Below are 538812 nucleotides of genomic sequence, written 5' to 3'. Positions count from 1 at the left end.
CTTTTCAAAGGTTTCGGTCTCTATCACTCATTGAAGAGCAAGACACTCCAAAATACTTCCCATTTCTAAAATAGTTACTTTCAGTAATAAACTGTTGCCGGGAAAAATCAATTACTCTTTCTAAGTAATTGTGATTATTGCTGCTAAACTCAGAGGGACTAGGGGAACCAGACTGGTGCTGACAAATGATTTCCACTAATTAAGACACCCCGGTGCTCCAATCCTGTTTGACCAAAGCACTGAGACAATTTCAGACTCTCCTTGGGGATATGGGTTTGGCAAGCTCACAGTACATTAATTTGTGTGTTAATCTTGCCAACATAACCATTTGCCAGGAAGTCCATTGGAGATAGGAGCCATAACAACTCCCACTGCTTTGTACTCTCATCCTCTCACGTTTGCTCCTCAATGTACATTTTTGAATGCTCTGTAGTATTTTGATGTATCTGTGGTTCTGAAATAAAAAGTGGAATCAAACTAAGTGATATGGTACATGACCTCTAGTGTCCGTCACCTAATTAACTAAGCCTCAGCTTCAATCCATTTCCACTTTTAAGGCAGTGAACAAGAGCTTGAATGAGCATACATTTTGACTTTTGCAGAACACCTTCAGAGAGGATTGACTTCGGAATAAGAAACCTGAAGCTAGACCAGTGATGGTCTATTCATATGAATGTGGAAGTTGGCCCCTTCCTGTTTTATGAACTCTCAACCACATTGTAGTCCCATGTCACACTGCTGAAGTGAAAGCAACAAATGAACTCCTCCAAGGTTTAGTCCAGTGGTTCTTAACCTGTGTCCCCAGATGTTTTGGCCTTCAACTCCCAGAAATCCTTATAGCTGGTAAACTGGCTGGGATTTCTGAGTTGTAGACCAAAACACCTGGGGGACCCACAGGTTGAGAACCACTGGTTTAAACTATATCCATTCTTGCTCAGCTAGAGTCCCTAATATTGTACTAAGCAATCATGCCAGGTGACAATACTCACTCAAATATCCCAGCAAGCTGCAGGTGTATCAAAATGAAACCAGGATTTTATTTATGGCAATTTTTACTCTACATTTGGGGGTCTGAGTGAGGAAAACCACATTTTGCAGTGGCTTTAAGCTTTCTTTTCATCACAAGGGGCAATGCATTAAAATTTATGAGAAGTCCGGCATCAGGGTCACAATAGATTGGCATGCTTTTCTCCACCTATAGCCCAATGCTTTGGTTTCCTCTTTCAGCCAATAAAGCCTTGCTCTTATTCTGCCAACTTCTTTCTTAGATCCTGCCTAGCAGTAGAAATAGTACATCAATCCTACCAGGGGTATGAACGTATCGTTGAAGTTATGCTGAGAGGTGCAGAATGATCTAGGAATGTGGGTTGCCCACCCTCAGGTCAAGTGATAAGGCACTCCCTTTGATTCATGACATTATCATTCTGACATTCAGAAAAACCCTCTATGAAAGCCATAGCCCTGAAAAAAACGAGCCTTGATCTCTAATTCACTGAAATCCTAACCTTTCTTTAGCATCTGTTTCACAATCCCATTTTCTTTGATCTCAGTTCCAGTAGGGTGAAATGCCAAGTCCAAATTTATTCCAATGACACAGCCCCTGTGTATTTCAAGGCATGATACAGTGGGAAGTACTCAGAGCATTGTGATAAACCATCTTTCTGGACGGAACTGTTCAGATCCCACAGTTTACGGTGGTTCTATTGCACTAACTCTTTCTTAAGGTGCTGCAGAGGTTGCAACTCAAAACTCATGAGTATTTCCACTAAGACTCAAATTCCACAAATTTCCTATTGCTACTCAATCCTTTTTGGTTTTAGCATGACAAAAACAATCAAGAAAAATGGCTGGATATCCTATTGCACCTAAGTATGTGCACCTTGAAACATTTGTCAAAACAGAATACTGGAAAGTAAAAAAGATTAAGGGTTCTGATGGTTAGTACATAAGCCAAAGGACTCTTTCCAAGTGGATCTGGAACTAGAAACTTCTCTCGCAAGCCATCTTAGGCAAGAAAAATGTAGGAGCTGGAGCAAATTCAAGTGGTAGTTTGTAGGAATGCCATGCTAAAGTCCCATGTATTTACTCAGTCGGATATACTGAAAGATCCAACAGAACCAGATGACTCTTCCTTAGTAGGCTTGATACACACATCCTCCTCTGACAAAAAGTGTCAGGGAAATACATACCTGTGTGGGAAGAGGTGTCCAGGTTCTTCATATAGTATTATGGTGCCTATTTTAACTTCAATTCATGTATTCACCAAGTACTACTAGTGTTCACAAGACAAGTGAAGGCAGTGTGCCCCCTCCCCAAATATAGGGAAGTCTAGGGTGTGGACCCTGTGTAAGTCTAAGATGGCAGGTCTTCTATACAGAAGTTGTGTAAAATAGGGTATTTCACTTCCCATGTATTTCCCCTCTGACATTCCTATTCAGGGGCAAGAGCCAGTCCTTAACACACAATAGACAAAATATACATAGGCTCACTTTTTTTCAAAAATAGGTAATGCTTTGTGTATCACCCCACCCCCATTACTCTGTTTAGATTGTATTTTAATATATACTCTGCCTGGTTCTTCCCACCCATGTTATAAGAGAATAGGCCATGTTCTGCGTGTTCACTATTGGTGCCACTTGGATTGGACATATTAACCTATTTGTGTACTTTACAAGCAACACAATCCATGAAATGTAATGGATGCAAATCCCTGTGTCAGTGTGTTTGAAATTCAAGTGTTCAACCTGGCATACAAGTTTGTACAGGAAGCACTGTGCATTTACCAATGAATTAAATCCCGCCGCTGCCCATACGCTTCAAGACAAACCCACCAACACATATGCTTGTCTGATGGTTAAAAAAATTCTGGGTTTTTATTGGTTTTGCTAGACAATACTAAAAAAAATCCCTCCATTCTGAAAGGCAGGGCTTGAATTATTTAAAATTTGATCCATTTGTTTAAAAAAAACAAAAAGGGGAAAGGGGAGAAGAGATCATGGCAAAAAAAGTCCTTTATAAGCTCAGTTTTTGTTCAAGTCAAAATCCACTTAGTCCCCAAAATAAATGTCTAAGGCAAGGATGTTTATAAAGGACAATGAAAGCAGTCAGCCTGGGAGATGAAAAGTCAGACAAATGTAGACTAGTCAAGACTGTGACCAGGACCACTGGGATTTAGGTTGGTAAGAAAACTCTTAAGAAGTATTCTAGAAAGATGGCTGAAATGCACACAAGAAATCATGTTCACTAGAATTCTGGACAATAACAATATTTCTTGGGAAATTGACAATATTCTGCAAGTAGGGTAATACCACTCACAGCAGGAAAAGAAATATGAGTAGCATCACATTTCAATTCTCCAAACAACGGCTACTATGCCTGATCGAGTAGATCCAAACAGAGGAGAAAACTTCCCTGTTAACAGCGACACCTACATTTCCTGCATACAGCTGTGCACCACTGGAAGGAGCCAATCAGCATAAGCCATAAGAACATTTATTCAGGAGAAGCAACCAAAGTGCACCCCTCAAATTCATTGGGGTTCACTTACCATGCCACAGGAAACTGTGACAAGGATAGAAACCCACCCACCGCATTGCCTCTTCATACTGCTTTGAAAAAAGGAGTCAGTGTGGTTACACTGGAGCTGAGCATAGTCTTGCCTGAACTCAGCCCAAAATCTCACATCCCTTTCCACCCGTTGGGTCATAAGGAGCAAGACATACAACTGTGGCTCGGAAATTCCGCCAGGAAGCCTTGACCTACAGAGAGACCAGGTGCCACTTGGAATGGCCAGCAGAACAGCACATGAGCAAGAAGGAAGCTATCACATCTCCCAATATTACATGCCCTTTGAGGAAAACAAAATTTTTCCAACAGTACTGTAGGGTGTTGCTCAGGAGCCCTTCCAATCCACTGGTATTACCAAAGCCCCCATTTAGGGAAATGTAATGTAACATACAAGCTTAACTTGTGAAAGACAATGAGGGGGAAGCCTGCAACCCTTGTGTCTCTCACCCTCGCAGGGTACAGACCATCAAAACCTTAGCTCCAACACGGGTCTGATCTCCAGAGTTGTACGTTAAAAATGCCAACCGCAGAAGGCTTGATTGTTAAGCACAGAGATATGCATTATTATTTTTCTGCCATGATCCCAGTTCAGAATACTGCAAGAAGCAGAAAATATTTAAAGGACATTTTATATATATATTTATTGTATATATATATATTTCGAGATAAGAAAAATAAGGCTAATTCAAGCCTTGCCCTGTGCAAACAAAAACCAAAACGAGAGATCGCCAGTCACACAAAGGTCCCGATTACATTACCAGAGTCAGCCTGTTATTTTCTGTTTTCTCTATATTTTTTCTTTAATAGGACAACTGGGGAGCTGAATTCTCCTATGATACAGGAGGGAGAGGGTTGGCATGGAACTGATTTTCAGTAAAGCTAAAAAAAAAAGATTCTGGGAGGGAGAAAAACTTCAAAGACAAGACAGCTGACTGTTCTAGGGGGGGTAAACTTGATGGGCAAAAAGTAAAGAGTCTGTTAGTCAAGTAATGAATGAGTTTTTAAATTATTCTCTTGTTTTTGAAGTCTAAAGTTCGGAAGCTTGTGGGTCCCCCATCATTATAGGGCCACCACAAAATAGAAGTGGAACCCCCCTGCCCTCCCCTGCCCTCTCTGTGAAGGAGAGGTGTATCATCTGCCGCTGCTGCTGCTGCGTGTTCGAAGGGCTCCCCCCACCCCCACCCCCCGCAGGAGCAATCTATCGCAACCAGGAAGGGCAGGCGGGACTCAGGATGAGAGGGCGCTCTCCTTCTGTGTTGGCTGGACTTGTGAACGCTGCATCCCCTTTTGGCTTTCGACATCTCTAAAATGTTTCTCGACCTAGATAAGGAGGAAGCAAGGGAGTTAGCAGGAGTCCAACTCAGGCAGCAACAAAGGGGTTGGGTGGCTGATCTGCCACTAACAGGTTCTGCTAGTTATATAGAAGGCAAAGCCTAGATATCTTAACAGGAATGATGGGTAATATATGAAATAGAGGAAACAGGGCTTTCTCTTTGGTCCACATTACAGACATATCTGTTCCCCTGTGTACCCTGAAGAAAGACTGTGTGGATGATAGAAGGTATAGGACAGTGATTCTCAACCTGTGAGTCTCCCGATGTTTTGGCTTTCAACTCCCAAAAATCCTAACAGCTGGTAAACTGGCTGGGATTTCTGGGAGTTGTAGGCCAAAACACCTGGGGACCCACAGGTTGGGGACCACTGATATAGGATACCATAGTGAAATAGTATAATCTTTATCATCCATGGTTAAGTATGATGTCTCACTAGAGCGTTAATCTACTTAATTGATATTGAAAACATTTGGTCCTTGTTGCTACTTCAAGCAGTTCAAAGTGAAACAGAAATTTACCGTTCTAATTCTGTCCTACAGAAAAAATAAATGTCCCATTTTGTTCTGTTAATAGTACAACCACCTGAATTATCTAGGACCAGTATCTTTTCTGGTTGTCAGGAGAAATAGATGATAAAATGGATCTTTAGCCAAACAATGGATGTTAATGGCTGACAGGGAATGGATCACAGTATTGCTTATGATCCAGATTATGCTTGAGGTCAGTTTTATTTGGCTGCTTTTTAAATGACACCCCTTTGTCCCAGAACTTGGTCTACTTACTATTTTGCGTACATGACTTAGGGCACTCCCCTCTTTTCCTTTACAGTTTTCCACTTGGTATGGAGGGGCAATGACAACTTCTTCCATCACGACTATATTCTTCTCTTGCCATTTACAATCTTTAATACTGGAGAAAGCAACAGAGTTCATTGGCTTTAATGCGATACAAAAAAAACCCTCATAAAGATCACATGTTAAACAGCCAATACTACAGAAGGTAAGAAACAAATCAGAGGCAATTGTCTGCTCATTTTCTCCTAACACACCACCCTTTCCAATGCTCCACTTGAATTTCCCTTGCTTTCCTCTGTAGCAGAAATATGGCTGTCCTCTAACATTACATGCCATCATCAACAAGCTGCACACTGCATAATCAAAAGAACTTACACAGATATCAATCTAGGAAAGCCAGAGAAGTCAATGGGAGACAAGGTCTGATGAAAAGTAGGAAAGAGAGGGCAGGGAAACACTCAGAAAAAAGGTTCAAGTTGCACATATGGCTTTTTCAAATATAGAAGCAAGACTAACTTGCATAGCCCCCCACCTACCTGCTACAAATTATAAAATACACTATCTTATGTGGTTTTCAGGACCAGCCTTATCCCAGTCAAGGCTATGCTACATCTGCCAGGACTCAAACTGGATCCATCATTTTGACATATGTGTTTTCAATAGAATGAGTAAAACTGATTATGTGGGAAAGCCTTATGATGGTCTTGTTATGGGATAGACTGGAACTCTTTGGAAGCACTGTCATGCTGGGAGAAATGAGGAATTGCTGATTGGAAGTTTGTACTTTTCTTAAAAATCTAGAATGAATTGCAATCATAGATTTCATCACTTTACAGTAGAGTCTCACTTATCCAACATTTGCTTATCCAACTTCTGGATTATCCAACGCAGTCTGCCTTTTAGTAGTCAATGTTTTTTGTAGTCAATCTTTTCAATACATTGTGATGTTTTGGTGCTAAATTCATAAATACAGTAATTACTACATAACATTGCTGTGTATTGAACTGCTTTTTCTGTCAAATTTGTTGTCAAACATGATGTTTTGTGGCTTAATTTGTAAAAACAAAATGTAATTTGACGTTTAATAGGCTTTTCCTTAATCCCTCCTTATTATCCAACATATTCGCTTATCCAACGTTCTGCTGGCCCGTTTATGTTGGATAAGTGAGACCCTACTGTATTTAAGTGTGTGATGGAGACCAATGATGCATTCATACCAAAAAGTACTGACTTCTAATCAATACATAGTCCTAAAACAATTGTACAGAATAGCCTGACTGAATGGGCCCTTTTAGGAGCCAACCCAGGTTCTTATCAAAGTGTGTTTATTGTTTATTGGTATATGTGATTTTATTTGTTTATGATTTGTTTTTATTGTTGAGTTTTATATTGCTTATTGCCTGGGCTTGGCCCCATGTAAGCCACCCCAAGTCCCCTCGGGGAGATGGGGTGGGGTATAAAAATAAAATTATATTATTATTATTATTATTATTAGAAGAAGAAGAAGATGGGTAGTGCAATATACACACAAAAGTATGGCATGTTGATCTCTGTAATAACCAAATGTGATATTTGAGAATATATACTGATGTCATTTATCAGATTTTTTTATCACTGTCTTCTGTTAAAACATGGTGTTATTTACAGGTCCTAATTACAACTCAATGGAATGACACTCTGCCATTGTATACATTGTTGTAAGTTATCAATAGTCTTGTCGGCATTGATCATATTTTGGACTTCACAACTTCTTGTAATGCAAGGGGTTTTTTTCTATGCAAGACCAATTATCCCAGCGAGCACACATTTTGGTGCCTCAAATGTTATAATTGTTTCTGGGTATATTTGATTGGCTGATTCCAAAATGGCATCAGTTTTCCCCTACCAGCTCTAGTTTTTGAGATACAGGACACTTGCCATATACCAGTCACTACCTGGCTCACCCATAAAGAATCATAGAAGAAGCAAAGAACCAAAACACCAATAACTTTTTTCCTTTGTTAGGCCTGTGTTCTTTTCACCCTCATCCTGAATTATTAGGTATTATTTGATAGGAGCCATGTAAAACAAGCATGTTAACCCACACTATCCTTAAGCAAGCTGAAAAAAGGGAAACTCTACGAAGTACAGTTCACACAATCTCTGGAGCAACAGAAGTTTAACCAGAGGTCTTGCTTCCTTTCAGTTGCATCATCCATCCTAAAACATTTTTCAGTGTTCAGAGTGTGGGTGACAATGAGAGTTAACCTGTTAATGAGTGGCTCTTTCCTGTGGTTTTTGAAACTATTTGACATATTCTGCTCTAGCCAAATAAGTGGACTTAAGTAAGATTTACAAGGAAGTGGGGAAAATAAGGAAAAGCTTCCTCCAATGTATAGTGAAATGAAGAAAATTGACAGTCAGATATCTGTACTTGCAGGTGGCAGTCGTTTTGGTTTCAGAGTTTGATAGACATGGAATAAATGTCTACATACATTTAGGTGATGGAAATATATTGCATTTCTGTAACTTAAGTGGAACCTAAATATCCTAAAGGCACCAAATCCTGACTGATTTTGCAAGCTAAGTAGGATCAGCTCTGGTTAGTACATGGATGGGAGATCACCAATAAATACCATACAGTGCAGGCTATGTTTCAGAGGAAGGAACTGGCAAACCTCTAAGTAGTCATTGCCTTAAAAACACTATGGAATTCATAGATTCGCCAAAAGGTGATGGGCAACTTGAAGGCACAGACACAAACTGGTAAAATCCTGTCCCTTCCTTGATTACTTTCCCGTCCATATCCTTCCTTCCAACTCTCCTACTTACGTCTTGTGTATAGTCTGGAAAAGCTGCTGTCCTTCCAAAGAGACCCCAGCACTAATTGCATATGCCTGGCTCAGCTTTTCTTCCTTCTCCATCCGTGCTTTGTTTGCAAGCTGGAAAGAAAGAATGAGAGATACCAAGATATTATTATTATTATTATTATAACAACAACTTTATTTTTATATCCCGCTCCCATCTCCCCAGAGGGGACTCGGGGCGGCTCACATGGGGACAAGCCCAGTTTCAACATACAATAAAATACAGCATAATTAAACCAATGAAAAACAAGTAAAGTAGTATAAACATACAAACCAGCATAAAGATCTTAATCTCAAGCTACAACACATAGCAAGTATGCTGATCCTTAAATGGAGCTGAGTTTGTAAAAGAAAATATATATTTGGATGACAAGGATTGTGACAAATCTTCATAAGCTAAAGTCCTCCAATGAGCCAACTCCTCAAAGATGCACAGAACACAACAGTTTCTTATAAAGACAAGGTACAGACAATGAAGTATATTTTGAAAGGACAAAATAAGAGTGAGAAAATTGTGGACAAGGTGCAATCTGGCACAACATCAAGGTATCCTCTTTGTTGCTCCAATGGATATGTTTATTCAGGGCCACAAAGGGCAAGCCCGTTTTGCAAGTTGCATCATTGTAAGCAAAAGGAAGCTGACATTTATTGGTATGAACAAATCATGCCAAAAAAAACCCTGTGTTAGGTTCACCTTCAGGTCACCATAGGTAGTAAATGGCTTGAAGGTACACAACAACAATTTCAGCCAAATATACCATCAACTTCCATTTACTTTTAATTAGCATCCTATACTCACCATTTAATCAGTTCACGTTGTAATGTAGTTTCTAAGCTCATAAAATGTGTGTTAGGGACGTTTCCTCTTTTAGCCCTCCAAACACCAGCCCGCAAAGTGACCATTACTCCTTTAACTCCCTTCCAAATTTTAAACATTACCATGGGATGAGTGGGGGAGTTCTGAGATATGGGCTGCCTTGGGTGCATCTACACTGGAGAAATGATGCTATTAGAGACCATTTTAATTGCAATGGCTCAATGCTATGGAATCTTGGGATCTGTAGTTTGGTGAAGCACCAGCACTTTTTGATAGAGAAGGCTAAAGACCTTGCAAAACTACAACTCCCATGATTCCATAGCACTAAGCCAAGGCCGTGAAAGTGGCATCCAACTGCATGAATTCTTCAGTGTATATGTACCCTTAGTAGAAAAAAATTGCAGGAGAAAACGTCTTGCAATCCATGACAGGGACACCAAATCCTGTATGACCCATAACCTAGAAGACAACAACCTTGTCAACTCAAATACAATTATGTAGTACCAAGATCTAAGACTATATTTAAAGCAGGGCTCCATTTAATAATGCCAATCGTGAACCATTACATTTTCAGGAAACAAATTACAAGAATATGTATAGACCACTCATTGTGGCACTAAGCAATGAACCACAATATAACAACTAACCATGAAAGAATATCAACAGAACATTAGACAAATGTAGCCTGTGTAAAGTTGCAATTAGTGATTTTCATGCCATTACTTAAGAAACACAAGAATGTGTGTGTGTATGTGTGTGTGTGTGTGTATGTATGTGTGCGTGTGTGTATACACACACACACACACATATAAATAAATAATTTAAGGGATAAAATAAAATTACAATACATATGTAATTCCAACCAATTAAGTTATTGAATTTTTTGGCTAAGAATATCTATTAAAAATAAAATGGAAATTTTATTTTGAAGGCACACAGAGCAGCAACTTATTTCTTTGCTCAAGACTAGAAAGCTGGAATCTGTTTGCTTAAGAGCCATTAAGCATTTTTGGGTAATTTGAATGCTAAGCTAGAAAATTTCCACATCAAGTTTTGAAGTTTTTTTAATAGTGTATTTAAACTACATTTAAACTGCTTGAGATTTTTTTTTCTCCCGGTTAAGTAATATTTTTGTTCAAATATTTGTGGGATGTTGAGGCATCCTAAAGTTTAGTTTAGTAAATACTGTGTTCTATTTAGAGTATCGGAAAATTAAAAATTTCCACACCATTGAACCAGACCCAGAAAGGACTTCATGCTTTTCATAGTAATTGTTGGTCCAACACTCTCACGGGAATGAAAACCCATCTTCACAAAGGATTCTTACCTTGCTAACGTTGAGTGAAGCTAAAGGTGGGGGGGTTTCCGTACGGTCATTAATAATTTCCACTTCTGAAACATATTGTAAGTTTATGAGTAAGATATCTGCATGGTTAGGTTTGCCACTGGAAGAAGGACATTCTGGAGGAAAGAGAATTAAGGAAACAATATCCAATATACAGTATATCATACAAAGTCCCAGAGAACAAACTGATTTGACAAAAAGATGTAAGAATAGTTAGTATTCAACTACCATGTTTATCTGTTTGCTTGCAGTTTCTTTACTGGTAGACTTTGCAACTAGCTACCCTACATGTGTGCCTGGCTGTGATTACACATATTATGATCCAAAACAGAAATCCTGGCTTTTGAGATGTGTGTGAAGGAACATACTGAAAAGGACAACATGTACAGAATATAAAGCAGCTTTGCCCATCCATGCTCCCTCCAGATGTGTCGAACTACAATGTGCATCATCCTCAGCTGGCCCATTTTGGCTTGTGATGGCTAACATTTTATTCCATCACCAGGCTGGGGAAGGGTGCTACTAAACAGCAGCTAACTCACCAAGATCAGCTATGAAGAATTATTCTACATACCCAGTTGGGCTACATTCCCAGAATGTTAATACAAAAGCCAACTTTAGAACAGGTGAAAAAGAAGCATTTAATGTATTATACATTTTAGATAGCCAGAGAGAATTAAACTAAACTATACTTGCCCAAATAATTGGCTAGTTTCATAATTGCCCCGAGACGTGCAAATACTGGGAATATATGAATGAGTACACATTTTTGCAGGCCATTCATATACTACAAAAATGATATTAAATAACTCAGAACTCATGGCAATACAGGAGTAGGCTTGGAGGATCTGTTCAGGTGTCTCCCTAATTCAGCACCTTGTTTTCTACAATGGCCAACTACTGTTCTAGGGGTAATACATAACATCCTGAGTAACACCTCTTAACAGCTGTATCCTCATGAATTTGTCTAATTGCATTCTAATGCTATCCACATTAGTGGCCATTAGATCTCAAGGCTGCAAATTCCAACCTGTAATTATGGGCTGTGTGATTAGGTACCTCCTTTCCCTCATTTTATAACTGCTGCTTAGCCCTGAGTTGGGATGAAAATCTGTCTATCCACATGATTTTCAAAATCCAGCATCTAATTATTCATCTTCTGAAAACACAGCAAATATCCTAACCTATTTAGTGCATAACACCTACCTGACTTTAAAGCATCAATGTGCATGTGCATTGTTCTGCCTTATGACATCCCAAGAAAGACTTTCATAGTGATAACTCAAAGCAATGGATTCTGGCAACTCAAAGTCAGAAGAACTGAAGTATTCTTACTATCCAGAGGCCCAGAAACTTTCCCTCTATATCCTCAGAAGTTATTTCTTACTGGCACAGGACTAGTACAGACATAAGAAAGGCTATTGTCACACATCTCTCATTCTGCTGTCCTAGGCATGGGGTTATACACTTAATCAGTGCTAATGCTAACATACAAGCAAAACACTTCCTGTTACACTACACCTTCTCCTCAAAGTCTGCCATGACAGCAAGCCAACTTCTCCAAGTACAAGATTGCATCTTTGCTACTAACTGTGACCCAGGTCCACAGATTCATGGTGGCCTGAACCCTACTATTTTGTAAAAACGCTGTCGCATAAATTCTCCCTTCAAAATCAATGGTATTCCAATTTATATAAAAGTCAATTATCACACTTTCTGAACGTTTAACTTTCTTGCACATATGCTTATGCAAAGAGACATTCACAATTTGATGGTAACAAGCGTGTTTTGCATAACCATTCAATGAAGACCTGCACACACAAACCATGAAATCCTTTTTGCAACATTTCAAATGCAAAGCTTTTTCAGTGGTATCAGTCCACACCATAAGGTAACTTGCCACTGAGTTGAGAAGTCAAGTGAGCTGCACTGACTATGTGAACCAACTTGATTCCGAATGAATAGGAGTTGAGTGCACTTTTTAAGCTCAGCAAAAGACTGGAGTTTAAAACTTGCAGCCCACCTGATGCTTTTGGATTTCAACTTTTACCCTTCCTTCCTATGTGCTATGCTGGCTACAGATGAGAGAAACTGAAATCTATTAATATCTGTAAAGCCACCAATTATCTACCTTTGGCCTCTTTATCATAAACCTGTCTGGTTCTTTTTCCTTTCTCCATAAATCACACCCTCCCACTACCACCAGGTAAGCCAACACCTATTTTTCTGAGCTTTCACTTTCACAAAACACCTATTCATTTCCAAGTTTCCCTTACCAAAATGCAATACTCTTAAGTTTGTAGTAATCTCCATGCCTCTTCCTCCTGCCTCAGCTGCAAGGGTTCAAGATCCACAATCCTATCTTAAAATTGTGCCCTAAGAAAAAAGGGATATTCTCTAATCTGGAAATCATACCTAACTACCACTCACCTACCCTTCATCTTCCTCTTCTTCCTTTCATCCCAAAGATTTCCCTCCATGCAAACTCGTGCTCATCAGTAGGGCTGCCTTCCTTCATCAAAGCCTCAGCCTAATTAAGGCCCTCAAGGTTAGTAAATTTCTACAGCACTGAAATGGTATTATAGAATCAGTGTTGTAAGAGACCACAAGGGCCATCCAATCCAATCTCCCATCATGCAAGAACATCCACTCAAAGCACACCCAACAGATGGTCATCCAACCTTTGCTTAACCTCAAGAGAAGGAGCCTCCATTACATGCCGAGGCAGCATATTCCACTGTCAAACAGCTCTAACCATAAGACATTCTTCTTAAAGCTTACATTAAATCTCTTCCGGCAATTTGAATCCGTTACTCCCATGTTCTAATCTCTAAAGTAGCAGTACATTGCCCCCCTCAATGTGGCATCCATTTAAATATTCAAACATGGCAATCATGCCCCCTCTTAGTCTTCTTTTCTCCAAACTAAACATCCCCAGCTACCTATGTCGCTCCCTCACAGGGCTTCCAAAACCTTTCACTATTTTTAAGTCATATGTTTCTAGACTAGTTCAGCTTGTCTATATTCTTCTTGAATTGTGATGTCCAGACCTGGACACACTATTCCAGGTGAGGTCTGACCAAATCAGAATAGAGTGGGACGACAGCCTCCCCTGACCTAGACAGTATACTCTTTTGAATGCAGCCTAGAACAGTCATGAACAAGCTTTCGGCCCTCCAGGTGTTTTGGACTCCATTCCCAAACATTTGGACCTTTGGGTGTCCAAAACACCCGGAGGGCTGAACGTTTTTCCATGGCTGGCCTAGAATCAGATTGGCTTTTTGTGCTGCCGCATTACACTGCTGACTCACATTCTGCTTGTAGTCTACAAAGGCCCCTTCTACACTGTCCTTATATCCCAGGACCTGATCCCAGATTATTTTCTTTGAACTGGATTATATGAGACGTCACTGCCATATAATATAAGCAGATATTCTGGAATTAGATCCTGGGCCCTTCCACACAGCCATAAACTCGGAATATCAAAGCAGACAAACCACAATATCTGAGGCCCCTTTCCACACAGCTGAATAAAATCCCACATTAGCTGCCTTGAACTGGAATATATGGCAGTGTGGACGCAGATAACCCAGGGCCCTTCCACACCCAGAATATCATGGTAGAAAATCCCACAATATCTGCTTTGACCTGGGTTATCTGAGTCCACACTGCCATATATCCCAGTTGAAAGCAGAATATGTGGGATTTTATTCAGCTGTGTGGAAGGGGCCTAAGTGTAGTACAGTACAGTACTGTTGGAATTCATTTTCTTGGTTTGGGCCAGGCATGGGCAAACTTAGGCACGGAAGGCTGAAGTTTGCCCATGCCTGATTTGGGCCCTGCTCTTTCATCTGTTAAGGTACATTCAAGACTCTGATCCCCTCCTCAGGAGCGTCAATTGGATGCCACCTGCCAATATGACACGCATGCCTCCTATTCCGCCGCCCAAGCCACTGCTAAAGAGGTTGAGGATCCCTAGGCCCAAGCCAGACCCCTCTGGACATAGGATGAAGAGGAGGCGCCATTGGGAAGCGCGGCGTCGGCTCCCAACCCATCCCTCCACCCCTCGCAGGCCCCACGGCCCTCTCCCGCCTCTTTCCTGGTGAGGATACTGAGCGCCAGCATCTTGCTGGGGTAGTCGAAGGCCACCACTTCGCCCTGCAGCCGCTGCTCCTGGCAAGTCCGGCACGATACCTGGCTGCCCACACTGAAGAACTCGCCCGGGGCCGCCATCTTGTTTCAGGCCCAGGCCCAGGCGGCGCCCTTCGCGGCCCCTCACGCCGCGGCTCCGGGCCCCAGCGGCGCCAGCGACAAAGGGAGGAGGGCTGGCGGGAGAAGCGGCCGCGCAAGAGCCACCCCGCCGGCGCCAGCCAAGCCGGGCCCAGCACGCTCTCGCCTCGCTCCTTTCCGCCGCCTGCCTGGTTCAGCCTCCTAGGCAGGGGGGAAAAAAAAGAAAAAGGAAGGACGAGGAGTGGCCAAGGCGACGGCGCCCCGCCCGCACTCACGCGCGCAACGTCACCGCGCACGCCGGCCGCGCCGCCGCCGATTGGCCAGGCGCGGGTTCAGTTTCGGGGAAGGGGAAAAAGGAAGCAGAGTCAAGCCCCGCCTCGGAGGAAGTAGGCGGGGCTTGGCTAATGCCTTCTCTTTCAAGTGGCGGGAGGGGCTGGGAGCTTGGAAGAAGGGAGGGCTTGCTTGATTGATTGATTGATTGCATAGGGCCTCACCACACTTTAGCATTTATTATCCACTGCAATCCATTCCGCATGGGCAAACTTCATCTTGTTGGTGTGAAGCTTCCCACCGGAGTGGAAATCATCTATGGACAGATGGGAACCTACGGTATTTAATCTCAACAGATTGAAAACCAAGGTTGATAACATCAGTAATAGAACTCCAATATGCTGATGATAACGTAGTCTGTGCGCATTCAGAAGAAAACCTACCAGCATTCTAAATACCTTTGCATAATCATACGAGAAACTCGGCCTTGCATTGAACATCTTCCAGCAGTCATCAGCCAATCCCTCTGCAATGTCAGAAATACAGCTTAATGGTGTTATGCTAGAAAATGTTGACAATTTCTGCTACTGTACCTTGGCAGCCACCTCTCCACAAAAGTCGAAATTGACACTGAAATATAGCACAGCCTGAGCTCTGCGAGTGCAGCATTCTTCCAAATGAAGCAGAGAGTGAGGATCGGGACATCCATAAGGATACCAAGGTGCTTGTTTATAAAGCTTTTGTCCTCCCAACTCTGTTATACACCTGCGAAATGTGGACATCACACTCAACTCCTGGAAGGATTCTATCAGTGTTGCCTCTAGAAGAAGCAAAATGCAGAGCCAACCTTCAGAAATGGGGATTCAAAATGGAGTCCACGACATGTGAGTGTGAAGAAGAGCAAACCACAGACCATTTACTACAATGCAGTTTGAGCCCTGCTACATGCACAATGGAGAATCTTCTTACATTGATACCAGAGGCACTCCAAGTGGCCAGGATCTGGTCAAAGGACATTTAATATAATGCCAAATTTTTAAACTGTTTGTGGTTTTTTATGCATTATAACTGTATTCTCAATTCATTTCTGACACAATGAATGAATACTATAATTTTGACCTTTCCCATTTTGTTTGTTTATTTTTATTTGTTTTGTTTATTTATTGTTCTCTGGTAGCAACCACATGCTTCATTCACATGTCAACTTTTTAAAAACCAAGCCAAGGCGTGCTCTGTTTTATGTAGTTTAATAGATTTGTTGAATGGCTTCATTGAATGAATGAATTAGTTAATTTATTGCAGTCTCAGACCAGGAGTTTGAAACAATAAAACATTAACATCAGAGGTTTTTAAAACAATCAACTCAAAAGTTCAAAAAAATTAAAAGCATAAAGTCCAAGATATACAGCCATCATAAAAATTGCTTTATTGGTTTTGACTGTTTTTAAAAAAATATATTTATATTTGATTTTGTTTTAATGTTTATATGTGTCAGGTTTTAATTCCACACCTTGCAGTTTTTAATACTAGCTGCTTTGAGGCCCCTTCTATACTGTCCTTATATCCCAGGATTTGGTCCCAGATTATCTGTTTATCCTAGATTGTATGGCAGTGGAAACTCCATATAATCCAGTTCAAAACTGATAACCCTGGATCAGATCCTGTGATATAAAGGAGCATGAGGGCCCTTCCACACAGCCCTATATCCCAGAACATCAAGGTGGAAAATTCCACAATATCTGCTTTGAACTGGGTTGTCTGAGTCCACACTCAGATAATGTGGGATTTTCTGCCTTCATATTCTGGGATATAGGGCTGTGTGGAAGGGCCCTGAGTCTCCTTTGGCAGAGAAAAAGTGGGAGATATATATATATATATATATAGAGAGAGAGAGAGAGAGAGAGAGAGATAATGATAATCCTATATTGTTGTTATTGTCTTTCAATTCATTTCTGATTTACGGCAATTCCAAAGTGAGCTTATTACAAGGTTTTCAGGAGCTGAGAGTATGTGACTTGCCCAGGGTTACCCAGGGCCCTTCCACACAGCCATGTAATCCAGAATGTCAAGGCAGAAAATCCCACAATATCTGCTTTGAACCGTGTTATCCGAGTCCACACTGCCATATATTCCAGTTCAAAGCAGATATTGTGGGATTTTTTTTCAGCTGTGTGGAAGGGGCCCCTGTGGGTTTTCATGGCTAAATCAGAATCTGAACTCTGGTCTCTAGACTGGATCTAATAGATATACTTCATAATTTATATCCTTTATAGTTTTTTAAAAGGTGGATTTTAAGCAGAGTCTGTGTGGCCATCTCTCGGGAGTGCTTTAATAGTGAATCCCTACATGGAAGAATGGGGTTGGATTGAATGGCCCTTGTGATCTCTTCTAACTGTGATTCTATACATCCAAGATTCCAATAGTAGAGAAAATCTTTGGCAGGCATCCTCAGAGATTGTGAGGTCTGTTGGAAACTAGGCAAGTGCGGTTTATATATCCTGTGGAATGTCCAGGGTGAGAGAAAGAACTCTTGACTGTTTGAAGCATGTGTGAATGTTGCAATTGGCCAACTTGATTAGCAGTGAATAGCCTTGCAGCATCAAAGCCTGGCTGCTTCCTGCCTGGGGGGGATCCTTTGAACAGAAGGGAGGAAACCATGAAAATGAACAAAATCTGGCTACTAGTATTTTAAAAAACTCTAAAATCAGAACAGTAAATAAAGAACAACACTCAGATAATAGAAGAATTCCGGACAGGAAACAATCAGAGCCAGCTAACACCACCCAGCAAAGGATTCCCTCAGGCAGGAAGTAGGCTTTGAATAATAATAATAATACTTTATTTATATACCGCCCTATCTGCCCAAGAGGACTCGGCAGTTTCCAACATAAGGCAAAACATTCAGTTGCCAAAAAGAGACGCTACAACAAAGTTAAACATCACAAAACAAAAACATACAATTCTGCTAAAACAACCACAAAAATTAAAATCCAGTTTCAATTGACGCTGCAAGGCCATTCAATGCTAATCAAAGTGATCTTAATTTTCTATCTTCATCATCTTTAGGATTAACCAGTAATCAGCAAAGTTGTCTTCCATTTACGAGTGTGCAGAGAAAGTGCCATCTTTGACTGCAAGCAATGACAAGCCACTCCCTCCTTTGGTCATTGATAAAGAAAAACACCTCCCAACGAAGGATTTCCCCAGGCAGGAAGCAGCCAGGCTTTGAAGCTGCAAGGCCACTCAATGCTAATCAAGGTGACAATTGCAACATTCACACATGCCTCAAACAGACATGAGTTGTGTGTTTTCCGAGCTGTATGGCCATTTCCAGTAGCATTCTCTCCTGACGTTTCACCCACATCTATGGCAGGCATCCTCAGAGACCGATATATAAACCCCACTTGCCTAGTTTCCAACAGACCTCACAACCTCTGAGGATGCCTGCCATAGATGTAGGTGAAACGTCAGGACTGGAACATGGCCATACAGCCCGGAAAACTCACAGCAACCCACTATGATTACCTTTCATCTTCAGTACAAAGGCATGTATTTATCTTTCAAATTATCACCAGATCTTCCATTAGCTGTTAAAAGGAGTATAATACACCTGCACAAAATAGCCTGCATGCCCTTTAGTCCCTTTGGTAGCTAAGCCGGGTTATTGGCAGGTCTCCTGCTCCCGGAGACTTCTGGGAAATGTAGTTTCATGCGTTCAGTGTGGCAGCCGAGTCGGCTCCGGGGCGTGGTGAGTGAGAAGGGGTCGGAAAAAGAGGAAGGAGGGCGGTTGAAAAGAAGGAGGAGGTCTTGGAGAAGGAAAGGGGCAAGGAAAGGGTAGGTAGTTGCATTGAGCCGCTTTGCAGGCGAATCAGTGAAAAGGCATGGCTTTTTCTTAGGCTGCAAAGTGTTGTGTAAGATGCTGCAGCAAAGCACAAAACCCGGATTATTTATGGAAATTTTCGATTTTGTTATCTGCCCGAAATAGAGCCGAGGTGGTTTTTTCTAGCTCCTCGAACGTGCTGCCACTGTGTTGCCTTGTCCTAGCATGACCCCTCTCCCTCCAAGGATCTTGGGAGTTGTAGTTCTGCCACGTCCTTGGTCTTTCCAGGGATCATTTCTCTTTCTCGCACATTCTCTTCCTCCTCCTCCTCTTCTCCTCCCCTTTCTTTTCCTCTTCTCCTTTTTCCCTTCTCTTCTTCTCTTTCTCCTTCTTTTCCATTTCTTTTCCTCCTCTTTTTCTCTCTCCCTTCTTTTCATCTCCTTCTCTTCCCCTTCTTTTCTTCCTCTTCTTCTCTTTTTCCTTATTTTTCTAATGAACCAGGACGTCCTGATCTGTCTTAATCCTGTCCTAGCTTGAAGCATACTTTGCGATGCATCTCTGGACTTGGCTGACCTTGCAGGGTTGTTGTCAGGATTGCACCAAAAAGGTGGAGACAGATTTTGATCCTCACCTGCACTGCCATGTGATCTAGTTCAATGCACTCAATCCGCACACTGAAACTGGATTACAGGACAGCGTTGATGGTCCTTACTCATACTTCGAGTATGTTATAGTTTGCTGTGTGTGTGTGTGAACTGAAAATGAAGTGCATGAAGCCGATTGGCTGCACCTGCAAAGACCTGAGGATTGATTTTGGTACTGTTTCTGTTCTGCTGCTGCAGAACCAGTTTTTCATTACTGGCTGAGTACTGCTAGAAAGCAGTGTGTACTCCGAGAGGCCTTGCTGTTTTGAGGCCTGTTTTGCTTCTGAGAGTGTGGACTGAAAAAGGACTATTTATGACTGTTGACTTCTGTAAGTGATCAGAGGGATCATTGTAAATACTACCATGTTTGATCTCTTGAAATTTATTTATTTATTTACAGCATTTATATTCCACCCTTCTCACCCCGAAGGGGACTCAGGGCGGATCACATTACACATATAGGCAAACATTCAATGCCTTTTAACATAGAACAAAGACAAACAAACATAGGCTCGAACATAGCGGGGCTCGAACTCATGACCTCCTGGTCAGAGTGATTCATTGCAGGTAATTGCAGCTGGCTTGCTCTCCCGCCTGTGCCACAGCTACGGGCCTGCGCCCGCCTGCGCCACAGCTATGGGAAATCAGTAAAGTTCCTACATTTTTGTTCTGCAAACCTGAGTGGCATGTTATTGTTCTGCGGGTGACTCTGGATCACGGGCACACGTAAGAGCTTCCATTTATCATCATCAAATCCGTAACAGGATAGACCCTCTGGGATTAATTAAAGCCGACCATTCCCAAGAAATCATCGAAGCGCCATTGATGTATTGGGATGATCTCAGGGAGCACCTACACTGTAGAACTAATGCAGTTTGGCACCACTTGAACAGCTTGTGGAATTTTGGGGAGTTGTAGTTTGACAAGGCCTTTCGCTTTCTCTGCCAAAGAGGGCTGGTGCCTCAGCCTCCCTAGCATTGAGCCATGGCAAAGTGGCACAAAACTAGATTAATGCTACAGTGTAGGCCTATCCCATACGATTTAAAGCCAAGCTGATTTAAGCATTTGGCATTTGGAGGGTAAAAGCATCAGCTAATGTCCTAACTCTGCTCCCCTTCCTTTTCTAGCTTCCCCAACATGGATGTTTTCTATAGCAGCGGAGTCTGGTTTGCAGAGCTGCTTCAGAGAAGCCTTCCGGGACTGGAGTCCTTTTGGCTTTGGATGACCTTCTTAGGTGACCCTAGATGCGTCTTCATCATTTATTTCCCTCTTGCTTATTTCCTGCTGGACCAGAAGGTTGGAGTGAAAGTGCTTTGGCTGGGCTTAATCTCCGAGTGGCTCAATTTGGTCTTCAAATGGTGAGAAGAAAGCAATTGTCTCTAAACTATTTGCGTTATCATTGTAGAAGAGAAGCTTCCCTGTGATAGTACGAGGAAGGGCAGGTGATTTAGAATAAAAGCAGCACAGCTGATTATAGTATTTGTTTATTTGTGACTCAGATATTTCTCTTTCGTCCACTGTGAAAAGATCTAAGGCTAAAATCAATGCATAATTTTAAAACATGTTGTTCTGTGATTGTATTTCATATATCTGTGCTCATGGAGCTTGGGCCCAGCTATTACATATTCACATCAGCAAACTCTTTACAAGATTAGCATTCAAGGAGCGAACTCCACATTTTCAATACATTGTGATGTTTTGGTGCTCAATTCCTAAATACAGTAATTGCTACATAACATTACCATGTATAGAACTGCTTTTTCTGTCAACTTGTTGTAAAACATGATGTTTTGGTGCTTAATTTGTAAAATCATAACGTAATTTGACGTTTAATAGGCTTTTCCTTAATTTTTCCTTATTATCCAACATTTTCGCTGATCCAACGTTCTGCCGGCTCGTTTATGTTGGATAAGTGAGACTCTACTGTATTATAAAATATGATTTATTGCTTATTTCATATAGACTAAGAGGTTACTTATTACATTTGAGCAACACACCTACATGAGGCAGCCGACACATTAATGTGTCATGACAAAGCAGTTTGGAGAGGTCTCAAGTAGAGAGTTAGGTGCTTCTTTTAGGTGCTCCTGGGATGGTTTCCTTTTTAATAAGAGTTAAGGAACATTACCAACATTGACCCATTAATAAATTTTTTGTTAGTTTGTTTTAACTACAGGCAGTCCCAAGTTAAAAACATCTGACTTACAAATGACTCATAGTTAAGAATGGTGTTAGACACCAGGAAGTGAGAAAAAAAATATTCCTCGGAAGGGAAATTCACTCCTTGAAGAGTTATCGTAGGGAAAAGGTGTCCCTGCTGAAGCTTTCTCACCAAATCCATGTTTCCACAACAAGCCAAATTTTCAAAATCCAGTTGTCACAGGTAGAGAAAGTGAGGCGAAATCTTCTGAACTGGGGCACAGACAGCAAAACAAGCACAACAGGGGTGTCTAGCCTTCCCTATGCTGTCCAAAGAATGCATGTGTATGTGTGTATCTGAGTCCACACTCCCATATATCCCAGTTCAAAGCAGATATTGTGGGATTTTATTCAGCTGTGTGGAAGGGGCCTGAGTAAGGCTTGAGACAGTATCATCTTCAGGAAGTCGTGAGAAATTAAAATGGCAGCGGCTGTATAAACTTCTCACAATACTCTGGTGTGCCGTTGTGGGAAATTAAAATGTCAGCCACCTAGGGGTGATTACAGTACTAGTACCGGTTTAATTTAATTAGTTTAATTGCTTAGTTTAATTTCTGTGGAACATTGCATGCCCTTGAATTTAAGTAGATTAGTATTTGTGCCTCATAAATGTGTGTGTGCGGGGACGGTACCTATGTGTCATGGAGGCAACAATCTTATCAAGGATTACTGTCCTCCTTGATGTTGATCTTGGTTTTGCTTGGAGTTTTGAAATAGTTTATATCTTGCTGTACAATTTTTAGGACTTTTCCAGGTGGCTCACACTATAAATATATGCAGAATAATAACACAACCTTTCAAGCACGGCGAGATGAGAAGTAACAGCAAAGAAGACGATGCAATTGCCTTAAGCAGAAGATGACACGGCACATAAACTTAACACTCCAAAAACTCATAAAGCTCCGAATTGGATATTTCCTCATTATCACTTATTACTTCTCCATTCCCCAGGTTTCTATTTGGTGAACGGCCCTTCTGGTGGATGTTTGAATCTGGGTTTTCCAAGAAGGGCGTAGACTTTCCCCGCCAGTTCCCTTCAAGCTGTGAAACAGGACCAGGTTGGTAATGCAGGATAAGATTTGATACATTGCTTTGGGTTTTGTGATTTAGGGATGAGTGGAGCAGACCCAGGACCCTTAATTCCTGAAGCGTGATTCTAAATTTTGAGACACAGCCATGAAGTCCACAATCTAGCTATGGTTAGGGACAGCGGTGCCTGAATTGTGTTGTCGAAGGCTTTCATGGCTGAAATCATTGGGTTGCTGTGGGTTTTCTGGGCTGCATCGCTATGTTCTAGAAGCATTCTCTCCTGACATTTCACCTACATCTATAGCAGGCATCCTCAGAGGTTGTGAGGTCTGCTGGAACTAGGCAAGTGTGGTTTATATATCTGTGGAATGTCCAGGGTGAAAGAAAGAACTCTTGTCTGTTTGAGGCAAGTGTGAAAGTTGCAATTGGCCACCTTGATTAGCATTGAATAGCCTTGCAGCTTCAAAACCTGGTTGCTTTCTGCCTGGGGAATTCTTTGTTGGGAGGTCTTGATTGTTTCCTGTCTGGAATTCCCGTTTTCTGAGTATTGTTCTTTATTTACTGTCCTGATTTTAGAGTTTTTAAATACTCTAACAACCACCATGTCAGACTACACAGAGGAGTCATTGAAATCCACAAGCATGTGGACAATTTCAACAGAAAGGAGAAAACCATGAAAATTAACAAAATCTGGCTACCAGTATTAAAAAAACTCGAAGCCCCTGGTGGCGCAATGGGGCAAACCTTTGTACCAGCAGGACTGCTAACCAAAAGGTTGGAGGTTCAAATCCGGGGTGCGGAGTGAGCTCCCGTCCGTCAGCTCCAGCTTCCTATGCGGGGACATGAGAGAAGCCTCCTACATGATGGTAAAACATCTAACATCTGGGTGTCCCCTGGGCAACATCATTGCAGATAGCCAATTCTCTCACACCAGAAGTGACTTACAGTTTCTCAAGTCGCTCCTGCCACACACAAAAAAACCAAAGGGGAGACCAAAAATGCAGGCCTCTATCCTGATCTGTGTTGAATAAATCTAAACATTTCTAGGCATTTCTTCTTTATCATCTTTATTACCATCTGCCACAAGTGGGACAGGATGGTGAAGATGCACATGGCTCTTTGTTAGATATCTGTCAAGGTCTACATCAAAACATCTTGCAGATACTCTTCCTCTTTGCTATTGCTACTGTTCACGTGTTCTCTGCAAAGCAACTGAGCCATGAGAAAGATAAATAAAGGAACAGGAAGCCCCACCTGTCTCTGTCCTTTCAAACCTTATTTCCACTAATAGGGAGTATTAGAAATATGGGGGAATCCTGGTGTTCAAAAATAAATAAATTCTGAATTCTTAATTCTGGGCTCCCAAAACTTGTTTTTCCCCAAAAATTTATGGAGATCACATTTCTAATGGACCTGAGATCTTTATGTTCCCAAGTGCGGAGATCCATTAGTACAGTTGATAATTCCTTATCTGAAATTCTGAAATACTCCAATTGTTCTGCCTCCATGCTTAATTAAATGAACTGGAAGGACTCATAGCACGAAGGACAGATTGGAGACTGTAGTTGTGAAACAAAATATTTTATTAATAGACAAAATTGATCTCTTTTCCTCTTGATGCCACTATGAAGTCTCTTGTGAGGAAAGAAATCTTTGAGTCTATGCAGTTCTGGATAGATATTGCCACAGAGTATAAAGTCTTGTTATGACTGGATTCTTTGTATCTTTGAGATGACTTCAATGCAGTGTTGTTGACATGGCTTTCTCTATTGCTGTAGTCTATGGCTTTTTAATCTAATTTGAATACAGTTCCAACGTGACGTGAATTTCTGTGATCCTTTTACTTCCTACACTTCCTTCCAGTGCTTCACCAACTGACAAATTCTAACTGACCAAAATAACTGCCATTTCAGGCTGGCAGGAGCCAAGGCTAAGCTCCGCCCCTTTGGAACCTTAAAGAGACAGGGCAGCAGGTAATGTTTTGCCTGCTCGTGGCATGACACCAATATTGTCCACATGAGTGGCGGAGATAGTGAGACCATTGCTTTCTGATGGTTCAGTGAACACCAGCTTTGTTTCATGCACAAAATTACTACAAATGTTGTGTATAAAATTACTTTCAGGCTAACATAAATACATGTTGTGTTTAGACTTGGGTCCTATCTCCAAGATGTTATATTTTACAAGTATTCTAAAATCTGGGAAAAAAATCCAAAATTCAAAACACATTTGGTCTCAAGCATTTTTTATAAGGGATGCTCCATCTGTACCTGCACTTTATCCCTTTGTCAGTCGATGTTTCTGTTAATACTACACTAGGGCTGGAGAACCTTTGGCTTGCCTGGTATTTGGGTTGTAGCCCTCATAACCCCTTTCCATTGGCTATGATGGAAGGGACTAAAGGGGACTATAGGTCTAAAGACTTGGGGGCCAAAGGTACCTCACAGTTGTTGTAGATGGTAGGATGTGAACCGGGGGTTTGTATCACAAGAAAGGGGATTTCAGCCAAAATACTCAATATCTGTTTGATAGTGGTACGGATTGCTGAAAGCTATGGCAGACTTTCTGCCCTGAGTCCCCCTGGGGGACAAATAAAGTCTTATTATTATTATTATTATTATTATTATTATTATTATTATTATTATTTTATTATGACACAGCAAACAAGATAGATATGCTGGATTTCATATCACAAAATCACAAGTCGAACACTTCCCAAGTGTCTAGGACTGTGTGATGTATTTTTGGATGATGCGTGCAGATCCCAGCAGGGTGGCCTTTTGCAGCTGGCAGATCGTAATTTTGTCAATGTCTATTGTTTCCAAATGCCGGCTGAGATTTTTTGGCACGGCACCCAATGTGCCCATCACCACCGGGACCACCTGCACTGGTTTCTGCCAGAGTCTTTGAAGTTCAATCTTGAGGTCCTGATAGCGGCTGAGTTATTATTATTATTATTATTATTATTATTATTATTATTATTATTATTATTGGAGTTAAACCTTGTGCCAGCTGAACTGCTGACCTGAAGGTTGGGTTGTTGACCTGAAGGTCGCCAGTTCAAATCTGCGAGAAGGGGTGAGCTCCAGTCCGTCAGCTCTCATTGCGGGAACATGAGAGAAGTCTCCCAGCTAACACAGCTGGGCATCCCCTGGGCAACGTCTCAGTAGACGGCCAATTCTCTCACACCAGAAGTGACTTTCAGTATGTTCTCAAGTTGCTTCTGACTCAATAAAAATATTATTATTATTATCATTATCATTATTATTATTATTCCTTACTTAGAGGCTTTTCAGCCAAAGGTGGATGACTACCACCAAATAGGAATACTATAGCAGTGAATTTCCTGTGCTGACAAGAGGAAGAAATCAATGGCCTTTTGAAGTTTCTTTCAACTCCATGGAAACAGATTCCGTTGTTATAGATTCCCTGCCTGGCACACTGGCCTCACTTGATAGAGTGTAGAGATATGATTTCTCTCAATAACCGCAGTGCTGAAATAGTATCCCACAAATGCCTGTGGCTCTATTCACATGTTGAGGGTTTGGGGAAGAAGGTTCACTTGCTCCTCCTAGAAGCCCCTTCCACACAAACCTTTGCCCAAAATCACCCAATGAGCCTGAAAGTTGCAAGTCAAAATAACTTCTTGCGACTTCTGGCTGACATACAGCTGAATTTAAGTGGCATGGCTTGGCATGGGGTTGTGGGTTTTAAAATGTATCCCTGTTTTTGCTGCAGTTACCCAGCCTTCCTCTAAAGCCTGCATTCATCCCAAGGCCAAATCTGCCATTAAGTAGAGTGAGGAGGTTGACTGTGAGCCTTGATTCAACTCTACCGGGTGGATCCTTTGGTATCTCTTGGCCTGATTTATTTCATAGAGTTGTATATAGACAAATTGTCAGGGGGACTCATGCATTTCGTATGCCAACCAGAGTTGGAATTGAAAATGTGAGAAATAAATACACCCAAAAATGGGTTTAAATAAATAGAAAACTAGAAAGAATGCCTTGAAGGGTCATGAAATGAAATGTCATAGAGAGAAAGATTATCAATATGTCTCTGTGGTTATAGACAAATATTGAATCATTGGGAAACCAAAGAGAGAAAATGCCGCCCACAGCCTCAATAAAGAGATTAGGGAGAAAGAATTGGCCTGCATGTTGAGAAAATGAAATTTTGGCTTACAGTAAAGAAATGCCACATCTGTAGGAAGCATCTGTCTTCAGCATATAATGGCGCTGTGTGTTTGTGTACTTGGCTCATAATCTTCGGGCTGCTCCGAGGAAAGCAAATGTTGTCCCTTGTCAGTTTGACAAGACAGCATGGGTGGTTAAAATTCAACAAGCTGTCTGTTTTGAGCTGTTCTGATATTTCATAAAGGTTACCGGGAAGGTTCGGTGTTTATTTTGTTCTGTCCTAATGGCACAAGGCATACATAATAAATGGTTTTCGGGAGGCTGTTGGTGGACCTTCTCCAAGGATTTCTCAAAATATTTTCTATTAGACACCCAGTCTAGCTAACATTCATCATCATGTTTTATGGAGTTGTTTGCATGAAGGTGCCCATTTCATTTGTCTTTGCCAAGGCCTAGTCCCAATAAAAGTCATGAAGAAAAAGGGAGCAAGGGGACATATTGTGTGGCCAGAGCTTGCAAAACTTGCATTTAACAATCAGATACACTTATAGTGTAAATTACTTACACTTATAATTCTGAGATGCCCAAAATAGTTTATTATTGACAATGGCAAAAGTGGAGTTGAGCATACAGCAGTGTTATACATTGTGGTTGTGCATTGTGTTTGCACATGTAGTACACTACATGTTGCTATTCTGCATGAGGGTTGCATAGTGTTAGCAAAAAATATCTCTGTGCATGAATATTTACACTACACCAGGAGAATGTTGATCACAGCCAGTTTATGTTATGCAGTATAGTTTGTGGCATTTCTGGATAGAAGTTCCTTTCTGTTACATTTTTAACTTAGTGTTGATATCAGAATTATCTTTTTCTCGTTGTGAAGACTGGTAGAGTACAATAATCTTATCTGGTTTTATGATAGAGTCAGGACGTGCCATTTTATACTTTTATACTTAGTAGGAACTAGAAATTCTTTATTTCCAGAACTTAACAGCTCAGACTTGCTTCCATCTGAACTTAGCTACAATCTTCACAAAGACTGAAAATAAATGGAATTTCCATTTTGGAGTATAGCATTGTGAGCTGTTGTTCTGGGCTGATTTCATGTAATTTCTAACTTAGGGTGACCCTATGGCGAACCTATCAAGGGATATCTTTCAGAGGTTTGCCTTTGCCTTCTTTTGAGGCTGAGAGAATATGACTTGGCCAAATTCATCCAATGGTTTTTCGTGACCAAGTGGGGATTTGGTCCCTAGGTTGTAGTCCACCATACAAACTATTACTCTACCCTGGCTCTCTCTTACTGATATACACATGTCAGTTACTGATGTACCCAGTAACAGTTGTGAGCTACCTCTCTTGAACTGTAAAGTATTAGAAATCGGGTCTTGAATAAGTACCGTATTTATGGCCCTCCTAGCTTCCCAAAATGCATACTTGCTGATGACAGTTGATTTAAGCAGAACCAGTTTGCTGATATGAATCAACACAGCCTTTTTTGGATTCTATTTTGAGACAGTGCTATGGGAACTGTTGTGGAAAATCTCACCATGTATCCCTACAGCACTGTACCTAACCAGGGCTTCTGACCCTACAGCACATCCATTGGCTGGCTGTCTGTAGAGCCTGATGAGGAATAGGGGTCAATATTTTGGTCGTCTGAACTGATATGTCTTCTGATTCTCATAAAAAGAGCAAGTGGGTTTTACAGTCTTCTGCCATTTGAGCTGTCTTTTGGGAGCTTGTTGCTGTTTTCACTGTCCTATATCAGCATGAGACTGTGGCTTCCTAGAGCATATGAAAGTAACAGCTAACTCTCAGAAACCTCCAACTGGCCTGTGCTGGTTGGAGCATTCTGGGAGGTATAATCCAGAATAGAGACAACATGCCTAGCACTGAGAAAAATTAACCTATTGGCACAACGAGTTAAACCCTTGTGCTGCTGAACTGCTGAGCTGAAGGTTGGCAGTTCGAATCCGCAAGACGGGATGAGCTCTCATCTGTCAGCCTTAGTGCCTGCCTAACATTTTGAAAACATGCAAATGTGGGTGGAGAAATAGGTACTGCTTTGGCAGGAAAAGGCAAAGAAACGCTCCAAACAATCTTGCCGGCCACATGCAGAGGTGACAACACAGGCTCCGCAGCTTGAAAATGGAGGAAAAGCACCTCCCAGAACAAGAGATGAGCACTGCCTCCAGAAGCCGGAAATGAAAGAAGCCTTGCCTTTGTTTGTGTTTGTGTGTCTCATGTGATTGTAAAGGCATTGAATGTTTGCCTATGTATGTAAATGCTGTAATCTGCTCTGAGTCCCTTAGGCGAGAAAGGCAGATTATAAATGAAATGTATTATTATTATTAATATTAATACTTGAGTGGACATTTGAATCAAGGCTCAAAGGGAACACTTCTGGGGATCATCCAATTCTGATTCCCAATTGCCATCATCCCAATTTTAGTCTAATAATGGTCCTACCCTTAGTGAAGTAAAGGGTCATTTGAAAAAAAAGGAACAAGGCAAAGAATCTTAGTCAGTGGCTTCATGTTGTCAGTAGCTTGATTAAAACTAGATAGACATTTTGTTCCTTAACATCATAACTGACAAAACTGGTAAAATAATCTTTTTTTCCTTTTTAAAATAAGTTCTCTGATAACTGCAGGCAATTCTGGAAGGAGTGGATGGGAATGTGTGCCTTCTATTCAATGAATGCTCAACAACCTGACTGTGATTTTAATGTGAAAGCCAGTGATTAGGCAGTCATGCAATTGCCTCAGGTGGCAGCTTTTGGAAAGCCTAAATATTCCATCTCATTGGTACTGTTACCTCTGTTGGAGGTCAGACCTTTCTGGGCTACAAATCCTGTCCTGTTCCCTTAAAGTGGCATCTTAGGAGGAAAGAGGAAGCACCCATTTGTCATTCTTATATTTATATATTTATTTTGCAGGCAGTCCCTCTGGCCACTGTATGATCACCGGTGCCGCCCTCTGGCCAGTAGTAACTGCTCTGACCACACAGCTATCTCAGCACTCCAAAAGGTATGTCATTTCCACTCTAGCAATTCACATTCCTAGTTCCACCTTCCATTGTTTTTCCCCCCCAGGACGTCTTCATTTACATTTTAATTCAGTTGTTACATACTAAGTATCCCATCTTTTCTTCAAGAAACTCAAGGCAGGTTCTGCATTTTTTTCTTCATACCATTCTCCAGTTTTATCCTTACTACAGTGCTTCACATTTTGTCCAATCTCATCCCCGCAAGCACAATATCTGAATATTTATCTCTCTCTGGGTGAGCCTCCCTTTCTGTGGAATCATAGAGTTGAAAGAGACCTCATGGGCCGTCCAGTCCAACCCCCTGCCAAGAAGCAGGAAATCGCATTCAAAGCACCCCTGATAGATGGCCATCCAGCCTTTGCTTAAAAGCCTCCAAAGAAGGAGCCTCCCCTACTCTCCGGGGCAGAGAGTTCCACTGATTGACAGCTCTCACAGTTAGGAAGTTCTTCCTAATGTTCAGGTGACATCTCATTTTCTGTAATTTAAAGCCATTGTTCTACACCCGTCTCCAGGGCAGCAGAAAACAAGCTTGCTTCCTCCTCCCTATGACTTCCTCTCACATATTTATACATGGCTATCATGTCTCCACTCTGCCTTCTCTTCTGCAGGCTAAACATGCCCAGCTCTTTAAGCTGCTCCTCATAGGGCTTGTTCTCCAGACCCTTGATCATTTTAGTCACCCTCTGGACACATTCCAGCTTGTCGACATCTCCCTTAAGTTGTGGTGCCCAGAATTGGACACAGTGTGATTCTAGGTGTGGTCTGACCAAGGCAGAATAGAGGGCTAGCACGACTTCCCTGGATCTAGACACTATACTCTGATTTATGCAGGCCAAAATCCCATTGGCTTTTTTAGCTGCTGCATCACATTGTTGGCTCATTTTATAGAAGGGGAGACTAACAGCATCCTTTGGCCTTCTGAGGGTTTTGCCCTTTGTTTAGATACAATCCACTGCTGCTTGTACTACTGCTATGTTCCCTCAAGTTGTTTCTGATTTGTGATGCCCCAAGGCAAAACTATCACAGGGTTTTCTTAGCAAGGTTTGTTCAGAGAGAGTTGAGGCTGAGAGAGTAAGACTTGCCCAAGGGCATCCAGTGGGTTTCCGTAGGAAAATGGGGGCTCAAACCCTGGTCCCTATAGAGTCATGATCCAGCACTCAAACCACTACACTTCACTGGTTCTAGTAAAACAGTGTTACGGTATGTTTAAAGTTTGGCGTCCACAGGTTGGTTGTCCTTCTTCCAACCATTATACACATTAATAGGGTGAGGAAAAAATGCTTCTTTGCTCAGTGATTAGTACTATAGGCAGTTTGGGTGTATTGCTTTGGACAACAACTCCCAGAACGTTCTTGCCTAAGGTCAGCAATAGGTTTCATGGCCAATTGGGGATTCAAACCCTGGCTTCCAGAATCAAAGCCCCCTTCTACACTGTCATATAAAATCCAGATTATCTGCTTTAAACTGGATTATATGGCAGTGTGGACTCATATAATCCAGTTCAAAGCAGATAATGTGGTTTATTGGTTTTGATTATCTCAATTATGTGGCAGTAGAAAGAGACTTAGTCTAATGCAGGCTCGCCACTGCATTTGAATCAATCCAGATTGCTGCCTGCTGCAGTTCTGCCGTTTAACCACTTGAGGCAGTAGATAGTAAGCCCTGAGAGTTGAATCCAGAGTCTATTGTTTTCATTCACAGAGGCGGCATTGAGTGATTCATAGATGAAATGCAGTTTGTTCACAATTACCTGCTAAAATCTCATTGGCTCATTAATGATGTCTGAAGCCTTTTGACTGTGCTAAATTCCAGAGCCTGGAAAAAATAGTTTTGTCATTATGCCTGTATATGTAAGATGATTATAGAGGTAGGTATTCCCTTCCACAGCAACCAAAATGCTTCCTTGTGGACTCATCATTTGCTGGAAATAGCATTAGTCTCTCCCATTATAATAACATGCTGGAAACAAGCAGAATATATGCTTCTTTTGGAATGCAACTCCTAGAATCCCCCATCTAAGGACATGCTGTCTGGGGATTGTGGGAGTTGTAATCCAAACAGTATTTTTCCAGATTCTGGTGACACAATCCAAGGGATTTCTTGGGGCACTCATTTGGTTGATAAGTTATTTTTTAAGGGCAGAGAGTGGCTGTTGATACAACCCTTGAAGCTTGCTAACTTACCTGCAATTCAATTTCTCTCTATACAGCTGGCTGGTGAAGATATTGCCTTTCCAGGTGTATCTCCTTCTCCTCCTGGCTATAGGTCTGTCACGCCTCTTCATCCTGGCTCATTTCCCCCACCAAGTCCTTGCAGGCATCTTGACAGGTAGTGCATCTTGTGGGTTTTGGTTACCTTTTGTACTGGAGTATTAATGTATACACTGATATTAAGGTTTCTTTTGCAGAAAGGCCTTGTCTATCTTGCATGGAGGGAATTTTATGATATTTTATTCTGGTTTTCTCAAACTAGGCACAGAAATGAACTCCAAGAGCTGATAAAAAGGTGATCTCAAATGGAGTGGCAAGCTTTTAAAGCCCTCTGAAGCCCCAGTTCTTCTTCAGCTTGGATCAAAAGAAGTCTAGGGTTTTTGAAGATTTACTCAAGCCCTGGATAATGAGAACAAAGTTCGAGAAGGTTGCTTTTTAGTATTATAACTTCCAGAATCCTCAAGCCAGCATGGTTAGCAGTCATGCAGGCGGAATTGTGGAAACTGTAATCCAAAAAGTTCACTATCCTAGATTCTGGCTGGGCTCTTTCTTTGCCACATTCAGTACACCAGACAGCTTCCCTCTAACTGTTTGAGAGTAGCTTTCTCATGCACTTGGAGAGGAACATTACTGTCCTTTCAGATTATGGGGCAAAACCAGAACTCAACCACAGAAGTGGGATTTTGTGTTGCTTCTTCCTATTTTCACTTTTTTTCCTGTCATCTTTGTCAGGGATTAGCCTGGGCTGGCTGCTAGAACCCCGAGTCCCATTAGGGAGGGGACTCCACTTTTACCTCTGGACTTCGCTGTCCCTTTTGCTCGGCAGCATGACGATTTACTGGACATTGATTGTTCTGGGCATAGATCTCAGTTGGTGAGTTTGTTCATCAGGGAAATTGGTTGGACTATGGGAACATCTATGTGGGCTTCTTTCCTTCATGCAACTGTAGTCCAGAGCCTTGTAAAGTTAAGCTTTGACTACAACTCGCAGAAACCTCTTTCTACCCATGCTAACAGGGGTTCTGGGAGCTGTTGTCCAAATAAAAAGCTGTGTTTCCTTAGTTATGCTTTATTCATGTCTTTCTTTGGTGGCCTTCTCCAGGTCGATCAACCTAGCCACTAAGTGGTGTGCAAACCCTGAATGGATCCGCATGGAAACACGACCTTTTGCATCGTTGAGTCGTGACGTGGCCACAGCCTTTGGGCTTGGATTTGCCTTCCACTCCTCTTCTTACACCCAGCTCAAGTGCGAGAAGCCCAGATGGTCTCAGAGGGCATGGTGCGCCATCTTGGCCCTTGTTCTTCTGCACTTCCTCAGTGATGTGGCACAACCACAGAATGTGGCTCTCTGGTATGGGCTGAACTTTGTGAAATATGCCACCTTCCCATGGGTGGTGATTGGACTGCTCCCCAGAGTAGTTCAAGCTGTGACATCAAAGGGGACACCATCCCACAAAGAGTAGCCAGCCGGAAGGATCACTTGCTCTTTTAGGAGAGCTATGGATAGGGAAGGGTTTTCCTTGAGGTATTCCAGTACACACACACTTAGTATGCAATAGGTCCTTCCATCAAAAGACCTTATGTATTTTACCTCAAAGGAAACAATTCCTTCCTTTACTCAGGCCACTGTGATTTTCCTTCTCTTGCCTAAACAGATGTACCAAAAATGCTTATTTAAACCCTTCTCACTCCAGGTCAGTTGTAACAATATGTTTCTCCTTCATACATAGAGACTGTTGTTGTATTCATGACCCAAAGCTGCAACCCAAAAAACTTTCAGAATGCATTTCCAACAGAGATTTGGGGCGGGGGGAGTGGGATACTGTAGCAGGTTGCTTTGTGGGACTGTGGAATCATTGTAAAAGATAGGAATAAGGTGGATAGTTTAACTAGACCAGTTCAGGTGGGCAGAAGGAGCTGCTGGCAGCACTGATGAAGTCTCTGTGCCTCTATCCCGGGCATGGGCAAACTTTGGCCCTCCAGCCTACTGGCTGTTAGGAATTGTGGGAGTTGAAGTCCAAAACACCTGGAGGCCCGAAGTTTGCCCATGCCTGCTCTATCCCATTTAAGATAGATCATTCTAATTTCACCTGGTATTTGATGTTGCTGCACCTTCCCTTTACAGCTTGAATACATTAAGAGAAAGCTGATGCAAACATCTTAAAGTTCCAAGGCAGTAGACATCCAAAGCTCTAAACCAATGGTTCTCAACCTGTGGGTCCCCATGTGTTTTGGCCTTCAACTCCCAGAAATCCCAGCCAGTTTACCAGCTGTTTGTATTTCTGGGAGTTGAAGGTGAAAACATCTGGGGACCCACAGGTTGGGAACCACTAGCTCTAAATCAACTTCTATTCAAACATTCTTAGGATGGAAGAAGGGGAATCAAGCTCCCAGTTTCCCACACCCATCACATTATTAATAATAAAGCCAAATTTCAACATTTCAAGCTATATTCACCATGCATGTCTCTTCTCCAAAAGGCTTTAACCCAGATTTCGTTATGCAAGATTAAAGTAGAAGCTAAAGGGCATAGATCTGCATAACTAAACTATGCCCTTCTTAGCCACTGTCTTTTTTTAAAAAAAATCCTAGTCTGTTGATTAAGATGGAAAAAAAAACATGGCAAAAGATTTGATAACCAGTATCTTGCCTTTCTCACTCCTGGTTTGTTTCTGTTTTCTCTTACAAATTTTCCTCATCTCTTCTTTCATCTCAGAGGGAGGACAGGGACAATCCATAGCTGCAAGTTCAGGTGTCACAACAGGCCATGGGTCCAGACTATGGTTTATGATTGGTTAACAAACCACAATTTAAGGCACGGACACATATCATAACATAAACGGATATCAACAAGCAGCTCCCTGTGACGTGTCAAAATAGCAGCTTACAACACTTCTAATCAGTTGGCCTTTTTTCCCACCCAGAAAATATTCCAGCAATTTTATGGCAGCATCTTTGCTTTTGGAAGGTGCTTTCATGTGTTTAGAGCTGATTGCTGTATGCTAAACTTTCCCACATTTTTGAAGCTTTTGGAAAAGGGTTCAACTGTCAGGAGCACCTCTGAACAGTAGATGTGAGCCTGGAAAGAGATCTCATCTCCATGCTTCTTTCACTACTTCATGTCTAGTGGTTTCTCAAGAAGTACTTTATGGTTCATGCCAGATTAGCAGAGCCCTCTCAGCATGGCTTTGGTCTTCCTTAAGTCTTGGTCACCATGTTCCTTAATTATTCTATTTGTGTGTGTGCGCGCGGTGTAACAATGAGAGCCACATGCTCTGTAAGGACTCACTGCTTAAACTGCCTATGCACACAAACTGCAGACAGAATTTGGAAAAAAGGGTGGGGAAGTGTTGGATTACAACTCACAGTAGCCATGGTGGCTGTGGACAACTGGGAGTTATGGGCCACAAAAAGCAACTTTTCCAAGTTCTGTCTGCACTAGCAAATAAGCATCTGAGCCATCAAAATTGCTGATCCTGCAGTCAGTGGTGTTGGAACTGTTAATGGTATTTGCCATACAAGGCTTAGAGTCAAGCCAACATCTTAGACAAAGTGACTGAATAACTGTCTGGGTTTTCCTGTTGCTTCTTCCAGCCTCTGTGACATGTTTTCCTTACATAACCTTGATGTGAATATTAGAATAAATTATGTATTTTTGTGTTTGCAACTTGTTGTCTGTCTCAAATGAATCAATTATAGGACTGCTAAAAAGTCAAATAAATGGACTCTAGAGAAAATCAAGCCTGAACCCTATCTAGATGCTAAACAGCCCTATGCTTGATGTGAGTGGAGTGATTGATGAAAGAGTGTATTGGACGTCCCCCACTCATAGTCACCATAAGTTGATGGTAGTTAACAATAGTTCATTTAGTAAACATTTTAACCTCACTCTTTTATCATGAGATAAAAGTGGCAAACAGATAACACAGTATAACCAATTCCAAAATAAAATCCAAAAAATAATTTAAACAACATAAAAACACATTTGACAACTCGAAAGACATTAAAGCAATTTTAAAAGTCTATTTAAGAAAACCATGCACAAGTTTCAAAGTTTAAAAAAGGCCTCAAAGGTTTTAATAAAATACTATGCCTTTTACCTAATGCCAAATCAGGGTTGGCACCAGTCAGGCCTCCAAGAGGAGGGCATTCCACAAGTGATGGGAGTTATAGTTCTTCTATATCAACTGGAGGATATGAATCAAAAAGTCTCCCTTGGTATGATATTGCTTCTATTAATCTGAACATAGAACACTATTTGTTCTGCCGATTTGGAGAAGGAAGACAGGACTTACAAAGAGAAGCCAGAAAGTCCCACACATTGATTCTACCACAAAATATTGCCAGAAACAATTTTATTTACACAAGGACAAACATTGGAACATATTACAAAATACTCAACTGAAAATTGTATCCAGAGCGAGATAAACAGAGAGAGAGAGAGAGAGACAGAAAGCAGGAGAAAAAAGCAGAAGGGACAGGGAACCTACAGATATTTCCCCACGTATGGGGGAGCATCTTCAATGTAATGTGAAAGGGGTTGATTAGGAAAGAAATGAAAAAGTCCCAATTCCCCTCCACAACAACAGCCCCCTCAACAACTTAATACTGGTGTGGTGTCCCTACTGAAAGGATACCAACGGAACAGGAGCTGACACACGCACATACACACACACACTCATTCGCTCACCCACACTTGTTCCATGCTGTTGTCCTAAGGACTAATGGCTTTTCAAAATAGTTGCTACTTTTGGCCAGCGCAGAAATTTCCCTCCCCCCAAAAAAATCCAAATGAAGAAATATGGAAACAATGGCTGGTGAATCCTGTTCTTGCTTTTCTACCTGTTCTCCCTCCTCACTGCAAATTTTTAAAGAAGACAGTGGAAAGCGAGATGTAAAACGGTAAAAATGGGGGCTCATCTCTTCCTGACTATAAAGTTAGTGAGTAGCATCAAGTTTACATGGGAGTCTCTTTTGCATGGGGCAAAAATAAGTGTTATCACGCAAACTGCAATGTTTTCATTTCACAACTCTATTGCAAATTTCTGTGAACAGAAACATGGAAAAGAGAAGAAAATATGACTTTTTTTACACTGGTGTTTTGGGATTGTTGATGTGAGTCAGCAAATGAAAGCTGAATCGGTGCAGAAATAGATATAACCTAGTCACTCAAAAAGACGAGCAGCGAAGAGGTGTTTCCAAATGGTAAACCTTGTTATATAGTAGGCTCCTATTAGAGTTGCCCTTTGGCAAGCAGGCCCAAATGCATTCAGTGGAGAAAGTTAGCATCTTCAAGAATTCTTGATTACAGAAAGAAACAATTGTATGTGTATCTTCCAGATCATTTGGACATCACATCCCAGACACCTCTGCCTGTATAACGAATGGTAATGGATTGTGGATACTGTAGCCCAAATCATTTGGAAGACCAAAAGTTCACACCTCTACAGCAGCTAATTATAATTTAAATGAGTGTTGAAAATGCTGAAGCCCAGTTTTCCCCATCATAGTGCATTCCAGAGGTACTGGATTACGGTGCACATCAGCCCCAGCCAACATAACCAATGGCCTACCATACCTGAAGCTGAAATCCAAAGCATCTCAATGGTTTCAGCTTGAGGAATAGTCATTAAGCTCAAACCTCTTCCATGTTTTAAAAATCCATCTATTTCTAGATCACTAGTTTCTCTATTAAACTGCTCATATCATTAAGAGGTTTTTCTTAGTGTTCAACTGAAAACTACTCTTTCCTAATTTAAGTTCATTAGTTCTAGTCCTGCCATCTGGGTAGGAAAGAACAAGCCATCACTTTGTTTTGCGTAACATCCATGCATGTATGTGGGGCTGTATTCCTTGCTGTGAAGATGCACGATGCAAGACTTCAGTGACAGTAGGGTTAGAACAGTGGTTCCCAACCTTTGTGCCTCCAGGTGTTTTGGACTTCAATTCCCAGAAATCCCAGCCAGGTTACCAGCTGTTAGGGACTGTGGGAGCTGAAGTCCAAAACACCTGGAGGCCCAAAGGTTGGGAACCACTGAGTTAGAAGGATGCTTTCATGGCACACACTCCTTGCGTCAAATCTCATCAGGCTACCCGGTGCATCTGCAGAGCTTGCATGGACTGACCGCACCTGTCCATAGAGCACAAGTGTGACCCTACGTGCGTCATACTGGGTGTAGACGGGGCGGCATTCAATAGCAAAGGTGAAAAATCCCATACTGCATTCTTTCTGCATGTTTCCTGAGTGAGCCAAATAGAAAGTGAAATAACGAGGAACATTGTTAAATGGGCTGGGTCATTTTGTATACAAGCGTACAGAATTATCCATTCAGGATGGAGTTCAGCATAACCTGTTCTGCCCAGTTGCCCTCAATGCTGCCAATAGCCAGTGCTTGTGGCATCACTTAATTTATCTCTGCCAGGAGACTGATTTTGTTACTCTTTCCAAAATAATTGCAAAAAAAGCAGCTAATATTGGAGTAAGTCTTCCTGAAACACTTTTTTTAAAAGGCTCAGCTGAAGATTGTGGGTAAGAGCAGCACAATTGAGTGAGTGGAGCGCTAGAATGCTGAGGAGTATATTTATCAAATGTGCTTGGACGGCATGGGAGGATGCCAGATTTGCTCTAAGGGTGAAGACTATAAGGAATCCTGCTTAAAGATACTTATGCACATACCCTAAGGGGGCTGGGAATATGGAAGTTATTGAATGAACCTGTTCTTGTGAACTGATCATATGACTGCTGGAGTGAGCAGCATCGTGGGGTGGGAGACACGGACACAGAATTTATGTCTGCAGGTTACAACTTGACTATTGGATCCTAGCTGAGTAAAGAAGCCCAGAAAACTCAATTTCAGTTCCACCTCCAACAGTATTTAAATGTTCTGGGCCACTATTGGAGTGATTGAGGGCTGTCACTATGAAGAAGACCTACAAGTCTAAGCAGGGTACTAATTGTGGTCTTTAACATATACAGTATTTTAAAGACTGGCTTTTTTTTAAAAAAAAAGGTGTAATCACCTGTAATCCATATTAGCACATTTTCCAAGCAAAGTAGCCAGGGATTTGGCAATATAATTATGTAAGTGCATGTGCTATGCACTCACAGTCCTGTTTAAAGGACTAAACAGAGGACTGCAGTTGCCTTATAGAGGTTATACAAGGTACACTTAGTGGAGGGGGGAGTGGTAGGGGATAAATGTCCCACCCAAGTTTAATATTGCTAACATTATTATTCTACCCTTCATAACAAAAATTTCAGTACTCTGTAGTTTAGCTTTCTCTAACCTAATGTCTTCCAGATAAGTTGGACTGTAACTCCCCGGCCAACATATTCCCTGCTCATTCTGGCAGCCAACAATGAGAACTGTTTCTCAACACATCTGGAAGACATAGGCTTAGAGAAGTAACTACAGCAGCTAATGCTGAAATGCATGGATAATTCTTCTGGTTATTGGCAAATACACATTTTGCTTTTGTCTCTTTATGGCTTGTTCTTCCTCACTATTCCTGTAACATTTGTCCTTATGTTGAAGGAGCTGAAGAATAAGACAGGTATGAAGACACAGAAATGATGGTATGAAAAAACCCCATGACATATCCTTCTCTACGCAGTCACCTGGATTTATCCTTAAATACACCCCAGTATCTCAGCATGGAATATCTTTAGTAGTCCATAGCTATTTGTCTGTGACAAAGATTTGTCATTTTTGCCACCTGGGAGCAAAACCACCATAGTAAGCAGAACAGCAGGCAGAGAATCAGGTTTCTCTAGGTGGAACAAACTGCTCTCAGATCAACAGTCCTCACGAGAGTTGCCCTCTTGTTCCCATCCCTTTATTTTGGGAACATAAGATCCTCCCTCTGTTTCTTGGCTATTGCCAACAAGCCTATTTCTGTATTTCATCATTTCAGCTCCACATAGTGGAGTCTGTTAAGCAAATCAAGAGAGGTAAGATAGCCCTGACAAGGGTACAAGTGGGAAGGGAACCAAAATATGCATCTAGACAGCTGTAATTTAGTAGATACTAGAAGTTAAACAGGGCCTCTTTTCAGGTCACCCTGCCTGTCCCAGAATATATATATATATAATATGCTTGGGCTCAGTAAACAAAAGCCAGATGTAGAAACAGGTGGGCAACGGTTGGCTATATGGGGGACCAAGATTTAGGTCCCATCTACACTGGATGATATGGCAGTGTAGATCCAGCCTCAGTTTACATAATTTACTCTACTTTCACCCTTGAATCTGAGGATCCAAAGTAAGTGAAAAAATGATAGTGCTTTCACACAGAAAGAGCAGCTTGCCAGCTTTATATCTCACAGTCCACACTCTACTAAATGAGGGGTAGGCTAGGGGGGCACATTAGTACCCCAGGAGAGCTTGGGAAGTCATATTTTCCAATGTAATCACTAGCACAGTTTGCAAGTAAATACACTGCAAGGGATATGGAGGAGTTCATACTGTGTAACCATGTTTTGAGGTCTTCCTGAAACCCTAGAGGGCATTTTGAGGCAACCCCCCCCTTTTTAATGGCAATTTTTTGTTTTATTTATTTAAAATATTTCTGTATTGCCTCCCAGCCCACAAGGGTTCTCAAGGCCATGAACATATAAAACCAATTAAAACAACACAGAGATTGACCCATGTGGCCTTCAAATGTGGTGGAAACACCCTGCACACCCTCGGATGTCTTTTTGAGAGCAAAAATTCAATTTTAAAAAAAATGGTTTTTAAAAAAAAATAAAAAGGGTTATGTGCACCAGAAAAGTAGGCCTGTGGGCCACATGCAAAGCACAGGGTACAGTTTGCCCACCTGTATTAATCCTGGTTCAGCAAAAGACAGAGCACATGTCTAAGTGCACCTGAGATAAATTTGTTTTTATTTTTATTGATATCCCAGCCTGACCCCCAAAGAACCCAAGACAGTATAACCTAAATGTGGCTAGATGGCCTTAAAGGGATTGTGATGGGGCCAAGTGAGTTTTAGTAGGTTGAGTGAGAAACTTATTCTCCTTTACATTCTTGGTACCAGAAGAAACATATCTTCAGACCTGAGACTTTCAAAGCTTTAGAAGTCATATTACCTACAACATATTACACTTTGAAGGGGGTGGGATTAAATTACAACATGTTATGGTTTCTTACAAAATGAATATTTTTAATTGTTGTGTTAAAGGCTGTTTTTTAAAGGGGGAATTCAGAAGCATTTTCTCTCTGGATTTTAAGATTTAGTCTCCTCATCCCCAATTTCTGACATGTTAATGTACTGTATATTTAAAGCAGTGACTAATGCTAAGAGGTTAGCCATTTTCATTAACATTTCTAAGCTCTGCGCCAGACTCAGTTTATGGCCAAGAGGTCACAAAACCTGCCCAAAAACAGCCCTAAACTCACTCAGTGCAGTCGTTTTATAGATCTGGCTACATGTTGCCTACCACAGTGGCAAAGTAAGGAAGAATGGAGGACATAAGGGAAAGGAGTAGCAATTGCTGTATGGACATGACCTGCCACTCACCATGGATTTAAGGATGATAATCTGATGAGAAGACCCAGGAAGGAACATTATCCCCTTCACCATGGAACATTTGGGAGGACTAAACCTGAAACAAACCCACGGATCCCTAAAACAGACCCTAGGCAAGATTAACAACCATAAGTGCAGCTAAAAACACATCACAATCTTACGTTCCACACAACTTCCCCCCACCCCACCCTACAAATCCCATTTTGCCCTGAATTAGTGAAAACAATACCAAGCTCCACCTTTTCCCTTGTTGCATTATCCCTGCTATAGCAACTTTCCAAAGGAAAGGAGAGTTTTGTGGTACAAGTTTAAAAAATACTATTAAATAATACATCTGTAATAAAATTATATACCTTTTTTCTTTATAGCCATTTCTTTTAAAAGCTAAAATTGCTCTATTTTTTTTCTCCTTTTCTTTTTGGCTGGTGAAGTAACAGCGAAGAATTCTCTCCTTTTTTCTTCATGAATGGATAAAAGTTTCTTTGAAATAAAGTTTTGTGCACGTGATACAAGAAATCAAATTATTTACAGTAAGTGATGAGGAGTCTTTTAAACTGACAAAATGAAGCAGGAGAGGGAAGTGGAAACAGCAGAGAGAAAAAGAGAGAGCATCCAGAAAGCATTGGTCATGGAACAATCAATATAAGCAAAATCTTCATTACAAAAGGTGTTGAATGGCACATGGCCTGATCCAGCTAACAAAATCCATACTTGTAAGTAGGACTGCCATATGGTTATCTCTTTGCCAAATTGGGAAATTCAGGCATAAATTGGGAGTGCGAGTCAGAGGCATAACTAAATGCACAACTGAGTGGTGATGCATTATCTGCATTGCCTTGTTATGAATATTTTTTCCAATGTGTGGGCATCCCCAATCCACTCCCCCCTCCAAGCCACCCTTTGTTTATACATAGAGCTGGATTGGAGCCGATGTGCACTAGCAAGTGAGGATAGCACGTAATTCCTTTCCATCTTTATACAATAGTATCTCTCATACAGACGGTTAACTAAGAATGGGAAAGATGGAGAAGGGATGAAAGAAAAAGAAATGAACTGACTAGGAAATTAAGGCATTAACAAAAATGACTTAAAGGCACACATTTTTCCTTTCTCCTCAATTTAGGGGCTTCTCCTAGAGATTAATTCAGAACTATACATACCGAGGAGCAGTTTAACAGCTGAGATGGATCAGGAGAAAGAGAGATTTAGGCAACGAAGGTAAGATTAAACCCAAAAATGTTTGGATCTAATTTTGGTGCGAGGGAGAGTGCAGTTCACAGAAGAGACGTTTGGGGAATTAGGGAAAGGATATCTGAAAGTACGTTTAGGGGATGGCAGGATTTAACTTTCAATCCCATCTTCATATGGCAAAGAGAAGAGTAATGACATTTCAGGAACAGGTTGGAAATATGGAGCAAGACTGACCCAACCCAATGAATAGGCAGTACTGATGGCTGCCCAGGTCAGCAAAATCCCAGGGGCTCCGGGCTACATGAGAAATCTCTAAGAGGGCAAATGCAATCTCTCTCCTACCCTAGACCTTTGAAAAACATGAAGGAGTAACTGTGAGGCACTCCCCTCAAGCTTTCCTGATTGCAGGCTATCTCCATTCACATCACACAAATGAATGGAGAAGAAAATGTCCATTTGCTTATATAGAGTGCTAAGGAAAAGGAGCTGAACCTTGCAACACCTGTGAGGAAGAAATGCTGCTCCTTCTCTCACTACCATTTAGATACGGTCTGTGTGTTTGTTTGAATTTTCACCCAGGGCAGCAACTTGGCATAAACCAGCCCTGGGAAAGGAACAAATTTGATCGTGGGCAAGGAGAGGCGGGTGGCAATGATGTCTAAGAAAGGGATAACAGAGGAGATGCCCATGTGAAAGCCCCCCCACCCACCATGCCCCTCACAAATCCCCAAGAGTTAGGACAAAATGGTGATGCTGGTGAGAACGAATGCCAGGAGACTGACGCGAGCACGCACACACACACATACACACACGGGCTCATTTTGTCCAGTGCAACTCTTTTTTTCTTTTTTTTCCTTTTTAATAGATAAAAAATTATTTTGTTGTTGTTGTTGTTGTTGTTGTTATTTTAACGAACTCACAAATGACCAATTAACCCACAGAGTGACAGCTACACAAATCGAAGTCTTGGCACTTCACAACACGGGTTCGGCTTCCATTGGCTCTTCTACTTGTCTGCAGAGAGGAGGAAGAAAGCAAAAAACAGTTGGTTAGCTGCCTTCCATTTGTTCAGAGAAAGATATAACTACTGGCTGGGATGTCACCAAATAGTCTAAGATCCCTTACAAAGCATCCAACACAGTGTTTAGGAAAATAGACAGAAAACAGCAGAACACAGGAAGCTGTTTGACACAGAGTCGGACAATTAGTCCATTTAGCTCACTATCATCAAGGACTGAGTGGTAGAAAAACTCAGGGTTTCAGGCAGAATTATTTCCTAGTCTTTCTGAAAGATCCCTGGTATTCTCTAGTGGTTGCACATGTAAGTCATAGTCAAGATAAACCCTGCTTAGCTTCTGAAATCAAGAAAGGATTAGATGTGTTCAGGGCAATATACCAGAGTACATTTCATCTCTTCCCAAAAAGGAACCCTTCAAGTGAAAAGAGTGAGATAAAAGACATAAGGGAAGATGACAAGACAGCACACATGTAACCAATTTGTTTAGCTTGTTTAGCATTGTTTTCTTTAGGGGTGTGTGATTAATGTCACTTTGTTTTAATATTTTGTTTAACACTGTTTTCCTTAAATTTTTTCTATGACTTTCTATAGAGTTCTGATAAAGCATCTGTTCCCTTGGTATCCATCCATCTTTCTAAACATGCCTAAACATGAACCAGGAATGTCTGCTTCTCCAAAAGGAAGCAGAGAATCCTGAGAGGGTCCGGACATTATGTTCTTCCAAAAATGAGACTCTTTTTTCAACGCCAAGCACAGGACGCAGTTCAAAAAGTCTTTGAAATATACCCTGAGATGGTACAATCCTGGTTGTATGGGCTGCTTCAGGAACACGAGAGAGACAGAATAAAAACCTCTGAATATTGTTACGCGGGATCGCAAGTGTAGGGAGAACTCACCGGACATCACACTCTGCTTTACCCTGTTCTGTGTCCACTGACAGTGATGCCATGGCACTGACTGTCTCTGCCTCTTCGGCCTCACCCTTCTGTGCCTCCAGCAAGGAACAGCCAACAAGCGCTGCAAAACGTTTCAATGAATTCCAGTGCTTGCCTAGAAGACAAGGGGCAATGTGTCAGCTATGGTAATGCAGGAATGATGGGTCAACTTGTGAACATCTGGCGCAGCCTTCCAGAACACTGCACTGTCTTTCTTAGACCACTTTCTTTAAACCACACCACATTTTCTCTAAACCCAGTAATGCAACTCCTTTGTCTCCAATAGCTTAGTCTACATCTCTTACTGCTGAGCTAAGTAACTGCAGGAGGAGCAAATTGGAGGCACATCTGTTGTCGAAGGCTTTCATGGCCGGGATCACAGGGTTGTTGTATGTATTCTGGGCTGTATGGCCATGTTCTAGAAGTATTCTCTCCTGACGTTTCGCCCACATCTATGGCAGGCATCTTCAGAGGTTGTGAGGCAACCTCTGAGAATGCCTGCCATAGATGTGGGCGAAACATCAGGAGAGAATACTTCTAGAACATGGCCATACAGCCCAGAATACATACAACAACCCTGGAGGCATATCGTCTGGCTCTGGGACCCTCTGCAAGCCACAGGGAATGCTAAAAATCCTTACTGCCACCACTGAAGATCCATTTATGATTCTGACAAGGGGGTTTTATGTTAACTAATCCAGAGGAGCTATACAGCTGATTCAACAGATGAAGTGGAGCCCCCCAGTGGCGCAATGGGTTAAACCCTTGTGCCAGCAGGACTGTTGACTGAAAGGTCAGCAGCTCAAATCTGGGGAGCGGGGTGAGCTCCCAACGGTCAGCTCCAGCTTCCCATGTGGGGACATGAGAGAAGCCTCCCACAAGGATGGTAAAACATAGAAGCATCTGGGTGTCCCCTGGGCAACGTCCTTGCAGACGGTCAATTCTCTCACACCAGAAGTGCCCTGCAGTTTCTCAAGCAGCTTCTGACATGGAGAGAAAAAAAAACCAGGTGAAGTGCTGCTCCTGGAAGTTTCCAAGAAAGGTCATTTATCCTTTCTTAGGTCAGGAAAGGGGTGTTCTGGGAAGTCGGGTGGGGTATTAAGGGCCAGAAAACTAGCATTGGGGGACACATGCTACCACAGAGCCACACTCTGGACATCCTTGTCATAAAGTGAGAGTATCACTTGCTTAAAGAAATGCACACCATTCCCTTTTTAACCTTGGAAAAACACCATAGCAAGACAAGATCATCAGCATTCTGCCCTATATCAGCAATAAAGGAGGGAAAGGCTTTCCTGTCAAACAGAGCCAACAGATTGAGGATGTCAGGGATCAACATATTTTGACCAACCTGGGCCAAAAATTGTTCTCATTGTGATTACCCTCCCCACACTCTTCATAGGGAGGAGGCAAAATGCAATCTCACAAATGGTTTCTGAGAACTGGCTGTGGCCTCTCCCAGCAAAACTTACTCTGGATTTCAATGACATTCTCCAATGTGGCCACGGCATTTGCGTTGGGCTTTTGTTGTAACAGGGTTTGATCCAGTTGTTCCAGCTGTACCAGAGGGAAAAAAGGAGTCTATTAATTTGGATATTAAAAGATGCAAGGATTCGGAAGTGTCTATAATTCATGAGAAAGGAAAGAGGGAAGGAAAGTCAACAAAGAAAGAGAAGATGACAAAAGAAAGGCCAAACGAATGTAATATATAACTCTTTTTTCTGTGAGGATTTTGAAAGAACCCATATAATATTCTGCCATTCTAAAACAGTTTTATTTATTTTCACATCTGTAGCTCTTTACCCCTTAACATTATTGCTTACTTTTTCTGAAGTAGTAATAAGTAAGATATGATGTAGCAACTGATAGTATTCTCACTTTTTCTATTATTGAATGGGTTTGCCTTAATTGTAAGGTATTTATACTTCTGTGGAGACAATCCATGTGTGCTAACTTGAAATGAAGCCTTATTAAATAATGTGGGCCTTAGTATTGAAGAAAAACACCCAGAATTCTTTAATGTAAGCTATCTTGGGAAGTCTACTACCCTAAAGTGGGTGTGGGCAACTGCAGCAGATCTGGGGCCAACGTTCTGCACACAGGATCTTCTGGGGGAGCATAGATGTTAAAAATACAAACAACTAAGGATGTTGTTTGGAGAAGGGCAGGAGGGTATATTATACAATAGAAGGGACTCCAGTAACCTTTCAAATGTGAACTGCTTGTCCCAGAGGCTTTAAAACAGACACTCTCTCTTGGACCTTTTATCCAGAAAAGAACTGTCCAGAGAGCCTAGAAAAGGACTATAAAAATACTGGCTGCATGCAGCTTTAGGGTGACATTTTACCCATGCAAAAAAAGTCCTTAAAATATTTAAATACCTTTATTATGTATTTATTGACCTTCTGATACCCTAATACTAAGAGTTTTCTGAGAAGTGCCAGAGTCTATAAATACCAGTTATTTCAAATACTACATTAAATTATGATAACATCTTATGATATCAGTACAACTGCAAAAAATTACTAGGTTTTCTCATGTTTTCAAAATTCTGTAAACTGTAAATCCCTATTTTCTCATGTATATATTCCCTCTTACTATTTACCAGTGTTTGATTCTCCCTTCCTTTCTTCTGCTGTATAATAAAATTTGGATTTCTGAGTAGGGACTTGACCTCATGTACATTATAAATCTTCACATACATAGATATGATCAAATAAAAAACTAATAGTACTAATAATTTTTTCAACACATACTTGATTTTCCCCTGAACTTCAGCAGTTAAAAAAACACAGTCTCATTTTCCTCCATGAAACTGGGCAGCTATTCCAGTTTCCAGCTGTGACTTGTGCAGTTGCCACTAGTGAGATGGACGTTGGAAAAGCATATTTAAACAGAAGCTGACGTACATACGTATGGCAGAACAGATATGCCTTTATTCACCTTTCCCACCTCCCACCATCAATGCCGTCATTGCAAGGCCTCTCTTTCAAAATAGGAGCAGGCTCACAGCCAACTGTCAGCCGCAATCCTTGGACCTTGTCCCCCACTGAGCCTTACTGTTCCCTTTCCTCTTGCCAGCTACACTCACCTCAAGGCCAAGCAAGGCAGAGACGCAGGCTTCTGAGGCATCACAGATGGCTGTCAAATCATGACCCCCCTCCAATGCTAAGACCACGCGTCCACCCGCCAGTTCCATCAGCTGCTTGGTCAGGTGCCCAAAACCTACACAGCCAGGAAGAAGAAAATGCCAATTATCATCCTTTGCTACTGGAGCTACTGTACCCCCCTTTGCCTTCTTTTGCAGCTAGAAGACTAAATCCAATAGCATGCTGGAGAAGTTGTGTGCAAGCAGAAGTAAAAATAGCAATCCAAACATTATATGTTATGCAACCACTTGCACAATGGAAAGTGCACTAACTCTGCAAGCATCTAAATGCTAATACAGCAGTGACAATGTTTAAATGATTCATTTTTATGGTATAATGCTTTTTGTATTGTTTTAATGGTTTTAATTTATATTTATATGCTATTGATTTAGTCATGCTGTCTATGCTTTTATTGTATGTTCAACATTGGATGTTTGCAATTTGATATGTTGTACACTGCTCTGAGTCCCCCCGCAGGGGTGAGAAGAGCGGTAGTAAAGGTAAAGGTTTCCCCTGACGTTAAGTCCAGTCGTGACCGACTCTGGGGGTTGGTGCTCATCTCCATTTCTAAGCCGAAGAGCCGGCGATGTCCATAGACATCTCCAAGGTCATGTGGCTGGCATGACTGCATGGAGCGCCATTACCTTCCCGCCGGAGCGGTACCTATTGATCTACTCACATTTGCATGTTTTCGAACTGATAGGTTGGCAGGAGCTGGGGCTAACAGCGGGCGCTCATTCCACTCCTGGGATTTGAACCTGGGACCTTTTGGTCCACAAGTTCAGCAGCTCAGCGCTTTAACACACTGTGCCACCAGGGCCCCCCCGAAGAGCGGTATAGAAATGCAATAAATAAATAAATAAATAAATAAATAAAATACAGACCAAAGACTGGAAGGAGCCATGGATGATTTATCTTTATAGTGAAAACAATGGCCACTACTGTGACGACTCATGGGCCATGTAGTCCCGTTCCTAGTACTGTTGTGACAGATGAAGAGGAAAACTTGGGTTTCCCACCGTTTCTGCCAGATTTGGAGCCCTTGCAGCTGCAGGATGTTTGCCCACAAGAAGTCAGCCAAACAAGCCTTGAGGAGAAATCTCCCCCATTTTCTTGCCGCCTTTATTATAATCAAGATAGACACGCTCGGGAGGCGACTCGCCGAAGCGCCCGGATAGCTGCCAGACAATTAGATGATTAAGTCTGTTTCCCTTGGGAAAGTTTAAGGAGTCCTGCATCTGGACAGTATAGGTTTCGGTTCTTGTTCCCCAGAGAAAGTGTGCTTTGGCGGGAAAACAAGATCCTATATAGATGTTTGGCCACAAAGGATTCCTTGCGGAGTCAATTCGTCAGCTCGTGGAGTGAGATCGTGTGTAGACTTCGTACCCCAGTTCCCAGCTCCTGAACCAAGTTTCCAGCCCTGCCTTGTTCCACGGATTTCTATGGACTCAGTTCTTGTTCCACGATTGTCTTGTTTCAAGTTGGACCTTGCCAAGTCTCAAGTCTTGCCTTGCCTTGCGTTTTAAACCACGGACCCTGTTTCTCGGATTCCAGCCTTGTTTTCCCCTCCTTCGGATTTACCTTGAGCCTCAAAGACTATGGACAGTTCCCCACACTATTGCTTGCTAAATAGTGTGTGTTTCGGTGAAGTGGATTATAACTTTGGACTTTAATATCTTATATTGGACATTGCTTTCCTGGACTATATTTGACCTTTCCTGAAGGGTCTACTTCTGGACTATATTCTACACTTGTTTTTATTGACTTTATATAATTCTTTAATAAAGATATTAGATAGATTCTGGCCTCTGCATATGGTTATTGGTGCTCTGCAGCCTGGGTCCTGACAACTACACTTTGAAAGAAACATTCAAAGCTGTTCAAAAATGAGGAAGTGAGGGAAAATGGACAATTAGCCATTATCCATAGTTGCATCTGTGTGATTTTTAAAATTATATCCATATGCTTTTATCCCCATCTAATGTGTTGCTGGGAAGTAGACAGTTCATTAGTGCAGAAATTATCCTTTATTTATTTCCCAGCATGGGATCCATGGTAGGATATGCACCCCACAATTTGCTAGCTCCATGTAGCCAAATGACAGTAGGTTATACCATAGGTAAAACCTAGAACTACATGAAGCAAATGTTGGGCTGGATATGGCCAGACTCTGGATGGAGACCCCCTCCCCTTAAGAATAAATGCACAAGTAGAGTATAACTATATTAAAGGTTAACACAAGACTAGGTTATGTCACTTGAAGTTAGTACACACCTCTACTCAATTGGGACACAGTTCTGTGGCTTCCTCGCACAACCTGCATATATGATCTACTCCTTCTCAAACTAAGGCACCAACCACCCTCCCATGTGCCCCACACTCACATTTGGCTGTGACAGAATATCCACCCAGTGGAGACAGGTGTCCCTCCACAGCGTCGAAGCCAGCGGAAATGAGGACCACGTCTGGGGAGAACTCATTAGCTATCGGCATCACCACGGTCCTGGGAGGACACAAAGTAGCCCTTAGATTTCTCAGAGGAGAAAGCCATAGCAACACACACCTGCATCAAATAGTCTATTCCCCCACCTCATGGATATTCCGGCCACATCATTCTTCCCACCTCTCTCTTTATGGTTTTCCCAATATGCTGATAAAATCAACTCCCACTTTTGAAAACCATACAAGTCACCCTATCACAAGATCTAATTCTGAATGACAACTGTCCCTGGGAAGAAATTTTGAGAAAAAAATAGCCATATCAGAAAGGAGAATCTCAAAAATGGCACAGAGACTGAGAAATGTACTACAGTGCAATGTCTTCAAGATGCCCAAGATTCTTTTATTGTGTTGCCTTCTGGAAACATTTCAGGAGCAAGAAAGGGGTTGATATGAAATAGGAGACTAGACATCTCAGTGATTTCTACAATATAAATTCTGAAACATTTGACCATTTTTGTCATGCACACCTTATAATTTGAATTATATTAAACTTTCTCTAGTTCATTAGCCCCCCACCCCACCCCCGGCAACATTGGAAGGCTATAGCCCCCAGTATACCTGTCCTGTTGGAAAAAAAATGGTGCTCTACGGGATTTGTGGCATTTTCACCATGTCGGGGGGGGGGTGTCCTGGGCAATTTTAGGGCCATGAGAAGCCTTTGATAAAACAGGCAGAAGCCACTTTCTATTTACTTCCAGTTTCAAAGCCTCTCCTGAGCCTTAAGCTGAACCAAGCACACCGCTCAAATGTAGTTAAAATTCCACACATCTCACAGAGGGCATTATACGCCATTTTGAGGCAATAAAATGTTTTGATTTTTTTTCTAAATCAGGAAGTATGTTAAAAAGGAGAGCCCGTATAAAAGCTCTGCTGAAAGACTACTCCCCTTGATCCTGTGCTTTTTTTTTGTTGTGTGCCTTTTTTTGAGTTATGAATCTGTATATGGGGAATTTCTTTCCCAGTTCAGCTATTCCAGGTATTTTTTTGACTGAGGATTAGAATTAAAAATCAAATACTTCAAACAAATGAAGCAGGTTCTTGACATAAGTAAGATTTCTCTAAGTTTTCAATCATGAAATACCAAAGGATCATTAATGTTCATGTTTTCCTTGGCACACAATGTGAAGTAGGCTAGCCGGCTACACAGATGGGGTCTCAAAAGGAAAGAGATAAGGAGACAGCAAGCCACTATGTGCACACCCATGCACCAGGAGTAATTCTGGGAATGGCTGCAACAGGCTAGCCTTGTCTAACATAAGAAAACCGGTAACAATTGTACCAGTCATGGGTTACAACCATGACAGACATCTCCACCCTCATATGGAATTCTCTTTCATACATAGTTGTTGGAGAGAATATGGCAGCACAAGAGATTATGCGGGCACCCATGCTGAAGAAAGCCCCACTCAAGCCCCACAATGGATAGCAAGCACTGGCAGCCCTACCGGAAGGCAGTCAGATACTCCACGTCACCAATGGGGGGGTCCACTCCACCAGTCCAGGCAATGTTTACATTGTAACCTACACCCATCCCACTGCCGACCTGGAAGAGAGAAACCTCACAGGTAACAAAAGCTGGCCCTCAGTAACCACTTAGACCATTCACAGAGCTGATGTGGGGGAACAAAGAGTAGTAACTGTATAAATCCAGGGCAGGAGCACTTCATGCAAGCACACTCCAGTGAGAATGCAGAACCACAGAGCAAAGGAAAGCAGGAGAGGCATCAGGGCAGGGCTCTGGAGGCAATGAATAACTAGTAACATAGCTACTTGTAACTAGTTAATTCGGACAAAGTAACAAGAGTGCATTTCAAAAGCAACACAATAAGTAAGGGTGAAATTACTTCACTGTTGCAACAAGTAACAATTTCTAGTCAAAGGTCACTCTTAAGGTCACTTTATAGGCATTTTGATATGGATATATAAATGTGTTGTGTCTTATCAACCCTATTTTTCTTCCTCCAAACAATAACAGAAAAGTTACAGAAAAGCAATAAGCACCGAAACAGGTAACATAAGTTACGTTTCCATCATGATGACAGTAACTGCATGAACCACAATGGATAAAGGAACATATGTACTTTATAAAAGTAATTTCCAAGTTCTGCACCTAAGCAGCTGTGAACAGAAAATACTAGCCAGCATCAAAACACAGAGCTGGAAAAAAGGGAGGATATTAGCCATAGAGACTAAAAAGCTCCAGAGTTGCACGATTAAATGGAAAAATTTTGACCACTATACTTTTTACCCAGCTACTGAGCTACAAAATCTTTCCTAACACAAAACAGGTAATAAAGGTGGGTGTGGGGGGGGGGGGGGTACTGTTGCTGTGTATCTTCAAGTCATTTCTGATTTATGGCAACCCTGAGGTAAACCTATCAAAAGATTTTCTGGGGCTGGAAGTGTGCGACTTAAACAATCAAACCATAGTCTCCAGCGTCATAGTCCAACATTCAAATCAGTACACCATGGGATGATGAATTGATTCTTTTCCCAGTCTATGGGTTCAACTGCTGTACTGGAAAATCAGAATCATAAAACTGGAAAGGGCCTCATAGGACATCAAGTCTAACCTCCTGCTTAACTCCAACCAGAGAAAATCATTATGTGCAGAACCTGGAAATTTCTTTAAAATACCTATGTTGACAGCTGTGTGTTTGTCTAATTATTTCTCTAATGCTTCTCTCTTTTGCAGTCTTTTAAGGGAGATGCTAATGTCCTTCCTTCCACAATAGATCATGCAGGTTTCCCCCCTGCTGTTAGGCAAGCTCCACATCCCCTTCTGCATTTCTCTGGACATGTACTTAGTTTCAAATTCTACGTGGATTTTAGCAAGCTTTTGCTTGAAGAGAAGTGATCGCAATCCCATTTTCTGGTGGTTTCAGCCCAGTATTTCTCATAAATAATACAGTCAGGCATCAGAAATAAAAAAAAAAAGTTTGCACTCACCTCATCAGGAGCTCCACTGCCAGGGAAAAAATTGCCATTGTCATAGCGATGGAGAGAGATATATAGCACATTAGGGTCACTGTAGAATGCTTGTTGGGTGCCATTGCCATGATGAATATCCTACCAGAGCAAAGCAAACAAAGAGTCAATTAATAGCACTCCATCTCGATAAATCAATCAAATCAAGAGAAAGACCCACATGATTTACAAATTTCCTGAGCTGGCACAAATTACCAAATTAACATGGGTCCTAAAGAATAAACCAACTGAACAGTTTTTGAAAGATTGAAAACTTGTTTATTGACTTTTGAGCAATAAGATATGTTAACACACAATAAGATGTTGTTGTGATTATTAGTAATTTTAGCAGGATAATTTACCCATAGTTAGATCTGTAATGATAGATTAAAACCTTTTTCCTTCATATTTATCTTTCCATTACAATTTTGGGGGGGGGGGGGGGGGGGTCAGAGTCCTGTTATGTTTTAGTTGTCTTCTTACTTCCTCTTTCTGTTTCTTAACCTTTTGAGTTATTTTATAACTATTATTTTGATGGTAAATTAGACTGTTAATATTATAAATGTCAAAAATGCAGTTTAAAACCAATTAAACAATGTGAAACCATATATGGATAGAATCAATTGGGCCTGAATTAACAGAACTATTTGGGCAGCTGAATTAAATTAGCGTTGCCACTGATATGGCCTCTAAGGGAAAGATAGTTCAACACTGGGACTCTAGAGCTGTAAAGGAGACACAGATTATAGTAGAAACACATCTAGCAAATACCAGTTGGGGAAAATCTGTTTTCAAGGTATTTGATGGCAACTTATTTTTGAAGTCAGAGGTTTGCTGGCGTCACATGTAACTCCATCCAGACCCGAGTAGACATAGATTAACAGAGTGCCACAATTACTGCCCCATTGAAAAGCTGGCAAGAGGAAAAATCAAAACTTCAGCTGCACACTGAAATTCAATGATGGCAATTATGGTACTAAGAAAAGCTTTGTTGATGACTTTGGGTTGCTGTCAGACATGCCAGGATTACAACTTTCAATTGAAGGCTGAAACATGAGAGCAGAGAGGGCAAAATGAGACCCTTACCCAATCCACAACGAGGATTTTGCTGATGGCAAGTTTTTGCTGGAGAAGCTTGGCAGCTATGGCAACAGAGTTGAAGAAGCAGAAGCCCCTGTGAAATGAAAGAGATGACAAGCATTAAAGGAAGCTGCCTTATACTGAGTTAAAACATGTGTCTATCTAGCCCTGCATTATCAAAAGTAGATTTCCGAGGTTTAAGAAAAGCATATTGGGAGAGAGGTTTGCTCTACTTATTGATATTGGGGATTAATCTGCAAAGTGTATGATCTGACACGTAACACTTCTGAAGGTTCTTTTAAGAATAGGATAACTGGAAGGTGGAAGGGGGTAAGAACTGACACAGAAAGAAAAGAAGAAATTCCCACATATTTATATGTGAATTTGTAGCAATAGCTAATCAGTATCTTCAAATTCTTCATTTTTATTATATACTCACATGGCTGTGGACTCCTCTGCATGGTGACCTGGTGGACGGATAACAGCAAATCCATTCTGCAGAATTAATTTTTAAAAGAAGAAAGAAAGAAATTAGTGTAATTTCTGAAACTTTCAACATAACTATTTGACCACAGAGCTCAGAGGCAGGAAGGACTTACAACACAGAGAAGCTGCGTGCTGGGCACAACTTACCTTAAGCTCCCCAGATGCTACTTTGAAGGCCAGCTCCACCAAGCAGCCAACAGCCATGCGGACAGCACTAGATGAGTGCATCTCATTCCACACTGTGTCGCTGTCAACCTGCCATGGAGGGTACAGATCAGAGCATGTGCAAAAGCTAAAGGGTGAAGGAAGGGAAAAGAATGATGCCTTTGTTCTAAGAGAAGTACCATCCAGGTAACCTTCATTCAAAGACAAGCACAAAGGAAAGGAAGGAAAATCAAAAGTCTCCCAATCTGATGGTCTCAGAATTGTTGAACCACAGCTCCTGTCACCCCCAGCCAGCACAGACATCTTGAAGGTTAATACAGAAGTCTTTACCAAGACTTAGCTTGATTTGAAAGGGAAACACCTAAGCTGTTAAACACAACAGTTACCAGAAAATAATATGGAAGATATGTTGCTACTACCATTCCATCTAATGTACTGATTCATCTTTATTTGTTACATCTCCCATTCTTAAGCTACTATATGTACAAAACACCAGAACTAAGCTTGTGGCCATGTGGGTAGGAGAGTTCTGACAGATGTAGTCCAAAAAGAAAACTTTATCATCCTTGAGTTTAAAACCTGAAGATTCCGCAAGGTGTTCAATGAAATGAAACCCATAGAGCTTTCTCATGGCAAAGGGTTAAACTTTGGAACTTCCTGACAAAGTAACCCCAACTCTCACCATCCCACAGATGTTCAAAGGCAAGTCCTTCTGTAGATGTAAAGCAGTACATTTCAATCTCTCTGACATGTTAATCCAATATTTTACTGTTTCCACTTCCCTCTTTTAATGTTGCTTATTTTGTATTTGTTGTTGTTGTTGACTTCAGCATGCTGCCAAAATTTGTAAGCCACATTGGGACTTCCCTTGTAAAAAACAGAAACTAAGGAACAAAGCTATAAAACAGGGCTCAGCATTTTATTTTTTAAATGTGAAAGTTGACAGGAAGATGAAAGAAATGCAGAGAAAAGTTCCATTTCTCAGTATCGATTAAATGGCTGGCCTCATTGCAAACATTATCTTTCTGTCCGCCTCACTATAACTCACAGCAGAGTAAGCCAGTACTTAACCATGGGATATTCTTCCTCTGCCATTTAATGAGGCCATATCCTACATTAAAAGTAATAAAACTGCAACGTAATCGATTTTAAACAGTTATATTTAATAAGATGCAGTTCCAATGAGATGGCTATTGGAAAAAGGAATAAATAACTTGTAGTTTATAAGTAATTACTTCCCAACTGTAAGAGATAGATACTAACCCCAATTCCACCACATGGAAGGACAGTGTACATCTTTTGAGTAAGGGGACCTATGAGAGAAAAACAGAGAATTAGATAACACACAATTGTCTCCAATTTTTCTCCCCTTTATACCCCAAATACACCATTCCCTCTATATATACTAGATTTTAAAAAAAGATTCTGCATCCAGCAAATTGAAACTGTATGATCTTCTAGACAGAATACCCAGTAATTTCTTGCTGTCAAGTTTTTGCCGATTCAGAGGGCTGGTTCCATATAGTAATGTGTGATGTTCTGAATGGACTGTCTGGATTTCATCCAGTGTCGCTTTCCTGCCTCGAACTCTCTAGTAAAAAAAACAAAAACAAAAAAAAACCAGAGAAATTAGGGCAGAAATGTAACTATTGATTGTATAGGTTTGTTATGAGACCATTTGACACCATGTCACTTTTAATGTTATTTGTTTGTCAACACAGATCTTGTGCTTTAAAGGTTGCCTTGATGTTCTCTTAGAACAATTATATGTCATTTTCAATACAAAAATATTTTAGACTAGGTCCTAAATAATCAGGAACTGCAGTACACAGGGCTAATGTAATGTAATTTCTAAAGCTTCCTGTACACTGCTAAAGCTTCCTGTATGCTGTATGCTGTTGCAGTCATCTACCTTAATTGTAAGCTATGCATGGGGGGAAAGGGCAGAAATGCAATTAATAGAAGGACATCAGAATCCCACTCTCTTTGGAAAACTGCTAATCCTAGTTAACTGATAGAAAGAAGCAGAACCATCTAAGAGATTTGTAGGGTTTAATCAGAATGGACTTTAATACAATCATTTTTATATGATTGAAGGTCATTAATGGCTTGGAGTAGGCCATCTGAATGATTTCACATATTGTTGTGTGCCTTCACATTTCACTCAAGGATTCTGTTATACAAAGAGATTAATTAAATTCTCCCCTTCCCCATTTTGAAAAGTATGTCAAGGAAGTAAATGAGCAAAAGACTCACCCTCACAGCTAAATTTGAAGATGTGGCAGACATCAAGAGATTGCATAGATGTTTTCCCCAGGAAGGTTCAGTACATAATTGATGTTCAGCCCAGGGGGAAGTCAATATTCTTATAAATTCAATACACGTTCCTGCATGAAAAACGTAACAAAGTAACCTGCTTGAAAATTACTGGGATAGCAATGGGGGAGCACATATATGTTTTTCATGCAGGAACATGGGCTTTCATATTGTGTATAGGCTAGTGCAAAATTGGAAATTTTAGTTTTGTTCTTCACTACAGTCATCTTACAGGATTATGTAAATTGTTAATATTGAATATATAGGCATGTTGACTCTCCCCCATATGCAATGAGCCTTCCTGGGGAAAACAAAAAGTCTGTACATCCCAAGACTAGATGTTTATTTATATACATGGTCCCAGTGGGATCCATTTTTATAGTTCCTTTCATAGTCATTGTCTTTTGCATTGGTTATACTGACTGTGATTGAATTCAGCTACACATCTTTGTCTTTCTGCATGCTTTGTAGGATCTCTTAACCAAATTGTTTTCAAAGGGACAGTTATTTTAGTTTATCTCATAAAAATAGTTTTTATAGTTCAAAGATAAACTTATAGCCAAATGTTCAATGGCAGAAGCACACATCCATTTATTATATGCCATATGAAGTGGATTCTAGTCCAAAAAGACTTATAGTACAATGCATTTGTAAATATTTAAGATGCTGTAAGAATCCCTGTTGTCTTCAAGGCATCAGGCTATGGGCTCCTGTCACTATAAATCCGATTTGTAAAATCTGATTACCTGTTTAACTTAGCCCTTATAGGTGTTTTATTATTTGCTGGCAGAAAGTTTCTGTTCTGAGAATTCTTACCTCACACTTGCTTAGCAGTCCTGTTTCCTGTAATCTGGACCAGATACTCTGGATTCTCCCAGCATGCTCTGGGTGAACATTAGTGTTTCCACATGTACACTGATGTTTCAACATGAAAGTGTCATAAACCACTCCTATGAGAGGGCAGGAAAGCAAAACAGTGGAGGAAAGAGTTGGAAAAGAAGAACAACTGGTAAAATGATTGCAATGTTGAGTGGAAGACAAATTCATACATTTATAAGAAAAAGGGCATTCTGCAAATGCTCAATGACACCTGATATGTCTAAAGAGTAAACAATACAGATTTGAAAATCAAATTTTAGGGCTTTTTTTCCAAACAAACCCCTGCTCTCTTGGATGTACAAGATGTATAGAGGAAAGTTCTTGTTCGCTGAATGCACAACCTTATTTTGAAGGATCATCTGTTTATCTATCCTCCTATCTGCAAATTAAGATCTTTAATTGGGGCCTTCCTTTTGGCTCCCTTCACCTTGAGAAAGAGGTGAAAGTATAACTGATAATGCAAAAAACAATCCAACAGACAGATGTCTACTCCACTGTAAAATTCAATGGGGCTTGCTCCTAGGTAGGTGTATATATAGAACTGGTGCCCAAATAGGCTTTTTGAGGTTTTATGTAATATTCTGCATTATGCCAGGGAGTGGAGGTAAGCAGGAAGGAGAAGGTCTGTTGAAGAAAAGAAATTAGGGGCTATATTCTACTTTGCATAATTTATACAGGCCTTGGCATAACAACATAAAAGAGAACCAAAGAACCTGTAACCTGAAATGCGGCTCCTTTCACAAGGCACCAAGATGATCCAAATTAAACCCAGGTTCAAGATATCTGGCTGCTAATAGAGAAGTGCCCTGCAAACTTGGGACATCTAGAACTGTAAAACAGATAGAGCAAATAACATACTTGAGTATAGGCAAAATGTATGCCTGTAAGAAAAACTTTCACAGCTAAGTGCAGGTAGATAGACCGTATCTATTTCTACATGGGGACATTCAATATGTATCTCTTTCACATGTAGAAACCTGTCCCTGACCAAGATTGTATGAATCTTCTAGACTTTATCTGAAGGACTAGCACCATCTCCTACCTGTAGTGAAAAGGTGATTGGCCGCAGGTTCAACTGTACTGCTTTTCAGGCTAGTGCTTGCTGGTGAAGACTGGGTGCGGCTGAGGGCTTGATGGGGTAGAGTGCTAATGCTTAGAGGTGTCTGGTAGAGCTGAAGATGCCGCAGCTGATGCGCATCTGCAAACACCTGCCAAAAGTAGGTAAGGGGAGGAGGAAAAACAGAAAGAACAATCTAAGCAGCTTGCAACTGCTGCCATGCTTGGCTCAACTAACTGACACCAAGAGGCAGCTAATTCTCCTTGTAGGTGCAGTACTACACTAGCTAATTTGGGTAAAACTTTCCCCAGTATACACAGAATGATATTTATCCTGTTCTTCAAAACATCAGATTTCTGTACCAAGGGCAAATCAAATTTTGTGTTCTGAACAAATCATGTGCTGTGGAAATACACATTATACATATATGTAGGTATACTATATATAGAGTAAGAAAGAGTAAACATTTGTTAATATTGTGGATGAACTTTAGAGAGCAGTAAGGAACCCAGCAAAGTGCTGAAATTTCTCTTTTTCTAGTAGTGGAAAGCCTGATTATCCTCTCTTCCATTCCTCAAGTGCTGTTCTCACGCTCCCCAGCTTACCCCTCAGGCAAAAAAAAGGTGACTCTTTAAGGTTATAAAAATTGATATTTTAGGATGCTAAATTCAACACCAGAGACTGGATTTTAAGCTTGTACCAATATATATGCTTAAACTAGACCTTATCATCATTTCCTACTTTGGCTATGTCTACAGCTTATTTGAGCCTAATCAATATAAAGATTTTAAAGATGTTGTCATGAGTGGTGCAGCTATGTCAAATCAAGTTACAAAAAAAAACACAAAAGTTTGTGAACATGGGAAAGAAATCACACTGCTTCTTTATTCATCCCCACATTTGCACGTTACCATGATATAGTGGTTCAACTCCAAATTAGCTTGGTAAATTAGATTGAAGCTCTATAGAAAATCATATGAAGAGTTTTCCCAGACTTTTTACAAAGCATTATAGCAACAGCCCCCATGATACATACATGCTGACCTCTGAGCTACTTCATCTAAATTCCTTTAGCAGTCTCTCTTCTCAACCTTCTCTTGACTACTATCATTTTCTGATTTTTTTTCACCAAATCTCAATTCTTCTGCAGCCAGAGACTTTCATCTGGCTGCCAAATACACATTTCAGTGTGGAGCTGATGAAATATTTAGGTGCACAAAAAGAAATTAAAGAATGAAAAGGAAGACAAGATGACTCATTCTGGAGGATGATGCAGAGAAGAGAAAAAGGATGCAGAGAAAACAAGGGCAGGAGAGAGACAGAAATGATGGCTGTGAGGTAGAAGATGAGTCACTCTCCCTTTTGTAAACTCCACTAGTGCTATCTCAAATGAATGGCATGAGGTATGGAAACAAATGATGCTGCCTTACTTCTTTTTCATGTTCCTGTGCATCTTGCAATGCTCCAGAGTCTGCTCTTACATGGTAACACTGTATCATCCTGCTGTCAACACTATACCTGACCATTCCCCCAAATAATAGTGTTGTAAGGATTTTACTTCTTTCCCCTGCTCAAAAAAAAAAAAAAAGACTGACTACTCATCATCTCCTTATAACAGTGGTTCTCAACCTGTGGGTCCCCAAATGTTTTGGTCTTCAACTCCCAGAAATCCTAACAGCTGGTAAACTGGCTGGGATTTCTGGGAGTTGTAGGCCAAAACACCTGGGGACCCACAGGTTGAGTACCACTGCCTTATAAGAACGTAAGAGGACCACTACTAGGATCAGAATAATGCCTGACATACTATCTTGTATCCTATGGAAGACCACCAGCAATAAATTGGAAGTGATAGCCTTCTCCTGTCCTTGCTGCCAAGTAGCAGACATATGAGGTGATAGTCAATTACAAAAATCTTATAATCATTTTGGCAATCACATCAAATTATGCTTCCTGACAGGAGGATCTAAATTACAGTGAGCGAGCTATACATTTACTCAGAGAAAGACATAGCTTCCAAGAAAAGTCCAATATATCTTTTCCAGAGACCAAGACATTGTCTTTGAAGACAGAGACTGCATGCAGATGTCACAATTAGTAGTTATTGCAGAACTGTGAAAAATTAGTTTTTGGACAACAAACCCTTGGGTCCATCATGTTAATGTGGGATTTGTGCATAGATAGTGTTCTGCGCTCAACTGACTTCATACATCTGCTGCTACGCTGTGCGCATTACTCTGACACATCAGCCATTAGCCAAGCTGCGTGCGGTAGCTAGATGGCTGTAAGTAATTTACCTGTGATCCAAAAAATAATTTATCTCCATTCTAAGATATTTATGGGCCACTATTCCAGAATCTGTTTTTACCTAAAATGCCCACACCATCTAAGCCAGTAGTCATCACCAATTCCTGGGCTGAGAAATTTCCCGACTAATTAGGTACTGTATGAAATATTTATGGTTGTCTATCCTGAATCTATCGATTTGGTGGATTACTCCAGCTTCTAATATGATCAATTCAATCTCAAGTTGTTTATATTATTTTATCTTTTTCCCACCCTGAGATCACATGATTATCGAAATGGATGATTTAAAAAAATAAATAAGTAAAAAACAGAATGAACAAATGCAGTCCTCACCTGTCTGTAGGTCACTCCCAGCTCTTCCACCTCCTGTTCTTCTTCCAGCTTGTTCTCTCCAGCTTCATCCTTTACTTGTTCTTCAACCACCTCCTCCTCCTCTTCCTCCTCCACCACTTTGTCCTCCTCCTCTAAGTCATCCTGTGTTTCCTCACTCTCTGTTGACCCATCCACCAGAAAAGGCCCTTGGCTCAAACCTAAGCCCAATGTCTCCTGCTGCTCTGTAAGCTCTTCCTCTGTTTCTTCAGGGTGTGTGGTCGGTGGTCGTGGCAGCTCACCAGTCTTGGTGATGATCTACAAAAAGCAGGATAATAATAATACTGTTTTGATAGATTTTAACTATGACTTTTTAAATGCTGCTTGTGTTTAATTCTATTTTAATATTTGCATTTTTGTATATATTTTAATTGTATATTAATGCTTTTATGTCAAGCTGCTTTGAGTCTCTTTTGGGGAGAAAAGGTGTGGTATAAATAAATATAACAACAACAACAGAAGAAGAAATCATAGTTTCACTTTGCTACCAAATTCTGCAATGATGGTCTCACTGGGTCCAAAGAGACCAGCTTAGAGGCAGCATTCAAGTTTTTCTTCCTTCTTGACTAGCTGAGTTTTTGGTTCTACTTGCCACTTCTTTCAATTCATTGCAGAACAGAGAGGAAACTGAGAGAAAACAATAACAATGCAACTCCACTTCTCTGTCCTAAGGCAGGAAGGTACAGGATGGGAGATAGCAACCCAAACTAGCTTACAACATAGTGGAAGTGATAAGGAGAAAACAGGAAGAGGGCCACTCACTCCTACCCACTGTCCTAACATTATATATTATATAATATATTGTCCTAACAAAAATTAATATACAAGAAGCCCAGCATGCAAGAGTTGCAAAATTCAGACCCCCGTATCTTAACCAGATGAACCACCACCTTCTCTGCCCACCTTTCCCAGTTGAATCTGTTGTTGCTTCTGCTTCTCCAAGAAGTGTTGATGCTGTTGCTGCACAACCAAATGCTGTAATGCTTGAGGGCTTTGAGGCAGTGGTGATGACTGGGTGCGGCTCAGAGGTCGGTGCCGAGGCAGCTTGTTTACAGTCCGCAGATTGGAGGGGATGCGCTCCCCTGTCACCAGAGGGGATTGGCCATGCAAAGGAACTGCAGGGACAGGATTAGACATTATTAAGACAATTCTAGAACTTGATATTTCATTTAAAAAAGGAAAATCCACAGGTTTCTAACTCTCATGACTACTTTTATTTATATAGATGATTTCTGCAGCATTCTGAATGAACACAGTGATTTATGAAAAAAGGAGCTTTTTTGTGGAGCTCCAAGGCCAGAGAAGTAGATAGTGAAAACAGAATAAAGGCCTGCACCAGGGGAGCGTGCTTGTTCCAGAAATGTTTAACATTTACAGAAATGATCAGCCAGTTCCAGAAGGGACAGAGAGTTTCATCTATGTTGATGATCATGCCATCACCGGTCAAGCAGGGAGTTTTGAAATGGTTGAACAGAAGCTCTCCGAAGTTTTAGGTGCTCTTACAGGGGAAACCAGCTGATTCCTAATCCATCTAAAACACATATGTGTGCTTGTCATCTTAAGAATAGACAAGCATCTCGAGTTCTGAGGATTACCTGGGAAGGAATCCCACTGGAGCGTTGTAGCACACCAAAATACCCAGGAGTTACTCTGGACCGTGCTGACTTAGAAAAAGCATTGCTTGATTGTCAAGCAAAAAGTGGGTGCTAGAAATAATATCATACAAAAGCTGCCTGGCACAACCTGGGGATCACAACCAAACACAGTGAAGACATCTGCCCTTGTGCTTTGCTACTCTGCTGAATGTGTGTGTCTCTTAATGAGAAATGCCGCATTATCACAGGATGTCAACGCCCTACACCGCTGGAGAAATTATACTGTTTAGCCAGTATTGCACCACTTGAAGTAGCAGCGAGCACTGAAAGGACCAAGGCATTCACATCTCTGGCCCATACTCTGTTCGGATATCAGCCAGCATGCCAATGTCTTAGATCAAGAATTAGCTTTCTAAGATCTACAGAGATACTCATAGGAACACCTCAGCAAGCGAAAGTCCAAAAGTGGCAGGCTAAAACCTGGAACCTCAATAGTGACAGATACCGGATAAGAAACTCCCTCCTGGGCACACAAAAGACTGGATGACGTGGAAGGCGCTGAGCAGACTATGCTCTGGCACCACAAGTGCAAAGCCAAACTTAAGAAATGGGGCTACAATGTGGAGTGCACAACACACGAGTGTGGAGAAGAGTAAACCACAGATCACTTATTACGATGCAGTCTAAGCCCTGCCAAATGCACAATTCAGGACCTTCTTAAAGTGACACCAGAAGCACTCAAATTGGCCAGCTTCTAGTCAAAGAAAATTTAGTATAATGCCAAGTTTTTAACTTTGTTTGTGGTTTTTATACATTATAACTGTATTCTCAATTCGCTTCTGACATGTAAAATAAATAAATAAATGAAAACAATCTTCCCTATTTCTTCAGTGAACCTGGATGACAAATTACCACCTTTTGTATTTACAGAGGGGAGAAATATTACTGAAACAATGCCTAGCAAGGTTTCCCTAGAGATGCTGAAGATCCACTGATGGCTTGTGCTGGAGGAATAATGTACTACATAGCTGCTGCAACTGAGAACCAACCATTAACTGAAAAGAGGTACTCCATATTTGGAGGAAGGCAGGCAGGGAGTCAAATGAGACCAAGTCACACAGAGCAAGCCTGGTGAATAGCCAGCAGATCTGAATCAGGAACAGAAAGATGATGTCATCAGCCTGTACAATCTCCTAGTTGTTCCCAGCTGTTGTCAACAATAGTGGCTGAGTATTACCTTCCATCTTGTACAAGCTGTTTTGATCTATATGGTGTGTCCATATCACCTTAACCTCTTACTCACCAGCAATTAGTGTATTCTGCTGCCGAGCCTGTTCAAGGAGCAGGACGTGTTGAAGCAAAGATGCATGGCCATGGTTGTTGGTCTCGCCCTCAAGGGCCACCCCCAGAAGGCAACTGGGGATCGACGACATGCTCAGGAACTTGCTTGTCAAGGCACCCCCCTGTCGTAATGACTGGATGGCCTGCCGCTCTGCTTCCTGCTGAGTGGAAAGACTCGGAGAGGCCTAAAAGAGAAAATACAAGAATGCTTACAGCACCCCATGAAAATCTAGGCTGTGAAACATTAACCTGATTTCTGTTGCTTTCGGGGTTTCTGCCCTTTCAGAAGTCGGACATTGTTACCCAATATTTATGTCTCTCAACAGGCATTTGAATACAGGATTTATGTGGTTCTTTCTTACTTTTTAAAGCTTATCTCATATATCAACTAAGATTAGATCCACATTTCTTCAGAAGTCTGAGTAAATTCTAAATCAGCCTATTGTGGTCTCCATCTTTTCGAAGCATTCCCCAAATTAAATTGAGATGATAAGGTTACCATAGGAAAGATACACAAGTATTGCTAGACTTCAAGATGAGTCCAATCATGTATATATCTAGAAATGTCTCCTTTCTTGCCTTCAATATATTTTGGAAATTACGATGTTAGTGTTGGTAGGGGCAAGGAAGCCCAAATCCATAGCGGCAACAGAGCTATATTTCAGAGCATGATAGCCCTGTATAGACTAATTCATCTAACTGGGCCCAAACTCGAATGCAGACCATTAAAAGAAGTCAGGGGCTCTTTCTAATTTCAGGCTGAGCCTGGGTGTCTGGAGCACACAAGCACAGCCATAATATCTTTGCAGCTCTTCGGGGATGAAAACAAATCACAGCAGAGACCAGCAGAATGTGAAGTCTGCCAGTCAGCTATTTCCAACTTCTGATGCTGAAAATAGCCAAGTTGTAGACTAGGCATGAGTACCACATATCCAACGTGAGCCAAGTTCGGTGCCTGTCACCAGAGGGAGGCAATAAATAGGTCACAGCTGGACACCAGTTGATGTGCGAGAAAACAAAACCCAGACTGGGCCCCTCCGAAGAGCAGAAGAAAACAAAAAGAAGAACAATTCTAAATGTTCTTTTGGGTGGATCACCATCACTTTCTTTCAAAAGGAAGGTTCAATGCTTGTGGGAGGAAGAATATGAATCAAACAAGAGCTATAAAACAAAAGCAAAGATCTGTGGTAGCAGTAAAGCATTCTAATGGTGTTTTTTTTTTTGTGAATTTGATAGGTAGCAGTTGCATGTGAAAGTGACAGTATGCAACCAGAGATTAAACACTATGTTGCAATAGCCATGAGCATAAATAAGATTTTAAATAGAATACACAAATACACAGAGAGAGAACATTGCCTCTGCTTACTACCTATGAAAACCAAAACAAAGAATGGAAAGTTATTTACAAATGATTACATGTAAGTATTCCACAGAATGAAAATAAAACTGCAGCCCTCATGCATTTGGCCAACTGGAAAGTGACCCTCAGCCTGGCCTTAGTTGCCCATCCCTGTCCTAAGATGTTTGTGAGGATTTTTGTCCACATGCTCACATTGAGGTGCGAATTTGTCACTGTGACGGTAGCCTGAAGTCCCAAGGAGATGTTGGGCAGAGATGGGGAAGTGTACAAGCTGAGTTGGTTAGCCGACCCATCCATATTGACAGCTCGGTGTTGGGGCAGCATCTGCTATATTAAAGGAAACACAAATTAAGGGAAAGATTGGAAATGCAGTATGAGGGGTAACGATAAGAAGAAATTAAGAAACTTCAACAAATCATGATAAAGGATATTTTGCCACTCCGGCTGGTTCTTACTAAAAAGGCAAGAAACTACTAGGCCGTATACCTGACATGCAACTTGCTTATTTGAAATCAGTATGCTAGTAAGACATACAAAAGAGTTAACAGCAGGTAGATTGCAATCCTATACAGAGATTTCAGGAGTCAATTAAAACAGATGCCTCACTTGCACAACAAAAAAGGCAGCAAATAAACATTGCTTAAGTATTGCTTATGTATTTGTGAAGATAACAAAAGTGCATCTGCTTCAAGTTGGTACTATCCAGATGTGCTGGGATACATCTTCCCTCATCCTAGTTAACACAGCCATTACTTTCCATGCAGGGAAAACTATCCATTAACCCAAATGAGTACAAAAAGTAATATCAGGTAAACTCCAATCCTATGCACAGCACCAACAATTTCAGGAGTCAGTCAGGGCAAATAGTCTTCGCTTGCGCTATACAAGCTAAACATTCTGAACTCATGTCACATTTTACAGTCAACTGTACAATCTCTTTGGACTCTCAAATGTACTCATATCATTTTCTGAATTATGCCATTTTTGTTTCAGCTGTATCCTTTCATTATTTTCCACAGCAAATTACTTGTTTGAGCTACGTAAAGGACTGGAAATTTTGTCACTATGCAATTTTTGAATTCTTAGCAAAGCAAAAGAAGATGCACATTTTCTCACAAGGACACAGAGTGATACTAGTAGAGGGAGAAGAAATTGTCATTCTACCAAGAGACGTGCACTATTGGATTTTCTCCTTAGTTGGTTACACAGTTCCCACCAAAAAGCAAACTCAAGCCATAGCTGACTTTTCACATGAAAATCAATGAGCCTCAGTCTGAATCCACACAATAAAATAGAACACAATCAATAATTAAATTAGCAAAGCTCATTTTTTGATCCTTTCAAAGTTTTTAAGAACAACTATCTGCTCAAGAGAACCAGGACTGACTGAAAATATTGCTCTTTCCCCAACAAGCAAGTTGCTCAGAATTTAAGAATCAAAGTTTTATAATAGAAAATAAAAGTATTTCTGCTGACAGCTTTGTAGACTGGAGCACAGCCCTGGGAAATATATCACACACAAAAATGACAAGTTAGAACTTGACATACAGGAAGAAAGTCCTGATGGGACAGATCATTTCAGGATATATTACTATGCAGACAGCAGTAGAGCAGTGATAAATTTTAAAACATTTGAGCTTCTAAGAAAAGTGTACACAGAGCACAATACAGAATTTGTTAAATCAGCAGAGTTGCAATTCTAGGCATAGTAAAGTGGAAGTAAGTTTCAGTGAAGTCAGTGGTGGTTACTTCTGACTTCACAAGTTCAATTTGGAAAAGTCAGTGAGCTCCAGCAAAAGGTCTGCAGACAGTTGGAATGCCCCCTTAAACTTTTAAGCAGAAATGCACATCATTTCACAAAAATAAGTAAATTAATAAAATCCTACCATTCAACTACAGGAGTGAAGTAAGAGCAATATCATTATCACGATAAGAAAAATGTGACCTATTAGATACTGTTAATTAGATGGGAGCTGCAATACAATATTTGACAGACCACATTTTGCTCATTTCTACCACAAACAAATAAACCCGAAAGCACTGTGATCACCTCATTATCTTATCAGAACCAGGAGGGGATGCCAGTTACTCGTGTTCTCTGGGAAATAACTATCACTGGTTTAAAAAAATCTCAAAGTTATGTTCCCCAACACCTTTCTTATTTAAAAGATTTACAATGTACCCTCACTCTATAGAAATGTTGCCTGCAACATGATATAGTAAAATCCGTCCACCTCCAGTTAGCTTTTATTTGTCAGGGCCAAGGAGATAAAAAGTCAGTGTTACCCCTTCCAAATATCTTCTCCAAAGCCTCACAATGCATCTACTACAGTTACAAACCAAGCTAGACAGTGCTCTGGAAGGCTGTATCAATATCACCACCACATTCAAAGCTAATAGGAGAAATCATATCTGCACAGTGCCTGGTAAACTTGTCACAGAAGCTGATGAGGGATCTATTATATCCCCAGCAAGATCTGATCTCAATGAGCCTTTGATTACCTGAAACAATTCTCACAGGCAACTTCATGAATGAGCAAAAGGAGGGAAGACAGAGTAGTAACAACAATTACCATGCTGTCTGGGGATGACAAGGGTTGGTTTCAATTATATCTGGACAGTGGCAAGCCATATAATGTGAATCTTAGTTGCAGTTTGTTCTGTTACTGTGTACCTTCAAATCATTTCCAACGTATGGCAATCCTAACACAGGTTTTTCTGGTGCCGAGAGTATGTGACTCATCCAAAGTCACCCAGTAGGTTTCTATGGCTAAGTAGGAAAGTAAAACCGGTCTCTAGAGTAGAGGTCTAACACTCACACCATTGCACCATGCTTTATTAAGATATGTCCAGACCTATCCAACAAAAGGTATTGACAGCCTCTTATAGACACTACAAAGTTTAGTGAAGTACTGTGCACACTGGTGACGAAATATAATTAAACTAATGGGCAGGAGTGCCACTTGCTGCCCTTTCTTGGGCTGCAAAATATATTGAGCTACTACTCTAGAGGCTGCCACATAAATATTGTTACCAATGTACTGCACTTATACACCACTACAACGAGCACAGGTTACAATAATGACTCACAATCTATGGAAAGCATGATGGAAAAGGAAAAATAGAACAGTGGCAGGAAGAGGGAAACAAGAGGAAATTCAGGCTCTAACTATTTCATAGTGTTACATAATGGAGTTACATAATGCCCTGGTGGGATGCTCACTGCAACAGACAGTTATGGTAAGGGAGGAGTCAAGTGGCAGCTGGTGCCAGCCAAGCTGATGGAGGGGGCCTTGCTGCGTCACCTTTCCCTCTGATGCAGCCAAATGGAATTAGCTGCTGAGGGAGACAAGCGATGCTTGTGATCTTCTAAAGAGAGGAAAAAGCACCAGTCAGCTAATATGCAAGGCCAAGATGCTAAAATATTCATGCCCATCATGCAATGAGGGATTCAGGATCAGAATGAAGGAAAGTTACCTTTTCTGCACTAAAGCTGGCTAAGCTGAAGAAGATCTTATTCAGATGCAGAAATTCAATGTAGGAGAATTTAAATCAAGGTTGAAGAACAAGTGGCCTTTTGATGTTGCAAGTCAACCACATCTGGATTGCTGCACATTAGTTGTCCATGGTTTAAAACAAATCTGCACATCTTGTGGCCCTCCAGGTGTTTTGGACTTCAGCTCCCAAACTTCCTGGACATTGAACATGCCTGCTAGTACTTCTGGGAGTTGGAGGCAAAACATCTGAAGAACCACAACCCTGGTTTAAATATTGCTAGCTCTGAGAAGGCCAAGAGAAAATGCTACCAAGAATTTCAAGGCAATTACGGTAGTAAAAATGTAAAGGTAAGACTGTATAATGTTTGTGCTGGCCTTTATAATGAGCTGGCACAATGAGAAAAACACTGTATTAGCCCACAGGGTCATGGTGGAAGAGATTGCACATGCTAAGCATCCGATATTCTGACAGGTTCTTAAGGTTATACAAATTGTAAGATTTGGCAGCAATGCCTATTCAGAAAGGTGAGTTAAAAATAGTAAACATAGCAGGAGCAATTGACTGTCAAGGTTAACTAAGCAATGTGCAATGTTACTAAGTCTAAAGATAACCAGAGATATTTCAAATATTTAGAGACTAACAACTAAAGTGCATGTGTGGGGGCGGATTAATGGTTCCCTGGTAAGTGGCTGGCAGTAATAGTGTTATCCATAACATAATGGGATAAAGTTGAAACCTCTAGGGCTAAGACTGTATCTATAACTGGAGAATTAATGCAGTTTGAAGCATTTTTACTGCCATGGCTCAATGTTACAGAATCATAGGTCCTATAGTTTTACACGATCTTTAGCCTTTTCTGCCAAAAAGTGCTGTGCCTCACCAAATCACAACTCCCATGTTGTATTTCTTTGGTAGCCTGTTGTAGCTGCTGAGCAGCCATTTCAGCCTAAGCAAAAACAGTGTCACTGAGGGCCACACAAGAAAGACGTTGTTTTCTTTGATGGCTTACAAATTCTTGAAAATACATTGAACAGATTTCAGAATTGAAGTAAACATGGAACTCAGTTTCTTTACTCCACCACTTTTCTATAATAGACAACTTTTAGATACTAGTCTAACCTTATGACTGTTGTTCTTCACTTGCCTGATATATCTGTTTTCAAAATGTCTGTTTGTTAGGCATGAAATTCCTTTTTGCAGGACTAGAACAAATGCACTTGTATTGCAAAGTAAGAATGGGCAAAGTAACTCTCTGTTGCTGCTGGCAGAAGATCAGAAGATTTGGGAAGACCTTCCCAAATCATCCACTGTTGACTATGCTGACTAGGGATGGTGAGAGTTGATATTCACAAGACCTGGAAGGCTGCACTTTACTGACCTTTGTAGTAAAAATATATGGTGTGATAACCAGAAGTCTACATGGATGTAAAATGTTGAGTGGGTTGCTGGTATAAGATGATGTTGATATGATAACTGCATAGTAGCATGTAAGATAGAGAAAGCAGATCTGATGTGCAAGTTGGATAATGCTGAGGGACAAAAGCAGCTGAAATTCCTGTGAAATTTCTCAAATGCTATGCTCTGTGGTTCCAGATAATGAAAATGTCATTATCAAGGCAGAAAAGGGAAACAACTGTGGGTTTGTTTGTTTTTTTGTTGTTGCTGTTGCTTGTTGTTAGGGACCAGAAAAATATTGTTATTTAGGATGTCTTAAAGATAGCACTAACCAGCGGGTGGCACTTTTTCTTGAAACAATGGAGTCCATTTTTAAGAAGTCTACTAAATGACTGAGGGAAGCAAGGGCGGACCTGCCATATGGAAGGTAATTACATACCCTTCTGGTTGGCAGCTCAGTTCTGCAGATGTCAAGAATGGAAGAATTGCACAGTGCATAATAAGGGAGAGTGAAAATTTGAAATAGTATTTCAGGATTTGCTGCTCAATCTTGTTGCTGTTATGTGCTTTGCAGTCATTTCCGAGTTATAGCAACCCTATGATGGGATTTCCTTGGCAAGACTTATTCAGAGGGAGTTTGCCTTTGCCTTTCTCTAAGGCTGAGAGTGCATAACTTGTCAAAAACTTTCCTGTGAGGTTTCTGTGGCTGAGTGAAGTTTTGAACCTTGGTCTCCCAAGAGTCCTAGCCCAGCACACAAATCGCTACACCACACTTTGACTATTCAAAAATCAAACAGTTTTTTCTCTATGGTTGTCCAAGTCAGTCATGAAGGTTTCTTATCAGGTACCTGAACATGTCGACGTGAAGAAACTGATCATGAGTAGAATTGTGAACAACACCTGGGAAAAAGCAAATCAATATTCTACTTCACCTTAACATCTTTCTACTGTAAAAAGCTTGTTCAACAGAAATAGGTGTATGTGAAAACATGGTCGATACGTGCAGCAACTTAAGTGGTATAGAACATGGAATAGTCTAAATCAGGAATGGGGAACCTGTATCAGACTTCACCAGATGCTACCCGTAGCACCCTATCATCTGTCCCATGACCTCCTGGGACCTGACCCCCAGCTCCTGTCCCACTCTTTGCACAGCAATTTAAATACACGGTTCACATTCAATGGCAAGCTGCAACATTTACAGCTTGCCATTCAATGCAAATTAGGGTGATTAATTGCAACATTTACAGCTGGCCTCCAACTGACAAGAGTTCTTCCCTCACCCTGGACTTCCCACAGATATATATATGAACCTTCCTTGCTTAGTTTCTCCATACCTCACAACCTCTGAGGATGCCTGCCATAGATATGGGCGAAATGTCAGGAGAGAATACATCTAGAACATGGCCATACAGCCCGGAAAACGGAGGCCCCGGTGGCCAAGGGGATAAAAGCCTCGTAACTTGAAGGTTGGGTTGCTGACCTGAAAGCTGCCAGGTTCGAATCCCACCCGGGGAGAGTGCGGATGAGCTCCCTCTATCAGCTCCAGCTCCATGCGGGGACATGAGAGAAGCCTCCCACAAGGATGATAAAACATCAAAACATCCGGGCGTCCCCTGGGCAACGTCCTTGCAGACGGCCAATTCTCTCACTCCAGAAGCAACTCCGGTTGCTCCTGACACGAAAAAAAAAAAGCCCGGAAAACATACAACAACCCTGGTTCACATTCATATAAAAGAGAGCTTTTTTCTTTTTAAAAAAGTGATGTAGAGTTGGCTTGAGAGAGAAGGTAGCAGATCAAGAAAGGACAACTCTCTACTCCCCATCTGCTGACAGAAGATTATTACACTTACAAAAAAGGTGAATGGTGACTTTAAAAAACACTAACAGCCACTTTTTAAATTTTTATCGTGTCAGAAGTGTCTTGAGAACATTCTGCAAGTTGCTTCTGATGTGAGAGAATTGGCCATATACGGAGACGTTGCCCAGGGGACACCTGGATGTGTTAGCTGGGAGGCTTCTCTCACGTCCCCACAAGCTAGAACTGACAGACAGGATCTCACCCTGTCTCACGGATTTGAACTGGCAACCTTCAGGTCAGCAACCCAACCTTCAGATCAGCAGTTCAGCTAGCACAAAGGTTTAATCCATAGGAAAGCAGAGAAAGGGAGATAGAGAAACTAAATTGGGAAAAATGGGAGAAAAATGAAAGGCTGGCCTGGATAAAAATTGAAGTAGATTCAGAAAAGACTAAAAACACACTGTTGTACTGATTCTGCCTGTCTAATTTTGCCTTCTCACATGTCAACTCCAAAAGTATATACTTTTGAGAGTTCAAACTAAGGTAGATTTCCACCAAAGTAGATTTCCACCATAGTAATTCTTCCTTTGATGTAAAAATACTCCTCACTACTATCTATGTCAACTCTGTAAAAACATATGAAAGAAAAACAAAGAAAATCTTGTCCATATATGAGCAATATTTTGTTCTGATAGCAGCTCAATTCAGACAACAATTCAAACTTTGTTTAGGGAAATCTAATATAATTTGACTGAGAAACCATGGCTTAGGCCTAGAAAACCCAACAATAACTTATCTGAAGTGGCTGTGTAAGTCATCTTTTGTGCAAACTCTAGTTTAGAATTATGTGAAGTGAAGAAATTAAATGAAGGACAGACAAACAGCAAAGTGGCTGAATCAGAGAGCTTGGAAGTTATTAATGTTCAACACTGTGGTTTGAATAGACTCACCATCATTAGAACCACTACTCTGCCTCAACAAGCTGCCAGACCAGGAAAATGGAAGTGATTTTATAATTTGAGAAGAAAATGATGGCATATAAATGGTTTTAATCTATAATTACGCTACATGGAAATTATTTTTCTTGGACTGTAGAACCTAAAACCCTTTATATACCATAGTCATGGTTATTTTGGCTGGATAACTGGGGAAGTTGTAGTCCCATGGCATGATTTCTCTAATGTATGTCAATATTCAAATTAAGTGATTTTCCTAATTTGTGTTTTGTGTAATGTTTGAACAGCGCCTCTGCCACAGACCAGTGACTGCCTGTGTTTGTCTGTGGCTCTTTGCTTTTAAAGAATTTGGTGTTTTGATTTGTTTTAAATGGCACCATCTTAAATGGAGGGGGGGAAATCCTGCATCTTCAGAAACATAGCTAAAAATAAACTTGAAAAAAAATCACAACTCACCAAGGAACCCCTCTCCCTTTATGAGTCACTCCTGAGCAACCAACAAAAGTGGCTCTAAGCAGTTTCTATTTTATGTCAGTGCACTTCCATTTCCATCCATTTGCAAACCTCAACGATACATGACACACACAACTCAATGATATACCCGACACATACAACATATACACGCAATCAGAAAGCAATCACACTTACATATTTGGATAAATGTAGTTTGGTGAAATTCTGCACTGCATCAAATTTGTCACTGCTTAATTATTCAGTCATTTCTATGTAGATTAAATTGTATTTATTTTCCATTTTTAGAAGGTAAGCAGCAATTATTCCATAGTACCAAGCAGGGTGAAAAATGATGGCCTTGAAAATCAGACTCTACTCGAGCGCTGCATACAAAAACAGAAACATTACTAGTTTGGGCTTTTTTCCTTAGCTTCCTTACAGACCAGTAAAAGTAAAATGCCTTCTCTTCAGTGGACTGGCAACGATGGCTGTCTCTTTCTCTTGTTCACCAGTCTCTTGTACTTTCCTACTAGCTGTGGACGAAAGGGCTCAAATGGATCAAATGGACTGGATGAAAGCAAATGAACAGAGCAGTCTATCTTTCCTGCTAGCCTTCTTCATTCATATGCGTGGAATTCCTTGTTTGCTCTGCCAACCAGGAAACTGGGAAGAAACAAAGGCAGCCCTACTCACCCCACTTCACTGGGGGAATGTAGTAGTTACATTCTCAAAGCAGCCATCCTGCCTCTTTGAAATGAGAGTGTTTGTGACAAAACCAGCTAATATCACCCATCCAAATTATTTTGCCCCAGAACATGCAGATACCTGGCAAATCCAATGCTATAGGTTCCAATACATGAGCTGTAAAACTGGGTGTAAATCCAAAATCCAGATCCCTTTATAACAGCCTTTTCAACCTAGTGCTCTCCAGATGTGCTGAAGCATAATTTCCTTAACATAGCCAGCAATGCTCTAACGTCTGGAGGTTGGAGAAAACTGTTTTATAACCACAACCAATTTTTTAAACAGACATTATGGGCACTACTGTTTACTTGCTGTGATTCCATTAAAGTACACAAACAACATACATGTGGATAGACAAATAAGTGTAACTCACAGCACAAATTTCAGTTCCCTGACAACTTCTAAGGTATGTGCTTGTCATTTGTCTGGATTTATTCAAACAAGATTTCAGTAATTTTCCCATTGTCACTGTTCTGTTAGCATTTCCACCAAGGCCCCTTCCACACAGCTGAATAAAATTCCACATTATTTGCTTTGAACTATGAGTGTAACTCAGATAATCCAGTTCAAAGCAGATATTGTGGGATTTTCTGTCTTGATGAAGTTGCAACTCCTTGTGCAAGTAGTATGAAAGCATCATATTTAATGCATGTTCAATTAAAAGCTCTACACTAGTGGAATAATATCACTGGATAAAATTTTTAGTTTCTCGCTTTTAACACTACTTTCCCTAACCAAATTCCTAAAAAAAACATTCTTTATAATCTTTTCTCAGCAATGATACAGCAAGGTCGGTAGACCAGAAACAAAAAATAAAAAATAATAAGCTGGTAAGACAATCAGAGAAGTTTTTTTATCAGCTACCTTTTCCCCTAATTGCAAGAACTAAGACTAATCTTCAGATCTTCTTTCATATTTTATTTTTCTGTGAACACTATAACAGTAAAAAAGAAGAAGAAGAAGAAGCAGGTTTTGTTTCATACATGCTTGGTGACAGCTGAATTCTCTCACAGATGATAACTAAATGGTTCAGGCAAGGTTTGGTTGGAATCTGAATCAATGGAGATGGGCAGGAGAGCTCTTTGCCCAGAGACTCAAGCTCACAGGGGGTTTAGGTTTAAACATTTGCTGTTTTTTCTGGCATTAGATTTGTTTTTATGCACATTTTATATGAGAGTTATTTTTAAAAATATTGCAAATATAGGCTTCACAAGCTTGTTGGCACATGCTGTTCTGGCTCTCTGAGAGAAACTGATTATATTTATGTTTCACTCTTCCTCCAAGAACTTTGAGCAGAATACATGACAGACATATATCATTTTTTTCTCAGTAATTCTGTGAGGAAGGGTTTGAACAAACAGAGTAAAAGGCACAAAGTCACTCATTGAGCATCATGTATGTGCTGAGACTTTAACTCAGATCTTTTCACTGTATATCTAAAATCTCAAAGGCATAACTTCTATATTCATGAGGGATAGAAGAGAAAACATCATAAACAAGTTCAGTACACTGGGGACAGAGATAAAGGGAAAGGCTCAGCAGGTCCTGGAAAATTCAAATTGTTTCGCCAACCTTACCTCAGTATGGATATTAGGCACTGAGCCTGTGAGCCCATTTTCTGTGATAGCACTGTTGGAGCTGTTTGGGGAGCTGGGGCCAGACCCCGGGGCACTGTTGCACATTGAAGACACTGCAAAAGGGCGGTGGAGTAAAATAAAAAAGAGAGAGAGAAATTACCCTCAGGCTAGTCCATATACTCAAAACAATACACAGTATTGGCATGAAATTTTAGGTTGTTAAGAATTTCAGCTTCCAATCTGAAGCAGAATCAAACTTAAAGTCCTCATGGAAGGGGATTCATTTATGGAATGCTACAATATGAAAAACCAGAGAGAAGCTATGTGTTTGTCCTTCCTTTAAATTTGCCCACCTCAGCCTCACTGTTCCTTTAAAACTTTGATCAATGCCACCTATGTCATCCACATCTTGTGTCATCTGCAGGAAGTGGGGGAATAGCTTATGTCAAGTCAGGGATAGACAGAAGGTAGATTGTGATCTTCTCATAGTTGATTTTTAGTAAATCACCATGGCTTCCCAACTCCCAGTGGTTTAAAAACAGTAATGAGAAAAATGCTATTTCTCCCCAAATTAGGCAAGAAACCTGGGAATTGGCAAACAGGACTAGATTTTGTGTATACAATGTTTTGTACAAAAATTCCAGGTCTGGTACTGTAGAAAAAACCCAAGTGAAAATCTGTGTTAAGAAACCAAAGCCAACAGCAAGAAAAGAAGAGGCAGGAGAAATCCTTGCACAGTATGTCCCCCTTCTTTTTCCTGATAGAAGGATTTTTCCTGATCATATGACATCTACATTTCTACCAAGGTACCCCTGAATGATGTTGCAAATGATTCTGAATCTTTCTGGAATTCTGAAAGAACTCTGTTTATGTTGAGTGCAATCAGCACAAAAGCACAGTATTTACTAGTGGAGGCACAAGGTAGGCAAGGTATTTTCCAGTATGATCATTTCTCATTTTTACTGATTTGAAACATTTTACAGTCCCTTTTACTCTGCCAGATTCTGGGCCATGTACAAAAGGGTTGCAGCAATCAAATATTGTTGTGAATCCAAATGTTACTGGACTAGATTTTCCATTAGCCTCAGGCATCATGGCCCAAAGTCAGGGATAATAACCTAATAACACATGGGAAGCCAAAGTATTTCTTATCCCACCTTTCTTCCAATGAGCTCAAGGTAATGCTCTTGCACTTCCTCCCATTTAACCTTACAAGAACCTGGAGGCTAGGTTGGGCCAAGAGAACGTAACTGACCCAAGACCACCTACTGACTTTCACAGACCATTGCAGAGCAGAACTCCCAAGATTGTCTTCAAACTCCAATCACTATGCTTTATTGACTTTTCCCAAGAATCTCTGATGAGCTTTCCAAGAGCTGCAAATTTTACCTTCACCAGCAAGTACCATGAAGACAGACTGTTATATTTAAATTACAAAATTTACACTTTGCTCTTTCAAAAATCTGGAGGACAGAGAAGGGGAAGAATCAGAGACCATGGCTCTCTTCACACAACAACTGTAGGTTTGTGTGTTTTTGACAAATCCCTCAAATTTGTTCTGAAGCTTTACTTTAAGTCCACATTTTGAGCAGCAAACATATTTAAAACTTGTTTTTTTTCCTTCAATCCTTCTGTGTTTACATCATCTACAAATAATTATTTTAAATCGAGTACATATAAAATTGTAGTCCCCAAGAAGGAGCCTCAAACCACAGAAAGCTCATGTGCTTATGTAACAGCAGATTGCCAGCCTGCTGCTATTCCCTTTTGCCAACTAAAATAAAAACCCCTTCAGAAGCAGCAGATGTTTCTGGATTATATATCTGGTCATCTCTGCCCCAACACATTCCAAATAAAATGGCCATCATACAGATTACAACTGTCTAGATTAATTTCTTAATTTATCAGTAGCACATTTGAAGGGACTGGAGGGCAAAACACTTGGCTGCGTGCTTTATTTAGACATTTATTTGCTGTTTTAATCTGCTCTTTACTCCCTCCCCTCAGATTACAATGAGTTTTAGGAATCTATAAATAGATATTGTATGTCTTGATGGTTACATACCAACAACACAAAAGATTTCTCTCAAAATATTATTCAAACTTTGTTTTACATTTATAATTATTAGACTTTAAAGCAATTAAACTCCTTATTATCTAAGAATTATCATTATTCAAAACAAGCCAAGATTAAGCCTAGTTTGACAATAGCTTCTTAAATTCAGAAATCACAGAGAATTCTGCACAGCATATAAGTGAAATGGGCTCCTCCTCAGAATGCAAAAAGGGATGTGTGTGTGTGTGTGTGTGTGTGTGTGTGTGTGTGTGTGTGTGTGTGTGAAGCAGGGCAGGGGGGGACTCTGTACAATACATTCCCATAAGTGATGATGTTAATCTGTTAACTGCCATCTGTTAACCAAGATACAATTTCAAGGAGTTTTTCATATTTCTTCTTTGACACCAATCTTCTCACTTTCAGTCCCACCGTAATACATAGCTCCCACATAAACCACTCTGCACAGCCCCTTTGTACTCCACAGCTCCCACAGTACACTTGTTGGAATTTTAACCCCAGGTTTCTCCTCCACCACCATGATGTCTCATTTCACACTGAAAGCTCAGGGAGCATAATGCTAGACCAAAGTATTCTTTTAGAACAAGGGACAAGTTATTTGTCTTACATCCACAAAAAGTACACTTTAAGCCTTTGTTAGAGGAGAATAATGTACTACTAGATATGGACAGGTCTGAAATAATCCATCTTCTAAGGAAATGTTTCTTATATGTTTTCAAGGTAACTCTAACGTATTACAACCTTTTCACAGGATTCATTTGGCAAGATTTTTTCGGAGAAGGTTTCCCATTGCCTAATTTAAGGCTAGGAGAGTGGGATGAAAGTAATTCATCACATTTCCATTGCTGAGAAGGAATTCAAACTTGGTCACCCAAATCCTAGTCCAGCACTCCAGCCACTATGTTTCTGAGGATCAAACTGGCACTAGCTCAACAAATCCCTCCAATTTCCAATTTTCTGATATCATGAAAACACAAGGATGGTTTGGACCTTGAAGGCAATGGGGGCATTTAATACATTCCCTGTTTACCAAAATCCCATAGACAAATGCTTCCTACCAATCTCCCCCAAGTTGGACTCCTCGTTTTTCTCACCTGTGATTTCGATTGCTCGTTTTTTGAAGGTGCTGATGACGGTCCCATCTTTCCTCCGCAGCAGTGGGCTGCTCCTTCGCTCAGCAACCTTCTGTTTTAATCGTGAACGCACTTTTAGGTTGGGTTCCGAGGCTGGAAGAGAAGAGAAACAAGATAAGAGGGACAGAATAGTAAGACTGCTGGCACAGTGGTTTAGATAAGGCAGTGAGATGTCTGGGGAAGGAACTGTGTTTCCACTTGCAGAAGTCAGTTATCTTCCCACTTGAAGAAGAGCAGCTGAAAACAGGAATCTTAATGATACTGCATAGATTATTCACCGATGGCAAGTTTAATGGTAATCCACAAAAGCAGACAGGTAATACCAACTCAAATGGACTCCACCATGCATAGGGAATTACGGTATGTGGTTAGAGATGCTTCCCAAATAAATCTAAAAATGTGTGAGAACATGACAGGCTCTGCACATGGGAAATCTATGCATGTCAGGGGACCCTAATGGAACCATTCATTCACACATATGCCTGTCCAGCTTTGTTGGGCAAAAGTTGAAAATATAACTTTTTAAACACTTTAATTTGAGTCCATTGGTAACAACTATTCCTGTCATTACTGTAAACTCATCACAGACCAGTAGCCAATGTCTCACAGATGAGCAGTGGCCCGCAGAGCACCACTTTGAGAAGAGCTGCTTTAGTCTAAGAATGGGGAATTTAGAGCTCTCCAAATGTTGATGGCTCCAATTCAGATAAGCCCCATCAACACTATCAGTGGTAAGGAGTGATGAGAATTATAGTCTCACATCAATTCATGGCAGACCTACAGCTCATTAATAGCCCCCACATTATACATGTATAAAGTCCTAATTTAATATTTGGTATCTCCATTTTGAAAAGACTGACAGGTGATGACAAAGCTGTCTCTCATCAGCCCCCAGAGACCAGCTGCCAGTTGAATTAGACAACACTAGATTAGATGGAGAAATAATAACTAAGGAGGTTTGCTTTCACATAGCAGCTGGGTTGTTGCTTTTCTTACAGTTTGTCTACAGAGAAGCTCTTGCAAAGGCTAGTTGAGCTGTTATATAATTAGCACGCAAACAGTTGCATTCTTGCAAGAGAGCTCTGATGGCATCTAAAAATAGGTTGTTTGTAAAGAATATCAGCACAGTAGGTCTTGCAAGTCCTAGCTGAAGTAGTACTCTAGGAAAAACCGACGTCAAATGTAAGTTTAGGTTTATTATAATTAATTTCTATCAGGATTTTTTTCTGCAACAGAGATATTAAACAAGGGCCAATTTATTTGCCCTGGAACCTGTTTAATTGAAAGCTCTTTCTACACTGCCATATAAAATCCAGATTATCTGCTTTGAACTGGATTTTATGGCATATGCTTTGATAATCTAGATTATATGGCAGTGTAAAAGGGGCCCAAGTTATGTATGAGAGTAAGCAAGAGGGGGGAGAAACCTGGTAAGGTCTACTTGAGGCCAGGTATCAATCTGTGACCATCTGCTCAGCCTCCCTTGGGTGAAACACCTGACCCCAAGGGCATTCCAATACTATGGGTTGCTCACCTCCACTAGTTGTTTATTGGAAGTCAAACATAGAGCACTCCCTCCCAAGTTAAAGAACTTTTTAAGAGAGAATAAACTCTCCAGGTTACCCCAGAGGCAGGCTCTTTCACAATCCCCTGGATCACAGGACCTACAGACTTAAAGTTCCAGAGGCCTATTCTTCACCAAAAGTCTGCCAAAGTGTACATCGAATTCTTATATTCGCCCCTCACCCAACACCTGTCAGAGACAACTGTTTTACAGACACTCCTTTAGCCAATCAGTTCCCCAGATACAGTATGGGATGGGGAGGGGAAGGAAACTGTAAATGAGAATAAATTCCTGTCTGGCTCCAAAGTGACCAGCAAAGCTCACACTGAACTGAAGGTGGAAGGATGGGTTGTAGCTGAAGCTGACTGACCTTAAATAGCCCACAGCTTCACACCTACACATATTGTGTCTTTGAGCTTAGGATCAAATACCTTTTACCCTGGCCTTTATTTATTTATTTATTTATTTATTTATTTACAATATTTATATTCCGCCCTTTTCACCCCAAAGGGGACTTAGGGCGGATCACATTATATATATATATATATATATATATATATATATATATATATATATATATAGGGCAAACATTCAATGCCCATATACACATAGAACCGAGACAGAGACAGACACAGAGGCAATTTAACCTTCTCTTGAGGGGATGTTCGATTCTGACCACAGGGGGGAGCAGCTGTTTCTTCATCCACTGTGACGGCACTTCCTCATTCCAACGTCATAAATTAGTTAAATTTGCCTCCCCACTTTATAAGTGGTACCTTATTTCCTACTTGATAGATGCAACTATCTTTCGGGTTGCTAGGTCATCAACGAGCAGGGGCTTTTTTTTTTAATTGACGGGTGCTCACCCCGCCACGGGCTGGCCTCGAACTCATGACCTCACGGTCAGAGTGATTTATTGCAGCAGGCTGCTCACCAGCCTGCGCCACAGCCCAGCCCCTTACCTAATTCATGGAAGCCATCAAAGAGGCTCCTTACCTGCAGTGCAGTTCACTGGGTTGTCCTGGGTTCAAAATCTTAGTTGTCCATATTATATAATCTAAGGTTAATTGAGTATTTCTTTGTCATATACATGACTCTTCAATTCAGATATCTCTCTCTCTCTCTCACTCTCTCAAATGCACACACACACAGAGAAGTGGATTTTTCAAATCAACATACAGTAGAGTCTCACTTACCCAACACTCACTTATCCAACGTTCTGGATTATCCAACACATTTTTGTAGTCAGTTTTCAATGCATTGTGATATTTTGAAGCTAAACTCATAAATACAGTAATTACTACATAGCATTAATGTTAATGAACTACTTTTTCTGTTGAATTTGTTGTATAACATGATGTTTTGATGCTTAATTTGTAAAATCATAACCTATTTTGATGTTTAATAGGCTTTTTCTTAATCTCTCATTATCCAACATGTTCGCTTATCCAACATTCTGCCGGCCCATTTATGTTGTACTTGAAAGCCAGAAGGCTCCTTCCTATAAAGGGTTGAATTTTTTTTATCATGATCCATCAATTTCTCCCTGTTTTTATTGTTTTCCCCAGCATTAGTGTGTGTTTGCTTACCTGTTTTCCGGAGTGGAAAATCATCTCTGCTATCATAAGTGCCGAGTAAAGGTAGTTTGCAAGAGGGTGGTGTTCCCGGGCTTCCTGTCTGGGGAGGGGAACTCTGGTCCAATGAGGTATGGTGAGCCCCCCTGTGGAAACAAGAAGAACAGAAGAAAAAGACCACATTATCAAGATGGAAAGCAGGGTTCGGAATGCTGTGGACACAATGGTTTTTTTTTTTTTTGTTAACCCATGACCCCTGCAATACCCCCTTTTAAAAGTTGAGGGGAAAATAAGAACACTTCCAGTGGAGGTGAACATTCCATTTAATTATTGTTTTGCTCATCCCAGTAAAGTGGAAAGCATTAATACATAGTGGAAGTCACTGTTTGTTCGGTGAATATAGTGGGTTGTGGACTATGAAGAAGTGCAGAAGAGGAAATGGCCCTTAGCCCCTGCATGTGTGTTCCCCTTTGCTTAGACCAATGTGAGCACATACACATAGAATGTTTCTAAAATACTGCCCGGCTCCTGTTCCTACCCTCAATCAAGTTATAACTTACTACATTTCACTTTTTTAAAAGTGCAATACAGTTAACAGATAGAGCTTCTCGGTGGTAAAAAACAAAACAAAACTTAATAAGGAGGACACAAATTTATATCATAGCTCTGCAAATACTTTCTTGCTCTATCCGCAATGCAAATCTTAAAATCCTGTTTGCTGTCTCTGATAAAAGACAACTCCCCTAAACATACATACACAGTATATTTTCTATGATATTATTAGCACTTCCTACCATTGGAGACTCTGGGCAAAATTTGGAGCTAGCCATACTTAGGTTAGACATATTGGCAGTGCTTAATACCACAAAAATTCAAGATCTGGGGGTATACACTGTAATCCTTTCCACTTGCAGCAGGAGAGCACAGACTACATTCTTGGTCTGCTTTAGTATAAAGTGCAAACCCAGCAGGACCCAGCTTTCTGGCTTACCACTGCCTGACGAGACAGAGAAATAATCCAGGGTTTGTTTTAGAATTAATTCTCTGGCATGTTGAGAGGGAAACAAGCCAGAAATCTGGCTCCCTGCTGTTTTCACATGTCACAAAAATGAACTACCGACTGAAAGTTCATAGTTATTTAACTGCTCCCATTGCAACTGGAGACAAGTGGAGAACATTCATCAGCATGCTGTTCGTACTTCATAAGCCAGGATTCCTCTGTAACCCTGGTTTATTATCATATTGACCTGGGCAACTGAAATCAATGGGACCTAAATGAGTGAGCTACGGTTGAATCCAACTTTCTCAAAAGACTGAAATCTACCACAAAAAAAGACTGAAATCTACCTATCTTTGTGACTGCATCTCTCCCATGAACCAGTGCGGGCTCTAAGATCTGCTGAGGAGGCCCTCCTCCCAGGCCCGCCTCCATTTCAAGTGCGGCTTGTGGGGGGGAGAGAGAGGACCTTCTCAGAGTGCCCCCCCCCCCGGGTTTGGAACTCCCTCCCCAGGGATATTAGGCTTACCCCCACGTTACAATGTTTCTGCAAGGAGCTAAAAACATGGCTCTTCAGGCAGGCCTTTGGAAATGATTAAGACATCTGCTAATCTAAGGACCAAACAGTCTAATATTGTCACTAGTACTTTAATGGTTGAATTGGGCTGCGGCTGAAATGCTGTATTATTCGTTTTTATGGCGATTTGTACTATGTTTTATTGATTTTTAAATTGGACCTTTTTGTAATGTGTTGTTTTATCTTAACTGACGTTGTCATTGTTTAATATGTGATGTAATTTTACTTCTATTTTTATGTGTTATGGCACTTGTATGTAGTTCTGTAAGCTGCCCTGAGTCCTTCTGGGAGGTGGTGGCAAGGTATAAAGTTGTTTTTGTTTTTGTTGTTGTTCTGCTTGTGCTTCATAATCATGGCTTCTCTAGATCTTCACTATAATGATTGTGATTTATGGGAGTACATGTGTAGATCCAGCCCTGCCAAATATAAGCTTAAATTTGAGTAAAATACCTTTTCTAGACTCCAGTTCCCCAGTTACCATGGCCATCTGTCCCTAACCAATGCTTCTTGTAACCCCTATTTGGCCTCTGACTTCTTCCACCTGTAGCCTCTTCCTTCTTGATTACCCACTGAATTTCCTGGGCCTTGGTGCTTATAGCTGTAATCCATTTATCCAGCTTAGAACAGATCCCAGATGGACCATTATCCCTACCCCCACCTTCCTCACTTCCCTCTGTTTCACAAAGATATTCTTATCTGGCCCTCGTCACCTTCTGGGTCATGTCCTCCAATCCCGTTAACCCATATTCAACAATAGAATCCTGCATGTTCACGTTTACTGAGCCCGGAAGACAAAGAAACTGCTCTTTCAAACATTCTTTGGGCTTCTCTCCTTCTAGAATTTTATTGTTACACATTCTTACGTGGCATCACAACAAATTACAAAAGTCACTAGTTAACGAAACAACCAATGGGACCTCAAGGTGATTGATATGGTTTTTTTCATCCCCACTTCATCTTCAGTTCAACCTTGTGAAATAGGTCAGGCCAAAGGAAGAGTGACTGGACCAAGATAACCCAGCACGTTTAATGTGTTCACCTGGACAAGAACCTGGATCTTCCAAATCCCAGGCCAATATATTAATCACTACACTAAATAGGGGGTGCTTAGAAACAGAAGGCACTAGAAATGAAAAAGCACAATAACAATCCTCCACTTTTTGATCCTTAACAGGGTTTTTTTTCTAGCAAAGAAATGATGGAAGACATCATAAAACAAATCCAGGATAAATACAAATAGAAGATGATGTCATCTTGATTGCTGTAGAATCCTATGTTGGAGATGGAGAGACTGTAAGATAAAGGCCTTTATGTCTAAACTACAACTGTACACTGCAACACTTTGAACCACAGCAGATTAAATTTATTACAAGCTTTCTTAGCATTTTTGTGAAAAGCTAGTCCAATAAAACATTTCTGCAAAATGTTCAGGCTTGTACTTTTGTCAAGTTGACACCCAACTTAACTTGCTCATTTTGGTCCCACTGATTTCAACAGCTCAGTTCAATATCATCAGGGATTGGATTCTAGAGGAACCCTGGTTTACGAACCATACATAGCATGATGGTGAAAACTCTTCATTTGCTTGTCATGGGAGTAATTTTGAAAGTTATGAATCTTTGCTCTGAAGTTCATTTATTGTGTGACATGCAAAAACAGCAAGGAGCTAGCCTTCCCTCCCAATGAGTCAAATAATGAACTCTAAAACAAAGTGCTGGTTTTAATCAACAAATCAACATTTTATTTTTCGTATCTCTATGTTCCTCCACAGTGCTCCTCTGAATGCTTCAGAGTTTCCCAACACAGCACTAAATTCACTTCCCTATCAATATTTTTTCTCTGTAGAACAGTAATCCAAGACATAAAGTTATATTAACAGACTTTTTGTGGAGAAAAGGAGGCCTGGATGTATATGAAACAGCCAGGAAAGAACTAAGCTACGCCATCTGAAATGAAATTATCTTATTCTCTTGAGAAATTTAGTTCCCTGTTTGTTAGTGTTAAAAAATTTACAATGAGGATGTACTGGCGCCTTCCAGGGTAATGCTGTTGAGGACAGAATAGGAAGTACATAGTGGCTCACACTTCCTGCACCCCTACATTTCTCTATTGCCCAAAATAGAATAGTGTGCCTTTGGTGACAATACACATATACAGGCAAAGAAATATGTCCTGGAATTGAGTGTGAATAAAGTCAGGCATGCTAAAAATTCTATTTTAAGCAATACGGGGAAATGTGAATGTATTCAATAACAGTATCACATCTAATGATAATGATTATCATTATCTGAGGCTGCATGCAAAAGATTATTTCTTTTTTTAAAAGTCTGGTTTTAGCAAAAGAGGAACAGCTACTAATTATTTGGTGCTCTTCTGCACTGCCCAGGTGTACACTAAATAACAATATGAATTAATGACCTTCTAACATAGTGTTTTCCTCAGAGTTGCAATCATTACATCTGTAGCATTACCTAGATCCTCATCCTGTCCCAGACAAGTCAAGTGAGACTTCCAGATCTTTTTCACTGTAACTTTCATAATTTCTGACTACTTACAGGACTGGTTAATGTCGAAAATATCTGGAGAGCTCCACCCATATTTGCTTGAGCCAATGGCAGTACCTACCAGCATTTGGAGTGCTGAGGGAGGGAATGGTTCAAGCCGCCTGCTGAAGCCAGTTCCTTTGACTTGCTGAGAAGGAATTCCTGAAGTTTCAGCTTCACTTCAGTGCTGGCAATGGCACCTGGGAAAATACAGAAAAACCCTGGTGGAAAAAACATGAAGGCTCAACTGTCCTGATCCAATATACCACATCTGTATTTTTCAATTAAACTGAGTCTTGAGCTGTGGTTTAATCTCTGACCAAAAAGCCATCCTGGTTTATCATCCTTATATGTAATCAAAGGCTAAACCAGAGTTTCCCAGTTTGGATACAATGGGACATTATATTTTAGCAAACTGGAAATGTCAATTACCGCACATCAGGGAAAGGAGGAAGAAGCCTGAGAACATATTCACTGTTCTTGCGCCAATAAACCGCACTAAGCTTATTGGACCATGACTATTATATCTGAGCCAGGCCAAAGGCTGAACCAACACAGGAAAACATTGTCTTCTGATGAGAAAGGGCTTTCTTAACCCCTAAGGCATCTCACATACATACACTGCCCTCCTCTTTCCTGCCAGAGGGCACAGCATGTGACCTTATCACTATGAGACTGCCCATCACACAATTTCCTAGCATGCAGTAATCATAGAGTCATAGAATTGGAAGAGACCTCATGGGCCATCCAGTCCAACCCACTGCCAAGAAGCAGGAAAATCAAATTCAAAACATCCCCGACAGATGGCCATCCAGCCTTTGTTCAAAAGCCTCCAAAGAAGGAGCCTCCATCACACTCCGGGGCAGAAAGTTCCACTGCTGAACAGCTCACACAGTTAGGAAGTTCTTCCTACTGTTCAGGTGGAATCTCTTTTCCTGTAGTTTGAAGCTGTTGTTCTGTGTCCTGGCTATCATGTTTCCTCTCAGCCTTCTGCCTTCTCTTCTGCAGGCTAAACATGGCCAGCTCTTTAAGCCGCTCCTCGTAGGGCTTGTTCTTCAGACCCTCAATCATTTTAGTCACCTTTCTCTGGACACATTCCAGCCTATCAACATCTCCCTTCAATTGCGGTGCCCAGAACTGGACACAGCATTCCAGGTGTGGTCTGACCAAGGCAGAATAGAGGAGTAAGCATGTTTTCTCTGGATCTAGACACTATACTCCTAGTTATGCAGGCCAAAATCCCATTGGCTTTTTTAGCTGACATATGACATTGTTGGCTCATGTTTAACTTGTTGTCCATGAGGACTCCAAGATCTTTTTCACACATAATCTATGTAATCTATGGATTGCATTATGGACAATCTAGTCTCTTATCCCACATTATAAGCTACTCGTTTCTAATCTGCTTGAAATCAATTAAGCATGTGATTGGAAAAATAACACTCCACCCATTCAAGACAGTTTTTGTAGTTATCATATTGAAATGTTCCTCAACACTATCTTAATTTTATTGTCCTCCTTATCTGTTTCTTTAATTATTGATTGGTGTAGAAGTTATGACACTATCTGAAGCCAGACATAATTCTTATGAACCACTCAAATTGCGTTATGTAGTGTATATTATCATTTATTGTATTGTTCAATGTGTTATGATTTGTTGTTCTATTTATATTCTGTTATATTGTATTGTTCTGGGCATGACCCCATGTAAGCTGCCCCGAGTCCCTGTTGGGGAGATGGTGGCGGGGTATAAATAAAGTTTATTATTATTATTATTATTATTATTATTATTATTATTATTAGTATTAAATTCAAATTATTAATATGGTATTTCAGATAAAGCAGAATCTTTAAAACACATTTATCAACAGGCAAACTTACAGCATAAATGTTAGCTTCAATCAAGTTTATTTCAATGTTTCCTAAATGAAGCTTGAGCACTCCAAATATTTAAGGACATCAATGGAAAGATTCTTATTGATATAGTTCAGAAACAGGTGATGACAGATGTGTTTAATGAACAATTCCTAAGAAATGTGGCAGTGTGTGAGCTAAAGCTAGAAAGCTAACGGCCATTTCAAAATGGTTTACCTATGCTGGTTAGGGTTATTTCAACTGCACAATGTAACATCATCATCAACTGCTGCTGCTGCTTCTTTGGTCTTATTTTTTGAGATGGCAGAGTGTCACATTCAGGCCTACTCCAGCTCCCTTCCCAAGAAAAGATATCAAAAATCTAACTACAATGGAAAGAAAAATGCATTACTCTCTTTGCTTTTCTCCTTGTTGCGCAAGATAAGTAGCTGCTGCTCCAGACGCTGTTTCTCCAGCTCTTCTTGCCGCTGTTGTTCTCGCTTGCGTTGCTGCTCCAATTCTTGTTGTCGTTTTGCTGCCAGTATCTCTTGCTGTTGCTGCAGAGAGAAAAGGGGGGGGGGGGTGAGCTGACACCACTGCAAGGGAAAGTGTCTATGTAGATATCCAAAACTAAACACATTCCAACAGATTAAGATGTGCGGAGTTTTTCCCCCCAGAAATTTGAACCGGTAGGTTAGGGGTTCCTCCTCCTTAGCAGCATCTTCCCTCACTCTTCAATTGCATGATAGACAAAATACAAAAAGGCTTCTTCTCTTGCTTGCTTTTTTAAAAGAAATCTAGTTGACTTTTGTACAAAACAGATCCTAGAAGTCCTGCTCAACTGCACATAAGTGCACAGCAGTTGCTTTAGGTAATAGTGGGGGATTTTTTTTAAAAAAAAAAAAACCTGCAAAAAACACAGATAGGACTAGATTTTCAGTACATGAAGGGAATTGTTAGTCAGTGGCAAAGCACGTGTTTTGCATGCATAGGCTAAAATATTGTTAGTAATGTTAGCTAGCACAAGTTGGAGAGATTCAATATTTTCTTGCATGACTTATCTACTGAAGACACTTTGTAAGCACCAAAGTTGGTCCACACTGGCATTTAGTGGACAGCCTTGCTGTTAATAGCTATCTTCTTCCCATACTTGTTGGAGATCTGAGAAAGCAATGTCTACTTTCTTCTCCTAACTGTATAACTGTAGCTAAATAGACCTGCATGCCACCTCCTCACCCTCCGCCAGCCACTAAATACTCACAGGGTGTACTCTGCTACTAGGAAACTGCTTTCTATGGGGGCTTGCGGGTAGTACTTGCACAGAATTGCACTTGGTGGAGTGCAAGCACACTGAAAGATCAATCCCATCCCAAACCCCTCAAGTTAAAAGGATCTCACCAGGACTGGGAGCTTGGAGAGCTGCAGCATCACAACTGAATGTACTGTGTGAAATGTATGAACTGTGTGACTTTGGAGAAGACAGATTCACAAATTCACCTCCAAATTCAAAATCTTGGACATTCTTAAAATTTTATATAATGTGACTTTATTTTGTAATGGTATCTGTTTTATATGAACTGTTGTTTTTACATTGTTTTTAGGCATTGAATTTTTGCCTATTTACTGTAAGCCGCTTTGAGTCTCCTCGGAGAGAAAGGCGGGGTAAAAGTGATGTAAATAAATAAATAAATTACCTTGAGGTGCTTCTGCAACTGGACTTCATGTTGCCGCGTTAGATGTTCGTGCTGCTTCTGAAACTCAGCAAAGAGCAGCTGCTTCTGCAATTGCTGCTGCTGTTTCAGGGCCAGTAGTTCCTGCTGCAGCTGCTGTTCCCGGGCGGCTGGGTCTATGGTAGGCACACTGGGCCGGGCATCCATCCGCAAGTCCACCGGGCTGCTACTGCTGCTGCTGTTGCAAGAGCTCTGCATAACCACAGGAAGTACTGGCTTCAAGTCCACAGCTGGAGGGAAAGAAGAGGAACTGTGATTGAAATGGTACAATCTCTGCAATGAAGTGGGGTGCTGAGTTCATGATGGTGGTAGTGATAGTATTTCTAAGGACAAGTTCAGCAGAGATTAGTAACACCCCTGTTTGCATGGTAGATTCTCAGGGATACATTCCAATGGCACTATCACTTTTATGTGCAACACGGCCAAACAACAATGTCAGTTGTGAACCCTCCCATGCCATTGATTAGCCTACTCTGACGTCATGGAAAATTCATAAAGATTCTTCATGTTTTTGTCTGATTTTGTTGTCAACAAGAAAACAGCAATAATTGCAACCATTTTTGTAGCATGGAGCCCACGTTCCCAATGAATCTGCCTAATCCTCTCAGAGCATTGGTCCATCTAGCCCAGTATAGGCTATTCTGATTGGCAATGCCATAGTCACATGAAGATATTTTGCCTGCCTAAGTTCCAGAGAGGCTGGTGTTTTGTTTTGTTTTTTTCCTGAGGTTTTCAGGATGGAGAACATGTACTTTATAATAAATCTATGACCTTCCCCCTTTAACAAAAGAGTGCAAGGTCCCTTCTTCTTAAACCACATGCATACAGACATTAGGCTTCTAGCCTGTACTGAGTGTGATTCTTACTAAAATGCTAAGATTTGCCAACTGTAGCCAGGTAAAATTAATGCCTAGAAGATACACAATCTTTGGCTCAGGAGGCCGACACAATCACTGCTGCCCATTATGACTGTACCCATCATGGGGTGTAACTACACTGTAGAATAAATGCAGCATAATACTATTTTAACTATCATCGTTCAATGTTGTGGATTCATGGAAGTTGTCTGGTGAGGCACCAGCACTATTTGGCAGAAAAGGCTAAAGGCCTTGTAAAACTATAGCTTTTGAGCAGTGGAAGTTAGTGGTGCCAAACTGCATTCATTTGACAGTGTAGATGGACCTGTGGTTATTTCTTGGCAAGACTTATTCACAGGGGGTTGTGTTTGCCTTATTCTGGGGATATGAGGGTATGACTTAGTCAGGATCACCGAGTGGGTTTCCATGGCCAAGTATTACATATTACAAAGTTCACACATCTTTGAGCTTTAAATCTTTGAGCTTTTTAAAACACATTCCTGATCTTTGGGGTTCTGTAAAAATGATAGGTGTCATATTTATCACAGACCAATCTCCATATTTTTATTTTTCAAATCATGGAATTCAGTCCTCGGACTAACATGCAGCAAAATGATGTCCTATCACATTCTTATATGCTCTTTGGAATGAACAATGCCTTGCATGTTAAAAATTAGGCAAAAAAGAGCAGGCTAACTAGTTCAGCTTGATATACTAGTCACTGTTTATTTGTTTTTCATTGCAAAATTGTTTTTCAGTATAGAAGAACATTGCAAAATTGCATCTCCAACTGTATGCTGAAATGGTACAAGTCACTATTGCATCACCTTAGACTGATATACACATGTAGACCACTGTGAGCTTTAATTGAAGCAACCCAAACACATAAGTATTTTCTAGAGAAAAGGGAAATGAGAACATTTTTCATGGTTAACTGATCTACTTTGTAAGTTGAGGCACACCTGTAATCCTGTGATCCATATACTAATAGCTGATGGGTGACATAAAGGACCATCCGTATAGCTTTCCCTTCTAATTATGCTTTGACTTGAAACTAAATTTGGTAAAGAGAGCCTTCAAAATCAAAAACTCCAGAGGACTGTACTGTATAAAGTGGGCCACTAGGTGAGCCTTATCACATACAGAACTTGCTAAAGATGATATTAAGATAAAGGTTTAGGTAGGGAGAGAAGATATGTCAGCTGGTTTTCTTACTGGGGAGTCCTCTAGTTACTTCTACTGCTACATCTGAGTTTAGGACGCAGCCTCTGAGGTCTTCATTATGGACTGGGTGTCCATAATGACTGGGTGTCATTGTGGGGACAATGAAGAGCATGGAAAGGTGACTTTTTCACTTCTGCTCCCTGAATCCCCCAGTCAATGTAGTGACTTCTGGGAAATGCACTTCAAAAATGAATCTTTCTAAGCTGAGAGTGGGATGGAGACAAGTTAACAACAAAGACAACATTCAACAGATATCTTCACCCATCATTTCCTTCAAAATATTTCATTTTTCTAATAATAACATTAGAATTACTTCAATCTTTAATCATCCAACCAATGAATTGCCACAACACAGCTCAGCTTTGGTATGCATCTGCACTAGCACAACCCATTCAACTTTGGATGGGGAGCAAGACTTCCCTGGATCTAGATGCTATACCACTATTTATGCAGGCCAGAATCCCGTTGGCTTTTTTAGCTGCCGCATCACATTGTTGGTTCATGTTTAACTTGTCCACAAGGACTCCAAGGTCTTTTTCGCACATACTGCTGTCAAGCCAGGCGTCCCCCATTCTGTATCTTTGCATTCCATTTTTTCTGCCGAAGTGAAATATCTTCATTCGTCCCTGTTAAACTTCATTTTGCTAGTTTCGGCCCATCTCTCTAGTCTGTCAAGATCATTTTGAATTCTACTCCTGTCTTCTGGAGTGTTAGCTATCCCTCCCAGTTTGGTGTCGTCTGCAAACTTGATGATCGTGCCTTCTAACCCTTCGTCTAAGTCGTTAATAAAGATGTTGAACAGAACCGGGCCCAGGACGGAGCCCTGTGGCACTCCACTTGTCACTTCCTTCCATGATGAAGACAATGCATTGGTGAGCACCCTTTGGGTTCGTTCGCTTAGCCAATTACAGATCCACCTAACCGTAGTTTTGTCTAGCCCACATTTTACTAGTTTGTTTGCCAGAAGGTCGTGGGGGACTTTGTCGAAGGCCTTACTGAAATCTAGGTACGCTACATCCACGGCATTCCCTGTATCGACCCAACCCGTAACTCTGTCGAAAAAAGAGATCAGATTAGTCTGGCATGACTTGTTTTTGGTAAATCCGTGTTGACTATTAGCAATGACTGCATCTGTTTCTAAGTGTTTGCAGACCACTTCCTTAATGATCTTTTCCAGAATCTTGCCTGGTATCAATGTGAAGCTGACCGGACGGTAATTGTTTGGGTCGTTCTTTTTCCCCTTCTTGAAGATAGGGATCACATTCACCCTCCTCCAATCTGCTGGGACTTCTCCCGTTCTCCAAGAACTCTCGAAGATAATTGCGAATGGTTCTGAAATAACTTCTGCTAGTTTCTTCAATACCCTTGGATGTAGCTGATCTGGCCCTGGGGACTTGAATTCGTTTAGAGAGGCCAGGTGTTCCTGGACAACTTGTTTCCCTATTTGGGGTTGGATTTCCCCCAATCCTTCGTCCATTCCATGTTGCTGAGGTTAAAGATGGCTTTCTTTTTGTGAGAAGACCTAGGCAAAGAAGGCATTAAGTAGTTCTGCCTTTTCCCTGTCCCTTGTCACCATCACCCCATCTTCTCCTCGCAGTGGCCCTATCGCCTCCTTGTTCTTCCTTTTTCTACCAACGTAAGCAAAAAAGACTTTTTTGTTGTTTTTTATGTCCCTGGCAAGCCTGAGCTCATTTTGCGCTTTAGCCTTGAGATTATAAAGAAAGGATTATCAGACAAATGGTATAAATTTCAGGCCTTACCGTGTCTGGTTTTAGAAAAAAGCCACATCACCTGATGGGTAACTGGGGAGAATGCAGCCAACAGCATTTTCAAATCTCTCTCATACAGAAAGAAGAATTTAAGAAGTGTCTTGATAGGGCAGACCAAAGACCTATCGGTTCAAGCATTCTGCTAGCACAGTGTCTAGACCAGTCATGGAAAAACGTAGGCCCTCCAGGTGTTTTGTACTTCAACTCCCACAATTCCTAACAAAAGCTCACTTGTATTTGGGTTCTTCAATAGCTGGAACTAAGCTGCATACTGCCTCTCATAAAAGGAGATGCTATATAGCCATCCTGGCTAGTAGCAAACCCTTCTGCACTCCCCAAATCACCATCATCATTGCTGCCAACACCACCATTCTTTTCTTCCAGGCACCAGATCTGAGTCATTTGCATCCGTTTTGGCACACTGTGAATGAACAAGGCCTTTGGTGACTCATCAGATGCGTATCCTCTGCTTTCACGCCTTGCAGTCTGTTGTAGAAAAGCATGTGCTGTTTTTATTAAGACACACATGTGTACTTGTGAGTGCATGCATGCACAGCCCCAGCCCACCATCACCACCCCCAAACTATTTCACCTGGACCCAGAAAAAGATGAACCCAGCAGCACTGCAGCAATGAGGACAAGCATTGCAGAAGCAGCTGACAAACTATTTAGCTACACAAATCCTCTGCCCTCCACCCACTCCTGGTTCTGTTGTAATTATAAGCATGGGGAGCTGACAAAGACGACAAAGAAATCAGCAACTAAATATAGAGGAAGCCAAACAACAGCTGTTCGCAGAAAGAAGGGGGAGGAAGAAACAGTGGCAGTCAACTGAGAGGTGAGGAAGGCAGAATGGAGCAAGCAGCAGAGAAAAAGAAAACATAGGGATAATGACTGCTTATTCTCTTATTTTTTAAAATATTTATTTTTCCTAGCTTAGAAGAAGGGGGGAGAGCATTGGGAGTTTAAAAAATAAATAAAAAGAAAGGCAATCTATTAGTTCTCAATGAGAATGCTATTCCTAGAGTGCATATTTTAATGCTCAATGTACTTTGATAAGAATCTTCCTCAAGGGCAGCTGTTAAAATATTAATGTGTTGTTGTTGTGGTGTACCTTTAAGTCATTTCCTACTTGTGGTGACTCTAAAGTGAATCTTTCATGGGGTTTTCTTGGCAAGAGTTGTTCTGAGGGTGTTTTGTCTTTAGACTTCCTCTGAGGCTGAGAGAATGTGATTGGCCTAAGGTTATCCAGTGAGTTTGGTATCTTAGTGGGGATTTGTTGTTCAACATTCAAACCACTACACCATACTGGCTTTCTTCATTACCATATTAATTTAACATTAGTATTTGTGACACAGTGCTAAGTGACGCTAAATCACCACTTCTCTCAAGTAAAACCAAAAAAGTTCACGGTATTCTTTAAGAGCTTATAATTCTATCTATCATGTCTCATGAAACAACCATCAACAACTCAATCACCAAGTTCATTATAAAATAGATTCCTACACAGACATGCAAGGCTGGTTCGGCTTTCAAGGCAGGACCATGTAGAGTAGACCATCAATAATTTATTACAGTTGTATACCACCACATCGAGTTGAAGATGTCCTGAAAACTACTAGGGAATAGTGCTGAATTTTTAAAATGAAAGTGCTGGGGCTCAGATGATGAGCTCTGTTGAATGACACCCGACAGTTTGTGAGGTTCAGTACTCTGATTTCTCTCCATTCTGCAAACAGGAAGAAGCACAAAGTTCACAAAAGAACCACTTTTCATTCTTGCCTTTCAATATCACGAATGTATAAGTTGATCTCATTTATAAGTCAAGATTTTAAGGTCAAAATTATGAACTGCGAATAAGTCAAGGGGAATGCAACAGAAAGGGAAAATACTAGTGCCTCCTTAGGGGGTTAGCTGCCCCGCTGCCATATTCCCAACCCAAGCATTCAAAAAAAGTCCGAAATGGCACTGTGGTACAGAGAGCAAAGTGCCTCTTTTTGGTTCTTTCAGGAAGTACACGTCTCTCACCTTTTGCAACTCTACTCTGGCCCCTTCTACACTGCCATATAATCCAGATCATCTAATCAGATAATCCGCATTATCTGTTTTGAACTCTATTATCTGAGTCTACACTGCCATATAACCCAGTTCAAAATAGATATTTTATATGGCAGTGGAGAAGGGGCCTCAGAGAAGGAGATGGTGTCTATTTTTGACAAGGTACAGTAGTTACACTGATCCATGGATGAGTCAACCCAGGGTTTTCGGGTTGATTTCCTGATTAAAATTTCTGGACACACATGATTATATGCAGTGAAAATCACTGAAGAAATCTAAATGCGATAGAACCTTTCCTTAGGGCAGGAACGTGTGTCCAACACATGTTGCTGGACTACAACTCCCATCAATACTAATTAAGAAAGCAACTATGGGGAATGACAGTTACCATGGATTAACTTCTCAGGGGCCATGTATTTCCCATCCATACTCTGGTTGCAATCCACATGTCAGTACTTTGCTCAGTGGTAATGCAGAAATACTACACAAATGCGGAGACAAGATGGGAAGGAGATCTATGTTGTTCATGAATATTTCTGCTCTGTGAACAAACATACTCTTCCTTCTTTGCCACCAAAACTTATTTTATTATGATATCAAACCATGCAGGGAGAAGGAGCAGGAGTTTGGGTAATGGTGCTGAACTGGGCCCAGGGTCAAAGAACAACAAAATAAGTAGTAGTAAAAGTAACAAGGGGCCCTTCCACACAGCCATATAACCCATTATATCAAAGCAGATAATCCACAATATCTTCTTTGAACTAGATTATTTTAGGTCGCACTACCATATAATCCAGTTCAATGTGGATTTTATACAGCTGTGTAGAAGGGGCCAAAGAGGCAAGGATCTACTGGGACAAACTAGCCCAGGGCATGGAAAAGTTACTTTTTTTTACACAAGTTGACAACCTGTAAGGCTATGAGGAAAGAAAATCAAAACTTAAAGGAACAAGAAAGCAGAGCTAGATGTATATGGATAGTAAGGGCTCAAATGGAGGACTGCAAATCAGATAATTTTTTTATGAAGAAATAATGGTAAGAGACAGCGAGAGAAGTCATACTAGAACTTTCACAATACACATCTGACTTGGCCTCAATCAGTTTACCCTAATAACTGTTGACACTATGACATCCAAAATAAGCCCAGTGCGTAAAACATTGAGATGACCCCGTTTGGCTAAGATAATTTGACGCAAAAATCGATTTCCTTTATCTTCAATTCTGGCTCAGCTGCAGGAATTGCAGACCCCAGTTTACAGTGTTTTTGATCTAATGGTCATTCAGATGACCTTCCCTTGCCTCTCCTAGCATTGCACCATAAAGGACAAACTGATTATACGGAGGAAGAACTTGCCTTACAGGTATATGACTGAACAAACTTCTCTTCAATCTCACTTTTGTCACAGTTCAAAAGGTTCATGTTCTGTTGCTTGCGTCTGGAGGTTTGTTAAGAACAAGCTATACAAGTTAGAGCTCAGCAACTGGGAAATTAAGCAAATTCTTTCTGCAATACATGAGAAAGGAAAGAGAGAACAGAAAGAACTTCCAGGGGCCAGCTATGCAACCAATAACAACAAACAAAAAGCTAATCAATACTTGGATTCATCTTGAAAAAAATCATACAATAAAACAAGGATGGAAATCATGCAGGATTCAATAATGTTTTTGTGGCCGCATAAGGAGCAAATATTTTTGTCTCATTAAAAAAAAACCTGGATTCCCCCAAAAATAGAATTATGCATCTGGGAAATATAATTTGTCTCTAAAACAGGCATGGGCAAACTTCGGTCCTCCAATTGTTTTGGACTTCAATTTCCACAAATCTCAACAGCCGGTAGGCTGTTAGGAATTGTGGGAGTTGAAGTCTAAAACACCTGGAGAGCTGAAGTTAGCCCATGCCTGCTCTAAAACAAGATGTGCTTTGCCCACACCTTATTTGCATTTTTGCTTTAATAGAAGGTTTTAAAGAACAATGCTGGAAAAGAGATGTTGGTATCAATCCCAGGGAATCCTGGGGTTGGAAAATGTTTTGAGCAACATGTTGTCTCATAGATATGCTTCATAAAGAGTCAACTACTGCCATTTGGAGTGTGTGACTTCCAGACTTCTTCCATACTATGATTAAATCTTAGTTAAAGAAAGGTACTCTACATATGTTCATGAGTATTTTGTTTGTTGTTAAATATAGCCAGGATTTTGAAAACATTGAGGCATTCCTCAAATGTGGTCTTTTAAAAACAATGAAAATGAATTATTAGAAAATTAAGCATAATGACAACATAACAATAAACTCCACATAACTCATTCAGATAGTAGAGCATATGTAATAATACAATCCTTTAATGCAGATGTGGACAAAACATGGAGTCATCTTCCAGTGTTCTTCCATGACATTTCATAGTCAAATAAGTATCCATTAAAATTATGCCTTTCAAACAGTTGGAATTCTTAAGCCTAGTCTGTTTTTTTAAGGCTTATCCAGACAGATGCCCAAATGCAGAGCAGTAGAGTAGTAGCAAACCTTCCAAAATTTGGGCCTCTCTCTTTACATTACAGCATTCTTTGTAGATATCAGGTCCACGTACACATCTGGACAGATTCATCTCATATAACAATTAAAAAGATCTGACCTTGAAAAGACAATATGATCTTTTTGAAATTGATAAGAGGGGGAGCAGACAAAAAAAGGAACGCGACATAAGAAGAGACTGCATCAGAAGTGCTTCTGACTCTTCTTCCTCCCCTTCTACTGTCAACATTGCTCATTCCAGCACTGCAGCAGGTGTCTTTGCTGAATGAACCCTCTGCAGTTGTGAGTAACCGACTCATAGACGCAGTGTCATTTGTATGCGAGTGAGGGGCCCTGCACAGCTGAATGAACAACCTGTTCTTAATCCAAACAGGAAGCTGGGGGTGGCGTGGGATAGGGGAAGATGATTCAGGGGATGGATAGGAGAAAAGGATGCCCTGAATACTAATGCAGCCTTTCCTTAGCCTTGCAGTAGCGTGTGCTAGTGTGATGCAGACAAGCAGACAGGCAAGATGGATGCCTGCAGTCTTTGACTGAAACTGAATGAGCCAGTGACCCTCGAAGATGGGAATTAGCAGGGATGTTAAAGCTACTGCTCTCTCTGATGTTTGTATTTCATTCCTTTCATTCTGAAAATTCAGGGAGAAAGATTCCCCCAAGAACTTGTACTTCTGGCCACACATTTGCAAGTAGTAGTCCTGTTGGCTTTAGAGATAAAGCCAATATAAATTCCTTCTTCCTACTGTTCTCAGAACCCATTTAGCTCACATATCCCCTTCATCAATCCATGAAATCCAGGTCACAAACAGAAGACTTGGAATAAACAAAATGTGCTGCAGAGCAAACAAGCCACATTAGGGAGGGGATGGAGAAAGCAAACAAGCAAGCTAACTGACCTTAGAACAAGGAAAGCAAAGCAGCAAATACCTTGCTTTCCCTATTAAGGATTTAGAACCAAACCCTGTCTACTCTGCAAATGGAGAAAAAGGAACAAATACTTCTAGGAAAAAAGGTGAAACCTTTTTCTAGGCAAACCTAAGCCTCAATAATCAAACATTAAGCTAGACATAATTAATGCAAGTGGTAGCAAAAAGAAGGGCGAAAAATGAGAACTCCAGTTTGCATAGCAACACAATGTTTTACACACACACACTCACGGTAACAGCTGTGCCTAACTCGCTTTAATAAATAAATGAAAAGTGTTTGCAAAATATGTTTGCATGTGGTATTCGGCAGATAAATGAAAGTGTTTATGGAGAACTTCTGCAAGTAATGCTATAGAGGAGGCCTTCTCAGATGGACATGATCATTCATCTTTCAAAGATAGAGATTCTATGAGAAAAAGGCCAGTAACTAACATTGTTGTGTCCTTTTGCCCAGGTTCCACCCTCACGACTTAAGCTATAACTTACTCTGCCAGCTATGATTTCACATTTCTTCAGTTCCAGCAAGAGTCAACTATTTGAGTCGCCTGTAAGCATCAAGCAAAATGTGGTCACAAAAAGGGATGCCAAGAGATGCACCAACTCTTTTAAACATACAGTAGAGTCTCACTTATCCAAGCCTCGCTTATCCAAGCCTCTGGATAATCCAAGCCATTTTTATAGTCAATGTTTTCAATATATTGTGATATTTTGGTGCTAAATTCATAAATACAGTAATTACAACATAACATTACTGCGTATTGAACTACTTTTTCTGTCAAATTTGTTGTATAACATGAAGTTTTGGTGCTTAATTTGTAAAATCATAACCTAATTTGATGTTTAATAGGCTTTTCCTTAATCCCTCGTTATTATCCAAGTTATTGGCTTATCCAAGCTTCTGCCGGCCCATTTAGCTTGGATAAGTGAGACTCTACTGTAATATCAAGCCTGGAACAAAAGGAAATGGTTCCATAATTGCCTTCTAACCTTGAGCCAGACAGCAAAGAAGTCCCTTTAGGCGATGCTTGTCCTCAGCCATTCCTCTTAGAAAGTCAAATGGGAGGAAACATCAATCCTGAGTATGAATATAACAGGACTTGTTTCTATTAATGCAGGCTAAAACAGCATGCACCTCTTTTGCTGTAGCATCACATTGCAGGTTCATGTTGAATTTATGATCAGCTACAAACTCAAGGTCCTTTTCTCGTGTAGTGCTGCCGAACCATGTATCACCTATTTTATATCTGTGCTTATGGTTTGAATAGGCAAAGGATGGTTGGTTGATAAAATAAGTACATCAAGAGCAGAAGTTTTATTCATTGCTGAGGCCTATAAAACCAGACATAAATTTGTTGAGGCAACAATCACTGTCTGTACTAAAGATCATCTAGAAATGACTTTCTTTAAGTTTGCTTATCATTAACTTTGGTTCTTTCCATTCATATGGCCAAATGACCCACAGTTTTTGAGTATTTTATTGGCTCTGAATAATGCCATGTTTACATCGCAACTTTGCATTATGATGCCAAGTTTGCATTGTATTGATCTATTGCTATTAACAATGGACTTGACATGTGCCTCACAATGAGCAGCAGCTCAGTGGAGCATAAACAAAATCACATGGTGACAGAAACATTGGTCTGGTGGAGTTCCATTACCATTACCTTGAAAGATATACATGACACACAATGGTACACTGATTTATACACCTGCCATATGATGTCTCATACTTGCTCCCAAATTTCTTTTGTTTCTATAGAGTTCAGAATTTTAATATTCATTTATTTTTAACCCTTTCTTCTCTTTTGCACCTTGTTTCTCATGCTGAGTTTTATATTTCTTGTTAAATGTAAGGTTTTATGATAAAATTAGTAGTAGTATTAGTAGCTGTAATTACAGCTGCTGCTACTACTCTAGTTATATTTGTTTTTCACTTTTCTTCGAATGAGATTCATGGATCTTCTTCCTGTTTTCTACTCACAACTATCCTCCGATGTTCTTCCAGCAGGAGGCTAAAACATTTTATCCAGGTAGGCTTTCAAAGAAGAAGATTTTTAAGATGAAGTCAGGGAGTGCTGTGGTTTTAGCTCTCAATACATTTTAAATAAGTTTTTATGGGTTTTAACTGTGAATTTGTAACACTATTGAAATTTAATTCTCTTTTAATGTTTGTATATTTTTATATTTTAAATTGTATTGAAATGCTTTTAATGTAAGCTGCTTTGAGTCTTCTTTGTGGAGAGAAAAAGTGAGATATAAATGATGATGATGATGATTATTATTATTAAAGTCCCAAATTGAAAAAACATACAGGATTGTATTACTGCATGTGCTCTACTATCTGAATGAGTTATGTGGACTCATGTGGAACATACCATAAAATGTTGATACTCCCATTAACCATTGTATGCACATGACTAGTATATTTAGCTCGTATTTGTAGGCACAGATGTGTATTTGTCACTGTGTGCTACAAATATGTGGTTTTTGTTCTTAAATCCAAATCAGGTGCAAATGTGTGATGGCTCAGGAAAACTTCAACAGCTTAAGATACTGTCATGGATATGATTGTATTTATTGTATGCTGGAGTTCTACCTCTTGTTATTAGGCAAGCCATGGATGGTTAGATACTCTATTTTCAAAATGTTACAGTAACTCAGGTTTATTGCAGATGTGGACAAAACATGGAGCCATCTTCCAGTATTCTTCCACAGCATTTCATAGCCAAATAAGTATCCATTAAAATGATGCCTTTCATTTGGGTATCATTAAAATGATGCCCATGAGTTATGCATTTGAAACTTGGAACATACATACATACATACATACATAAATATTATCTGATTATTGCTGGGGTTGAAGGAACTGAAAAAAAGGAAAGATGTATGGATTGTGTCAAATTACATATTTGCACAATGGCATACCCTTCCCTATTCTCCCTGTTGCATTTCCCCAAAAGTAGAGCTCTATTCACCTAAGCTACCTCTGCTGAAATTCCCCACTAATTTCTATCTCCAGCTGGAGTCTCTCCTCCCAAATCCCAGGGCTTTTCTATTAACACATCAAATCCAGGGTATAATTCTCCCTCAGCAGACACCTTTGCATTTACACTACTTTGGGTCCAACAATACATACAGAATCCAAACTCAGTCAGTTGCAATTACTTCCAATGGAGTTTAAGCTGGCACACCTGATTTGTCCCACTGATTTCAATGAGACCTTTATTCCGCTTACTAGATTCTGTGCATGGTCTCTTCCTTCCAGGGGAGAAATGAAGGGTATCATAAAATGGATAAGGTATTTTCTGGAAAGATGGGGCCATTTTGCAGTTTACTTCATCATCAAGATACTGCCACAAAGCAAACTACAGAGATTTGCAACAGCAGCCAGAAACATATATCTATATCATGAATCCAGTCAATCCATCCGATGAATTTCTGATAGACAAACAAACCAACCAGGAGTAGGGATATCACACATATACTAATAGAACCATCAATATCACTACCAGAATTCCGCATGACCTAATATCTAACTTTCAATAAATATTTTTTATTTTTCCTTGTTGATTATGCTTTCCAATTTTACTTTGTTCTCCTTGTTATTGCTGTGTAGTTTTATGCAAGGCACTTTGGGGGCTCTTTTTAAGGACAAAAATGGAACATGTATTATTCAAAATGTCTGTAGTTTCTGCCTCCACTATACCATCGCACTCGAGTGAGAGCAGCAAAAAAGGTGCTTTCATGTTAGGTATGTATTTTTAGATGCACACAAGGCTTGCCTTACAAAATGGTGACAAAACCATCTCCAGAAAAATCAACTACAGTAGAGTCTCACTTATCCAACATAAACGGGCCGGCAGAATGTTGGATAAGCGAATACGTTGGATAACAAGGAGAGATTAAGGAAAAGCCTATTAAACATCAAATTAGGTTATGATTTTACAAATTAAGCACCAAAACATCATGTTATACAACAAATTTGACAGAAAAAGTAGTTCCATATGCAGTAATGCTATGCAGTAATTACTGTGTTTATGAATTTAGCACCAAAATATCACGATGTATTGAAAACATTGACTACAAAAATGCGTTGGATAATCCAGAACGTTGGATAAGCGAGTGTTGGATAAGTGAGACTCTACTGTACCAAGAAAAATGATCCAAAACTCAGCTGAGAAAAGGAAAAGGAAGCTAGAGATGTCACTTAAGCTACAGGCCACCTTTATGGTCACATTTTTCCATTCAGATTTGAGCAGGTAATTCATATCCATTGTATATTGCCTTGGGGCTCCTGGCAGATTGACAGGTGAGAGATATATGCTTTAAATAAATCAATAAGGCAGTACACAATGTTTTGTGGCTTTCTACCCTGAACTGGAACAGAACTAAATCAAGATGCAGGGGGAATCGCCATTGTGGTCCCCTTGGCTACTGGCTAGGATTTTATTATGTGATGTTGCGATTTTATAGTTCTGATGTATTAATTTGTTGTAATTGGAATGTATTTTACGTTGTTATTATTTTAGTGTATATAGCTGGGCTGGTCACTATGTAAGCCACCCCGAGTCCCCTCGGAGAGATGGGGTAGGATACAAGAAGTTATTATTATTATTATTATTATTATTATTATTGACACAACGACGTTGTATGACACAGCAAACAAGATAGATATGCTGGATTTCGTTTCACAAAATCACAAGTCGAATACTTCACAAGTGTCTAGGACTGTGTGATGTATTTTCGGATGATGCGTGCAGATCCCAGTAAGGTGGCCTTTTGCAGTTGGCAGATCGTAATTTTGTCAATGTCTATTGTTTCCAAATGCCGGCTGAGATCTTTTGGCACGGCACCCAGTGTGCCCATCACCACTGGGACCACCTGCACTGGTTTCTGCCAGAGTCTTTGAAGTTCAATCTTGAGGTCCTGATAGCGGCTGAGTTTTTCCTGTTGTTTTTCTTCAATGCGACTGTCACCTGGGATGGCAACATCAATGATCCAAACCTTGTTCTTTTCCACAACTGTGATGTCTGGTGTGTTGTGTTCCAGAACTTTGTCAGTCTGGATTCGGAAGTCCCACAGTATCTTTGCGTGTTCATATAGTGGTAAGTATCCCCGCCTGTCACACGAGAGACCGGGGTTCGATTCCCCGACGGGGAGCCACCCCCCCCCCCGCAGGTGCCACCTTGACGTGGGGGGGGGGGGCTTAACTGCTCCAATGATGACTGAGGGCTGTGCTGGCGGTAGTGTAACTACCGGTAGGTCCAACCAAGCCAGAGAGGCCTCAGCTGAGGAGCAGAACTAAGAGCACCTAACCCATTAGCATTATGGAGAAACAAACCCAAACGAAGTCTATACTGGCTCGGTCGTCGCCCAGGATAAAAAGGACCGCGGTGGATGCTGCTGATTCTGGACATCCATTGACAAGTGGGCTACAGAATCATCAAACCCCAAATGAACAGTCACAGAAGCGGCAGAAATACACAATGCCAGAAAACCGCACAATTATTATTATTATTATTATTATTATTATTATTGAAACATATTCCCAAACTGAGAGATCTATACAAGGTTAGATGAGAACATGGTCCTACTCAGTTTATTTCTCAGATCATGCCATCCTAAATACCCGAAAGGCACCAGATCTCATCTGATCTTAGAAGCTACGTAAAGTGAGACCTGGTTAGTACTCTGAACGAGGACCACCACCAAATACCAGGTGCTGTCAGCTCAATTTCAGACTAAAGGACTGGCAAAACCACCTTTGGACAGTCCTTGACTAAGAAAACCCTATAAAATTCATAGAGCTTGTATAAGACAACAAGCAACTTGAAGGTGTATATGTATGCATCTAAATATCATAAGAACAAGAAATCCTTTTCAGGCATGGTTGTATCAGCATCATATGCCCTTCACAAAAGGAATTAACTATAGCAGTGGTTCCCAACCTTTTTTTGCCCAGGGCCCACTTGACCACGGACCACTTGACCACGGACCATTTTGACCAGGGAGCACTCTCCAACATTAGTAGCAAAAGGGTTACAAATCGATTTTTGGTCAACTATAGATTCAGTTTGGTTATTTGGGGTGCTGATCCAGAAAATGATATTGGATAGACTACATCAACTTTGGTTTCTGATACAGAACATTTTCTGAATCAGCACCCCAAATAACCCCAGGAAGAGGCTTAGAAATGAAGACACCAAGTCAGCTCTGCGGAAAGGAGTGGAAATAAAATAAAATAAAGAGGAAGGAGGTTCATGGATTGAATTTTCGTTCTCATGGCCCACTGCTGGGCCGTGGCCCACAGGTTGAAAACCACTGAACTATAATAAGCAAGATAATTAGAAGGAATCAACAAAAGTTACTGGTATAATGTCTTTGCTTGGGACATGATCCTTCACCAATACTTCTTCACAAAACTTAATATCCTGCAAAAGGATTCAGCTCCTTATTTATTTATTTCGTGTCAAAAGCATTGCATAACAAATACATTTTAAAAATGATGAAAAAAATAGAGGAAATCACAAACAACTAAATAGTTTTAGACCAAAAGCGGGCAACAGCAACCGCATTGTCCGTAGCTTTAAACAACTCCTCCTCTGTGCATGAGGCAGGACATTGTGGGCAAGCATACATATGCGGAGTTGTTTGTTCTGCTCCACAGTCACACAAGGTGGAGGATTCCTCCAGGTAATGCCACCTCGCCAAGTTGTCTTTAGATCTGCCCACTCCGCTTCTGAGTCTGTTCAGGGACTTCCAAGTTGCCCATTCTTGGTTTGCCCCAGGAGGAAGACCCTCGAGGGGGGCCATCCAGTTGGAATTGCCAGGTTTAGCTGCCCAGAGGGACACCCTTGCTGCTGCTGGAGGAACATCAAGAGGAGTGGTGGTTCTTATGAAGCCCTTCCTTGATTTGAGTCTGGTGGGAGGAGGCTGATAGTCATGCAGTGGATGGCTTTCACAATGTTCAACCTTATTTCTCTCACAGTTAGCAGCAACTTCCGGTCACACGTCAGGAGGGGCAATGCCAGCTAACTTGTAGAGTTTATCAACAGGAGTTTATTCAGCTCCTAGAGCGGTGGTTCTCTACCTGTGGGTCCCCAGAAGTTTTGGCCTTCAACTCGCAGAAATCCTAACAGCTGGTAATTTGGCTGGGATTTCTGGGAGTTATAGACCAAAACGCCTGGGGACCCACAGGTTGAGAACCACTATTCTAGAGGCTTCAGTGATGAGTTCAGTGGATCTGGATACCAGAGTTTGAATTCCTGCTCAGCCATGAAAAAACCACTGGATGACCTTGGGCAATTCACACACTCTGAGCCTTAGAAAATCTTAAATTTCACCATAAATCACAGAAAACAAAAAGGAAGGCAAACCACAGCAACAATTCAGTAAAGCCGTAGTTCTCAACCTGTGGGTCCCCAGATGTTTTGGCCTACAACTCCCAGAAATCCCAGCTGGTTTACCAGTTGTTAGAATTTCTGGTAGTTGAAGGCCAAAACATCTGGGGACCCACAGATTGAGAAACTCAGCAGTAAAGTGAGCTCTGGACTATGAAACTTTATACCACTGCAAAAATGACCTCCGAGTATTCCTTGCCTAAGAAAACACTAGGATCGCCATGGAGTTGCCATAAGTCAACAAGTGACTTGAAGGCACAAACACACACAAATTTGTAGTTTACCCATATCACCAAAGCATTTGATGCTCACAGGAAATATACAGTACAAGTTGAATGGCTACATTACAAAAGATAAGATACCAAAGCAAAATTACACCTTCATTTACAGTATGTGCTAAGTGGTTGTTCCCATAGTGGCACAAACAGTGTGCTCCCACATCTAAGGCCTCCATCTGATTTCCTCTCTTGAGTATGACTGCCTTACGAAGCCTACTGCCCTTCATATGAATTGGATTACAACACTCATCATCTCCATCAGCATGGCCAAAGCTGCACTGAATTGAGATGATGGAGATTAAATAAAGTATTTCTGGAGGATATGAGACAGAGGAAGACAGTATTAGATCTAATTTTCCTTTCTCATTCTTCTTTTCCTGTTCTACTACAACCCCTCCTTTTACCAAATTATTAAGAAAATCAACCAAACTTTCAAGATCCTCTCTGCTAGATCCATATCGCAGCACAGATTAGATAGCTGCATCCTCCCATCACCACCACCATAACAGCAAAGGGGAAAACAAGAATGCTACCAAAACCATGTTAGCAAACCAGATTGCATGGAAGAGCTCCATCCTGCTCAGAATCTATTTTCAGGAGTTTTATAACCCACCCCAAAATTCCTCAGCATGTAGCCTTTGCCAAATTCTGGTTTAGCTGTTGAGGTTTAAAGTTGTCGTCACCACAAACACTCGACATATTTATAGCTCTTTCGGCTACGCTCCAAACTCGCCTCAGCAGGTCCTCCCTAGCACCACTTCGGTCCAAAGTGTTTCTCTCCATTTATTCAAGCTCAGGCTAAATGAGACACAGGCAGTCTAGATTTGCCTTTTCTTTTCAGAAGGTTCTATTTCTAATGGTCTTTGCTGAGCAGGACTAAAAGGGCAAGATTTTGAGCAAGAAAAGTATGCTTATGTAGCCTTCACTACAAAGAAAGCTTATAACATCTACATATGATATGCTCCTCAGTCCGAGAAGGTCAGAAGGACTATGTCAGTTAAATACACAGGGCATTACAGGGAAATAAACTGGCAAACTCTGAGTATTCCTTGTATAAGAAACCCCTGTGAAAGTAATAAGGCCATGGAATAAAGGCAGGACCATAGGCAAATCAATCAATAATAATATAAGCATGGGCAACTTCAGAAACACCTTACAATATTTAAACCCAAATTTCCCAAGGGCAATATACTTAACTACCCACATTGTATTTTAGCTACATGGCCATCCTGTGAGATAGGCAAGGCTAAGACAGAATGACTGGTCCACGTTTGGGACTAAGAGAGGATTTGAAGCCAGAATCCCCTCACCTATATCAAATATGCTAATCTGTATTTACCCAACACTTGTCATGTACCTTTACTTTGGTTTTTGTTTATGGTAGTCCTAAACCAAACCTATCATAGGATTGCCTTTGCAAGATTTGTTCAGAGGGGGTTTGCCCTTGTCTTCCACTGGGGCAGAGTGTGGTTTTCTCCAAAGTCATTCAGTGAGTTTCCATGACTGTGTGGGGATTCGAACTCTAACTTACAGAATCGTAGTCCAGTGCTCAAGCCACTGTACTACATTGGCTCCTTTACTCAATGCATCACCTTCCAAATATGTTGGCTTGTAATAACCAAGCTGGGAGGATGATAGGACGGCAGTCCAGCACACCTAGAAGGTCCTCAAATTGGGAATGGGTTCCAGTAACTACTACATAGTGTGCTGCATCTCAGAAAACTGAAAGCAGATTTTAAGTTCAAAGGTCTGTCCATATATGGACAGTTCTTTTAGACAAAGTTTGAACATGTTATTTTCTTGGACTTTAATTCTCAGAATCCCGCCATCAAAATGACCAGTAACCTTTCCCTTCATGATTCAGGGATTTTGGGAGCTGCAGTACGAACTATGACTTCCCCAAGCTGTGATCCAGAGAACAAGATAATTCCAAGAATTTTGCTGCCATCTTGTTTGATTTCATATACACTCTCTTTTTTATGGGTGGCTGCATTTAAATGTTATAGGAAGTTTAGAGGATAAGACTCTGCCTTCTCTAGCTTATCCTTTCTTGTATCAGGGATGATAGTAGAAGGAAAGGAGACAATTGAAGCTTTGAATGGAATTCTAGACATCCTCCACCCATTGTTAAAGTGTGCAAACAATGACAGAAGGCTAACACAGAGATGTAATGAGACTGTAGCAATGGGGTCACAGTAGAAGGGGTCAAATTACATGTTATATTACAGTTATATCAAAGTGTGTTTTCTCTGCCAAGCAATCAAAGAGGTTGATAACTTTAATGAGAGACAAGGAAGCAGAATCCTTAACCCTTTCTCCGAAAGTCACTTTCTTCTTGAAACTAATTCCCATCGATGCAAACCGATTATACTGTTATGGGGTCCTACGTGTTCTCCGTAGGCAACACAACTCCAAAATGCTTTCAAATGAGAGGGTTTTTTTAAGGGAAAAAAGACATGGAGGGAAAGCGTTAATCATTCTCTCCTTTTCTTCCCATCTCTTTCTCACACACACACTGGAAATATCCCCTTCTTGTGGGGCACTCTGCTGGAAGCAGAAAGAGCGATTACACCTGGTTGGTATCTATTAAGTCATTTGCCTCTGAGGATGGATCTGTGAAGACAGAGAAATGGTGTTAGAAACACCCTCTCGCCCAAGCTTTCCCTTGGAGGAAATCAGCAGTATTTGCAGTGTTTGCCAACAAGACTTATTGGTCTCTTTGGAGAGGGATCTGCGTAGGTTGGAAGCCCCCACAAGTAGGCTCTCGTGGTTTTAATTGATAGCAAGGGAAAATGCCAGGCTCACTTTGCGAGCAATTAATTTGCATCAACAAAAGGAGTAAAGATTCTCCTTTCCTCTCTCTCCAGCCCTCTGCTTATTATGTAACACTGAGCTATGCCTTACCTCTGCAGATACATATTCTCAAACCCCTTCTGTCAAGGTAGTGCAACTTGTGAGAATCGAAGGGGGGAGTGCTAGGTTTCTGCGGGGCTGTTAGTCCTCTATAACACCCCTTCAATCTTTTCACCCTCAGCTATTTTAGTCTGTTATTTAGTCTGGTATTTTCTTGCTCCTGATCCTTAAGATGGAAAAAGAGAAGCTGCAAAGGATGGAAGGATGTGGGCAGGAGAGAATCAGCAGGGAAGCAGAAAATTAAACACTCCAGCCCAATACTGCTTTTAAATGCATATACCACAATTTCCTAGATTCATGTTATGAAACAAAATAACACCAGTATGTGTCTCTCATGTATAGTTTTATTCTGAAGGAATATTGAACAGTCTATAAGAAAGAATGTAAGCCATTTTTTTCATATCAGGAGTGACTTGAGAAACTGCAAATTGCTTCTGGTGTGAGAGAATTGGCCGTCTGCAAGGACATGCTCCAGGGGATGCCTGGATGTTTGATATTTTATGATCCTGTGGGAGGCTTCTCTCATGTCCCTTCATGGGGAGGAGCTGACAGACAGAAGCTCACAATGCTCCTCAGATTCAAAGTGCTGACCTTTCGGTCAGCAGTCCTGTCGGCGCAAGGATTTAACCCATTGCGCCACTGGGAAACATGAAAAAAGCAGAACATAGCACGGCACTGGATTTTCTCAGGAATGCCATTTTTTATTGTATGAAGAAAAGCAAATTTGCAAGTTATAGGTTAAGCGAAAGATGATGGTTGTATTGGTAGAAAAGGCAAATGTTCCTAATACAACAACCATCTTTTGAACATTTAAGCTGTGCCTCTTGTTTCTTTTGTGGGTGCTATTAGATGTGCCCATTTCTGCTTGTTTAAAAAACAAATCATAATTTTTTTTAAAAAAAGTTTAAAAGTCAAAAACACAACTTGTAAAGCATGTTTATGGGCTACAACTTGCTAGATCATGCAGCAATCATTCAGACACTAATGCTTCCAAGCTTTGCTTCATCTATTGTTTCCAATGTTAAACTACTCTTATCAGGCTCAGTATGTTGCACCTTCAGTTACAAAAATCAGATAATATGTGACCCCAATGACATGTGTCTTCCTCTTTCCCTGGAAATCTGCTACCAATCAAAGCAGATACTATTTGCATAGATAAACCTGTATTAACTCTAGCCTGGCATTATTCACATCCTACTCTTCAGTAGCCAGCTGACATTTCCAGGTGATTCACAAGGGCATTTCTGCAGGTGGTTACATGTCCACAAAAAATCACAATATCTTAAAATAATTTTAAAACTGTAAGCATTAGCAATGTTTTTAGGCCCTGGGGTAGATTAAAGAACAGCAAAGAAAGTTTCCCTGATATAATGCAGCTTCCTAGATAGCAAAGGATTAATGCAATCTAATGCAATTACACATACTTAAACTTGCTTAGTATTACGGTGAGTAAATGGTGGCCCAGCACCCAAGATGGATGTAAGTCACAGTGGCTTTCGCTCTACACACCATGGTTCTGGCCCCACCCACTGACAAACCAATCACAGGGAAAACAGGATCCTCAGCCCATGGTATGCAACAGGTCAGAGGACTTCTAATCTGAAATGGACAGGAAGAGGAGATGTGCAAAGACATGTTAGAAAGCAAGAGACCTCCAGATGGCTAAAATATCTGAAACTGGAGAAACAAAAAAGATCCTATTAAAGGATACAAGAAAGACAGACAGACAGAAAGAAATGCAGGTTGGGACTGTCTAAAATTACTGCTGGTTTAAGTGTTCTTGATATTATAAAGCTGATCAGCTGACTTTCCAGGCATGACAGGTTATAAACAGAACTGTGTTAGAAGACTTGTCAACTATATGCCAAGAACGTTCTGCATCTTTCACCCTTGAATAAATTTAAAACAAATCTAAATGTATACACTTATTTTGAAAAATGTATTACATCAGCCACAGTTAGGGACAATTAGGTCCACCAGAAATGTTACACAGAAGGACTGAGGGTACTAAGGAAGCAGCACAGAAGGGCAACCAAACAGGCAACCAAATAAGTTGATGTTATTGTATTGTATTATGTATTAATAAAATGATCTACCAGAGGAAAGGGGAGTGACAAATGCTTGTCAGTTAATGTGGTGCCTTCACACCCATTGACAAAAAGTGGCCAATGGGACCATGTTCAAACTAATAGACAGTTGATTTCAATAGCAACTAGGTAGAATACTACCTCCATATTTTTTGTTCTTTTTGAAGAAACACAAGAAGCTGCCTCATCAAAAGTAGAAACATGCCTCCATTTAGCCCAGTACTGTCCACATTAACTAGCATCAACACTCAAGGTTTCAGGCAGGAAACCAGTCTTACCTGGACAGGCTAGGATTTGGACATGGCATCTTCTGCATGCAAAGCTGCCTTGATTCCCAATTTTTGGGGGAAATGCATGGTATGAATCAAATTAAAAATAACTAAAAGCACACATCCTATCACTGAGCTTCCCATAAAAGGGCTAGTCACACTGACTCATTCGTTGCTGCTTAGATGAAATCTGAAAATGGAATATTTTTCCTCAGAGTCATCCCAGGAAAGGCTTGGAATACCTCCGAGGAGGACAGGCTCTTTTAGGAGAGAAGCAGAAGATGGTGTCTCTCATGTCAGGAGGCTCATAAAGAACTTTGGATTGTCTTCCAAACTTTAAAGGAGCCATCCAAAGCACTGAATCTATTTGGAGGATAGCACTTTTAAAGTCTGGACTACAACCCAGAGTGGATTAACCACCCTCACTACTAACACAAAAACCACCAGCCACTACTAAAGCCTAGGAAGGAATTACAAAACTCCAATACTAGTATCATGCAGCTGCTAGAAGCTTCCCTTGGCTCCTATCACCTCCCAAATCCAGCTTCAGAGATTTCAGTCAGAACTTCAGGTTTTCATCCATATCTCTGCTACTGGGTGTGGGTATGAAGATTTGTAATGCCTCCAACTGGTATCTGAAACAGGACTCAGCAGTGAACATGGGTTTACAACAGAAAAAATAGGTTTATCTAAAGATTATAACAGATTATTACTCTAGCTGGTTCATACTTTTCAGACTCTACACTCACAATCTCCCTTTTGCTCTGAGTTTGAGCAAGAGATAAAAAGAAAGCACCACAATGATGAAGAAGGAACTGTCAGTTCAGTAATGACAAGAGTTAAAATCTGGTTGGCAGCCATAAGCAGCTTAGACCTTTGCACTAAAAATACCCACTCTGATATTCTTAGACACTGGCATATTCCCCCCAGCCCCCATTCCCACTCCTGTCATAAACTATTCATATTTATTCAAAATACAAGTGAAGGATAACAATGGTCCACGGGAACGAAAATGGACATGCGAAAGAATCACTAAAGATGGAGGAAGGAAAGGAGATGGGAGTTCTGATTGAGATATTTTACTGCTTACCATTTGAAATATAAATGGTTCCTACGTTTACCTGAATAAAGGTCACAAAACAAAGACTAACCAAAAAGTCCCAGATGTTCACATTCTTTCTGATTTTGTACTGGATTAAGATAAACTGACCTGGGGAACGGGTATAAAAATAATATCTGCTCACACCAGGAGGTGACAGAAGATATTTCTGGAGTAAACAAAATGTAAAATTCAAAAATAAAATCAGTCAGAAGAGGAACAAAATCTGGGTCTGTCTAGTCTTTTAATCAGTCTGAATGAGCCCCAAAGAGTGTGGTTTGGAAACTCTGCAGAAAAAAACAGAAGCAACTGTAAAGCCAGATACCAAGTTAATCTGAATACTAATCTAAACAACTATAGCAATTTCCTCCAGCAATCGAAATAGCCAATTTTGATTGCTGGAGAAAACTGCTATAGTTGTTTAGATTTCTAAACTAGAAGTCTGTGTATGTTTCATGTCTCCATGATTACACTGCAAATACTTTCCAAGGCAACAGCCTGAGATGCTAGCAGTGTCTAGCATTCTAAATAAGCATCTGAAGAACTTTGGCTTTAGATTCTTTTTCAGCTTGTTTGAAAAACAAATTTCCTCTATCATGGTTGAAGAGAAAAAGTACACAAGCCATGTCTGATTAAATTTTGAAAACAGTAAATAAGAAGGGTGAAAATGCTCATGATTTCACCATGATAAATACGTGTGTGGTGTGAATATGTGCACAGGAGCTTCAATACCTTCTACACAGTTATGTTTTCCTGAGTTCTGCTTCAACAAAACTTTCAGTCATCTCCTCCCTTTCCAATACTGCTTTGCTTCCAAGGATAAGGGTATACATGGTCCAGAATTTAGACAAAGGACAGCCCAGATACAATGCCTGAACTATATTCAAACGGCCATTCTTGAGTGATAAAATTGAGGGTGCAAGACACTGGGCTAAATTCAAGAGGATAACCTTTTTGTTCCTTTAGCATTAATAAAAGAAATCTACACAAGCTTTTCTTCAAAATCTCCATCCTGCAAATCTGGAAAAACATCCAAACTTCATTATTTGTCTATGCTACTTTCTCTTGGTCCTCTGGCGCGATGTAAATATCCACTTGAGACTCAACAACATTCTCTCAACTTCTGAAACAATAAATAGTTAAAGTAGAAGCACTACTCTGGAATCACATCTCACTCATGCTGCTTGTTGTAAAAATATGGTGTTAGTAGAAACTGAGAATATGCTTTTGTTTTGTTTTCCTATTCCATTTTTAAACTTTGTGATGTCATGTTAGCTTGATGTTGACACAATCCACCTGTATTTCTACTTTGCCATCTCTTAAGTAGTTTCATTATTTCTTCTCTTGTTAAGTATAGCATGGCAAACAAGACTTAAGTCCTGGTTTATAACTGCACCAGAACAAAGAGTTATGATATTAAAACGAAGAGTTTAGCAGTTTATCTCAGACCTCAGATTTGGTGAAGGGGAGTCATGATTTGAATGCTCGGGTATGTGAAATCAATAAATAAATGATGTCAGGAGAAAACTGTACATTGAATAAGAAAGTTTTGTCTAGCTGCAAGGTGGATATTACCAGAGGATATTTTATGTCTTTTGACTTTGCATAGGGATGCATTCAAAAATATGATATTCTTCTTGTAATCTTCAATTGTACAGTTCATTCTACTGCCTCATCCCCAACTGCTTTTTGCAGCAGATGTAGATAAGACCTGAAATCACCAAGAAATGAGATTATATAATATTCTTAGGCAACTTATACCATTGCTGAGCTATTCAACATGATATGATTGGTGCAGAAGAACTAGCCTTACCATGATGCGTTCTATTGCAGGCATACAAAATGTAGTAGTAAGATACACACGTGTTTTTGAATACCTGTAGCCTCTAATTTATGTGTAAAATGTTTAGAATGAGTTTCTCAAACTGTAATCCTCCAGATGTTTTGGACTTCAGCTCCCACAATACCTAACAGTTGGTAACTAACTGGGATTTGTGGGAGCTGAAGTCCCAAAACACCTGGAGCAGGAGAGATTAAGAAACACAGGTTTAGAGTATTTGCACATTTTGCTAACATATTGCAGAAGACACAGGTAATCCCCAAAATACCTGTAGTATATTTAACTATACTATGAATCAGTACTTTTTAAAATTCCAGGAATATACAAAATATAGAAGCTAGTAAACTGAAGAAAAATCCCTAAATAGTCTCAGGCAATATTCATTCTAATGTTTTTTACCAAAGGGGTCTCTGTTAAATGCCCAGAAATACAATGTCTATCCATCTTTCAAAAAAATGGAGCAGAACATATTAATTTTTTAAAACCCTCTTTTATTACAGCAGTTTTATTCATACTGACTCTCCACAGCACATAGACCCTGGAAACATTACTTTTGGGACTACAAAACCCAGAATCCCACACTGTAAAGTCACTGACAGCGATTCTAGGCACTGTTCTCTAAAATGTAACTTCTCAAAGCTCTCATGCTATGACTAAGTTTACAATTAAGGCACAAAAATCCCATTCTTTAGGGCAAGTTCTATTACTGACAAGTCTTCTCCAGGAAATCTATAGAATTCCAGCCCTATAAAATATCAAAAGACCATTTCATCCCATATCAGAAAGGATTATCCAAAAATACCTCCCTCGGAATCCATGAAACACAGAGCTTTCTTCCCCATAATAAGAGTATTGTGCCCTTGAAACTTTTTTTTTTTTTTTGCAAAAAATGGCTTTAAACTATTTGAATGAGTCAAGCCTTAATGAAGGAGAAAAGAACAAATAAACCATAAAATATGATCAGTCATTCTCTTCCCCTTCCCTTCTGTGCCTTTGCCAGATATAAACACTCAGCAACACAGAGAATATTAGCTATCATTGAAGGCCAAAGTGCACCCTGAAGTGTGTAAATCCAGATATCTAGCTCACCATCACAAAAGGGTGTGCAAGTTACCATGCTCTAAACAGGATGAGACTGAGCATGTGGCCTTGGCAAAAAACATGTTAGCTGCATTCATCTATGGGAGAGGTATCCTTTGGCCTTCCAAGGCAGAAGCCGACTGTTAGTCCCAGCTCAAATAGATATGGTGAATGAACAAACCTTACGTAAGAGCTGGCTTACCTAGTTACTATTGATTTCACAGACCTACTTTGGCTGAAGCTAACACACAATGTTGACTGGAGTGTATTACCTCACAGTTATGTCCATCCAATGGCTGACAGTGAAGAGTTTGTGCTGTTTACTGGGTAAAATCAACAAGTAGATAAGAATCAATGCCAATTCACGTATGTGTATACATGTCCTTTAATAACCCCGAAGAAACAGTTCAAATTCCTTTTTGGACCCAACTTTACATTTTTAGACCACCTAGTTTATATAAATAAACAACAGCTGGATAGAAAGAATCTAATGCTCTACTTGTGCTAGATCACACTTGTGTGTGGCATGCAGAACCATTCTGACATCAATAGACTGCAGGTAATGGCTCAAGACAGGTACCACAATATAGGTTTTTAAAAAGAATCCTACTCTAAGATTGCTTCCAAAAAAGGTCTATGGAACTATCTGAGGTCACACGATATCAGCTTGATCAACAATCTAGATGGGAAATCACTGGGAAATTGTGTAAAAGCAAGATACACACACACACACACACACACACTTATGGTATCTTTAGAAACATAACTCCAGAGATTTGCCCCTTGGGAAACTAGTCTTATGAATTGCCCAGCAAGCACACATCCTCCACCTCCACAATATTTGCTTCCCAATGATTATGGGGGGAAAGAAAAGCAATTACTTCCTGAAATGAAATTATTCTCAAGTATTAATCTAACAATGCTGAGCTCATTGGGAGATCCAAGGCTTAATTTCACATTAATGTGAGTCATACACTGAATGAAGTGTGATCAAGCTGGTATGAACTGTAATGCTAAGTACTCTATAGAGCAGAGCTCAACCCAACAGAAGTCCATGCTGTGGTTTTAAAACCACAAATTTCCCAATTTAAAACAGGTTTCCATCATCCTCACCACAGTGGGTTAATTTCAAATGCACTTCGGCTCTGAAATGCAATTGTTCCCTGCTTTAAGACAGTTGGAAGTAAATTTGAAGAGAGACAGACCTCCTATCCAGCAAATAAAGCACATGTGCAAAAACATGTATGTTGACTAAAATCATATTTGTACACAGAATTCCAACCAAGAGAATGCAATGCAATCTTTAGTGATAGTGAAATTGTCAAAATACTTCCATATTTTCCTAAAAGTCTCAAAAATTAAAACTTATCTCGAAACCATTTTGCTACCTAAATTTCAAAAATGTACTGAGTCCCAAATACTGCTTTTGGTGCTTTGCCCTTCAAGTCTTCTGTATTTTCTATTCAGCAAAAGGCCCAATTTGTTACAGGATAATAACGAAATGGTTCTAGAGATTAGCAGTAACATTCTAGGGTGAAGTGCTATAGTGCTAGTGATGAAATATAGGTGTTGGGCCTTATGTTGGGTAAGAAACCTGGCACCCTAATCTTTAAGTGCACAGAGGGTGATTGTGATTCTTTACCTTTGACTGGAAAACATTTTTCCTATTATCAGAGGCACTTTTCAGCACATATAGTCTGTTACATATTCAGTGACAGAATATTAGCATTTCAAATGTTATGGAACTGAGGCCTGATTCAAATTCAATCCTCACTCACAGACTTGCAAGAATTTTCAAGTGGCCTATATGAAAATTAATGGCTCTACATATAAACATACTGAAATCCGTCAGGCACCAGTTCTGAACAAAGACTGTATGTTTTCCAAGTGGAATAGGTACCTGGTACTCATTTCCATCCTGCCCGCAGGCCCAGAAAGGCCAAATTCTATGAAACACGGAGTCCCACTACTGAGGTTCAGTTGCCTTTGTATACTGTTCAGGAACACTCTGATGTCCTAAACATGCCAACTACCTTGTCCCTACTTGCAGACCAACCTCAAGCATACTTGATTACAGTTTAAACTATTATTTTAAAGGCTCATTTTAAAGATCCTTAAAACACTTACCTGCCACAGGTATGGCATGGATCTGTGCCCGCGACAGGAGTTCCAAGGATGGCTCACGCCCAGAGACTCCATCTGAAGAGAAACACGATTCAGTTTCATAAATTGTCTGCAACATCTTTGGCAGTCCCAACACCGAGGATACAAGAAGCATGCCAAGGAGCGGTCGCACACTGTTATTCCACTTCAGTTTCCTTTATGACAATCCGTTGCACAATCAAAGGCTTTGAGTGGGGTTACCTTTTCTTATGTTAGACTGCCATTTCAAGTCATCCAGCAACCCCCTATTAAGACTAGTCAGAAACACATGTGCACATCTGTCCTCCTTGTGGTATAGTAAAACTTAAAGTGTTTCACAACAACTGAAACAAAGGGAGGTCGTGGTGGTAAGGCGACCTCCTCCAAGAATAAATTGAAGCCACCAGGAAAGAAAAATAAAAAGTGTTTAGAGATGAAAAAAATTCCTTGCAGGCAGAAGAAGTGGAAAGGAGACAACTGTTCTCTCAACTCCAGAGCAATGGGAGAGACGAATCTCAAAATACAGAAGGAAGCAGAGGCAAAAAATAAGGAAAGGGAAGGGTTTACATCTCAGGTGCAGTTTGATTCATTCCGGAAACGACACATTTTACAACATTTCCTTAAAACATAAGAGAAGGTTTAAAAAAAAACAGAACAAAACATCCGGGAATGAGTCTGTAGGAGAGAACTCTAACAAAAGGAAAGCGGCAGCTGCCTGTCAATCTGATGAAGGCTCCTTTTCCATGAGACGGCTCTGTGCATGCGACTGCTTCCCATCCCTGCCACCAAGCGAGATGGCTTCTGCCGGGGTGACTCAAAATAGAAGGTTGTCAGGGAGGAGCCAGCTATAAATAAACCCGGCTGAGCTCGCTGGGAGCTGGGATGGTTCAGGCAAAAGGAGCTGCCTGCCTATCAGAAGCTGCTTTTCAACCACTGGGGTCAGTGGAAAAGATCCCCTGGGGAAAGGCAGTGCCGGCAGCCAAGCAAAGGAAGGCAAGTCTAGAACAAAAGGGAGTGGAATGGCTGCTTCTGTGTTGTGGATGTCAGTGTCCACCTACAGAGACAGGCTGAATGATTTATTAAACTCAATGGTTTTGAATGGGATGCTCTTTAAGGATGTGATTTAAACAGCAACCACAACAAACCTCCCACTGAAAGGTGTAATCCTAAATTCACATTTGCAGATATTAAAGCTAGGTATATCTGCTTTTTAAAATGCACCAAGGCAACATGTTACACCCATAACAATCCCAACAGTTTGCATTGTGGATAAAGTATGCATACTGTCATGACCAAGAAAGCTGTACCCTTACCAGCCACTGACATTTTTTCAACCTCTCATCTCTCATGTTCTGAAGTTTCATCTTAACTGGATCATACATTACTAGGCCACCCATTCCTCCATTTTAATAACAGACTAGTGTAAATAAAGAATGGAGCATTTTGTGTCTCAAGTGTTCTCTGTGTCCTCAGATTCCTTCTACTATATCTTTTAATTTGAACCCTATGCCAGTGCAGCTCTATGAAACAATTCCACATACTCAGAATTCATACTCAATTTTGTATTATGACGTTATAATACAAACGGAAGCAAGAACTGCCTTATAGAGTATACCTATGTACAATAAAAGCAATCCCCAATGAACACCTGGGACTTAACTCTTGAGTAAATATGCACTGACTTTTATTGTTAGCTTTATTCCACTTCTTCATCTCTGCTCAAGGATACCTGCTAGAAAGAACACTGTCACATTCTCATCAACCACCCAAGTTTTAGCAAGCCATGCTGATCCACAGCCATACTTTCTCATCTGCTTTGTTTACTTCAGTAATTCCAACAATGCATTTTCTGGCAAAAGCTTCCTAGGGTTTCAGGGCAGTGTCCACATTTCTCAATCTACCAAAACTAGAACTTTCTGCATGCAAAACATATGCTATACATACCCTGTTTCCCCTAAAATAAGACATCCCCAGAAAATAAGACCTAGTAGAGGTTTTGCTGAATTGCTAAATGTAAGGCCTCCCCCGAAAGTAAGACCTAGCAAAGTTTTTGTTTGGAAGCATGCCCAATGAACAGAACACCAGGGAATGCAGGATTGGTAAATGTACGTACCATAGGGTGTTGTACATGGAAATAATGGTAGTAACAAGAAATTCTTGATAGGATTCACAGTTTGTCTGGTTATGCTTGTTTGTGATGACAACTACTGTACAGTATATAATAAATGTTCATTTTTTTGTTTAACAATAAATATGAATTCTTCTTCATGGAAAAATAAGACATCCCCTGAAAATAAGACCTAGAGCATCTTTGGGAGCAAAAATTAATATAAGACACTGTCTTATTTTCGGGGAAACACGGTACAGATGTGCCTCCAATATGACTTTTTTTCATAAACTCTTTATAGTGGAAGGTAAATTTGCCAATAGTGGTTCATGCCTCAGTTAACTCCCAATTATACTAATATAATCCAGGTAAATCCTAGATGGGAATCCCTTTGAAAGGTGTTCAGTGCCAATGCATCAGCCAGACTAGTGTCAACAATGGACTTGCAAGAATTACAACAGGTTTTAAATATGCACTCCAAGGTTTTCTTTTCTATTGCTGAAAGCTTTGGTGTTCTGCACTTTTGTTTTTAAAGAAGGAATTATAAGCATGCAGCCACTATGCTGTAGAATGAATCCACTTTAACTGTTCTGACACAATGCTATGGGGTCATGGGAGCTGCCAAAGAATGCTGATGCCTCACCAAAGTACAAATTCCAGGATTGCATCGCATTAAGCTATGGCAATTAAATTAGAAATGATGTCCCTCAAATAGGATCTCCAGATGAAGTAGCTTGACCCTTTTGCTTTGGCTCAGCACTAAGAGTACCATATTATGCAAATCTAATGTGCACCCTAATTTTTGAAAGGTAATTTAGCCAAAAAAGGATTCGAAATTTGCTCCTATTTCTAACAAATCAGACAAATGGAAACCAACAATAGGGCCCATGACATGCTACCCATCAGCCTACAAGGCCATGCCTTCTCTTTAAATGCCATTCAGATACCAGTTCTTGGCTTCATTTTCAAGGCTGTCAAATAAATCAAGACACAATGCTTGGGTCCTTCACATTACTGGTACTCATTTTGTAGAATGTCACTCTAAGGCAGTGGTTCTCAACCTGTGGGTCCCCATGTGTTTTGGCCTACAACTCCCAGAAATCCCAGACAGTTTACCAGCTGTTAGGATTTCTGTGAGTTGAAAGCCAAAACATCTGGGTACCCACAGATTGAGAACCACTGCTCTAAGTGATGTCCATCACACTCTAATATTGGATGTGTTCAGGTGCCAGATTACACAACAGCCTTCAGATGAATGCCTTTTCTTTAATGTATGTTTAGCAATGTTTTCTTATATGGTTGTAATTAGCAGTCACCAACATCTGCAGGGCTATAGCCTTCCCAGACTGGATGTTGATATTTCTGAGCTAAATGGACCAATGGCCTGATTTCATTTAAGGCAAATTCCTGCATATCCAATATTGCTTTTTAGTTTCTTCATCACCCACAAGCTACAGTGATAAGTCATATCATTGCAGCCTTTAAGATATTTCTAGCCAGGTCAAGAGCAAGGCCTGTATTTACCAGCATGTTAATTCAAAACCCAAATGTTTAAAATAGCCCTGGGTTATTTATAGGCCACTGGCCCATTCTACACCCTCCTCATGTGCTTTTGGACTTAACGTCAGAGAAACTATTTATGTAGACATGAGTGGACAGCAGACCATTGGAGCCCTTTCATCCACACATCCTTCTTAGCGTGGCTGGCCTTTCAGATCACGTCAAGGGAGAGGGTCACACAACACACGGTAAGAAGATATCCCAAACGGCTGTCTTCCCTATCTCAAGGCCTTGGTTTTCACCACAGAGGGACAGTCACACAACACGGGGCTTTTCCTGCTTAAATCACCCTACCCAGTCAGAATATAAGCAGAGGCATGCTCACATAAATTGTAATAGGGCCTACAGAAAGCAAGGGTGAATGTTCTGGGAGCTACTTGCTTTGAAAAGGAGAACATTTCTTCATGGGCAAATACTCAGTTGTTACTATTTTGTTGCCAGGATCTAGACATTTCAACCCATGGAGTTGAGCTTGCTGTGGAGATATCACATTTCCCTAGAACACAAAGTGTGTGAGTGAGTGTGTGTGTGTCCTGCCTCCATTTCACAGAAAATGCAATTCTTACAATGCAGTACATGCTTGCTTATTATTTGTAGAACTGGACGAAATGTGAGGCCTACCACCAATACTCTAAGGCAGCGTATCCTGTCTGATCTTGAAAGTCAAGCAGGGTCAGCCCTGCTTAGTACTTAGTTGGTAAACTGGCAATGAATACCCAGTGCTGTAGGCTATATATCAGGAACTGGTAAAACCACCTCTGAGTACTCCTCGCCTAAGAAAACTCTATTAAATTCATGGGATTGACACAAGTCAACAGGCAACTTAAAGGTGCACACACATATAGGAAAGAAATAAAATTGGAAGGAAACTTGTTCCTATTTTTAAGAAAAAGGAGATACACACCCAGTAGTGCACTGACACTATATGAAGTGTGGAATTTATCATGACAGTATGAACATAATCCACACACACAAAAGGGGCAGCAGTGCATAACACAATGCCCTTTCAACTTGTAGAATTCAAACCAGTAAAAGGCAAGCCTTAGCTTTTAATTAGAACTGCTATAATGAAGAAGGCATGCTACCATACACACGCCAAAGAGAAAGAAGAAAGAAGACCATATATGCCAATGTTTCCCTACCTTTACTGTGAAAAAAGTCCTTGAGTTGCACTTCAGCATACTCCCTACATGCTGGTCACAAAATATCATGGCTTTGCCATCCCAGGCAACTCTTCACCTGATATATGAGGAGGAAAGCATCCCCATAAAATGAAATAATATGAGCCTTGTTGGAGCAGATCAAGGGTTCACTCTACCCTAACATTCTGCTTCCAACTGTGGCCAATACTTCTGCATAGTATAGCAGGCATCATGGTAAGAATCTTGGAGAACTGGAATTCTCTCTTGGCCATGAAGTTCACAATATGACTCTTGGGCCAGTCACTGTCTCTCACATTGAGGAAGACCATACATGCCACTGCAAGCTCTTTAGAGTAAAAGCAAGATATGAACAGAACAAATGAATAAAGCTGAAAGTTTGGCTTGAAGTCTAGAGTCCTCCCTGTATGCACCCAGCACCTGTTATTCCAACTTATGCTCAGAATATGATGTTCTGTCTTACATTATAGTGAAAAGTACCAGTATATGCTGAATTCATGGTAGATTAAGTATAGAACAGAGAGACAAATGTAGAACCGTAAGAGCTGAAAGTGACCAGAAAAACCAATCTCCATTTTCCTTCTCTTTTCAAAGCAGGGATTTTGTTCTGTGTAAGTTTACAGATCAAAAGAATAAGGTATTTGCTTATGTTTTCTATTGGGTTTAGTAATAACATTATGAATTGTTCATTCATGTTTGAAGTGTTTTATGTGTCTTTTTCATGTTGTTAATCATATTGATATTTAATTCTTTTTAAGTTTTTGTAAATTAATGTTCTAGCTGGATCTATTTAAAGTATTGTAAAATCTTAAATCCCATATTGGGAGAAATGTAGGATATAAACAGCAACAGACTTAATCTACCTTCACCTTAACAAATATTTCAATATATGCACTTTAACAGGGGGAAATAACAGAAAAGATGTAAAAGGAAATGGAAGTCATTTTATATCCAGAGTTTGTGGTTTAAAATCTTACTTTCTCCTTATATACTATGTAATCAGGCCTGTAGCAAGGGGGGTTTTTAGGGGTTCAACCCTCCCCCCCCCGAAATTTTTCAAGTTATAAAAAAAATCTCGTTTACTCATGAATTTTAACTGGTTAACCAAATCCCCATGCTAAGTCTATGAGATGCAAAACATTAAGAGTCCCTCCAGGCACTATCTCAAGCAGATATTGACAGGTTTGTAGCGGGGAGGGGTATGTGCTAGGGGTTCAACCCCCCCCCCCAAAATTTTCAAAACTCCTCCCAAAATTTTTTCCTGGCTACGGCCCTGTATGTAATAGTGTTGTTTTCATATTTGCTGAAGAAGAAATTTGTCCCACTTGCTTTTTTCAGAGTTGCTATGTATCTGATTATACGTATTTCTTCTTCTGCTAAACTGCACTGATGTTTAGTTGGCACATAAATCTGGTACTAAACATGCTAATCATGGTTCTATAGGGTTGGCAACCATCCCACTATGCACACCAGTATGTTACTATTCCCAGGGCCTGGGAAAGTTGGTTTTGCAATGACAATTCCCTTACTCCTCCAATGAATTCAGCTCAGGGATTCTAGAACTTGAATAAAACATATTTCCCAAGATGCCCATCAGTTACACTAGTACCAGAAATATTAGTATTTTTATTATTATATATGAGCCACTGTGGTATTATGGTTACTGTGTTAGGAATTTGAAGACCCAATTTTAAGCTCCCACTATGCCATGAAATTGCACCTTGAACCCATGCCCTCTCACAGTCTGACTTACCTCAAAAGGGCTATTGTGAACACCAACTGTGCTGAAATACAACCTTACAAAGCTACTTCAGCTTACTAGAGGAAAGGCTGGCTGTACAGATAATAAATGAATATAGAAATAACAAGGGGAGCCAACTTAATTGGATCAAAGAACCAGCCCCCTCTAGCATATTTTCCCCTCAAAATGACCAACCAGGGTGCCTTTGGAAAGCAAATGAGCAGCAAATGGGGGCTCTTTTTTGCTACCATTTCCAATTAACTGATATTCAGTGTCTTACTGCCTCTCAAAAGTCAAGACCGAGGATCTATTATGACAAACGATCACTGACAGAACTCTTTTCCATCCATCTATGTAATTCCCTTTGAAACCTATATAATCTTGTAGCTATTGTCACACCTTGTTGCATCACATCTTTTCATCAACTAATGGAGCATTGTGTGATAAATGACTTTCTCCTGAATCTATTACTCATTGGTTTTATGGAATGACATTATGTTTTAGCAGTAAGAGAGGACGAGGAAGAAATGCTACTTCTATACCAAACATGATTTTAAACATTGTTTCAATTATACAATAGAAACATTCAAACAGAAATAAATGGAAAACCAGCACATACGGTCTTTAGCAAGTGCATGCTGCAACTTCAAACACAAGACTGACAAGCAAGAACAGTTAGAATAAAAATGGAAATAAAGAACCACAGCTTTGAAAACTTCCTTCTTTGGCTACATTTTCCCAAAATTTCCAGCTAGCATCAGAAGCTAGGAATCTGCAGTCCAAAAGCCTTCTAACTCGGAAGGGGGGGGGGGGGAGACAAAAACTAGAAATGTTACTCACCGTTTGCCTCCTGCAGACAAGTTTGAAAGTCAAGGAAGGAAGGAAGGCCATGGCTGCATCTCATTCTTTGTAGAATTCTAAATATCTATCCCTAAACTACACATTCCAAGCTTGCACAGGATAGAGCCATGGCAGATAAAGTGGAAACACAGTGCTATAACTGTTTTGAAAGAGGCTAAGGATGGGAAAACAAAGTGGAATATATTTGCCCTTCTTTGTCTTTTGAAGCTAAAGGTTCATAGTCCATGCCCTATTCATTCTCCATCACCTTATCACAGTTTCTCCAATCTCTGGCCTTTCCAGAACTGTTTTAAATTTTTCTAACTGTTCACTTTCTGAATGTGTGATCTATTGCCTAATTGATGTTATAGGTATATCAGATGTTTAGTTTTCTTCTTTTAAAAAGGATACCCCGAAATCAGGACTACTGCAAAGAACATGAAAACAACACAATACCCGACTGTTTGGTAAAAGCAAACTATTTCCTTCTGTGCAATATTCCTACCAATGAGTGCAAGTCACTGTTATATTTCCAGTGGGGCAGTACAATAACCATCTTGTGACACTTTATAGACTAGTACATTTAATACAGCATAAACTGGCACAGGTGGCCACATAAGAAGGTAAATTCTATGAAGCCAAAAGGCTAAGTAGTGCTTCAGATCATAAAATGTTGCACAAATCCAATAAGGTGTCCCCTGTACATTTCCAGCTGTTGTTAAGACTGCAACTGTCTCAAGCCACAGCAAATGCAACCAATTATGACAGTGTTGGGAGACGTAGCCTGACAAAATATGGAATGTCTAACAAGATCACAAAATGGTCATTATCTTCATGATTTTGTGGCTTTCTGGTGGCTTTCAGGCAGCATCTAGGTAAGCACAATAGAAAACTGTGTGGTGGACGAGAAGGACCTCTGCTCCACTCCAAGAGGGCTCTGCTTATGTTCTGTTATATTATCTGACAATTGAGCCCTCAATGGGACAGTGGGCTAAACTCTTGTGCTGGCAGGACTGATGACTTGAAAGTTGGGTTGCTGACCTGAAGGTTGCCAGTTCGAATCTAACCTGGGGAGAGTGTGAATGAGCTCCCTCCATCAGCTCCAGCTCCATGTGGGGACATGAGAGAAACCTCCCACAAGGATGGTAAAAACATCAAAAACATCCAGCCATCCCCTGGGCAACATCTGTCATACCATGCAAGTCGATCCTGACATGAAAAAAAAATCTGACAATGTAGGGAATTGACAATTTTCAACTCTTGTCTTTTTAGTTTCACTTTCTAAGAACTTTTCTCTATATTCATGGTATGTGGTGAGGGAGCTGTACTGAGAAACAGGAACTCAAGAGAAAGGCTAGAGGCAAAGATCTACAGGAAACAAAGGCAGAGGAAGCAGGGAGTGAAGGCACAAATCTTCTGGAGACTTACCCTTGACATCCAAATTTGATTAGCACCACCTAGCGGCTGCTCTCACTAACTCTTTATTTAGTGAACAAAAAAGCAATTCCACATCCCCCATTTCATAGGCTTCAGTACCAACGAATTCACAAGACAATTAAGCATCACCCATATTTTTTCCTTGCAACAATCCTGTGCAGAAGGTCAGCCAGAGAAAGACAGATGGTGAGTTACTTAAGTGGCAATCCTTTGCATTCTAATGTGAGCTCTCATGAATTACACCCAATGACCCATTTGTAGTCTAACACCTTCACTAAACAAAACACAAAGGAAACAGGCTCTCTGCTGTAAAGCCTTAGGTCACTAAAACTAATCCTAATCTTCATAGTTTTACAGGTCTTGCTCCCTTCTCTGTTGTTTCTGGCTAACACCATTCAAAGTTAATCAGCAATTCCTATTAGAGGATTTTGATGATCAACTTTGGACTCTGGTAACAGGTGGGAGAGAAAACACATTTGAAGTATCATCATATACTGCTTTCCAAGTAGCAAATGATACCTGAGGAAGGATAATTTTCTTAGCCAATTCTTAGCAAGTTGAAAATAAGGATCAGTTGGTGGATCCCTCACAAAAGGAATGGCAAATCCACTTTCAATTTTATGCCTACTTCTCTGACAGTTTCCCCAGGCTCTGCCAGAATTCATCCAGTGCCAAATCTCTATAGGGAATAGGATATATGACTTGGATGGCTCCCATACAACCCAGAGCAGCTACAGAAGCAGCAGTCATAAAACCGAGTGACAATTCACTGACCCCAAAGCAAAGAATCCATAAACTGCTTGTGATACGTACACTATAAAGTGATATTTTTTACATTCTCGGGAAACTCCATATGTATTCAAGGGTTCATGAATATACCTTTTAAAAAAGGTACTCTAGGAGTTCACAGAATGTTGATAGCAAATAAGCTTTCAGAGAGAGAGGCAGTGGAGATGACTAAAGAAAACAGAAGTCAGGAAAACTGTATGAGTGTATCTGATGTGTTTGAAAGCCACTGAAACATTGGAGGTCAGAGCTGCTATATTCACACAACACAGCAAGAACCTAATCATAATTTAATATGCCATGAGTAGCACAATACATACTTAAATGCAATGTGCTGATGCAAGCAATCTGGTCACTCCCACATTATAAAGACAGGTAAATAAACCATTAAACTGTAGTTAAGCACAGCTTCCCATTACATGCAAATCTGGGACAATAGTTAATTGCTTCTGAACAAGTCAGGACTGATAAACCAACTAAAATCTGACTATAAAGATGACTGCTCCTCCTGGCTTGTTTAGGAACAATGAAACCATGGAATCTTGTTCAGACATAACAAAATTACAATGTTTTAACAACATCTTCTGGGTTTTTCTCTCTACTATCAAGTTGAGGAAAGAAATAGGCTGTATATACTTGCACACATCAAGGATTATGACAGGACTAACAGTTTAATGCATCCTTCTCAATTTTAACAATCTCTTCCTATATTAAAGTATAGATTCTGTTTACAGTCTTCCCTCACTTATTGCGGGGGTTACATTCCAGGACCACACGCAATAAGTGAAAATCCATGAAGTAGGGACGCTATATTTGAACGCTATATAGGGACACTCCTGCCACTGCCGCTGCCTTGTGAGGCAAAAACAAAGCTGCCTTAACATCCTTTTCTCTCCCTTCGGCTTCTCCTTCCCTCCTTCCTTCCTTCCTTCCTTCCTTCCTTAGGCTTCTCCTTAGGAAGAAAGTAGAAATAGAGATTTATAATATTATTTCATGATTTATAATATTACTAGCTGTGCCCGGCCACGCGTTGCTGTGGCAAAGTATGGTGGTATGGGAAATAAAGTATCGAGGAATTGGTGGTAGTTAAGGTAAAGGGTAAACGTTTTCCCCTGACATTAAGTCCAGTCATGTCTGACTCTGGGGGTTGGTGCTCATCTCCATTTCTAAGCCGAAGAGCCGGCGTTGTCCGTAGACTACTCCAAGGTCATGTGGGATGACTGCATGGAGCGGCGTTACCTTCCCGCTGGAGCAGTACCTATTGATGCACTCACATTTGCATGTTTTTTAACTTCTGGGTTGGCAGAAGCTGGGGCTAACAGTGGGGGCTCTCTCCGCTCCCCCAATTCAAACCTGCGGCCTTTCGGTCCAGAAGTTCAGCAGCTCAGCGTTTTAACACGCTGCGCCATCAGGGGATATTATTTTCTAAAGGTTGTGAATATACAATATTTCTGATTGATTTTTTTTTTGCCTGTTGGAGGCAAGTATGAATGCTGCAATTAGGAAAAATGATTAGGATGTAATGGCCTTGCAGCTTTAAAGCCTGGCTGTTTCCTCCCTGAGTGAATTTTTTGTTGGGAGGTGTTAGCTGGCCCTGATTGTTTCCTGTCTGGAATTCCCTTGTTTTCATAGTGGTGTTGTTTGTGATATTTTATGTGCTTCTACTGTCTGTAGCCCTGAGAAAACAAAGGATTTGCCAGACTTTGATGATGGGAATACTTTGTTGGGAGGTGTTAGCTGGCCCTGATTGTTTCCTGTGTGGAATTTCCCTGTTTTCAGAGTGTTGTTCTTTATTTAGTGTTCTGATTTTAGAGATTGTATTGTTCTGTTTTATTATACCACATTAATTTTTATATATTCTGATTTTAGTGTTTTTGAATACTTAGAGCCAGATTGTATTCATTTTCACAGTTGACCGCAACACAATAATAATAATAATAATAATAATAATAATAATAATAATAATAATAATAATGATAGTAATAATAATGACTTTGGTAATACACAGTGCTTCACTCCCTTCTCAGCTTCCTTTCTGGAAGAATCCTTTTCTTGGGAGGTGTTAGCTGGCCCTGATTGTTTCCTTTGTGGAATTTCCAATTTCCCTGCTTTCAGACTGTTGGTCTTTATTTACTGTCCTGGTTTTAGAGATTATATTGTTCTGCATTATTCTATCCCAGTAATTATTTCATATTAAAGTAGAATCTCACTTATCCAACATTCGCTTATACAATGTTCTGGATTATCCAACGCAGTCTGCCTTTTCATAATCAATGTTTTTGTAGTCAGTGGTTTAAATTCATTGTGATATTTTAGTGGTAAATTTGTAAATACAGTACAGTAGAGTCTCACTTATCCAACATAAATGGGCTGGCAGAATGTTGGATAAGCGAATATGTTGGATAATAAGGAGGCATTAAGGAAAAGCCTATTAAACATGAAATTAGGTTATGATTTTACAAATGAAGCACCAAAACATCATGTTAGACAACAAATTTGACAGAAAAAGTAGTTCAATACGCAGTAATGCTACGTAGTAATTACAGTATTTATGAATTTAGCACCAAAATATCATGATATATTAAAAACATTGACTACAAAAATGCATTGGATAATCCAGAATGTTGGATAAGTGAGACTCTACTGCAGAGGTCCTCAAACTTTTAAAACAGAGGGCCAGTACACAATACTTCAGAGTGTTGAGGGGCCGAATTATCATATGGAAAAAAAAAAAAACAAATTCCTATGCACAAAAAATTCCTATTTGCTACATTTATATGCTGCCCTTCTCACCCCGAAGGGGACTCAGAGCGGCTTACAAATTAAATTTACATACAATATTATATTATTAACATAGTACAATACTGGCAATAAATTACTATATTATCTATATATATAAAAGAGTGATGGCATCACGGCAATTCACAAAACAACAAAAGTACAGGCCCCCCAACCTCAAAATTTGACAACACAACCCATCATCCACGCCTCAAGGTTGATACAACAAAAAGAAAAGAAAAATAAAGTCCTAATTAGAGGGAGAGCAATAATTGTTTTTATCCAATTGCTGCCAGTTTAGAGGGCTAATCTCTGCCCACTTGGTTGCCTAGCAACCAAGGCACAGCCAGGTTTCAGTTAGGGGACAGGCAGATTTAGGCCTCACTTAGGCTTCTTCCACAGATTATCTAATTTGCACTGGATTATATGGCAGTGTAGACTCAAGGCCCTTCCACACAGCTATATAACCTATTTATAATCTTATATTATCTGCTTTGCACTGGATTATCTTGACTCCACACTGCCATATAATCCAGTTCAGTGTGCATTTTATACAGCTGTGAAGAAGGGGCCTCATATAATCCAGTTCTAAGCAGATAATTTAAGATTATCAATATACAGTAGAGTCTCACTTATCCAACGTAAACAGGCCGGCAGGATAAGTGAATATGTTGGATAATAAGAAGGGATTCATTAAAAGCCAATTAAACATCAAATTAGGTAATCGTTATACAAATTAAGCACCAAAAACATCATATTATACAACAAATTTGACAGAAAAAGTAGTTCCATGCGCAGTAATGCTATGTAGTATTTACAGTAGAGTCTCACTTATCCAACACTCGCTTATCCAATGTTCTGGATTATCCAACACATTTTTGTAGTCAATGCTTTCAATATATCGTGATATTTTGGTGCTAAATTCATAAATACAGTAATTCTATATAGCATTACTGCGTATTGAACTACTTTTCTGACAAATTTGTTGTCTAACATGATGTTTTGGTGCTTAATTTGTAAAATCATAACTTAATTTGATGTTTAATAGGGTTATCCTTAATTCCTCATTATCCAACATATTCGCTTATCCAACGTTCTGCCGGCCCGTTTATGTTGGATAAGTGAGACTCTACTGTACTGTATTTACAAATTTACCACTAAAATATCACAATGAATTTAAAACACTGACTACAAAAACATTGATTATGAAAAGGCAGACTGCGTTGGATAATCCAGAACATTGTATAAGCGAATGTTGGATAAGTGAGATTCTTCTTTAATATGAAATAATTACTGGGATAGAATAATGCAGAACAATATAATCTCTAAAACCAGGACAGTAAATAAACAGGGGAATTCCACACAGGAAACAATCAGGGCCAGCTAACACCTCCCAACTAAGTATTCCTATTATCAAAGTCTGGCAAATCCTGTTTTCTCAGGGCCACAGACAGTAGAAGCACATAAAATATCGCAAACAACACCACTCTGAAAACAAGGGAATTCCAGACAGGAAACAATCAGGGCCAGCTAACACCTCCCAACAACGTATTCCCATCATCAAAGTCTGGAAAATCCTCTGTTTTCTCAGGGCCACAGACAGTAGAAGCACATAAAATATCGCAAACAACACCACTCTGAAAACAAGGGAATTCCAGACAGGAAACAATCAGGGCCAGCTAACACCTCCCAACAAAGTATTCCCATCATCAAAGTCTGGAAAATCCTCTGTTTTCTCAGGGCCACAGACAGTAGAAGCACATAAAATATCGCAAACAACACCACTCTGAAAACAAGGGAATTCCAGACAGGAAACAATCAGGGCCAGCTAACACCTCCCAACAAAAAATTCACTCAGGGAGGAAACAGCCAGGCTTTAAAGCTGCAAGGCCATTACATCCTAATCATTTTTCCTAATTGCAGCATTCATACTTACCTCCAACAAACAAAAAAAAACCAATCAGAAATATTGTATATTCACAACCTTTAGGAAATAATATCCCCTGATGGCGCAGCGTGTTAAAGCGCTGAGCTGCTGAACTTCTGGACCGAAAGGCCACAGGTTTGAATTGGGGAGCGGAGAGAGCCTCCACTGTTAGCCCCAGCTTCTGCCAACCCAGAAGTTCGAAAACATGCAAATGTGAGTGCATCAATAGGTACTGCTCCGGCGGGAAGGTAACGCCGCTCCATGTAGTCATCCCACATGACCTTGGAGGAGTCTACGGACAACGCCGGCTCTTCGGCTTAGAAATGGAGATGAGCACCAACCTCCAGAGTAAGACACGACTGGACTTAATGTCTGGGGAAAACCTTTCCCCTTTACCTTAACTACCACCAATTCCTCAATACTTTATTTCCCAGACCACCAGACTTCACCACAGCAACGCGTGGCCGGGCACAGCTAGTCTATATATATAAAAGAGTGATGGCATCACGGCAATTCACAAAACAACAAAAGTACAGGCCCCCCAACCTCAAAATTTGACAACACAACCCATCATCCACGCCTCAAGGTTGATACAACAAAAAGAAAAGAAAAATAAAGTCCTAATTAGAGGGAGAGCAATAATTTTTTTTATCCAATTGCTGCCAGTTTAGAAGGCTAATCTCTGCCCACTTGGTTGCCTAGCAACCAAGGGACAGCCAGGTTTCAGTTAGGGGACAGGCAGATTTAGGCCTCACTTAGACTTCTTCCACAGATTATCTAATTTGCACTGGATTATATGGCAGTGTAGACTCAAGGCCCTTCCACACAGCTATATAACCCATTTATAATCTTATATTATCTGCTTTGCACTGGATTATCTTGACTCCACACTACCATATAATCCACTTCAGTGTGCATTTTATACAGCTGTGAAGAAGGGGCCTCAGATAATCCAGTTCTGAGCAGATAATATAAGATTAGAAATATACAGTAGAGTCTCACTTATCCAACGTAAACAGGCCGGCAGGATAAGTGAATATGTTGGATAATAAGAAGGGATTCAGGAAAAGCCAATTAAACATCAAATTAGGTAATCGTTATACAAATTAAGCACCAAAACATCATATTATACAACAAATTTGACAGAAAAAGTAGTTCCATGCGCAGTAATGCTATGTAGTATTTACAGTAGAGTCTCACTTATCCAACACTCGCTTATCCAACGTTCTGGATTATCCAACGCATTTTTGTAGTCAATGCTTTCAATATATCGTGATATTTTGGTGCTAAATTCATAAATACAGTAATTACTATATAGCATTACTGTGTACTGAACTACTTTTTCTTCCAAATTTGTTGTCTAACATGATGTTTTGGTGCTTAATTTGTAAAATCATAACTTAATTTGATGTTTAATAGGGTTATCCTTAATTCCTCATTATCCAACATATTCGCTTATCCAACGTTCTGCCGGCCCGTTTATGTTGGATAAGTGAGACTCTACTGTATATACAATGTGTTATAATTATTATATATTATTGTAAATTATATTGTGTAATATTATATGTAAATACAATATATTATATTATTAAAATGATATAAAAATATTATATTATAAAACTAAGGGTGGGGGCCAGATAAATGACCTTGGAGGGCCGCATCCAGCCCCCAGCCCTTAGTTTGGGGACCCCTGCTCTACTGTAATTACTACATAGCATTACTGCGCAAGGAACTACTTTTTCTGTCAAATTTGTTGTATAATATGATGTTTGGTGCTTAATTTGTATAACGATTACCTAATTTGATGTTTAATCGGCTTTTCCTGAATCCCTTCTTATTATCCAACATATTCACTTATCCTGCCAGCCTGTTTATGTTGGATAAGTGAGACTCTACTGTATATTGATAATCTTATATTATCTGCTTAGAACTGGATTATATGAGGCCCCTTCTTCACAGCTGTATAAAATGCACACTGAACTGGATTATATGGCAGTGTGGAGTCAAGATAATCCAGTGCAAAGCAGATAATATAAGATTATAAATGGGTTATATAGCTGTGTGGAAGGGCCTTGAGTCTACACTGCCAAATAATCCAGTGCAAATTAGATAATCTGTGGAAGAAGCCTAAGTGAGGCCTAAATCTGCCTGTCCCCTAACTGAACCCTGGCTGTCTCTTGGCTGAGTTGGTTGCTAGGAGACCAAGTGGGCAGAGATTAGCCCTCTAAACTGGCAGCAATTAGATAAAAACAATTATTACTCTCCCTCTAATTAGGACTTTATTTTTCTTTTCTTTTTATTGTATCAACCTAGAGGCGTGGATGATGGGTTGTGTTGTCAAATTTCGAGGTTGGGGGGCCTGTAGTTTTGTTGTTTTGTTGGTCGCCATGATGCCATCACTCATTTATAGATGTGTTTATTAAAAAACCGCAAAACAGCGAGTCCGCAAAAAGCGAACCACGAAGTAGTGAGAGAATACTGTAGTAGGCTCATAGGATCTGTAACTCAAAACATGTAGAAGTCCTCAGGTTTGGAAAAGTCTGGCTTACTGTAACTCAGCTGGGATCCTGTCGTCTCCTGCTGCCTTGTTATTGGCAATGCTTCTTAAGGGCCATTCAACCTCACTCATCAGGATGTCTGCTTCTAATTTACTCACCACACTGTCAAAGGTATTATTATCCTTCTTATACAGATCTTCTGTATATTCTTGCCATCTTTTCTTGATCTCTTCAGCTTCTGTTAGGTCCCTACCATCTTTGTTTTTGATCATGCCCATTTTTGCCTGAAACTTGCCTCCGATGTTTCTGATTTTCTGAAAGAGGTCTCTTGTCCTTCCTATTGTGTTGTCTTCTTCCACTTCCATGCATTGCTTGTTTAAAAATAGTTCTTTGTCTCTTCTAGCTAGCCTCTGGAATTGTGCACTTAATTGGGCGTATCTCCCCCATCGCTGTTTCCTTTCGTCTTCCTTCTTTCTTGGGCTACTTCCAGTGTCTCAGCAGACAACCATCTTGCCTTCTTGGTTTTCTTTTTCTTTGGGATGTACTTTGTTGCTGCCTCCTGAACAATGTTGTGGACTTCTGTCCATAGTTCTTCTGGGACTCTATTTATTAAATCTAGTCCCTGAAATCTATTCTTCACCTCCACTGCATATTCACTAGGAATATTTGTGAGATCATATCTAATTGGTCTATGTATTTTCCCAATTCTCTTTAGTATGATTCTAAATTTTGCATTATGAAGTTCATGATCTGAACTACAGCCAGCTCCAGGTCTTGTTTTCACCGACTGGATGCATGTCCGCCACCTTTGGCTGCAAAGGATGTAGTCAATCTGATTTCGGTGTTGACCATCTGGTGAAGTCCATGTATAATCCTATTTCCCATTTGGGCCTAACCAATTTCAGTCATACTTGGTCTTCAGGCTGCATGAATTTTTCATAGAAAGAAAACATACATTGCCCTTTTCATAGAAAGTTAAAAAGCATGATAATTTCCATGCCACGTTTCATTTTAAAATTCATGAGGCTTATTCTTTGAAAACATTTTAACAGGAAAACAGGTTACTTAAGTCTTCTATCATTCAAAATAAAAATAAAAGATAGGCTACTGCTTTATTTCTAAGTTGGATAACACCAAGACTGATGCCTGCCTAAATATCAGATCCAGTTCTATGATAGGCTGTACTATTGCCAGATCTCCAGGGCTGTGGAAAATCTGTTGTCAAAGGAAAACACTTGAACATACAGTAGAGTCTCACTTATCCAACATTCTGGATTATCCAACGCATTTTTGTAGTAAATGTTTTCAATGCATTGTGATATTTTGGTGCTAAATTCGTAAATACAGTAATTACTACATAGCATTAATGTGTAATGAACTACTTTTTCTGTCAAATTTGTTGTATAACATGATGTTTTGGTGCTTAATTTGTAAAATCATAACCTATTTTGATGTTTAATAGGCTTTTTCTTAATCTCTCCTTATTATCCAACATATTCGCTTATCCAACGTTCTGCCAGCCCGTTTAGCTTGGATAAGTGAGACTCTATTGTATACATAAAGGCACACCTTATCATAATCATTACTTTATATCTTCTGTGGGCAGAGTCCTGGCTCTTGAAGGCAGTTTTCAGTTCTAGATCAAAGTAACACTTGGAAATAAGGAACATTGGGTGCCAGCTGATCGGGATTTTTTTAAGAAAGGAAGAAGGGCAACGATTCTCTTCTGAAAAAGAGATGATGCAAACTATATGGATCTGAATAGACACCTTTTGAAATGTTATTCCTGTCTCTTAATCACAGCTATGCAACCACAGTTCATGTATTAAAAGAAAGCAGGGGGTTATTTCAATTCAGGTCAGATAATTGTTTATTTAACAATGTCTGCATAGCTGCTGTCCTCATAGTGGTATATGCCAAGAACCAACCTTCTACAAAAAGCACCATTGACCTGTACATGCTCAGAAACCATCTGTTGCAGATTTGATATACCTTTGACGAGCAGAAGCCCTGAGTTGCAAATAGTTAGCTCAAACCTTGGCTCAACTGTGAAAGTCCTCTTAGGTCCTCTCCTTTGCCCTAGTCTATAACATAGAGATAAGAATGATTCTGGACAACCCTGTAGTATTTTAAGATTATTAACATAGGCGAAACATTATCAGCACAGGCAAAGTGCTATAGAAATATCCAGGTATTATATTATTATTACTACCATCACATGTTTTCTGGTGGGCCTCTCTTGGTGCTAATTAAGCCCCGACACTGGGTAAAGATCGAGTATACACTAGCAGCTTACATCTGCAAGCAGAAAAACAGGTCCTGTCGCTTTTTGAATAGGTATAGCTGGAGGATGTGCAATTTCAGCCTGTTCATATCCACAGTTGCTTTTCAACAACAGGCACAGAGAGGCAAACACAACATTTTTAATGCCAGCAAAAGTGTCAGAACTGGGCATCCCCTTGTTTGCTGTATAATAGGAAGCTCAACAGAGAGAATGACTGAAAGAAAAAGAAAGTAAGGCAAACATCCTAACTTGACCTGAATGGGTTTATGCTTTGCAGTTAAATCCACAAGGCTCAGCAGCAACAAAAACGATGGCATTCCAGTGAAGGCAGCATTCACAAAATGGGAAAGGGCTTGCTCTTGGCTGGGGCTGGAGTAGGCACACATACAGTGTTGCCATGGAGACTGCTAAAATGCCATCTTGCTCCTCTTGGCATCTATTGATTAAACACTTTTTAAATGCAGGTCTTAAATCTCATTCAAACTGGAAACCAGCACACAGCATCTCTGCTACACACTCAAAGCCAAACAAGAGAAAAATAGAAACTCTAAAAGGTTTTGACTTGGATCTAGGCCTAAAAAGCATGAGCAGCAACTACAGATAATGTCCTTAAATAAATCTGCCTATATCTTACCAGTGAGTGTCTGCTATTTCTGTATGTCATGCATTTGTATTCAAAAATATGGTTTAATTTATTGGTTGGTTATAAGAGTATATGGTATAGAACAATGGAGAGGTGGAAAAAGAAAGGGATATAGGAATGAATGCTGACTGGTGGAATGTCCAAGGAGGTTTGCCTAATGCTGTTGAATGACAATTGGTAAAGGACAGCTGGGAGTTTGATTTGAGAGCAGTTAGACAGAGGGTTTTGAGTCAGGTGAGGGTTGGAGAAAGAAGAAAGATTTGGTCAAGAGGTTTGTCTGGGTTAGCTTGAGGGGCATGTGAGAGTGGTGTTTCAAACATAACATTTAATCAGCTTTAGTATATCTAACTTCTGTAAATATCCTTTTTGTTTTTATTTGTGTTTGTTCTCTGTAAACAATGGATGCATCTACACACTGTAGATTTAACGTAGTTTGACATCACTTTAGCTACTATGGCACAATGCTTTGGAATCATAGAATTTGCCATTTTGCAATGTCTTTAGCCTCCTCTGAGAAAGAGTGTTGATGCTTCACCAAACTGCAACTCCAAGAATTCCATAGCATTGAGTCATAGCAGTTAAAGTGATGCCAAACTGCATTTATTTTACAATGGAGATGGATCCTCTGTCTATCTGAAAGCTTGGAGACAAACAAGAGGAGTGGCATCATTGAGGACAGAAATTCATGAATCCTAATAGATTCCTTGAGAGCATCTATACATCCCCACAGCTGATGTTCTGCTAATGGGACAAGATGCGGTCATTTCAATGCAGCAGAGGTGGGAATCGGAGAGTAATTGCAGTGATCATCACAAAAGCTTTCATATTTGCCCACAATAGTGGGATAAGAACACCCCACAAAAGGTGGGAACAGGTTGGGGAAAACCCATACTTTTCCCCACCAAAGAAATTCAGTATGGAAGACAAGGTTCCTCCACCACTCTCTTTGTCTGTCTCTCACTGACTATTTCATCCTCCCAACCATCTTGGGAGGTAAATTAGGCCTGGAGGCTGTGACTGGACCATGATGATTATTGTTATTATTTATACCCCACTTTATCTGCCCCGCAGGAGAGATTCCCAGATAGCTGTTGAACAAGGATTTGAAGATTGGTCTTTAACTTCTAGTGGCGTAGCCATAATCAGCCTTCTGACATTTTTAGAATGCGGCAGGTATATCAAGTCTTGAGAGCTAGACATAAGCTCTGAATAATACCCCACATATATTTGTGAAATTGAAAGCTGTTGAAATAAAAAGTTGCATTTTAAAGAAAATAACTTAGAAAATACCAACTATGTTAACTAGATTTATGAATTCACAAATACGTTATTCAAAGTAACACTTTTAACATGTATCTTAAATCATATGGACCATGTGTCTTGTGCTGCTAATCAAGAATTCAAAAACAAAACAGGGAAAAGTTAATCTGAGCTGAAAACAGTTTTGAGTAATTGGCAAAGTATCAGTCACAGAGGCTGAAATGATCCAGAAAGTATTATATAATGCTTCAGTCAATCAGGCCAAAGCAGTAAGATTCTGTGATTTAAGGGAATTTTCTCTACTGGCTGGGTTGCTGATGTCTCTGAAATTAAAGAACCCAGTGGCTGCTCTTATGGGGCTAAAACAATATATTTCACATCCATTTAGAAGCAGTGAAGTTAGTAAACCCCCAGGAGAATAGCACTATCTTAAATTTAGACCTGAATGATCGTTGTAAAAAAAACAGCCCTATGAATGCTTAATTTGGTGTTGAATCTTAAGAACCATTTATTCTATCAGATTTCGGAAGACTTTCCATAAGAACTAAAAATGTACTTCAAAATATACCCAAAATGCTAAGGAATTTAAATTATTTTCTTTATTGCAATTTTTCAATAAAATACTTAGAATCTAATAATAAATACATCTTTAAAATGGGGGGGGGGGGGGAAGAGAGATTGAAGCCAGAGAGACACTGCACATTGCTTAAAGGAAGATTGTCAAAATGTTCCTTTTTCAACCAAAGATTCTTCAGGGCGGCCCACAGGCAACATGATTCCGATCGTGAGTTAAACCAAAAAGTATGTTATGTTATGTTATCAAAAGCAAAACAGCAGAAACTCACTCAGATTGAGCAGGTTCATAGGCTTCTAAAGGAAACATGCAATAACCTCCTCCCCACTGCAACACCTTAATTTCTCTTCTCTGCATTTGCCCCTGCTTTCGCTGCTGAAGAAACTTTGGTTCAGCATATCTGCTTGTAGCATTGTCCAGAAACTATTCCTGATCTCTGTCTAATGATTCTCTGCCTTACTTCCCTTCTGATTACCCATCATAGAGGACCCAGCTGTTTTTATCCTCCAGGAACTGCAGCTGCCACTCTCCTTAACTGTTGTGTCCCAGCCCTTAAATGCCTCTGATAGCTATTTTAGTAACATAGATCAGCTGGAGATAATTTATTAATTTTCTATATTTGTAAACAACGCATTCAGGGTTGCTCTCAAGGAAAAATAAGGAAGTAGCTTTAAGGATCCTGCATTTCCCAGTACGTCCAAAAGCCCAGTTGGAAGTAGTTATACCCAAACCGAGGAAGAGAACTTGAGGACTCAATCTAGCTTCAGAGGCAGGGTACCTGAGGCAAGGAACCTGTCCCACCACTTCGCCAATTTCGACACTGATCGTTTGATTGTTGGATACAATAGTATACTTCAGAAACCACAAATACTTAAATAAAAATATTAAGTTAGGACTCTCATTTCATCCTAGCTCTTATTGGAACCAGCAAAGCTTGATCCTATAGTAGGACCACTCACTGCTTTTGCAGAGGTTAGAGGTGCAGGGTCCCTGCAAAAGTGGAATTTTTGAAAAATTGGGTTTTTCAAACCTGAAAGAACATTGTTATAGGACTTGCTAGGTCCTCCAGCTCAACTCTGTAAGTGACTCACACTGGAGACATAGAGATTCCTAGAGATAACATATTAATCAAATCCACAACTAATCAAATCAACAAAAAGTTAAACCTCCAAATGTGGAAGGTCGACTGTATTAGGTTTAGACAATGATTAAAGCAGTGCCTCCTTTTAATTAGTGTTGTCATAGCTAACTGTACCCTAATACATTTGAGTTTTCCAGACAGTTTACTCCTTCATCAGTTTGCCCTTTGGAAAACAGATTTTATTATTCCATCATGGTATCTCCCAATCTGCTACTTAGCATTTTCAAAAGTATTGGTCATTAGTGTTAAAGATGAAAATAGCATAGGGAGTAGGAGAAATCACTTGGGCTGTACAGAACCATAAGGCACTACCACTCCTCAGTCCGTCACCTGAGACAGCTGCCACTCACTTTGCCTAATCACAAGCTCAGCCATGGGTTTTTAAAAACTAATCCAAAGGTTTTACGGTCAGCTCTGATGTCATCAGGAAAAGAGCCTTTCTCTAAAATTAGAGGTGTGCAACTCTGTGCAGGGTATTATTTCACACAGAAAGCCGAAGTAGCAGGACAGGATAGTAATCATACTAGTTTATCAAACATGGTCATTAAGCAATGTATGCAATTAACAGGTGCTGCTTTAAACAAACAGAAAAAAATACTACATTACAAGCCCACAGATCAGTGGAAACAGGAGCCCTATTGAAAAGAATGACTTCCACATGATATTATCATAGAGCTGCTAGGGTAACTCTCTGGTAATATACCAAAGAATTGCCTGGAGAACCCAAAAAATCCTAGAGAGGGCAGATTTGGTTGGATGCAGGTAGATGGGTACAGCAATTATACTGTGTTAAAATACCTACATTTCATGGTGCAACACATTTTCAGAAGACAGTTCATGCAAACATTTTAATCAGTTTGAAATATTCTCTTTTTTTTACATACTTTGTATTTTTTTACATACTTAGCATCAGTGTGTTCACACTGGCACTTTACCACAACTTCGATACAAATTCTACCCTTACCATAATATGATTCATATCCAACCAGCAAAAGATTGTAGTTAAATTAATCCAATAAGACTCTTCTGTTTTTAATAGCTATATGCTGATACACATGCAGGAAACTGTGAAAATATTTCAAGGACAGTATGTAACCTTCGGTTCTCCAGATGAATAAAGTGGCCATGTGAAAGAAATAATGTTAAAGTTCTTGCTTATTTTTTCAGTTTATATATTGTCTTTCAGTCAGAAGTGACACTCAAGATGTTGCATAGAAACAAAACCAGAGGAAAACTACAGTGGTTGCTTTCTGATGAAGTGAAAGCCCACACAGTACAGAGGTAAAGTATACTGCTGAAAAAAAATCACAGAACAATATCCTCTCCTCACGGGACCAATATGCAGTTTCATCCATGTCTGACAAATGTGTCCTCTTTTAGCAATTTGTAGGCCCTCCAACTTACAAAAGGCTCCAGAGGTCCAAAGTGAAACTAAATTTGCACACTGTGGTACAAGTGGGTATCAGCAATGGGTCCTGTAATGTGCTGAGGCCTTACAAATTGCCTAAGGATGCCTGATGGTAATGGTGAAAATGCTACTAAATACAGTGTTCCCTCACTTATCGCTGGGGTTACGTTCCAGGACCACCCGCAGTAAGTGAAAATCCGCGGAGTAGGGACGCTATATTTATTTTAATATTTAGACATTATTTCAGTAGTTATACACTATTTTAAGTCTTTATCACCAATTGTGTGTTGATATATCGCCTCCTTCTCCTCCCATTGCCGCTTGGGTTCTTTTTCTCTCTTCAGCTTCCTCCCTTCCTTAGGCTGTAAATTGTAATTTTTTATGATTTATAATATTCTTTTAGAGTTTAGTGAAAAACCGCAAAACAGAGAATCCACAAAAAGTGAGCCGCAAAGTAGTGAGGGAACACTGTATGTCTTCTTACAAAAGATAAAGAGAAGGCTAGGCCAGGAACTCCCTTTCCCCACTTACAAGCTGTGGATTCAATCAAGAGCTGCTTGTAAACCTGCCACAATGGAAATTTGTAAAGAGGTGAAATCAAGTTGGATTCTTCTGGGGAACAAGGAGTTTTGAGTACAGATGTGAAGAGAAAGAGTTTCAAGACACTCTATGGAGAAAATGGTCAGAACGAAGTATCGTTTTGCACAGAACGAAGTATTTCGCACAGCATTCACTGTTTTCTGAAGAAAAGGATTTTGGCAGAAAAAATGGGTGCATGGGGTTCAATAGGAAAAGTCCCAAAATGAATATACACGCAATCAAAAATGCAAAAAGCACTGCAATCTCAACAGAAATATAACTTGGAAAATTAATTGTTCTTATATGTAATTAAGCAAATATTTACATCTCTAGTCTTGAGAAACTAGGCACGAAGTTGAACACATCAAATAGCTCAATTGAGCTGGGGAAAAGGCGTGAACTCTCCTCCACTCCCTTCTCCACCATATTTGACAAATCCTCCACTCTTTCCAAAGCCATTTTACATATTAGCTAAAGTCTTTAGCAAATACGTATACATAACAGCAACATGTCTAGAGTCCATATGTCCCCTTCTAATAATTATGTGGGTATAATACAATAATGAAACCCTTCACCCCCATATTATCCATGCTAAGCACCCTTCAATTATGAAGCTACAAAACTGCCCAGCAGGCAAATACCAGGAGATCTGGCCAAAAGAGAGGAGAAAACTCCCACTGGCAGCTTTCCCATGCCTTCCATGACCCTTAGAAAAGTTATTCTGGATTTCAGTCAAGGAAAATAACTTCCCCTAGATTTGCCCTTATCTCACCTACCTGATTCATTTGTGGAGTTCATGTTGTCCTTTGATGAACAATATGCAAGGAGAAGGCAGCTGTTTGCAAAGCTAAGCCTACAGCAGTGTTCACATAGGGAATTAAGGAGCTGATGGTAGAGATGGTCAAATGCCGTCCTGCCAACACTGCTGGGGCATCTCTGTGGCAAAGGGGCAAAGTTCTTTTAAGGAATCCTAGAAGGAGGGGGGAAAAAGCAACATGTCAGTAAAAGGTGAATTGTGCTAACCAGTTAATGTGTCTGGCTATAAGCAAGCTATTTCCAAAACGACAGAACTATGAAAGGCTTAGAAAATGGGTCTGCTGGAAAAGGCCCTGTATCCCAGAATCTGATCCCAGATTTTCTGTTTATCCCAGATTATCTGGCAGTGGGAACTCATACAATCCAGTTTAATGCAGAAAACCTGGAATCTGATCCTGGGATATAGGGCCTGTCTGGAACAGCCCTCTGTCTTGATCAGTTTCAAGAATTGATAGAGACTGAAGAAGGAGTTAGGATTGTTCCAACACCAGAAACATATTTTTTCATTGAAAAGAGCAAAATTCTATCTTCATCTGCTATGATCCTTATCTAATCCAATCAGGGTGGCAGTGTAGGCAACTTTTAACAATACAAGTATACCTTTGCACTGATGTGGTGTCAGCGTTTTTTACAAGACTGTTCTTGATTACTGTTCTCCTGTAATTAACTGCTAAAATGTAATTGTGTTTAACTGTTAAAATTTAACAGCACAATGGTAACTGGTTTCAAAAATCTTTCTGCTTGTCCATTTTGTTGATGTGTACATTGATGTGTACATGCACTCATCCATAACCATCTAGTCCATTGATATGACAAGCACAACCCAGAAAAAACCTCTTTGTTCCCATGCTTGTTCTTCTTGATTCTTAAGATCATCACAATGCAACAAACTGTACCACCACTACCCAATCTCAGTCATATGTCAAAGACATTTCATCATTATTTATAAGGCTCAAGGCGAGGCTCTTGTGCTATCAAAACATTGCCATAAATAAGGGAGAACTAGCCTTCACTGGGATTTAAATATTAAGATGGCATTTCTAATTTCCTATTTAACTTAAACTACCAAGAAACACCTGGTGTGGAATGAAAGCTTAATGAAGAGTTTATATCTCTCAGAGCAATCATGAACACAATTAAAAGCAAGAACTTGATCCTATACTCTGAGCCAGAATGTTTGCGCCATTCTCAATATGGTTTCTGCTATACAAAAATGTCAACATTTATTTTAGGAACTGAGACAATTGAATACAAGATTTTAACAAGGAGCTTCTCGATCTTTATATCCTGGAGAAACTCCTGAAATAATTTTTCATGTCTCAGGGAATCAGGCATAAAATTTTATCTCCAACTCTGTTCTAAGATAACAGAACTACTAGATCACAGACATGGAAAAAACCATCTAGCTGAAGTCTCAAAGCCCTTCACACATTATTATCTCAGTAATCCTGTTCAAAAGCTTTGTAACAGCCAGTATTGTATTCTCTCTATTACAGATGGCCAGTGAGGAAGGGAGGGGGAGAGGGATTAAGGTTAAAAAATAGTGTCTTGCCTAGTAAGTTTATGTGAGCTCAAAGGCTACACAAAAAGCAGGTTAGACACACAAACTTGAAGCAAGGACACACATATCTGATCCAGTGTGTACACCACAGACACAGCAAACAGGTACATCAAATCAGTGTCCAGATAGCAGAAAAGGTCAGAGAAAGAACTGAACTCATAAAGATCCCTCACCAGTTAGACTTCCTTGAAAATTTCACAAAAACATAACTTGGCTGCCAGAATATAACTCATCATGAAAAGAAGATTCCAAGTGAGGTACTTCAAGTGCAAAGGCATTCTGCAAATGTTATGCAAGCCTCCTGCTTCCCTGTTATATTACACAAACTGTTTGTTTGTCCACCCCATTCTAAACAACTGTCCCATATTTTGAAATAACAACATGGGATAAGGCCAAATAAACACATTCAACTTGAGGAATGAAACCCAACCTTGCTTTTCTTGATGTAAACTCTTCATATCTCTTCTCCTCACTAACTGATTTTCTCTTACACATGCACAAACAAAATGCACTCCTCTTTAGTAAATGTTACAAATTATCATAGTATATGTATGAAAAAACAATTGTCAGCCAAGGAAGGACATCAGATAATTACAAATGCAAAAAACTTATAGAATGCAAAGTAATCTTTGGAACTTCAGAAATTTTGAGTCAGATAGTTCTGAAGACCATGTGACTTTCTCATTTGCAAAAAAAATGGGAAGTGTGGTCAATTCTTTGCCAAATTTTAAAGAAAGTGTGCACACATACAAATATGCAAACATCTACACACTTAGCATGTACCTGGTGAAGTGGACTCTAGTCCACCAAAACTGATCCCATAATAAATATTTTTGTGTAAAGTGTCAAAAAACACTGCTGTTTTTCTGCAGCAGACTAATACAAATTCCTTCTGGGTATTTTCCACACTCCATGCATCATATTTCACTGATGCCATAGTTCTTCCTATGGCATTCTGCAGATGAAACAAGAGTTCACATTTCATATTTCAGAGATGCAAAATCAAGATATCAAATAAAAAAGAACTTCCCATTACAACAGCCACTGGTAATTATGATATATTTATTTTGCTCTTTACCCTAATCCCCCACCTTTCCTTCTTAATATTTCTAACTCATCCCAAGCACAAACCTGTGGCAGACCATCAATAAACACCTTATCCTTTACACAAGCAACCTGCACACTACCAAGTCTTTGTTATTCCCCAAGTCTTAAAGAAATGGCAGAAAGTAAGCTCTTTCATAGTCCCAAAGAGACGGCAGAGGTGGTCATTTAATGGAAACAGTATACCTAGCAACAATGTTCAAGAAGGAGATGTGTGGATTCTTTTTTTCTCTTCCCTTCTTTCTTGTTTGCAGATACTCTGTCAACCAGATGCAAACTTCTCAAACCATAGGGATGAGTACAGAAGTAGGATAAACCATACACTCACAAAAACACATGTGCAATGAATGAAGATTCAGAACTCATTCACTTGTCTATATTCACTGCTTAGTGTGAAATCATACCCATCTTGGAGATTATACATTACTGAGTTCATACAACAGTCCTTCTGTATCCACCAATTATAAATCCATGCAAAAATCCACAGCTCAAAAATATAAAGAATAATTGCAAAAAAGCACATTTTGATCATTGCCATTTCACACAAGGAACATCGTTCTCCTACATCATCGTACATAATGAGCATCCATTGATTTCGGTATCTATGAGGGGTCCTGGAACCAAATGCTGGCAGATATCAAAAGCCTATTGTACTTAGGTTAGTGTCACTTTCAGGGTTGACAATTACCTGCAGTGACTATGTGGGTAGTTTGAACGTAGTTAAGGACATAAGCTAATTTTTAGAAAAAAATTAACACTTCTTTATGTCATTCCATTGACTGACAAAGAGATTTGGAACCTTGAGAACTTCTTTAAAGTTATTTGCATATGCTGCATATGAGCATCCATAAGGCCCCTGGAACCAAACGTCAGCAGATACCACGGATCCACTGTACAAAAAAGGTAAAACTTTTCCCTTGACATTAAGTCTAATCAAGTCCAACTCTGGAGGGTGGTGCTCATCTCCATGTCTAAGCCTCAGAGCTAGCATTGTCCGCAGACACCCCCTAGGTCATGTGGCCAGCATGACCGCATGGAGAACTATTACTTTCCCACCGGAGTGGTACCTATTGATCTACTCACATTTGCATTTCTTCAAACTGCTAAGTTGGCAGAAGCTGGGGCAAACGAAGGGAGTTCACCCCATCTTGCAGATCTGAATTGCTGAACTTCTGGTCAACAAGTTCAGCAACTCAGCGGTTTAACCCACTGCACCACCGCGGCACCATTGTACATGAACATATACTTTTCATCCTCTTTTCTGACATTAAGCATTTATAGCTGATTATTTTGGTTGTGGCTCTGAATTCCCCCACCACCACCACACACAAACTTACTTACAATTTTACACACACACACACACACACACACAAGCTGGTTTTCTTTTTAATGACAGAGAAGGAATGGAGGGAGGAGCCTGTCAAGCAATGCCTGAATTTCGTTGTGACACTGAAGCTCCACACTTACTAACATTTACACACATACACCCACACACACACACACACACACACACATATATATATATATATACACACACACAAGGCAGCTTTCTTTTCAGTGACAGAGCAGAATAGAGAAAGGATCCTGTCGAGCAATACTTGAATTTCACTGTGGTGTTGACGTCACACAGTTCAGTTACTCTGATTCACACATGCATGCATACACACACACACACACACACACAAACATCATGTAAACATTATATATTACACGCAGCTGAGTTTTCTTTTCAATGATAGAGCTGAATGGAGGGAGAACCCTGTCAAGCAATACCTGAATTTTGTTATGGCACTAACACACAACAGTTTTCTTTTCGATGACAGAGAGCAATGGGAGAGGAGCCTCATATTTACCTTCACACACACACACATACATGGCTGTTTTCTTTTCAATGACACAGCGGGACGGAGGGAGCAGCCTGTCAAACAATATCTGAATTACATTATGGCACTGAAGCCCCACACTTACTTACACTTACATCTATCTATCTATCCACACACACGTCAAACAGATTTCTTTTCAATGACAGAGCCGGATGGAAAGAAAATGAAGCAATAGCTGAATTTGATTATGGCACTGAAGCCCCACACTTATACTTTCTTACACACACATATGCAAAAGGTGATTTTCTTTTCAATGACAAGAGCGGGATGGAAGGAGGAGCCTGTCAAGCAATACCTGAATTTCATTAATGAACTGGAGCCCTACCCTTACTTTCATTTACACATCTATCTACCTATCTATCTATTTACCTGCCTATACATACAAGGCAGTTTTCTTTTCAATGACAGCGTGGATTGAAAAAGAAGCCAATGGAGAAATAGCTGAATTTTACTATGGCACGGAAGTCCCACACTTATACTTTCTGACACACACACACAAAAGGTTATTTTCTTTTCAATGACAAAGCAGGATGGTGGGAGGAGCCTGTCAAGCAATACCTGAATTTCATTATGGCACCGCAGTCCTACACACATCTATCTATCAGTCTATCGATCTATCTGTCTGCCTGCCTGCTTACCTACCTACCTACACACATGGCTATTTTCTTTTCAATGATAGGGCAGGATTAATAGGAGCCTGTCGAGCCATACCTACATTTCATTGTGTCATTAAAGCCCCATACTTGCACTCTCACCACACGCATATATGCACACACAAGACAGTTTCTTTTCAATGACAGAGTGAGGTGCAGGGAGGAGCCTGTCAAGCAATACCTCAGTTTGATCATGGCATTGAAGCCCCACACTTACTTACACACAAGGCAGCTTTCTTTTCAATGACTGTGGGATAGCAGCACTATCCTATCAAGCAATACCTGGATTTTGTTATGGCACTGAAGCTTCACCCTCGCTCACACACACACACACACACACAAATATATATCATATCAAAAGAAAAGCAACTAACATGTGTGGAAGTGTAAGGAAGTTTGAGGCTTCGGTGCCATAACAAAATTCAGGTATTGCTCCCTCCATCCCACTGTCATTGAAAAGAAAACTGTCTTGTGTGTAATATCATGTGTGTGTGTGCACACGTGTGTATGTGTGTTACACACAAGACAATTTTCTTTCCAATGACAGTGGGATGCAGGGAGCAATACCTGAATGTAGTTATGGCACTGAAGCCCCAAACTTACCTGTACTTATACTTCCACACACGCAAGGTGCTTTTCCTTTCAATGAGAGACTGCAACGGCAGGGAGACGCCGGTCCAGCAATACCTCAGTTCCAACTTGGTGCCACAGACTTTGAACACAGTTACCTTATCAGGGGTGTGTTAAACCCGCCACAAACACCTCACACCCAATTGCCCTCTCCCATACTGGCCCTTGGCACACACCACACAGCTTTCTCTTTCTCCCTTGTTGCCTATTTCCCTCCCATACTTTTTTCATAGAATCATAAAGTTGGAAGAGACCTTGTGGGTCATCCAGTCCAACCCTCTGCCAAGAAGCAGAAAAATCGCATTCAATGCACCCCGACAGATAGCCATCTAGCCTCTGTTTAAAAGCCTCCAAAGAAGGAGCCTCCACCACACTCAGTTCAGTCCAAACTTCAGGACATCCCAGAGACACCTCTATCAGGCCCCCAACCCTCAGAGTCTCTCTCATTCTTGTATCCCCTTTTCCAAACCCCACAACACAGCCCTCTGTGAGTGCATCAACGCCAGGCATGGGCAAACTTGGGCCCTCCAGGTGTTTTGGACTTCAACTCCCACAATTCCTAACAGCCGGTAGTTTGCCCATGCCTAATCTACACTGTGACATTAATGCAATTCAGCACCACTTTAAAAGGCTCTGGTTCGGTGCTGGATTTTGTGAGGTACTTTGGCAGAGATAGCTAGATGACACCTTGTAAAACTACAACTCTCACGATTCCACAGTATTGATCCATGGCAGTTAAAGTGGTGTAGCTGCACCCTAAAGCAGGACCTCAGAGCCAGGAGCTGCAACAGCCCAAAGGAAGGAATGGAGGTCTGCTGTGGCTGCACCAGTTCTCCTCAGCCATCCCTTTCTTTCTTTCTTTTACCTGCCAGAAGCTGAGGGAAAATGGCGCGTTCCTGTTGCTGCTTCTGCTGCTTTTTCCTTGCAGATGTTTCTTGCAGGATGGTCAGCTTGCAATTACTGGGCCCAGCCTGTCCCAGATGTGTTCCTCCCCACTGCCACACACACACAGACACACAAAGGAGAGGAACTATAAGCGGCTGTCCCTGCCACGGCAGCCCTTCATAACCACAGCAGCAGCAGCAGCAGCCTCCTCCTCCTTTTCCTCTTCTCCTCCATCTTTGCAGCTGGCTTCGCTCGCCCGCCGCTGCTGCCGCCGCCAAACACTAACAACAACATTCGGTGACGTCATTCGCGGTCACGTGACGGGCCCTGGCTCTATAAATAGCCCGGCTCCCTCACTCGCTTCTAATCTGTGGGGCGGGGGGCGGGGTGGCGCGCGGGGGAGGCGCCTCGCTCTTAAAGGGCCCGCACGTGAGTCACTTCCCTAACTTTGTGGACATTGAAATAGAATAAATAATAATACAGTAATAATAATCACCAAACACAACTCTCTTCAACTGTTCTCCTCATACTCCCTCAGAGAAAACGCCAAATTATACTCCATTGAGGGGCCCCTAAGACCAAGATGGCACCTCAAGCCACATTCACCAAGTCAAAGCACATGCACTACCTGAAGTAAGTCAAGTTACTGAGTTGCTAGGATCTAGACCAGGGAAGTCATACTACCCCTCTTTCTGCCTTGGTCAGACCACAACTGGAATACTGTGTCCAATTCTGGGCAACACAATTTAAGGGAGATGTTGACAAGCTGGAATGTGTCCAGAGGAAGGCAACTAAAATGATCAAGGGTCTGGAGAACAAGCCCTACGAGGAGCGGCTTAAAGAGCTGGGCATGCTTAGCCTGCAAAAGAGAAGACTGAGAGAAGACTGAGAGAAGACATGATGAGGGCCATGTATAAATATGCGAGTGGAAGTCATAGGAAGGAGGGAGCAAGCTTGTTTTCTGCTGCCCTGGAAACGAGGACACGGAACAACGGCTTCAAACTACATGAAAGGAGATTCCACCTGAACATTAGAAAGAACTTCCTGACTGTGAGAGCTGTTCAGCAGTGGAACTCTCTGCCCTGGAGTGTGGTGGAGGCTCCTTCTTTGGAGGCTTTTAAGCAGAGGCTGGATGGTCATCTGTCGGGAGTGCTTTGAATGCGATTTTCCTGCTTCTTGGCAGAGGGTTGGACTGGATGGCTCATGAGGTCTCTTCCAACTCTATGATTCTATGTTTCAGAAGCATTTTCTCCTGACGTTTCGCCCACATCTATGGCAGGCATCCTTAGAGGTTGTGAGGTCTGTTGGAAACTAGGCAAGTGGTGTTCATATATCTGTGGAAGGTCCAGGGTGGGAGAAAGAACTCTTGTGTGTCTGAGACAAGTGTGAATGTTGCAAGTGGCCACCTTGATTAGCATTGAGAACCTTGCAGCTTCGAAGCCTGGCTGCTTCCTGCCTGGGGGAATGCTTTGTTGGGAGGTGTTAGCTGGCCCAATTTAGGTAGTTCGGTTCACCTTGGAGAAGGTGAACCATATAGTAGGCTTTTTTGTTGTTGTTTCCAGGGCTTGTTTTTCAAAGTGTTCCATGTAGAAATTTGCTACTGAGATGAGAGGACTCCCCATGGCTACTCCATCTTTTGACCCACCTAAACTGGGCTTTACAGGCCAATGGAGACTCCACCACAGACATCAGAAGAGCTGCAAGGCCAAGAACAAGCCATGAGAGTAAATACACCGAGGAAAAGTGTTCTTACCATACATCAAGGGAATCACTGATCATATAGGGAAGCTGATGAAGAAACACAACCTACAAACTATCTACTGATCCATTAAGAAAATCCAACAAATACTACGTTCAGCAAAGAACAAGAGAGATCTTCTCACCTCTGCAGGAGTCTACCATATACCATGCAGCTGTGGGCAAGTCTACATAGGGATCACCAAACGCAGCATTCCCCAAACACGAATCAAGGAACATGAAAGGCACTGTAACTAATACAACTAGAGGAGTCAGCCATAGCAGACCACTTGATGAACCAACCTGGACACAGCATATTATTTGAGAACACAGAAAAGCTGGACCATTTAAACAACCACCATGTCAGACTACACAGAGAAGCCACTGAAATCCACAAGCATGTGGACAATTTCAACAGAAAGGAGGAAACCATGGAAATGAACAAAACCTGGCTAACGGTATTTTAAAAAACTCTAAAACCAGGACACTAAATAAAGAACAAGACTCAGAAAATAGGGGAATTCCAGACAGGAAACAATCAGGGCCAGCTAACACCTCCCAACAAAGGATGCCCCCCCAGGCAGGAAGCAGCCAGGGTTTGAATCTGCAAGGCCATTCAATGCTAATCAAGGTAGTCAATTAGGACATTCACACTTGCCTCAAATAGACAAGATATCTTTCTCCCACCCTGAACATTCAACAGATATATAAACCCCATTTGCCTAGTTTCCAACAGACCTCACAACTTCTGAAGATGCCTGTCATAGATGTGGGCAAAACGTCAGGAGAGAATGCTTCTGGAACGTGGCCATACAGCCTGGAAAACCCACAGCAACACAGTGATTTCGGCCATGAAAGCTTTCGACAACACACTAAACCAAGTTACTTTGCCATATCAGAAGTTGTTGTAGCATGTAACTAAATCAATGTATGTATGCATGTTGGTTTGTACCACAAACCAACCAGCTCCTCCATGGCTTCATAGCTTTCATTGTCCAGCTTAAAATACTTGGGAGGATTTGAACTTTAAAAACCCCTTTTAGGCCCAGAGACTAAGGAAAGGAAAAGAGCAAAGTGGATTGGCTGTTGCAAGGGTGAAGTGGCCCTCTGTCCTATACCTAGGAAAGAAACTGAGTGTAGCAGATTGGCTGCTGCTAGGTGACATGAGTATGAGGGGAAGGGAAGAAGGGAGGAAAGAAAGGAGAAGGAAGAGGCAAAGAAAGAAAATACAATGGTATGTAAAATGTCAAAATCAAGCTTTGCTTTTGTTTTTTAAATATGTATGTTTTCACTCTGTGGGTGGTGAAATCCATGGCTATGGAAGGCCAACGATAATAATTTTCTGCCCTTTCATCATGACATCCAAAATATGATACCTGAGGCATCTGCTTCCTTCAGCTTAACCTGCCCTGTGACATTCCATTAATGAAAAACTGGAAGCACACTTATGAAATGCCAGTTTTAATATAAAGAACCAGAGATTTCTGCTTCTTGTTAGCAAAAATTAGTAAAAGCTTACATTTAACATTTTAGACAATGGCAAAGGATATTCAGGGAAATTGTAACCATTCCTAAACAAAATGGGCTTCTCCAGAACAATTTTGCATTCAAGGCAAGCCTTTGGGGCACCAGTCCAGGGCTACCCAAATACAATAAGGCTACTAAAGGGAGTGGAGCTAGTTTACCACATAAAGAAGTTAAATTATAGGGGTCTCTTGGTATCTGCTGGGTTTGGTTTCAGGACCCCCATGGGTACCAAAATCCATGTATATAATAATAACAACAACAACAACAACAACACTTTATATTCCATCCTATCTCCTTGAGGGGACTCCAACAAACGAAAAGACAAGCATTCAATGCCTCAATACAGCAACAAATACAAACATAATAGCGCAAAAAAAAAACCCACCAACATATAAAGACACATTATAACATGACACCTAAACATAACCTATCAGATAAATTATATCTAACCTAACCTAAAACATGAACCTCACACAACCACTCAAGTCCTATTATACTCAAGTCCTATTATACACAATGACACCATAAAATTGTGTTTCCTATACACAATTGCAAAATCAAGACTTTTGGGTTCTTTATATATACAGTAGAGTCTCACTTATCCAACATAAATGGGCCGTCAGAACGTTGGATAAGTGAAAATGTTGGATAATTAGGAGGGATTAAGGAAAAGCCTATTAAGCATCAAATTAAGTTATGATTTTACAAATTAAGCAACAAAACATCATGTTCAACAACAAACTGTCAGAAAAAGCAGTTCAATACATAGTAACGTTATGTAGTAATTATTGTATTTACAAATTTAGCACCAAAACATCGCAATATATTGAAAACATTGACTACAAAAACATTGACTACTAAAAGGCAGACTATGTTGGATAATACAGAACATTGGATAAGTGAAGATTGGATAAGCAAGACTCTACTGTATATTGAAGCCATGGGTGGTTAAATCCATGGATGCAGAATCCATTAATATGAAAAGCTGACTATTTTTATTTTTATTTGTTTCTTACAAGGTTCAAACATTTTGAAAGAACACACAAAAGAGACATTGTTAGGTCAGTTTTTAAAAACACACACAATTCAAACAAACAGAACTACTCTCTTTGGAGTTAAGGTTATATGAAACAATACAGGTTTAGCTACCTGGTGAAAACTCAGCAAGAGTATAGTCAGCTTGGCATATTTCAAAATATTGTTTTGTTTTTATAGTATATTTGTTGCTGGCCCTCATGGCAGAATGTAAGCCGCTCTGAGTCCCCTCGGGGAGAAGGGTGGGGTATAAATGCATGTAATAAATAAATAATATTTCAAAAGCTCAAGCATCACTACAAGAAAAGGGCAGTTTTGTGTATTCACCAACCTTGCCTTCTTAGGGTGGTGGGGCACGCAACAGGGCTTTCACTGAAGATCTCAAATTCTAGACAGACTCATATGGGAAAAGACAGTCTTTCAGATACACTCATTCCAAGTTAAGGCTTTCTGTGTCAAAACCAACACATTACATTTAGCTCAAAAGGAAACTGAGGCCCAGGGCAGTCGGTGCACTTCTGGTGATGTGTGCTCACCTGACAGCAGTCTGGTTGCATATTTTTGTTATAGCTGTGGCTTCTGAACACTTATGAGGGCAGCTCCTCATAAGGCAAATTACACTAATCTAATCAGGGATCATTAATGCAGCGATCACTAGTGCCATATTTCCTTTCCCTAAAAAAATAATACAATTGGTGGACAAACTAAAACAAAGCAAAGCCACTATTGTCTATAACAGACATCTGGCACCTCAGAAGCAATGCTGAGTCCACAAACACACTAAAGGTGTGTCCTTTGTCTTTGAGAGGGATTACAAGAGATTGTGATGCTTATCCAATACTAGCTTTCCTACTGTTTTAGTAAATTTCTCTTTTGTCTGAACTTAAGTTCACTTTATTCAACTCACATCCAGTCCTTTACTGCATCTAAACATTATTTAGATCTCTATAGTCCCCTGGACATCACTTGCAAAAGACAGGTATAGCTGGGTTTCATTAGCTATATTGCTGATTCCCAACACCCAAAATCCAGATTTCCTCCTCTACCGGCATAATTTGGATGCTGAAAAGTATAGAGGACACTACTGAGCCCTGGGGACCTCCATGAGACAAAGGCAATGAGGGGGAATAGCAGTCACTCAGCCCCACCATCTGGGAACATTCAACCCAAAAAGAATCTGCACTGTAGCAAAAAGGAACTCCAAACAATCCAAAGTAATAAATTGAACTGATTTCTGTCAGGAGAAACACCTTGTGCTACTGGTTATCCACCGTGCTTGTTTCCATCCCACAATCAAACCTGAAACAAGATTAGAATGGCTCTTTAGACCAAGATGGATCAAGTGTGAGATAACAAATGCTAGGATGGGACACAGAGCACTGATAATACACTGTAATAGAGTTGTACATGCCTCACAGCCTATCCTATGATCTGTAAGATAGAATGTTACTCTCAGGTGTGGTGCAAGATGCTGTATTGTCACTACTGTTGAAGATGATACTGCCTATTCCATTAACCTTTCCAATGTAGAAAATACATCTAGAATAACATGTCTCGGGGCACTCCTGAAAATATAACTGGAAACAAGAGTGTGGAAAGGGTACAATGTCTTAGACTTCCATGTACATACTTTCTATAGTCATGTGTACTGAAAACAAGCAATATTAATGACCACCATGCCCCAGCCCCACAATATGAGATTAAAGAGTTAAATGCCCTTGAGGGGTTGAGAATAAGAGACAGCATAAGCCTTAGGATAATACAGAACGAGGAGCCGTTTCAAGCAGCAGATGCTGAACAGAACTATTTGAGTCAAGCAGCCTGCCTTCCCTTGCATTCATAAACTGGAATTTTGTGCTCCAATACAGTGAGCATGTTATCTTCTCACCAGTATAAAAATAAAATAAAATTGCCAGTGTAGTCAGCTTCTGTATATAGGGTTGAACATCATTGTGTCCTTTGGTCTAGGCAGTAAAATGCTCTGGACCTAGCCTGAAGTCACTTTAATATGTATTTGAACTCTGAAGAGTAGAGTATAAAGTCAATGATTTATAAACAGGTACCTGAAACAGAGACATGGACGGTATGTTGAAAAGGTGAAGTTTTACCATGTATCGCTGCAAAAGTGCTAGGGAGAGCTTGAAAATTATTGAGATATGATAACTATATACTTTCCTTCAAAGAGTTTGCAACCTAAAAACAAACTATGGGGAAAACGATGGTAGAAGGGAGAACATGAAGGCAAGAATATGCCGGCCTTTGTGCTCAGAATTAACAGGAGAGAGTAAACCAGTAGTAGTGATAGGTGTGCCTGTTTCTGATGGAAAACTTTTTATAACCCACAGGCACCTTTATAGCAATATAGGAGAGTGATCACATTGTAAAGTACTTAAGTCTACAATCCTACTTTGTGCAACTGAAGTTGACCAAAGTAGAACACTTCAGGGTAAATATGCATAGGATCAGGTTGTAAAGTGGCTTGGGCAAGAAGATTATCTAAATTTCCAAAAACAACTGCAGAGCCATCTTTGCAAAACATAATCTTTAGAACATACTGTACTCCAGATAAGCCTGTAAAGATACTTCCCAATAAAAAAAATCCTAAAATAGCTCAGTATCAAGATCGCTTAATACTTATACTGTTAATGTTTTAAGTTATTGTTTGGGTCATAGGGTCACTTCCAGGTGAAGGGTCCCTGGATTTAATAGTCAAAATGTATTTTATACAGCTATCCCAACTTGCCCTCCCTTCTTTCTGTTACAATTTACTACTCTAGTATAATACACCAACATAAATCCACCCCCACCCCCTTTTCCACTGAATGCTCTCCAGTTAGACATCTCCATAGGCCACCTTAAATCAATTCACTCAAAAATAAAACTCTGCATTGGATGCAAGTATTTCAGAAGCATTTATTAGTTTCATTCTCAAAGTCTGTGATGTGTCAACTGCGGCAGTGTGGGAATAACAGAAATGATGGGAAGGAAGGAAGGGCAGGTTCAAAATTTTACTGATCACATCTGGGAAAAGGAAGGTCTCTGCATAAGCAGTATGTGAGTAAACATGGCAGTGGCTTGAGCACTGAATTCTAGAGACCAATATTTTTATTGCAACAAATAAAATCAGTTTCTACAGGGAGAGGGGAGATGTGCAACCCTCTAGATACACTGCAACATTGTTCACCAATAGCTATGGCTAGGGATGATGGAAGCTGAAATACAAGATCTGGAGCACCACAGTATACCCACCTTAGTCCTGTAAAAAATAAGGAGGCTGGAAATGAAAATATCTGTTGACAAAAGAATATCTAGATAAGGCAGGTCAGAGAATAGGGAGTCTGTGCTGGATGAGGTTACATTCTCCCTCAAGACTCAGATTTGCAATTTAGATCTATTTCTGGATTGAATGTGGAGGCCCAGGTTCCTTCACATTTAAAGCTTGTGTACCAGCTGAATCAATTTCTGAATACATTCAATCAGACCACAGTGACACGTGCCTTGGTCACATCCCATTTAGGGGACTGTCACACATGCTATGTGGGGTTGCTTTGAAGAGTGTCTGGAAACTTCAGTTGGTACAAAGAGCTGCTGCCAGAGCATTGACTGGAACTCATTACAAGGATCACAAATCACCCATTACAACAGCTCCACTGGCTGCCATTTTGTTTCTAGGCATAATTCAAAGTGCTGGTCATGATCTATAGGGTTTGATACACCTTAGTTCCTGGCTGACAGACTGTATCTTTCAACAAAAGCCTGCCCATACCCTGAGATTTGCAAGAGAGAACCTTTTCTTGGTCCTACCACATTCACAGGCATGACTGGTGGAAAAATGAGGAAGGTCCTTCTCAGTGGCTGACCCACACTTTGGATCTCCCTCTCTATGGAGGTTAGAATGCCCACCTTTCCTCACTGTCAAAATGTTTTTATTCAGAGGCTTGTAGAAATGAATTAGCGCTGTAAGTGCTGTATTTTAAAAAAAAACCTTTAGAGTATTTTTTTTATTTAATTGTTTGAGTTTTTATATGAGTTTAATTATATCTTTTTAACATGCAAGGCTGTAAACCATCTTGAGTCATAATCTTGGAAAACACAGGCAGTATGTAAATATACTGAGGAAGAGGCGGGATTGTGAAAACTATTGAACAAGTTAGTTCCTTCTTCATGGATGCTCCCGAGACGTACCTTTTAGTTATCTCATGAAAGTGAACACCACCACATGCTCTAGAAAAGCAATGAATTGGCAGCAAAAACTGCCCCTTCATTTCCCAATACTGTGTGATCTATTATCCCCTGGAACAGTCCAGGAGATGTGCATTGACAATGCATGTTTTCTACATGGCAGTTTACTGCTATATTCCCAAATGTAAGAACACACAGAATTATATGCTAACTGTCTCCACTTGTACTGCAATTTGAGGCACTTTGTTAGTGCATTATAAATAGAAATTGTACACATATGCATATTTCCGGAAGCAATTTATCAGGAGCCCCCTAAAGCAGGATTCATTGCTTTCAGCTACTTTAGAATTCTTTCTCAGTCATCTATGTAGTGGTGTTGTAATTTGAGTGATGAACTTCAACTCTGGAGACCAGGGCTCAATTCCTCACTTGACCATGAAAATCCATTGAGTGACCTGGGGCAAGTCACACACTCTCAGCCCCAGAAAACCCCATTATAGGGTGAATGTAAGTTGAAAACTACTTGAAGGTATGTGACATACCTAACTAACCAAAAACTCATCATAAAGATTTTACTGTCTTCTATTCTGCAGGGCAAGTATATTGTTTTCCCAGTAGCATGATTCACCTGGCTGCATCTTTGTCGGTACTGAATTCTGCCAATTTTCTCACTTCCATAGGACAATAAGTATGAATACGTTGGCATTTCTCCCAATGCAAGATTTCTCTTTCAGGGCTTTTGCAACAAGTAAACAAGTTATGTATAAAACTCAAGGAGCCCAGGGAAGGTTACTGTACATGGCCTTTTCCACTCCATTCACAGTATACTCATAACAAAGTTGAGATTAAGATATGACCAAAGTCTCCACAATAAGCTTTATATTTTAATAGTGAATTGACTCTCAATCTCTTACACCGGGGGTTCCAATACTCTTAAGTCACTATAACGTGGCCATTTTCACTCCCCACATATATCATTTTCAAAGACAAATGTGAGAATGTGTCCCATTCTTTTTGCTGCTGCAATGCCATCTTTCAGTAGCAGAGTGCAACCTCTGAGAGATTCAGAAGGTGTAATGTGTCCTTATACACCTTGAAGTTAATTATTTCCTGGCTACTCACTTTCTGAACCCACTTCTTAAGTGCTACAAGAGGCATGGATGACTGAATCAAATCTACAAATGTAGTTCTGGAAAAGGAGCTACTTAGAGGGATTTAAAATTCATTATACCCCTGGTAATCGTGCCTCATACCTTACTTTATCACTAGAAGCAAAGACTATTGGCTGGAATCCTTTGAAGCCTTATTTTCTACAACATCATGCACTTACTTTCCTGTGTTCAAAGCCTTTCTTCCTAGAGGAAGAATGATTGCTGAACTGTAGAATGAAACCAAAGAATGAACCCAGTGATAAAACCAAAAACAAGACACAAATGTTGATCAGGTGTGTAAACTTTTGTGTTTACTTCCTTAGCTCTCACTGGACCATAAGTCCTAGCACACCTCACTCTTAGCAATGCTGGCTAGGTCTACAAGGATTTATGGACCAACAATAACTGGAGAAGTATATGATTTCTTATAAAACATCATAGCAAACCAGTTATACATTTCCACTGAAACAGGAACTCTGTGAAACAATACTTTATTCAATTTTACTTTCTACATCTAGTGACAAAATAGTTTGGATCCCACATAGGATTGCCATTTCTGCTGTAAAGTACCATAAATGATAGTTATATAAAAATTACTAAATTCAAATGTCTTTTCAGGCTGCAGGTTTTTGCATTCAGATAGAACTTGTGCATTTTCATGCTCTGACAAAAAGATTTTAGCACATGCTGATTTAAAGAGCAGCTTAATGTTATTGCATCAGAGATATCTGCAGAAAAAAACATCAGGAAAATACATTAAGAAACAAATGTAACCCTCATATTTTTTCCCATTAAACCCGCTGCAGAAAGTGCCCATAACACACAATGATCAGATGCCCTCTAGATGAGCATTTATAAAATGCAGCAATTCCACAAGACTGCAAAGCAGGCATAGCTCCAGTTCCCAGTTTTCCCAGCATATGCCAACCCTTTTGGAAATAACCTAAAAGAGATACAAAAAGATAACACATCTCTAAAAACCGTTCTACCTTGCTTGGGAAATAATTGTAGTTATTTAGACCCTCACTCCTTGTCAATGGTTATATAATCAGCATCCACAGAAACATAGAAAAGGAAGCAACACTGGAGAGCAATGACAAAGAACACACTGAACTCTAGAGAAAGCTGCTAAAAACAGTTAGACGTATGTCTGAAGTAGAAAAGAAACCCAATGTGTGCACCAACCTACAACCAGCAAATACCTTCTACATGGGGAAATGAATACAGCAAATCGTGTGCAAAAAGAAGGTGCACACAAGCCAGTTGTGTGGAGGATAATAAGCAAGATTCAAAAAAGGAGATAATGCAAGAGAAACTACATGTCTGATCCCATAAGATATCTTCATGTAGTAGCCTGTACACACACTGATGCACCCCAAATTCTGTATCAGGGCAACTTAATATAAAGTTTTATATTGTTTTAAACTAACAGTATTAAAATATGCTTTTTAAAATATATCAGTAAGCATTTCCCAATTACTTATTTACACCTCAACATCATTATTCCCGTATTTACAGGGCTGGATCTTGAAAACATTGAACACAAAAGCTTGTCCACATCCACACGCACTGTAGCCTTTGCAATTAGCAGTGTACAGATTGATTTACAATCTGCTTGTCTCAAACTACACTAGTCTTTAAATAATACAAATTTATCACCCTTGCATTTTATGAACTGTGAAAGAATGAACCCTTTCCATCAACATTTGGGTTTAAAACTATACAGTCCATACTACACTATTTCATGTTATAACTGCTTGATATATCCAAGTGTGCTGATTGTACCAATCACAAAAGGAGTTATGTTTTCCCTACTGTGAGAGTTTGTTGGTGGGAGTTGTTTTCAAATGTTAGCCACTATAAAATTAATATTCCCATACCCCTAAAATAGAATCAAAGTGCTTATGCATTGCTGGCACATTTTCAGAAGTTATAGGTATAAGAAATAAAAAGCAAAAGGGCCTCAAAGACAGAAGCGGGAAAGCCAATCCAGCAACATGGAAGACAACTGCAAAGCCCTCTAATACAAGCACCCGCATGTCTCATCAAGACAGAACATTGGTTGCAGCCCTGAAAATACCTTTTCACAGTCCCACTAATCAAAGGTAAGGGAAGTTTATTCAGGATTAATCCCAGCTGTGGGGAATGGTGACGCAAAGAAAATCTCTCTTCTTGCTGAAGTGTAACTTTGGTGTTGATGAGTGCTACCCAGTGTATACATGCATGTGAGGAAGTTTTCTTTAAGTTTTCCAAGAACACCCTTATGATGGACCAAGGGAAAATTCATTGGCATCAGAACAACCTTAATACATGTATACATGCAGATAAATGATTTAAATATAACCCCACAAGTTGCAAATATTAGTGTCAAAACTGATTCTTAATGGGCAGAGATTAAACTCAGGGATATAACTCATTGTAGGCAGCAAATTGCAATTCTGTGGTTGGCACCAAGGAAGAGATTTCTTGCAAAAGTTTTTCACATGGCTTTCACTTTGATTTGCTTCATTTTCATTTGCTTCTTCTCAAGTTTCTTCTGCTCACGCCGCAAAGCAGCCTCCTGTTGGAAAATAGAACATGTTTTATAAAATTATCAGATCCTGTGTTTCTTTGCAGGGCAAATCAGGAAACCAGTTAGAAACAAAGGCTTCAAGGAAATTCAGTTAGTTGTGCAGATTAATGGCTCTTCTCAACAATCATTCTGTTGTGCAACAACCATGCAATTGTTACTTTGTCATTGTGAGTGATTCACAGATCTTTTGAGGCAGGGAAAAATTAAATGTTGCCTAGAACATTTCTCTTATGATAGATAGAAAGGAACATAACATAGGATAGAACCTGTTTCCCAAAAGGCAAGATAAAATTCACTTCCTAAAGAGATGGGAAGGGGAACAAGATATAACTTTCTAAGAAGAAAAGGCCAGCCAGAGCACACAATCTGAATCTGAATCTCCAGGAATTCCAGTTTTCTAATATATAACAAGACCCAGACTAAGAACTGAACTCTCTTAAACTTGAATTGGGAAGAATGCCATCCTGTCTACAAAAATGAGAAGTGTACTATGTGAGAATTTCCTTTTCCCCTTTCACAAATAGGAAGGCATATGGCATTGGCAATATATGCTAAGGAGGGAGCCCACATACCATAGCAGTTACTGTGTTTCCTATTTGTTGAATATTTGTAAAACTGCTCAAAAACAACCTTGGCCAAGACAAAGATTTCTATCATTTAATGTCCTACTAATGTGTCCGACAAATATCCTGTAAGTGGTCTCTCTCTCCCCAAAGATGAATGACATTGTAGCACTGCCAATGAAATGGACAAACACATACGATGTCATAGGCATCACTGAAACCTGGTGGGATGACTCCCATCACTGGAATTTAACCATTGAGGGCTATAACCTCTTTCACAGAAATAGAACAAAGGGGAGAGGAGGGGGAGTAGCTTTATATGTCAAAAACAGTTACGTTGCAGAAGAAATGCAAGACTGTAATCCGGGAAACCAGCTTGAAAGCATCTGGATAAGAATCAAGGGAACCGGGACTCAAAAAGATATTGTCGTGGGTGTCTACTACAGACCTCCGAGTCAGGATGAAGGACTTGATGAAGCCTTCTGTCAACAGCTGACCAAACAGGCACAAAGAAGAGATATAGTAGTCATGGGCGATTTCAATTATCCCGATATCTGCTGGAAAACAAACTCAGCCAAGAGTACAAAGTCCAACAAATTCCTCACTTGCCTTGCAGATAATTTTATGGTCCAGAAGGTAGAAGAGGCAACAAGGGGATCAGCAACTCTTGATCTAATCTTAACAAATGTGGAAGACCTGATCAATACAGTTGAAGTGGTTGGATCCTTAGGGGCAAGTGACCATGTGCTCCTGCAGTTTGCAATACAAAGGAATGCTGAAACTAAGACAAGTCAAACACGCATTCTGGACTTTAAGAGAGCTGACTTCCAAAAAATGAAGGAATAACTGAGCGGCATTCCATGGACGCCGATATTAAAAAACAAGGGAGTTAAGGATGGATGGGAGTTTTTCAAAAGTGAAATACTCAAGGCGCAAATGCAAACAGTGCCAACAAAGAAGAAAAATAAGACAAGTGCAAAGAAGCCAGAATGGATGTCCAAAGAACTTCTAACTGAGCTAAAGCTCAAAAGTGACATGCACAAGAAGTGGAAAAGGGGAGAAATCACCAAAGAAGAATTCAAACGTATAGCCAACACCTGTAGGGAAAAGGTTCGCAAGGCTAAAGCGCAAAATGAGCTCAGGCTTGCCAGGGACATAAAAAACAACAAAAAAGGCTTTTTTGCTTACGTTGGTAGAAAAAGGAAGAAAAAGGAGGCGATAGGGCCATTGCAAGGAGAAGATGGGGTGATGGCGACAGGGGACAGGGAAAAGGCAGAACTACTTAATGCCTTCTTTGCCTCGGTCTTCTCAGAAAAAGAAAGCCATCTTCAACCTCAGCAACACGGAATGGACGAAGGATTGGGGGAAATCCAACCCCAAATAGGGAAACAAGTTGTCCAGGAACACTTGGCCTCTCTAAACGAATTCAAGTCCCCAGGGCCAGATCAGCTACACCCAAGAGTACTGAAGGAACTAGCGGAAGTTATTTCAGAACCACTGGCAATTATCTTCGAGAGTTCTTGGAGAACGGGAGAAGTCCCAGCAGATTGGAGGAGGGCGAATGTGGTCCCTATCTTCAAGAAGGGAAAAAAGAACGACCCAAACAATTACCGTCCGGTCAGCCTCACATCAATACCAGGCAAAATTCTGGAAAAGATCATTAAGGAAGTGGTCTGCGAACACTTAGAAACAAATGTGGTCATTGCTAATAGTCAACACGGATTTACCAAAAACAAGTCATGCCAGACTAATCTGATCTCTTTTTTCGATAGAGTTACGAGTTGGGTCGATACAGGGAATGCTGTGGATGTAGCGTACCTGGATTTCAGTAAGGCCTTCGACAAAGTCCCCCACGACCTTCTGGCAAACAAACTAGTAAAATGTGGGCTAGACAAAACTACGGTTAGGTGGATCTGTAATTGGCTAAGCGAACGAACCCAAAGGGTGCTCACCAATGCGTCGTCTTCATCATGGAAAGAAGTGACAAGTGGAGTGCCGCAGGGCTCCGTCCTGGGCCCGGTTCTGTTCAACATCTTTATTAACGACTTAGACGAAGGGTTAGAAGGCACGATCATCAAGTTTGCAGACGACACAAAACTGGGAGGGATAGCTAACACTCCAGAAGACAGGAGCAGAATTCAAAACGATCTTGACAGACTAGAGAGATGGGCCAAAACTAACAAAATGAAGTTCAACAAGGACAAATGCAAGATACTTCACTTCGGCAGAAAAAATGGAAATCAAAGATACAGAATGGGGGATGCCTGGCTTGACAGCAGTGTGTGCGAAAAAGACCTTGGAGTCCTCGTGGACAACAAGTTAAACATGAGCCAACAATGTGATGCGGCTGCTAAAAAAGCCAATGGGATTCTGGCCTGCATCAATAGGGGAATAGCGTCTAGATCCAGGGAAGTTATGCTCCCCCTCTATTCTGCCTTGGTCAGACCACACCTGGAATACCGTGTCCAATTTTGGGCACCACAGTTGAAGGGAGATGTTGACAAGCTGGAAAGCGTCCAGAGGAGGGCGACTAAAATGATTAAGGGTCTGGAGAACAAGCCCTATGAGGAGCGGCTTAAAGAGCTGGGCATGTTTAGCCTGCAGAAGAGAAGGCTGAGAGGAGACATGATAGCCATGTACAAATATGTGAAGGGAAGTCATAGGGAAGAGGGAGCAAGCTTGTTTTCTGCTGCCCTGCAGACTAGGACACGGAACAATGGCTTCAAAATACAGGAAAGGAGATTCCACCTGAACATCAGGAAGAACTTCCTCACTGTGAGAGCTGTTCGACAGTGGAACTCTCTCCCCGGGGCTGTGGTGGAGGCTCCTTCCTTGGAGGCTTTTAAGCAGAGGCTGGATGGCCATCTGTCGGGGGTGCTTTGAATGCCATTTCCTGCTTCTTAGCAGGGGGTTGGACTAGATGGCCCATGTGGTCTTTTCCAACTCTACTATTCTATGATTCTATGATTCTATGATTCTAAGATTATATCTGGCATTATTCGACCTGACGAGGAATATGTCAAAGTGACCATCTATCTATGTGGTTTTCACTCTTTTTTAACCACAGATGTTTCAGACTTCAGATCCCAGAAACTCCAACACACCTGGACAGACAAAGGTTGAGAACTACTGATTTACTGCTCTACAGAGAGTATCCTATAAAGAACAAAAGGAGGATAAATGCAAAGGTCTGTATTAACATAAGGGGTTGGAAACATATCTTCAAACACTGAGGTCCCACTACATATTGAGAGTACTGCAATATATTGCCTTCGAGATGGAAGGTAATTGGGTAAAAGATAGTGCAAGTAGATGAGTTCTTCAGAATACCAAACCATTCTTAGATGACATTATGAAGAATTTAGACATCATATAACCATGTATTTCTGATGTTCCATCTCTTCTGACAAGAATTCCCAGATTCACACTGGGTATACAGACATGCGAAAGAAGATCCTGACTGAAAAAACCTTGACCATACACCATTACAAGCCTACAAAGGAACTACCTAGAATGATTCATCTCTGTGTGACTGAATAAGTGGAGAAGACAATAGGAACTTCAAAAAATATTTAAGACTAGAGGATGCAATGAGATGAAGAGGCTCCATGAACCTGCAGGACTTCCTGAATTGACAGCTTACTTCTTTTGCATTATGGAATAAAACCTTGAATTCAGGTAATTTTGGAGGAAAAGCAAACTGACTCAGATGGCTCTACTATGTATGGTTGGTTTTTTTCCACTTTATTGTAGTGTCAGTTAGTAGATTCCATGCTTAAGACCAGGACAACAAAAGTTATAATTCTCACCACCCCGAAGACAGTAATTAGAAACTCAATGCTACAGGGGAGGTAGATGGAAAAACAGCCTGAGATGATGTGTAAAACAAAGCAGCTCTGGAACTATAGGAAGCTTTCATGGCTGTATTGTAACTTCCACCAGAATGGAAAATCAGGGAGATCTGTTTCCACAGCTCTAGCTGGTCTTGGAAACAGTGCAAACAACAAAAAAGAGCCAGGTAGCCATGGGATTCCTTTCACTTTTAGAAAACAATAAACTGGGGATAGAGGAAGAGACCCAGTTTCTTCAGAAAACGAATTGTAACTTCGCTCATTCACTTCCAGACTTAATTCAAGTGCTGAATGCTGTTTCCAAACTGAGATTATCAGCTTGGAAAAGCAGTACATCTACTTACCAAAAGTCAGTTTCCCTGGATTCAAAAATTATCTCAGAAAAGATCATTTTGTTATGTGCGCAACTTTCAGACCTCAACACAAACTGACCACTGTAAAGATCTGTATCACCCTGACCTTTGAAAATGTAGGACAAAGCACATGATTTACATTCTACCCCACTCCCACAATGGTATAAATTCCTAAAGCTTTAATATCAGTCTTACTGTATCTGTAGAAGAGGGCTTACATGCCAAAGTAAAAACCAATTTGTTCCCTCGCCCCTTTTCTCCTGCCTTTCCTCTTTTTTTCTGTTAACACAAGTAGATTACTGAGAAAATATTCCTGTCTTGGGATAGACAAATAAAAACAAAAAAGGGTTGTTGAGAATTTTCCGGGCTGTATGGCCATGTTCCAGGAGTGTTCTCTCCTGAGGTTTCACCCACATCCATGGCAGGCATACTCAGAGGTTGTGAACAGGGGCACAGATAGCAACAAGATTATAGAGATCCATAACATACCCTCAAAGAGATTCTTCCTTCAACAAACTCATCAACCACCAAGCAATTGTACAGGGTGTTTGAAAAAAAACTCCCTATTCACCATTTAAATTAAATGGTGAATAGGGAGTTCTTTTTCAAACACCCTGGCATTTCACTTTTTGACTGGACCCATGCAAGTTCTGGGAAGGGGCCAGAGCTGCTCTGACAACTTTCCACACAGACTCAACATTTTGAAAAATGCTATGTTAAATATTTGTTTGTATTAATGGGCTTTCCCAAATCCAGTCTCTCTCATACAGTCAGTTCAAGGGTTATGAACAAGATATGTTCTCTAGGTTTGTTATAAAGCTGAATTTTCTGTAAACCAGAAGAAGTACACTTTTAACTGTAACTCCAGCCTCCAAAAATACTTTTGGATAGCATAGTAAATGTTTAATATCCCTGTAACATTAATTTTGCTATCTGTGCCCCATTCACAAGCTTTTGCCTACTTGTTATCCCTATGGCAATTGGACTTTGAAAATTTTCTCCCAGAATTTGACTGCTATTTTACAAAGAAGGGCTCAACTCTCACTAAACATTAAGGAGCTTGTTTTTAAAACGCTGCTTACCTCCAGACGTCGCTGCTTCTCTGGATCTTCTTCATTCATGATCCTCTCTTTTTCTGCCCGTTTCTTTTCTTCCCTGCGGGACTGAGCAGCCTCTTGCCTTTGCACATGAGTCAGTTTCAAAAAATTCTCTTCTACACGTGCCCTGTTCTTATCAGCTTTTTGTTTGCCCTTTGATCCAGAGCAAGGAGAGATATAAAATATGTCATTAGTATGAGCAAGCATTTTGTATGTCAAACAGCACTGCGGTGAACTGAACACATATATAAAATAGCTGGCAAAACATGGCCCTATGCTGGATTGTGTCACAAGCCAGTTTACTCTAACACATTCATGTGCAACAAGCTAGATTTTTAAAAAATAGAGTTTTAGGACATGCAGTACACAGGACTTCACCCTTCCTAAGAAGAATACAAAGCTCAGGTTACAAGTAACCAGTGTGGAAATGTGACTTTTTCTATTAGAATTCCTAGGAATTCTGGGAGCTGTAGCCAAAAAGAATAGTTTCCATGCTTAGAAACCCTGTCCCAGAATTAGAATGGACCTCTTGTCATCTTTCAAACACCATTTAAGAATCTGGTTGAACTTCTGCAGCATCATATGAACATCTAAAGTAGTGCCGTCACTCTTGTCTTTTCTTTACATCACAAACTGTAACAAATAATTCTGGTCAACTCTAGTGAATGCTATAGTTTAGGCAAAGTAGAGGAAATTATACCCAGTAAAAAAAAAAGGGGGGGGGGGGTAGTAAAAGCCTGCTATTTACTTTTAAAACTGCACAGGAGTGCACACAAAATAAGACAACTTACTTCTCTGTTCAGACGGAACTTTTTTGCTTTGTCAATAGAATAAATCACCATATTCATCAAAGACAGCAGAGCTTCCATGTCTTTTGGGGAGGTATTGCCTGATCCAGGCACTGTAAAGCAATAGGATACTTTCCTTAGATTAAAGTGCTTAGGTTGCAATCTGAAAACTATTTATTGGCAGTAAAGTCTAAATTCTCTGATGCCATCAAATCTCATCTGATTTTGGAAGCTAAGAACTATCAGGTTAGTACTCGAATAGGAGTCCACCAGGTTTTTTCAGAGGAAAAAACTGGGAAAGCCATGTCTGAATATTCTTGTTGAGGAAAACCCTATGAAATTCATGGAGTCACCGTTGGTCAACAGATGACTTGAAGGAACATAGAAACACACTAATATGACCTCACATGAGCATATGTTATTTCGATATTGATCGGAGGAGAAAAATGCTATTAAAAGCAAAACAAACTCCTATCCAGAAGGCATTAGAAGTTTTCAAATGCAAGGTTTTACATCCACAGAAAAAAAGACATTTAAAAGTCATAAACCTTCTCTTACCATTGAAAGTAAACAAAAGTGTCTTTTTAGTTTCTGGCAGTTTCAAAGGCTGACCTTCCCTAGTAAAAAAGAGAAAGAAATAACATTAGAAGGATATTAAAATCCAATATTTAACGGTAGCACAGCAATATCAGCAGAGCCTGGAAATATTTCTTTTCAAATCCACTTGGAAACTCTGGGAGTTGCTGCCCAAGAAGTAACTTATACAAGATTTGCTATCAATTGTAAAAAGACAATTCTGGCTCTGATTGCACATACTCTGCTGTAAAGCCCAGCTGGAACATTCTGAGAAGAAATTCTGACTTATTCTAGAAACCTTCTGTCAAAGATCAGATGGCTCTAGGAGGGCTTTCATGTGGAATGTTTCCTACTTTAAACCCACTGGGAAAAGTGAATGAGGATGGTTGTAGAATCATAGAATAGTAGAATTGGAAGAGACCTCATGGGTCATCCAGTCCAACCCCCTGCCAAGAAGCAGGAAATCGCATTCAAAGCACCCTCGACAGATGGCCATCCAGCCTCTGCTTAAAAGCCTCCAAAGAAGGAGCCTCCACCACAGTCCGGGGGAGAGAGTTCCACTGCCGAACAGCTCTCACAGTGAGGAAGTTCTTCCTGATGTTCAGGTGGAATCTCCTTTCCTGTAGTTTGAAGCCACTGTTCCGCATCCTAGTCTCCAGGGCAGCAGAAAACAAGCTTGCTCCCTCCTCCCTATGACTTCCCCTCACATATTTGTACATGGCTATCATGTCTCCTCTTAGCCTTCTCTTCTGCAGGCTAAACATGCCCAGTTCTTTAAGCCGCTCCTCATAGGGCTTGTTCTCCAGACCCTTGATCATTTTAGTTGCCCTCCTCTGGACGCATTCCAGCTTGTCAATATCTCCCTTCAACTGCGGTGCCCAGAATTGGACGCAGTATTCCAGGTGTGGTCTGACCAAGGCAGAATAGAGGGGTAGCACGACTTCCCTGGATCTAGACGCTATACCCCTATTGATGCAGGCCAATAGTTGTAAGCTGACAATACATCATCCCCTTCATAGAAAAATGTTATGTCATCTAGAAGAAAGCATCACTGATATTATTCATTCATTGTACAACAAACAGCATGAAGAGTACTCGGGCATGTTTATAAGCAGCCGAGGGTCTGGTACAGCAATCTATTCCTTCTACTGATTTTATTTATTTGTTGGATTTATATCCTACCTTTCTCCCAGAATGGGATTCAAGGCGGTTGATGATGGTAAATGCCAAAAGATCCTTACTACAGCTTTGTGTCAATGCTGCTTATAGCATGATGGCAAGACAACGGGGAACCATTAGGGCAGGACACCCTGTTTATTTCCATTTTCCCTCAGCAATCAGGAAATGGAGCTGTATAGTAGGCAAATGCTATATCATATTTGTTGTAGCACCTCCTGAAATAGTTGCTTAAATGGACAAAGACATTGCTCTCATCAGAAACTCTTATTTCAACATATTAACCATTTCTATTCCATGTGTTCTAGAAATGAGCTCTGATTCTGATCACAGGCCAAAACCCAACTTTGTCACAAACTAAATAAACCCCAGCACTTTCCAAATTGGATTTCTCATACAGGAATTCTACAACAGACACTGCTACAACAGACCCTGGCCAACTACAGAGTTTGCTTGGGACTTTTTTTTCTCTCTTTCCCTTCACCTTTCATAAGATTCAACCCAACATTAATTTCAAAGCATAAACTTTTTGTGTCATACTCACTCTTGCATAAGTTTTGGACCGGAAAACTGGTCTGAAAAATGGACGGACTCAATCTTGTCAGCATAATGTGTGAGAAAATGGATCATCTACAGGGAGAAACAATAAATTTATTTATTTACTGTATTTCTGCCCTACTGTATCTCACCCTGGAGGGGACTCAGAGTAGCTTCCAGTTTTGGCATAAAACAGACAAATACAGAACATATTAAACTTTAAAAATCCAATAAAACATATAAATACAATTAAAAAATAAAAACTGTTAAACAATTGCACCTAATTCCGCCATTATAGTCCAAGCTGCTTCAATTTGCTTAAAGAGGAGGACATACTTTCTTATGAAGCCACCGTCAAAAGAGTCTAGAAAACTAGTAGTTACATGTAAAACATAAGCGCAAACACCAAAAGAGCAGATCTGCAGAATCGGATAAAAGCTCCTAAATTTTGTTATTATCTATGGCTAGCCGGATGCCTCAGGTAATTGTATGAAAATAAAGAGCTTTCTCTGTTGCTTTATCCCTATTGCCCAGTATTCAAGTGTATATGGCTGGACTCAGAAGTTCAACCTACCACCCCTGGTTTTTGATACATTTGTCCTCCATGTATTTATCTAATCTGCAGCTCTGGAATCTCTAACCCTCCAGATACAGTGGGGAAAAAAGTATTTAGTCAGATACCAATTGTACAAGTTCTCCCACTTAAAAAGATGAGAGAGGCCTGTAGTTGACATCATAGGTAGACCACAACTATGAGAGACAACATGAGAAAACACATTCAGAAAATCACATTGTCTGATTTTTCATGAATACGTATGTTTTTAATCTGTTACGTTCCATTACCTTAGTATCCATCATTCCCTCTGTGACTTCACCCATCTCTGACAGGATAGCCAATGACTCTGGGAGCCCATATTTTGCCCCAGTCTTAGGTTTATCACTGCAGAATTCACTCTGTTGGGAAGAAATGAACACAGAAGACAAATGCTTCATATTTGCCAACCCTTGCTTAAGCAGGTGCCTGGTGAACCTAATAAAAATTAAGGAATTCGGGTTTCCAGTTTGTTGTGAGGAGGCAACCTTTTGTTGGTTGCTTCCTCACACCATCAATCTATTCATGTGGCTCATAACATCGCTGCCAACTTTTTCAATCATCAGTGCTTTCACCCACACATTGTGACTTTTTTTAAAGCAGTCATATTCACGTTCTCCCACCTTTGCATAAATTCAGTATCATTAGCAGTACCAAACCAAATGGCTTATAATATATTTCTTGCCTACAAGGTCGGTTTGACCCTCCTGTAAAACTCCATGAATGAAGCATGGCAATTTACAATAAATGTCTTGCTGGGAAGCATTCCCACGCATCCACCCACAGGGTAAAGGAACAAACACTCCTCCATTAATTCTTTCATACAAATGCCTCAAGAGTCTTTTCCACCGACACTACAGAATAGTCAATAAATGCAGGTCACAGGACGCCAAGCATGCAACCCAACTGTTCAAAGGCATGCAAAGACAACACTATAATGAGCAAGACTGTATCCAAAACGCTCTCAGAACTAATAGACAGGAAAATATAAATATTTATCATATATGAAAATAATTGCATTTTTACTATACACTTATGAAAACAATCTCTTTTATAGCTCAATCTATTTCATGAAATTACAGGGTGTTAAACATATTTTGACATCATATTCTTTTTAATGTATTACAGGTAGTAAAATAAAGCATGCATTATAATTTCTGACAAGCTGAATTCTGGATGTTTCGTAAGTAATACAGAAGCTTTTAGAATTAACTTTTATGAGTGACAGGTTGCATATAGTTAGTCTAATCAAAAGAGTATGGTGCCTATATTTATTTAGACTTTTAAATGAAGCTATAAAACACAAAATCTCATTGAATTCCAAAATGGACCACTTGTCTTCTGTATATATACTGGAATTATTCCCCTCCTTATCAAGCCATCTCTTTCCTGTTTTCCAGGACAAATTCTGTGCCCATTCAGCTATCACAGAAAACTATAGTTTCCTACAACTTAGAGAGGAAGGGAGTCACAGTGCTTGAGGGAGAGAAGGAAATGCATAGTAATTCTGAGGATCCCATCAGATTTGTTCATGTGACACCATATCATGGTTCGCAACCAAATCTGAAACATTTCATTTCTGCTGAATTCTGTGCAATGAACACAACAAATATAGCCAGTTATGAGTTTTTACCAGATAATCTGAAGAAATGTATAGTTAATAAGTATTATACACATACGGTTCTAACTCTGGATCCCACTTTTCCCAATCCCCAATACATACCAGGTCCTGCATCTCCTTTTGAAGCCTCACTAAGGCTTTTCTTGTCCCAACAGCAAACACGTAGGTATCCATGTCATCATCGTTCATAGTAACTTTTATTTGCTAAGCAACACAAAAAATGTTAATCACTCTCTAGGTCTTCACATAAGAAATGGGGAAGAATGAATAAGGATGCCAGAATTCGATATGATTGTCAATAGCATAAATGGATCATGACCATTAGACTAAATCAATAGTGTGTTGGAAATGGGTGACAAGACAACATGGAAAATCATCTAAAGTATAATTAGGAGGGCATAAAATAAGAGCCTATTTTCACTTCACTTTACAATGAAGAATAATCATTTTGGGATCAATGTATGTACATTACTGCTAATAAATAAAATAATCTATCATCACAGAAGGCTTAATAGCTTTGAGGTAAAGGATCAGGAAAGTAACCTTTAAAATCCAGCCAACATATGAAATGTTGTTTCCCTGACTTTCACTGTACAGGATAATCACATATAATTCTAGTGGCAGGGAAAGGGAAGTATTGGCATGGCAACCCTTTATGTCTGCATGTCTACAGCTATTCCTGATTTGCACAGAGCTTGGGGAAAAGTCAGTTACAAGTAAAGCGATTAACTTGCTGTTTTGAGGGATACCATTGAAAACCAGGGTTAAAAAGTAATTTGATGGTAATGAGTTTAAAAAGTTAATTACTTTCAACAGTCACACTCAAAAGAACAATTTTAGAGGCATTTTAAGGTATTCTTCTTGTTTTATGCCAATTTCTTAATCATCTTAAAGAGTTTCCTCTAAAAAAGGTAACAGAAACTAATAGAAAAGTAATCATGCAGTAAGATGTTAGGAGTTACTGTTTTCAGAAGTGCGGTAATGACAACAGATCACTTTTTCAAACAATGTAACAATGGAAATGCATTACACTGAATGTAATTTTCCATGCTTTCACAATTTTTAATTTGGGCTTATTGTAAAAGTTTATCTGCCTCTATTAGAAATGACTGCCAGTGTTTCTGCCGAGAAGCGTGCTGCAATAAGCCCTTATTAAAAACAACCACAGCCATTTCACTCCACCTCAAGTGCCCAAATTGAGGGGTGCTCCACATTTTTCACACTCCTCTACATTGCTTTTTGGACTGGAAAGAACAGTGAGGAAAGAGGTCCAATTCCAATCTGAGTAAGGAAGGGGTAATGAAGTGGAAGAGTCTCTGATATCGTATTCAATTTGTATTATGGCACTGGCCCATGTTTAAGTCAACTCTGGTTTTGAGGTACTTTTTTGTCAATTTTTTCAACTTATATATGTTAATGAAATGAAGCAGATATTCTCCACAGTATCAAATTTGCACAACTTCGATTTTCATAACCTAGTCAAACACAGGTCCATGAATTAGTGCTACCAATGTTCTTCTGATGCTGTTAAACTAAAATACGTACCACTTGATCGCAGGCTGGCCTCATCATGCGAGCAAGCACATTCAGCAAGTCTTGTCTTTTGAGAAACTAAAAGACATAATTTTTTTACCAAAGTTTATCCCTATCCAAGTTTAGTATAGTCTTGGTCTTGAATGTACATAATCAATCCCTACCACCAGAACCAATAAAAACCCCAAATTCCCTCAAGAAGTACCACAAAATGTCATGAGTTACAAAAATAAATGGCAGGCAGAAGATATGTACTATAGAACTGCAAGGCAACTCTACTGTGGCTCTCATGTATGCATGTCTATTTCACTACTGAATTAGGTTTACAATCTAATAATCTCCCATCACAAAATTTAAGATGACATACATGAGGTTCCCTAGTGGCAGAAGCATTTTGGAGAAATAACTTGATTTTTGCAGAAAATTGAGTTTAGTTTTCCAATTTCCATTTTCACCCTGAAAATTAGGGTTGCCTTTTCAGTCTGGCTTAATGCTTTTCATATCTAGTTTTTTGGGCCTGCTGAAATTTCCAATAGGAAATAAATGTCTCGTTTCTGTATCTGCTTTAAGGAAAACAGCAAAATCCATATATATAATTACTTCCTGATTCTAACCTGTCCAAAGGACCTGACCAAGGAAACAGAATACCATGATAATAGGCAGTTCCAGAAAGTAGCATATAGAAGGGGAAAGGGACCAATTTTTCCTGTAGGGTTCTTTCTTGTTCCTTATACTTTTTGACAACTATATGAAAATAGAGATATATAATACAGTAAGACCCTTTCTTAACAACATTGCAAGTCATGTAGAGTTCTACCATTATATTAGGTGGCACCATGTGTTCTTTCCTGATTTAAAGCATATAACATTTTAAGGTGTTCTTTCCTGTACCTTGAGCTGGATAAGCATGCCCTCACAGCAAACTCTCCCAGAGCACCAGAGATTATAAATATGTTCATTCTCTTGGTTCAGCTTGCCCGTACTTGTGGCTTCTTTATTGGTGCCATCATCCCCTTGAAAGAAAGAACATGCTAATTAAACAACTGTAAGCCTAATGTACACTGCAGTTTACTCCAATGGGCCTTCTAATCAAACTCAGAGGCTTTTGTTAGAGCAAAATAATGGAGACTGCTCTCCACTAAAGCAGCTGCCTCAAATCCATAATACCAATATTCAAGGTTCTAGTAAGGATTCAGAAAGATTTGAATGGCTTGTGCCAGCCTACCCAAAAATCATTTCCACTACTATTTTCTATCATGGCTTTTAAATTCAACTTAGGCTGTATCTTAAATTATCTCTATACCACTTCAAACATGCAAGAAGCATTTATTTGATTACAGTTTAACATTGCAAAGTCTGAGTATTTCAGAAGATGTACAAATACTTTATGGTGGACAGCAACATAAGAAAGTTGTCAAATTTCTATACATTAAACACTTTGGATAGGATGAACTCTGCCCAATAAAATATATTTTCAACTAATATTTTATTAACTATATTAAAATACTAGCTTTGCCCGGCCACGCGTTGCTGTGGCTGATGGGCATCATTTTTTGGGTAGGTGGAATAGGAGTGAATAGCCTTGTATGCTGAAAGTGTGGCCGTTTTGTTTTTATGGGAATTCTTGTTTGGTGAGGTGGAATATAATTAATAGTTTTGGTGCGGTAGGTATGAATGGTGTTATTAGTCAGCTTGATTAGCATTTAATAGCTTTGTAATTTGAAAGCCTGGGTGTTTCCTGCCTGGGAAAATTATTTGTTGGGAGGTATTAGCTGGCTCTGATTGTTTCTTGCCTTGTAGCTTGAAATCCTGGGTGATTACTGTGTGGTGGAATAATTTGTTGGGCGGTGTTAGCTGGCACTGATTGTTTTCTGCCTTGTATGTTCGAAGTTTGGATGATTGTTGTCTGGGGTAATCCTTTGTTAGGAGGTGTTAGCTGGTTGTGACTGTTGTTTTGTAGCTTCAAACCGTGATTCCTGCATGGTGGAATCTTTTGTTGGGAGGTGTTAACTGGTCGCAATTGTTTGCTGTCATGTAGTTTTGAAGCCTGGGTGGTTGCTGTCTGGAGTAATGTTTTGTTGGGAGGTGTTAACTGGCCCTGATTGTTTTCTGTGTGCAATTGACCTGTTTTTAGAGAGTTGTTGTTTGTGCGTTGTTGTAGAGAAGTGTAGTGGTGTGGAAAATAAAGTAATGAGGAAGTTGTGGTATTTGGTATATGTGTTATGGTTGTATATATGTAGAAAATGATTAAGATTGTGTGTGAACTACAACTCAAATAATGCCTGGTGAACCCCCAGAAAGTCCATTAGTATGTAAAGTCTGAAGGAGGTAAGATTTGATGGTGGAAGGGTATTTAATGGAATTGTAGGTGGTGAAGAAATGTTTACCTTAGTTAGAAAGTAGGTAGGGTAGGAAGGTGTAAGGGTATTTAACTGTATTTAAGGTGGTTAAGAAAGGATTTCCCATGGTAGGAAGGAGTTATATGTAGTATGTTGAGGATACCTTATCCATATAAACATGTGTGGGGGATGTGTGTATGTAATTTGTGTGAGATAGAAAGAGAATTCGAAATTGGGTATATACATAGATGTACGTATGTGAGACCTAAATATGGTGTATGTTGAGCATGTCTTATGTATATAGACCAGTATATGTATATATGTATGTGTGTGTATGTATATTTGTATCTATGTGTTTATCTATCTATCTATGAACATGTCCCTAAAGCCTGGAAAACGCACAGTAATCTATATATCTATATTTATGTATTTTTTCTTTTGGAGATATACAGAATCTGAAATTGCCCATATATTACAGGTATGTATGGATAAGATATATAGTCACAGAGGTATTCTGTGTCTGTCAGAGACATAGATAGTGTTGAAATGAAGTTGGGGGGGGGGGAAGGAAGGAGGGAAGGAGGGAGGGAGGGAGGGAGGGAGGGAAGGAAGGAAGGAAGGAAGGAAGGAAGGAAGGAAGGAAGGAAGGAAGGAAGGAAGGAAGGAAGGAAGGGGAAAGGGAGAAGAAAGCCATTTCGAGGTAGAATGGGTTGCTGCTGGTGTGCTCCTTCCCTCGGTTTGAATCAGGAGGGAGGCGGAGCAAGGCGAGCGGGAGAGAGGTAGAAAGCCAGACTTCTTCGGCCTTGTCTGTTTTTTTCTCTTGTTGTTTCGTTTTGTGGCTGGGTGCGGAAGGTAGGTTGTGTGTGTGTGTTGGGGGTGGGGTGGGGGGGAAGAAACAGAGAGACACAGAGAGAGAGCCAAAAGTGTTTAGGAAGCTGGTTATTTTTAGCCCCGGTTCCAGGGGGAGCGTGGAAGAGAAAAAGGAAGAGCAAAAGGTTGGTGAAAAAGAAACCAAGGTGCTGAATGTAGGGTGAATTGGGAGAAATTTTGAGGTTGGGGTTGTTTAGTTCTGTTGTTTAGTTCGTCACCGGGATTCGATCACTCATTTATATATATAGATTTAAGTGAAACTACAGAAAACACCTGACAGCACCACAATACAACATCACGTAAGTAAATGAGAGGGGGAGAGAAAGAAATAGTACTATCTAACACAAACCTAACCCATCTACCTATTACAAAAACTATTACACAAACTCACCCTTAACTCCCCTCTACCTTTACCTGTGTGTGTGTGAACTGACTTCCCATTTGTCATAAAACAGCATATACAGTAGAGTCTCACTTATCCAACGTAAACGGGCCGGGAGAACGTTGGATAAGCGAATATGTTGGATAATAAGGAGAGATTAAGGAAAAGCCTATTAAACATCAAATTAAGTTATGATTTTACAAATTAAGCACCAAATCATCACGTTACACAACAAATTTGACAGAAAAAGTAGTTCAATATGCAGTAATGCTACGTAGTAATTACTGTATTTACAAATTTAGCACCAAAATATCATGCTGTATTGAAAACATTGACTACAAAAATGCGTTGGATAATCCAGAACGTTGGATAAGCGAGTGTTGGATAAGTGAGACTCTACTGTATATAATTCACTTTCTTATATTAAATTAATTCTTAATTTCTACACTTTTTAATTTAAACAATATAGGAAAACCATAAACACTTCCCCTATAACCCTATCTCTTCCTTTAACTTAAGTCAATTATTCTTTCGGCTACTTTAAAGTTATAGCTGCAATGTTGCCCACTTTGTCCAATTCTCTCCCCTGACTTTCCATATTCAATGTTCATTTTATACAACTTTTATTTCATTTGTATCTGGATGATATAAAATGACAACTCCATGCCAAGCTGGCCTGTCGATTGCTAAAATTGTCACCTTTCTCCTTGGTGACTTCAATATTCATTCTGATATTGAATCCTGCAGTACTGAACCCGTAGGCAAGAGGCATGGAAGTCAAGATGAAAACCAACTCACCAACAAGAGCAAAGTTACTTTCAAGCAGTTCCCGGTGACTACTGAACCAGGCCTGAGCCAGACGGTTGTTCTTATTCTTCCCAATGATGTAGTTCATGATGTAAGCAAGCAGGCCGGTTACCATTAATATCTCCATGTAATAACTCTCCCAACTATTTTGGAGATGGGCAGGGACCTGTTAAGGGCAGATTTGGTTAGACTGTTCCACTTTGAACATCAGTTCCCTTAACACAAATTCTGCCTAACAGTTATAGTATTTATTTCTTTATTTAAGTTTTTTTTTTAAAAAATCACCTATTATCACACAGTTTATCTCCTCTGAATCAACGAATAATACTACTTTTTATTTATGATGTGCATACCACTTCTATATATAAAAATAACAATGAATTCCATATATTCATATTCCCCCTACAGAGTGTTGTTCCTCATTTTATTTAAATTTAATTACCTCATTCTAATAAATAATTGATGAAGAAAACAATTTCAACTTTTAAATGGTTCAAATTTTTACAACATTGTTTGATACTCTTTTGAATTGTGTGGATTTGACTTTAGGATTGCCTGGACAAAAATTTAAATAAATATTGTCTTCTTCCAGCCCTACAATCTTATGGAATTATTTATTTTAAGCACAACTTAAATTCTTTATGTTACCTGTGAAATGCTTTAGTGCTACATGATGTTTAAAAACATACTGATTACACAAGAAGAATGAAAGAAAGCTGACAAACAATAAGGATGCTTGGAATGAATAAAATATTACTTTGGATGACACCAATTTCACATAGGATCTAATCTCAAAAAGCTGTATGCTTTCTGTGGAAATGGGATGGCAGTGAGGATATGTAATAAATCAGGTGTAATAAATGCAATACAAAGTGAAACTGAAATTCTACACATGTCTGTTTAAAACTGCTGCACACTGACGGCTAAATATGTATAAGACTGCAGCATTAATGATATTCAGTTAGGGCAGAAACTCTCACATGTTTTTGTAATTAAGACCGACATGTAAAAGCGTCACAACAAGCACTTACATCAACAATGGTTATGGGATCTTTACTTTTGCCAGGGGTTGCATCAGGTTTCTCTTCATAACCTTCAAATTCTTCATCATCGTATGGTTCACTTTCTGCATCACCTTCCTGCAACAAGAATACACAAGGCCCAGAGAAACCAGTTGTTTCAATAAAAGAGATTTCTCTGCTGAATGCTATAAAACTACTCTGAACTGTCCTTAAATCACAGGATTCATGTTGGATCAAGTAGGCTTGAGACAGGAGTTGGCTGAAGGTGATCACTGACATTCTGTCCATCCGAAGTCTGATACATATGTATGGGACTTCGGGAGGGCAGTTAGACAAAAAGCTAATCCAATTCTACTGGGGTCTCAGTGATGTAGCAATCCCATCCACCCAGAAGTCAGGAAAATCCCTTCTCTGCTACTTTTTTGTAGAGCGATTTCTTTTCACAAGCTTTTGATTGAACTGACTTAGTCTTTCTCTTCTTCTCAGTTTCCATATCTCATGAATCAGGCAGCCCCCAAGTTATGAACAAGATAGGTTCTGTAGGTTTGTTCTTAAGTTGAATTTGTATGCAAGTACATTTTTAAAGTGTAACTCCAGCCAAAATAGACATCTTTTAGCTTTGAGTAGCACAGGGAAGGGTTAACACCCCTGTGTTTATTTATCTGTCTGTGCCCCTATTCAGAATATTTCACCTCACTTTCTGTCCCTGTGATAATTAGATTTTGAAAAATATGTTTTGTTTTTTGTTAGGCAATCCCTCATAGTTCGAGGATGATGGTCCTCCATTTCTTGGAAGACGCCTGTGCGTGATTTTTTTTACTGTGTGGAGGTCGGTGCACGGCCGGTCAACACAGTCTTCATAGATTGAGGTCCCAACAGTGGTGTGATTAACACAACGAGAGTGGCTTCTCAGTCTGTTGCGCAGCCTTCTTCCGCCTTCACAGCCGTTGTAACATGTACCATGTTATCCTCCGCCTGCTCCGCCGTTTGAGGTCTTTGGGTCTTCGGATTGTTCTTGGTCTGGATCCTCCCCTGTGGCTCCCGTGGTTGTGCCCTCAGGTTCACTGGAACACGCAAGCCCCCTCACCACGTCAAGGTGACAATCCATCGAGTTTGAAAAATATGGCTTGTTGTGGAAACAAGAATTTGCTATAAAGCTTCAGTTGAGATGCCTTTTCCACATAACTCTTTCAGGAGTAAATTTCCCTTCCTAGGGGTAGATTTCTCTCACTCCCTGTTGTCTCACCCCCATTTGTAAGTATGAGTCATTTGTAAGTTGGATATTTGTAACTTGGGGACTGCCTGTATATCCTGCTTTTTCCAGTTTGGGATTCAGTGGAGCTATAATGTTTTCTACAGTGAATATTTTCATTTGCCTATTATGGTCTTATGCATTCTAAATGTCAGATCTTAATAATAAGCACATTGTAAAGTCTATCTCCACCAACAGGATGGTCTGGTCCACTCCAATCCTCTAGTATGCAACAGAAAACCCAAGTCTAACTAGGTCCCTTCATATGGTATCACCTGGGCATCAGCATCTTCAAAGTCAAGTCCTTCATCTTGTCCTTCGAGTTCAACCGTGGCCTCTTCCTCGTCATCCTCTGTTGTCACAATTCGCTGGGGAGATTCAGTTGCAGGATCTTCAATCACATCTTCGAATTCAGCAAAGTCATTATCATCATATTCCACAATGTCATCTCCATCATCAAATTCATCAAACTTTGCCAAAGATATACCCCATGGGACAAAGAGAGTAGCCACTAAAAAATACACTGTTCTCATGATTGCTGCAATAAGGGAGAGATAATAAGAATATCAATATCTTTCCAAAAAAGGGAACTTATATCAGCTGAATAGACATATGAGAAAAAGATAATTTGACTGCAAATTGTAGTTTTATTTCACTTTGCATATCATTTACATACTTAAGAACTGGTGCTTCTCCTATAATAAATACATTTTGTCTCTTTAAGAACACTCATGAACAAAACACAGTTATGAGATAACCAACCCACTTTAAAAGATTCATGTTGGCAACATAGGGAGTCCTGTTGCATCATTGTTCTAGAATCATAGAGTTGGAAGAGACTACAAGGCCTTCCAGTCCTACTCCTTGTCATACAGGCAAAGCACAACCAAAGCAATCCACAACAGATGGCCATCCAGCTTCTGTTTAAAAGCCTCCAAGAAGCCTCCACCACACTCTGAGGGAGAGAGTTCCACTGTTGAACAGCTCTTATGGTCAGGAAATTTTTCCTAATGTTCAGATGGAATCTCCTTTTCCATAATTTGAACCCATCACTCTAAGTCCTAGTATCAAAGAAAACAAAAAAAAACCCTAAACCTGCTCCCTCTTCCTTATTCATCCTTTCACATATTTAAACATAGTTATCATGTCTCCTCTCAACCTTCTCTTCTGCAGAATACACACACATTACAGTAGTCTCACTTATCCAACACTCACTGATCCAACATTCTGGATTATCCAATGCATTTTTGTAGTCAATGTTTTCAATTTATCATGATATTCTGGTGCTAAATTCGTAAATACAGTAATTACTACATAGCATTACTGCGTACTGAACTACTTTTTCTGTCAAATTTGTTGTATAACATGATGTTTTGGTGCTTAATATGTAAAATCATAACCTAATTTGATGTTTAATAGGCTTCTCCTTAATCTCTCCTTATTATCCAACATATTCGTTTAACCAACATTCTGCCGGCCCGTTTATGTTGGATAAGTGAGACTCTACTGTACTTAAATGTACAAAGTAAAACAGGCATTGATTGATTCTTGTTTGTAACGTAACAATATCCCTAAAATGAACCTAGCACAGGGATTTCTTGGCAAGAATTGTTCAGAGAGGTTTTGGTTTTGCCTTCCTTTGAGACAGTGTGACTTGTCTAGGATCCCCCTAGTGAGTTTCTATAGTTGACTGGGAATGTGAACCTTATTCTCCAGAATCCTAATCTCAACCCACAATGCCACTCTGGTGACTAAATGCTGACTCAAGAGGACTATTTCTTTTTCCTCCTGATTCCTTTGTTCCACCACATAAGTGCTAGTAAAATAATATATATTTACCCATTTATTTGCATGGGTTATTTGTCCTATGCGATCAGAATGAGAGTCCATACAACTGAGTAGCCATTTTTCAATGGTGATCAGCTGTCAACTCTGAGTGTGACATTTGTCTGGAGTATTTAGCATACAGACATATACTGTCTGGAAGATTGATACAATGACATATTTTCAATTATTTTTAACATCTTTATTTCACCATGGCTCCCTGAGAAAGTACATCTACATGTCAATGGACACCCAGAAAGAATTCTAAAAGGACGAAAAGCTAGGACTGACTCTTGAAAAAGCCATGCTTATCCCACAATTAGACATTTATTGTGAAAAAACAAAGAATTTATTACTTGTAAAACACTTTTCACTCCCAGGCCCCTTCTACACTGCCATATAATCCAGATTATCAAAGTATATAATCCACATTACCTGCTTTGAACTGGATTATATGATTCTACTCTACCATATAATCCAGTTCAAAGAAGGCAATCTGGATTTTATATGGCAGTATGGGAGAGGCCTTAGTGGGACTGGAAAATCCTTTCCATTTGTTGCAGCAGGACTGCTGTCCCAAGCAGTAATCAATAAAAAGGTGTTCACCTACAATTCCTAGTATAATTTTGTTGTTGTTTATTCGTTCAGTCGCTTCCAACTCTTCGTGACCTCATGGACTAGTCCACACCAGAGCTCCCTGTTGGCTGTCACCACCCCCAGTTCTTTCAAGGTCCGGCCAGACACTTCAAGGATACCATCCATCCAACTTGCCTTTGGTCAGCCCCTCTTCCTTTTTCTTTCCGTTTTTCACAGCATCATTATCTTCTCCAAGCTTTCATGTCCTCTCATTATGTGGCCACTTCTTTACCTCTAATATCCTTCCCTCCAGTGAGCAGTCGGGCATTATTTCCTGGAGTATGGACTGGTTGGATCTTCTTGCTGTCAAAGGCACTCTCAAGGCCCTTTCCTCCAACACCACAGTTCAAATGCGTTTATCTTCCATCGCTCAGCCTTCCTTATGCTCCAGTTTTCGTATCCATAGGTTATTACAGGGAATACCATTTTTTAAACTATGCAGACCTTCATTGCCAGTATGATGTCTCTACTATTCACTATTTTATCGAGGTTGGTCATTGCTCTCCTCCCAAGAAGTAAATGTCTTCTGATTTCCTGGCTGCAGTCTGCATTCAGCAAAGGACAAGAAGGATCCTCTCACTTCTGCAGTATCATAGTATCATAGCATTCCCAAAAATTTAGTCTCCTATGTAATGGTTGTAATGGCAAATTGCAGCCAGGAAATCAGAAGACGTTTACTTCTTGGGAGGAGAGCAATGGCCAACCTTGATAAAATAGTGAAGAGCAGAGACATCATCCTGGCAACAAAAGTCCGCATAGTTAAAGCAATGGTATTCCCTATAGTAACCTATGGTTGCGAGAGCTGGACCATAAGGAAGGCTGAGCAAAGGAATATAGACGCTTTTGAACTCTGGTGCTGGAGGAAAATCCTGAGAGTGCCTTGGACCGCAAAAAGATCCAACCAGTCCATCCTCCAGGAAATAATGCCCGGTTGCTCACTGGAGGGAAGTATATTAGAGGCAAAATTGAAGTATTTTGGCCACATCATGAGGAGACAGGAAAGCTTGGAAAAGATCATGATGCTGGGGAAAATGGAAGGAAAAAGGAAGAGAGGCCGACCAAGGGCGAGATAGATGGACAGTATATCCTTGAAGTGACTGGCCTGACCTTGAAGGAACTGGGGGCGGCGACGGCCGACAGGGAGCTCTGGGATGGACTGGTCCATGAGGTCACGAAGAGTGGAAACAACTATGCGACTGAGAGAGAGAGAATGGTTATATTAAGGGTCGACAATGCCATTATTAGCCTCTTGCTACATTAATGTTTTCCTATTCTACGGTTCCAAGAACTAGCTCTTTAAAAGACAGACAATCTAGGTTACTAATCTAAAATTAGCACTTGTAAGTGCAGAACAGCACCTGTTTTAAAATTAAAAATATGAACAAATGTTCTTGACAAGATTCGTTCAGAGGGGATCTGCCTTTGATTTTTCTGAGGCTGAATGTAGCTAATCCAAGGTCAGTGGGCTCCATAGCTGAGAAGGGATTCGAACCCTGATCTTCAGAGTTATGGTCCCACACTAAAACCACGCTGGCTGTATTAAGTCATTTCAGACAAACACTGTCAGTTGAAAAATAAACCAGCTTGGCCTGAGTTTGAAAAGAAACACCGAAGTCAAATTACAAAGAGCTGGTATGGAATTTCTAAGTACACAAGAGATTTGGAACTTTGAATCTGAGGTCTATCATAAGTCAAGGCTTTAAAAGCTCATTTTCTGGTTGCTGGAAACTTTGGCTTTTACAATACAGGAGACAGTAATTAATTCTGCAGTATAGGAGATAATGTAATACCGACTTAGTGAACACATTTTCTCCCTATTCTACGTAATTACCATGTATGTACAGTTGGTTTTGTGTCTTCAGGTCATACAATGCTAAGGTTGTTTTAGCATTTATTTGATCAGAGGGGATTTGCCCTTTCCTTGCTTTGAAGTTGACAAAGTGTAACTCAGTGGTTCTCAACCTGGGGTCCCCAGATGTTTTGTCCCACAACTCCCAGAAATCCCAGCCAGTTTACCAGCTGTTAGGATTTCTGGGAGTTGAAGGCCAAAAACATCTGGGGACTCCAGGTTGAGAATCACTGGTGTAAATTTTCTAAGGTGAATCAACAGGTTTCAATGGCCAGGTTGAAATTCAAATCCTGGTTTCCATATTCGTAGTCCAACACTGAAAATGCTACACCTTGCTGATTCTCTACAGTTTTTATACCAAAACCCTGGAAACTTGCCTCCATATTTGTTTTTAAACATTTTCTCCTTTAGCTATTTCAGGATCATACAGGCCACACAAATATGGTTGGAGGGGCATGGAAAAGGAATAAGGAAGAGAAGGAAGATAGTCAGAGTTCATGGGGACTGAAAGACATTAAAAAAATGTCAGAACCTATTTTCTGCATCAACTTGTCTTTGGGTGCCCCAACCCAAATTATTATACCCCCAGAATTCATGAAGTGAAGTTTCAATTTGTTTTCTGCTGGCTTAAGACATTAACCCAAAACCAGCTAAATGCTTGGAACAAAAGTAGGCAAATAGCAGCCCCACATATGTTTTTGAACTACAACACACATTAGATCTAGCCATAATAACTTCCAATAATAGTGAGGAATACTAGAAGGTTCCTTGCATTGCTGCATTTGGAAAGCTACACTTTGCCCATTCCTATCTTTCAAAGATGACAGAGTAAGACAAGTTTGACAGTTTAAGATCCTGCCAGAAGCGACTGGACTGCAACTCCCATGATCAACAGAGTCCATGGTGAATGGTTGTAGAGCTGGAAGCAACAATATCTGCAGGGTTATGGTTTAATTACAACTGCCTTAAGAAACAAGCTCCTTTAGATTCTTATGTCCAACTTTGGGTGCATCTACACTGTGGAATTAATGCAGTTTGATCCCACTTTAACTGCTACATCTCAAGGCTATAGAATCACAGGATTGCAGTTTGGAAAAGGCCTAGTAAAACTACAGCTCTCATAATTCCACAGCATTGAGCTGTGGAAGTTAAAGTGGGGTCAAACTGCATTAATTCCACAGTGTATATTAAAACAGTGTATATCAAACTAGGGCCCCCCAGCTGTTTGGGGCTCCAACTCCCAGAATTCCTAACCATTGAACAAGCCAACTAGGGTTTCTGGGAGTTGGGGAGTTTCAAACAGGGGAAAAAGGACAGGATACAAATTGAAATCATCTTCATCTGCCGGTCCTTTCAAAAGTAGTAACACCATGGAAACCCACTGAGTTTTATCAAAAGGTGTATAATAATAAGAAGAATTTAATTCTTACCCGCCTCTCCTTTACAAAGCTTTTAAAAACCCATTTAAATAAAAACAGCCCCCACCCTACACTCCTTTAAAAAGCTTTTTAAAACCCATTTATGCACCTTAGCATATGATGAGGAGAAAGACTAGTACACCTTTATAAATATCCTTGCCTAGATACTGTACACCTATTTCAGCCTGTGGAAATTGTGTGTGATGGGTTATATTATGTTTATTTAAGTTCAATTATGTATTTTATTTAGTTTAAGAAGTTTATTTTGAGATTGTTTTATCTACTGTTTTGATTTGATTGATCATTGTCTGTTTTTGGCATTGAATGTTTGCCATTTTGTTACTTTTGTTGGAAACCGCCCTGAGTCCCCTCGGGGAGATAAGGCGGGGTACAAATAAAGTATTTATTATTGTTGTTGTTGTTTTCTGCTGCCTTGGGGATTAGGATTCGGAGCAATGGGTTCAAATTACAGGAAAAGAGATTCATTCTGAACATTGGGAAGGCCTTCCTGACTGCAAGAGCTGTTCAATAGTGGAACTCTCTGCTTTGGAGTGTAGCGGAAGCTCCTTCCTTGGAAGGAGGCTAGATGGCCATCTGTCGGGGGCGTTTTGATTGTGCATGGCAGGGGGCTGGCCAGGATGGCTCATGTGGTCCCTTCCAACTCTATTATTCTACGAGTGACCTTGGACGAGTCACACTCTCTCAGCCTCAGAGGAAGGCAAAGACATTTCCTGTATGAACAAACCCTACACAGAAATATCGTAAAAGCTTCACCTTAATGTCACCCTGACTTATAAGGACGCACAACTCTCAACTTTCCTTCACACTGAATACAGATTTGGGGTTTCTGAGTGCAACGCAGGAGTCCAAGAGGCCTACATTCTGTAAAGAAGGCCTTCCACTGGCATGAAACCACCTCGTCCTGGAGAAGAATAATGACTACTTTTCAAAGGAGAAGCCCCACAGGCGGCAAATACTGCGCCCTTTGGCCTTCCTCCTTTCCTCGAAGCCCCTCCGACCCTTCTATGGCTGCTCGCTTCCCTTCTTACCTCGGACCGGCGCTGTGACTACGACGCTTCGAGGCCCTCTTCACACTTCCCTGCCGAAGTTAACGCTGGAGGAGGATCCTTCCTCTTTTCCTCAACCGTAAAGTACGCAAATTGCGTGATCCTGCGCAGGCGCCGTGACAACTAGAGGCTTTGGGAAAGGAAGAGGCGGAACGAGAAAGAAAGCGGGAAGGTGGTTTTCGGAGCGCCTCTCCCTCTGGCGTTCTCCTTTTAAACGAGTCTCGAAGCTTTTTAAGGCTCGCAACCTTAAAAACAATATAACTAGGGCCCCTTCACTGCCGTATAAAATCCAGATTATCTGCATTGAACTGGATGACGTGTCAGTGTAGACTCAGGGCCCATCCACACAGCCATATAATCCAGAATATCAAGGCGGATAATCCGCAATATATGCTTTGAACTGGGTTATCTGAGTCCACACTGCCATATAATCCAGTTCAAAGCAGATAAGGTGGGATTTCATACAGCTGTGTGGAAGGGGCCTCATAATGCATTTCAAAGCAAATAATGTGAATTATCATCTTTAGTAATCTGGATTATATGATAATGTAGAAGGGGCCTTAGAACCCACAACATATCATCTATGGCTGGATCTACACTGCCACGTAATCCAGGTTATCAAAGTAGATAATCCACATCTTTGAATAATAATATATTGTATATAATATTGATAATAATAATATTATAATGTAATACAATAATATTAACAATACAATATAATAATAATTATATATTACATGTAATATCACTAATAGTATTACAGTATAGTGGTATAGTACAATATAGTAATATATAATGCTAATTTTGTGCTATCCTAATAATATAATACATTGTATGTAAATATTATTTGTAAGCCTTTCCGACTATTTTACATTTCCAACAGTTATTTTGTGAGTTTTTATACATTATGCCTAATTTCTTTGGGGTTATGTGCCGTCTGTCAAACATTTTCAGCTAATTTTCTTTTAAATCCGTTGCATAGGTGTATTGTACTTTTTTTGTCCAAATTTGTTCCCACTCCTCTAGTTTAATGTACGTCCAATATTTTTCACCCATTTTGTCATTCAGTTTTAGTTGGTTATAAATCTTTGTTATCTGCTTATCATTCTGAAGCATTTTATGCCAAAAATTACCTGTTTTGTTAAATATAATTTTAACATCTTCTGTATATTGTTCTTTTATTTGGGCATATAGAAACCACAAAAGGTTTCTATATTTTTATTTTATATCTTCTTGGTTTCTTAGTTGATAGTCACCATTTTTCTTTATCACAGCACTTGTTCAAGGGCATAAAAAACAATAAGAACTGGCTGTTAAATCAAACAAGCGCTCTGCTGCTCCAGTCATTGCTTTCTCAACCAATTGTGATTTCAGCCAAAATGGTACAAAAGAAGTCATAGGAATGGCAAGACTGAGGTCCCTTCTACACTGGTCCTAAATCCCAGGGTCCGATCCCAGATTATTTGGCAGTGGAGACTCATATTATTCAGTTCAAAGCAGATCCTGAGATATAGGGCAGTGTAGGAGGAGCCTAAAACTCCAATCAGGCAACCTGCTGCATGCTGATGGTGACAACTAGGGTTGCCAGATTTCATAGCCTGTCCCCAAGTATACAGTTTCCATTTTCTAAGGCTCTTTCCACACAGCTGCATAAAATCCACATTGAACTGGATTATATGGCAGTGTGGGCTCAGATAATCCAGTTCAAAGCAGATATTGTGGATCATCTGCCTTGATATTCTGGGTGATATAGCTGTGTGGAAGGGCCCTAATTAGGGATTTACTGGGTTTTCGTGGGAGGAAGGGGCTGCTAATTTTGGAGTAGGGGGAGTTGGGCAAGGAGAGATCACCAGGAGCATTTTGAAAAGCTGACTAAGACTTGGCTCTTCCAACAGGCCTTTGGTGAATGATCCTTGCCCTCATGTTAGGGTTCGTCCTGGTGATCAATAACATATCTGTTGCACTTTATTCTGCTCCTTCAGTTAGAAATAGTTCCTATGTTTACCCCTTACCAATAATAGTCCCGGGTTACTTACCGTTACTTCTTTCTCTAGTTTACATTCCTCACTTTATGCACTTTCTCCATCCCAGTTCATTTTTATGAATTTTCTCAGTTTTTTTAATCAAACCTTGTTTTATTTCAATGTGATTTTATTATGTTTATTGACCTGTTTTGATATTGATGTGTTTTATTACTATGTCTGTAACACTTGGGCTTGGCCCCATGTAAACCACGTCGAGTCCCTTCGGGGAGATGAAGGCGGGGTATAAAGATAAAGTTATTATTATGATTTAAATAGTTTTTATTGTGTTAAAAGTGATATTTACAGTGAAAGCGAGGAAAATGTAACGATGAAGGATAGTGAAGGAGGAGTGCCTAAAAAAAGAAGGTGATAAGTAGAAAGGATGAGAGAATAAAAAAAGGGTGGTAGGGACTTCCCATTCTCCTCTTAAGGAATTACTTTATTATTATTATTGTTGTTATTATTATTATTCATATCTTCTAAATCAGATCTTTCCAAGCATTTCATGCATCGTTTAGACATACATCGTTTTGTGACACAGTAGGTCAGTGTGATTAGCCAATTGGTGATTAACCAATCCCTTATGATAGAAAAAGATGCAGAAATCGTAATAATGAAATCTATGGAAGCACATAGGAGCCCCCCCCAGTGGTGCAGCTGGTTAAACCGCTGAGCTGCTGAACTTGCTGACTAAAAGGCTGGCGGTTAGAATCCGGGAAGCGGGGTGAGCTCCTGCTGTTAGCTCCAGCTTCTGCCAACCTAGCAGTTCAAAAACATGTAAATGTGAGTAAATCAGTAGGTACTGCTCTGGCGGGAAAGTAATGGAGCTCCATGCAGTCACATGACCTTGGAGATGTCTACGGACAATGCCGGCTCTTCCACTTAGAAATGGAGATGAGCACCAACCCCCAGAGTCAGACACAACTAGACTTAATGTCAGGGGAAAACCTTTACCTTGACCTTTACTATAGAAGCACAACATAAAAGCCTTTTTAAAAAAACATGATTTGTAAGATATCAAGAAACTTTCCCAAACTGTTTGTCATTTACAAGTAGCAATATGTAAATATGTGAAAGAATTTTATCTCTCTCTCTCTCTCTCTTGGGCTGCTCCCTTGATGTATTCGTGACATCATAGACCACTTCTTATAAAGATCAGGAGACCTTTATGACCTCATAGAATTTCTCCATGCCTGATGTTCTCATATTGAAGCTTCTCTAACACAAGTACTTCTGGTTGACTACCATACAGTAAAGATGTTTCTTGGAGGCTGCTCTTATATGCTTCTCTTGGGGACTGTAGTCTTCCTGCAGAATGTTCTCAGTTATGAAAAACCAGCCTGGGCAACAACTGGCTTCGATTTGTCATCAGAGGAACGAGAGCAACTGTGGAAGAGAGAGCCATCTAATGTCTGTATTATTTTTGGCTTAGACATTACAGAAAGGACCCCAGAGAAGTTGTTTATTCGTGATGCAGTGCTATGCGTCACAGTTATTGGTATATCTATACTCTACATTTCACTGAAACACATGAAAAACGTTAAGGTAACATTTATATGTATGCATTATACAATGAACGGTATGGCCCACCCATTTGAGTGTCTCTCATGTATTATTTTATTTGCATATTTCTAATGAAAACATATTTACATTGTTCTCGACGCCTGCAAGAAGAACCTTACAAAAAGGTTACAGCACTTTTTACAGGTCTCCTCCCTGTATTTAACAGCAGACTGACACGTTGAGAAAATGTCACTTTAGTCTGTGCTTTCTGTGCTTACTATCTACACATCAAGCTTCTGTTAAGAGACACAAAGATAGGAAGAGTAAAAGAAAACGGCCATATTGATAAACCTCTATTTCTTTTTTTCCCTTAAGGTGATACAATGATCTTGTTTTGTCATTTTTCCCAGCCCAGTCAGGCCATGACAGAAACACCAGCCGCTTTAGAAGCAAAAAACGAATGGATCCAGGATCATACAAAAATGCTTGAACAGTTGGTGAAAAGCATTCGCAAGATCAACAAATACATGAAGTATATCCTACGCCTTGAGAGGAAAGTACTGAAATCTGAATTAAGAACAAGAAGAAAGATCTATGAAACTAAGAGCGAGGATTCTGGTCAAGAAGAAGGAAGAAGGGGAGAAAGGGGAAAGGAGAGAAAGAAAAAGGGGAGAGGGGAAGGGGAAAAAACAGGAATGTGACCATTAGTGAAAGGTAAAAAGGGTAAGGGGGGTGGGGAACTGGGAGAGGGAAGGTTGGGGGAAGGGGGAAAGTAGGGGAAAGGGATAGGTGTAAAGTTAATTCAGATGTTTTAAATAAAAGTTGGCCATATTTCAACCCACACTGTTGTCTGGTCTCTTATTGCAAAGGTGGGGTGGCACAGCCATATAATCCAGAATATCAAGGCTGAATAACCCACAATATCTACTTTGAACTGGATTAGCTGAGTCCATACTGCCATATATTACAGTTCAAAGCAGATAGTGTGGATTTTATTCAGCTGTGTGGAAGGGGCCTTAATCCTCCTTAAAATAGCCCATGAGGATAAAAAGGCATGTGTGACTCTCCTTTCTGACTCTACGGTGCTGCGCCTATTTATAAGGTAAGCAGCCGCCACTGTCGATGACGTCACCACGGAGGAGAACAGCGCGAGCGATCAGTTGCGCGGTGACGTCATCGCGTCTCGGTCGCCAACGTCGCGCCCCGTTTCCTCCCTCGTAGTAAAAGAGTGGAGTTCTGAGGGACGGGGGAAGAAAGGGCAGAAAATACGAAGTGTCACACAAGGTGAGGAAATAAACGGTGGGGGAAAGAAAGTAAAGGCGCTGGAAGCGCTGCCAGGCCCCCGTGGGGTCGCTAGGGAAGAAGGAAGGGAGAAGGGGGCGGGGCCGCGGCCTAGCGCAGCCACAGAAGCCTTTGGTGCTGATCCTGCTCTGTTTGTTTCCCCTCCGCCAGGCGACCTGGTCTCTCGCCTTCAGAAGAATCCGCCGGCCTCTTACCAAAGGTGACCAGGTAGGCGTGAAGCTTGAGGAGGAATTGATACTGATCATAGCGGCCTCGGGGTGCATCTACATGGCAGAATTAATGAAGTTTGATACGACTTGGAACTGCCATGGGAACTGTACGTTTTGTAAGCCTTCGCTGTTTAGGAATGCTGTTGCCCCACCAAATTACAACTCCCAGGATTTCAAATTAACTTCATTTTAAGTGAAAGAGGCAAAGTGAGAGAGGCAAAGCAGAATACTACTGGAAAGCTCTTAGATTTGGACTTTGGTGAGTCTCTAGAACAGGCATGGACAAACTTTGGCCCTTGAGGTGTTTTTTGGACTTCAACTCCTACAATTCCTAACAGCCCCAGACCCCTTAAGCAGAAAGGATCCGAGGCTGTTAGGAATTGTGTGAGTTGAAGTCCAATAATAATAATAATAATAATAATAATAATAAAAACTTTATTTATATACCGCCCTATCTCCCCAAGAGGACTCAGGGCAGTTTCCAAAATATGCAAAGTATTTAATTGCCAATAGAAGACATACAGCAAGATAGACATCATAAAAAAGCATACAATACTGCTAAAAACCATAAAAATTATAGTCCAGTTATAGTCTATTCCATCAGATGAGTTCAAAGTCCCAATGGCCAGAATTTCAGAGTGGATGGGCTATGCAAAAGCTTATGTGACACCCAGAGGGCTGATGTTTGCTCATGCCTGGTGTAAATGCACCCTCAGACTGACTTTCATTTATGCCTGCTCACCCTGCAATGAAAAGTGACACTTATTTCTGTTTCATAGGGCATTGGGAGAGCAAGGTATGCATTTAATCATTTAGAATAATTAATAATAACATATCCCGCTTTTCTCCCTCATGGGACCCAAAGCAGCTAACGACATATTAAAATCATGTAAACAACAATTGAAATACATCGATAATAAGTATAAAACATAAAAGAAACAGTTTAAAACAGCAGTAATATACATTCACATTCTTGTAGTATCATGTCAGATCATATTGCACTTTGTTCCAGTCCATAAACATTATGGTGTTTCTTATCACTCCAGCTTAGTTTCCTTCAATAAAGGCCTGTCTAAGTAGGAAGGTTTTTAATTGGTTCTTGAAAGAAGAAAGCGAGCAGTTGTAATTTCTTTTGGGAAGGTGTTTCACAGGGTTAGGGAGGCCACCGAAAATGCCCTCTCCCTCATTGATGTCAGTCGCTTTTGCAACAGTGGTAGAAGTGAGAGTAGGGCCTCACCACAAGATCTTAAAAAGCAGGCTAGTTGGTATGAGGAGTTGCGGTCAGAGTTTCTCAAACTCTGCTCCTCCAGATATCTTGGACTTCAGCTCCCACAATTCCTAACAGCTGTTAAGGTGGCTGGGATTTCTGGGAGATGAAGTCCAAAACAGCTGGAGGAGCAAAGTTTGAGAACCACTGATTTAGGACTCTCCCACACAGCAGAACAAAATCCACACTGAACTGGATTATATAGCTATATGAACTCAGATAATCCAGTTCAAAGCAGATATTGTGGATTATCAGCCTTGATATTCTGGATTATATGGCTGTGTGGAAGGGCCCTTAGAAGTCCTAATGGGACAGACTTGTGCACATACTTGGCCCTCCATATCCACATATTATATGTATCCATGGGTTCAGTTATCCACATCTTGAAAATGATTTCCCTTTCTAACAACATTTCAAAGAAAAAGAAGAAGAAGAAATAAACCTTGTTTTTGTCACAGCGAAATGTTTAGGTTTGTGTGTGTAACAACCAAGCAATCCTATAGCGGAAACACTCCCCTCCAATGGCAACTTGATTTGTCAATAGAAAAGTTTATACTGAAATATTTATACATGTGTAACAGAAGATCTTGTCTCTTCTCCAGCCCTTTTCCTCATACTCTGTTAGCTCATACCTTCTTGACAATAGGTTCTCTGGTTTTCTTCACCAATCCTTCAGTTTCTCTGCAGCTTCATCTTCCAACAGTATACATCACCAACAACATCATTACCAACAACAACATAGATGTTCTTTAGTACACTTACAGCTACTCCAACCTGGCTGTAGATTTCTCGATGCCAACCAGGTGATTTGACTCTTAATGCTTGTTGGCCCTAATCCTTACACTTACTTGGTTCCTTACACATATACGGTAGGCTCCAAGGAAGTATTATCTACCCAACAAAATTTCAACAGAAGACCCCACACAGTTCAGATCATACGTTGTCACAGTAGTTGGTATCGTAATGATGAAGAGTGGTTTCAAGATTTTAATATTAGCACAAAATGGTACAGGTTTTCACATTTACAGCCATGTTTCATAACATCTCTGGGGAAAAGGCAGACTACAAATCTAACACACACAAGTTGTTTTTACTTCTAATAATGAACAACAGACTTTAAGTTTTGAAGGCAAATATGAGCCCTGCTCAAACCTGTAAATTTTAATGGTTTTGATAAATCATTATGCATGTAGTATCTATAAAATCAAATGTTACATGCTGTTTTAATCAGTTTGCTGTGAAAGTGGGAGAAAGCCAGTTCCGAAAAATCTATGAAGTTATTAAGTTCAAAACCCTGTCTTCCCCCAAAACTGCAGAAATTAAAAAATAAAAATGAAAAAGAGAAGTATCAGTGTGGGGGAAAAGTCCCCTGAAGCTCAAGACCAAGAAGAATTGGGAGACATTGGTTCTTCCACCAAAGTCACTTCTTTCTTGCTAGTATGATAGTTTCACCACTGTTTGATTTTCAGTTCGTAAGGATTTAATCCTCTTTTGTTGTGAAGTTTTATTGAATCAACAATTGGGAAAATCTGGGTTGGATATTAAGACCTGAATCGAACTGTACGCTTTTATTAGTGGATAAACCTTCTACATTGGACTAAACTTCAGTTTTACTCTTTAGGACAGTGAATTAGTTGTTTTTCTAATATTGAAACAAGAGAGTTGTCTTAATACTTGGTATATAACTTCATTATTATCAGACACATCACAGACATCATGAATTGGAATAAAGGTGGCCCTGGTACCAAGAGAGGCTTTGGTTTTGGTGGGTTCTCAATATCAACTGGAAAGAAGGAAGAGCCCAAACTTCCTCAGCAGTCTCACAGTGCTTTTGGAGCCACAGGTTCTTCAGCTGGATTTGGGAAGACCCCACCACCTCAGCTGCCTTCTTTTTACAAGATTGGATCAAAACGAGCAAACTTTGATGAAGAGAATGCGTAAGCTACTCACATTTTGCATGTGTATTCCTGTTAGATGGCCTTTGCAAAATTTCTTTGGTAGAATATGGCACAGTTGAGATCACTGAAAAGACATGGAAAGAAAACCAGCAGTATGGAGCATGGTTATGTTTATTGGGCATTTAAGCAAATAGCACCTAATTTTAGACCAGTGCAGCATGAGGGAAGAAAGCAGATTTTTTTTCTCACTTCCATTTCCAAATTTTGCTACACATAAATTCCTTCTCTAGACTGCCCTCAGCAAGTCATTAAGTTATATTCTTGGACATATAAAAATCTGGAAAATTCAGCAGACAGAAGACTGTCTTGTTGCCTATTGTGTTGGCTATTATTGTTATTCGCTTCTTTCCTGTATTATTCTAAAATTGAATTCAAGGCAGCTTGAGAAACAATGTTTCTGTGCATTCTATAATAAGGCCCCTCTTCTGTCTTACAAGTTTTATGTTGATTGTGTTAAAACATATTTTACACTGTAAAATATTTATATTTTGAGATCATTTGGGTAGTTTTTTTTATGAGCCAGGCTAGAGTTCTTTTTGATGAATTTTCAGAGTAATTCTCATTATTTTTTGTTTACTGGTCACTGGTCACTTGTTTACTGGTCACTTTCAGGAGGTCTCAGGAGCTTTCTTTGCTCCATCCTAGTTTTTTCAAATAGTAGAATACCTCCTTGTGATCATTCAGTCAAAGTCCCTAATGCTTGTAATTGCATGTTAATCATGAAGGCTGAAGTCAATTTGTGCTAGATGGTAAACTTTCTTTATTTTTCTTGTTTTTTCCTAATATTTATTTTGGCCAGGACTTTGTGTGTACATGTGTGTGAGAGCGATATGGTAGTTTTACCCTTCTCCTGTTTTCTGTCACCTTGTCACACCCTTATGTTTAGACTGTTCCTTAATCTTGGATTTTTCTTGTGAGTACTACATCTCCTATTTAAAAGCCCCTCTAAAGAAAAACTCTTTTTAAAAAACTGATGATGTTGTTCAGTATATGAAGGATGCATTAGAAAATTCTTCGACAGCCATAGTAACAATTTACTGCATGATCAAAGCCATGTGTTCAACAGTTTTGCTTCCTTATTAGTGTAGTTCTATGTTGTCATTCTTTGGCATATTACCATTTCTGCTTGCATCAATTCACAGCTACTTTGAGGATGAAGAGGAAGAATCCAATAATGTTGATTTACCATACATCCCTGCTGAGAATTCTCCTACTCGGCAGCAGTTCCATGCCAAGGCACCTGACTCAGACAGTGAGGATGACCCATTGGAGGCATTCATGGCAGAAGTGGAGGTGAGATTATGGGAATGGTTGATCATAAGAATTAAGAGGACCATGGTTTCTCCAGGTTTACTTTAGTTCAGGAATGAGCAACTGTAGAGGGCTAGGCGGCTGCATCAATCCCAGGGACCTTCAAAATGTGTTACATTGTTCCCCCGCTTTTACGTATATAAAATGTCTTTCTTAATAAAAATTTATTCAAAAAAATGTGTTTAAAGTGCACCCCATACCTCCAGTGAACATTTTGGAGTATTTGAGTAAGGGTTGAAAATTTTGCAAAAATAGTGTTTATTGAGGATATTTTGCAAAAAATATTTTTGATTCCTGGGGGCTGCATTTTGCACACTGGTACGTTATAAGATGATGCTAAAGCTTATGGTTATTTTAATGAGAAGTCAACATTTGCATGCAGTGAAGAAATTCCAAATAATGTGACATTTATTGATTGTTGTGTTTGTTTATATGTTGCAGTGTTGGTACTAAAGTAGTAGGAATTAAGTAATGTGCTACTCTATGAAGTTACATTCATTTTGTGATTTATTAGGATCAAGCTGCTAGAGACATGAAGAGGCTGGAAGATAAAGATAAGGAAAGAAAGAACACAAAGTAAGTTACTCTATATACCACAACCTTGTTGAAAGAAATGAGAACTTGATGGAAGCATGGGATCATCTTATATAATTTCTGTTTTAGTAATATATTAAGATTTTGCCATGCCAACATATTTAAGCTTTCGTTGAACTTCTGTAAAGGCTATGATGTAAATTTTGAGGGTTGCTTTCTGTGGGTTGGTGTCTGGATGATTTTGCCTTGGAACAGGGAACTAAATTCTCCTCCCTGATCCCCTTTTGTTGCAACATGTGAAAGTATTTTCTCTCAAACTTTGTAAATACAAAATGAATTCAGTGTTAATCTTTAAAATTTGGCAAGTCTCAGTGGGTTGGGACTGGTGTAGATGTGTTTTATGTCACTTCTAAATGTTGTCAGTGTTGAGTTATATTGGTGCTATCCAGGTTGAATGTGTGGAGCTGGGTATGTGGAACATTTGCAGGGAAGTTTTGTTTCTCTGCTTATTTTTCCAGGGGTATACGCGATGATATTGAAGAAGAAGATGATCAAGTGAGTTCCCTACACAATCTTTCTATCTATTAAAAATATCCGTGAATGGTACACATTTCTAATATCTTGGGGGGAAAAAACCTGATTATTTTTACTATAAATACATGGGATTATGGGGCCTTCAGAATCTTGATAGCAAAACATAGCTTCAGGTTTAATTCAGGGGGAAAATGTTAACTCTGAATACTTTAGGGAATGTTCTTGGACCGTTATGGTTAACTTATTCTTATGATGTCGTGCACATCATTATCAAAGCTGCCATATTGTGATGCCTTTAGCAAGGAATTTAAATGTGCAGCACTTTTGCTTTGGCAGGTATTAATCTTAACCCAGAGGAGCATGTGATGCATTTCTTAGTATGTCATATATGTGCATGACATAGTGAAGAAATTCTGTTTAACCACCAGTTATATGAGACTGATAATTCAGATGCAAAATACAGCAAAAAAAAATCCCTGTACATAAAAGGGTTATGTTTATGCACAGAGTTGTGTCAGTCTCCTCTGCTTAGTTCTTTCCTCTCCCATTTTTGAGTGTTGTAGGAAATTGTGAATCTATTGAATTCATGCCCCACTTCCTTTTTTATAACCCTTCTTGCAAGATACAATTACACAACCATCTGGCTGTTTTTCATATTACACATGTAAGGATAACAACCCAGATTAGCTTGATATCCATTGGAGACAGTGTTGCCATGGAAGTGGAACAATCTGGACTCCAGTCTCCACATGAGCATGTGGCTTTCAGGGTGACCTTGACCATTGGCAGCTCACAGCCTAAACTGCCCATAAGGGTTGTTAGAAAATGTAAGGCAATTCACATACCCACTTCAGTGCCTCAGAGGAAGGAACTAATAAAAACAGGGCAGCTATGTTATATTGGTAATGTAATAAGATGTTCAGTTACATTCTGAGTTCTTAAAATCTGAGTGAAGATTTCTTTTTAAGATTTTTAAAGATAGATTAAAAAGATGAAGGTTTCATTATTTTCATGTTTGAGAGATGCAAAATATTCTTATTATAGTCCTGTAGATCAGGCAAGAATCATTTGCAGATGAGATAACATTGAAATTTAGTTTCACCTTTTATTTTCTTTGTTTCAATATGGTTTGCCTGCAGATGCCATCCAGTTTCTCAATCAACCCTCTTTTAATTTGAAATAACCCTCCCTTTCAAATATACATGCCTTTTATAGAATGTGTTTTATAATCTAGTGTTATAAGAATATGTTTTGAGGGAAATGACAGCTTGGTAGGAGAAGAAATGCAGGTCAGTCCACCAGAGATACCATTTTGCCTGCTCACTTATGTGTTAGTCACTGTGGCATGTTGATTATTTAAAAGAAATCTGCTCTTTCAATTTGGCAAATTCCCTGTTTGCTTGCCTAGAAATTAATGGTACAGTAGAGTCTCACTTATCCAACATCCGCTTATCCAACATTCTGGGTTATCCAATGCAGTTGGCCTTTTAGTAGTCAATGTTTCTGTAGTCAATGTGATATTTTGGTGCTAAATTTGTAAATACTGTAATTACTACATAGCATTACTGCGTACTGAACTACTTTTTCTGTCAAATTTGTTGTCTAACATGATGTTTTGGTGCTTAATTTGTAAAATCATAACCTAATTTGATGTTTAATAGGCTTTTCCTGAATCCCTCCTTATTATCCAACATATTCACCTATCCAACGTTCTGCCGGCCCATTTATGTTGGATAAGTGAAACTCTACTGTATTTACAATAAATCTGTGACCAAGAAGCCACATCAAAACTCTCTCTGAAGCTAGAAGGATTAAACGTGAAATCAAAAAGAAAGTGAGACAAAATATGGACATTTGTGAAGTGATTCTCTTTTCATAGAATCTTAAAAGTTGGAAAGGAGCACACTGGTCATCTAGTTCATCCTGCCAGGGAGAAACATACAAGTATTCCTGAACTGTGCCTATACTACTGTTTAAAATCCCTCAAAGATGATGAGTTCACCACCCCTCTGATGAGGCAGTCCATTCCACTCTCAAATTGCTCTTCCACCAAAGTCCATCTTAATGTTTAGGTGTAGTCTCCTTTCCTTCAGTTTTGAGTGCACATTACCAATCATCCGTAAAACTGAGGTTAGGAAAATTGGTTTTGATACCCGTTCGATTTTGATATATAGGCACAGTTTTAGACATTAACTGATGAAGTCCTGTCACTTTATCATTATTGAAAGCATTCTTGTGGTATTACCTGCAATCTGAGGATGATCTGCTCAGTTCTTTCAACTATCATATTGTGACATTTGTGGTTTGCTATAAGGGTCAGGTGACATTTCTTTTTGCAATTAGCACAAAATGATTACTTTTAGAAGAGTTTTGTTGGTCATTTTTTAAATAGGCATTAAAATAAATAATTAACTAATATGGCTAATACTTAATGGAAAAGTGTAGTAGCATTTTGCTCCCTTTGACATTTGTATGCAGTTATACTTTTCTGTTTTGCTGCAGGAAGCTTATTTCCGCTACATGGCAGAAAACCCCAATGCTGGTGTGGTTCCAGAAGAGGAGGAGGATAACTTGGAATATGACAGTGATGGCAACCCAATTGCACCATCCAAAAAAATAATTGACCCTCTTCCTCCTATTGATCATTCAGAGGTAAGGGAAGTTCTTCTGTCAGTAAGATAGCATCACCTCTAAGTTCTCCTGAAGGCCAGCAGTAATGTACTGAATAAAGCAAGATAGTTGGAAATTAGCCTCATTATATGTCTTCTGTCTTTCAATTTGTTCATTGCAGCAATCCTCTTAAGATGGGAATGAGGAAATCCAAACAAATGTGCATGATTTTGATATCCTATTAGGAAAAGAGTCACTTGTTTCATGTTCTTCCATGACCATGCTATTGCTGTGATTGACTGACCTGTCAGATGATAATAATAATAATAATAATAATAATAATAATAATAATAATAATAATAATAATAATATCACTTTATTTGTATTCTGCTCTATCTCCCTGAGGGGACTCAGAGCAAATGACAACATACACAGATAGGCAAACATTCAATGCCTCTTAATACAGTGGAATAACAATGACAATACACAAAACAAAGGTAAAGTCTTCCCTTTTCATCTTCAACTTTCTGGAGGCCATGCTCAACTCTGAGCATGGGGAGATGCTCTTGTTCCTGTTGTCTGTAGAAAACACCTTCTGGTTGTGTTGCCGGCATGGCTGCATGGGCACCTTTATTACCTTCCTTCCAAAGTGGTACCTATTGATCTGCTCATAGATGCCATGATGGTAACTAATTTTTAAATGGAATATATGTGATAACTCCATGACATGGAGAAGTTCGGGCAGAGGCAACAGGCAGTGTTTAGGCAATTATGTGGTGATTTTGACTGTAAATCATTGGCTTGCAGATTGAATATCCACCGTTTGAGAAGAATTTCCATGAAGAACATGAAGAGATCACTAGTCTTACTCCACAGCAAGTGGTGGAGCTGCGTCACAAGCTCAATCTCAGGGTAAGATAAATACAAAAGAGGCTGTCTCTTATTAAAACAGTGTAATCCCAACTGGTTACATTAGACACCAGACAAGTGCTGAAGCTTACACAGAAACAATATAGTTTCTGCGGAGTGAGGTTATAATCTCATAAGATGAAAGAGAGACAGGTATCTTAAGTTTCTAGAAAGGTGATTCAAAGGAGAGAGAAAAAGTAATGGTTGTGCTATGATGCACAAAGAGTATTTTCTGAAAAGCAGACCTTGAGAAGAGTTTGGTAGAAGAATTGTTTCTTTACTAAGGAGAGGGTCTGCAGTTCAAGTATCAATAAAGATAATTGTAAAACTTGGGAACATGGGGAAAAGGGCTGGGGCTTGCAGATAAATTGTTGCTCAGCTGTGGTAGTGCATTACTTTCAACTCATGCACATTATGTCCACTAGGATTTGGTTCCAGAATATCCCATGACTACCAAAAGCCATGGGTGCTCACCTCCCATTATATATAATGGCACAATAAAATTGTGACCCTTATATAAAATGGCAAAACCAATCTTTGCATTTTGGACTTTAAAAAATATTTTCAAGCCATGGATGATAGAATTTGAACACTAAGGGCCAACTATATCTTTCTTCGTGCAGTCTGTTGACAGAGGGATAGTTTCTGCCCCTCTTTTAGAGTCATTTTCCCCCTTTCTGGGATTCTTCTGAGGTCATTCCACCTTCAAACAGATATTCCCCAATGTTGTCATCATATCTGGCCTTTGACTTGCATGTGAAAAGACCTGTATGTAGGGATATGATTTCTGTGCAACTGATTGATTTGCAGAAACACATTAAGTGCATTTCTGTTTTCTTTGCACTGCCAGTCCATTCACTGCCATAATTAACTCTTTCCCATCTCAGTATAAGTCTTCATTTTAAGTATATTTGTTACATCTGGAATTTGAAAGGAGTGCTTAATAAAATATAAGGGAAATTGATATGTGAGTGCGGGTAGTGATTCTATAATGCTGTCTTTACTTCATTAAGCAATATCAGGGATGTGACTGGGTGAACTCTAATTTCATATAGTCTGTATATCTGTGTATACCTTAAAATTCTCTCTGTCAAAACATTTCACTTTCCCTTAAGCGTTGATGCCACGGTGTATATGTTATTTCATCTCTATTTTCCTAGGTCTCTGGAGCTGCTCCTCCAAGGCCAGGCAGCAGCTTTGCTCATTTTGGTTTTGATGAACAACTTATGCACCAGATTAGAAAATCAGAATATACTCAACCCACCCCTATCCAATGCCAGGTGAGTCCTCCACTTTGGAAATGTGCATTTCTTTCACCTGTTCTGTTCCAAACGCCACATTGTTATCAAACTTGCTATCTAACTTGTATATTAATAGGTTTACACATGGAAGAAGTACTAATTGGCTTTTAAAACTGCTTTACACCCTTATGAGATAAATTAATGTCCTATATTTAACTATTTATGAAAAACCTATGTATTTCCAGGACCCTTATAAGTCAATCAAGTTTTTGGTAACAGGGTACAATGCTGACATTTTAATGGGCTAAATATTTTAAAACCTATTCCCTAAGTACAGTAGAATGTTGTTGATTGTCTTTTGGAGATCTGGGCTTAAAACACATTGGCACATTGCTTCTTTTGTAGGGCATCCCAGTGGCAATGAGTGGCAGAGACATGATTGGTATTGCAAAGACTGGAAGTGGGAAGACTGCTGCTTTCATTTGGCCAATGCTGATTCACATCATGGATCAGAAGGAACTGGAGCCAGGAGATGGTCCCATTGCAGTAATTGTCTGTCCAACCAGAGAGCTGTGTCAGCAGGTAGACATATTTTTACATTTGAGCAAGGGGAAATTGACATTGGTTTGGAACAGGCTGTTCATATGTGGTGGCTCATACTACATGTACTCCTTTGTTGAAATCTCCTATGTTGACTATATGAAAAAGAAGATTCATTTCTATGAATCCACCTTAAAGTCCTTGATCATTTATGACCAAACCAGATAGAAAGGCTGTGAAAGTGATTTGCTGTTTTCTGCAGAATCAGACTGAGAATCAAGGAACCAATATCAATTTACTCGTCCCAGCTAAAATAAATCCATTGAATCCATGGGGTTTATGTGAGTCAGGATTGGATAAACTGCAGCACACATGTAACACACCTCATTTTGTGGCCCCTTCTACAAAATTCTCCCACAATAAACCAACCCCCTCCTCTAAAAAAAAAAACGTTTACATGTAGTGCTGGTTAGAATTAAACAAGGATATTAAAATTTGCCTGGATGACGAATCACCAGAAAATTGAAGATCTGTATATTTCATTTGCTCCTGATTTTGCCTTCAGATTCTTTGAGGTAATGGGAAGTTTTTCTTGTTTTCAGTTTTGATATATGCTATTCATTTTCCTTTATCCATCTGCTTTTAGATCCATGCAGAATGCAAACGTTTTGGGAAGGCCTACAACTTACGTTCAGTAGCTGTGTATGGTGGAGGAAGCATGTGGGAACAGGCCAAGGCTCTGCAAGAAGGGGCAGAAATTGTTGTCTGTACTCCAGTGAGTATTTTACATGGCTGCTTTGGCTGCCATGAAGGAAATGGGATCCATCTTTCCTTTTCTTTGAAGGTAGATAATTTCCTGTGATTAGTTCTCAGATATTGACTTGATTGATCCAGGCTCATTATTTTATAAGAATCAGAAAATTGCAGTTGGAATTACAATCTATTGAAACTTGCTGTGCTGATGAGGTGTGTTACATATTTCCACTCAGGGCCGGTTGATTGATCACGTGAAAAAGAAAGCAACAAACCTTCAGAGAGTCACCTACCTTGTGTTTGATGAAGCTGACCGAATGTTTGACATGGGATTTGGTATGTAACTAATAATAATGGGCTTATAATTATTTCACAGAATAAATCCATACTCCTCAGCTTCATGTCATCTTCTGAAATTGCTGTATACCTTGGGCATTCATAATGAAAGTTAAAACGGGCCTTTCTCAACTGTGAGCTCAGCAGTGATTTACTGCAGCCTTACAAAAACAGGATATTTTTGATACCATGCTGGGTACTAAAGGATGATTTCTTTGAACGTGGCAAAATAGCTAGTAGGGAGGAAAGATAATGGTTTGACATACTAAAGAGTAGCAAAGGATTGGGACATAAAAAAGAATGAAAACCTAAACATGCCTCTGAGTTATGAACTTTGCTATCAAGCTGTGACATGTATCTTTTCATGATCTTTGTGGTTAGCAAAGAAAGACATCTCAGTGGTGGGGAGTTCCAGATGACCCAGTGAAAGTCAGGACAAGAATAGGTTTGGTGACTACTCCTAACCATTGCAACTTCCTTTCTGTCAAAATCCAGACATAAGTGTTCTCAGAAAAGCTTTCTTTTTCAAGCAAGAATTTTGTGGTCAGAGGAAGATGTTTTTTTAAAAAAAAAAAATGTATGGTACTCTGTAATTTACTTAATTCGCAACATATGAAGTGAGACATATTGATAGCAGGCTCCAAGGTGGCATGGAATACAGAGTTCTGCAACAATGTCATCTGCCCATTACAAACAAGGGGAAAGCTGTATAGTCATAGAAAGGAGTCTGCATTGAAGAAGTCGCTTTCCTGCTTTCTTGTTATGTTGAGCATAGACAAGAGGCAATATCTCCTGTGAATATTTATGCGTACAGGAATGAGTGAGCTGCTTCTTTATTTTATTTTTACTGGATGAGTCATTGTTTTCTTAAATGTATTTGAACATTATCGTATTTCATGAAGAAAGGAAGAAGTAACTTTCTCCCACATGCCCAAAATATAGAATGGTCCTCATAACAATAATAACCTGGGCCCAAAATGGGTACAAGGATATATACTGTTTCAAAAGGAAGTTCAACAGCATGGGGCAGTGGTTTGTTTTTTTTACTATGACTGCAGAGATCTCCTTTTAGTCACTGAATGTCCTTGGGCAAGTCACTCTTTCAATGTCAGAGGGAGGCAAAGGCAAACCCCTCTAAACAAGTTATGCCAGGAAAACCCAGTGATAGGTTTACCTTGGGGTTGCCGTAAGTCAGAAATGACTTGAAGGCACACAACAACCAAACAACATTCGTCCTATTTGGAGATTTATTTATTTCCATCATTTCTATCCTGCCCTTCTCACCCGAAGGGACTCAGGGCAGCTCACAATCTGGCAAAATTCAGTGCCAATACACAATACAAAAAGATAAAACATAAGCAATTAAAACAATTAGATAATTTAACAAAATACAATAAATAGATTTAAAACCATACATTATAAAATACTTGAGCCATTCGTCCACAAGACCTTGTACATAAACCTTAATCCAGACCGAGTCGAGCCAACAGAATTCACTCATCATGATGATTATAGAAATCAATGACATGTAATTAAATTTTGACATAGGGCCCTTCCACACAGCCATATAACCCAGAATATCAAGTCAGAAAATCCCACAGTATCTGCTTTGAACTGGGTTATCTGAGTCCCCTTCTATACAGCTGAATAAAATCCCACATTTCCTGCTTTGAACTGGAATATATGGCAGTGTGGACACAGATAAGCAGATATTGTGGCATTCTTTGCTTTGATATTCTGGGATATAGGGCTGCTTGAAAGGGTCCTGAATCCCACTGCCATATATTCCAGTTCAGAGCAGATAATGTGGGATTTTATTCAGCTGTGTGGAAGGAGCCTAAGAATTCCCATTCATTTCACTGATTTCCACCCGATATCAAAATACATTCTAGATTTGGATACCAGTGGAAAGAAAATCCAGCTTTATATTTCAGTAATTTAGAGGCTAGGGATTAAGTGTCATACCTCTATTGTCTGTAATTTTGGTCTACTTTGTTATTGCTTGTTGTTGACTTTTGAAAAATAGCAAATTCAGGTCCTTATGAAGTAATGCTTGCCAATAAATAATTATTAACTGAAAATTCTAGTTGCATAATCTAGCTGTTCTATGTTTCTTATGCATGTTTTGTTTAATATCTCGATCTTAACATTTCAAAGTATTAACTGTCATTTGCAAGAGCTACTTATGTTAAGGCCTTGATTGATTCTGTGTTTCACAGAAGAATTTATCCTAAAATATAGCTTGCTCTCTATATTGCAGATTCAACCATCCACAATTTGAAAAGATTATTTAAAATCCCAAAAGTACACCTTAATGTTGCCATTTTATGTAAGGGAAAACATTGTATTATGCCACTGTGTATAATGGGTATCATTGATTTTGGTAACCGGGGAGGGGGGGTGTCCTTGGATTTCAACTATAGCTACATTTCACTGTTTATCATAGCAGACTGGGCTCTGTTTTTTTTCCTCATCCAGAATACCAAGTCCGATCAGTAGCCAGCCATGTGCGTCCTGAAAGGCAGAGTAAGTATGGACTTTCTCAAGATGCAACATCTTAAAATCTACCTCGTAAAGTTGAAGTTAGGATTTCTGTGTTGTCCCATGATCTATCTTCAATGCCTAGATTTACTCATGGAGAAATTATACAGCTTATTAAATATCTTGGCACACTTTTTTTCTAATTAAAGAAGAAAATTCCCTTTCCTCCCTCCAAATGTTCACCTTTCCTGGACTTTTTCTATTCTAAAGACTTGCCCACATAGGGGTATTTTTCAGGATGCCAGATTACTTCTTCTTCATCTTCCTTAACTCTTTTATTAGCTCATTATCTCCAAATATTCCTCTGCTGCAAAGAAATTAGGAAACCAAAATTAATTTAAGATGGGATTTGATACTAGATGCACCAGAGGCCATTGCCATCAACAATGAGATAGTACATCATGCATTTTATGTGAGCTTATTTGAGACTGGAGTGCCTTCGAATTTCTGTATAGTGTCCTACTCCATCAAGTCACTATTGACAATTCCTATGTGTCTAAATTCCAAGGGCACTGCTTCTGGATTACTGTGGGTAGTATAGTTTGTTTTTTTGGTTAATTTGTATTCCAGCTTACTTCTGTATATATAAATTAAGCACAGCTTTCCTGGGTTAACAGCTCTACTCTTCAGTGCAACCTTTCGGAAGAAGATTGAAAAACTGGCCAGAGACATTCTGATTGACCCAATTCGAGTGGTTCAAGGAGATATTGGAGAGGTAATTTTGTTATGTTTCTCCTTTTTTAATAGAAGGAATAGTTTAGAAAGATACAAATAGAGGGACATCTGGAATTACATTGACTAGCTACCCCTTGCTCTGCTTTTATGTGAAGACATTTTCTTTATCATTGCCAAAGATCTTATTTTGGCCTGTATTTGACTTCTCCCTCTACAACAGGCCAATGAAGACATCACTCAAATTGTGGAAATCTTTGCTTCTGGTCCCAACAAGTGGAACTGGCTAACAAGCCGCCTAGTGGAATTCACATCTTCAGGGAGCGTCCTCCTCTTTGTCACCAAGAAGGCAAATGCAGAGGAACTGGCCAATAACCTTAAACAGGAAGGGCACAGCTTGGGTCTCTTGCATGGTGACATGGACCAGAGCGAAAGAAACAAGGTCATCTCAGATTTCAAGAAGGGGGCCTTCCCAGTTCTAGTTGCCACCGATGTGGCAGGTAGGAGAACATGGCCAGGCTTAACAGGCCTGGAAGTTATTTCTTAAATCACAGCCTTGACTTTCTCTCTATCAGCTCTATTGCCCCTTGTGCCAGCCATTCATCCTAATGTTCTTTGCATCTTCCATAGGATGAAGAGTACTGAATGTCTCATGTTAAGTATATAGGTTTAACTGCTTTGCCACCTTTCTAGTTTAAATTTAAGTACTTCTAATGGTTCCCTTGCTCCACTGTGGAAGCCAGCATTCTTGTTAACATAGATAGAAATCAATGCAACAAGACATATTTTCTGTCCAGGTAGAATTTGTCATTTTGGAATCATGCTATAATCAAAGCACTAGCCATTATCTGGCCTGAACAGAAAATGTCTGGGATTACATAATTGCTTTCAAGTGTTAATTGAAATTTCTTTAAAGTTGAAAGTGATAGAATGAAAAAAAACTGTTTGAATAGACTAAATTTAACTCAGGCCACAAAGGATTGATAAAAAGCAAAATGCACTTAGGGACAAGTATTTGTTGTTTCTAGTGTCTGAGAATTGCAGTGAATGTTCTTAGGCATAGGCAAACTTCAGCCCTCCGGGTGTTTGGACTTCAACTCCCACTATTCCTAACAGCAGGTGTTAGGAATTGTGGGAGCTGAAATCCAAAACAATTAGAGGGCTGAAGTTTCCCCATGCCTGATGTATCTGAACCCCACCTCCACCCACTCTTAATCTACCATGTTCTCGCCTTCAGCTCGTGGTTTGGATATTCCTTCTATCAAGACTGTGATCAATTATGACGTGGCTCGTGACATTGATACCCACACCCACCGAATTGGTCGCACTGGCAGAGCTGGGGAAAAGGGTGTAGCCTACACTTTACTGACTCACAAGGACAGCAATTTTGCTGGAGACCTTGTTCGGAATTTGGAAGGAGCCAATCAGAATGTTTCCAAAGAACTCTTGGATTTGGCCATGCAGGTAATCTTGACCAGTGGTAAAAAATTGTCTCTGTTTCTTCTTTGCCTGAAAGAGATGGATTGCACACATGTCACTTGAGATTGTAGATCATAAATATTGCCTGTGAAGGATTAAACTTGAACTTTGAAATAAGCTTTGTGGTTGTTTCCAGTGCATTCTTTTCTCTGCTTGAGTTGGGGAACTAGGAAAGAATGTAGTTTAGATTATCTGAGGCAGCATAGTTTTGTGGCAGAACTGTAGTTTGGATCTGTAGTCTTTAGTTTTAAGCTAATGCCTGCCATACACTTTTATGGCTTTGGGCAAGTTCTTGTTCAGTCTCGTTTTGCTGATCTTTACGTGGAAATAAAGAAACCACCTATTAATAATAATAATAATAATAATAAAACTTTATTTATACCCCGCCACCATCTCCCCAACGGGGACTCGGGGCGGCTAACATGGGGCCATGCCCAGAGCAGTACAAAATAATAAAATAAAAACAACATATTATAACACAATTAAAACAATACAATAAATAATAATATACATTACATCAAGAAATCAAAGAACCAATAAAAACAAGGGCGGGCCGCATGAACACAGAGATAAAAACTCGGAGTGAGAGAGACAAAGGAGTACACCACAGGGGACAGGGACATATGAAGGTGGAGCAGTCTAGGGGATAGATGTTGGAAGGGAGTAACAAAGAGATATATAGCAGTAATTACCTATTTCATGGATGGAAATAATGTAGGCCTCTAAATGAAGGACTGTAGTTCGCATCAGCTGGGAAATGAAGTCTAACAACATTTGGAAAACTACACTGCAGAACCGCTTGAATTATGTGGGGTATAGTAAGGACTTTGCCAACTTGTGAAATTGTATCATTAAAGAAAAGGTGTTTGGGGAGAAGCTTTTGGTCTTGATTCTGATACGTAGGAGACATAGGCAAGAAGCAATTTAAATTAAGGGGTTGTGGATTTTTTTTCACCTCACACATGAGATTTTTGCCTCACTCTCTGCATTATTAAAATGGAATCGCTTCCTTTGGGATCCCTCCACCCCCCCCCCCCCCCCACAGCTTTCTTTAGTAAATACAGCAGTCCCTTAATATCCACTCTGTGGATGCCCAAGTCCCATTATGTACAACAGCATAGTAAAATGGTGTCACTTATATAAAATGACAACATTGATGTTTGCTTTTTGGATTTAAAAATATATATTTTCAAGCTGCAGATGTTTGAATCCATGAATAAAGGCATGGAGGGCCTATTGTGTGTAACTTTATAATTACACTCCCCTTCACATCTGGTTATATATTATTGACCTTTCTATTGTAAATCGGTTCCTAATGCTGCTGTCTAGAATTGCTCAATTGAAGTACAATAAATGTTCACATTGTAATGCTAATATCATCTTTCTGTCAGAATGCTTGGTTCCGGAAATCACGTTTCAAGGGAGGGAAGGGCAAGAAGCTAAATATTGGTGGCGGTGGCCTGGGGTATCGTGAGCGACCTGGCCTTGGATCAGAAAGCGTGGTAAGTACATATTAACGAGAATCTATGTACATCCATTCAAAGTAAGCCCTACTGATTTCTGTGATATCTGCCCTGAGGTACAGACTAATGTGGACCATACTAACTGCCAGCATCTTTGTTCTCAACAGGATCGTGGAAGTAATAATGTCATGGTCAATTATGAGGCATATAAACCATCCTCGGGAGCAATGGGAGACAGGCTGTCTGCCATGAAGGCTGCATTTCAGGTTGGTATAGCAGTCTGAATGTGGACTTTTGTCACCCTTTTTTAACCAAGACTTCTGCCCCAGCCTGGCCACGAAATTCAGTTCCAGCTCATGTTAGAAAAAGAATCTTGTGAATAAAAGTAGTTTTTATTAAAGGGATGGAAGTGGGACTGAGGAATGTTCAGTATATTTCCCCTTACACTCAACGTAAAATTAGTCTGTAGGGTAGTCCACATCCACATAGCAATACAGTGTTCCCTCACTTATTGCGGGGGTTAGGTTCCAGGACCACCTGCAATAAGTGAAAATCCGTGAAGTAGGGACACTATATTTATTTTAATATTTATACATTATTTTAATAGTTATACATTATTTTAAGTCTTTATCAACCAACTGTGTGTTGATTAATTGCCCCCTTCTCCTCCCATTGCCACTTGGGCTCCTTTTCTCTCCCTTTGGCTTCTCCTTTCTCCCTTCCATACGCTGTAAATTGTAATTTTTTATGATTTGTAATATTATTTTAGAGTTTATTGAAAAACAGCAAATCTACAAAAAGCGAACCACGAAGTAGTGAGGGAACACTGTAACTGAGTAAAAGCACTTGGGGGGATAATTTATACCACTTCATCTATTTCATAGTTCATCGTGAGCTCAGTAAATCAACTTAAGAGGGAACTCTTTGAAATTTTGTGCTGACTGGCACAGATTATCCTATGATGCTATGATTCTAAGGATTTATATTGGTCAGGGATAGAGCCATTTATGTTTTTCCAACAAGAGGAAGGACTGAAATTCAAGTTTCTTCTTTGCATATCTTATACACAGAGATCACAAGGGAAGAAATTTTGTCATGCTGGAGATGCTTGCGTGCCAATATTTGTACTGTAAAAAACCAGCCCAGTGGTTGCAAGAAGTAAACAGAATGCCCAAAGGACAATAACTGTTCTAGGAGACATTTCTTCCCTTTCTGAAAAATACCAAATTTATATTCTCCCTGAACACAATTAATAGTATTCCATCATCTCCAGCTGATAAGACTTCCAATTCTTGACCGTTTCTGATATTCCTGAAAAAAAAAGGAGGGATGCGGGAACAAAAAGAGGCACATATTGCTTGAGAACAGGATTTTTTTTCTTATTTCTTTTCTCTCTCTCTCTTATAGTCTCAGTATAAGAGTCATTTTGTGGCTGCCAGCTTTAGCAACCAAAAGACAGGCAGCTCATCTGCAGGGGCCAGTGGGTGGACCAGTGCTGGCAGCCTAAACTCTGTGCCAACCAATTCAGCACAACAGAACTTGGCAAAACCCGACAGTCCCATGAGCCCAACAGGAATGGCGAAGGGAATACCCGGCTTCACCAGCAGTGGAAACTTATGCAGCGTCCCCAGCTTCCCAAGCGCTGGAGTTCAAGGGTTCAACAGTGTGAATGCCAACAACAGCGGCAAGGAAGGCAACAGTGGAGGCAGGGAAAGGTACAACGAGAACCGCAGTGGTGGTCGCCATAGTGATGGCCAGCGCCATGGGGAAGGTGGTGGCCGCCATGGTGAGAGCCAACGCCACGGAGAAGGTTATCGCCATGGAGAAAACCGTCATGGAGACGGCCACCGTCATGGTGAAAGCAGGCATTCTAGTGGTGGGAACAGTGCCAGTAGTCGCCATGGGGAAAGCCGGAACAACGGCGACAGCCGGAACAGTGGCGAAAGTAGAAACAGCGAGAATCGGAATAGCGAGAGCAAGAAAGAGGGTAACAACAGAGACAACAGCAAGACCGATGGTTTTGCAGTTCCCGAACCTCCAAAGCGTAAGAAGAGTCGATGGGATAGTTAAGAGCCCAGGCTCCCAACTGAACAGCAAGGCGCCTGCCCCTCTCGATCTCTGCGAGGAGTCTCTCTCTACCAACAAATACTGTTGAGAAGAACAACGACAAACAGCAGCAATCCCCAACCAAGCCTTGGCTGGTGCATTTGCAAACAACAATACTTCATTGGCACGTCAGTGTTGTGCTGTGGTCAACAGGAAAGCATTCCCTTTTATGGAATTCCACTCTGCTCCGCCTTTTAAATATCCGTCCACCTCAAGGGGGTTCCAGCAGACTGGTCCGCTTTAGCAAGACCCCAAACATTTTTATGTGTGTTTCCTTTTTAGACTGGATATGTCCACATAAGGTTTCAGCAATTAATTTTATTCATTTCAATGTGGGCTTGTGTTAATACACCCCCCCCCCCCCCGTCTTTACCAATAGATGACCAGTTGCCCTTTTTTTTATCCCCAAGGCCTCAGTGTTTCTGCAACATTTTCTATTGGTCACAGTGGACTCAGTGTGCATTCTTGATTCCCGTTTGTATTATTTGGCATGTACACTGCAGTTGTAGCATGCACAGCATCATAGGAGAAGATGTTAGTCAGGACCGATGGCTCTGGTGTTCATCGCAAGCAACTGATACAGGAGAGAGAAATGGGCAGTCCTTAGCACAGCGGTGGGTCAGGAAGCGTCAGTTGAACTAGCCCATTTACACAGAACTTTGGGCCCTGCATGGAAAAAGTAATATTTCAAAACTGTCCTAATTGCTGGCTTACGCTTTCTAGTTGATTTTTCAGGAGAGATCCCTATTTTTGTGTTGTCAGCAGGCAAGGCAGAGAAGAGAGGCAGAAGGTCAGATTGCTTACTCCATCCTCCCTTCTGTCCTGATACTGTCTGCATGCTAGCAGCAGAGAGAGAGCAAATATTTTTGCGTGTTGGAGGCAACAAGCATACATTTCCTTCCATTGTTACCCCACCTACAACAAGGGGTTTGGCTGGAGCTAACGGGTTCCTATTACTCATGAATAGCATGGTATGCTCAGTTTCAAGGTTTATATGGCAGACTTCTCCACAGCAATCTGCTTTTTTACACTATACCATCTTGGGTTGTTCCTTGCCACAGGAAAATGTTCAGCAAAACCTAGTGGAATTGCAGTTTGCTTAAAACTGAAGTTTTTATGGTTCCAGGTTGATCCAATTTCAATTCAACATATGTGCTCATAGAGCTACTTTAAATCTGCAGGGAACAGAAGAAGGTAGCAGAGTCATGGGGTTCTTGAGGCAGCAAATATAATATAATATAGATTCTCTCAACGGCGTTAGTAGGACTCTCATGTAGATTTTTTTTGTGAATGTTTTAGAAGTTAACCCCACAGTCCCAGAGTAAAACTCGCTGAGGGTAGGGACTTTTGTATATAGTATCAGGTTATTGTGATTTTGGGAGCCGACCCAGGAAGGTTTTAAACTGGTTAGGTTTGGGACTGGCTGTTGAAGAGGTGTGTACATACCGAGATGCGAAAAAGCAAGCTGCTCTTTCCATACTGACTTTTGCAAACTTCTGGAAAGAAAAAGCTAATGTAAAAATGTTTTGATTTTGTTTTTCTTGAATGTGTGTTCTTGGGCTTTTTAATCTGAATTTTTTTCTCTTTTTGCCAGAGTGGTAGTAAATCTTGTTTGCCTAAAATAGCTCTGTTTTCACTTTCATTTTTATGATGAAGTACTTAAAAGTTGTGTCAAGATTCTGAGACATGCCATTTACTTTACTTTCCACTTTCTCTTCTAGTAAATGTTTTATTATTAGGACAACTGTCTAGAATGTGTCTTTTTTTGGGGCTTTTTTCCCCCTCTCGTGAGTTTCGCACTACAAAAGATATTGTCATACTGAGGGTTTTTTCACAATGTAATTGAAGCATTATGTTTCCAGTGTAACTGCCACTTTAACTCACCTCTCAGCACCATTTTCTGGTGACAAAGCAACAGCTCTGTATTTCCAACTGTCAGAGGACTAGCAATATGTATGTTTAACCTTAAAGAAAAGGGATTCCATATTTTTGAAAATACCAAATTGAAGTCTGCCATATTTGAAGGCTTAAACTTGTCATTTGTGTGGTCCCTGTTGGAATCGGAACAAACAGTTGCTTTTTAAAGGACATGTTAAAGGATCGTTTTCTTTTACGTTAGGAGTAATTTTCAGAGATTCTTCCAAACCTTGTTTGATGCTGTCAAGATTTATTTAAAATAAATCTGGATACTGTAAAATTCCTGTCGTAATATCACCATTAGAAGAAATATGTAGTGGCCCTGTAAGTGACTGTTTTAAGGTACAGTTAATGTTAATAGATAGCAGAGGAGAAGCAGAGTGTTGTGGGATAGACAATGTGAGCGCCTTCACCATTGTGCAGACATGCTCCCTTCCCTCTGAAAACTAGGCATCAGTCCCTTTTTGAAAAATCTATAAAACAGAATTAGAGTTGTCAACTTAATATGGTTTTAAATAAACATACATCTTTTCATTGGTACCTTCTTGAGCTGTTTAGGGCAAACTGAATAGTCAACCAATAATGTAATACCACCACCCATTGGCTATCTTAAATATGTTTTTTCTCACTCAATATCAGAATGAAAAATGCTTGTACATAATTCCCATTGCTTACTAGTTGAACTTGACAGCTGTGGGAATTGCTGTTCAAAGCACTGGTTGATTCATCTGTTCATTTCCTGCTGTGGCCCTAAAATGAACCCTTTTGAATTCTAGCTTGACATAAATGATAGAGCAGATGAAAAAGAGTTTTTCCACAACTCATTTATTGCTAACGAGACTTGAAATTGATGAATGTGAAGAGATGATGTCCTCCTTGATAAAAGAAATGGCATATGCCCTACGCCCAAATAAAACAGAACTGCGCATATGTGGATGATTGTTATTACTTCATCAGGCCATGTTTGCATCACCGTTCTGGATTCAGGAGCATTAAATGTAAATCTACAGTGTACGAATTTGATAGTTAATACTCTGGGCTATTTTTCATGCTGATTTTGGTAGCTTAATTATGGTAATTCTTCCTAATCCAATGATAACTATCTCATGACTTCATAATTTGCTTGCAACTTGCTTAGGGATCTAATCTTAATATCACATTCATAAGTTCTCTTTATAGCATAGTCTCTAACTCTTCTTTCAAGCTGGAGCAGTTTCTCAAAACATTGATATTCTCCACATGGGCTTTCTGTGTCATCATTTGCCTTGGTGATCCATCCAGGACAAAGGAGCTAGGGATGTATTCTGTTGCAGAAGCAGTGGGAGCTAGATGCACCAGCCAGTTTTTGGCCCCCAGTGGCATAGCTATAGCTGTTGCGGAGGCAACCCCCCAGCTAGCCATACTCAGACTGATACTGTTGGTGGCATGGGACATGAGTCCCCCATAGTAGTAGCTCCCCCCTGTGCTGGTAGCTCGGGTCTTTTGCTTTATGTCTAGGATCAGGTTTCTCCGGAAGCGGGCTTTTTTGATCTCTGCCTGTACCTGAGGATATAGAGAGATCATAAACAGAATGCGGCATGGACAATATTGTCATTCCCATCTTCTAGCAGCTGAATAGATACAGTAGTCATAGCTCAAGATGGTCAGTGCCTTCTTCACACTTCTCATCTGTTCTAATATTTTGCCTACCTTCGTTTTCATGCAACATCACCCTCACATACCCACAGTATAACCAAGAGGGGGAAGGCAAGTATATTATGATGAAATGCAACCTAGATTCCTGAACTGCATCTATTATCTGTCCTTACAATAAGAATATTGGAACTTTTGCCACTTGGAGTGGAACAAAACTAGACTGAATTTGACCAGGGTTGAGAGGCCTGGAGCTTGCAGGTGTAAATTGTCAGTCAAAACTGGACAGCCATTTGTCAGAGTTGTCTGATTTTTTGTTTTGTTTGGAATTGCAGTCTAAAAAATATCTTGAAAAATTAAATCAGTTTGTTTGGAACTGTCCTCCCAAAAATATCTAACAACCAGAGTCACTCACGCTAGCATCAGTAGGTGAACAGGCCAAGTGAAATTAGTATGGGTTCTGGGGGAAAGAATCCATTTTGTACATTAAATAACTTCAGCCAAATAAGGTGTGCATCAATGAGAAGAAATACAACTCTAGGAGATGTACCTTATGTTTTCACAGACCAGAATATCTTCATGTACTATAGAGAAGTACCCCTATATTAATATATATCCAGAGACATATGTTGTTACTTGAAGAGAAGTATCTTACCTCACCATTGCAGAAGCAGTAGATAAAAGCCACAAAGAAACCCTGTTCAGAGAAAGGAATAATGTAAGACACAAGAGTGCAAAACAAAGACAAAATCCCTTCCACCAGCAGGACCCACCTGCAAAGAATTGAAGAGCATCTCATAGTGCATCTGCACTTGCCAAAGGATGCTGGAGATGGCTGTGTATGGCATGGCCATGAACACCACATAATGGACACCAAAGAGCGGCATCAGGACTAAAGTGGATTTCAGTAGCTTCCTGAAAGGAAAAGACACTATTTTCAGGTCACTTCACTATGCTTTCTGGCAAAACAATGTTATAATCAGGAATAAGGGAATAGTAAAACGAATCTCTTAAAAATAGAAGCTTGAGAAGGATCAAAAGTAGAAATGATTACCCAACTTGAGTCCCCAGATGTTGGACTACAACCCCAAAAACTCCTGACCATTGGCTGTGCTGTTTAGGGCTTCTGAGAGCCATCTAACAATACAATAAGACTCCATAACTAGGGAACTCATATCTGTGATTTGGCCCAGAAAAAAATGGTCTGTTAAGAATTTGCTTGGTTCCCCAGGTGATTCGATGATATGCTTCCATCCAGGTGTTACTATAGCATTGTGTTGGAGGACCCAACAAATTCAAGAGTGATACCGCTCCAGGACTTTCTGCAGTGACTATGGTATATTAGTACCAGACATTGGGCATTTTAATGCCATTGGGTCATTTCCATAGTTTCAGGTAACCAGTCTGACCAGTAATGTATCCCCAGTGGATACAGGGGCCATACTCTATCTTTGGTTCCAGATGGTAGAACCAGTGCACTAGGCAATGCAAAATTCAACTGCTCTCTGTGTTTCAGTGAGAACTTCCTTAATTCTTGCAGCATTAAAAGGCAATTGGCTTCCGCAGCTTTGTGCCACATACCTGTACTGTTGACGGGGATCTAATGTCCCCGCATTTGTCTCCCATAGCTTTGAGGCAAGGACTCTCACAATGTTGAGGAAGAGGAAAAAGTTCACCTGCCAAGCAATACAAGGATACTGAGGCATTCTTCATGCCAGTGAAAATGTCACAGTTACGTACATTATGTAAGCAAATTATCCATTTGCTTAGATAATTTATCTACTTACATGGCTGTTTAACTTGCAATATGAAATCAACAAACAATCAAAACTGAAAATAAATTCCAATTGCCCAAACAGAAGGCGGACCAAACAAATTTTGTCTTCCGCCTCTCACCTGCCTTGCCTATTTGGAGATGGGATTCTCAGAATCTAAGTTGCAAACAGAATGGGGGCAAGGTTAAGCACGATTTCTATTGGCAAGATATTAGTTAGTTACTGAAAAAGATCTTGCTTCTTAATGGATCAAAATATGTATCCACGAGGGACACACCCTTTCACAACTATGTGGTCAGATCATAAAACTCAGAAAGAATGAGCTTCAGTTTTTGGGAGTTCCCAGCCACCATGACCAAGTGCTGGATGTGGGATTCTGGAAAATGTATTTAACCTTTAATGGATGTTTGTACACAACCCTTAAAGATACAGAAGCCTGCTTTAGTTTTCAATCTGGTCAGTTACTAATTCACAAGAAATCTTTATTGCCTCTTTCCCAGCTTCCCCGACCCATTTGTTGTGCTCTTCTTACCACAATTGCAGCTAAGATGGGAATCTGGTAGATCCATTTCATGCTTCCAGCACTAAGGTCCCAGCACCTAACAAAGAGGGGCTGCAGTCAGTTGAAAAACAGGCAAAGGTTCCAGCCATACAATGTACCTGGCTTGTCATGTTTGAGACTTAACTCTGTGGTCCTAAGCCTTTTCACTACTTCATGTCACTGCACATTGTTCAAGCTGCTAAGCATAGAAACTGATCAAGTTTGGAGTTGGGGTCCAAGATATATGAAAAGGTAGCACTTCCCCAGCCCTGCTTTACAAATAACACTGTAAGGAAGATATACCCTTTTTCTAGATTTACAGGTAGAAGCCCTGGTAGAAAAAGAGAATGTCTTCCACCAGCCCACGAATCCAAAATATTTTCAGACAAAATTCAAATCAGGGAAGTTTCAATTTATGAAGCAGACTCGGCAGCAAAACCACATTAACACCCACATTTAACTGTTGCTTTATTTACCCTACCTTTGCTAGATTTCAAGTATGGTTTATGGAACATTTTGTCCTTACTGCATAATTTAAATCTAGCATAGATTTTTTACTAGTGCCTGGATTTGGGAAACCAAATAAACCAATTATCAAAGTTTTTCTTTTATTTAGAACAAAGAGCAGATTGTATTGGGTCCATACCACAATGTGGGTTATTTAATATGTGCCTATAAGTGAATTCCCTGCAGGAATTTTAGAAGTTAGAGTCCAAAAAAGCATTTCTTTCAAGCTCCAGCAATTCATGAACTCTCTGCTTATTAGCCTATCCAGTTTGAAGTTTCACTCCTAATCTTCAAAACAGTATATAAGAGAAATAAAGAAGCCACGTACTGTGTATCAGCCAGAGATGCTCTTACGCTGGCCCAGACAGACACAAAGACAGCAGGAACCCCTCAAATCAGGAAGAAAAACAAAAGCAAGCACAAAGATGTCTGGGTTTCCAGTGAGATCTTAAACAGTAGGTAAAAATGTAAGGCACTATGTATGTGTTGCGTTGTTACTTTCCTCCTCTGCTAGAGAAAGGATCTGATGAGATTATTGTACTTTGGAATATGAGAGGACATTACACAGTAGATAGGACAATAATGCTTGCTAAGATAGAAGGCAGCAGAAAAAGAGGAAGACTGCAATACATTATCTTACAGAAAGTTGCCATACGTTGAAGTCAACTTGATAACAATTAACAAAAAATGAGAGAAGGGATGAAAACCCCTATGGTAGCATGAGATGGGATCCCTTTCAAGTATTCATGTTGGCTTCCATCCCCATTGTCTCCACAATGTAATGTTCACACCTTAAGCATCTATAGAATCATAGGGGTTTTTCTCGTGTCAGGAGCAATTTGGGAAACTGCAAGTCGCTTCTGGTGTAAGATAATTGGCTGTCTGCAAGGATGTTGCCCAGGGGACACCCGGATGTTTTGATGTTTTTACCATCCTTGTGGGAGGCTTCTCTCATGCCTCATCATAGGGTTGAAGAGACCATAAGGGCATCCAGTCCAATATGCTGCGATGCAAGAACACACAGTAGTTCTGCTTGGGGGTCCTTGTGCAAGTTGATGATAGGAGAGGGAATAAATTGGACTATGCTTACCCCACCCGATGAGTGTAAGGGCCCACAAGTAGTTTTTGTTGGAAAGGAAAGCCATGAAGATCAAGCTGTGGAGGTAGAGGCCTTCCACCAAGATCCAGTAGTGATTGGTAGCCAGGAAATAGAGGAAGATGGTCACAGCTACCTTGCAGCCTGCCTGGAGGAATTGAGAAATACACAAATGACCATCTACTGAGTCCAGGTTAGAGGTTATGAATGCATTGTAGCAATAGCCTTGATTCGTTTGTAGATGCCATGTATACGGCTTTATTAAATAATACAGTTTACTGGGAAGGGCAAAATTGTTCTTGCTGAGTTAGTTGAGCACAAATTACCTTTGCATCTTTAACTCATTTTACACCACAGCAATGTAAGTAAGCTGAAGTCAAAGCAGGAAAATACAAGGAAAGAGCACTGGGGCATTTAAAAGCAATGGAAAAATGGGACACTGGAGTTTAATCAGGATTGTCTCTGCCGAATTGGAACAGTTGGAAGCTATGTACACAGACCTTAAAGCATCTACTGCCTCCATTTCAGGTAGCAAAAAATCTTGGGATGAGAATATAGTTTTTATACACTTGATCAAACGCCATGCAGAAGTTATGTTTTTGGACTATAGCTCCCAGATGTGCTCAGCCAAAAACATGGCTAGAAGATGTTGAGAGATGCAGGGCCACGAAATAGCTTTTCCCAGTTTTGCTTTTGAGTATCTTTCTTACCCTCCTGTTTAAGGTGAGATGCCTGGAACTGGGCTCATTTAAAAACCTGGCACAACAATATTTGACACTGGGAAGACAACCATATTCTCCAACCTGGAAACTTACCAGCTGGGTCCTGGATCCCAATGTGAGACTCAGCTCTTCAGCATCCCAGTCACCATATTGCGTCATGTGCAGCCCTTCCAGTCGTGAGGTGGAGTACAACACAATATCCTTCACAAAGATACTGATGGCTCGGCAGACGAAAGAGGCAAAGAGGTGGAGGTGGATGTAATTCCGAGTGCAGTGAAGTCGCCTTGAACACAGATGTATGCATTACCCAAACATGGGTTGATGTATTTGTTATTTACATTTTCACCCCACCATTTCTCCAGTGTAATGGAAATAGTTCTCTTCCCAGTTTATCCCCTCAACAAACCTGTGAGGTAGGGCTGGCGAAAGGAAAACACCTGACCTACAATCACCCATACAAGACTGATGACCAAAAGCTGCAGAGAGCGGATTATAAGAAGTACACAAATTCCTTACTTGAAGTAGCAGAGGATGCACATGGCAACCACAAGAGAGACAAGGGATATTGAGTAACCCACGGTATAGATGATGCGCAGACGGTCAAACACTTTCTGCAGAGGGAGAAGAAAAAATTTGACTAATTTAACTAATTTACGACACCATACAAATCATCCAGCAGCGCTTGAAATGAGGAAGTATCCAAGGACTCGGTGTCACAGTGGATGATGAAGCAGTTGCTCCCCCTGTGGCTGGAATCGAGCATACCCTCAGGAAGCTGGAAGCTGGAGAAGGTTAAATTGCCTCTATGTCTCTGTCTTTGTCTCTGTCTCTATGTTCATATGGCATTGAATGTTTGCCATGTATGTGTACATTGTAATACGCCCCGAGTCCCCTTTGGGGTGAGAAGGGCAGGATATAAATACTGTAAATAAATTAATAAATCCTGACTCAGGGGTGGGAAGCCCAGGCTCAGATCTGCTCCCTATGATCTTAATCTAAAGCTCTGAGGCAGTGGAGTTACTCAGGGGGTGCAAACTGCATTGGGTGGCACCATCAGAGGGGTGACACCAGAGAGGCTGTCTATGAAAACATTTGTGCAATGTTTCAGCAGAAATGTATTATGTTTTATACAGGTATTCCTTTCATAAGCCCAGCACACATGTGCTCATAAGGCTAAAACTCTAGACTGATTTGCTTTTTGAACCTTCTAATGCACATGTGCTCTGCTCAGATCTGTTATTTTTATCCAGTTCCAATGATGCTTTGAATCACATGGTCTCGTTTGCACCAATAAGGTAAAGGTGAAGGTTTTCCCCTGACGTTAAGTCTAGTCGTGTCCGACTCTGTGGGTCAGTGCTCATCTCAATTTCTAAGCTGGCGTTGTCCGTAGACGCCTCCAAGGTCATGTGGCTGGCATGACTATATGGAGCGCTGTTACCTTCCTGCTGGAGCAGTGCCTATTGATCTACTCACATTTACATGTTTTCGAACTGCTAGGTTGGCAGAAAGTGGAGCTGACAGCGCACTCTGCTCTCCGGGTTCAAACCGCCAACCTTTCGGTCAGCAAATTCAGCAGCTCAGCGGTTTATCCCACTGCGCCACCAGGGGCTCTTGCACCAATATTGCACGAAATATTATTTTCACTGCTCATTTTTTTGAGTTGCCAATATTGTCAGATTTTCAGGTGTTTTAGCTATAATATTGTGGTCTGATTTGGTATGGGGGGAGGTTCATAGTGGTGGCACCAAATTAGTAACACCACTGCTCTGAGGGTCCTTCAATGATCACCATCTTCCCTATGATAGAACTGTATGGGGGCTTCCCAGCTCTTGTATAGGCTCTAGAAAGTTAAAATATCTCTTACGGCTTAATTATTCTGCCTATCCCTCCTTTGTTTCTGAAAATTGGCAACAAATGCACCACTCTTATCCCTTTCATAATTTAATTTCATAATTTCATAATTTCACCACTCTTATCACCTTTAAGAATGGCCTGGAAGGAAGTACTGAGCGCAGCAGCACAAGGAAAGAGTGCCGTAATTCCCCTCTCTGCTCCCACATTTCAATTTCCCCTTTAGTTATGTTAAGGCATTTCACCTTTTCTTCCTTCCGCCGTTCCGGGGTGAAGAATGTAGCACATTCTGTGTAATTGGCCCATGTCTTGTTTGTGTCCGGTACCAATTGCCAGTTGCCGTAGATTTCACAGTGTCTGTAGGCATGACCTAAAATATATGAGCAACCAAGTTCAATAAGAAAAACATAAACAAATGAGGAGGATAATGCAAGTAAGGATCAACATTAATATCTTTTAAATATTTGGCCCAGAAAAATATGGGGAGATATGTGAGCGATTGAGCTGCATGTAGCCACATTTCACCATCCTTGCCCACACCTATATGGCCCTGACCAGTCCTTTAGATAGCATAACCTCCAACATTTCACAGGTGAAAACTGGGGTGTGACCAAGCAACAGCAGAGTCTAGTAATGCCCAGGCTGTGGTGCAGGTTGGTGAGCAGCCAGCTGCAGCCAGCTGTAACAAATCACTCTGACCAAGAGGTCATGAGTTCGAGGCCAGCTCGGAGCCTGCGTTTTCTCTGTCTTTGTTCTATGTTAAGGCATTAAACGTTTGCCTTATATGTGTAATGTGATCCGCCCTGAGTCCCCTTCGGGGTGAGAAGGGCGGAATATAAATACTGTAAATAAATAAATAAATAAATAGTAATGATGGCAAGAGGTATTAATGAGGAAAAGCAGACAAGCTAGGAAAGGCTGCAGCAATTTGCCTTTGCCTAAGCCAGTGGTTCCCAACCTTTGGTCTTCCAGATGTTTTTGATGTCAGCTCCCACAATTCCTAACAGCTGCTAAACTAGCTGGGATTTCTGGGAGATGAAGTCCAAAACACCCGGGAAACCAAAGGTTGGGAACGACTGGCCTAAGCCTACTGGGGAGGACAAGATTTTGCTCCCTCCGCTCCCTACCATTGAGTTAGTTGGATGCAAGATCCTTTTACAGGTTGCTCTCAGTGTGCAGCAACTGAAGTAAGCTAAAGACAAAAGGGGAAATTAGAAGGATGAGATAGAAATTGACATTTCCCTAGCAGCTGAAAAAAAGTGGGATGATGGAAGATGAATCAATACTGTCCCTGCCAGATCGGGATAGTTGGAAGATATGAAATTGGTTGTAGACATTCTATTCTCAGACTTGCTGATAAATGTGTAAGAACTTGAACTTGTCACTTTTTCTAGACAACATCTCTCAGAATCCCATTGGCCATGCTAGCTGAAGGAATCTGGGAATTTAATATAATTTTTATGAACCCTGGTGCATCAAGCAGACAGGTACAAGAGAGCGTACTTTCCTTGCAGTGCCCCTATTTTTTATCAGACACTCCCAGCATGTACATTTGGCCCCTTTCTCTCAATGATTGGATTTAAAAGGGAGCTAAATACCTAGCTGTTTCCACCCTCTTATCACTGGACAAGATGTTGATCTATGCTCTTAAGTAGAAATGTGAATCAATGCTATCATTTTACCGGTGATCAGTGAATTAATTGCTTTTCAATACCTACTGTGTATTTGCTGGCTGGGGGATTGGAGAATGGGTCTGAAACAGTAACTTTTCCCACCTCTAATGTCTAGTTTGGCCTTAAACCAGTATTTCTCATCCTGGGAGTCGTGAGCGGGTGTCAGAGGGGTCGCCAAATACCATTAGAAAACACATATTTCTGATGGTCTTAGGAACCCCTTTGGCAGAGAAGGCTGAAGCTCTCTCTGCCTGTTTGGCCCAATTCTATAATTAGTGGGGTTCAAGGGGATCTTTGATTGTAGGCGAACTATAAATCCCAGCAACTACAACTCCCAAATGACAAGGTCTGTTTCCCCCAAACTCCACCAGTATTCACATTTGGTCATATTGAATATTCGTGCCAAGTTTGGTCCAGGTCCATCATTGTTTAAGTCCACTGTGCTCTTTGGATGTAGGTGAACTACAACTCCAAAACTCAAGGTCAATGCCCACTAAACCTTTCCAGTATTTCCTGTTGGTCATGGGAGTTCTGTGTGCCAAGTTTGGTTCAATTCCATCACTGGTGGAGTTCAGAATGCTCTTTAATTGTAGGTGAGCTATAAATCCCAGCAACTACAACTCCCAAATGACAAAAATCAATCCCCCCAACCCCACCAGTATTCAAATGTAGGCGTATCGGTTATTTGTGCCAAATTTGGTCCACTGAATGAAAATACATCCTGCATATCAGATATTTACATTACGATCCATAACAGTAGCAAAATTACAGCTATGAAGTAGCAACAAAAATAATTTTATGGTTGGGGGTCACCACAACATGAGGAACCATATTAAGGGGTCGTGGCATTAGGAAAGTTGAGAACTCCGCCTCAAACCAACCAAAGGCTTTCTGCTGCAACCAGGAAAACATACATACCATTATGGGTGAAGTCATAGATGTAGTCTGGACATGAGACGGCCACCTTTTCATTTGGGGGACTCTGGGGCCAACAAATAATTCCATCCCATTCAGGCAAACAGTGACCTTCTAAGAAGGAAATAACACTTTCAATGCTTTGTATATTAGGATTTGGGAGAGAACGTTTTAGAAGACATATAGACAAGATGCACATGTGTGTCTTTTCTCTAAAGCAGTGGGATAGTGCTTACAATCAGCTCTCCACGTCCACAAATTCTGTATCCATAGATTCAGCCATTAAATAAGGGACAGCATTTTACTACATCATTGTATATAATGGTACTTTGGTATCTACAGGGAACCCTGTAACCAAACTGCGGCAGATGCCAAAGGCCCACTATATATTGTGTCTCCTAAACCCACCAAAGCTGGGTTGTGTAGTATAATATAATATTTTATTTGTTCCAATACTGAGTCTTGGTATTATTGGAATAACTGTATATTAAACTAAAGGTCTGGCTTAATAAGAACAGTAACAACAGCTTGACCAGAACCAATAACAACAATATTATATTACTATTAGATCCTCTGAAGATGACAGCCATAATCCAGGTGAAATGTCAGGAGAAAATGCTACTAGAACACAGTCATACAGCCCGGAAACCACACAACACCCCAATATTATTTCTGACTATTATTATAGGTCTGTTTCTCCAGCAGAGGGCAGTGCTTTACAAATGCATTTTTGGGAGATCGCCAATATTAACAATATGATTTTCATATCTGGCAGAAAAAAATATTTTCACATGTTTAAACTGAGCCATTGTCAAGAGTTAGTGATGCAAAAAAGCAAATACCTTGGATTATCTCCTTCTGGGCATATATCTCTTTGAGACATTCTACTTCTGCTTGATGCAGCAAATAAATCTGTTCTTCTTTAGTTAAAACATCATCAGTGTCCACCTGACAGGCAGAGAAAAGGATAAGAGGAGAAAGAAGTGAGTTTCCCACTCCATCTGCTCCCCAACTTCAATTTGGCTCCTCCATTCCCAGTCAGTTGCTACTATTTGATTATATGGCATCTAAAAATGAGATGAAACAACGAAATCGCCTCTATAGGCAGACATGTAATTATTTATTTCCACACTTCCTATGAATGCCATATACATTTGCCATGATACGCTAGCATTACTCTTCTGTTCCTATAACTTTTCTTAATTTATTTTGTATATTAAAGTATAAGAAATTCTTTTACGCTATGACCATTCCAATAGGCTAGAAAACAAGCAATTACAGTGGTTCTCAACCTGTGGGTCCCCAGATGTTTTGGTCTTCAACTCCCAGAAATCCTAACAGCTGGTAAACTGGCTGAAATTTCTGGAGTTGTAGGCCAAAACATCTGGGGACCCACAGGTTGAGAACCATTGAGTTAACAGATAACACAGTCCAGGCTTTGTATGGTTTTATACAGCACCTAATCTCTTTAAATATTTATCAAATAGATTGTGTAAGATAGGGTCCATCACTGTAGAATTAAAGCTATTTGACAACACTTTAACTGTCATGGCTCAGTGCCATGGAGGGGAGAAAAAATTATTTTTGCCTCCCGTTCACAGGACCCTCCCCAAAGCCCATCATGGACCTGCTAAGTTAAAAATTCTTGCTTTAGTGGAGTGACCAGGTAAACATGATGGCATCAGATCCACTAAAAAATGCACTCCAAGAGTTATGAGACATCTTTGTATTTTCCAGTGGCTCACTCATTTCCTGTGCAAAATTGCCAGGAAATGGAGGAGCTGGGTGAGACAAAGGCAGGGGAGAGACAATGGGAGCAGCTCCCTGAAGCAATTAAATTGCCCATCTGAACAGGACCTTTTCAGAAGCCTGATAAAGACTTATCAATAATGAAGTTTCCATCACGGTTGCAGCCATCTGGGAAAGGCGGCAGCAGAAAGGGCAGAGGCTGACTGGAATCCCAGGTGCTATAAAGAAGATATGATCAGGAACAACCCAGCAAAATGGTTTGAATTAGAATGTTATTTCATTTTAACTGCACCATCCACTAGAAACGAGACTTTTCAGATTGGAACTGTTCCAAATCTATGTCCTAAAACTAAAAACAGCAGGGCCTTTTAAGAAACTGGGAACTGACGGGAAATATTCATGTTGCGCAGCCAGCAGACTACGCAAGTGTGATGGAAAAAGGGACATAAAATAGCTGTTATCATTTAATCCGCATCTTCCTCTTTGGGTTGTTTGTGTGTTGTGTGGACCTGTATGAAATCAGATCATTCATACAGAGAGTAAAGGTTTCCCCTGATGTTAAGTCCAGTCGTAACCGACTCTGGGGGTTGGTGCTCATCTCCATTTCTAAGCCGAAGAGCCGGCATTGTCTATAGACACCTCCAAGGTCATGTGGCCAGCATGACTGCATGAAGCGCCATTACAACCTTTAGCTCTCTCTAATTTCCAAAATGACCAATAAAGATTTCTGGTAAAAACAAGAGTATTTTTTTTTACTTTTGAGGTACAGAAAAGGGAGAAAGATGGGGGGAGACATAAAATTATGTGGCATCAGTAGTGCATCTACCCTGGAGAATGAACGCTGCTTGACACCCTTTTAATTGTCGTGGCTTAAATCTTTAGAATCCTGGGAGTTGTAGTTTAGCACTCTTTGGCAGAGAAGGCTAAAGACTTTGTAAAATTTATTATTTATTTATTTATTACAATATTTATATCCCGCCCTTCTCACCCAACAGGGGACTCAGGGCGGCTTACAATAAAACGCATATATAAAAATTATACAGTGCAATATAAATCAGTTAAAAATTATTAACTTACATCAGTATTCATAAAACACATTATAAAATACAGGTAGGCGTGTTCAGTTAAAAAAAAAACTGGGTCTGTCGATTGAGTTCAGCGTACATGATAATAATTAACGCTGCCAATTATTATTCAAAAGCCTGGCCCCATAACCAAGTTTTAACCTTCCTATGGAAGGATAGGAGGGAGTTCATAACATTGAGCCATAATAGTTAAAGTTGTGTACAACTTACTGCATCAATTCTATAGTGTAGAACAGGCATGGGCAAACTTCGACCCTTCAGGTGTTTTGGACTTCAACTTTTAAGAGGCTGAGGAGGAAAAGGATAGGGCCTGATACCGGGAATTGTGGGAGTTGAAGTCCAAAACACTTGAAGGGTCGAAGTTTGCCCATGCCTGGTGTAGATACACCCTGAGCTTAACTAATAAATCAGCAATAACTGTGAAGGCAATCCCCCAATAGCGACCTTCCCAAGCCCTAGGAAGAAAATATACGCCCATGTCCTTGGAACTAAGAGATCTATGATTCCCTTTCAACCTCTGAAACATTTTTGTGCAGCTTTTTAGGATTCCTACACCAGTTTGTTACACCTGTCACCCTGTTGACAGACAGTGGGAAGAACAAGCCGCCCCTTGTCTCGTTCGGCTTTTGACAATGTTGTGCTAAAGTTCACAAGCCACAGCTCTGAGGTTCAGAGACAGACAAAAAGCAAGTAGGAAGAGATGATGGGAGCTGATGCTATCAACCAAAATACTGACTTGCATCCAAGAATACGGCATGGACACTATTTGGGTGTATCTGTGCTGCATAATGAATGCAGTTTGATGCCACTTTAACTGCTATGGCTCAGTGGGGTTTAGTTCTGCAAAGTCTTTAGCCTTCTCTGCCAAAGAGCACTAGTGTCTCACCAAACTACAAATCTCAGGTTTCCACAGCCTTGAACCATAACTGAGAACGAGGAGTCAAACTGCATTACTTATACAGTGTAGATGCATCCACAACCACAGAACAGGAGTCCTTGCTTGTTAGTTCATGGATGAGTCATCACAATTAAGTATCTCAATGTTGCTGTGTGACAGCTTTCCCCAATCTGGTGCTCTCCAGAGGTTTTTGGAAGACAGCTCCCATCATCCCACCCAGCACTATATGCTGTATCTACACCAGGGATGGGCAAACAATTGTGGGAGGTGAAGTCCAAAACACCTGGAGGGCCAAAGTTTGCCCATGCCAGATCTATACTGTAGAATGAATGCAGTTCGACACTACTTTAATTGCCATGGCTCAATGCTATGGAATCCTGGGACTGTAGTTTGAGCAGCACTTTTTGGCAGAGACACTAAAAGCTTTGCAAAGCTACAACTTTTGTATGATTCCTTACCATTGAGCCATGAGAGTTTAGGGTGCATCAAACTGCATTCATTATACAGTGTAAACGCACACTTGGAAAACAAAACTACTTACCAAGCCACAGACCAAATTCAAGGGGAAGAAAAAGAGAGCAACTGCTCTGAAGCTGCCAGCATGGACCGGTTCTTCCATGGTGGTCAATTTTTTTGCGGCAATCCAACGTAAACTTTTTTAAAAAAAGGTAACGATGATGCAGATGAATGCTTCTTCAAATAAGAATGTAGTCTAAGATTATAAATCCATTGGCGAGATGTAAATGCTGGAGTGTCCAGAATCACAACTCATCTCGAGAACTCCGAAACTCAGCTGTCTGGTCTGTTTCTTCAAAGTGCATGAGCTTCAATCAGCCACAATAAATCACCCCCCAAGACCTACTAACGTCGTTTATTTAGTCATTCGATGATTCCTGAGACGGACGCATAATAAGGCTGAGCATCCCCACCGTTTGGGTCCCTGTTGTCTCTGCACTCTCTGTTTAGCCAGGGAGCAAGTGCAGCTACTCCTGCCAGTCCTTGTTCCCCTCCAGAGCTGAAGGGCAGAGGCTTGTTAGCTTACCCAAAGAGCCAGTTCCCCCTTTATTCTCTTTTTCTTTGGAATATCTTTTCACATGGGTGTTTGCCCACCTTTTTTTTGTTTGTTCTCTTCTTTCTACCTTTCAAAATTCTTGATTTCTCATTCATGTTGTCCCTTTCCAAAATATTGGGCAAATCTTCTATGGGTGCATCTACACTAGAGAATTAAAACAGTTTGCTACCACTTTAACTGCCTCAGCTCAATGTTACGGTATTGTGGCAGTTGTAGTTTTACAAGGTCTTTAACCTTCCCTGGCAAAGTGCTTCACCAAACTACAACTCCCATAATTCTATTGAATTGAGCCATGGCAGTTAAAAAGTGGTTTGAAAGTGCATTAAGTCTATAATGTACCGTAGATGCACCTCAGAGGAGTTGCCTCACTATGCCTAATAGTAAGGGTAGCCACTTATGTACTACAGTAGAGTCTCACTTATCCAACATTCGCTTATCCAACATTCTGGATTATCCAACGCATTTTTGTAGTCAATGTTTTCACTATATCATGATTTTTGGTGCTAAATTCATAAATATAGTAATTACTATGTAGCATTACTGTATATTGAACTACTTTTTCTGTCAAATTTGTTGTATAACATGATGTTTTGGTACTTAATTTGTAAAATCATAACCTAATTTGATGTTTAATAGGCTTTTCCTTAATCTCTCCTTATTATCCAACATATTCGCTTATCCAACGTTCTGCCGGCCCGTTTATGTTGGATAAGTGAGACTCTACTGTACTTTGTTTACTCCTGATGGTCAGGTGTCTTTCACACTATACAATTACACGGATATTATTATTATTATTATTATTATTATTATTATTATTATTATTATAGTAGAGTCTCACTTATCCACCGACATTGACTACAAAAATGCATTGGATAATCCAGAACGTTGGATAAGCGAGTCTTGGATAAGTGAGACTCTACTGTAATATACTTTATTTATATTTCGTTCTAACTCCCCAAGGGGACTCAGGGCGGGTTACAGAACACATATATGGCAAACATTCAATGCCATTATAAAGTGAACAAGGACAGACAATACATAGACAGAGGTAAAGGCTTTCCCCTTCTTTTCCATTTTTCCATTTCTAGCATCTGGAGGCTGTGGTCAATTCCGGCCCGGTGGGGGGGGGGGGGGGGGGAGTGCTGTCGCTCCATCTTCCATACTGAGGAGCTTTGTTGTCCTTAAACATCCTCTGAATCGAATTGCCTTATGGGTGCCTTTTATAACCTTCCCACTTTTTTTAAAAAAAGCTGTACCTATTTATAATAATAATAATAATAATAATAATAATAATAATAATAATAATAATAATAATAAAACTTTATTTATACCCCGCCACCATCTCCCCAGCGGGGACTCGGGGCGGCTAACATGGGGCCATGCCCAAAGCAATACAATATAATAAAATATAAAACAGCATATCATAACATAATTAAAAGTAATACAATAGATAATAATAGACATCACATCAAGAGATCAAGAAACAGTAAAACAAGAGCAGGCCGCATGAACACAAAGATAAAACCCGGAGTGAGAGGGACAGAGGGGTACTCTAATGTGGACAGGGACATATGAGAGTGGGGCAGTTTAGAGGATAGATGTTCGGGGGGGAGTAACACAGAAATATATAACAGAAGTTACTCACCGAAAGCACAGCGGAAGAGCCATGTTTTCAGGTCTTTCCTAAAAGCCAACAAAGTGGGAGCTTGCCTGATTTCAGTAGGCAGTGAGTTCCAAAGTCGGGGGGCCACAGCAGAAAAGGCCCTCTCCCTTGTACTCACAAGGCGGGCCTGGGATATAGACAGTGGTGATAAAAGGGCCTCCCCGGATGATCGTAAAGATCGGGCAGGTTTATGGAGGGAGATACGGTCACGGAGGTAGGTGGGTCCCAAACCATTTAGGGCTTTATAGATGATGGTCTGCACCTTGAATTGGGACCGGAAGATGAACAGCAGCCAGTGGAGCTCCTTAAACAAGGGACCTTAAACACAGGTCAATGGCCAGGGGTCCTAGCAGGTGTCCCCCAGCTTCACCATCTGGGAGCGACCCTCCAGGAAGGACCGGAGCCACTGCAGAACCGTGCCACCCAGCCCCATCCCAGAGAGTCGTCCCAGAAGGATACCATGGTCGATGGTATCGAAAGCCGCTGAGATATCCAGGAGAACCGACAGGGTCACACTCCCCCTGTCCAGTTCCCTGCGGAGGTCATCCACCAAGGAGACCAGAGCCGTCTCAGTACTGTGCCCAGGCCTGAAGCCAGACTGCGAGCAGTCCAGAAAATCGGTGTCATCGAGAAACCCCTGGAGCTGCGTGGCAACCACCCGCTCCAGAACCTTGCCCAAAAATGGGAGGTTGGAGATTGGTCTGTAATTGTTACAAACTGATGGGTCTAACGAGGTCTTTTTTAGTAGCGGTTTTACCATCGCTTGCTTAAAACAAGATGGAAATTACCCCTGACCCAAGGAGGCATTTATTATAGCCACAAACCACTCCAACAACCCATCCTTGGCCAGTTTAACCAGCCAAGAGGGACAAGGATCCAGAGCGCAAGTGGTCACCCTCACAGACCCAAGAATCCCCTCCACGTCATCAGGAAGGACACCTACTCACCCTTCTGCTTTTGATCTGCTAGGTGAGCAGGAAGCTGAGGCTGATGGCGGATGCTCATCCCTACCTGGGCTTGGACCGAATTGCCTTATGGGCACCTTTTATAACCTCCCCACTTTAAAAAAGTGGTACCTATTTATCTACTCACATTTCTGCTTTCGATCTGCCACATAGGAAGGGAGCTGGGGCTAATGGCAGGTGCTCACTCCTACCCTGGCTTGAACTGCTGACCTTTCGATCAGCAGGATTTTCTGCAACTAACTAAGCCCAGCCCTATGTAACATGATTTTTCTTCCTGGGTTATAAATGTCATTTCTTAATCAATTCTATCATAAAAACATGGAAAAAGTTTATTAAGCTGCACAAACTTTGTTTTTGCTGGACATCCTATGGCACATTTTGCTACAGTTTTTCAATGAACATCTCATAAAGTCTCAACCAATTCACCATAGTTTGTGGTAGCCACAAAAACAAAATTCTGGAGTATAACAACTACCTTTGAAAGTACCACTTTCACTTTCAAACCAGGAACAGAGGATGTTTTCAAATTTTGTCACATAGTGTTATAGCTCTTCAAACCCATTTCACTGCCTTGGCTGCATCCTATGGAAACCTATAATTTATTGTTGAATGATCAGAATTCTCTTCCAGAGAGTCCCAGTGCATCACTGACTACGGGATTCCGTAGGATGGTGATTAAAGAGGTATCAAAATGTTGTGGTTGTGCAATGTGAAAATTATCCTATTAAACCAGTGGTGGGACCAGACAGAGAGTCAGATGGCTATTCTCAGCTTCCCCGATTCTTGGTGACCTGCACCAAAAACATGACAATTTATGTAACTAGAAGTCACTTTCAGGTGTGGGTTTTGTTGTTCTGCACTGAAATGACAGTATTGGCCAAATTGTGGCCCTGCAAAAGTTATTTCTTGCCTGGAGTGAACTATTTCATCTACAGCCTCAGCATCTCTTTTGAATCTCATGTTGGTTTGATTCTTGCCTCTTGAGACACAGGGAGGTGAGAACAGATTTCAGTCTGGATCTACACTGCCCTGTAATCCAGTTTCAGAATGTCGATTATCTGCGTTGAACTAGATTATATCAGTCTACACTGCCCTATAATCCAGTTCAATGCAGTTAATCCACATTGTGAAACTGGATTATAAATCAGTGTAAATGGGGCCTCAGTGGTTTGAGCATTATGGCTGGATCAACACTGACTATAGAATCATTTGTATGTTCAAAAAAGAGTAACACAAGTAGAAGAAAAATGCAAAACCAAAGTTTACTCATTTGCAGCAAAGTTCATGGAAAAAACAGCAACTTCAACACAAAGTTTCTAGTAATATTACAATCACAGTTCCTCTGGAGTATCAAACTCACATATGGTCTTTGCATTTAATTCATGCAATGCTTTCCATCAGAAAATATGTCTTCTCCCAATCTTCATATCTTGTTCATGGAGACGAGCATGGAAGACAATCTTGTCAGCGTCAAATAGGCGGCAAGCCAGGAGCTTACACCGAATAAGCTCAGAAGCAAACATTCAGTAAGCCCAAAAACATACAACAAAAATTCCCCAGTTATACCCCTTTGGGAGTGGCCCAAACTTGTTGATCTTAATTACTCCAATTATTTAGCCTGTGGGTTGTAATTAACCAGGGTGAGTCTTTTTCTCTTAACACACACACCTAGTAGTGATCCGATAAGAACTTAACCATATACCTTAATATTGGTGACCTTGGGCAAGTCACACTCTCTCAGCCTCGGTGGAAGGCACAGTTCTGCTGAGAAAATTCATTAGAGGTTCACCTTAGGGTTGATGTAAATTGGAAACGACTTGTAAACAAACAACAATTCTCAAATTGGCTAGGCTAGGATGTCTAAGCTTTAAAAAAAGTTTCAGATGTTTTCAAGCAGACCGTTTCAAAATAAATTCTTACTCTTTTACATTCAAAAGTTTCTTGAATGGAACCTTCTTCACTACAGTAAAGGTAAAGGTTTTCCTCTGACATTAAGTCCAGTCGTGTCCGACTCTGGGGGTTGGTGCTCATCTCCATTTCTAAGCCAAAGAGCCAGCATTGGCCGTAGACACTTCCAAGGTGATGTGGCCGGCATGACTGCATGGAATGCCATAACCTTCCCGCCGGAGTGGTACTTATTGATCTACTCACATTTATATGTTTTCGAATTGCTAGGTTGGCAGAGAATGGAGCTGGCAGCGGGAGCTCACTCCTCTCCCCAGATTTGAACCACCGACCAAATACAAAATACTGCATATCTCTCAAACTCTGGTCAAAGCTGTGGGGCAGGGAAAATGACTTTAAAAGTGCAGCTGTTTAGGAATGCAAAAGATACAGGTTTAAGGATCAATTTTATTTTTCAATTGCAGCAACTCGAAGAAAGGAGGCACCAAATCTCATCTGATTTCAACAGCATGTTTGAAAAAGCAGGTTAAACTAAAGTTATGACTCTTTCTTATGGATTATTAGGATGAATGAGTAATTTCTCAAACTCACCTCGATCAATTAAAATCTTAGCTACTAAGAGTGCAGCCACACTGTAGAGTTAATGCAGTTTGATCCCAATTTAACTGCTATGTTTCAGTGCCATAGATTCCTTGGATTTATAGTTTAGTGGAGCATCAGCCTTTGGTAGAGAAGGCTAAAGACCTTCTCTATGAGAATCTCTTTAATCAGCCATGGTGATTTAAAGTGTTGTCAAGCAGGATTAATGCTATTGTGTAGACGCACCCTAATTCATCCTTCCCCCTCCCTATTTTATCTATGGTACTGCTGTCTCCCACTTTAAGCTCATTAGCAAGAACTAACGAATTGTTAGAAATGAAATAATATAAAATATTGTTTCCTGCCTTTTGCCCAGCAACTCAAGTTGCACTCGTTCCACTTGGTGTAAACATTGTGTTAACTTATCTGAACTGTTATATTATATATATATATATATATATATATACACACACACACACACACACACACACACACACACACACACACACACAGTAGAGTCTCACTTATCCAACACTCGCTTATCCAACATTCTGGATTATCCAACACATTTTTGTAGTCAATGTTTTCAATACATCGTGATATTTTGATGCTAAATTCATAAATACAGTAATTACTACATAGAATAACTGCATATTGAACTACTTTTTCTGCCAAATTTGTTGTATAACATGATGTTTTGGTGCTTAACTTGTAAAATCATAACCTAATTTGATGTTTAATAGGCTTTTCCTTAATCCCTCCTTATTATCCAACATATTCGCTTATCCAACGTTCTGCCGGCCCATTTATGTTGGATAAGTGAGACTCTACTGTATGTATATATATATATATATATATATATATATATGCACACACACACACGTACACAAATAGTTTCGTTTTATAAGCAAGATCTGTTGATAGCTTCGGCAGCACTCACCACTTTAATATCGATTTATATTAATTATTCTGTAAATACTAAAAAAAATTCATTGAGGGGGCACCCGGATTTGAACCAGGGACCTCTTGATCTGCAGTCAAATGCTCTACCACTGAGCTATACCCCCTCTGCTGGTCTTACCGCTTGATACAGAGGGTTTTAACGCGAGGACAAATCCAACTACTTCCCTATGCACAAATGGCTGGAGGATTTTCAACCAGGAAAAACCCAATTAAACACAGAATCTAACTGATCTGGCAAACAAAAGGAACTGCTAGCAGCAACGGATAATCAGTCTTAAAGTAATGGGCTGAAGGAGAAGACAAACAAGACAAACAGGTTATGCAACTCCAAGCAAACTCTGTCAATGTTAGGAGAACATTTACACAAACTGCACTGTGTTTGAGTGTGGGCATGTGTTGTCAATGCAAGGCAGAAAACAGGATAGGATCTAGATCCCCTCTCCCTGATTAATTTACAGTCTATGGGTTTCCTCCCCTATTTGGGCATATTGATGTTGTTGTTTTGATCCACCGTAATTTGGAGTAAATAGGCACCCACGTTTAATCAGTAATTGAAGTGTTCGATGTTTTCCGGGCTGTATGGCCATGTTCCAGAAGTATTCTCTCCTGACGTTTCGCCCACATCTATGGCAGGCATCCTCACAACCTCACAACCTCTGAGGATGCCTGCCACAGATGTGGGCGAAACGTCAGGAGAGAATACTTCTGGAACATGGCCATACAGCCCGGAAAACATACAACAACCCTGTGATACCGGCCATGAAATCCTTCGACAATACAGTAATTGAAGTGTGTCTGTATAGAGAACCATATACAAGGCACCATCTGCCTTGCTTAGCTAAAGATCAAGGTTTTTCCCTGACATTAAGTCCAGTCGTGTCTGACTCGGGGAGGTTGGTGCTCATCTCCATTTCTAAGCCAAAGAGCCAGCGTTGTCCATCTGCCTTGCTTAGCTAAAGATCAAGGTTTTTCCCTGACATTAAGTCCAGTCGTGTCTGACTCGGGGAGGTTGGTGCTCATCTCCATTTCTAAGCCAAAGAGCCAGCGTTGTCCATAGACACCTCCAAAGTTATGTGGCCAGCATGACTGCATCTGGCCATCTGTCAGGGGTGCTTTGAATGCAATTTCCTGCTTCTTGGCAGGGGGTTGGACTGGATGGCCCATGAGGTCTCTTCCAACTCTATGATTCTATGAGCACCGTTACCTTCCCGCCAGAGCAGTACCTATTGATCTACTCACATTTGCATGTTATTGAACTGCTAGGTTGGCAGAAGCTGGGGCTAGCAGCGGGAGCTCACCCCACTCCCCAGATTTGAACCACTGACTTTTCGGTCAGCAAATTCAGCAGCTCAGCAGTTTAACCCACTGCGCTACCGGGGGCTCCTGCCTTGCTTAGTGAAACAATAAATAACAAAACAAAACAGCATATGAACATGTGCAGAGTACGCCTCTGTGGCTCTCCATCATCACAAAGGAAACACCACCATCCGCCAGAACTAAAATAAAGATAACACAGCCCAAAAAAAAAAAATCCCTTGGTGTCTTGGTCCTTATGCCTATTCCTATTGCAGATCACAGCCAATTTTTTTTCTTGGTGTTTTAGTTTTTAGGCCTGTTCCTGGGGTTATTTGGGGCACTGATTTAAAAAAAATTGCATCAGCTCTAGTTTCTTAAATATGATTATTGTGATTTTCTATGGGCAAGCAGATGCCGATTGGTAAATGGATGGCATATGTTCTGTATCTCAAAAAGTTGATAGAGAGAAACTGGTGCCATTTATACCAGCATATACCCAGAAACAGAACTAATATTTGAGGCCCCCAAATGTGTGTTGGCCAGTGTAAATAGCAGCATAGTTGCCTCCTGCTGACTTAACTGCCTCTCAGTGCATCTCCACTGTAGGATTAATGCAGCTTGACACCACTTTAACTGCCATGTCTCAATGTTATGGAATCTTGGGAGTTGTAGTTTTACAAGGTATTCTGCCTTCTCCGACACAGAGTGCTAGTGCCTCACCAAACTACAAATACCAGGATTTCCATGGCAGTTAAAGTGGGGTCGAACTGCATTAACTCTACAGTGGAGATTCACCCATACACATGCTTTTTTTTACTATCGTGTTCTGCTTTGGTTGTAAAAGTACTAAGCAAGCCACTTAGAAATAAAACTAGCAACAGGTCAAAAATACAATACAATAAAAAATATATATACTCTAGAACTGAATGGATTTCTTGTTTCTTTGCATGGAGACTATAGTCATAAATGCCAGTTAAGCTACAGTTAAAACTGTGGTATGGGAAGCAGTGATGTGGAAAGGTTAGTGCTCCTGTGAAGGACAAATTTCTATTTCCCCCCTCTTTACCTGCTTCCAAACGTCTGCCCTAGACAGCCATCTAGAGTTGAGACTTTGTTAAGACTCGATCTGGATGAAAGCAGAGATTTGAGGCCAATATAGAACAGAAGCTACTGGTGTCCATTTACAGCCCTATAATAGATATGAGCTTGTCATCATCTTGCCTTTAGATAATTAGAATTAATTTCAGCTTAGTTGGTCACTTTGGAAAATGTCGACTTTCCACAGATATATAAACTCTATGTGCCTAGTTTCCAACAGACCTCATAATCTCTGAAGATGGCTGCCATAGATGTGGGCAAAGCACCAGGAGAGAATGCTTCTGGAACATGGTTATCCAGCCCAGAAAACTCACAGCAACCCAGTGATTCCGGCCATGAAAGCCTTCGACAACACATTGTTGAAATTGTCATTCATGCAGCTGGAGATCCTGATATTCCTCACAATCTTTCTGTTGTACAAAGTTCATCTACACTGCAAAATTAATTCAGCTTGACACCACTCTCAAGGCTCAATGCTGTCGGATCCTGGGATGTGTGGTTTAGTGAGGCGCCAGCACCCTTTGGCAGAGAAGGCTGAAGACTTTTAAAAATGACAACTCCCACGATTTCATCACATTTAATCATGGTAGTTAAAGTGGTGTCAAACTGCAGTAATTATGCAGTGTAGATGTTAAACCCTTGTGCCGGCTGAACTGCTGACCTGAAGGTTGACAGTTCGAATCTTTGAGACAGGGTGAGTCCTGTCTGGCAGCCCTAGCTTCCTATACGGGGACATGAGAGAAGCCTCCCAGCAGGATGGTAACACATCTGGGCATCTCCTGGGCAATGTCTTTGTAGATGGCCAATTCTTTCACACCAGAAGCAACTTGTCTCAATTCGCTTCTGACATTATTTTAAAAAGTGTAGACATACTCTTATTGAAATGGCAGACAAAGGCTTGAGGTTCATGATAAAGCAAAAGGAGTAAATCCTTTTGATTATTGCTTGATCATGTAGTTCCTTTCTGACTGGTATTAATAAGACATAGGCTGTTCAAGGAAACATTGCAGTGTATGGAATTTAAGACAGCCTGCTGCACTGTTTTCCATTGTGACTGCAAAAGGAAACAGAGAACAGAAAAACTAAGGGGTCATTTACAAACATTAATACATACCAATGTGTTAATGTTTGTAAATGCACCCTTAGTATTTCTCTAGATTTTGGTTTTTGAGAATATGTCAATTTATGCATATTTATGTGCCTATGTTTCTTTTATTTTAAAAAAACCCAAATTTCTGAAGGCATAGGAAAGATCCATTTGGAGTCAGGTCAACTCAGATTGATTGGGAACTGCTGTGTTTGCTTGTTTGTGCAAAGATCAGGTCATTGCCTTCCCAGCTGGACCAAACTGTTCGGAGGAGAAGGTGCTAAAGACATCAGGAAAGTCAACATGTCATTTGCAACCTATTAGCAAAGGTGCTAAAACCATCACTGGGAGGAGATGGGCAGAGGGATGATGAAGTGTGAGAGGGAAATCCATTTAGATAAATAATTGTATGCAAACATACATTCACTTTGCCTATCTGATGAAAAAGACTCCATCTGTTAAGCCCTATGTCATAATAAATCTGTTGGCCAAAAGAATCCTCCTGGCATCTCATCCCCCCCCCCCCCAACACTTGTTTTGCTTTTCCTATAAACTCAACTATAAATATATATTTCCAAAAATGAGTCCTACATGGATCAGAGATAAGGAGCATGTGGTTTTCTAGAGGTTTTGTTGAAGGCTTTCATGGCCGAGATCACTGGGCTGCTGTGAGTTTTCCAGGCTGTAGGGCCATGTTCCAGAAACATTCTCTCCTGACGTTTCACCCACATCTATGGCAGGCATCCTCAGAGGTTGTGAGGTTGTGACCATACAGCCCGGAAAACTCACAGTAACCCAAGTTTCTAGATGGATCATAATTGTCATCAGCAATACCAAGCAGCGAGTTGCAATCTAACATCTGGAAGATTACTCCATTCTGACGAATGTATTGTATGACATTAGACAAAATAAATTGTCAAAATAGAAATATCTTGGCTAGCATGTTAGCACCAGAAACTAATTGGAGTGGGAATGATGTTGTTAGGTCGCAACTGTCAGTGATGTGGGATGAAGGGAGTTACAATCTAACAATACCTAAAGGAATACATGTACCTCACCCTGACATTCATGAATGCATCATAGGATATTAGAACAGATAAAATGTCAACAATAGTAATATCTTGGTTTAAGAATAAAATTGGCATGGAAATTATGTGGCTCTCCAAATATTGTTGACCTGTAGTTTGTAGCATTCCTTACCATTAGCTATGCTGATTAGGAATGCTGGGGGTTGCAGTTCATCAACTTCTGGAAGGCCATATAATTCCAGCATCTGGTCTCCCAACATCCGCCAGTCATTTCCAGCACTTGTGGATGCCTACCATAGATGTGGGTGAAATATCAGGAGGGAATCCTTCTGGAAGATGGCCACACAGCAAGCTACTTGTTTGAATTGTTTGCCATTTTATATTAGGGATGCCATTTTATTGTGCAACTGTATATAATGGGATGTGAACATCCACAGATTTTGGTATCCATGGGGTCTTAAAACAACCCCCAGAGGATACTAAGGGACCACAATAATGGGAGATCCAGTCCACCTGGCCTAGACCAGCAACAAATAAACATTACTTTCTGTCAGTAACCTAGCTCACAAGTCTGGGAAAGGTCATTAGATTCACAAGGGAGGACACTGGATATCACAAAGCTTATTGCAAGAATCTGCTACCTGAGCCAGTTGCTTCAGTCTCCTTCACTGTAGAGCTGGCGTTGGCTCAATTAAACTGACTTGTTAATTTAGCAGACCTTTCTTCCCAGGCAAACTATGTATTTATAGCTACTACAGCTCTCTGCCTATTAGCTATGCTTGCTAGAGGATTTTAGGAGTTGTCAAAAAATGAGTTTTCCAAACTCTATAGTTTAATAAGGTATATCCCAACTTTCTGTATAAAAGAAATTTACAAATAGGTGTAAGGCAATATTTTCCTGAATATTTTATATATATATATATATATATATATATATATATATATATATATATATATATATATACACACACACACACACACACACACACACACACACACACACACACACATATACATACACACACTAGCTGTGCCCTGCCACGCGTTGCTGTGGCCCATTGGAATTGCACTGAATAGCTCCGGTTTTTTTTTAGGCCCTGTGGAGGTTCGTGACGTGATATTTTGTGGTTTCAACCTCGAGGCGTGGATGATGGATTGTGTTGTGAAATTTCGAGGTTGGGGGGTGTTTAGTTTTGATGTTTTGCTCGGTGCCAGGATTCCATCACTCTTTTATAGATATAGATATATCTCACATCACATCACAATATATATACAAATATATATACACATAAACATAACACACATATATACACACATGTATAAACAGATAACTATAGATAGATAAATAGATAGATAGACATACATGCATGCACACACACACATATATTAATGAACTGAATCAAATGGCACATACCCTGTTTCCCCAAAAATAAAACCTACTCTGATACAGTTCATTTAAATAGTCAATTTGGAAAAATAAAACTGCTCTTGAAAACAGGTCCTAACACATCTTTTGGAGCAAAAATTAATATAAGACCCTGTCTGATTTTTGGGGAAACAGGGTACAGTTCCATGTTAGTCCCGCTATTTCCAAATCGCTGTATTTTACTGTTGACGAACACACACACACACACACACACACACACACACACCAAAAATCCCTGTTTACTCAAAATTACCACTGGATTTACACCCCATTGGATTTACACTTGGGTAAGCGTGCATAGGGCTGGCGCCCACGAAGCAGGAGGTAAGAGCTCAAACATATCCCTAAACACCACTTCTTCCTGGGAAAACAGCCATTTTCACTTCATTACATTTGGAGGGTTATCAAGACACAACAGCTAGGTGAAAGCTAACAAGACTGGGGGAAGTGTGGTGGGAAGAGAATCCTGTTGCTTCCTATAATTGGTTGTAGACATGGGCCTAAATACCCTAAATGCACCAAATCCTGTCTCACCTTGGAAACTAAGCAGTGTCAGGACTGGTTAGTATTTGGATGGGGGGTTGCCGATGAATGCCAGGTGTTGTAGGCTCTGTCAGAGGAAGGAGATAGCAAACCCACCTCTGGTTATTCCTTGCCTAAGAAAAACTTATGAAATTAATGGGGTTGTTATAAATTGACAGGCAATTTGAAGGCATGTACATACACAAATAAAGATAAATATCCTTCTGATTTCACAGGCTAGGGCTGATCTATGACTTTTTGCTGCCAATGGCACCATCTCTCATTTCATATACAAAATCCAAGCCAAACACAGTTCTTACTTCAACACTGTTGATGGTAGGAAACAATTCACCATCCATCATGGATGGAACCATAGCAGTTAAAATGGAATCATAGTACTATTACTGTGTAATGTGAAAGGACCCTCAGATAACAGAGCTTTTCCTGCCCATAGAAATGCTTGCTGGCCTGTACGTTGCTTGTTTTGATTGGCATGGGATTTCTAGTATGTGAAGAAGAGAGTTTTCTTAGCCTTGAATGCAAGGGATGAGCATTAGGATGATGTTACCATAAAGCACGTGTCCTACCACCATATTATAGATCCCTTTTCAGAAATTTGCTTACATTGGTTGGAGAGTTTAACAATATGCATGCAAGTTTTTGCCAGTCTTGCACCAATGTTTACATAACATTCCTCATCTGTGTGTTCTGTGCTTCATCTATATGGTCAATATGGGGTTTTCTTCTTTTTTGAATAAGTGTGTTAAAGAATTTACAGCAACAAACAATACATTTGAATCTAGTACAATGAAGTAAAGCAAGTACATGTTTCGTGACTATCAAGCTAAAAGCATTCCAGTTGACAGAGCAATACAAATACAGTAACTGTAATAGAGTAAGGTAAAGGTTTTCCCCTGATATTAAGTCTCGTCGTGTCCAACTCTGGGGGTTGGTGCTCATCTCCATTTCTAAACCAGCGTTGTCTGTAGACACTTCCAAGGTCATGTGGTCGGCATGACTGCATGGAGCACTGTTACCTTCCCACCGGAGCAGTATCTATTAATCTACTCACTTGCATGTTTTCGAACTGCTAGGTTGGCAGAAGCTGGAGCTAACAGCGGGAGCTCACTCCCTGGATTTGAACCGCCAACCTTTCAGTCAACAAGTACAGCAGCTCAGTGGTTAAACCCACTGTGCCACTGAGGGCTCCTTGTAATAGAGTATCTTTCCAAAAATCAAAAGTGTAACATAACTAGCTGCTTTAGGAGTCACTTGTTGGCCCGACAGTCTTGCTTATGTGACTGAATACAGACATACAGGATGCCATCTTTAGGATGTGGGAAAACATGGGCTTGCAGACATATTTCAGGACACGTTAAGTCTGCAGTCCTGACCAAGAAAATACAGCAAGCAATGGCCAGTCAGTTCAACTTGAAATATCACAGCCTGTTTTATTTGTCCCTGTTTGGCACTGAAGTGCAATCTCCTCCAAGCATTTTGAACAAAAAAGAGAATCTCTGGATTTATGGACCCTAACAGCCCATGGACCCAATTTACTGATTGACACCATGTACACAGCTCAGTTTCATTAAAAATATTTTAAACAAACTAGAAAAACAAAATAAAAGCAGAACTACATTAAAAGTCCCTTCTTCCATGTGACAAGTGACAAAGCTTGGAAATTTTGGCCATGCCATCTGGGGGATTCTGGGGATGATAGGTTGAAAAGGCATTGGCGCAAAGCTCTAGCTATATAAAGGAAAGAGTAGAGAAATGAATGAAATAAAGAAAGAAGAGAGAAACTAATAAGCACCACTTGTAGTTTCAAAATTAAACAAATTAATAAGCAAAATGCCATCGCAAAATAGCCCCACATTCTCCTTGGTTTCATAATGTTGGTTCTCTTGTCCTTCATTTTAATGTTGATGTCATAGACGGTGAAATTGAGATAAGAGTGTATTGGTATCCCACCGTGAAGGCAGATTTCAGGAACTGTGTTTGCTCTTAAAAGGGGGGTGGCAAGGGGGGATGCTGGAGTTCCTAGTCATTATGCTAAGCCTCTAAGCCTTGATTGCCTCCTCCTCCCAATTAGTTTGGCAAACAGCTTTACCAGCAGGGGTCAAGAAAGGCCTCTCTATATAAACCTGCCCAACTTTGCTTGCTCTCAGGGTACTTACTTCTCTTGCTTGCTAACTCCTTCAGCCTTCAGGATCATGGTGATGATGGGGAGCCAGCTTTGCCTTCTCCTTGCCTTCTTTTTCTGCTCTCTACCCACAACGCAGAGCCACCTCTGGGCATGGTTGTATTCATTGCCTGAGTACAGCGCAGAGACACCTTCCAAAAATGCTGGACTGCTATCTAATCTAGAGCTGAAGGTAAGACTATACCATCATATGGGTGAGGATATTTCAGTATTATAGCATTTATTTTTCCATTTTGTTTTTATTGCACCACCAGGTTTGGTTTTTTTTCTAGCAGTGAAAGACTAAGGTCTCTTTTTCATTGCATAATTATTGCACCATGATATTCCATCAGCTTCCACGTGTACATCCATCCCATCGAATCTCTGGATTTGTAATTTAATGGGACTCTAGAATTCACTGACACAGAATTCAAAAAATATCTTGGAAATCCAAAGGATTCGATGGGATGGAGCCATGCCATGTAAAATGGAATCTTTGCCTGCTTTGCCAGATTGGTATCCTCTTGATTTATTAAAGTACAACTCTAGTAATCACCAACTCATGGGATCCAACACATGACGACATGAGGTTGGGGAAAAAAGAGTTTCTTATAATGAGGATACATTCAAGAAACATGACCCAGTGAGTGCAGTATTTTTCAAACTTTGGTCTACCAGATGTTTTGGGCTTCAGACTGTTGGCCAAGCTGACTGAGGATTCTGGAAATTGAAGTCCTTAAATAGACAGAGGACCATAGTTTGGGAATCACTGAGACAAAGTCTGTTATAGAACTGTTTGGTGTATGCTTATGTATGGATCCAAGATGATACCAAGCTGGCAAAGATTATGTATGTGTTCAAGAGCAGGGGATCCATTCCATTAATCCTTTCCACAGTTCATAAGAGTTTTAATACCAAATACTTTTCTGTCTCCAAGATTCAGCCAGGCACTTGGAAGGTAACTGGAAAGGAATACTAAATTTAATCTAAGCACTAGTCAGACAGGGACTTATTCTTAAAATGAAAGCTGCTGAGCTTGAGTCTGCCCAGAAACCATTTCCTCTTGCCTGGAAACCTTCATGCTAAACCCAGATGTCTAAGGACAGGCTGTGGTTTCATCTCTAAGAAGGGATTTGCAGTCTGCAGCCCATGTTTGGCTGACAACGTGGATCTCTCCCTAAACATCTGCCTGTCCATTCTGACCTCTTGTGGTCTGAAATCCCCAGCCAGTGAGGCTGGGAAAACATCAGAACTTGCAGTTTCATGTGACCGCTGTTAAGACTCAAAATGAAGCAAACAACTCTAAAAAGAAAGGGCAGGGATGTGTGCTTATCAAAGCAGGGTTAAGTGGAGTATCTTCCAATATGTTGTTGGTGGGGAACATGTTTTTGGACAGCACCTCCTGGTAAAAATGCCTCCTAGAAGGCATTTTGGGGCAAAATATTTGAAACATTTTCTATTTGATTATTATATTGTATGACACAGCAAACAAGATAGATATGCTGGATTTCGTATATCTATCTTGTTTACTGTGACATACAATATAATAATCAAATAGAAAATGTTTCAAATATTTTGCCCCAGTTGTTGTTGTTGTTATTATTATTATTATTATCATTAGCATTTTATACATATCAGTGAGCGGGGGACAAAATCAGCATTAGGGAGTTATATGTAAACTACAGATCACACTTTCCCTACTTCTGATGTAAAAGTTGTGTTGTGTTTCCTAGAAGTATCCAGGAGAGACAAACAAAAACAGCATAGCATCTTCAAACCCATACTTTGACCAGGATCTGACCTTCTCTTTCTCTCTCCCTTCACCCCCATTTTATTTCCTCTGCAGATGACTACATGTAGCCATGAGAAAAAATGCCCCGAAGGCTTCTTCTGTGACTACCATTTTGGGCTCTGCTTCAACCTCAGGGATGAAGGCGACTTCTGCCGCCAGGATGCCCATTGTGCTGAGGGACTCATCTGCATGTTTGGCAAATGCCAAGAGAGGGTTCCTGAAGGCCAGGAAGGTAAGATATGGGATACAGAGAAGGCTCTGAACATTTTCTGCAATGCAATTTTGGAACTAAGTCCCATATGTGTCCAAAAGGGAGTTTTGGTGACAAAATCAGATTATTGTTCACTTTTGGAAGATATGAAGAAATATGTCGGATGTATAGAGCAACTTTCCCCAACCTGGTCCCCACTTCAAATATACTGGGAGCATAAATCCTATAGTCCAGGCTGGCTAGGAATGATCGGGATTACATTGAAAAACAAATTGAAGGCATCAGGTCGGGGGAATTGAACTAATAATTAGAGCAGGTGCTGAAAAAATCCTACTGAGCACCAGACACATTAAAATCCATGTTCCTGCTAGTTGGAGTTGGTGGGAGTTATAGTCCAACATTTCCAAACATGTGTTGTCAAAGGCTTTCATGGCCGGAATCACTTTTGTATTTTCCGGGCTATATGGCCATGTTCCAGAAGCATTCTCTACTGACGTTTCGCCCACATCTATTACCTCACAACCTCTGAAGATGCCTGCCATAGATGTGGGCGAAATGTCACATCTATGGCAGGCATCTTCAGAGGTTGTGAGGTAATAGATGTGGGCGAAACGTCAGTAGAGAATGCTTCTGGAACATGGCCATGTGGCCCAGAAAACACACAACAACCCATTTCCAAACATTTCCACTTTAACTGCCATGGCTCAATACTATAGGCTAGTGGGACTTGCAGTTTGGTGAAGGACCAGCACTCTTTGGAAAAGAAAGGTTAAGACCTTGTTGAACTAAAACTCCCGTGATCCCATAACATGAATCTATAGTTATTTTGCAGTAATTCTATGGAGTGCTATTCCTTAAACCCTTAATGTGCATACATGTGAGTTTTTATTTTAGTTTAACATTAGAATTAAGAATTAGAACTAAACAATTATGATGTAAACTGAGTATGTTTCAATTTGCAAAATGTACTCAATTTGGGGCTCATCCCCCACTCACTGTTCATCTTCTTCTGCATTTGGATGCTAATGGCCTTTTCCTTGTTCCTGGAAGGTGCCCGCTGCCATCACGACAAAGACTGTGCTCCTGAGCACTGCTGCGCCCGCCATCATGGGGAGATGGTTTGCAGGAAAAGACTACTTTTAGACCAAGGATGCTACGTCCCAGAAGGAGGTGTTGCTTTCAGCATGAACCAGGTCTGCCCCTGCTTAGAAGGACTGGTGTGCAAAAGGACACCCCTTAAACGAGAGTAAGTACTGGTGTGGAGTGTGGGAGAAGGTTGTATGGAGTATAACGCATAACATAATGGCGCAACCCTAGAATGGGTTCTTAAGCAAAACCCTGGCGTGAAGAAGAGTGCTTAGTAGGGCCAATCCTGCCATAATGCAAAATCAGGATGCCTTCTTAACAAGCAGGGTTTTGATGCCATGAAAAAGATTCAATGATGATGATTGGTCATAGAATTATAAAGCTGGAAGTGACCACAAGGAACATCCAAACCCACCTGAACATTAGTAAGACCTGCCTAATGAAAAGAGCTGTTTAGCAATGGAATATGCTGCCTTGGAGTCTGATGGTGTCTCCTTCTCTGGAGGGTTTTAAGCAAAGGGTAGATGGTCATCTGTTGGGAGGGCTTTGATTGTATCATCCTTGTGGACTTCCCATTGGGACATCTAGCAGAACGTAATATAGGAAGAGCAGCTTTTAGTTTCTTCTGACCAAGGAAGAGAATTGGGCAGGCCTTGCACTGAGACCCCTTCTACACTGCCATATAAAATCTAAATTATCTGCTTTGAACTGGATTATATAGCAGTGTAGGCTCATATAATCCAGTTCAAAGCAGATAATGTGGATCATCTGATTTGATAACCTAGATTAAATGGCAGTGTAGAAGGAGCCTGAGATAGGACTCCACCTTGGGACTTATGTTTAGTTAAATTGCAGCCAATACCACTCTCCACCTATCCCTGTATGTTCTGTATATTCTGCCTTTTGTTAGTTTTTGCAAAACAAAAATCTGCTCCAGCAGTTCAGTAATTCTCTCCCTCCTTGTCTTTCTCTCTTCCAGGGTCCCGTTCGAGTACCAGACATACAAAAATGAGTGGCGATGCCAACAAAAATAGGCAAAAGGAAGATACAAAATGTTTGAAATTGCTGTATTTATTCCGTGTAAATAACGCTGTACATAGATGCATTCTGTTCTCTTCTGTTGAATGTTTGCAAAATAAAGGTGTTGGAACTGTGTAACCCAAATAGCACAAGTGTCGGGTAATTATTAAAAGAATAAATCGATGCTGGCAGCAAGGTTGAAAGTAAATTGATGCGTGTTGCAGTAGTATGGGTGTTTAAAAGGGGAAAGGTTTCCCCTTGATGTTAAGTCTAGTCATGTCTGACTCTGGGGGTTGGTGCTCATCTCCATTCCTAAGCCAAAGAACCGGCTTTGTCCATGGTCATATGGCCAGCATGCATGGAGAGCCGTTACCTTCCCACCAGTGCAGTACCTATTGATCTACTCACATTTGCATGTTTTTGAACTGCTAGGTTGGCAGAAGCTGGGGCTAACAGCGGATGTTCACCCCTCTCGCTAGATTCGAACCGCGGACCGTTCGGTCAGCAAGTTCAGCAACTCAGCGATTTAATCCGCTGCCGCACTGGGAACTGTTTAGAGAGAAGTACAGTAGAGTCTCACTTATCCAACATAAACGGGCCGGCAGAACGTTGGATAAGCGAATATGTTGGATAATAAGGAGAGATTAAGGAGAAGCCTATTAAACATCAAATTAGGTTATGGTTTTACAAATTAAGTACCAAAACATCATGTTATACAACAAATTTGACAGAAAAAGTAGTTCAATATGCAGTAATGCTACATAATAATTACTATAGTTATGAATTTAGCACCAAAAATCATGATATATTGAAAACATTGACTACAAAAATGCATTGGATAATCCAGAATGTTGGATAAGTAAGACTCTACTGTACTGTAATACATAGCATGTTCAGTGGGACTTACTCCCAGTCCAAAACACCTGGAGGGCTGAAGTTTGCCCATGCCTGATCTACAATAGAGAAATAATGCAGTTTGGAACCACTTTAACTACCATGTCTCAAGGCTATGGAATCCTGCAAACTGTAGCTTGGTGAGGAACCAGCACTCTCTGGTAGAGAAGGCTAAAGACCTTGAAGAACTACAATTCTCATGATTTCATGGCATTGAGTCATGGTATGTGGTGTCAAACTATTAATTCTGTACTGTTGTTACATCCCAGGTTTTTGGTGGGAAGTTATTTTTATTTGTGTAATTATTAGTCAGAATCAAGAGCTTGAGCTGAAATGTGGACTGTTAAAAGAAAAAAGAAAATACTGATATGCCTTATATGTGGCCAGTTGTTATGGTAACACATTTCCTAGGCTCCTACCTTCCAGCAGTCTGCATTTCAATGGAGTGAGAATGTTGCATTTCAACAGAAAACTGTACAAGTGAATGTATTCTCCAGCTGGGGGTATAGCTCAGTGGTAGAGCATTTGACTGCAGATCAAGAGGTCCCTGGTTCAAATCCAGGTGCCCCCTCTTTTCTTCAAAAATTCAGGAAATGTCACCTCTTATTTAAATAACACATGTAATGTTCTGTCTCCGGAAGGAAAAATAAATTTGTTGTGTTTGGAAGAGCAGACGACTCTTCATGCCACTTAAAAACAAATACATCTCACAACCAACACGGTGGGAGACCAACTAGACTTAGCTTCACTCTGGTAGCAGGAGATGTGAGATGCAAACCTAACATTATACATTCTAGAACACATCTACACTGTAGAATTAATCCAGTTTGATGCCATTTTAACTGCCATAGCTCAATGCCTTGGAGCTATAGTTTTACATGGTCTTTAGCCTTCTCTGTCAAAAAATACTGGTGTCTCAGCAAATCAATAGCACTTTATTTCTGCTGTAACTGTAAAGAGAATTATTTTTTGTGTTGTCGAAAATTTTCATGATTGGAATCACTGGGTTCCTGTGAGTTTTCTGGGCTGCATCCCCACGTTTCAGAAGCATTCTCTCCTGATGTTTCACCCACATCTGTGGCAGGCATCCTCAGAGGTTGTGGGGTCTGCTGGAAACTAGGCACACAGGGTTTATATATCTGTGGAAAGTCCACATTTTCCAAACTGACCAATTGAGCTGAAATTAATTCTAGTTATCTAAAGGCAAAATGATGATGAACTCATCTCTATTATAGGGCTGTAAATGGACACCAGTAGCTTCCTGTTCTATATTGGTCTCAAACTTGTTGCTTCCACTTTCAGCCGGACCTAGAATCAGGACAGTAAATAAAAAGCAACACTCAGAAAACGGGAATTCCAGACAGGAAACAATCAGGGCCAGCTAACACCTCCCCAAAAAGGATTCTCCAGTCAGGAAGCAACTAGTCTAAAGCTGCAAGGCTATTAAATGCTAATCAAGCTGGCGAATTGCAACATTCACGCTGGCCTCAGGTGGACAGAAGTTCTTTCTCCCACCCTGGACATTATTCCACAGATATATAAACCCCACTTGCCTAGTTTACAACAGACTTCACAACCTCTGAGGATGCCTGCTATAGGTGTGGGTGAAACATCATGAGAGAATGCTTCTGGGAACATGGCCATACAGCCCAGAAAACTCACAGCAACCCAAAACTAACACTCTTGGGAGTTCCAGAATATTGAGCTATGACAGTTCAAGTGGTGCCATACTGCATTAAGTCTACCATGCCATAGATGTGGGCGAAATGTCAGGAGAGAATGCTCCTGGAACATGGCCATACAGCCCAGAAAACTCACAGTGACCTAGAATTATTTTTTCATACGTCAATTCCTTCATAGAAATAATGGTTTAAAAATATATTTATCTGATTTTTCTCCCAATCTTTCTCCCCAATGGGATATAAGGCATTCTGCACATGTTCAGAGGCTTTGGGGATATTGTAGTAACAATCATGATGCTCCAAGCCTGAAATATGACAACAATTTCTAGATCGATGTGTTGTCGAAGGCTTTCATGGCCGGAATCACAGGGTTGTTGTGTGTTTTCTGGGCTGTATTGGCCATGTTCCAGAAGTATTCTCTCCTGACATTTTCCCCACTTCTATGGCAGGTATCCTCAGAGGTTGTATACCTCATAAACTCTGAGGATGCCTGCCATAGATGTGGGTGAAACGTCAGGAGAGAATACTTCTGGAGCATGGCCATACAGCCCAGAAAACACACAACAACCCAATTTCTAGGTCATATATTTATTTTAAAACTTAGCCCATTCCGCATACACTGTCAGTCCCAATTGTTATTTTGGAAATGACCAAGTGATGCGTGTTATTTAAGGACATTTCTTGAAGAGTCTCCACATTTTCCACAGAGTAGAAAGAAACAGAAGTGATCGCGTCATCAAGAAGAGGAAATACCTACCCACTTCCCGTTTTGTAAGAATGCATCTGCTGCAAATACCATATTGTGCAGTTTCATTTGGCAAAGAACAGGAAGAAAACAAACCAGCCTTTAGTTTTGAGAACATTTTTTGCCTCATCATCATCATCTTTCAGATTTCATGGGGATTTTTTTAAACTGCATGATTTGTTTATTATTCAGCAAAAAGGCAGCATCTGCTATCTTGGTCCCAAAGGATAAAAGGCCCTTCCACGCAGACATATAACCCAGAATATCAAGGCAGAAAATCCCACAATATCTACTGTATATACTCAAGTATAAGCCTAGTTTTTCAGCCCTTTTTTAAGACTGAAAAAGCCCCTCTCGGCTTATACTCGGGTGAGGGTCCTGGTTGGCTTATATTTGGGTCAGTTATACTTGAGAATATATGGTACATTTATTATTTTTCTCTATTATTATTGGTATTACAGTAGAGTCTCACTAATTCAAGTCTCGCTTATCCAAGCCTCTGGATAATCCAAGCCATTTTTCTAGTCAATGTTTTCAATATATTGTGATATTTTGGTGCTAAAGTCGTAAATACAGTAATTACAACATAACATTACTGCGTATTGAACTGCTTTTTCTGTCAAATTTGTTGTCTAACATGATGTTTTGGTGCTTAATTTGTAAAATCATAACCTAATTTGATGTTTAATAGGCTTTTCCTTCATCCCTCCTTATTATCTAAGATATTCACTTATCCAAGCTTCTGCCGGCCCGTTTAGCTTGGATAAGTGAGACTCTACTGTACTACATTTATTATCTTTCTCTATTATTGTTGCTACTATTACATTTATTTTACTCTATTTTATTATTATTAATACATTCATTATTTCACTTTGATCTTATTACATTTATTATCCTACTCTATTTATTATTACATGTATTCTTTTCCTGTATTTATTATTATCATTATTATCATTATTATTATTACATTTATTATTCTACTCTATTATTCTCAAAAGGATACATAAGCACATTTACATTGAAGAAGATGAGAATAATGATTGGATCAGAGTTGGACAATCTTATCTTAAATTTGAGATTTATGTAAATATTCAAAAACATTTAACCTACTGATGCCACAGTTAATGTAATTTTATTGGTATCTATTTTGATTTCTGAAATTTACCACCCTCGGCTTATACTGGAGTCAATGTTTTCCCAGGTTTTTTTTGTGTGGTAAAATTAGGTGCCTCGGCTTATATTCGGGTCGGCTTATAGTTGAGTATATACGGTACTTTGAATTGGGGGCCCTTCTACACAACCATATAACCCAGATTATCAAGGCAGAAAATCCCACAATACAGTAGTCTCTCACTTATCCAAGCTTTGCTTATCCAAGCTTCTGGATTATCCAAGCCATTTTTGGAGTCAATGTTTTCAATATATCGTAATATTTTGGTGCTAAATTCGTAAATACAGTAATTACAACATAACATTATTGCGTATTAAACTACTTTTTCTGTCAAATTTGTTGTATAACATGATGTTTTGGTGTTTAATTTGTAAAATCATAACTTATTTGATGTTTAATAGGCTTTTCCTTAATCCCTCCCTATTATCCAAGATATTCGCTTATCCAAGCTTCTGCTGGCCCGTTTGGCTTGGATAAGTGAGACTGAATAAAATCCCACAATATCTGCTTTGAACTGGAATATAAGGCATTGTAGACTCAAATAACCCAATTCAAAGCAGATAATGTGGGATTTTATTCAGCTGTGTGGAAGGGGCCCAAGAGAGGCTGCAAGTCTATATAAATATCTGAGAATAAACCACTTTGAACTCAGCTATTTCTACTCCCGTTAGAGTAAATAGACATAGGACTGTACTGTTAAATATACCACCGTTAGTTGGTATAACACTATTTACTTTTGTCAGTTTTATATGCCTTCAGGTCAACTCCAGTCTATGGAAACTGTCTGGTAGGATTATTTTAGTAAGATGTATTCCAATGAGGTTTACCACTGTTTTCCTCTAAGGGTGAAAAATGTGTGATTTGCACAAGATTATATATGCTGCAAACCCCATGAGTCTATAGCAGGCATTGGGCTAGCTTGGGTCCTGCAAGTGTTTTGGACTTCAACTCCCACAAGTCCTAACAGCCTCAGGCCCTTTCCTTTTCCCCCTCAGCCGCTTAAGCGGCTGAGGGGGAAAAGGAAGGGGCCTGAGGCTGTTAGGACTTGTGGGAGTTGAAGTCCAAAACACTTGCAGGGCCCCAATGCCTGATATAGAGGGACCTGCAGAAAGCTCCAAACAGGGGGCGGAGCTTGGTTGCAAGCCCCGCCCCTTTACGGCATACGTCATCAGCGGAGGTTATAAAAAGGGCCGGAGGCGCGGTGTTCTTTGAGGAGGCTGCGGGGCTCGTTATGGGGCAGCTCTTTGCAAAGCTTTTGAGCGTCTTTGGAAGCCGAGGTAGTGCACTTATTTTTTCCTTTGTCCTTGTAACCCATAGATATTTTAAAAAAATTAGACTTCCATACTTTCTATTGCTGTACTTTTTCCCATTTTCAGCCTCGTTCCTCTCCGTCCTCCCATTGTTTTGCTTCTGCCTCAGTGTTTTCGGGATCTGCCTTGTGTTTTGTTTTCTTTTCTCGCTCTTCTCCGATTTCTTCTTTGTTGCTTTCTGGTCCTCACATCCCCCCCCCTTCCCTTTGTTCCTACTAGGCGCATCTACACTGTGAAATTAGTGCAGTTTGATGACGCTTTGGAATCCTGGGATTTGTAGTTTGGGGAGGGCCCAGCACTCTTCTGCAGAGGAGTCTAAAAGGCAACACTACAACTGTGTTGTCGAAGGCTTTCATGGCTGGAATCACTGGGCTGCTGTGAGTTTTCCTGGATGTATGGCCATGTTCAGAAGCATTCTCTCCTGACGTTTCGCCCACATCTATGGCAGGCATCCTCAGAGGTTGTGAGGTATGTTAGAAACTAGGCAAGTGGGGTTTATATATCTGTGGAATGTCCAGGGTGGAAGAAAGAACTCTTGTCTGTTGGAGGCTGGATGGCCATCTGTCGGGGGTGCTTTGAATGTGATTTTCCTGCTTCTTGGCAGGGGATTGGACTGGATGGCCCGTGAGGTTTCTTCCAGCTCTATGATTCTATGAGGCAAGTGTAAATGTTGCAATTAATCACCTTAAGTAGCATTGGACAGCCTTGCAGCTTCAAAGCCTGGCTGATTCTTGCCTGGGGGACAGTAAATAAAGAACAACACTCTGAAAACAGGAGAATTCCAACATGAAACAATCAGGGCCAGCTGATGTAGTCAATTGTGACCTCACCCCTCAAACAAAGGATTTCCTTAGGCAGGAATCACCCAGGCTTTGAAGCTGCAAGGCTGTTCAGTGTTAATCAAGGTGATTAATTGCAACATTCACACTTGCCTCCAACAGACAAGAGTTATTTCTCCCACCCTGGACTTTCCACAGATATATAAACCTCACTGACCTAGTTTCCAACAGACCTCACAACCTCTGAGGATGCCTGTCATAGATGCGGGGGAAACGTCAGGAGAGAATGCTTCTGGAACATGGCCATACAGCCTGGAAAACTCACAGCAACCCAAAACTACAACTCTTGGGAATTCCAGAGCATTGAGCTATGACAGTTCAAGTGGTGCCAAACTGCATTAAGTCTACCATGTAGATACACCCAGACAAAGAGAGAGAGAGAGGTGATTAAGTCCATACATTAATTTTTCTGCTCAAGTACTATTTGGCAGAGCAGGTTTTGTGAAACCACAACTGAAAGATTCCATAACATTGAACCGGGGCAATTTAAGTGGTATCAAATTGTACCGTATTAATTCTACAGTATAGACCAGGCTTGAGCAAACTTTGGCCCTTCAGTTGTTTTGGACTTCCACTCCCACAATTCCTAACAGCTGGTCACTGACATTGGTTGAAAATCAATTTACTGAGGAATTATGGATAATTAAAACTCGGCAGCATCTTTCCATTTCTGAAATGAACTGCCAGCTTATGATGAAAGTTCAAGCGCCAATAAGGTTGTGTTATCTCATCTGAAAGATGTTGATCCCATTGGGCAGCTGTTATTCTGGTTCTAAGAAATCCTCTGGAATTTATTGAAAAATACATCAAAGGATGATATTATTGATTATCTCAATAACTTGGAATGCGTACAGTTAAGTATACACATATACAAGCTAGTGTTATTGCCAGTTCATTCACTATAATGTATTAATATTTTGTAACTTCAATTTTATTAATATTATGTAATTTATTATTATTTTCATGTGATTTGCTTTATTGTTGAATGCTCTGTTATTTTTTAAAATTGTCTTCATCTATTGTTGTATTTTACAGCATTGAATGTTTGCCTTTTATGTTGTGAACCGCCATGACTCCCCATGGGGAGATAGGGCGGGATCTAAATAAAGTTTTACTTACTTTTTAATGAGGGTCCCTTGAATGATTGATATAGAGTTAGAGGAGAAAGGAAAGGCCGTGGAATAACTTTTCTACCTTTTATAGGCACTCCAAGTCTCAGGTTTGATTTCACGGTCCCACCAAATTAAGGGTAATAAAAACATGTTTAATTATATGCTGGTTTTAAAGGAGCCTGGGCTTCTCAACCTGAAAATAACCTCAGATTTATGCCATTGTGTAATGATATTCCCTTACAACTTGCTTTCATTTTTTTTTATAAAATCTGTATTACATTATTATGATTGTTTTATGTCTGTTGAAATACCCTAAAGCAGGCATGGGCAAACTGGTCGTCCAGGTGTTTTGGACTTCAACTCCCACAATTCCTAACAGCTGGTAGGCTGTTAGGAAGTGTGGGAGTTGAAGTCCAAAACCTGGACAACCAAAGTTTGCCTATGCTTCCCTAAAGGCGCCTTCTGATCTTGAAAGCTAAGTAGGGTCAGTCCTGGTTAGAACTTGGATGGGAGACCAACAAGGAATACCATGTGCCGTAGGCTATATTTCAGAGGAAGGAACTGGCCTACGAAAAACTTATGAATCCATGGGGTCACCATAAGTCAATTTGTGACTGCAAAAAACATTCAAAAGATTTCCTTGAGGAGTAAAGAGAGGACAGTAAGGTCTTTTAACAGACTTTCAAAGTATTTTAATTTGCCAATAGGAAACACAAAAATACATACAAAAGCACCAAAAGACATTGTACTGGAATCAAAATTGAGTAATGACTGAATTGTAATAAAAACTTCCAATTTGTGAAAGAACTGTGTGTAATATAAAACATTGTGTTTTTTCATTCATCACCCAAAAATATATTAAGAACAGTTATTGCTGCTCTGTGTTATCTGTGCTTTACACTCAGTGATATAATCTTTTCATGAATTCTTTTGTGCATTTATTCTTACTGTGTCAACACATCTCATTGTATTAAGATCTCAGATGCATGGCTTGCTCACTATGTGTATTTCTTAAAACCATTAAAATGTTGTTTTTACACAGTCATCCTATATTTAATGGATTTTAGTGTGGTGGCAAATAGGGCCAGTCTCGATGTGTTTAGTGAAGACATCTTGCTTTTAAAGAAACATCTCTAAATATATTTAAATGATTTAATAGATAAATTGTCGCATACTTACGGTTGTGTTATCAAAGGCTTTTATGGCCGGAATCACTGGGTTGTGTGATTTTTCTGGACTGTATGGCCATGTTCCCAGAAGCATTCTCTCCTAACATTTCGCCCACATCTATGGCAGGCATCCATTGTGAGGTCTGTTGGAAACTAGGCAAGTGAGGTTTATATATCTGTGGAATGTCCAGGGTGAGAGAAAGAACTCTTGTCAGCTTGAGGCCAGTGTGCGTGTTGCAATTGGTCACCTTGTTTAGCATTGAATAGCCTAGCAGCTTCAAAGCCTGGCTGCTTCCTGCCTGGGGGAATCCTTTGTTGGGAGGTATTAGCTGGCCCTGATTGTTTCATGTCTGGAATCCCCCTGTTTTCTGAGTGTTGTTCTTTATTTACTGTCCTGATTTTAGAGCTTTTTATAATATTGGCAGCCAGATTTTGTTCATTTTCATGGTTTCCTCCTTTCTGTTGAAATTGTCCACATGCTTGTGTATTTCAATGGCTTCTCTGTGTAGTCTGACATGGTGGTTGTTAGAATGGTTTTAAGGTTCTCTGATGGTATAATATTTGGGGATTTTTCAGAGCAAGCTCTATTTGCGTAAGACACAATAATGTGATATAAATGCATACACTTAAATGTGTATAAATGGCTAAATATATAAATGGTCATCCTTGGTCCCCTTCAGGCTCTTTGTTATTGAATAGATGTTGTTTCAGCCTGAGGGCAATCATTCTGTATGTGTGTGGGATGGTAGAATAGCAAGCAACAGATGGGACAAAGTTTGTTGAAAAACAGGCAAAGAAAGGGGCTGGCAGGGAAAATGCTGTCTGGTTTTAAGACTTGTTTTTTAGAAGCTGGGGAGAATTCCTATTTTCTGGTGCACTTTCCATTTGGATCCATGCAGTCTTTGAAAAATAAAGCATTGATTGGATCTGGACTGGAGAAATGAATTTTACTTTTGAAATCTTGAGAATAAGAAACATTAATGCAATTGATTCTTCTCATTGGATTTGTTGGGAAGCATCTTACTCGACTGAAACCAAAATCTTTGTTTGCTCAGGCAAATATTTGCTGGCAAGAACATATTCCATCCTTTTGTCCCAGCACTTCTTTCATGTTGATCTGTCCTTTCTGATCTGTCCTGAATGACCCTTCTGGGAATCCTTAAATTGAACCTCCTCAAAACCTTGGATGGAGGCTTAAAGAAATGAAGATTTTCCTTTTACTGCCTTTTGTACACTCAATGTACACAAATCTCTGCAGACTTGTAAGCATTTGTGGGCATGTGAGTTAGGAGCTCCTTTCTTAGCTTGGATTTGTGTCCCAAAAGAAACAATGATCTATGTGTTGTTGAAGGCTTTCATGGCCGGAATCACAGGGTTGTTATGTGTTTTCCAGGCTGTATGGTCCTGTTCCAGAAGCATTCTCTCCTGACGTTTCGCCCACATCTATGACAGGCATCCTCAGAGGTTATACCTCACAACCTCTGAGGATGCCTGCCATAGATGTGGGTGAAACATCAGGAGAGAATACTTCTGGAACATGGCCATATAGCCCGGAAAACACAACAACCCAAACAATGATCTACATGTACATCTACTTGTACATATGTACAGGCATTTCTCATTTGCAATGCCAAGGGATCACATAGTTTGGACACAGACCTGCCTCCGTCTGTTACGATATTTCTTCTGTCGATTACAAGACACTCACTAATTTCAGTACCACCAACAGAACATACAATTCTTTATATACTGTATATAAAAAAGCACTTGCAGTTGTAAGTTGCACATTATTTTTTAGAGATGTTTATATGGAGGGGAAAGTGCATCTTAGAATCAAAGAAGTTCAATAGTTAAATGTTAGGATGTTACATTGGAGGTGCAGATGCTTCAGAAGGGGGAAGCCAGGTTGCCTAGAGCAAATAGTTTGCGTATTTGTAAACCCTTATATTGCTCCATTGATTAATCCACATATACTCCACATTTGTGCATTGGGCTTTGTGTACTTTGACGTTCAGTGGCATGCACAGTCCTTCGCTGTTTCCATGGTTTTCTGGCTCAAGGCCAGTGTGTCATGCACACACATGTTGGTTTTTATGAAGCACCTACTTAGGATTGTGCGTGTGAAGTTTTTGTGAACTGCTAGAATACTGTATCAAAGCTTTGTATCCTGACATTCATGTGTCTTGTTGGAAAAAAAACTTGGTCAAATCTGCATGCATAGTCTTTTGTGCTTATGCTTCAAAATGAACCAAAAGACTGATTTCTTTTCTTCTGACGCATTCTCGGGCAAGGCTTAAACGTGGCTTAGCATGCTGTGCACAAGCAGAAATAGGTAAAAGTTAGCCTTGGGCTGGAAACTTTACCCTTCCACAAAGCTAGAGGAAGGAATTTGGGGAGAAAAGTTTCCATCTGCCTTTAGTTAACCACAGGTACTTTGTTGGCCAGACCATATCTTGGGTACTGCCTGTTAAAAGTTGGCTTGATTTGTACTAACCATATTAATGTTAGCAGCCTAAATACATTAAAGACACCAAATCCCATTTGACCTTGGAAGCTAAGCAGTGACAGTCAGCCCTGGTTAGCACTTGGATGGAAGACTTCCAATGAACACCAGATGCTGTGAGTTTCAGGGGAAGGAACTGGCAAAAACTTGAGTATTCCTTGCCTAAGAAAACCCTATAGCATTAATGGGGTTGTTGTAAGTTGACAGGTGACTTACAGGGACATACACGCACAGTTAATGTTAACCATGGAATGTAGGTCTGGAGAATTTGATAAATCAAGATTGAGTAAGTAGAAGGAATGCCTTTCCTTGGTCATGTAGAAGAAAGAGTGGAAGATTTACTGCAGTTCTCTCTTGTTCATGTACTTACGTTGAATTAGGGCTTATTGGAACGTGCAAATGCAGCCAATTGTGTTTGATTGCATGTTGATATATAATGCAGAGCGTCTGGTAGCGCAGCAGGTTAAATCCCTGAGCTGCTGAACTTGCTGACCGAAAGGTCACCGGTTTGAATCTGGGGAGTGTGGGGAGCTCCTGCTGTTAGCCCCAGCTTCTGCCAACCTAGCAGTCTGAAAACATGCAAATATGAGTAGATCAATAGGTACCGCTCCGGTATTAAGGTAACGGCACTCCATGCAGTCATTTCAGTCACATGACCTTGGAGGTGTCTATGTACAACGCCAGCTCTTTGGCTTAGAAATGGAGATAAGCACCACCCGCCAGAGTCGGACACAACTAGACTTAATGTCAAGAGGAAATCTTTACCTTACCTTTTACTATATCATGCATGTCTGGAGTTTGAGACAATGCAGCTAATACAGGATATTATGTGAGCTTGGCTTTGGAGCTTGTCTCTGGAGAACACCAATTCTTCCATTGTGTTATTTCTTTACATTTGGAGTAGAACTTCCTTCCTTCTCTACAAAGCAATTGAATGTTTATCTGATGAAGCTGCCAGACCTTTCCTTCACAGAAAGGGAGTTGACATTTTAAAGCAGCATGCTGCAACCCCCTCCTCAAACTCATTCCTATTACCTGATCTTGACTATATATGGAATTTTTTTATCCTGGCCGTAGGAAAGGGAAAAACGTGATGTATAGAGTACTGTTTAAAACAAGCCTTCTCTGAAACCACTTAGCAACTCTTGAGAGAGATTAGGAAAGATGATCTGTGTGTTTTATACAGGCTTGGCCTCTAACCTTTGCTACAACCAGGTACAACTTGTTTGTGTTGGGTCTCAGTTTTTACTGTGCATTGCACTTACTTACAACCCTGTATGAGGGTGACTGTAAGGTTGTAGAGCAGCGAAAACAAATTCCATTTGTACCTGTTTTTCCTCTGAATAGAATAGCAAGAAATGTAAAAAAGGCATGTGTCCTGTTCTTTTTTTTTACTTTAGACATTCCTTTAGACCAGGCATGGGCAAACTTTGGCCCCCCAAATGTTTTGGACTTCAATGCCCACAACACCTGGAGGGCCAAAGTTTGCCCATGCCTGCATTTAGACCTTTGCTTTGTTTAGACCTTTGCTTTATTTTCCCCTCTTGACCTATGCTTTGTTGTGGCTTAAATTTGCAGGGTAATGGTCAGCTGTCAGAATTGAAAACACAGCTGAAAACCCAACTCTTCCAGGCCTACTTGATCAATTTTAAGTTGTGATTTTTAATCTGCGTTTCATCAGTGGATTTTATTTTGCAATTTTAATTTTGTGTATCTTGTTGTATGTCTTTTAATAATGTTTTATTTCTCGTTCTTATGATGTTGTATCCCACCTTGAGATGCAGGGAGAGGCATGTAATAAATTCAGTATTATTATTGTTATTGTTGTTATTATTAGGGTTTTTTATTAGTTAAGAGACAGACCATAAAAAGATGTGAGTTTAAAATTGAAAGTTGTACATGCTCCGAGTCTTTTTCTTTCTTTCCTTTGGTCAGCATTAGTATTTTGGACCCCTTACACTTCTGTTTTGCTTCATATTAGGAAAATAGAAACACTTATTATAGCATGGAATGACTTGGGATGGTGTTGCAGATCAGTCACCAGAAGCTGATGGTTTAACTGATGATTTAGAGAGAATTGTGAGCTTTCCTATGGCACAAAGTGATGGGCCCTCAAGTCTGGGAAATGATGGTTCTCTCTGTGAGAAAACCAGCTTGGAAAGTGCAGAGCGTCAAGGGCAGGCAGGGGAGTTTGAAGCAGCAACAGCAGATAAGGAATCAAGTGAAGAGCTGAGTGATAAGGAGATCTGTAGCCACCGAGATCAACAAAAGTCTTTCTTTACATATCAGATCCAAAAATAGATTGCAATGGGCATAGAGATTATGTGGGGTTAGTTATAGGAAAAAGTTCATGGGAAACAGAATGATTTCATGGGTATCTGTTAAATAAGTTGTTTACCTTAAAGTCAGTTTAGGCAACGCTGCGTTAGACTGAGAAGCTAACTCTGAGTTCTCTTGTTCCTGGTTCAAAGAAAGCTTTGATTTTGGATGTAATAAATCCTGGAAGTTTTCTATGTTCCTGTTCATGTACGCCTGTTAAAGTTTTACTAGTTATACCTTCCTGTTTGTGGATTTTTGCTGTACCTATGATTCCTGGCTGTTCCTGGATTTTGTCACCTCTGGAACTTTATGAGATATCTGGATTATTGTTTGGTTTCACCTTTTGCTAAACCCTCTTGGGTTATATATCTTCCTTTCTTCTTTCTAATGTTTATATGCTTTTAATATGGTGCTTTCAATAAATTGTTTGCTTGTATTCCTGGACTCCTGTGTCGTATGGTGGTCATAGATATTTCCAGCCTGGAGTGCAACAGATGGAGATAAAGGATAAATGTTAATTGTGAGCTTCACCATGAAGGACATGTGACTGTAGAGATGGAATGGGACCATTAAGCATTGGCCACTGGTGACACCCATGTCAGTGGGCGATGAATCCATTGTAGGTTTTAGGTTGATCTTTCAAGAAATCATTAGAGATGCTGGACCTGTTTTGGAGATGAGCATTAGTAGCTTTAATGGCGACTTTAGATTACGAACATAAACACAGAGCAGTTTTACTGCCCACAAACACAAAAAGTACTATCCCATGCCACTATAAAGTACAGATTGTCAAGTGACCTAGTTGGAACACTGACTGCAATAACCGTTCAATTTATGAACAAGCTAAAGAGGTCTTGTTGTTGTGACCCTAAGGTGATCCTAACGCAGAATTTTCTAGGGATGAGATTTTTATGGTCATGGGGGATTTGAATCCTGGTCCCCACCACTACATCATTCTAGCTTATCTTTGTCTTTTCTACATACATGGCAAGCTATTCAAAATGCATGTTTTCTCTTTCTCTCTCCAGAGCATAAGGTGATCATTATTGGCTTGGACAATGCTGGGAAAACCACCATCCTCTACCAGTTGTGAGTATCTCCTTCCTCTTTTCTTTGAATTTCTGCTTCCATTCATTGTGTTTGCCATTAAATCTGTTCAAATGGAAAGAACTTGGGAGAGATGGGGTAAGGGGAGTTGAGACTTAAATGTAAGTGTTATTTATTTCTATAATTGTATTTTTACTTTGCTTAATAATGTGTTATTATGTTTGTTATGTAATGTTTGTGTTCTTTTTATGATTGGAAACCACCCTGAGTCCCATCCGGGAGATAGGGCAGTATATAAATACAGTTTTATTATTTATTATTATTATAAATGTCACGGCCAAACTGTGACACAAATATCTCACGTTTTGAAGCTGAGTGTTTTATGTGTTTTAATCACACAAACGGAAGCTAGGTCTTTTTGCTACCAAAGTATAGCTTTAACCACAAAACCAAGGGGGTAACCAAGATGACCGATTCCAATTCCAAAACAGCATGAAAGTACTTTTGTAGCCATACCGCCTAGATCCAAACCATGTAAGGCTTTAAAGGTCAAAACGAGCACTTTGTACTTGCCCCAGAAAGTAATTGGAAACCAGTGGAGTTACTTTAATATGGATGCAATATGCTCACTCCTAAATGCCCCTGTAACCAATGCATTAGCAAGGCATTATAAAAAGACCTCAAGGCATTTGAGAGGCAAATCCTTTTATTTATTTTAGCTGGGCAGGAGGATAATGAAGCAATGCCACCCACCAAACTCCTAGCATTCTGCAGTTGCCCACTGCTGGCGTAAACAATGTTCATGAGACTTTTAAGTCTCTGCTAATATGACTAACATGCCTCCAAAATACAGTGGCTACGGAAATGATCTTTGGAAGTTCTTACTTTCCCCTGTAACCTACTTCCTTCAGTCCTGACGCCAACCCTCTGACTTTGGAGACGACCCTTCAAAATAGCCTGGGAAGGGCAGTATGTGGAAATCATCTTATTCTACAGATGGAACTCTTTACTCAGCGGTTATAGTTTCTTTTGTTAACAGAGTATACTGGTTAATTATAATGCATTGCAACTAGTTATTAAAAAGAAATTGAAATAGCAGAAATGAGCAGATATTAAGCACTGGCTGAATAAATTGTTGTGTGCCTTCGCGTTGTTTCCACCTTGTGACAACCCAAAGGCAAAACCCTTCATGGAATTTGTATAGAATTTGCCTTTGCCTTCCTATGAGACTGAGAGAGTGTGACTTGCACAGAGTTACCCAGTGAGTTTCCATGGCTGAGTGCGAGTTCCAACTCTGCAACAGAGTTGTAGTCCAACTACTACACTTGCGACTGGAAGAGTAGATTTTTTAAAATCCTCTAATGACAATGATAAATAACTACGGTAAATATGGTCTGCTTATTTTCTCTAGTAGGGGAACTGCCACTACGAAGAAGGCTCTGGTCCCTTGTGAACCAATGAATATGAACCTTCTTGAATCTAATTTCATACCCTCCTTACACTGTTTCCCCTGTTAGAGCCTATCAGATACATAGCTTTCTACATAGCAGTTTTAGCTTCTGCTTTTAAAATACAGAATGAGTGCCACTTTCCATTGATTTCAGTTTGAGAGAGTGAAATGATGAACATGCATTTCTTTATTAAAATCAAAGTAGTATATGAATGCTTTAATGTCACTGGTACATGCCTCTTGTCTAGTGGAAATTTGCTGCTTAGGATATACGTTCCTATTAAATAAGTACATGTACTGTGCATCTTGCTTAACATTTCACGGATATGTATATGTATATGTATATCTTCTATTTTAAAAAGATATGTAAAACAATTCTTCATAGTACAGGACTCAGTGATATGGAGTTCATATATTGCAGTTGAGCATCTTAAAGTCCTTGTTTTTCTTTTCCCTTGGAACAAATCTTTAGTGGCTTTTTTTTAGTACTAACCAAAAAGGTAGGATATTGGTCTGTATTGGAAGGTAACTTGGCTTTAGAAATCAATATTTTGGACTACAATCACTACAAGTCCTTGCCCATTATGACTAATAGTCAGATATGCCGCTTATAATCCCAAATAACTGGAGAGAGCCATGTTGGATTGACAACAGTGAATAGAAGATATGGTGCATAAAATATTTATCGCTGCCAGTTGCTTCTTGCTGATAAGCTTCACTAGAATCAAGGCAGTTGTTGGCATAAGGTTTCCAATGTGTCCCCAAAATTCTACTGATTATGGATTAGAGATGTGCAAAAAGCCTGTGTCTTTCTTCGTTATGCCTTATTTATATGCAGAAAAGACCAGTAATGGATTGTGGGTTGTATGCAGTGGAAGCGTCCTGGGCCCATAACCTTTTGGTAAATGGAAATCTCTATAACCTTTTGGAGATTTTATGATCTTTGGAAAGGCATGACCCTGTTAGAAGTCACAACCTTTTGAAAAATGATGTCATAACCTCTTGGTAAAAAGCACGAGAGTTATAACCTTTTTGGCAAAATGGCATTCATGCAAGACAATCAGGTTTCTCAGCTGTTAAACTGATGTCCCTAGATATTTCTTTGAACTGTTAGGGACAAAGATATGCCAATGCACAAAACACACACGTATATAGCAGAGTTTCAGAAGTGTTCTTTTAGATGCCCAAAAACATCTAGTCTCCCTTAAAATATATTTGCCTTTAAATCATGCTCTCAAGAGACAAAAATAAGCAGACTTCTTTAAAAGTAACATAGTTGCTTTACTCACAAACTCCATGTATTCAGCATACAGGTACTTTGCTTCAATTCAGTTACAAATAGGATTTGAAGTCATTTTCTCTGTGTAGGTAACACAGGCCATCTTTCTTAGACTCAACAGTCCATAATCTAAAGCATCTCTTTGTTCTGATAGTCTAATAGAATCTCTGTTTAGTCTGAAAGTCCCATGCAGTCTGTAAACATACTATTCCTGCTGAAGGCTAAAGCATACATCTGTTTCTACTAAAGTCTCTAAGCATACAGTTCCTACTGGCGTCTGAAGGCAAACTGTTCCCACAAAGTCTAAACGCATACATCTAAAATGAAGTCTGAGTCCTGAGCAAACCCAGATCTGATCACATGGTCTGCAGCCCGTCCCGCAGCACAAGAGTTAAAGAAAACTGCAAACCAATACACACATATACAATACAGTAAGCAATCTGAATTATATACATAACAAATAACTAGTGGAGGCTTGAAGAAGGTTGCTATTTCCAACAGTATCATCATTTACTGGTCTGTTCTCCCACCAGCCTAATGAATGAGGTTGTCCACACGTCACCTACAATTGGCAGCAATGTGGAGGAAATTGTCATGCGCAAAACACACTTCCTGATGTGGGACATCGGTGGACAAGAGACGCTGAGATCAACTTGGAACACCTACTATTCCAACACAGAGGTGAGTTTGAGTCAGCCTGCCTTTTAAACACAACATATTATTCATTATTGAAGAATTAACAAGGCATTAGAAATAATGTACTTTTACATTTTCTTCAAATAAAAAACATCCAAAACAGCACTCAAAATTGGTGTTTTAGGACACATGAAAAACATGTTACATTAAAAAGTTACAGATGCAACTAGTCATGACATTATTACAGTATTTTAAAAATTATGGTTGGCATCCTCTTCAGTAGTTACAAGGTCACAAGCTGGACTTCCGATCCCATAATTGGATGTGATCCCAAAACTATGACTAAATGGACATTGCAGATCACATTTACTGGGGATTCTGGGCATTGTAGTCCTAAAATTACTTCACTGCACTGTGCCTTGGCTGTCCTGTGTGAGTTTTTTATTATGCTAATCTGTTGAGAATGAACTAGACATATTTATATGTTGCTCTAGACTTGAGATCTCTCTGAATCGTGTCTCTCTCTCTCTATTTTGCCAGAACAAAACCAAGTAGAGACAAGTCCCTTTGTCTGCCAGGAGCACATTCTTGACATTTTGCTTTATGGAATGTGTTTTTCCCCTTCTTTTCTCTCTTTTCACACTCCTCCCTTCCCTCCGCCTGCTTTTGCCCAAGGAGAACTTCAACAAAACAAGACATTCTATCTAAACCACATCTCTTTTTAAATGTACGTAAAAACCCCTTTTAAAAACTGGATGGATGATGTGTTGCTTATGGAGGGAGTACAGAAAGTTCATGGACCAGTCTGTTCTGCTCCACCCCTACAAACCCAGAATGCTGAAGTGGCCAAATATATGAGGTTTTATTGTATCCATGTATTACATTTAATTTTAAATTGGCGCTTCTGGAGTCAGCCCTGCCGTTAGGCAGAGTGAAGCAACTGCCTCATGCAGCAGGCATTGGGAAGCAATAGTAGCAGTACAGTACCCCAGTTTGTCTTGCACCCCGTAAACTATCCTTCTTCCCTTAAGTGTGATGTTAGAGTTTATCCTGTTGCCCATATTAAAGTATGGTTCGCTTGATACTTACATGGAATTTGTCTAAGGATGTTTTGGCCTTAGACAGCTCTGACTGTTGCCAGCTCCCACCCCATGCCTTGCTGAGGTTTTGCTGGATATATTTCTGGAAGTTTAAAAGTGCAGCTGCCAGATGTAGTTTGTTCCAAGATGTCCAGTGTTTGAGCCACTTCACTTATGCTGTTTTATGCAACCCGTACAACAGCCTTGTAAGTCAGGGGAGTGTCCCCATGAAGCAGATAGGGATGCAGGAAGAACATGGGTCACCCAGGGCCATGTAATGAGCATATGTCAAAGGCACTGCATAAAAAGCGGTTCCACTAAACATTTGACTGTAATAGGTGTTCAACAGTGGAATGTGCCACCTTGTAATGTGTAAAGTCTCATTCTCTGGAAGTTTCTAAGTAGAGACTGGATGGCCATCTGTCAGGAGTGTTTTGATTGTATTTTCCTGCATGTCAGGGCGTTGAACTGGATGGCCCTTGGGGTGTTTTCCAACTTTATGATATGTTCTAATGGATGGCTGGTTCACAACTCAGGCCTTGTTTACACATGCAGATGAAAGGGAGTGAGAGAATGAGATAAAGATGATTAGGAATGATAGTTGCTGTAGTCCCAACTACATCTAGAAGACCTTGATTTTCACTTCTTTTGTTGTATACTGTAGATGGAGGATTCTGATGTTTAATGCCAGTATTCATAATGTCAACAACAAAAACCCTCCCAACAAATAATACAAATGAAAACAGAAGGAATATGAATGAGCTTGCTGAGCTGATTTTCTGTTTCAAGCTACAGGGATTAGTAGATCTGTATTCAAAATCATGAACTAGGTCCCTTTTCACCTCAGGTTGACAGTGTATGAAGACTGAATGACAGGTATAGAACTATGGCACCAGTATAGTATATTTTAGAAATGGTTCCTATTATGCAGTGTTTCATTATTAAATGTTTTTATACAGGATTTCAATCACTATTCTCTATGTAAACAGTCCAACATAATCAGTCAACATTTTCTGAGCATACTTAGTACTCATTAGCCTGTTGTAAGTAGTCCTTCTTAAATTTATTGATTTGCTTACTACATTTATATCCTGCCATTTCTCCACTAAACCCAGGATGTTACCAAAGATTCCCCTCAATATATTGAATTAGCGTTTTCCAAGATGTTTGCCCTTTTTGGAAAAAGTATGCTATCTGTGAGATAACACTATGTAGTAAAATTTGGAAAAAGTTTTTGTTCCTGATTTGAAAGTGTTATTCCTGTTTAATTGTGCAATGCTTACTTTGAAAGTACAGTAGAGTCTCACTTATCCAACACTTGCTTATCCAACGTTCTGGATTATCCAATGCATTTTTGTAGTCAATGTTTTCAATACATCGTGATATTTTGGTGCTAAATTTGTAAAAACCGTAATTGCTACATAGCATTACTACGTATTGAACTACTTTTTCTGTCAAACTTGTTGTATAACATGATGTTTTGGTGCTTAATTTGTAAAATCATAACCTAATTTGATGTTTTATAGGCTTTTCCTTAATCCCTCCTTATTATCCAACATATTCGCTTATCCAACATTCTGCCAGCCCGTTTATGTTGGATAAATGAGACACTGCTGTAGTTGTTATATTCCAGAAACTTCGTTTTTGTGGCTGCCACAAAGTATGTTGAATTGGTTGAGACTCAATGAGATATTCATTGAAAAGTTATAATAATAGTAACGACAACAACAACTTTATTTTTGTATCCCGCCCCCTTGGGGCGACTCACATGGGGAAACTCAACGACATAGTTAAAATGAGCATATTAGTATTCACATAACAACCTCATAAAACAATATAAAATGAACAACAATATAACACAGTATAAAATGGCAATAGCAACCATTGGCTTAAAATAGTAAACAATTTTTGGGCTTGGTAGGTCGGGTAGTGAGAATCAGTTATTAGGGCAGAGCTGATGGATAAAGTGCAATGTCAGAAGGGAAAGATTAGGGAGAGAGGGCAGTATAACGGACATACTATAATTCTGGGTAGGAAACAGTAATAGGATGCAAGGACTAGAATTTGGATCAAAGCTGGGGCCAAAGTTTTCTTGGAAATCATCATCTATACCAAAATGTGCTGCAGGATGTCCTGCAAAAACAAAAAATTTGCAATTTAATACACTTTCTTATGTTTTTATGATAGAACCAATTAGGAAATGACATTTATGACCCAGGAATAAAAATCGTGTTACATAGTGTTACATAGCCTTCATTTAGCAACGTAGCAAACCAATCATGCCTCCATTTTCCAAATTCCCTTGTTAACTCCAAAAAACAAACAAGGCAGACAAGTTGAAAGTTGCAAACTTAAAAGTTAACGAATGGCTTTGCATTTACATATGCAAGGGGATTCTACATCCTTGCTAACTAATGAAAAGACTAGGCAAGTCTTCAAGTCACCACCTTTCAACAGAGGAACAAAACATAGCTGGAGATTAGAGGAAGAGCAGAGAGAGAAAACAGAAGGGAGGCAAGACTTGAAGGGAGAAAGAGGAGTTTATATAACCAAAGGCCCCGAGGAAGTGAGCACGTTTACATGATCTACTTTCAAGGTATTTATGACCATGCATTTCAAAAGAAGATAAGAGCAAATGTGGAGGTTTAGAGAGAGAAATAAACAGGAGGATCTGACATACAAGAAGCCCTGTTCTATCTAAACCTATTTATTTATATTTATATTTATTGCTCTAAAACAGCAAGTGTGGAGGAGAGAGAATGCTGGAAATTTCCTATATTCTTCACTTTATTATTGCAACAACTCAGAGAGACAGATCATGCAGAGGGAGGGCCAGTCTGTAGTCACCCAGCGATTTCCATAGCTTAGTGGGAATGTGAACCTGGATCTCCCAAGTCTGAAGGCTATACCATACTTGTGTATTTCTGCAAACATTGTTTTTCTCCAGACTTGCTGTTTGAACATGGATGGTGCTATTTTGGTTACATATGGAGCTTTCGGTGGCGCAGCGGATTAAACCGCTGAGCTGCTGAACTTGCTGACTGAAAGGTTGGCAGTTCGAATCCGAGGAGCAGGGTAAGCTCTTGCTGTTAGCCCCTCACTTCTGCCAACCTATCAGTTCAAAAATATGCAAATGTGAGTAGATCAATAGGTACCACTCTGGCGGGAAAGTAATGGCACTCCATGCAGTCATGCCAGCCACATGACCTTAAAGGCATCTACAGACTACGCCAGCTCTTCGGCTTAGAAATGGAGATGAGCACCAACCCCCAGAGTCGGACACGACTGGACTTAACTTCAGGGGAAACCTTTACCTCTACCTTATGGATTGAAACTTGGGGAATTGAGGCTGCTGTTGGCTTCCCCTTTTCTTAACCTTGGATTCTGTTGTGTAGACAGCTCATAAACATGTTGCTTCCTTGCTTCCTTCCTTTAGTTTGTTATTCTTGTGATCGACAGCACAGACCGTGAACGGTTGACCATGACAAAAGAGGAGCTGTACAAGATGCTGGCGCACGAGGTGAGCCTGCTTGCCACAGGATACAAAGTGATACTTTATGGAAGAACTTGGATACAGGTTGGGTATCCATTGCCTGAAATGCTTGAGATCAGATGTGCTTGGGATTTCGGATTTTCTTCCTGGACTTTGGACTTCCTGTATTTGCATATACAGGCCGTCCCCAAGTTATTAACAAGATAGGTTCTGTAGGTTTGTTCTTAAATTGATTTGTATGTAAGCCAGTGTTTTAGCATTGGATAGCATTGGGAAGAGATAACACTCATGTGACGTTTGTTTTGCTGCCTGTGCCCCTGTTTAGAAGATTTCACCTCACTTTCTGTTCCTGTGATAATTGGATTTTGAAAAAAAAAAAGGCTTATTGTGGAAACAAGGATTGGTGATAAAGCTTCAGTTGAGGCACCTTTTCCCCGTGATAACTCTTCCAGGAGTGGATTTCCCTTCCTATGGGTAGATTAACCCTCTTACTTCCTGTTGTCTCACCCCCATTCTTAACTATGAGTCATATGTAACTCAGATGTTTGTGACTCGGGATCTATCTGTACACAAATAGTGAGATATCTTGGAGATGGTACCCAAATCTAAATAGGCAATTAATGTATATTTCACCTTACATATAGAGCTTGAAAGTAATTTTGTATCTATTTTTTCATAATTTTGTTCATGAAACAGTGTTTGGATAAATTGTCAGAAAGCAAAGGAGTCATTTTCTCAGCCACCCATCTGGATGATTTTGAATTTTGGGGTATTTTGGAATATGGAATTCTGGATAAGGGATGCTCAACCAGTATTATTCACAATTTTGCAGATTGTGTATTAGTGTGAACCTATAATGTTGGATGAGATAAAATCACCAGACTGTTGCTTTTTCAGACCTAGTCTATAGATGGCAGTAAAAGATAGAAAAGTCCTGAGATGTTAGATCAATTGGAAGGATGCCTCTTTTTTAATGTTGCTTTTCGATAAAATCTTTCTGGAGGTAGAAAGCCAACTCAGCCAACTTAGTTGTCCTGAATTCTGTGTTTCTCCAACAATTGAGCTTCAAGGCAGCTCACAACAAACGTAAAAACAGATACAGGATATATAAAGCCACATAACAATGATAAAACAACACCTGATTCAATATTGGTATCTGATGTAAAACATCTTCAAATGGCTGAGTTGCTGAGATATCAAGGAAGGCTTACAAGTGCTCTTATTTTAACCAGATGAAACTATCAGTAGTAAAGTGTTGATGCAGTGACAATTTCTGTGACACAAGTGAAAGACTGATTTATCAGGTGGGAAGGGGGCAGAGTATTGGTTATAGGACCCCTCTTCCAGAAAAGCTCTCCAGCAATTTTTTTTTTTTTTTAGTTCAAGGGATAATTCTTAGGCAGTTTTTGTCCTAAGATTTTTCTATGCCCTAGGATCTGCAAATCCACCCTTTCCATACAAAAAAAAGAGGAGTTGTCTAGAAATCAACTAAAATGGCAGCTGGAAGTGATATCATATGACTTTGCGTATGTTGAAACTTGCTCGTGTGCAGTTGTCCATCCGTGGCCTAGGATGAACCTTTTCATACAGAAATTAGAGATAGAAGGGATGAGTGCCACTATTGGACAGCAGGAGGAGGAGGAATATGTGGCCTGATGGTTAGAAACCCAGTTCAAAGCCAGAAATGAGGGATCTGGAGCAAGGCACAAGAGACCGCAAGTATGGATTTAGAGAGCATTTCAGTGTATAGTTGAGGAAGGCAGCTGGAAATCAAGGACAGCATTTTCCATGCATCCTAGGTCTTATGTATGAAATATATGGATGTAGGAGGTAAATGGATGCATGTTTAGCCTGCAGAAGAGAAGGCTTTGGGGAGACATGATGGCCATGTATAAATATGTGAGAGGAAATCATAGGGAGGAGGGAGCAAGCTTGTTTTCTGCTGCCCTGGAGACTAGGACATGGAACAATGGCTTTGAACTAGAGGAAAGGAGATTCCACCTGAACATTAGGAAGAACTTCCTAACTGTGGGAACTGTTCAGCACTGGAACTCTCTGCCCGCAGTGTGGTGGAGGCTCCTTCTTTGGAGGCTTTTAAGCAGAGGCTGGATGGCCATCTGTTGGGGTGCTTGGAATGTGATTTTCCTTCTTCTTAGCTGAGGGTTGCACTGGATGGCCCATGAGGTCTCTTACGATTCTATGATTCTAGAAAGGCATGGATTTCACCTAATCCTTTTTATTAAATTTTAGTGTCAGAGGTTCCATACATAATATATTATACAAATATTCAGGAAAATGTTCAGTGTGTGTGTGTTTTTAGTGTCTTAGACCCAAGAATAAGGACAACATGTGACCATCCAGTGATCCCATCATCTGTTACCATTAGCTGTGCTGTCAAGATAGTGGAATGTAAAGTCCAGTCTCATTTTCCCAAGCCCTTATCTTAAGGAATACAAAATTAAGGCCAATATGTAAAGAAGAAGGGAAAGGATAAATATTAAAGGACAGATAAGGTTTTCTCCTTCCACACTAGAATAAGATGTTGAGCAAGGTTTGCTAGGCTATATTTGAAACTGCTCTGATAAATATGCTAAACGAGACAGGTATGTATAGTCCAAATATTAATTTGACAATATCATAATTATTATACTGAGTGATTATCATCTTGACCTCTGAAAGATGGGTTTTGAAGTTCATTCCTGTAGTTCATGCAGTTTTGGAATCAATGGGGACTGGAGATTGAAAAATGCACCTTCTCCTTCTGTTTGCAGGACCTTCGTAATGCAGCCGTGCTGATATTTGCCAACAAGCAGGATATCAAAAATTCCATGTCTACCTCTGAGATCTCAAAGTTCCTAACCCTGAGCTCCATCAAAGACCATCCATGGCACATTCAAGGATGTTGTGCTCTTACAGGAGAGGGGTGAGTAGTGCTGTATATGTAGGCCTTCCAGTAAGGCTGGAAGATAACTGAGGTTCTCTACCAATGGATCTCCTTGCTATAGTGAAGAGAGAGGGAAAAAATGTCATGCTCAGAACTGGTCATTTCCTGATGTTTAAAAATATCTTCTCTAGGCGGAAAATGGGCCCAGGAGGCCAAACATTTTTTTAGGGGGATGTGACCCTTCAAGCTCTCCTGGGGGCCTAATGTAACCATAGCTCATCCCTGTTCCAAGAAAAAATACCAAATAGAACAGAGCTCTGAGAAAGATAGAACTCATGTTTTGCATGCATAAAGTAAAAAATTCATTTCCTGATATTCCCAGTTAAATTTGAAGTGGTAATCACATGGCGAGACCCTAAAGACTTCAGTTCCTCAAACCTTTTAAGCCAAGGGCTGGTTCATGGTCCCTCATACTGTTGCGGGGCCAGACTATATTTTGAAAAAATGTGAACGAATTCCTATGCACACTGCACATATCTTATTTGTAGTGCAAAAATATATGTATTTAAAATGAAGAACAATTTTCACTAACATAAACTTACCAGTATTTCAACTGAAAGTGTGGGCCTGCGTTTAGCTGATGAGATAGTCAAGTTAATTAAGATTGTTGTTGTAGCATGCTTTCAAGTAGTTTCTGATTTAGAGGGACCCTAAGTCCAAAGTTTAGGGTGTGGGCTGGGTAAATCACGTTGAAGGGCCACATTTGGACTACAGGCCTTATTTTTTTTGGCGGGGGGGGGGGGGGGCTGCCTTAAGGACTCCAGATCCCTTCTGATCTTGGAATCTAAGTAGGGCCAACCCTGTTTAATACTTAGCAGGCAAATGCTAGTTATTATACTATAGGCAAATGCTAGTTACTAGTGGGCCATGCCCCACTAGTGAGACCTAAAATAGGGTTCGCAAGATATATGTGGAAAATCAACTCTAGATTATTAAATATGGTTTTCTGTGGGCGAGCAGATGGCGACTACTGGATGGCATTATGTTCTTTATCAGAAACTATGCTGATGTGGTCTATCCAATGCAATTTTCTGAATCAGCACCCCAAGTAACCAAACCAAATCTAAAGTTGAACAAACCTTATTTGTAACCCTTTTGGTACTAATGTTGGGGAGTGGTCCCTGGTCAAAAAAAGGTTGGGAACCACTGTACTATAGACTTTATTTCAGAGAGGAAAACTGACACAAACAACATATGAATATTTCCTGCCCAGGAAACCCCAATGAAAATTCATGGGCTCACATAGGTCAACAGAAAACTTAAAAGCAGAATCAAATGGCATGTATGCAGCTCTCTACTGTTTTAGGGACCTCCCATCTCTGCTGGAAAAACAAAACCACCTAGAAAAGAAAATAACCACTCCTGAAAGATCCCAAAAGCAAGGAGAAGTGCCTTGTTAAATATATGCAAGGCTAGATTTATGGCAAAAATTATTAAAGTAGAAGGAAATGCGGGAAAAATCAGATTTTGGGTAGGTGTATGGTCTGTATTGGAACTCGAGAGCAAAATTACTTGAAGCTTGCCTTCCCAATTGAGCTAAGTGTTTGACACTCTCTATTGCAGAATTGCTGCCAGTTATAATAGAATAATAGCAAGGCCAGATGGGCCGGCGGTCCAACTCTATGAAAGAGCTCTTTAGCTCCATGCTGAGTTTCTGATTGGTTTTGATCAGCAGGACCCAAAAGTGTTCAAAGGTTTGCAACTTCCTATGGCTGAATCAGTGATCTAAAGTGTTTTGGATTAATTGCACCATTGATTTAATTTTATTAAATTAGCAATAATTACAAACAACTTTAGGGCCAAACACTAGGGAGCTGGATTATCCCCTTTTGAGGACATAAGAGACAATTTTGGTGGATCCCTGGGATCTGTGGGTTTTTCAGCAATCTACTGTCTTTTCCTCTCTCCTTCTTACAGGCTTCCAGCTGGTCTAGAATGGATGGTTTCTCGAGTTGCAAGCAAGTGACCTCAGCCAAATGCTCCTGGAGGAAAGACCGAGAGGAACCTTGTGCATATTTATTTCTATTTTGTAAGACTCTTAGGACTTGTGGGACATTGTTGGGCTCTATAACTTTACAGAGCCAACGGAACTTAATTTTAAATGCTTTAACAGTATACAGAATATCATAGGAGGTGATGATGAACTGTGCCAGTACAGAAAAATAATGGAAGATCCCTTTTGTGTCAGACTTTGCCATACAGACATACTTCACGCCATTACAGAGGGATGAAAAATGGAACACATTTCTCCTTTCTTGATATGCCTTAAATTGTCAACCTCATGAACTTAGTTACAAAAAAGCCGTGGAATGCAAAGGACACAGAGTGTTTTCGGCCTTCTCTCCACTCCAAAATACTTTGCCTTCTTATTTTGGGATCAGCAAAAGTCCACTCCTAACCTTATCTTTTTTACTCTGGTTGTTTTCCAAGGTCAAGAATAAGCCTCTGGAACAAACATGTCAAATTCTCCTTATTCTTCAAGGATTGCTGCAATTTCTTTGTGCATCATATGCAACAGAATAATCAGGATACTGCTGGTCTGCCCATTGGTGTGTCTTGCTCAGTCCTTTTGGGTAGACTTATGCCTTTTTAACAATGCCCAACTTGTTAAAACATAGGAAGAGCAATCTTGGCAGTTGTTTGGGGTATTTTTAAAATATAGGATTTAATGTATTTAGACAAGGAATCTCTAGATAGCTGTATTGTTGAACTGCAACCCCAGAATTACCTTGTAGGATGAAAAAGTTGCCTTGACTTATTCTAATACCCCTACTATTTGCTAAATGGGGCAGATGTCTTCAGGAATTTGTGCAGACCTTTGAGGAGGTGATTACAGCCTAAATGTGACTGTATATCAGGGATGGGCAAAATGTGGCCCTTCAGATGTTGCTGGACTACAAGACCCACTAACTCTTCATCAGTGGTTATATGGTCGATGGGAAGTATAGTCCAACATTGGAAAGTGTAGAAGTTGCCCATCATGGTTATAAACATCATCTTCTGGACCTAAAACACTGCCGTCAACAGTTTTATACTCCCAGTGGATGTAGTGTCAAAATTGTGTAACCTCGTTGTGCCTTGTGTGAGGACACCATTAATATCTCTTCTGAATGGTTCTACGGTGAGTATATGGTGAGCAAAAGGAGGACGGATTACACCACTTTGAACTACAGAAGTGTTTGAAAATCGCGTCCTCCGTGGGAAAAAAATTAAACCCACTCGAAGATGAATGCAAAAGAGGGAAGGCACAGTCTTACAAGTACTGGGTTTACTGTTTACATTCAATATTTTCTTATAGAAGTGTTGCAGTCATTTAAGTGCCTCTTCAGTTGACACTTCCCTAAGACATGGAAGGAAGTACAGACCTAAATTCTCTTCTCAGTCCTGACTATGTAGACCTGTTGGATCGGTATAATTTGTCAACAGTGAAACCTCCACATTCACTGGAGTGGGGCATAGGACCCAATGAATTTTTTTAAAAAAAATTAATAAAATTCTGTTTTTTAACCTCAGTGAGCACCTCTCTAGGAATTTTTAGGTCTTCCATCATGACTGGTCATCTTCTGCTGGAAGCTGAACATAAAATCCTATTGGAGGATGTAAAGTGCAGGTGTAAAAACACAAGGTCCACAGGCTGAATCTGGACCACCGTGATATTTTTATGTGGCCCGCTCCTGTGTTGTTTATAATTAGACATCATGACTAGAGCTGATGGAAGATGTGGTAGAGTAACATCTGGAAGGCTGTTCTGCCTAAACAGGAGAATGGGGTTTGAATATCAATGCAAGGCTTGTGGATATGATGCCTGACTTTAAAATGTCCTTTAGCTTTTCCTCACCATCACAGCCACAAGTGCAGTTGTGTTGCAGTTCCCATTTCTCCACTGCACGGCAGATAATCAAAAGAGATGGGAGTTCAATAACATCTGGGGGCCCAAACTGAGTAAAAACTAAAGAGCACCAACCACTATGTAAAAGAAATAATAGTTGGCTCTCTGTATCCATGGATTCAGTAGCCCTATGAAAGCAACCAAAAGGCTGATGCATGTGAAAATGAGCTTGACACCCCTGAGGTAGAGATTCCTAGAGAGATGTCTCTAGATATCTCTTAAATTCTCCAGCATGACTAGAGAAAGTGGATCACCCTGTAAGGTGTAGGTATTCCTAGAGAACATTTTTGATCAAATCCTTTAATGATCAAATCCGCAAAAGTCAAAACCTCAAATATGGAGGTATGAGGGTATATGTTGTCTCATCATTCAACAATTCATTCAATTGATCCCTTCTAGCTGAAACTTAACAACAGACTGCCAGTCAGTTTTGTCATTTCACACAATCCAGTTATTGTGTACCCTCCAACTTCCTCAATTTGGCAGAGACCGTTTTAATTAATCCTCTGTCATTTTTTTTAAAAGCTGCTTTTAAAATGTCCCAGTACATTTATCCTCCTCCCACCTTCCCCCTTTATTCTCAGTTTAGGTCATTTTTGTGAGTTTATTTTTATTCTGCCTTTCTCCTGATATAGGGGTTGAAGGTGGAATTCAGGAGATAAAAAAGGGAATTTTGCTCTCCCTGCTACTCTCAGGCAAAAGCAAACTACTACAGCATCTCCTAACTTGTGTGTTCTTCCTGATACATCATTTTTGCCATCTTGGCTACACAGTTTAAGTGGAATAATGGGGTAGCATGAAGGGATCCTTGGTTACTTCAACGCAAGAACAAATCCTCACCTTGGTAAACCGCACAGTATTTTTATAGATGTTGACCGGCTCATAACTTAGAATTTATTTGAACAGAATATATTTTCTCTTATTATGGGGTATTTTTTAACAATGTATTCCCAAACAAATGTTCTGTTTGGAGCTTTTTTTAAATTAAAATATTTCTTTGTAAGGGGATGTGTCATGTTTATTTTTATACTAGCTTAGGTTTCTGGTGTTGCCCGGGTTGTTTGAAAAAGTCATTTTTTTATTTTACAAAATGCATAAGGTTAAAATTTGCTCTAGATACATCATTGGTGGGGTTCAGTGTGCTCTCTGGCTGCCGGATGAACTACAGCTCCCACATGGTGGGTCAGTCCCCCTCAATTCCCTCCAGTAGGTTGAGTTAGTCACGGGGGTTCTGTGTGCCAAGTTTGGTCCAGATCCATCATCGATGATGGCCACAGTGTGTTTGTGTGTCAGTGAATGACAGCTCCCAAAAATGAAGGTCAGTTCACCCTAAACTCCTCCAGTATAGTCAGTTGGCCATGGTGGTTCTGTGTGCCAATAATAATTTTATTTTTATACCCCGCCCCATCTCCCCGAAGGGACTTGGGGCGGCTTACATGGGGCCAAGCCCAGTCAACAACAATAAAACAAAGCAATAAAACAGATCAAACAACAATAAAAACAAGTCATAAAAAATCACATACAAGGACAAAAGATAAAATCTTGGATAAAATCTAGAGAAACCTGGGCCAAAAGTGCTAGTTATATCGAAATCATCAGGAAGGGGTGGATTATCCAAATTGTCATCGCCTTCAAGGTGCTGGAAGAGGCGTAAATACGGGACTATTATTGGAAAGGCAACAGGTCGATCTTACTAGATCAGTTGTCGAAGGCCTGCTGGAAGAGCCATGTTTTCAGGCTCTTACGAAAAGAGAGGAGGGTAGGGGCCTGCCTGATCTCCCTGGGGAGCGAGTTCCAGAGCTGGGGGGCCACGACAGAGAAGGCCTTCTCCCTCGTCCCCACCAACCGCGACTGTGAGGGTGGTGGGAGCGAGAGGAGGGCCTCCCCCAACGAGCTAAGAGATCGTGCAGGTTCATAGGGGGAAATGCGATCATGAAGGTAGGTGGGTCCCAAACCATTTGATCCAGGTCCATCAACTGTGAGGTTCACAGTTTCTCTGGTTGTAGGTGAACTAGAACTCCCAGAAATCAAGGTCTATCCCTCAAACCCCTCCAGTATTCAAATTTGGGAGTATCAGGCATTGTTTGAGTTCACAGTGCTCTCCGGATGTAGGTGAACTACAACTCCCCCAAATCAAGATGAATGCACCCCAAAGCCCTCCAGTATTTTTTGTTGGTCATGGGGGTTCTGTGTGCCAAATGTGATCCAGATACATTGCTGGTGGAGGTCACAGTGCTCTGTCTTGATGCAGGGTGAACAACAACTTCCATCATGTTGATTCAGTCCCCTAAACCTTTCCAGTATGTTCAGTTGCTGATCAATTCTGCTCTGTTTGCTGTGCACCATAGAAAAAAGTAGGAAAGGGTTATGGGAGAGGCAGTGGGTAGGATAATGCAAATTCCACACAAATGGAGAGACTAAGGAATACTGGAATGTCTGTGATGGAGAAAACATAAATTCTAGGATGAAATTGTCCCATATGAAAGCATTTACTTGGGTGGTGAGCAGTATGGTGGTTGTGGAGGACACTGGCAGGGGTTGTACGCACATGTTCACGGCAGTCGCTATAAACTGCAATGTCACTGGAGGGAGGCCATTGGTGTCTCCTGCATAGTGAGAACTATAGCTATTTGCGGAAGTGGGAACCTTTCTGTGGAAGTGGACACTCCAGCCAAATACACATATACATATTTTCACTTTTATTATGTGTATAGATAGATTGTTCGTACTTTTGCCTTGTCCTTTTGTACCTCAATTCCTGACATCTTCACAAAGATTACAATCCAATCCCACACCAGCATTCCCACTACTCCTTCCCCCCACTTGTGCTGTATACAAAACCAAAGAAGTAAAAATAATATAAAGCAAATAAAAGAAAGAGGATAAAGGAAAATAAAAACAACTTCCCGTCATCTTTTCAACACTTATTTAAACATATAATCGATCTGGACTTCTCTTATAGCTGCTAGCCTCATTTCTATAAAAATCTATATACAATATTAATATTCAAGATCAAACATTATTAACACTTCTCATTGTTTTCTGAGAAAAGTCAAGGGTTAGTAATTCTATCAAGTCACTTAACTCATCTTAATCACCTTTATTAGCTAACATACTTATTCAAAGACATTTTAGCTCTCTCCACCCATTTTTACAAGCAACCTACCCTAATTGCTTGTAAGTCTCAGATAATAGATTTTTCCCTACCTTACAAAAAGGCGGCTTTCCTATCTTATTCCAACATGGCTAATACCTCTCATCATTATCTACTGTTACAGTAAAGCTACCGATCAAATAAGTATAAAAGTACCATAACTCTCCTTTCATATACATTGATCTGGCTTAAATCTCGTTTATCTCATACATAATATATTTCTTACTGCATTTTTCAAATCCTGTTTTTAAATTTGATATAAGAAAAAAGCCCACCATGGAGTTGACTATTGGCAGATGACTCAATGAAGTTGACCATTGGTGGATGACTCAGTAAAGTACCATTGGTGGATGCCTTAATGAAGTAACATTGGTGGATAGCTCAATGATGTTGATCATTGATGGATTACACAATGAAGTTGACCATTGGTGGATGGCTTAATGAAGTTGAGTGGTGGATGCCTCAATGAAATTGAACATTGGTGGATTACCTAATGAAGTTGACCATTGGTGGTTGACTCAATGAGTTTGACCATTGATGGATGGCTCAAGTTGACCATTGGTGGATGCCTCAATGAAGTTGATCATTGGTGGATGACACAATGAAGTTGACCATTGGATGACTCAGTGACAAGGTGGAGTTCCCACAAGGCCTATGCACCTGTTGTTTACTTGGGTCTAAAAAAGATTTCTGACAAGGCAACCCATTGAAGACCTCCTGGAAACAATAGCCGTGAGATACAAATGGAAGTCCACCTGAAACCTGTGAAAGGATAGATCAGGAATAGATTATCAGTTTAGACAACAAAAAGATGTAATGCCTGTGGTCTTCTAAGGATTTGGAAATGGTGCTTTTAAACGTTTCTGTAAATGATCGGCAGTTATGAGTCTTTTCAATGGCTGCCCCCAAGTTAAGGATTCCCCTCCCATGAGAAGCTACATTGGTTCCTCTCCACATTTTTGACCACTTAAACTGCCATGTCTCAATACTATGGAATCCTGGAAACAGTACTTTGGTGAGGCACCAGTACTCTTTGGCAGACATGGCTAAAGACCATGCAAAACTACAACTCCCATGATTCCATAGCATTGAGCCATGACCGTTCAAGTGGTGCCAAACTGCATTAATGCTACAGTATAGATTTACCTATGGTATCCAGGGAATTAATTTTAAATTCCCTTTAGAAGTGAAGAAGCAAATTCCTTGGAGATCAAGACTGTTTCCGCCCTATGTAAGGCTGCCTAGGATTTTGAAAACAAGAAATGTGTGAGCTAATAAACTGAAGGAGGGACTACAAACAACACACAAATGAACTCTTCAAAAAGGGACAATGGACATTAAGATGGTAAGTGCAGTTTTGTGTAAGCAAGGATCACATTTAATGTCCTCCTTTCAGTGTTTTGTCCCAGCGATCTTACCTTGCCCATGAGTTTTCAAAGACCAGTACTACCATTAGATAGAATGAGCCACCTGGGTGTATGGCAGCAATACATTCTTCTAGACATTTCTCCAAAGTCTTCACATTCCTTTCATTTGTGACTGCAACATAACCTTTGCAGTGCCTTTTAGTTGCTCTCAGAAAAACAAGGGTAGGTAATAAAAGCCTATGATGATATCAAACCTAAGGACAGAGTATTGGAACCATCAAGCCGCTTTTGCACAGCCTAAGATAAACTAAAAGTAACAAGGCTTGTATTTTTAAAGTACTCCAAAGGCAAAAGTTGTTTACAGCAGAAAGTAGAATTTTGGGCCATTGACACTGAGGGAAAAAATCAATTGTGATGTGTGAGGATCATAATAGGAGACAATAATTGAATATAGAGCATTGCAGGACTGCATAGCATCGTCTCCCCATCACCCGGCATAAAGTGACACCAAGTTAGGAGGTGCAGCTAATACAACAGAGGACAGCATCAGAATTCAAATGATCTTGATCGATTGGAGAGCTGAGCCACTGCGAACAAAATAAATTTTACCAGTTTTAAATGAAACATACGATATACTATAATGGAATACACAAATGTAGCATGGTTGACACCTGTCTTGAAAATAGTAAATTTGGAAGCAATCTATGGTTTTTAGCAATCTACAAGTTAAAACCATAGATTCATTCTAACTACTGTGATACAGGCAATTCTGGGGCGGCATCAACAAGAGTATAGTGTCCAGATTGAGGCAAGTAGTAGTGCCACTATTTTGCTTTGATTAGACCGCATCTAGAAATACTGCGTTTAGTTCTGGATACTACAGTTCAAGAAGGATATTGACAAGCTTGAATGCCAACAAAGATGATCAAAGATCTGGAAACTAAGCCTTATGAGGAATGAATCTGGGAGAAAGATATGCTTAGCTTGGAAAAAAATATCTGAAGGAGTGTCATGTGGAAGAAAGAGCAAGCTTGTTTTCTTACAGCTCTAAAGACAAGCACATGAAACTATGGATTAAAATAATAAGAGATTCCATCAGTCCCTACAGAAGTTGTTAAATTGTAGTTTCCACCATCTCTCACCATTGTCTGGGGATGATGGGGCATGGCATTTTAAGGACACCAGTATCTGACGCCACAGCCCTAAATTTATAAGACAGAAGGAGGGTGTTTAATAACAGGATGTTTTGAAGATCTCACATTCATGGGGTCACTGTATACCAAAGTCTTCACAAGAGCACCTTATGACAACTACAACAATGACTCCTTTCACAGCAAAATCCTACAGAATCCAGTTACTGACAGGTTGGAGATGTTTACTTAGAATTCCTAAAAATCTACTGCTTCACCAAATTACAGACCCTAGGATTCTATAGGATGTGGTCATTATAGTTAAAGCAGAGTCATAGCACCCTAACTATGCAGTGTAACAGGTACATGATATTTGAAACTCCATAGGTTCCCCATCTTTGAATAAGAGCACGGCAAGCTCCTAGAAACATAAGGGAAGGAAAGTTAGGGCTGGAGAAACAGGGCATTAACACAGGCTCTGGATAAATGTGCTGTTTAAAAGTAAATTATTATGCATTGCCAGCATAGCTGACATACAGAAGTTTCTGCACTTTAAGGAAATGGAAAAACATCAGTTTTGCCTCAGAGATAAGGAAGTGTGTCTAGTCTTACATCGAACACAAAGGTCTTGCAGAAGACCAGTTTTGCAATATCTGGTTGACTTCAGACAGCACAGCCCCTATTATTAAGCAAAATAAGGGTGAGGCGTGGGATACTCGTTTGTGTATGTCCCTGTGTATGTTCACGTCACCCTTAGCTATGTTGCCCCCAAGAATTTCATAATTTTCTTAGGCCAAGAGTGTTCAGCAGTTGTTTGCCATTGGCTCATTCTGAAATATAGCCTCCAGCACCTGATGTTCTTTAGAGATCCCTCCATCCAAGCACTATCCAGGTTGGACTTTGCATATCCCAACATCAGATGGGAGGGACCTGATGGCTTCAGGGAAGAAACAGGCATATCTCAGGCCCCTTCCACACTGCCCCTATATCCCAGAATCTGATCCCAGATTATCTGCTTTAAACTGGATTATATGAGTCTCTGCTGCCAGATAATCTGGGATCAGATCCTGGGATATAGGGCAGTGTGGAAGGGCCTCAGTTAGCAAAGTCTCTGACAAAAGGGCTCCTTTTTATAAAGTCTTTCAACACTTCTCAGCTGCCCCTTGTTTTCTTTGCCATTTGTATGGGTTTGGTTTTTTACTCCGGAAGTATGGGGAAGGAAGCTTTTCAAAAGTAGGTTTTTCAGTCAGGCACTATGTCTGCAGTAAACAAAGCAATAAAGCTTGAGCTGGAAAAAAGCGGGATTCTACTTCAGCCAATCCTACCTCAGCAGAATGTGGCTGCCTATAGCAGGCAAGGTAAACAGCAACTGTCTCCAGTATCTCTTCTGGATCAGCAAAATAGAGAGAAAGGCTGAGAATAGACCATTCTACTTCACCAGTTTTTGCTAGCCTGTTGAAAAGTATAGTTTGGCCACAAAATGGAAAAAGTTTTATATGTTTACATGTGGCTCATCATCAGTATTTACTTTATTTTTTGTCAGTGGCCTTGAGTCCAGGTTTTGGGGAAATGTGGGATAGAATTGTATCAGGTATATGATTACCCACCACCACCACCACTAAAAGCAACACCTGTGGGATATGTGTGCCTCTGAACTAAAACATCATAGCCATAAGCTTCTCCCAGTTTATATGTATCGTGTATCATGCAGGCCTGTAGCCAGAATCATGAAGAGTCTGATTCTGATCTCAGTTTTGGTGGATTATGTCATCTTCATGTTGAAAATGTTGATTAAACATCAGCAACATCAAAACTTGGTCGCTTTCACTATATTGGCTATTGCTGCTATTGCAATGTAAATTGATGAAATGTTAGGTAATGATAGTGTCAATAAATTAACAAAATTTGGTTGAGATAGTACTTGCAGTTCTGGAGAAATTCTAATGTTTGCTTCTCATTTTCAGGGAGGGAGGTGTTGTACCAGTGTTGTAACTACAGAGTTGGCAAAATGAGGGCATTGCACTCTCCAGTAAGAATTCTGTTTTCCCCAATTAACTTTTTTTAAGAGCTTCGATTTCTAGCATTGCTGTACAATGGGCCCTTGGGATCTGCTGTGGTTTGGTTCCAGTGCCATCCATGGATACCAAAATCCATGGATGCTCAAGTCTCATTATATACAATGGTGTAGTAAAATTGTGCCCCTTATATAAAATGGCAATCTCAAAATATGCTTCTTGAAATTTCTTTCAAATATTTTCGAGAAGTGCATAGTTGGATCCGTGGATATGGTGGCCCAACTGAAACAAAAACTATTTTTTATTTAGAAGCATAGTTTAAACATCCAAGGAAAATGAAGAGACAAATTTACTAAATGAATGAGAACCGGGCTTTAGCACAGCAGGTTAACTACCAGCTGCAGTAAATCTTGCCAATCGAAAGGTTGACAGTTTGAAGCCCAGGTGAGCTCCTAGCCCTTAGCCCAGCTTCTGCCTACCTAGCAGTTCAAAAGTAAAATGTGAGTAGATAAATAGAGACCACTTAAAACTGGGGAGGTATTTAGTCACCCATAAGGAAAATGCTAGAAAATGTTGGTGATCCAATCAAGGAGGAAGTTTATGAATAAACTCTTCGGCAGGGAGATGCATCGACAGTACCCCCCGTGGCCGGAACCAAGCACAAGCCTCCAAGATGCCGAAGATGGAGAAAAGCCTATATATACCTCTATCTAAGTACAATTGTCTGTACTGTCAGTGTATAAAATGCATTGAATGTTTTCTGTATATGTGTGATCCACCCTGAGTCCCCTTCAGGGTGAGAAGGGGGGAATATAAATAAACATAGCAAATAGAAAAATTGTAGCTGTAAATAATTTTCAATATCACACTTTCTGCAATGCTCACAGTTTGGGAACTGACAGGTAATTTAATTGAGAATGCAGAATTCTTATTTGGGGGACAATACAACAATCTTGTGCCTCCCTTGGACAGTTGCAAACTTGGAAACAGAGTTTTCAATGGGGGATGCAGCAGAACACAAATGAACTTGACATTTTACACCAGGTGAATTTCAACTCAGTTTGGATCGACACTGCCTTATATGCCAGGATCTGATCCCAGATTATTTGCTTTGAATTAGATTATATGAGTCTACAGTGGGATAAACAGATATTCTGGATCAGATCCTGGGATTAGGACAGTGTAGATTCAGCCTCATCTTGGTTTAAGCTCAATCTGGGCACATGCCTTGGAGCTTGAAAGCTTTTGCCTTCAATTCCCATCAGATACCTTTGTGGTATAATCCAAATGGCCACGAGAGGGCAGGCAGTTCCCCCTGTTTCTGTCTCTCTCCATCCCTCCTTCCTTCCATCCCTCCTTCTTTCCCTCCCCTGCTTGCTTCTCTTTTCTCTCCCCCATCCAAGCCCTGCTCAGCTGAGCTTTGAGAGTTGCTTGCTGCAGCAGCCCCCAAAGGCTAGATTTTCTGCCAGTCAAATTCCACCCGAACCTGGGCATCTCCCTGAATTCCCTCTTCCTTGGCCACCACTGACTTGGAGGTGACAAGTGCTGAGGACCAAGGAGCTCTGGGGGAAGAAACTACAGGGGAGGGAAGAGCAGAAAGTTAGTGCAAAGGAAAAGGTGGTGCTTTGGAAAGATGGGGATGCACCTGGAATTGCTGAAGATGTCCTGGGGAGCCTCTGTCCTCCTCTTCTGGCTCCTGCAGGAGGTGGCTTTGGGATCTGAGAAGGAAAGACACAACCCAGGTACAGTTCACACCTTCAGTGGTGGTTTCGGTGCCACAGCTGCCACCTCGTCTAATGATGTGCATGTGCAGGATGTGAAAGCATGGGTGGATATACCTATAGTGTCTGTTCGACAGCAGAGAACAGGGTTTTGGAGGAAGGTAGAGGCATGCAAGGAAAGTGGTGGTTATAGGAACTGAAGGCGTGAAGGTGCACGGACAGATGTGCCTCTGAAGTGCAAACAGGAATGAAATGTGGAAAGGTGGCAACAGGATGCAGGTGGAAACGAATGCCTTTAAACTGACAGCAGGCGGAAGGTGTTCTGTGAGCATGGAAAAGGATAGCATTCTAGCTGTGGATAAATATACTGAAATGAAATGGGCACATGTCATGTAAAGACCAAACAAGTGCATGCCAGCAATGTGAGAAGCGTCCAGATTTGTTTGTTAAGTCCTTCATCCCCATACAGATGTGTACAAATGCATTTAGATCTTGATGCCTGTAGCACTGAGTGTTTTACCAGCATTTGGGGTATAGAAGGTTACCTATTATTGTATCTGTCTCTTGATGATTCTGGCTTTGCAGGGTAGTTATGTGCTTAAGGTGCCAGCGTTACACCAAATATGCTTCCACAAATAATCTTGAAATGGGTCCGTATGCATACCACACAAGTCTCTATATCCATTCCAAATTGTTTTGGTGAACGGCACAGTGTGGCTCCTGATTTAAGTTGTGAAAACTTACACTATAAACATGTGGGAAGGATTCGCATGATCAGTGTGCCAGGGTCAACTCTACTCTAGAAGTCAACTTCTGCTACCTTTGCTATATGCCACTAAGCTGGAAAAAGAGAGCATTACAGAGTACCGATAGTGTTTGTAGGCTTTTCAGGGTGCATTTACATTGTAGAATTAATGCAACTTGTAACCACTTTAACTACCATGGCTCAATGCTATGGAATTGTGTGAGTTGTAGTTTTACCCGGTCTTTAGCCTTCTCTGTCAAACAGTGCTGGTGCTTCACCAAACTACAAATACAATGATTCTATCGCATTGAGCGGAAGGAGCCACACTGGCGCAGTGGGTTAACCTTTGTGCCAGCTGAACTACTACCTGAAGGTTGGCGGTTTGAATCTGCAAGATGGGGTGAGCTCCCATCTGTCAGCTCTAGCTTGCGGGGACATGAGAGAAGCCTCCCAGCAGGATGGTAACACATCCATACAACGTCGTTGTAGACAGCTAATTCTCTCGCACCAGAAGTGACTTGCAGTATGTTCTTAAGTCACTTCTGATACAATAAAAAAATCGCATTGAGCCATAGCAATTAGTGTCAAACTGCATTAATTCTACAGTATAAAATACACCTTGGAAAGCCTTTGGGTAGTCAATGTTGGAAACAAGATACAAGATAAGATGAACTCTTGCTGTTATCCAGTAGAGCTCATCGTGTTTTCTTAAATTCATCTTCCCACATACATCCTACATTTTCCTTTCCAAACTGGATTTTTGACAGTGAGGCAATTGTGCCAGGCAACAGATGCTTGGAGGAGGTTCTAGTGAGAACCTCCTGGGAGTTTCTCCTGGATTTCCTTGCTAGGAGATGCTGGGAGCTATAATTTTAACAAGGGATGTTTCCAAGTCAGCCCTGATTTTCTTTATTTCACTGCTGTTGGTGGTAGTGCCCATTTGCATTAGCAAGGGAAAATGGGACGATCAGAGCTTTCCCTTGCTTTGCTATCTGGGGGGGGGGGGGGTGAGGAGCAAGGGATATAGGCTACAGTGGTTCCTGAACTTCTTGACATACATCTGCCCCAGTTCAAGCTTCCCTTGCTGCTGCCACCCAGAATGGGAATCCTGTTTTGAGGATAATCTGGGGGACTGCTTCACCAAGAGTCCCATCAAACCCAGTGCCAGACCTGACTTGCGAAAGGCTGAGCCAAGAAGCAAAGAAGTAAAGATCGACTATCCTTCCATCCCTTACTTTGCTAGTGTTCTTACTTCTATCAAAACAGTGGTTTAAGCAGAAGCATCTCCATACGCTACGTATTTCACAGATTTCAACTATGTGCAAGAGTGGCCAAACAACATTGGAGTGTGGTCAAGATAGTAAAAGTTATCAACCTGGAAGAATATCCAATCTAGGAGAGGCTGTAGCAGTTTGCTTTTGATCGAATCTACTGGGAAGGGCAAATTTCCCCCCTCTCCATCTCAAGCTGACGCTGCCTATAGAATTAATAAAGATCAATGCTACAGTTACAAACATCCGACCTACAAATGATTCCTAGTTAAGAATTGAGGGTGAGGCAAGAGGAAATGGGAGAAATCTATTCCTAGAAAGGGAAATTCACTCCTGGAAGAGTTATCATGGGGAAAAGGTGTCTCTACTGAAGCTTTATGACCAATACAACAAGCCAAATTTTTCAAAATTCTATTATCACAGGGACAGAAAGTGAGGTGACATTTTCTTAACAGGGACACAGACAGCAAAACAAACACCACAGGGATGTTGACCCTTCCCTATGCTGATAGATAGATAGATAGATAGATAGATAGATAGATAGATAGATCGATCAGTGCTATGGAATCTTGAGATTTGTAGTTTGGAGATGCAGGGAAGGCTAAAGACACTTTAAAACTACAACTCTCATGATTCCATCGCGTTGAGCAATGGCAGTTGAAGGGGTATGAAAATGAATTAATTATACAGTGTAGAGGCATCTTGTTAATTGATTGCAAACTGTTCTTGCATGCTGGACTCAGTTTGAAGCAGTTTGAAGTTTAAGGGAAAGTGGGAGGAGAAAACAGAAAAGTAGCTGAAAATGTGGAATGGCAGATGATTAATCAGAACTGTTCTTGCCAAATTGGAACAGTTGGGGGATATGCAATTCTTTGCAAGGTTGCATTTAATTTAATTACAGTAGTTAAAACTAGAGAAGGCAAACCTACAAATAAAATAGATCTAGCTGGGTATTAGAATAGTTTTAGTTGGTATTCATAGTAACAATGTACTGTCTTGTCTCCCATCCTTTTCTGGTTGCCCAATGTCTCTCTGCTTTTGTCAGTGTTTCTGTGGCCCCTTATATTCGGCCATATAAAATCCAGATTATCTGCTTTGAACTGGATTATATGGCATTGTGGACTCACATAATCCAGTTCAAAGCAGATAATCTGGATTATCTACTTTGATAATCAGGATTATATGGTAGTGTAGAAGGGGCCTGTATGAATCTTTTTCTTTTAAGGGATCCTGTGGTTTTGAAAAGTGTATCCCCTTCAGAGAAACTGGAAGAAATCATTCCATAGCACGTAGCCATGTGTTGTTGTTTTGGTGGTGGTGGTAACTAGAAATGAGAAAAATGTTTTTCCCCCATCAGGAGCAATTTAAGAAACTGCAAATCCCTTCTGGTGTGGGTGAATTTGCCGTCTGCAAGGACATTGCCCAGGGGACGCCTGGATGTTTGATGTTTTACCATCCTGTGGGTGGCTTCTCTCATGTCCTTGCATGGGGAGCTATTGCTGACAGACGGGAGCTCAGCCCGCTCCCCGGATTCAAACCACCGACCTGTCCGTCAGCAATCCTGCCAGACCAAGGATTTAACCCATTGTGCCTCTGAGGCTCCATAAAAATGGTAAAAAAAAGTTTTTAGGCATTTACTATTACAAAAGGACCGGGGAAGGGTTAAAAATCAGACAATAAGTAAGTTTACATATAATCAACTGGTTTAGCATAGTTGCTAAGAGACCGAGCTATGAATCAGCGAGCCCCTAGTTCAAATTTCATCTATGACTACATACACATTGCCCAAAAAAGAAGGGCAAAATGCATAATCAAAAACGAACAAAAGAGGATACTGATTTGTATATGTGTAAGTATAGATGCAAATTTAGAAAGATTTTGAATCACAGAATCACAGAGTTCTTAGGACTGTCAGATCCAAGCGGTTGCTCAGCGTAGGGTCTCCAGCTAAACATCTCCAACAGATAGCTCTCCAGGCGTGAATATACTTGCTCATTCAACCTTTTCTGATACATTTTGTTCTCTGTGTCTCTTATCATCCTCATTATCCTTCTCTGAATGTGCCTATATCTTTTCTATAATGAGGCATCCAGAATTCAACACGGTGCTCCAGATGAAGCCTGACTAATGCAGGATATAGTGGATCTATACATTCCCTCTAGAGAAACTATGCATACCGGAATAGTATCCATCTTTATTGCTGCAGCATTACACTACTGGCTAATGTCCATTTTATGATCAACACTCATCCCAATGTGTTAGCTCCCTCCCAGTTCTGTATCAACTGTGGACTTGATAAGGATTCCCTCTACCCCATTATCTATGGGTGCATCTATACCAGACATGTGCAAACTTGGGCCGTCCAGGTGTTTTGGACTTCAACTCCCACAATTCCTAACAGCCGGTAGGCTGTTAGGAATTGTGGGAGTTGAAGTCCAAAACACCTGGACGGCCCAAGTTTGCACATGCCTGGGATAGCCTCTTTAGACATCCTCTATGGCAATTTCCAACAAATGCTGGTCGTTTCAATAGAGTTTGCTAGTATCCATAATTTCTTGTTTCCACAGTAAGTTCAGGAGCTTATCTCTTCAGATATAGTGGATGCATTGTACTTCTATTTTTAACTAAACTCGAATTGTCAAATAATGGACTGTCCCCTGTAAATACGAAACATGGCCACTCTAATCTCGCTTTTGTGATGCATTCACAATGGAAATTTCACTTTGCTTCAGTCCACCCACCTGCAAGGTGTGGGATAATCATGCAGGCTTATTTCGTAGGGTTTTATAAGGATTACAAGTAGATAATAACATGCAGAGTTGTTTAAACACTTGACAGTGCTAGGCGCATGATAGAAGTACTACTACTAATAGCATTCTGCTGAATAAAGTGCAATGCTAATATCAATTAGCATAAGAATGTGGGATTTAGCCTTAAATCATGATTTTAAAGCAGGCAAGAAAAAGGAAAGGCTGTTGCATGAAATTGGATGGAAGGGAGCAAAAATACGCAACGGTTTGGAGGTTCACGCAGAGGTGAGGAGAGGAAGCAGGAAAGCAGCTTGCTCCTTGGTTTAGGTAAGGCCTGTCTAATATTTCCTTAAAAACCTGAGAGTGTGAACTCTTTTCGTAGATTGCCTACTCTTTTCTTAGATAGCCTTAAAAGCCTTAAAAACCTGTGTTTGTTGGACTCTTTACCTTTAAAAACCTGAGTCTGGGCTGATTCTTGAGTGTGGACTAGCTGTAATTAAGGCTTGCTGTTCTGCCATTGTTTGGAAGGTGAGGCAAGGCTATTGTTATTGAAAGTGTTGGCTTCCTGTTGAAGCTTTCTGAGCCAGAGTTCACGCAGAGGTGAGGAGAGGAAGCAGGAAAGCAGCTTGCTCCTTAGTTTAGGTAAGGCCTGTCTAATATTTCCTTAAAAACCTGAGAGTGTGTACTCTTTTCGTAGATTGCCTACGCTCGCGAACCCACCACTACAGTAAAACACATTCTTACAGTATATACAATAAACAAAACAACTTTAAAAATACACACACAGGAAGGTGGATAGCATTCTGCCCATAACACACACAATCCTCCTCGGTCACTTCACTCACCAAGAGATGGACCAACAGCAAATACTTGCCACCACATGCACCAGCTGTGGCATGTTCTGCTTTTTCACACAAAAACTAGTCAACTACATCTGCTCCAAATGCAAACAGATGACTCTGATGGAGCAGAGGATCCAACAACTCGAGCACCGTATTAAGACCCTTAAGGACATTCAGGCACTCGAGCTCTTCTTGGACACTGCACAACACGCTGCTGTAGATCTGCAGCCTGCATCACACCAACACCACCATGACCATGATCAGGAACCTTATGGGGAGATCAACTCAAAGGTAGACAACCCTCAGGATTGGAAGGAGGTCACCCATAGAAGGAGACACAGGACCAGGCAGCCTCCGCAGAACTCCTCTGCTCAGCTGCATTTACACAACAGATTTGAAATTCTAACACCATTAACATACAATCAGGAAACACATCTTGTGGAGGACCACAGTTTCTTAGATACCACTAGTGGGCCACCCTTGATCAATGCACAGGGGATAGCCCTGACGGGGACAGTGCATCACCACATTCACACTTATGTAATCATGTAAATGCTCCATCCCCAATCGTAGACCAGGAGCAACAGGAACATCCTTGGGAGAGTAATGGGCTCTCGGATATATCTCAATGGATTGTCATTGATGAATGCACTGGGGATGTTGAGGAGGAGGACAACACTTTACACCTGCATGATTCACTTCAACAGGAACACTCTTCAGGGGACATACACACTGTCTTGCACAAAAGGGACCCTGTCAATCCTCAAAGGAAACAGGTCTTGGTAGTAGGTGACTCCCTCCTTAGAGGAACGGAAGCCATCATTTCCAGACCGGATGGGATGGCTCGAGAAACATGCTGCCTCCCGGGGGCAAAAATACACCATATCACTCAGAGGCTCAGCAGGCTCCTAAAGCCCCATCACCCTCCCCACCTTATGTTGATTCATGTAGGTACCAATGACACCGCTAAGCATACTTTTCAAAAGATCACAAATGATTTTCGAGCTCTGGGAACAAAGCTAAAACTGTATAATGTACATGTGATCTTTTCATCCCTCCTCCCTGTTGTAGGACACGGCTCTACAAGGGCCAGAAAAATAGTACAGGTCAATAACTGGCTCAGAAAATGGTGCCAAGAGGAGCATTTTGGCTTCCTTGACCATGGTCTACTCTTCCAGGAGGATGGCCTATTGGCAAGTGATAGGGTGCATCTCACACAAGCAGGAAAACATCTTTTTGCACACAGACTCACAAACCTCATCAGGCACACTTTAAACTAGATCCACTGGGGGAGGGGAACAACAGCCTGGCGAACACTATATTACCCACGACCACAGGGAACCGCCAAAAGGCTAAATGGAGGGTTGCACAAACACAGCAAGGACCAAGTACGGAGAGCACAATAATCCCAAATAAACAGCTCAAGGGGAGGTCACAGGGGCTTACATGTCTTTACACCAACGCTCAGAGCATGGGAAATAAGCAAGATGAACTCCAACTCTTAGCACAGCACCACACATACGATGTCATAGGCATCACTGAAACCTGGTGGGATGACTCCCATCACTGGAATGTAGCCATTGAGGGCTATAACCTCTTTCACAGAAATAGAACAAAAGGGAGAGGAGGGGGAGTAGCTTTATATGTCAAAAACAGTTACGTTGCAGAAGAAATGAAAGACTGTAATCCGGGAAACCAGCTTGAAAGCATCTGGATAAAAATCAAGGGAACCGGGACTCAAAAAGATCTTGTCGTGGATGTCTACTATAGACCTCCGAGTCAGGATGAAGGACTTGATGAAGCCTTCTGTCAACAGCTGACCAAACAGGCACAAAAAAGAGATATAGTAGTCATGGGCGATTTCAATTATTCCGATATCTGCTGGAAAACAAACTCGGCCAAGAGCACTAAGTCCAACAAATTCCTCACTTGCCTTGCAGACAATTTTATGGTCCAGAAGGTAGAAGAGGCAACAAGAGGATCAGCAACTCTTGATCTAATCTTAACAAATGTGGAAGACCTGATCAACACAGTTGAAGTGGTTGGATCCTTAGGGGCAAGTGACCATGTGCTCCTGCAGTTTGCAATACAAAGGAATGCTGAAATTAAGACAAGTCAAACACGCATTCTCGACTTTAAGAGAGCTGACTTCCAAAAAATGAAGGAATTACTGAGCGGCATTCCATGGATGCCAATATTAAAAAACAAGGGAGTTAAGGATGGATGGGAGTTTTTCAAAAGTGAAATACTCAAGGCGCAAATGCAAACAGTGCCAACAAAGAAGAAAAATAAGACAAGTGCAAAGAAGCCAGAATGGATGTCCAAAGAACTTCTAACTGAGCTAAAGCTCAAAAGTGACATGCACAAGAAGTGGAAAAGGGGAGAAATCACCAAAGAAGAATTCAAACGTATAGCCAACACCTGTAGGGAAAAGGTTCGCAAGGCTAAAGCACAAAATGAGCTCAGGCTTGCCAGGGACATAAAAAACAACAAAAAAGGCTTTTTTGCTTACGTTGGTAGAAAAAGGAAGAAAAAGGAGGCGATAGGGCCACTGCAAGGAGAAGATGGGGTGATGGTGACAGGGGATAGGGAAAAGGCAGAACTGCTTAATGCCTTCTTTGCCTCGGTCTTCTCACAAAAAGAAAGCCATCTTCAACCTCAGCAACATGGAATGGACGAAGGATTGGGGGAAATCCAGCCCCAAATAGGGAAACAAGCTGTCCAGGAACACCTGGCCTCTCTAAACGAATTCAAGTCCCCAGGACCAGATCAGCTACATCCAAGAGTATTGAAGGAATTAGCGGAAGTTATTTCAGAACCACTAGCAATTATCTTCGAGAGTTCTTGGAGAACGGGAGAAGTCCCAGCAGATTGGAGGAGGGCGAATGTGGTCCCTATCTTCAAGAAGGGAAAAAAGAACGACCCAAACAATTACCGTCCGGTCAGCCTCACATCGATACCAGGCAAGATTCTGGAAAAGATCATCAACGAAGTGGTCTGCGAACACTTAGAAACAAATGCGGTCATTGCTAATAGTCAACACGGATTTACCAAAAACAAGTCATGCCAGACTAATCTGATCTCTTTTTTCGATAGAGTTACGAGTTGGGTCGATACAGGGAATGCTGTGGATGTAGCCTACCTGGATTTCAGTAAGGCCTTCGACAAAGTCCCCCACGACCTTCTGGCAAATAAACTAGTAAAATGTGGGCTAGACAAAACTACGGTTAGGTGGATCTGCAATTGGCTAAGCGAACGAACCCAAAGGGTGCTCACCAATGCGTCATCTTCATCATGGAAAGAAGTGACAAGTGGAGTGCCGCAGGGCTCCGTCCTGGGCCCGGTTCTGTTCAACATCTTTATTAACGACTTAGACGAAGGGTTAGAAGGCACGATCATCAAGTTTGCAGACGACACAAAACTGGGAGGGATAGCTAACACTCCAGAAGACAGGAGCAGAATTCAAAACGATCTTGACAGACTAGAGAGATGGGCCGAAACTAACAAAATGAAGTTCAACAGGGACAAATGCAAGATACTTCATTTCAGCAGAAAAAATGGAAATCAAAGATACAGAATGGGGGACGCCTGGCTTGACAGCAGTGTGTGCGAAAAAGACCTTGGAGTCCTCGTGGACAAGTTAAACATGAGCCAACAATGTGATGCAGCAGCTAAAAAAGCCAACGGGATTCTGGCCTGCATCAATAGGGGTATAGCGTCTAGATCCAGGGAAGTCATGCTCCCCCTCTATTCTGCCTTGGTCAGACCACACCTGGAATACTGCGTCCAATTTTGGGCACCGCAGTTGAAGGGAGATGTTGACAAGCTGTAAAGCGTCCAGAGGAGGGCGACTAAAATGATTAAGGGTCTGGAGAACAAGCCCTATGAGGAGCGGCTTAAAGAGCTTGGCATGTTTAGCCTGCAGAAGAGAAGGCTGAGAGGAGACATGATAGCCATGTACAAATATGTGAACGGAAGTCATAGGGAGGAGGGAGCAAGCTTGTTTTCTGCTGCCCTGCAGACTAGGACACGGAACAATGGCTTCAAACTACAGGAAAGGAGATTCCACCTGAACATCAGGAAGAACTTCCTCACTGTGAGGGCTGTTCGGCAGTGGAACTCTCTCTCCCGGGCTGTGGTGGAGGCTCCTTCCTTGGAGGCTTTTAAGCAGAGGCTGGATGGCCATCTGTCGGGGGTGTTCTGAATGAGATTTCCTGCTTCTTGGCAGGGGGTTGGACTGGATGGCCCATGAGGTCTCTTCCAACTCTACTATTCTATGATTCTATGATTCTATGATTCTAGGTAACAAAGGTGGAGAAGCCTTGGCCCCATCTACATTGATCATTTAATGTAGTTTGAAGCTAGCTTTCAACTGCATCAGCCAGACAGCAAATTCCCACAAAAGGAGGCGAAAGAAAGCCTTAATGCACACCAATACTCTTACTTACTTACTTACTTACTTACTTACTGACATACTTACTTAGGTGATCCCTCGTAGGCCAAGGATTATTATTATTATTATTATTAAACTTTATTTGTACCCCGCTAGCATCTCCCGAAGGACTCAATGCGGCTTACAAAGACCAAGGCCTCAACACACAATGTAGCAATACAAACAAAAGGCAAATTAAAACAATTAAAACAGTATAAACCACAAGCAATAACAATATGCTAGAACACAATAAAACTGGGCCGGGCCAGAGTAATGGGTACAAGATTAAAAGTGCTGATGTGACAGGTGATATATAAGGCTTATAGGGCAAGTGCAGAGTGCGATATGCGATCTTAGTTCTAATAAAGTGCTTATGGGACTTGGTATTGGAGATTTCCTATTAATCTGGGAAGGCACATTGGAACAGCCAGGTCTTCAAATTCTTTCTGAAGACTGCCAATGTAGGGGCCTGTCTGAGATCCTTGGGGAGGGTGTTCCAGAGTCGGGGGGCCACCACGGAGAAGGCCCTGTCTCGTGTCCCCACCAACCGCGCTTGCGACGCAGGAAGGATCACGAGCAGGGTCTCTCCAGATGACCGAAGTGAACGCGTGGGTTCGTAGACAAAGATGCGGTCACGGAGGTAGGATGGCCCCAAACCGTTCAGGGCTTTGTAGGTAAGCACCTGCACCTTAAATTGGGCTCGGTAAATAAATGGCAGCCAGTTCTCAGTGTCTATGCCACAGTTTTTACGCCCATCTTTAAATCTCAATACTCTATGGTTTGTGGAATTGCCATTTGGGCCTCAAACTGGTTCCAGGATTTCCATGGACATGGGTGGGGGGAATAAAAGGAAAACGGAGAAATGGTTTAACTCCTTCAACTCTCCCCCCCAAAAAAATAAAATGGAGTATTCTCTCTCTAGCGCCCCCTAGTGGCCTCTGCCCAGATAATGCAACAGTACCTACAGTAGAGTTCCAGTTATCCGACATAAACAGGCAGGCCGAATGTCGGATAACCAAAACTGTTGGATAATAGAAAGGCCCTATTATCCCTCCTGGCATGCCGGGTGCTTGCCGAAGGGAAGAGTCTCGTCCCTTCGGCAAGCACCCGGTTTAGAGAAGCCCGGTGCGTGTCGCTGCCTAGCAATGCACAGCAGGCCTCTCCCCAATGCTGGGTGCTTGCCGGGAGGGAAAGTCTGCGCCAGGCACGTCTTGTCCCTCCAGCAAGCACCCTGGACCATGCGGCCTGGCCTGGCACATCGGATAATACGGTATATTGGATAACCGGAACTCTAGTGTATTTAATAAATCAAGACGAAAGGAGAAAGTGCAAAAGCTGGTTTGCAGTTGAACATAAAAAAACCCAAAAAAAACAAGACCATGCCAACAAGACAGATTGATAACTGGCAAATAGAGGTAGAAAACATGAAGACAGGGACAGACTTTGTATTTCTAGTTGCAAAGATTGCTGCAGACACAGACTGCAACCAGGAAATCAGAAGATGTTTACTTCTTGGGAGGAGAACAATGACCAATCTTGATAAAATAGTTAAGAGTAGAGGTATTACACTGGCAGTGAAGATCCACATGATTAAATCAGTGATATTCCCCATAGTAATCTATGGATGCAAGAGCTGGACCATACGGAAGGCTGAGCGAAGGAAGATGGATGCTTTTGAACTGTGGTGTTGGAGGAAAATTCTGAGATTATCTTGGACCACAAGAACATAACGAGAAGACAGGATAGCTTGGAGAAAATAATGATGCTGGGGAAAATGCAAGGAAAAAGGGCAGACCAAGGGCAAGTGACTGGCTTCACTTTGAAAGAGCTGGTCAGGACCGGCCCAAGGGAATCTTCAGAGGTACGCAAAAAATTTTTTGCGCCCCCCCACTGCGCCGCGGGAGGCGTGGTCAGATCTGGCCCCGCCTCCCACACCACGCGCGGGTGCCCTGACCCCGCCCCCATGGCGTGGGGCAGCGCGGGAGGCGTGGCCAGACCTGGCCCCGCCTCCTACGCTGCGTGCGAGCGCCCTGACCCCGCCCCCCACAGCGTGGGCAGCTTGGCCAAGGCGCGCGCGGCAGGAGGCAAGGCCAGAGCTAGCCACGCCTCCCACCCCGCACACCCTGTCCCAGGCAGGCTACAGCGGGAATCTGGTCCTTCCAGGCCACGGTGAAGGTCCAGCTGCGGCCTGGAAGGACTGGACTCCCGCCGCAGTCTGGTTGGGACAGGGTGCCCGCCGCGGGAGGCGTGGCCAGCCCCGCTTCCCGCGGCGGGCACCCTGTCCCAGCCAAGCTGCAGCGGGCGTGCTGCAGCTTGGCTGGGACAGGGTGCCCGCCGCGGGAGGCGTGACCAGCCCCGCTTCCCGCGGCGGGCACCCTGTCCCAGCTAAGCTGCAGCGGGCGTGCGCTGCGGGAGGCATGGCCGGCCCTACGGCAGGCGCCGCAGGAGGCGGGGCCAGACTTGACCACGCCTCCCGCGTCGCGCGGCCATGCCTCCCACAGCGCGGGAGGCAGGGCCAGGGCGCTGGAGGCGGGGCCAAGTGTGGCCACGCCTCCCAGGGGGCTCGATAGCGCCCCTGGGAACATGGCGCCCAACGCGGGGGCGTGGCTAGCATCCCGTGTTGGGCCGGGCCTGCATGAGGTCATGAAGAGTTGGAAATGACTGAATGAATAAACAGCAACAGTCAAACCTCCACATTTGCTGAGGTTAGCGATGTTTTGAGAGAACATTTCAGAACATCTCTCTAAAAACATTTAGGTCCTCCAGCACAATTTTGTGATCAATGTCCAATGGAAGCTGACCATAGAATTGCCATGGAGGGTTACTAGAAGGAATGTTTTAATCAAAGCAGTGAATAATCAAATCTGCAAAAGTCAAACCACAAATGTGGAGGGCGAACAGTAGCAGTCTCTAGTACCAAATTGATCACCTAGAGGAGGGACTTTCAACAGATGTTGCTTGTTTTGTAGTTTTCCCACAAGGCAAGTGGTGGAAGCAAGATCTGGTCCCATGTTGCCTGTCCTGTATCTACATGGCAAAATGAGTGCAGTTTGACACTGCTTTAAGTGCTATGACTCAGTGCTATGGAATCCTTGGATTTATGGTTTGGTCCTCTGTTGCGGAGAAAGTTACAGTCCTTGTCAAACTACAACACCTATGATTCCATATCATTAAGCCATGGCAGTTAAAGTGGCGACTCACAATGCTTATTGGTTAGAATTCAAAGTTTAGGGAACAGTAAGATAATCACTTTGAGCAATAGTTCAAGAACCTATTCTGAGAGTAAGAAATATACAAATTTACCACTATTTTCATAATAACCAGAGTATTTTAGTTCCAAATTGTAACTTGTGCAGGAGTAAAGGTTGACTATTTTGATTTCCTTTTGTGTTTCCTCTGATTTGATGAGAGGTGCTGAACAACCACAGGTATTTTACACTTTCTTAAATTTTCTTAGATAATCTCTGTTCGTCAGCGAGACTGAAGATCACGATATTTACCAGGAAGGATCCCCTAAGGCAGATAGAGCTTGTTGGGCCAAATAGCTGCACTAAAACATCTCAGAGTCACCCAGTTCCTTTGCTGCGAATCCAATCTCAGCTGGAAAACCGTGTAAACAGGAAAAGTAATCAATGTGTGACCAGCAGGAAGGAGCCTTGCAGCCCTCTCCGTATGTGTTGCCTGTTTCATAAAGTGTCTGAGCTCAATATTTTCACGCCAGGAAATGGCAGGGAAAGCAGCCAAACCATAGAGATGGACTGTGCCAAATAGCCGTCTCTGCTTGGATAATCCATATGTGAGAGAGGGAAAGAGGGCAACTGAGGCCTAGCTACATGTTTTGGGAGGGGAAAGACTGCCTTTGGCCCAAATCTGTTTGGTAAGTATCAGTAAAAGAAATGTGTGGTCTCCATCATACACACGTTTTCCTCAGCCTCTGCAAGTGACAACCATTGAACTGGAGCAAGCGGTGGAGTTAGGCCTGCCAGATTGAAAACTAAAGATGGTGCCTGCACCTTTAACAGATGTTGCTTGTCATGCATCCAGGTGACAAGCAACATCTGCTTCTATGTGGCTCCTGTACCTTTAACAGATGTTGCTTATTGACACCTGCTTCTATACAACCATTAAATATACAAGAACCATTACCGATTTTCACTCAGATAGCCCTAGATGTTGGTTCTAACCATGTTACATCACATGTTTCCATTGCAAGATACTATTAGGAAAAATAAATTTTTCCTCAATCCACTGAGGGATATTAATCCATAGCAGTTCTGGGCATCTACATCCTCTCCAAGTCGTTTTCAGAAATGTTTAGTTGGCAACAATGAAGTTAATTGTGTAATAGATCTTGGATGTAGTTCAAGCTTCAAAGTAGCTATCTCAGGTGCTGAAACTGTGTTGAGGAGAAATGTTTGGATAGTTCCTTTAGAACAGTGGTGTCCAGCCTTTGACCCTCCAGATCAGTGGTTCTCAATCTGTGGATCCCCAGATGTTTTGGCCTCAGAGAAATCCTAACAGTTGGTACACTGGCTGGGTTATCTGGGAGTTGTAGGCCAAAACACCTGGGGACCCACAGATTGAGAATCACTGCTCCAGATATTTTGAGCATCAGCTCCCAGAATTCTTGACCACTGACCAGGGCTTCTGGAAACCAGAGTCCCAAAAACATGGAGGACCAAAGTTGAACACCATTGTTTTCGAGTCTGAATTAAAATATAGAAGGGAGTCACTGGCTCACTAACTTGGAAATATCCAGCTTCTACTGGTTAATACCTCTTAGTTTAGGATTATGATGCAAAAGTGTAGGACCTCTTCCTAGACAAACAGCCCAATCAATCACCTCTATTGCTGAAACAGTGACAGACATCTGCCTGTCATCTCCAGATGATATCATTGCTCTGTGTCCAGCCATAGGGAAAAACTGGATGTTTGTCTCCCATTCCCCTTATTCTCCACTGATTTGAACATGGCTGTGTTTGGGGGAGTGGCTGCAGATGAGAAATATTAGGTTGGAGATGGGATTTTAATCATTGAATTTGAGGTGGGTAGGAAATCTGACCTCCACCACAATGGAAAAAGTGAGTTGCAGTGGCGTAAATCTTAGGTCCCCTTTACACTGCCATACAATCTAGATTATTAAAACAGAGAATCCACATTTTCTGCTTTGAACTAGATTATATGAGTCTACACTGCCATATAATCTAGTTCAAAGCAGATATCTAGTCTAATAATAATAATAATAACAACTTTATTTTTATACCTCCATCTTCCTGCAAGAACTTGGGGTGGTTAACATGGGGCCAAGCCCAAATAATCACAATAAAACAAGATAAAATATATACAGAATAAAACAAGCATCATCAACGAAAAAAATTAAACAGAATATTATTACCCCGCTTTATCTCCCCAAGGGGACTCAAAGTGGCTTGACATAAAAACATTGTATACAATTTAAAAGATATAAAAATGCAAACATTAAAATAGAATTAAACACAAGCAGCACTAAAAATTCACAGTTAAAATCCATCAAAACAGTTAAAAACCACAGCATCCCCTGACTAGATCTTAAACACCTTCCCTATTTAAACCTTGCTGTTTCTTTTACTTGTGAGATCATAAAGCTAACATTGAATTGCACAATACATCGTCTGCCTGTGACAATATATTCAACTACGTGTTGGTTTGGAGACCTACATCTGAATTATACACCAGTGCTTTAAAAGTGAAATGTTGCCACTTCAATTTCTTGCTGCAATAAAATCCCTATTCAGCTAATCCACCGTAAAACCAGCAACAAAGCCACAGAGATTGTGATCTGAAAAAAACTGATTCCCATTGTGATGGTTTTCAATTTTTTTCTCTTCAGAAGGCTAAGCAAGTGCCCGAGGTCCATTTCCATCTCCTCCACCATCGCGGAGTTTGATATCCTATCTCAGTGGAAAACATCTGGATTCCCAGGACACTCCTGCAAGCCACAGGCTAAATTCAAACTTTGTGGGGGAAGCAGGGCTAGGATGAATATATACCATGGCGATCCTTAGAGCGGAAGGAGCCCAGAATAACATGGAGCGGTTGTGTAACTTTGGCTCATGGCTAGTGGGTAGAATTGGTTTTATATTAGGTAGGCAACTTCCCGGTTCAAATTAGAGTACCACAGGAATCCCTCTGGTACAAAATGTCAATGTGCTATAATTGTTCAACTGTTTGTGCGGAACATGACAGGAAGATTATAGTCCTCATTGAGATATAAAACCCACAAAATGACTTTTGATCTTTCATTCTCCTTCAGCCTAAGCAGGTTTGTTTGGTTGCATGTTGCAAGTCGTTTCTGGTGAGAGACAATCCGTTGTCTACAAACAAGTTGCCCAGGGACGCCTGGATGTGTTTCGATCCTGCGGGGAGGCTTCTCTCATGTCCCCTTTGAATAGCTACTGGTCAAAAGGCATTTAATATAATACCAAGTTTTTAACTTTGTTTGTGTCTTTAAATACATTACAACTGCTTCTGATACAATAAATAAAAAAGCCTAAGCAAGTGGCTCACAGGGTTGCTGTGAAAACAGGGAGGAGAAGGACACAGCCGGAAGAGCTCATTAGACAAAACAGACGGGGTAAACAAACAAACAAACAAACAAGAGAGATGCACATGAAGTTTGCATTGAGCTTTTACAGTATTAATTTGTGATTTTCAAAAATGTATTATTCAAGGAGCTCGTGGTAGCTGACTTGCTGTCCGCTCATTTGCTTTAGCCTCGTAGTTAAACAAAGAGAGTATGATTGGTTCAAAGTCACCTAGAGATATATACGGCCAAGGTCTGTTCACATTGCATAATTAGAGCACTTTATTTACCATCCTTCCATGCTATGAAATCCTAGAATTCATAATTTGGGAAGGTACTAGAGCTCTCTGGGAGTCCCCGATGGCACAGTGGGTTAAACCACTGAACTGCTGAACTTGCTGACCAAAAGGTCAGTGGTTCAAATCCAGGGAGCGGAGTAAGCTCCCTCTGTCAGCTCCAGCTTCTGCCAGCCTAGCAGTTCGAAAACATGCAAATGTGAGTAGATCAATAGATACTGCTCTGGCGGGAAGGTGCTCCATTCAGTCATGCCAGCCACATGACCTTGGAGGTGTCTGCGGACAACACCGGCTCTTCAGCTTAGATATGGAGATGAGCACCAACTCCCAGAGTCGAACACGACTGGACTTAATGTCAGGGAAAATCTTTACCTCTACCTTATGGATTGAAACTTCGGGAATTGAGGCTGCTGTTGGCATCCCCTTTCCTTAGCCTTGGATTGTGTTGCGTAGACAGCTCATAAACATGTTGCTTCCTTCCTTCCTTTAGTTTGGAAAACCTTTACCTTTACCTTTTACTGGGAGAGGATTTAAAATACCATACCTCTCCCTAAACGACCAGTCCCAGGATTAATTATATACGATGTTGCCACAGCAAAGTAATATAAATGTAACATGTGAAAGGGTCTCTGGATGTTTTGGTTTTAGTTTAACACTACACTGTATCCTGACTCCGTGATTAGTATTTCACTGTGATTCATGTGTTTCAATCTTTTCAATCTCTTTCCTGATCTCAATTTTGGGACTTCAAGATAACATAAATAAATTAAGAATTTTTTAAAAAATGGAAATGTTTGGAAAAAATGTTTTTTAGCCCTTAAGGCCCAGGGGTTCCTGAACATGGATGGAAATGCCCTACACATGTCCTAGAGAGCATTTGGGGTTATCCTGGAGCAAACATGCAGTCTGTGAGCCACACTTTGTCTATCTCTGCTCCATTTGAAAGAGTGTCCAGTCCAAATTCAGTTTAAATGTGAACAACCCTAAGAAAGGAGAGCTTCAAAGGGCTTTGATGTTGCCTGTCAATAGGAAGCACTTAGGCCCCTTTTACACTGCCATATAACCCAGATTATTAAAAGAGATAATTCACATTAAATGTTTTGAACTGAATTGTACGAGTCTACACTGCCATATAATCCAGTTCACAACAGAGAATCTAGATTTCATATGGCAGTGTAGAAGGGGCCTTAGAGAGCAGAGTAAACAGGCAGAGGAACATTTTTTCCTTCATTTCTTGGAAGGGGTTGATCTGCCAGTGCCCCCCATGTATTGCTTTCCTCTGCCCATTTTTTCTTTCTTTGAATCTTGTCTTTGCCCAGAGGTTGAGGAAGAGAAAAGACTGAACTATCTCTACTGTGATTCAGTGTATAATGTCCAGTTTCTATTAATGGATTGAATCCATGTGGTTGCTTGGGAGTGGTTACATAAGGCTTGCTCATTTCTAAAAGGAGAGGCATCTGGACTCCAAATTGCCTCCACATCTGGACCTCTGACCATCTGCTCATCACATTGTATGAGGGGTTTCATGTTAGAAATAAGGCTGGCGCTCTGTACGTCCTCAGAAGAAACTCTTGCCTATCTGTTTGTTTTGCATATCCTAGGAATGAGTCCTGGCATTTGAAATCTGCTTTCAGACCCAGATTCATTACTAGCTGTGTACGCTTGATGCCAATGCGAATATTTCAAAATTCTGTTCCAAGAAAATCTTTCATCTTGGAAATTATTATTTTGTCATGAATCATCTATATAACGCACTGGATAAACAAGACAAATCATCTATGCAACGCATTTAGTAAACAAACTGGTTTGCAACTGATTGTCATTGTATATGACACATTTAATGTGCTAAGCACTTCATAGCTGTGATTTGGTTTGATCCAGATGTTGGAAAAATTGCTTTTTTGGATGATAACTTTTCATAAATTCTTTCTACACTACTATATAAAATCCAGATTATTTGTTTTGAACTGGATTATATGGCAGTATAGACTCATACAATCCAGTTCAAAGCAGATAATGTGGATTATATGCTTTGGTAATCTGGATTATATGGCAGTATAGAAGGAGCCTAAGTCAACGTGGGCAAAAGACATGTTAGTGGGGGAATTTGGGGAACTTAAAAAAAGTAACTTCTCCAAACATTGGATTGTCCCATTAATAACTTTTTGAGGTTGACCATTCTCATCTCCATGTTATAGGTGGGTACATTGAGCCCTTGGTGTTGCTGGAATTTGGTTCTAGGACCACCCATAGATATCAAAATCTGCAGATGCTCAAGTCCCATTAGATATAATAGCATAGTAAAATGATGTCCCTATATAAAATGGCAAAATCAAAGTTAAGTTTTTGGAATTTTTTTTGGAAGAAGGGAAATATTTCCAAGCCTTGGATGATTGCATCTGTGGATGTGGAGGACCAACTATAACCACTGTCCCAATGCCTTAGAGAAAAGGTGCACATGTGGTTTTTATCTGTATTTCTTCTGAAATACCGTGACCCTGACTCTACTACTCAAAACACTGAAAGTGCCATTTCCTTCCTAGAAAGTCACTGTTTTCTTGTAATTGCAACTGGACTGTGAAGAAAGCTGACAGGAATAACATCAACTTCTTGGAAATGTGGTGCTGGAGGAGATGGCTGTGAATACCATGGACAGACAAATAGACAGGGATGAGAGCACATTAAGCCTAAACTCTCATTGGAAGGCTAAATGACAAAACTATACTCTTGAAATGTGGCCAAATCAATGAGATGACTCAATGGATAATGCTCTGTAAAGTTGAAACTAGTAGGAAAAAGCAAAGGGTGCATCTACACTGTAAAATGAATGCAGTTTGACATCACATGAAGTGCCATGGCTCATTGCTATGGAATCCTGGGGCTTGTAGTTTGTGCTGGAAATAGCAACCTTCTAATGCCTCCACTAGTTGTTTGTTATGTATCTAATCCAGATTGTTTACTGTATTATATACGTGTGTATTGGTTTGCAGGTTTCCTTAACTCTTTGTTTTGAGAGGGGTTGCAGATCATGTGATCAGGTCTGGGTTTGTTCAGGACTTAGACTCCATTTTAGAACGGTTCAGTTTAGACTTTAAGAACTATATACTTCAGACTTCAATGCAGGAACAGTATGCTGTACAGAAGCCATTAGAGTCCATTGCACTATGGACTATTGATTCTGAGAAAGATGCCATGTGTTCCCTACACAGAGAAACTACTTCAAATCCTATTTGTAACTGGATTGATAAACAAAGTACCTGCTGATTACATGAAGTTTGTGAGTAAACCAACTATGTTACTTTTAAATCATGAGAGCATGATTTAAAGGCAAATTTATTTTCAGGGAGAGTAGATGTTTTTGGGCAACTAGAAAAAGAACACTTCTGAAACTCTGCTATATAAGAGAGTGTGTGTGTTTTGTGCATAGGAATATCTTTGTACATCAGTTTAACAGCTGAGAAACCTGATTGCCTTGCATGAATGCCATTTTCCCAAAAGGTTATGACTCTAACAGGTCGTGCTTTTTACCAAGAGGTTATGGCATCATTTTTCAAGAGGTTATGACTTCTAACAGGGTCATCCCTTTCCAAAGATCATAAAATCTCTAAAAAGGTTATAGAGATTTCCAGTTTCCAAAAGTTTTGTGAGGCTAAAGATCTTGTAAAAATACAGCTGCTATGATTCCATTGCATTGAGCCATGGCAGTTGAAAGGGTGTCAATTTGCATTCATTCTACAGTGTAGATGCATCCAAAGACCACATTAAAGATGGATTGTGTTTACTTGTTAGCTCTCTATATTCACTGAAGTTAGGAGCTCAGGACCCCCACGAAACTGAAACATCTGCAAATATTTTTTAAAATTTAATCCAAGGGAACATCTCTTTAAGAATGTCTAGTTATCCAACAACATTTCTATAGCCATTTTGAGTCTCCTTCAGGAGAGATAAAGAGGAGTATAAATAAATAAATACATAAATAAATACATAAATAAATAATGTCAACTACTGATAGAATTGCACTGGAAGGTCGAGAGAATTCAATAAATGTGTTTTCTCTAGAAATATCTAGATCCTCCAGTGGAAGTTGACCATACAGTTGAACTGGAATACCAAGAGGTTTCTAGAGAGATTATTTTAATTAAATCTGTGAATAATCAAATCCACAAAAACCAAACCCACCAATATAGAGGACTGATCGTATATCTATCTCTTATTGAACAAACAACATTGTTTTAAAACAACCTCATACTCTAGAAAAAATATTTCCTGTTTTTAATTCTCTTACTACAGGTTGGAGTCAAGAGCATGTATCCATGCTGGGATCAGGACCTCGGTCCTGGGAGCGAAAGGTGCGAGAAACCTCGCCAGATGACAAACGAGCAAAGATTAGCCAGGATCTCGGCGGAAGAAGCTTAATTATTGACACTTTGACAGACAACAAAACACAGATTGTGGTGAGTCTCACGTAAGGAAAGGCTGACACAACCAAGAGGCTTGGGCAGCAAGCCTTCTAATTCCAGTAAACATGGTTTTATTCATAAAAGGAAATAAGAGTTTGGAAATGTTCCTTTTTGGATTACACATTCCATCCTAGCCAGCTCTTGTTTGAAGGGGTAACTTTTCCAGACAATTTAGAAGAGCGAATTCTGAAAGTTGTGGTTTGAAAAGGTGATTGGATTAAAATATGTTCTGTAGGTTGTAGTCTGGGGACAATGACGAATTTTCCAATCTCCCGAGTGCATTAGATAGAGAGAAACAACTTCTCCAAGCTAGTGTTTTACAGATGTTTGGACTACAGCTCTCAGCATTCCTGACCATTGTTCATGGTATCTGAGGGTGATGGGAGATGAAAATCTAAACATTGAAGGAAGCAGACCTTGAAAGATTGCGACCCCTTCGATACTGCCATCTAAAATCCAGATTATCTGCTTTGAACTGGATTATATGGCAGTATAGACTCATATAATCCAGTTCAAATTAGGTAATCTGGTTTATCTGCTTTGATACTCTGGATTATATATCAGTGTAGATCCAGCCTGAGATAGGATAACATTCTCCAACCCAATGCGCTCCGGATATTTTGGACCGATTTCCCTCCCCAGTTAGTCCTTTTCTAATTGCAAATTTTGGCCCACAAACCATAAGTGGATGTTTGTTGAAAAAGCTGAGGCTGCTAAGATAAATGCTTGTACATAAGAGATACAGGCTGCATTGATCCCAGGTGTGTTCTCGGGGCTAAATGTTTTGTAAAATAAATTATAATATATACTACCACCTTAAAAAATAGGCCCACAAGGTAGAAATGAGTCCAGAGTTTGCACTGTTAATTGTCTGCATCATTGCTTCACTAATTAATTGTCCTCCCTAATTCCCTTGGATGTAAACATACCATAGAACCGCATGCTGACTTTCAAAGTAAACTATGCCAGATTCTCGTCCTTCTGCCAAGTTATGTCCACACAATCCAGTTGTATCCAGAGATGGATTCCGGCCACATTTTGTTTCATATTATTTTGTTTTGGCCCGTGCTCTCCTCGTCATAAGGGACGAAGTAGATTGAGTTTTCAAGAATCGTATGGTTTTAAACAAAAGCAAAAAAGCAGTGAATGGGTCAGAGAAGAATTGACGGACAGTGATGCTGGATGAGAAGGCCAGAGGGCATCATGGTTGCCATGGATAGCAAGAGAAGTAGAGTTGTGTGAGTTTTCCGGGCTGTATGGCCATGTTCCAGAAGTATTCTCTCCTGACGTTTTGCCCACTTCTATGGCAGGCATCCTCAGAGGATGCCTGCCATAGAGGTGGGAGAAACGTCAGGAGAGAATACTTCTGGAACATGGCCATACAGCCCGGAAAACTCACAACAACTCTGTGATCCCGGCCATGAAAGCCTTTGACAACACAAAGGAAGTAGAGTTCCACACACGATAACTTCTCACATTGCAGTTGTGCATTACTAACTATGCATTGTAGTTGCACAATTGTGCATTTTGGTTGTGCATTGCACAACAGAGAGTGAGGCATGCAGCTCAATGTTGCTGTTTGGCATAGTGGTTACATACTGTTTGCATAGAGTATTTCCGCATGTGGGTATTTCCGCAATGCTGCAGGGACGTTGGATTGCTGAAGGCTCTATCGTTGTTTTTCCTTTCCCCTTTTATCTCTCTCACACTTTCCAGGGAGGAAGCTAGTTAGTTTGGTCATAGCTTAGCTCCCTGGAGACCTTTCCTCTCTTAATGGATATCGGATGGTGAAGTCTTTGTTTTATTTCTTATGCGGTTGGTGTCTTTGCTCCTTAATCAGGCTCTCTAGCTACTGCAATCACTCTCCATCAAATTTCTATTATTTGTGACTTTTTTTTTAAAAAAAAGAAGCTATCCTTTGCTTTCCCATTTCTCAAAAGTAACTTCAATTACCCTTTAGTTACTTAAAAACACACCTGAGTCCTACAAGCTGCTGATCCGTAATCCAAAAAATACACTGTCCTCACAAGTATTTTAACACCCACAACATCACGAGGCTTCTCTTCAACCACCTGATATACTTCCAAAATAGCCAAAATTATAGCACAGAAATCAAAATAAGTTTACCTTTGCTATTGGATGCAGGATGGGTTGATTATTAGTAACCAGTTTGTGTTAATTACATTCAAGATTGCATCCAGGCTGGATTGGGGGGAGAATTATGTGTAAACTAATTCCCTGTTCTTTCCACACCTGAGTAAGTGCAAATCTTGAATCAAAATTCTGAATCCATTAGAAAAGAAATAAACACATAAAAATTTGGATCAAAAGTGTCAGATTCCCCTCAGGCTACTTCGTTTGAGGGTGAGTGAGAGAAATTTATTGGTTTGACATAAGCCTTATATAACTTTAATAAACAAGATAGAAGAACATTCCATAGTCACCCACTGAGCATGTATGAAACTCACTTAACAAGACTTGGCACACATTTATTAATGGATTTTTAGGATTTTATTTCACAACTTGGCCAAAGCTGATTTGGGCAGGTTTTGTGCTGACATACTTGACTTAATTGACGAACAGTTTAAAAGACTGGCATAAATTGCATAAAATAGTGACAGGCAACAAGAAAATTGAAGGCACCTTGTTTTTCATAAACATTAGTTTGAGGGTCATATATGTAGCTACTTAATATGGCATGGAGTGTGGGAATGAAAGGCCTGAGGGGGTGCTGGATTGAAAGAGAGATTTCCATGAGTGGTATAGATCAATGGCACATTGTTTATGGGCTTTAGAATTAGAGTGCGAACTGCGTCTAGATGAAAGAGGATTGCATTTTAATGAACTTAAAATCAATACAGAGGAAAATGTGTTGCATACTTTGACAGAATGCTACCAGAAGCCATAGCTGCAAAATTTGTGCTCTCCAGTTGTGGACAGGTAAGGCAGCATTTAGAGACCAGTTTGTGACTTATTTGCTTTACTTCATGGTACTTTCAGTTGTTTAGTGAGGACAGCACATGGGACCTTTAGTGTTTAAACACCTTTGAGTAGCTGGCCCCTTGGAGTGCCTCTGGTGTTGCTGTAAGAAGGTCCTCCATTGTGGTTGTGGTAGGGCTCAGGCTGCATTGTAGTAAGTGGTCTGTGGTTTGCTCTTCTCCACACTCATATGTCATTGATTCTACTTTGTGGCCCCATTTCTTAAGATTGTCTGTACCTCGTGGTGCCAGAGCGCAGTCTGTTCGGCACCTTCCAAGTCACCCAGTCTTCTATGTGCCCGGGGGGAATCTCTCATCAGGTATCAGCCATGGATTGAGGTTCTGGGTTTTAGCCTGCCACTTTTGGACTCTCGCTTGCTGGGGTGTTCCCACGAGTATCTCTGGCATGTTGGCTGATATCTGAACGGGACCTTTAGTGACAAAGGCACACACTGCAGGGCAGGTAGACATCCAACAGCATCATGTTTCTTGTGCAGCGAGGCAGAGAGTGCCAACTATTCAACCAGTCTTTGTGATTTTGCCTTAATACAGGAGTGTCCAAACTTTTGGTTTCCCTGGGCCACATTGGTAGAAGGAGAATAGTCTTGGGCTACACATTGAATATACTAATATTAAAGAATATGCAAAAAAATCTTTCACTGGTAGCCACATATCACCATAAAACTGAAGCCATGCATGTGCATGATACATGGTGGCACTCTGCCTAGTTCAGAATACACTCTTGAATTCTTTTTCTAAATTAATTTTGAATATAATTGCAACAGAGCCAAGTTGCTCTTTATTTTATCAGTAAATTTAACAGCTTTTTGTTTCTTCTGGCCAAATTGCAATTATTACATGAATTACAGATAATACGTACTCTGATGTTTGTGGATATAACATGCTCTGATGATTCCATTATCATCTACAAAGTTCATGCTCAAAAACAGTACAGTCGAGTTACAAAAAACCCTCATAACGTTTTAAGCAAGTTAATGATTTTGTGTTGGGTCGCATTTGTAGCTACTTGTGCTTTAACACAAATTCACCTCCAGAAGTTACACAGGGAGGAAAATCACATTGCCTTCCACGTACTGTTGGATTGCAAAGCCTATCAGTCTTAGCCAACACTGCCAATATGGAAGAATAACACAAATTGCTCTCCAAAACATTCTGGATACTGCATGATTCTGACTCCTGAATTACAGTATCAAGTAGAAAGAATGGTCATGACATGGAGATTAATGGTCATGACATGGAGATTTTTGCACTGAGATAAATGTATCATCTTCTTAAACTGCTGTTAAAGGCGGAGCTGCAAGAGACTGCCAAAAATATGGGATATGTAGGAGATTTCCAGTAACCTTGTAGGGGCAGCTGTGCTGGCTGTTAAAAAACAAAATAGGAAATTCTAACTCTATCCATTGTTTATATCACTATTGGGTCCAACAAAAGGTCTAAAACTTATCACACTAGCTTTCAAAGCTTTACAGGTTTCTTCATCAGGCAGGGATTTAAAAAACATATACAGGAGAAATAAACCGACAGTGTTTTGGTCCTATTATGTTGTAGAAAGTGTATGTAGATTAAAAATGACACAACCACACCTCAACTGAGTGGGACAATAGGCAACACAGGAAGAAAAATTGCCTTCTCCATTTGAAGTTACAAGGCTCCTCTGCTGAGTATTGTATTAGTATCTATCCAGTTTGAAGTCAGGGGCCACAGTGAAGGAAGAATGCTCAGTGGGTGACTGTGGAATGTCACCCAAAGCTGACTGGCACAACCTGGGAATCACAACCAGACACAGTGAAGACATCTGCCCTTGCGCTTTGCTACTCTGCTGCTGAATACACATGCCCAGTGTGGAACACATCTCACTATGTTAAAACAGTGGATGTGGCTCTTAATGAGACATGCCGCATTATCACAGGATGTCTATGCCCTAAACCACTGGTGAAATTTACCGTAGGCAGTATTGCACCACCTGACATCTGTCGGGAAGTAGCAGCCTGTAATGTAAGGACCAAGGCATTGACATCTCCAGGCCACCCTCTGTTCAGATATCAGCCAGCAAGGCAATGCCTCAAATCAAGAAATAGCTTCCTAAGATCTACAGAGATACTCACAGAAACACCTCAGCAAGCAAGAGTCCAAAAGTGGCAGATTAAAACTCGGAACCTCAATCAGTGGCTGATACCAGATGAGAAACCCCCTCCTGGGCACACAGAAGGCTCGGTGACTTGGAAGGCGCTGAACAGACTACGCTCTGGCACCACGGGATGCAGAACCGACCTTAAGAACAACAAGCGAGTGTGGAGAAGAGCAAACCACAGACCATTTACTACAATGCAGTCTAAGCCCTGACATATGCACAATGCAGGACCTTCTTACAGTGACACCAGAGGCATTCCAAATGGCCAGCTTCTGGTCAAAGGAAATTTAGTATAATGCCAAGTTTTAACTTTGTTTGTTTGTGGTTTCTCTATACATTATAAGTCTCAATTTGTTCTGACACGGTAAATAAATAACCTTGGGCCAGTTGCACCCTCTTAGCCTTAGGGGAAAAAAACCCATGATAGAGTTGCCTTAGGGTCACTATAAGATGGAAATGGCTTGAAGGAAACACAGCAACCTTTTTCAAAGCCAGAGTGACAGAGTGATTTTAGTGTTGGACTACAACTCTGGAGACACGAACTCACATCTCCACTCAACCATGAAAACCCTTGGGTTTTTGTTTTTTTTTCGTGTCAGGAGCAACCGGAGTTGCTTCTGGAGTGAGAGAATTGGCCGTCTGCAAGGATGTTGCCCAGGGGACGCCCGGATGTTTTTGATGTTTTTACCATCCTTGTGGGAGGCTTCTCTCATGTCCCCGCATGGAGCTGGAGCTGATAGAGGGAGCTCATCCACACTCTCCCCAGGTGGGATTCGAACCTGGCAGCTTTCAGGTCAGCAACCCAACCTTCAAGTCACTTCGTCCACTACACCATCTGGGGGCTCAAAAAAAACAACAAAAACAAAAACCCTTGGGTAAGTCGCACTATTTCAGCCTCAATGGAAAGCAATGGCAAACCGCCTCTGAACAAATATCACCAAGAAAACCCCACTTTAGGGTCATCATAAGTCTGACATTGTTTGAAAAGTAAACAGCCACAAAGAAGAAGAAATTACCAGGTTAGAAGCAACACCTGGTGTACAACCATTAGGAATACAGGAGCCCTCTCCAGGTTTCACTGTGACAACTTTATCCAATGCAAACCTGTCCAAAAATATCACGAGATCTCCAGTTGCTCACCCCTGCTTTTGAAACATCACAAATATTCTGGAAAGCTGCCAAGGAGCAGAGCCTAGCTTTTAAAAGGCAATTTAGCCTCAGAGCTGGACCTTTCTTAGAGCTAAGACAGTTTCCCTAGTTTTTAAAACAAAATGTTATGTACCTTAATAGAGTTCAAGGCCAGAGAATGCCATCCATCTTAGGTTGGATCTACACTGCCATATAATACAGAATAGGATCCCAGATTATCTACTTTGAACTGGATTGTATGAATCTACACTGCCATATAATCCAGGGGTCAGAAACTGGATTATATGGTAGTGTAGATGGGGCCTTAGCCAGCATAACCAGTAGTGTTAGGTGGCCTAATAAAAGTTGGAGCTCAGCAACATCTGGACATGTGTTCCATCTCCAAGTATGACTAGAAGTGCGAAGAGAAGGAGACAGAAGGAAACCAGGGCTGGAGACATCAGCACCGCAGGAGGCCTTGGCTGGTGCGCTGGCATGTCCGAGCCGACTCCAGCCGCCTTTGCTGACACAACAAGGGAGGCAGGATGCCAGCATCTTCCACCAGAGTAGAGCCAGCTAGAACCAGGCTTCCTTCCAAAATTTGGTTGTGTGTGGTTTTGAATAAAGAGCTTCCTCCCTAGAAGAAGGGAGAGAGGGGTGTTTGCAAAAGAGGGTGTTGTGATGTACCAGCCTTAGCATTGCTAAGGTCCTGATTATAGCTTCTTTGGTGGAAAATCTGGGGCCTCATATTACTAAATTTGGCTTTTGGACTGTATTTGCAGGCCTGTTATTCCTCCCTTCCTTCCCCCAGTCATGTCTTTGCCAGGCTCGGCTTTGGACAGTGTCATCTTTGGATTGATCTAGACAGCCAGTAAATAAAATCAATGCCCACCAGATGTGTTGGACCACAGTTTCCCAAGCAGGCATGTTTGTGGATGATGGGAAATATAGGGCAATGCAGCTAGAAAGTGCCAGGTTTCCGCCATGTTGAGGAAACCTGATCTTGTGGAAAGCCTTGCAAGACTCCAGAGATACACATTTTGTTGCTTGCTCGTCTTCTAGTCCCATCATTGCATTTCCCAGATGCATGTACTGCTATTAACTTACTAGAAGTGGGAGCAACATCAGGAAGAGTGTAAGCAGGAGTTAAATAAATGGAAGTCTGAACAGACGCAATCATTCAAATGTATTATTTACTAGGGCAGCTTAATGCAGAATGCAAGCCTTTGTGATTCACAGGACTTTTTGTCAGATCTTATGAAATTCTATTCTGTGGAACCTGAAACATGTTCCTGCAATATCTTAACCAACTTCATTGGGGAAAATATTATTTTAACCTACATCGTAGCTCTTGTCATTTGACTAACACAGCAGGAATCCAACATATCCACCCCCACACCTCCCACATTTGCGAAAGGATTCAGGTTAAGCAATGCCTCAGAGGGGGAAGAAAGGCCATGACAATTTTCTGCAGGATAACATAACTAGCCTGCAGAGCTTCACCTCAATCTCGCTTCCCTTGCATGTTTCTCTAAGATTATTTCCCCCCTCTCCCCTCCTCTCCCTGTTTTCTTTCTCTCTTCTTAATTCTTGCTGTAACCAAATCAAGGTGGCGGATTGGGACATAGTAATGATCCAGCAATGAGGTAATGATGGAGCACATGCCGAAGTGTGAAAGCAGCCAAGTCCACCCAGCCCCAGCATTTGCTGTTTAAATTTGTTTTCCCCCACATGATTTTATTGAGAACACATTTGGAAGCTCCTAGCCCCTATAAGAATGTGCACAAGGGAGAAAATGGGCTGATATTGTTGACGAGTCTCCAACAAGTGCCCTTTTTGATATTTCTGTAATGCCACCGTGTCCAATCCCCCCTTTGGTACTGTTCTAGTGCATAATCAGTCTTCTTTCTGAGAAGGGATTTTCTCACCCCAGAAACTGTTTTTCAGGATTAGGGCTCAACAATATGTGAAGTACAGTCAGCACTTGAAGACCAAGAGATTCCCAGGGAGGTGTTCTGTCTGGAAATCTCTAGATCCTCCAGCAAAACCCGAGGATGTTGACCAAAGAATCATGCTGGCGGTAGATATTCCTAAAGAGAACATTTAAATCAAATCTATGAATAATTAAATGCATCTGGAGTACTGTGTTCAGATATGGGTGCTGCATCTTAAAAGGGATATATGTGTTGATCAGTTTGAGTAGATTCAGAGAAGGGTAATGGGGATGCTAAGAGGTATGGATAACAAAACATAAGACGTTGGGCATGTTCACTTGAGTGAAGAGACGACTGAAGGATGATATCACATTTTTGAGATGGCTCAAGGGCTGCCACAAGGAGGAGGAGGAGGAGGAGGAGGAAGAAGAAGAATAAGAAGAAGAGGAGGAGTCTTGTTTTCTGATGGCTAAGAGCCTAGAACTGGGTTCAGTGATTTTAGATTACAGGAGGGCAGATTTTGATTACATATTAGGAGGAACCTCTTGACAGTGAGAGCGGTTTGGCAATGAAACCAAATACCTAGTAAAATGGTGGGATCTCCTTTGCTGGATGTTTTCAGACAGAGGCTAGGCAACTTCTTGGAACTCCTGCATGAAGCAGTGGCCAATTATATGATTCTGTTAATAAAGTAGTGCCAAAAAGAGAATGAACGTATTTCCTGCACCAATAACTAAAGGTCAGTTTTCTGTCTGCCAGAGATCCCCAGCAATTGGGCTGGAGGCACAATGTCCATAACACTATGTAACAAAATTTGAAAAATGTTCTGTTCCTGGTTTGAAAGTGTTATTTCCTGTTTAATTGTGTGGTACTTATGTTGGAAGTAGTTGTTATACCCCAGAAACGTTTTTGTGGCTGCCACAAACAATGTTGAATTGTTGAGACTCAATGAGATATTCCTTTAAAAACTATAGCAAAATGTGCTGCAGGGTGTCCTGAAAAAACAAAGTTTTTGCAGTTTAATAAACTTTTTCCATGTTTTTATGATAGAATCAATTAGGAAATGTCATTTACAACCCAGGCACAAAAATTGTGTTGCAAGCCGACCTATCTTCCTTGAGGCAGAGAATGCTGCTGGATTCAGCACCATGTTGGTGCAGAACCAATTTGCTGAAGGCTCAGAAAGGAAGAAACTTCCCTGATGGTTCCTGGGGAAACATTCGCCCAGGGAAAGTGCTAGTTTTGGCACTTGGGCAAGAGCTATAAAGAGTTGGTAGTCCTGTGATCAGGGCTGACCCAAGACATTTTGTTTCCTGAGTCAAAGGACAATTCATCTACAGAGGCCATCAGACTAGAGGTTCAATTTTATTTCGACATTAATGAAAACAGCATCCTAAGAGCAGCAGACTAAATTAGGAAACATGAGTCATCTTGGAATAATTACTTCCATGAACAACATTTCCCAGCATTCTCCTACCAGCATGACCTGTAGTCATGTCAGTAGCAAGATTCTGGGAACTGTTTTCCATTTTCCCCCGAGCTCTGTGTGACTATTATCTGCCACCCCAGCATTTGCTACTAGATTGGTAGCCTCATTCTGACTAATGACAAAGGCAACCTTAACTATGACTGACTATCCAAAAAGGAAGATGAAAAAGCTATAAATCCTTCCGAATGCAGCAGGTGAACAATTTATTACTATAAGTGAACCAAAGGGAGGATATTTGGCAGAAGATGGGAGGTTTGCAGGAAGCAGTTTTAATGAAAGGAAAACTCAGAGGAAGGCTGTCGTTCTTTTTGTTAATGTGGGATTTGTGTATTGATAGTGTTTAAATGCAATTTGTGTCTTGGTTTGTATTGCATACTGATTGCATCATCCAGAGTGTACTATAGTCTGTAAAGAGTTAATTACTGAGAAGCTGTGATGACCTTGATGTGTGGCTGGAACTGGGGAGTGTACAGACACAAGTGTGTATGCATTACTGATTGCATCAGTTCAGTTCTGTTCTGTCTGCTGAGAAGTCAAGTCCTGTGTCCATTGTCTTCAAGTCTGTTTATCTTTATTACTGCTTTCAGTAAAACTTGTATATAGTTTTACCATCGTCTTGGATGTTTCTTCATTCTGATTCCATCCAACTACTGCTGCACTGAAAATTACTCTGACACTTTTTATGGGACCCACCAGTCTTCTTATCCACATGCTTATTGAAGATAAGTAGAGGGTGCTTGTCTGAACCAACCATCCTAGTGTCATGACCTTTTCCTGACCAGTTCCTCATGTTGTGGTGACCCCAACTTTAAAATAATTTTTGTTGCTACTTCAAAACTGTCATTTTGCTATTGTTATGAATCATAATGTAAATATCTGACATGCTGGAAGTATTTTCATTCACTGGACCAAATTTGGCACAATTACCCGATATGCCCAAATTTGAATACTAGTAAGGTTGGGTGGGGGGGGGGGGAGATAATTATTTTGTCATTTGGTAGTTGTAGTTGCTGGGATTTATAGTTCACCTATGCTCAAAGAGCATTCTGAACTCCACCAATGATGGAATTGAACCAAACTTGGCACACAGAACTCCCGTGACCAAGAGGAAATACTGGAAGGGTTTGGTGGGCATTGACCTTGAGTTTTGGAGTTTTAGTTCATCTACATACAGAGAGCACTGTGAACTCAAACAATGATGGATCTGGACAAAATTTGAACATGTGGAGTTAGGGTAAAATAGACCTTGACATTTGGGAGTTGTAGTTGCTGGGATTTATAGTTCACCTACAATCAAAGAGCCCCTTGAACTCCACCAATGATAGAATTGGGCCAAGCTTCCCACACAGAACCCCCATGACCAACAGAAAATATTGGTCCTTGGCGACCTCTCTGAACCCCCCTCGTGACCCCCCCCAGGGGTCCTGACCCCCAGGTTGAGAAACACTGTGAATCTAGGCTGCAAGAAATTAACTGTTCTGGCTGGTTCAGTTCCCCATTTTCCTGTCACCTACATCACCTTCCAGTTTTGCTGACAATTCTTGTTTCTTTTTCTGTCATTGGATCAAGGCCTCCATATAAATACTCTTGTTCTGAAGCACCAAATGAACAAATCCTGAATTGATGTCTTATTCCCTAGAATGTTGCCCTATCATCCTATTAAAATTGTTGCCAAACCCTGAGAGTCCTTTGTGGAAGAAAAGGTTTCTTTAGTAACACTGCTGTGTGAAATCCACATGATTTAGCTGGTGGTCTTCCAAGATAAAGCTTGGCTAGTATGAAACTGAAATTTGAGTCAGGACAGATTTGGTCTCCCAACCTGTTTGCAATGAAAAGTCAAAAGGGGACATGTTCAGCTTGAAGATGAAGATGAAAGACATGTAGAAAAAAATATGTAGCTGAAGAGAAGATCATAACAAGGGTTTAGAACAGAGTTGAGAGGCTTTTGTCTTTCTAGGTGTTTTGGTCTGAAACTTCCAGTGTCTCTCCATTTCCTCAAAGTGAAAGATGGTGGGACTTGCAGTTTGAAAAAAAAGCTTGGAAAATTTTGATTTTTTTTAAAAATCACAATGTTCAGATTGCCTTAGCCAGTGCTGATTTTTTGGAAGATTTTGGAAGTTATATTCTGGGAAGATTCTGGGACTTCGCTGCTTTGAATCCCATCTTGGAAGAAAGGCAAGATATAAATTCAAAAAATAAACTAAAAATAGTTTGGAAAATCACTGAAGAAAATGAACAGGGAAACACGCAGTAAAAGCAAACAAGCTAAACAAAAGCAGATTTTCATGTCGTTTGCAATTAACTTTCAGAAGTCATTTCCATAGGAAATTCTGGAAGTTTTCAAGCATAAATGGCTTGTAACAAGGATTAAATACTCAAGAAGGTATGTGTTGGGGCTACTAGCCCAGATAAACAGAAGGATTTCAACCTTCCTCTTGAGAGATGAAATATCCAAAGTTATCTAATGCTGGGAAATGAATAAACGCGGTCTTCTTGTCCTACTAGTTAACTTTCCTAGAGTATGTTGTGCCGTCTTTGGTTTTAATAGACCATCTAGCTTATCCAGAATTATTATTTTAATGACCAATTTTGTGATTTGGAAATGGAGTGGGGGAAAATGATCCTCAGTTCAGCATTTCTCAACCTGGGGGTTGTGATTCTTGGGGGTCATGAGGGAGGTTTCAGAGGGGTAACCAAAGACCATCAGAAACCACATATTTCTGATGGTCTTAGGAACCCCTTTGGCAGAGAAGGCTAAAGATCTCTCCGCCTATCATTGATGGGGTTCAAGAGGCTCTGCAGGTTAACTATACATCCCAGTGACTACAACACCCAAATGTCAAGGTCTGTTTTCCCCAAACTTCACCAATGTTCACATTTGGGCATATTGAGCATTCATGGCAAGTTTGGTCCAGATCCATCATTGCTTGAGTCCACAGTGCTCTCTAGATGTAGGTGAACTACAACTCCAAAACTGAAGGTCAATGCCCACAAACCCTTCCAGTATTCTTTTTTGGTCATGGGAGTTCTGTGTGCCAAGTTTGGTTCAATTCCATTATTGGTGGAGTTCAGAATGCTCTTTGATTGTAGGTTAACTATAAAGCCCAGCAATTACAACTCAAATGGCAAAATCAACCCCCCCCCCAACCCCACCAGTATTCAAATTTGGGAGTATCAGGTATTTGTGCCAAATTTGATCCAGTGAATGAAAATACATCCTTCATATCAGATATTTACATTACGATTCCTAACAGTAGCAAAATTACAGTTATGAAGTAGCGACGAAAATATTTTTATGGTTGGTGGTCACTACAACATGAGGAACTGTATTAAGGGGTTACGGCATTAGGAAGGTTGAGAACCACTGCTCTAGTTGTTGTCCAATGAACATAACCAATGGTAAACACATCTGTAGGGCCTAGCTTTGGCTGAACGGAGATTAAATCTCCATTGAACATTGAAGCTCATAGATACACCTTAACAAAACATCTATCTTATAATGTTGCTGCAGTAATAAAGCCCTACCATGGGTACAGGAAGAGGAAAAGAAAAAGAAGGAACAAGATGATTTAGAGGGAAAATATCAAGAAGCAGATGATGACAACATTAGGAATGGGAGCACAGCCAATTTCAGGGCTTGGAAATGTGCAACCTTCCAGATACAGATAAACCTTTCTTCCCATCATTCCCAGCCACCATAGTCAGTTGTGGAAGATGGGAGTTGTAGTTCAGTAATGTTTGTATTAGCACATATTTCCTACCATTCTGCTACTGTTTTGCAATCAGTATTTTATGCAGGAGTAGTCTGAGGCTCCTTCCAGACAGGCCATATATCCCAGGATCTGATTCCAGTTTCTCTGTTTATCCCAGATTATCTGGCAATGTGGACTCATATAATCCAGTTTAAAGCAGATCCTGGGATATAGGGCCTGTCTGGAAAGGCCTTGAGAAAGAAGAAAACCATGGGCTAGTGAGAGAGAGAGCTGTCCAATAGCTTTCGTAGAGTGTTGGACTGAGATTTTGATAGACCAGAGTTTGAATCCCTGACCAGTTATGGAAGCCCGTTGAGTGACTTTAAGCAAGCCACACACTCTCAGCCTTAGAGGGTAGCAAGGGCAAATCAGCTCTAAAGAAGTCTTGCCAAGAGAACCCAATGGAAAATTGCCATAAATTGGTGCTGACTTGAAATAACAAACCAAATCTGTTCTGTTTGTGCCTCTTTTTCTGCATCTACGAAAGGGAAAGAGTTAATAATCTCATTCAAGCACTCCAGTCCCAAATGGTAGATGATCATTACAGGATTAAAGCTCCTTTCCATTAAAAAAGTGTCCTGGGATAACTTTTTTCCACCTTCAAAACTACCCTTCTTGTCTCCGTCTGTGCAGGTAGCACAAAAACCAGAATATCTTCCTTCAAGAAGCAGAGATAGATCTCTTAAAAAGAAGAAGGGAGGGGAAGTGTCCTTTCACATTAAATGCTTCTTTATAAATAGAATTTCTGTCCTGCTTCCATCATTCAGGGGGGGCGAAAGGTGGTCTCTTTGGGAAATATAACTAGATCACTCTAATAGAACCTCTTTGCTTGATTATTTCCTCTCCTTCTTTGTCCTTTGTAAAAGGAAAACAGGGAAACAGTAGCACTGCTAGCACAACCTAAGAGCAAGAACTGAAAAACCTCTTGTCCTATTTTTTTCTTCCAACAGTATGTCCATGTGAAAAAGAGGAGAAGGCTCTTGTATCTTTAAGAGGTCTAATGCTTCTGATGAAATGAATTAGCCTTCACAAAAGAGTATACTAAAAATTCCTTTTTCCTGGTTAGTCTCAAAGGTGCTAGGGGATTCTTTCATATCTTCTTATGCTTTAACAATGGGTGGAAGTGGGAACTGGAGCTTAAAATAATTTCTTCCACAGAACTAGCGAAGATACCAGAAGCAGGACCTCTTTTTCACAAGGCCACCCGATTATTCTAGGTGAGCCTTCTGTGGCCTAGGAGTTGTTGCTGGATTGCAGGTCTCATCGGCTCTAGTCAGCATCACCATGGTTGTTGGAAACTGCAAGTGCAGTAATGTCCCAAAAGCCACACACACACACACACACACACACACACACACACACACACAAATACAGATTTATACCTACATTATTTGGCCAAGGGATCCAAGGATTCTAATGCAAAAGTCACAAATTGGCTGGAAGAATTATATAGGCCCTTATCCCACTGAAAGGGCCAGAGTAATCATTCCATCACATTCAGTGTGTAAATTGTTTATTAATCAGATGGCTACCATGAAATCCCATTGGAAACAGGCCAATAAAGTGCTTGCAAAAGTCGTGGGATAAGGTCCACAGAGGCCTATGGTCATTTAAATCTGCAAAAGTATAGTGCTATGATTCCACTTTAATTGACATGATTGCTTCTTATGGATCCCTGGGACTTGTAGTATGGGGAGAGCAGTGGTTCTCAACATGTGGGTCCCCAGGTATTTTGGCCGACAACTCCCAGAAATCCCAGCCAGTTTACTAGCAGTTAGGATTTCTGGGAGTTGAGGCCAAAATATCTGGGGACCCACAGGTTGAGAACCACTGTAGTAGAACTTTCTGGCTGAGAATTTGAAGTATTGCTCCCTAAACTGCAAATCCCAAGATTCTATAAGCTGTTGCCTTGGCAGTTGAAATGGAACCATAGTGCCATCATTGTGTAATGTCTACAGATAGAGACAACTAAAAAATATGCCCCTCTGACCAGTGCAAAGCACTATGGTCTAGCTGCATCCTGTCCACGGGCCTTGGTTTGCCCGTGCCTGGTTTAGCAGTAAAGCTGTTATTACAAGGTGAGATCTTCTTTGTTAAAACAGCAATTTTATGTGCTTTAGCTGAAGCATCTATCATAAACTTTAAGCAATTTGCAGCCATTCCTCCAGAGATTTTACAGGAAGTAAATCTGCCTTTGCTTACGGTACACTTGAATGTCATTCTCTAATGAATCGAACCAATGCACATTTTTAGCAGTGGTTCAAGATGCTGATGATGATACTGTAGAATAGGTATGAGATTATTCTATTCAGCAGTGTTAGAAACTAGGCTATTTAAATAGTACTATTAGATGGACAGCAAGGTTTTAAAACCATGATTTTCAGTATTTTAAAATATAAATGCATGTAACAAATACAAGTGCTGTTTAGTTACCTGCATCTGACGAAATATGTCATCTCTAGGTATTTTCTATGTCCTTCCAGCTATTCTATTGTATGCTTCTGCTTTTCATTATTTATTTTGTGTTGCACAAGATGGAGGATTCTTCTAGTACTGCCATTTTGCCATGTTGTCTTTTGATCTGCCCACTCCACTTCTGAGTCTGTTCAGGGACTTCTAAGTTGCCCATTCTTGGTTTGCCACTGGAGGAAGACTCTCATGGGGGGCCATCCAGTTGGAATTTCCTGGTTTAGCTGCCCAGAGGGATATTTTTGCTCTTCCTGGGGGGACATTAAAAGGAGTGGTGGTTCTCATGAAACGTTTATTTGATTTGAGTCTACTGGGAGGAAGCTGATAGCCATGCAGTGGATGGCTTTCACAGTGTTCAACCTTATTTCTCTCTCACAGTTGGCAGCAACATCCCATCACACATCAGGGAGGGCAATGCCAGCTAGCTTATAGAGTCTATCAACAGGTGTAGGTTTGAGACAACCTGTGATTATTCTATATGTTTCCTTCAGTGCTGTATTCACCTGCTTTGCGTGGGCAGACCTGTGCCAAACGAGGCAGGCATACTCAGCAGTTGAGGAAGACAATGAAAGGGATGGTGTTCTTTTTCATTTTGGGTCTGCACCCCATGCACTATCAGTAAGTTTCTTCAGGATGTTATTACATGCAGCTACTTTGTGCTTGGTGTTCATACAGTGTTTCCTAAATGTTCGATCAAAGGTGATGCCGAGATATTTAAGATGGGAACAGTGTTTGAGCTCTTGGCCTTCCCAGGTCACTTTCAATTTTCTGTTGGCTTCATGGTTGTGTAGGCTGGAAGCACACACCTGTTTCTTGGCAGGGTTAGGTTTCAGGTGGTTATGTTTGTAGAAGCTGGAGAGATCTTTCAGGGCATTCGTAAGTTGGTTTTTGACTGATTTAAAGTGTTTTGCTTGTGTTGTTAGGCCAAGGTCATCAGAATATATAAAGCTCTTTGTGAGTAGTGGCTGTGGCTGATGGTCAGTAAAGATGTTAAACAAGGTCAGTGCAAGAATGCTGCCTTGAGGTAAACCATTCTTTTGCTTCCTCGATCTACTTTTCCTGCCTTGAAACTCCACATAGAAGCTGCGGTTTTCTAGGAGAGTCTGGATAGTTTTTGTAAAATCATAGTCCCAGGTGATATGGTAGACTTTATGCTGCATTTTCCTATGTTGCACTGTGTCATAGGCTGCTGTAAGGTCCACAAAAACTGTCCCCGTAATGCAAACTTTCTCATAGCCTTCCTCAGTATACTCAGTCAGATTAAGAATTTGAGCTGTATAGTTTTTCCCTGGTCTGAAACCTGCTTGTTGTGCAATAACCTTTACCAGGTTTTAAAATGGCAATGATCTTGGTTTTCCTCCACTCTCTGGGAATCTGTTTGTGTGCCAAGCATTGATTGTAAAATTTCAAAAGCCAGTTTTCAGCTTTGGGGCCTGAGTGTTTGATTTGCTCCATCATTGAATCATCTAGGCCAGGTGCTTTACCAGTTTTACATCACTTAATATCTACTCTGAGTTTTTTCAGATTTAGGGGAGAAGACAACTGGTGGGTTTCAAGTTCTGACTCCCTGTTGATTACTCTGCTGCAGTTGGTTTTCCCACTCTGAATTACCAGGTGTGCTATCTGATCTGGTGTTACGTTTGCATGTCCACAGTTGAAGAGGGTCACTATCCAGGCATCTCAGAAATTACCAGGCTCTCCAGCTACTCTTGAACTTATCAAAATTCTCAAGCAGCTTTATCCAGTGGTCTTTCTTAGCATTAGCTATGGCTGTAGATAATTTTTGGCCTGCTGCTTTAGTCTCATCATTGTATGGATTCTCTTGAAACAGTCTGAGATTCTCCTGTAGCTGATTTAGCGATTCTTCATTTAGACCTCGTAGGTAGCTTGTGTGACAGACAGCCTCTAGGGATTGAGAACCTTGAGGATCTTTTCACAGCTTCTACAAACAGGTCATAGCCTTCCACAGAAGGTTCTATATCAAAAATAGCTGCTTCTAAGTGCTTTGTAAACTTTGTCCCGTTAGCTTTATTGAAATTGTATCTTCTGAAGAAAGGGACACTTTTTGGTCTTACAGCTACATATGCTATTGGTCTGTGTTGAGTATTAGGTATTGGGTTTAATACCAATAAAACCCAAGTTTAATGCATTGGTGGACTTTGCTTTCATTTACAAAAATTAAATCAGGGTTATAACCATGCTTCCATCAGCCACTATTAAACGATGGTGGTAATTTACTGTCATGGAGGAGACTCGTTTTACTATTGCCAGCCCACATTAGAACTGCTTCACCATTTATATCATCTTCGTCATAACCCTAAACACAGCCATGACTATTGAAATCTCCCACAATAAAATGGGCTTGATGATTGTGGCAATTGGTTGGGGGTGTAAAATAAAAATCAACCCCTGGTAGTTTATAAAGTGATAATACACTATCAGATAGGATTTCAATGTTATTCACTTCTGAGAGGAAAGTTGCAGAAATCGCTACACCAGATCATACAAAAATGGAACTATCATATTATTTGTGAGGTCACTGCCAGATGCATTCCAAGGATTTTTGGTCTTCTCATTGTGATGTCTCTCTGTGTTTCCTATATACATAAGATGTCACAGGAAATGTCCTCAGATATTTTGGCCAGTAGCTCTTCCTTAGCAATTGACAAACCTCCTATATTAATAGACATAATTTTTAGCAGTTGTCTTGATAAAGACTGTTGGTGTTCATCCATTTGTGGAGAAAAAAAACACACCTCCAATTTAAAATATTTAAAAATGTCGTAGAAGCAATGCTTTTGGGTTGGAGAGACTAGCCATTTACAAGAAACATTGCCTAGGGGACGCCTGACTGTATTAAGGAGGTTCTTTCTGTATTCCCCGTATGCTTCTGCTAGAAGTTACCATCTTGGAAGACCTAGCAAATTCCGAAAGAGAATATTTCTCTGGGAATTTTCTGTCTTCCAAGATGACTCAATGATAACTTCTGACAGAAGTTGTTCATTTCAGTAGGGATTTCTGTTATCCACAGTTTCCTGTTTCCACAATAGGTTCATGAACGCATTCCCCAAGGAAAGTTTTGGCCCTACATATGTCACTGTACTCCTGATCCCATATGCTCCAGTCAGTGTAAATAGTGACCAGAGATGATAGGAGTCATAATTCAACAGCAGCTGCAAGCTACAAATTCACCAGCCTGAATATTCATGCAAGTGAGGATCAGATCTAAATTCCGATCTGATGCTCAGATAAGATATAAAGCAGCTGTAAATTTTTAGTGTCACCAAGTTGTCTTCTTTCTTTAAAAAAGTTTTATTACTGGAGAAAGAGGTTTTTACCCAACAGATGTCAAGATTTTTACAGCCATTGGCTACTACAGCATAAAATTTCCACAAAGGACTTCACTAGGCATCAACTGTAGCAGCTGCTATTGGTATCCCTTTGACAGGTCTGAAGTAACCAAGGTTGCAGTCTTGAAAACGCTCCCCGTAGAGTAAGTCCCATCGAATTTATTCTGAGTTTGAGTAGATATACATAGGCCCTACAGTTATCCCCATGCAGTGAGAAGAGATTTTCTGCATTCCATCAGAGGGATTCTCTGGGTAATACAGAAAATAGAGAAACATTGTATGTGCATACATACTGTTTGCACATTTAAATGGCTACACACCACTTCTACAAAATGCCCATTTTGGCTTCTATAATAACCACATCTGTTTCTCTCTACACAGGAAGACAACCATAAGTACTATATATCCCGAATTTATGGTCCTGGTGAGATGCGAGCCAAAGAACTCTGGATTGAAATAGCAGAAGCCAATAGGAGCCAAGTAAAAGTTCATGGAATCCTGTCCAATACACACAGACAGGCCTCGGTGAGCCTACCTCTTTCTGCTGACATCTCCCTTCAGTTTACCTGTCCTCCCGAATCCTTTGATCCTAGGCCTATGGACTTATTTGCCCTCCTGAATCCTCTGATATTAGGAGTCTACCATTGCAAGTCCAGACTTCCCTTTGGAGGTGATTATTTGCATACCTTCTCCAGAGTTGGGCACTTTAATGCTCTCCAAATGTTTTGGACTCCAGATTTCACTGCTCCAACCAATGACCACGTTAAAAAGGCCTAAGTGTTGGCCAAAACATCTAGAGAGCATCAGGCCAACTATTCTTGCCTTATCTTCTCCTCATATGCATATTAGGCCTGGTCAAAGACAAGAAAATGGACTGGAATGAGAAGGAGGAAATGGTATCTACACACTGAAAAGTCTGTTCCCCGCTAAGGAAGGGTATATATTTGTATATCTATCACTGTATATAATGTAGTCTTAAAGACTAACACAGAGCTTGCTTATTATCCCAGACTAAATTTCCCGAGATTCCTATACTTAAGAGAGCTTAAGTGAAGTGTTGTTGTAACTCTGCTTGTTTGTACTTTACTGTGATCTAGAGATTACGGACAAATAGATAGTGATAAGAGAGACCTCCAAAAAATACATATTACTGAAAAGAGGCAAAGAACCCAAAATTCCCCTGTCTAAAGAGACAAGTGTGGGCAACCACACCTTTTTCAGTGGTACATACTCATAAGAGATGTCCCACTGAAACAATCTTGCCCAAAGACTCCTCAAAGCCTAAAGCCAATATTATCAGGAGTCATCATGTCAATATGTATTGCACAAAAATGATTGTTTTGCTGAAGGGACACTAATGGGGACAATCTCCAGATCAAGAAAATATATTTTATGGGAAGGGCAGTGTTAAGCTTGGGTGGAATGCAATGGCGTGTAAATTTACTGAGTTTACTGAGTGAGCTCTATTTCAAAATCTAATGCAAGCAAGGTTTAATGGCCGTGCAGAAAATGGAAGTTCAGAAGGTTTGCTTAAATTTCATCATGTGTTGAAATTTCCCTCCTCCACATACACTATATGTAATGTACATGGAATAAGTAACTAACTAGTAACCAACCAAACATTGGCTTATCCAATACTGAGGACTCTAAATGGCAATTAAAAAGAAAGAACTGGAGCTTTCCAAAGACTATAAACTTTGGACCATGCCAAAGAATATGACACTTGTGCCCAGGAGAGTTCTGTCTACATTGAGGGGGAAAACTGAGAGACAGTCATTTACTTGATCATCACAACATCTGCTTATTTTAACTGCTGGGTCAATATAAGAGAGAACAGCTATTGAGTTGCTAACTACCCATTTATGGGTGTTATTTTCCATTCCCTGGAGGTGTGGCCAACAAATCAATACTCAAACAACTTAACTGCTGTGAAAGCATAACGCAGCTATTGTATGTGCCAGCTACTGTTCTCTGTGTGTCGTCTGGCACCCAGCTCCAACACCTTAATCACAGATGTTCCTGGATGCATAAACACCCAGAGGCAACAAAAAGAAAACAAAAATGCTGAAAGATTAGCACCTGCTCCTTTTAATAGCAGCAATATTAATGTTACATAGGTGTTGTACTCTAACCTATTAGGTCCACAGTCACCATGCTGTTGTTCAGTGCCAACAACATTGATTTAATGGGTTGATGCTAGTCAGAAGTAGAAATTAAAGTTAAGCCACTGTGATTAAAGGAGAATCCAGCATCTGTTATCCAGAATCTGAAATATGCCAGAGTCCAAAATTGTCCCCATGGGTAGCTGAGACTGTAAGACCTTTGCTTTCTGGTGGTTCAGTTTAACAAACTTTGATTAACGCACAAAATTATTTAAAATATTGTACATAAAAATATGTATACTATGTGTACAAGGTGCATATGAAGCATAGATAAAATTGGTGTTTACACTTGGCTCCGAGATATCTCATTATGTGTGTACAGTAGAGTCTTGCTTATCCATTGGTGAGCCCCTTTGGATTCGGTCACTAACCAATTACAAATCTACCTAATAGTTGTATTGTCTACCCACATTTTATTAGTTTTTTGAAAGCAGAGTGTAGGGAGAGCTCTAGAACCCCAACAACCAAGAGGGAAGGAGGAAGCTAACTACATACATAGACTCTCTGAAAGACTCTTTACAATAAATCTAATTAAGTCTTGGAAATTGCACATAGCCATTTCCTTTTGTCTGCAGCTGAGCCCACCAACGCTAGAGAATTTGTCTCCCACCTAGACATGAATCTATAAAAACTGAGGCCCTTCTAACTATGTAATATTAATGAAAATCTATATCCATGAATGGATTGGCATTTCAATAAAATGTAAACTTGTGTAAACTTGTCAAAAATGATCATTAGATTTATTTTAAAAGGGTATTTCTAGCCCTTGTAACAGTGAGTGTGAGCCTGAAAATAATGGAAAATTTTCAAGTGAGTGAGGGACTGAGACAAAACCATGCATCATTCCATGCCCCTCTTTGCAATTAGTGAAAACAGAATAAACTATGCCACTAAGGGAAAAAAAGCACAACTGTGTATAATTAAATTACTGGCTTTCCTTAGTTTTTGATTTCGATTTCCCCATCCCATAGGGCACTGACCTATGTGTGTAACCCTAAGCAACATTGCCGTTTATCTTCCAATTATACAGAAGTCTGGGAGCACAAGCATGATAGATGTAGCTCTTGTGTTTAATGCTGTTATTTCTATTTGTCCTCTTACAGAGAGTGATCCTCTCTTTTGACTTCCCCTTCTATGGGCATCACTTGCGACAGGTCACCATAGCAACAGGAGGTGAGCTTTATTGGGTACCACTTCGGGCATAAGAGATGCTGCCTTGCAAAGGTTCACTGAATCGAAATGGAGAGCTTTCCGAAAGGTTTCAAAAGTCAAGGTGCACTAAACATTTAGATTAGAGATGAGGATCATGTTTTCCAGGTGTGTTGGATTGCAGCTCCCAGCATTCCTCACCACTTAGGATGTTAATTAGAAGGCAGCTTATTCATTTACAAAGCTTTGAAGTGAGTGAGATGAGAGATGAGGTTAGCGACTGTGTGTATGTGTGTGTGAGAGAGACATAGGCTCCATCTACACCATAGAATTAATGCAGTTTGACACCACTTCAACTGCTATCTTCAATGCTATGGAATAATGGGAGTTTTAATTTTGTAAGATCTTTAGTCTTCTCTACAAAGAGTGCTGGTGCCTCACCAAACTGCAACTCCCATGATGTCCATGATGTGCCATGAGCCATGGCAGCTAAATTGGTATTGTAGCATCAGTGCAGATACGCCCTAGTAATGATATTAAGTCCAGTCATGTCTGACTCTGGAGGTTGGTTCTCATCTCCATTTCTAAGCATAGAGTGCCGTTACCTTCCCACTGGAGTGGTACCTATTGATCTACTCACATTTGCATGTTTTTGAACTGCTAGGTTGGCAGAATCTGGGGCTAACAGCAGGAGCTCACTCTGCTTCCCGAATTTGAACTGCCGAGCTTTCAGTCAACAAGTTCAGCAGCTCAGCGGCTTAACATGCTGCGCCACCGGGGGCTCCTAGATACACCCTAAGAGACTGAAAATACTCCTTGAGGAAAATTCAAGTGAACTTGTGGAGTATTCAAGCTGCATTATATGGAGTGTAAATGGGGCTCCCAAAATCTTTTACCTAGGCATCTGTGAACCGGAGCACTAGAAAGCAGTGGGTGGCAGGTTGTGCCTTATATATCTATTTTGTAATTTTAATACAATGGGATTATAACTTGTTTTCCTTTCTCCTCGTTTGTCTCTTGTCAGGTTTCATCTTCATGGGGGATATCATCCATCGGATGCTGACAGCCACAGAATATGTTGCCCCTCTTATGGCTAACTTCAATCCCAGCTACTCCCGCAATTCCACTGTCAAATATTTCGACAACGGTGAGGTTCTTCATAAAGGATCTCATAACAAGTGAGAAGGATTACACTAGCCAACACAGATTTTATAGCTTCAAATATTAGACCTGTTTCTGGGTATATTTGACCTGTTGACCCAAACAATGGTACCAGTTTCCATCATCAGCTCTAGTCTTTGAGATACAGAACATATATGTCGTGGTTTGAGTGCTAAACTGGAGTTTCTAACTACTTGCTTTCCCCACAGGAAAAGTCTTTGTGGTTCAATGGGACCAAGTGTACTTGGAAGGAAAAGAAGACAAGGGCTCGTTCATTTTCCAGGCAGCTTTACACAATGATGGCAGAATTGTCTTTGGCTACAAGGAGGTGAGATAATCAATTCTTTCCAAACTCTGTGTCACAATGCATTTGTGTGTCGGTTGCAGTGTGGTGGTGCGTCACGCAAATGTAATAGGAAAACTCTGGGTCTAGGTGAAATAAACAGTAAATCATATGTGTTGTCGAAGACTTTCATGGCCGGAAACACTGGGTTGCTGTGAGTTTTCCGGATTATATGGTCATGTTCCAGAAGCATTTTTTTCCTGATGTTTCACTTGCATCCATGGCAGGGATTCTTAGAGGCTGTGAGGTCTGTTGGAAATTAGGCAATTGGGGTTTTTATATATCAGAGAAATTCCAGAGATGAATCTATCAGGGACAGCTAACACTTACTGACAAAGGATTCCCCCAGGCAGTAAAAGCAGCCTGACCTAGAAGCTGAAAGACTATTCAATGCTAAACAAGGTGGCCAATTGAAACATTCACACTTACCTCAAACAGACAAGAGTTTTCTTCCACCCTGAATATTCCACAGATATATAAACTCCAATTCTGTAGTTTCTGGCAGACCTCTGGGGATGCCTGCCATAGATGCAGGCGAAACGTCAGGAAAGAATGTTTTTGGAACATGGCTATACAGCCCAGAAAACTCACAGCAACACAATAAAAATATAAATGAAAGGTTTCATGAGATATGTTGTGTTCCCATAGATTTCATTATTACAATTTATGTAATATTCTATCTCTACTAAGTGCTGGTTTAATAAAACTCTGGTTTGCTAATAAGACTGAATCACCGTGTCACAAAATGTTGCACGTCTAAAAAGTGTGTCACCAACATGAAATGTTTGGAAAGCTCTACTTTAGCAGAAAAAAAAAGGTTAAGAGGGGTCTTTGCAGTTTCTTAAGTGTTTCTTTCCCCCAAAGGTTCTTGAAAATCCTAGCCAATTAGGAAGTGTGGCTGGAGGGGATGGGGAGTGGGAAAATCTCCAGATATATAATTTCCAGTAATGGGATGTTCTTTCCTGGCTTCAGATCCCCATGCCAGTCTTGGAGATTAGTTCTACACAACACCCTGTGAAAGCTGGCCTCTCTGATGCTTTCATGATCCTCAACTCTACTCCTGGTGTTCCTGGTGAGTTTGGGCTGGGCAGAAGCAAAATGGTGTGGGTGGGTGCTTCTGGAGTGATAATAGATAATAGAATATAGTAATATATTGCTCCAGGATGGGTAAACATGGGAGCATATACACCAGGCGTAGGTAAACTTTTGGCCCTCCAGGTGTTTTGGACTTCAGCTCCCACAATTCCTAAACAGCTGGTAGGCTGTTAGGGGTTGTGAGAGTTGAAGTCCAATACACTTGGAGGGCTAAAGTTTTCCCATGCCTGATCTACACTGTAGAATGAATGCAGATTGACATTACTTGAACTGCCACAGCTCAATGCTATGGAGTACTGAGAGCTGCAGTTGAGCCTATTCTGCCAAAGAGTACTGGGGCTTCACCAAACTAGAACTCCCAAGTATTCCATAGTATTGAGCTGTGGCAGCTCAAGTGGTGTCAAACTGCATTAGTTTTAGAGTGTAGCTGCACCCATAGATTCAAATTCTCTTATACTCATGGTGACCTTCACTCATCACTCAGCCTCCCATTGACAAATACTTGAAAATGTTACTTAAAAAGGGAAACATTAACACTACTGCCAGTTTAGGTGGTAAACTTATTACTAATACAGGCTGAGTTCACCTTCTCTGAAATACTAGGGTTAGAAGTGTTTTGGATTTTGGATTGTTTTGGATTTTGGAATATTTGCATACACATAATGAGATATCTTAGAGATGAGCCTAAGTCTAAGCTCAATATTCATTTTGTTTCATATACACCTTATAAACATAGCTTGAAGATAATTGTATACAAAGCTTTTTTTACAATTGTGTACATGAAATAGAGTTTGTGTGCACTGAATCATCAGAAAGCAAGGGTGTCACTATTTGTGTGCACTGAATCATCAGAAAGCAAGGGTGTCACTATGTAGACAATCAACATTTCTGGTTTTGGAATTCTGCATAAGGGATACTCAATCTGTAGTCCTCAAGCTACTTGTTTTTATTTAGTTTTAAAAACATAACTAGCAATGGCCAACTCGCACCAAATGTTGTCTTCCTATATATGTATATGTGACACAACATATTTGGGAAATAATATTACGTGTCCACTCCCCACAATACAATCTTATGGTCTTAGTGTTAAATTGTGGGAAAGGAACATCATTACTATCTCTCCCCATTATCCCCCAAAACAACATTTTACAAGTTAGAAATGCTATTGTTACTCCCAATCTCAGTTGTTGTGAAGACAAAAATGAGAAGTCAGACCTGCCTTGAACTCCTTGGAGGAAAGGAAAGGGACTGAATGTAAGAAAGTAATTAATTAATTAATTAGCATAGGGGAAAATGCTGATTTGATGTAGACGCCTTGATTGAGATAATGAAAGGAGACTCTTTTTTTAGCTGCCTAGATGTAAGCCTATGCAAGTTAAGTTAATTAATGTACTCCTGCTGTCTCTTTTGACATGCTGCAGAATAAAGCTGAGCACACCCAGCTCCTCCAACCTTTCTTTATATACCCATATTTACTAAAGTGTAAATATGAATCGAATGCACACCTCAGTTTTCAAATCCCGAAGAAAAAAAAGGATTTGCTGGCGAATGTAATGCGCAGCGGCAAAAGGTGCACTCTTTGTCATTTGGCCAAAAAAAGGTGCTCATTACAGTGGCTGCATGCTTATAATTCCTTCTTTAACAACTAAAGTGTTAGAGCACCAAAGCTTCTAGCAACAGGAACATTTTGGGGTGCATGTATCTTGTAGAACAGTGGTTCTCAACTTGTGGGTCCCCAGTTGTTTTGGCCTTCAACTCCCAGAAATCCTAACAGCTGGTAAGTTGGTTGGGATTTCTGGGAGTTGTATGCCAAAACACCTGGGGACCCACAGGTTGAGAACCACTGCTGTATAACAAATGCACTTTACCTGCCTTGGTTCAATGTTATGGAGTCATGGGGGCTGTAGTTTTACAAGGCCTTGAGCCTTCTCTGTCAAAGAATGTTGATGCTTCACCAAACTTCAAATCCCAGGATTGCCCAGCATTGAACCATGGTAATTAAATGAGACATGAGATCCCTCAAATAGGAGCTCCAGATGCAGCTTCTGAAGCAGTTCCCCTTTGGTTTGGGCTCTGCACTAAGATTACTGTATGTCCCAAATCAAACGCGCACCCTAAGTTTGGAGAAGTAATTTAGCCAAAAAAAGGTGAGCATCAGATCCAAGTAAATATAGTACTTTGTTCTCCAAACCTCTATTATCCTTGTTGCCTTTTTCTGAATCTGCTTATCCATATCTTTCTTAAAACAAGATGTTCAGAACTGAACACAAAAAAACAGAGGACAGAACCCTGCACTAATGTAATTTTGGTTCTATTTTATTATAGAATCCCACCGCCGGACCATCTATGAATACCACCGAGTAGAACTGGATACCAGCAAGATCACAAGCTCAACAGCCGTGGAATTTCTGCCCTTGCCCAGTGAGTAATTCATAGACACATGCATCCTTCTTCCAGAGATATTTAGAATTTTCACAACAAACCCGCCTTAGATTGATGGAGGGATTGTTGGGTTTGTTGATACATCAAACCACAAGACACTTTTGGATGAAAAATGTTAGTGATCAGAATAAAAACAAAACAATTTGTATTCACACGGCATAAGGTTATAAAAGCAGGCATTTCTAACATCTTGCTACGTTTTCATGGGATTGGTTTATGTGTAGGATGTTTTAAATCCAAAGTCCCCAGTGATTAAAAGTTTACTTCCCTGTGTATGTTTCGTACCTTTTGTACTTTGAGATGCCCCACAGAAGTGATGCGGTATTGTCACTAAAATAAATACCTTTTAGTTCACGAGAACATTGCCAATGAAAACAAGGTGTTCTGCTTCAACCCATAAATACCCAGATAGGAAGGATAAACCTCTCCAGAAGATGCTAAGTTTATATGTTCAAGCCAATTCTCTTGGGTGTTTTATGGCTGCCCAGACAGCAGGCTTGGCATGCTGTAATGCAAGGCATAAATAAGTGTTCTGAAAAGGTTTTTTAAAGTAGAAGAGAATCATGTGATATTTTTAATTAATAAGTTTTCTATGGAAGTGAGTGTTGAGTATGATTAAAATTATCTCTGGATATACAATTTGGTTAACAGAATCATATAAAAATATGTGTCTCTTTGCTACCTTCTGTTGTTTGGTCACTTAATCCAGGTCACAATAATACCAGCAACAAAAATAGTGAAGGATTAGAGATACAAGTATCTCACTAAAGTTTCACTAAACATTATTTTCAATATTCGTAACGTTGAGACTGTGAAACCCAAGGCTAACACAGCCAGAATGGTACCATCATACACAATGGAAAAGTCTTAATAATGTCTTGGAGAAAAAAACTGAACATCAAAAGAAAATTTAAAATGAGATTTGAAGTTTAACAAGGTCTTTAGTCCTTTTTGCCAAAAATTGCTAAAAATCCTATGATTCCATAGCATTGAGTCATGGCCATTAAAGGCAGGTTAACCAGCATTAATTCTCCAGTGTAGATGCACCCACGAGCTTGCATGATTTCTCAAATCGCAAACTACATAGCATGTGCAAGGAGAATACTTGGACCTTACCAAAGTATTGGCCATAGAACCGGAGCTAAAAAGGACAGTCAGCCCTCTGTATTTGTGGATTCAATCACTCATGGCTTGAAAGTATTCAAAATTTTTTAAATCCAATTCCGATTTTCAAAAGCAAACCTTGATTTTGCCATTTTATATAAGGGGCTACCATTTTACCATGCCGTTGTGTATAATGGGATATAAGCATCCAAAATTTCAGTATCCAAACACTATTGGATACCAAGGACCCACTGTACTAAATGACTGCTTTGGCTCATTTCAGAGGCATGGAGAAAAAGATCACCCATACATCCTTGTGTGCCTTTGAAGTTCTAATCTAGCACATTAATTCTAGGATTTTTTAAAGTACTACCTTTGATGTAGTACTTCTGGCCCATGGATCTTAATTCACTTTGCAGTAAATACAAATCCCCTCACTGCCATCCCAGCCCTGTCTTTGAAGCACATCCATTTGTAAATCCAGGCTGGGTTTATTAGAATGTCCTGGACTCAGTATATGTGTGTGTGTGTGTGTGTGCTGTCAAAGGCTTTAACGGCCAAAATCACTGGTTTGCTGTGTGTTTTCTGGGCTGTATGGCCATGTTTCAGAAGCATTCTCTCCTGATGTTTTGCCCACATCTATGGCAGGCATCCTCACAACCTCTGATGATGCCTGCCATAGATGTGGGCAAAACATCAGGAGAGAATGCTTCTGGAACACAGCCATACAGCCCGGCAAACTCACAGCAACCTAAATATATATAGTTTACCCCAGAACAGGGATGCTGCTGCTGCAGGGTAAAAAGGACTGCATCTTTTAAGTATCCAAGGAACTTAAATTCTTACCCCTAAGACAGGATGGAAAACCGCAAGAGAGTCAGGAGCCAATCCCTCTCCCAACCATTCCCACAAGCTGCACTCTTCCACAGCAAGTGACACCTGTCACCAATTTGAAAGGGACTGCAGAGGAAAATGGCGTTATTTGTGGATTGTAGATAGTTTGGGGATACTTGTAGTATCCAATTATTTATTTTCCCTCACTTGAGACTCAGTTCTCTTCAATTGTGGGAATGTATGGGGGTCTATTTCATATCTGGAGGCCCTTTTTTGGCCCCTGATGCTAGAAGAGTTGACTGACATTTTAGTAGAAGTGAACCGAAACCCATGATCCAGGGACAAGTCAAGATGATTGACAAATAGTATGAAATCAATTTGAAAGTATTTTTTTCCCTGCAGCAGTAGGCATACCATACCACTTCTCCCAGAAGGAAAAGTTTTGCTATATGGCTGCCAAACACAATAGAAGGAGTTGGATATATTTTCTCTTTCTTCTTGTGATTCTTCCTTTGGATTCATTACTGTTATTTCTATTTTCAGCTGTAAGGTTGCACATAAACAGGAGGAGCGTTAATTTCAAGACAAGAAACGCTGCAATCCCCCTACCTATATTTCTCTTAAAAATTTCAGTTTATTCCAGAACAGGTCTCAAAGATGTATGTATATATATGTACATATGCAATATTTGGAGAGGGAGTTTCAAAACACCTCTTCTATTTCCAGACATTTACACAACTGAAGGTTCAGAGATCACTGTGAGCCCGTATGGTCATAAAACAGTGGACATGATCTCATCTTGGAACGAAATGTTATGACAATGGAAGCACACCTGGCTTTCATTTGAAGCATAGTTATCCAGTCTAATTGACCAAATCATATTTACCAAAACTAGTTTTCAGTGCCAGGGGCTACCATGGAGAATGTTTGAAGAAGAGATTTAAAGTCTCAGCTTGCTCCTCTCGGAGATGTGGAAATGTCTTGTAAATAATATGGTGGGTAACTGCTGCAGCTACAAGATGGATTTGGGAGAAAAGGCTTGATCAGGGCACAGTTAGTAGAGGATTCAGACCTCCACAACCCACCAAAGAAGTAATATATAATGTATATGCATTCCGGAGCACAATAAATATTTGTGTTTCAAAGACTTTTATGGCCGGAATCACAGGGTTACTGTGTGTTTTCCGGGCTGTATGGCCATGTTCCAGAAGCATTCTCTCCTGACGTTTCACCCACATCTATGGCAGGCATCCTTAGGTTGTGAGGTATATATCTCAAAACCTTTGAGGATGCCTGCCATAGATGTAGGCATAACGTCAGGAGAGAATGCTTCTGGGACATGGCCATACAGCCCGGAAAACACACAACAGCTCAATATACATTTGGCCTGTTGACAGTCTGGTAGACACTGGTAAGGTAAACCCTATCAAAAATAGAAATGTGTTTTCACATTTCTCTTTTGGAGAAAACAACATGACTATTTAGTTGGCCATAAGTGCAGCAGGTCCCATTTTAGAGACAAAGGATCTGGAGTGCTCTTACATTTCCTCTTTCCCTTGCAGCTTGTCTCCAGCATGAAAGTTGTGAAGTATGTACAACCTCACAATTAACCTTCAACTGCAGTTGGTGTCATGTCTTGCAGAGGTAATGTACAAGCATGAAGGGAAATGCCACAGAGGAGTCAAAGCAGCTTACTTTGATGTTGTCCTCTTTCTACAGTAGTTCACCTAATTAATTTGTTAACTATTCTACAGTGTAAAGTTAGGCAACAGATCCCATCTGATCATGGAAGTGGAGCATGATCAGGTCTGAGTAGTATTTGGATGAGGGATTACCAAGGAATACCAGGTTCTGTAGGCTGTATTTCAGAGGATCTTTGAGAGCATTTGCTGTCTTTAAAAAACCCATGAAATGCACGGGGTCACCCTAAGTCCACAGGCAACCTGAATATTATACACATTTAGCTTCCTATCTTCATGTTCTACTACCTCCTGATATGGCAATATATGCTGTGTAATAGTTTTTTGTGAATGATGATTTTTTGGTAATGTGCCTGGTTTCCATTAATGTATTCATCCAGCCTTGTTGCTTTTAGGAAATGAATGGGCAGTGTGAGTGGGTCTGGCTAGTGACCAGTTTCTGACCCTGGGACTTTCCAGGGGCTTGATCAGGCTGCCAAACATACCAAAAAGGGAAGGCAGGAGCATATGCAGCTTTAAGGCCACTCTTTGCTCATCTCAGGTTGTATAGTTTGGACGATGACTCTGGAGACTAGGGTTTGAATCCTATTTGGTCATGGAAACCCACTGGGTGGCATGGGGAAGTCATACTTTCTCAGCAATGGGAAAATGCTGAACAAATACCAAGGAAACACTAGCATAGGGTCTTTGTAAGTCAAGAGTCAAACTGCAGACACCTAACAACAACAACAACACTCCAGAAGACAGGAGCAGAATTCAAAACGATCTTGACAGACTAGAGAGATGGGCAGAAACTAACAAAATGAAGTTCAACAGGGACAAATGCAAGATACTTCATTTCGGCAGAAAAAATGGAAATCAAAGATACAGAATGGGGGACGCCTGGCTTGACAGCAGTGTGTGCGAAAAAGACCTTGGAGTCCTCGTGGACAACAAGTTAAACATGAGCCAACAATGTGATGCAGCAGCTAAAAAAGCCAACGGGATTCTGGCCTGCATCAATAGGGGTATAGCGTCTAGATCTAGGGAAGTCATGCTCCCCCTCTATTCTGCCTTGGTCAGACCACACCTGGAATACTGCGTCCAATTCTGGGCACCACAGTTGAAGGGAGATGTTGACAAGCTGGAAAGCGTCCAGAGGAGGGCGACTAAAATGATTAAGGGTCTGGAGAACAAGCCCTATGAGGAGCGGCTTAAAGAGCTTGGCATGTTTAGCCTGCAGAAGAGAAGGCTGAGAGGAGACATGATAGCCATGTACAAATATGTGAAGGGAAGTCATAGGGAGGAGGGAGCAAGCTTGTTTTCTGCTGCCCTGCAGACTAGGACACGGAACAATGGCTTCAAACTACAGGAAAGGAGATTCCACCTGAACATCAGGAAGAACTTCCTCACTGTGAGGGCTGTTCGACAGTGGAACTCTCTCCCCCGGGTTGTGGTGGAGGCTCCTTCCTTGGAGGCTTTTAAGCAGAGGCTGGATGGCCATCTGTCGGGGGTGCTTTGAATGCGATTTCCTGCTTCTTGGCAGGGGGTTGGACTGGATGGCCCATGAGGTCTCTTCCAACTCTACTATTCTATGATTCTATGATTCTATGATTCTACAACAAATTCATAGGCATAGGTGCCAGTTTAGAAATAATGGCTTATAACAGTGGTTCTCAACCTGGGGTCCCCAGATGTTTTTGGCCTACAATTCACAGACATCCCAGCCAGTTTACCAGTTGTTAGGATTCCTGGGAGTTGAAGGCCAAAAACATTTGGGGACCCAGGTTGAGAACCACTGGCTTATAAGATCACCTGCTAAGTTTTATTTTTCCATTAAGATGAGAGCCAGGATCTTCCAAGGTGCGGCCCAGCATTCTAAGCACTACATTATACTCATTCCTCAAGGTATATTAGATAAATGCATAGTGGATAAAGCTGTCAATTGTCATAGTGGCAGTGTACTACATCAATTGTCAGAGGCAGTATGTCTCTCAGAACCAAGAGTAAGATGGTACTGTAAGTACTCAGATTCTTTCTCTTTATGGGCTTCCCAAAGGCATCTGTTGACACTGTAGCAGCAGCATATTCAATTAGTTTGATCTGGTTCAGGAAGACTCTTCTTCGGTTCTTATGTAGGGCCTCAGAATACAGACTCCATTCCAAGACATTGTAGCTAGCAGTATTTCCCCATCACTTTGATACACAGATGTTGTTGGGGAAAATAGAAACAGCAACAAGTGGGAAAGTTTTATCTTTCTTTTCCCCCTTAATTCTGTGTCCAAGGGACTGAAATTCGAAAGGAGCGGCTACAGATGGATGAAAGGAGAGATTGACACTGTTTCCCAAACCACTGTCTCTTCTCCAACACACATGCGCACGTACAATCCCAAGCATCTAAGTGGAATGTTTCACTTAAATTCTTCCGACCCAGCTGTGTTGGAATGGAGTTCCCGGTTTCCTCAGGGGAAGCCCTTTTGCTCTCTCTGTTTGTTACATTTGCTCGCCTGTGTATCTGGTACACTACACCCATCTGGGAATTCTGATGATAAAATCATATGCTTAAAAATAGCCCAGCTCTCCCACATAGTGAGGGGCCAGATGGTGCACTGCTTCAGCTTTCTAAGGCATTGCAGCAAATTCAGGCATTTTGAAGGCATCCCTTCCAGAACAAGAGGTCACATGCACTACACGTTGTGCTTTAACTCTCATGACTCCACACCAAAGAAATCTGGGAACTGTAACGGGGTCAGCCACCTTAATTTTTAAAAACATTCAGGATGCTATATTTTAGGAGTATTAGAAAAAAAGATAAATGGTCCATCCTTTTTTAAGTAAGTCTGGCATCGTCACAAGTTACCTTTTTTTGGAGTTTTAGTAATGAGGGCATAATGAAGCCACACTTCAAAAGCTGTGTAATGAGTGGAAACAAAGCTGCTTAACTAGTGTGCTGAATAAACAGTTTCTAGTTACTTTTCCAGGTTATTTTTCAAAGGGATTTTTTCTGGCACAGTGACAGTTTTTCAAGTTTTGTTTAATTCTTGTATCCTTCACAAGGTTAAAAAAAACCCTAATGAAAAGCAATGAGCGACAATAGTTTTCAAACAATTCAATGCATAACAGGTTTAAAATAAGAGAAAATAGAATTAATTGTATTTTAAAAGTAGCTTTCTAAATTCTAGATCTGGTGACATGGATATGTGAGGACCCAAGTACTGTTTTGTATCTTCCTCCATGTCATGCCAAGTCCTTCTTAGTGTTGAAGCAACATATACATAGAAGTATGCCATAGAATCCCAATCAAAGCATGGCCAATATTATTATTCCTATAATACCTTGGAAGTAGTTTTGGCAGGGTCAATGATATCAAAGATGTATATGTTTGTAGTTTTGATGTATGTAATACTTCTCTTGTCCACAGATGTTCCAGTGGATTTGACCGACATCGTAAGGAGTGGTTGGAATATGGCTGTGGTCTAGAGGTAACGCTATGGTTAAAAGAATGAAAGAAAGTCAACCATGAATCGTTGTTCAGTTATGTCTTCTTCTCTCCGTTTCAGAATCTGTTTCAAAATGGCAAATTGATCTAGATTCATAGCATGGCATTACAGTAATAGTCTCTTCAGCTGAGCTTGGGGGAAATATGTTTTTGAACTAAACTTCCAAAATCTGCCAAACCGCGTAGACCAGGGGTCCCCAAACTTTTTAAGCAGAGGGCCAGTCCACAATCCTTCAGACTATTGAAGGGCCAAATTATCAGTTGAAAAAAAATACAAACAAATTCCAATGCACACTGTACATGTCTTATTTGTAGTGCAAAAACAACAAGAACAATGAAAGAGTAATACAATATTTTAAAATAAAAACAATTTTAACCAACATACATTTATCAGGATTTCAGTGGGAAGTGTGAGCCAATTCTGGCCAATGAGATAGTCAAGTTCATTAGGATTGTTGTTGTTGTTGCGTGCCTTCAAGTCATTTCAGACTTTGGGCGAGCCGAAGTCTAAAATTTATTTATTTACTATATTTATTTATTACATTTGTATCATACCCTTCTCACCCCAAAGGGAACTCAGAGTGGCTTACAAATTATATATACAATATATTATATTATTAGCATAGCACACTATTAGCATTATATATTACTATATTAAACTATACCACTATACTGTAATATTATTAGTAATATTATTAGTAATATATAATATATAATTAATATTATTATATGGTATTATTATTAGTGTTATATTGTATTACATTATAATATTTTTATACAATATATTTTATTATAAAACTGAGGGCGGGGGCCAGGTAAATGACCTTGGAGGGCCGCATGTGGCCCCCGGGCCTTAGTTTGGGGACCCCTGGCGTAGACAGTAATATTTCCAAGCTCTGCTCTTTAATGTGAAAAGAGTATACCAATCCACATACTATGCAGAGTAAAGGAGCTACCTCAGGCAGCATTTGATGATGGAGCAGTGAGAGTAGACCTTTTAACATTATTTCTGAACCCTCTAAAGGAGGAATCTGGACAAATCTAATGGGCAGAAAAAAGTAAAACACATGGCCTGTCTTGTACTCTGTGAGTTGGCCTGCTTCTGTCGGCTATGATGAGATATGTTATTGTATTGTAAGCATTCATATAGAAATACTGTATTGCCAGGTCCTAATTGTGAAATGAGAAAGGGACCCATTGTGTCCTTCAACAGCTGTGTTAAAAAGATGCCGATAGGGCCTTTCCTCCCAAAGCTAACATCAACACAGAGGAAGGGGATTTTTATCAGCCCTGTAGCAGAAGAGGTGTTTAGCCACCCACATAGCCTCATGGTCAAAATCATGATTGAGCCCTTATGTGCCTGCTATTTAGATTAAAAATCATTAAGGAGCATCATAGTGCATGTGGTTTGGACAAGAGACAAAGCATATACTGTAGTGTCTTTGTAATAACTTTTTTATGTATAACTTGAGTATCTTGTGTGTGGTGATTTTGAATATAAGCAGACATTAGAAGTGGATTTCTATTGACTTATGGGATTCAAAATGCAGGGAAATTGTGTCAGTCAAAAAAAAAAGGGGGGAAGTAATTGGATGACATATTTGTGGTTGAAGGAGGCTACTGATAAACGACAGTGGTTGAAGGCTGTGTGCATACCCTATAAGATGAAACTTGGCCAGAGGTGAAGAAGGAGATCACACTCATATTCCACTCAGATACATGGTGGGAGATAAGAGAAGCAGGGTGCAAGGCTTGCTTTGCATGTAATCCATTTAGCCAGACTCCTCCTGCTCCCAAATTATATTAATCCCACTTTCTAGTGATCTTCGAAAGTGTTGTACAACAATCCTATTATCATCTGTATTTTGTATTCCAATATATCTGTGGATCACAAATTGTTGTGGTCCATATGTAATCCAGTCATGATTTAGTAACACAGGTCAAAGGGCTTTTCAGGAAAAGGAAAATATGGAACATAAATTGGAAATGTGGATCATACATTTTGAATACATCACTTTGAACATGTGCATAGTAGGTATAAACAGTGTTTGCTGTGTTGGGAATAGAGAAGGAAAATACAGTGACAGGGGAAAATGGGCAAGAAAATTTGGGGAAAGTTGAGGATGCTGGAAAAGCTGGCAACTGGATTGATAGTCATTTTAAAAATTGTGCCCATCCATTTATGGAAAAAGAAATGACTTTACCAAACACAAAATTCTGAGTTAAGGGGAAAATAAAATTGACAGAATTATATGCAATTGACAACAGACCATAGAAGGCCAATACTTGGGGTGGGGAAGAGGAATTATTCAAACAGAGAAATATGAGGGATGGAAAACATTTCACTTCTAAGGAAAAACGAACGAGAAGAAAACTAAGCACTGACAGGTTGCCAGAACTACCATGTTATTATGTTATCATAATACTGTGCATAAACACAAATATATACAAACATGCAAGCTCAGAACTGAAAAATAGAACACACAACTTGGATTCCAGATGCAGGATCAGAAATAACGTATGCTGTCAGGAATAAAAATAGGACACAGAACTAGGACAGGGCAGCCGTGGATTGCATGACCCTCGTGCTTTTTATTTTTCAAACAAATTGTGAAGTCCACCAACAGAAGAAGAATGCAAAGTATTGCCTCGGGCAAGTAGAAATATAGTAAACATTGGAGAAATAGACACCCCTATGCACATGCCTTATCAAAGAATGTGCTGTTGGTTCTAGAACTAAATGCACAAGTCTTTTCACAGAAAAATCAACTCAAGGACTCTTCCAGTGTTCTTTCTCAGCAATTTTGTTTGTAGGGCCAGATAAACTTTTTGCAATTGTTAGACCAATCTGTGACCTTCCAGATATTGGTTTCTCTTCCAGTGCTACCCAAACTAGTCCTCCAGGTATTTTGAACTTTAGCTCCCAGACACTTCAGCTGCCAAGGATTCTGAAAAACATCTGGGAAACCAGTGTTTGAGAAATACTGCATTATCCCAACTAGCCTAGTCACTTGTAAGAAATTATGGTAATTACAGTCCAGTAACATGGTGGGCCAGAGGATTCCCATATCAGAAATTTACCAATAAAGCCTGATCCACTTTCTGTTTACCTTTGGGCTTGGATGCTCAAAGGTATTAACAGTATGATAAGCCTACTACGGCACTACATTTCTATGATGGTGGGATTGTGTGTTCCTGTGAAGAAGAGGCTATGTATGGCAGGGTCTCCCACATAAGACATGCTTTTACTGAGGAGTCAGATTAAAAATACCAAAGTATATGGGGCAGCAGCAGTAGTGAAAGGGTCATTGGTAGAGGACCGCTAAGAGACAACCACAATGGCAGCATGGCCAACTCTTTGTTATCATTTATATTTTAGGAGCCCCGGTGGCAAAGTGTGTTAAAGCACTGAGCTGGAGACCGAAAGGTCCCAGATTCAAATCCCGGGAGTGGCGGGAGCGGCTGCTGTTAGCTCCAGCTCCTGCCAACTAGCAGTTCGAAAACATGCCAATGTGAGTAGATCAATAGGTAATGGCTCTCCATGCGGAAAGGTAATGGCGCTCCAAGCACTCATGCCAGCCACATGACTTTGGAGGTGTCTATGGACAACGCTGGCTCTTCGGCTTAGAAATGGAGATGAGCACCAACCCCCAGAGTCAGACATGGCTGGACTTAACGTCAGGGGAAACCTTTACCTTTTTATATTTTATTAAGGATATATAAAGGGAAAGGGGGGTGAGGCACCGGCGGGGGGGGGGGGAGGGTATTTTTTTCTTATATAAGTAAAGTGGAAGAACAATGGTATGATAGGAAAGTAGGAAATCTAAAAATAAAAAAGAGAAAAAAAGAGAGACACAAAAAATAAAAACTCTAATAGTGACTTCCGTCTAGTCTTTTGCGATTTTTATCTATGTTTCTGAATGTACAGTCTGTTTTGAGGGTGAAAAGAAAAATTCTTAAAATTCTGAAGCAGAGGTGGATCGGCTCTTCATGTTTCTTAATTTGAGAAAGGAAAAATGTCCCCTTTAGTGTTTGTTTTATTTTCCCTTTTTCATATTCCTCTATTTTGGACCAGTCTGTATACTTGCCCGGGTTTCCCGAGTTTTTCTTTAATAAAAATGTTAGTTTATCCATATCTTTGATCTCTCTCAATTTCTGGCTCTATTTGTCTATATTTGGTAAAAAAAATTAAAATTCACTACCACATCATGGCTAACTCTTGTTAGTTCAGTGCAGTGGGCCAGAAGGCTAGTACTGAAGAGCAAAGTATATGGACTTTATCACATTAGGTAATGGATTAGTTATGCATCGTGGCGAATCCACGGGGTCCAAGCATGAGGCACAGAGAACCTGTTGCTCCATGCCCCACATCGCCCGACTCACCACTGGCCCCATCTCACCACAGGGGAATTGTTCGCCACCTGGCTTCCCCCGTTTCAAAGGCAACACAGGAAGCCTCCTGTGTTGCTGCGGTGGTGGTATGCACAATATTTTCGCCCCTTTTACCATAGACCCCGATCAGAAGTAGGTGTGTATTGTGTAATGGGCTCTGTGTCATAAGGGGCAAGGAAGCGGTATAAAGCGGGAAAATCAGCCCACCTGATGAGGTCATAAGTAATGTGGAGTCTAACGATGGATTTAGATTCATGCCAAGAAAAGATGTTTAGTTCCTGATATACTCACATGTGAAAGAAAAACACAATGCATACAAGTAGGATAATAATGCTTGGAAAAGTAGGCAGTAGTAGGAAAAGATGAAAGATAGATTACAGATAGATTGACTCACTCCAGGACGCCACAATTCGTGAGTTTGCAGGACCTGAGGGTTTTGATGTATCTTGTAGATAGCTCACAAATAGGGTTGCCTTATGTTGAAGTCAACATGAAAACAATTAACAATAACAAAACAAGATAGAGGCAATAGTGATGGGTTGGAAACATTTGGTCTGATGTGTGTGGTGAATCAAAGTGGGTGCAGAGCTTGGAAAAGTTCCCTCTTTTTACTGTTTCCAAAACCTTTAATGCTTTTCCAAGTTCTGATTATATCAGTAAAGGCCCCAACTACTAAACAAAGGCAGCAACAAAATGACTGTGTTTTTGTGGTTGTCATTTCAGTCAGAACAGAAGACCTGTGCAGACTTTGAAGAAGATGAACGTTACTACTCCTCACCTCCCAACACCAGTCCCTTCACACCAGTTGAAGATTTCACTATGTCTTCTTCCTACTTTGTTGACAGCCTAACTACAGAAGGTATTGAGCAGGGTCAAACAGTATGGATGGGAAGGGAATGGGAGGACTAACCCCGAAGTTAAGTTCTTCCTGGTGCTTATTTACTGTGTCTTTTCTCAAACTGGGTGAGAGAAAAAAATGGAATGAAGTATTGTGGAGGACAAGGCTGTCTGTCTAGAAAAAGCAAACAGGAGCACTACACGCTGCAGTGTTTTCTTACAAGGTTTCACTTGTTCCAATTTAGGTAATTTTTCTCCAGCATGAGAATTTCCATCATGCCCCCCAGGATCTTGTGCATAATATACCTATGTTGGCGCCAGAGATGCTTCCCCTTTGAGATTAGCGACAGGTATTGGTTCAATTTTGCTGCTTAATAGTCCCAGTCGCAAGCTGCTAATTAAAATAAACAGAAAAGAACATTAGTAGCTGCCCTTCAGCAATGAAGGAAAGAGAGGACAAAATTCTTTTGTGACAGACATGACTTTGAAAAGAGCTAATAAAAGATGAGGGAAGAGCCCTCCCTCCCCGCAACTGTAATGATTTCCCAGTTAATTTTTGAATCTTGGCAGGGGGTGAAAGGGAATATTTCCTTTTTTCTTTTTAAATAGCAACGTATTCTAGCATGAAGTTAATTTCCTATCTCAGAAGACAAACAGAGCAGTCAGCTTCAGCAGCTTAGATATTTCCAATTTAATGGGAATAAAATGTGAGGCAAAGCAGAACAGTGTTGGGACTCAAAGTCATTGTGGATACTCATTGGTTGAAAACAGCCTTATCCCATCTGTAGACATGAAGACCTTCCATCATCCCAACTATCCCAGCAAGCAACTAGTGTACCCCAAGGCAACTATATTGCCAGATATACTGTTATTCCAACAAAATTGGACCTTGTGAAGATCAGGCATTTTCTTTCTCTTTTTCTTCCCTTCTCTTTTGAAAAACCCAAATAACACTAGGAAAAAACTTATTTCAAGGATAAATAATGCAATTGTGAGAGGGTAATCAAACACAATGCAAAGACCCCTTTTAAAACTGGGAAACTGAGCAGAAATATGAACTTAACATTTCAGTCTAATACACTTGGATTCATTTTTGAAGGGGCATATCTTTTAATATCATTGGTGCTGTTGAAATTTAGACATCCATATATGACAATATGGTCTTTCACAGTCTAAATAGAGGAAATGGATATACATTTGTGGCAAAATCATATCAATATCTATATCTGTTCATAACATGAGTTTTCTACTGTGATTAAATGGGGAGAACATTCCTCTGCCACGTCTGAGTATAGTATAGAAGTGGTTTTCTTTGGTCTTCTATTCATAGTGTCCAAAGTCTTGGACATTGACAGTGAAGTTCATGAAAGTTATTGCCATCTTAGTTGTTTGAATATCATTTGCATCTTCCACTTCCATAGTGTCCAAGGTGAAAACAGAGAATGGAGTAGATTATGACAGTTATTAACATCTTAGTTACTTGGATATCATTTGTATCTTCCACTTCCATGGTGTCCAAGTTAGACATGGAGAATAGAGAAGATTATGAAAGTTATTGAAATCTTCGTTGCTTAGATATTCATGAGTTCCACTTCCATGGTGTCCAAGATGGACACAGAAAGCGGAGATGATTATGAAAGTTATTGACATCTTAGTTGCTTGGATATCATTCATGTGTTCCACTTCCATGGTGTGCTAGGTGGACACAGAAAACAGAGAAGATTATGAAAGTTATTGACATCTTAGTTGTTTGGATATCATTGTCTCTTCCAGTGTACAGAAATATAGTCCAAAGGATTTTTCCCAGGGGGTGTTACGTTTCAGAAGAAGAGATTTTTTTTTTTGTTTTCTCACTCATTCCTTCCAAAGAAAGCATACAATACAATTGTACCAATAGTGGTACAATAAGCTGGATTAATGACTTCTGTTCAAACAAACATGTTATGCATTTCCCCGATCTGAATCAGACCATGTAAGCAGATCAGTAGATGAACGGACGGCCTAGATTGAAACCAGTTTTCACAAACATCAGGCAGCATGTGAATATGTATATGCTTGTGTGAGAGAGAAAGAGAGTGGGGATGTCTGATAAGGTGGAGGTATGGATAATAAGTTTTAATTCCTTTCTCTGGAAAGAAAGCTTTTTTAAAATATTCTTCTTTGAAATAATAGCCATTTTTAAAAAAAATTAGGAAAAATCCTATTTTACTTGTATGTTCCATGTAATTCTGTATGGAATCATTTACATGTGATTTATATGAAGAAACTATGTGGTATGACTACTGTTTTTTAAAATATATGTCTTAATTAAGGTATTTCTTAATTTGTTTTTATTATGTGTATTGTGATGTATTGTATTGTTTTTATCACGTTGGAAACCGCCCTGAGTCCCCTGAGGAGATAGGGCGGTATATAAATAAAGTTTATTATTATTATTATTATTATTATTATTATTATTATTATTATATTTCATGATAAAAGATAAGTTGTTAGATTTCAGTTCTTCTCCTCAGTCAATAAGTTAATTGATTGATTTTTATGCTGGTTTTCAGCTTCTGAGCTCTTTAAGGCAATTAACAAACATAAAAACATAACAAAACATGAATAATAATATACTTTATTTATATTCCGCTCTATCTCCTCGAGGGGACTCAGAGCAGATTACATATTGGAAGTAGCTAGTGAGACAGAGTTATTTTTTTCTCCTTTCTCTCTTTTGCTGTTTGATATGCTCACGTAAGGAATTCTGCAGGCAGCTGCTATTTACCTTTCCTGGTATGCATACTAGGAGTGGCTACAGGAGAATCTTACTATTGTTCAGCTACAGCTTTGCTTATTACATTGTTTAGTGAAAATGCAACGTTGCAACCAGATAGCAAATATGCGTTTCTCCGATCCTTCTTCACAATTTTTCCAAATAGCTACTTTAAAAAAGTTTCACCTACAAAGCAGACAAAGAAGAATGGGAGCTTGGCAGGTGTAAAAAGTCTTTGAGAAAGGTAATTCACTTCTAGACGCTTTGATAACTGCATTATGCGTGTACTGTGCCCATTTCCTGGCCTTTTATCATTTTGCTACTTAAAACAAACATTTCAACAACCTGCCACACAACAAATCTGAAGTTAATGACTTAAATCATGCAAATAACATTTTGTAATAAAGACTTTACCCAAGCATGCACATGACACAGATAAACATTTAATCTATAATAACTACAACAATTCCATAAAAGAATAAATTAACATATAAACACAATGTGAGTTTGGAATGTTAGTTTTAAGAATGAATATACTGAAACGGTTTGCCGAAGTCACCCATAACTGGGACCAAGACTATCCTTGTACCACTCTTCAGTTAGGAACTGAGCTTCAATACTGTTATTGTATTCATTCTTCCTAAAAAGTAGATTTCTAGCCTTTTGATCCCTCACAACAGCAAAAAGCAATGTACTGAACAATCCACTGACTTGCAATTCACTGCTTAACTTCGTTTCATAATGTGAGGTTCTAAAAGGAAAAGCAGCTCCCATTGACAGCCCTGTTAACCTTCCCTTAATTGAATACCACTTTTAAAGCCTGGTGTTTCTAAATTACTTTCTGGAATTAACTTGCTTATTAACTACCAGCATGGCAGAAATCTGCACACTGAAGAGTTTGTTAACCCAGTTTATGTCCTCTTTTTGCTTTCGTTTAGATGATACAAAGATGAACCAGATTCGTGAAGGTAAGTGCCTAATTCTCCAATGGCTCAGTATATTGGACCTTTTATGCCTGAGAGTGTTTATTTCCTGGAGGCATAAGACACTCCTAAAATGCTCTTGCAGCTGATGCTGGTGAATGCTAACCAGTTGCTTACAAAGCAGTCTTCCTTGCACTATAAACATGTAGTACAATGTTCCTAATTGAGACGATCTAAGCAATGTTGCTGCCAGAATGGTAAGTTGTTATCCAGGAAGATACAGCATCATGACAAAATCTGATCAAGTTATTTTGGCAAAGATGATATAAAATTTAACAAATGCCTCTTTCCCCATGGCAACAAGCTATACAACAAACATACATTAATTTATTTTCCTTTGACCACTCACAGCATCAGCTGTCAGAGATAACTGCTTAATGATGGGGAACTGGCCTTCATTTACTGAGGTCTGACCAGAAGTTTACTGGTCCATCTGTTTTGGTGCCACTGACTCCAGTGGCATGCCATGTGGTACAGTAGGTTGGCAATGGTCTTACTGGAAGATGCAATGATGCAAGCCAATAAATAAATGATTTTAAGAGTGTGCAACTAGATCCATCAGCTATTCAGAACTACAGTAGAGTCTCACTTATCCAACATAAATGGGCCGGCAGAACGTTGGATAAGTGAAAATGTTGGATAATAAGGACGGATTAAGGAAATGCCTATTAAACATCAAATTACATTATGATTTTACAAATTAAGCACCAAAACATCATGTTTTACAACAGATCGACAGAAAAAAGCTGCTCAATACAAGGTAATGTTACACAGTAATTACTGTATTTATGAATTTAGCACCAAAACATCGCAATGTATTAAAAACATTGACTACAAAAACACTGACTACTAAAAGGCAGACTGCACTGGATAATCCAGAACATTGGATAAGTGAAAGTTGGATAAGTGAGACTCCTCCTGGTCAGTCGAAGGGCCGAACAGGAAATAGGGTTACAGCCTGTGTTGGATGGGGTTGCACTCCCCCTAAAGACGCAGGTTCGCAGTCTGGGGGTGTTCCTGGACTCATCGCTGAGCCTGGAGCCTCAGGTTTCAGCAGTGGCCGGGAGAGCCTTCGCACAACTCCGCCTCATGCACCAGCTGCGCCCATTCCTTGGGAGGTCTGACTTGGCCACGGTGGTCCACGCTCTGGTCACATCCCGGCTGGATTACTGCAACGCACTCTACGTGGGGCTGCCTTTGAAGACGGCCCGGAAGCTCCAGCTGGTGTAGCGGGCGGCAGCCAGGTTAATAACGGGAGCGGCTTACAGGGAGCGTACAACCCCCCTGCTAAGCCAGCTCCACTGGCTGCCTATATGCTACCGAGCCCAATTCAAAGTGCTGGTTTTGACCTACAAAGCCCTAAACGGTTCTGGTCCTGCCTATCTATCCGAACGTATCTCCTCCTATGAGCCTGTTAGAACCTTAAGATCTTCCGGGGAGGCCCTGCTCTCGATCCCACCTGCCTCGCAGGCGCGGCTGGTGGGGACGAGGGACAGGGCCTTCTCGGTGGTGGCTCCCCGGTTGTGGAACTCCCTCCCCAGCGATATCCGGCAAACCCCTTCCCTCCTGGGATTTAGAAGAAAACTAAAAACTTGGCTCTGCGCCCAGGCATTCAGCGAATAAGCTCACTGGCTGATGTAATCGGGTCGCAAATCTGTAATTGTAGCAGTAGTGAATGACTGAGGATGGTGCAATATTGCTACCTTGCAGCGTTTTAATTTTTATATACTTTTTATCACATTTTTATCATGTTTTAATTGTTTTGTTTTATAGTATATTTGTTGCTGGCCCTCGTGGCAGAATGTAAGCCGCTCTGAGTCCCCTCGGGGAGAAGGGCGGGGTATAAATGCATGTAATAAATAAATAAATAAATAAATACTGTAATGTTTTGTGTTAAAGCTTATTGGGAAAGTATGTTGAATGTGCATTGCTAAACTGGTTCTGGGAATTCTTGGATTATACTTATCATCTAGATCAGGGGTCCCCAAACTTTTTAAACAGGGGGCCAGTTCACGGTCCCTCAGACCATTAGGGGGCCAGTCTAGTTTTTTTTTAAAAAAACTGTGAACAAATTCCTATGCACACTGCACATATCTTATTTTGAAGTTAAAAAAAAAACCTAAACAGGAACAAATACAGCCTCAATGTTAATAATATAAATCATCATCATATAAATAATAAAGAGGGTTGGAAGAGACCGCTTGGGCCATTTAGTCTAGCCCCCTCCTGCCTTTGTCCACCAAAAGCACAAGCAAAGCACTCCTGACAGATGGCCACCCAGCCTCAATATTAATAATAATAATAATAATAATAATACAAATAAAAATAATGAAGAGGGTTGGAAGAGATCCCTTGGGCAATTTAGTCCAACCCCCTTCTGCCTTTGTGCACCAAAAGCACAAGCAAAGCTCCCCTGACAGATGGCCACCCAGCCTCAATGTTAATAATAATAATAATACAAATAAAAATAATGAAGAGGGTTGGAAGAGACCCCTTGGGCAATGCAGTCCAACCCCCTTCTGCCTTTGTGCACCAAAAACACAAGCAAAGCTCCCCTGATAGATGGCCACCCAGCCTCAATGTTAATAATAATAATAATAATAATAATAATAATAATAATAATAATAATAATACAAATAAAAATAATGCAAATAAAAATAACGAAGAGGGTTGGAAGAGACCCTTTGGGCAATGTAGTCCAACCAGCTTCTGCCTTTGTGCAGCAATAGCACAAGCAAAACACCCTCTTAATAATTAAAAATTAAATAATAACTAAAATACCTTTATAAACACAAAACAAAGCTTTGCAAGGCAAGCACCGGGCAAAGAAGGAGGCTGGGAAAGGCAGCAGGCAAGGGAGGAGGCGGGGAAAGGCTCAAGGCTGGTGAAGCAGAGGGAAGAAAGGGCTCAAGGCTCGTGCAGCAGAGGGAGGAAAGGCAGGAAAGGCAAGGCTCCAAGGCAGCAAGAGGAAGCTCAAAGGCTAGTGCAGCAGAGGGAGGAAAGTCTCTAAAGCCAAAGCTCAAAGGCTTGTGCAGCGAGAGGGAGAAAGAAGGAAAGGCTCCAAGGCTTATGCAGGGAGGGAGAAGCCAGCAAAGCTTTGCAAGGTAAGCACTGGGAGAAGGAGGCGGGGAAAGGCACCGGGTGAGGGAAGAGGCAGGGAAAGGCACCTGGTGAGGGAAGAGGCAGGGAAAGGCACTGGGTGAGAGAGGAGGCTGGGAAAGGCACCGGGCGAGGGAGGAGGCTGGGAAAGGCACCGGGCGAGAGAGGAGGCGGGGAAAGGCACCGGGCGAGAGAGGAGGCGGGGAAAGGCACCGGGTGAGAGAGGAGGTGGGGAAAGGCACCGGGCGAGAGAGGAGGCTGGGAAAGGCACCAGGCGAGAGAGGAGGCGGGGAAAGGCACCGGGCGAGAGAGGAGGCTGGGAAAGGCACTGGGCGAGGGAGGAGGCAGGCAAAGGCACTGGGTGAGAGAGGAGGCGGGGAAAGGCACCGGGCGAGGGAGGAGGCGGGGAAAGGCACCGGGCGAGGGAGGAGGCGGGGAAAGGCACTGGATGAGAGAGGAGGTGGGGAAAGGCTCAAGGCTCGTGCAGCAGAGGGAGGAAAGGCAGGAAAGGCAAGGCTCCAAGGCAGCGAGAGGGAGCTCAAAGGCTTGTGCAGGGAGCGGGAGAAAGAAGGAAAGGCTCCAAGGCTTATGCAGGGAGGGAGAAGGCAGGAAAGGCGGCAGCGGCACGCACCTTCCTTGGAGGAGGGTGCGGGCCGGATAAATGCCTTCAGGGGGCCGCATGTGGCCCGCGGGCCGTAGTTTGGGGACCCCTGATCTAGATCAATAGTTGCCACCCTTTTGTCCTCCAGAACTTTCCGAAGCTCCAGGCAGTATGGCCAATGATAGACCTTCTAGGGCAATGGTTCTCAACCTGGTGTCCCCAGATGTTTTTCGCTTTCATCTCCAGAAATCCTAACAGCTGGTAAACTGGCTGGGATTTCTGGGAGTTGTAGGCCAAAAACATCTGGAGAACCCAGGTTGGGAAACCACTGTACTAGGGATTGTAATTCAAACCACATAGGCCAGTGCTTCTTAAGCTGTCTGATGGAACCAACAGGGTTTTTTCCCCAGTTTACCAAGGGATTGCACCACATTTATGCTGTTTGACAGTTGTTTAATTCTTTTCTGGAAGTTCACTGCAGAGTATATTTATGAGAGGGATGCTATGCATTGAGGCCTTTGGTGCTGAGGACACTTTGACTGCAACCAGATAGATGCTTCTGGAGCAAAGGGGATCCCACTGTCATATTGGAGTTCTCTCCCTTGGAGCCCCTTTTCTTCCTTTGGGGGGCAGATAGGTCAACAAACCACCACTTTGAGAAGCACAGATCTAGCCAAATAATAATCGGATCAGTTCGAATTTTGAAATAGAAAGTACCTTGGATGTTCTGTATCACAGTTAGAGAAAAGAAATGTGGCCTAAACATACTGTACTCAGTGATGTTTGATGCAGTGGATATCAAAATATTTTTAGATTGCCTGGAATAACTGGGAATTAGAAGAACTCCTTTGCAGTCATTTGAAGCCTAACTTACACATAATACCAGCACAATAACATCTGGTATCCTCATGCAGTATTTCAGAACTATATACTGGTTGCTTTGTGATTAAAAAACAATTTAATAATTGCTGAGAGAGATTGCCCACAGTTTAGAGTATAGTCCTTCAAGATGTGGTGCCATCAAAGCCAGCTGCCACAGGTGAAATCTGAATGTGCCTTGGGCATTTTTACTGAATAGAACACAGGAAAGAAACCTAAGTGTACTAAAAACAACACAGAAACATGAAACCTCAACAATCTCAGTCTTCAAGCACATCTCCACTGGTTGTGAGATAATGGTAGCTATACTGCAATACATCTGGAGGCTAACCACGTTGAGAAAGGCTTAAACTGCGATTCAAAGTGGTTTGGTGTGTTACAAATAAAGGTGACATAAATAGCTTAAACTTCACTTTGCCCACTAGATCAGGTATATGGCATACCCATTTGTGTATTCTTTCTTTGCCCTTTTGCTTGTTTTGCTATATCTGAAAAATACATACATTGTGCTTCTCTGTCTTCTTGAAAACATCACCTGCAGATTTGCAAGGTGAAGTTCCTGCGAAGAAAGTGGGATTGCAACTCCATACAGGAACAATTGTTGGTATCGTCCTGGCTGTTCTGCTCATTGCAGTGATTATCCTTGCTGTCATTTACATTAGCAGTAATCCTACCTCCAGTGCTGCTTTGTTCTTCCTTGAGGTAAGTGCAAGAGAAAATTCTTTCATCTCTTGCAGGTTGTCTACATTTCTTTAAAACCCCCACAATCTAAGTTCTGTTTCAACATGTTACTGCCCCTTCCTACAAAAATCTAATCCTACTTATTCCATGCTTTATTTTGACAATATCAAGGGAAGGGTGCTCATTTGAGCACTATAATGGGCAATAAGTACAATGGGAATCAAAACTCCTTACCATTCAACTGCAAAGCTTTCAGATCCAGATCTGCATTTCACTTTTCCCTGGTTTAAAATAAACGATAATGAAAATAACGAACTATGGACCCTCAACCCCTCTCTATCTCTGCCTTCTCTCCACGCAAATATTCAGATCTTCCTTCACTTTGCCATCATCTACATTTGCAATGCTATTAAAAACTGTCATAAAACTTCCAAATGTTTTAAAAATAAAGCTTTGGACATATTTAGTACATAGTGAATGTCATATTCTAGAATGTTGTATTCTACCAAGTGCACTTACATTGCATTCTACATAGTGCAATTACACTTACAGAAGAGTTAGTAAAGAAAAATAACTTGAGTTTTAAAAAGCGGCATTTTAGTTTAGATTATATTTTTACATTATTTCTACTATTACTTAGTATTAGAAGGGGCAGCTTTCAGCGCCAAATATCCAACTGAATTCTATAAAATGAATTGAATCTGAGTTCACTTTATCAAGTCCACTGCTCTTGATGTGCTTTGACATGCATAGAGGGAGCTTCTCCACGGCCAAGCTGCACTGTTGTTTTTAATAAAGTTGTCAGTTCTGTCTGCCCTACATAAAAGAGCTATACAGCAGCTGTTTCCTTTTTTTATGCAAACAAAGCAGCAGTCTATAGTTAGTCTATTTACAATTGAAATCAAGTCTTTTTGTACTCACAGTGACCCACATGTTCTCAGGCAAAGCCTTCTCCCATCATATGTCAGATTTTTTTAAACTGGAGATGCCAAGCATTATACCTGTAACTTTCTTTATAAAAGGCATGTGCTTTGGAAAAACACTTTTGGGGGCTGCAGCTGGTACCATCTCCCAGCCAGAATCCTACTGGCCTCTCCACTGGTGAGCAAGAGAGCTCTTCGGGCTTTCACACTTGTGAGAAATTACTGAAGCAATTTCAAATTGAATAGGGTCAGGCTGTAGTACAGTAACAGGTTTTGTCTCTTCACATGCTAATGAACTTCTTTTTTATATATACTTTAGCGAAGACCACACCAGTGGCCTGCTATGAAGTTTAGGAACCACTCGACCTACACTGAAGTGGAGGCAGCCAGCCATGAGAAGGAAGGATTTGTTGAAGCAGATCAATGTTGAGAAATACATCTGTTTTTTCGCTCTTACGTCTTTAGAACATCCAGCGTCTCCCGTCCAGCGTCTACTCTTTATTTCAGGATGAATTATCTGAAGGATTGGACAAGAGGGAAAGCAAATACAATGAGGAAATCCCAAAAGTGAATTAGGAACACAAGGAGCTGCCCTATACTGTGATAGATCATTGGTTCTTCGTTCTATCCTGTCATTTTTGACACTGACTGGCAGGAGCTCTCCAGAGTTTTAGGCAAGGACTAAACTGGGACCTTCAGCATGTAAGGCATGTGCTGTTACCACTGAACTACAGCCCTTGGATGGATTTGTGAGAACCTAAAAGCATGAAAAAAGGCATGTGAATTTGGCATATGGCCGCTAGCAGAAAAAACAAGTAAAGACAAGACATTACTGCAGAAATAGTAGCAAGCAACCCACTTCTAGTGTCATCCACAGCAGGTTGCAATGTCATTGAAAAGCTGCCTCTGTCCTCCTTGCCTTTTACCAGCATTGTAATGGTAATCATGGTGGTAGTACTGTTTATCAGAAAAACAAGTTTGCCACTGTGTGCTATCAGAAGTAACACACGTAATTTAGAACAGCTGGGAAAAAAACAAGTGAAGCTGCCCTAAAGAAAGGTTAGGAGAGAGAAGAATCCAGATTTCCAGCTGAGAATTGGAATTTACCTTCTACATATCCCTTGGGAGATAATATTTTGGATTTATGGATTATCTTATCGCAGAATGGCTGGACAGACTTGTGCTCTTGCAGTATCTCAGTGTCAAGCAATGCTTATCGAATGCACCACCTGACATTTGTGGATGGGGAAAAGCTTAAGCTGAGTCTGAAATGCCACCTTCATATTTATCTGTAATGTCAGTATAAATTCAAGGCTGGAGAAGGAAAGCATTCATTAAGGAGGCCTTGCCACTGACAGTAATCGCCCCAGTCGACAGCAGAGCGAGCTGGGGGATAAAATATGTACCAAACCTGGCATCAGACCTCCAAAAAGCCACCACCACCACAGCGACTCATCTTATTTCTGCTGTGAATTACTCTCTTCACCTCCCAACTGGCTCTAGGCTTCAGCTTTCCTTTGCTTTTACAGAAACGGTCTTTTAAGAGAGAATAGCAGTCATTGAAACAATTTTTAAGAGACAATATTAATCACTGGTTTCAGCAACAGAACATAACAAGGGACTTATCAGTGGGAATTGAAAAATGTAATCTATTTTTGATGAAGCAAGGGTTATTTTCAGTTGATAATTAAGGTATTGGGAGTATTATGGTTGCTTGCTTTTCTGTTCTTACTGGTTGTTATGTCCTGGATTTTCTATATTTCCCCCCAGCATGACAGGAAGGTAAAGTTATATGGACAGTGATGGTAAGCATCCATGAAAATGATACTGAACTATTTTTATTGAATGCAATTTTTTATACCACAGATAATATGGTGTATTCTGAGGCAGAGTTGTCAATCTGACACCCTATCACATTGCCATATAATGTAGTTTCAGAATGCATTTTAACTGCATTGAACTGCATTATATGGCAGTGTAGATGAGGTCTTAGATTTCCCTCCCTGGCCAGCACCTTCTTACAGAAAAATCCAAAATGTTATACATATCATAGTAAGTATTTTGAAATTGTGAAAACATATGTGGGATACACAAAAAAGGCTTTTAGCTTTGCTAGTTTTGCATATTTGCTGAATTCCTATTCACATTGCTGCATAATATAACACGGGCCTGCGTCTGATTGTTAATTCTATCTAGAACTGACCCAGTTAATCAATGGGGTTTACCTGTGTATTGACTCCCTAGTCAAAAATTGATTCAGTAGATTTGCTTTAACTGGGAGTAACCAGTAAGATACAGACTATGGTGAACAGCTAACATCTCTTTCTCGGTTTCTCCAGATAACCTTTCACAAGAATATGATATGGCATTATTTGTTTTGTGTTATCCATTCATGTTACATATGCTTTTTTGCAATGGAAGTGGTGAGGAAATGCTGAGAAGCATGCTGATATTGTATCATGTGTCTGCGTTGACAAAACACTGCCAGGAAGCTCAGGAAAGACACACCAGCATAACTGCCATGCATTCAAGATAAACATTAGTTAAGCCAAGATAGTTTAAAGCAAAAATGTTATAAAGTTTTAGGTTGTATGAAGAAATAGTACCAAATAAAGGTAAACACAAACATAGTACAGGTTGAGCATCCCTGATCTTGAATTCTAAAATCCAAATTACTCCAAAATTTAGTATCTTAAACTTGGGTGACTGTTACAACGACGCTTTTATTTTCTGATTATTCATTATACACAAACTTTGTTTCATGCCTGAAATTATTTAAAATGTTGAACTGAATTACCTTTAAGCTATGTGCATAAATTGTATATGAAACATAAATGCATTTTGTATTAAGGTTTGGGTTCTATATTCACTGTGTTCATATATGCAAATACAAGTATTCCAAAACCCTAAAAAATCTGAACCTCAACATACCTCTGATCCCAAGCATTTCAGATAAAGGATACCCAACCAGTATACAATTGCAGCCATTGTGCTTTAGTTGGAGAAAAACAAATAGTAGGATTTTTTATTTGTCAGTAGGGATGTATTCTAAAAATTTACAAGCATTTCAGCCCCATTCCATATCTGATCTGAATCTGTTTGCCCAAAGGATTTCTTTGGGACCAAATTAGATAACACATACATAACTGCATAGCCATATAGAAAGGCAGGTACAGGCAATGTGCAATTGGTGGTTTTCTCATGGTTCTGTCCTACCTTTATTTTTAAAAGGTAAGGAATGGCAGGTATTCACACAAAGGCACTATCCAGAACTGACCCAGTTAATCAATGGGGTTTACCTGTGTATTGACTCCCTAGTCAAAAATTGATTCAGTAGGTTTGCTTTAACTGGGAGTAACCAGTAAGATACAGACTATGGTAAACAGCTAACATCTCCTGCACAGTTTCAACAGTAAATTGTAGCATGCGTATTGGCTTTCTATGAACAACACATATGTTGCTCATTTTTCTCAATCACTGCTATGCAAGTCTTGGACTGTGATGAAAAAGAGATGGTTCATATTTAAAAAAAAAAACAACAGGGACGACACATCATTTTTTAACCAACTACTCTTATGGCAAATAGCTCAAAATCATAGAGAATTAAAGGATGATTTAGTAAAGCTGAGTAAAGCTTAAAACGTATTGTAGTTATTCCTCTTTAGTCAGACATGAGGCTTACATGTTATTATGTAGTGATTTCATTCCCAAAATGGAAATGTAAAAGATAGTGTTCTGAGGAGGTATTTTGGATGGCTCAAAAGGCTGTACCAGCTCAATATTATTGTTTTATATGGCTAAAGTACTGGCATATTACAACTGTAGGATTTGGATGTGTTGATCATATCTGACCCTAAAAGGCCTCATGCAGGAACTTCCCATACGTTAATAAGCCATTTAGTTAATACCTATAGGGAACAGCCACCAAACACCAAATATTTATGTTCTTACTAAATGTTTAAGCTTATGTTCTTTCTACATACTTGAATTTTAGCATAATTCACATTAAGGGAAGGCAGACTGGGAGAGCTTGAGGCCCTACATTGACTATGGATTGCCTGCATGGAATGCAGTGTTAATGCTAATATATATGATAAAATATAAATAAGTTGTACTTTGGAGGATTGCTTTGGTTTTCACAATAAAAATTGCAAAGTTCATGACTGATGTTTTGATTTGTGTTGAAATGCAGGATTGAACAGTTAACATGCATCTATATGATAAACATGTATATGTTTGGTGCAGGGCCGGCCGGAGATATTTTTAAATGTTAAGCGGGGGTGCTAAAAAGCGCCCCCGCCACCGGCCCTGCCTCCCACGCCCTGGCCCCGCCCAGCATGCCCTGGCCCCGCCTCCCACGCTGCGTGGGAGGCGGGGCCAGGGCGAATAGTGCTGGGGGCGGGGCCAGAGTTGGCCCCGCCCCCCGTCCAGCCTGCCCTGGCCGCGACCAGGAAGTAAGGGCAAAATGGCCTATCTGTGCTGTGCGCATGCGCACACCCAGATAGGCCTTTTTGCCCTTACTTCCTGGTCGCGGCCGCCGATCGCCCGGGCGATCGGCGGCCGCGACCAGGAAGTAAGGCCCAAATGGCCTATCTGTGCTGTGCGTATGCGCACAGCACAGATAGGCCATTTGGCCCTTAGTCTACAAACTAAGGGCAAAAAGGCCTATCTGGCAGTGCGCATGCGCACAGCCAGATAGGCCATTTTGCCCTTAGTTTGTCAACTAAGGGCAAAATGGGCTATCTGTGCTGTGCGCATGCGCACAGCACAGATAGGCCATTTGGGCCTTACTTCCTGGTCGCGGCCGCCGATCGCCCGGGCGATCGGCGGCCGCGACCAGGAAGTAAGGGCCAAATGGCCTAGCTGTGCTGTGCGCGTGCGCACAGCCAGATAAGCCATTTTGCCCTTAGTTTGTTGACTAAGGGCAAAATGGCCTAGCTGTGCTGTGCGCACGCGCACAGCACAGCTAGGCCATTTGGCCCTTACTTCCTGGTCGCGGCCGCCGATCGCCCGATCGCCCGGCGGCCGCGACCAGGAAGTAAGGCCCAAATGGCCTATCTGTGCTGTGCGCTTGCGCACAGCACAGATAGCCCATTTTGCCCTTAGTTGACAAACTAAGGGCAAAATGGCCTATCTGGCTGTGCGCATGCGCACTGCCAGATAGGCCTTTTTGCCCTTAGTTTGTAGACTAAGGGCCAAATGGCCTATCTGTGCTGTGCGCATGCGCACAGCACAGATAGGCCATTTGGGCCTTACTTCCTGGTCGCGGCTGCCGGGCGATCGGGCGATCGGCGGCCGCGACCAGGAAGTAAGGGCCAAATGGGCTATCTGGGCTGTGCGCACGGGCACAGCGCAGATAGCCCATTTGGCCCTTACTTCCTGGTCGCGGCCGCCGATCGCCCGGGCGATAGGCGGCCGCGACCAGGAAGTAAGGGCCAAATGGCCTATCTGTGCTGTGCGTATGCGCACAGCACAGATAGGCCATTTGGCCCTTAGTCTACAAACTAAGGGCAAAAAGGCCTATCTGGCAGTGCGCATGCGCACAGCCAGATAGGCCATTTTGCCCTTAGTTTGTCAACTAAGGGCAAAATGGGCTATCTGTGCTGTGCGCATGCGCACAGCACAGATAGGCCATTTGGGCCTTACTTCCTGGTCGCGGCCGCCGATCGCCCGATCGCCCGGCGGCCGCGACCAGGAAGTAAGGCCCAAATGGCCTATCTGTGCTGTGCGCTTGCGCACAGCACAGATAGCCCATTTTGCCCTTAGTTGACAAACTAAGGGCAAAATGGCCTATCTGGCTGTGCGCATGCGCACTGCCAGATAGGCCTTTTTGCCCTTAGTTTGTAGACTAAGGGCCAAATGGCCTATCTGTGCTGTGCGCATGCGCACAGCACAGATAGGCCATTTGGGCCTTACTTCCTGGTCGCGGCCGCCGGGCGATCGGGCGATCGGCGGCCGCGACCAGGAAGTAAGGGCCAAATGGGCTATCTGGGCTGTGCGCACGGGCACAGCGCAGATAGCCCATTTGGCCCTTACTTCCTGGTCGCGGCCGCCGATCGCCCGGGCGATAGGCGGCCGCGACCAGGAAGTAAGGGCCAAATGGCCTAGCTGTGCTGTGCGCATGCGCACAGCACAGATAGGCCATTTTGCCCTTAGTCAACAAACTAAGGGCAAAATGGCTTATCTGGCTGTGCACATGCGCACAGCACAGATAGGCCATTTTGCCCTTAGTCAACAAACTAAGGGCAAAATGGCTTATCTGGCTGTGCACATGCGCACAGCACAGATAGGCCATTTTGCCCTTAGTCAACAAACTAAGGGCAAAATGGCTTATCTGGCTGTGCGCATGCGCACAGCACAGATAGGCCATTTTGCCCTTAGTTTGTAGACTAAGGGCAAAATGGCCTATCTGCTTGTAGCGGTTTGGCGTGGGCGCGGGGATTGAAGCCCCGCGCCAACACCGGAGGCATCGGTGGCGCTACGGGCCGCTGTCGACGCCTCGACAGCGCCCCTAGCGGCCAGCGCCCGAGGCGGCCGCGTCAGCGGCCTCGTAGAAACAACCGGCCCTGGTTTGGTGCAAAACTATTCACTGTATCCATATGTCCCTATGATTTGTACGTTGATTCCTTACTTGCCTACATATTGTGATCAGATTGCAAAGAACAGAGGAGATCTATCCCTTTCATCTTTTGTGACAGCTCCTATAGCGACAGCATTCAGAAGGCTGTGTTGAATAAGCCTTAATTCAGTTAAAATAAGGGGGGAAACAGAATATGAAGCTCATGAATATAATGAGATATTAATATCTATTTTCATCATCCCCACAGCAGGCATCAATTCACACTATCTACATCCTTTCACACCCCACATACTGTTTTCTATTTTTCCTCCTCAAGAAATATGCTCTCTCTAGAGAGATTCTTGTTCAATGCATGGCACACAAGCATTATGCAGGCAGTCCCTGAGTTACAAACATCCAATGTACAAACAGTTCATAGTTGAAAACGGGGGTGAGACAACAGGAAGTGAGAGAATTCTACCCCTTAGAAGGGAAATTCATTCCTGAAAAGGGTACCATGTGGAAAAGGTGTCTCCACTAAAGATTTAGCACCAGTCCTTGTTCCCAGAACAAGCCAAATTTTTCAAAATACAATTATCACAAGGTCAGAAAGTGAGAGGAAATCTTCTGAACAATGGCACAAACAACGAAACAAACACCATAGGGGTGTTAACACTCCCCTATGCTATTCAAAACTTAGATATATGTTTATGTACTGTTGTTTTTATGGGGCACTTTGAAGTGCTTCTGTGAGCTGCCCAAGTCCCTTCAGGGAGATGGTGGCAGGGTATAAATCAAATTATTATTATTATTATTATTATTATTATTATTATTATTATTATTATTACTATTATTTATTTTATATAGAGTTACACTTAAAAAATGTACCTGTTACGACTTACAAACAAATTCAACTTAAAAACAAACCTAGTGTTGTCAAAGGCTTTTATGGTCAGAATCACTGAGTTGCTGTGAGTTTTCCAGGCTGTATGGCCATGTTCCATAAGCATTTTCTCCTGACGGTTTGCCTGCCATAGATGCAGGTGAAATGTCAGGAGAAAATGCTTATGGAACATGGCCATACAGCCCGGAAAACTCACAGCAACCCAAACCTACAGAACTTGTTTGTAACTTGGGGACTGCCTGTATTAGGATGGCTGGAATTGTCTATGTATGCCTCTATATACACCCACGTTTCATTCTTCCCACCCCAGATGAGTATATAGAACCAGTTTCACAAATTGTAACTGCTGCATTTTATCTGGTTTGTATTTCCTTTTAATTATGTCTCAACTACATTGGTTTCATGTTCCTTTTTAAAAGCATGAATGGTCTTTTCCTTTCTATTGGAACTGACAGTTTAAGGACACGGTTAGATGTGATAGGAGCAGACCATATGCTTTCCTACCTATAATTGCCTCCCAACATGGGTGAATTTCAAGTAAAAAAAGCAAAGTAGCACATGCCGGATGGGGATGCTGCAATGATCTTCCACCACCCCCCACTCCCACCCCCCAATAAATTTATTCCTCTTGCTGCTACTCTTTAAAACTAATCAGGAGTAGTTGTATAGTATTGGGGAGTGCAGGGGAAAATACAATACTTTGTCACCCACAAGCTTAAACTAGAGATAATTAGTCTCAATAGACATAATCATCATTATTGAAAAGACACAGGAGATATGATACCTACTGTGTTTATTTTTTCATTTCTTTCTATCTGGATTACTATCTGCTATGATTTAGGGTGGGAAGATCACAATCAAAACATGTTCAAATCCCATTTACATGCTCAAAAATACAAAGATTAGGGGAGACACCAACAAGAAGTTATACAGAGAGAGGGGGGGGGGGTATACACACAAATACACTTTGTTGTTAATAGCCATCATGTCAGCCTCAACTCATGGCAACCTTATGAATCAAAGAGCTCCAAGACATCATGTGATTAACACCTTTGCTCAGGTTCTCCAAACCCAGAGTTGTGATTTCCTTGATTTGAGTATCTGAAATGTGGTCTTTCTCTTTTTCCTATTGCCTCTCAATTTGATAAGCATTATTTGCCAAGATCCAACCAGTCCATACTCCAGGAGATAATGCCCGCCTGCTCACTGGAGGGAAGGAAATTAGAGGCAAAGATGAAGTACTTTGGCCCCATCATGAGAAGACAGGAAAGCCTGGAGAAGATAATGGAAGGAAAAAGAGGGGCCGATCAAGGGCAAGATGGATGGATAGCATTCTTGAAGTGATTGGTTTGACCTTGAAGGATCTAGGGGTGGTGATGCTGACAGGGAGCTTTGGCGTGAGCTGGTCCATGATGTCACGAAGAGTTGGAAGCGACTGAACGAATAAACATCAAGATCCTATACCGCTGAATGCATTGTTACTGTTTCTAGACCTGACTCCTCCATAACAACATTAACATCCCACCGCTGTTCCAGATCTTGATTGGGACACAACAGGATGGCATTTACAGCCCTTTCCAACCAGCGATTAGCAACATGTCAAAGAATTGTGACAAGTCTTACTTCTGCTTGTTGCTGCTTTGCTTGCTGACAGGAGACGCCTGAAAACATTTTTCTGTTCTCCAGAAGAAGAGAACTCCGTCACACTGAAGTTTAAAGTGAGATTCAGGAAACATTTACAATCAGACTATTGTCCCTTAAAAAAAAACAAAGAAGAAAGGGCCAATTAAAGTGTGATCATAAAGCCTTGCCATTTCTTCCTATACAGTATTCACTTTAGAAGATGTGTAAATTCTTTTAGATCAAGAATAAGAACTTGTGATCATTCAGCTACGATTCCTGCACTGTTGTATCTACTGACTGAAGTTAAGCAGAAAGCTAGTTATGTAACGATTAGATAGCTGGACCTGGAGGTGAACCTAGATATAAGAGATCTAGGATCAAGTCTTTGCTGAACTGTGAAATTCATGGGGCAATTCTGGGTCCTATAACTCATCCTCTAGAAGTTTCAGATACAGCATAAAATTGCCAGGAATTTACAGCTCCTATTGACAGTGGGGTTCCTCTTAAGTTCAAGGAACTGGTGATTGAGGCAAAGGAGAACCTTACTCCACAGTGAAGGAAGCAAACACTAAGGACATGTTACCATTTACAGAGGGATGAAGGGACTAAATGAGATTACATTGGTCGCAGTGATGCTGACTAGAGATGTGGAACCTTGAGACAACTTCCCATTAACCTGCCAGCACCTCCCTGGCAGCTTACTATCGTTCCATCTTTGTGACACACAATACTCTTTAGCATAGACTGACCATGAATTACAACTACTGTATTTTATTTCTTACTGGCTTTTTAAATTTGGACTACAGACTTCCTCTTGTCTTCCAACCACATACTTCCTAGGACACTTGCTGAATTGCACAGGACAAGGACACTATGGATTTCAATAACTACAGGAACTCTCTCCCCGGGGCCGTGGTGGAGGCTCCTTCCTTGGAGGCTTTTAAGCAGAGGCTGGATGGCCATCTGTCGGGGGTGCTTTGAATGCGATTTCTTGCTTCTTAGCAGGGGGTTGGACTAGATGGCCCATGTGGTCTCTTCCAACTCTACTATTCTATGATTCTATGATTCTAGGACCATTGCATTACTTTCCCATGCAAGCAAAAGAATGCAAAGAATTTTACCATATATGGATTGAGAAATACCAAATGTTTATGCTGGGTTTTGTAGACTTTACTTCATCAGATGCAACTGATGAAGTCTACAAAAGCTTATGGTACCAATTCCTTTCTCAAAGTTAACCTCAAAAGGTGCCACAAGTTCAGTTCACAAATTGATCTAGACTAACATGGCCATGACTTTGAATTCAACCAGCAAATTGTCATATTTGTCTTCCACAAGCAGGTTCCAAAAGATATTCTTCCACAAACATGCTGAAGTACATTTCCAATATCTCCCACACTTAAAGAACAATTCTGTATTCCCAGAAGACTGGCACAGAAGCCCTGGAAAGGAATGAAAATCTTGAATTAATTCAGACTGATGATATAAACACGATGGGGTGGATCCAGTGGATAACAATGCTCCACTCATGGGAAATGCATCCATTCAGTTTTCCCAGGCTCATCTCTCGCGACTGCTTGCTCCACCCCTTTGTAGGTTTTCCTGCAGTTGGAGGGATACCACGAGGAGGGCCACTTATGCCAAGCCTATTGTATATTCCTAAATCTATATGTACCCCACTGTATCAATACATAAAATGAATAAATAAATCCTTAGATTACTAGTTGATGAACAAGAAACAGTTGTTCCTATTTAATCCTTTTTCTAGTCCAAGACCCAACATGGTTTTTAAACATGGGGATAAGCCTTACAAAGACAAAGCATACACATCACCATGTTGGAAACTGGCATAAGAAAGTCATTACTATGAGTCCATGTAAAATGCAGCTATTTGATACATTGGATACTCAGTTAATGAGCTTGCCTTGAAGTAAACATCCAGAAAGTTAACTGATTAGCTGGTGCCTTCTCATGATTTTTTGGTATAAATATGGCAAACCGCATGCATGTTTGCAATGCTTCAGTTCCATTTTTTCAGACATCTATATTGTGTTTCTGATCTGTGCTGAAAAACATCCATGAATAAACATCCATTTCCCCAGATTCAACCAACCTGTATGGACACTTTATGTATGTATCACAGAAAGATTACTGAAATCAGGATACTGAATATGTGAACTCATACAACACAAGACTCTGTATTTGCAGTACAGACAAATCTCTGATGACTAAGAAATAGATTCCATGAATGATATTGTAATTTTGAGAATTACAAACAGATCAAGCACTCTAATACATCAAGTTGAAGTTTTGCTTTTTTTTTAAACTACTTAGATCTTTAAAAGCTAAACTCTCTTTAATATGTATCTAGATGGAGAAAAGATGTTTTGATGAAAAGACATATGAGACAAATTTCTTGTCAGAACTAAAAGCTGAAAACATCTTTGGAAGCTGTTTACAAAATGAAAAGAAAGTGCAAAATTCCACATTATTATTTTTGCAATACTGGCAGAAAGAAGTAAACAAAAAGTCCGTTCCATGACCAAAGGAACCATCTGGTAACTGTCAGAAATTACCTCCTCTGTTTAGTTGCTTTTTGAGTCCTAGATCAATTTAATGCATCCTGTACCTACTTCTCTTAGAACAAAGTAGGCAAGTGATTAGATGATTAGGTACTTAGGGGCATTTTCTCTGTTTCCTGCAGCAAAGCAAAACAAACCAAAAGGCAATTTGAGGACACCAGGATCAGAACTGTGTCAAGTATTCTAGGACATCTCCAGGTCAGAGTCAAGTATGTAATGCATGCACTGTCCTCCCCGAAGACCGGTTAGGAGACATTTAAACTTAAAGTGAAGGCAGACATCTGCTCCTTGCAAAATTAAATGGCCTCTTTTCTAAAAGTTACGCCTATATTTGGCTGCAGCATTCCCATCCGTCAAAATCACCCGGTTTAACATGATTTTGGGTTAGAAGGGACCTCTAGTGGTTTTCAGAGACATCCGCTTTTAAATTGTTGGATGTTGAGTGGGAAAGGACCGGATATCCATAAAAGATGCCTTTTCTATACCATGGTACATCTATAATGTCAGACAGAGTTTATTATCTACAGTGTGCCTACAGTCAGCTTTATACCAGAAGCACAGATCATGGCAATTTCTTTTGAAGTCCAAGGAGTGAAACGTTACACGCATGAACTAAATTTGGACTTTTTGTCCATAAAAACCTAGCATGTCTGGCATTTCCAGGTAGCAAAATAGTGTTGCCACTATGATACTGTGTTTCTTAATGTGTGTGCAGTTTTATATAGCATTTTCAATGTTTTTTACATTGTCGTTTACAAACAAACATCTATATTTATAACAAAAGCACCGCATATGTATAACAAAAGCAATACGCAGTAATGTTACGTTGTAATTACTGTATTTACAAATTTAGCACCAAAATATCATGATATATTGAAAACATTGACTACAAAAATGGCTTGGATAATCCAGAAACTTGGATAAGCGAGGCTTGGATAAGTGAGACTCTATTGTATTTTTAAAAAAACTCTAAAATCAGGACTGTAAATAAAGAGCAAGACCCCCGGTGGCGACGTGTGTTAAAGCACTGAACTGCTGAACTTGCAGACCGAACGGTCCCAGGTTCAAACCCCGGGAGTGGCGTGAACGGCCTCTGTTAGCTCCAGCTTCTGCCAACCTAGCAGTTCAAAAACATGCCAATGTGAGTACATCAATAGGTACCGCTCCGGCGGGAAGGTAACGGCACTCCATGCAGTCATGCCGGCCACATGACCTTGGAGGTGTCTACGGACGCCGCCGGCTCTTTGGCTTAGAAATGGAGATGAGCACCAACCCCCAGAGTCAGACATGACTGGACTTAACGTCAGGGGAAACCTTTGCCCTAAATAAAGAGCAACACTCAAAAAATAGGGGAATTCCAGACAGAAAACAATCACAGCCTGCTAACACCTCCCAACAAAGGATTTCCCCCGCAGAAAACAGCCAGGCTTTGAAGCTGCCAGGCTATTCAATGCTAATCAAGCTGGTCAAGTGCAACATTCACTTGCCTCAAACAGACAAGAGTTCTTTCTCCCACCCTGGACATTATTCCACAGATATATAAACCCCACTTGTCTAGTTTCCAACAGACTTCACAACCTCTGAGGATGCCTGCCATAGATATGGCCGAAACGTCAGGAGAGAATGCTTCTAGAATGGCCATAGAGCCCGAAAAACTCACAGCAACCCAGTAATTCCGGCCATGAAAGCCTTCGACAACACATAGCTTATGAAGGCATTACAACATGAACAAGCAACCATGAATTTATATAGGCACCGCCACTTTCCCTCCAAACCGTCCACATTAACAATGGCAAGCGAGGAACCTTTTGGCGCCATTGACGTCAGGGCGAGGAGGGAGGCTCGTTGGGTCCCCCTGGGGGAGAAGAGCGGTATATAAATTAAATAAATAAATAAAAAATAAATATTCATGAGCGGGGCGAGGCCAAGCGTTCTGAAGAAGGGAGGGAAGCAGAAAGGCGGGAACTTTTAAACCATGTATTTAAAGGGCACTAAGCTTAACTCAAGGGAACTCTTACTGAGGGGAACAAAAATCCTGTGGTAAATCATATGCATTTGGTCAGAGTCGTCTAGTTTTTCACACACTTCTAATTTGTTCTCAGTGAAATAAAAACATGTTGCCTTCAGTAAAGGCGATATACATACAGTAGAGTCTCACTTATCCAAGACTCGCTTATCCAACGTTCTGGATTACCCAACGCATTTTTGTAGTCAATGTTTTCAATACATCATGATATTTTGGTGCTAAATTCGTAAATACAGTAATTACTACATAGCATTACTGCGCATTGAACTACTTTTTCTGTCAAATTTGTTGTATAACATGATGTTTGCTGCTTAATTTGTAAAATCATAACCTAATTTGATGTTTAATAGATTAAGGCTTTACCTTAATCCCTCCTTATTATCCAACATATTCGCTTATCCAACGTTCTGCCGGCCCGTTTATGTTGGATAAGTGAGACTCTATGGTACATAGAAGCATATATAAAGGGACCTGAGGAAAAATAAACATGTTAGAATCTATGTAGAAAGGCATATGTGTCGAGATGTGTGTCAATATAGCTGCTAAAAATCTGCAATAACAGGAAAACCCCCATTATTTCTGTATACAAGGTTATTGTTACAATCTATGTGTGTTTCCTTGGTTATCTGATAGGCAGAAAACTTAAAATTTTACCTCAGGTAAAGTTATATATGGGTAAATCTTCAGCTCGTAACAGTCTGAAATACGTATGTGTTGTCGAAGGCTTTCATGGCTGGAATCACTGGGTTGCTGTGAGTTTTCCGGGCTGCATGGCCATGTTCCAGAAGCATTCTCTCCTGATGTTTCGCCCACATCCATGGCAGACATCCATTGTGAGGTCTGTTGGAAAACTATGCAGGTGGGGTTTATATATCTGTGGACGGTCCAGGGTGGGAGAAATAACTCTTGTCTGCTTGAGGCAAGTGTGAATGTTGCAATTAATTACCTTAATTAGCATTGAATAGCCTTTCAGCTTCAAGGTCTGGCTGCTTCCTGCCTGGGGGTATCCTTTGTTGGGAGGTGTTGGGTGGCCCTGATTGTTTCCCACCCTGGGCATTCCACAGATATATAAACCCCATTTAATAATAATAATAATAATAATAATAATAATAACTTTATTTTTATACCCCGCCCCATCTCCCCGAAGGGACTCGGGGCGGCTTACATGGGGCCTAGCCCGATAAAACAATCAAATATCAATGATACAAGAATAAAACAATTATACCAATAAAACCTCAATTATCAGTGAAACAATCGATAAAATTGACATGAAGCATACAATATTAAAACAGGAGACTAATTCATAAAACCCAGTACAGAATGTGCCGGAATGGGGAAGGTATTTCACAGATGAAATGGACAATAAAGTGCAAAATAACATTGGCAACACCTCAAGAATGGGGCTATTATAAATATTATTATATTATTTGCCTAGTTTCCAACAGACCTCACAACCTCTGAGGATGCCTGCCATAGATGTGGGCAGAACGTCAGGAGAGAATGCTCCTGGAACATGGCCATACAGCCCGGAAAACTCACAGCAACTAACTGAAACATTTATCTTCAAAATTAGTTCAATGCCGATCCAAGTATCTCTCTTATAGATGCAACTTTAAAGGCCCCTTCCACACAGCTGAATAAAATCCAATATTTGAAGTGAAATATATGGTAGTATGGACTCAAATAACCCAGTTCAAAGTAGATATTGTGGGTTATTCTACCTTGATATTCTGGGTTATGTGGCTGTGTGGAAGGGCCCTGAGATAACAGGCCAAAACGGGCCCACTCCGTGAAAAAAGGCAACTACAACAAAGATATATAAAATAGTTTGATATTTTTAGAAATCTTATTGTGATCGATGCCTGATTATTCTGATTGCCATGCTTGGAAAAAAAATTGGAAGGATATTGGTAAATCTTCAAAAATTCCCATTGCTGCTCTATTTGCAATATTGTAGTAAACCTACACTGTTTGAAAATTAGGATTGTCTTTTCAGAAGACGACATGATTTTTCATTCAGATGCTGGAATAAATATATTGTACCATTGATAGTATAAGGAAATTAGTGATTTCATATATTTTGGGGTGGTTCTGTCAAATTGAGAATTACCTCAGGGCTTAGTAATATGCAATACATGACTAGTTTTTGAGTGTTAAACACAGACCCAAAAGCAAACAAGGAGCACTTTGAAATCCAACACTGTCGCAAAAGGTTCGCATTTTAAAACTATTTAGAAATATGACTCATTCATAATGTGTAATTATAACAGGAATGAGCAACTGTGGCCTTAACGATGTTTGCGGCCTACATGATGAGAGATGATTATGAGAGCTTATGGGGTCTCCATAAATTGACATAGACACGACCCTAAAACACTGGAAGAGTTGCAGTTGCTTAGTACTGATTTATAGACCAGTCTAGAGGTGCGTCTACACTGTAGAATTAATGCAGTTTGACACCACTTTAACCGCCATGACTCAATTCTATGGAATCATAAGACTTCCTGTTTTGTGAAGCCCCAGAATTCCTTAATGGAGAAGGGGAAACTACAACTACATGGATTCCATAGCATTGAGCCATGGGAGCTAAAGTGGTGTCAAACTGTAATAATTCTACAGTGTAGATGAGACCTGGGAGAACTTGGCCCCTCCCTCCAGGTGTTTTGGACTTCAATTCCCACAATTCCTAATAGCCTCAGGCCCCTTCCTTTTCCCCCTCAGCCGCTTAAGCAGCTGAGGGGGGAAAGGAAAGGGCCTGAGGCTGTTAGGAATTGTGGGAGTTGAAGTCCAAAATACCTTTCCTAAGATGATATATTTACCAAGTTTAGATGCTAATGATGAGACTCTTGTCATATCTTTTTAAAATCCTGTTAAGGTGGCTGAATTCCCGAACTGCTCTCTGGAATCCATAATGAGCCAGATGAAGGGCAAGAGAAAGAAGTCAAGTCTACCCAAAAATGAGTTCTTGACGGTAAGTAGGTCAGTCGGTTTGGATAGCTAGTTTTGGAAGAGACGGTATTCTGCCTGAAAATATTAGATCAACAGTTGCTCGACAGGTTTGCATATGCTTTTTTCCTATAATTATACCTTATTGGAAGATACAGCTGGTGTCAAAATCTCTCATTCCTTGGTGATATCTACATTACAGTACTGTACTCTGTAAATACAGGCAGAACACCTTTTTTCCATGATTTTTATTTATTTATCGTGTCAGAAGCAAATTGAGAATACACCTATTATTTATTAAAAAAACCCCACAGATAGAGTTAAAAACTTGACATTATGCTAACTTTCCTTTGACTAGAAGCTGGTCACTTGGAATGCCTCTGGTTTCGCTGTGAGAAGGTCCTCCATTGTGCATGTGGTAGGGCTCAGACCGCATTGTAGTAAGTGGTCTGTTTTTTGCTCTTCTCCACATGCACATGTCGTGGACTCCACTTTGTAGCCCCATTTCATAAGACTGGCTCTGCATCTCGTGGTGCCAGAGCGCAGTCTGTTCAGCACCTTCCAAGTCACGCAGTCTTCTGTGTACCCAAGAGGGAGCCTCTCATCCAGTATCAGCCATGGATTGAGGTTCTGGGTTTTAGCCTGCCACTTTTGGACTCTTGCTTACTGAGGTGTTCCTGCGAGTGTCTCTGTAGAGCTTAGGAAGCTATTTCTTGATTTAAGGTGTTGGCTTGTTGGCTGATATCCAAACAGAGGATGAACCAAGGATATCAATGCCTTGGTCCTTTCATTACAGGCTGCTACTTCCCAACGGATGTCAGGTGGTCCAATACCGGTTAAACAGTATAATTTCTCCAGTGGTATAGGGCTTAGACATCCTGTGATAATGCGGCATGTCTCACTAAGAGCCACATCCACTGTTTTTACGTAGTGAGATGTATTCCACACTGGGCAAGCATATTCAGCAGCAGAGTAGCAAAGCAGATGTCTTCACTGTGTCTGGTTGTGATCCCCAGGCTGTGCCAGCATTTTGAATGGTATTATTTCTAGCACCCACTTTTTGCTTGATATTCAGGCAAGAGCTTCCATTATAACTCTTACATGAGTGAATTTACCTTCCTAGGAGTAGATTTCCTCTCGCTTCCTGTTGTCTCACCTCTGTTTGTAACCATGAGTCATATGTAAGTCGAATGTAACTCAGGGACTTCCTGTACTGCAAAAAATTAACCTGATTCAAAATGTAACAGTTTACTAAAACAGGCCTTGGTTGAAAGTGTAGATCCTGCAATCACAAGGGACACTTTTTCCCCTAGTATGGCAAAGAGGTACAGGGAATCCCTTGCCAATGTTACCAGAAAATTAATATTAACATTTTGCTTCTGTCTGTGAAAGTCTTTTATAATGCCATTCATTCAATTCTATGTACTATTCAAAAGTGAGCACTTCTTAATAAATATATTCAAAATGATAGATATGTTAACCCGGGCTGAAATTCAATGAGATTTGATAAATGAACATTGGTTGTATTTTCTATGGCTAAGTAGATAAAATCCTAGTCAGAGTCAAACATTCAAACCACACCATGCTGGCTTTCTTTCCAAAAATAAATATGCTGTTAAGATTGTCTTTTGCAGTCCCAGACATTTACAAATGTTTGTCATTTGTACCAACATTCCACTCCACAATGACATTCAGGGGTTACCATCCAAGTTTTGCCACCTTTTAAAATTATTTGACTTATAAACATCTAGACAAAACACAAATCTGCCAAAATATTTACACTTTTTGTCAAAGATGATACTTCTGAGGAGACATATTTTACAAAATAATGAATGTAGAGCCCGGAAATTATCTGTCTTATTGGAACAAATAGGCACTTGCAGGATGTGAAATTTTACAAACCATTTTGAGTCAGGAAGGAAGCCTTGAATGTTGATCACTCCTTTTCTATGAATAAATAAAAAAAATCTATGAACAAGCTCCATCATTATGATTTATTTGCTCTGTTTGTATTACTGAATAATTTTTTTTAGCTTCCTCCCACCATGATTAAATAGATTGTCATGCAAGAAAGATCATGGAGCCTGACAACCTGATGAATCATTGTATTAAATCTACATATTTCAATTATATTATAGTCTATTTTTAATGGGTGATATCATGCAAAAAGCAAATAATCTATATAGACTTTGGGTTGTTGTGAGTCAGATTTTGTTCATTTTGAGGGTTTCCTCCTTTCTGTTGAAATTGTCCACATGCTTGTGGATTTCAGTGGCTTCTCTGTGTAGTCTGACGTGGTGGTTGTTAGAGTGGTCCAGCATTTCTGTGGCTGCATTTTCTAGTTGAGTTAGTCTGAAGTGCCTTTCATGTTCCTTGATTCGTGTTTGGGCAATGCTGCATTTGGTAGTCCCTATGTAGACTTGTCCACAGCTACATGGTATACGGCAGACTCCTGGAGAGGTGAGAGGATCCCTCTTGTCCTTTGCTGAACGTAGCATTTGTTGGATTTTCTTAGTGTATCTGTAGATAGTTTGTAGGTTGTGTTTCTTCATCAGTTTACCTATGCGGTCAGTGGTTTCCTTGAGGTATGTATGGAAAGAACACTTTACCTGAGAAAACAATGGTGAGTGGTACAGTTACAGATGGGAGCATATTACAGGCCAGGTAAGTTTTCCTTTGGAAAAAAACTTCCTTCCATTCAGCTAGTTAATTATACTATTTATTTATTTGTGAACTGAGATTGTTCTGTGCTATTTGTCCTGTCTTGCTCATTTCTATCCAGAACTTGTATTGTTTTAAATCTGTATATTGCATATTGCTAATGTATTTAACTGTTTTAACTCTTATGTTTTATTCTTTTGTATTGTTGTGTATTGGCATCGAATTCTGCCAGTTTTGTAAGCCGCGCTGAGTCCCTTCGGGTGAGAACAGACCTGGTCCAACACAGGAAGCTGACTACACCCCCGCTGGGCGCCATGTTCCAGGGGGCGCTGTCGAGCCCCCCAGGAGGCGGGGCCAGACCTGCCCCCGCCTCCCGCACCCTGGCCCTGCCTCCCGTGCCACACGTCCTTGCCCCGCCTCCCGTGCAGCTTGAGAAGCGGGGCCAGGGTGCGCGGCGTGGGAGGTGGGGCCATGTCTTCGCCTGGAAGGACTTTCCCACCGTGGCCTGGCCGGCTGGGCCAGGGTGTGTGGCACGGGAGGTGGGGCCAGGTTTGGTCCCGCCTCCCGCACTGCACTCCCTGGCTGGGCCAGGCTAGCTGGACCAGGGCGCAGGGCACGGGAGGCAGGGCCAGGGCGCGCGGCGTGGGAGGCGGGGCCAGGTCTGGCCACGCCTCCCGCGTCACACAGCCATGCCTCCTGCGGCATGGGGGGGGGCACAAAAATATTTTTTTGCCTACCACTTTTAATTACTTAGGGCCGGTTCTGGGTGAGAAGGGCGGGATAGAAATTATGGAAATAAATAAATAAATAATTTGAAAATGCTGCTTGCTTGGAATACAATTTCCAGAACTTCCAGGACAGCATGTCAATTGACCAAGCGAGCAGGATAATTATAACAGAATCATAGAGTTATTTTTTAATATTATTTTTATTTACATACAGTAATAACTTACAGTGAAACAGAACACTAAACAGTGAACATTTTACAAACAACAACCCCACCACCAAGGCCTGAACAAGTATTTACCATAAAATTTATAATTCTACCATTAAACCAATGTCATATCCAAAATTTCTGACCAACAAGGTTGTATTGTTTTCCTTTTTTTCTTTCAAGAACATATTTAATAAAAACTGACCAGTATAAATCAAAATCAGATCTATTAATTTCCCCCTGAACACCCTCATTTCCATTGATAATATATCATTTAGAGATACATTCCATATCTCCCCATACCATGCTTCCAGTGTGAGATTGTTTACTACCTTCCAGAATCATAGAGTTAAAAGGAATGCTAAGGGTTGTCCAATTCCTTGAGAGTTATATCTGAAAGCGTTTCCCAGGCTGTACTTCATAATATTAGAACTTTTCATTTTATGGACACCTTCCTCTTGCAATGCACCTATGCTCTCCTTTTTATCACTTAGTAATGTGACTTTTAAAAGGTATTTATGAGTTTGTGCAGCAACACAGGCCCCTTCTACACTGTCATATAATATCCAGGTTATCTGCTTTGATTTTGATTATGTGGAAGTGGAGACTCATATAATGCAGTGGATTATGTGTATTATCAACTTTGATAATCTGTAGAAGGGGGCTCAGTATTAACATAACCATTAATATACATCGTCCATTTGTTCGTGTATCCTTTATCTCCCCTGAGAGTTTAATATCCTTATCTTTATATCTTCTGTGTATTTCATTGGTTCTCCCTCAGACTAGATTTACGGGCCGAAAAAGAAGGATGACATCTTCTCTAAGAACTGACTATACCTTAATTCCTAACCAGAGATATCGACGTAGCTATCGTAATTCCAGCAAATTCAGCAATACTCAAGACACAGATTCTTCATCTCAGTCAACCCTTGGGAATTTCAAAACACTTCCTTTAGAAATATTTCACATAGTTTTACAGTATCTGCCAGGTAAGAATTTTCAGATGTGCAGTATATCTTCTACCACAGATTTACCCTATTTGTCCAACGCAGCATCCACATCAGTTGCCAGTCCATACGCAACAAGACACTCTACAGGATTTATAAAATCAGACTATCCATTCTGACATCACAGACTCCCACTTTTATGGGTTGAGAAGGGTTGAGAATAAGCAACTGGGATCCAATTGCCAAACTGTCCTACTTTCAAACTGTCTTATACTTAGTCCACTGCATAACCAAATTCTATTTAAAAGCCATCCACCTGAGAGGCCTCTATCTCACAAAATGGGGTCCTTTGTCATGGTGATTAACTTATCGAAAGTCTCTGACTGATTCTTTTACACTCGCCACTACTCCCCTTGCTTTCATCTTGCAATTTAATCCCATTTTACCAAACTTATTATTTAATCAAGTTTTATTGTATTTTAATTTATTTTAGTTAACTATTATAGGAGTTTTAGGATAGTGATTAATGTCAATTTGTCTGTGTATTATTGTCTTTTGTCTTTTATTGTTGATATGGTCAGTGGACTATCAATAAACAAATCTATCTATCTATTAGAGAACCTCCAGGCTGTTACAGGTTTCCCTTTTCTCTTTTTCCTTTTATTTAGTGAAGGATATCAGCATGCTAAGCATGGTATCAAAGACTATCAGCAACCGCCTTATTAATTACATCTCAACTCCTACAGGAAACAAAAGGCTTTTGGTGCAGAACTTTCATAATTCTGAACTCTCTGTCTGCCGGATGGGATTCTCCATTCTAGAGCACTACAGATGCTTAGGTGACTATCCACAAACCCCGCCCCACCCTTTTAACTTCCTTTTTTAAGTACAGAAAGGTACAGAAGAGGTAAAAATCAAGACATAAACCCCCAAAATTGAGCGGACAGCAGAAAACATAGTTACAAATTGTATCCTGCTAAATAACAGGAAAATATAATACAGGATTGGAGGAATTTTCTATACTGTACAAATCAAACTAAGATTTGGAGTCATATAGTGAACAAAGGTTAGTAGCTCAATAAATGGCTATGAAGCCATGTTTCAAAGACTTACATGGAAAATTAGACTTTTTTTATGATGAAGAACAAAAAGTGGAGCTGTAACTCCCCCTTAAATGCTATGATGTCCATATAAAATGTTTTATTTATAATTTCCCATATTCCATCAAAACACAGACAAGCTAAATAGAACCCATGAAGAAACTGGGCAAACATTGTCTGTGTTCAAGGTTTCTTTGGTCTCTGTTTATTCAAGGTTTCCTAACATATTCTAATATCGTTAACATCCCAGCCTCATGAGGGCCCCCTTGGTTTGTCTATTATATCTTCTTTCTGGTTCACAGCCAGCATCACACTACACTCCAATAACTCCATTCACCATATGGCTATCTATTCATCTTGCCCTTAGGCAACATTTTCCTTCCTCTATTTCTATCTAACACTATAGTTAATACTGAACTTGTCACCTCATTACCATACCCACAACTTTTGCATTTCTATGGCTATTCACACATACAGTCTGCCTATACAGATCTGTTCCTAAGCACTTCCCTCAATGCATCTGGGGAGGTAGACTACCAACCTCATTTTCTTAGTCTACAAGAGCCTTTTGCATATTGATATTCCTTGAAAGGACACGAATATGCTGAACTTTTGCAGTAGTTCGGGTCTCCAACATAAGTGCAAGAAAATAAGGCTGCTTCCTGCCCTGGGGGAGGGGGGTGGTGGTCCTTTGTTATGAAGTGATTAGCTAGCCCTGATTTTTCTTGTCTGGAATTACCCTGTTTTTGAGTGGTGTTCTTTATTTACTATCCTGATTTTAGAGTTTTTTTTAATACTGGTAGCCAGATTTTGTTCATTTTCATGGTTTCCTCCTTTCTGTTGAAATTGTCCACGTGCTTGTGGATTTCAGTGGCTTCTCTGTGTAGTCTGACATGGTGGTTGTTACAGTGGTCCAGCATTTCCGTGTTCTCAGATCATATGCTGTCTCCAAGGTGGTTTATCAACTGCTTAACTATGGCTGACTTCTCTGGTTGAGTTAGTCGGCAGTGCCCTTCACGTTCCTTGATTCGTATTTTGGGCGCAGTGTTTGGTGGTCCCTATGTAGACTTGTCCACAGTCTGAAGGTAGACTTCTGCAGAGGTGAGAAGATTCCTCTTGTCCTTTGCTAAACATAGCATTTGTTGAATTTTCTTAGTGGGTGTGTAGATACCATTCAGCCTGGAAAACTCACAGCAACCTAGCCTTGAAAGTCTTCTACAACACGTAAGAAAATTATCATTGTGAATAATGACCCAGTATAAATCTCATCCTAATACCGTAGTTGTGCAAAACTGTGTAAAGTACAAAATATTTTATAATTCACAGGAAGGCAGCTGAAAATTACCCTTTGACTGGATTTTTCTTCATAAAATGAATTATAAAGTAAATGAACGTAAATATGAAAAAATGTAAATAGGAAATATTAAAGTGGAGTTCAGTAAAACTTTTTTGGCATCGTACAAGAATTCCTTGCTACTTACATATCTAGAATTAATAGTACAGAATATTTTACCACGATAACTATACCATACATGATTTATAATTCTGCCAGAAGCTATAACGTTGAATAAATTTGTTGTGGGGAAGACATATTTTGCTTTTTCATCATGTAAATAATTGAAGTCTAGCTCCTACCTGCAAATAGGTTCATATATAATGCTTTGAGTAGCTTAATGTCCATATAGTTTTGCAGGAGTATCTCAGGGTCAACAAGATGGACATAATATATATTTTACCAAGATTCCGCATTTGCACAAGCAATCTCTATACACATATGTATAAAAAATAGATGTTATATGTTTCAATTACATCAAATGAGTTTCAGGAGAGGTCATTTTGAAAGAGAGATGCAACAGCATGATTCTTAATTTCTTTCTGAAAACTCCAACATCTGCTTTCCTCATATAGACTTCAGTATCAAAAATGGGGGGAAAGAAAGCAGAAAAAAACCTCATGCCACCTTTTGAGGCCAGCTTATGTCAGCACATGCATTTGTTGGTTCCTCAGATGCTGTGATGGAATACAATATTAAAGCTTCACATATAAATATGGAATGGCATAATTGTGGGAGTGAAATGGAATACAGAGACGGGCAATTAGCACATGGGTTAAATCTACACCTGCTGATAAGCTAGCTGGCTTTGCCCCCCCCCCCCCCCAATGTGCAACAGGAAGTTGCTGCCAATTGCGAGAGAAATAAGGTTGAACACTGTGAAAGCCACTCACTGTATGGCTATAAGCTTCCTCCCAGTAGACTTAAATCAAGGAAAAGGTTCATGAGAACCACCACCCTTTTTAATGTTCCTCCAGCAACAGCAAAAAATATCCCTGTGGGTAGAAACATCAGGAAATTCCAACTGGATGGCCCCTACGAGGGTCTTCCTCCAGGGCCAAACCAAGAATGGGCAACTTGGAAGTCCCTGAACAGACTCAGAAGTGGCGTTGGCAGATCAAAAGACAACCTGGCTAAATAGCACTACCTAGAAGAATCCTCCACTTTGTGGAGCAGAACAAACAACTCAGCATCTATATGCTTGCCCACAGTGCCCTGCCTTATGCACAGAGGAAGAACTGTTTAAAGATACAGACACTGTGGTCACTGTTGCCCACTTTTGGTCAAAAACTATTTAGCTGCTTGTGCTCCCTTTATCAGTTTTTATACTTATTTATTTATGCAATGCTTTTGACATGAAATAAATAAAAGCACATAGGTCAAAGACTCAGAGCATTTCGTGAATTCTGGCATCTGTGGGCTAATACTAAGGTAAGAGCTAGGTTGCAAGACAATTTAGATTCCTTACAGTGTAGCATTGCTACAGCTAAATGTCTTGTCTTCCATTGGAAGAGCAGGTCACCCATTGACCTTTGACAATAATACATTTACACTAGCTTTGTTTGAGCGGCTAAGTAAATAGATATGTTTTCTTGTTTTTACCCTTCAGAGCCTATTTTGCATTTTTTTGCCAGCCTCCCAAATATATTTGTATTGTCACACTGGTAATTCATTGCCAGTTTTCCCAAACAATGCAGTGTTTACCCAGATCATTAGAAGAAACAGTAATTTTCCATTGACTTGAGCAATTTTTCCTACCACAAACAGTTTAAAATTATACCACACAAGAAACCAACTCTTATAACTTCCTCTTTGTGTGCTATGTTATACAATCTACAATAATTTCCTACATCATTTTTGGGGGGCTGGACTTCTGTCGCCTCTGAAAAACAAGAATGATTCTATTTTCTCAACAGCATTTTCAAATTCATTTGTGTTCTTCTTTCATACTAATGCTTAGCAAATGTCATTTTTAAGAATGACATAATCTTTCTTGCAAGGTTCCAAATCTTATATATGTGACCTTTTCAAAACAACTATATCTAAGATGTTTTGATGTGCAAGCTTCAGAACAAGAAAAGCCAAAGTTGGCATAAGCATTACAATATTTCTCCTATACAGATTGCTCTATAACTCATTTAACTTGGAGCAGTTTGACTTTGTCGAGATCACCTGACTTACCTTTAAGCATTCATTTAAGTAAAAACACTTCAACTAGTAATGAAAATACTAAACATGTATATAGTACTGTTCATTTTATGTGCTATATGTATAATACAGATAACATGAATATGTCTCAGAAGTCTTTGATTCTGTAATAGAAGCAACAAGTAAAGAGGGGGCACAGATTTTCAGTGAGTAGTACCATTAGCTTGAAATTGAATCTGGAGGCAGTGGAGGAGAAAGTAAACAAGGAAAAAAATAATTTTCTGGAAAAACATGTCTTCAAGGATTTAAAAGAAGAGAATTGTTATTGCCTTAAAGAAGAGCTGTCCAAACTTTTCATGTTGGTGACACACTTTTTAGATGTGCATCCTTTTGTGATACAGTAATTCAGTTTTACTTGCAAACTAGTGGTTAAACCAAACCCTTTCAGAGTTTCATACTACTGTATATGTATATTAAATAATGTATAATATATATGTTTCATATAATCCTAGAGACTACAGGCAACACACTAGTGTGTCCCAACATACAGTTTGGAAAGCTTTGCCCTAAAACAATGTAAGGTCATGCTTTCATCTCATAATACAGTACAGGATTTAATCTTTTAGTAACGATCCTTAAAATATTTTGTTTAAAATATTGGGGTGTGCTTCTCTTCCTTTGTAGGCCTGTTGCTTAAAAGGTGTACCTTTCTGCTTCCTACAAAGGAGAGGCTGAAATACATACAAAAGATATTTGCAGAAGTAAGCATTGAATTGCATTCTTTTAAAAAGGCATTGAACTGATTAGCATATTGATTTTCTTGTGTCAGTTCATTGATGAACAAAAATACACTTAGGGATTTATTTTGTTTAATTTTTATAGGTTTCCTGTTTTAAGCTTAATGGTTGCATGGATCCTTTGCATTGTTCTGGACTACTGTGTTATGGGGTGTTTTTACAGGTAAAACAACAAATAACTTGTGATGCCTTAAATACTGACAGTTTTTTTTATTAGATATCGAATCTAGTGCACTTTGTCATATACACAAACTATTACCTTGAATTGCTATGAGCCCAGCGAAATACCAAACTGCATTAGTTCTACAATGTAGGTGACCTCACAGTAACTATCTATGCCAGTGGACAGGGCAGTGGGATGGGAGAAAACACCAGAGAAATAGGCTAATCAGATATGGCAGATATTGCGTGCCTTTTGCTACTACTAAGCGGCACTTGAAAAAAGTGTGATTGGTACACTGACTGGACTCCAGCCAGAATTCCCAACTCTGTGTTCCCTTTTTAATTATACATCCACAGCATCTAAGTCATCTATGGGGAAAACCAGTTGGGATGGAAAGACAGGTTAAGCTTCATGCTGCTTGTGGTTTTGCTCCTCAGATGTCCCATCCAACAAAACTAGTTCTTTAGAGACCCTTATGCTTACCACATTGTTTTTCAAGGGACAAGATTTTAAACCAACAACTCAATATTTTTGGATGCTTTGGACATGCTGATGTATTGCAAAACTTGAAGAAAGTCGGTATGGCATTAATTCTGGGGAAACATGAAGACAGTGTGTGTTTTGTTCATTTCTAGAGTAGAAAATCTACATTTCCCAATTGGTTCTCACAGCATTGCATTGAGATATTCCCCACTTATCCTGTGCACTGCTCTCAAGTTACTATTAATTTCTTCAGACCTTTCAGATGTATTCCATGTAACAGAAATATAAGAAGCTTCATCCCTAAGTGTTTGGAGGTATTATTGTTTTTAGAAGATATTATATTAACGTAAGTGTGGATAGGTTACTTTTGTTGGACTACCATTCCCACAATTCCCAAGACAGCATAATGCTGGTTTGAAGATTTGAGGCATCATCCAAAATAGCAACCTCTTTCTAGTTCTCCTTCCCAGGTCATCTCTCATCTTCTGCTACTCGTCCCTCATCCCTGACTATTAAAGACACCTGATAAAATGCATTGAAAAAATATACACAAGTCTCGTAGAGTAACTTGTTGGTAGTTATGTCTACATTATCTTAATTTTTATTTTCCAGACCTTAACAGCTGGCTGGGATGAATTAGAATGTCATCGGGTTTACAATTTCCTTTGTGATATTAGCAATTTATCCCGCAGAGTACAGACAGTTGTCAGCAGCAAACCTGGTAAGTAGTATGTTAGGCAGCATAGGGTTAACTTCAATTTCTTTGTTATTTGTATTCTTTTAATTGTTTTTGTTTGTTCATTGCCTTAGGAGCTCTTGTGGTCTGAAATGCCATACAATAAAAATATGTATTATAAAATACATATCCTGCAGTATTCTTACTTTGAGGTATACAAGTTATGAATGAGACTGTGAATTTCAAGAAGTGCCCATTCCAACAGCTTATTTTCCATTACAGTATGTCATATTCAAATTCTAGGCTACTCTGCATTCAAATTTATTCTTGTGTAATATTATGATTTGCCATAGGAAGTGCACGAAAGTTGGAGCTGAGGATAAGGATATTTTGCCGGAATGTTCTTCTGAACCATTGGATCCATAAGGGCGATTCTGCATTTTGGCTGTCACGTATTTTGAAGCCATGGCCAATGGTAAATCAAGCCCGACTACTCTATATAATATTTGGGCCTGCCTGTACTCTGGATGGTAAGCAATTTTAATGAATTAAGGCATGAATAAAAACAGACAGAGAGCAATCTGTGATTTCTGTCTCTAAAATTACTAGAAGAGCTGCGCTTAGAAGATTTCAAGCATTGATTTCCAAATAAATAAACACAATTTAATAGTTCAGGACCCTTCCTAGACCTGCTATGGCACATTCCCAGTATGGAATGGCATTCAGTGAGATGACTATACAGGAAAATGTATTATTTCCCTTAGCATGGAAAATAAATTCCAACTACACTTTGAACTTACAGAAAAAGATTGATTAACTAATGCTAGGAGTAACACATCTGAAAGCAAGGCACTTCATGGAATGCGAAAGGGATACTGGTAGCTTTTGATCAAAGTTCATTCATAGAATCATAGAATAAAAGAGTTGGAAGAGACCACATGGCCCATCTATTCCAACCCCCTGCCATGCTGGAAAAACACCCTGACAGATGACCGTCCACCCTCTATTTAAAAGTTTGTAAGGAAGGAGTTTCCACCACACTCTGTGGCAGAGAGTTCCACTGCTGAACAGCTCTTACAGTCAGGAAGTTCTAATGTTCAAATGGAATCTCCATTCAATAACCTTATAATACTACAATACAGGACATGTCATTTGGCATAAAATGATTGATGGACCAACTGATGAAACAAATTTGAAAGGACTGGCAGATGCTATTAAACTACTTTATGACATAGAAGCAAAAGAGTGGACAGCAGATGACGTCATAAGTCTGGTGGATGAACTTTCAGGTACAAGGCTACTTTTATTCTCTATGCAACTAGTGCGGATTGTCCCCAAAAAGCTAGATTTACTATTTGGTGGTGTAAACTAGCCAGCCTCGCAGGTAGATGTTGAGTTGCACAGAAGGGACTTATTACTGTGTGTGACTTATTACTCATTCTGTGCACCCTAAACTTCAATCAACATGGCCAAAGGATTCGGAGAACTGGATCTCAAAACATCAAGTAAATTAAATATTGAGAATCACTGCCCTAAGTCACCTTCAAGTGTAGCAAATTATACTTTTGCTGGGATAGAAATTACACTGGTTGACAACGTTTGAAAAAAAAATCTGTTCCTTGTTTGAAAGTATTATTTCCTGTTTAATTGTGTGGTCCTTACTTTGAAAGTAGTTGTTATACTCCAGAAACTTCATTTTTGTGGCTGCTACAAACTATGTTGAATTGGTTGAGACTCAATAAGGTATTTGTTGAAAAACTATAGCAAAATGTGTTGCAGGGTGTCCCACAAAGCAATTTTTTGAAGGTTAATAAACCTTTTCCATGTTTTTATGATAGAATCAATTAGGAAATGGCATTTATAACCCAGGGACAAAAACAATGTTACATAGTGTTATCTGTCTGGTACATAGAATGAGAGTAAGGATGACAAAAAAAAAACCCTTTGTTGTCCTTTGATATCACCCAGGGCCCTTCCACACAGCTTTATATCCAATATCAAGGCAGAAAATCCCACAATATCTGCTTTGAGCTGGGTTATCTGAGTCCACACTCAGATAATGTGGGATTTTCTGCATATATTCTGGGATATCGGTCTGTGTGGAAGGGCCTCCAGTTGTTGTTGCTGGGGTTTTTTTTTTAAGGGGGGGGGGGTCATGAGGCCAAAACCTTCACACAGCTCTCCATCATAAAAATTAATACAATAATAATGCTTTTTTACAATACTCAGTATTTGAACCAACCTGCTTACTCTGTCAGAAGACAAGGCCGATCCTTCACAGGAGAAAAGGTTCAACACCTCAAGCACCTGAATTCCAATTATAGTGCATTTATTTGTTTGATTTTTAAACTTGTTTCATTTGTTGATTGGGGTTTCATTTTAAATGTGGTACCTTGAGGGAATGAGATTTGCAAAAGTAGCAAAAAGTAGCAAAAAATGAAATCACACACATAGAGTCTTGCCATGTTTTTATAGTAGTTCCTCGGGAATGGCTTCTGGAGAACAGTGCCCGGCTTCTTATCTTATGTGGAAACAATATCTGCTTCACTTTTATGGCTAGCAAAGCTGTGAATGGCCGAGCTATTGAACTGGCAAGATTAGTGGTTTTCCTGGCTTTGGTAAGTAACAATACATTAAGATGATTACTTTTCATTGAGCATCTTATTTTTCCCACCAGAGAGTGAAATTAGATGTGATATTAACTTTTGTGGACTGCATTCAGTATGTTTGACTTATTTTATTTTAAACAAAAGCTATGTGGAGAGGGGATGCAATCAGGACCAAGATGATAGCTTGCAGATAAAAGGGTTAATGCTTCTCCCTCAATTAAACCTCACCAGCAGCTATTTGGTTTGAAGGAAAGCTACAGTTGGCTCCAATGGTTTAACAGTTGTTTTGTGGTAGCAGAGGATCGTCATCAGATGAATTGCATGGAGGGGGATCAAGCCCCCACCTTATTATGCTCTAATAGCTGGATTTTGCTAGCACCCACAACATATCTCACAGTTATTTAGAAGAAAAATGTACACGTTAAGTGCAATCACATACCATAATTAATTTCATACCTAATTTGGTTTTTGGGCAAATTGCTCAAATTAATAAGGTTTTCATAAAATGTTTTTGAATCCTGCAAATTAATTATGCTGCCTTAGAATGTTTCTATGGCAGCATTTAGAATAGAGTGCTTTATATTGCTTTAAATGGAGAATGGGGAAAATATTTTATTCTAAGACTACGTAATTATTCTTGGATAAATAGTTCGTTTAGACTTTGCTCTCTTCTTTTGCTCTTAAGAGGTTCTAATCTTTGGGCTTGCGAGAATCAAATCAAAATATGCTACATCTAACTTTTGTCTTGGAGAACAATGTACTGTGTTTCTTCAATTCTAAGGCACACTTTTCCCCATATAAACATCTTTAAAAGTGAGATGAATCTTAGAATTGCAAGTGTATCTTATATATTTTTGTTGGTGGTGATGATACTGAAATTAGGGTGTGTCTTACAATCAACATCTTACAATTAGCACCTTTCTCTTAAGAAGGAAAAGGATGTGACCGCAGTCGCCTCCACAGAGTCTGTCTGGGGTGGTGTGATGCTGGAGATGCCATTATAGTGTCTACAACTTCCTTCTGTTAGTGGGCATTAGTGCCTTGCAACTTTCTTTTCAAATGATGGGAAATGGTGTTTCACATCTCATCCTTAGACAGAGAGCTTGGGCTGCTCTTGTTCACCTTAGACTAGTCTCTTTCTCTCATATCCTCAATATCCTGTCTGCTAAGTGGAAATAATAATATTATTATACTGACTGACCCACTTTGCAGACCCCATTATAAGGATTATGTTTTCTGAGCTTGAAGATAACAATGTGATTCGCTTCCCCCTCCTCCTGCTTTGCTTACATTCCCCATTCAGAATGCCAGAAGGGTCATTTGGAGGGGAGCAGCTGGGAGAGACCTTCATCTGCAATCAAAGATAACAGCAGAATTTATCCATGCCCCATTTGCCATCCAAGTTAGAATGTGACCAGTGCTTGGGGAGCTCCCCCAACTCTGGGGGGATGTATGTGTGAAGTTTTGAGGAGAAGGGAAAGGATATACTCCAGACCCTTTGCAAGCTGGTTATAGATCCTCTGCATTGCTGCACTTGCAGAGTTCAGATGGTGTTGAATTTCAATGTTGATATTGACTTTTGTGGAGAGGTGGCTACAAGGTAGCGGAACTTGTCAACATTTTCTAACGTTGCACCATAAAGCTGTATTTCTGATATTGCAGAGGGATTGATTGGCTGGTGCCTGCTGGAAGAGCACTTTGGTTTTTTCAATGTTCAATGAGAGGCCATTTTCTAACGCTGCACCATTAAGCTTTTCGTATACCTCTACAAAGATGTTTAGAGTAGCTTTCTAGGTTTTCTTCTGAACAAGCACAGACTACATTATCATCAGCTTACTGAACTTCTATGACAGACATTATTGTGACCTTAGTTTCGGCTTTCGGTCTGCTGAGGTTAAATAGCTTGCCATCTGTTCAACAGATGATTTCCATACCAGTGGGAAGCTTCCCATCAACAAGGTCAGTATCATAGTGATGAAGATGGAAAATAAGGTTGGGGCAATAATACATTCCTGTTTGACATCTGATTCCACCTTAAATGGGTTACTTTGGGAGCCATTGTTATCCAAGACTGTTGCCATTATGTCATCATGGAGGTTCACAAATTTATGAGGATATCCAATTTTTGGAGGATAGTCCAAAGAGCATTCCAATTCACTGTAGGACATTCGTAGTGCTTGTTTATAAAACTATTGTCCTACTGACCTTGTTATACACCAGCAAAATGTGGACCATCTACAAACGTCACTCTCAACTTCTGGAACAATTTCATCAGTGTTGCCTCCAAAATATCCTGCAAATCTGCAAAGACAAGTGGATAAATGTCAGCGTTCTGGAAGAAGCAGAGACCATCAGTACTAAAGTAATGATCCTCTGCCATCAACTTTGCTGGACTGGCCATGTTGTCCGAATGCCTGATCACCATCTTCAAAATCAGTTACTATACTCCCAACTCAAGAACAGAAAACAGAATGTTGGTGGACAGAAAAAGTGATTTAAAGATGGGCTTAAAGCAGTGGTTCTCAATCTGTGGGTCCCCAGATGTTTTGGCCTTCAACTCCTAGAAATCCTAACAGCTGGTAAACTGGCTGGGATTTCTGGAAGTTGCAGGCCAAAACACCAGGGGACCCACAGGTTGAGAACCACTGGCTTAAAGCTAAACTTAAAAATTATGCCAGAAATTTGTAGTTTTTCTAAGTCCCGTGGATACCAAGGGACGCCTACAAGCTTCTCTAACCATGGATGGCACGAATCAGGAACTAGGAATCTCATGAGGTTGAAGGCAAATGACAGAGATCTTTATTTGATTTGTGTAAAAAGGACACTTGTACAGCATGGATACTCAAAGGGTGCAAGTGTAAAAAGCATAATCATAAGTGAACATTTTTACACACAAGAATCCTCATACATTAACATTGCTAAGTTTTGAAACTCCCTCCCTTTCCCCTGATTGGTCAGGGCTGAAAAGCTGGCTGGTGTCCCCCAGGCCTTTGATTGGTCAGGAGGCAGGTCTTAGCCAGTTCACACCATGATTGGAGGAGCCAGTGATGATGTAGCCGGTGGATTTCCAACCAGCTGAGCAAAGAGGCGCCGGAGCTTCCAATGGGCTGGTGCAGGTGGTCTTGGGGGCAGTGAGATCCCTAGGTGTGTAGCAATGGAATGTTGGAGACAAAAGTCCAAAAGATGATTTGACAGGATTATTCAGATACCAGACCCTGCTGGAGAAGACATCTTTCCATGCTGGGGAGACAAAGAAAGAGTTTCAAAGATGTAGATTGTTGATGAGATTGCAATCAAAGTTTCGTTCTGGACCTTTGTTCCGCAGATAGCTGAGATCACCGAAAGGGAACTGCTAGGCAGCAGGCAGATGAGCTTCCGCTGAGATACAGGAAGGTCCTTTGTCCCACAGTTTATGTCTGTTCTCTGGTTCTCATACAGCGCGTGGAATGGGTATCTGGAATTGCTCAAGAGAGGTTACTGGAGTTCATAGGTTCATGTACAATTGCCTTCATTTTATAGAGTCCAATAATAAAAGAAATATAAAAGAGAGTGTGGTTCTTGGTATAGGTTTATAGATAGGGAAGAAGAGATGAAGAGAGAGAGGGTCTTGCCATTGCTGAGCACTAGATGGACAATGCCATTTGCCTTATTTTCATATTTTATTCCCCCCCCCCCCCCCCCGCTCGTGCACACATCCACATAATAAAAAATAAATAAATAAAAGAAATATGGAGAGATACATAGTAGCAAGTGTCTGGAAATAGAGGTGCTTTGGATACAATTTAACGATTCGGCTTGCATCTTGGCTGGGAAGAAGGGAGAATATAAGATAGGCCATCTCCAATGAGGCATTGGAGATTAGCTGGTGTGGCCTGGTTCAGGCTGAACAGCTGAGCCGGGGGTGTTTGTCTGTGTGTGGGGGCTCAGGTGGTATGGAGTGTGGACTGTGGGTGGTCTTTTGAAGGCTTGAGGGAGGTCATGGGGATGGAAGCTGTTTCCAGTTGATCTGGTTGTCTGTTATTGGGAAACTACAATTCCCATGAAGATCAAACTATGTCTTCTTTTTATTAGGGATGGGGTTGGGGTTCCTAGATAACAAAAATGGTGGCATAGAACAAAGAAGCCCTGGTCCTCGACCATTCTCACTGGAGGTCAGCTATTACCAACAGTGCTATGGAGGGAGAAGGGGAGAAACTTGTCAAGAGGAAGACTTGTCAGGACTTCCTTCCATCTGGAAATTAATGGCATCACTGTGAAAGAACATGTGGATCAAGAATAGGTCTGTACAATCACCTATGGACCTACTGTCAAGACCCTCCATTTGGAAAGCAATCATACTTGGCTACAAGTGTTAGTCTATGGTGATGATGATGACAAATCCTCTGCTGGCCAAAGTACAAAGTACGCAAAGTACATCGGTCTTAAATCAACAAAAGGCATGTAACTGTACTGCAGATGAATATGGGAGATGGAGGAGAGTATACACTTAACAGTGTGTAGTAGTAGCGAAAGTGAAACTTGTCCCTAGTTCCATCTGGAAACATTTAAGTAAGGGTATGCTGGTAGGCCTCCTACCTACCAACTGGAGCCCAATAATTTAATTTGCTGTTTAACTTCCATAGCAAGGTGCTTATGTAGCAAAGATGACCCATAACCTACTGCAGAGGAACATGAAGAAACATTAAATAACAAACAACTTAAGAAAGCAAAGATAGAGCTCTGTACTGAATAATAGCCAGCTCGATCACCAGAGGGTTTATTATGTAAATTTTATTATATAAAACTTGGGTCTTGTGACATTTAATGGCTTGAGTGCAAAGAAGAGGGAGGAGGGGGACAAAGGCATCAAACTGTTGACCAGAACACCACTGCAACGTAATTTTATGACTATTTCCCACTTTTTGCCCCAGGTGTGTGAGAAAGACCTCTATTGCATGGACTGGGCTGTAAAAATGATGCAGAAAGTCTGCAAGGTTTTCAGTTCTCCAGGCGAAAGAAACAACTTCTTGCAAAGTGTAGAGAATACTTTCGCACAGATTATCATGGACGCATTACAGTCAGTGATATCGGGTAAGAAACACAGAAGTAAAATTGCTCATTGCTTTCATCTCATTTTCTTAAAGATGTCAGTTTGCCTTGATGCTGCTTCTACATGCAAGTGCTATTTATTCTCTGTCATCGAATGAGACGTTCTAACTAACAGATGCTGGAAATAGTTTAATTGAATACATCAAGTCCCAAAAGATTTCAACCAAATATCTTTCCCCGGGGCTTTAAATTCTTCCTTTGAATGCTCAAAAAGTACTAATACCTCCAACACCTTTGAGCATGTGCTCTGTTCCATTAAAATATTTCCTGCATTTAAGGCAGAGCAAAACTAGATAAACTTAAAATGTATAATTCCACATCTCCCCTCCCCCCTTTCCTTTTCTGTGTGTGTTGGCGGGGGGGGGGGGGAGTAAATATCAACCAAAGGGACGAGGATTAAGATTAGAACTACCACAAATTACAGACAGTAGTTTAATTATTTCTCTTTATGCCATGGTCTTGATTAATATCCCCCCCCCCAAAAAGCAGCTGCATACCCTCCAACATTTTACTGATGAAAACACCAGTATGCAGTCATGATGGCAAATTGTTAATTAGGAAGGTCACACAAACGATGAGAGGCTGCAACAGTTTGCTTTTGCCCAAGCCTAAATAGAAGGGCAAGGTTCTACCCTTCTTCTTCTTTCCTTTCTACTAAGTTAACTGAATTAATTGGCACTTTGAACCTAGGTTGCAGCAATTCATGTAAGGTTATGACAAAGGAGCAAAGAAGAAAAACATGGGCATTAAAAGCAATTGAAAAAGTGGGATGACAGGGTCAGTCGGGACTGATCCTGACAAATTGCAACAGTTGTAGTACTATTGAGAAATAAAAGCTTCTGGGGGATTATATTAATGGGGGCTGTATGATAAAAGCTTTAAAAATAGCTCCTTATCTGAAATTATCCTAATCTTGACCTCTCCTGTCTCATTCCCCATCTACTATTTTACTTTTTGAAAATCCAGAAATTCAAACAAGCATTTGTGTAGTGTATACCTTCAGATAATTTACTCATCCCCTCCTGCCCTTTTACTTCTCATATTTATGATTGAATCTTTTCCTTATTAAATTTCTTACCTTCTATATTATTTATAAAGCAAACTCATAATACAAAAATATTATATCCAGGATCCCAATGGAAATGGATCCCTATTACAAATGAAAGACAGACTAGTTATAAATGGCTATGAGCATGTATAGCACAGCTATTGGCTTTCCACTTGTTTACAAAAATTTAACCAATACAGTCAATACATAACAGAATCAGAAGATAAAGGAAACAATGAAGATTAAATGCTTAACAAATTAAAGCTATTAAGATGCTGCCGAGAACCCGTAGCATTGTCAAACTTAATTATGAATGGCAATACCCATCCCAACCTACTTTCACAGTCTAGCACTGGAGCATTTCTGATTGGAGCCCTGAAAAGTGGCATCTTCAATGTTCCAAAGTCTGGAAAGGGCCCTCAAGGCCCTGTCATAAATGCTTGTCCCAAGGTACCACACAAACAAAAGGGTGGACAGTATTTCAGAGCTTTCTGATCTCCAGCTTCTCAAAATCTCTTTGGTTTGACATGCTGCCAGGTTGTGACAGTCAAGTTTTGAGGTCACATAGAATTGGTCATTTCGCGAATCCTCAGCAATTAAGATATCAAAGGTCTATCTTATGATATCTTAACTGTTGGACAGGAAGCCTGCCCTTTAATTTTATGACAGGACTATTTTGAGGGTGTCAAACTCATTTTCATCAAGGGCTACATCAGCCTTATGGTTACCTTCAAGGGGCCATTACATTCATGGCCAAAAAATACATGGATACAGTGGATCAACTATATATATTTTTTAATTTAGCAGTCAGTTCTCAGATGTTATTGTAATGACACCTCCCATTGCTTTTGATTATCCATCATGTGGACTGGGGATAATGGGAACTGTAACTCAATAGCACTGGTGGCTCTGAGGTTAGGGAAAGATTTAAGAACATTTTCAAGTCAGACATCATATCCACAAGCCTTGTATCTAAATTGAAACCTCACTCTCCTGACTAAACAGAACAAAGCTTTCAGAGGTTAATGTATCACAACTCCCATCAGCTCTAGTCATGATGTCCAATGATGAGAAATACAAGATTTGTAGTCCAACCTCTGGAGGACCACATAAAATGACACAAAGGGCCACATTTGTGTTTGATACGTGTGGACTACTTTCAATTTTTTGAGTGAGGCAGAGCATGAGCAGAAACCACTTATTTCCACATTTGAAAAGGAACGTGCTTCTTTTAACCTGTTACTTATTTTTGCTTAGGGGTGCATGAAGAGGAGGATAGCAGCTTTTTAAATCTATTCCATCTTGTGAATGCACAAGCAAATTTTCACAAAGAAATCCTCTATCTAACCATGGACAACAGCTTGTGAAAATATTTGGAGTTCGGAAAGTAACTGTCCATCAGCAGTTAAACTCCTTTGCTATTATTTTTCATCTTTCTCTTTTGGTGTCAGTACTCTTGCCTGCTTTCCAAATTGACATTTGACACATCAGGTTAAGAGCTATTATACTTTTATGCACATTGAAAACTCAAAATGGCTGCAAAATATATTTCTGGCTTTAAATTAATGCTCAGTTACAACTTTTCTGTAATTCTCAGTGAAGTTGGAATTATATATTTAATGCTAAAAATATGCTGAGATCAATGTTTTAATTGTAAATAAGCAATATTACCTAAAATGTTTCTATTTATATAACATTGCATTAAACAAAAATAATGAGTACACATTAAAGACCATTTGTGCATTATTCATATTCAAAAAGACATGAGTGGAAATTGGAGTTGCACAGTTTTAAGATATTGCAATACACAGTTACTGAAATAAAAAATAAGAACAGATACTACACTTGATCTTAGCCAAAAGGCCGAGAAGCGATAACTGTAACTTGTTCCTAGCCAATGGTTTGTTGACCGAAATAAAGGCTACTGACTGACTGACTGAAATAAAAAATACTGAGAGAATACATGATAGTTGTTTACTAACAGATAGGTAGAGCAATAAAAAGTAGATGGTAGAGAAATTGGTATTTCCTAAGCCAGAATGGGTTTAAAGGGTTGATTTCTTCCTTGGTTTCCTTTCGCATAGTGCCAGTGTTCCCTCATAACATACACAATTTAACCAGCGCTAAGGCTGGAAATCTGTGTAACCATCCTCCCCTAGTTCTGAGATTTGACCATGAGATGAGAGGCTTAAATCATTAGCAATTATCAATATATCTGAAGGATGGATGGGGTTATGGAAAATGATAAATATTGTAAATTGGTAACTCTGGAAATGTTGATCCAGTTTAATGACAGGCAAAGAAAACTAAGAATGCTCAGCTTTATTCTGGGAGAAAACACCATGGTAGATCTGATGTAGGATGTCTTCCATTCAAGTAATTAATTTAGGATGACAGTATGGTGCCCAAACTTGTAGTTTCACCTACCTGCATCTGCTAAATATGTCTTCTCTAGGAATTTTCTACATTTTCTGCGCACTGTGGTGTCACATTGTAAGGCCTATCAAATTCCCTCTAAGATTTTTCTGGGTTCTCCAACTTTAGTCTATGGTCGCTTCCAGCATAGGTTGTATCCTTCAATAAGGTTTACTATTATCCATGGTTTCCTGTTTCCATGGTAAGTTCAGGAATATATCTCCATGGATACAGAGGCTGTACTGTATCTGATGTCCTATGGGGAAAAGCTGTTGGAGTTTATTTGGTTTGTCCATATGATTGGTGCCATACATTGGGGGAATTGTTCAAGCTAAACTGATTGTGCAGTATAAAGACACAACCTATAATCTACCCAACAATCATTACCACATTTGATTTTCTGGGAAAAATGTAATTATGATCGCAAGAATGTTAGTAGAACACTGGGATTTATATTTCCCACATCAGTAACACTAGCTTTAAAGTATTAGGAACTGCCACAATAAGGAACAGGATACCGGGAGTATTTTTTCTTGTTTGGTTCTGATTGCAGGTGGACTACCTTTTTCATTTTACATGGCTTGGCATGGGCCCTTTAACACTTGTAAGTATGTTTTCCAGTGAATCTGTTTATTGTGTTACAGTCACACTTCTTTTTTGGACTGTATAGATAGATTATTGTGAACCTGATGTATCGATGGCCTTGCTTTTGAGTTTGAAATATGTACCAAAAGCTTTCGGATCCCTTCCAATGATGTGAGTATGTCTTATTGTGATGTGAATTCCAGTTCTCCAAGAAATGTGAGACCCTTGCCCAAATTTGATTTTGTTCCATTTATGGTATACATCTTGGTGTTTTGTAATATTTGAGTTTGTTTACAAACACATAGGCTGAGGGTAGATGGACACCCCTTAAACCATGCAGCTGACTGTTCCCATATCAGACTTCCAAAACACTATGAGCTTAGAGATTTCAGAATTTCAGAGACATCCTGTCTGGTCCAGTAGTAGTCATAGCCATCATGGCAATATTTATTGGCAATCTAACTCTGTAGGATTTTTTTTCTAACTTCTTTTTAAAGACATCGAGGTCTTCCTGACCTCCTTTGGAAACAAGAAGCGATATGTTAGCCCTATGCTGTATGAAACGGAAATATGACTTTTATCTATCTAGAGTCATCCACAGTTTGACTTAACTGGAGGACACCCAAATTTAATATCAAGAGGCATAGAGAAAAGTGAACTACTATCCACTTGCTCTGCACCATATATATACATTTTAGTCATGTTTGCTTTTATTCTCCTGCCTCCAAACCTCAAAGACCAAAATACTGGGATTCTTCTAGTTATATGATCATTTTTGTTCCTGTTTCCTACTGCTTTTTAAGCAACTTTATGAGACACATCATACTGCCTTTCAAATGTGATTCAATATGCCTTAATCAGGCTGGTGGTGCCCTGAAGTTCCAAAGGGCTACAAGATGCCTTCACATATGCCATTTTGATTTAAGATCCCACAAAGGGGGATGAAACATTTGTAGGTGGTCTAAGGCTGAAAAACACTTATTTGGTTCAAAAAATGAATTTCCCAAAGGTTGATCTGTGGGTGTTGTGGACACCCCCTTCTCCGAGTTTTGTGCAGCTATTCCCACCCCATCTTAAAGGTTCACTTTTAGACTCATCGGACTGAGGGGGAAGCAGTTTAATGGATCAACCTGTAATGAAAAGATAGCATGGAACCAGTTCATTCAAATTACATCCCTATGGAAAAAATCAGTTAAGATAGGATTGTGTTGTCGAAGATAGGATTCATTTTGGGCGATTTCTACACGCTAGAAAATTGACTATAATATACATCTTGACTGCTTTCTGATGTATTTTTTTATCCTATAAACTGAAAGTAATTACAGGCAGCCCCCAAGTTACAAACAAGATAAGTTCTGTAGGTTTGTTCTTCAGTTCAATGTATATGTAAGTCAGAACAGATTTATATTTTAAGTGTAAATCCAGCCATATATGTGTGTGTGTGTGTGTGTGTGTGTGTGTGTGTATGTATATATGTATGTGTGCGTGCGTGCGTGTGTGTGTGTGTGTGTGTGTGTGTGTGTGTGTGTGTGTGTGTATATATATATATATATATATATATATATATATATATATATGACTTTGGAACATAGGGAAGAATTGATTGACACCCCGGAGGTGTTTGTTTTGTTGTCTGGGCCCATGTTCAGAAGATTTCACCTCACTTTCTGTCCCTGTGACAACTGAAATTTGAACATTTTGGCTTGTTGTGGAAATAAGGATTGGTGCTAAGGCTTCAGTTGAGACACCTTTCCTCCATGATAACTCTTTCAGGAGTGAATTTCCCTTCTGGAGAGATAGATTTCTCTCACTTCCTGTTGTGAAGTGAGAGAAATCTAAAGACAGCTTGATCTAAAGACAACTTGGCAAGGTGGCACTACCTGGAGGAATCCTCCACCTTGTGTGACTGTGGAGCAGAACAAACAACTCCGCATATGTATGCTTGCCCACAATGCCCTGCCTCATGCACGGAGGAGGAGTTGTTTAACGCTACGGACAATGCGGTTGCTGTTGCCCATTTTTGGTCTAAAACTATTTAGTTGCTTGTGATTTCCTTTTTTTTCATCATTTTAAAATGTATTTGTTATGCAATGCTTTTGACACGAAATAAAAACTTCCTGTTGTCTCACTCCCATTCTTAACTGTGAGTTGTTTATAAGTCAGATTTTTGTAACTTGGGAACTGCCTACATACCATTAATAATAATTTCTCAGTTTATAAAAAAAGTGGCTGCATTGAGGAATTGTGGTCAACTCAGTTGTTGGACTGTAATTCCAATATATTTTGCCTTTCAACTAAATAGATCACAGCAGTGTACATGAAGGTCCTCATAATTCTCTGTTTCTCTCCTCCTTTGCGAGGAATTTGCACAGAATCATCCAATGGAGTTTATGACTAACCTGGTTCAACTGGACGGTAGCTCCCATGATCCACAAAGACTGTGTTGGCTATGGGAGATAGGAACTGCAGTCCACTACATCTCGACAGTCCCAGGTTGAGAAAGAAGAACACTTTAGGTCAATGTTTTTGTTTTGATTTATTATTTTTTTAACTCAAGAAAGGACAGGCCCCTGAATGTAACTTACTTTAAATATTATTCCACGACGTTCCAGAAATGATTGAGGGTTAGAGAGTAGGAAATAGAAAGGGGGAGTGTTGAGCAGAGATATGTTGGCTTGTTTTTTAATAAGTTGCTCCAAGAAAAAATGGCCTTAAAACAGGGTAGCAAAGTGCCACTCTCTAAATGTTGTTGGACTACAACTGCTCTCCCAGGATTCATTACCACCAGCTGTGCTGGCTAGGGCTGATGGGAGTTGCAGTCCAAAAGCATTTGGAGGACCATGCTTTGCCCATCCCTGTCTGAGAATTTGACCATGCAGATGGAGGGAAGTTTAATGGTAGAACTGTCCTATTTTCTAAAGCTTGCCATAGATTCAATGGGAAAGTAAGTAACTGTGCCAGTACCAAGTTGATATGGTCTAAAGGTGAAAAGCAGAGCAGTTTCTTCTTCGTGGTCCCTGTGAAATCGCAGATATGGTTTCATATGGATCTCCTACACCTGCACAGACAGTTTTCAATGTGTGGATTTCACAGGTAACCACTTGAAGAAACATGGTTACAGATAAGCAACCCATCTTTATCCACATTTGAGATACACATAGAATATTCCCCTTTCACCCTTTTTGACAGAGCAGCAAGGAGTTTTCTGCCATTGTCCTGTTTATCCTTGACATAGAAGCCAAAGGTACAAAAAAGTCACTTCTATCAAAGGCCAGGTTTTTCCTCTATTTAGTAATTGTGCTAAAATTTGTTACTTTGTTAGCTCTTAAATTATAACACATCTTTATGAAAGCTCCCCCACTCCCTGATTGTCCCTGATTACAACCATGCTACAATTTGGAGAGAGGGTATCCCAAGTTATCCATCAGTCCAAACAAACCTCACTTTTCTATTTTTCAGGACCCATTTGGTTCTTGTGCAATAATTTATTCTGCTTGGAATATGTTGAGGGGATAGAAACAACATATAAAAATATTTTTTTTTCAAAACCTTCCTTTAAAAAACAGAAATAAACATTTGATCTATAGAAGAGCAAACGCAGCATAAAGCTGCACCTTCAGATGCACAGTGTTTGGTACATAATTTTCAGTGGGATATATGTGGGGTTTTAATATACAGCCCTTGTCCCTCCAAACCAGCTTTTCCAAAATCTACTACAACCAATCTTAACTATCTGTGCTGGTACTGTAGTGAACATTAAGTCAGGGACAATTGGGTATCAGTCTGTTTCTTTTCTCTGGGCCTTTACCAATGTTCTATAGACTATAACTTAAAAATAGCAGAAAATAATATTTTCTCCATTTAAAGATTGTATCTAAGTCATACAGAAAAATCAATCTTGCTTGACTGGAGCACAGCAGAGGCAACAGTTTTCCCTCACCACCATTCTGTCCTATTCTCTCAGCATGTGTCCATCTCGTTGCTGGTTGTTAACTTGTTTTTCTGATACATTCCCAGTTCAGGTCTTTTGAAAGCTGGCAATACTTCTTCAAGGCATTCTGCTGAATCACCCTCCTCTTTGCCGATCCTCTTGGCAAAGGGTTAACCTTTCTCTAGAACAGTCGGGGCACCATGCTGCTGAGATGTAAACATCACTGTAAACCAGGGTGGGGTTTCTCCGTCTGTAGGGGGGGGGGGGGGGGAAATCCACATTTTAGGCAGAAGGAGAAAAAAAGGTGCCGATATATAAGTACACAAGTGAGAATAGGCAGAGGACATAAGCTACAGAAGGTATGTCATAAAATACCATTGTAGATTTGTTCAGTCCTACACACAATACAAAAGCTAGCATAATTCTGAATAGATATATAAGCCTTTATAAAAAAAGATGAGAACGATGCTCAAGCAAGAAAAAGAAGTGACTTCATCATCACAGTCTAAGCATTTTCATCATGATTACCACTACCATATCAGTATTTATTTTTAAAGCACATTCTGTTTAGTAAAGATGCAAAAACCAAAGGTTGAAAAAAAAAACCAGAATTCCTATTTCTCCCTCTATATAGTCTAAAAAAAAAACAACCAATCATGCTTAACAAGTACACAATAGGAGCATTAAATACCGGTTAGTCTGTCAACCAGGGAATCTTGGGAATCCCAGCCTTCCATCCTGCTGCCTTAAATGGGGAGGGGAAAGCTTTCCTCCTTGTTTAGCTGTCTTCCATCAGGTGCAAGCAGAGATGCTACAACATGTAGATGATGTAGGATAAGACCACCAACCCTATAATGGCAAAAAACATGAGAATGAAGATGTCCAGCATGATGATGCGCAGGAAGGGGAAATGGGGACAAGAGACTGGCGCCTGGAAGCAGAGGCGAGAAGAGAGCAGAACGACAGATGGTGCAATGAGAGAGGGAGGAAAGGGAGGCGGGAGGGAGGAAAGGAGGGAGGCTTTTACACGCAGTAGTGTGTGTGCATGCAAACACACATAGCAGCTGCTGTGGTGGCAGCAGCATCTTAATAGGCCAGAAAGATGCTTCCAGATGAAAGACAACTGTCTTGTTCTTTAGGGCAGGCAGCTGAAGAAAAAGGAGAGGCAGCAGAAGAGGTGGGAGATGAGATGTCAGTAAAGCAGCCAAAGATTTCAAGGCTATAACAGCAACCACTTACCTCTCCAATTATTTTAGTTCACCATTTTTACCTAGTGATGTTCCCAAAAACTCGGAAAGTTTGCTTTGTATTTTGTTGCCTTTGGGTTGTTTTAGCAAAATACATTGTTAGCCTTTAATTTTCCGCTTTTCCGTGTTTTTTAACTAAAGGCAAACAAAGGTGCATGTCTGCTTCAGGTTGTGGAACATGATGCAAATGTTAAAACACAATTCAGAGAACATGAAGTCAGTGTGGGTTAAAGGATTTTATCTGGGATGCATCTACACTGCAGAATTCATGCAGCTTCATATCACTGTAACTGCCATGGTTCAATAGATTCAGTTCTATGGAATCCTGGGAGTTGTGGTTTTATAACTTTGTCTTCTCTGCCAAAGACTGATATAGCTTCACCAAACTCAAAATCCCAGGATTCCTTAGCATTGAGCCATGGCAGTTAAAGTAGTACATCTATTTATTTATTTATTTACAGCATTTATATTCCGCCCTTCTCAAAGACAAACAAACATAGGCTCCGAGCGGGCCTCGAACTCATGACCTCCTGGTCAGAGTGATTCATTTCAGTTAATTGCAGCTGGCTTGCTCTCCCACCTGCGCCACAGTGTAGATGCACCCTAGGATTCAGGTGATCCAAGTTCAGATTGACATGAAGCTATAAGATTCACTGGGTGACTTTGGCCAGTCTCTCGACCTAGTAAGGATGTGGTTGAAGAAACGGCAAAGGAAGATGTATGCCATCTTGAATCCACTGAAGGAAAAAGCAAGATGAATACAGCTAGTAAAATAACCTTAAATCCTTGGGAGATTTGTGATTTCATTGTGTTGATAGTTATTAACAGAAGCAAATTGCAACTGCCCCACATTATGTTTATATTTGTCAAGGCTGCCATGAGTCCTGTGCCAGTGGAAAGGCACAATATCTATGAAGCAATCAATTTAAAAAATAGTTTGTCACCTTGTGCCACATCTTTGGAGAAGAGCTTCTCTATACTTACCTAGTTCCTCAAGAAGCAGAAAGACACTGCATTTGCACTTAAAGCTTGCCCAAACCTGAAAGATTCTGGTTGAAGTTATATTGTAGTCCTGGCTAGAGTACAATTGCATACACTGATTGATCTTTGTTAACTCACCATTGAACTATTGATTAAATGAGTCTCCTTTATTAATAGGATTCCAGCCCTTGTGTGCAATTGGCCTATATTTCAAGAGCCCAGGGCATGAAGAAATGACAGTAGTCATAACAAATTTGTTAAGGATGTCTGTGTGCACTCTGTGTTCTGTGTGGTCTTCAGTCTTAAACCCTCTCTTGTGTATCCAATTCTGTCACAATCAGAGCTAGAATGTTGAATGACATAGAACAAGAGCTCATTGAAAAGTTCCCCCTTGTCAGGTTATGCATATGTGCCTCATGTTTGTTTCCAGGATTATCTCTCAGTTCAGGTCAGTTATGACCACCAGTAGGATCAAGGTTTTCATACAACTCCCAGAAACCCCAGCCAGTTTACCAGCTGTTAGGATTTCTGGGAGTTGAAGGCCAAAACACCCAGGGACCCACTGGTTGAAAACCAGTTTTAGAGGAATAAAGCATGATTGGGTCTCTGGATATGTTTTCTCTACTTGTGGAGGAATGGCTCTAGCTTTTGAAAGAAGAGAGAAAAGACTATTTTTGGTTTCTTTCTAGTTCAAGAATTATGAACATACAGCACCCATTATTGGGTTCAACTCCCATCAGCAGTATATCTTTTTGTGAAGAATGGGGCAGGCTCCAATCCAACAACTTCAGTAGGGCCACATTTCCCCTCTTTATATTATAATTGTTAGCACATTTCAAAGATGTCACACAGAGCACAGATGACTAGTGTAACTCATTATTGTTGCATCTGCTCTTTGAAGAGGCTTGCGTATTCTAATCTTGAATGACCCCATCCCTTATGTGATCCTTATTTTGTACAAATTATCAGTATGTTTTTCTTGGTTAGGTTTAATGCTGAGCCATTCACAATAATGAAAGATTAATTGTATTCAACTAATGCAAAGATGTAGTCCTTGTGATTCTGGTGAAGTCAAATTTTTTAGCAGATTTGCTTTCCTGGCTTTAATGTGAAAATAATCTTTTGGCAATATAAATTGCAAGTGTAGGGAAGAACTTCAATTTTGTGGCCCCAAAATGGACTAGGACAATAGTAAGGGTCAAGTGTGTTGATGTACTTTTACAGCCGGGTCATCCAATGGCCAAATGATTATTGGACTGTTGCTAATAGGCTTTTCCCAGACATGCATTTCTTCCCCTCTTGCGTTCCATTGTGGATAAACCAGAAACTGTCTCTAAATTCAGAAACCGTTGTCTATACTAATTCTAGTTTAAAAGGCTATAGATCAGTGGTTCTCAACCTGTGGGTCCCCATATGTTTTGGCCTTCAACTCCCAGAAATCCTAACAGCTGATGAACTGGCTGGGATTTCTGGGAGTTGTAGGCCAAAACACCTGGGCACCCACAGGTTGAGAACCACTGCTATAGATGGTTGCCCAGAATGGGAGGTGAGACAGTAAGAGCAAATAGGAAAGCTAATGTATGTGAGCCTGAGCTTTTTGTGCTTGAACTTGGCCACTGGGTTGTTAAGGAGCTTATTGGAAATCTTTGCCAATCTAGTGCAAGTCACCCAGAGACCTGCCAGTAAATTCAAAGCTATTTTGTATCCAACTTTAGTTTAAATGTCTCTGGAAGAGTCTGTTACATTGCCAAGATTATCCTATTCACAGCTCTTAAAACTAAATTAAGTAGCAGTAACCCTGCCTCCAAAGTCTAATTCTGTAATAGCCTTATTTTCTCCCTTATTTTGCATGCTCAAAGGTGATTATTAGTGTATGTTTATGCTTCTGCTGTTATCACAGAGGAAAAATAAAATCATAAATGAAGACCAAAATCAGCCAGCAGATAAAAATTATATTTTTATTTTCAAATTGGCGTAAAACCAGAAGAGAACTGGTGCTACGTTTGATTCTATGGTGCCACTGAAAAAGGCCAAATAAATTTTGGAAAGGGCCTGCAAGCCCATAAAGAAGAAACGCACAAAGACAACAAATGAACCCCCCCCCCCCCAATATGCTCCAAACAAACAAACAAAAAATCATTTTAATCATCAGACACTGATATCTAGCTTGAAAAGCTAAGATGTACAAGAGAATTGACATGGATAAAAATGGCTACACATATGCAATTTAGCTGTTTTTCTTTCTTTTCTTTCTTTTTTTAACATTTTAATTATTTAAATACAGGTTTAGGTGCTTTTCAGCTAATGGAAAAAATCAAAGGCAAAAGTGCATAAGTCACAGAAGGCAGGAAAAAAATAAACCAAGCAAGTGAGAAACCACTTCTCCCAGGATAGAGGTGAAAAAGTTAGGAGAGATTCAAAAATGAGTATTTATTTGGTCCTCTAAAAAATATTTATTCACATTATGTTACTTCGTATCTTCCTCACAAAAAGCAGTCCTTCTCAAGGATTGTCTATACATGATTTTGCCTCTGTCTCATAATTTAGAAAATAGCCACTGCCAGACTCGTGCTCCTATCTTAGCACCAAAAAGAATGTGATCTCTCTTTGCTCAGCAGTCACCATGATTGGCACCATCTAAAAGTTTACATGAAGCTTAGCTAGTCCCTAGACACCTATATCCCTCTTAAACAGGTCATAAGGAAAAGCTATCGCCATTCCCACTTACCTTTCTATTTCTATAAATGGTCCTTTTTGAGGTGCAGAAACAGGAAAAAGGAAATAGAAGCATACCTCCCTTTAACACCGTTTTTTGGTAGTGCAAGTATCCAAGGGAAAAAGTGGAGACTAGGTATATTTTGCAATGGAAAAAAAGAGTATAAAATGTTTGTGCTTTTACTGCCTTATGAAAGGGATTATTTGGTCACTAATTCTGCCAGTGATCAGGGAAATTGCAGGAATATGAGTATTTCAAGCTGGGGAAAGGAACCCGTTAAGGGCATGAAAATCCTCCTGTGAGATTAAGATGGAGATACTACAGTCCTGAACTCCACCAAGTATGAAGAGATGCAACATTACAGGAATAGCAACATGAAGCATCTCTTCACATTCAACTTACATGGGCTTGAACACCGAGGGAGAATGTTCTCCATAACCCTTGCTTAATGTAAGCCTATTTTGCACCTCTTGTAAAGAGTCTAAGCCGGTGCTTTTAAATCTTACCTATGGTTATTCTCGGCACCACGGAGTCCACAGAAAGTGTGGATATAATGTGGGGAGAAGGCTAGTCCCTGATATGCTATCTCGATACACAGGAGGGAAACAGAGAAGATAAAGCAGCACAAGAATGGCAGAACATCTGAGAAGACAATGAGTGTTTCCACTTGGTCTTGATATAACCCAGGCACTGGAGAGGATACCAACAAAAAACAGGAAGCAATCTAGTGGATCCAAGCATCTTCTTACAAGTGTGCCTACGAACAGAAAGTTTAAAAATCCCACCACTGCAGATCTGTTCACCAGCCTGTTTAAACTGCCTTGATGAGAACAGAGTCTAAATAAAGAGGCATAGAGCTACTCCTCATGTTCCATTTCAATATACTATGAATATTTCTCAGATATCACTTCCATTTGGAGATAGACAATTCCATCGTATTTAAATTAGTAAGAGATATGAAGTCTGAGAAACATTTCTATGGGGAGCCTGCCAGCTGCCTATTACTCAAATAGGATTTGTCCTTTGCCAGCACCTAAGTGACTCTTCAAAAGTAGCAAGAGAAGGAATGGTAACTGAAGAACTTCATACTCGCCTACAAATTATCTATCCCGCCTTCACACTACCCCAGTTAATTTTCCAGTTATATAGTAATTCCCTGCTATTTTATAACAGCAAAATACTCTAAAAGAGATTGCTTTTGGTCCATGATATTATCCCAAGCCAGCATCAGCATCTGACAGCTTGATACCAGAGGTATGTTTCTAGTGCAAGGTATTTGTTCCCCTAACCCAATTCACCCAATTGCCAGACTGGCTGGGGATGGGGGCAGTAGACAGAGGATAAAAGATTGTAAACATTGCTTGGCTCAAAAGGTAGAAGATAGGAGAGGAAGCCATCTACTAGCCTGCCTTTTGGCCGACAGCACTTAATTTGGGAAAACAGGTGTTCAACAATGGTCAACCTTTTGTTAAGTCCCAAATATCCCTTTCCCACAAAATTAAAAGGAACAAATTGGTCCTAAAGTCTTATTTTTCTGCCTAGAGCTGCTTTAGTTATTCAGGAAGTGTCTGTCTATTTTCCCACATTAGATGACAACAGAATTTAGGACTCTGAAGGAAGGAAGACACTAATATTGGGGATTTTTCTAAACTGGGATATACGCAGGCATTAGCTAGGGGAATTTTGATAAGATGCTTCAAACGTTCACAATGAAGTTAATTTTGGGGCTTTGGGAACAGCAGCAAGAGAGGCCAGATACGTTTAGGACACATTGCTCTTCACACTCTCAAAGTAGCACCAAAATTGAGCTGTCTAAACTGGTACTCATTAGCTACAAAGTCTTGGACAGCAGTTTTGGTCCTGAGCACAATCTACTTTGAAACTACATCTCCCCAGGAATACATGTCCTCCACTCCAAAACTTAGCAGATACATAACCTTATTGAGCCATAGCACCCAAGAGTTAAGGCCTGAGTGTCTTCAATGGAATTATCATTATTCCTCCTTATTATAACCTCTCTGTACCTGTACACTAGCAATTATTTTGTCTTTCTTCATGCTTGTAGACATTAAATATATCCTGTTTTCTCAGTTCTACCAAAGGGTCTCCCTACTTTCTAATAAATGATGAGATCTCTTCCAAATTTATATTTAAAGTGTATAGAAAATAAGGTTAATGTAAGTGAACAAAGGTCAATATACAATGAGAGGGCTGTGATAATTTTTTCAATAGAAATGGATTGAAAACTCTCCCAAATACTTAACAGTTCCAGATTTCCTCAAAAGCAAGTATAGTACTGGTCCCTGCCCTTCAGTCCTACACTACTTCCCGTTCATCAATTTGTTCTACAGCCAATCAATTCCCCAAATGGTAGTTCTCAGGGGAGGAAGAGGGGCAGAGTGCCATGTTCCATGAAATCTGAGGGAGAGAATGGGAGGACAGCTGGTCTTTGAGAAAAGTCTCATTTGATAGTAACAAAAAGACACCCATTCCAAGTTCAAATGCCTCCAAAACAAAGCTATGTTGGCAGAAGAATAAAGATGACGATGTAAGAGCTTCAGAACAAAGTAACGATGTTTGACGAGAGACAGCAGAGAAGGGATAATGGAACAAGAAGCACATGAGACCCCCTCCCCTGCTTGCTTTCAGGGTGGCACCGGTGTGGGGCTCATATAGCCTCCACATAGTTGGCTGGCAGCATGCCCGTGTCGCCGGTCCGCTCAACGGTGCCGTACATCCAGCCGTCATCAATCTGCTGCACATTGATGATAGTGTCACCATCCTGAAAGGAGACTTCATCCTCGTCGGCAGCATTGTAATCATAGACCGCACGGAATCGCTTCTGGGGGTGGGGTGGGAGACACAACAGAGTTGAATTAGGACTCAGAAAGTTGGAGATTCCAAAACAGTCAGCAAAAGGGAGGTAGGAAGAAAAGACAAGTTTACTTTTGCCGTTTTTTCCTATTTTGCATAGCAACAGGCTTTGGTAGCATCAAGGAAAGCTTAGCCTGCAAAGTGTGGCAGCTAGCAATTTAGGGAAAGGGCCTTGAGCAATTGCAGGATCTAATGTCACTGAAACTCTTCTCTATAATCACTTCATTTTTAAATGCACCAAACAGCTATTTTATCCACCTGAAGTGGCTACAGTATCAGCCTTGGCTGGAACACACTGTTCAAAATTCCCTGCATGGCCACTGCTAACTCAGAATTTTCATTACAAAGTTTCTTTTTTACATATTTCACTGTAGTAAATTCATGTTAAACCCCTTATGACAATGTTACTTTCAGCTGTACTGTAACACAAAATATGATGGAAGGACAGCTGGTCTTGAGAAAAATCTCATTTGATAGTACTATTTGTTTTATCACTTGCAAGATTTATAAGACTAAACTGTTTCACAAGCTATAAACTAATTATAACATAATATTGAGATTAAGGCTGGAGAGAAGGTCAAGAGCATTCTCTTTGTACAGACACTTAGCTCTTCAGCTGGGTTTCTAGTACTATGCTTAATGCCTTATAGCAGGATTGGGGCATGTGACAGCAGCTGGCTGGACTTTAGCATATTTTTAATTAAAGTAATATAATCTGTGGTTCAAAAGTGAACCCTGTGAGATGGCCATTGACTAAGAATGAACTTGAAATTTAAGTATGTCTCAACAAATAACTAAGATCATTAAATTATCAGCTTTAGTCTAAGCTTTACATGGTTTGCTATGCAAATACATAAGGACAAATCTGCAAAGCATTTTGTTTACTTTTCAAAATCTACATACAATGGCCCAGTATGTAAATATATTGGTACAAAATCCAGGCTTAATCATATAATATTCTGATCCATCTTTAGCTCGTGGTCTTCCCTTACAAAGACAATTTCCTCCCCATATTTTCACCCATACTTAAGACACAGTATATGCTTCAATTGCAATGTAATTGTTAAGAGCTACACCACCTTTTCAAAGTGAAAATTTGGCATGGTGACAAAAAGAAAAGGTATTAACCACCCCCATGGCCCATGCAATGATGTAGATTTCTGGAAAAGGCCACATTTCATGCATGTTTCAGTTTCTTTTCTTTTCTCTTCCCATAGCAGCTATTTAATGAATGGCTTGTCTTACTCCTTTCCCAGACCACACTTACCCCTCCTCCAGATGGGGCATTACGCTGTATTGAAACAGGGGCTGCTGGTTCCTTGTAGCCATAGGACTGAGAGGCTGGTTGTTGAGGTGGTTGGTGGTGGTAAACTGGGGGAGACAAAGGCTACTATTAACTCTGTAATGGACAAAAGACATAGACCTTGCAATTTCACGGTCCCCATCAGGGGAATCCAAAGGGCTCCCTTTCAGTCTCTTCAGCTATGCTTTTCCTATTCTCTCTCTACTAACCCTATTTTTCCCCCTAAATTCCCGTTTGAAAACAGTAACAACAATGTTGCAGCAGTGGTCTGAAGTCATGGGTCTCTTTCACACTACATTTATAGCACTTTAACTGCAATGGCTCCATTCTACAGAATCTTGAGATGTACAGTTTGCTGAAACACTAGAGCTCTCTTTCATAGGATAGTCTAAATAACTCACAAAAGTACCCATTCCAGGATTCCATAGGTTGGAGCCATAACAGTTAAAATGCTATGAATGTACAGACCTGCTCTAATTGTGTAGTGCAAAAAAACCAAGCAAAAACAAAACAGTATCATGTACCTATTCTAATAGGAAATTGTGTAACCCTATCTCAGGAGTTTTCCCCCTGAAAAACATGCAAGTAAAAAAAATTGGAAAGTTTGACTATGACAACTATACAGCGAACCAAAAGGGTTACACTCCCGTTGCCACTTGGGCTTCTTTTCTCTCCCTTTGACTTCTCTTTCCTCCCTTCCTTAGGCTGTAAATTGTAATTTTTTTATTATTTATAATAGTTTTTTAGAGTTTTTTGAAAAACTGCGAAACAGTGAATCTGCAAAAAGTGAACCGCGAAGTAGTGAGGGAACACTGTACACGTTAAGACCAGTTACTTCTCTTCATATTCCATTTCCTTGATCATTACCCAAACCTTTCACTTTGTCCCTTAGAAAAGCTTTACTTAAATCCTCAGACCCAAAGGAACCAGTGGATTGTTATGTGCCTAGACATGCAATCACCTCCAGCTGCCTAACAAGAATTAATGTTCTTTGGTCAAACTAGAGCACCATGCAAAAAAGAGAAGTTCTAGCATTGCTTCCATTTTGCTCCAAATGCAAGTGAGCAAGAGATTGCAAATTCTAGAAGTCATTCAGGTAATGAACTTAAAAGTTTTGCTCAAGAAGCAGGCATGTTGAAACAGATTAACCTTCATCTAATATTGACTATATTGTACTAAGACCATAACAACTTTTAACCTAACAGCTCAAGCTGTCTGCTACTAAATATGCAATATAAATGCATGAAAGGAAAAGCAAGTTAATAAATAAACCTACCACAAAGCATTCGTAGAGAAGGAATTTCAGAATGCTTTCACCTTTCAATTATTATGCCCAGCCTTTTGACATTCTTCAGTCATTCCCTATTCTTTGTTTCACCTAATTCTTTCCTACACATCTATAGATTCACTCATCCAGGCTTTGGATAAAAATTCTGACAGGCCTTGTTCAATACACTCTCCTTCATATTAATCTCTGAGTTTTCAATAACTCTTGAGCCTGCAGTCAGTTACTCTGTTCATATGTGGCTATGACTTCAATTCATGGATGCACAGTACACTATTTGTATGAAATGCAGATGGACAGATCTTGTATCTGGCATAACCTCGAACCATCTTTCTCCCTCCTCAGCTGCATACCTTTTTGTCACTCTACCTTTGCCTTCATTTCTGTCTCTGTCTCTTATCTCTAAAACTGCTGTGGAAGTTATCTGCTCAGTGCATGCAGTTTACAACTATTCAAAAAACCTTACATAGGCATTGCCTTATAGTCTGAGTCAACAGAGCTATATCTTGGGGATGGACAGTGTGTTGTGATATCCCATAAGGAAACCTCAGGCGTTCATATAGATATTAGACTCAATTGCTAGTTCTCCATGGCATTTCCCCCTTCCAGCACAATATCATAACAGTTCATTACCAGGGGTCGTTGGCTGGGCATGATGAGGTTGCTGGTGTGGTTGTGGCTGTTGCTCCACTGGCCTCCTGTAATTAGCACCCTCCTGGGAGTTACGGCGTTCCAGCTCTCCTCCTTCTCCACCAGGTGTGCCCATCCTACTCTTCTCAAATTCTTCATGGTATTTTATCTACATATATATGTATATAAAAGAAGAGACGAGATTAAAGAAGAAGCATGCAAGATTGTCCACAAACAGTTCTGAAAAAGAAGGAAGCCTTCAGCTTGTTTAAAGTTCCATGTACTCCCAGAAAATCAATAGTTGCTTTTCTCTGAACCATCTTCGGAGTTATTGTGTCATGTTCCCATCTCTCCCCTGCCCCCAGACTTCTCTCTGCTGTTCCAGCTGTCATTCAGTGGCTGTGACTGGTAGGCCAGCAGCCATGAGAACCTGTATGGGAAGTAACAGATAATCTCAGGGGCAGAAAGTTCAGCAATATCGCCCTTGACCTGTAAGCTGAATACTGCTGCTTTCTAACAAATCCCTTCCCTATATGTAGTAGTGCATATGGACCAAGAGGTGGCAGTGGAGAGCTAACACTCATGTACTGCAGACTGTGGTTAACTCCCTTCTGCGATGTCTGCATGTGCAAACACACACAACATAAGAAGAATGGTTTTGTACATACCAACTAGCTTACTGCAAACAGTTCCTCCCCTCTGCATACATATTAATTACCTTTTTTCTAGTTGGTAGATGGAATAAAAACTGGTACATCCACATTTTTGGACACAAGCTTTCAGACTGACAAGCACTTAACAAATGTCTAACATGAGGCTGAATGCCAAATGATCAGACTCTTGATTACATGAATGAACTTCATAGTTACAGCTGACATAAAGTCACCACTGCCTACCTAAAGGTGCAGCACTGATATTAGCATCTGGTATTCTTGGGTAGCTACCAGGTTTCTAGGTCCTTAACAGGGTCCACTCGAATGCTTGCAATCTTTTAGTTTTTCCCTATTATCCATCATCAGCTATATTAGATGGATATGTTTAGATACCATTTAAGTTTTCCAGAATGCCCTAATGCTCTGGAGCAACATGGGAGATTAAAACACTGACTAGACAAAATTGCTCAGCACACTGCTGCCATCATTACCAAATAAGACCTCCAAGGGCCATTGACAAAATGGTGTCACTTTGCTCGCATTCCTCCAAAGAAGCCTTTATCCAGAAGATTCACAAAATAAGATATTCTATCCAAAAATAAAGAATCAGATTTTTTCAATAAGAGTGGGCAGTTTCTAAATTATACAGTATGAGACGTTGACCATTTAAGTCTCCGTGGAAGTTGTATCCTTTGCCACATACCAGAAATAGGTCATTGGTACTCAGGCGTAAGAAAACAGCATACTCCGCATAACACAAAAATGTGCTTGTGACTAAATTTCACAGGACAATGCACTAGTGAAGAGACAAGGAGGGGGAGAAGAACAGGACTTGGAAATAGACAGAGAAATGAAGTCATCTATCTTAGTAACTAAAAATCTCTGGCATACATTTTTAAGATCTTTAGAGGATAACACTGCCTACTGAGAACTATAAAGACCAAGAAACTGCTCTTCTCCCAGTATGAAAATGCCATATGCTGAAGTGTACTGTATGACTGTGCATTCTAAGACAACAGATTCCATAGTACAGAATCTCTACTATAGAGTATATATGGCAGAACACTACAGTGGCAATTAAAAAATACTCCTTATCTCCAATTGTACTCAGTGAATGGTCTGCCTGCTGATCCCCTATATATTACCCAAGAAAAGCTATGTGAGTTCCACAAATTAAAGCAATTCCATCACTATACATTGTACCACATTTCATCTTTCTTTAGGAATATGGTATCTGAAGTAACAGGGTGAAGAAGAGTGTGAACTTAACTGATAAGTCAACTGAAAGGGCATCCACTCTTATAAAATTTCAACAAATAATTTTGCCTTTGTACAGTTTTGCCCTCAATGCCAGCTTTTCCTCTCTGTTTCTCCATCACTGAAGAGTGGCCCATAATTAGAACCTCCCTGTGACCAGACAAAGGACTACAAACAGGGAGGGGAATGTAATGCACTGCAAATTCTACTAGTTTTATACAGATACATTCCTATTGAAACCTTTCCACTTTAGAGTCACCAGTTATGGCATTGCTCACATATTTGCTGCCATGTCAGAATTTATGTACTGGCTTACTAATTTACTTTATCAAGCAGTGCGCAATCTCTGCCTTTTCCAAACCTTTTGTCTGAGCAATGTTGTCTATGACATAAAAGACTATTTAAGTCCCTTCCACATTCTTTGATCTTAAAGGACAGAGATATATAATCTTGGAATCTACATCAAAAAGAGCTTCCAGATATCTGTAAATATCTTCAAGGATATTGGACCAAACTGGATTGTACTGTAAACATTGAGCAAGACCTTTTCCAAAACACACATGCAAACTGTAGTCTTGGGAAGTGTGTAGAGGAGAAGGGATTGGGCTGAATCCATAACTGAGCAGAGGAAATCAAAACAAATAAGGACAGTTACTTCAGTTAAAAATTAAAGTGTGTCTGGCAAAAAGTCTATGGAGCAAAGAGCCTGGGAAGGGAATCCCTCAGGGATTAAATTCATCCTGCAGGGCTCCCCCAGAATTAACTCCCAGAGCGCCAGTTTAGACCAGATGGCCAAAGAAAATTATTAAAGGCAGATTAGTCAACAAGCCTGAAGAAAAGTATTCTCCAGCTAGGATTATACACAGAGGATACTAAATCACCAGGCATCAATTTTAACAACTGGAGCCTTGATATTTTACATGCTTCTTGCCACAATCTTACATTATGCTGGGGGTTTGGACTCAATAATTCAAATCGTTTAGGTTCCAAGGGCCCCTGCATCTTATTCACCCACACAAACCTCAAAAAGGCTGGAGAGCAGCATAGGAACTGTAGGCCACTACTAAAAAGTACAAGAAATTATCATGGAAGCAATGAACACAAAACTATTCTTGCCACGTTTCTACATGAATGATTTATGAAATAGAAATCAAGCTGAGCCTGTAAAAGGCAGCACCAAGATTGGCTCCTTCATTCCATCAGAGTTTGCGGTGAAAAGCCAGTGATATAAAGGCTAGGCCCATGTCATACACAAAGAAGAGCTAGCAGCTGGTTTAAATCATTTACTACCCTGGCAGTGAATAACCTGTGTGCACAAATGGAACTTTTATAGTAAGATATCAAGTTCAAGAAGAATACAGGGAAAGCTTATAATGGCAACCATTCTCAGAAGATAGCCATTTATATGTTCATTATCATTACATAATATGTCAGCATATGCTTCTAGGCACACTGTTTGCTAAATTGTTTTGGAGGAGCTACTTTGCAATCCAGCTTCTTTACCAAGGGTAGACACTTTGTAAAAGAGTATACATTTCTAAATCCAACAACTTTAGAGGTAATTTTGTAGCACTCCTCTGAAGGAAAATTAGTAAGTGATCAATGTTTCAGCTTTTTATATTTGTTCAGAAAAGCCAATATATGCACAATTCTGTTGTTTAATGGGACATTAAATGGTTTCTTTTAAAAAAAAAAAACAGAGGTGGCTGTATTAGTCACCACTTTTGTGATTTTAATAAGTTACAGGGAGCAGGCTTATTTTCTGTTGCCCTGGAAACGAGGACTGGGAGCAATGGGTTCAAACTACAGGAAAGGAGAATCCACCTGAACATTGGGAATAACTTCCTGACCATACGGGCTGTTCAACAGAGGAACTCTCTGTGGAAGCTCCTTCCTTGGAAGCTTTTAAACAGAGGCTGGATGGTCATCTGTCAGGGGTACGTTGTGCTTTTCCTGCATGACAGGGGGTTGGACTAGATGGCCCATGTGGTCTTCCAACTCTATTATTCCATGATTCTACATATTTTGTTCAGTATATGCTTCGTGGGCTTGAGTCCATAAAAGCTGCAAAAATATGTATGCCAAATAAAATTTGTTAACTGTTAAAGTGCAACAGGACTCTGTTCCTTTATCAAATGTATTTTTATCTGTATACATTTTCAAGGAAAAAATGTGCAATGTGGCCAAATGTGGCAGATGTTTATGGAATAAACATAGGTTTATTAGGAATAGGTTTTACAGGTAATGCTGTTAATAGCGCATAGACTTCTTAGTATTATATTTTGTGCATATATTATGAAGCTGTTTTTGTGTTTAGATTTATACTATTCCAATTAAAAGGAGTTCTGTGTAACCCATGACTTGCATTCCAAATTTGAAACTAGATTAACACCTGTAATTGCATTATTTTCACCTGCTAAGACTGTGCTACAAAAGGAACATTTCTGAAATACAATCCAGTTTTCTCATTACAATTCCCAGATTGGATTTTACAGAGTAGCTGGTAAGGTGAAAAATACAGCTTTGTGTTTATCAAATACACGATCTGAAAAAACAGTACACAGAGTTGCTTACGTTGCTGATTTGATCCTGAGTCTTCTTGATTCGCTGTAGCTCAGGGGTGTCAGCCACCACACTGAAGCCTTTCCCTTTATTCTTTTCAAACTCCTCCTTGTAGCGAACCTGGGCATGGAGAGGAAGAAACACATGTGATGTTATTTGCCCCGTGTCATCAAATCTTGCAACATGCACAAGCCCTACTGTGAAAGGGAGCAAGGTATTAGTCAGAAGCCCCTGTGGCAAGAAAATTCATTGTTATTGTGGATGGGAAACATGTAATAAAGCATTGTGGCAGCAAGGTTTCAAAATTAAAGCCTGTTGTTATGGTGCATGCCAAACAGGAGTAAAATATGTGCAGGTTGTCTTTAGAGAAAAAAGACCCACATGTCAAGACATATTTTAAAAACAAACTGGCATCTGTCACAACACAACCAAACCTTACTGATGTCCATTACCTGGAAATGGAGCACTGTGCTCCTGCCAGCAAAAACCCCTAAATTAAGTAGAATTAAATTTCAGACAGCAAAGAGTGGGGAACAGGCAAGGAAAGAACATAAATCAAATCAAATTAGAAAAAAAAAAACAGGGGTAGGTACTCAAGCCTGGTCCTCAAAATACCCCTCCTGGCAACCATCTTGGTTCCTCATTATAGGTATGATTTTCTTTTTCTTCTTTCACTGTAGAATTATCAAGGCTGTAACCTATTCCCTCATACAAGTTCTTGAAAAGACTTTTAATTTACATTTTGTTTTTTTAATTAAGAATACAATTTAATTCAAGTCTCTATTTAACTCCATAAAGTTACATATATGTTCACCTTCCTGCAGATGTATCCAAAAGTGCTTATTAGATAATTACAGCAGTAACTTGTTTCTGTTTAATGCGGTGTTTCTCAAACTGTGCTTCTCCATGTGTTTTGGCCTTCAGAACCCAGAAGTCCCAGCCATCTTATCACCTGTTAGGAATTGTGGGAGCTGAAGAACAAAACATGTGGAGAAGCACAGTTTGAGAGACTCTGGTTTAATGAATAGGAACCTCAAGCTAAGACAAAAGGAAAAGAAACATTAAACTCCCTTTATCAGTTATGCAACAAGTAGGAAACTGACCCAGAGTTTTGAGTGTTTCCGCCCTTTTTGCATAATAGATTTCCTTCCTCTACACAGCTGGCATTGCCTTTCCTATTGCCAAGGAAACAGCAAATACAGGCACAAGATTTATTCTTTGTTCAGCACCCAAGTGTTTCCTACTACAGAAGGTCCATGTACCGATAAAACTGACAAATTTAAGACTAATTTGTACAAAATTAGCATTCTATGACAGATCTGTAACAAGATATAGCTTACACATACATGTCCATCAATTTTGGCATGCCTTCCTAGCTAATTAAACTCTTTTGTCACCATGGCTCTGTAGGATTTCATCTCTCGTTGTGTTCATCATCTTTGTCACTATGCATTTGAGTAGCTGGAGAATGTTTGAAGCTAGCTTTTTATGAGCTTGGCTTGAAAAGAGGTAGAACTAGAGTCTACAGTTTTAATACTCTTGGTATCTCAAAAACACTGCATAATTACAAGGGGAAATCCCACATCTTTAAGTCTGAGAACAACTGGATTCCACACAGTCACAGCAAAGAAGGAGAGAAGAAAATGTTTAGCAAGAAAAGCCGAAAACAAATGCTTGCATATACTTCAACCTGAAGATAAACGTATGAAATTCTCTCCCCCAATTTCAGTTCAGCAAATTCCACCGCATGCTTTTCACACCTTGTCAATATGCCATTTCAAACGCTCTGTGACTTCCAATGCAAAAATCTGGCGAATTGATAGTTGCTTCTATGATCCGCCTACAATCTTCAATGCTGTTAGGACTGCTTTGAAATTCTCTTTTGAATGAAGCTGCTGTCTATATTTTTCAGTATAAAATAAACTTGAATATCTGTCTCAGATGTTTAATTATTTGACCTCAACAATTCATTAAGATTTGACACATAAAGAAATAACGGATCTAACGCACACTTCATTTTCTGTATCTTAGTCCTTGGGCTCTCACTCTAATCTTGATATCACCCAAGAAAGCTGATTTTATAAGAGAACATGGTTGGCTCAGTGTGAAGCACACCTGTTATCTGAATTAACATCTGTGAGTTGAACTCATGAGGTATCCTACATGAGTCTAAATACCAATATATAATTTCTGAGCCAACTCATGGAGATGAAATTTTCCAAATGTGCCTTTTTTGGAGCTTGATCTGAGTCACTATAGCCTCATTGGGTAGCAATAATAGTCACATGGTGTTATTTTCAGAAACCAGGGAAGCTAAAGCCACAGAGGATGTTGACAGACAAATCCCACCAACACTCATATTTCCATATTTATGCCATATCAATCCCCACACAATAATTGATCAGAAAAACTAACTGCCTCAAAATAGCCCTAAATTATGACTGCATGCTGATAGCTCATTTACTGGTACAGGCAGATCATTCCTTGTCTGGACCTCTGAAATCTGAAATACTCTGAAATAATCCACATGGGTTCCTGCGATAATGATTCCTATCCCCTTTCAATGATTTAATGTACATAAACTTTGTCTCATGCATAAGATTGTTAAAAAATATTTTATAAGAAATACCTTCAAATTATGGGTGTAACATTTCCAAGCTATCTATCTTTCTATACAAAAGCAAGTATTCCAATAAATTTAAAAACTAAATCCCAAACACTTTTGGTTTCAAGCTTTTCAGGTAAGGGATGTTTAACCTATATTGGCATAGATACATAGCTACACAAGACAAATCTAAATACTACATTTACATGCCCTAGTTCCCACCCTGAACACACTTCCAAATCCATAGTTTACAGCCAAGCTCTCCATGCTCAGATCCACAAGACGGAACTACAACAAGCATTCCTTAAGTTACAGTATCCACCATATGAAGTAAAAACAACAACAACAAATACCTAGATCTAATCTTTTACAAAACAGACTAAAGACAAGATCCCACCAATAGTGATGTACAACTTCCAACTGAGACCACTTAGACAGATGAACTACAATCTATTCTGGCTAATAATGTTGACCTCTCAAGGGCTCTTGGTGGCAAACATTGACTTGACTACAGATAGCTTCTTCATTTCAAATTTGTACTTACCTACTGGATGACACAGAACATGGATGGGGACATAGATGCAAGACCTTGTTACAAGCTGAGATGCTGACTCTGCCTGGACATCTCCTCTGGAAATGCCACCACAAGACTTAATCACATCACCCATAATACTACAGATACTTTTATTTGTGCATACTCTGTAATATATGCCATCCTTTCTCAACAATACCTTTCAGTACTCTATACTGGGCACCAGATATAAATGGACATAAACTAGGCATTAGGAATACACAAAAATCAGAACATTTCAGTCTTCCTGGACATTCCATCTTGGACTTCTGAACAGTAGTTCATGAACAACAAAAACTGGAAAGAAAACAACAGAACTGGAATATATTCTCAAACTCCAATTCATTGACAATGGGTTGAACAGAGACAACAATTTTCTAGCACACTACACATTTTTATCACTTGTTAACACTCTAACTAGTCTCATAAATTTTTTGTCTAAGTTACTGTATCTCTTTCCAATAATTCCCTCCACTATTAATAAGGTTATCTACTATATTTGACTGTAGGCAATATCTTCCTTTAAAACTGAACTTGTGACTTCATCACCATACCTTCAGTTTTGAATTTCTATTTCTAATGAGTCACAATTGCAAGTAGGTTCCTGGATCTCAAATGGTTGAGAGGGTTCAAATAAGCAAGGCAATATGAGTGAAGATGGCTAATAAGCACAGAGAGACACACAGCTGCAATTTCAGAAGGAGGCTATGCCTAATATGTCAGCAGTAGGAGATAGGGTAGAACCATTTCTGAGAGCTAGGAGTTCAGCTGTGTTTTTCCAAATATACCAGATGTTAGAAGTTTTACTGATGGTGGCTGCTGTTCTCGTCTCATAGGACAGATGGAGTGGAACACATGGGTTCCTTGGGTTGCTAAACAAATGCAGAAAGCCTTTATGTTTCAGACAAAGCTCATATATATGCAGAGGACACAATGTTATTAGAAGTGTAACTCATTTTCCCAATATAGATTTCAGACTTCTTTAAATGTCTATACTTCCTAAACTATGCAGTTTTTTCCATTTATTGATGAAATTTGATTCCTTTTCATTTTACCAAATAAAGTGCTTTGTACAACTTCTGAGTCTACAGACTAGTATATCACCACATTAGCCCGAAGAAATAAATAAATACATCTGTCTCTAACATTAATGGATCTCCATTTGGCACATGAATTCTTAGGAAAAGTATGTTCACCAGGATCCCAGTATCAGGTAAAAACACTTGCCAACTACTTGTCAGCAAGGCACATCTGATGTTCACTACACTGATTTTCTTTCCTATTAGCCGATATATTCTTCCAGAAATCAGGACCAGAACTAATCCTCAAATCCAGGAAAAGATCGCCCAGGGGGCTCTGGAGCTTCCCACTCTGTATTTTGCACTCATCATATCCTGGAACAGATGCCAACTACAAACTATAGCAGATGGTGAGGGGGAAAAGAGTCAAGGTGAATAAAAAGGAACTTAAAAGTGAGCCACAAAATATATCCAGCTATCATTGAGATATTGACCATATTTAGTATAATATACTTTTATAAGAACACTAATGGCTGATACACTACAATAGCCATTTACTGTCAAGCAAAGAGGAGACAGGTTGGTTCCATAAACATAGTAAAGGTAAAGGTTTCCCCTGACGTTAAGTCTAGTCGTGTCCGACTCTGTGGGTTGGTGCTCAACTCCATTTCTAAGCCAAAGAGCCGGCGTTGTCCATAGACACCTCCAAAGTCATGTGACCGGCATGACTGCATGAAACGCCGTTACCTTCCCGCCAGAGCAATACCTATTGATGTACTCACATTTGCATATTTTTGAATTGCTAGGTTGGCAGAAGCTGGAGCTAACAGTGGGCGCTCAATCCGCTCCCTGGATTTGAACCTGGGACCTTTCGGTTTGCAAGTTCAGCAGCTCAGCGCTTCAACACACTGAGCCGCCGGAGGCTCCTTCCATAAACATACTCTGCGCTAAATTCTAGTTTCAGTTGAAATAGATCTATGAAATCAAGGGGATTTACGCAACAGTTGTTTTATCATTTATCACTTGATGTAATGTCACAGAGTCACAGAATTGGAGCCCCTCCTCTCCTCAATGCAGAACTTCCAGCTACAGCACCCCAGTAAGTAGTTGCCCAGCTCCTTTTTGAAGACATCAAAAGAAATAGACCTACTACATCTCTAATCAATTCCACTGCTCAACATCTCACATTGTCAATAGGTTTTTTCTACTGTTCACCACTGTAACTTCAAGCCACTATGACAGGCTACCATCTGGGGTGGCAGAGAATGGGTCTGACCGTTTTTCTCTGTGAGAGCCCTTGAGGCACAGTAGAGTCTCACTTATCCAAGACCCGCTTATCCAACGTTCTGAATTATCCAACACATTTTTGTAGTCAATGCTTTAACACATCATGATATTTTGGTGCTAAATTCGTAAATACAGTAATTACTACATAGCATTACTGTGTACTGAACTATTTTTTCTGTCAAATTTGTTGTATAACATGATGTTTTGGTGCTTAATTTGTAAAATCATAACCTAATTTAATGTTTAATAGGCTTTTCCTTAATCTCTCCTTATTATCCAACATATTCGCTTACCCAACGATCTGCCGGCCCGTTTATGTTGGATAAGCGAGACTCTACTGTACTTAAAAAATGAAATAGTTGGCTTCCTCAATTGGTTTTAGCTATACCCTTACTGACTGAACTGCCCTAAGCATGATTTTGGCCACTTAATAACAGAAGTTAGTAATAAATATGAACAGGATGACAAAATGTTACCACTCTACTAGACATAGTATCAAAAATGAACAAAGAAAAAAATATTTCTAGAGAAGCAGCTCAGAAATTAACACCTCTTGTGATAATAATTAACAGATACTTCTGAATATATTTCACAGGTTATCTCTCTCCACCCTATTTTTTTTATAATTCCAAATTCTCATTTTCTCTATAATCAATTTTGGGAGCAAAAATCAGATTTCCCAGAATTCTGAGAAATGGGGAAAATATTAGTAATGTTTTGAAAGTTTTCAACTATTTACAGTTTATGTGTTTTATTTTTTATCTTCTTTGGCATATCATTCCAGATGCTGCTGCTGTTTTAATTATTGGAACGAAAAGCAACTCATATTTTAAAAGAACAATATAATTAAAACGTAACAGTAAATACTAAAACAGAATTAAGTTAATAATATAAAAACCTTCATACAGTATAATGATCAATGCAATTTTAAAAAGATAAAAAGCCCTGAGCCACATAGAACTTTATATGTCATAATTGTCACTTTGAAATGTACCCCAAACCAAACTGGTAGCCAGTGGACCTATTGAAAAAAGGGAGTTGCATCAGCTTGTAGCCAGCCCTAGTTAGCAATCTGGGTACAACTTTTAGAAAGGTAGCCTAAAAATATTCATCACCACTATGAATAAACTAATTATAGCAAAGAACTATTAAACAGTGAAATGTACAAATTAGACATTTCCCTTGCACATCAGAGGATGAAGCAACAGTGTGTAGCAAGCAGAGGAAGTGCTCAAACAAGGCTGGCTTTCAGTTTTTTCTGTCCTTTTATGGGCACTCATCTGGAATCAACTTAGTTCTTACTCTTACAGAAGGCCAGACGTGAGTGAGTCAGGCAGACTGGCTAGTTCTTTCCCATGTCCTGATCAATGCTGGGCTATTATGACCTGGTAGAAAGAAGATGAGGGTGGCGGGTGCAATTACATTCCCTTGGTCTCATACCCTCCGTCATCTTCTAAATGGAACGCTTAAATAGGGGAATCAGAAGGATATGTGCCCACTACCCTTCAGTGAGGAAGCAATTTCGTTCACTGGATTAACTAAAAGGTTTGCAGTGTTTTCTCCAGTTATAAAGAACACAATTTCTTCCCTGAAGACTACTCTGAAATAAATGTTTTGCCATATGCAGCTGTGTGCTTCCCACACAAGTCCATCAATGGCTAGACTGTAATTCAGTGTTGTGAAAAAAATGACTTTCTTCTTCTCTACTAATTGTCCTGAGTCTGGTGACTGCACATACTCCACAGCAGACTCTCAAGGCCTGCTCAACTCTGTATTGTTTTGTTTTTGAATTAATTGGTAACCAAGGCTTGTTTTGCTTATAAATAATTCATGTTAATCCTTAGTGTAGACATAAATGCCCCTTAAAAAAAAAAAAGCATGATCCACACCTGTATCCTCAGAGGTGGTTTTTGCCATATTTTAGCCAATTAAAACTGTTTTATTTCTTAACTTTAGAAATAAAGTTTCTGGCTGCCGATATACTACCGGGCCCAATTTAAAGTGCTGGTTTTGACCTACAAAGCCCTAAATGGTTCTGGTCCAACTTACCTGTCCGAACGCATCTCCTCCTATGAGCCCACGAGAACCTTAAGATCATCCGGTGAGGCCCTGCTCTCGATCCCACCTGCCTCACAAGTGCGGCTGGTGGGGACGAGAGACAAGGCCTTCTCGGTGGTGGCTCCTCGGCTATGGAAATCCCTCCCCAGTGACATCTGGCAAGCTCCATCCCTTCTGGGATTTAGAAAGAAGTTGAAGACCTGGCTATACACGCAAGCGTTTAATGAATGAACTCAGTTAGCATTGACATGGATTGGATTAAGGCTTTTGCACAAGGTCTGATGGATGATTGGCATATATATTTGGTGTTGCACTGTGTTAAATCTTTTATATATTATATTTTACTATGTTATTTAACTATTTTAACTGTTTTATTCTTATTTTATGGTATTATGATGTATTGGTAGTGATCCTACCAGTTGTGTAAGCCGCCCTGAGTCCCCTCGGGGAGAAGGGTGGGGTAGAAATATTGGAAATAAATAATAAATAATTTCCTTTAAAGAGTGCAGAGGGTTCCAGCAGCATGAGGAAGTAGTTCCCCAAGAAAGAACCGGGGGAAGGGGGGTGGCAATCAAAAATTTCAATCAAAATTGGGATAGCATCCCAATTGGGATGTAGACCACATTTTCTCCATCTCTGCTCTAGCTTGAGTATTTGAATACTATAATGATACCATGTAAAAAAACATTTTTGCCACCAATATGCAACTTGTTTTTTCCTAAATAAAATGTGATAATTTCATAAAAGACTTGTCTATATCAAAAATTATCGTCACTTTACATAAAACACTAACATTAAGGAAAAACTGTGTAAACACCAAGCACAAAATAGCTGCACACAACAACATCCTGAGGAAACTTACTGATAGGTGCATGGGGTGCAGACCCATAATTATTAAGAACATCAGCCCTGGCCTTGTCTTACTCAACTGCTGAATATGCCTGCCCTGTTTGGCACAAGGTTGCCCATGCAAAGCAGGTGAACATAGCATTGAACGAAACATGCAGAATAATCACAGGATGTCTCAAACTTACACCTGTTGATAGGCTCTACAAGCTAGCTGGCATTGCCACCCCCTCCCCCGATTTGTGATGGGAAGTTGCTGCCAACTACGAGAGAAATAAAGTTGAACACTGTGAAAGCCATCCACAGCATGGCTGCCAGCCTCCTCCCAGTAGACTAAAATCAAGGAAAAATTCCACGAGAACCACCACTCCTCTTAAGGTTCCCCCAGCAACAGTAGAAATATCCCTCTGGGTAGCGAAACTAGGAAATCGCAAATGGATGGCCCCCTAGGGGCAAACCAAGAATGGGCAACTTAGAAGTCCTTGAACAGACTCGGAAGTGGTGCTGGGAGATCAAAAGACAATCTAGCAAAACAGCACTGCCTAGAAGAATCCTCCACCTTGTGTGATTCTGGAGCAGAACAAACAGCTCAGCGTCTATATGCTTCTCTACAATGCCCTGCCTCATGTATTTATTTATTTATTTACAGCATTTATATTCCGCCCTTCTCACCCCGAAGGGGACTCAGGACGGATCACATTGCACACATAAAGGCAAACATTCAATGCCATAACATAGAACAGAGACAGAGACAAGACAGAGGCACGGGCTGGCCTCGAACTCATGACCTCTTGGTCAGAGTGATTTGTTGCAGCTGGCTTGCTTTCCAGCCTGCACCACAGCCTGGCCTACAGAGAAAGAACTGTTTAAAGCTACAGGGAATGCACTTGCTGTTGCCCGTTTTTGGTCTAAAATTATTTATCTGCTTGTGTTTCCTCTATTTTATCAGTTTTATACTTGTTTATGCAAGGTTTTTGACACAAATAAATAAAAACAAAAACTATGAAAGTCCATTCTTATCAGTGGCTGCTTTATAAAAACCAATACTATCAGCATTAATTCTCTAAAAGAGTTACTATGCAAAAGAATTGACTTTACTCTTTAGAAGAACCAGTTGTTCAGGGCTAAGACTGGGGTTTTTTTGTTAATATAGAAAGAAACTAGGGAATAAAATAGCACAGTAATTTGCTTTGTGGAAAACATACTGCCTGGCTACGGTACACAGCCAGTCTGTGCCCATTAAGTGAAGTATGGGCAGAGGTTTAAAACAGAGCATCCCAATTTAGAGCAGAACAAGTACAGAGCCTTTTAAGCTCAGATCCTGCCCTCCTGCAAAGTATTCCTTATTTACTCTCAAGGTGCTATTTTCGTAATTTGAGAAACTCATAGGAAATAAGCCCTCTCATTTCACTGTCATTTGTGGGCTGCAAGCATTAAAATTAACCCAGTTGGAGGACTTGTTTACTCACACTGAAGATAATTGTATGTTTCTGGCATGCTATCGGAACTAGCTACACCTTCGCAGCTACTCAAAATATGGCCTCACAGAGGTTTGTGGGAAAGCTCTCAATATGTCTTCTTCAGTCATCGATGCCTCTGGAGAAGGTCCAGCAGGAGTTCCAGGAGCTACCAGATGGTATATCAGGAAAACAACATTTAAATTCCCAACTGTTTAGATAAAAACTACATCAATTCAGCATCTACCATGATTTCCAGAACGGTTATCTATCTCATACTTAGAACTATCTGCTCTAAGTTTCATGCTGGCTTTGCACAAAGCAATCACTTCACTACCAAACTCATCATGTCAGGACTATGATCTGTCTTCACATACACAGAGTCTCAATATAAGGAATGACATATTGTAGTTGTAATTTCAATACAGATTAGGTATCCCTTATCCAAAATGCTTGGGACCAGAACAGATTTGGATTATTTTTTTAAAAAAAATTAGAATATTAGTATTTATATATACAGTATATGTACCTAATTAGTTTGAAGAAGGGGCATGGTATTTTGTGCATTAAACAAATGTTATGTACATTGAACAATCAGAAAACAAAGCTGCCATTATCCCAGCCATCATGCAAACGATGTTGGCTTTTGGAGTATTTAGAACTTTGAAATTCCAGACAAAGGAATCCTCAACATGTAGTTCTATCTCAAATACAGCACACACACAAAAATGTATATACAGCAAAGCCTCAGATGCCCATCATGGCCAAGAGCCGCCAGCTGACAAAGAGTTCTCTGAAAAATTATGTGTAAGAGAGCAATATAATTAAAAACAGAATTCTACTGCTTTTAATTTTAGTTAGAGAAGATTGGGCAGGGAATATGAAATGCTTTCCAATCCAAAGCTATGTGGTCATCTGAAATATTTCAATATGTTCTCATTTCTGTCCAGCAAGAAAAAAATGTTAATCTTTCCATGTATTTGTTGGGGACACATTTAAAAGATAAAAGATTTCAACATAAAGAAAAGTCTGTCCTCACAAAGCTTTGCCTTTAGTATTTGACACAGAGGTTTCTGGGTCATTTTGTTAGGCTGTGTAAGATCTTCTCCTCCAAGGCATTTTTTTTGCCCCGTGTCTTTCTTTCCAATGGAAGTCTTCCTAGACAGTTTAAAAGAGAAGAATACTTAAGACTGCCTGAGAAGAAACAACACTACTACCCATGGTGTGGGAGGGGTGTCAAATCAGACAGTTAACAGGCTATATTCTAAGCTAGGGGAAAACTGCTTCCCTCTAATAAGTTTTTTTTGCACTTCCAGCTTCTCTATTCCCCTTTGCAGAAATAGCATTCTATGTGTATTATACTAAAAAGAAGAGAGATGGTTACAGCAGTGCTCTATTCCTGTAGAACAGCAGTTTTTATTCTTCTATCTCCAATAAAAATGTGATAGGAATTATGCAATCCTTCAAATGCTGTTGGATTCCTGATTAATGGTTAGCACTGCTGGTAGTTGTAATCTGATATTTGTATATGATTTTCCCCTCCCCAATTAACATGACCACAAGTAGCAGGACTAGAAAACCAGGCACAATAGTACTTACAGGGTGACTGGCCTGACCCAGACAAAGGCCTACACATTAAGCCTGATCAAATTATATGGGATGGCAACACAAGCATAGAAATATAATTTCCTTTGCTATTTCAACTTCTTAGCTCTTTGTCAATTTTTACACTGAACAGGTAATTCTACTCATTTATATCTGAGATACAAGATAAATATTATGATACTTTCAAAGATGCCACTCTCACTATGACAGAGGAAGGATACAAAAAAAAATCAGAGCACCTTGTGCTGAAAAGTGCTAAGCGGGGAAAAAACCCTATTCTTTCATGTTCTCACCTTCTGTGCTGACTGTTGGAAGCAGCTACCAGATGTTATCCCCTCTGGGTATGAAACTTCCTGATCTTATCACTCCATGATGCTTGATGTCTGCCTGCTTGCTTCTTATTTATTTGTTCACCTATTTACTGTAGTCTTTAGTACTTGCACATCACTGCAGATAAGTACTAGGTACTTTAAAAAATGTAACATTCCTCAGATGCTTTCTAGGAGCTTGGAGTTCTCATCCCTCCATTACTATATCCTAAATGTCATCTGCTTATAGAGCGGATGCTTGTCAAAATTTGTTAATTTCATTTCAGCTTTGTTAATTTAATTTCCCCTAGCAATATGTTAGTAGTTTTCCTTTCTGACAAGAAATGAACAGAATTCTATTTTAAGAGTTGTTGAGTTCTAACATCCTATCTCAGTGTTGTTTTGAGAAATCCAATGAGAAAAAAATCCAAAATTAATAAAATGGGTAGCACATGATCAAACACTAGTAGCCTTACTTGACTCTGAAGCTCACTCTGCTGCTTAAGACGCAGATTTTCAGGAGTGTCTGCCACCATGGTGAAGGACTGCTTCGGATAGTGTCTGGAACAGAAACAAATGAAGCTGTGTTAATGGTGACCACTCTTAATCTAGTTTGGACAATAATGAGTCACAGGATTCACAAAGAAGGAAACATCCCTACAGATTGATAACAGCTGCTCCACATCTCAAGCAGATTTAGTGAGGGTCCTCCTCAGCCATACAAGAGGTCTCTGTCTATCCAAAAGAATGAATATTTCCATAACTATTGTAGTTGTTTTCAATATGTCCAAGTCTGTGAGGAATTATTGAAAAATTCAAAAGAAAGTGCTGGCATTCCTTGTTTGACATCACAGAACTGTATCCGTTTCAATGTGCCAAAATCTATGTCAGTAGGAGAAGAGAATTTATGCACGGTTTCATGAATAGCATGACTGTTTGGAATAGTGACACTCATGTTAACCCTCACAAACAACCGAAGCCTGTCATCTTTTCTAAAGATAAAACTCCCTAAAATTTACTAATTTGCAAATAACCGAAATTTATCCACATTTCGAAGCCATTATTTTTTTGTCTATCTTTGAGCCAAATGAGATTTTAAACTCAATGAAAGCCGGACCATTTAAAAAATTGTTACACTTTGACTTTCACAGTCCATCGGTTAAGCTCAACCCTGATCCACGAATTCCAAATTTCCGTAACAAAATAGTGTTTCCTTCTCGGTTCAAAGCAGGTAATTTAAGTGACTTCTGCAGTTCCATGACATTTTCAGTTTGTGACATTTTGAGGTGCAGTGAAATAAGTAGAAATCTGCATGCCGGGAATCTGTAGGAAAGTTCTACATCATCACCAGCTTTACTTGCATGAGCATAAAGTGTTGTGTCTTTCACCAGAAGTGAAGTTACTTTATATTTCATTTAGCAACTTTAGTACCAGGAGGCCTAGAGCTCATCTGCCTCCTGCATAATTCTGGGGTTTGCAGTTTATAGGAAGGGCCTTTGAAATGCTCAGCCAGAGAGGTCCTGGGTCTCACTAAACTACCAGCCCTAGAATTCTTCAGGACAGCCACAGGATTTTAGATAGGTCTCTGCCTACTCTAAAGCTCTAGCATGATAAGGCAAGCCGGAGGGTTCACTTGACTAAAGAGGACTGCAACAATCCAAAATGAATCCTACAATTAATATCCTCAGGATTTTAATTTTTACTATTGAAACAGGCAAATTTCTAGCCTCTATGCCTTTAGGGACAAAGATGAAAACGAGGCCAATGCCCAGTGAACCCATGACCACATGAATAGGAGCCCAATGGCTGCACAGTAAACACTTCCATATTCTTCCCTCTAGCTAGCAAAAGGAGAAGAAACCAATGTTTGCACATATGCACAATTGTTTCCCTTTTTATTCTCCTCCTCTTCCTCCTTTTTGTAATGTAAAAAACTAACATGACTACTTTTTTAGTAGTAACTGCACTCAATTAAAAGGATTTAAAAATATGATATACACAGAGCTGTTTAGCTCTAATGAAACAGGATCTTCTGAGTCTGAGAATCTTATCTGCCCTTAAGCTGCATCAGTGAAGCAGGAAACCAGAATTGACAGCTAAGTCGATTCTGCCTTCTTTGAATTTGAAGATTCACTAAATTGACCTAAGAAGAATTAGCCTTCATGATGAGATGACAACCTGCCCTTTTCACATTCTAGAAGCATAAAAAAGTAACATTGTAATACGTGGGTAGGAAGAATAATAGAATCATAGAATAGTAGAGTTGGAAGAGACCTCATGGGCCATCTAGTCCAACCCCCTGCCAAGAAGCAGGAAATCGCATTCAAAGCACCCCGGACAGATGGCCATCCAGCCTCTGTTTAAAAGCCTCCAAAGAAGGAGCCTCCACCACAGTCTGGGGGAGAGAGTTCCACTGCCGAACAGCCCTCACAGTGAGGAAGTTCTTCCTGATGTTCAGGTGGAATCTCCTTTCCTGTAGTTTGAAGCCATTGTTCCGTGTCCTAGTCTGCAGGGCAGCAGAAAACAAGCTTGCTCCCTCCTCCCTATGGCTTCCCCTCACATATTTGTACATGGTTATCATGTCTCCTCTCAGCCTTCTCTTCTGCAGGCTAAACATGCCCAGTTCTTTAAGCCTCTCCTCATAGGGCTTGTTCTCCAGACCTTTGATCATTTTAGTTGCCCTCCTCTGGACGCTCTCCAGCTTGTCAACATCTCCCTTCAACTGTGGTGCCCAGAATTGGACACAGTATTCCAGGTGTGGTCTGACCAAGGCAGAATAGAGGGGGAGCATGACTTCCCTGGATCTAGACGCTATTCCCCTATTGATGCAGGCCAAAATCCCGTTGGCTTTCTTAGCAGCCGCATCACATTGCTGGCTCATGTTTAACTTGTTGTCCACAAGGACTCCAAGATCTTTTTCACATGTACTGCTGTCTAGCCAGGTGTCCCCCATTCTGTATCTTTGATTTCCATTTTTTCTGCCGAAGTGAAGTATCTTGCATTTGTCCCTGTTGAACTTCATTTTGTTAGTTTCTGCCTTCTCTTATTTCTAGTTTCTGCTAGAACTCTGCCTTCTCTTATTTCAAAACTCCATATAGAACCCTATAATTTTTAAACTCATCTACATCTCCTACACACACCTCCACCATATATACAACTGTTCATTGGTAAGTTATTATTGTTTTCTCAACATTGCATCTATATTGATCCTAAAAGAACCACATTTGGATCTATCAAAGCTGCTTTTGAGACCCATCACTGTCAGGATCTCCCTGTGTAGCCTTAAAAGGAATAGAAATGCCTCAAAGCACTGTTGGGAAGAAACTAATTATAAAGTGCTACCGTGTTTCCCCGAAAATAAGACAGTGTCTTATATTATTTTTTACTCCCAAAGATGCGCTAGGTCTTATTTTCAGGGGATGTCTTATTTTTCCATGAAGAAGAATTCACATTTATTGTTGAACAAAAAAGTGAACATTTATTCTATACTGTACAATAGTTGTCATCACAAACCAACATAACCAAACCAGACAAACTGTGACTCCTGTCAAGAATTTCTTGTTACTACCATTATTTCCATGTACAACTGGTATGTACATTTACCAATCCTGAATGCTCTGGTGTTCTGTTTGGCAGGCGCTGGGCATGCTTCCAAACAAAAACTTTGCTAGGTCTTACTTTCGGGGGAGACCTTATATTTAGCAATTCAGTAAAACCTCTACTAGGTCTTATTTTTTGGGGATGTCTTATTTTCGGGGAAACAGGGTAGCAGCTTCTATCTGCACATATTCTCTATGTCAGTACCTCTACCACAAACTATTACCCACCAATATCACACATAGATGAGCAACTAGCCACAGAAGGGAGGAAGAAAAAAAACTGAAGCATAATTTAGCAGAAAGGCAGGAAACCTGTGGTTAAAAATAGAGTTGACTACTCTGAAAAATCAGCCAAGAATGAGTGTATGTTTAAATGTGCTCAGTAAAATTAACGAGTAGAAAAAGCAACGAGTATAGAATACTCTAAGTGCTCTCCTCAACAACCAATTATACAAAGTATTCAATCTCCGTGTTGTCGAAAGCTTTCATGGCCAGGATCACAGCGTTGTTGTATGTTTTATGGGCCATGTTCCAGAAGTATTCTCTCCTGATGTTTCACCCACATCTATGGCAGGCATCCTCACTACCTCTGAGGATGCCTGCCATAGATATGGGTGAAATGTCAGGAGAGAATACTTCTGGAACATGGTCATACAGCCCAGAAAACATACAACAACCCTATTCAATCTCCATGACTATGCCATTACCTCCAAGATGCTGAGAAGGAATGAGTGGGTGTAAGTAGGATATGCAGTTCCATGACATGTGGACTATCTGGGATAACTGAGCCACAAAAACAGAAGAGACCACCCAGTACAACTGCTAATTAAGGGTTACCTCATGCTCTCTTTTTTCCCTGGAGATGTCCTTATCTCCAGAATGAAAGTTCATGTACAGGATTCCTTTATGTCTGAAACTGAAAGTGAGCAATCTTTGTAAATATCTAATTATTATGAGTCTATGGGCCAAAGCAAAACACTGTACAATAACTAGGGATGGCAGAGATGATATCTTGTGAATTTAGTATCATCATGCCATGTTGATGGGACTCACAGAGATAAGGCAATAAGAAACAATAGTGTTGACAAGTAAATCAACAACCAAAGAGCTACTGTATTGAATCATCGTGCCCCCCCCCCCCCCCTCTCTGGAATATTAAGATGTTTCTCTATAGCTCTTCTTTTTAGTCTCTAAGGCACTATTCCTTGCTGGCATCCATCATTGTAGGGTTTTTGTGAGAACCTGAAATATTGTAATGGCTGAGTAAGCATGAGGGATGGGACTCTAACCCATGTTGTGTTGGCTTACAACTGAAGTATTTAAATCACTTGTTTCTTTTTATTATATCTTGCCAAATGTTATTGAAATACAATGAACTTAACAGTACTTCTAGTATTATCACAGCTTATTTAATAGTAGTGGTATGTCCTCTTCCTTACAAATCCATATTGAGTATCCCTTTATCTGGAAATACAAAATACTACAATATTTAAAATTGCCCATATGGGTGGCCAAGCTAGTTTGCTTATATACACAGCATTTCGGATCAGAGACACTCAACTTGCAGGTGTGGTAACCCTACTATAAGATCAACATCTCAATTACGACAGTTGAATGAAAAGTAATGCCTCCACCTTCATAACTCCTCAACAGATGGCAGTACTGGTATGCACCAGGTACTGGCTTGTTCAGTAGACTCTCCTCTACAGTTCCATTTGGCGGGAAGCCTTCGCATTTAATGGTTGTGTTGTTAAAGTGTGAAGTATAGAACCCTATGCAGAAGGTCGGTCAATGCGACTTAAGCAATGTGCAGTCACTGAATTCTTGAGAGCAGAAGGTGTCACCCCAAAGGAGATTCATCAGAGAATGCAAGCTGTTTATGGTGATTGTGTTGATGTGGATACTGTGCGTTGTTGGGTGAGTAAGTTTAAAGATGTTGAGGTGGGAACATCTGACTTGCCAGACTGCCATTTTGAATCACTTCTCTCTGCTCCAATTACCTTTAGGCCAAATTTGATACAGCTGCTGCCAAAAAATAACACTCAGCACCTAATTTTCTGTAAATTCTAATAAAATAATTCCATGTCGACGGAACCATTGAACTGAACAGTACTTTAGTCCTGACTAGAGTATTCTAAATAAAACCTGTTAACAAATATGGGAAACAAATGAATGGCCCACAGACTGGAAACTCAGTATGAATACTGCCCAATAGAGGTGACATCAGGGAATGCAGTGATCACGGGACCACTGGATGCATGAGAGAAGTAGGAGGCTGATTCAGTTTTTCATGTCAGACATCATCTTCTGAAATTATGGTGGCTGCATAAACCAATATACATTTGCAAAAGGGCCCTTTATGCCTATTACAAACTTGGACATCTGGCTTTTCTCACTATATATATAGTAGCAGTGTTTGTTGTATGATTCTGAGCATTGCTTGCCCACTGGCAGGCTAAAAAAAGTCTTTTAAACATGTTCCTTTTCCCTGTGGCAAGAATAACTGTGCAAAAGCAATACAGATTTCCAAGGTACTAACCAAATGGTGGAGAGGGAGGGGGCTCAGATGGAAATTGAGGCAGCTACAATCATTTGCTTGATGGAGAACAAGATGGACCAGAGTCAAGCAAGAACAAAGACAAAGTATTAGGGATCAAGACATATGTATCTGGGGGGTTTTTTGGCAATAGAGAAGATCTGATGTATAAGAAAACCAACACATGTTTATTGTTCACTGGAGTGTAGGGCAGAGCAGACATGAGTTTAATCAGGGAATTTAACTGTTTAAAGCTATATACACTCCGGATTTATTTGCTAATGAAACAGACTCTATACAAAAAGCAGTTGTCCTTTAAAGCCACTTTTTTTTTAAAAAAAAAAGTCAAAATATATGTATCACGGACTGCCTCACTGGCACATTTATGGTTCAGTCACGGTTCATGAGCTTTATGTTGCTACTGCAGACAGTCAAGTTCCTCAGTTTGCCATGGCAACAGCAACTAGTATTAATGGTCAAACTGAAAAACTCTAACAGCAGCCTCTGAGTTTTGATGCAGAGGAAAGATAATGAATTATTCTTTAGAGGGGTAGAAATACATAAAACAGTGAACTGTTAAAATTTGAAACGTTTCAGAAACGGCTTTAGGAAAGTGTGTTGAAGATCTCAACATCTTAGCATATGTACTTCAATTCAAGAAATGTGTCAATAGCAATACTACTCCTTTTACAAACACAAGACAGGAAAAACGTTATTCTAGAGTCATAACAGTTTGACGAGTTTAGAAAGTGCATTTTTAGTCTATCATTGGACTATGACTAAGGGCTTGAAGCCTCACTCTGCAATGGAAACTCACTAGATGACCCTTTAGTAAGTCACTATCTCTCAACCTCAAAGGAAGGAAAAAGCAAAGCCCCTCTGAACAAATCTTGCAAAATCTTATGGTCACTGTATGCCAGAAACAGTGATGGCTGTATGCCAGAAACACTGTATGCCAGAAACAACTGGAAGGTGCACAACACTCACCTCTATGACAGATACAAATGATTCAATCAAGGTTTAACAACTCCCTGCAGACATAATTTAAAAACATGCTGCTCCATAATACAGAGGTTCGTAGAACAGAGGATCCAATAAAGACACTAATTGGCACCCTTCAATAGTAAAACTATTCTAAACTATCAAACTCCAGTTGGCTCTTCATATCCATGGATCCTGAAGTCATAGATGCAAGCACCGAGGCCTGGAAAATACATATACAGTATTTTAATTCCAAAAAGCAAAGCATTATTTTGTTATTTTTATAAGAGATAGCAGTTTACTTCTCACCTATATATACAGACAGTCCCAGAGTTACAAACATCTGACTCACAAACAACTCTCAATTAAGAACAAGGGCGAGACACATCTGAAAGCAACAACAGCAGAATTCCCAAAAGACTAAGATGATATTATTTTCTCACACAAAAACTCAACCATTGAATCTATTCTCTGGACATTTTGTACTGTTACTATCATAATTACTTAGCAAGAAACAAAAAAGGAACCCAAATGCAGAGAAAGGAATCTTCCTTCCAAATCTGACCAAGACAGTCCTTACCATACTTGCCTTTCCTGTAGAAATACAAATGTCAAGAACAAGGCAGATCTCAGGCCCAAAAAATAAAGAACAGTTAAACATTTAATTAGTTAACTGAAGGGCTTCTGTTCATATAAACTGCCTCCACCCTTACTTCTCTATCTCTTCCTCCCACCAAATCCATGAATGAATATTTGCATCCTCCTTCAGAACCTTTTCACCAATCCATTTCTTCTACTTTGTAAGTTTCTGAGTGCAAGCCGTTGTGGATTCCGTTCCACTGATACTTCATAACAATGTGTATTAATTATACATTAAGGCAATGGTTCTCAACCTGTGGGTCCCCAGATGTTTTGGCCCTCAACTTCCAGAAATCCTAACAGCTGGAAAACTGACTGGGATTTCTAGGGGTTGTAGGTCAAAAGACCTGGGGACCCACAAGCCTCGTACCACTGCCTTAAGGTATACCTACAAATATCCAGGGAAAAAGCCCCGCAATTTATTTCCATAACTAATAAACTTCTTCACATCTCACAAAAGTGAAAAGGAAAAACTCAATTAATTGGGTTATTTGCAGACATAAAACAGGTTCCAAAGTAAGCAACATAAACTAGAATAATACATGAGAGGTCTGTCGCAAGCCAAGAGCCAGAGGATACATACTAAATCTTTGGGGAATTGGGTAGATGTGGCACTGACTGCATAGAAAGATTCTTCTTTTAAAAAGGAAATAGCTATGGATGACAAAATAGAGACACAAAAGTGTTCTGAACTTACAACCAGTTTTTTTTTGTTTTTGTTTTACATTTCAATAGAAGCAGCCACAACAAATACAGGAGAGTCATTTAAAATCCAGCCAGCTATTCTACTCTATTGAAAGATAGTTATTAGCCCCACACAATGCAAAAGGTGACATGTGCATGAAGTCTGCTACTAGGTGACAGTAAATCTTAAGAAAAGTATTAAAAGCAGAGGAAGATAAGTAATACCGCAGACTGATTTGGATCAAAAACTGATAAATGAAAAGACTTCAGGAAAAATTCAACAAGTCACTGAGTAAACTGCATGTTGCTGAGGAATTACAGTTATCTGGTAGGATCAGTATACCGCAGCACAATTTATTCCAAGTGTCAAATAAAGGCAGTCTTCGAGTTACAGACAAGATAGGTGTAACTCCAACCAAAAAGAGATATATATTAGTTTAGGATAGAGCAGAAAAGAATTAACGCCTGTGGCATTTGTTTTGTTGTCTGTGCTCCTGCTCAGGAGATTTCGCTTAACTTTCTGTCCCTGTGATAATTGGATTTTGAAAAATTTGGCTTGCTGTGGAAACAAAGATTGGTGATAAAGCTTCAGCGGAGACACCTTTTTCACATGATAACGTTTTTCAGGAGTAAATTTCCCTTCCTATGAGTAGATTTCTCTCACATCCTCTCACCTTTGTTCTTAACTATGAGTCATAAGTAAGTCATATGCCTGCAACTTGGAGACTATCTGCATCTCAATTTCTGAACTATTTTAGAATTATCTTAGAATACAGAAACTTGCTACTCTTCCTATGCTCAAATTAGAGGCCCATTATAAATATACGGTAATCGAGAAGTGCCTCTGTGAACATGCCCTCTATAGGGAGTTTAGAAATCAGCAAGTAGCTATTGTAAGTGCTAAGTGGACTGTATTTGTAAGTAGGACGAGGCCTGCCTCATAACTTAAATTAATAACATTCTAGACACCTAATCCAGAAATACCTCAAGACCTAAGAACCGTGTTAAGATAAAAAAAAATATGGTATTCCCCCCCAACAAGCATACACATTTCACCTAGGAAGCTCAGTAATTAAAATAAAATTACTGAATTGTAGACAGCCAAGTGCATTAGTCCTCCAGTGCAAGTCTCACTGCCACTCCTACAAAAAAGAGATTACTGTTTCAAAGCAGCTGTTCTGCAAAAGGAACACAGTCTTCATTCCAGGCAAGAATAGGGAAGAGGAAATAGCTGTGCAACTAGGCCACTCGCTTCCTGCCATTTCAAGCAATAAAGAGGCCCGCTCAGTGGGGTGCATGCAAGTCAGACAGCCTCCACAATTAAACACACACTCAAGTTCCAATCAATACTAGAACTCAGTCCCTTACACTTACAGCTATATGTACTGCTGAAATTCAAACGCTGTCATGAGGCTTTATTTATTTTTAAAAATTATAGATTCTTTACAGTCTTAAAAGTGTAGGCTAATACACAGAAAATTATATTCTGTTCTGAATTTTCTTCTTCCTACTTGTGAACTGTACAGGAAGTACATACTTTTTATGCAGTCCTGCAAATTGTTCTTCTCTAAAGCAGGAGGGGGTGTGAAAAATGATAGAATAGCTACTAAATATTTCGCATTTAGAAAAGTGAATGCTCCAGTTCAAATAAAATTACAGAATTCCCATATTTTGTATATGCTTGCATCTCAACAGAAATACATAGTTTACAGTCAAAATTAATAAAGCAGCACAAACAGAAGAAATCCATGGAATTAATCATGGATTAAGCAAGAATATTTGCATTTATAAGCACCTGATTTAAAATGCATATATAACATACTAGCTGTGCCCGGCCACGCGTTGCTGTGGTGAAGTCTGGTGGTATGGGAAATAAAGTATTGAGGAATTGGTGGTAGTTAAGGTAAAGGGTAAAGGTTTTCCCCTGACATTAAGTCCAGTCATGTCTTACTCTGGAGGTTGGTGCTCATCTCCATTTCTAAGCCGAAGAGCCGGCGTTGTCCGTAGACTCCTCCAAGGTCATGTGGGATGACTACATGGAGCGGCATTACCTTCCTGCCGGAGAAGTACCTATTGATGCACTCACATTTGCATGTTTTTGAAATTCTGGGTTGGCAGAAGCTGGGGCTAACAGTGGGGGCTCTCTCCGCTCCCCCAATTCAAACCTGTGGCCTTTCGGTCCAGAAGTTCAGCAGCTCAGCGCTTTAACACGCTGCGCCATCAGGGGATATTATTTCCTAAAGGTTGTGAATATACAATATTTCTGATTGGTTTTTTTTTGTTTGTTGGAGGCAAGTATGAATGCTGCAATTAGGAAAAACGATTAGGATGTAATGGCCTTGCAGCTTTAAAGCCTGGCTGTTTCTTCCCTGAGTGAATTTTTTGTTGGGAGGTGTTAGCTGGGCCTGATTGTTTCCTGTCTGGAATTCCCTTTTCAGAGTGGTGTTGTTTGCGATATTTTATGTGCTTCTACTGTCTGTGGCCCTGAGAAAACAGGATTTGCCAGACTTTGATGATGGGAATACTTTGTTGGGAGGTGTTAGCTGGCCCTGATTGTTTCCTGTCTGGAATTCCCTTGTTTTCAGAGTGGTGTTGTTTGCGATATTTTATGTGCTTCTACTGTCTGTGGCCCTGAGAAAACAGGATTTGCCAGACTTTGATGATGGGAATACTTTGTTGGGAGGTGTTAGCTGGCCCTGATTGTTTCCTGTGTGGAATTCCCCTGTTTATTTACTGTCCTGGTTTTAGAGATTATATTGTTCTGCATTATTCTATCCCAGTAATTATTTCATATTAAAGAAGAATCTCACTTATCCAACATTCGCTTATACAATGTTCTGGATTATCCAACGCAGTCTGCCTTTTCATAATCAATGTTTTTGTAGTCAGTGTTTTAAACTCATTGTGATATTTTAGTGGTAAATTTGTAAATACAGTACAGTAGAGTCTCACTTATCCAACATAAACGGGCCGGCAGAACGTTGGATAAGCGAGTATGTTGGATAATGAGGAATTAAGGATAACCCTATTAAACATCAAATTAAGTTATGATTTTACAAATTAAGCACCAAAACATCGTTAGACAACAAATTTGTCAGAAAAAGTAGTTCAATACGCAGTAATGCTATATAGTAATTACTGTATTTATGAATTTAGCACCAAAATATCATGATATATTGAAAGCATTGACTACAAAAATGCGTTGGATAAACCAGAACGTTGGATAAGCGAGACTCTACTGTAAATACTACATAGCATTACTGCGCATGGAACTACTTTTTCTGTCAAATTTATTGTATAATATGATGTTTTGGTGCTTAATTTGTATAACGATTACCTAATTTGATGTTTAATTGGCTTTTCCTGAATCCCTTCTTATTATCCAACATATTCACTTATCCTGCCGGCCTGTTTACGTTGGATAAGTGAGACTCTACTGTATATTTCTAATCTTATATTATCTGCTCAGAACTGGATTATATGAGGCCCCTTCTTCACAGCTGTATAAAATGCACACTGAAGTGGATTATATGGCAGTGTGGAGTCCAGATAATCCAGTGCAAAGCAGATAATATAAGATTATAAATGGGTTATATAGCTGTGTTGAAGGGCCTTGCGTTGACACTGCCATATAATCCAGTGCAAATTAGATAATCTGTGGAAGAAGTCTAAGTGAGGCCTAAATCTGCCTGTCCCCTAACTGAAACCTGGCTTGGTTGCTAGGCAACCAAGCGGGCCGAGATTAGCCCTCTAAACTGGCAGCAATTGGATAAAAAAAAATTATTGCTCTTCCTCTAATTAGGACTTTATTTTTCTTTTCTTTTTGTTGTATCAACCTTGAGGCGTGGATGATGGGTTGTGTTGTCAAATTTTGAGATTGGGGGGCCTATACTTTTGTTGTTTTGTGAATCGCCGTGATGCCATCACTCTTTTATATAGATAGATAGATAGATATCATTGGACAATTTTCCTCCACCACACCAATATCAAAATATATTTGAACATGTCCTACAGAGCATGTGTACAGACATTTGTTAACATTCAGATTTAAAAGTAATAAATTTATGAAAAGGCAAGTAACAGCCCTAATAATTATGCTAGGGAATTTACTGAGTCATCAAGGAAAGAGGAATTAAATTATAACATGTTACAACACTTTTAGAAACACTTAAAATAGATCAAAAATAAATGACATAAATCCCAAAGTGCTTTCTCTCACTATCTGTAATCCTGAAATGTAGTGTACACGTAAATAAATAAAAAAACGCTAAAAAATCTAAAATAAAATTGAGAAAAATGTTATGGTCAACACTTGGAATATGATTTTTACCTAGATTAGATGCTCTCAGTCTAATATAACCAAATGTGACATGTTATATGGGTATTTCCCCTTAAAAAGAGTGAATCAGTATGAGGAAGTGGAAATTGTCTCAAATAGAAAAGACCAAGATGTCATACATTTTAGAGTCAATAGCATGTAATCATTGGCAAGAAAAAAATATGTTTGTCTATCCAGTTGTCAAGTCAATTGGGGATCCTGGGATATCCTAGGACACTTAGCCAAGACACTCAACTTAGTACACCTTACAGAGTTGTAAGATAATCAAACTACATCCATGAGCTCAAGAGAAAAGTGCTTAAACACAAGAAAGAGCAATAATTTCAAAAAATCCCACAGAAATTTCCTTATTGACAGATATAACCAAACTGTTAAGTGGGCACCCTTTCTGATCAACAATCTCTTTGTTAGGATAGATCTGTATTACCACATTACATATAGTGAACTGTGTTCATTAAAGCAACAAAACTGAAACCAGGAACTACCTGATACATAGCTATCATCTTAGTCACTACACTAGCTCTCCAGCTGGACTAAATGGGTATCATTCAGTCCAATTTATTTTCAGAGACACTATTGAGAAAAGAGGCAAGGACATAAGCCGTTAAGATCAGGACAAATATGCCCCATTCATTTCACCTCATGATGCCCAAAAGCTTCAGACAAAACAATCCAACTAGAGAAGCCCTGATTGGAAGGCTACAGCTAGATTACAGTACGGCATCAAGACAACAGAGAGGAAACCCAGCCTTCTTCCTACTGCTCTCACTGGGCAATAAGCTTACAGCTTGGCAGGAGGCCAAAGTATGAACAGAGGAAAGCCTGTATTAGGCATGTTTGAGGAAGCAAGCTTGCTCTTGCCAGCATAAACATGGCCTTTCCCTCTCCCCACCCCACAGAAAATGATAGGACATTCATTGTGCAGTCCTAGTTTTATGGAGGCTGTTTTGAAAATAAGGCCTTGTGAGCAACACTGAAACTTCCTTGTACAAGATTATGCCAGCACCAATCTCAGTTGCAATGTGCCCCCCACCACTAAAATATTATGCCAAAGAACACTGGGATCTTTGCCTCAAAGTATTTAACATACTATGTACTGAATCTGATGTTCAAAGTTTTGCTACATTCTGCATTTTCATAAGAAATACTGTATTTTGAAAAGAGACAAGTTTGGGAAACACAGCCAAAGAAAAGATAATTTCACTGTCTATGCAGGGTTGGCATTAGTCTGCCACCTAAGAACTCCTAGCCAATAATCATTTGGGTTTTAATTGTTTACATCAGAGTAAAACTGCAAAATAATTAACTAAATTATAAAAATTACATGTAGCCCAGCAACTACCATTTGAGAAGATTATATCTCTTGTGAGGGAGAAAGAAAATTGTCTCAAACACATTATTTACCTTTTATCATTTGGTAAGTACTTAGATTTTAAAAATTAATAATGCCAGACTTAATTAAAAGGCTTTTAATTAGCTGACCACCATAAGCTCCATAAATTATTTTTAATGATATTGTACTTTATTTCCTATACTTGGTCACAAACCCTTAAATAAATTATAGTCCATAGCCCAGTCAGTATGGTAGTCAATGTAGCTCCCTTTAGCTCAGTAGCAATAGTCAATTCTAAAGTCAATGCCATGTAGACTACAGCCAGTGTGAGTATTTTGAAAGTTCATTAATCAATTATGTGTAGGGAGTTTATCTGTTAATAGGACCCCCCAGATGGCGTAGTGGACTAAGTGACTTGAAGGTTGGGTTGCTGACCTGAAAGCTGCCAGGTTCGAATCCCACCTGGGGAGAGTGTGGATGAGCTCCCTCTATCAGCTCCAGCTCCATGCGGGGACATGAGAGAAGCCTCCCACAAGGATGGTAAAAACATCAAAACATCCGGGCGTCCCCTGGGCAACGTCCTTGCAGACGGCCAATTCTCTCACTCCAGAAGCAACTCCGGTTGCTCCTGACACGAAAAAAAAAATCTGTTAATGGCTGTGTGCATTTTATGACTATATTTATTGAATAATTTGAAATTAATTTCAGTTAATGTTAAACTATTTTGCATATGTAGTTACTTTTGTACCTTTTAATTAGAAACCTTAACACAAAAAGTGGCCCTAAAGCAATTGGCTCTCCAGAAAAGCAATTGGTACCTCAGCTCTGTGGCAGCTACCTATCCTCAATTAAGATCATTACATAGCTAGTAGTCTTTTAGTTTTAAAGCCACTGTCAAGATTTAACAGTTCATGATTCAACTCTCGATACATATACACTTCGGCTTGTACACATGTCTGACAGAGAAAACTAACCCCCTGCTGGCCCCCTCACAAATATGTGTTTCTGGGATTTGATTCTGAGTTTCCATGAAGCCTCTTTTACCATTTGATGTTGTCTATATTCCCACAATTGAGCAGACTGCAATCTTATGTAATCTCTTTTTATGCTGAGAATCTTGAGATTAACCCATCAGCATAAAGATATATACTTGGATGGAAGGATTCTCAGGCTAGGACTTCCTTTTGAGTATCAGACTGTAATAGAATTCAGGGCCCTTCCACACAGCCATATAACCCAGAATATCAAGGCAGAAAATCCCATATTATCTCATTTGAACTATCTGAGTCCACACTGCCTATATTCCAGTTCAAAGCAGATAATGTGGGATTTTATTCAGATGTGTGGAAAGGGTCTCCATTTTACCACAGAAAAATCAATCTTATTTACACCAGGTTTTCAAGTTTTCAAGTGCTTTTCAAGTTGTTTGCAATTTACAGTGACTCTAAGGGCCCTTCCACACAACCCTATATCCCAGAATATCAAGACAGAAAATCCCACAATATCTGCTTTGAACTGGGCTATCTGAATTCACACTGCCATATATTCCAGTTCAAAGCAGAAAATGTGGGTTTTTATTCAGCTGTGTGGAAGGGACCTTAGGCAAACCTATCAAATTTTTTTGCAAAATTTCTTCAGAGGTTTACTAAAATGCTACATTTAATGACAAAATCCTTTAAGATTTCTCATGAAACAGCTCAAATGGAGGTAATCTTAATGTATTTAATACTAAATTCAAATCTCACAATGGAATTTGTGAGCTGTAGGAGGAACTTTTAAAAATAGCCATCTTCAAAAACTTTTTACCATAAGAATGATTAAAGAGACCCTGACCTAAGTGCCAATAATGTTGATAAGTGGCCTGAAACATTTTTCTATGGCATCTCAAAGATAGTCCAAAATATTTCCTATTCACATCTGACGAATGGAAACCAATTTTCTGTACACCAATTCTTGAAAGACTTCCAAGTTATTTCAGGTATCCGTTTGGTGAGTTGTGTCCTTGATGCTAGAATGCTATTCACTACTGAATTGGAATACACTTGATCCTGCAAATGCTGCCACTCAGTACTCAGCAATTTGAGGTCCGACTATAATATTGGTCGCCAAAGGCACTAGCTGAATGTTAGAGATATACTAGCCGGCCTTGGCCTTTTGCTAACTGACTTTTACTAAGTCTGAAAAGCTCAGTTGCAATACGTTGCTTATTTCCTTTCTTATTTTGTGCTTCCTCTTGCCAAAGAGACACAGTTTCTCTTTGTATTTATCTGAGCTCATAAATGAAATGTTCTTGGTGTGTTCCAGTTGGCTTTTCTTCGTGTTTACTAGAAATCTGTGTTCCTTTAACACTTCAGTGACTCCTCTAAATCCCCTTTGGCTATGTTCCTGCATCTGTTTTCAGCATAATGTCATTTAGATACAGGAATAATGGAATGCCCTTCTGTCTTAAGTTTGCTATCAATGCCACTAGCATTTCTGTGAAGATTCTGGATACAGAACAGTCCAAAAGGAAGAGCCATGAACTGTTCATGCTCCTTGTGGTAATGCAACGAGTGTATTTCCTAGAATGCTTTTTCATCTGAATGTGCAAATGGGCTGTCTGAAGATCTATCAAGGCCATATAGCCCTTTAACTGTAAATTCTCTATAATGGTTGTAAAATTTCTATCTTGAAACAATTGTACTTTACAAAGCCATTTCAATCTAGCACTGGACTGTAAGAACCCATTGTGTTTAGGAATTATGAATATATAGTTGTGGGTTTAACTTTTTCTGGATTTGAGGATTCATAGGTTTGATTAAAATGTTTTCTCTAGGAATCACAAGGTCCTACCGGCTGTTCGGAATTGTGGGAGTTGAGGCCCAAGATACCTGGAGGGCCGAAGCTTGCCCATGCCTGTCCTAGAGCATGACTTTATGGTCAACTCCTGTTAGAAACACATTAATTAGGTTTGAATGTATTAAGTTTAAAATAGTCTTTATATATGTGATGTAATGCAGATAAAGTCTGTTCACCTATGGACCTTAAAACCTGTCTGCTGGAAATTCATATTAGATTGAAGTCTTTATTTTATATATACACCATTTCCGTAATTATTTTTTCTTTTCCAGATATGATAGCTTCCTGTGGCTAGTGTATGTTAGGTTGGTGTTGTCCTGCTATTTTTCCCACTGTAGGTCTCTGTAATTGCTGTTCCTGCTGTGTCTGCAAGTGTTGGTGCCGCTGTTGCTGGCTCTTTGTGTCTGTAGGAATTGTGATCAAAGTATTTGTCATTCGGACTTGTAAAGTCAGTTTCTATATTTGCAGGATGAAAAGTTATGCTTGATTAGAGAATCTCTTCTATCTAAATGTATAGAATGTTTGTTCAATGAGATCTGAATGCCTATGCAGTTGTATGTAATCACTCAGTGCTTTTGCACCCATCGCATTGTTTACAGATTGCGCAAAATGTTCAGTATCCATTTTTCCAACATGATGAACTGAAACGGCTGCTGGTGATTTTGTTGCTGATCCAACATGTTTAGCTGACTTCCTACTTCATTTAATTTACTCACTCGCTTATATTTGTCTTTTTTAGTCTTCCTAGGTACTTCCTCCCCTTTTCCTTACATCTTACCATCTGTTCTGATCTTCATTTTTGTTTCTATTGTTGTTTCCTTCCTGTGCTACTAGACTGCCTGTTTTACTGTCATGCAAAGAAATAAAAATGTTTTTCAATAGTAATTCTGACTCTTATTTTAATCAATTCCTTGCTCTGAGACACAATACATTTAAAGGATGGGTTGTCCTTTGTTTAGCTTATCCTTTTCTCTGTGGGCAAAGGCATGTCTCTTGATTTGCAATCAGCATCTGTAGCTTTTCTTTTCTTTAAGGCATCACCAGATATTGATGGCATTTTGGAATTTTAATACCTAGCTATGTGAATTTTGTAATACAGAACCAGCTAAGACATAGTGAGAAAACTTTGACCAGCTAGCAAGACAGGATTTTTAAAACTTATTTTAGTGAGAGAGAAACATATGTTTCTAGAAGAAAAAAGATAACCACCCTGTGAGTTGCATAGGTAGCATCGTGAGAAGCAACTAACATTGAGTAAGCAATACCTGCACCCTGTACAGTTCCTTACTTTTTACTCACAGCTATTCTTCTATATACTTCCAATTCCTTCCTTACATCTCATATACAACTTCCTTTCTTATGCCTTTTGACTGAAGAAATCCAACTTCCAACTGCACTGACGGCTAGACTACCCCTTGCAATATAATTTTCATGCTTTCTAGCTCTACAGGGCAGAAATAAAAGATGCTAGGAGCACATGCAACTTACGCATTGCAGTATGGCTTCTTCTCATAGCCTTTGTAGTTCTTCATGTTGAGGGTCATCTTGCAGACCTCACAATGGAAACATGCTTTATGCCAATACTGAGGAAGAAATAAGAAAGAAGTATTTATATATAAAGTTCTGACTACCCACAACTGAAGAATATAATTTCTAGAAATACAATTAGCAAGTCTCTAGAAATTACACAGAGAATTCTGCAGCTGGACTCTTTCTGGAATACCCCACAATATCCTCCATGCATGTCTGAGTGGCTGTTTAGGAACAAAAGTAATTTATTGGGATTACTCAACCCCAAACAGATTGTTTGTAAAGCAAAACAAAAACAAGTACCACCAGTTTACATAATTTAGATAATGGTAATAAAATTGTATCCTATTGTCACACACTGAACTGTACAAGAAATGCTTGTAATTCACTATCTGACTTCAGCAAAAGCTTTCTTCCTCAATGCAAAGTTGTCATAGCACAGAAGTATACTCCATATACTTTGAAGATCTTTATTTCATTGTAAAAAAGAAGGCAACTTAGATTTCCTGTCTGATCTTGGAAGACAGACTGTTATGCAAGACTGTTGTAAAAGCAGCAACTCCTCTATTTATTAGGTTTGTGCACAGATTCATTTTGGCTGTTTGCCTTCAGCTTGTTCAGACGCCCATAACAGCAAGAGCTCTGCCGCCATATTTATTTTGACCGAGACAGACCACGTGCCGGTCATAGCTACCTTCTGTTCTATTCGGGATCAAACACTACGCAGAGAGGCCAATCAGAATAGAAGAAAGCCGTGATGTGTCTTATGCAAGCTGTGTCTATTTAATGGGGCGAGCATCTCCATTTCTCCAGTGCGTCCTGACTCAAGCGAGAAGTGCTTCAGTCCAATTGACTTGCTGCTTGCTCTCAGCTTTAGCTTTTGGCTTGGCTTCTAGAATTGAATCTTTTTGATATTTTTTAGTGGGACTGGGAGTTGGAAAGTGCGGGTGGGTGGCGTTTGGGGACTTGTGGATGTGTGTGCTTTTCTTTTAAAAGCCTGACTTGGCCATGGTGGTGAACTCATGGTGGTTACATCTAGACTGGATTACTGCAATGCTCTCTACGTGGGGCTGCCTTTAAAGATGGCTCGGAAACTGCAATAGGAGCAAAGATCGGCAACCAGGCTACTAATTGGAGCTAGTTATAGGGAGCACACAATGCCGCTACTAAAACAACTCCATTGGCTGCCGGTAAGTTTCCGGTCCCAATTCAAACTACAGGTTATTACCTACAAAGCCCTAAGCGTTTCGGATCATGCCTATCTTCGGGACCGCATCCCCCCCTCAAACCGGTGCGGTCTGTAAGATCTGCCAGAAAGGCCCTCCTCTCGGTCCCGCCACTGTCACAAGCTCAGTTAGTGGAGATGAGGGAGAGGGCCTTCTTGGTGGCTTTGGAACACATTCCCCAGGGAGATTAGGCAAACCATTCCTTCCTGCCTTGGGATGACCCAAACGTTATGAAACTTGGTGGGGCAACAGTGGTAGATGTGTCCTCCAAGCATGGCAATTTTCATCCCGATAGACCTAAAAATGACGGGAAAGGGAACCCAATAGGGAACCTATTGCTGCCAACGGGCCAGATTTAGCTGTATTTTCTGGCTATGGCAAAAAATAGCTATTTGGATGGCCGCCCATTTTTGGGAGACATGCAAAAACAGATGTGCGGGTCCCCCAAAATTCGGATAGCCGAAACAGATTGAGGTTCAGCTGAAATGCACAAGCCTAGCATTTATATAACCCAATGCACAAATGCAGAAGAATTCTGCACAAAAAAACAGGTAGTACTAGATTGACAACTACAACTATTTTGACATCAAGTGGAAAAAAACATATCTGCACTACACTGTGGAGAATTCTTACCAATCTTGCGTGAAGGTAAAACTCTGGAGTTGGTGAGCATAAATGCAAGACTTATCTCTGCATTCAGAAAACCCACACTAATTTCTTTCAAATTTTGCAGTCTAAAAGGGTAACTGATCACACATTAGAATCCCACTGATAACTCCAAATAGACTATAGCAATTGTTGAATGAGGCAAGACTACTAATGGGATTCAACTTTCATAAAAGCTATGTATTTAATTAAAAGTCTCTTGTATTTTAAATTCCACAGGCCTTTTGTGAGATTCTAATACATATCATTGATTGGAAGGAAAATGTGAGGCATTGTGGGGGATAGTGTTCAGGAGCAGCACAGTATCTCTACCCAAACTAGAATTATACTTGCATTATGACCGTGAGACCAATAATGTTATATAAATTATCTCTGAATGCTCACTTTCCTTAAAAAAGAAAAGTTCAGAAATAAGGCAACTATCTGAGAAAAATCAATCTATGACACTAAGAGGTAAGAACCAGAATCTCTTACTTCTTCAAGTTCGAAACAAAGAGATTTGTGATCAAGGTCGCCGGAGGCTTCCTCCCCCACCAGGTGAAGAAACAAAACCGTGATTAGATTACAGGTATGGATTTCTAAATCAACCCACTACTAAAAGCTTCATATATACCTCTTATAAGCTTGATTGTTAATATATAGGTTGAGCATCCTTTATCCAGAATCCAGAAATATTCAAAAATCAAATTTATCAACATGGCTGGTCTAGATACAGAAACATTTGTTTTCTGATGGCTTAATGTGCACAAACTTTGCTTGTATAAATTATATTTTTGAACAAATTATAAGTATTATATAAAATTACTCAGGCTGTGTCTATAAGGTGTCTATATAAATGAATTTCATATTTCAACTTGGGCCCCATCTTCAAGATACTTCATTAGATTTTGGAACACCTGTATTTATATATATAGATACATGTATTCTATATTCCTCCAAAATCCAAAAAAATCCAAAACCCAAGACACTTCTGGTCCCAAGCATTTCAGAGAAAGGGTAGTCAACCAATACTTCCTTACCTTATCTTATTCATTGAAGGCTAAAGACTTGTTCAAAACAAAGAACAAAATGCAGTCTCTCAGAGTTCTGTTGAAACTATTATATACTATGACCAGAAGTTCATTATTTTCAATGAGTCTACTCTTGTGATTAGCAAAAGAATTTCAACCATGTGGATTAAATCTAGGTGATTTAAATTATAGGGAAAGCTGTTTTATCAAGGAACATCAAATGAGCTGTACTTCCTTCATCACAACTAGAGATTTTTGTTGTTGTGAGCCTTACAGTTGTTTCCAACTTATGCTACTTTAAGGCAACTCTATCATAGTGGTTTCTTGCCAAAATCTATTCACATGAGTTCTCCCACCACCACCTTTATCTGAGGCTTAGGATGTTTCCATGGCAGAGAAGGAATTCGAACCCTGGTCACTAGAATCATAGTTCAACACTCAAACCACTATACCATGCTAGGTCTCCCAATTAAAATGACAGCTTTTATACAAGTCTAACATGCTGTGAATGCCACAACTCTGGTTAAATTTACTCCTCCTTTGGAACACCCACATTTAGTAACCTGGAGCCAACTAATATGGAAATTCTGATGTGAATGAGAACACCACACCCAATATTTAAATACAGCCACAACCCAGAATACATAATAACTCAATGCTGAAACAGAGGGAGTCTGCCTCACTTTGATTGCCCAAAGCAACATATTTGCACCTTTGATTTTTTTTTTCTGGAAAGATTACAGTTTTGTTTTACTTATACCAAATGGCCCTTATGGTTGTAATCAGGCAAAGTCTGTTCTTCACTCTACTGGTAATGTAACCAGATTTGAGAGCTGACATTATTGCTGAGATATAATCTTAAATGCACAGAACTGAAACCAAGTGTGTCTAAACATATTTCTACAGGTATGTAACAGCCTGAGACAATGGTTGTTCCCTTTCCTACCACATATCAAAAGTTTTGAATTCTTTGTAACTCTCCTCAGGCAAGCAGATTTAATAACAAAATTGAAGAGTTAGTTGTCAATGCAGGTTCACTTCACAATCCAAAAAGTATATGAACGTACAGATAACGTTTATCCCAATATAGTATTATCTTCTTCCTTTCTTGAACAAAGTATAATATAAGCCAGTGATTCTTAAGCCATATAATATAGGGAACTAGCAGTCTTAAAAAAATTCTACTCAGTACAATACAAGAGTAGTTGAGAAACAGCAACAAATACAGGTCCAAGACTAGTACAGAACTGAGGCAGTTTCTTGACACGTTAAACATACATTTTAATACTGTTTATATGAATGCTGATGAACTTATTGTGGTTCAAACAATGAAAACTATAATAAAGTTATGAGATGCAAAAGTCACTGTAGTTTAATGGATGCGGTGAACATTCTGTTGCTACTGTTTATTTGTTCAATCGCTTCCAACTATTCGTGACCTCATGGACCAGCCTATGCCAGAGCTCCTTGTCGGCCCTTACCACCACCACCCTCCTTCAAGGTCAAGCCAGTCAGTTCAAGGATATCATCCATTCATCTTGTCCTTGGTCGGCCCCTCTACCTTTTTCCTCAGCATCATCATCTTCTTCAAGCTTTCCTGTCTTCTCATGACGTGGCCAAAGTACTTCATCTTTGCCTCTAATATCTTTCCCTCCAGTGAGCAGTCGGAAAAAAATAACTTATGCGTTCCTACTATACTCATTGGAAATTCCACTTTTGCCCTGTTTCCATCTGCACTATACGAGTACTTATCTACCTCATATGGAGAAGTAAAAAAAATGAAGTACAGTATAGTACTTGATATGTAAAAGACATTTTGCTACCACTATCTTTACTCAAACAGGTTCTGATAGCTAGCACCAGGGACAAACTATCCAGAATCTCAATAAGAGGTTCTTACAAGATTTCCATGACACCGTTTCATATCTTACAATAAACATTGATGAAAGAGGCTGAGACATTATTTGAATATCAAAGATAAGGTCTAAAAATCCTTCAAAAACCCTTACTTTCCTTCCCATCCCCCCCATATTTTATAGTTGCACTTGGAAAATGATTCAATAAAATTATTTTTAAAAAACATGAAAATGTGTAGAAATAAAGCAAGACTGAAGAAGTTCATCATACATTTACCTTAGTTGAACGTATTAATTATAGTGATAATTACTCCTCAAAAATCAAATATTTATGCATAAAAAGAAAAAGAGAAAGTTAAATGAGCTATTATACAGCAAAAGAACTACTTATCAGAAAAACAACTGAGTTATACAAAATTTCAGTTTCACTATTATGGGCTAATCGGTTGAAAGTGAGTTGTTGCATGTTATACATGTTCTTATGTGTGATTTCTACAGCTTTATTTATTTATTTTATTTACTAGCTGTGCCCGGCCACGCGTTGCTGTGGCGAAGTCTGGTGGTATGGGAAATAAAGTATTGAGGAATTGGTGGTAGTTAAGGTCAAGGATAAAGGTTTTCCCCAGACATTAAGTCCAGTCGTGTCTGACTCTGGGGGTTGGGGATCATCTCCATTTCTAAGCCGAAGAGCCGGCGTTGTCCGTAGACTCCTCCAAGGTCATGTGGGATGACTACATGGAGCGGCGTTACCTTCCCGCCGGAGCAGTACCTATTGATGCACTCACATTTGCATGTTTTCGAACTTCTGGGTTGGCAGAAGCTGGAGCTAACAGTGGGGGCTCTCTCCGCTCCCCCAATTCAAACCTGCGGCCTTTCAGTCCAGAAGTTCAGCTGCTCAGCGCTTTAACACGCTGCGCCATCAGGGGATATTATTTCCTAAAGGTTGTGAATATACAATATTTCTGATTGGTTTTTTTTTTGTTTGTTGGAGGCAAGTATGAATGCTGCAATTAGGAAAAATGATTAGGATGTAATGGCCTTGCAGCTTTAAAGCCTGGCTGTTTCCTCCCTGAGTGAATTTTTTGTTGGGAGGTGTTAGCTGGCCCTGATTGTTTCCTGTCTGGAATTCCCTTGTTTTCAGAGTGGTGTTGTTTGCGTTATTTTATGTGCTTCTACTGTCTGTGGCCCTGAGAAAACAGAGGATTTGCCAGACTTTGATGATGGGAATACTTTGTTGGGAGGTGTTAGCTGGCCCTGATTGTTTCCTGTGTGGAATTCCCCTGTTTATTTACTGTCCTGGTTTTAGAGATTATATTGTTCTGCATTATTCTATCCCAGTAATTATTTCATATTAAAGAAGAATCTCACTTATCCAACATTCGCTTATACAATGTTCTGGATTATCCAACGCAGTCTGCCTTTTCATAATCAATGTTTTTGTAGTCAGTGTTTTAAATTCATTGTGATATTTTAGTGGTAAATTTGTAAATACAGTACAGTAGAGTCTCACTTATCCAACATAAACGGGCCGGCAGAATGTTGGATAAGCGAATATGTTGGATAATAAGGAGGCATTAAGGATAAGCCTATTAAACATCAAATTAAGTTATGATTTCACAAATTAAGGACCAAAACATCATGTTAGACAACAAATTTGGAAGAAAAAGTAGTTCAATACACAGTAATTCTATGTAGAAATTACTGTATTTATGAATTTAGCACCAAAATATCACGTTATATTGAAAGCATTGACTACAAAAATGCGTTGGATAATCCAGAATGTTGGATAAGCGAGTGTTGGATAAGTGAGACTCTACTGTAAATACTACATAGCATTACTGCGCATGGAACTACTTTTTCTGTCAAATTTGTTGTATAATATGATGTTTTGGTGCTAAATTTGTATAGCGATTACCTAATTTGATGTTTAATTGGCTTTTCCTGAATCCCTTCTTATTATCCAACATATTCACTTATCCTGCCGGCCTGTTTACGTTGGATAAGTGAGACTCTACTGTATATTTCTAATCTTATATTATCTGCTCAGAACTGGATTATATGAGGCCCCTTCTTCACAGCTGTATAAAATGCACACTGAAGTGGATTATATGGTAGTGCGGAGTCAAGATAATCCAGTGCAAAGCAGATAATATAAGATTATAAATGGGTTATATAGCTGTGTGGAAGGGCCTTGAGTCTACACTGCCATAAAATCCAGTGCAAATTAGATAATCTGTGGAAGAAGACTCAGTGAGGCCTAAATCTGCCTGTCCCCTAACTGAAACCTGGCTGTCCCTTGGTTGCTAGGCAACCAAGTGGGCCGAGATTAGCCCTCTAAACTGGCAGCAATTGGATAAAAAATTTATTGCTCTCCCTCTAATTAGGACTTTATTTTTCTTTTCTTTTTGTTGTATCAACCTTGAGGCGTGGATGATGGGTTGTGTTGTCAAATTTTGAGGTTGGGGGGCCTGTACTTTTGTTGTTTTGTGAATTGCCGTGATGCCATCACTCTTTTATATATATAGAAGATAGATATACTGCTCTTCTCCCCCAGTGATTTCTGCACTGAAATCAGTTTTGATTGATATACTGAAAGCCTTTAAATTTGGGTGCAGACTAAGAAAACCTGTATGTCAAAGCTTTTGCATTCTCTGATCACTAGCAAAAATATCTTAAAAAGCAATCCGAATGTGGTATTCAAACTCAGCATCACAGTGTTTCTATATCCACATATGTAGAACCATGATATTAGTAGGTTTCATATGGACTCTATTATCTCATTGTTACACATGAAGCTGAAACATGTGATTTCCTTTCTCCTGAAGTTCTTGCTTCAAACTCTAGCTCAGTTCTTAATGTCAATGATCACCTGGTTCTACCAAGGTGACAATGGAGGCCTTGAAGAAAATCCAGTAACACTTGCTGGAGTAACTGCATACCACCATTTCTGCCTCAGGTATCTAATCAGTGGCTGTATGTAGCCTGTAGGAACAATATTCCCTTTCCTCTAAAATGAGATAACGTGCATGGATGGAAAAATCTTGACTGCCATACAACTTTAAGGCATCTTAAAATCTGATAAATATCAGAATGTGGAAGTATGTGAAGAATGTTACCCTGACAAACCTGTAAACATGTCTTATGACATACCATTGACCTATTAAATTAACATAGCACAGTAAACTCTGTTAATTAGTTTGGTTCAGCATTCTCTTTAAAATCAGAGTTATCACTCTAGAGCAGCGGTGGTGAACCTATGGAATTGATGCGAGAAGGAGCACGCAGCACCTTCTCTTCCACACAAGGTCACTTACCTGCTCATTTGCCATCCCGTCCTCCTGCTCACTGACCCCCTCCCCCCCCCCCCCCCCACACACACACACACACTATTTGGGCACTCATTCTCTAAAAGGTTCACCATCACTGGTCTAAAGCAGCTGCTTAAAAACCTTTCAGCACTTACTTTGAATTTAAACTTTAAAAAGATACAGAAAAACAGTTCTATTTGTTTAAAACTAGGTCTAAATGAGTGGGTTGTGTAGCACTATAGTTTTAATTTTAAAAAAAATTCAAAAGAGAAGGCAGATAAGACAAACCCCCTTCCTGCACACAGTTTACTACACTTCAGTTTTCTCCCTTTTCTTTTCCCTTTCAGTTGAGCTTCAATAAATGTGATCGTGGTTTAGAAAAAGCAAAAACTCTAGGCTATGGCTTCCATGTTTTTGTTTCATATTGAGGTCTGCCAATTGTATTCCCTTCAAATATTTATGTATATACAGTAGAGTCTCACTTATCCAACATAAACGGGCCAGCAGAACGTTGGATAAGCAAATATGCTGAATAATAAGGAGGGATTAAGGAAAAGCCTATTACACATCAAATTAGGTTATGATTTTACAAATTAAGCACCAAAACATCATGTTATACAACAAATTTGACAGAAAAAGTAGTTCAATACACAGTAATATTATGTAGTAATTACTGTATTTATGAATTTAGCACCAAAATATCATGATGTAATTAAAACATTGACTACAAAAATTCATTGGATAATCCAGAACGTTGGGTGAGACTGTACTGTATATATATATGCGCTCCATAGGAGTTGGGATCAATTTTGCCACATATCTGGACATCACCAGGTTATTTCTGGACCAAGCAACAAACTATTTTTTTAAAATAACAACAGGAAGTGAACTCAAGTTTTCTTAGTACCCTTTTTAAAAAAAACAAACTTTTCTTGCACCCAAAAACAGCACGGGACTTCAAAACACAGGAAAATGCATTTCTGGCTGTAAAGCTTGCTCAGGGGATAAGCACTTTAAAAATTGCTGGAGTAGAAATATAAAAACCCCAAAGACTGAGAGGTTACAGCATTTACATTACTTTTCAAATAGTGACTCAAATTAGGAGCTAACAACATGGCTCAAATTCCTGTCTTTTGACCTTTGTCAAAATTGGAATACGTCCAATGCCAAATGCAATCTTTTCATATTTTGTTTGTTTCTAAAGAGTAGTTGAGAAATTCTTTTTTCCTGCAGAAATCTAGTTTAAAGTTTGTTTTTTGCTTGTTTACATTAGCTCAGTTTTCACGCCCTTTTGCAAAATGGGAATACTGTAGCACTTAGGGGCAAAGGCATACAGCTGCCAGTCACAAAGGGAAGTACAGTAGAGTCTCACTTATCCAAGCTAAACGGGCCGGCAGAAGCTTGGATAAGCGAATATCTTGGATAATAAGGAGGGATTAAGGAAAAGCCTATTAAACATCAAATTAGGTTATGATTTTACAAATTAAGCACCAAAACATCATGTTACACAACAAATTTGACAGAAATAATAGTTCAATACGCAGTAATGTTATGTTGTAATTACTGTATTTACGAATTTAGTACCAAAATATCATGATATATTGAAAACACTGACTACAAAAATGGCTTGGATAATCCAGAAGCTTGTATAAGTGAGGCTTGTATAAGTGAGACGCTACTGTAATCAAAATAAATTACCAAATGCATAGACAAAGAACATGTATCTCCTTGCAAATAGAACATGCCAATTATCTCTTTCCATGTCTATCCCCAGATTAAAATTTCCAATCACAGTCAATCACATATATAAATTATTTTGAGAAAATTAACTGTCAAAATTACCAAAACCAGAGGCCCTTTCATACTACACAATGCATTGTGATTCTGCTTTTTAACTACTGCCATGGTTTCATGCTATAGAATCCTGGGATTTGTAGTTTAGAGAAATCATTTAAAATTCTCAGCTAAAGAGAATTCTAACACCCTTACAAATTATAAGATCCAAGATTCCACAGGATGCAGGCAAGGCAATGAAAGTGGAATCGTACTGCTATAATTGTATAATGTGGAAGGGCTCCAAAAGTACACGTATGCAATCCCTTTTCATTCCCCAACGACACCTTAAATACCACCATGTCAGATCCAGGATGCACCACTTCAATTGCCATGGCTCAATGCTTTGGAATCCTGGGAGCTGTAGTTTGATGGGGCACCAGCATTCTTTGTCAGAGAAGACTAAAGACCTTGTAAAACTACAGCTCCCATGATTCTATATCATTGAGTCATTGCAGTTAAGTTTGTGTCAAACTGCATTCTTTCTACAATGTATCACATCCTAATCAATCTACTAAAATCAGTCAGATTTGTTAGCAGTGACTAGTTTAAGTCAGACTGATTGTACACTAAGTTATTTAAACCATATATTTGACCAAATACAGTAATTGTGCTTCAGTCACTCTGTCCACACATTTTTCTGCTTCACATAATCCTCCCAAATTTCATTCTTTTTTGTGCAACACATGAAAGATAAAATTTGAACTTCAGCCGCATGATATGCTATCTTTCAGCCTCCCCATGAGACCATTAGCCTCTCTTCTACTGTACATTGCAAAAGACAACCCTGCTTCTCATCACCCTCCTCTGTGGACAGAACAAAAGGGGCTGGATCTACACTATAGAATTAATACACTTTGACACCATTTCACTGCCATGGATCAATGCTATCGCACCCTGGGATTTGCAGTTTGGTGAAGCACCAGCACACTTTGGGGGAGAAGGCTAATAGACTTGTAAAGACTATAATCCCATAAATCCACCACATTTAGCCAAAGTCAGTTAATGTAGTCTCAATTTGAATTCTACAATATAGTTGTCCCTCAAATCTTTATAATAATAGTGCTTTATTCAATATAAATCTATTCATTTCACTTCTGAATAATCATCATAGTTACTATTAGCTGTTCAAGGGAGTATACATTATGGGAGGGGGGTAAAAAGTGTATGATGTTATCACCTTCATCTCTGCTTTCTGTAACTCTACATCTACAATGTAGAATTAAATGCATTTTGGCACCATTTTAACTTCCATGGCTCTATGCTATGGAATCCTGGGAGTTGTACTTTCACAAAAACATTTGCCTTCTTTGCCAAAGAGTGCTGATGCCTCACTAAACTACAAATCCCAGGCTGGCATAGCTGAGCCATGGAAGTTAGAAACTCTGTCAAACTGCTTTCATTCTACATTGTACCGTAGATGCACCCAGAGGTACAGAAAGTTGAGGTGCAGATCATAGTCACACACTCTGTATCCCTCCCTCCATAGCATCACAGAGCTGGAAGAGATCACAAGGGCCATCCAGCCCAACCCCCTACTATGCAGGAATACCAAATTCAACCATTCCTGACAGACGGCCATCCAGCCTGTGTTTAAATATCTCCAAAGAAGGAGACTCAGAGGCATCATATTTTAATGAACAGTTCTTACTGTCAGGAAGTTCTTCCTAAAGTTTAGGTAGAATGTCTTTTCCTTCAATTTGAATGCATGGTTCCGTGTCCTAGTCTCTACAACAGTGGAAAACAAGATTGCCCCTTCCTTAATGCGACATTTCAAATATTTAAGCCTGACTATCATCTCCCCTTTCAAAGCTAGATACACCACTCCCTAAGCCATTCCTCACAGGGCTTGGCTTCCATAACTTTGGTCATTTTGGTCACCTTTCTCCAGACACATTCTAACTTGTCAATATCCCTCTTGAATTGGGAGGCCCATAACTGGACACAGTATTCCAGATAGGGTCTGAGCAAAGCAGAATAGAGCAGGACTATAACTTCCCTGGATCTAGACCTGGCATGGGCTGTTAGGAATTATGGGAACTGAAGTCCAAAACACCTGGAGGGCCCAGGTTTGCCCATGCCTGATCTAGACACTATATTTCTATTGACGCAGCCTAGAATTGCATTGGCTTTTTGAGCTGCCACATCACTGTGTCGACTCATGTTCAGTTTGTGGTCTGCTAAGAATCCTCGATCCCTTTCACAACCTTTGGCCCTTGCAATCTCTTCCAAGTCTATCCTGCCTCTTGAAAAGCCTCCAACGCCACACTAAAGGCTTCCACAAAACCCACATCCCATTTGTTTGTCACCTTTCAGATGAGGTCTGACCAAAGCAGAATAGAGCGGGACTATGACTTCCCTGGATCTAGACCAGGCATGGGCAAACTTGGGCCCTCCAGGTGTTATGGACCAACTCCCACAATTTCTAACAGTCGGTAAGTCCAAAACACCTGGAGGGCCCAAGTTTGCTCATGCCTGATTGTGATACTATTATTTCTATTGATGCAGCCTAGAATCGCATTGAGGGATCCCTGGTGGCACAGTGCGTTAAAGCGATGAGCTGCTGAACTTGCAGACCAAAAGGTGCCAGGTTCAAATCCCGGGAGCGGAATGAGCGCCCACTGTTAGCCCCAGCTCCTGCCAACCTAGCAGTTTGAAAACATGCAAATGTGAATAGATCAATAGGTACCACTCCGGCAGGAAGGTAATGGCGCTCCATGCAGTCATGCCAGCCACATGACTTTGGAGGTGTCTACGGACAACGCCGGCTCTTCGGCTTAGAAATGGAGATGAGCACCAACCCCCAGAGTCAGTCACAACTGGACTTAACGTCAGGGGAAAACCTTTACCTTTTTACCTAGAATTGCATTGGTTTTTTAAGCTGCTGCATTACACTGTCAACTCATGTTCAACTTGTGGTCTGCTAAGAATCCTTGATCCCTTTCACAACCTTTGGCCCTTGAGGTCTCTTCCAAGTCTATCCTGTCTCTTGAAAAGCCTCCAACGCCACACTAAAGGCTTCCACAAAACCCACATCCCATTTGTTTGTCACCTTCCAGATGAGATATGACCAAAGCAGAATAGAGCGGGACTATGACTTCCCTGGATCTAGACCAGGCATGGGCAAACTTGGGCCCTCCAGGTGTTTTGGACTTCAACTCCCACAATTCCTAACAGCCAGTCATGTTGAATTGTGGGAGTTGAAGTCCAAAACACCTGGAGGGCCCAAGTTTGCCCATGCCTGATCTAGACATTATATTTCTATTGACGCAGCCTAGAATCGCATTGGCTTTTTTGAGCTGCCACATCACACTGTCGACTCATGTTTAGCTTGTGGTCTGCCAAGAATCCTGGATCTTTTTCACAACTTTTGGCCCTTGTGGTCTCTTCCAATTCTATGATGCCTCTTGAAACACCTCCTGTTCCGCACTAAAGGCTTCCACAAAATTCACATCCCATTAGTTTGCCAGCTAAGCATACTTCCACTCTACATCCTCCGCCCTAAAAAAAATAAATAAAAGGAACCCACGCCCATATTTGGCCCACCCCCAAGTAAGCAAACTCTCCACGGGTTCAGTCCAAGGAGCCAACTGTTTTAGAGAAGCAGGCTCTCGGGCCCTTTCCACACAGCTGTATAAAATCCACAATGAACTGGATTATATGGCAGTGTGTACTCTGATGAACCAGTTCAAAGCAGATATTGTGGATTATCTGCCTTGATATTGTGGGTTATGGCTGTGTGGAAGGGCCTCGAACCTGACACACACACACACACACTCCTCTCCTTTGTGCCTCAGACACGCTCCACTTCCTCCCCACCCATGTCGTGGACTTTTCTTCCGGCAATTCCTCACTTTTGGGGCCTACGCGTCTCTCCCACCCACTGGGCCTTTCACGACGTGACATCGCTACAGATCCCCCCTCTTGCCTCCCATGTTACCCGCATGCACACATATAGTCTTCTTACTCTCTCACACAGACTGGCTCACCTTATCGAGGCAGTTCACCTTTTCGGTCGGGTAAACGATCTTGCCGCAGCGGGCGCAGCTGGGGTTCATGGCGGCGAGGGCGCCTTAAGAAAGAAGCCAAAAGAGTGTGAAGGGGGGCGGCAACAGGCGGAGGCGGCGACACTTGGAAGGTAAAGAAAGGCAGGGGGGGTTGGTCCTTAGGGTCTGAGGGAGCGGAAAGAGCAAGCCCTGAGCCCGCGCGAGGAGAGGAGGCAGGACGCCGCCTCAGCAACGGCTGGAACCCGACTGAAGGAGGGGAAGGGGCGCGGCGAGTCACACACACAGTCTCGCTCTTTTCTGGGCGCGCATGCGCACCACCGCGCTTTTTTTTCCTTCTTTTTTGCTAGAGAGCGCGCGCTCGCTCACTCCCTCGCATAGGCAAAATAGCGCACGAGGGAGTTGGAGCGGGGAGAGAGAGCGAGGCCCACCCTAAGCAAAGGGAATGCTGCTGGGCGGGGCTGAGGCGCGTGCGCGTTCCTATATGCGCGCGCCTTGAAGCAACTAGTAACGGTTGAAGGAAGGGGGAGGGGCCTCTGTGGAGAGAAAAAAAAAGCGGGCTCTCGTGAGGGAAACAAACACTTAACACATCACCACTAGCCTCTTCATAGGCTTTTTTCCCTCCTCAGCAGGGGGCTTCCTGTTCCTGCTAGGCCAAAGAAAGAAAAAAGAAATTAAAAATAAAAGTCCTCACACAAAAACACCACTCCCTCCTGTCAATACTATATAATACCAGAGCTTTCCAAACACTTCATGTTGGTGACAGCCTTTCCAAACATGCATCATTAAGCGACACTGTCATTCAGTTTGTCTAGAAAGAAAGAAATCCTCACACAAAAACACCACTCCCTCCTGTCAATACTATATAACGGAGCTTTCCAAACGCTTCATGTTGGTGATAGCCTTTCCAGACATGCATCATTAAGTGACACTATCATTCAGTTTGACTAGAAAATAAGAAAGAATTCCTCACACAAAAACACCACTCCCTCCTGTCAATACTATATAACTGAGCTTTCCAAACGCTTCATGTTGGTGACAGCCTTTCCAGACACGCATTATTTCACAACACTGTCATTCAGTTTGACTAGAAAGAAAGAAATCCTCACACAAAAACATCATTCCCTCCTGCCAATACTATATAATACTAGAGCTTTCCAAACACTTCATGTTGGTGACAAGATTTTCAGACACATATCATTTCGCAACACAGTCACTCAGTTTGCAAGAACGACAAATTCTCACACAAAAACACCACTCTCTCCTGTCAATAGTTTATAATACCATATAATGTTGGTGACAGGCTTTCCAGACATGCATCATTTCATGACACTCTCATTCAGTTTGACTAGAAAAAAGAAGGAAAAATCCTCACAAAAACACTACTCCCTCCTGTCAATACTTGGTTTAAATAGCTGAATTTCAAAGTAGATATAACTGATTTTAATGTTTGTGTATATTTATAATTATTTTATGTTCCAGCATGGAGTGCTTGCCACATATATGTTGCTCTTCACTCTGAGTCCCCTTAGGGGTGAGAAGGGTGGAATATAATTGTTTTAAATAAATAAATAAATAAATAAATAAATATGATAACACAGTTTTCCAAAAATCAAGTTAGTGACAGGCTTTCTAGACATGCATCATTTCACGACACTGTCATTCAGTTTGACTAGAAAGAAAGAAAGATCCTCACACAAAAACACCACTCCCTCCTGTCAGTACTATACAATTAATAACAGCTTTCCAAACACTTCATGTTGGTGACAGGCTTTTCTGACACACATCATTTCACAACACAGTCATTCAGTTTGACCTCTATATTAAAACAAGAGAAATAAAACATCTAAAAACAGTTACATCAGTTATTAAAATCATATAATCCAAAATTGTAATCCATGTGGACAGTTTCAACAGAAAGGAGGAAACCATGAAAATTAACAAAATCTGGCTACCAGTATTCAAAAAAACTCTAAAATCAGAACAGTACATAAAGAACAACACTCTGAAAACAGGGGAATTCTAGAGAAGAAACAATCAGGGCCAGTTAACATCTCCCAACAAAGGATTCCCCCAGGTAGGAAGCAGCCAGGCTTTGAAGCTGCCATGCTATTCAATGCTAATCAAGGTGGCCAGTTGCAACATGCACACTTGCCTCAAACAAACAAGAGTTCTTTCTCCCACCCTGGACATTCCACAGATACATAAACCCCACTTGCCTAGTTTCCAACAGACTTCACAACCTCTGAGGATGCCTACCATAGATGTGGGCGAAACGTCAGGAGAGAATGCTTCTGGAACATGGCCATACAGCCTGGAAAACTCACAGTAACCCAGTGATTCTGACCATGAAAGCCTTCGACAACACATTATTTATTGATTATTTCACATAGATTCAGAGGTTTCTCATTACATTCGCGCAACACACCTATGCACATGTTGGAAAGCTCTGCTATGCACAATACTAATCCAGTCAGCTGGGAGAGAAAGCACCATTGAAGTCACTCAGCATGATTTTGTTGTTGTCGTTTTTGTTGTTGTTTGCCTTCAAGTCGTTTCTGACCAGAGATTCGAACCTGTTTTCCACATTCATCGTTTAACACTCAAAACACTAAACCATGCTGGCTCTCCTTTCAGTGTGAGCTGCTTCAGAATAAAGCTAAGGCCCCTCCTACACTGCCACATAAAATCCAGATTATTTGCTTTGAACTGGATTATATGGCAGTGTAGACTCATATAATCCAGTTCAAAGCAGATAATGTGGATGATCTGCTTTGATAATCTGTATTATATGGATTATATGGCAGTGTGGAAGGGGCCTAAAGTTTTGTAATAGAGAGGCATTCAACAAGTGGGGAAAAAAACACTTCCTGATAAGTTCTAAATGTTAACTACATTCCAAAAGGCAAAGGTTGCATCACTTTATTCACCAGAGATAACAGTCAATATCCACTTTATATATGCTGTACCTTTCTACTACTCCATTTTGCATTGGACTCCTGTAAGTTGCCCTGCGAACGTGAAAGGTGGAGGAAAATATCAATAAGCTAATTAAGCAATTGGAAAACCCAAACCCGTTGAACAGAGTTTCCTGGAAGGAAGAAATATCTTTTTAAAAGTCCGTGGGGCTCTGTATCTATCCATGGCTTGAAATTATTTCTACAAAGTAAATCTTGATGTTGTCATTTTATAAAATGGACACCATTGTACTACATCATTGTATATAACGGGACTTAACACTCACTGATTTTTGGCATTGATGGCTGCATTTTATCCTTTTACAGTTAAAACATGACATTCCTCAAACCTTATAGCCAGCCCAGTATTGTCTAACCTTTCTGGATCCCAAGCAGAGAATTTTCCAAGTCGCAAAAATAAGATGGATCTATGCTGTAGAATTAGTGCACTTTGACACTATTTTAGCTGCCATGTTTCACTGTCAAAGATCTGTAATAAATGCAATATATATATAGCTATTGTATATAGGCCATGATTTGAACTTGAGGCATAATACTGCGGTAGACAAGCCATTTTTCTTCAATCATTTTTTAGACTGTAATTTTCCCACTTGCCTTATCCTTGCATCCAAATAGAGTTCCCTGTGGCAGCTGCTAACCTATATATATACACATAAAAAAGATAGAAATTTGATATCTTCAAATCTAGGAAACATAGTCAAGGTTTTGATTTTTTTTTTTTACATTAAGAGAATTTCTCATGACATCTGATTTTGTATAATGATAATAGTGAAAATGCAAACACGAGAAAACAAAAATAGGGAAAATAAAGCAACCAACACTTTGAAAAAAGAATCAAAGAATTGATGCCTGTGTAATTTTCTTTAGATTTATATTCTGTCTTTTATATATGTGGTCTTAAAGCTCACACTTCACATCTTTCATGTGTAATCTTATACGCCATATTTCTTATGCCATCTTCTTGGTTCAACTACAGTATATTATGCTCCCCGCCCATGCAGAATTTCCATTTCTGTCCCTGTCACACTACTAGACCAAGGAGTGTGCTTGGGATTCTGTGCTATTATGGTCTGCATCTACACTGTAGAATTAATGCAGTTTGACACCACTTTAACTGCAGTGAATCAATGCTATGGAACCCTGAGATTTGTAATTCTGTGAGGTATTGATACTCTTTGGGAAAGAAGGCTAAAGATCTTGTGAAACTACAACTGGCATTATTCCAAGTAAAATGATGTCAAACTGCATTGATCCGACCATGTAAATGTAGCCACGGAAACATTTCCTCTCTCATCATTATCACCTTTCATTGTCAACTGAAAATCCATGAACAACCTACTTCTCTCCATACTTAAACTGACATACACCATACACAAATATAGGCAATGTTTTTGTTGTTGTTGTACACTTACTGTCATTTAAAAACCAAACTTTGGCTTCTCACAATATGGGAACATTTAAACATTAAAAAAAAAATCTCTGGTCATTTTTCTTAGTGTTTTGGGGTTTTTTTTGCAGAAAATTCACTATGACTGATTCACACTTGAGCCTTGCCAAAAACCTTGTCTGTGAATTGACTATTCATTTATTACAAACATTGACTTCTGTAATGAAGGAAGTGGTGAGTGATTTACCAACCACTTGCTTGCAATGAGATCCATAAGTCCAATTTTCATACTTCTAGATCTCTGGAGGAAGCTCTTGAGTTCCAGTTTGATTTTACAGAGAAGTTTCCAAATCTACTTCAGTGTTTTTTAACAAGAAAAAACAGATGTTTGGAATCTGACATGAAGACAAAGCCTGTTATTAAAATTCTGTAGGCAGTTGGTTGTGGACAGTTTCTAACTTGCTCTTAAAAATTTAAACCAACCAGAATTAATAAATAATATGAAAAAGTCTACTGGCACCTACAAATGTTGGACATTTGCTCCCCCTGGTGTTACACCTTGGTATTAGGGAAATAAATCATTTGCTAACATTCCCATTCTGCTTTGTATGAGAGACATCTAGAGTAACAATAATGTACTGTTTGAACAGTATATATTCTAAAAATAAATAATAGCATTTCTTCCTGGAGGAGGAAGTGATACAATCAGCTTCTGTGTCAAATGAGTTGTTTTTTCCATTGCTAGGCGTTTATCAGACTCACATTTTCCAGGCTTACAATAACGTTTCACATTTTATTGGCCTACACACTTATACTGCATTATTGTCAAAGATATCATAATTATTCGATATTATTTGAGCTAAAATTTTGGTGTGTATTTTTAAGAAGGGAAAATGAGGTAAATGTATTTCATAACATCTCAAATTGAAGTTTGGCCTGAAAGCTGGCCAAAACATCCAGGCTCTGAAAATAATAATAATAATAAACTGGGCCCGGGCTGTGGCGCAGGCGGGAGAGCAAGCCCGCTGCAATTAACTGCAATGAATCACTCTGACCAGGAGGTCATGAGTTCGAGGCCGCTCGGAGCCTATGTTTGTTTGTCTTTGTTCTATGTTAAAAGGCATTGAATGTTTGCCTATATGTGTAATGTGATCCGCCCTGAGTCTCCTTCGGGGTGAGAAGGGCGGAATATAAATGCTGTAAATAAATAAATAACACATCCCTGCTTGACGCCTGATTCCACCTTAAATGGGTCACTTTGGGAGCCGTTGCTGTCCAAGACTGTTGCCATCATGTCATCATGGAGGAGCCGCAGGATGTTCACAAATTTGTCAGGGCACCCAATTTTTTGGAGGATGGTCCAGAGAGCGCTGCGATTCACTGTGTCGAATGCCTTTGCAAGGTCAATGAATGCCATGTACAGAGGTTGATTTTGTTCCCTGCATTTTTCTTGGAGCTGTCGAGCAGTGAAGATCATGTCCACTGTTCCTCTGGAGGGATGGAAGCCATTCTGGGATTCTGGGAGGGTGTCTTCTGATGTGTTATTGCCCCCACCTTATTTTCCATCTTCATCGCTATGATACTTCACCTTGTTGATGGGAAGCTTCCCACCGGAGTGGAAATCATCTATCGGACAGATGGCAAGCTATTTAACCTCAGCAGACTGAGAGCCAAAACCAAGGTCACCACAAAATCTGTTATAGAACTCCAATATGCTGATGACAACGTAGTCTGTGCGCATTCAGAAGAAGACCTACAAGCCACTCTAAACACCTTCGCAGAAGCATACGAGAAGCTCGGCCTCTCACTGAACATCGAGAAAACCAAAGTGCTCTTCCAACAGGCACCAGCTAATCCCTCTGCAAAGCCAGGAATACAGCTTAACGGTGTAACATTAGAAAACGTTGACCATTTCCGCTACCTTGGTAGCCACCTCTCCACAAAAGTCAACATCGACACTGAAATACAACACCGCCTGAGCTCTGCGAGTGCAGCATTTTTCCGTATGAAGCAGAGAGTGTTTGATGACCGGGACATCCGTAGAGAGACCAAGGTGCTTGTTTATAAAGCCATTGTCCTCCCAACCCTGCTCTACGCCTGCGAAACGTGGACTGTGTACAGACGTCACACCAAACTCCTGGAGCGTTTCCATCAGCGTTGCCTCAGGAAAATCCTGCAAATCTCTTGGGAAGACAGGCGGACAAATGTCAGCGTGCTTGAGGAAGCAAAGACCACCAGCATTGAAGCGATGCTCCTACGCCATCAACTCCGCTGGACTGGCCACGTTGTCCGAATGCCCGATCACCGTCTCCCAAAGCAGCTCCTCTACTCCGAACTCAAGAATGGGAAACGGAATGTTGGTGGGGAGGAAAAGAGATTTAAAGATGGGCTCAAAGCCAACCTTAAAAACTGTGGCATAGACACTGAGAACTGGGAAGCCCTGGCCCTTGAGCGCTCTGATTGGAGGTCAGCTGTGACCAGCAGTGCTGCGGAGTTCGAAGAGGCACGAACGGAGGGCTTAAGGGAGAAACGTGCCAAGAGGAAGGAGCGTCAAGCTAACCCCGACCGGGACCGCCTTCCACCTGGAAACCGATGTCCTCACTGCGGGAGAATATGCGGGTCAAGAATCGGTCTCTTCAGTCACCTAAGAACACACGCCCAAGATACCAAGGTTGGAAGACTATCGTCCTCGAACGTCGAGGGATCGCTTAAGTAAGTAAGTAAGTAAGTAAGTAAGTAAATAAATAAATAATAAGCAAAAGAAATGTGATACGAAATCCAGCATATCTATCTTGTTTGCTGTGTCATAATAAAATAATAATAATACATTTTATTTCTTATAATAGATATGTCTAGATATAATACTAATTGCTAACTAATTAACAGTTAATATTATATCTCGACACATCTATTATAAGGAAATATATTATTATTATTATTATTATTATTATTATTATTATTATTATTATTATACTAACTGATAACTAATTAACAGGAGCCCCCGGTGGCACAGCGGATTTAACAGCTGATCTGCTAAAATTGCTGACCGGAAGGTCAGTGGTTCAAATCCAGGGAGCAGGCTGAACTCCCGCTGTTAGCCCCAGCTTCTGCTAACCTAGCAGTTCGAAAACATGCAAATGTGAGTAGATCAATAGGTCCCTCTCTGGCAGAAAGGTAATGGTGCTCCATCCAGTCATGCTGGCCACATGACCTTGGAGGTGTCTATGGATAATGCCAGCTCTTTGGCTTAGAAATGGAGATTAGCACCAATCCTCAGAGTCTGACATGACTAGACTTAATGTCAAGGGAAAACCTTTACCTTTACCTTAACTAATCAACATAATATTAATTGCTATCTTTCCCTCCAGGTTCCAAATGCTGTTGCTGTGGCCTCTGTTGGAGAGAAGAGCAGTCAGATAAAGGCACTATTGGGCCTTGGCTTAACTGAGTAGCTACAAGCCTACCCAATATGTTCCTGCCTTTGATGGAGACAAGAACACCCAGGCATAGCTCTATCGCGTCTTGGCCCCAGGGCTATAGCCAGGGGGCGGTTTTAGGGGTTCAACCCGCCCCCCAAATTTTTCAGGTTTAAAAAAAAAACACCTGGTTTACTCATGAATTTTAAGTGGTTAACCAACTCCCCATGCTAAGTCTATGAGACACAAAAAAATTTAAGAGTCCCTCCAGAACTACAAGCACTATCTCAAGCAAATATTGACAGGCCTGTAGCGAGAATTTTCAAACTGCTATGGCCCTGCTTGGCCCCCTCCATGTTCCAAATGCCATTGGTCTGGCTTTTGAGGGCAAGAAGAGCAGCCAGGCACAGCTTCATCATGCCTTGGCTCAAGTGGGTAGGTAGAAGCCAACCCTTCTTGTTTGAATTGCCATTACTCTGGCCTTTGAAGGAGAGATGAACCATGAGGCACAGCTCCCTCAAACCTTGGCCCCAGTGGGTAGTGAGAGGCTCATCTTCCGTATTTCATTACCATTGCTCCGACCTTTGCGGGAAGAGAAGAGCTGCCATGTACTACATGTCTCAACTCAAGAACTACTGCAAGTCCCTTCTTTCATGTTCCATATGCCACTGCTGTAGCTTCTGAGAAGCAGCCAGCCAGCCAGAACTCCACTGCACCTTGGCACAGCAGCTGGTGAGAGCCCTCTCTCTCCATATTACAACTTCCATTGCTCTGGTATTTGAGGGAGAGAAGAGAAGTCTGAATCTGTTGGATTTATTCCTCTCCTCCACTGCAATTCCCTTTGCCTTGTTTAGGCTTAAATCTGAAGGTGGGGAACTCTCAAATTAATGATTGATAAGTTACCCTGAGAGCCTTATTGGTTAAATAGCAGGATATAAATACTCTAAAATTACATACATGTTGTACTGCTTCCAGGAACTGGAACTTGCACTGTGGACATGACCCAAAACAAACAGATTGAAATGTTACATGGCATCATCAGAAAAGGAGATGGATTATTTTCTCAGCATCAGCATTTTGTACCAGCAAGAGTATTTCTTCATTCTCAAAATTTAGGGATGGTATCAGAATTATTTTTTGGTATGTAAGCTTGAAATGTATCAAGAAATTAATCCTAACTAGAATCCTAACTATTAAATCACTTACTGAATGGCATATCTACATTTATTTAAATCCAATTGATTCAGAAGGTCTGTTCTAGTTAGGTTTGTAGACAGGAGCCAAACCATAGTATTCTTTCCTCCTTTGGTTTTACTATATAGCTAACATAATGGCCAAACTTGTATTTCTGCTGCTAGGTCAGATTGTCTCTTTTCATTCATTTGTAAGGACAATGACCCTGGCAGGCACCCCTCCTTAACTTTCTTTTTTCTTGTTTGCACATTGTCAGCTGGTTTGAAACAAATAAGGAAATAGGCTATGTTATTTTGTGAGAAAGGCAGAGCAAACTGTGGACAGCAGCCAGATGATGTTTTTTTTTCAGAAGAGCTGGTGGTGGCTCTGTCTTCTTCACCCTTTTGCTGAAGCTTGGTGTCAGCGCTGCCATGCCACCAAACACCCATTGGAAGATCTTAATTATAAAAGACTTCTCAGGGGAACAGATGGTAGGATTGCTTCTCTCCTCTCCCCCGTCATAGCCTGCATGACAACTCCAGGATGTCACTTTCAGAAACTTATAATTGAGAATTATCTCCAAAGTAACACAGGGAAAAAATGGGGAGCTAGGATTGAGTGAATTATTACCCAGTCACGGGACCAGGTAAAAAGGAATGAAACTATCTTGTAAATTTGAGGGTAATCAGAACATATGGAAAGGTGGGGTGCATAATGTGTAGTGCTGTAGATGTTCCTGAGCTGCAACTCGTATCAGCCCTGGCAAGCATAACCAGTGGTTATGGTGAAGAATGCTGAAAGCTGTAGTCAAGCAATATTTGGGTGGGTCATACATTCCTATTCCAAGTTTCAGAAGATGGGCTGCATGTGTAGATTTTGATGACAAGCTCCATAGATTAGCTTCCAGAGAAATGATTAGATTGTAAACACGTGGGCATTATTATACACTCACATGCACATATGAAGCAATTCAAGGATGTTTTTAAACATTGTTACCAGAATCAAGGAGGTTCTGCAATGGGCATCATATTGTATCACTGTTTTTATCTTTTTATATTGTGATTTGTATTATGTTGATGTTTATTTTGTTCTTATGTTGTTTGGGCCTCTGCCCCATGTAAGCTGCCCCGAGTCCCTGTGGGGAGATGGTGGCTGGGTATAAATAAAGTATTATTATTATTATTATTATTATTATTATTATTATTATTATTGGCATATATGTGTGTGACTCACAGGCACTATACACTCGGAAGTGGCAGGATGGCATGCTAAACATGTTTTGAAACAAGAAAAATCATCGAGGAACTTCTATTTTTAAAATGTATTTTATTTTCACTGCAATCAAGTTCCCTTTGGTAGACAGGTAATATGACAATGGCAAAAAGTGGATATATGGGTGCCCAGTGAGGGAGATTCTGATATGTAAGCATTCTTTGAGAATGAGCAAAGTGTAGGAGTTTGATCACTGCGCTACAACTCACTGGGTGACCTTGGATAAGTAATGCTCTATTAACTTCAGAGGAAGGCAAAGACAAACTCCCTCTGAGCAAATCTTGGCAAGAAAACCCTGTGATAGGTTCACCTTTGGATTTCCTTAACTCTGAAGTGACTTGAAAGCATACAGCAACAATCAACTTTTTTTTTAGCTGGGCCAAGGGGAGCCAAGAGACAGATCCTTCCTGTGAATCATGTACAAAAACAGGAAATAGGCTAAAAACATAGTTTATCTATTTTTGTGTAGTATCTCTGGATGCACCTACACTGCAGAATTAATGCAGTTTGACACCATTTTAACTGACATACCTCAATACTATGGAATCACAGGAGCTGTAGTCTTATAAGAGTTTTAGCCTTCTCTGCCAAAAAGTATTAGTGTGCCACCAAACTACAACTCCCATGAATCCACAATATTGATCGATGGTAAAGTGTTGTCAAATTGCGTTAATTTGACAGTACTCTTCTGGATTGCTACAGAATATTTTGTAAATGTAATCCTATACTCTGCCTGGAAATAAATAATTTATCTTTTGAAATATAAGTACATCTCACTTAACAAAGCCTCCAATACAGAAGCTTTTTTCCACAAAGTCTTTCTATGCCTTTATCCTTTTTTTCTTCCTTGTTCTGGAGTTTTAAAGCAAATGTTAGTATTGGGAGGACAGTGAGAGAATGCTAGAGAACACGATTTACTAACCATGCATGAACTGAACAGAAAGAAGAGCAGAAAGCAGATAATCCTGCCTCACTAACTATTCTTAAAATTCTAAAGGGGCATAGATCTGCAAGTGCAGAGAATGGTGAAATGGAAAAAAATATCCCTGGACGTATACTAGAAAAAACTTAAAGAGTTTTCCACAAATTTGCAGTGTTTTTGTTTATTTTTGCAAGGCTTATCTGACTTGTTTTGTTTCACAAGTGAATATACCCAGGTTTCTTGAAATGTCTTTCTTTTTTGTGGTGAATGAATCTATCCAGTTCTTTCCATGTTATTTCTACTGTGGTATTAGCCGCTCCAAATTTCCTCTGGGAGATAGGCTGGAGTATACATAAAACTATTATTATTATTATTATTATTATTATTATTACACTTTCTCTTAAAGAATTGAGATGCTCTTTTAACATGCCTACTTTATTTATTTATTTATTACAGTACTTGTATCCCGCCCTTCTCACCCAATAGGGGACTCAGGGCGATATACCTTTACCATTTCACTCTGTATCATAAAACCACAGGGAGACAGAGGCCCCTTCTACACTGCCTTATATTCCAGGATCTGATCCCAGATTATCTGATTTAAACTGCATTATATGAGTCCTCACTGTCAGATAATCTGGGATAAACAGATAATCTGGGATCAGATCCTGGGATATAGGGGCAGTGTGGAAGAGGCCTGAAGGGTAAGAAGCAATTTAATTTCATATTAAACCATTCTCAATGGATCTCAATAGTTAGGTAAACAAGACTGTATTATCAGTGAAAAAATTAATGACCTGCAATAAACAAAAGCACATTACATGGTACACTACTTACAATGATTCATATAGTACTTTAAGACGGAAACATTCCTTGTGGAGGATGCTTTATGTTGTACTTTAGAGAACTGTATGCTTATTTAAAATAGTTTTACCACATTATTGCTCCTGTGTGTGCCTGTTTGTACCACACCTTTCACCATTAACACGCCAAATAAAACACTCATGAATTATGAGAGTTGTAATATAAAACTAGACAGCAGCAGGTTATCAGTTTAACAACACAAATCAATTTGAAGATGACATTCACTGAGGTCAACAGGGCTTACTCTTGAGAAACTGCATATAGCACTGAAATCCTATGTCCATTTTCCTGGAAGTAAGCTCCATTGAGTAAGCATTCATAAGACTGCATTATAAAATAAATACTAACAGACTTCTCATAAAATTAACAGTGCAATCTGATATAATCTGCTGAGACCTAGGCCAAATAGCTGTGTTTTCAATTACATTTTGTTTCAGGCAATTGCATAAAAATGGTGACAACATAAGTCAATAGAAACCAGACTAGATCAAAACAAGAATAGCTCTTCTTGTTGTTGATTTATATCTCGCCTTTCCATTAAAATACAGATCCAAGGACTCTTATGCTACTGATTAACATTCACAAACAAGACATTTAGTTGCCTGAAGAAAAGCAGCAAATGGTGCTGTACACCCTACACCAGAACACAAACATGTTCAGAAAACAGTACCTAAAGCCAGCCAAATTTGTTTTGTGTTTTGAGGCAGAACAAATTCTGCCAACAGCTGCCTAAACAATTTCTTTCTTACTCATTCTGACAAATAGTAGGGTTACTCTATCTAACAAAGCACCTTCACTGTTAAATTAATACAGCGTGACACCACTTTAAGTAGCATAGCTCAGTGCTATGGGATTTTTGCCATCTCAGCAAATCAACATTAACATTTTGACACTGAAAATTAGTAACAATGTTCAACTATTAACAGCTAACGGGATTAATAAAACTACAGTATATTGATTTTCACATGGACAAAATAAATTGTCTTGTACAGTCACCTCAATTTTAAACAATCTTATATTTATACTGTAATTTTGGCTGTTACATTGTTATAAATGTTGTTAGCCACCTGGAGTGCATATAGTTTATAAAATGAATGCATTTTGACAGCACTTAACTGCCATGGTTCAATGTAATGGAATCCTGGGAGCTGTAGCTTTCCAAGGTATTTAGCCTTCCCTGGCAGAGCTCTAGCGCCTCACTAAAGCCCCATCTACACTGCGTTTCTGAATCCAGATTATCTGCTTTGAACTGAATTATACAGCAGTATAGACTCATAGAATCCAGTTCAAAGCAGATAATCTGGATTGAAAAACTGGATTACATGGCAGTGTAGATTCAGACAGAATTACCATTCCCAAGATCCTATAGCATTCGGTCATCATGGCAGTTAAAACGACGTCAAATTGCATTCATTCTACAGCCTTGAACACGTTGATTTCAAGATCTCATTTGCAACTCTGATTAAATCATTGTGACAACATTTATTTTTCAATGTAAATATACTGACTTCGCCTTCAAATAATCACCATAGCTGCTGTTAGCAGCAATTCAAGGGTGTATACATCATTTTTGGGACGTCTAGTATCAGAACGTGTGGCTTGATTGCAAATCGAAAGTAAATTTGGGAAATCACATGACCCTTGGGGCGTCTGAAAGAGTCCCGTGTTTTGCAGACAGAGGCGGAGGAAGCTGCTATTAGACTCTAGAAAGGAAAAAGGTAAAGGGGTTTGTGGATCGGGAGAAGCCCATTGAATTAGAATGCCTTACCTCCCTCCGCTCCGGATTTCCCCTTCCCCGATGTAGATATTTTAGCAGAGTGATCTTTACACTAGGCTAGCGAGCAGGAACTAGGTCTATTCGTCTCATTCATCATAGTTCTTGTTCTCTGAGCTCTGGTGTTTGAAAAATGACTTTAAAAAGAGCTTGCCCAAGCCAAGGGTGCCTTTAGAATTAACGCGGTTTGATACCGCTTTAACTGCCATGGCTCAAAACTATAGAATTATGGGAATTGTAGTTTTACAAGATTGTTGGCCTTTTCTGCTAAGATTGCTAACAGTCAGGGCCGGCCAGTGATACCTCATCAAACTATAAATCTCCGGATTCCATAGCATTGAGCCCTAGCAGTTAAAGGGTGGGAGGAGTCAAAATGCATGAATGGGACTTTTAAACTGTTGTGAGCCATTTGGATTCTCATTTGAGAGGGACAAGTGGTACAGTAGAGTTTCACTTATCCAACACTCGCTTATCTAACGTTCTGGATTATCCAACGCATTTTTGTAGTCAGTGTTTTCAATACATCGTGATATTTTGGTGCTAAACTCGTAAATACAGTAATTACTACGCAGCATTACTGCGTATTGAACTACTTTTTCTGTCAAATTTGTTGTATAACATGATGTTTTGGTGCTTAATTTGTAAAATCATAACCTAATTTGATGTTCAATAGGCTTCTCCTTAATCTCTCCTTATTATCCAACATATTCGCTTATCCAACGTTCTGCCGGCCCATTTATGTTGGATAAGTGAGACTCTACTGTATATAAATAAGTATAATAATAATATGTTGTTGATAACAATTATTATTTATACAATGTAAACTCACCCTCAATCCCCCAAGTCTCAATTGGCCTGCCTGTCAAATGAGAAATGTAAACCAGTGCTGTAAGGGTTGTTGTGTGTGTTTCCGGGCTGTATGGCCATGTTCCAGAAGCATTTTCTCCTGACATTTCACCCACATCTATGGCAGGCATCCTCAGAGGTTGTGAGGTATATGGAGAAACTAAGCAAGGAAGGTTTATATATCTGTGGGAGTTCCTGGGAGGGGGGGGGAGAACTCTTGTAAGGTTTCTCAAAATCCTAGGGTGCATCAATACTGTAGATTTAATATAATTTGACACTTTAACTGCCATTGCTGAATGCTACAGAATCGTGGGGGTTGTTACTCTCTCTCAAGCAATGCTGATGCCTCATCAAACGATAACTCCTAGGATTCCATGACATTGAGCTGTGACAGCTAAAGTGGTGTCAAACTGCACTAAGTCTACAGTTTAGATGTACCCTTCATCTCACATTCAATCAGTGACAGCACTCTGGCTCTCAATGTAGAGGATGGATCTACACTGCCCTACCATTCCATTTGATTCCGCACAATGTGGCCAGTGTAAACCCATGTAATGCAGTTCAGGACAGTTAAACTGCATTGTGTGGGTCTACACCAGTGTTTCTCAAACTGTACTTCTCCAAGTGTTATGGACTTCAGCTCCCAGAAATCCCAGCCAGCTTACCAGCCGCTAGGAATTGTGAGGGCTGAAGTCCAAAACACCTGGAGGAGCAGAATTTGTGAAACAGTGGTCTACACTGACCATATATTTCAAGATTCAATATGGCAGTGTCCATCCAGCCATAGATACCTACCGGTATATTTCTAAAGTCAAGAGGAAAGATTGTGCTTTTCTCTTTCCATTCAACTGTGATTCATTATTCCGTCACCCGATTCTCTCTCCACAGCAGGGTGAACTATAATACCCACTCCTTTGCTTCTCAATGGGTACTCAGAGGCCTCTCATTGTACCCTGGTTAATGGAGCAGCTGGATGCCCACAAATACCCAGGAGTCTCATGGCTGAACGCAGAGCGGACTCAGTTTCGAGTAATATGGAAGCATGGGAGTCGGCAGAGCATTAGTGATGAGGACTTTCAGCTCTTTGAGGTAAACTTTCAAGGTTGTTGTGTGGTGTATATATGCACGTCCGATCCTATATATAGGGGATGCTACTTTTGAATTAATGCAGTTTGATAACACTGGGTTGCTGTGAGTGTTCCAAGCCGTATGGCCATGTTCCAGAAGCATTCTCTCCTGACGTTTCGCCCACATCTATGGTAGCCATGCTCAGAGGTTGTGAGGTCTGTTGGAAACTAGGCAAGTGGGGTTTATATATCTGTGGAATGTCCAGGGTGGGAGAAAGAACTCTTGTCTGTTGGAGGCAAGTGTTAATGTTGCAGTTGGCCACACTGATTAGCATGAATAGCTCTGCAGCTTCCTGCTTGAGGGAATCCACAAGAGCAAAGACAAAGACCCACCCAGAGGAAAAGTATTCTTACCATACATTAAGGGAACAACTGACCGCATAGGAAGCTGATGAAGAAACACAACCTACAAGCTGTCTATAGACCCACTAAAAATCCAACAAATGCTACATTCAGCAAAGGACAAGAGGAATCCTCTCACCTCTGCAGGAGTCTGCCGTATACCATGCAGATGTGGACAAGTCTACATAGGGACCACCAAACACAGCATTGCTCAAACACGAATCAAGGAACATGAAAGGCACTGCAGACTAATCTAACCAGAGAAGTCAGCCATAGCAGAGCATGTGATAAACTGACCTGGAACATAGAAATGCGGGACCACTCTAACAAGCACATCAGACTACACAGAGAACCCATTGAAATCTACAAGCATATGGACAATTTCAACAGAAAAGAGAAAACCATGAAAATGAACAAAATCTGGCCACCAGTATTTGAAAATTCTAAAATCAGGACAGTAAAGAACAACACTAAAAAAACTGGAATTCCAGACAGGAAACAATCAGGGCCAGCTAACACTTCCTAACAAAGGATTCCCCAAGCAGGAAGCAGCCAGGCTTTGAATCTGCCAGGCTATTCAATGCTAATCAAGGTGGCCAACTGGAACATTCACCCTTGCCTCCAACAGACAAGAGTTCTTTCTCCCACACTGGACATTCCACAGATATATAAACCTCACTTGTCTAGTTACCAACAGGCCTCACAACCTCTGAGGATGCCTGCCATAGATGTGGGCAAAATGTCAGGAAAGACTGCTTCTGGAACATGGCCATACAGCCCAAAAAACTCATGGCAAACCAGTGATTCTGGCTATGAAAGCCTTTGATAACATTTTAAAGACCATGGCTCGATGCTATAGAATCATGGCAGTTGTATTTTTACAAGACAAGATAATATATTTTGTGCTAGTGCCTCATCAAACCACAGATCCCATAATTCCCTAGCATTGAGCCATGACAGTTCAATTGTGTCAAACTATATTAATTCTACAGTGGAAATACACCAAGACACAGCTAGTTTATATCTTATCTTTAGGCAGGTCAGGGCCCGCCCTATCTTTATGCACAGTAAGTTAATTGCTCCAGGAAACCAATTATAGATGTATTTAACTTTGTTGTACACCAAAAGGAATGGTGGGTAATAAATAAATTATTATTTAGAGGTTATGTGAAAAAGCAACAAATTGATATTTGTTTCGTTTATTACTTGGCTGTTGCTGCCAGGGAGGGAGGAGATGTGCTTGTGCAATTCTATTTTTATTTTTGCTTAAAATGTCAAATAGATTGTAAGAAGCAACAACTGGAACATCCAGTATAATCCATAGAAAAACTTGGAGATCTCAAATTTTTACTGATAAAAATGCCAAAGTATTTCGGTCTATACATACTCCCAAATATCTTCTTTGTGAACTATATAAAGTCATAGAAAGAGAAAACACAGATATACAAACAAATCAATGCACAATATTGCAGTATAAGAAATCATTATTACATATGTGCATTACCTATAGCCTGTACATACTTATTTGAAATTTAATTTCAGAATTGCATGGAGCTGAATTTGACTTAACTTGAGGCATGACATGGTTTTTTTCTTTTGATATGGTGTGCCATTTGCTGCTTCATCTCAGGCAGAAAAACGGTTAGCTCAGCCCTGAGGCAGCTGCAAACAGCTTTGTAAGGGTGCTCCTACACTATAGAATTAATTCAGTTTGACATGACTTTCACAGCTATAGAGGAAATCACTACATATTAGTTATATTTTATAAAAACTTCCTGAAGGAAACTGATAAATCAGCGTTATTATCTTGTAATCTAAATTAAGACCAAGGCATGAGATTCTAGTGAAGGAAAGCTGTCTCCAGTCTTCACGTATGCATCTACAATGAATACAGTTTGTCATCACTTTAACTTCCATGGCTTAATTCTGTGGAATCCTTGGATTTTTAGTTTTGCACACTTTGGCAGAGAAAGCTAATGACTTTGTAAAACTACAACTGCAATAGTTCTATAATATTGAGCCATGACAGTTAAAGTGGTGGCAAACTGCATTAATTCTACAGCGTAGATGCACTCCAAGACCTCTATTCTCACATGAGGTTTCATGAACGGCAATCCACAAAGTCACTCCAGTAGTGAGAGGAAGGATACAGTGATGTGAATCCTGTTGGCAGGGCTGTAGCCAGAAAATTTTTTTGGGGGAGAGGGTTTAGAAAATTAGAAAATTAAGAAAAATTACCCCCCCCCCCAGCTACAGACCTGTCAATATCTGCTTGAGATAGTGCCTGGAGGGACTCTTAATTTTTTGCGTCTCATAGACCTAGAATGGGGATTTGGTTAACCAATTAAAATTCATGAGTAAGCCAGGTATTTTTTAACCTGAAAAATTTCGGGGGGGGGGGTGTTGAACCCCTCCCCCCCCCCCCCCCGGCTACAGCCCTGCCTGTTGGTAATTCACGTTAGCATCATCGTTGTTTCACACCAGCTTAAGTATTGTTTGGACCACTGTGCAAGCAGGAACTTTGTACCTCCTTGCACAATGCATTGACCTGATGTGCCAGACCTCTTGTATGCCAGTCTCCTTCCCAACTATTTATTGACCAGGGGAATGCCATCTGCTTGCCCTTATGTACCCAGGGAAAGAGTTCGAGACAGCTAATCAGTGTTTTCAAGATAGTGCAAACCTAAGAGAGAGGAGTAGCTGCCTTTATAGTCTTTTTTTTTTTTTTTTTACCTCGTACAAGATTCTTCGATAGGAAGAATGAGAGGAAAATAAGGATCTATCAGTGGCTACCATATTGGGTGAAATGAATCCACCATGGATTTTGTTTCAGACTTTAAAGGAGCTCTGTGATGTTTAGATTCAGTATCACTGTCTGGGAGGGAAAAAACCTGGTGCAAGTTGACAGCACTACTGCTATGAAAACCTCTGGTTATCTTGTAGGTTTCTAAATCTGCCATGGATAAACAGATGTATTTCTTCAATTGTGTGATGCCATCTATTGTAAGACCTCATTTCAGTACTACCACCACCATCATCAAAAATACATAAGATACACCTGCGATTCTAAGGCACACCTCATTTTTAGAGATGCTTATATAGGAAAAAGGTGTGTCTTATAATTGAAAAAATACAGTACTTACATACTTCCCTCCCGCCTTTCCTTCTAGGACTGGGCCATTGCCAGGGGCCGTTACCATCCAGGCATTGATAACCGGACCCCTTCCGAATGGAAAAGGAACTTCCGTTCTGCCTTGAACCGAAAGGATGGGATTGAAATGATACAGGATAACAGCACAGACTCTGAAGATCCACACAAAGTGTTTGAGATCAAACAGCCTAATGGTGCAAGTAAGGAGTTAAGAAACCAGCGTCCTGAAGTGGGTCTCTGGTTTATTTATTTATTATTTATTTATGTACACTATTTATACCTTGTCCTTCTCACCCGAGGGGACTCAGGGTGCCTTACAAAAATTGCCAAAATTCAATGCCCAAAGAATACAATCATAAAAGCAAAACAATACATATACATCTGTTAATAACATTATTAAAATACATTATAAAACCTTAAAAACATATATATAATTCAATTCATCCAAGATCCTCATGCTTCGTCCTTAGAAGCAAAGGATGCAGGGTGAAGAAAGAGGCGGAAGTAGGCTGTTGAATACAGTATTTGTTGAATACAGTACTTCCTCTCTTGAATTTTTGATTTGTTTTATTTTTACTATAATACCTAGAATAGTTGAGCCAGACTGGGAGATTCTAGGAATTGTCATCCAAAATAGGAACTTTCTCTGATTAGACTGAATACATACTTCTTTCATAGATCAAAGTGACTCTGTTGGGGGAGCAACAAATACAGCAGTCAGCGATGTATCCTCTGTTGCGTCAGGAAGCACATCAATGTATGGAGACTTTCCTTCATCTAGTCAGGTTAGTGTATCCCATCCTTCCCAATCCTCAACAACAACAATATGGAACAACAGAAACAGCAAAACGAACTCAAGCAAGAATCTTTGCCTTCCCTCTCCCTGTGAGTCTTTTTCATCTAAACCCAGCAAATTGTTTCTGCATTAGCATCTGGCACTGATAATGGACTAGGTGAGGCTGTAGCACTAGCAACCCAGTCTAGATATGTTGTATAACTCTTAGTCATGTGTCGAATATAGGGGAAAATATTATACATATCATGTGACTTGAATGTGGAACTTTTTTACAAGGAGTAATACCTGTTTCATTTGCCTGTGCCATTTTCTAGGTTTTCTATGGTATGCTTGGAATTGACCATTATTTATAGTTAGTCATTTCCATTTAGTTTTCATGGTAAGAATACTGGGGTGGATTGCCATTACCTTCCCCAGGGATCGTATTTAGTCTGACCTCTCTGCCATGACCTTCCCGTCTTGGATGCACCTTCACAGTTTAGCTCATGACATCATCGAGGCACTCAAGCCTCAGCACCACGTCAAGGTAACGATCCTTTGCATGGGTTTATAGGTGGCAGTGTTGTAAAATTTCTCCTTGGGAGGTCTACACTTTCATGGGTTCCACAACAAAACGAAACTCTGTCAGACTAAAAATATTCCATTCTAAGGCAAGTGGGCTAGCTGTGGAGTCCGCCCCCCCCCCCCCCCGCCAAAGTCAATTTAATTCGATTAGTGTTTATTTGTTTGATTTGATGAAAGTTCTGATTTTAGCTTTCCAAATAAACCTTTGGTGGTATAAATATGAGGAGTGAATATATCAATGAATGTTCTGAGCAGCCTGAGGGAGCAGATGTGGCTTGAATTAACTAATCAGGACTGTGGAAATACTAGAGGAACAAAGGAAGGAAAAGCGCTAAGTCTTCACTGTTTTGTTATTTAGGATGAATTACAGGAGAATGTGTTCATAAACCTGGATATCTCCAGTTCCCAGGAAGGTGAGTGATAGACAACAGAAATTAATCTGGGAAAATATCAGGTAAAATGCTGGGAGAAATTAGCAACCAAAAAAAAAGGGGGATTTCAATGAAGGGCCAGTTTTCCTGACAGACCCGAGAAGCCCATTTTTTTATCAGAAGTCATTGGTTAAGTAACATATGCTATTACCTGCCATTTCACATATCCACATGAAATACTGGAACCTACCCCAGTAACAACAACAACAACAACAACAACAACAACAACAACAATAATAATTTGTAATCTGCCCTATCTCCCCAGGGGGACTCAGGGTGGATTTCAACAAACAAGAAACACAGAGGCAAACATTAAATGCCTCAAGACAGGTATAAACATGAATACATTAACGTCCCACCCAATCTCAAAACAAACTGACAATGAACTAATTATAACATAAAACTTAAAATTACACAAACAGTTAAACAGTAAAATTATATCTAAACATAAAAACATGAACCTCACTTAACAGAGCTCCCAGAGATTCAATAGAATTTTAAAATTAACTAAATTTCAATAATGTCCATGGCTCCGGCCAACCCGCTAGGGCTAGAGTGCAATGATAATATCTGGTCGGAAGTATATTAGCGGGCTGTCTTTCTCCTCATCTCCATATGCTAGAGAACACGGGGGGGGGGGGGGGGGGGACTTGTTTTTTGAAGGAGGGGAGGGAAGGGGCAGTTTTTAACATCTCTTCAGGGAGGGCATTCCAGAGGTGGGGGCGATCACAGAGAAGGCTCTCACTCAATATGGGAGTCATATGATACTTGTTTTATATACAAATGTACAATTACCATATTTGATATTTGTAATATTTGTACGGTGTTTCTAAAAATGATGGGAAATTAAGACATTAAAGCCTAGAGAAAAATTTTCCAGTGTTTCTTCAACACTCAACCCAGAAGGGAGAAAAGGCTCTTCAGACCTTCATAGGTCTGGCTGCAAACAAATCATCCTACACAGCAGATACAGTAAACTCTGCCCCTTTCAAAGAACCTTATTCTGTTTTTCACTGCTTGTATGCTTTTTAATGGGTTGGGGTAGAAGCCTAAATTTAAATAGGTTCTGCTCTAGGTGCTGTGACTGTTTGCATGTATGTGAACACAATAAACCGCTCTGGAGAAAGGAAAAGGCCATGGTGTTGAAGAGTGGAGTAAAACCTAGCAATTTTTATCTTGAGTCCCTCATTCAGTCCTCTAGATTTGACTTTTTCCCAACCAGAGATCTGTAAAGAGGAGCTCTATTTGCATCTGACGCTGCTATTCTGAAGCTTATTCCTACCAATAAGGAACCATAATTCCTTAGTCAGCTGCCCTTTCCCTATGCTGGCATCTTCCAGGATGTGTTTGACTCAAGCTGCCATCATCCATATCTTAATCAACTGGGAATAATGAGATTCGGAATCCCACATATTTGAAGAATGCCAGAGGGAGGCAGAAAGTTGATTTACATTTCAAACTCACTTTTCGTCCAGTGTATTCAAGGTAGCATACATGATCTTCATCTCCTCCACCTTCACAACAAGCCTTGTGAGGTAGTTTTGACTGAAAGAAAATGACTGAACTAAGTAGATTTCATGCCTCAATAGAAGTTCGAACTTGGCACTCTCAAGTCCCTCTCCAACACCTTAATCACTACACCATGTATTGCCTAAGAAATACTCCCATAGATTTACAGTGTGGGCATCTTCAAGGTCCATTAACTTGTAAATCAAGTGTGACCTTTTCTTTTATTCTTTTTCTCTTCTTTTTCTCTTGGGCCAAAAGATCCCAACTGGTGTGGAATCCTGTCTCCCACTGTCTTGGATCCACCGCCCTCTGCAGCCCCATTTGAGCAGGTGTTGGGGACCAGTGCATTTGGTGAGATGATCTGATCTTTGTGAAATATTATGGATCCATCGTGCAACCCAAGCTAGGCTTGCAAGCCATAAACTTGTTGAACTTGCTTGTTTTAACTAGGGCAGCCTCTTCATGACAATGCTTCTTGGAGATGATGCAAGTTAAGGAGTGGCAGAATGGAGAAAGCTGTTCTAAATGGATTCTAAGTAGGCAACTAATTTTGCCATGTTGACTCCAGACAATACACTGCCTCTCCAGACCTGGGTATCATCAGAATATTGATTAAATAAAAACTCTTACAACCACTTCTTTCTTAAAAGGTTTACTACTGTTACTACCCAATACGCCATTTATAACACCATGTAACACAATTTTTGTTCCTGGGTTATTCCTGGGTAACCATTTTCTAATTGGTTCTGTCATAAAAACATGGAAAAGGTTTATTAAACTGCAAAAACTTTATTTTTGCAGGACATTTTGCAGTACATTTTGCTGTAGTTTTTTGATGAATATCTCATTGAGTCTCAACCAATTCAACGTAGTTTGTGGTAAACAAAAACAAAGTTTCTAGAATATAACAACTACTTTCAAAGTAAGTACCACACAATTAAACAGGAAATAACACTTTCAGACCAGGAACATATTTTTTTGCAAATTTTATTACACAGTGTAATAATCAAGTGGTAGGCCTCATTTGTCTAAACAACTTATTCACATCAAATTGAAATTCATCTGTTAAAACTGCTCACGTGGGTGTTTCAATTACCTCAACAAAATCTAATCTTGATTTGGAAAGTTTTCCAAATTCAACAGAGCAGGTTTCTGAGGGGCCCTCCTCCATATATAGAGTATATAAAACAAATGGTCTAGAAATAGTGTTTGAAGCCATGGAGGCAGTAAATAATAGCATTTTTACCATCCTCATCAATGTGGCTGTATTCTATCAGATTTGTTCCTAGCCCTTCTTAGCCAGTGGCTTAGTTGTCCTCAAAAATGTTCCATTATCCTTCTCAAAGAACCAAGGAGCCTGATTCTGCACCCAAATAAACAATGCTTAATGTCCTTGGCTTTCATTATGGATCTAGCTGTGTGTCTGTCCATACTGAGCATCAGAGATCTCTTTTATCCTTTTCGTATCTTTCATGCCATAGTTGGAACAGAAAATCCAGTTTGTTGTGGAAGCCTCTGTCAACCCAGTTTGGATTTGATTCAACATACCAACACAGTACAACCATTGCAGCAAATCTTGGAAGCCCCAACACTTGGTAAGTTTCTGGGATACAGAGCAATGAAAGAAACTAACAAACTAAAATAAATTGAAGTATGACTTAAACTGGAAATTGGTCAATAAAAAGGGATATCTTAATTGGATAATTTTTTTTCCACAAAAGGTGGATGACTTAAATCACTGCAGCAGTAACATTTCTCCATAATTCAATTAATTAAATACTTAAATGAGCCAAAGTGCTCATAGACCAAACAACTTTACATTACCCAGTTGGGGTTTTACCCAAAGGCTACTTCTTGTGGGTTTGTTTTTTTTGCAAAATTATATTTATTTTCTTCTTAAGTTCCTCACAACTGAGGAATTACAAGGTTCAGATCACAACAGCTTAGAAAGTGTAGTGGCCTTCTTTGCATTTTGTATTTAGGCCTTGTATGTCATCGGACCATTGGTTCATCTTTATTTAATACTGTCTGGGGGTAGTCAGGCGTTTTTAGGGAGACCAGTGCTCACATTTGGAATTGTTTGAAGTCTTCTAAGCACAATGAGAGCAAACTGAGGAGGCTAAGGGACAATCAACCTGCCTAAGAATTTCCCTATTTGCACCCCTAGTTGCCAACCATATTACTAGATAGCCTTGCTATACAATGCTTGGAAAAAATCATGTTGGACTATTTCTTCCAGACTTCCCTTTCAGCATAGCCAGCTGGAGTCTTAAAAATGACATTTCTAAGCTTTGCTATTATACAAGTTTGTACGAGTAGCTGTGGCTAAGGTTGCCAGAGTGAAAACTGGAGAGGGTTCCTGTCCCTTTATAATTAATAGCTTTTACACAGATATTGGAGGCATCTACAATTTTCACTCTGGCAACCCAAGTTATATCTACAGGGAAAGCAACAAAGAATACAGCCCGGAAAACATACAACAACCCCAAAGAATACATCCATCCCAACAGATATGAAGGGAATCATTTATACCTGGTGTTGTGTGCTGGGGCTTACCCAGTATCAAGGGCTGAGATTTATTAAACAAACTAGCTTGGGTACCCAGCGGTTCCCGGGTTATTTGAAAAGGGCATTGTTTGTTTTTGGATGTAAGATAATATCAATTTGTCATATGTTACGCTATTTCTTAGGGGGGAAAAAACACAGTCTTTGTTTTTTATGAATGCTCCCATTAGAAAATGCATAAGGATGTGGGTGAAGTACAATTCCCAAAAATCTTGGATCAACCCCCCCCCCCCCCCCGGCAAAACTCCCCCAGTATTTACATTTGGCCATGTTGGGTTTGTGTGCCAAGTTTGGCTCAGATCCGTCACTTGCTGGGTCTAGTCTTCTTTGAATACAGGACAGACAATACAAAAACAACATCTGGTTCACTTAAAATAAAATACAGATATACAGGTGTCTGCCTGCTTGGTGCCAATGTAGTTTAGCTAAAGATCTATGCATCAACTATCCTCGTCTCCCCTACACTGCACCCCAATCTGATCTATGTACTCTGATCTCCTTTTAGCAGCTTTAAACAAATACGGGGCCACTTTTGTTGTCAGAGTGGGGTTATAACCGGCCAATAAAAATGAAGTTTTGGCTACAAGTGAACTATAACTCTCTGATGCCACGATCAATCACCTGCAAAACTTGCTAGTATTTACAGTTGGCCATGTTAGGTCTGTGTTCCAAGTTTGGCCCAGATCCATCACTTGCTGGGGTTCAGAAGGCTCACGGAATACAGATGAACTATAACTTCCAGAGTTAAAAGCCAATCACCCCAAAAGTCCACCAGTATTCCCAGTTGGCCATGTTGAATTTATGTGCCAAGTTTGGTCCAGATCCATCATCAGATGGGTTCAGTGTTCTCTGAATACGGGTGACCTATAACTCCTGGATGTCAAGGTCAATCACCCCCAAACCCCGGCAGTATGCAAATTTGGCCATGTTGGGTCTGTGTGCCAGGTTAGTTCCTGGTCCATCATGGGTGGGGTTCAGAGTGTTCTTAGACTGCAGGTGAACTATACAGTCAGTCCCTACAACTCCTAGAAATCATGGTGAATTCTCCCAAACCGCTCCAGTATGTTCAGTTGGTGATCAAGTCCTCTGTTTGCTGTGTGCCATAGGAAAGGGTAGGAAAGGGTTATGGGAGAGGCAGTGGGCAGGGCCATGCAAATAGAGAGAGAAAGGAACACAGGGATGTGCTCGCTGTAATCTGCAATGTCCTGGGAGGGAGTGACTTGGCTCCACAGCACTGGGAACTATAGCCTGTTTGTGGAGGCCGGAGGCTGTCTGCATGAGTGGACACCCATGCCACATATACACATACAGATTTTAACTTTTATTATGTGTATAGATAGATGCAAGGGTGGGCCAACAAAACAGAATTGCAGCTCACAGCCGGAGCACAAATCAAGGTCAAGAGTCCAGTTAATTCAGACAAGCCATTTACAACTTAACAACTTCAGAAGCAACGATAAACAATACCCAAAGTTGCAGTCCAATAGTCAGATGCCAGTAGTTCCTTTTTCAGAGTTCTTAGAATAACGCTTCAAGAGTACAAACCAAAATCAGAGTTCCTAAGTCAAGCCATATAATCAGGGATCAAACTGAAGTCCAAGTTCATAAATTAATGCCAGGAAGTTAGTCCAAATGTAGAGTCAAGATTTCAGGATGCAGTAGAGTTCAGAACAGGATTACAGGAGCAAGATTACGGTCCAGAATTATTACTCAGGAGTAGCAGAGCCAAGGTGCAGGATTAAGTACTACTGTTACCCACTACCAAAAGGTTCTGTCTTCCAGACCCCTCTTTATCCAGAGATCTCAGCTGCTGCTCATTTCGGCAAGCCTTCACAGATAACCTGTGATGCTTTCTTTGTAGAGGTCAGATTAACCTCTTCCAAGACCTGCCCCCAGCAGCAGCCAAGACAGACAAAACAAACTGTTGAACAAAGCTCTCTTCTCTTCCCTCCAGTCACAGATTTTGAGGTACGGATTTATTATCGGGGCCGGCAGGTCTTCACCCAAGTGTTCAGTAATGTAAGAGGTCTGTGCTTTTTGCCTCCTGGCTACTCTGGATCCGATCCCGATTTGGCAGATGTGATATTCCCCAACCCAGAAAACTTGAATGACCATCTGCAAGCCTCTTACTCCCAGCGCCTTATACAAGGGGTGTCTCCAGGAGTACTTCTCTGTGTCGAGGGTCAGTCGCTGTGTGGCATGCGCCGGGGCCCTTGCCATATCTACTGGGGCCAGTCAGAGTTTCCTGCAGAGGGGATGCTTCATGGGGAGCTGCCAAAGGAACGGCTTGGCCCCATGTACAGCCTCCAGCAGTTTGTGCACGGTATGCCAATTTTGTCTTTGTTTATACCTTATAAACCCCAGTGTAAGGGCTTTGCTTACACCATGTTCTGCTCCTGTCACCATGGAGCATGTGCCGTAGGTGTTATTCATAGCTTTGGGTGGGCGGCATCTGATAAGGGAATGGTTTACAATTTAACACCAACCTAAAATGCCCCTTTAAACAATAACTTCATTGATAAATTAAAAGAATTACAAGTCCTGATGCCCACTGATGTATTTTATGAATGTTATTTTACTGTTATTGTTTTAATTATATATGCTGTCATATTGTTTTATCTGTTGATTGGTCTTGGTCCCCATGTGAACTTCTCTGATTCCCCTCGGGGAGATAGAAGCGGGTTATAAATAAAGTTATTATTTATTTATTTATTTATTATACCTGCCCAAAATGCCATAATTTCCAATCATTACATTATTTCTGACATGTAATTTCATTATATACTTGGTTCCATAGAGAACACTTCCAGACTCTGACCAATCAGATTAAGAGTGGTCCTCAAAATAGTCAAGACACCTGTTGTTTGCCAAGGGGTCTCGGCTGTATCATTCCCCAATGGAGCAACACCATTGCATTTAAAGGATGTTCTCTTTCTCTCTTAGAATTAATTGGATTCATGGAAGGACAAAATGGATCCCCTAATTATTCACTATGGTTATGCTTCGGGGAGCAATGGCCTGATACCAACCGTCCCTGGAAGAAGAAATTGATTATGGTAGAAGTAAGTGACCCCTGTCTTCCTCCAAGTTGACCACAAACACAACAGTATGCTTCCTATATTTTTCTATCTTATAAGCAAGTATGTTAATGTGTAACTATGAAATTATTTAACATTGCTCTGTAACTATTGGGAAGATGGGTTCACACATGGTTCTTTTGATCCATGAGCTGGAGCAGATAAGATAATGTACATAATTATGGCTGTTACATATAATTTTTTCATGTCCATTACACTTATTTTCATTACTTAAGAATGTATTTAAAAGTTCATATACATCCTCTATAATAAAGAGAGGAGTGATATTATCAGTTAGTTTTAAATCTGATAGTCATGTCTTCTAATGTCTTCTTGTGATTTCTCACATGGGTCTTCTTCTTTACCAGCCTTCTTCTGTAAAAGTTCATCTCTGTTATTCTTGTCAGATTGTTTCTTTTAGATCTTTATCTAATTCTAATTATTACCTAAGGCAGTGGTTCTCAGACTGTGGGTCCCCCGATGTTTTGGCCTTCAGCTCCCAAAAATCCTAACAGCTGGTAAACTGGCTGGGATTTCTGGGAGTTGTAGGCCAAAACACCCGGGGACCCACAGGTTGAGAACCACTGACCTAAGGAATCTAAAAGTTCAAGATAGTGTGTTAGTAAGTTAGTATTATATAAACAAAATTTGCTATATACCATTATGACTACCATTCTTGTCCCCTTAACATTACACAGCACTTACATATTTCTATGTACTTATTTCTAATCTATTTAAGAATCTTTGCTCGTCTTGATAGCATTGGTGTCCTGGCTGCCATCCTCCAATATCATTAGTTTGTTTGCTATTGATGGTGGAAACTCAAGAGTAATGGGAGAGCCAAAAGAGTTCCCACACCTACTCTAAGATCAGGTAGATTTGTGTTTTCTATTTTTGTATTTGCTGTGAATTGCAGCAGCAGTTTGCATTTTTCTCTCAACAAAATCTCCTTCTAGTTTACAAAAGGTCAAATACCACACGTAGCTTCCAGTAGGCTTCCCCAATGTTGTGCCCTCTAAGTGTGGACACACTCTGAAATACTGTACACAGGAGATGGAAAACCACAGAGCTTGGAACCGTTGTTATTTCAGACTGGAATACCCAGACATTAGATCTCTCTGAGAATTGCAACCCCAATTTACCTCATTCTGTTCAGTGTAAAGGATTGTATCTGCTGTTAGCCAGGGGATGTGCATGCACATGCTTCTACATTCCCTTCATGCACATCTCCACACAAGCACCCTTTCTCTCCTTAGAAAAATCCCATCAAAATTTCTGTACACTTCCACCCATCCCTAGCAATCTTGGGTGAGAGGGGTGTTTACTTGCCATGGAAAGGAGTGGGAAGACCAAAAGGGGGGACCCTTTTTCAGCCAGAGCTGAATTCAGTTTAAGAGTCATTTTCAGGCATTTCTTGGTAACATGACAAAATGAAGCCAGCACAGTTCAGCTTAAAGTGGTTATTGCAAATAACTAAATCTTAGGAGAGGCCTTTGTCTCTTTGATGAGATACTCATATCCAAAAGCTTGAAACATGTGGTTCCCTAAGGGGAAGCTATCACAAGAGGGCCATATTTGGACACAAGGCTTGAGGTTCCACATCCCCGGATAGACGTTTATGTTGGGTACCAGGAAACAATAGCTTCTTGCTCCCTCTCTTCTTTTCCCTGCCAATTCCAATGTGAAGAAAAATAACTGGGACCTTGCTAGCTTCAGGAGTCATACAAGGAACAGCAAACTGCATGCAACTCCCAAGCCACAGGTTGTATACCTCTGGAGTAGACTAAACCTGCAATTGTCCAGGTTTGGTTTGAGTGCATCTCTTATCATCCCTGATCATAAGCCATGCTGGTTAGAACTAGAATCCAATAAAACCTGGAAGGCACCAACTTCCCTATATTTGATGGAAGAATACAAGTTGGTGGTAATAGAGAAGAAAAAAGAAAGAACTGACATAAATAGCAGCTGTTTCTCTCTCCTCTCTGCCATTTCCAGGTCATTCCCAAAGTTTTTGAACTTCTCCATGAGATGAGCAAGGCCAGAGGAGCATCATCATTGGGTCAACCAGATCTTCTGATATCAGACTCACCACAGCAACCCTGTTTTTTGGATCAGTTGCGAAGTTGGGAAGAGAGGATGGAGGTACAATGCAGATAGCTATTGTTGGTCCATTTTGCAAACAGGTAGACTTAGCACTCTTCCCTAGGCATCTCTGATGATGATGATGATGATAATTTATTTATTTGTTTGACCAGTCATATGACCATTTCAAAGTGCAATATAAATAAAAACAAGGTAAAAAGGATGGGAGGACAGCAGCTGACCTTCTGTTTGCCATCAAAATCTTATTTTCCTGATTCTTCTTTCAGGAAATGCGATTTTTCTTGATAGCTTTCAGGATAAAAAGGCTTACTCTGATTATGGTGGATCTTTCTCATCCTTGTAAAAGGAATGTCAAAAGATCATTTCTGTTGGGGGACCTAAAATTAGATAGTAATGGATTTGTGTTGAAGTTCAGCATATGCTGGGCAGTCAATCAAAAAATGTTTGATATCTTCCACTATTTGTTCTCCCCAGACAAAAAATCTCTTATTTCTTGGGAAGGTGCAATAGCGACCAGTTTGCATCATACCGAGTTGTTCAAACCTGGCCCTGGTATATATTCTTCTTAAGGGTAACGGAACTGGAATAGTCAGATAGTGTTCTATATGAATATTCATTTTGTGGGAAGCTAAAAACTTTGTAGCAGAAGACCTATCTATACTTGCTAGGTCCAATTGAGCATAGATATCATGAGTGCGTTGCATGAGCACTTGCCTTCTCCAATTGCCTCATACTTACAAGCATCACTCCAGGCCAAAAAATCACTGGCACAAGCAACATCACATCCACTGGCCACCATGATGAGAATGGGAGCGTGACAGTGAGTGTCATACCATGTCCCTGGACTACCCGAGCCCATGGAATATGGGATGGCCATGTAAACAGTTGCAAGTAGTTCCCATCTCGGAACCAGCCCAACTGCTTTACATGGGTCCAGAGTCAGTTTGCTTCAGATTTTCAAGTTCAAGGTTGCCTTGGCCACATTAGCACAAATCAGCTCCATGAGCATTTTGCCACCATGGAACTGATTCACCCACCCTTTGGTCAAAATGGCCAGTGTTGATGTGTCCTATATTGAATGTCTGAATAAACTGCAGGTTTGAGTTGACATTTTTACCTGCTGAAGTTATTGAAACATAATATATTCCTGTGTTTTCTGTTTTTGTTAATGCAGTGAGAAGCCATCTCAATAAAGTCTGGAGCTCAAGATGGATAAAACTGAATTCACATTTTCTGGATAATCCCTAGTCTACCATTTAGCACCTAACATTTAACAATATTTTTTACTATTTCCAAGGAGTCAACCATAATTTGGGACGAATGATGGGTCTAGCAGTACTTTTGATATGAACTGATATTTCCCATCATAACAGTCCACTTCTGGAATCTGCTTGTAACTGTTTCTTCAACTCTTTCACAGTCTTGATGCATTACATGACTGTGATCTCTTCTTAACCACAACACTGCTGATGCAAAGTCTTGCTGGGTTTTATTTTAAATATAAACATGTTACATTTCTCACATTTGCCTCCTTGCTTGTGATGACATTGAGAGCAATCCAAATTTTGGATTACTCTAATACTTTCTGTATTGGTCGGTCTTCTTTCTCTACATTTAACAACACAGTTTGGACATATATCATGTTATCTGTAAATACCTTTTCACCAACTTGAAAGAGGTAGATATTTGGCTTACAACTTCCAGTATCCATCAACCAATATAACTGTGATGTAGAGGTATTTGGGGAGTTGAGAGCTGTTCAAAATACTAACTTATTCAAGTTCTTCGTTTTGGACTCTTCTGGTCATTCTCCTTTTTTTCTTGTTAGATCTAAGCAGCTCTGGCAATGATTATGGAACACGTTCTTCCTAGAGGCCTTATTACCTTTATTTAGGTGCCAAGTAAAAACATGACTGCTCACTAATACCTTGGAGCCTCAATGATTTATTCAAAAAGGTTAATGCACATAGTTTTCAGTTGTTCTACTCTTCTTAACCTGTTGTTGACTTGTCATGCTCTAAATGTTTGTAGTCTATTTAAATTATTTTAAGTTAAGGTCTGCTCACATTTTTACTTGTCATTACTCAGAAGTCTCATAGTATACGCCCAGACTGCTTCCTCACAGAAAACTTATAAGCAGGACAAGAGCAATAAAACCATCTATTTAGGGGTCTTCCCAACAAATCCATAGAGCGGGAATGGGAATTTTTGGACTGCAGCTCTCAGAAGCCCTGCTTACAAAGCCAATGAGGAAGTCTGGAATTTGCAGTTCAGCACATGATTTTTACCCCATTGTCTAATTCAGAAAACTTAGGACTGAAGAATTCTAAGTCCTAGATCAGGCATGGGCAAACTTTGGCCCTCAAGGTACTTTGGACTTCAACTCCCACAATTCCTAACAGCCTCAGGCACTTAAGCGGCTGAGGTGGAAAAGCAAGGGGCTAGAGGCCGTTAGAAATTGTGGGAGTTGAACTCCAAAACCCCTGGAGAGCCGAAGTTTGTTCATGCCTGCCTTAGAGCCTGTTTTGATTATACCATACTTTCAGACCAAACTAGAAAATAACATAAAACAACATTAAATTACTTCCTTCTTGCCCCCAAATTCTTCTTAACAATATCATTTAAAATGAAAGAGGAGTTATAGTATTAGTGTTAGAGGAGAGTCAAATACAGTAGAGTCTCACTAATCCAAGCCTCGCTTATCCAAGCCTCTGGATTATCCAAGCCATTTTTGTAGTCAATGTTTTCAATATATCGTGATATTTTGGTGCTAAATTCATTAATACAGTAATTACAGCATAACATTACTGTGTATTGAACTGCTTTTTTTGTCAAATTTGTTGTATAACATGATGTTTTGGTGCTTAATTTGTAAAATCATAACCTAATTTGATGTTTAATAGGCTTTTCCTTAATCCTCCTTATTATCCAAGATATTCGCTTATCCAACCTTCTGCCGGCCCGTTTAGCTTGGATAAGTGAGACTCTACTGTACTGCTGATTTGATGCAAATCCATGAGATCTTCCAGTAGGTCCAGATCTTCCTTTTGCCCACCTCCAATTCTTTAATTACATCTGAACATGGAAGTAAACTGTTCGAAATAACAATAATTTGTCATCCATACATTCTTGGAGGTATACAGTGTTCCCACACTACTTCACGGTTCACTTTTCGCGGATTCGCTGTTTTGCAGTTTTTCAATAAACTCTAAAAGACTATTATAAATCATAAAAATTATAATTTACAACCTAAGGAAGAGAGAAAGGGGAAGCCAAAGGGAGATAAAAGGAGCCCAAGCGGCAAGAGGAGGAAGAGGAGGCGATTTATCAACACACGAGTGTATAACTACTAAAATAATGTATAAATATTAAAATAAATATAGTGTCCCTACTTTCCGGATTTTCATTTATTGCGGGTGGTCCTGGAACCTAACCCCCGTGATAAGTGAGGGAATGCTGTAATCCCTTCTGTGATTATTGTATTGCCCCTTTGTATATCACCAACAGGATTCCAGCCATTATAATTAAGGGAAAGCATGCCAGTAATGTTGCCATATGTGGCTCTTTAAAAGTAATGATTGACCGATATAAGCTGCCATTTCAAGAATAGGGCTCATACCAATTTTTTTTTAAGATGGCTGCTTAAATCAGAGCTTTCCTGTAAGACCAGAAGTAATACATGTAAGTTATATATGTTTTATTTGAAAAACATTCCTAAACTGTAGGTTATATTTACCTTCCCTTCTGCTTTTGTGTGTCTGCATTTTTCAGAAGAGCAGTCCTAAACATACCCATTTTCAGCAGAGCAGTCCTAAGCATAACCGTCCCATGAAATTCAGTGAGATTTACTCCCAAGTCATAGCCTTAAAAGCCTGGTTTTTCTCTCTATACTGCATTTCTTTTCTATAAACTTTGAAACTGTGACATTTTTGCTTCCTATTTCCTTTTAGTTTCTTCCTTCTCCATCTGGTTTCTTGTTTCTTGTTATTGGCTGTGTTCACATTATGCTAGGGTAAGAATTAAAACTTAGCAATATAATATGAAGGACTAATTCATTTGCATAGGTGAGTTAAGAACTCCCAAACCACACTTAAAGCGAAAAATAAGACCCGGTTGCTTGTTTTTTGAGCTAGTTAATTTTACATACATATACAGGATTATTTCAATGTCACCCTTGTGCTATAGCTTCACAGGCCAAAGAAGAGTACCTGAAGCCAGAAGAGCTGTGTCCCAAGGTAGAAATTGATGTAATCCTGCATGTATGAATCACAGAAACATGAATTTTGTATAAACCCAGAATTATGATTCAATGTGCCTAAGAGAATTCACAAACTGATGCCAAACCCTGTTTTAAAGCTGATTTATAGCCTTGGTTTTGTTGGTCATTACTAACCACAAACTTGAGCTTCTGCTACAGTACATTTGTGTGTATTGTGATTTACAAAGATGGATTCCCATTTGAGTGTTGTATGTGGCTGCAATCACTGCCAGATTTTGACCATGACAATCTTTGCAAAGTTTACTGTTCAATACCTTGTAGTTTCATGAACAAAACAGGGAGGAAGAGACAAACAACTGTTTCAGCCCACAACCCAACCACGATGTCAGAGCCAGGAGGAACACAATTGAAAGGGGCTGGTGTTCATAAGATAAAAACAGTCTTTGTCTGACATCTGATGTCAAGAGCCATAATTATCTCAGAAGCTTGGAGATTCAGTGTATCCATCCTGACTAGTAAATGGATACAGTCTGATCCATTATGGATTTGTCTAACCTCCTCTTTTAAAGTCACTTAAGGTAATGGCCACCATATCTTCTGGCTGCAAATGCACTTGCATATGAGCGCATTGGTGCATATTGCACGGCAGTGTAATAGTTTCATATGCAGAACTATGTTACACAGCCATTTACCACCCGCATGCTTTAGACCTATCATATTGCCACTGAAGTCCTCTTTATCTCTTGGGAAGGGTGCATTAGAGAAGTGCCTTGCTAAAGCCACTAGGCAGCCAAATGTGAAACAATTACATAATTGGCTGAGGTAATAGTTTCACAACTGCTTGCCAGGACCTAACCAGACCCTCCACTGCTCTCCTTCAGGCATGGATGGCTGAAAGGTAGGTGGTGCTGGAAATGGTTCCAATTGCGGCAGTGGTAGAAAAGGCATATCAACTTCTGAATAGACATATACAGATATGTTTAACTTACGTATGCATATGCCAGTCACTACAGATTACGTGACAAGAGCTGTTTCTTGTGTGTCTTCTAAATCTCCAAATCAACTTGTTTCACATGAAAGTTACTTGAAGTCTTAGAAAAACGTATCAGCTTTCTTCTCCAGGAAAAAAAACCCAAAATTGGTTTGCTTCTCCCATTTTTCATACTTTCCATCAGTTTTTCTCCAATTTCAGAAGGGTATAGGGCTTCTTCAAGAACTGCCAAACACTGGACAATGTGTGAGTCCATAGAAGTGTTGCTGGACACCTGTGATGCATGTACTACTTGACCTCACCATGTCATGGAATAACTGAAACTCCATCAGAGAGAGTACTTGCTTTGGTGACTACTAGGCCAAGTTGGGTGTGAGCCCTATTCTTGAGATGTCTTCTTAACTCAAGGCCTTATTATAAGAGAATGATGTGACTGCTTCTGTGAGAAACGAAACAGGGAGACAGGTCTCTAAACAAGTTAACTATAATAGCTCTGTTCTGAGGCAATGGGGCTGATATTCCGGCCTCCTAATAAAGAGGTGCCAACTCCTGCCCCAAAGCATATCCACGCTGTCAACTAAAACACCACAGAAACAGAGCCCAGTTTAGATGGGTAAATGCAGTTTTATGAAGAGAAAGAAGGTGGGGAAGAGTATGACAGACAAACTTACAGCTGGGCGGTGGCGGATATGAAGGGTGTGTTACCCACCCAGCGCAGCAGCAAGAAGCTGCCATTTTTAGGTCAATTATAGTACTGTTGTGTCCTGACTGCTGATAGGAAGGGTAAGAAGAAACCATCAAATTAAAAACATGCTAAATGAGTAAAAACTACACATGGGGAGGGCAGAGGAGGAATAGTGTCCACCCACAGTATCGGGCGCTCAAGAGGGATGAAACTAAAGCTTAGCCCCATCTTCTTCCATCTGTATTTACAGGGTAAAACACCAGTCGATTTGTGGCTAAAACCATGAAAAGTATTTGTGGGAAGGGGGCCCAGGGCAAGTAGGCAACTGCGCTCTTGAGGTGCAACTCTTGCCAAACAAAACAGGGTTGTCCTACTACTCTTCCACACACCCCACGCTGTATAGGAGGGGTGCAGGAGGGACTGCAGCCAAGCCTACTTGCATACAGGGCCATTTTGATTCCCTTCCCCTTTGCCCAGTCAGAGAAGATCAGAGTGGGGGCATAGGCAGGCCGGATTTGTCAAGACCCCCTATTTCCTTGGGGGGACCTGGCTCATCATCCATCTTGCGTCCATGTTTTCGAAAGTACTTGTATCGCTGGACGTAGGCCTTGACAAGGTTGTTCACCTTAACGGGATTAATTTCTCCACTCTTGCTGTGGCAGATCTAAAGGAATGAAAGGGGGAAGAAACAACAAACTTAGGCTTTCATCCTTTCATTGTAGCCTTGCACATACACTACTCAAAACACTGCTTTCCTCCCAACCCTTCCTCCTTTCTACCTTGTGGACGGCTTTACGCAGAATGTCCTTGTACTCTTCCTTAGTGATCTCTTTCTTCTGATAATAAGGCTTGATAGCCAGCTTTACTTCCTCCACGGCTCGCTCCTGTGTATGTAGTTTCTTCAGATACTGAAATGGGAATAGAGGCAGAGCAGTTGGCAGTAGTTGGGCACAATGCAAGCATTCAAGCTAATCTAAAGGTGATGGCCAGTGCTTGGAGAACTTCATGAACTACAGCTCTCAGAATATCCCTATTGCTGACTGGATTGTTCTGTAAAAACCCACCCTAACTTATTAGATGGCAGCATGAGGTGAAACAACAGCATGAGACAGTGATCAAAATGGAAAGGGGATCTGGAAAGCAAGACAAATTTTGTTAGTTGAAAAGCAGCTGAGAAAACTGGATATGCTTAAGCCTGGAGAAAAAAAAATGACAGATTGGTGAAATGATAACCATCTTCTAATATCTGAAGGACCGCTATACAACAAATGGAGAAAACATGTTTTCTGCTGCTCCAGAAGTAACACATTCCAGGAGATCCCACCTAAAATGAGAATTTACTGATAAGCGCTGTCTGACAGCAGGACTGAAAATCTCAGTAGATGGAGTCTCCTTTAAACAGAAGGTACCTGGCCAACTGATAGTGTCCTTTTAACTATTGATTCATGCATTGGCAAGGAGTTGGACCAGATGACCCTTGGGACTTCTGCCAATTCTATAATTCTAAAATTCTCCAGCCTTCAACCAAACTGGTTATTTTAAATCTTTTGATTTGAATCATTGATTCACGAGCATTCTCTTATCTTGACTTAGTTCTTCAGAAGCCACTGAACCGCTTTCAAGTACAATGAGCAATTAGGCCTCCAAATCAGATAATTCACATTAGCCACAGCCAGCTTGATCAATGGAGAATACAAGGGGAGTTTAGCAATGTGACGGCGTTGAGATTTATAGTCCAAAAGGAATCTGGAGAAGTCTAGAATACTAACTTTTGGTTGAAAGCATCTGGTCCCATGATGTTATTATGGCTCTCTCAAAACTAGGAAGCTAGGACAGTTTTAATTCCAGATATTTGACTTTAAGTTAGTATTTGGGGGACAGGACAGCAATCCAACTGCCAGCTCCCTACCCCAATATTCTGGCCTTATGTCCTTAACAGAAATGTACAAAAAGTGTTAAATAAACCTCTCCAACCTAATGCCCTCCAGTGTGGGCTCTACAATTCCCACAGTCCCCAGAAGAGGCAGGAAATACACACACACACACACAGCGTCTCATTTTCCTAGGGGAATGCCCATCTTATACCTTTTATGTCTGGCAGAGTGTACTCTGCCTTAAAATCTGTACATTTCTGAGGCTTCCAAACAGTTTCGGAGAAAAAGATGTACACAAAACAATTTTTAAAATACAGACATGCTTTATCAGCGAAAGAAGTGCATATGTTAAAAAATGAACAAAAATACACACTAATTTCTGTATCAGAATGAATAAATTTTCACTGCTTGAAAATACAAAATGAGATCAAACTAGAACGGATGGAAAGCTGATAGACTGGGGTTTGTGGTTCAGTATGTAGAGGACACCAAGACCTGCTTGTCCACCTCCAAATCATGAAAATATTCTGAATTCCAAGGACATTTACCTTGTCACTGTCTCCTCGCCCTTCTGAGCTGGTGCTACCCAGATCGGTGGCTGATGAGGAAGCAAAGATACCAGACGAAGGAAGGCCTGCTGAGGTCTGGCTTAAATTCCCAGGCAACACTCCTGTAGGGGTGCCAGGGGTTGAACCACATCCTCCCAGAGGCAGGGAACCCTGGAGCAGGTAGGAGACGGGTGGTGCAGCCAAGTGTGAAGGAGGTGGATGGGTTGGTGGTGCTGGTGGCTGAGGAGGGCCCAAGGAGGCGGAGGAGGGCTTGGTATGTGTCAAAATCTGGAAAGACAGAGAAGGAAAAGTCGGTGAAAAGGGCTTTGGTGGTGGGGAGGTCAGCCATTGGAATGCCTATCTCAGAGGCAAACTATTGACTGAAATGTTCTGCCTAGAAGTTCTGATATAGCACCCAAAATGGAACTTTAGGGCGACTACAGCTATAATCTCCCAAACAAGATTATGATTTCTGAAGGATTCTGGAAACTAAAATATCCGAAACAGATTTTTCCAAGCACTGGGCAGGACAAGTAACATAAAAATCTCCTTTACCTGGGTACCACTGCAAGCTTGATAAGCAGGGTTGATACACTTTTTCAGAATGTGCAAGAACCACATTAGTAGTAGTTGAAAAAAGATATGGTACAGTGCATGATTTAGTTCTCTTGTGATTCCTTGGCCCATCTTATGATGCCCTTTAATGCTAGAATTCCTCCACTTAGCAATGGCTTGGTTGCAAGCAGAAGGAAAGAAGCAAAGCTGAGCTATTCTATCATTTCTGTTAAGAGATCGGTTGCTCCTGGTTCTTCCTGAAATGTCACCTGATAAGCAGTTACCCATTCCATTACTTCTACCCTGTCTGACCTCTATAAGGAATGGAACTTTAATCACTGGTATCTGAGCTTTGCTCCCTGACCCGCATCCTTTCTATCTTCTTCTCCGGGTGTCTTTTAGACTGGCAAGGACTATTATACCACTGAGCTATGCAAGCCAGACTTAAAGAGATTTTTAGACAAAAGAGGGAAGTAAAAATACTGTAAATTGAGGGTGAGCTGCAAACGACCGCCCCCAGCTGATTTTTCAGCCCCTGCTGGGTATGTCTGAATTTGCTTTATCAGCAAAATGACTTTTTTATTCTTAATAAACAAGATGCACAGGGGTTTGTCTTTTTTCTGAACAGAAAGATGCTCTCAGAAATGTCTTAGAAGTTCATTTTCACTCCCAGATGGAAAAATATCTGCAATTTTTGCTACTTTCAGAAATGCATGAAAAGATTGATTTTTTTACATGTATATAAGGCACACAGAGGCCACATGCTTCCTCTACATAAAAATGAGGAAATTTTGCTGCAGCACTGAATTCAAAATTGGGAATAGGGTACAACTGCTTGGATGTTATTTCGACATAATGGGCTCCCAGCATTCTGAACCTGTGCTTCAAATAAATACTTATTCATTTCCAAAAACCCAGCTTTTTCCTCTTTCAGCCAAGGCTGCAACTTAAGAGAACAACTGGAAAGGGAAAGAATTAATGGATCCTACAAAGAAGGGGAACTGCTAGCTGATATTATCAAACAGCTACAGCATTTAACAAAAAAAACATTCAATGTGGTTTGAATTAAAGGCCTTCGTGAAAATAACCAAACTGCATTGGAGGAAGCAGAAATGACTCCTAAGAATGCTTCAAAATGCCACATAAATGTGAAGAAAAAAATCTGCTTGTCAGCAAAATCAAGTAAACTCCCAACTGCAACTTGACAGAATTTAGCGCCCAATCCAACACATGCTTAATTGGAAAGCAAGTTCTTGTTTCCTACCATGGGATTTACTTCCAAGAACTTGTGTGCAGGACTGCAGCCAGAATTCAGTAATCAATTTGCTAATTTGTTAGAACAGCTTATTTGTACACATTAGGAATATATTATGTCAGTGTTAGAGAACATTTGACCTGCGAACAGACTGATAGAGGTTAACATCCTATGCATCATGCGCCTTTCTAGTTTTCTTTGGGCAGAGGGAGGAAATAAATATCACTGCTGTTATCCCTGCTCAATGATTAGAAATAGTTGCAAAGATTCCTAATGCTCCACCTGCCCCAGGCCCTCCCCAACCAGGAAGAAAATAATAGAAATCATGTCATATAGCCAGAAGAGTTCTTGTCTTGGTGTGCAGTTCAGCTGCTGGTGACAGGCAAAGGTGTGTAAAAGAAAAGCTAGATTCACATCTCAACATCCCCTCATCTTCTTTGGCCAGGCAGTTGAAAGCCAAAGCGGGATGATTTTTTTTATCATCAGGGACCTGTCCTACATCATTCAGCGATTTGCCCTCCCATAAAGGACAAGGCTTTCAAAAATTAAGTAATTTCCTATAAGCAATTTGAGACTTAAAGCCTCCAAACCTCCCCAATACAACTAAAAAAAAGCTGTATTAGACTTAGTAGTAAATATTTCATGTACAATTCAAATATTCTGCAAATTTAAAAGCAGAACCATGACAACCCTATCTTTTGCCCATATTCCAAATTTGGAATGCAGAAAATGATGGCTGTATCTAAAACTTAAACATCAACATTAACTTCCTTTTACTAAGGGAAGCAGATACAGTGAATGCTCAATCTAGCACCCAAACTCTACGTTCACTTTCACAACATCAAACCTGATTGGTTGCTTGAATAAGTTCTTGGGCTTTTGCCCGACTTGCAAGGTTGGCCTCCTCCATCTTGAAGAGCAGAGCAGTCACTAAGAAAGAAATAAAAATGTTTTTCCAAGCTGCTAAGGTCCTTTTCCATTCCAGACTCAATCCTTCAATGTGATATGTGATGCTGGTATGCTCTAGCCCTGAATTTTGTGCACAAAGCGGGGAATGAACTATAGAGCCTCCAAGATTCTGTGATTCTATCCTGACTATTCCAGGCAGAGAAAATTGAGAAAAAGGGATTGATTAAGAACTGTCTTCCCAGCTAACAGTTTGGTTCTAGTTGCCATTCCCACCAACCTGCCTTTTAGATAAATATTTTAGCACACTACAAAAACCTGTGAATCACTCACATCACATACAGGTATGGTTTAACCCTAACCATCCTGTTTTGCAGTGGTATAAAGAAAAATAATCCCCGTTTCTCAGGCCAAGCCTCCCTCTCTCCTAAGTTGGCTATTTTGCAAATCCAACTCATGAAGTCTCATGGTCTTCCAGAAGCTATGTCTTTCTAGACCAGTGGTTCTCAACCTGTGGTTCCCAGATGTTTTGGCCCTCAACTCCTAGACATTCTAACAGCTGGTCAACTGGCTGGGATTTTTGGGAGTTATAGGCCAAAACACCTGGGGACCCACAGGTTGAGAACCACTGTTCTAGACCAAGCTTCTAAATTAGATGTGGCTTCTAGACCAGTTTGGCTTCTTGCCATCCCTCCATTATCCACTATCAGTTAACTCTTGATTCCAACCATACCCTAGGACACCTTTTGGATCATCTATAAGATGTTCATTCCCTTTTCTGTTTTGCCTGTTTATCTCTGACAGAGCTGCATGGCCACACAAGAAGATACCCTAAATACCCTAAACTATCTGGATGCCTTCAGGTCTCTGATATATAACTGCATTAAAATTCAATTGCCAGTCTAGTTTGCTTCTGGATTTCAAAGGAGAGGGGTGGCCTTTTGGCCTTTGCTTCAAGCAGGGAAACATACTGTACCAGCTATTATTGTTTGGCACTCATCATTCTACAAACATATGTACCCACTCAATTTCCTTGTATTGCCAGAAACAAAATGAAAAAAAAACCCACAAGATCCTGGAGAAATGCACAAAATAACTGAAAACCACTATTTTGTGGCTTTTTGGCTCTCTGTGGCACCATAGTTTGAGACATTCTGCCCAAAGGAATCTTAATTCCACATATATTTAGGCAAAATGTTAACCATTGACAGGCATGGAGGCTTCACGCAATTTCTCTTGTACTAAGGTTAAGGTTGTGTGCAAAGATTCTGGAACTTCTGTGGCTGAGAAGAGATAATTACTTGCTACATTCCTCCTCCAGTCTATCTTTTAAACCAGCGTTTAAAATCATGTGTTCAGATACCTGCAACTCCCAGCAGCCTTGACCAGCACAGCCAAAGGTGAGACATGTTGGGAGTTGCAATCTAATAACATTTAGAAAGCATTCCTACTCCTGCTTTAAATTCTGACTCTTCATTGGATGTCTGGTGATGATTCGTTTCCTCAGCCCCAAGGCACAGGAAGACTAAAAAAGTGGAAAATCCCCGGATGAAAACTCAGAAGAGCCTGTTCAAATCTCCATTTCACTATGACGTTCAATGAGTGAACATGAGTCAGCCACCATCTTCCAGTTTAACCAACACGAAGGAAAGCTAACTTTTTGGACTGTAACGCTCAGATCCCTTAAGTTTGGAGATTCTAGAAAACTGCAACCTATGAGCTTAACCAACCTCTAAGGTTTTTTTCCCCTGATAACTGAAATGGAGTAGACAGTCATGCTACTTTACGCTCCCTGGAAGGAAGAATAGGTTATGATTACAATATAGAACCTGTTTGCTTTTCTAAAATGAAAGCTGGGGTTTTTCTCAGGAGAACCAATCTGGAATTTTGTGCTTAGAGTCACATTTGAGTGGTTTAACCCATTAAAAACAGAAAGAGTTCAGCTTTGGGAACAGCATCTGGATCATAGCATAATAAAAACATACTGTAATTTGAAGCTGAGTGACAGCACACACAAGTCTTTCTTGATTACACCTGATTTGGGCTGAGGTCTGAAGACCACAGCCAAGAGTAGTGGGTGTTTTTTTGGACTACAACCTTAAGGATCCCTTCAGCCAACATAACTACTGGTTCATGATACCTACATGCCAGTACACCACTGGTGCAGTCCACTCCACCCTGCAGATTCCAGGACATGGGAGCAGGTGGAGGCTGGGGTGTGCTGCGAGGAGGATGGGGCGGCTGCTGAAGTGGCTGTTCCTCTTTGGTCTCAGACAAGCTATCTGCTTCAGGTTCCTCTGCTGGCTCCCTGGGCTGCTCAACTGGAGGGGCTTCAGGAAGGAAGGAGACGTCAGGTGTCTTACAGCTGCTGTCCACTGTCTGGGAATCAGGAGTGAGCTCCTGCTCAGGGACCAATGGCTGAGGGCTTGGGGGCTTGGCCGTGCCCTCTGATTTCTCTGAACCAGACCAGGAGGGCTCCTCCTTGACTCTCAAAGGACTGCTTGCACCCTGGCTGCAGCTGTCAGCTTTAGATTTCTTCAGACCAGTCTTCACCTTGAGCTTCTTCTTCTTCTTGGGCTCAGAGGCTCCCTTTGGTTTGACACCCTTCAGCTTCTTTACACCCATTTTAGTCTTCAGTCCTTTGGCTTTCTTAGGTTTGAAGCCTGGTTCCTTGACATCAGCCATCTCACTCTGGCCTGCTGCTGAAGCCCCAACCATCAACACCTTCTCTTCTGATTTGAGGAAAGGCGATCGGCTCTCCTTATCGCGGCTAAACTTCACCCCAATTGAACCCACCTCCTTCACTGAGGTGGTGCTGCTTACCCCTTCACGGATCAGCACGGCTACCTTGGATTGGAGCTTCACCTTCCGGCCTGAGCCTAGCTTGCCACTCTCTTTGTGACTCCCGGCCTTAATCTTTTTCCCAGCCTTGTCCCGCTCAGGTCGGGCCTTTTTTTCAGCCTTGGGCAATTCTTGTTGTTCAGAAGTGGGTGGTGCCTCCTTTAGCTTTTTTTTGTACTTGTCCCGGGCACCAGGGCGGTCCTCGAGATAGGCCCTTTTGCGCTCTTTCTCCTTGGGCATCTTCGGCTTGATGTCCTCCTCAGGCCGTTTGTCCTTGCGGGATGAGGGCGCATCCTCTTTGGCTGTTAGCCTCACTCCACTGGACTTGGACTCCTCAGCAGGCTCACGATCTGAGAAGCAAGCATCGAAGCTCATCCCTTCAGAATCATAAAGCACCTCCCGCTTAGCTCTCTCTGGTGTCTCCAGCAGTCCCTCCATTTTCTCTTGCTGGTTGACTGTGATGGTCCTCTTGATGGTGAAGAGGTCATTGTCATTGAGGTCCTGGATCGAGGGAGGCACCACAGTTCGTGCATCTCTCCGACGCTCCATCAGGGCCTTCTCAGACTTGGGTTCCTCCAGTAGGTGGACCTCCCGCTCCTTGTCCTTGGATAACCGATGGGAGGAATGTTTCTCACGTGAGCGAGATCGCGAGCGTTTCTTCTTCTTCCTGCCACCATCTCCACGATGTTTGTCCTTGTGCCGACTGCGATGGGCCCGACTGCTACTGGGAGACCGTGAATGCCGGCCACGGCGCTTCTCCTTGGACTTAGAACTCCTGCTCTTGTGCCGCTCTGCAGAAGTGTGTGAGGACCCAACTGCTGACAAGCTGGTGCTGATGGATGGTGACCAGGAACGGGAGGTTCGATGATGTGAGCGGGACCTTGAAGCCCTGTGATGTGAATGCCGACGCTCCTTGGATTTTGAGCGTGACTTGGATTTTTTCTTGGGGTTCCACGAAGATGTATAAGACTCCTTGGTTTTTGAGGCCTTACGTTCATGGGATCTTTTGCGCTCCCGTTTGGATTTCTTACATGATCCAGAACTAGAACCCGAGTGAGATTTGGAGGCAGGGCGTTTTGGGGCGGGTGGTGGTGGAGGCGGAGGCAGGGGTGATGGAGCTCGGTGGTAGCGCTCTCGACGTTGAGTCAGAATCTTCCGCCTCAGGTCCACCCCCTTCCAACGTGGGTCGGGTTGGCTTTCACTAAAGTCAATCTGTAAAGCTCCTTCATCATCTGAGTCTGCATGAAGTGACAAGAAATCATCTCCTTCCACCACCCGCAAGGTACGTTGCTCAGCAGGACGGCATCTGCTCCGGAAAAGTCGAATGGGACTGTACCGCTCATCTTCAGGCTGAACAATCTCACCTTCTTCAATTTCCGAATCGCCACCACCACTCCCATCCCAATCCATTGAAGACCGGCGTCCAACCCGGTGATGCCCTCCTCCTTTGGATGCTTTCTCCCCACTCCTCAGCTTGGCATTTCCAACTGTCACCACTTCTAGGGACACCTTTCCTTCCAGCTGGGCCTTGGCTTCAGCATCCAAGCGACCTTTGGGGGCCAAGTCTACCACAAATACCCGGCGGCGTGGCTCAGGAGCTTGGGATTCAGCCTGTTCTGAGGGAAGCTCCTCGGGCAGTGTGGAATCAGCGCCTGGAAGGTCTTTGCCCTCAAGGGGCTCGGGAGGGCATGCTGTCTTGTTTTCATATTCCCTATCAGGCTCTGCTTCTGGCTCCGAATCTTCTTGTCCTTTGTCTGAGCTTGGGAAATCTTGGCTCAAGCTATTTTCATCATAGATGCCAGCCAATGTTTCTGAGATGCGACTAATGCTATGGGACATGTCTGGAGGATGCTGATCCTGGTCATCTTCCTCATCATCGTCATCATCGTCATCCTCCTCAGGAGAAGGAGTACTAACAGAGGAACTAGGGTTGGAGCCTGTGGGATCAAAGGGATCGTATTTCTGGTCATGCCGGCCACCCTCTGCCTCTTTGTGGGGGGAGTCACCAAAGCCAAAGTCACCATTAAGGTTATCCTCATCAGTGGGATGAAAGGGATCATAAATATCTAAGTCCGGGGAATGCATTGGGGGACACGGGTTCAAAGAGCCGGCACTGCCGCCTTCTCCAGGCAGATCTTGGTGGTGGGACATGGAGGAGGTTGATGATGAACAGGATGATGAAGAAGAGGTGCTGGAATCAGCCTTATCTAAGGAGTTGGAGGGCGGTGGCTGAGATCGCTGCTGGGATTCAGATTCCCGACTGGTGGCGCTCTGGGGGCGTTGCTGGCCCCCACTGGATATCCCCATCCCAGTGCCCAGAGTCATGCCCAAGCAAGGTGAAGGAGAAGTCCTGTCAGCTTCAGGGTCCTGCAAAGCCTTGCTTCTACTTAGAAGAGAAGTCCAAGAAGCTTTGTCCGTAATAGGCATAGTTTTGTGTGGGTCCAAAGGGTAGGGTTGCTCTGAGAGTAAAGGCTGGCCAATAGGGCAGGTGCTGCTTCCTCTCCAGCAGGGTGCAGATGATCTAAGGCAGGCTGTAGAGAGGAAAATAAACAGTCAGGACTATAACAAAATATGTGCCTCTACCACGTTATTGACCTAGTGCCCTGTAGTTCTTGGCATCCCATAAAGGCTAACTGAGGATAATGGGGGCTGAAGAAAGCCAACACTCTGGATAGTTCTAACTCCTAGAGATGAAATGTCTTTCATTTCTTTTTTCAGATTCCACACTTCCTAACTTTAAATCAGCTAGACCCAGCTCCAAACTTATGTGCAGTTCCTTCCAACCAATCAGCTATGAACTTGGCATCTCAATCAATCCAATGGGGCTAGGGTGCAAGGACTTCATTAAATAGATACTTTATGAAGAGAGATAGTATGTACAATTGCCATGTCAGTCTTAGGCCCTTTCCACACTGCCCCTATATCCCGGGATCTGATCCCAGATTATCTGACAGTGGAGACTCATATAGTCCAGTTTAAAACAGATAATCTTGGATCAGATCATTGGATATAGGGCAGTGTAGAAGGGGCCTTAGAAAAATTAATATCTTATGATTTCACCACTAAGTCTCGCAGCCCATTTCCTCCCCCATAATAAAGATCTTTGGTGGCTTTGGCTGAGCAAGGCAAGAAGCCTCTTAAGCAGTGGGCCTGTATATATCCCTTGGTTAGAACTGCTCTCTATGGATCACCTCAAAGTCTATTGATCTAAGAAACTAATATGTCCATATCCATTTCATCACTTGTGCTATCCTTTCGTGTGCAATAACATGCACATACCTACCTGCTTTCTGCATTCTCCAGGACAGGTTTCTTCTAAAGATGCCTGACAGGGTGCTAACATCTTCCAGTCGCACCTCAGCGACCAGTTCCACCTCTTCCATCTCTTCATCTTCACTGTTGTGACAGGAACATACACAAATGGAATTAAACAGCAATCACTAATCTTCTAAAGTTCCCAACTTCTACTCATTACACTGGCCAACACACATTGTGGTGCCTCAAATGTTAGACCTGTATATTTGACCTACTGATTCCAAAAATGGCATGAGTTTTTCCCTATCAGCTCGTTTTTAAGATGCAGGACACGTGCCATATACCGCTCTTCACTCTGCTCATCCATAAAGAATCAGGATAATTTAATTTAATGTTTAAACTAATATATTTTAAGCATGAAGGCAACATATTAAAATTAAAAGAAAAGTGTACAACATGAAAATCTACTTACTTTGTACCAAAAGCATAGCTTTATGATACTAACTTTTCAGTCATTCAACATACCATATCTTAAGAAACTAGAGTTGATGTGGTCTATCAAATGCAATTTTCTGAATCAGTGCCCCAAATAACCCCAGGAACAGGCCTAAAAACCAATTTTTGGACATGACACCTAACCACAGCTCTCCAGATGTTTTTGAACGGCAATTGCCTTTTCACTGGCTATGATGGCTAGGGCTGATAGGAACTGCAGGCTAAAAAATAACTGAAAGGGCACACTTGTTTCCCTTCAAATTACTGCTCTGTAACAATAGGTAAAGGTTTCCCCTGACATTAAGTCCAATCGTGTCCAACTCTGGGGGTTGGTGCTTATCTCCATTTCTAAGCCAAAAAGCCGGTGTTGTCCGTAGACACCTCATAGGTCATGTGGCCAGCATGACAGCATGGAGCATGTCTGTAACAATATCACTTACTAAACCGTTTGGGTCCCCATGGAGCTCTCAACCCCTTGGGGCAAATGGTATGTCCATTCCAGGTAATCCAGGACTCCAGCCAAGGCAGGCATCACACTAGAAGAAGGAGATTCAAGAGCCTGGAGGGAAAATGGAAGGTGGCATTAACACTTATGAGCCAAGATCTACAATTCTCCTCGTAAGGAGTAGAGGAGAACACAACCACTTGACAAATTTATATCAAGTATCCCACCCTTGCCAGGATCTATGACTGAATGTGTAAATCCACACATTCTCTTAGAAACAACCCATGCTTGCAATGGGAGACTGCAACATACCTCACCCATCAGGTCATTCCTATCACAGGCCAAGGCAGGATCCCCAGTTCCCAGCCAACTTCCTCCAAACCCTTCAGATCTGGAGCTCCTGCACCATTTTCTTCGACGCTTGCATTCAGCATCTGGAGACAGGAGACATTGTAACACAGACATGAAGTGTCACAAATACTAGGATGCAACTAAGGCCAGTGTCTTTAGTTGTTTTTGAAGGACTGTAATCTCTAGTCATTCAGAAACATTTCAACTTGTATGGTAAGCCACTGTGGATCCCAGATTGAGAGAAAGGATATATATTAACAAATAAGCAGTCATGTTATGTTTCTGGCAGAAAGCCTTGCTCAAGGTCCAATCCATCCCACCAGTTCCTTTAATCTCAGTTCTAACTCTGGACTCTGAAGTACCTTTCTGACTTGCTGGATCTTGCAGTTCAGCTGCCAAGCCAGTGTCCACAGCTTGCTGTAAAGCTTTCTGCAAAGAGAGGGAGAATGGAAGATGCAGTTGAGAAATGCCAAGAACTGCAACTGATGAAAAGAAACTAACATAACTATCCTGACAACTAGAGGAGGACAATCAATGTAACTGGAGATAAAGTCTGCAGATATACTGTAATAGTTAAAACACACATCAAGAGTATGAAATGATCATAATAAGAATCCATCACATAAGAAAGAAAGCAATTTAATGAAGACTTATATTTTGGAAGAGTGTATGTGTATGTGAGCGACTACGCTTTGCTCTGAGGCTGAAAGACTGTGATTGCCAAGAGAAGGACAGATGAAAGAACAAAAGAGAGAAAGGAATGAGGGAAGGGAAGAAAGAGAAAGGGGGAAGAAAAAGAAGCGAAGATGAAGAAAGAGAAAGGAAAAAAGAAAGCTGGAAAGGTATATGAGGGAAAACAAAGGAAGGAAAGAAAGAAAAGAGGAAGAGAGAAAGTGTATGAAAGAGAGGAAGAAAGGAAATAACTACAAAGAAAATGCAAAACCAGGCAACACCAGGTATACTGTATACACTAGTCCGTCAATGTAATGGCTTTTCAAGTTTTAGGGACTGAAACTAAAATATTTTATTTGAGAGCAAAAATCAGGTGAAAGTAACATATGCATCTTTGACAGATATGGCTGCTTTCAGTTGTCACTGTGATACAGGCTTCTTTTCAGTTGAATCTCAAATGTAGTCAGCATAGAACACTACTGCTTAATGTTATTTCATCAGCAGGTGACCAGGGTAATCTTATTTCACTGTTCTTCAGGAGAGTTTAGACTCAACAAATTGAAAGTGTTAAGATGTTATGCATTCACAGAGGGCTACTATTTTTCCACTTTCAACTTTTGCGGACAAGCACTTAAATTTATGCTGTGGATTTTCACTGCTGTGGTCGTGATTTTACAGAGCTCAGATTATTTCCAGTGCAAAAATACTGTCTACTTCCAGCCCCACATGGGGTGACAAATATTTAGCTCTTACAGCTGCAGAAAATAGATTAGATGGACAGTTCCAAGATTTCTGACAACAGACTGAGTGGGTTCTTAAAGGTCAGGGTATGCTCTTCATTTATTTCAAACCTTGGTGGAAAATTTAACTACATATTCTAGAATTCCCCAGTTAGCATGACTAAGGCTAGCTGACAATTCTTGGAGATATAGTTGAAAATAGAAATTTCTCCAAAATCTGATTCATTCTGCTATTCCCAGAGTGCTTGTTGTCCTGCTACTACAGATGTGGCACACTCCTGGAAAAAGGAAAATAAAGATTTCAGGTTCTTTGTACTGACACTTATCACAAAGCTTAGATTGACAGGGCACAATGCAGCCATTTTTAGAGCAGAATTCTTGAGTTGGCAGTGGCTAAGTGTCAGGTAAAAAACTCTTAGACAGGACATTAATAAGCAACAGTTATATCCTTTGCTCCAGCCCACAATCCCTTGAAAAACAGAATGCACATTACCAAAATTATTACTTGGCCAGCACAGAGGGCACTTGATTGGTCCCAATCTGAATCAAGAACTGGTTCACTGGGTGGCTTCTCACCACTTCGTGCAGGATCCTCTCTTACTGGTGATCGGGGATTCTCTTCTTCTTCTTCCATGCTTGCAAGAGCTGAAATCCTGGATGTCAGTGAGAAGAGAGCATCAATGGCATTCCAAGGTTCTGACCAACCTGTGTACATTAGATCTAATATCTTAGTCTACAGCATGGGAGGATAGAAAGGGACATAATTTTGTGCGACAGCAATTCCCATCAGCAGAAAGGTAAGTAAAACAAATACGGAGCTAGACAGGATTAGTGTGGCAGTTCGACAACATCTCCTAGCTATTCCTGCACTCAAGAGACTATGCTTCCCTTGCACAGAACTCAAGCACCCCTCATCACACACTTTCCAGAGACCTCAAATGACCCAGCATGTTCATTCACATAACAAACCCTACCCACTTCCCAGGAAATTATGCATGCACCATGTACTCTAACACAGGATTAGGTCTACATCATCCATATTTTGGTAACTAGGGAAGGGTTGGGATGAGAAAGTATCAACTGCCTGGCCTGACAAACTATTTTAGTCTTCTAATGATGCATGTCCAATTGTCAGTCAAATGTAAGTACCAGTAGATAAAGCTTGCTCTGGCAGAATAAAAGCTATTTGAAGTACAAATCTTTAAAGCAGAAAGGCAGAAACTAATTCAGGCCCAGCTGAAGGGGGGAATCGTCCAATGCCATGCCCAGACCATCTCTAGGCTGCTGTATCTGGGATAAGGGTAGTGACTCAGGTCATTCCAGGATTTAGGATTGTTCTTGTGTACCTTCATTTCATTTGTGACTTATGCCAATCCTAACTTAGACTTATTTAGAGGGGGGTTGCCTTTGTCTTCCTCTGAGGCTGAGAGAGTGTGAACTGCCCAGTGTTTTCCAGTGGGTTTTCATGCCAAGCAGGGAGTCAAATCCTGTTCCTGAAAGTCACAGTCTAATGCTCAAACTACTACATCATCCTGGCTCTCATGGTTTTATATACATGGCTTATTCCTCTACCTTGCACCCCAGGACATACCTAGAAAACCCCTCAGAGAGAGTAATATCATCGAAGAGATTCATGGAGAAAGAATATAGGGATTATATTCAGTAATAACCTACTGAAATCTCCTCAGTTAATTAGTGAGATTCTGTTTCTGAAGAAGAAATTGCCTGAATGCATTAGAACACTGAACTAGAAGTCGGCAGTTGTATGTCCAGCTGATTAGTCCCCCATATTCACATACCTTGCTCCTATTACTTTCCTCCTCAACAGTAACTGCAACTGAATCCACTAAACCACAACTTTACTTTCCCATCATTACAAACGATCCATATGTCAGATCCTTTTCTTCTTCTGCATCATTTTTCATATAAGACCTGGTATGAAGCATCTCTATCTCTTTCCCTTTCTTCGGTGAATAAGCATCCTCCCCAATTTCATTTGTAAACCTCAGTCTGTTCCAAAGCTTAAATGACATTTGATGCTGGAGCTGTCCAAGACACAGAATCATGGGTAAAATGGCAGGACTCCAAACTGGAAAGCAATAGAAGGGCGAATTCCTGGCAAAATGGTATCATGGATCTATGGGATATGAAAGTATTTGAAGCCTTTATTTTCTAATGCACAAAGAAGGAAAAGGCAAATCAACCCATTTCCTCTTTATTGAAATAATTGATTACTTAATATGTACAGTTCCATATGAGATTTCACATACCAAATGAAGTCACTTCCCATATCCTATACCGTTCTTCAAGTTGGTGCTCTCACATGCAACTCCTATAAGTCCCAGCCAGTATGATAAATGTTTGGACATTAAAGGAGCTGTGATTCAAAACAGTCAATAGGCATCAGGTTGAAGAAAACTTATCTGTCCTTATCATTCTCACTTACCTGAACTAGAGAAGAAATCGAACAGATTCTGTACTGTATCCTCACAACCATCTTATACCATAACATCGCAAAAGGTGCTCAACCAATCTATCTTCCTTGTTATAGTGTACCTTGAAGTCATTTCTGATTTATGGTGACCCTATTATGGGGTTTGCTTGCATGTTTTGTTCAGAGAGGGGGTTTCCTTTGCCTGAGAGAGTGTAATTTGAGTGTAAATTCACCTAGCGAGTTTCTGTGGCCAAGCAGGGATCTGAACCCTGATCTCAAATCATAGTCCAATGCTCAATCCACTACACAAGGTATGGGCAAACTTTGGCCCTCCAGGTGTTTTGGACTTCAACTCCAGTTTGCCCATACCTGCACTACACCATACTGGCTCTCACAATCTCTCATTAGAAGCCCCTAAAGAAAGGTTGTGATCATCCATTTCACCTTACACAGTATCCTTTCACACGCCATCATTTCAGGATCCAACTGCAGCACTAGCAAATCTGCCATTCCACTAACCTCTTATTTTGAATGTTTTTGTTCCACTCTGAACCTGTTATTCCATCATCACACTGATAACACTTAAAACAATACTTGCCATGTCACTTCACCACTTTCAACTTGACCACTTTAGATTTCGAGTTGCCTTTATGCTTTACCTTCTCTCCCCACTCCTTATCCAGTCAACACAGTTCTCCTTGATCAGAATTACCTCTCAGACCTACAACTTCCCCAACGTATATTTTCTCCTTCATTATTGACTACTTTAGCTCAGTAACAAGGTATGAATTTTGTCGCCCTTCTACTTCACAAGATCAGGAAGTGGGAAAGATATGAGAATCAACAGAGTAGACCAGGAATGAAGGGAAAGATAGCCCTCCAGGTGTTATAGTTGCAACTCTGACCAATCTTCGCCAAAACTGCTAAAGGGATTCCAGTTCAACAACATCTAGAGACTTACAAGTTGTCCATCCATTGATGAGATAATACTGATATTGCTGGACAAATATTCTGACCTGGAAAAAAGAGGTTTCTTATGCAGAATATGCTGCTGCCTCTAAGGGTCTCCTTCTCTGGAGGTTTTTAAGCAGTGGCTGGACGGCCATCTGCCGGGAGTACTTTGTGTATTTCTACATGACAGAATGGGGTTGGACTGGATGGCCTTTGGGGTCTCTTTCAACCCAATGATTCTATGTCGATCCAATTCTGTCTCCTCCAGAAAAATTGCACCCCCAATTCCTATTAACCTCCTGCTGCCACAATCAACTCTTGCCTGAACTTCTTGATAATTTGTTCAAATACCTCCAAAACATCACCTCCAAAACAAAACAGATACCCTGCTTTTCCATTATAGATTTCCATGTACTCAAACTCTTCAAAGTTGACAGCTCCAGAAGCTCCTAAAATGCCCACTTTCCTTTTCTAAGGGTGCATCTGCACTGCAGAACGACTGCAGTTTGACACCACTTTCACCGCCACGGCTCAATGTTATGGAATTATGGGCTGTGTAGTTTGCCAAGGCACCAGCACTCTTTGGCAGAGGAGGTGGAAGACCTTGTAAAACTACAACTCCAAAGACTCCAAAGTCTTGAGCCCTGGCAGTTCAAATGACACTAAACTGCATTAATTCCCTCAAATAAGAAAGGCCTCATAAAATGTGGACCTGGGAATTCAATCCGATGGGAGTCCATTGGGAATTTATAACCTAAGTAAATTTCCAAAGGGTTACATTCATATATATCCCATCCCATTTTACTTCATACGCATCACAATCCCTGAAATTGACCCAACCGAGGACCACATAAACCCCTTCTACACTGCCGTATAATCTGCCAATTCAGATTATCTGCTTTGAGAACTGGATTATATGTCAGTGTAGACTCATATAATCCAGTTCAAAGCAGATAGCGTGGATTATCTGCTTTGATAATCTGAATTATATGGCAGAGTAGAAGGGGACAACGACACAAATTTGACACAGAGCTCCATCTACACTGAACAATTAAGACAGTTCAGAGCTAGCTTCAAACTGCTAATTCCCACAGAAGGACAATAAGAAAGAAAGCCCTTAATGCGTATCAGTGGTCTGTGGTTTATGGGCCTCAAGCCCATTCTACACTGCCATATAAAATTCAGATTATCTCCTTTGAGAACTGGATTGTATGGTAGTGTAGGCTCATACAATCCAGTTCAAAGCAGACAATGTGGATTATCTGTTTTGATATGGCACGGTGGAATCATATAAGACAGTTCAAAGCAGACTATGGGGATTATCTGCTTTGATAATCTGGATTGTATGGCAGTGCAGACTCATATAATCCGGTTCAAAGCAGACCATGGGGATAATCTGCTTTGATAATCTGGATTATATGGCAGTGTAGGCTCATATAATCCGATTCAAAGCAGACCATGGGGATTATCTGCTTTGTTATAGCAGTGTAGACTCATATAATCGGGTTCAACGCAGGCCATGGGGATTATCTGCTTTGATGATCTGGATTATATAGCAGTGTAGACTCATATAATCCGGTTCAAAGCAGACCATGGGGATTATCTGCTTTGATATGGCAATGTAGACTCATATAATCCGGTTCAAAGTAGATCATTTGGATTAGTATCTGCTTTGATAATGTAGATAGTATACATGGGGAGAAGGGGCCTCAGTGTGGTTCCTGTGCAATCTCCTGCACGGCGAAACCACTTTCTTCCATGCCGCTTTGAAACCGCATTAAATGCTCAGTGCAGACGGGGCCACGATCCCAAGCGGACCCACCTCCACAATCCTTCCCTTGCCCTTCGCGCCTGCACTACGCACATCCCCTCCGCCTCCCCCTCAAAGAAAATAATACAGACTTCCAGCATCGCCCATAGAAGCTGCACCACGGCCTCCCTTCCCTCCCAAAGAGAGCTGCCATTATTACCCGGTTCCTCCGGGGTGGTAGGCCCTTCCGCCCGCCCACTTTCAGAAGAAGGAGAAGGAAAGCGGGAGCAGGAGGAGGCATAGGAGGCGCGGCCACTGCCGCCGAGTCTGCCCGGGCCCGGCCTCTGCGGCGGCCATTTTACTCCTCTCGGCCCGACTGCGGGAAGGGCGGGGCGAGAGAACTTCGGTGGCACTCTGGGAAATGTAGTCCCTCACTGGTGGCAGTTAGCGGCGAGCAGTTAGAGTGAGGACTACGATACCCGAAAAGCCGTTCGCTGGTGTGTCGGAGACGGAGGGGGCCAGGAACGAGGAGGAGGCCGCTTCCGCAGCGCCGCCCGAAGCCCAAGAGGAAAGCTTAGGTCTAGCTTTGGTTGTTTCACGACATATCAGGTTCCCGAGCCTCCATCCAAAGAAATGGCTTGAATTGACTTTTTCAGCCTTGCCATATCATCCAGCTTCATCATACAGATTAAGGCCCCTTCCTTCTACACTGCCATATCATCCAGATTATCAGAGCAGATAATCCACATGATCTGCTTTGAATTGGATTATCTGCATCTACACTGTCATATGGGGAATTTTAGATTGATTTAAACTTTTAATCTATCTCTATCTATACACATAATAAAAGTGAAAATGTGCATGTGTGTATGTGTCTGGTTACACAGACAGCCTTCGGCCTCCACAAACAGCTTTAACGCACAGTGCTGGGGAGCCACCAAAGCCCTCCCTCCAAGGACATTGCAGGTTACAGCGAGCCACATCCAGGGTTCCTTCCTTTCTCCATTGGTGTAGAATTTGCATGACTCCACCCACTGCTTCTCCCTTAACCCTTTCCTATTCTTTTCTATGGCACACAGCAAGGGAACATACTAGAGAGAGGTTTGGGGAGAATTCACCATGATTTATAGGAGTTGTAGGGACTGGTATGTATAATTCACCTGCAGTCTAAGAGCACTCTGAACCCACCAACGATGGAGCTGGAACTAACTTGGCATACTGCTGGGGTTTGGGAGTGATTGACCTTGACACCCAAGAGTTATAGTTCACCCATACTCAGAGAACACTGAACCATCTGATGACGGATCTGGACCAAACTTGGCATACAAATCAAAATGGCCAACTGGAAATACTGGTGGATTTTGGGGTGATTGACCTTTAACTCTGGGAGTTATAGTTCACCTGTATTCTGTGAGCTCCCTGAACCACACCAATGGCGGATCTGGACCAAACTTGGCACACAGACTCAACATGGCTAACTATGAATACTGGCAGGGTTTGGCAGTGATTGCTCATGACATATGGGAGTTGTAGACCACCAGCATCCAGAGAGCACTGAACTCAGCCAACAACAGATCTCCACCAAACGTGGCACACAGACCCAGCAGGCCAATTGTGCATATTGGTGAAGTTTGAGTGTGATTGACATTGGCATCAAGGAGTTATAGTTCACCTGTATTCAGAGAACACTGAACCCAGCAGATGACAGATCTGAACCGAATTTGGCACACAGACCCAAGATGGCCAACTGTGAATACTGGCGAAGTTTGGGGAAGATTGACCCAAGATTTTTGGGAATTGTAGTTCACCCACACCCTTATTCATTTTCTAATGGGAGCATTAATTTAAAAAAACAACAGGAAAGACTGCATTTTTTCTAAGAAATTGTGTAACATATGACCAAACTGATATTACCTAACACCCAAAAACAATCAATGCCCTTTTCAAATAAGATGGGCACAAGCCAATTTGCAATAAAATATGTAGAGTAGGAAGCTCTAATTACAAGTGCGTAGACCATCACCTTCTATATATAATTCATCCATAGAAATCTTACCTTGATGTTTTTCATGTGTCTCAATAAAAGGCAGAGTATAAACAAGCCAATAATTGTAATGAGTAGCACTGTATTGTGACTCAGCCTTTGTGTGACTCTGATGAGGATTCTGGGATGCAGTTTCCAGATGATGGGATTCAGGTTCAGGATGAGTTTCAAGATGACTGTGATGGGGATTATGGGATTCAGATGCAGAGTGTTCCTGCTGTGGGAAATGAGAAGTAGGGAGGCTTTCCCATGGGAAGAAATGTTGTTAATGATGATGGTTTTCAGGTGCAAGAAGCAGAAAGGGAGAGCGGTTCTCAGCCTCAGTCTGATAACACTAACGAGTTTCTGGGACTTTGGCTTCGTTTTAAGGACCCGGTTTCATGCCTAATGTTTCCATGGATTTGTTCTTACAGCCTTGTTTTTGTAACTATCTTTTGGAATTGAACTTTTGCCTTTTATGAACTATCTTTTCCCTATTTCCTAATAAACTACAAAATACTACATTTGGTGTGCAGTCTGGTGTCTTTAGCAAGGTGAAGCTAACCTGAGGTGCGACACACTGTACCATTACATACAATTTCTCTAGGCAACTTTTGGAAAAATTCAAGTCAAAAATACTATAGCATATTTGACAGGCTGAGCCATAAAGACTGTTGGATGGTACCCCTATTGAAAGTTGCTCTGTGTCCTGTTTTGTTGTATCAAAAGCAACATTTGCCCAGGCTGGTTTCTCACAACAGACAGCATCCTGCTGCGAGAAGACAGAAGAGAAGAAGATAGCTCCCAAGAGAAGCACATAATAGGAAGGGCCTGAAAGGACCTTGATGCTGCCCCAGAAATAATCCCCCCTGCCCAGAAATAATTAGGATAGGAAGCCTTTAATACAGGTGCATCAGCTAATCAGGCATGGAGAAATTCTATGAGGTCATAAAGGGGTCTTTATAAGAAATAGCTTATGATGACATTGATACCTAAAGGGAACAGCCAGACCAAGGTTTAAGTATGGAGAGGTATCCAAAACCAAGAGCCTTCGTTTAAAAATACATTTTACACTTTTCAAGTGAGATGGGAGCCAAGCTTTAATTTCTTTAGTTTCCATTCCATACTTTTTTCTTTTTTTTTCGTGTCAGGAGCAACTTGAGTTGCTTCTGGAGTGAGAGAATTGGCCGTCTGCAAGGACGTTGCCCAGGGGATGCCCGGATGTTTTGATGTTTTTACCATCCTTGTGGGAGGCTTCTCTCATGTCCCCGCATGGAGCTGGAGCTGATAGAGGGAGCTCATCCGCACTCTCCCCAGGTGGGATTCGAACCTGGCAGCTTTCAGGTCAGCAACCCAACCTTCAAGTCACTTAGTCCACTACGCCATCTGGGGGCTCCCCATTCCATACTGAACTAAGCAAAAGTACATAAAAGACTATAAGCAGTTTGTAAACAGATGACATTAGATTAAAAAGTACATAATTGTAGTTCATTTGTAAATAGTTTTTTGGGGAAGGCAATTAGCTGTCATTTTAAAATGTATTTTTAATATTTTAGTACAGTACAATTGCATTGTTTTAATTTATATTGTGTCACATTTGCCATCCCACCCCTGCAATAAGAGACCAGACAACAGTGTGGATTGAAATATGGCCAACTTTTATTTAAAAAATCTAAATTAACTTTACATCTATCCCTTTCCCCTACTCCCCCCTTTCCCCCACTCTAACTCTCCTAACCTCCCCAACCCCTCTTACCCTTTTTACCTTTCACTGTCACATTCCTCAGGGTTTTTTTGCCTCCTCCTCTCCCCTTTTTCTTTCTCCCCTTTCCCCTTTCTACCCTTCTTTCATCTTGACCAGAATCCTCGCTCTCAGTTTCATAGATCTTTCTTCTTGTTCTTAATTCAGAATTAAGTATTTTCCTCTCAAGGCGTAGGATATACTTCATGCATTTGTTGATCTTGTGAGTGCTTTTCACCAACTGTCCAAGCATTTTTATATGATCCTGGATTAATTCATTTTTCGCTTTTTTCATTAGAAATATGCAAATAAAATAAAATATGTGAGACACTCAAATGGGTGGACCATACTGTTCATTGTATAATGCATACATATAAATGTTACCTTAAAGTTTTTCATGTGTTTCCATGAAATGTAGAGTATAGATATACCAATAACTGTGACACGTAGCACCACACCACAAATAAACAACTTCTCTATGGTCCTTTCTGAAATGTCTAAGCCAAAAATAATACAGACATTAGATGGCTCTCTCTTCCACTCGTTCCTCTGAGGACAAATCGAAGCCAGTTGTTGCCCAGGCTGGTTTTTCATAACTGAGAACATTCTGCAGGAAGACTACAGTCCCCAAGAGAAGCATATAAGAGCAGCCTCCAAGAAACATCCTTACTATATGGTAGTCAATCAGAAGTACTCGTGTTAGAGAAGCTTCAATATGAGAACATCAGGCATGGAGAAATTCTATGAGGTCATAAAGGTCTCCTGATCTTTATAAGAAGTGGTCGTTGATGTCACGAATACATCAAAGGAGCAGCCCAAGAGAGAGAGAGAGAAAATTCTTGCACATATTTACATATTGCTACTCATAAATGACAAACAGTTTGGGAAAGTATGTTGATATCTTACAAATCATGTTTTTTTAAAAAAAAGGCTTTCATGTTGTGCTTCTATAGTAAAGGTAAGGTAAGGTAAAGGTTTCCCTTGACGTTAAGTCGAGTCATGTCTGACTCTGGGGGTTGGTGCTCATCTCCATTTCTAAGCCGAAGAGCTGGTGTTGTCCATAGACACCTCCAAGGTCATGTGGCCGGCATGACTGCATGGAGCGCCGTTACCTTCCCGCTGGAGCGGTACCTATTGATCTACTCATATTGGCATGTTTTCGACCTGCTAGGTTGGCAGAAGCTGGAGCTAACAGTGGCTGCTCACGCCGCTTCCGAGGTTTGAACCTGGGACCTTTGGGTCTGCAAGTTCCAGTTCTTTAACACACTTCGCCACCGGGGCTCCTTAGTGCAGAATATTAGTGCAGCAACTAATATTCTAATGTAAAACTATATAATACTACTAATAATACAATATAATCATATGTAATACTGTTGTAATATAATAATACTCATATGTTAATATTAATACTACTACTGATAATATATAATAATACTGTTTTATTATTGTATATTTGTATATTTTAAGTTGTAATGTTTTTAATAGTGAGCCGCTTTGAGTCTCCGTATGGAAAGGTAAAGTGGGATGTAAATAAAATAAGTAAGTAAGTAAATAAATAAATGTTTTTAAGGATTACTGAACCTCTAATACTTTTTTAGCGACAGTTTTTAACTAGGGCAACAAGAGAGAGAGCCTTCCCAGTGGCCGCCCCGAGCCTTTGGAATACCATTCCCAGAGAAATTAAAACAGCTCTTTCTCTTACTTCCTTCAAAAAGCAGCTGAAAACCTTTCTGTTTGGGCAAGTCTTCAGCAAAACCTAGACTGAAGTGTCAGGAAGGCTAATTTTTATCTAAGCGCAATATGATTTGAGAAGATTCCACATTAACATATATTGTTTTTAAAATGCATATTTATGTTTATTGATTGTTTTATATGTTATGTATGATATATGTGTGTTTTAACCGCTGATGTTTTGTGTTCTATTTAATATATTGGAAGCTGCTTTGGGTCCCTTCGTGGGAGAAAAGTGGGATGTAAATAAAGATTATTATTATTAGTAGTAGTAGTAGTAGTTGTATGTATATTTTGTGTGTATATGTACACACTGGCAGCAAAGTTCTGCATGGTTAAAGCAATGGTACTCCCCTTAGTAACCTATGGATGCGAGAGCTAGACCATAAGGAAGGCTAAGCGAAAGAGGAAGATAGAAACTTGTGGGTAGATCAATAGGTACCACTTTGGCAGGAAGGTAATGTTACTCCATGCAGTCATGCCGGTCACATGACCTTGGAGGTGTCTACAGAGAATGCCAGCTTTTCAGTTTAGAAGTGGAGATGAGCACCAACCCCCAGAGTCGGACACAACTAAACTTAATGTCAGAGGAAAACCTTTACCTTTACTATAAGGTGTATAGGAAACATAAATTAATTTAATGAGGTATCTTGGGTCTCGCCTCCGATAAATACAGTAGAGTCTCACTTATCCAACGTTCTGGATTATCCAACGCATTTTTGTAGTCAATGTTTTCAATATATCATGATATTTTGGTGCTAAATTCATAAATACAGTAATTACTACATAGCATTACTGTGTATTGAACTACTTTTTCTGCCAAATTTGTTGTCTAACATGATGTTTTGGTGCTTAATTTGTAAAATCATAACCTAATTTGATGTTTAATAGGCTTTTCCTTAATGCCTCCTTATTATCCAACGTATTTGCTTATCCAACATTCTGCCGGCCCGTTTATGTTGGATAAGTGAGACTCTACTGTACATGCAAATGTTCCAAAATCTGGAAAACAAATATCCAAAAGCCCTCTGGCTGGTCTCAAGCATTTTGGATACAACTCAGATTGTAATTTGAGATGTCAAATAGAAACCGGAAATGTAGGTGGCACGAAATGCTTCCACATTGATATACCTCTTTGTACTACGAGCCTCACTTCCTCAGACCTCTGCATCACGTGAATTGTAGTTCCGGCCGATAAAGCAGTGTTGTTTTTTGATCCTTTTTCTAGCCTCCCTTGACCAATATTGCACGTGATTCGCCAGAATAAAGCTACGCCTTGCAATTAGACACGTTCTTCTTAAAGGGATTCTCAAACGCTAGTCTTCCTGGTGTTTTGGACTTCAACTCCCAGAAGCCTTAGCTGCTTTGGCTGATAAGCAGGGATTCTGGGAAGTGAAGTCCGAAACTCCTGGAAGGCCAGAGTGGGATTATTAGAGGCAGGATTCCAATCATTCTATCCCACAATGCATTGCTTGTAGTCTTTTCGGGGAGGAGCCATGAGCTGCTCTCACTATCCAGCAGCTATGTTGTAACCATGGCAACCAGGAGAGGCCTAGTCGTCACTGAGGGAAAGTGTCCATCAATGGTAACGCCATGAATACTCAGCGCCAATGTTGTGGGCTTCTCTCCCACTTTACTGTCCATTATATGATTAACATATTTATCCCTACAGTCCTACCTACACAATACTTTTAAAAACTATTATAATATCTATAGCAGGCATGGGCAAACTTGGGCCCTCCAGGTGTTTTGGACTTCAACTCCCACAACTCCTAACAGCCTCAGGCCCTTTCCTTTTCCCCCTCAGCCGCTTAAGCGGCTGAGGGGGAAAAGGAAGGGGCCTGAGGCTGTTAGGAGTTGTGGGAGTTGAAGTCCAAAACACCTGGAGGGCCCAAGTTTGCCCATGCCTGATCTATAGCATTAACAATTAAGATATACTCTTAATAATAATCATAATCACATTCCAATAAATCCTGCTCTGAACTGGATTATATGAGTCTACACTGTCCCTGGGCAGATAATCTGGATTTTATATGGCAGTGTGGATCCAGCCACGGTTTTAAACAACCCATATAAAACACGTTGTCACAAATACACCAATAGCACTAAGACGCCATTGAAATCCACAAACTTGTGGATAATTTCAACTGAAAGGAGGAAACCATCAAAATGAACAAAATCAGGCCACCAGTATTTAAAAAACTCTAAAATCAGGACAGTAAATAAAGAACAACACTCAGAAAACAGGGGCATTCCAGACAGGAAACAATCAGGGCCAGCTAACTCCTCCCAACAAAGGATTCCCCCAGGCAGGAAGCCGTCAGGCTTTGAAGCTGAAAGGCCATTCAGTGCTAAGACCGGCCTGTGGCGCAGGCTGGTTAGCAGCCAGCGGCAACAAATCACTATGACCAAGAGGTCATGAGTTCGAGGCCAGCCCATGCCTGCATCTGTCTCTGTCTCTGTTCTATGTTATGGCATCAAATGTTTGCCTTATATGTACAATGTGATCCGCCCTGAGTCTCCTTCGGGGTGAGAAGGGCGGAATATAAATACTGTAAATAAATAAATAAATAAAATAATCAAGGTAGTCAATTGCAACATTCACACTTTCCTCAAACAGACAAGAGTTCTGGACATTCAACAAATATATCAACCCAACTTGTTGGATAATACGGAGGGATTAAGGAAAAGCTTATTAAATATCAAATTACGTTATGATTTTACAAATTAAGCACCAAAACATGTTTTACAACAAATTGACAGGAAAAGCAGTTCAATAAACGGCAACGTTATGTAGTAATTACTGTATTTAAGAATTTAGCACCAAAGCATCACAATGTATTGAAAACATTGACTACAAAAATATTGACTACTAAAAATTGACTACAAATAAAGACAGAATTGCATAAAATGAACTTATAGAAACAACATTCTCGGAAGTTAAATCCGTAAAAAGTTCAGTCGTTTGAAGATTTTTTTAAATCTGTGATCCTTGCCTGCCTAGAGAAACAGCTGTAGATCCAGGCGGGAGGCAGAATGCTTTGGATAATACAGAATGTTGAATGAGTGAAGGTTGTGATTGCTGTCATTAATCCCTTTAGAATTCGGCCGGGCAGGTTGGATAAGCGAGACTCTACTGTATCTAAAACACTTCCATCACCCAAGTGCCAGATACTATGTATCTCTCTATGTGTCTCTTCATATTTCTTCTATTTTTTATTCTTTTCCTTCTGCAAATGTGCACACGAGCACAGGGGATAAAATATAAACAAATTACAGAAAAAGGGCCTTTTCAGGCTCAGCTATGGCGGGACCCTCGCTCTTCACCCCCTTTCCCTCTCTCTATGAATCCATACCAAACACCACATGCACTCTCTTCTATATCTTTATCTATTTTCATTATTACTATTAAACTCTATAAAATGAAAGCAAATGTACATGAACCTATGAACTCCAGTAACTTCTCTCGAGCAACTCCAGATGCACCTTCCACATCCTGTGTGAGAATCAGAGATGGGACATAATCTGTGGGACAAAGGACCTTCCTAGATCTTGGTGGGAATCCAACGACAGTACCAGCTGCCCAGCAGTTACTCTTCAGGGGTCTCGGCTATTCATGAGACAAAGGTCCTGGATGAAACTGAGATTTTGATCCCATTACTAAATAGACATCTTTGGGACTCTTCCTTCGTCTCCTGGCATGGGGAGATGTCTGGGACAACTCCCATTGTGTTCTCCGACAGAATCCAGTATCTGCATAGTCCTGTCAGATCAGCTTTTGGACTTCTCTTTGTTTTACACATTCCAATGCCATCCACCCAGTAACTGACACAGCCTCTGGAGCCCCCTCCCTCTTTTGGACCATTTTCACCCACCATTGGAAGCCTCGGAGATCCCCAGCTACGTCACCACCACCTCCACTACTCCAATCAGAGATCAGGAGGTCACCGACCAGCTTCTCGGTATTGGCCAATCAGGGAAAAGGGAGGGAATTTTCAAAACCAAACAATGTTAGTGCATCGTAACTTATGTGTATAAAAATGTCTGTTTATGATCATGCTTTTACACTTGTACCCTTCAAGCATCTGTGCTGTACAAGTGTCCCTTTTGCGCAAATTGAATAAAGTCTCTGTTGTTTGCCTTCAACCTGCTGAGATTCTCAGTTCCTGATTTGTCATCCACGGTTAGCAAAGCTTGCCAGGTGTCCCTCAGCTACCCACTGGATACAGAAAAACCTCAAAATTTTGGCATCAAAACCATGGAGCTGAGACGTCAAATTTCTACTCACCCATGGAAACCTTGGTAAGTTACACTTGCTCAGCCTCAGAGGAAGGCATTGACAAACCCCGATGAACAAATCTTGCTGAGAACGCCCTAAGATAGGGCTTCTGTTGTGATCTTTGCCCTGCTTTCATTGAGCGTGGTGTTGAAGTGCTGACTGACTAAACAGCCCAGAAACATTGACATATCCCTTTGTGAAGACATGGATCATCTCAGAGAAATATTCCACAGGAAACGTTTGCATACCTCCCAACCCCCAGACTGGTATTTTCTGTGTAAATAATCATTTAAAGGGATTTTCCTCCACTCCTGAGCCCACTTGTACACTTTCCTAAGATTACTTGATAAACCCTGTACAACTTCATTCATAATAACTGAGGATGCCTGCCATAGATGTGGGTGAAATGTCAGGAGAGAATGCTTCTGGAACATGGCCATACAGCCTGGAAAACACACAACCCTGTGATTCCGGCCATGAAAGCCTTCAACAACACTCTCGGAAAACCTGTTGAATGATTTAACATGTCTGTGTTTGCAACACAAGTGCTCATGGTTTTCTACCCATTCTGAAGGTAATACCATCATGTAAGCTTTTCCCAGTTTATTTATAAGATCTGGAGGTAACTTTTCTGAGGATAAACACATGGCTTACCAATGTATGCCCTCCATTGAAGTGTTTCATAAGCGTAACTACCCAATGTGTTTACCGGACATCTGGACTGAGCAATTAATCCCATCATGGACTGTCTTGCATATTGCCACACTGCATTCTGGAGATCTGCACCTCCCTTTGGGGCAGACCTTTAAATGGACCCACGCTTCAAACAAGCAAATGACAGCTTCTTGAGTTTCCCAGTGCCAGGAGGACCAATAACTAAATGGTCTTGTAGAGCCAGCAGCCAATTACAGCCCAGATTCTAGCCGGACCTGTTTTCAGTAAATCAGAGGCCGGTGCGGGTGTTCTAAACAGCTGCCAAATTTATAAATATGTTCTGTATTTTGCATTGGGATATGTTGGCGCTTTGAGAGCGTGGACTCTATTCTGACATCCTTTTGGACCTGAAAGAAATAAACCTCTGTTCCTGTGGCTTTCAAACCCAGTTAGTGTTTTAATCTGGCCTATGGAGTAGCAAAGTGTGCCAGGCTCCAAATCCGCAGCCTTAGCAGATACCTAAAATCACTCAACAATAGTTCTCAGACCAATCTCAAAAACTGTATTAAGAGAAATAACATTTGTATCTTACCAAAAAGAACGTATGCAAACTTTCAAGACTTCTAGATCAGGAAATATGTTTCAAAAGGCAGGGGCAAGGAAGAAGTGTTCCCGAAATGATGTTATCTTGAGATGCAATCTAAAAGTCTGCAAGCATTCAGAAGGAAACTCTTGTTTGGTGACTGCATGGAATTATGCTACACCTGGAGTATCTCCGAAGTTATTGTAAGGTTAGAAATATTTGTTCCTCCTTTTTATGTACAGTAGACTCAAGAAACCAGAACTCTCAAGCAACCGGCAAAAAAATAGAAGAAATAATACTTTAAATAAAAATAAAAATACAATCCATTTTAGTGGAAATGTTACATTATATTAAGTTTATCTTAATTTGCTTTTAATTCCTGTATTTTAATTTTAATATCATGTCAGTACAGAGTTTATGGTATGGTATGGTACAGTATGGTTAGACCTATTTTAAATAGCAAGTCTTAAGCAACCAGAAACTACATTTATCTGGCATCTACCAATCCCCATGTCTGGCAGTTAGCTGGAGTATATGGCAGTATAGACTCATATAATCCAGTTCAAATCAAATAATCCAGATTCAGAAACTGGATTATATGGCAGTGTAGGTCTAGCCTGCACTGAACTGGATAATATGGCAGTGTTGACTCATGTAACCCAGTTCAACCCACACTATATGACTCTGCATTGATAATTGTCATGCATTTCAAACTGTATTATATGACAATGTAGATGGGGCCTATGATGCCACTATCTGCTATGATTCGTTCCAATGCATTTGGGGGATTTGCAGTTTAGGGAGGGGTATTTAGAATGCTCATCCAGAGAGCTCAAGCGCCCCACCAAACTGCAAAGCCCATGATTCCTTAGATTACAACCATGGCAGTTACAGTAGAATCAAAGAACTACAACTTGTACTATGAAAGAGCTCCGACATCCTGTTTTTGACAGTGGTCAGGCAGCTGCCTCTGAAAAGCCCACAAACAGGACATTAAAGGAACAGTCCTATTTCCCTTGTTCCCCAGCAAATGGTACTTTGATTTCATCACATTGAGCCATGGTAGCTAAAGTGGTGTAGATGCACCCTGTGTCCAGTGACTATAGCTCAGATTCACCTACCAAACAAGATTTTTATCAAACTATAGAGGAAAAAGAAAAGAATCAGTGTGGAATAGCAGTTAAAGTGCTGGAATGGAAGATCCAGGTTATAGAAATTAAATACTAGCCGCAGCCCTGTCATTCATCCTGATTTACCTCACAGTTGTCATGAAGATAAATTGGAGAGGAAAGGAGAGGCAGATACCACCTGCAGCTCATTGGAGGAAAGGTAGGATAAAAATATAACCAGTAACTATGTAGAGATATACGATGGGCTGCTTGGTGGAAGGATAAGAGATGAGATCAAAAATAATGCAAGGAGGACTGTGTGCTAAGAGTGGTACTGAAATGATCATTCAGCAATGTTTCAAAGGAAAAAGCAGGAAGTGGGAAAGAGAAACCTGGATGCACATTTACTCACCCAGTCCTCAAGTTTCAAAGCCTTCTTTGGTGGTGGTGGTGGGGGAGAGATAACCACGCAACTGCCTTCTTTTCCTTTAGTATATCCCCCCCCCCCCCTTCATAGCTCTGTTATGTGTGATTCTGTGCTACCGGTATTAAGATTTTTGTTATCACTGAGACAGATTTATGTAGTCTTCCATACTATTTGAGCTGTATTGGTTACTTAACTGTAGCATTGCTCGCCAGTGATTTTACTTGTTTCGACTTGCAAAGGAAGGTAAAAGGCAACCACTTCCGTCATCTCCACAAGTCCTTCTTTATAAGTGTTGTGCAAAAGAGACTGATACGCAATATTATGTGGATGACTGGAGTTGGCATCATACAAATGCTGGAAATTTTCTTTTATCTTTTTTATTTCTCCCCGAGCATTTGGATGGTGTCAGCTCCAGATAGGGTGGAATAAAATTCAATAGAATCTCACTTATCCAACCTTCACTTATCCAGCATTCTGTATTATCCAACGCAGTCTGCCTTTTAGTAAGTCAGTGTTTTTGTAATGTTTTCAATACATTGTGATGTTTTGGTGCTAAATTCGTAAATACAGTAATTACTACATAATGTTACCGTGTATTGAACTGCTTTTCCTGTCAATTTGTTGTAAAACATGATGTTTTAGTGCTTCATTTGTAAAATCATAACGTAATTTGATGTTTAATAGGCTTTTCCTTAATCCCTCCTTATTATCCAACATTTTAGCTTATCCAATGTTCTGAGGCCCATTTATATTGGATAAGCAAGACTCTACTGTAAATAAATAAAATATATTTATTTATATTCCAGATAGGAAGGATTATAAATAAAGTCTTATTATTTATTTTAATCAATTTCTCAGTTTTACTTGATCCTGATAGTTACTGCTTAAGTTCTACAGGGTGGATCACATATGTCAAACTCAATGCCCGAGGGCCAAATCTGGCTCTCCATGTCATTTTATGTGGCCTCCCAGATACTGGGATATCACTCCTGTATTCCTTATCATAAAACATCATGACTAGGACCCCACAATGGTGCAGCAGATTAAACCGCTGAGCTGCTAAACTTACTGACCGGAGCAGGGTGAGCTCCTGCTGTTAGCTCCAGCTTCTGCCAACCTATCATTTCGAAAACATGCAAATGTAAGTAGATTAATAGATTAATAGGTACCACTCCAGTGGGAAGGTTAACGACATTCCATGCAGTCATGCTGACCACATGATCTTGGAGGTGCCTATGGACAACGCCAGCTCTTCAGTTTAGAAATGGAAATGAGCACCAATCCCCAGAGTCGGACATGACTAGAGTTAATGTCATAGAATCATAGAATCATAGAATAGTAGAGTTGGAAGAGACCACATGGGCCATCCAGTCCAACCCCCTGCTAAGAAGCAGGAAATCGCATTCAAAGCACCACCGACAGATGGCCATCCAGCCTCTGCTTAAAAGCCTCCAAAGAAGGAGCCTCCACCACGGCCCCGGGGAGAGAGTTCCACTGTCGAACAGCTCTCACAGTGAGGAAGTTCTTCCTGATGTTCAGGTGGAATCTCCTTTCCTGTAGTTTGAAGCCATTGTTCTGTGTCCTAGTCTGCAGGGCAGCAGAAAACAAGCTTGCTCCCTCCTCCCTATGACTTCCCTTCACGTATTTGTACATGGCTATCATGTCTCCTCTCAGCCTTCTCTTCTGCAGGCTAAACATGCCAAGCTCTTTAAGCCGCTCCTCATAGGGCTTGTTCTCCAGACCCTTAATCATTTTAGTCGCCCTCCTCTGGACGCTTTCCAGCTTGTCAACATCTCCCTTCAACTGTGGTGCCCAAAATTGGACACAGTATTCCAGGTGTGGTCTGACCAAGGCAGAATAGAGGGGGAGCATAACTTCCCTGGATCTAGACGCTATTCCCCTATTGATGCAGGCCAGAATCCCATTGGCTTTTTTAGCAGCCGCATCACATTGTTGGCTCATGTTTAACTTGTTGTCCACAAGGACTCCAAGGTCTTTTTCGCACACACTGCTGTCAAGCCAGGCGTCCCCCATTCTGTATCTTTGATTTCCATTTTTTCTGCCGAAGTGAAGTATCTTGCATTTGTCCCTGTTGAACTTCATTTTGTTAGTTTTGGCCCATCTCTCTAGTCTGTCAAGATCGTTTTGAATTCTGCTCCTGTCTTCTGGAGTGTTAGCTATCCCTCCCAGTTTTGTGTCGTCTGCAAACTTGATGATCGTGCCTTCTAACCCTTCGTCTAAGTCGTTAATAAAGATGTTGAACAGAACCGGGCCCAGGACAGAGCCCTGCGGCACTCCACTTGTCACTTCTTTCCATGATGAAGACGACGCCTTGGTGAGCACCCTTTGGGTTCGTTCGCTTAGCCAATTACAGATCCACCTAACCGTAGTTTTGTCTAGCCCACATTTTACTAGTTTGTTTGCCAGAAGGTCGTGGGGGACTTTGTCGAAGGCCTTACTGAAATCCAGGTACGCTACATCCACAGCATTCCCTGTATCGACCCAACTCGTAACTCTATCGAAAAAAGAGATCAGATTAGTCTGGCATGACTTGTTATTGGTAAATCCGTGTTGACTATTAGCAATGACCGCATTTGTTTCTAAGTGTTCGCAGACCACTTCTTTAATGATCTTTTCCAGGGGACAACCTTTACCTTTACCCTATAGTTGATAGTAATTGTGATACAGTGGAGTTTTTAATTTAGATACAAGGCTTGTGTGTATGATATTTGACTTTTAAATATCCTTTAACCTTGCCCCAACCACAGAGCCATAAGTGCTGTTGGGTTGCAATTCCCATTATCCCCTGCCTGCATTGTGGATCATCAAAAGGAATGGGAGTTGTCGTTCAATAACATCAGGGGACCCAAGCTGGGTAAAAACTATAGAGCACCTAGCACTATATACAAAAATTATAGTTGGCTCTCTGTATCCACTGTTTCTCTGTCCATGGATTAAATGGCCGTTTGAAGGCAAGCATATGATATGGCCCTTAATGAAAAAGGGTATTTATTTATCGTGTCAGAAGCGAATTGAGGCAAGTTGCCTTTGATGTGAGAGAACTGGCCGTCTTCAAAGACGTTGCCCAGGGGATGCCCGGATCCTGCAGGGGGCTTCTCTCATGTCCCTGCATGAGAAGCTCACCCCATCTTGCGGATTCAAACTTCCAACCTTTAGGTCAGCAGTTCAACCAGCACAATGGTTTAACCCATTGTGCTACCGCAGCTCCGGAAAAGAGGTCAAATAGTACCCTAATAAAGGCCTGCCAAAATCTGCTACTCAAAGTGATCGATTTCTGGCATCCACAGCCTTGCAAACAGCTCCCTAGGATAGACTATCTGTGTTGCAGATGGTGGATAGGCTTGGCCTTACAACCGAGGTTTTTGGCATCACAAGAAAGTGCATTTGGGGCCGTTAAATTTAAATTTTTGACTCTTTACCAGAGGGAAGCTAAGACCCAGCGCCAACTGAGGCTGGGTGGAGGGGCCCATGAGCTCACCACTGCATTCCTTTCAAATGTTGTGTGAAGGAAGTTGAGGCACCCACTGTTTGTTCCTTCCCTCCCTCCTCCGGTTGCTTGCAAGGATACAGAAATTCAAGTCTTTAGGGATCTGAGGAATCTCGCCCAGTCCTCTCCAGTGCTGCCTTCTAGCTCCCAAGCCAAGCTTCCCTTTGTAGGCTGTTTTAGTCTGAAAAAAAATCCACAAAAATTTAGATCTCAAGAGAGCTATTGAAGTTCAGCCTGGTACAAAAAAGGCTTGCTTCAAAAAGTTTCACTAACAGAGCGATCTCGATAACACTGGAGTTAAAAGTTGCAAAAGAAGGTTTCCAGTGCAGGAAACAGAGACACAAATAGCTAAGCCTATAAAAACGATACTGTTATTTTTAGTACTGAAGAATCATAAACATAAGAAAGTACAGTAGACTCTCAGGCCCCATCTACACAGCCAGAGAATGGAACAGTGCTTATGGAACTGGAAGAGCCAGAATAATTTGCTTGGCTTGACCACAACAACAACCGAAATGCTGCAAAATACTTGAAAATAATTCTGCAATTACAAAATCATGATACGCAAAGGCTGAGGATACAAAATCATCACATTAACATCACAACTGATAGGCTATAAAATTACACATAAAGGGATAAGAAAGAAGAATACATACAAGATGGTCAAGGTGATGCAGCATGATGCAAATGCTAAACTAATAGAAACTGTACTCAAAGTTGGCACAGCCAGATGTTGATGGAATAAGAATGCAGCTAAATAGGACTCCTAGAAATTTTCCTGCTTTGGTGGTAATTCTCCACTGCGTGGATTAACTAGAGTAGATTAATTCAGTCAATGGGATTTATCCACGTGTTGAGCAATTGCTTGAGCAGGTATATTTTGGGACTAAACAATTAAAAGAAATGCCTGCCAAAATTTGCTGCTAGAGGCAGTCGATTTTCTCTTGCCAAATGATGCGCCGGCCTCCGCCTCAATGTGTAAAAAAATATGGATTGCATTCCTCTCTAATCTGCTCCTCCTTTTCCTCATTCCACAAGGCGCAGGACTCAAGAGTGTTGAGACATTTTTTAAATTTTCAGATTCCAGCTATTAGGGCGCATTTATGCTGTAGAATTAATGCAGTTTGATACCACTCAAACTTTCATTCTCAATGTTATGAAGGGCCCTTTTACACAGCCATATAACCCAGAATATCAAGGCAGATAATCCACAGTATCTGCTTTGAACTGGGTTATCTGAATCCACACTATCATATAATCCAATTCAATATGGGATTTTATACAGCTGTGTGGAAGGGACCTGCGTCTTTAGCTTTCTCTTCAAAGACTGTTGGTGCCTCACCAAGTTACCACCTCCAGGACACCATACTACTGAGCCATTACAGTCAAAGTAGTGTCAAACTGCATTAATTCTACAATGTAGATGCACCCCCTTTACTCTTAATTCTGGTGATTTCAACACAGCCCAGATTTTAGCCTGAAGCAACCAAATGTCCTTCTAGAAAAGCAAAGGAGCTACCACCACATGGGAACCCGCCCACTCTTCTTGGGAACAACTAGTTATTAACTCCCAGCCACAGGCTTCGTTCTTTCCTGGAAGTCCCAAATTGAGATTATATAGATTCTCATCTGTGTGTGTGTTTTTAATCCCTTCCTTTGGGGAGAGATGGTACAAACATAGGCCCCATCTACACTGACCATTTAATGTCATTCAAAGCTTGCTTCTAACTACGGCAACTAGACAACAAACAGCCACAAAAATGTAAGAAAGGAAGCCCTTAATGCGCATCAGTGCTCTCTGGTTTGTGTAATAATCACCATCCAAGCCTGAAACTGGTTCCAGGATTTCCTATGTAATCATCTGCACAGGAAAATAATTTTCAACACCAGTTTGAAACTACATTAAATTATCAGTGTAGATGGGAATTTAGGGTTCATCTACAACTTAAGAATGATTGTAGCTTGACCCCACTTGAACTGCCATGGCCCAGTGCTGTATAATCCTGGGATTTGTAGTTTGGCAAGGCTTTAGCAGTCTTTGACAAAGACTGTTAGAGACCTTGTAAAACTACAGCTCTTACGGTTCCCTAGCATTGAGCCATGGCAGTTCAAGTGGGAACAAACTACATTAATTCTACAGTGTAGATGCATCAAGATGGCTAAAGACCTTGTAAAATGACAGCTGTCATGGTTCCCTATGTGGTGAGCCGTGGCAGTTCAAGTGGTTGGCAAAGGCCCCATTTACACTGACTATTTAAAGCAGTTCAAAGTCTATCGCAAACCGCCAGAAGAAACAAAAGTGTGTGAAAGAAAGTGGATCTACAATACCATATAATCCAGATTATCAAAGCAAATAATCCACATGATCTGCTTTGAAGTGGATTATATGGTCACACTACACAGAGAAGCCATTGAAATCCACAAGCACATGAACAATTTCAGCAGAAAGGAGGAAACGATGAAAATAAA

At 40.4% G+C, this 538812-nt stretch overlaps 13 protein-coding genes, 1 long non-coding RNA gene, 2 other non-coding genes and 1 pseudogene across 29 annotated transcripts; 8 read left to right on the top strand and 9 right to left on the bottom strand.

Moving 5' to 3' along the window:
- Positions 1–2843: 2843 nt before the first annotated feature.
- Positions 2844–15079, bottom strand: lsm12 (LSM12 homolog). Its single transcript, XM_003222646.4, has 5 exons — positions 14816–15079; positions 10686–10819; positions 8507–8616; positions 5684–5810; positions 2844–4887 (listed from the first exon to the last, which is right to left on the bottom strand). Exons 1-5 carry the CDS (start codon positions 14934–14936, stop codon positions 4795–4797), a joined length of 585 nt encoding a protein of 194 aa, XP_003222694.1. The 5' UTR covers positions 14937–15079; the 3' UTR covers positions 2844–4794.
- A 288-nt stretch (positions 15080–15367) lies between these two features.
- g6pc3 (glucose-6-phosphatase catalytic subunit 3) lies at positions 15368–35962 on the top strand. Of its 3 annotated transcripts, none has more exons than XM_062957402.1 (7): positions 15368–16087; positions 20795–21025; positions 22818–22924; positions 29976–30066; positions 32295–32413; positions 33028–33169; positions 33398–35962. In XM_062957402.1, exons 1-7 carry the CDS (start codon positions 16038–16040, stop codon positions 33756–33758), a joined length of 1101 nt encoding a protein of 366 aa, XP_062813472.1. In that variant the 5' UTR covers positions 15368–16037; the 3' UTR covers positions 33759–35962. The 3 variants fall into 3 exon arrangements, with proteins under 3 accessions (XP_062813472.1, XP_008111749.1, XP_003222723.2); XM_008113542.3 differs by lacking the exon at positions 15368–16087 and adding an exon at positions 18836–18951; XM_003222675.4 differs by lacking the exon at positions 15368–16087 and adding an exon at positions 18890–19037.
- Positions 35963–36633: 671 nt separating this feature from the next.
- hdac5 (histone deacetylase 5) lies at positions 36634–152029 on the bottom strand. 6 transcript variants are annotated; one of them, XM_016994632.2, is made up of 27 exons: positions 151714–152029; positions 144978–145171; positions 119464–119535; positions 90971–91236; positions 89689–89833; positions 87505–87643; positions 83321–83451; positions 80129–80260; positions 76961–77073; positions 66729–66863; positions 65139–65361; positions 63144–63355; positions 62205–62498; positions 59553–59718; positions 58448–58581; positions 56786–56906; positions 56579–56628; positions 55298–55405; positions 55104–55159; positions 54671–54758; positions 53567–53686; positions 52063–52160; positions 50500–50618; positions 48058–48191; positions 46439–46523; positions 44928–45081; positions 36634–44027 (listed from the first exon to the last, which is right to left on the bottom strand). In XM_016994632.2, exons 2-27 carry the CDS (start codon positions 144997–144999, stop codon positions 43988–43990), a joined length of 3357 nt encoding a protein of 1118 aa, XP_016850121.1. In that variant the 5' UTR covers positions 145000–145171; positions 151714–152029; the 3' UTR covers positions 36634–43987. The 6 variants fall into 6 exon arrangements, with proteins under 6 accessions (XP_016850121.1, XP_062813471.1, XP_016850119.1 ...); XM_062957401.1 differs by lacking the exon at positions 119464–119535; XM_016994630.2 differs by lacking the exons at positions 144978–145171; positions 151714–152029 and having other exon boundaries at positions 119464–120280.
- Positions 152030–161840: 9811 nt separating this feature from the next.
- ccdc47 (coiled-coil domain containing 47) lies at positions 161841–190225 on the bottom strand. Of its 2 annotated transcripts, none has more exons than XM_062957940.1 (13): positions 190073–190225; positions 183572–183834; positions 182054–182161; positions 181014–181188; positions 177516–177637; positions 176637–176702; positions 175194–175295; positions 173722–173832; positions 172886–172971; positions 171148–171206; positions 170593–170702; positions 169787–169954; positions 161841–163925 (listed from the first exon to the last, which is right to left on the bottom strand). In XM_062957940.1, the coding sequence occupies exons 2-13, from the start codon at positions 183827–183829 to the stop codon at positions 163845–163847; spliced, it is 1446 nt and encodes a 481-aa protein (XP_062814010.1). In that variant the 5' UTR covers positions 183830–183834; positions 190073–190225; the 3' UTR covers positions 161841–163844. The 2 variants fall into 2 exon arrangements, with proteins under 2 accessions (XP_062814010.1, XP_062814011.1); XM_062957941.1 differs by having other exon boundaries at positions 190080–190176.
- Positions 190226–194753: 4528 nt separating this feature from the next.
- On the top strand, positions 194754–217126 carry ddx42 (DEAD-box helicase 42). Of its 3 annotated transcripts, none has more exons than XM_003222648.4 (19): positions 194754–194901; positions 195070–195126; positions 198096–198332; positions 199496–199646; positions 200179–200240; positions 200717–200753; positions 203235–203384; positions 204150–204254; positions 205412–205531; positions 205898–206074; positions 206679–206807; positions 207022–207121; positions 209600–209647; positions 210280–210377; positions 210558–210834; positions 211572–211798; positions 213205–213315; positions 213444–213542; positions 214684–217126. In XM_003222648.4, exons 3-19 carry the CDS (start codon positions 198112–198114, stop codon positions 215344–215346), a joined length of 2775 nt encoding a protein of 924 aa, XP_003222696.1. In that variant the 5' UTR covers positions 194754–194901; positions 195070–195126; positions 198096–198111; the 3' UTR covers positions 215347–217126. The 3 variants fall into 3 exon arrangements, with proteins under 3 accessions (XP_003222696.1, XP_008111754.1, XP_062814009.1); XM_008113547.3 differs by having other exon boundaries at positions 195070–195235; XM_062957939.1 differs by lacking the exons at positions 194754–194901; positions 195070–195126; positions 198096–198332; positions 199496–199646; positions 200717–200753.
- Positions 217127–218308: 1182 nt separating this feature from the next.
- On the bottom strand, positions 218309–232763 carry LOC100556910 (parathyroid hormone/parathyroid hormone-related peptide receptor). Its single transcript, XM_016994636.2, has 13 exons — positions 232285–232763; positions 228854–228959; positions 228015–228125; positions 225669–225793; positions 224089–224183; positions 223666–223855; positions 222845–222998; positions 222083–222143; positions 221239–221305; positions 220513–220607; positions 219705–219846; positions 219587–219628; positions 218309–218841 (listed from the first exon to the last, which is right to left on the bottom strand). The coding sequence occupies exons 1-13, from the start codon at positions 232360–232362 to the stop codon at positions 218473–218475; spliced, it is 1635 nt and encodes a 544-aa protein (XP_016850125.2). The 5' UTR covers positions 232363–232763; the 3' UTR covers positions 218309–218472.
- Positions 232764–238922: 6159 nt separating this feature from the next.
- On the bottom strand, positions 238923–238994 carry trnac-gca (transfer RNA cysteine (anticodon GCA)). The gene has a single exon. It is a non-coding gene; the product is annotated as a tRNA-Cys (tRNA).
- Positions 238995–246732: 7738 nt separating this feature from the next.
- LOC100557105 (dickkopf-related protein 3) lies at positions 246733–251778 on the top strand. Its single transcript, XM_003222678.4, has 4 exons — positions 246733–247722; positions 249376–249553; positions 250583–250778; positions 251598–251778. The coding sequence occupies exons 1-4, from the start codon at positions 247561–247563 to the stop codon at positions 251650–251652; spliced, it is 591 nt and encodes a 196-aa protein (XP_003222726.1). The 5' UTR covers positions 246733–247560; the 3' UTR covers positions 251653–251778.
- Positions 251779–253031: 1253 nt separating this feature from the next.
- On the top strand, positions 253032–253103 carry trnac-gca (transfer RNA cysteine (anticodon GCA)). The gene has a single exon. It is a non-coding gene; the product is annotated as a tRNA-Cys (tRNA).
- A 4169-nt stretch (positions 253104–257272) lies between these two features.
- Positions 257273–282202, top strand: arl5c (ADP ribosylation factor like GTPase 5C). The gene is made up of 6 exons (XM_008113549.3): positions 257273–257407; positions 266411–266471; positions 269692–269839; positions 274310–274393; positions 277138–277289; positions 279228–282202. The coding sequence occupies exons 1-6, from the start codon at positions 257362–257364 to the stop codon at positions 279274–279276; spliced, it is 540 nt and encodes a 179-aa protein (XP_008111756.1). The 5' UTR covers positions 257273–257361; the 3' UTR covers positions 279277–282202.
- An 8046-nt stretch (positions 282203–290248) lies between these two features.
- Positions 290249–365977, top strand: plxdc1 (plexin domain containing 1). The gene is made up of 14 exons (XM_008113550.3): positions 290249–290607; positions 311775–311938; positions 331581–331724; positions 334465–334534; positions 335535–335657; positions 335881–335999; positions 336987–337086; positions 339435–339530; positions 343052–343133; positions 346590–346650; positions 351783–351918; positions 355590–355619; positions 360755–360915; positions 362137–365977. The coding sequence occupies exons 1-14, from the start codon at positions 290499–290501 to the stop codon at positions 362245–362247; spliced, it is 1506 nt and encodes a 501-aa protein (XP_008111757.2). The 5' UTR covers positions 290249–290498; the 3' UTR covers positions 362248–365977.
- On the bottom strand, positions 352573–375342 carry LOC103279275 (uncharacterized). Of its 2 annotated transcripts, none has more exons than XR_010007291.1 (4): positions 375291–375342; positions 370904–371036; positions 362188–362334; positions 352573–353591 (listed from the first exon to the last, which is right to left on the bottom strand). It is a non-coding gene; the product is annotated as an uncharacterized LOC103279275 (long non-coding RNA). The 2 variants fall into 2 exon arrangements; XR_010007292.1 differs by lacking the exon at positions 375291–375342 and adding an exon at positions 372189–372684.
- fbxo47 (F-box protein 47) lies at positions 375096–400177 on the top strand. 3 transcript variants are annotated; one of them, XM_003222729.4, is made up of 12 exons: positions 375135–375525; positions 378387–378482; positions 382837–383044; positions 383671–383841; positions 388268–388344; positions 388466–388543; positions 389639–389747; positions 390056–390232; positions 390845–390991; positions 392178–392320; positions 397222–397381; positions 399705–400177. In XM_003222729.4, the coding sequence occupies exons 2-12, from the start codon at positions 378423–378425 to the stop codon at positions 399812–399814; spliced, it is 1440 nt and encodes a 479-aa protein (XP_003222777.2). In that variant the 5' UTR covers positions 375135–375525; positions 378387–378422; the 3' UTR covers positions 399815–400177. The 3 variants fall into 3 exon arrangements, with proteins under 3 accessions (XP_062840718.1, XP_062840719.1, XP_003222777.2); XM_062984648.1 differs by having other exon boundaries at positions 375096–375525; positions 397222–400177; XM_062984649.1 differs by lacking the exon at positions 383671–383841 and having other exon boundaries at positions 375134–375525; positions 397222–400177.
- Positions 400178–400221: 44 nt separating this feature from the next.
- Positions 400222–400322, bottom strand: LOC134292805 (U2 spliceosomal RNA; annotated as a pseudogene).
- A 9228-nt stretch (positions 400323–409550) lies between these two features.
- Positions 409551–465452, bottom strand: lasp1 (LIM and SH3 protein 1). The gene is made up of 7 exons (XM_003222701.4): positions 465010–465452; positions 451080–451174; positions 433119–433203; positions 420899–421006; positions 416418–416583; positions 414464–414567; positions 409551–413164 (listed from the first exon to the last, which is right to left on the bottom strand). Exons 1-7 carry the CDS (start codon positions 465076–465078, stop codon positions 412991–412993), a joined length of 801 nt encoding a protein of 266 aa, XP_003222749.1. The 5' UTR covers positions 465079–465452; the 3' UTR covers positions 409551–412990.
- A 13152-nt stretch (positions 465453–478604) lies between these two features.
- Positions 478605–497247, top strand: irf3 (interferon regulatory factor 3). The gene is made up of 11 exons (XM_003222700.4): positions 478605–478754; positions 480545–480745; positions 484296–484476; positions 484955–485061; positions 485995–486049; positions 487835–487927; positions 489058–489171; positions 492096–492464; positions 493085–493203; positions 495214–495360; positions 496496–497247. The coding sequence occupies exons 2-11, from the start codon at positions 480581–480583 to the stop codon at positions 496496–496498; spliced, it is 1353 nt and encodes a 450-aa protein (XP_003222748.3). The 5' UTR covers positions 478605–478754; positions 480545–480580; the 3' UTR covers positions 496499–497247.
- A 3888-nt stretch (positions 497248–501135) lies between these two features.
- scaf1 (SR-related CTD associated factor 1) lies at positions 501136–520684 on the bottom strand. Its single transcript, XM_008113622.3, has 11 exons — positions 520509–520684; positions 515647–515806; positions 514104–514170; positions 513703–513824; positions 513386–513504; positions 512479–512591; positions 508499–511726; positions 506296–506378; positions 503639–503926; positions 501996–502124; positions 501136–501880 (listed from the first exon to the last, which is right to left on the bottom strand). The coding sequence occupies exons 2-11, from the start codon at positions 515785–515787 to the stop codon at positions 501704–501706; spliced, it is 4467 nt and encodes a 1488-aa protein (XP_008111829.1). The 5' UTR covers positions 515788–515806; positions 520509–520684; the 3' UTR covers positions 501136–501703.
- Positions 520685–538812: the final 18128 nt, after the last annotated feature.

Source organism: Anolis carolinensis, chromosome 6 (assembly GCF_035594765.1).
Source record: "Anolis carolinensis isolate JA03-04 chromosome 6, rAnoCar3.1.pri, whole genome shotgun sequence".
Taxonomy (NCBI): domain Eukaryota; kingdom Metazoa; phylum Chordata; class Lepidosauria; order Squamata; family Dactyloidae; genus Anolis; species Anolis carolinensis.
The sequence above is the reverse complement of the archived record's forward strand: the minus strand, read 5'-3'. Positions and strand labels throughout refer to the sequence as shown.

Bases quoted from the DNA above. Each gene is read 5' to 3' on its own strand.
- lsm12 (XM_003222646.4), bottom strand. From the start codon at position 14,936: ATGGCGGCCCCGGGCGAGTTCTTCAGTGTGGGCAGCCAGGTATCGTGC. The intron at 8,617-10,685 runs GTAAGAATCCTT...CTTTCTTTCCAG, and splicing joins CTTCACTCAACGTTAGCAAG to CTTGCAAACAAAGCACGGAT. The intron at 5,811-8,506 runs GTAAGTAGGAGA...TGCTTTCTCCAG, and splicing joins TTCCAGACTATACACAAGAC to TATTAAAGATTGTAAATGGC.
- lasp1 (XM_003222701.4), bottom strand. From the start codon at position 465,078: ATGAACCCCAGCTGCGCCCGCTGCGGCAAGATCGTTTACCCGACCGAA. The intron at 416,584-420,898 runs GTAAGCAACTCT...ATATATATGTAG, and splicing joins CTCAGGATCAAATCAGCAAC to ATAAAATACCATGAAGAATT. The intron at 413,165-414,463 runs GTAAGTGTGGTC...CCCCACCCCCAG, and splicing joins ATGCCCCATCTGGAGGAGGG to AAGCGATTCCGTGCGGTCTA.
- arl5c (XM_008113549.3), top strand. From the start codon at position 257,362: ATGGGGCAGCTCTTTGCAAAGCTTTTGAGCGTCTTTGGAAGCCGAG. The intron at 269,840-274,309 runs GTGAGTTTGAGT...TCCTTCCTTTAG, and splicing joins CCTACTATTCCAACACAGAG to TTTGTTATTCTTGTGATCGA. The intron at 277,290-279,227 runs GTGAGTAGTGCT...TCCTTCTTACAG, and splicing joins TGTGCTCTTACAGGAGAGGG to GCTTCCAGCTGGTCTAGAAT.
- ccdc47 (XM_062957940.1), bottom strand. From the start codon at position 183,829: ATGAGAACAGTGTATTTTTTAGTGGCTACTCTCTTTGTCCCATGGGGT. The intron at 177,638-181,013 runs GTGAGTTGGTTT...CTTTCTTTCAAG, and splicing joins AAGTAACTTTGCTCTTGTTG to GGGATGATGGCACCAATAAA. The intron at 172,972-173,721 runs GTAATGGAACGT...TTCTCCCTGTAG, and splicing joins AGGGAATGATGGATACTAAG to ATGATCCATTTTCTCACACA.
- scaf1 (XM_008113622.3), bottom strand. From the start codon at position 515,787: ATGGAAGAAGAAGAAGAGAATCCCCGATCACCAGTAAGAGAGGATCCT. The intron at 512,592-513,385 runs GTAAGTGATATT...CTGTCACAACAG, and splicing joins ATGGGGACCCAAACGGTTTA to TGAAGATGAAGAGATGGAAG. The intron at 501,881-501,995 runs GTAGAAAGGAGG...TCATTCCTTTAG, and splicing joins TGCGTAAAGCCGTCCACAAG to ATCTGCCACAGCAAGAGTGG.
- irf3 (XM_003222700.4), top strand. From the start codon at position 480,581: ATGGGTACTCAGAGGCCTCTCATTGTACCCTGGTTAATGGAGCAGCTG. The intron at 485,062-485,994 runs GTTAGTGTATCC...TTTGTTATTTAG, and splicing joins ACTTTCCTTCATCTAGTCAG to GATGAATTACAGGAGAATGT. The intron at 486,050-487,834 runs GTGAGTGATAGA...TTGGGCCAAAAG, and splicing joins TATCTCCAGTTCCCAGGAAG to ATCCCAACTGGTGTGGAATC.
- fbxo47 (XM_062984648.1), top strand. From the start codon at position 378,423: ATGAGCCAGATGAAGGGCAAGAGAAAGAAGTCAAGTCTACCCAAAAAT. The intron at 388,345-388,465 runs GTAAGCATTGAA...TAATTTTTATAG, and splicing joins TACAAAAGATATTTGCAGAA to GTTTCCTGTTTTAAGCTTAA. The intron at 389,748-390,055 runs GTAAGTAGTATG...GATTTGCCATAG, and splicing joins AGTTGTCAGCAGCAAACCTG to GAAGTGCACGAAAGTTGGAG.
- hdac5 (XM_016994630.2), bottom strand. From the start codon at position 119,614: ATGCTTCTTGTATCCTCGGTGTTGGGACTGCCAAAGATGTTGCAGACA. The intron at 89,834-90,970 runs GTAATTTATTTA...TTCTCTCTGCAG, and splicing joins AGTTGCAGAAGCACCTCAAG to CAACAGCAAGAGATACTGGC. The intron at 54,759-55,103 runs GTGAGTATATAA...TTCATTTCACAG, and splicing joins GCAGAGGAGTCCACAGCCAT to GGGCTTCTGCTTCTTCAACT.
- plxdc1 (XM_008113550.3), top strand. From the start codon at position 290,499: ATGGGGATGCACCTGGAATTGCTGAAGATGTCCTGGGGAGCCTCTGTC. The intron at 335,658-335,880 runs GTGAGGTTCTTC...CTTTCCCCACAG, and splicing joins TGTCAAATATTTCGACAACG to GAAAAGTCTTTGTGGTTCAA. The intron at 360,916-362,136 runs GTAAGTGCAAGA...TATATACTTTAG, and splicing joins CTGCTTTGTTCTTCCTTGAG to CGAAGACCACACCAGTGGCC.
- LOC100557105 (XM_003222678.4), top strand. From the start codon at position 247,561: ATGGTGATGATGGGGAGCCAGCTTTGCCTTCTCCTTGCCTTCTTTTTC. The intron at 247,723-249,375 runs GTAAGACTATAC...TTTCCTCTGCAG, and splicing joins TATCTAATCTAGAGCTGAAG to ATGACTACATGTAGCCATGA. The intron at 250,779-251,597 runs GTAAGTACTGGT...TCTCTCTTCCAG, and splicing joins AGGACACCCCTTAAACGAGA to GGTCCCGTTCGAGTACCAGA.
- ddx42 (XM_003222648.4), top strand. From the start codon at position 198,112: ATGAATTGGAATAAAGGTGGCCCTGGTACCAAGAGAGGCTTTGGTTTT. The intron at 205,532-205,897 runs GTGAGTCCTCCA...CTTCTTTTGTAG, and splicing joins CCACCCCTATCCAATGCCAG to GGCATCCCAGTGGCAATGAG. The intron at 213,543-214,683 runs GTTGGTATAGCA...TCTCTCTTATAG, and splicing joins CCATGAAGGCTGCATTTCAG to TCTCAGTATAAGAGTCATTT.
- LOC100556910 (XM_016994636.2), bottom strand. From the start codon at position 232,362: ATGGAAGAACCGGTCCATGCTGGCAGCTTCAGAGCAGTTGCTCTCTTT. The intron at 220,608-221,238 runs GTAAGAAGAGCA...ATTGCTTGGCAG, and splicing joins CCATCTTAGCTGCAATTGTG to GTGAACTTTTTCCTCTTCCT. The intron at 219,629-219,704 runs GTGGGTCCTGCT...TTCTCTGAACAG, and splicing joins TGCTCTTCAATTCTTTGCAG to GGTTTCTTTGTGGCTTTTAT.
- g6pc3 (XM_003222675.4), top strand. From the start codon at position 18,913: ATGCGTTCAGTGTGGCAGCCGAGTCGGCTCCGGGGCGTGGTGAGTGAG. The intron at 19,038-20,794 runs GTAGGTAGTTGC...TTCCTTTTCTAG, and splicing joins AGGAAAGGGGCAAGGAAAGG to CTTCCCCAACATGGATGTTT. The intron at 21,026-22,817 runs GTGAGAAGAAAG...TCCATTCCCCAG, and splicing joins CTCAATTTGGTCTTCAAATG to GTTTCTATTTGGTGAACGGC.